This window comes from Protomyctophum bolini (assembly GCF_963924005.1).
Source record: "Protomyctophum bolini genome assembly, chromosome: 1".
Classification (NCBI taxonomy): Eukaryota; Metazoa; Chordata; class Actinopteri; order Myctophiformes; family Myctophidae; genus Protomyctophum; species Protomyctophum bolini.
In genome coordinates, this window is record NC_137862.1 from 9,161,837 (window position 1) to 9,725,601 (window position 563,765).

The 563,765-nt window shown below is 42.2% G+C and overlaps 14 protein-coding genes across 20 annotated transcripts; 6 read left to right on the forward strand and 8 right to left on the reverse strand.

Annotated features, from left to right (window-relative positions):
* Positions 1-15,585: 15,585 nt before the first annotated feature.
* On the forward strand, positions 15,586-96,109 carry itga11a (integrin, alpha 11a). 3 transcript variants are annotated; one of them, XM_080773777.1, is made up of 30 exons: positions 15,586-15,793; positions 28,992-29,106; positions 41,474-41,586; positions 44,366-44,457; positions 45,535-45,649; positions 46,897-47,024; positions 48,047-48,195; positions 50,939-51,083; positions 51,761-51,926; positions 53,353-53,423; positions 56,828-56,972; positions 58,588-58,736; positions 61,929-62,072; positions 72,062-72,265; positions 73,275-73,405; positions 73,817-73,983; positions 77,938-78,077; positions 80,564-80,674; positions 82,189-82,274; positions 82,381-82,621; positions 82,771-82,869; positions 85,849-85,925; positions 86,205-86,288; positions 86,926-87,016; positions 87,861-87,974; positions 88,345-88,428; positions 88,697-88,807; positions 90,719-90,814; positions 93,198-93,311; positions 94,134-96,109. In XM_080773777.1, exons 1-30 carry the CDS (start codon positions 15,745-15,747, stop codon positions 94,203-94,205), a joined length of 3,603 nt encoding a protein of 1,200 aa, XP_080629903.1. In that variant the 5' UTR covers positions 15,586-15,744; the 3' UTR covers positions 94,206-96,109. The 3 variants fall into 3 exon arrangements, with proteins under 3 accessions (XP_080629903.1, XP_080629904.1, XP_080629905.1); XM_080773778.1 differs by having other exon boundaries at positions 94,149-96,109; XM_080773779.1 differs by lacking the exon at positions 15,586-15,793 and having other exon boundaries at positions 44,370-44,457.
* A 2,721-nt stretch (positions 96,110-98,830) lies between these two features.
* adamts7 (a disintegrin-like and metallopeptidase (reprolysin type) with thrombospondin type 1 motif, 7) lies at positions 98,831-155,978 on the forward strand. Its single transcript, XM_080762805.1, has 26 exons — positions 98,831-99,434; positions 100,716-100,995; positions 102,631-102,724; positions 104,565-104,645; positions 105,405-105,597; positions 107,201-107,457; positions 114,623-114,706; positions 115,641-115,765; positions 116,590-116,739; positions 125,455-125,598; positions 128,039-128,189; positions 130,297-130,389; positions 130,958-131,103; positions 132,414-132,583; positions 132,990-133,123; positions 134,420-134,540; positions 135,807-136,051; positions 136,391-136,532; positions 136,813-136,939; positions 137,473-137,689; positions 138,138-140,201; positions 140,887-141,039; positions 144,573-144,749; positions 145,415-145,561; positions 147,669-147,852; positions 151,015-155,978. The coding sequence occupies exons 1-26, from the start codon at positions 99,290-99,292 to the stop codon at positions 151,224-151,226; spliced, it is 6,036 nt and encodes a 2,011-aa protein (XP_080618931.1). The 5' UTR covers positions 98,831-99,289; the 3' UTR covers positions 151,227-155,978.
* LOC308314445 (DNA repair protein complementing XP-C cells homolog) lies at positions 118,064-120,883 on the reverse strand (the record flags this gene model as incomplete). Its single annotated transcript, XM_080762076.1, has 1 exon — positions 118,064-120,883. The coding sequence occupies one exon, from the start codon at positions 120,881-120,883 to the stop codon at positions 118,064-118,066; it is 2,820 nt and encodes a 939-aa protein (XP_080618202.1).
* Positions 155,979-157,077: 1,099 nt separating the features above from the next.
* Positions 157,078-159,692, reverse strand: calml4a (calmodulin-like 4a; the record flags this gene model as incomplete). The annotated part of the gene is made up of 4 exons (XM_080762816.1): positions 157,078-157,175; positions 158,003-158,191; positions 158,551-158,691; positions 159,686-159,692. 4 exons carry the CDS (start codon positions 159,690-159,692, stop codon positions 157,078-157,080), a joined length of 435 nt encoding a protein of 144 aa, XP_080618942.1.
* Positions 159,693-161,246: 1,554 nt separating this feature from the next.
* Positions 161,247-166,619, reverse strand: cln6a (CLN6 transmembrane ER protein a). Its single transcript, XM_080772128.1, has 7 exons — positions 166,556-166,619; positions 165,392-165,509; positions 164,919-165,017; positions 164,339-164,533; positions 162,837-162,892; positions 162,581-162,706; positions 161,247-161,978 (listed from the first exon to the last, which is right to left on the reverse strand). Exons 1-7 carry the CDS (start codon positions 166,609-166,611, stop codon positions 161,711-161,713), a joined length of 918 nt encoding a protein of 305 aa, XP_080628254.1. The 5' UTR covers positions 166,612-166,619; the 3' UTR covers positions 161,247-161,710.
* A 1,264-nt stretch (positions 166,620-167,883) lies between these two features.
* glceb (glucuronic acid epimerase b) lies at positions 167,884-203,982 on the forward strand. 2 transcript variants are annotated; one of them, XM_080764217.1, is made up of 12 exons: positions 167,884-168,040; positions 179,745-179,863; positions 184,390-184,747; positions 185,169-185,293; positions 186,394-186,499; positions 187,679-187,918; positions 194,769-195,061; positions 196,159-196,428; positions 196,836-196,921; positions 198,010-201,129; positions 201,200-201,394; positions 201,812-203,982. In XM_080764217.1, exons 3-10 carry the CDS (start codon positions 184,444-184,446, stop codon positions 198,401-198,403), a joined length of 1,818 nt encoding a protein of 605 aa, XP_080620343.1. In that variant the 5' UTR covers positions 167,884-168,040; positions 179,745-179,863; positions 184,390-184,443; the 3' UTR covers positions 198,404-201,129; positions 201,200-201,394; positions 201,812-203,982. The 2 variants fall into 2 exon arrangements, with proteins under 2 accessions (XP_080620343.1, XP_080620342.1); XM_080764216.1 differs by having other exon boundaries at positions 198,010-201,394.
* Positions 203,983-207,246: 3,264 nt separating this feature from the next.
* mtmr10 (myotubularin related protein 10) lies at positions 207,247-235,903 on the forward strand. 2 transcript variants are annotated; one of them, XR_013964246.1, is made up of 17 exons: positions 207,247-207,789; positions 208,995-209,055; positions 212,344-212,480; positions 213,197-213,269; positions 216,980-217,122; positions 222,922-223,015; positions 224,329-224,476; positions 225,712-225,799; positions 226,860-226,948; positions 227,206-227,336; positions 227,563-227,632; positions 229,025-229,095; positions 229,718-229,890; positions 230,686-230,856; positions 231,904-232,086; positions 232,525-235,659; positions 235,714-235,903. XR_013964246.1 is itself a non-coding variant. In XM_080766220.1 (16 exons), exons 1-16 carry the CDS (start codon positions 207,733-207,735, stop codon positions 233,146-233,148), a joined length of 2,313 nt encoding a protein of 770 aa, XP_080622346.1. In that variant the 5' UTR covers positions 207,247-207,732; the 3' UTR covers positions 233,149-235,903. The 2 variants fall into 2 exon arrangements, 1 of the variants encoding a protein (XP_080622346.1); XM_080766220.1 differs by having other exon boundaries at positions 232,525-235,903.
* Positions 235,904-236,806: 903 nt separating this feature from the next.
* On the forward strand, positions 236,807-251,194 carry atxn1l (ataxin 1-like). Its single transcript, XM_080766818.1, has 3 exons — positions 236,807-236,913; positions 237,951-239,149; positions 242,596-251,194. Exons 2-3 carry the CDS (start codon positions 238,076-238,078, stop codon positions 244,069-244,071), a joined length of 2,550 nt encoding a protein of 849 aa, XP_080622944.1. The 5' UTR covers positions 236,807-236,913; positions 237,951-238,075; the 3' UTR covers positions 244,072-251,194.
* Positions 251,195-320,357: 69,163 nt separating this feature from the next.
* Positions 320,358-367,599, reverse strand: uacab (uveal autoantigen with coiled-coil domains and ankyrin repeats b). 2 transcript variants are annotated; one of them, XM_080758911.1, is made up of 18 exons: positions 367,427-367,599; positions 342,824-342,954; positions 338,731-338,819; positions 338,253-338,317; positions 336,769-336,826; positions 335,873-335,943; positions 335,495-335,601; positions 331,916-332,097; positions 330,807-330,844; positions 330,111-330,218; positions 329,097-329,129; positions 328,738-328,830; positions 327,736-327,766; positions 327,566-327,615; positions 324,175-326,850; positions 323,779-323,931; positions 323,374-323,439; positions 320,358-322,381 (listed from the first exon to the last, which is right to left on the reverse strand). In XM_080758911.1, exons 1-18 carry the CDS (start codon positions 367,472-367,474, stop codon positions 322,310-322,312), a joined length of 4,071 nt encoding a protein of 1,356 aa, XP_080615037.1. In that variant the 5' UTR covers positions 367,475-367,599; the 3' UTR covers positions 320,358-322,309. The 2 variants fall into 2 exon arrangements, with proteins under 2 accessions (XP_080615037.1, XP_080615038.1); XM_080758912.1 differs by lacking the exon at positions 367,427-367,599 and adding an exon at positions 343,692-344,451.
* Positions 367,600-370,175: 2,576 nt separating this feature from the next.
* On the reverse strand, positions 370,176-379,287 carry LOC308312703 (mortality factor 4-like protein 1). The gene is made up of 12 exons (XM_080759396.1): positions 379,129-379,287; positions 378,417-378,463; positions 377,351-377,418; positions 377,063-377,149; positions 376,509-376,589; positions 376,336-376,361; positions 375,915-376,006; positions 374,507-374,608; positions 373,940-374,028; positions 373,000-373,172; positions 371,468-371,552; positions 370,176-370,847 (listed from the first exon to the last, which is right to left on the reverse strand). Exons 1-12 carry the CDS (start codon positions 379,166-379,168, stop codon positions 370,763-370,765), a joined length of 975 nt encoding a protein of 324 aa, XP_080615522.1. The 5' UTR covers positions 379,169-379,287; the 3' UTR covers positions 370,176-370,762.
* Positions 379,288-384,447: 5,160 nt separating this feature from the next.
* LOC308317299 (E3 SUMO-protein ligase PIAS1-like) lies at positions 384,448-428,815 on the reverse strand. Of its 2 annotated transcripts, XM_080766192.1 has the most exons (14): positions 428,795-428,800; positions 412,715-412,810; positions 405,970-406,480; positions 395,114-395,198; positions 394,847-394,985; positions 392,879-393,013; positions 392,646-392,751; positions 391,951-392,024; positions 390,966-391,126; positions 390,400-390,536; positions 389,084-389,324; positions 387,889-388,028; positions 387,182-387,222; positions 384,448-386,053 (listed from the first exon to the last, which is right to left on the reverse strand). In XM_080766192.1, the coding sequence occupies exons 3-14, from the start codon at positions 406,475-406,477 to the stop codon at positions 385,688-385,690; spliced, it is 2,133 nt and encodes a 710-aa protein (XP_080622318.1). In that variant the 5' UTR covers positions 406,478-406,480; positions 412,715-412,810; positions 428,795-428,800; the 3' UTR covers positions 384,448-385,687. The 2 variants fall into 2 exon arrangements, with proteins under 2 accessions (XP_080622318.1, XP_080622319.1); XM_080766193.1 differs by lacking the exon at positions 412,715-412,810 and having other exon boundaries at positions 428,795-428,815.
* Positions 428,816-437,829: 9,014 nt separating this feature from the next.
* Positions 437,830-440,547, forward strand: LOC308315003 (uncharacterized protein; the record flags this gene model as incomplete). The annotated part of the gene is made up of 1 exon (XM_080762827.1): positions 437,830-440,547. The coding sequence occupies one exon, from the start codon at positions 437,830-437,832 to the stop codon at positions 440,545-440,547; it is 2,718 nt and encodes a 905-aa protein (XP_080618953.1).
* A 3,363-nt stretch (positions 440,548-443,910) lies between these two features.
* LOC308315014 (SKI family transcriptional corepressor 1 homolog-B-like) lies at positions 443,911-450,208 on the reverse strand. The gene is made up of 8 exons (XM_080762838.1): positions 450,092-450,208; positions 447,350-449,093; positions 446,874-446,952; positions 446,439-446,501; positions 445,568-445,642; positions 445,145-445,219; positions 444,327-444,392; positions 443,911-444,030 (listed from the first exon to the last, which is right to left on the reverse strand). The coding sequence occupies exons 2-8, from the start codon at positions 449,081-449,083 to the stop codon at positions 443,936-443,938; spliced, it is 2,187 nt and encodes a 728-aa protein (XP_080618964.1). The 5' UTR covers positions 449,084-449,093; positions 450,092-450,208; the 3' UTR covers positions 443,911-443,935.
* A 13,953-nt stretch (positions 450,209-464,161) lies between these two features.
* On the reverse strand, positions 464,162-523,838 carry map2k5 (mitogen-activated protein kinase kinase 5). The gene is made up of 22 exons (XM_080788312.1): positions 523,398-523,838; positions 523,023-523,071; positions 522,650-522,717; positions 516,808-516,877; positions 515,500-515,540; positions 513,626-513,693; positions 513,482-513,530; positions 510,823-510,887; positions 502,599-502,635; positions 495,309-495,377; positions 493,774-493,855; positions 492,849-492,910; positions 491,537-491,585; positions 491,334-491,407; positions 490,243-490,293; positions 489,856-489,927; positions 487,363-487,392; positions 479,077-479,103; positions 478,675-478,707; positions 475,376-475,437; positions 473,546-473,591; positions 464,162-464,441 (listed from the first exon to the last, which is right to left on the reverse strand). The coding sequence occupies exons 1-22, from the start codon at positions 523,527-523,529 to the stop codon at positions 464,334-464,336; spliced, it is 1,344 nt and encodes a 447-aa protein (XP_080644438.1). The 5' UTR covers positions 523,530-523,838; the 3' UTR covers positions 464,162-464,333.
* Positions 523,839-563,765: the final 39,927 nt, after the last annotated feature.

Sequence of the window (563,765 nt, forward strand, 5' to 3'; positions counted from 1 at the left end):
CCCAGGATTGCCCGGGCAAGTTTTGCCGGTGAAACCTCTCCAGGACCGATAGAGGATCCAGCTCTCTGGGTTGGAATCACAACAGCTCTGTAAACACCGGTCTTGGTTTGACGCATGGCAACCCTATTTTAATCTGGAAAGCACGTAATGTGGCTCACACTAAATATTGGGCATCTTCTCATTCCACAAAATTATCCTTTTTAAACACTTCATTTGTTGCTTTGCCTGCTTTGATATTTCGTCGCTTGCTTGCTCCAATGACACAGCTTGGATACACTATTTATCTCAACGAAACAGCTTGGTTACACTATTTATCTCGGCACTAAAACAAGTCCACGTTCTTGACTATGCATTTCCGCTTTCTTAAGCCTCTAAAACACAACCACAACTTGTGCATAATGATATGTGTGTTCTTGCTGTTGTGTTCTCTGTTTGGTTATTGTGGCTAGACGTCCTTTTGAAGTTGCACGCCGTAGATCACGAGTTGAGTTTACAACTATGTTTAGGATGTTTATTCTAAAGTGTCATCATTTTGGGACAGATCTCTGAACACAGAGCAGCTGAAAACAACCCCTGTTTGAAGAAGAATGTCCTGAAGAAACTTCACCAAACCCGAAGGTACACAAATCATTTACTTCATTACTTCGTCACAGTGTCGTGGAGTGTTACTTTTTTTTCGCTGATGAAAACTTAAGTAAAAACTAAGCTATGATGATTTTGTCAACGTATAAAAACTAGACAAAAATGTCCGTGGCTAATGGAGAAGATTGCGCTGGTTACGCTTTGAAAATAGCAGATCTACTGTATGGCCTGGGCCGTGGCTCAGCGGACCAGGCACCTTGGCCGGTAGCCCGAGTCTGGTAGTGTGCCGTGGGTTCGACTCCCGATCCCGACGGCCTTTACTGCATGTGCCCCCATCTCTCTCCCCCATTTCCTGTCAGCCTACTGTCCGTCCCTCTATAAAAACAATATAAAAAATAAAGGCGAAACATTAAAAAAAGAAAAGAAAATAGCAGATCTATAAGCTCACATCTGAGAGCCGCATGCTGAGCTTTGCAGATCGTTTTTTTTTCAGCACGCAAACCAAGTCTAAAATCTACCATTACAACGCCGTCAAGGCACCGCCAAAATCCACTTCAGTCTACTAAAACTAAAACATTTCAGACGACTAAAATACGACTTATAACTGAATGGAATTTTGTTCAAAGGACTATATATGACTGAAATAAAACTCGATCAAAATTCGCTGTCGCATTCAACACTGCCACACAGAACGGGCATAATGTTAGACAGTGACTGTAGAACGGAGGAAGCAAAGAAAGACTAACTGCGGCGTAACGTGGGATGGAACAGTGTCTACTCTGCACACACACACATCACGATGCCAGTGAGTGTAACAGGACTTCTGCAACAGCAGAACCCCCAGACCCCAAAAACCACCGGATTCCTGCAGACCAGCATACTGTCGCTCAGATTCTCCTGGTCCAAATCCCCTCACTCTCTCTCTCTCTCTCACTGCCTCAGCTTACTGACTGAATCCTTCCACTGCCCTCGCCGGCCCCTCATTCCCATCCCATGATCTCATTCACCACAGCCACTGGTGTAAAGGATAACTAAGTACATTTTACTGAAGTACAGTATACTGAAGTACAATTTTGAGGTATTTGTACTTTACTGGAGTATTTACAATTTCCGATACTTTTACTTCCACTCCACTATACATCTCGGATCCAAATGTTTTAATTTTGACTCCACTAAACGTTGGTTAGACTTTATACCAAAACATTGTGCGTACTTGATGAGTTATTTTTCCATCTACCACACCAACTCTCTGCACCAAAAATATCAGATCTACAAGCTCACAACGCGTCGCGTTGTGACGAGTTGTGAGCTTGTAGATCGACATTTCTTTTGGTAAACGTTGCCCCCAGAATATAGGGCTGCTGGGGCTCACGTGTTCAAACAAGTAACAAGTCTAAAGTTATTTTCATGAAAAATATTTAAATGAAAAATAATGTTTTTCCTCCGGGGGAAGACTTGCATATTTACATACCGTAATATGACATAATAGGATTCAACACATACTGTGCATGTGTAATTCTGTGGATGAAAATGACAGAGTTGACGTGAGACAAATGGTTTGAGAATACACAGCATTCTATCATATGATCTTAGTTCAGTTTAGTTTATTTCTCATCCTTTTTTGACAAACATGTATTACAGTGTCAATAAGATACTTGAGTGGCCAGAAAAGGTGTAGGCTGAAGCTAAAAGCTTATTATTGCCTGTATACCCCATTTGAGTGCAACATCTAATGTCAAAACGGATCAATAAAACAAATCTGGCAAACAGTTTTATAAATATGTTTGCTAATTCAAGTAAGAAAAGAAGAAATAAAGAAACCCAAACCCAAAGAGTAACAGAAGAACAGAAACCCAAGTTCGTTGCTCTCCCCAGGTTGGCCCCAAGATCACATTATTAGATAATTGACACAGGGGTGAAAAAAAGGGTTACAAAATCGTGGGATAAAAATTATAATAAGAAAAGAAGAACAGAAGAAACCTCAGAAGGAAGTTTAGATTTAGTAGATTATCATTAAGCAGCCTGGCAACGTGAAAGTAGCGCCACCTAGCTGCACCAAACCACACCACACTTCATCTAGGGTATAGACCGTCGCAGGCCCGCCCCCTTCCATGACGCCCAGGAAATAATTCCCAATGCATTTTTCCCATCAGACATTTCAAAACGTATTTATTTAAAGACCTTTTAAGCGTCGTACGAAGCCAACTCGAGTCGTGACAACCAACTCGAGTTGTGACAAATCATGACAACAAACACAATATTTTGGACCAAACAAATAATTACAAAGAAGAAAAACAACAAAAAAAAAAGTGTTGTAACCTGCCGTTTTCTTCTTCTTTCAAATTATTTGTTCGGCCCGAAGAATTGTGTTTGTTGTCATGATTTGTCACATCTCGAGTTGGCTTTGTGCGACGCTTAAAAAGGTCTTTAAATAAATACTTTTTGAAATGTCTATGAGGAAGCACCTCATCATCAAAAGGTTGATTCCATGGTGACATTTCGCTGGTTGAATATTTGCCATACTGGATTTAAAAAAAGCTTAGCCATCCATATGAAATTAGGTCAGTGAAAAAATGCTTTCCAGCTTCCAGTCACACTACCTGGGCCCTGGTAGGGGGCGGGACTGCGACGCTCTGTAAGGGCATTGATTAGGTGGTTACATAACGTTGGGCCTGTGGCTGGCAAGGATGATGGCACTGGAAAACAGAATGACTGACTTAACTCGCCGTTATGGAAATAACATTCTAATTACACGGCAAACAATTATTTTGACAGGTTTTGATATGTGGTTTTTGGAAGCGTTGGAACATTGTTCATGTACAACTACATTATCACATGTTTTACAGGAAAGGATCCTTCCAAGGTCTCAAGGTTAAAAGGTCTTTAAATACATACTTGTATTGTAAAATGTCTATGAGGAAAATGAACGGGAATCATTTCCTGGGCCCTGGTAGGGGGCGGGACTGCGACGCTCTATAAGGGCATTGATTAGGTGGTTACATAACGTTGGGACTGTGACGCTCTATAAGGGCATTGATTAGGGTGGTTACATAACGTTGGGCCTGTGACGCTCTTTAAGGGCATTGATTAGGGTGGTTACATAACGTTGGGCCTGTGACGCTCTTTAAGGGCATTGATTAGGGTGGTTACATAACGTTGGGCCTGTGACGCTCTTTAAGGGCATTGATTAGGGTGGTTACATAACGTTGGGCCTGTGACGCTCTTTAAGGGCATTGATTAGGGTGGTTACATAACGTTGGGCCTGTGACGCTCTTTAAGGGCATTGATTAGGGTGGTTACATAACGTTGGGCCTGTGACGCTCTTTAAGGGCATTGATTAGGTGGTTACATAACGTTGGGCCTGTGACGCTCTTTAAGGGCATTGATTAGGTGGTTACATAACGTTGGGACTGTGACGCTCTTTAAGGGCATTGATTAGGGTGGTTACATAACGTTGGGCCTGTGACGCTCTTTAAGTGCATTGATTAGGGTGGTTACATAACGTTGGGCCTGATGTTGGCACTGGAAAACAGAATGACTAACTCGCCGTTATGGAAATAACATTCTAAGTACACGACAGACAATTCTTTTGACAGGTTTTGATATGTGGTTTTTGGAAGCGTTGGACATTGTTCATGTACATTATCACATGTTTTACAGGAAAGGATCCTTCCAAGGTCTCAAGGTTAATGCTTAACCCATTTTAGGCGGGAACCCTTTTTGGTGTTAGCATTATGCTATGCTTTAGCTATTGAAAAATAGCAGATCTAGAAGCTCGTAGCGCGCCACTCGGTGGCTTGTAGGTCTGCTATTTTTTATAAATCATGAACATGCAAAGCTTTGAATATATATTCTTTCAGAGCGAACGTTTTTAACTCAAATCTTTGCTTCTGGGAGGTGGTCCCTGAAACAACACATTTTCAGATGGGGGTCAGCGGCCAATTTCATATATTTATGGGGCTCCTTGGCATGTAATATTGAGAAGCACTGATATAGAAAACATGAGGTTTTTCAGAAAAAAATACATTTTAAAAAAAGACAATTTTAAAATTGTCAGGCCTAAATGGGTTAATACAGGATCCGATCCGTCTCTGCACAGAAGGTGATCCGGGTCCAAGCACCAGTTCCTTTGGAGAAGTATTCCATTTGGAGAGAGGTTCTCCTTGGAGGACTCGGTGTGTGTGCTGGATCAGAGGTTCTCCTCGGAGGACTCGGTGTGTGTGCTGGATCGTAATAAAAGAGCAGGCCTTGTTGTTGTATCCCCCCATAGCTGTGCCTTTACTTGGACTTGATTTGTGGAAAAGTAACATCTCTCGACAGGCAGAAAGATTCAGCATACTGTACAGTACATCTGAATTTCACAAGAACGGTTTTCAAGAAATGCTCTTGGCAGAGTCGTGCGGAGAGAGAGAGAGAGAGACTGACAGGGGACTTACTGTACTACACTGAGCTGAATGTGTTTTGAAGTCTGTTAGGCTAAGGAGTTTTCTACGGATTACTTACTGTACATGTGGAGCATCATCTAGTATCTATGTGAGTGAAAGTGGGAAAAGTGGTAGCTCTGGTAGCCTTGTCTTGCGCCATTTCTTTCGGCTGCCCTTAAGGCTCATACATACTCAAGTTTTTGGTAATAGGTTATCGCCGTTTTAGGGTGATAGCTTAACAGTTGAGGCCATCATACTCGCGGTGATGTCCTTAAGGATTGACCCCGCCTCCCTGTGGTTTACCCAACTTCTAGACCAATCAGTGAACGGGGTGATAGCTCCAGAGTGAAAAGACTTGTCTGATAGTAAAAACAGAGAGATGGGTCTGTGTCCGCGGTGATAGCTGATCATCACCGCGACTGACGTAATGGTGTAGTTATCCAACCCTTTAAAAACTACACTGCGGTGATAAGCTATCACCAAAAACTGGAGTATGTACTGTATGAGCCTTTAGAGGTGTTTGTTCAGATCTGAGAGTTTCAGATAACCAGGGAGCCATGAGGTGGACATGAGCGAGCTGGCCTGGATGAGAGCGGGCAGTGTTGGTCGAAGGCAGATGAGATGGAGGAGAGGAACGATGAGGGTTGCGGAGTCGGGTGAGAGAGAGAGAGGAGAAGGACTCCAGGGACGGTAGAGAGGAGAGAATAGAGGACGAGAGGGAGGAGGGGTTTAGGGACTTGAGATTGCGTCGGGTGGTGACGCTCGGAGGGTGAGTAGGTTTAGGCGGGAGGGTGGAGAGAGAGGGAGAAGGTTATGAAGTGGTGCTCAGACCTAATTAAGAGGGTAACAGAGAGTGTGGAGAACACAAGGCCCAAAACATTACCAGCCTTGTGAGTAGGAGGGGAGGGAGATAGGGAGAGGTCATGGACATGGTGGAGAACATGCACATTCCACACAGAAAGACCCTTTTGGCCAACCCCACCCCTGCAGGGTATGGGCGCTGATGACGCGGAGGAGAGGACACGCCCACAACCTTCTAGCTGTGAGGCGACAGTGCTACCGACTGTGCCACCGTGCCCCCTAGGGGGCGCCACTGTGCCCCAGAGTGTCTTGCATTTTAGAGTCAAAACATGGCCTTTTGTAGCCTACTATTGTTTTTTCTCTTCTGTTTGTACTCTTTTAATGATGTGTTTACAGTATGGCGACTACGGATGGACATTATTAGCATTCTTGCTAAATCTGCTGTATTTACACAGCATTTTATGTAATCAATATGCGCTGTCCCTTCCAAATAAATACATGAGGCGGGCGGTGCTCGATAACATTAAGGACAATTCACTCGGGAGAACTTCATCAATCTGAGAACCCATCGTCAAAAGAAATAAAGGAAAAACAGCGCCCTCTTTCCCTTTGAATTTCAGTGACGGAGTCAGCGGTCTGTCTGGAGAGAATATAATAATAATAATAATAATAATAAACCTTTATTTATATAGCACCTTTCAAAACGAGTTTACAAAGTGCTTTACAAAAAAATAAGAACAAATGCAGTGCACACCATAAACAACAGTTTACAATAATAAAAATAAAAAAGGACATAAGAACAATAGGGAATGTTTAGGAAATGTTTAGGCGTTAAAAGCAGCTTTATAAAAGTGAGTTTTTAGTAGGGATTTGAAGCGAGGACGGATCCTGCGAGCCTTATCTCGGGGGGGAGAGCATTCCAGAAAGTTGGGGCAGGCCCGGTCATCTTTTGTTTTCAACTTGGAAGTTGGGATTACTAAGAGCGCCTTTTCTGAGGACCTTAAGGTTCGCTGTGGCACATAGGGCTTGAGTAGGTCATATCTGTTGGGAGTGAGTCTGATTGCAATGGGGAGTTCATTCCATAGTTTAGATTGGGAGTGAGTCTGCAGTTCTGACTGCAATGGGAGTTCATTCCATAGTTTTGGAAGCAGAAGGGAGAAGAGTCTGGGACATGTGGAGCGTTGTCCCGGTAGTTCTAGTGAAGAGAGAAGAGTCTGGGATGTGTGTAGCATTGACCAGGGTTCAAGATGTTTACAGGACAAACCCCTGCATGTAAAAGGTTTTTTAAAAGGTTTTTAAAGGAACACAGACAGCACACAAGAAAAAGTGCATTGGTTTTTTTTTTGCTTGTTTATCAGTCTTACAGCATATTGGGAAGAAAACTGCTCTTCAGCCTGGTTGTGCTGGATTTGACCCCTGACCCCAGGCGATTTGACCCCTGACCCCAGGGGATTTGACCTGATGTACCCTATCCGTCTCTCACAGACAGACAGACGGCCGGCCATAGGCCTATACAGTACATTACACATAAACTGCTAATCCGGGACTCGGGGTGATTGAGGTAATTGCTAGCAGTCGTATAGAATGGACGGCGTGGTATAAGCACATACAGAGCTTCTGTTGAGTCGACTATAGGATTGATTTCAGCCAGCGCTGTAGTTCCATCCCTCTGGCCGGGCCCCCCTATCCGTGTCCCCTAAAATTCCATCCCCCCGTTCCCCCTCCTCCTTTCCTGAAAACGAGTTAAATACCCACGTGGCAATTTTGGTCAGCAGAAGAACAGCATTGGGGAGAAATGCCCCCTTCGTCCCACCACCACCACCACCACCACCACCCACCCCACGGTCTGGAAAATCCTGACAGAAACAAACCCTCTGCACGGTCCTGGCACACTGCCTCCATTCAGAGCAAAAAGACCTTCCTTTTAATTGTAGCTCTCTTTCTCTGTCTCTCTGTCTCTTTCTCTCTGTCTCTCTCTCTCTCTCTCTCTCTCGGTTCAACACATTCTCCTCTCTCTCTCTCTCTCTCTCTCTCTCTCTCTCTCTCTCTCTCTCTCTCTCTCTCTCTCCGTTGGTCAGATTGTGCCCACACGGTATCTGTATCGGTTCAACACATTCTCTCTCTCTCTCTCTCTCTCTCTCTCTCTCTCTCTCCTGTTGGTCAGATTGTGCCCACACGGTATCTGTATCGGTTCAACACATTCTCTCTCTCTCTCTCTCTCTCTCTCTCTCTCTCTCTCTCTCTCTCCCTCCCCTTGGTCAGATTGTGCCCACACGGTATCTGTGTCGGTTCAACACATTCTTTGAGATGTTTACGCAGACGTTTTCTCTCTTAAATAGTTACAGAGCACCACCGCTCCGACTCCTGTTCTGTCCCGTTGAAGGTTTTGTTGTTTCCGAGATATCGTTGAACAACAAACAGAACATGTTGAGTTATTTGGGCCAGACATAGCTGAGTGCTTTGGGAAGCTCCCTCACTGTCCCTGGTTCCATTCCACTGTCCCTGGTTCCATTCCACTGTCCCTGGTTCCATTCCACTGTCCCTGGTTCCATTCCACTGTCCCTGGTTCCATTCCACTGTCCCTGGTTCCATTCCACTGTCTCTGGTTCCATTCCACTGTCCCTGGTTCCATTCCACTGTCCCTGGTTCCATTCCACTGTCCCTGGTTCCATTCCACTGTCCCTGGTTCCATTCCAGGCCATGCCAGCAATGTGTGCATGTGTGTCTATGAGCAAGAGTCTTAACCCTAAATGCTCCCTGAGCAGGACATGTGCTAATATACCATGACAACAACATTATTAACAAAAACATTCTACAAGTTCTATTCTAGTTATGTTTATAATTCTGTTTTTTATTTTAAGTTCCTGATACAAATAATATATCGGGAACAGCGTACACATGCTACACATGTATGTACAGTGACTGTGTGTGTATACACATGTATGTACACTGGCTTCTCAACATACTGTACATGTACGCCACACACAAACGGAGGGGGTGTGAGGGGCGCTCTTATCATCGCACATCATCATGGAGTAAAATAGACACTAAGGCCCTCATTTATGAACCGTGCGTACGCCATTTTTGACATTTACCATTTCCGCCAAAGCTTGAAATTGAACGTGACAACGTCCAAAATCCACGGTTGCTCCTCAGCTGGCGTACGCATTTTTTTTCTGTCTTACACAAGCGGAGCAGCCTTGTCTGAACTGCTGACACTGTCACAGGCATCAAAACATATGTTTTCACTCCTAAAATGTTAATATAAAACGGTATGTGTATGTAAAAAACAAAAGAGAGATTTCCAACTTTACAAGTAATTAAAATCGCGCAATTAAAAACAATATAACATGTTTACAATGTATTAGTTTGTGCTTAATCAAACACTTGTTATGCGAGCGCACTTGTGAGATGATTTTGGAGCGCATGTGGACGCGGTGATGCGGCATATGCGATTATGATATTATTATTTTTTTAAAGGCATGAATGGACTGCACACCTTTATTTCCAAGTGAAAATGACAAGCATACAATACAGCTTGCCTATTTGTAGTAAGTACTAGCAGGCTATAGGCGTAAGGGGCTTAATCATTCACCATTTATAAGTGCTTAGACAGTTTTGACAGTTCAGATAAAAGCGAGATCATTTTCGGGGGTCGGGAGGACGGGACCGCGGCGTGCGTCGCCAACACATACCAGCGCAAGCGGCAAGCCTTCATCCATATGTTTATGATTCGTTCATCAATGATCAAATCACTACATAAACGTTGATTGTGAGCTGCCTTGACGACATGATAGCCTATCTCTCATGCAGGCATGTCACCCACAGGACTTTAATATCACAGCAGTGCGCAGTATCACGCCTTCGCCGTGCACTGCGCACGAATGGGTAAAATTAATATAGGCCAGCCTACAAACTAATTCCATTCATGGCGATGCGATGTCGATGTGTCATGTATATGCGTGCATGCGTGGACATGACAGCAAAGCAAGCGAGGTGAGAGGAAAACAGACAGGGTAGGCCTACAACTTTATTTAATTCATGCAGGTGTTCGTTCTTTATTTAACAAGACACCAGTGGGCTTGCAAGTTGCGTGTGCTTCTGCGTGTGTGTGTGTGTGTGTGTGTGTGTGTGTGTGTGTGTGTGTGACTGTGTGTGAGAGAGGTGCGTGAGGCGGGCAAGGCACGGGAGAAACCTTTTTTCCATGGTTTCCATGGTTCCCACAGGTCGTAAACATGTGTTCAGTCGCAAAAACGAGGGCGAGGCTTGATTTCATAGGGCGTGCCAGATAGATTTCAGCCGTCAGATTTATTAACGTCAGAACGAAATTAAGGAAGGATCAGCTGTTTGCGATCACTTTATAAATGCCGTGGCGACGTGGGTGTACTACGAAACCTGCACTCGAATCTGTGGCAGATTTTACACTCGATTGATAAATGAGGGCCTAAGCCTATTTGCTCAGACACTACGACGTAAAATTCTCCATTTATTGTCAATGTTAATGTTTGTTTAAAGCCAACTCCACATTGCCCCGGCGGGCGGCTGTCGCCAGTCGCGAGCGTGTCTGGAGTAGACTCCCGACGAGAAGCTCCCGTCGCTTGCCGTCCATATTGCCTTATCGTCGGAACCCGTTGATGAAGAACCGACCATGTCCGGTCGGTTGCCGATGTCGGGAGCGACGCTATCCATGTTGTAGTGATGAGGGGGGTAAATTGTTCCACTGTAGAGTGGACTTGTAGTCTGCTCGTCATGTTTCAGGGCTGACTACTGTGTGTGAACTATACCATATTGTCAATATCAACTCTCAATTAATATAATACTTTGTTTGTTTTGGTGTGAAGCTCTGTGTTGCCAGATTCTGTGAGTGAAACAAACGACCAGGTCTATGAAAACAAATCCAAAAGAAGCAACCAGGTGCACTACTTGAGCCCTATTACATCAGCTATTTTTTTTTAAAGATCATGAAAGCAAGCCCAAATGAACAACTACACTTCAGAAATAAGTCCAAACAATAAAGCAACGGGCAACTATGAATATTAAGCTATGTTACAGGACATCTAGCCCAAAGTCGCTTATAATAAGCAGACCTTATTATATAAGGTCTATTATATAAGCGCTGCTTTCTGCAATTTGCATGGTGGAAAATAATGTTTCGCCGGCAGACTGTCTTTGTGCAGATAGAAAATGCTAGTCTGTTGCAATATGAGAGTTTTAAGTAGTCTTTGACTAGTCTGAACAAGTTGTTTGGTCTGAAGTCACCTTAAGACGAAGTTTGTGGGCGGTACCCACAAAGCTGGATGTAGGAGGGGCTAGCGCCCCTCAAAAGCGACAACAATGAAAACACAGATGTGACTCATGGTAAGCATGTAGATGGGCACACGTCAGGCGTCATACCACGGCGTACCACCAAGGCTTTGGCCAACAGTGGTTGCATCATGAACTCATTTCAACAAGGTTGGCCAACATCACACTTAGACCAACGGTTGCAAAGGAGGCATATCCATATGAGTAGTTATCAGCATAGAACATATGATATGAACATGTTGCATAACCATATCCATAATGACTATATCAGTATAGAACATATCATATGAACATGTTGCATATCCATACACAGTTATCGGTAGGAATAGGACTTAATTCCCTGACTTCAACCAGAGGACTGATTAGAGAGCAGCTGGATGAGCTTTTAAGCACTGCTAATGAAGGCAAGCCTTGATGTAAACATCGTTTTCTTCACGTCTTTGTTTCCCTGATTACGTTGTCCTCTAGCTCAATGGTTCTCAAACACGTCTGGCTCCAAGTAAGTAAGTAAGTAATTAAGTAAGTAAGTAGCCATGCCGAGCCATGAGGCCCCATAGGGCAGGAGCCTATCTTCTGTTTCTGTAGCGTGACTCGTGAGGCAGCTTGACAAGTACACCCCCTGGACATGACGTACAAGTACACTCGCTGGACATGACGTACAAGTACACCCCCTGGACATGACGTACAAGTACACCCCCTGGACATGACGTACAAGTACACCCCCTGGACATGACGTACAAGTACACCCCCTGGACATGACGTACAAGTACACCCCCTGGACATGACGCTAGTATGTCTTAACCCCAATCCAACCCTTGATGCTGAGTGCCAAGCAGGGAGGCATTAGGTCCCAGATTTTTTTGAATGAATAAAAACAGCAGTATCACATGAAAGTATTCGTACAACAAATGCATGGTAGGGAAACGTTTTCATGGCAAGGACCGCAACATTTACACTCATTAGCCCACAGACCCCCATTTGAGAAGTATCAAGGACCCCCAGTTTGACATGCACCACAGAAAGTATGGACAGTCGCACAGGTACTCCCAGATATATTTGGTAAGTCACACAGATCCAATTGTAGGTGCATGTGCGTCCAAAATGGTCTCAATTTTGAGCTTTGGTTTGAGAGAACTCATGGCTTTTGCAACCTGTGATGTTGTGAGCTTGTAGATTAGCTGTTTTCTCCTGTGTCCTGTCTTGAAAAGGGACGACGGTCGTGTAATGTGGAGAAGCTTTGAGTGTAGCCTGCATACTGTATAGTACGTGCATAATTGTTATAATGTTTTACATATTAAATCCCAGTTTATAGGCATTTTAGCTCATTTTAGCCACCGTAGACGCCATCTTGAAAACGATGCCTTTCTAGTTGTTAGTTTTTCCTAAAATTGTAGTATGTTATTTAGCACAGCCAATAGTAACCGGATCTATTTGATCAATTATTTTGGTTTACAACCATAGCTATACATGTCTAATATGTGAGTCTGTGCAAACAGCCCACTAGGGGTCTGTGCAAACAGCCCAACGTGTTTGCACAGCTTTTTGAAAACCTTATACCCATACCTAACACCACGCCAAAATTAAAAAAACTAGTCGCCAAAAGCCAAATTGTGGTGATTTTTTATGTATGTTACTGTCCAGTCTTCACAGCTGAGCCGAGTCTTGAATGGTGATGTTTGAGGTTTTGTGTTCATGATGAGTTTCACAGACACACGCGGACAGAGTCTTCAGCATACATACTTATGCCTATCTCTCCTTTTCATGGAGCATAGGCCGTCGACTACAGTTCGCCAGAGTCCTCTATCCTGGGCCTTCTTTTCCAGCTGTTTCCATGTCGGTCCACACTGCTTGATGTCAGTCTCCAGGTCCCTGCGCCAGGTGTTCTTCGGCCTCCCTCTCTTTCTTGTGCCTTGCGGGTTCCATCTAAAGAGCTTGTCTTGTGATGCTGGTATTGGGCTTCCGGAGTGTGTGGTCGATCCATCCCCACCTTCTTCTCTTACTCTCCTCCTCCACTGGTGGTAGCCTCGCTCTTTGCCCAGAGGTCATTATTGCTGATGGTGTCTGGCCAGCGGATGCTCAGAATTCTCCTCAGGCAGCTGTTGATGAATGTTTGCACCTTCATTGTTGTTGTTGCCTTTGTTGTCCTCCACGTCTCTGATCCGTACAATAGTACTGGCTTGACGTTTGAGCTGAAGAGTCTGAGCTTTGTCCGCTGGCTGATTTGTTTGGAGCTCCAAATGGTCTTGAGTTGGATGAATACCGCTCTTGCCTTGCCGATTCTGGCTCTGACGTCTGCATCCGTGCCGCCCTGACTGTCCATGACACTGCCTAAGTACGTGAAGGCTTTTACTTCCTCAAGTGCTGTTCCCTCCCCTTCAGCATACATGCAGACTCTTATGGTCAATTCATAATCCAGTTTGAGGTGATAGCTTATCACCGCCGTGTCGCTTTATAAAGGTTAGAAAACTAGGACATCACTCACCGCGGTCACCCTGACGCGTCTCTCTTTTCACTGACCGACGTCTCCCCTTTCATTCTGGACTATCACCCCGTTCACTGATTGGTCTGGACGAGCAACTTATGTATGTATGAGCCTTAACCCATTCTGACCTGAGATCAGATTCATACAAGGTTTCCACTGGACACACACTGGTCTGATTAACCCATTCTGACTAAGATCAGATTCTAAAAAAATGTCAGTCGTTCTTCGATTTTTCAAAAAATAGCAGACCTACAAGCTCGTAGCGCGCCACTCGGTGGCGCGCTATGAGCTTGTACCAACGGGTTCCCGTTCAGAATGGGTTAAGGAGTCGAAACATGGGGTTGCCCTATCATAGGGGGGCAAAATCGAGTGAAAAACGTGCGTATTATTTTAAAGATATTCCTTAAAAAATAAATGGAGCTGGGAACTTCAGGTGATCCACCTGAACTGAAGCCGCACCCACAGCTGTAGTTGTATGATAATGGGGGAGGGGCTGATAGTGTGATGTCACTATATTACTGTATATTTCATTGGCCCATTTCATTTGACTGTCAAGGGTTCACTCTCCAGGAAGAAACACTAAATGCAAAGTTATTAAATCATTGCACATAAAAAGGACTCCAGGGTGTCTGTAGATATTTACAAAACTAACTTTATAACACACACTGAGCACATTAAAACAGCCCTATATACATTTCAGCCATTTGAAAATAGCCGATCTAAAAGCTAAAGAGACAGGCTAGATTTGAAAACTTTAAAATGAGAAGTTCTGCATAATGATGATCATTTTGCATCTGTCATTTCTCCATCGCAGTATAGATACTTATTACTTCAAATCACACCTGTGTGAAGTGAGTGGCGCTCTTATCATCATACATCATCATGACATCATCACATTCCGGCCAATCACAATTGTCGTCTTCACCTTTCTGTCCTCAACTTTCATCCTCATTATGTATAGCCTACTTTGCTCAGCCAATCAAATCATCGCTTAAATTCACACAAACATACAAAGGTGGCCCTCAAAAAAGCAATACAAGTTAAAAAATAAAGTAAAACTAGAACTGCACTCTGCCGAGTGCATACTTGCTTGTTGCGCACTAGTAGGCCATAAATGGCCTACTAGTGCGCAAGCAGAGCGCGCAAGTACTTTCGACCGCTGGAAAGTATCACATCTCAGTATCTCTGTGAAGGAACGTTTGAAATGTATAATCATTAAGTGTAACTATTTGCTACCCAACTACTTTTTTACAGAAAAATGAATCATTGATATGTGATATGTATAATTATTGTATTACTTATTGTAAATTGTCAATTGTCATCTGTATAATCTGGTCCCACCAGATACCACATTACGTCATCTTTGAGAGCTGGGACCAGAGTACACGGTGTGTATATGTATGACTAGCTCTCAGTGATGACGTAAGAGATATGGTCATCTGTGTAGTCTGGTCCCAGCAGACCAGGCACAGATTTACAAATTACAAATCACATTACAACTACATACAGAGTATGTAGTTGTAATTTGATTAGCAGTATACTGTGGTTACTTGGTTCCAAAAAGTGAAGCCAAGTTTTTTTCAACTGTAGGTTTGTGCTTGGTTTGCTGGGACCAGTTACAACATTACGTCATCGTTGAGAACTGGGACCAGAGTACATGGTGTGTATATGACGTAATGTTGTAACTTGTAACTTGTAACTAGTCCCAGCAAACCAGGCACAGACTTACGGTTGAAGAAAACTTGGCTTCACTTCGAAGAGACCAAGCGAAATGATTACTTGCGCGCTCTGCTTGCGCAAGTAATAAGTTAATGAAGTAGCCATCGTTTTTCCACCGCTGGCCCTCTGAGTCAACCTCTTCCACATCTCAGCCTGAGTTGAACCGGGTTCGAGTGGTGTATAAGCCCCTCCCACAGCCACAGAGTCCCGCCCACTTCCCCCAGACACATATAAAAGGCTCTCCACGGAGAGACGGAGGCAATCGGAGCTGATCTCTACCAGTGTGCAGTTCAGAGAGAGAGAGAGAGAGAGAGAGGCTGCTGAGGTCTCTCTGCCTCACAGCCCACCACTGCACGCACGCACGCACGCACACGTATATACACACAGCAACACGTGCACATAGTGTATACACACACACACACACACAACCTAATGGAGTACTACTGTAGCCTACTGCTCTGGATCTGTGGCCAGATGTTGGGTGAGTTAAATAAGTGTGTGTGTGTGTGTGTGTGTGTGTGTGTGTGTGTGTGTGTGTGTGTGTGTGTGTGTGTGTGTGTGTGTGTGTGTGTGTGTGTGTGTGTGTGTGTGTGTGCGTGTGCGTGTCTGTAAATGAACACACATCTCTGCATTAGTCTGAATACTTTGGCAGTGTTACAATTGCACGATAAGTGGTCGTTTTAGCCATCCTGAAATTAATACTGGAGAGCCACAGGGATGTGTTGCAGGGCTCATCAACCATGTCCAAAATGTGTACTGTATGTCCGTGACAAAGACTTGGTCTTGTCTGTGTGGCAAATTCTAGATTTTAATTGTATTTATTATAATGTTCATATTTTGATCCTAACACCTAATGACACTGATTTGCTACCACACTGTGTGGCACATTAGGAGAGTCCAACTAGTACTAGTGGTTCTGAAATGTTGTATTTGCAAGGACCCCCCCTTGACTCTGAGAGTGTACGGATGGAACCAAATAGTATAGTATAGTAGATAGCATATATAGATAGTATTTTAGACAGACTTATAGCTCGTTACGTAGACAGCACTACAATTGCATTTCATGTAGTCATAGCACTTTATAGTACACATGCATATTGTATAATATATAATATAGTATAGTATGTATAGTTGACATAGATACTCCACTGTTACGTTCTTAGCTTATACATGATTCATGATAACTGCTTTTTATATATGTATGCCATGCTTTTGTTTTTGCTTAAATGTAAGTCGCTCTGAATCAAGAGCGTCTGCTAAATGCCTAAATTGTAAATAGACCCGTAATTTGGTTCCATTCGTACACTCTCAGAGTTACAGACCTCTTATGGTCATTGAGGGTTAGCACTTTTATGTGTTGCTGGTATTATTATCGTCCACCCGTTGTGTCTACGTCTGTGGGCAGAATGACATGTCCACCACGAGGTGATGTTGTCTTTTGCTCAGGTCTGCTGAGGTGATCTAGTCTCTGACTCTCTGCTGAGGTGATCTAGTCTCTGACTCTCTGCTGAGGTGATCTAGTCTCTGACTCTCTGCTGAGGTGATCTAGTCTCTGACTCTGCTGAGGTGATCTAGTCTCTGACTCTCTGCTGAGGTGATCTAGTCTCTGACTCTCTGCTGAGGTGATCTAGTCTCTGACTCTCTGCTGAGGTGATCTAGTCTCTGACTTTCTGCTGAGGTGATCTAGTCTCTGACTCTCTGCTGAGTTGATCTAGTCTCTGACTCTCTGCTGAGTTGATCTAGTCTCTGACTCTCTGCTGAGGTGATCTAGTCTCTGACTCTCTGCTGAGTTGATCTAGTCTCTGACTCTCTGCTGAGGTGATCTAGTCTCTGACTCTCTGCTGAGTTGATCTAGTCTCTGACTCTCTGCTGAGGTGATCTAGTCTCTGACTCTCTGCTGAGTTGATCTAGTCTCTGACTCTCTGCTGAGGTGATCTAGTCTCTGACTCTCTGCTGAGGTGATCTAGTCTCTGACTCTCTGCTGAGGTGATCTAGTCTCTGACTCTCTGCTGAGGTGATCTAGTCTCTGACTCTCTGCTGAGGTGATCTAGTCTCTGACTCTCTGCTGAGGTGATCTAGTCTCTGACTCTGCTGAGGTGATCTAGTCTCTGACTCTCTGCTGAGGTGATCTAGTCTCTGACTCTCTGCTGAGGTGATCTAGTCTCTGACTCTCTGCTGAGGTGATCTAGTCTCTGACTTTCTGCTGAGGTGATCTAGTCTCTGACTCTCTGCTGAGTTGATCTAGTCTCTGACTCTCTGCTGAGTTGATCTAGTCTCTGACTCTCTGCTGAGGTGATCTAGTCTCTGACTCTCTGCTGAGTTGATCTAGTCTCTGACTCTCTGCTGAGGTGATCTAGTCTCTGACTCTCTGCTGAGTTGATCTAGTCTCTGACTCTCTGCTGAGGTGATCTAGTCTCTGACTCTCTGCTGAGTTGATCTAGTCTCTGACTCTCTGCTGAGGTGATCTAGTCTCTGACTCTCTGCTGAGGTGATCTAGTCTCTGACTCTCTGCTGAGGTGATCTAGTCTCTGACTCTCTGCTGAGGTGATCTAGTCTCTGACTCTCTGCTGAGGTGATCTAGTCTCTGACTCTCTGCTGAGGTGATCTAGTCTCTGACTCTCTGCTGAGGTGATCTAGTCTCTGACTCTCTGCTGAGGTGATCTAGTCTCTGACTCTCTGCTGAGGTGATCTAGTCTCTGACTCTCTGCTGAGGTGATCTAGTCTCTGACTCTCTGCTGAGGTGATCTAGTCTCTGACTCTCTGCTGAGGTGATCTAGTCTCTGACTCTCTGCTGAGGTGATCTAGTCTCTGACTCTCTGCTGAGGTGATCTAGTCTCTGACTCTCTGCTGAGGTGATCTAGTCTCTGACTCTCTGCTGAGGTGATCTAGTCTCTGACTCTCTGCTGAGGTGATCTAGTCTCTGACTCTCTGCTGAGGTGATCTAGTCTCTGACTCTGCTGAGGTGATCTAGTCTCTGACTCTCTGTATAGCACCTTTCATGACATGAGAAGCTCAAAGTGCTTTACAGAGCAATGGAGAAAAAAAGAAAAGAAAAGCAAGGCATAAACATTAAAAAACAAGAGCAGTAATGCAATACAATGAGGAAATGAATAACAAAAAATAAAAGATCAATTAAAAGCAAGGGTGTAGAAGTGGGTCTTGAGCTGTGCTTTAAAAATGTCTACAGAGGCTGCCTGTCGAAGGTACAGTGGGAGTTTATTAAACTACAGAGGCTGCCTGTCGAAGGTACAGTGGGAGTTTGTTCCACGCCGTCGGCCCGTAGAAGCAAAAAGCTGCTTCACCGTGTTTATTAGTTGCCATTTTATTAGGCAAAGCGAGCAGGCCAGCATTGGAAGACCTTAGGGGGCGGTTTGGGACATATTTAGGCAGGCAGTCATGTAGGTAGGAAGGTTTGGGACATATTTAGGCAGGCAGTCATGTAGGTAGGAAGGTTTGGGACATATTTAGGCAGGCAGTCATGTAGGTAGGAAGGTTTGGGACATATTTAGGCAGGCAGTCATGTAGGTAGGAAGGTTTGGGACATATTTAGGCAGGCAGTCATGTAGGTAGGAAGGTTTGGGACATATTTAGGCAGGCAGTCATGTAGGTAGGAAGGTTTGGGACATATTTAGGCAGGCAGTCATGTAGGTAGGAAGGTTTGGGACATATTTAGGCAGACAGTCATGTAGGTAGGAAGGTTTGGGACATATTTAGGCAGGCAGTCATGTAGGTAGGAAGGTTTGGGACATATTTAGGCAGGCAGCCATGTAGGTAGGAAGGTGCGAGACCATTGAGAGCTTTATAGTCTCTGCTGAGGTGCTCTGAGTCTCTGCCTCTCATTGGAAACAGACGTGTAGAATTCTTTCACATGAAAGCCGAGGCTACGTTATATATCTTTTCACAATCAAGTGGTCAGAATTCTTTCCAGTTTCACTGGAGGGGAGGTGTTGGTGATCGTCCAGAACTGGGCTCAATTACCGGTGAAATCACAATACCATGCACGCAGCAACAAGCCCAGACCGCCGCAAAGGGTCTGTGTGTGTGTGTGTGTGTGTGTGTGTGTGTGTGTGTGTGTGTGTGTGTGTGTGCGCATGCGTGCCTGCGTCAGTACATTGGCATTCTATTCTATAGATCACACAAAAAGTGTTGTGCCGAAGCACACTTAAAGTGTTGTGGTTGTGCCGAGCACACTTAGGCTTCACTCACACGTGCACAACAAATTGTTGTATAGCTGACGCATGAGACTTGTTGACTGATGCAAGCTCTCAATTAATTTCCAACGGGAGTCACATGGTTTCGCACAACATTTGTGTTGTATGAGGGGGTGGGGGGCAGTCGAAACACAGCCGAAAGCCGAAATCAATGTTGTATGCTAGATCGAAAGGTGTGAGTCAGGCCTTAAAGTGTTGTGGTTGTTGTGGTTGCGCCCCCGCACACTTAAAAAGGGTTGTGGTTGCGCCGTGCACACTTACAGTAGCTCGCTAATGTACAGCATCTTAAATTATATTTTTTATCCCACGATTTTGTAACCCATTTTTCACCCCTGTGTCAATCATCTACTGTGATCCTGGGCTCTACACACCCTCCGCCAACCCGGGGAGAGCAACGGACTTAACTCATGCTTCCTTCATGCTTGAGTGTCCAAGTTGCTCCTTTACACGCTAATGTACAGCATGATGATGATGTCACTAAAAAGTTAATATGGAATTAAGTCAGACAATGACTACAGTGTGGCGGTTGCATCCTGCAAGCACACTAATGAAAATGTATCAAATTGGGACAATGCCACCTACAGTATAATGGCAGACATCTCCATAACATAATGTAAAGCAGGAAAACGATATGCACATCCCAGTCTCAGAATACGGTGCTTGATCCAAAAAAACGACTAAATGAAGAAAAAAGTGGAATGTCCACACACGATAAAATTCTGCTCCCCGTCTTTTGTATTTCAACCTATAAATACTACAACGTTTCGCCCCTCCGGGCTTTGCGAAACGTTGTTGTATTTATAGGTTGAGATAAAAAAGACGGGGAGCAGAATTATATCGTGTGTGGACATTCCACTTTTTTCTTCATTTAGACATCTCCATAACAGCCAGGTGTTATTATATGTAACTTAATATATTGTAATTTACAATATGATGTGACCAGTAACCACACATGTACAAGTTGTGGTCATAACATGCTGACGCCAACGATACTATAGTCTTTCATATTGTGTTTGCCTTGACAGTCAATCATATTGAGGTCAATACAGGGCCTTTAGGAGTAATTTGAATCATTGATTTAAAACCCAAACGTCTTATCAATTTTGTACATAAGAATATCTAAAGAAATACTGGTGGAGGAATGGGAATCTTTTGTATATATTTACTTTGACTGTGGAATTGTGTTGAAAGCAGAGATTCCTTTGGACATGAAGCCGCGCAGAGTGGAAGAAATGACACTAAAAGTCACTAAATTTATTTTTGCACTAAAAGAAATGCAGACAATAGTCTGAGGAGAGAGAAGTATAGTGGAAACCCACTAGATAGATAGATAGATAGATCCATCTTCAACCGCTTGCAGCGTGAGACCAAGCATATAAATTAGACATCACGCTGCCATTTGTTTGGCCGACAACATCAACTGCAGAATTAGTCGATTAAATCTTAGTTATTCGACAAAAAAAAATCCGATGACTAAAATATAACTAAAACTAAATTATCTTTTATTTTATTTGTATTCTTTTTTTTCCAACAGTTATAACTCTTTAGAGGTTCATTTGGTTGATTCAAAGTGTCAATATTTAGCTTACTGTAGCAGTGTGCAGTTCAGTTGGCTGTACTGTACATACACATAGCTCACAGTAGCAGAGTCCAGTTCAGTTGGCTGTACTGTATGTACATACACATAGCTTACAGTAGCAGAGTCCAGTTCAGTTGGCTGTACTGTACATACACATTCCAACTCTTTCCCCCAAAGGACTAATTCACTGATTAGCCTAATGCTAATTCTACTGCTTTGCTACTGAAAAGACGAGTCCATCAGAGGAACTCTATCTATTCAGGGAATCTGAATAAATAGAATAACTTCTTTCTCACTGACGATCTACCGAGTTGCCAATGGCTGGAAATGGTTCTCTCAAACGGCACATCTGTACAACACCAACGCTGAGCGTCCAGTATAGCGTGCCCAGTTCAGTTGGCTGTTATACATTCAGATGGTTTATCTTGGCCTCAGGCACTGGAGTCATAATGTCATAATGTATCAAAACGGGCCAAAGGTTTATTGCCCGTTATGAAGTATCTTTCCAGAGAAAACTGTTTTACCGGGAACTGGATTGATGGAATATTAGAGACATGCATCTTTTTTTTTTTCTGACAGGAGACATTCCGCCGTATAGTCTGAAAACTCACCTCTTCAGAACTCCGGAGCGCTTGCCCTAGCCTCGACGACCTTGCTGCAGGCGTATGCAAAGGCTAAAGATGTCATTTAGCATGTTATGTAGAGTAGACTGACGCCAGGTCTTCATGTTTTGTAGAGTAGACTGATGCCAGGGGCCTGTTCAACGAAACTTGGATTAACTAATCCAGGATTTAGGCCAAAACCAGGCTTTTTAAATCCTGGTCTTTACAGACTGGTTCATTCCGTTCCACTAAAGCCAAGCGAGGCTTAGAATGGGTGGATTTAGCGAGCCAGCATCATAAAGCCTGGCTGAATAGACAGCCTGGCTTTTTTACTCTAGACCCATTCGGTGGAACACAGATTTACTGATCCTTCTTCTTCATGGGGTATTATTGCAGTTTGCATCCTTAACCCACTCACTGCTGCCCCCATCTGGCCAGGTGCCACGCATGTTAATGTGCGTGGCAGCGGCCCGGCAGCCTTGAGCAAAGAGCCTCTGGAACAAGAGACGAAACTCCCATTTAATGCCATAGCAACAACCAGCGCCATTCTGCCATTTTGGAGTGATGACGCAACTTCCGGTTTACTTTTTTTATCATATACCTAACACATATCTATGAATGGATCAAAGGAAAAAATAGTAATATATTCAGAATGCCAGGGTGCATGTGTGCGCATGCATGTAGATGTATACGCAAGTGCGTGCGACCGTGCATGTTTACGTGCGTGTTTGAGGTTTGTTTATCTGGGCATGATGGTCGGCCGGTCCGGTAGACAGTAAACCCGGCAACAAGGTTCCGACCCGCGGCTTCACAAAGCTGCTGATATTATACTGGTAGTGTTAAATGGCTCTGCACGTTTAGGAGCTTGAAATGGAAAGTGGATTCTCATGCCATGTTTTCTTTTCTGCCCCTGTGCCTGCCTTTCTTTTTCTTGGTCAGTCAGACACCAGCACAGCTGTTCTTCTATTTTTATTTTTATCCCACGATTTTTGCAACCCATTTTTTTCCGCCAGTGTCAATTATCTAAAGTAATCCTGGGCGCAATCATCATCTTCATCATCATTATTTTTTGTCCGCGGTCGAGATCATGGATTTCACAATGCCACGCCAGACTTTCCGGTCCTTCATTGCCATCCCCAGTTCCTGCTTACTGATGCATGTGTCCCTACTAGCGATGACATCAGGGGACGACAGTTTTCTACCTCTGGTCTGCTTTGAGGCAGGACTCCAGAGAAGAAGGGCAGATATACACTCCCTCTGCCAACCTGGGGATAGCAACGGACTGACCTCATGATTCCTTTCTATGCATGAGTAGTCAGTTCTTGAGTTTGAGCAATAATCGTGCAGCAAGATACTGTCAGCCCCAAAACACATTTTATTTGTACAATTTATGTTTATCAAGAGTGCATCTACTTCCATAACGATCTATTTAAAAATAAACGTTATGTTTCCAGATAAGCGAGGCCTTTCAGGATAAGATCTGGCCGTGTCGGATGAAAGGAGCGGTTGAGCACACGTGCACTATTCATGCAACAGGAAATGAGCGGAGTGGAGAATGTGTCAATATTTAGAGGAACGGTAGACGATTGTTGCATGAATGAATTCATGAATGGATGAATGAATGGAGCGTTTTCATGAAGCAGAACAAATTGACTGTGTTTGTGTGAAGGCTTGGATGGGGGTTGTTTGTTAGTCAGTACTCAGTAGTAGTTTAAATATTTATTTTTTACCTAAGTAAAGGTATAGGCTATCAATACTGCATTGTCCAGAATTAAAACTTTACTTGAGTAAAAGTACAAAAGTGTTGGTATCAAAATTATTTAGTTTAACGTACCAAAAGCAAAAAGTTCGCAAATATGTATACCGGTACAAATGTTTTCATATAAAACTTGTGAAATGGGACATTGTACATAATGAGTTCTTTCTACTTTTGGTACTTTAAGTAGCCTATACATTTCGATACCAATATTTTTAAATACGGACTAGTAATTGTGTTTCGACATTGCAGTATTGATTACTTTTACTTAATATGTACTTCAGACACTTCAGGCACTTCAAGTTCAAAGTCATACGATTTGTCACCCACGTTACCTGTTCTCTGCATTTGACCCATCTCTTGGAGCGGTGAGCCGTGCCCCCACAGCCAAGGAGCGGTGAGCTGCAGCCAAGGAGCGGTGAGCTGCAGCCAAGGAGCGGTTGAGCTGCAGCCGTGCCGCGCTCGGGAATCATTTGATTAGTAGATTTGACCCCCCAATCCAACCCTTTGATGCTGAGTGCCAAGCAGGGAGGCATTGGGTCCCATTTTTACAGTCTTTGGTATGACCCGGCCGGGGATTGAACCCCGAGCTCCCAGTTTCAGGGCAGACACTCTAACCACAAGGCCACTGTCAGTGGTTCTTACGGCAATGGTTCTCAAAGTGGGGTCCGGGGACCTCCCCGGGGTCCTTGGCTGGGTTCCAGGAGGTCACCAGCAACATGTGTTGTTAATATAGCATCACAATAATTTGAACAGCTTTCTCCATTTCCCAAAGCAGTAGTTCCCAAAGTGGGGTCCGAGGACCCCCAGGGGTACTTGAGGGAGTTCCGGGGGGGACGCAGCTAAATGATCATTTGGAACCAAATGGACCCTTATGGGTCTGTTACTCAGAGAGTGTACAAATGGAACCAAATGGACCTGGTTCCATTTGTACGCTCTCAGAGTTAAATTAGCATTGATTTTACAATATAAATTGGGGGTCCCAGTCCCAGAGATAGAAATGCTATTATTAAATGGGGGTCCGTAGACTAATGCATGTCAAACTGGGGGTCCTTGAAATGAAACGGGTTGAAAATCACTGCTAGAGCCGTGGAGATTTTCTCTTATGGGGGGTCCCTTTATGGGGGGTCCCTGGCAATGGCATATATTTTCAAATGGGGGTCCTTGACATGAAAAAGTTTGGGAACCACTGTCCTAAAGGCTATTCAAAAATATCACAGCTACAATGTAGTAGGAAAGTGTTTCTTTTTCTTTTGTTTACACAAATCACCTCTTCTGGGCGCACACAACATTTTCAGATGGTGGTCCAAGGCCAGATATATATCCATTTGGGGGTCCTTTCAGATGGTGGTCGGCTAAATCTACAGTTGATGTTGTCGACAAAACAATATTTTGGCGGTGCCTTGATGGCGTCGTAATGGCAGATTGTACACTTGGTTGCATGCTGAAAATAGCAGATCTACAATCTCACAATGTCACAATGCCAAGCATTGTGAGCTTGCAGATCTGCTATCTTCAGAGCACAACACCGAGCGCAATCATAAATTGACTTGTCTTTTAGTTCTACTGTGGATCTCTTCTCCACTAGTTCCTCCCTAACATGTTTGTCTATAGTCTAGTGTTTATCGAAATTGTCAATACATTCGGTCCTAGTTTTAGTGTTCATAGCTTAGTTCATAGTTCATAGCTTAGTTTCTATTTAGTGTTTATTAAGTTTTCGTCAGTGAAAAAAAGGTAGTCGACGACCATTCATTTTATCATAGTTTTAGTCTGCATAATTCGACACTGGTAAAGTGTAATTTTGACTGAGTGATAGTGAGTGAAGTGAATTCCAGTGTGCCCATCCGGGCGCCGTGCGCCATCATTACCAGACGCTGCATATCTGTGAGTTCAGGAAGGAATGTGGTCCACTTGTACTTGTTGTTAAGGAAGTTTGTCTTAAATAAATACAGCTGCTTCTACGCCGTGACACACCGCCCGGTCCGTACCAATAATGTGATGGTACACAAACACAGCCAGGAATCATATAGTTATATTAGGGGTGTAATATGATACAGTAACTGTCTGCACCCGTCTGGGAGAACTCGGATGGAGAGTGGAGATAATAAAATGTTTGAGAATACCCGACATACAAACCCCGGAGCAAAATTGTCAATATATTTCGAATAAAGGTAGTCGACGAACATTTTTCCACTAAATTAACACTGCTACACATGGGAGGCCAATGTTGTGGTGCGTGCAGAGTGCAGACAACGACACTGTGTCTACCACAGTGAAATAAAAGTATACAGCCATGGGCAATCAGATCATAACATAACAGTCATTAAGACACTTCAACACAATACTGTATATGCTGTATAGGACAACAACACAGTGAAATGAATAGTCGTCATTAAGACACTTCAACACAACAACACTGCCACAGTGAATGAGTGAAATAAATATTATGTCTGCTTTTAAACGTTGTTGATCATTCCTTCACCTTGTTGTTTACTTTACTCTGAGCTGAACTTCCTCAGGACTGGACTTGACCCGAGAGAGAGAGAGAGAGAGAGAGCTGTGACTGAGGGTATGGTGGGGGAGAATTAAACCCAGTGTATGGATAATTGGATATAAGAGAGGGTGTGTGTGTGTGTGTGTGTGTGTGTGTGTGTGTGTGTGTGTGTGTGTGTGTGTGTGTGTGTGTGTGTGTGTGTGTGTGTGTGTGTGTGTGTGTGTGTGTGTGTGTGTGTGTGTGTGTGTGTGTGTGTGTGTGTGTGTGTGTGTGTGTGTGTGTGTGTGTGTGTGTGTGTGTGTGTGTGTGTGTGTGTGTGTGTGTGTGTGTGTGTGTGTGTGTGTGTGTGTGTGTGTGTGTGTGTGTGCGGTTATTTTGTCGACTAAAACTGACGAAAAAAAAGTTGCATGCATTTTGTTGACTAAGACTAGAATACTAAAAGACCAGGGCTTTTCAGAAGACTAAAATAGGACTAAGACTACATGCCGTGTTACTCAAAAGACTAGGTTTTCTTAATTTCCTGAAAAATGAACATTTTCGGAGTTATGAGGTTTCCTCCCGACATCAGAGATAATACTGTACATCAAAATGAGCTGTCAAAAATCCACACTGATTGAATGTCATGAGCATCATATTGTTATCACCGATTATATCAGAGACATTTTGGGAAACAATTAGGTCGACAACAAGAAAGGGTTAAATCCAGGCCTTTTTTCTCTCTCTGCTGAAAGCAGAAACTCAAGTTGCAAATGCTTTCTCCATCTGGTCAGACCGTGCAGAGCATGCGACGTACAGGAGGATAGACTGATCCAATGAATGAGTGTAATCCAAAATGCAGGCAGGCCCTTAATTCATTCTTTGATCGGTTCATGGAGCGAGGATTCGGTTTCTTGCCTCTCGCATGTCAGATTACACTGGCCTCGTGTGAATTAATATGCTTCCCACATGCTCTAATCTTAGATGATATTACAATGATTACTGTGATCTCGCTGTTTTCCTCCGCATGAAATAAACCGTTTAGTTGGAAGCTGCTGATACAGCCAAACTTTAGCTGAATCAGCAGCAGTTGATCCGGACGCTTGTTGTACAGTCCCTTGACTCCCTTCACTGTAGTAACTTTAGACTGGTCTTGTTGTTCAGTCCTTCACTGTAGTAGCTTTAGACTGGTCTTGTTGTTCAGTCCATTCACTGTAGTAGCTTTAGACTGGTCTTGTTGTTCAGTCCCTTCACTGTAGTAGCTTTAGACTGGTCTTGTTGTTCAGTCCCTTCACTGTAGTAGCTTTAGACTGGTCTTCTTGTTCAGTCCCTTCACTGTAGTAGCTTTAGACTGGTCTTGTTGTTCAGTCCCTTCACTGTAGTAGCTAGACTAAATGCAGACACAGACAGTTCAAGGGTGTTTATTTAAACAAACTGGCAGGCAGGCAGAGCAGAGCAAGGTGCAAACAGGCTGGTCAGTGCATGGGCTGGCAGGCAGGCAGGTGTGGTCTGAGGAGGAGGAGAGGAGAGCGGTGAGTAGGCCTACAGGCAAATGCAAACTAAATCACTAGAAAACACGAGGAAACTGAAGTTCACTGGGAACAAACACTGGTGGTCTACTACCACTGTGGTTGATTCAACAATCTGGCGATCGGTGATGTGGGAACTGGGAAGGCTGGAGGTGATGAGCTGATGGCAGGCAGGAGCGTAGATTGGAGAGAATGAAGGGACTGGAAACAGGTGAGCCAAGTGGTAAATGGAGCCAAGCCTACGCCCACACATAGCACAGACACAGAGACAGACAAGAAAAACACAGCCCTGCCTGGGACTGTGACAAATTCAGGTCAAATTCAGGGCCATTGAAATGAAAATAGTTGAAAATCACTGCTAGAGCCATACATATCTTCTCTGATGGGGGTCCCTGACATATCTTTTTAAAACAGGGGTCCACAGGCTAATGAGTGTCATTTTGTCATTTTGACATGGAAAAGTTTGGGAACCACTTACACCAGTGGTATAAACCTTAATCCATTCTGACCTGAGATCAGATTCTAAAAATGTCTGTTTGAAAATGATGAAATGACTTAGTTCTACTGGATCTCTTCTCCACTAGTCCCTCCCTGACATGTTAGTCTATAGTTTTGTGTATCTGTTAACAACATCTGTCAGTATATTTAGTCTTAGTTTTAGTCATCATAGTTTAGTTTTTATTTCGTTTTCTTCATTGGGAAAAAAAGGTAGTCGACGAACCTTTTTTTTTTGCCATAGTTTTAGTTGACGACACTGGATGTATACACTGCCATGTCAATCAAGGCTGACAGAGCCATGTGTCAATCAAGGCTGACAGAGACATGTGTCAATCAAGGCTGACAGAGACATGTGTCAATCAAGGCTGACGGAGACATGTGTCAATCAAGGCTGACAGAGACATGTGTCAATCAAGGCTGACAGAGACATTTGTCAATCAAGGCTGACAGACAGGCCTGCTGCTCCACATTGACAACAGAGTTTAGAACGAAGCAGCCAATCAGAAATATTTTGGTTCTCTGTGTAGTACTTTGTTACTCAGACCAAGTATTCTGGTTCTGCGTAGTACTTTCTGCTCAGACCAAGTATTTCGGTCTTGTAAAAATACACAGTGTTTTGATCTATTTATATTCTAGAAAAAAAAGGAAACATAATTTCTCTTTGCCAGTCATTAGAGAAACCTTTGAGTTAAACGAAGGAAAATCTAACTGGAGCGCATGCCTCTTTCCTGTCGTATTTTATGGTGCTTTTCCTATCAACAAAACCTATTTCTCGTATTTGTGCGAAATTTTGGCCGGTAGCAATTTAATGACGACTTCAATCTTTCCACTGGACTTTATTATAAGGACACTGTCTGGAGAACCATGTGTTTCAGAAAGCTTCGGTTACATCTCATTTCTGATGACTTGCATCTGTCATCTTGCTGTGTGTCTTTTTACATCTCATTTCTGATGGCTTGAATCTGTCATCCTGATGTTTTGTCTTTTTACATCTCATTTCTGATGACTTGCATCTGTCATTTTTTTTGCTCCAGGAATCCATGAATGTTTTAACATCGACACAAAGAACCATCGAATCATCAAAGGTCCCAAACAGGCCCAGTTTGGATACACTGTTCAACAACACGTGGCTGCCGGGGGAGACAAATGGTACGTCACCTTTTTGTATTATTATTTTACTTTCTAACATTGGTTTTATCAGCCCTTTTTATATCAAGGTCAATTATTTATTCGGGATTTGAGCCGCAGACCACAATTGGATGAGATTTATCCTCTCAGATCCAAGATTTAGAGAATATTTTGTTATCGTTGGATAAGAGTTTGTCCACAATTCCATGCTGTGTTGATGTACCATTAGGAGAGATATTAAACAGGCAAACGTTGATCAAAATAAGTAACACTTATTCTACATTCTCATTCCAAATGAAATAATGCAGATGTTTAACAATAAACACTATTGAAAGCATGAAATGAAACCTCACGGGTCCATAATAATATGGTTTGATGTTGTGCTCACACGAGGTACAGTTAAAATCTATGATTGTCCACATGGTTACCAACTCCCCATCATTCAGCTGGGGACCACCTGGGATCCCCTCAAGGACCACTGGTTGAAAACCACTGTAATCAATGTATTTCTTATAGTATTTCTAGCTGTGACTTTGAGATCAAACCCATCCGACCACTCTACTGCTGAGTCACTGCATGTCGCCATAACAGCAGCTATAGTCTTCCTGGTATGGATACAAAACATGACATTTGACAATACATTACAGGACAATTATATCAACCCATTTTGGGAAGAACGACTGACATAGAAACATACTGTAGCTTTTTCAGAAAACTGTCAGGATGTAGAAGACATTTTTAGAATCTGATCTCGGGTCATAATGGACAATGATAAAAGTACATTTTCATTCAAACAGAGACTTTCATAATCCACTCGTACTAGTTTGTAACAGAGTGTTTCTACATCTCAGTATTAATACTTTTACTTGAGTAAGAAATGTGAGTACTTTTTTTTTTACCCCCCTGGAGGTGGAGATACTTTCCATTGATCATTATTTCCTCACTGTGCAGATCCAGACTGCTTTAAAAAAATATATATTTGGGGCTTTTTTGCCTTTATTGATTACAACACACTGTCATACTGGATTACCAGCCACGGTGCCTGGACCGCTACGCCGCGGCCACAGGCCCATCCAGGCTCTTTCTACACTCTATGTTATTGGCCCTGAAATTCATTTCTGGCATCTGACACTTTATGTCTGTTGGCCAAGCAACTGTTCTGGAGCAGTGCCCGCCTCCAGCTGTGTGTGTGTGTGTGTGTGTGTGTGTGTGTGTGTGTGTGTGTGTGTGTGTGTGTGTGTGTGTGTGTGTGTGTGTGTGTGTGTGTGTGTGTGTGTGTGTGTGTGTGTGTGTGTGTGTGTGTGTGTGTGTGTGTGTGTGTGTGTGTGTGTGTGTGTGTGTGTGTGTGTGTGTGTGTGTGTGTGTGTGTGTGTGTGTGTGTGTGTGTGTGTGTGTGCGCGCAATAAACACATAATAAAACATGGTTCTGTACTTCTGTTATGCTGATGCAAAACTTGTGCAATTGCAGCTGTTACAACTATACTATACTATATATATATATATATACTATACTATATAATATATATGTCCAGAATTGCACAAGTCTTTAGTTCGTCTGTCCGTCCGTCTGCCCGCCCTCCCAACCATCCATCCATCCATCCATCCATCCATCCATCCACCCACCCATCCACAAATAGACAATCTACAAGCTCTCTCTCCCTGTGTGTGTGTGTGTGTGCGTGTGTGCATGTGTGCGTGTGTGCGTGTGTGTGTGTGTGTGTGCGCGCGCGCGCGTGCGTGTACTGGGCTTTAGTTGATGGTCAAAAGAACAATCTGCATTCCTTGAAAATTTCTAAATTGTCCGGAAACTTATTTTCATATTTGCCGAATGCCTAAAAACATATTTTGAGAATACACAAAACATGATAATTACCGGTCACGTCATTGTCCCAAAACCACTTTATGTTCTTTCCTTGTAATTGTAATCTAATTTTGGTGTGTCGAAACTTTATTCATATTGTATTTAGATCACTTCTCCTTGTGTTCTGTCCATTCCAGTGAGCTTTTAGGGGAATTTAACCCCTTTTGGTGTTTTAAACATTATGCTATGATTTAGCTATTGAAAAATAGCAGATCTCGTAGGTCTGCTATTTTGTTTAAATCGTTAAAATGTGGCGTAATATAGATAATTCTGGGGGTCCTTGACATGAAAAAGGTTGAGCACCACTGATGTAGAAACATAGGTTTTTCATATTTTATTTTAGGATTTAGAAGCCTTTTTTTTTAATCCACCTCTGTCCAAAATGGGTTAAATTATAACTCTTATTGAGACATATGATGTGCCATGCAGCCCTGGGACTGTTGAACAGGCTCTGCTTGATAATGTAGGCCTGTGTTTTGTAATAATAATAATAATAATAATAATCTACAAAGAAGTTTTGAAATAATTGTAGTGGAGTAAAAGTACAGAACTTGCCTCTGACATGTAGTGGAGTAGAAGTAAAAGTACTGACAATTATAAATACTCCTTTTACTAAATACCTAAAAATAAGTAAATGTACGTAGTTACTTTACAGCACTGTAACTGTGAGGGTTGAGAGAGAGAGAGAGAGAGAGCTGCAAACCTCCAACAAAGACTTCTTTCAAAGTCTCTCAAAAACAATATTTTATTTGTATTTAAGCCGTTTCGTGTTATAAAAGACGAGCCTATGAAATGAATATGTCGGGAAATGGCGATTTAAAAAAACGAAAGAAAACCAAAACGAGCGTTCCATCTCAAAAGAACACTGCGTGCCATTTACCAATTGGCTGCCTTTGGCGGAATATTCCGTCATTTAAAATCTAATGTAGGCCTATACTTTATCGATATGAAACACTGTCTCGCTGAAAATCTCCCCGAGCTTCTTTCAAAATAAAAGCTTGGGGTGTCGGGAAGATATGGCCTTTCACTCTGTAAAGACCCCCCCCCCCCCCCCCCTCCGTTCCGTACAAAAATCGGGAGACATATTTTTGCTTGCTTACCTCGCTATTGCTATGACAAAGTCGCTCGATGATCCCTCGCGTTCATATTTTGAACGAGAGGTCAGAACTCAGAAGTCAGAAATGAAGAGCTTAGTCCATGTGGTCAAAACCACGGAGAGCTCCATAGATTAGGAGATACGAGGGATTCTTTCTGCAGCGGTAAACAGAGTGAAGTGAAGAGAAAGGGGGAAAAAAAGATCTGAATATTTTTCTCTCGTTTGATATCAATGACAATACACGTCATATTAACCCGTAGGTTGGATTAGTTATGTCGTTCCCACTCGTCGTATGGTCTGAATGGGTTAACAAGTTGACTGCCACAGGGTGGCAATAGAGGGTTGTTATAGCTGCCCCAGCCAGAATACGGCAGATTACCATGTTTTCACACCCGGGAGGGCAGACCTCCATTGTAAAGAAACGGCTTACAATGTTATGTCTTTCGCCAGAAACGTTAATATGTCGGGAGCGATGCGATGAAAAATCACAATTCACATCCGACCATCGGATGGATGATGATCACCACGCACAGCGGTGTCGTTTCAGAGATAACAGCCACAGAAGATTCTACTTTTAATTTACATACACGGTCAGGGTGACATTTTTCCATAACCACTTTTTTATGTTTTTATATATATCTTTATGGAGGGACAGACAGTAGGCTGACAGGAAATGGGGGAGAGAGATGGGGAGGAAGACATGCAGTAAAAGCCGTCGGGATCGGGAGTCGAACCCACGGCACACTGCCAGACTGGATTACCAGCCAAGGTGCCTGGACTGCTGAGCCACGGCCCAGGCCCCTTAACCACTTTTTGACACCATTATTCTTGACTTTCAGAGTAATTCTTAACAGACGTCAACTCTGAACTTCAGAGCGCTGAAGTGTGATCACTGATGAAGGCTGGATAGCCCAAACAATTCAAACTGTTCAAAAATGCAATAAATATTTGGAACTGAGGTCTTGGAGTGTGCGACCCACTACCGTTATTTTTGGAAAGTAACTAAGTACATTTAACGAGTACTGTTTACTTGAGTACAATTTTGAGGTATTTGTACTTTACTTGAGTATTTCCAAGTTACGATACTTGTACTTCTTTTCCACTACATCTCGGACCACTGCATGCTATAGTTACTCTATTATGACAAAACATACATTAACCAGAAAACCACTTCAGGCCACCATTTGAAAACAGCACCTCTACAACCTCACAGTGCGTCGCGATGTGACGCAATGTGAGCTTGTAGATCTGCTATTTACTATTAGAAAACTTGTGAAAGGAGACATGATTCTGCATGAAATAGTACTTTCTTCTTTTGTTACCTTAAGTAAATGTTTGAGAGCAATACTTTTGTACTGTCATTTAAGTACATTTTGAATGCTGGACTTTTACTCCTAACAGAGTATTTCTTTCATTTCATTGCAGAATTGATACTTTCACAAGTACAAAATGTGCAAAATGTGACGACCGGTACTTCTTCCACCGCTGCCTCTGAACAGTTCTAAACCGCCGTGCCGGGTCAGAACCCCCCCCCCCCCCCCTCTCCCCCAGTGGCAACAAGCTTCCATGTAATTCCTGACGGGAAACCCAGAGTTGAATTCCATGACTGTGTGTGTGTGTGTGTGTGTGTGTGTGTGTGTGTGTGTGTGTGTGTGTGTGTGTGTGTGTGTGTGTGTGTGTGTGTGTGTGTGTGTGTGTGTGTGTGTGTGTGTGTGTGTGTGTGTGTGTGTGTGTGTGTGTGTGCGTGCGTTCGTGCAATTTCCATGCCTGTGTTACGCCGGCCTCCTTCTTCTTTCCATCTTCAAGCCTCTGTTTGTTTTTATACCGACGTACCTTTAGGTCTGCTCAGCTGGGATGTGACCTTTGACCTCCCTAAGCTCAGTCCACAGAGAAAGCAGTATAGGAAGGATTGTGTGAAGTGAGGTCTGTTTTCCAACACAGAGAAAGGAAGGATTGTGTGAAGTGGAGTCTGTTCTCCAACACACAGAGAAAGGAAGGATTGTGTGAAGTGGAGTCTGTTCTCCAACACACAGAGAAAGCAATAGGAAGGATTGTGTGAAGTGAAGTCTCTCTCCCAACAAACCGCCGACCTTAAAATATGCTGCTCTTTCCTTTAGTTCTAACTTTGTGCTTTTCGGAGGAGCTTTTCGTCTCCAAACTAAATAAATGTTCAACTTCTGACTGTACTGTAGTTGTCTGGCCAAGTCGTTGCCCGTTGAGTTTAATTTAAAACAGTTGCTTGAGACCGTAATATTATTATTATTACAGTGAGATGCTGCAGGGTCACCTATACTGTATAGGCTCACGTAGCCAGACAACTATTCCACAATCTTCTAATGCTGTATAGAGTCTGGAACTACACCTCCTGAATGCTATATAGAGTCTGGAACTACACCTCCTGAATGTTATATAGAGTCTGGAACTACACCTACTGAATGTTATATAGAGTCTGGAACTACACCTACTGAATGTTATATATAGAGTCTGGAACTACACCTCCTGAATGCTATATAGAGTCTGGAACTACACCTACTGAATGTTATATAGAGTCTGGAACTACACCTACTGAATGTTATATATAGAGTCTGGAACTACACCTCCTGAATGCTATATAGAGTCTGGAACTACACCTACTGAATGTTATATAGAGTCTGGAACTACACCTACTGAATGTTATATATAGAGTCTGGAACTACACCTACTGAATGTTATATAGAGTCTGGAACTACACCTCCTGAATGTTATATAGAGTCTGGAACTACACCTACTGAATGTTATATAGAGTCTGGAACTACACCTCCTGAATGCTATATAGAGTCTGGAACTACACCTACTGAATGTTATATAGAGTCTGGAACTACACCTCCTGAATGCTATATAGAGTCTGGAACTACACCTACTGAATGTTATATATAGAGTCTGGAACTACACCTACTGAATGTTATATAGAGTCTGGAACTACACCTCCTGAATGTTATATAGATTCTGGAACTACACCTACTGAATGTTATATAGAGTCTGGAACTACACCTCCTGAATGTTATATAGATTCTGGAACTACACCTCCTGAATGTTATATATAGAGTCTGGAACTACACCTACTGAATGTTATATAGAGTCTGGAACTACACCTACTGAATGTTATATATAGAGTCTGGAACTACACCTCCTGAATGTTATATAGAGTCTGGAACTACACCTCCTGAATGCTATATAGAGTCTGGAACTACACCTCCTGAATGCTATATAGAGTCTGGAACTACACCTCCTGAATGTTATATAGAGTCTGGAACTACACCTACTGAATGTTATATATAGAGTCTGGAACTACACCTACTGAATGTTATATATAGAGTCTGGAACTACACCTCCTGAATGTTATATAGAGTCTGGAACTACACCTACTGAATGTTATATAAAGTCTGGAACTACAGCTACTGAATGTTATATATAGAGTCTGGAACTACACCTCCTGAATGTTATATAGAGTCTGGAACTACAGCTACTGAATGTTATATATAGAGTCTGGAACTACACCTCCTGAATGTTATATAGAGTCTGGAACTACACCTCCTGAATGTTATATAGAGTCTGGAACTACACCTCCTGAATGCTATATAGAGTCTGGAGTCTGGAATGTGCCAGTTACCAATTTATTTTACATGTGTTTCTGACATTGGGAAATGGTCACGGCATTCCATCTTTTACATACCAATACTTTTGTACTTCAGTCAAGTCAATTTAGAATTCCGGACTTGTACTTGTAACAGAGTGCTGTTGATACTTTTACTTAAGTAAAAATTGTGAGTACTTTTTTTTCTCTTTTTTTTTGTTCACAGTGCGAGTTTGAGACCAGAACTCGCTAATTTATTTAAGCAATATTACACGAGAGGGTGTTCTTTATCGTCATTAATGCACGCCTGCTGTTCCGAAAGGTAAAGAAATCCTCGAGTGTAATATTGCAATTATACAACAGTTACCCTTAAAACGAATGGCTGAATGACAGATGTAGTCACTACGACCACAACTGTCCCAAGAAACTAGCTAGCATATCCACCGAGTCTGCTGCGCTCTGAGAGAAAAGCACGGCTGGATTCTTTGTTTTGATTAGCCGTACCATTATTGTGGTTTAAGCACGGCTAGAAAGCTGTTTCAACCAATCAGATTGCTTCCTCGAAGATAATGTCTTTAGTCAACAGGATAACCTTCACACAGCAACAACATTTAACCTGCTAACCTGTCACTCTATGAAATGTATAAGGAGCGAGTGTGTTATTGAAGCAGGAGTGAGTGGACAGAGGCTCTTTTTTTGGGACTTGGGGATGTGGTTTCACGGTATATTACACATCTCCTCTGACCAAATGTGGAAAACATTACCGCATTAATGCCTGCCTGGGACAAAACCATGTATTCTCTGGTGTAACCATGGAAGTATTAACTGTCCGTCCGGACTCACAATTCATCATCACCACCATGTCTGCCGCCCGTCGATGCCCAATGACATAACTAGCATCTCTTAATGACCCTTAATAAGTTCTGGAACACAATCAGACGCTTAATGAGTTGTCCCTGAGTGACGTTCTCACTCAGGGAGGGCAGACGGCCAGAGTGACAGACAGGCAACAATGGCTCCCATTCATTAATTCATTAATTTATCTCATGGTAAATGGTGCATTTATATAGCGTCTTTATCCAAGGTGCTTTACATAGATTGTGCATTACATTCACCCATTCACACACATTCATACCGTGCCTTGCATGGCAGAGGAAACCATGCAAGGCTCCAAGCAGCACACCAGGAGCAATTAGGGGTTCAGAGTCTTGCTCAAGGACACTTCGACACTAACTCATCGATCAGTGTCCTGAGGTGAACCTTTAGCTCCAGCTTCTCCTGGTGCCACTAGACTGGACAGCAGTAACTGAAGTGATACTGCTGGTATAGAATATGGCGTGTGAGGTGGAAATGCTTCCCAGAGTGTGTGTGTGAGAGAGTTGACTGTGTGGCTCTTTGAGGATCACATCCATCACAGCTTGTTTACATTTGTGTCACTCATAGATTACTGTTACTGTTTTAACAGCTTCTTTTCCGACTCTGGTGTTGACGGAGCGTTAGTCCGACATGGTGTTGATGGAGCGTAGGTCCGACATGCGGGAACAACGGTCGGACTAACACTCGAACATGCGCTGCATGCTCCTGGGAAAAATAAATCAAATAAAGGATCTTTGGAAAATATGAATAGATTTTGAATCGTTCATAATGAGAATCGCAATTTTAATTCGATTTGTTTTGACACCCCTAAATAATATCAATTCAATTCATTGAATTCATCAATATCACTGCAGTCAGTTGTTGATGTCACAGATGACAAAGGTGTCCTGCATGAAGTAATGCAGTATATACTTCTATCTATTACAGTACTTTTAAAACAGGCGGTTGTATCATAGTAGTATCATGCACGACTGCACACCCCATTTAATGTTCCCTAACTCTACCCAGTCTTAGATTACCTCATGGTAACACAGGGAGTAATAATTTGACGTGTTTTGAAACTCTAGTGTTTTGAAAAGGTGTCTGAGGTTGACTCAGAAAGTCTGGGAGGTTGTGGAGTTTAGTTACAATGTGGTGTCAAGTGTGTAGATATCCTCTAAGGGATATATAGCCGCGTGGACAACTGAGACAGATGTTCCTTCTGCTTTTCACTGAGATGAAAACACATACTTCTATTCCTAGATGACCTCTGTGACCAGTCAGGATGTCTCCCCAACCCGCCATAACATTATAGGTGACCTCTGTGTCCAGATAAAATGTCTCCCCAACCCGCCATAACATTATAGGTGACCTCTGTGTCCAGATAAAATGTCTCCCCAACCCGCCATAACATTATAGGTGACCTCTGTGTCCAGATAAAATGTCTCCCCAACCCGCCATGACATTATAAGTGACCTCTGTGTCCAGATAAAATGTCTCCCCAACCCACCATGACATTATAGGTGACCTCTGTGTCCAGATAAAATGTCTCCCCAACCCACCATGACATTATAGGTGACCTCTGTGTCCAGATAAAATGTCTCCCCAACCCACCATGACATTATAGGTGACCTCTGTGTCCAGTTAACCCGGCATGACATTATAGGTGACCTCTGTGTGTCCAGTTAAAATGTCTCCCCAACCCACCATAACATTATACAGTAGGTGACCTCTGTGTCCAGTTAAAATGTCTCCCCTTAACCCACCATAACATTCCTTTCCCGTAGGCTTACGTAAATCGACTTTGGCTACTTGGAAAAGTGCTATATAAAAGTGACTCATTATTATCATTAAGGGACCAAGCCTGAAGGGCCTATGGTCCCTTATTGTATGTTCTTCTTATTCTTATTCCGCCAAATATTGCAGTTCTGGTTTAACCGTGCCGTAGTTCTTTTGCCAAACGGCAGTGAAGAACTATTTCTAAGATGCAGATCATCCAACCAGAGGTTTATGTCTGCATCCTTAAGATGCAAAAAAAAAAAATAATAATAATAAAGAAAAAAAAAATATATATCATAAGGTGGTTTTTAATTTTATAGGGCAAGTATATGTTTTAAGGCATAGGCTATATGTCTCATTAGCTGGGAGATCCTTGTATACAGTCTATTTTTCGACCGCGTCGAAATCGTGGATTTCACAATATCACGCCAGACTTCCCGGGCCTTCATTGCCACCCCCGGTTCCTGCTTACTGATGCCTGTGTCCCTATAGCGTATAGCGATGACATCAGGGGACGACAGTTTTCTACCTCTGGTCTGCTTTGAGGCAGGACTCCAGAGAAGAAGGGAAGATATAACCTCATTGTCAGCCCTGTAGCAGTGGCCGGCAAACTGTGTTCTTCTGGACCGGACTAGTGAAGAAACACGGGGAAGGTTGCCGTATATATTAGATTAGTCGATGGGTGGCTTTTCCAAGACAGATTTTGCGCTCTCATTAGAAGGCGGGTGTAAGTGCCATCCAACCGTTTCTCTAGTTTCTTTGAAAGTGTCCATGTCTCGGAGCCCTAGAGTAACACATGTTGTGCTTTTTCCCACCCCTGATGGGTTTGACTTTGACGGATGGCATCACTGAAAGAACTGTTCATACAGATAAATGTAGAGGAATGTGTTTTACCACATGGTGCTTCACGCATTCATTGTTTTCAGCCATGAGCTAAATCTCAAGGCCATGTATTTGTGAGGTACATTGTTCACAAGAAGCTATGAATCTTTTTGTTGACACACGTCAAGGACATCGTCACATGGGTTATTATATTGCCCCAAAGCCTAAACATATACATTTCTATAAAACATCACATGAGGATTATTTTGCCCCAAAGCCTCTAAACGTATGTAGGCCTTTCTTAGACATCTCCCCCCGAGGGACGGAAGAAAGGCTGTAGGCTTCAGTTTAATGTCAGACGGAAAGTACAGTACAGTACAGTACAGTACAGTACATTACAGTACAGTACAGTAATGGTGTTTTGGGCACATGACATGACATCTCTTTGTTCCGCTGTAGAATTACAAAGACTCTCTTATCTCTGAAATGAGTTACTGCTTTCTTTGGTCTTTATCTCCTGACTTTGGTCCTGATCGAGGAAAGAAAGAATTGCACGCTATTTTACTATAGTCACTGAACTATTTTAAATAGTCACTGAAAAGCTCTCTCTGACATTTATGAGACCTGCATGCTCTGAGCTGTGCCTCACAGGGCACACACACACACACACACACACACACACAGGACATGTCCTGAAGTCTATCTCCCCAAGCGGTGCACAACATCATTCGCCAAGAATCTCTCAATGCCAGTGGTGGAAAAAGTACTCAAATTATTCAGGCTACTTAAAGTATCAATATTGCAATGCAGAAAATACTCTGTTACAAGTATAAAAGTCCTGAATTCAAAATGTATATACCTGAGTAAAAGTAGTGTCGAAATGTACTTAACATACCAAAGGTAAAAGTAGTACTCATTATGCAGAATGTACCATTTCAAGTTTTGAAATACATACAAATGTTTTAAAAATTGCAAATCTATAAGCTCACAATCTGTCGGATCGCGACGCATTGTGAGCTTGTAGCTCGGCTATTTTCAAACGGATTTTCAAACAGATCTAAAGCAGTCTCTCTGACAGCGCTCGGCGTGCGTGCGTGTGTGCGTGCACACTGCATGTGCGTGTGTTTGTTGTGTGAGTGTGTGAGCACCCCATGGACTTTCCACTCTTCCAGCCCAGGTTAGTTTAGTCTTGGTCTGCGTGTCGGAGAAAATACATTGAATTTTCACCCCAAAGAAAAATGAGACAAAAAACAAGACAAACAAACCTTAACCCATTCTGACCTGAGATCAGATTCATACGAGGTTTCCACTGGAAACACACTGGTCTGATTAACCCGTTCTGACCTGAGATCAGATTCTAAAAATGTCAGTCGTTCTTCGATTTTTCAAAAATAGCAGACCTACAAGCTCGTAGCGCGCCACTCGGTGGCGCGCTATGAGCTTGTAGATCTGCTATTTTTCAATAGCTAAAGCATAACATGATGCCAACACCAAAATGGGTTCCCGTTCAGAATGGGTTAAATACAGGATCAGTAAAAGTTGAAAAAATAAAAGGCAGACAAAAACAGACAAAACAACAGTACACAACATCCTATAAACAATCATAAGTACATGGTGCATCCATAATCCGCATTACATCACAGCAATCCAATCACAGTATAGGCTAAACTGCCACCATGTTTAACGTATATATTCCAAAGTGTGTACACATTGTTTAAGTCAAAGATGCGCAGCATAATTGCTTTCATATGGTAATATAAACTTTGGCTAAAAGCAAGTGACGTGCATGTTTCGTAATATCTGATGTCTTTAGTCTAACTAGACGTGTGCCCGTCGGTCACCGGCCTACTTGGGAACGATGCAAGTTGGGAACCTAGTAATGCAATAGCCGTTGTCATATAGCACCCATTTTAACCTGTCTGTGTCCCTTTTGTGCCCATATGGAGATCTCTGTATCTGTCTGTCTGTCTGCCTTCCTCAAGAGTGCTGTGAAAGGTGGACTGGTTAAGTAATCAAAATGGCAGGTGAGGACAATCGTGTATCGGTCTGACTCAAGGCCAGGCACTGCACCCCCTGTGGCGGTGTGGAACGCGGGTTTTTGAAGTCGTTAAGGCGAGTCGTTAAGGCGAGTCGTTGAGGCGAACGGTTCTGGAGTTTAGTGGATTACAGACGTATACGCACACAGAGACGTGGTGCATTTATAGATGTTTTAGAGTTTTAGAGTTTTATTAGGATCCCCATTAGCTGGTGCATAGCAGCAGCTGATCTTCCTGGGGTCCACGCAGAACATAAAAACATGACATTCGACATGAATGACATTACAGGATGTGTCCATTGACGTTTGCATTCCATTTGTCCCCAGGCTGTTGGTGGGAGCTCCCTACGAGATGAACGGCCCACACCAAACGGGAGACATCTATAAATGTCCGCTGGGAAAACGAACGAGTGTCACCGGCTGCTCCAAGCTCAACCTAGGTACGGCATTATTATGGTGTCACTGTCTTAAAGAGTCATTTAATCTATAGGTACGGTCTTGTCTTTGTATGTCTACTGAGGCTCATGTGGACATCTTAAAGAGTCATTTCATCTAGGTACGGTCATTGCATCGTCTACTGAGGCTCATGTGGACATCTTAAAGAGTCATTTCATCTAGGTACGGTCATTGCATCGTCTATTGAGGCTCATGTGAACGTTGCTCAATTCAGTATTTAGATATTTGATATTAATTGTGGCTGCCACGCCCCCTTCATATACAAAACCCATTGTAATTTCGAACTCCATTTTAACCATGCAACATTCATTGAAAACGGCCATCCTTTTTTTCTGGTGACTCACACTACCCTCCTAATACATGATGGGGGGGCCAAGAAATCTCCCAAATGTTTTAAACATACATGAAAAGAGTCATTGTAAAATCACTGTAATCTCTGTATGCATGTGAGTGTGCATGCATATGTGCGTGCGTGCCTGTGACCGTGCCCCCCTGTGTGTGTGTGTGTGTGTGTGTGTGTGTGTGTGTGTGTGTGTGTGTGTGTGTGTGTGTGTGTGTGTGTGTGTGTGTGTGTTTGCAGCTTTCTAAGCCATGTGTGTCATTGTGTGGCAGCATCATATAAAAGGAGAAATGTGGCCACCATTACTATTCCTTCATTCCAGGTTTTACTACTGTGTTTTTCCACAGAGTAACATTTGTGTTCCACATACAGTATATGTGTTGCTGTGCCCCGCCAGACGTCGCAGCACATGGGACACACATGTAGCGTGTGGTTAAATGATACTAGCCCATTTAGACCTGGCGACGATTCTAAAAATGTTTTCTACATCCTGACAGTTTTCTGAAAAAGCTATGTTTCTGTGTCAGTCGTTCTTCGATTTTTCAAAAATAGCAGACCTACGAGCTCGTAGCGCGCCACTCGGTGGCGCGCTGTGAGCTTGTAGATCTGCTATTTTTCAATAGCTAAAGCATGACATAATGCTAACACCAAAAGGGTTTCCTGCCCAAAATGGGCTAGACACGTTGAGTTGTGTGAACCATACGCGGTTTAGAGAGCTTAAGGATGCAGACATAAACCTCTGGTTGGATGATCTGGAGGTCCCAGGTGGCAACGTTTCTCTCTCCTATACCCCAAACCCCCCCAAATGTGTTCTCCATTGCAGGAATGTGTGCTGACAGGATGTTGATTGTTTTGGGTCCAAAATATCTACATCAGTGGTTCTCAAACTTGTTCCACGTCAAAAGGACCCCAAAAATTGCACAGATATTTTACAGCCATTCCAACTCTTCTTCAACGCTTTCCTGATCGTTTCCTGAAGGGTTTCTGTGTCCCAACAGAGGAACTCTATCTATTCAGGGAATCTGAATAGAATTGTGCCGCGCTCGAGCTTGTAGATCTGCTATTTTTTTTTTAATCGTGAAAAAAATTGAAAGACACATCTTTCAATTATATTCTTTCAGAGCAAACGTTTTTAACTCAAATCTTTGCTTCAGAAACATTACTTTGATACAGAAACATAGGTATTTCAGAAAAAGGGACATCCCTATTCGTGCTTTCTTCAGACAATAAGGGCCTACTGAAGATCACTCCGGTCTTCAGACAATAAGGGCCTACTGAAGATTCCGGCGACTAAACGGGTAACTGAGGGCGACCGGGCATTTTCCGTAGCTGTGGAATGCCCTCCCCCCTTTCTATAAAGAATGCAGAGTCTGTTGACATTTTTAAGAAGTTGCTGAAAACATATTTATTTCGTTTGTATTTTGAGCTGTTATTTGTCTATACCTGACCTTTTTGTACAGGCCAATGTTTGTTGTCTTTTTTATTTAGCTTTTCTTCTCGTCGTGTTATTAATGTTATTAATCTTGTGTTTAAAAGGCAGTAAATAAGTAAAAATTAGAAAAAGGCCATGTATATAGCCACGATGCTGTATATGTATTATTATTAGCTTTGTTTTAGGGAAACATTTCCCTGAAGAAGACCTACAGTAGGTCGAAACGTTGGATAATAATAAATATACAGCATTGTGGCTACCTGTGTGCGGCCCTTTTTCTCTTTTTTTATTAATCTTGTGTTTTAAATTGATAGTGTTTTACCTTGTTGACCACTGTACAGCACTTTGTAACTGTTGTTTTGATAAGTGCTTTATAAATAAAAATGTACTTACTGTACAGTACTTACTGGCTATGTCCCTATGTCCCCCCATAGGGACATCCCCATAGAGACATCCCTATGGATCCAGGGAGATATTAGCCTTTTGAGGCTGAGGGCTCTGAGCCACTCTGGTATACTGATACTGTGCATGTTGGCTCACTGGAAACACTCTGCTACCCCAGTGGTCCCTGAGTGGGTTCCAAATGGGTGTGTACGTTATGGGGTGCGCACGCTTTTCCGACACACCGAAGATCCGAAGCGGGGGGACATGCGATGCGATGCGAAAAAGCGATGGTTCCGACATGCGCTGCTCCCGTGCTTGCGGTTAGGCTTAGGTTAGCATTGAGGTTTCGGATCAATAGTATGTCGGAACTAAAGCCTGCACCCGTACGTTATGGGGGTCCTTGATTTCTTTTTTGAGAACCACTGCACAGTAAATGGTATCATAATTGGTACAGTATCATAGGTAACACCTGTGAAGTAGGAATACTTATTTCCAAAATGTCTGCTGTGCGCATATAGGCTATACAGTATACACTATTCTGCCAGACATACAGTATTGCACATTCAGTGCTGTCACCTTTTCACTAAAAGATGATGTTTTCTCCAAGGAAGGATATCTCTCACCAACGTCTCTGAGCGAAAGGACAAGATGAGGCTGGGAATGACGCTGACCTCCAACCCCAAAGACAACAGCTTTGTGGTCAGTGTGGATTTTGTTGACTACACTAAGACAAAATGACCAAAAGACTAAGCTTTTGATATTTAGTCGACTATAAGACTAGGCTAAGACTAAATGATGTCAGATGACTAAATAGGACTAATACGAAATGGTGTGTTCAAAAGACGAAATGAAATGAAATTTTGATGAAATTGGAAGTTCATTGTTTTTGATTGTGAACTTACAGTACAGTATATGTTTAGAATTGGGGAATACACAGATATACAGTTACTGTACACTAGTATAAGTATACTGTTGGACACTGATCATAATATTCACACGGTAGACATTTGACATACTGTAAGAGTTGAATGGCCACCATGTAGACATATATAATGTTTAATGCTTTCTGGTATAAATAATTGTGTTTTGTGTTTCAGCCAGGCATGTGGGCTTGGCTGCAATTTACAACACTAGATTGTTTTATCTATAATGGGTTGAATCTAGAGTTGCAACAGCTCCATTGACAGCCCATTCATCTAAATAGAAAAGTACAGTATCTGCTTATGTGTTAACCCATTCTGAACGGGAACCCATTTTGGTTTTGGCATCATGTTATGCTTTAGCTATTGAAAAATAGCAGATCTACAAGCTCATAGCGCGCCACCGAGTGGCGCGCTACGAGCTTGTAGGTCTGCTATTTTTGAAAAATCGAAGAACGGCTGAAATTTTTTGAATCTGATCTCAGGTCAGAATGGGTTCATCAGACCAGTGTGTGTCCAGAGGAAACCTCGTATGAATCTGATCTCAGGTCAGAATGGGTTAAACTACGTTAAACTCACCAACACTGCAGCTGTATGGAATGTATTGACAGACAGTGTCTCATAATAACATCAGGTGGACTTTTATGAAATACAGAATGAGGATAATTCAAGCTTTCCGTACAGCTGTAAAATAGTTTTACGTTGTTTAATACGATCAGATATAACTCTAGATTCAACAACCCATTTAAACAATCTAGCGTCGCAAAAAAAAAAAAAAAAAAACTTCACTATAGTCGTATGACTGAGTATAAAAGAAATACTTCATGTGAGTATAAATACTTGTTCTATGTTTCAGGCCTGTGGGCCTCTCTGGTCATACGAGTGTGGCAGCTCATACTACAGCACGGGGATCTGTTCCAGAGTCAACGCCAGCTTTAAGTTCTCCAGGACCATTGCTCCAGCCTTTCAGAGTAAGCTTTAAGTTCTCCATAGAATCTTTCATAGTAAGGTTTAAGTTCTCCATAGAATCTTTCAGAGTAAGGTTAAAGTCTCCCATAGAACCTTTCATAGTAAGGTTTAAGTCTCCCATAGAACCTTTTAGGTGGGGAAAAATCATGGCACTCCATCTTAAGTTAGACTTGTGGAATTATTAATTTCCTAATTTCTGTCTCTTTTCACATGCAAACAATAACAACAATAAGATCCTCAGTGCTCATTTAAATTGTTGGAAAGAGTTATTTATTTGTAAAGAATGTGATGAAGACATGTTTCTCCTCAGGGTGTGAGACCATAATGTGATGAAGACATGTTTCTCCTCAGGGTGTGAGACCATAATGTGATGAAGACATGTTTCTCCTCAGGGTGTGAGACCATAATGTGATGAAGACATGTTTCTCCTCAGGGTGTGAGACCATAATGTGATGAAGACATGTTTCTCCTCAGGGTGTGAGACCATAATGTGATGAAGACATGTTTCTCCTCAGGGTGTGAGACCATAATGTGATGAAGACATGTTTCTCCTCAGGGTGTGAGACCATAATGTGATGAAGACATGTTTCTCCTAAGGGTGTGAGACCATAATGTGATGAAGACATGTTTCTCCTCAGGGTGTGAGACCATAATGTGATGAAGACATGTTTCTCCTCAGGGTGTGAGACCATAATGTGATGAAGACATGTTTCTCCTCAGGGTGTGAGACCATAATGTGATGAAGACATGTTTCTCCTAAGGGTGTGAGACCATAATGTGATGAAGACATGTTTCTCCTCAGGGTGTGAGACCTAATGTGATGAAGACATGTTTCTCCTAAGGGTGTGAGACCATAATGTGATGAAGACATGTTTCTCCTCAGGGTGTGAGACCATAATGTGATGAAGACATGTTTCTCCTCAGGGTGTGAGACCATAATGTGATGAAGACATGTTTCTCCTCAGGGTGTGAGACCATAATGTGATGAAGACATGTTTCTCCTCAGGGTGTGAGACCATAATGTGATGAAGACATGTTTCTCCTAAGGGTGTGAGACCTAATGTGATGAAGACATGTTTCTCCTCAGGGTGTGAGACCATAATGTGATGAAGACATGTTTCTCCTCAGGGTGTGAGACCATATGTGATGAAGACATGTTTCTCCTCAGGGTGTGAGACCTAATGTGATGAAGACATGTTTCTCCTCAGGGTGTGAGACCATAATGTGATGAAGACATGTTTCTCCTCAGGGTGTGAGACCTACATGGACATCATGATCGTCCTGGACGGTTCCAACTCCATCTATCCTTGGAATGAAATCCAGGCTTTTCTCATCAACATTCTGCAGAAGTTCTACATCGGACCAGGTCAGATACAGGTGTGTGTGTAAAGATGTTCACTCATTGGACCGGGTCAGATGCAGAGCTGTGTGTGTGTGTGTGTGTGTGTGTGTGTGTGTGTGTGTGTGTGTGTGTGTGTGTGTGCGTGTGTGTGTGTGCGTGTGTGTGTGTGTGTGTGTGTGTGTGTGTGTGTGTGTGTGTGTGCGCGTGCGTGTGTGCGTGCGTGCGTGCGTGCGTGCTTACTATGGAGCTTGACAATGTACATTTTCTAATGAGGATATTATTATCCGGGTTGGGAACGAGACATTAGAAGTTTAAGTATAGCAGAGTCTTGTTCATGAGTGAAAGGAGGACAGAGCAGGAGATCAGCCGGGGAATCGGAGCAGCAGGGGGCGCTATTGCAGTCGCTGTAACGCACTGTTGTGATGAAAACAGAGCTCTCTGTCTACCGAGCAAGGTTCCTTCCTACTATCACCTATGGTCATGAAGTGTTCCTACTCTATATACTGTATGGTCATGAAGTGTTCCTACTCTATATATGGTCATGAAGTGTTCCTACTATCACCTATGGTCATGAAGTGTTCCTACTCTATATACTGTATGGTCATGAAGTGTTCCTACTCTATATACTGTATGGTCATGAAGTGTTCCTACTCTATATACTGTATGGTCATGAAGTGTTCCTACTCTATATACTGTATGGTCATGAAGTGTTCCTACTCTATATATGGTCATGAAGTGTTCCTACTCTATATATGGTCATGAAGTGTTCCTATTCTCACCTATGGTCATGAGGGGTTCTGATCGGAGTTGGAATCGGTTGGAATAACGTGTTCCTTCCACGTGCTACGTCCAACCAGGGAAACTCCCCCCTGTCACGTGTAAAGGAGCAACTTGGACACTCAGGCATGAAGGAAGCATGAGTTCAAGTCCGTTGCTCTCTCCAGGTTGGCGGAGCTGTCGACACAGGGGTGAAAAATGGGTTACAAAATTGTGGGATAAAAAAGTAAAGAAGCAGATGGTTGTATTATTGAACGGTTCCATCGTTGTGTGTCTTCAGGTCGGGGTGGTCCAGTACGGGGAGAAGGTGGTCCATGAGTTCCAACTCAGTGATTACAAGTCGGTGGAAGAAGTGGTGAAGAGAGCACGCAGCATCGAGCAGAGAGGAGGAGAGGAGACCAACACGGCTCTGGGCATTAACATCGCACGGTACTAATATCATTATTACACACTATTAATATCAGATCTGCATTAACATCGCACGGTACTAATATCATTACTACACACTATTAATATCATATCTGCATTAACACCGCACGGTACTAATATCATTATTACACACTATTAATATCAGATCTGCATTAACACTGCACGGTACTAATATCATTATTACACACTATTAATATCATATCTGCATTAACACCGCACGGTACTAATATCATTATTACACACTATTAATATCAGATCTGCATTAACATTGCATGGTACTAATATCATTACTACACGCTATTAATATCAGATCTGCATTAACGTCGCACGGTACTAATATCATTATTACACACTATTAATATCAGATCTGCATTAACATCGCACGGTACTAATATCATTATTACACACTATTAATATCAGATCTGCATTAACATTGCATGGTACTAATATCATTACTACACACTATTAATATCAGATCTGCATTAACGTCGCACGGTACTAATATCATTATTACACACTATTAATATCAGATCTGCATTAACATCGCATGGTACTAATATCATTATTACACACTATTAATATCAGATCTGCATTAACACCGCACGGTACTAATATCATTATTACACACTATTAATATCAGATCTGCATTAACATCGCATGGTACTAATATCATTATTACACACTATTAATATCAGATCTGCATTAACATCGCACGGTACTAATATCATTATTACACACTATTAATATCAGATCTGCATTAACATCGCACGGTACTAATATCATTATTACACACTAATAATATCATATCTGCATTAACGTCGCATGGTACAGCATTCTATGCAACATATCTGCATTAATGTTGCACAGTAGGGGACATGGTGGCGCCCCCTTGGGGGCACGGTTGCGCAGTCGGTAGCACTGTCGACCTCACAGGTCCTGCAGGGTTCCATTCCATTTACAATTTAGGCATTTAGTCATCACTCGTAACCTGATCGAAAATCTAAATTTTAAACGAGAAATCTGAAAAGTATATCAATGTATGCAGTCAATACTTGGTCTGGGCTACTTTTGAACAAATTATTTCATCAATGGGGCGTGGCATGGAGGTGATCACTGTTGAGGTGTTATGGAAGCCCAGGTTTGCTTTGATAACAGCCATAAATTAATTTATATTGTTGAGTCTCATGTCTCACACCTTCCTCTTGACAATACAACCTATTCTGTGGGGTTCAGGTCAGGCCAGTTGGGTGGTCAGTTAAGCACAGTAATACCATGGTCAGTACTAGTTACTAGTAGTTTTAGCTCTGTGGGCAGGTGCCAAGTGCTGCCTGAAAAGGAAGATCAGCATCAACATAAAGCTTGTCAATGTACGGAGGCACACAGTGCTGTAAAATATCATAATAGATGGTTATGTTGATACACAAAACACAGCCATGTTATCCACTGGTGTTGATCCACTGACAGTGAAATCTTAACAATGGTGAATGGTTTCAACACAGCCATCTTTTTAGAGTACATTGTGCTTCAGTATGTTGACAAGCTTCATGGAGATGCTTGTCCTTTCCAGCTCGATTTGTCACCTGCCCTCAGAGCCAAAACTACTAGTAACTGGTGTACTGACCATGGTATTACTGTGTTAAAACTACTAGTAACTGATGTACTGACCATGGTATTACTGTGTTAAAACTACTAGTAACTGATGTACTGACCATGGTATTACTGTGTTAAAACTACTAGTAACTGATGTACTGACCATGGTATTACTGTGTTAAAACTACTAGTAACTGATGTACTGACCATGGTATTACTGTGTTAAAACTACTAGTAACTGATGTACTGACCATGGTATTACTGTGCTTAACTGACCTGCCAACTGGCCTGACCTGAACCTCACAGAGAATCTAGGTATTGTCATGAGGAAGGTGTGAGACATGAGATTCAACAATACAAATGCATTTACGGCTGTTATGAAAGCAAACCTGGGCTTCCATAACACTTCAACAGTGACAAAGGCTGATCGCCTCCATGCCACGCCCCATTGATGAAATAATTTGTTCAAAAGTAGCCCAGACCAAGTATTGACTTGAACTCCTCATGCATAGTAGGAAGCATGAGGTAATTCCGTTGCTCTTCCTATATGGCATAGGAAGTGTATCGTCCAGGATTACAAAATGGGTAACAAAAATCGTGGGAAATAAACTACACATTTTGCCACAGCTCAGAGGGGTTCATAATAATGCAACTACGCGTGTTATTAAAGGAGAATTCCATACTAAAAAGGCTTTCTTACCTTTCTTCGTATTTGTTACGTCCCCATCAAAGAGGTCCAGGTGTTATTTTGTGCAAAAGCTCCTTATTGGCTATTTCCCCTACCATAAGCCCTCAATGAATTGCATTAGATTGAATGGGATGTATGGGGTGTTGTGCTAATTCGCTTATTTCCATCGAAATAAGTAGTAAAGTGTGCCGCCTGGGTTATTATTTACATTATGAAGAGAGGATATATACAATTTTCTTTTAATTTTGAGCGATGGAAATAATCGAATTAGCACAACATTTATGGGCTTATGGTAGGGGAAATAGCCAATAAGGAGCTTTTGCACAAAATAACACCTGGACCTCTTTGATGGGGACGTAACAACTACAAAGAAAGGTAAGAAAGCCTTTTAGTATGGAATTCTCCTTTAAACTACAGCTCCGAGGGGTTCATAATAATGCAACTGCGCGTGTTATTAAACTACAGCTCCGAGGGCTTCAAGCAAGGCGGTCGGCGAGGTGCCAAGAAGGTGATGATCGTGATAACGGACGGAGAGTCACATGACAGCCCGGACCTGCAGCAGGCCATCGAGGACAGCGAGAAGGAAGGCATCACGCGCTACGCCATCGCTGTGAGTATAATTATCCTAGCATCACGCACTACGCCATCGCTGTGAGTATAATTATCCTAGCATCACGCTACTACGCCATCGCTGTGAGTATAATTATCCTAGCATCACGCTACTACGCCATCGCTGTGAGTATAATTATCCTAGCATCACGCTACTACGCCATCGCTGTGAGTATAATTATCCTAGCATCACGCTACTACGCCATCGCTGTGAGTATAATTATCCCAGCATCACGCTACTACGCCATCGCTGTGAGTATAATTATCCCAGCATCACGCTACTACGCCATCGCTGTGAGTATAATTATCCCAGCATCACGCGCTACGCCATCGCTGTGAGTATAATTATCCCAGCATCACGCGCTACGCCATCGCTGTGAGTATAATTATCCCAGCATCACGCTACTACGCCATCGCTGTGAGTATAATTATCCTAGCATCACGCTACTACGCCATCGCTGTGAGTATAATTATCCTAGCATCACGCTACTACGCCATCGCTGTGAGTATAATTATCCCAGCATCACGCTACTACGCCATCGCTGTGAGTATAATTATCCCAGCATCACGCTACTACGCCATCGCTGTGAGTATAATTATCCTAGTATCACATCTCCGTAGGTTCTTGGCTACTACGACCACCATCAACCCTAAAACGTTCTGAACTAATCTCCGTAGGTTCTTGGCTACTACAACCGACGAGGCATCAACCCCGAGGCCTTCCTCAACGAGATCAAGTACATCGCCAGCGACCCGGACGACAAACACTTCTTCAACGTGACGGACGAGTCTGCTCTGAAGGACATCGTGGACGCGCTCGGGGAACGCATCTTCAGTCTTGAAGGTTTGACCTATGACCTAGGTCATTTGACCTATGACCCCAAATGCACACTGATTCGTATATTTATATAACCTATACCGCTGTGGATGAAGTAATTTAAGTGAACAGGTTACCATGGCTTTTGGCCAAACAAGGCATGAGTTATGCCTGTTCAAAGTGCCTGCTATATATGTAGCCCCTCCTATTCCCAGCTTTGTGTGTTTGTGTGTACTACCCAGGGGGCAGTCAGACGGATATTTTGTGAAGCCACTAAGGAAATGAAAGTTCATATAATGGCCTGTTGTGGCGCTGTCACTGGACCCAGAAAAACCCATAGCCCCATAGAAGTCCATGTATTTTGGCCCAACTTCACCTAGACTGTATTACCTTAATAAACATGGTCATGAATACTTTTTGCTTCCAGTCACTAGTTTAAAGTCTCATTTCTAATGTCATAATATTCTTATTGGAAAATGATGGTCCCATTTATTAAAAAAATGACCATAAAGTCGCGCATGTTCTGAGGGGCGTGGCTACCGTTACAGTCTATGAACGGGATCCCCCACCCACTCGAGTCAAAATAAAAACCAACGAAGAAGAAGGGGGAAGTCCCGCCTCGTTGTCTGGGCCAGCCAATGGGCCAGCTGGCCTGAACTGGGCCAAAACGGATCTAGAAAGATGGCGACTTCCATTGCAAGGACTGACAGGCTTCATTTTACGTTCACGTTAGACCCGCGGAACGCTTTGTCCATATTTTTTACAGTCTATGGTACTACCCCATATAGTGATGATTCGGAGTCAGGTTAGATTTGATTGGCTGAGCATGAAATGTTATGTATGATGATCAGAGCGCCCCTCACTTCACACGTGAGTGTGATTTCTTTTCATAAAGGATTTAGAACAGCAGCTGTAACATATAGGGTTATAGAGCGTCGCAGTCCCGCCCCCTTTCAGAACTACGAGTGGCCCAGGAAATGATTCTCCATTCATTTTCTCCGTAGGCTTTTCAAAAAGTATTTATAAAAAAGACGCTGCGACGCTCTATAGGCCCTTCCGGCTTGGCCCCTCAGTCATGTAAAAACCATGTAGCGAGTTTTTCAGGTGCCGCCAACTTCATATTTGATGTTTTTGTTTACCTATTGGTAGACAAAACAGGAAAGGGCGCACACCAGTGTTGGTGAGGTGCTGGCCTAAGGCAGTAAATATAAGTAAAAAAGAGAAAAAGGCCGCACACGTAGCCATGATGCTGTATATTTATCCAGGAGGTCTTCTTCATTCCCTGAAGAAGAGGAATAATAATATACGTTGGATAATAATAAATATACAGCATCGTGGCTACGAGTGTGCGCCCTTTTTCTCATTTTTTATTTTTTCATTTGTTTACCTATTGACCAATAAGAATGGTTCTTGTTTACCCAGGAACTAATGAGAATTTTTGTTGTTCACCCAGGGACCAATAAGAATGGGACAGCGTTTGGCCTCCAGATGTCTCAGGCTGGCTTCTCCTCACACATTGTAGAGGTAACACACACACAGACACACACACACGCACGCACGCACGCACACACACGCACACACACACAGTCACACATAGTCACACACACACACACACGTCGTAGAGTTAAGCCGTGCAGAAGCACACGCACTTTCCTCGGACTTATACTTGGTTGCGCGCAGCACCACATGCCGAAAACAGCAGATCTACAAGCTCACATGGTGTTGCCCCCTGCTGTGTGGCCCCTGAGACCCCCTGCTGTGTGGCCCCTGAGGCCCCCTGCTGCGTGGCCCCTGAGGCCCCCTGCTGCGTGGCCCCTGAGGCCCCCTGCTGTGTGGCCCCTGAGGCTTTAGGTCATCCTGATTTAGAGGCCTCTGACAGCCAGAGACGGTCCCTTTTCCACTTCAGCCACACAACACCAGAACGGGAAATAATTCACCACTATAAATCCTACGGGAGACATCATTTGGTGAAAGGCTGAGACCAGGTTGAGACGGCAGTCCTTTAAAAAGACAGGATTGCTTTCCGTTCTAGTTTGTTTTTTGAGTTTCTTTGGCTCTCTGTGAGCGCAGATAGCAGCAGGTGTGTTGGCGTTCAGACTGACACAGCTGGAGGACTGAAACCAGTCCATACTGTACAATCCTGACTGTTAGTTTAACTCTTGACAGCCTTGCGGATCCCTTTTTTTTTTTCTTTTTTTTTTCAATAATTAAAAATGTTAAAGATTTTGCAGTGCACTATACGTGGTCTGGTTGGTTACCTACTGTATATACATAGGTAACAATTTTTTTTGCCTCCACCTAACTTGATGTTTGCAGAATGACTGAATGTTTTAACTGAAGTAGCCAAGGGAGAATCATAAATATATCCCCTTCAGACCATAAGTAAATATAGAGCTTATAGTCGCAGCTGGGCGACAGCTAGCAGTGGTTGGAAATTCTCTTGGATTCCAGGGATAGCACTATGTGCTCAATAAAGGCAACCTGAGTGTTGAAAGTAGGATACATTATTGGAAGTAATGCTGGGTCTTTTTGAGGAGAAAAACAGGCCCTGGGAGCCCAGATGGTTTTGTCGAACTTCAAGCATGCCAGTTCAGAATGCTGCTGATGTCATACACATCCTGACGTCGCTCGCAAGTACTTTGGCTTTTTCCTCTTCTGAGTCACTTGCTTCCCTTACTGTACCCTCTACCTTCAAACTGTCTGTCATGTATATAAAAAACACTTGATATTGTTGTCTTGATATTCTGTAGTAGGGCTATGTAATCGTACCCGTCGTCTAAACTGATTGAGATACCCAGAAAAGCGCTTGTTTCCTTTGGGGTCCTTTATTTTCATCCATCCCGTCATGTCCCTTATTATTGAAATATAGTTGTTAAATGTTAAACACATTTGTTGATATTACTCATCCAGATTCTGTCAAAATAAAATCGTTACACAGTATCTCTATAGTCATGTGTTCAAGACGGATGTGTCAGATATTTCATATTCCATCCTAATTGGCTAACATTGGCTTTCAAAGTTTGCAGGATTGGCCCGTTTTGAACAAAAACCCTCAAGTCATGAACGCAGCGTGCAATTTACGTGAAATCTTTCACAGACTTTCCTACTAGGCTAAGGAATATATCCCACCCTTTTCACATTGGCCTGTTCTGGCGCCACCAACAGGTGGAACAAAATGTCTCAAATCATCCAATTGCCATCCAAGGTGTAAGAAGAAATGGCACCCCTTTCACATTGGCCTATTATAGCGCCACCAGGAGGCCACAATCTGACCAGCCCTGGTGGAGACCTGTGCCCCGAGGGGCACTTTATCTAGTTCATGTTACGTCTGTGGCCTAACTGATTTATTTGGCAGTTCGCTGACGAGCATGCAGGATGCCAACACACATATCGTGACCACATATCTGCAGTGTTTTTCCTTGACTTCCCAGTCGAGCCAGAGCACATCATGGTAGGACAGCAATGTCCCTACATAAAAACAATTAAGATAGATCTAGTCTTCAGACTTTATTCAAAATTGCCATAGCGACCGTTTTCACCAAAACAGATATAACCACAAAGGCTATATAAGATCAGAAACTGACGGAGTTTGAGTGTTGGTTGGTGAGCAGACAATTCCATTTCTCAGTACGGAATTGCAAAATGCACCCCAACAACATGTCCTCCCTAACCTTTGGAAAATATGTTGTCTGCATATAGCGTGTATGGAGGGAAGGCAGCTCATTAAGTCATAGAAGGAACCCTATCATTACTGTGTCATAGACTCAAGGTACTCTGAAGTCAAAGTTCTAGTTCCTCTCAGTTTGATGAAGTAACTTACATTTTCTGGTCTTTCTTTTCGTTGAATAATGGTTTGTTTAAAAAAAGGAAAATCACACCCGTATGAAGTGAGGGGCGCTCTTATCATTGTACATCATCATGACGATTTTCTCAGACACATTATGACGTAAATTCTCCATTTATTGTCAATGTGAATTTAACAAAAATACTGATTTGCTCGTCTACATATGACGTAAAGTTCTCCATTCATTGTCAATGGAATGGATCCAGGAACTGTATCTCTTCTCCACTAGTCCCTCCCTGACATTTAGTTCTACTGGATCTATTCTCCACAATTTGTTATTGGCCGGAATGAGATGACGTATGATGATGTACGATGATAAGAGCGCCCCTCACTTCACACAGGTGTGATTGTATTCATGCAGGATGGTATCGTAGTGGGTGCCGTGGGTGTTTTACAGGATGGTATCGTAGTGGGTGCCGTGGGTGTTTTACAGGATGGTATCGTAGTGGGTGCCGTGGGTGTTTTACAGGATGGTATCGTAGTGGGTGCCGTGGGTGTTTTACAGGATGGTATCGTAGTGGGTGCCGTGGGTGTTTTACAGGATGGTATCGTAGTGGGTGCCGTGGGTGTTTTACAGGATGGTATCGTAGTGGGTGCCGTGGGTGTTTTACAGGATGGTATCGTAGTGGGTGCCGTGGGTGTTTTACAGGATGGTATCGTAGTGGGTGCCGTGGGTGTTTTACAGGATGGTATCGTAGTGGGTGCCGTGGGTGTTTTACAGGATGGTATCGTAGTGGGTGCCGTGGGTGTTTTACAGGATGGTATCGTAGTGGGTGCCGTGGGTGTTTTACAGGATGGTATCGTAGTGGGTGCCGTGGGTGTTTTACAGGATGGTATCGTAGTGGGTGCCGTGGGTGTTTTACAGGATGGTATCGTAGTGGGTGCCGTGGGTGTTTTACAGGATGGTATCGTAGTGGGTGCCGTGGGTGTTTTATAGCTGGGGTCGGCAACCTTTGTGACATGAAGTATAGGTGTGAGGGGACTTAATTTAACTTAACTAAACTTGTTGTGAATTTTAAAGGGGGGAAAAAAACTGCCATGTGTACCAGTGATCACCCTCCCCTCCATGTGCCAATGTTTACAGGATGGTATCATAGTGGGTGCCGTGGGGGCCTACGACTGGAACGGAGCGGTGCTGAAGGAGACCCGCCAGGGGAAAGTCATCCCTCCCAAGTCCTCGTATGCGCAGGAGTTCCCCGAAGAGCTGAAGAACCATGGTGCTTACCTGGGTGAGTAACTCTCACAGTGTTTTACACTTTACAGTATAGGGAAAGATAAATGGGCAGAGCCTGCCTTATAAGGACTTGTTCCGGCCGCCATGTTGTTTGTTTACTTTAGCTTACCCTGAGGCTACAGCAAGCTACAGCTAGCGACCAGCTACAACATTGACAGCTAGGAATCTAGGATGGATCGGGCAATGCGTAGCAGAGTAGACATTCCATGTAGAGATAAACTGAAACGCATGGATGGAACCAGGCACCAGCAAAACATGTGCAAAACACCACGACGACAACAACAACAACCGAACAATGACGCTGAGATAACGTTTCATTTTATTTTGACTACATGAATAACTAAAGAGTTATCTCGAGTACTGCTTATTATTATGAAATTATTAGTCATGCTGAGTAAGTAAACGGGACCCGAGATGTCTCATGAACCCTCGGCTAGCCCACTAACCCCAGGCGTAGGGTAAACAATGGCTCGATGTAAACAACAGTGTGCAGCATTAGCGTTCGGATTCTAACTTACCAGTCTGAAAATGCCGTGAACACACAAACATGTGTCTGGGAATGTTGCAGAAAGTGATGTTGTTTCGTCTAACAGCTGAAACCCAAGCCATACGACGTTTCTTTGTTAACTCCGCATCTCCTTGGTGTTGCTTCCAAACATCTTAATCCCGTCATCGGAACACTGACAACACTGCACTGGCGTACCATATCTTCTAAACAGAGACGTCAAAGATAGTAGAGAGATGGAAGATGGTATAAAGTCAAAGTAGTTGCTTGCTCAACAAAGATAGTAGATAGATGGAAGATCGTGTACACAGCCCGAGTTCAGCACTTGCTCGACTAGAAGCACAAGCTAATGACTACAGAGTGACGCAACAAACAACATGGCTCCGTACTTGGCCAAATGTGGGTGGAGTTAGAGGGAGGAGCACCACCACACTCTTTCTCTATACTATCAAATGAGAAGAAATACTAATAATCTGGTCTCGACTCTTCCTTGGACTTGGTCTTGACTTGGACTGTAAGTAAGGGATGTGTGTGTGCTGTTGTATTTTCTCACATGCTGGTTTTTCACTCATACTGTACCATATGGTGTTTGTGTTTGTGTAACGCGTGGTGTTTGTGTAACGCGTGGTGTTTGTGTAACGTGTGGTGTTTGCGTAACATATGGTGTTTGTGTAACATATGGTGTTTGTGTAACATATGGTGTTTGTGTTTGTGTAACGCGTGGTGTTTGTTTAACATATGGTGTTTGTGTAACATATGGTGTTTGTGTTTGTGTAACGTGTGGTGTTTGTGTAACATATGGTGTTTGTGTAACATGTGGTGTATGTGTAACATATGGTGTTTGTGTAACATATGGTGTTTGCGTAACATATGGTGTTTGTGTAACGCGTGGTGTTTGTGTAACATATGGTGTTTGTGTAACATATGGTGTTTGTGTAACGTGTGGTGTTTGTGTAACATATGGTGTTTGTGTAACATATGGTGTTTGTGTAACATGTGGTGTTTGTGTAACATATGGTGTTTGTGTAACATATGGTGTTTGCGTAACATATGGTGTTTGTGTAACATATGGTGTTTGCGTAACATATGGTGTTTGCGTCACCAGGCTACACCGTCACGTCGGTGGTGTCAGCCAGGAACGGTCGCCTTCTGGTGGCTGGCGCGCCACGCTTCAACCACACTGGCAAGGTCATCATCTTCACCCTGAAGAACACGGGCAACCTCACCATCCTGCACTCCCTCAAAGGCCTGCAGGTAAGGCAAGGATTTATTGATTGATTGATTGATTGATTGATTTAGGTGATAAATAAAAAAGAGCACAGAGCAACTTTCCGACATACGAGTCAGCATCACCGATGATCAAAACACAAGAAAGCCTCTTGGATTATTTAAATTGCAGTCCAAAAATAAAAAAAATAAAACTAAACACTACACAACATGACAAAACAACACAGCAGCAATACATCTATTATTACAATTCGGAGTGAGTTGTGAGCGCACACTTCGGCCGCAGTTCAGTTCAGGCAAGTCATAGACCGTGACGTCATGCCTACGCCCGTGATCTATAAAATCTGCGTCAGTAAAAAGGACAACATTTCCATGTCACGTCATTGTCGGAGTCTTCTCCAGTGCCTTCCTTCTACCGGTCGAGATCAATGTTAAAGGGTAAGACCACTTTTTTTGAGGTTTGGGTTGTGTAGTTACTTTGCCATGATGCAACTCCAAATGTGGACAAGAAATAAGAAATAACTGCTCCAGTGATTAGAAATTGATAATTCAAAATATGCTCCTCATTGACTTACATTGTAGCTAAAACAGCTCTCAAAGTCACTCTTTTAGTATGTAAACAAACAGAAACAATGTTGATTCAGACAATATAGAGCATCACCAAAACTCATGTAGTTTTATTTTTTCATAAAAATGTTATCTTCCTGTTGATTTGTCCATTTTATTGGGAAGAAAACCCGGACTGGATCCGTGGATCCGGATCCAGATCTTCAAATAGTAAAATCAACAGGAATCTAACATTTTTATGAAAAAATAAAACTGCATGAGTTTTGGTGATGCTCTATATTGTCTGAATCAACTTTGTTTGTGTTTGTATACGTACTAAAAGAGTGCCTTTGAGAGCTGTTTGAGCTACAATGCAAGTCAATGAGGAGCATATTTTGAATTGTCAATTTCTAATCACTGGAGCAGTATTTTTTTATTTCTTGTCCACATTTGGAGTAGCATCATGGCAAAGTAACTACACAACCCAAACCTCAAAAAAAGTGGTCTTACCCTTTAAAGGGATAGTTCACTTAAAAAAAAAAAACAATGTGATTATTTTCATCGTCTACTCAGCTATTTAAAGGTGGATTCATCGAAACGTCCGTCCTTGGTTCTGGTGACTGACATTTTCCTCTGTTATGTTTTAGGAAAATGAAGATCCATAACAAAAAACATCCCAAAAATATTAAAGTAATTGAAAATTACACGGTCTCTTCACGTATTATAGAATGACAATATCAGCCACTGGCAAGGGGACAGTTCACACGCAGGGACACATGTCACAGTGATCTTCAACACTCATTTAATCCGGCCGGCGATATCTGCACGACAACAGATGTTAACTTCCTTGCAAACAAATGTTTCTCTGGCACTCTGTGACAAAGGATGGTCTCCTAATCTAGCACAGATGTTTCCAATCTGGAATCCAGTGACAGGCTTTCCCAGCAGAGAGCTCTCTCTCTCTCTCTCTCTCTGAGAGAGTCAGTCAGTCTGTGTGTCTCTCTCTCTCTCTCTCTCTCTCTCTCTCTCTCTCTCTCTCTCTCTCTCTCTCTCTCTCTCTCTCTCTCTCTCTCTCTCTCTCTCTCTCTCTCAGAGAGTCAGTCAGTCTGTATCTCCTGCTGTCTAGACGGGCCTGCAGCCACAGCCACTACTGGTGGAAAGTAACTAATTACATGTACTCAGTGGTGGAAATTAACTAAGTACTTTTACTTAAGGAACTGTAAGTAAGTAAGTAGCCTTGCCGAGCCCATAGGGCTTGGCAGCTTGATGTACAAGTACACCCCCTGGACATGACGCTAGTATGTCACAGGGACTTACCCCCAATCCAACCCTTGATGCTGAGTGTCAAGCAGGGACCCATCCTGGGTCCCATTTTTACAGTCTTTGGTATGACCCGGCCGGGGATCGAACCCCGACCTCCCAGTCTCAGGGCGGACACTCTAACCACAAGGCCACTGAGCTGGTTAAGTACTGTACTTAAGTACAATTTTGAGTATTTCCAATTTCCAGTACTTTTACTTCTACTCCACTGCATCTCGGAGCCAAAATTTGTACTTTTACTTCACTACAATTATTTGAAAACTTTAGTTACTGGTTGTTACTTTGGCGATTGTAATTTTGATTAGAAAACATTAACCACTTCAACCCTATACATTTCGGGCCATTTGAAATTACGACTGACATAGAAACAAACATAGCTTTTTCAGAAAACTGTCAGTATTGATTTTTTTACTTCACTTTTTCCTCCACTGACATCACACATGACCCGGAGCTCCTGGTGTGTTATTCAGGGTCATCAGTCATTCAGGCCTCTATATGCATGTGGAGGAAATGCCAAGGATTCCAGGATGTTGTAAACAACAATAGTATGTGTTAAGTCTGGCCTTGGAATTTCAACTGGCTGATAACAAACATTATAGGCCCACCGCCACGGCGTTGGAATTATACCCAGTCGACCAGGGAGGAAAAGAGATAGATCTCACTCAGTGCCTACAGGACGCCTAATGACGCCTTTCCCTTAACGGTCCGAGACAGAGTCAAGTCCAAGTCAAATGAAGACCGAGACCGAGACGAGACAAGTAAATGAAAATGTGGACTCGAGACCCGGACTCGATACGAGTCGAGTGAAGGACTGGAGTACTACAACACTAGAGCAGACGATGTTGGAGAGGAAGGGATCTGAAATTCCCTAAAAGGCCGCTTTTTGCAAAAAACAGCAGATCTACAAGCTCACAACACGTCGAGCTTGTAGTTCAGCTCAGTGTTAATTTAGTTGACTTTAAGACCAAAGACTAAAAAGTCAACTAAGGTTTTTCAGAAGACTAAATAGGGAATGACGTCTTATTCAAAAGACTTAACCCATTCTGAACGGGAACCCATTTTGGTGTTAGCATCATGTCATGCTTTAGCTATTGAAAAATAGCAGATCTACAAGCTCATAGCGCGCCACCGAGTGGCGCGCTATGAGCTTGTAGGTCTGCTATTTTTGAAAAATCGAAGAACGACTGACATTTTTTAGAATCTGATCTCAGGTCAGAATGGGTTCATCAGACCAGTGTGTGTCCAGTGGAAACCTCATATGAATCTGATCTCAGGTCAGAATGGGTTAAGACTAAATCTAAATATTGTGAAAACATGTGACTAACCGTGTGTGTAATATAATGTCTGTGTTAGATCGGCTCTTACTACGGCAGTGAGATCGCCCCCATGGACCTGGACGGGGACGGGGTGACAGACAACCTGCTGGTGGCAGCGCCCATGTTCTTCAGCGGAGGACTGGAGAAAGGCAAGGTGTACATCTACAGGGTGACGGAGCTGGTGAGTATGGACTGTGTGTGTGTGTGTGTGTGTGTGTGTGTGTGTGTGTGTGTGTTTGTGCGTGTGTGCGTGTGTGTGTGTGCGTGCGTGTGTGTGCGTGTGTCTGTGTGTGTGTGGTGTGCGTGTGTGTGTGCGTGTGCGTGCCTGAAGGCGAACGTTGGTTTCCTTTTTTGAGGGGGCCCTCCTACGTCCAGCTTTGAGGGTCTGTGTAAACACAAAGACAAAAGTGAGGACGCAAATTGTGATTGGCCGGAATGAGATGATGTCATGATGACGCATGTGGATTAGAGCTGGGATCGGGCCGACTTTATATATTATAAATTACCATGAAATGAAATGGGACCATTTTATATCTATAGCCTACTGCTATGCTGATAGTATAACACGTCGCACACGCTCACAACACACACACACACACACACACACACACACACACACACACACACACACGCTCACAACACACACACACACACACACACACACACACACACACACACACACACACATACACACACACACGACACACACACAAACACACACAAACACTTGTGCAGTCTTACCAGCATTGATGATTGATTTGACATCGGCAATTCTGCATTGGCAATATTGAATCCACACAGTGTGGAAAGGGCAGCTGTAGTCTACTTCGGGACTGTTTGTGCAAAGTTGCAAACTCTTAATAAAGTGCTATTCAATCCAACAATCAGCGCCAGCCTAATTTCCCATGGTCCATGGGCAGGATCGAGTTATTTACTCATATTCAACTCTTCACTAGTAACAGCTAATAAATCAAACTATTTATATTAATCCAACCATTGCGGTTTACATGTCATGGAGGATCACATCCACCGTGGTCCGTGGGTGAGTTCAACCTAGGCTAACGCCGTCCTCCTTTCTTCAGTGGTTCTTCCAGCTGCGCCCCATATGTAACCTCAGTCCCTACGCTCATTCTGTAGCTCCTGACCTACAGAATTAAACGTAGGGACTGAGGTTCACATGGGGCTACGTTTGCTGCTGCTGCTTGCAGCGCGTTGGAAGCTTGCAACAACAAGCGGTGCTGCTGCTTGCATTCAATGCAGTGCACCACCTTAACATATAGGCTACTCTAGGTCCCGACAGGACCCGTCGGGTTTTCGTCGGGTATCCCAGCTCTAATGTGGATAAGAATGATAAGAGCGCCCCTCACTTCACACGGGTGTGATTTCTAAAATAAACGCTACAGCCTTTTTCGTTATCTCTCTATATTTATTTTCCAAGGCCAGCAGTACCTCACAAACACTGGTGCCCCGCCCTTCTCCTGCTTGCCTACATTGTCTGCACGCACGCACACGCACACGCACACACACACGTATGCACATATGCATGCATGCACGCCCGCACACACGGACACACACACACTCACATGCTCTAGACTCAGAGACTGACACGGGAGTGTACTTTCCCGTCCCTTCTAGAATGACTCTAGAATGCATTTTAGCTTTGTTTTAATTGTTCTAATTAGTCATTAGGAAAGGCAATGGATGTTGTGTTCTTGTTGTAATTCAAACGATAATTATGGGAACAGTTAATCTGTGGTAAATATAACGAGGCTAATCAATGTTATCCCCGTGACCCGAGTACGGATAAGCGGTTGAAGATGGAATGGAAAATTGATATCGCACCCAAACTCCCGTTGACTTTTCAAACCGTATCAATCCCGGAATTAATAACTGTTTTAATCCCATATACCGCTGGAAATAAATAAAAATGTCATCCTGGGCTCTAACGCGACCACGCACACGGCCAAATAATACTGTAGCAGTACAGTATACCTACTATTTATGCCAGACAATAAATTAGGGTCTGAAACTCTGCACCTGTGCTAACACTGCAGTCTCGCAGCTCCAGGATCCAGATATATTCCGTCCAGACGGATCCAAACACAGTCCCTGCATTCTGTCACACACACACACCAATAACAACCACCCTGCAGACGGACGCCATCCTCGCATTCCACTTTCACAATTAACACGCTCTGGACGGGAACCCCCTTTTGGGTGTTTTAAAGCATTATGTTATACTTTTAGCTATTGAAAAATAGCAGATCTACAAGCTCATAGCGCTATGAGCTTGTAGGTCTGCTATTTTCTGAAAAATCATGAAAATGTGCTGCAAATCCTTAAAGATATATTCTCCCAGAGCAAATGTTTTTAACTGAAATCTTTGCTTCTGGAGGGGGAGTCCCTGGAACAACATATTTTCAGATGGGGGTGATGGGGCCAAATGTAGTTAATTCTGGGTGTGTTTGACATGAAAAAGGTTGAACACCTGCACTGACATAGAAACATGAGGTTTTTCAGAAAACGGTCAGGATTTAGAACATTTGTAGAATGGTCTTCAGGTCCAAATGGGTTAACACATTGAAGTGTTGCAGACAGACTGATTGAACACAGAGCAGATTGAAATGGGAAACCGGTCGGCCGACGCCAGAACGCACACTTCACTTCATAATAGATGTGTTCGATGAAGTCAGCAGGAAAATATTCACTAGCTTCAAAAGTCATTTTCCAGCATTAAGACATTTGGTAGGGAATAAATAAAGCCTCTGTGAAAGTCTTATAGTTAAAGAGTGGAAATTATAGTATTATAATGGCTTATTTTCTATGGAATTCATGAAGACTTCAAGAAGTCGGACGAGTCAACTTTTCACAGCCGTTTGGTGTGTCGTCGTCCTCATCGTCCCCCCCGCCACCCCCCACACAATCAGAAGAATTCATGGATATTTCTTTGTTTTCGTCGCATTGCTGAACCAATGCATTTGACAACCGGCTGTGCAGAGACTGCGTTCCCTATATGGAGAGACACAAGGGAGACTCTTTGTGTCTCCATAGAGATCCACTGCTGATCATGAAGGTTTTGGCTTTAGGAATGTGACAAAAATGAGTAATGGACATTTTGGGGGTGGGCTATCCGTTTCATATGCATCGTCACACACAGTGGTATATATGCTGCGTTTCAGACGGTTGGAATTGGGTCGTACGCACAAGGCCACATTCAAGAACAACACATGGTGATACATCAACTTAGAAATAGTCATCTAGGATCATAACGTCTCGCAGTAGACACTGTAGAGTGTCTACACAATGCTATCTAAGTTACATAAGTTGAGCCTTTGCATACATCTGTGAGATCGTCGAGGCTATTCTGTATTTAGGTCCGACGTCATTTTGTAGTCCGGTGTTATGTCCGGGTCATTTTGTAGTCCTACGTTACGTCCGGGTCATTTTGTAGTCCTACAAGTCCAAGTGGCACCAGCTCCCGTCCGCTTCTCATTGTAAATACAATATCTAAACGCGTTAATCTTTTTACAATGGCGTTATTTTTCTGAAAGAAATCCATTAAGGGTTAAAATGGGTCTTAATGCTTCCAACTTGAGTAGAATTATTAATGTTCTGTGCAAGTGTCCATGACAAAGAAAATATATGATGTGGAGACAATAAAGACTATTATTATCATTATTATTGAAGGTGGTAACAGTCAATTTGCTCAGTACAATATTTCGGGGGCATATTTAGAATGTGTGCAGGGTTGAGTATGTTGAATCTAGTTTGCATTAATGATGATTTATTTAGGGTCCTGCAGCTAGTCTTAGTGGAGAAGACAGGCTTAGGAATAGGGATGTTTTTAGTTATGTCAGGTTTAGTGTTGTTTAGTTTGTTTATGTTATGTCTGTCTGGGTATATGTTTTACGTTTTTGGGGGGGGGAACTTTGACCCTACACTTCACCATTTGGTATATATAGCAGTATCGATATGGCCTACTTTGAATACAAAACATGACTTCTCTAAGCACCTCTCTTTTCTATCTTTTTCTTCTTTCTATCTTTCTTTATGCCCAAAACCAGCTTACCCATCCTCTACCAATCTAGTATATGGCTAATATACCAAACAGAGGTGTGCGAGTGGGAGGGGATACCTTGAGATTCACTAGTTGGAACACAGGGGGCATGAATGGACCAGTTAAAAGGGGACGCATTCTCTCACACTTGAAGCACCTTCAAACTGAGATAGCTTTCTTACAAGAGACACACCTGACCAAGAAAGATCATAATAGATTAAAAGCACACTGGGTTGGTCAAATTTATCACTCCAACTTTGATTCAAAGACAAGGGGCACTGCCATTCTAATCCACAAAAAGATCCAATTTACCCCAAAAGATATTATTACTGACCCCTTTGGCCGCTTTGTTATGGTCTCAGGATGTCTTTGTAACACCCCGGTACTTCTAGTTAACATATATGCACCCAACTGGGATGACGAGGCCTTTATGAATAAGGTAATCTCGTTATTACCTGATTTGAACTCCTATCGTTTGATCCTCGGTGGCGACTTAAATTGTACAATCAACCAGTCTCTCGATAGATCTAGTTCAAAGAGAAGACCCCTCACTAAAATGGCTAAAACAATATCAGCATTTATGAACTTAATGGGTTGCGTTGACCCATGGCGATTCCAATTCCCAAATAAAAAAAGTTTTTCCTTTTTTTCTAATGTCCACAAATCGTTTACTAGGATTGATTACTTCTTTATTGATAAACTCCTCCTACCCTCAGTCAAGAATACTGAATACTCGGCAATTGTTATTTCAGACCATGCCCCCTTACTGCTTGACTTAAACTTCTCAAATTTGCATAAGCCATGTCCTCCTTGGAGACTAAGTCCTCTACTTTTAAACGATCCCAACTTTTGCTCATTCATTTCAAATCAAATTGATGATTTTATTTTAAATAATAAATCAGATTCTGTATCCCCATCTTTATTATGGGAAACCTTGAAAGCTGTAATAAGAGGCGAAATAATATCTTATTGTTCAAAGCATAATAAACTAAAAAGACAACAACAGAACCACTTATTGGAACGTATCACAAAACTTGACAACGAATATTCAGCCTCTCCCTCACCTGAGCTTTACAAAGACAGGTTAAATGCACAAATGCAGTATAACTTACTCACTACAGAGGAAACAGAGAAACTTTTACTGCGCTCACGAGGTCTTATCTACGAACACGGAGAGAAAGCCAGTCGCTTATTAGCACACCAACTTAAGAAGGAGATTGCATCAAGAAACATCTCACAAATTAAGACACCATCCAACGCATGTACAGTTATTCCTTTAGAGATTAATGACACATTTAAAAACTTTTACTCTAATTTATACTCTTCTGAATCTCCAGCGGACAATACAGACATGCTGAACTTTCTTGGGGATCTCCGGTTTCCGATTCTTCATCCCACAAAGCGTGAATCTATAGAACAACCATTACAATTGAGTGAGATAATAGACTCTATTTCAGAAATGCAAAATGGTAAATCCCCTGGCCCAGACGGTTACCCAATTGAATTCTATAAACTATTTTCCAATAAATTGGCTCCACTTCTACTAGACATGACTGTTGACTCTCTGAACCAGGGGTCCCTTCCACAAACACTCACAGAAGCATCAATCTCCCTCATTTTGAAACCAGACAAAGACCCATTGAACTGTAACTCATATCGCCCCATTTCGCTCCTAAATACAGACTATAAAATCCTCGCAAAAACCTTAACATCACGGTTAGAGATAGTGGTCCCAGACATCATTTCAACCGACCAAACAGGCTTCATCAGGGACCGCCACTCCGCTTCTAATATCCGCCGCCTCCTCAATGTCATTCACTCCCCCGCATCCTTGGTGACCCCGGAGGTCGTGGTCTCCCTGGACGCGGAGAAGGCATTTGATAGGGTGGAGTGGGGCTACCTACTAGAGATCCTCAAGAACTTTGGCTTTGGTCCCATCTTCATATCGTTGATTTCACTCCTTTATTCATCGCCTAAGGCCTCAGTGGTCACAAACGGGACGAAATCCCAGATGTTCACTCTCTCAAGAGGCTGTAGACAGGGCTGCCCCGCAAGTCCCCTACTCTTCGCACTCGCAATTGAGCCCCTTTCAATCGCACTCAAATCACCAGCCTTTATACAAGGCATTCAGAGATGGGGAACAGAATATAAACTTTCGCTATACGCTGATGATCTACTGCTATACCTATCTGATCCAGTTTGTAATGTCCCAAAGATCATCGAACTCCTGAACAGATTTGGCTCTTTTTCAGGATATAAGTTAAACTTTAATAAAAGTGAGTGCTTCCCAGTGAATTGCCTGGCTCGTCAAATACCCAACGATTCCCTACCCTTTCGAGTAACAGAAATAGGTTTCCGCTATCTTGGAATTCACATCCGTAAGACTACAAACTCCCTGTTTACGGATAATTTACTACCTCTTGTTGACAAACTTAAACAGGACCTAGAGAGATGGAAGACCATGAATATATCCTTGGCGGGAAGAGTGAATAGTATAAAGATGAATGTTCTACCCCGTTTTGTGTACTTGTTTCAAGCATTGCCAATATTTATACCTGTGTATTTTTTCCGTAATCTGGACAAACTCATGTTATCATTTATATGGGGAGATAAATCTCAGAGAATTAAGAAAGAAACCCTACAAAGATCCAGACCTGACGGGGGACTCGCCCTTCCCAACTTTAAGTACTATTACTGGGCTGCTAATATATCCAAGTTGGTCAGTTGGGTTCACAATCCTGATTTGGACTGGTGCCAAAACGAAGCCAGTTCATGCTTGGGCACATCTTTATTGGCTCTTATCACATCCAACCTACCCATTTCCCAGAACCGCTATACCTCCAACCCTATTGTTAGGAACACCTTGAAAATATGGTCCCAATTCAGATCCTCTTTCAACCTCAGAGAACTTTCTCCCTATAGCCCGATACGTAATAACCACCTGTTCACCCCCGCACTGTCAGACCCAACTTACTCTCTATGGTCTAGATCAGGACTCGTTAGACTGGAGGATCTCTACGTCAACGACATTTTTGCTAACTTCAGGCAACTATCATCTAAATTCAATCTACCTAACTCTCATTTGTTTAGATATTTCCAGATCCGCCACTTCGCCCAGTCACATAATCCTTCTTTTCCTAACATCTCTCCCAAATCTGGAACTGAATCCATCTTAGATGCCCCGTTGCAAAAAAAAGGCCTTCTGTCTTATATTTATAACATTATCTCTAATTTAAGGACCACTTCTCTTAATACAACCAAATCAGGCTGGGAAGGGGAACTAGGTGAAACCATAACAGATGAGACGTGGAGTAACGCCCTCACTCAGGTAAATAGTAGTACCTCATGTGCCAGGCTAAACCTAATCCAACTTAAAGTTCTGCACCGCTCTCACTACTGCAAAGCTAAACTAGCTAGAATGTATACCAGTGTTGACGACAAGTGTGATAGATGCCACATATCCCCAGCTAACTTAACACACATGTTCTGGTCATGCTCCCAATTAACACAATATTGGACTGTTATATTTCGATCCTTATCAGAAATGTTTAGTATATCCTTACTCCCCTGTCCTGAAGTGGCAATCTTTGGTGTACTTCCAAAAAATATTAAGTGTAACAAAAAGGTTCATAACTGTATAGCCTTTCTATCACTACTCGCTCGAAGGAGAATCCTCCTAGAATGGAAATCCCCACTCCCCCCTAAACCAGACCATTGGCTGAAAGATACCATGCTATTCCTGAATCTCGAAAAAATTAAATTCGATCTACGTTGCTCTCCAGGAGGATTCACCTCCTCCTGGGGTCCGACAATAACCTATCTGGAGAATCTCTCAAGTCTGCTGATCGTCCCATAGACCAATGGTTATAAACCATGTTGTTCCCCTCCTACTCCGCACACCAACCCCACTCCTTATACTTCCGTCTATTTTTCTCTCTTTTCTACTTCTCATATATCCCTGCTGGCTATTACTACTAATTACCCTATTGAAATAAATGTATATAAAAAGGCGTCAAAGTTCCAAGTGGGAGGGTGGGGGGTCGTTACTCGTCCTGTCTCTTGTTCCGTTTCGTTTAGTCTAATTTTTGTTTTGTCTCAGTGTCAGTTTTGTGACCAAACCAACTTAAAAACAACTCTGTCCATGTACTACCAGAACTGTCCTGTTCCCTGTCTGTTCTCTGTATTTGTATGTAAAAATAGAAAAAGAAGCATGACATATGTACTACATTACTTCCTGTCTATAACCCTATTCTATGCTCAATAAAAAACTCTAAAATTGAAATTGAATGATGATTTATTTGACACAATGTAATAAAATGGTGATATAGTATTCCGTGTGGGGCAGACGGACTGTCACAGCCAGATTTGGGAGAGCAGCAGCTGTGTTGTTGCGAGGAAAGCGGTAAAATTAGACTTTTGTGGTTGTTTTCGTCTCAGATTTAGTCCGACGGAGCGTCACGGTATACTGTAACTCTATGGAGACACAAAAGCGACAAAAAAGTAGGACCCGGAAGTATCTCTGGAGGGGGCGCTCACGTCACGGCTAAAACACTGAATAGATAGTGCTACGGACTAAGATGGAGTCTGAAGATGTGGGTTTTCAGACTACAGCTGACTATACAATAGGCTGTTTTTGCCAAAGATTATCACAACCATGATTGTATAATCTTTAGCCAACATAGCCAGTCATATAGGATAGTCATTAGTTCTATCTGGCTATGCGAGAGGCTTCTAGATTCAGGACGATTTGTTGAGAGTGAGAGTATTAATGAACTGCTTGGCCATCGGAGGTCATATTGCTATATACTGTCGGAGGGGGGCGTGTCTGATCAAGGCTATATTGAATCGAACAACTTAAAAACTGTCTGGGATGCACAAAGAGGAGTATAATTATGTTAAAATGACCTCAGAAGTGTTGAAGTTCCCCTTTAAGCCTGATAGCAAAACAAAACAACTAGTCTGGCAGCCGAGGTGGAGGGGTGGGAAATTTGGTATATAGTCTTTTTTATTGGCCTAAAATATTGTCTATATACATACATTCATGAATTCACTTGCTGACCGCCTGAAAGTATTGGGCTTTTTTTTTATGGGGGTTTCTTGTGACCCTACTATTAACATCCTATGGCAGGCAAAAATGTCAAACTTTCCTTTTGCTTTAAAGGTCAAATAACATGCATTTTAAAACGGCTTTTAATATTTAATATCATATTGTCTATGTCCCTCAAAGTTATTCCTAATGGTTTGAGCCTCAATCACCACTCTGATATAACCAGTCATTTCTTTCTGGACTTAGTAAAATACCTGTAAATACATCTAGTTATGGTATATATGTATGGTCAGCAATGTTCCTCCAACCATATGTTTCAAATTAAGTCCTGGCTGCGCGCTCTCTCTCTGTCTCTCTCTCTCTCTCAGTCTCTCTCTCTCTCTGTCCCTCTCTCTCCCTCTCCCTCTCTCTCCCTCTCTCTCTCTCCCTCTCTCTCCCTCTCTCTCTCCCTCTCTCTCTCTCTTTGTCACACATACAGTGCCGCGGCACCACCTCCGTCCGGTAGCTGAGAAGCAGAGTCTCTAGTACTTCCTTAAATCAACTCCCTTTCCGAATATTATATTCAACTGAAAAAACAAGTGAGCTCACGTTTCGTCTGCTGACGGAGTCATAAATTGTGCAGTATTGGGACAGCGAGAGGAGAGTAGAGTGGTTGATATGCATGGCTAATAATGACGGGGCTCACTTCTCTCTTTCATTAGAATACCGTCCGGACGAGTCATACCTTTGCCCTCTCATTCTTTTCCAGATGGTTAATTTTCGTGCACATTTCACGGGATACTTTCCATGTGACCTCACCATAACCACACAAAGAGTGGCTACTGCAAACTAGAGTCAAAATAATGTTCAAAATAACTAAACAGAAACTGCTCGAATGGGGCAAAAACAAAAAAAAACTAATTTAGCTTTAAGGAAGGGCAGAGTTCACCTTCACACCATGACCACTTCAATCCGGTGTCCCACAGGGCTCTACGCTTGATTCCCTCCTTTCTTCAAATCTCTTCACCAAAAACATCTCTCCACTGACAATAAACCAAACTCTTTGCCCTTCTCTCTCTCTCCTCAGAACCGGTTCATCCTGGAGGGGGCGCTAGAGATCCATAACGGCGGGCAGAACGCACGCTTCGGTTCGGCCCTCGCCCCGGTTCCCGACCTGAACGGAGACGGGTTCAACGACCTGCTGGTCGGAGCGCCCCTAGAGGACGAACACAGAGGGGCCATCTACGTGTTCTTCAGCCAGCACAACCGAATACTACGCAAATATAAACAGGTAAAACTACACAATACTACGCAAATATAAACAGGTAAAACTACACAACCGAATGCAAATATAAACAGGTAAAACTACACAATACTACGCAAATATAAACAGGTAAAACTACACAACCGAATGCAAATATAAACAGGTAAAATAACACAATACTACGCAAATATAAACAGGTAAAACTACACAACCGAATACTACAAAAATATAAACGGGTAAAACTACACAACCGAATACTAAAAGGGTTAGGCTTATGTCTTTTTCATAAATTGCTTTGGACATAAACTTAGTTAAACATGCAGAGTGACACATTAGGCATTAGGCCACTACTTTACCTGGATAACATCATCTTTTCGTTTTGACATGAAATAATAATCCTGTACTGTGTAGCGTTTGGTTTCATTAGCACGATCGTGACAAAATAGCCTACAGCTGCTGCTGCCCACAGACAGAGCATACATGAACGGTAAAGACACCAAAGATTGGACAGTGCTACGCAACATGGAAGTGACACTGACTCGAAACCATTTATAAATCAGTCAGTGAACGGACGAGTCAACTTTTCACAGCCGTTTGGTGTGTCGTCGTCCTCATCGTCCCCCCCGCCACCCCCCACACAATCAGAAGCATTTTCAAAGAGACGAGTAGGATACAAAGGAAGCCTGAAAGAGAATAGCAGCAGTGGACCTGGTCTTCATGTCTCTATGTGTCTCTATGTGTCTATTTCTTCATGTCTCTATGTCTCTCTATGTCTCTCTATGTGTCTCTATGTCTCCTCAGAGGATAGCAGCAGTGGACCTGGTCTTCATGTCTCTATGTGTCTCTATGTCTTCATGTCTCTATGTCTTCATGTCTCCTCAGAGAATAGCAGCAGTGGACCTGGTCTTCATGTCTCTATGTGTCTCTATGTCTTCATGTCTCTATGTCTTCATGTCTCCTCAGAGAATAGCAGCAGTGGACCTGGTCTTCATGTATCTATGCGTCTTCATGTCTCTATGTCTTCATGTCTCCTCAGAGGATAGCAGCAGTGGACCTGGCTCCAGGCCTGCAGTACTTTGGCCGTAGCATCCATGGCAACATGGACATGGATGACGACGGGTTGGTGGACCTGGCGGTGGGTTCGCTGGGTGCAGCCGTTCTCCTCTGGTGGGTGTTTTACCGTTAAACAGTTATTATACTTTACATTTTTAAAATTTTGCTCATTTCATAGTCAACTCAGGCTTTTGTGAAGATGTGAACACCCCAGACAGTTTTTAAGTTGCTCGATTCAGACCATGATAGATTCATCGAAAACACCCATACTTTTTTGCTGGTGACTGATATTGTCCTTCTAATTATTAGAAGAAAAAAAATAAAAATAATTAAAAAAGCACAGCCCCTCACCTATTAGAATCTAATAGGTGAGGGGTCTGTGTTTTTTTAATTACTTTTTTCATTTATTTTTAATTATTGTTTTGGAAAATAACCTCCAGAAGAGACAAAAAAAAGCTAAAATAACGATTACTTATATTATTACTTGGAAAAGGTTTATTCTTTGAACTGTGTTTTCATGCTCAGGTCACGCAGTGTCGTGCGGATCCACGCCAACGTCCGCTTCGAGCCGGACAAGATCAACATGTTCGTGAAGGACTGTCGACGAGGTGGGAAAGACGTCACGTGTATGTCAGCCATCGTGTGCCTCAACGCCACCGCCAAGACCGCAATTCCTCCTACGCAGGAAATAGGTAATGTCACCACCAAGACCGCCATCCTATCCTCACAGGAAATAGGTTGGCTAACCAAAGACACCGGGCCACACGCACAAAGGCTTACAATTTACAAGTTAGGCATTTAACAGACGCTCTTAATCCAGAGCGATTAAGCAATAACAAAAGCATGTCATAAATCACATATATAAAAAGTAGTTATCATGAATCATTTATAAACTAAGAACATAACAATGGAGTGTCTATGTAAACTATACATACTATACTATATTATAAATTATATTATACATGTGTAAGCATTACTTTTGACAGTGCAGAAACATAATTGCCTTCAACGACCATCATCACCTGGGCACAGACACACACAGCTCCCCTCTACAGTCACAGACACACACAGCTCCCCTCTACAGTGACAGACACACACAGCTCCCCTCTACAGTCACAGACACACACAGCTCCCCTCTACAGTGCTCTACTACTGAAAGTGACTATAATTTCTCTCAAAAAGCACTTGAATATGATGGAATATGACTAAAGCTCACATTTCACATCACACACTAGCCCCCCGATTTTTTTATTTCAATGAATCGATTCATATAGTCGGGATTAATATCGATATATATATATCGATATACGATATATCATTACATGCCTAATCATGAGTAAGTGATACAAATTTATCCTAATAATACATTAAAATCATCTAAGTATATAGCTTGCTGATTAGCAGAAATGGAAATTGAAAAATAAAATGTGAAGATATTTTTTAAATATATTTTCGTGAAGGTCAGCTTCCTTACTCGGATTTCGTGAGGTGTAGTTCCTGACAGTACAGTACAATAGTACAATAGAGAAGAGATCAAAGTCATTTTGTGTGTACATAATTATGTGTCACTCCAACCTAGCCTCGTGAAACCCAGGCGTTTTTATTTCCAGGGAGGGAAAAAAAAGTCTGGGACCGAGTCCACTTCAATTCGGCATAGACTAGCGCAAACGTCGATCACTCTCTGCTGATTTCTGATCGTCTTTGTTAAATTTACGCACACGCGCGCACACACGTACACACGTACACACACTCCTCTCTCTCTGTCGCTCTAATTCATTATTCTCATGTCGCGCAGCTGCATCTAGTTTCTCCCGGCGGATCCTGCCGGGAGCTGCCTATGCCATAATGCCATAGAAAGCATAGGTGGACCCCAGGCTACTCCAACCTCACACAAGCTCCTATAGGTCGAACCAAAATACATTTTAGTTGGCTAAATCAACTATAGATTCAGTCGGCTAAAATCTTAGTCTAGTCAACTAAAACATTTCAGATGACTAAAATATGTTTCATCCCATAAATGCAAGCTCCTTACAAATGGGGTCAGCACTTTAAAGGGAAATAAACTGACTTTCCAACGGTATAAAAGGTTATTGCTAAGAAAATGGTTACGATAATCTACCAAATTTCAAACAAACTCATCCCACACATACACATACACATACAATGGCAGTTATAGTTTTAAAACATTAGACAATAAATAGGCTTACGTTTCACTTCACTGTCTGGGGATAAGAGATCAAGAGATCAAGAGATTAAGAGATCAAAGAGGGATTTATCTGTCACACTATCAAGGAACACAAAAACGATGTGCAGGGGTGTGTTCACCTTTTGACCCTGCTCTGTCTCTATCAAATCCACAGACAGACATGCAAGCAGACACAAACAGACAGACAGACACGGTGAGAGGACACCTGGAGACAGAGACAGACAGACAGACAGTACTAAGGGGGCTTATCTGGTTGTAAACTGTGGAACACATTCATTAGATTTTCCTCTCGCTGTCATTCGTGTCTGGCTGTTGTAATGTGCGGCAGATGTGCACTAGTGCTGTGTGTGAGTTGAGATGACCCTACATGCTGTTCTGCAGAAGTTCTGCTTTCTGTCTGCAGTCTCAGTGGCTTTGGGATGACATCATTAGCTATGGACCGCTGAGCCATGGCCCAGGCACATCATTAGCTATTTGAGGTGCAACGAGGACAATCGAGAGCAGTTCATCACACACTCTCTCTAAATAAACACATTTAGAACATCCAGAGGACCAGAGTTTCTCATTTAGAACATCCAGTAGGACCAGAGTTTCTCATTTAGAACATCCAGAGGACCAGAGTTTCTCATTTAGAACATCCAGTAGGACCAGAGTTTCTCATTTAGAACATCCAGTAGGACCAGAGTTTCTCATTTAGAACATCCAGAGGACCAGAGTTTCTCATTTAGAACATCCAGTAGGACCAGAGTTTCTCATTTAGAACATCCAGTAGGACCAGAGTTTCTCATTTAGAACATCCAGTAGGACCAGAGTTTCTCATTTAGAACATCCAGTAGGACCAGAGTTTCTCATTTAGAACATCCAGTAGGACCAGAGTTTCTCATTTAGAACATCCAGTAGGACCAGAGTTTCTCATTTAGAACATCCAGTAGGACCAGAGAGATGTCGGTTGATATGGCTGATAAAAGGTCTGTTTTTGTACGGAACACATTTCTCCGTCTACACAACATATGGAACTTCATTCTTTCAGATACTTAATTCAATCACAGATCTACACAGATCACATAACTAAATAATGCTGACTTCACGGCTAGAGCCGTTTGAAGTGACACAGTAATCGCTGGCAGATTCCTGTTTGTTACACATTTCTTGTCATATTTCCAGAGTATTATAAAATGCAGTATAATGCCAAACAGGCTGTTACCACACACAGCCAATAGTCAATAAGTCTGGAATCCATTGCACATGCACAGAATGTTTACAAATGAACAACACATTGACTGAATAATAGGATCTTTACAGATTGTGATCCTCAACGAACCTTGCAGGCTAACATAATGTCATTTAGATTGTGTCATATCTTTTCACACAACTAACTAAACCATAGAGGAGAATAATGTTCTCTAAAGCAAACTTGTAGAGTAGTGAAAACCGTGTCATCAAAGCATCAGATGAAGAAACGCAGGCAGAGAGATGAGCTGACGGTCTCATCGGAGTTGTATTCATTGAAAACAAACACAGAGAGCTTCCCGCGGCCATGGGTGGCCCACAGGAACACACAGCAACGCTGACCACCTCAGCGGCCAGCCTGCTAGAGACTAGGTTAACATTGCAGTAACGAGACAAAATATACTTTCACATCAAACAGACTGTATGTATGTATATAAACAGTATGTATACGTAAACAGTATGTTTGTATGTAAACAGTATATGTATGTATGTATGTATGTATGTATGTAAACAGACTTTACATACAGATCAACACATTTCTGACAGATCGCTGTCTCACTGTGTGTTCTGTTTCACACCTGAAGTGAGCTTCAAAGGGTTAATAATAATAATAATAATTAATTATTAATCAAAGGGTTAGAACAATTGAATTCTGTATACAGGGTACTTGGCTGAGAAGCTCTATAGTGAAGGAAGACCCTCAGACCGAGCTCTGACTAGACAATGTTTCTCCACACAAAATCTCCTTAGCAGTCGAATAGACACAGTGACCAAAATGTATAATTATTATTGACATAGAATATTGCAAATATGGACTATCCACGAGACCACAATTGCAAATGATGTAGACAGATGGCAGGTCATTATGGATCTAGCTTTATAGCATTCTATTGTTTATAGTTTCAATGTACAGATACTGTTATATACGTATACCAGCTCAGTGGCCTTGTGGTTAGAATGTCCGGCATTGTCCGCCCTGAAACTGGGAGGTTGGGGTTCGATTCCCAACCTCCAAGTCAAGACATTGACTTTGACTTTGATACTGATGATAGGTTGTTGGTGTATTACCATGTGTTGCTCTGGATTAAGAGTGTCTGATAAATGCCTACATGGTGTCATTGATGTCATGTCTCTACTGTCCACTATAGCGATGATGTCATGCCTCTACTGTCCACTATAGTGATGTCATGCCTCTACTGTCCCACTATAGCGATCAGATTCAACATGTCGACGGGGGAGCGTCGCTTCAACCCTCGAGCCGTCATGGACAACCCTGAGAAACTCCTGCTTCAGAACCGGACTCTGTACCCTGGGGAGGAGATCTGTGAACACATCTACTTCCATGTCATAGTGAGTAGAGACTCTGTACCCTGGGGAGGAGATCTGTGAACACGTCTACTTCCATGTCATAGTGAGTAGAGACTCTGTACCCTGGGGAGGAGATCTGTGAACACGTCTACTTCCACGTCATAGTGAGTAGAGACTCTGTACCCTGGGGAGGAGATCTGTGAACATGTCTACTTCCATGTCATAGTGAGTAGAGACTCTGTACCCTGGGGAGGAGACCTGTGAACACGTCTACTTCCATGTCATAGTGAGTAGAGACTCTGTACCCTGGGGAGGAGATCTGTGAACACGTCTACTTCCATGTCATAGTGAGTAGAGACTCTGTACCCTGGGGAGGAGATCTGTGAACATGTCTACTTCCATGTCATAGTGAGTAGAGACTCTGTACCCTGGGGAGGAGATCTGTGAACATGTCTACTTCCACGTCATAGTGAGTAGAGACTCTGTACCCTGGGGGAGGAGATCTGTGAACACGCCTACTCCCATGTCATAGTGAGTAGAGACTCTGTACCCTGGGGAGGAGATCTGTGAACACGTCTACTGTACTTCCATGTCATAGTGAGTAGAGACTCTGTACCCTGGGGAGGAGATCTGTGAACACGTCTACTCCCATGTCATAGTGAGTAGAGACTCTGTACCCTGGGGAGGAGATCTGTGAACACGTGTACTTCCATGTCATAGTGAGTAGAGACTCTGTACCCTGGGGAGGAGATCTGTGAACCCGTCTACTTCCATGTCATAGTGAGTAGAGACTCTGTACCCCGGGGAGGAGATCTGTGAGCACGTCTACTTCCATGTCATAGTGAGTAGAGACTCTGTACCCTGGGGAGGAGATCTGTGAACACGTCTACTTCCATGTCATAGTGAGTAGAGACTCTGTGCCCTGGGGAGGAGATCTGTGAACATGTCTACTTCCATGTCATAGTGAGTAGAGACTCTGTACCTCGGGGAGGAGATCTGTGAACCCGTCTACTTCCATGTCATAGTGAGTAGAGACTCTGTACCCCGGGGAGGAGATCTGTGAGCACGTCTACTTCCATGTCATAGTGAGTAGAGACTCTGTACCCTGGGGAGGAGATCTGTGAACACGTCTACTTCCATGTCATAGTGAGTAGAGACTCTGTACCCTGGGGAGGAGATCTGTGAACACGTCTACTCCCATGTCATAGTGAGTAGAGACTCTGTACCCTGGGGAGGAGATCTGTGAACACGTGTACTTCCATGTCATAGTGAGTAGAGACTCTGTACCCTGGGGAGGAGATCTGTGAACCCGTCTACTTCCATGTCATAGTGAGTAGAGACTCTGTACCCCGGGGAGGAGATCTGTGAGCACGTCTACTTCCATGTCATAGTGAGTAGAGACTCTGTACCCTGGGGAGGAGATCTGTGAACACGTCTACTTCCATGTCATAGTGAGTAGAGACTCTGTGCCCTGGGGAGGAGATCTGTGAACATGTCTACTTCCATGTCATAGTGAGTAGAGACTCTGTACCTCGGGGAGGAGATCTGTGAACCCGTCTACTTCCATGTCATAGTGAGTAGAGACTCTGTACCCCGGGGAGGAGATCTGTGAGCACGTCTACTTCCATGTCATAGTGAGTAGAGACTCTGTACCCTGGGGAGGAGATCTGTGAACACGTCTACTTCCATGTCATAGTGAGTAGAGACTCTGTACCCCGGGGAGGAGATCTGTGAGCACGTCTACTTCCATGTCATAGTGAGTAGAGACTCTGTACCCTGGGGAGGAGATCTGTGAACACGTCTACCTCCATGTCATAGTGAGTAGAGACTCTGTACCCTGGGGAGGAGATCTGTGAACCCGTCTACTTCCATGTCATAGTGAGTAGAGACTCTGTACCCCGGGGAGGAGATCTGTGAGCACGTCTACTTCCATGTCATAGTGAGTAGAGACTCTGTACCCTGGGGAGGAGATCTGTGAACACGTCTACTTCCATGTCATAGTGAGTAGAGACTCTGTACCCTGGGGAGGAGATCTGTGAACACGTCTACTTCCATGTCATAGTGAGTAGAGACTCTGTGCCCTGGGGAGGAGATCTGTGAACACGTCTATTTCCACGTCATAGTGAGTTCATGATGGGGCAAAGAATTAATAAATATATATATGTTTTGTCAATTATAACTTCATACTCATTTATATTTTTCATTTCATTCTTGCTTTGTAAATGAACAGTTTTGCAACATTACATGATTGACATAGACATGACTCACATGCTGATTGGCTACAGTACGCTCCAAAATGATGAAAATAAGTACTTGTCTTGCATATTTAGTTGTTCTATAACTTAGCCATTGAATTCTCACAGATGTGCACCCAGATATTGTATTCTATAAATATACCCCCCCCCCCCCCCACCCAAAATGTGTTTGGTACCCCTAAGAAATCATTTATTTTAGGTTATTTAATCTATTAAATAATAGGTTATTTAATCATGATAATGATTAATCATGCACAACGCCGCCCCCTACAGGAGACCACAGACTACGTGCGTCCCATCGTGTTTTCGGTCCAAGTGGGGGTGCAGGACGCTGAGAATGGACCGATGCTGGACGACAGCTGGCCCACCGCCTTCAGCACTGAGGTATGCATGCATGCACACACGCACGCACACACACATGCATGCATGCACGCACACACACACTGTCATGAGGACAAAGATTGACATACCTCCTCTTCAATTCATTGAAGTTGTCACTTTGATTTGATTTGATTTATTTAGAAAAGCAATCATAATACAACATTATAATCAGCGATTCAAGGATTACACAGTAAAGTCCAAAGACTTATTTCCACTGGGGTCCTCTCACACTGAACAATACTTTAAAATACATCACAAATACATAACAGTACATATACATTACATACACAACACAACAATTACATCCCTATCCATCCCTCTAAGATGACCCTTTATAGGGGAACCTTTTCCAGTAGCCATTTTTTAGTCTTCTGTTTAAATGTCCTCAAATTGGAGGTCAGTTTAACACTGGATTCCAGGCTATTCCACTGTGTGGCTCCTATATAAATGAATGAGCCTTTGTCCACTTTACTTTTAAAAGCAGGGAGCACCACATCTGCAATACTGGCTCTGGTGAAATGTTTGTGTACCTCGTTTACCTGCCTGAAACATGTTCTTAAAACTTCTGGGACCTCTCCGTATTTAATTTTATGGACCATGTTAAGTCTAGCCATTGTAACCTTTGATTCTACTGGGAGCCAGTTCAGCTCTCTGAACTGGTTCCTTCCTATATGGGTTCTGGGTTCCATCCCTAGTATAACCCTCATCAGTCTATTTTGAGCTGACTGTAGCTTTGTTTTAAAAGACTTAATCAAGCCCTCGAACCACGATGTACACGCAAAATCAAAGTGGCACAGGATAAGGGAGTTGGCCACCACTAATTATGTCTCCCTATCCATGTATCTTGCTGTTCGAGCTAGAAACTTAGTCAGTCCGGAGACCTTGTTTAGCACCTTGCTGGCCATATTTCGGCCGTCTAAGTTACCCTCTAAAATACAACCCAGGTATTTCACTGATGATTTTGCTGCTATGAATTCCGAATTTATTTTGATCTTGAAGTCTGTGCTTCTTCCTAATTTGATTTTCGAGCCTGAGTCTGGGAATGAGAGTCTGAGAAAATAGCATAGGGTTTTATTTTTCTCTCTGTCACGCACGCCTGTTTTTATTGATCAATGAAATGCCAGCATATTGTGTGCATGTGTTGTATTTATTGACCAATAAATGGTAAATGGTGCATTTATATAGCGCCTTTATCCAAGGCACTTTACATAGATGGTGCATTACATTCACCCATTCATACACCGATTGCGGCGGAAGCCATGCAAGGCACCAACCAGCACATCAGTGTCTTGCCCAAGGACACTTTGACATGTGGACAGGAGGAGGAGCCGGGATTCGAACCGCCGACCCATGGATCATTGGACGACCTGCTCTACCTCTCGAGCCACAGTCGCCCTGACAATGACATGCCAGCATGTTGTGTGTGTTGCATTTCTTGACCAATGACACGCCAGCATGTTGTGTGTGTTGCATTTCTTGACCAATGACACGCCAGCATGTTGTGTGTGTTGCTTTAGCTGCCCTTCTGGAATGGCTGTGACGAGGACGACCGCTGCATTCCTGACCTATCACTGCACAGCAACACTGACCTGCTGACACGGAGGTAACCAATCACCGCACAGCATTACTGACCTATCACTGTAAAGCCACGCACGCACGCACAGTCACAAACAGTCACACACTCACTGTTGTCCCTCTTTCTCTCCCAGTCAGTTCTGTGGACAGGACGTGCGCTCCCGCGGTGCATTCTGCCGGCGTCTGAGCGAAGGAGGGGCCGAGGGGTCCGAACAGGGTCCGGAGGGGTCCGACGGGTCCCAGCGGGTTCTGGAGGAGAACAGGAGGAGGATGGTGGTGGACGTGCGACTGGAGAACAGAGGAGAGAACGCCTACGGAGCGCGCCTCAACGTCACCTACACGCCCAACCTCCGCTTCTCTAGCCTCATAGTCAAGGTATGGACTGAAATCAGTGAGTCTGTTTTTGTTCTCAATCCATTAGTAATCCATAGTATGGTATTGTTCTCAGCGTGGTATTCAATCAACTTTATTTGATCAGACTGAGGGTCCAATATGTTCTCAGTGTGTTATTGCCCCCCCTTCAGGACAAGTCAGACATCAGAATAGAGTGTCGCTCTGACGACAGGCTGAGGAACGAGAAGATGTGCAACGTCAGCGCCCCCTTCATGAGAACCAAGGCACAGGTGAGCTAATTAACCAGCCAATCACAGAGCTTTATGAGAGCCACGGCACAGGTGAGTTAACGAACCAACCAGTCACAGTCCTTTATGAGGCTCAGGTGAGTTAATTAACCAACCAATGATGGACCTTTATGTTAACAGTTAACCCATCAATCATAGCTCTTTATGAGGTTAACCAACCAATCATAGCGTCTGCACTCGACCAGATTAACGTATTTTCAACGACAGCAAAAGTGTCTTGTAGAAGATGCGTTGCTGTTTTGGATGGTCGGTAAAGAAAGTGTGAATTAGTGTGAATCACTGTTTAGAATAGACTGCTCATTAACATGTTATTAAGCTATTATTGCCACATGAATTCAGGATTGAAAAACATTCCCCAAATGATTGTATGGACCCGTCCTCTTTGTTCTCACAGCCTAAACCCTAAGCGACTCCATCATAAAACCTCTTGATTGCCTTTTGATCCGTGAAGGCATGACTCAGCATTAGTTGCATTACAGTGCATGACTCAGCATTAGTTGCATTACAGTGCATGCCATTCAGGCCATAAGCAGGCCAGGACACACAGCTGGGACTCCATTCCCTGTAATCCCCCTTTTTCTTTTTCATCGAGCACTTACGGTATGTAAGTGCCCTTAAAAGTCCCTTAAAGTGCTCTTAAAACTTAAGACCGCTTCCTTTTTATGACCAAGTGTGACATGATGAGAGAACATGGGGTTCTCAACCTGTGGGTCGGGGGCCTCAGGGGGTCCGCAGACTCCCCGGCGTCCGTCCACGCATGATTTTGGCCGGTGGTCCCCTGATGACAGGCAGGAAGGCCGGCAAAGCAAAGCAAAGTTACCATGTTTACCCAGGGTAACTGGACTAAGCTCAAGAACTTGTTTACAGCCAGGCCCTGCTCATAGAACATTTCATGGTAGGGGTTCAATGCCTTGCTCAAGGGCACTTCAACGGTGGTAATTTTAACGTGCCGGTCCGGGGATACGAGCTAGCGACCTTCCGTTATCAAGACCGCTCCGCAAACCGTTCGGCCACCGCTGCCCCAAATCTTAGTTCCCTGACCGGGAATCGAACCCGGGCCGCGGCGGTAAGAGCGCCGAATCCTAACCACTAGAACACCAGGAAAAAGGAAGGAAGGGAGGGAGGGAGGGAAGGAAGGAAGGAAGGAAGGAAAGGGAAGGAAGGAAGGAAGGAAGGAAGGAAGGAAGGAAGGAAGGAAAGGGAGGGAGGGAGGGAGGGAGGGAGGGAGGGAGGGAGGGAGGGAGGGAGGGAGGGAGGGAGGGAAGGAAGGAAGGAAGGAAGGAAGGGGAGGGACGGAGGGAGGGAGGAAGGAAGGAAGGAAATGTAATGTAAAGTGTAATAAACAAACTATAGCATATAACTGGTGACTGGTCAAACATTGGCCAAATTGTCAAATTATAACATATTGAAAATAGACGACCAACAAGCTCTTTAGTTTGTAGATCAGCTATTTTCACAATACAATATTTATCAGTGGAACAGAAAATCAGGGGGTATCATTGAGCATAACATTGTACTGTACATGAACATTGCAGTGACTCCATTTGCAATGTATATGCCTATAGCCATATAACCCAACCATGCAATTAGCACAAATAACAATCATCTCCTTGACAACAAAACGAGATGTCTGTATTTCCCCAGCAGCAGCAGCAGCTGAAGCAGTGGATGTGGTTCTGGACTTTAAATGATCCATACGGAACATTCTGGACGTGCTCCAAAGGGAATTTTAAAGCTGTGTGGAAGTATAGCCATTGAACACTGACGTTAGCTGTTGTTGTTGTTCTGAAACGGTATTGCTGAGGGGTACCATTTCTGAAAACCATAATTCTTTGGTTTGTTTGTGCGTTAGGTATTGTAGTGTGTGTGTGTGTGTGTGTGCGTGCGTGCGTGCATGCGTGCGTGCGTGCGTGGGTGGCTGGTTGAGGAAATTGGCTCTGATGAGGAAGCGAAGTCTAGATTTTCCATGTTCAACTATGAGCTGCCGGCACAAGAATCTGCCCTAGCCCTTTGACATTGAGCACTTCCAAACCCACACCACACACGTGTGTGTGTGTGTGTGTGTGTGTGTGTGTGTGTGTGTGTGTGTGTGTGTGTGTGTGTGTGTGTGTGTGCGTGCGCGTGCGCGTGCGCGTGTGCGTACGAGAGAAAAGGAAATCCAACCCTCTCTCCTCAAGCATGCCCCCCCTTGTTCCTTTTCTCATAACAGAAAACCAAGACAACAAAACCTTCCTCGTCTGATATGATACACGTTGAGTAAAAAACAGAACATGGAAAAGGACGTGGTTATTGATGCCATAATCTGTGTTGTGTTAGAAGTGAGTCTAGAGAGGGATGTTTTCACATTCCTCTGTGGCCAGATGTCTCTCATCAGGACTTCATTAAAATGATAGAGGATTGTGCAGGCGTATGTAAAGGCTAAACATTATGGAATTTAGATAGCATGTGTAGACAACACTGTTAGACAGATTTTAGGTATGGTAGGTTATCTTGCTTGTTATGATCCTTGATGACTAGTATTTTTATGTATTTGATATATTAATCCAAAACGCAGTGTAACTAACACCAGGAAAAGGGACCACATTATAGTACTAGCATCCCTACACTGTATCCCTGTTTTGTTTACCCTCAATTATTATTATTATTTGCATTTATGTGAATTTATTTTTACTTGTATGTAAAGCACTTTGAACTACACTTGTGTCTGAAAGGTGCTCTATAAATAAAGATTATTATTATTATTGTTCTTGCTTACTGTAAATCGCTCTGGATTAAGAGCGCCTGCTAAATGCCTACATTGTAAATTGAATCAGAATGAGTGAATCAGTGAATGACGTTCATTGTTGTCCTTCTATTCCTTCTCTTCCTACCCTTCTCTTCACTTCACTTCCTTCTTCTCTTCACTTCCTTCTTCTCTTCCTCCACTTCCTCCTCTTCCTTCTCTTCCTCCTCTTCCAACAGGTCTCGTTCCGCCTGGAGTTTGAGTTCAGCCGTTCAGTGTTCCTAGAACACCTGAGGGTCGTCCTGGAGGTCAAGAGGTCAGTAGGTCATGTGAGGGTGGATTGGTTGGGACTGATGCGCTTGATCTGAGTACCTAAAGATTCATCGCCAAACCATACTATACGTATATGTTGCTCATTTTATATGAAATAAATATAGAGTATATTCCATCCATTCATGAGTTGTCCTGACTGAACACTCTTTTGTGGTGGTATAATTATGTCCTCTTGTCATTTATTTGGCTTGTTGTTCATCAGTTCAAGCCTGATATGATAAGGTTAGAATTGTTGAAATACTTCATCTCGTTGTGTCAACAGCGACGGAGAGGAGATGCATTCAGAGGACAACTTCAACGACATTTATTACTCTCTGAAGTACGAGGCTGACATACTCTTCACAAGGTTGGGCTTTTTAACACAAATCCTCTCAGACTTTGTACTCTTGCAGTATTCTTTGAGACACATGTATGCGGTTATTTCGGTCCGACAAAATGTGTTGGTTTTTTGGTTTGTTTTTCATCACAGTATAGTATTATAATGCAGGTAATTGCATGAAGAATGAATCCGATACTGCCAAATATTCTAAGCTTTCCTCGATAATAATATTCCATAATAATCACATTCTTTAAGAGACACACGTCAGAGTTTTTGCGGGGTCAAACAAAGAATCACGTGATGTTGATGCCCTTCCCCTATTGGCTCATATACTAGGACATGCCTTATGTGTAGTCAGAAGAATATTAGCTTGTGTGGTCAGTGGTTTTTGAAAACCTTTATCTCTGTGATAAAGGAATTTGTAATTTGAAAAATGCTGAATACTGCATGACTACTGTAACGGGAATGTTGGGAGAACTAAATAAAAAGTTTAGGGTTCAACATATGTTTTTCATATAAACATGACATTTGTCACAATACACCTTTCACAGCCACAGCCACCTGTTGCCTTTCGAATATCTTTGTCGTGTTTCTCTTTAAAGGGATTCCATTCCGGTCCAACTCGGTATGTCATTAAATCAGAGTTGTTTATTTGTCTTTAAAGGGATTCCATTCCAACTCGCTATGACATTAAATCAGAGCTGTCACTGGAAACACCTGGCGTCATTGGCCCACCGTTCAACCTTTCTTTCCAGGTGAGACCTACGGTTTATAACTATTATTTATATATTATAGCTATCTACCGCATCACTTTAAGTCTGTATATTATACCTCAGTCTGTAAATTGTGCAGTTTAGCGGCTTGCACGGCTTACGAAGTAAGGGCCTGGCTACACTGGGGACGGTAATTGGTGCAGACTTGATCGCAGAGCGGAGTCTGTGCGAGGCCGCAGCGGTACGCGTCTCTGCCACTATAATCAATGGAATCCGGGAGATTCCGGCTACACCGAGCTCTATTTTTCCTCGCCTTCAGAGGTACAAAAAACTGTTAAAACCGAACTCTCCGTGAGACAGACGAATTGTCGGTGCAGCCACCGCTCCTCTCCGCCCGCGGTGCGGTTCCGTCACGTCTCCAGTGTAGCCCGGCCGTTAGAAAGAAAAAGCCAGCACTCCGATGTCCTTCTGCTACTTTTAATTCCTACATGCACACGTACAGATCACAGCAAACACGGACAGACGTGATTCACATTCCTAACGGATTTTGTATGTAATGTACCAGAGTCCTCTATCCAAAGGGGGTATGGGGGCTACACCTTTAACATAGATTGTGCATTACACTCACCCATTCACACACACAATCATACACCGATGGCAGAGGAAACCAATAGAGCTTGTAGATCGGCTAGTTTTGGCGGTTTGGAGGTTTGGTGGTCCAGCATAGAGGGTCTAAGTGCAGCTTAAACTGAAGTGATATTTGATGAATTCCAAACATTATCAAAGCATTCTGAGACAGCGCTGGACTTGCATCGCGGCACCCTAGGGTGCAACGACACTCACTTTCAAAACGGAAAAACTAAATTCCCCCCTTTTTATTCCTCAGATCCAGAACCTTGGATTCTTCCCAGTAAATGATCTGCAGCTAAACATTGAAATCCCTGAAATGACGACAAATGGAAACAGACTACTGCAGATATCAGACTTCTATATTGACCAGGTGAGCATGAGATATAATGTTTGATATAATCTTGCACTGGTATATTTTTATGTAATTAGCATTCCACATAAATGGTGTGGTGCAGTCGGTAGCACTGTCGCATCACAGCCAAAAGGTCTCGGGGGATAAAAAATAAAACAAATACATACATATACAAAACAAATACCACTGTGAGAGCATGATCAGTAAAGTATTTCCATGTGTGTCCTCCCCCTCCTCCTCCCTCTCTTCCTCTTCCTCCTCCTTCTCCTCCTCCTCCACCTCCTCCTCCTCTTCCTCCTCCTCCTCTTCCTCCTCCTCCTCCTCCTCCACCTCCTCCTCTTCCTCTTCCTCCTCCTCCTCCTCCTCCTTCTCCTCCTCCTCCTCCCAGACAGACGGCACTCACTGCATCCCACCTCAACACGTGGCGGAGAGCAGGGCATCGCCCGAAGACCTCTCTCGTTTCCCCCGACTGGTAAACCTCACAGACCAATTCAACGCACGCACGAGCGCGCACACACACACACTTAATCCTGATGTTTGTGACCTGGTCTTTCTCCTGGTCTTTCTCCTGGTCTCTCTCCTGGTCTCTCTCCTTATGTTTGTGACCTGGTCTTTCTCCTGGTCTCTCTCCTGATGTTTGTGACCTGGTCTTTCTCCTGGTCTCTCTCCTGGTCTCTCTCTTGATGTCTGTGACCTGGTCTCTCTCCTGATGTTTGTGACCTGGTCTCTCTCCGCATCAGAACCGATCCAACACGCTGACGCTGCCGATCCAGTGCAACATCAACCTGGCCTCGTACAGAACAGTCGGTGTCAAGATCACAGGCACCCTGCGGATAGACGCTCTGCACGCAGTGAGTACAGATAGATGGATAGATGGATGGACGCTCTGCACGCAGTGAGTACAGATAGATGGATAGATGGATGGATGGATAGACGCTCTGCACGCAGTGAGTACAGATAGATGGATAGACGCTCTGCACGCAGTGAGTACAGATAGATGGATAGATGGATGGATGGATAGACGCTCTGCACGCAGTGAGTACAGATAGATGGATGGATGGATGGATGGATAGACGCTCTGCACGCAGTGAGTACAGATAGATGGATAGATGGATAGATGGATAGACGCTCTGCACGCAGTGAGTACAGATAGATGGATAGATGGATAGATGGATGGACGCTCTGCACGCAGTGAGTACAGATAGATGGATAGATGGATAGACGCTCTGCACGCAGTGAGTACAGATAGATGGATGGACGCTCTGCACGCAGTGAGTACAGATAGATGGATAGATGGATAGACGCTCTGCACGCAGTGAGTACAGATAGATGGATAGACGCTCTGCACGCAGTGAGTACAGATAGATGGATAGATGGATAGATGGATGGACGCTCTGCACGCAGTGAGTACAGATAGATGGATAGATGGATAGACGCTCTGCACGCAGTGAGTACAGATAGATGGATAGATGGATGGACGCTCTGCACGCAGTGAGTACAGATAGATGGATGGATGGATAGACGCTCTGCACGCAGTGAGTACAGATAGATGGATAGATGGATAGACGCTCTGCACGCAGTGAGTACAGATAGATGGATGGATGGATAGATGGATAGACGCTCTGCACGCAGTGAGTACAGATAGATGGATAGATGGATAGATGGATGGACGCTCTGCACGCAATGAGTACAGATAGATGGATAGATGGATAGATGGATGGACGCTCTGCACGCAGTGAGTACAGATAGATGGATGGATGGATAGACGCTCTGCACGCAGTGAGTACAGATAGATGGATAGATGGATGGACGGACTTAATTATTAGTAATTAAGTTGACTATAGATAATCAAATTAAAGTAAGCTAGATAGTTTAGTGAACTGATTTTTTTAAGATGACAAAGACCATTAAAAGTAGCCGTAAAGGGCTTGACATTAAATACCACCTATGCTTGGAGGGAAGATTCTACAGAAAGTATTTACAGTTGAACAGCTGTGAACCATATAAGGACATTTAAGTAAGACTGGGTGTTGTGAACAAACTGCTGATCAGTGATCTAACCACTGAGATATGGAGCCTCAACGTTTGAGGGTTTGAAAAAGGACACTGAAACTATATGTCCATGAGGTGTACAAACACACAGCATCGGTTTTCCTAATCCTTCAGATGAGTTGTGTATCAGTAAGACAGCCATTCGTTATCCTGCTTATTACACGCCTACTTAATACATAAATGAATGACCCAAAACTAAGCATTTCCTTATGGTCAGCTTATGGTAATTAAAGTATTCCAGTTGGCCCCGCAGAGCGCAGTGTTGATCAAATGGAATCCATTGTTGGCTCTGCATCATCTATTTCTCACTTCAAATGTTTTCAAAAAACATTCTCGAGAGCATCGTTTAGCTGTGTGTTTGTTTAGAGCAGCTGCTCTGAGGCTTTGATTAGACAGATTGATACGATCCAATGAGGCTTTGATTAATGATTAGACAGATTGATACGATCCAATGAGGCTTTGATTAATGATTAGACAGATTGATATGATCCAATGAGGCTTTGATTAATGATTAGACAGATTGATATGATCCAATGAGGCTTTGATTAATGATTAGACAGATTGATATGATCCAATGAGGCTTTGATTAATGATTAGACAGATTGATATGAGCCAATCGGGTGCTCTGAGGCTTTGATTGCAACTATGCTGTGCGCACGCGCGGCACGGAAAGAGTTGATAATTGTGTTTGTTGTTGGTTGTTCTCGCAGCTCAAGTTTAAGATCCTGGAGCTGGTGACCAGTGCGTGGTTGGAGCTGCCTTCATCCAGCCCCATGTTTCTACATGAAGAGAGGCCGGTCAGACATGTGAGTATTGTTTGTACATGAAGAGAGGCCGGTCAGACATGTGAGTATTGTTTGTACATGAAGAGAGGCCGGTCAGACATGTGAGTATTGTTTCTACATGAAGAGAGGCCGGTCAGACATGTGAGTATTGTTTTGTACATGAAGAGAGGCCGGTCAGACATGTGAGTATTGTTTCTACATGAAGAGAGGCCGGTCAGACATGTGAGTATATCCACACTAACGGCCAGTGATGGAAAGAAGTTAAAGGCAAGGAAGCAACTAGGTGCTCAAAGGAATACGTGCAGGTATACGAAATATAAAAATAGTAAAAAGGGGGGACATGGTGGCACAGTTGGCAGTGTTGTCGCCTCACAGCTAGAAGAAGGTCCTGGGTTCGATTCCCACTGGGTCAGTGCCCAAACTGAACATACCCGAGGCGGGGTTGGCGAAAGAATAGTAAAAAGGTGCTCCTGGGATCAATCGGGATAAAACATCTATAGAAAAAAGCGGAGATCCGGGCACACTTAATAGTTAAAAAGAAGGAAAACGTTATTAAACCAACATATTTTGATCTATACCGGTCTTCTGCACTGATAAATGTTTTACTTTAAGTAAGAGTATCAATACTCTGTTACAAAGTGAAAGTCCGGAACTCATTACTCATTACTCATTATCGTACTATAGTACTGATGCAGAATGTTCATGTTGTATAACAATCTTTTGAAAATAACAGATCTACTTGTTGTACATCTGCTATTTTCAAATGGCCAAAATGTGTGTGTGTGTGAGCCTATGGGCTATCATGGCCAGAAACCTTAACCTCAGTAAAACTATACCTAAACCTAACCTCAGTAAACTATACCTAAACCTAACCCTAACCTCAGTAAAACTAACGCAGTGGCTGGGGGGCGTTTCCAAGAACCCGAAGCCCAAGATAAAACAATGCAAGCGGTGCTGAGGGACCCAAAGGACCAGCAGCACTGCATGTTACATCACAGTGGAACACACGGCTCTGTGCTGCCATCTACTGGCCGCTGTGCACTACTACCACATGGCCTTCATTTGTTTCACACAGTTCACACTGGCAGAGATGCAAAAGACACAAAGATGCAAAGCTAATTAAGCTACACTTGTAGCTTTGCATCTTTGTAGCTGAAGTTGAAACCAGCTTGCCTTGTTATTGGCTTCTATTGACAATGAATGGTAGACTGTATCTTTGTATCTTCATGTCGCTGTGCTTCCATTGACAATGAATGGTAGACTGTATCTTTGTATCTTCATGTCGCTGTGCTTCCATTGACAATGAATGGTAGACTGTATGTTTGCATCGTCATGTCGCTGTGCTTCCATTGACAATGAATGGTAGACTGTATCTTTGTATCTTCATGTCGCTGTGCTTCCATTGACAATGAATGGTAGACTGTATCTTTGTATCTTCATGTCACTGTGCTTCCATTGACAATGAATGGTAGACTGTATGTTTGCATCGTCATGTCGCTGTGCTTCCATTGACAATGAATGGTAGACTGTATCTTTGTATCTTCATGTCGCTGTGCTTCCATTGACAATGAATGGTAGACTGTATCTTTGCATCTTCATGTCGCTGTGCTTCCATTGCCAATGAATGGTAGACTGTATGTTTGCATCTTCATGTCGCTGGCTTCCATTGACAATGAATGGTAGACTGTATCTTTGCATCTTCATGTCGCTGTGCTTCCATTGCCAATGAATGGTAGACTGTATGTTTGCATCTTCATGTCGCTGTGCTTCCATTGACAATGAATGGTAGACTATCTTTGTATCTTCATGTTGCTGTCTTCCATTGACAATGAATGGTAGACTGTATGTTTGCATCTTCATGTCGCTGGCTTCCATTGACAATGAATGGTAGACTGTATGTTTGCATCTTCATGTCGCTGTGCTTCCATTGACAATGAATGGTAGACTGTATGTTTGCATCGTCATGTCACTGGCTTCCATTGACAATGAATGGTAGACTGTATGTTTGCATCGTCATGTCGCTGTGCTTCCATTGACAATGAATGGTAGACTGTATGTTTGCATCGTCATGTCACTGTGCTTCCATTGACAATGAATGGTAGACTGTATCTTTGCACCTGCCCGTGTGAATGCAGCATTAAGAGGTAGTCATTGTTGGCCATAGTCCTCGCTTGTCGTGTGAATATGTGCTATACAAATAAACTTGACTTGAAATAAAATAAAATAAACATAAGATTAACGGGGGGGGGGGGGGGGGGATTGAAATATCCTAATTAGTGTGTGTAAATGATGGCTTCTGATTGTAATATTCATGCATTCATAATCATAATGTGTATCTCGCTTTGTGCCAATTGAACCAATGAATTAGGTTGATCACTCACTCTCTTGTTTATGTTCCTGGCAGATAATCCTGGAGATCAGGAAGGAGGGAGATTACAGGATCTCCACCTGGATTATCATCGTCAGCACGCTGGGAGGACTTTTACTGCTGTTCCTGCTCATCCTGGCACTGTGGCAGGTACTGGACACATCCCGCACTGCATGTCCTCATAATGCACTGAAACAACATGTTACTGGACACATCCCGCACTGCATGTCCTCATAATGCACTGAAACAACATGAGACAGTTTGATTTTCATATTGGTTGTTCAGTTTGACCCACCAGTTTTGGAGATGTGGCCACTGGCTTATAGAGTAATGTCTTGTCAGAAAACAGGCTTGAAAGGTTCACATCTGTGGACTCTAACATTACACCTAGCTACATGTTTAAGCATTTATTTATACTAGTCCTTACCCGTGACAGTGAGAACGGTGGCCTGTGATGCAGGTGTCGCTAAGGGGCGGAGGTGTGTGAGGGTGCGAGGTTGCGTGTTTAAGTCGGCGTTTTAATTCACTAATAAAGTAATTATTAATTTCTAACTTGTAATTTGTTAAATGGAAAAATGGGCTTCGTTAAGACCTCCATATTATTATGGTCAATGCCTGTGTGAAAAGTGGGAGTGATTGGTGCAGGCAGTGAGGAGCTACGGCAGTTACAGTGACACACAGACAAGACACACATTCAGACAGACATTGATTGAATTATAGTATGATGATATGATGATATTTACATTTCTCGATTTCAGCTCTGACATTTATTTCAGACATGCTCTAGTATGTGAGGAGTCTGCCTGTGCTATGAACTAATTTTGGATTAAAAAAACACGTTTTTCTCCTCCTGAACAGTTAGTCTTGCCGCCCTGTGCTGTACTGTGCTGTGCTGTGCTGTTTCTGTACTTTTTGGGCACCGCTACCATTTGGGCACCGCTGATCTAAATGCTCTCTGTATTTGATGCCCAGCTTGGCTTCTTTCAGAGGCAGAAGAGGAAAGACGAGGATGAGGAGGACGAGCAGGAGGCGGAGGAACGGTAACGCACGTCCCCAGGAGACCACCGTACCTTCTCTCCAGGAGACCACCGTGCCTTCTCTCCAGGAGACCCAACACTCTTCTCTCCAGGCCAGGAGACCCAACACTCCTCTCCTCAGGCCAGAGACCCAACACTCCTCTCTCCAGGAGACCCAACACTCCTCTCCTCAGGAGACCCAACACTCCTCTCCCCAGGAGACCCAACACTCCTCTCCTCAGGAGACCCAACAATCCTCTCCTCAGGCCAGAGACCCAACACTCCTCTCTCCAGGAGACCCAACACTCCTCTCCTCAGGAGACCCAACACTCCTCTCCCCAGGAGACCCAACACTCCTCTCCTCAGGAGACCCAACACTCCTCTCCTCAGGCCAGAGACCCAACACTCCTCTCCCCAGGAGACCCAACACTCCTCTCCCCAGGAGACCCAACACTCCTCTCCTCAGGAGACCCAACACTCCTCTCCCCAGGAGACCCAACACTCCTCTCCCCAGGAGACCCAACACTCCTCTCCCCAGGAGACCCAACACTCCTCTCCTCAGGAGACCCAACACTCCTCTCCTCAGGCCAGAGACCCAACACTCCTCTCCTCAGGCCAGAGACCCAACACTCCTCTCCTCAGGCCAGAGACCCAACACTCCTCTCCCCAGGAGACCCAACACTCCTCTCCCCCCAGGAGACCCAACACTCCTCTCCCCAGGAGACCCAACACTCCTCTCCTCAGGAGACCCAACACTCCTCCCCCCAGAAGACCCAACACTCCTCTCCTCAGGAGACCCAAAACTCCTCTCCTCAGGAGACCCAACACTCCTCTCCCCAGGAGACCCAACACTCCTCTCCTCAGGAGACCCAACACTCCTCTCCCCAGGAGACCCAACACTCCTCTCCTCAGGAGACCCAACACTCCTCTCCTCAGGAGACCCAACACTCCTCTCCCCAGGAGACCCAACACTCCTCTCCTCAGGAGACCCAACACTCCTCTCCCCAGGAGACCCAACACTCCTCTCCCCAGTCCAGGAGACCCAACACTCCTCTCCACAGAAGACCCAACACTCAGGGACCATTCAACCTCTCGCTTATCCCTTTCACCAGCTCCACCTCACTCACACAGACAAAACATGTGTCTCATGTCATGATTGTCCTGAGAGGACGACAACTGACGAGAAGACAGCTGCAATTAATTTTCAATGGAGGTCACGTGGGTTTGAAGAGACAGCAGCCTTGTCTCATTGCTGCGTTCAGGGTTGCATCCGTTGGTTAGACATACCAACAGAACAAACAGAGAGTCATGAGTTAAAAATTAACCCGTGGTGGGTTAAAAATCACCCGTGGCTTCCGAGTGCGGTTAGGGGTTTTGAGTAGGGTGTCGGACTCATGACTGTATCACTGTCTGTTAGTAAGTCTAACCAAACACATGCCCCCCATCCCCCAAGGACAGGACAATGATGAGACACGTGTTTTGTTTGTGTGCGTTGCACAGCGTAGACCGAACGACTGCTGAAGCAAGACCCGCACGGGATCTCTCCCACCGCAGGGGTCATACAGGGGTCATGGGTCAGGGGTCATCAGTGTGTCTGTACAGGGGTCAGAGGTCATCAATGTGTCTGTACAGAGGTCAGAGGTCATCAATGTGTCCTTACAGACCACGGCAAAGACTTGGTCTCCGTGGCAATTTTTTCTTTTTTTTTTTACACACCATCATAATGTTCTTATTTTTGATCACTTACTGAATGTCAAGTCTCCAGGTTTTCTACAGAATATGTATGACACTTTTTTTACTACGACAGAGTAGTAGTGGGTAGAGCACTTTGTGTTTATTCTTAATGTGTATTTATTCTAGTTGTGGATCATTTTAAAATTTATTAAAAAGAAAAACCTCAAAGGATGCTGTTCCACCCAGACTTTCTAAAAGCCACCATACTTTTGTTTTATTGCAAAAAAAAAAGAAAAAACAATTATAATTTTCACCAGGAGATGAAACACACAGCACAACACAAAGATGAAAAATCCAGAATGGACCAAAATCACCAGAAAAACAGAATTGTTTTCCTTATGTATAATTATGTCGGCTGTTTCCGGAACGTTCCAAAGGACCAACATGTATTGTACACACATCCTCTTTACGACGTTTCTCGTCATCCTTCATCCTGGGAAAATATATGGGCGATTAAAAGAAAAAGAAAAATTCATGCACTTTTATTTTGTAGTGAAATGAACTTGAATTTTGTAAATAGTCAATACCTTTTTATACCATGTCAAATATAATATTATTATGTTTGTTTCCACGCAGCAGTCTGTCTGTCTGTCTTTGGACATTATGTTGCATTACAACAAATAGCCTTTTAAAAGGGTCTGCAACGATGCATACAATGTCCTTCAGTCTTGTGTGTGGGTTGGGTAATATTGTTTAAGACTTAAAGGGATATTTCACTTTTAAAAAAATGTTTATGTGACGCCAGGCAGGGTTTAAGTTGCTCACTTAAGTATTTAGATTATTTGATATTCATTTTAGCACCCGCCCCTTTCCTATACAGCCCCCCCCCCCCCCCCCCCCCCCCTTTCCTATACAAACCCATATCATTTAAAACTCCATTAGCTGCTTAAAAACTGTCTGGGGTGTTCACATATAAGCCTGAGTCGATAATACTATTATTATTATTATTATGTGAAATATCCCTTTAAAGAAGAAGGTAATTGGATACTGTAAAGTCCACATTTGGACAAAATGTCTGTATTTCAGCTAAACACCACCTGGTGTTAACCATGAATGTCAAAACATCTATTTAATGAGCAGTGAAAGGTTTGCAACACATTGAATTAAACAACTAATTTGTATATCTATGCATTTGATTTGGTTTTTATTTTCCTGGAATGCATTGGTTATGCTGGTGAGTTTCTAATACAAACCAATTTACCAATTTATCATTGTGATTACTGTCACAAACCAATATTAGAGAAATATCCTGATATAAAGTTCAAGTGTGAAAGTGATAAAATGTCTTTTACTGATACAGGTGTTTTGAGGAAAGGCCCTATAATAATAAAAGATTGCTGAATTAATCAAATAAACAAGTTACTTTTAGGCTCAATTACAAAATGTAGGCTATCCCCATGCAGAATGGGTATTCTAAATGTACTAAAAGTACTGAGCTATTGTTTACTTTACTGGAGTATTTACATTTCCATGAGTAGCTGTCTGCCTGCCTGCCTAATTGTCTATGAGTAGCTGTCTGCCTGCCTGCCTAATTGTCCATGAGTAGCTGTCTGTCTGCCTGTCTATGAGTAGCTGTCTGCCTTCCTGCCTGTCCAATTGTCCATGAGTAGCTGTCTGTCTGTCTATGAGTAGCTGTCTGCCTGCCTGCCCAATTGTCTGAGTAGCTGTCTGTCTGTCTATGAGTAGCTGTCTGCCTTCCTGCCTGTCCAATTGTCCATGAGTAGCTGTCTGCCTGCCTGTCCAATTCTCCATGAGTAGCTGTCTGTCTGCCTGCCTGTCCAATTCTCCATGAGTAGCTGTCTGTCTGTCTGCCTGTCTATGAGTAGCTGTCTGCCTGCCTGCCGCCAGCAAGTTGGTTAACAGAAAATAAATTGTTATGGCTGAGTAAAATAAAATACAATAAACACAATTTGCCTGAAAATAGATTACCCAGCTATGACCTTTTTCATGAAAAAAAATGAGTAGTGATATGGCTGACTGAGTAAAATAAAACAATCTACCTGAAAATAGATAGCTATAAGTGAAGAGCAATTTCCGCAATTTCCGCAATTACCATTTCCGCAATTTCCGCAATTTCCATTTCCGCAATTTCCTCAATTTCCTCAATTTCCGCAATTTCCATTTCCACCATTTCCGCAACTTCATTCAGATTTATTTATTTTTATTTCATTTTCCAGATTTTTTTTTCTTCTTTTTTTTAGATTTTCATTGGTGGGCCAGTCATAATGGTCCCGCGGGCCTGATGTGGCCCGCGGGCCTGAGGTTGAGTATCACTGTTGCCTTAAATTTTCAGAATGATTTAAATCGGTTTGATTGACTGTGTGTGTGTGTGTGTGTGTGTGTGTGTGTGTGTGTGTGTGTGTGTGTGTGTGTGTGTGTGTGTGTGTGTGTGTGTGTGGCTTGGTAGTTGGTTTTGTTTGGTTAGACTACTCGAGTCGTGTGTCAGTCATAATTCATAATTATATGAAGACAACAAGATAATTATACATTACTGTTTAGACTGTGTGAGAGTGCATAAATTAAAAGCATGATCAGCTGCAAGAAAATGAAGGATTGACTGATTGATTTATTTAAAATTGTATTCACAGTATATGTAGAGAATGGGAATTTAAAACGAAAACACAAGTCCTAATATAACCCCTCGGACCATATAGGCCTAATATTTACTATCCTGCTGTTACGACTTTACCTTTTCTATCTCAATTAATTTAATTTCTATTAGCATTAAACAACAGCTGAATCCATTCGTTGAACTATCCCATTTGAAAATGTGGCCAATGTCTTCATTCTCCCACCAGAGGGCGCGCACACATGCCGCACGTGTTGGTTTGGTCGACATGGAGCTGCAGTCAGCTACTGAACAAAAGCCCCAATTCTTCTAGTGGTGGAATAGTTTGGAACAATGCGAGTGGAGTTGAGTCGAGTGTCATTCCCCTTTAAGCCCCAGCCCAGTAGAGGAGAGGAGAGAGAGGGGGAGGCTCAACAGAAAGTGTTGTTTGGAAAGAAAGAAGAAAAGTTTGGAGAGCTGTCACTGAGCTGAGCATTCTGCATGCAACGCCTCGGTCTCCGAGGCTACAGACAGGCTGATGGAGGAACCTTGTCAACACACTATCATCCTAGGAATGATCGACCATGCTAAATGCCTAAAACTACAGCAGTGTGGTGTTGTTGGAACTGTTTATTATTGAGGTTCTTCTAAAAAAAAACGTTTTAAATGTATTCGTAGCCTCGATCGATGCCTGCAGGCTGCAGCAGCCGAACAACAAAAGGGTGTCTCTGATCTCTCTCTCTCTCTGCACTCCAGATCTAGACGGAATAATGCATTTAAAATGAGAACGCGCTGAAGACGTGGGAGCCTGGAGGCTCTTAAATTCTTACATGATGGGTTACTACTTGAACTGCGGCTTCTTTCATCATCATCTTCTTCCAGGGTTTGCTCTCGTTCACTTTTCCATCGCGGTGTTGTTGTCGGGCTGTGTGGACAGCAGCGGCACGGCGCTGGGAGGACTGCCACACGACTCAGGTACACATAATAAACTATATCTGCATAATATACAATTAAACAACAAGTGTCTTCCTCACACAGATCATTCATCTGCGCTAGCAGGGTGTTTGTTTATTTTATTTATATATTGGACAACTGTGCCGTGCGGTAGGTAGGTAGGCAGCTCGCTGCACGTTGGAGACAAAGCAGTTTTGGAAAGTAACTAAGTATTTACTCGACTGTAGTGTAGTGAAGTACACATTTGAGTCTTGATCTTTCTTTCTTTCTGCCTTTCTGCCTACTTTTACTCCACTACATCTCAGAGGCAAATATACTCCACTACATTTGAAAGTTATTTTTGAGTTATTTTAAAACTTTAGTTTTTTTTATGCTATTTCATTTGTATATACACTGTAGTATTAATTCTGTCTTCCACCATATAGCCTATTCTTCACAGAGTTGTTTTTTTTTACATTGAAAACAAAATACGATACATGGACGATATTGGTTCATTATGACGATACGATTCAATGATTTGAAATCGATACAGTAAGTATTTAGCAAATACATTAATCTATATGAGTGAAACTTGTGGATGGTGCAGGTTTCTTAAGGGAAAGATGCATTATTATGGATATACGGTAAATAAGTAAACACAGCGATTCTTCTGGCAAATAGATGGACATATTTGAACACGTTATGGACAAACGCACGCCTTGACATGAACACAGAGAGAATACACAAATTTTTCGATTAAAACCAATTGTAGCTACAGAATAAATAAGGAATGGAAAAATAGGCTTACAAACCCAACTTTTTCATTTCCTGGGGACCCCCTGGAACTCCCTCAAGGACCCCTGCAGGTTCCCCGGAACCCACATTGGGAACCACACGCCTCACACCATGTCTGTGTTCTCCTCTCTCTCTCAGAGAGCTGGGAACCACACGCCTCACACCATGTCTGTGTTCTCCTCTCTCTCTCTCAGAGAGCTGGGAACCACACGCCTCACACCATGTCTGTGTTCTCCTCTCTCTCTCTCAGAGAGCTGGGAACCACACGCCTCACACCATGTCTGTGTTCTCCTCTCTCTCTCAGAGAGCTGGGAACCACACGCCTCACACCATGTCTGTGTTCTCCTCTCTCTCTCTCAGAGAGCTGGGAACCACACGCCTCACACCATGTCTGTGTTCTCCTCTCTCTCTCTCAGAGAGCTGGGAACCACACGCCTCATACCATGTCTGTGTTCTCCTCTCTCTCTCTCAGAGAGCTGGGAACCACACGCCTCACACCATGTCTGTGTTCTCCTCTCTCTCTCTCAGAGAGCTTTCTGCGAGAGCTGCTTCAGTACGAGGTGGTTCACCCCGCCAGGGTCGATGCCAAAGGCCATTTCCTGTCCCACTTCCTGTCCCACCGCGCCAGCCGCGTGCGGCGGCGGGACGCGTCCTCCGACGGGCCGGCCGAGGAGAGGGTCTTCTACCAGATGAGCCACGGCGCTCAGGATCTGCGCTTTAACCTCAGCCTCAACCCCAGCCTGCTGGCGCCGGGCTTCGTTACCGAGAGGAGGAGAGGGGGTCTGGACAGGGTTAGGATCAAGAGAAAGTAAGAGCAAGTTCAAATTATACTCCATTCTCCCGAGTTTACAGTGGTTTTCCACCCTTTTCACATCAAACGCCCGTTATGTCTCCACCAGGTCGAAGGCATGGGGAGAGAGTATGTTTATTTGTCTCCACCAGGCCGAAGGCATGGGGAGAGAGTATGTTTAGTTGTCTCCACCAGGCCGAAGGCATGGGGAGAGAGTATGTTTTATTGTCTCCACCAGGCCGAAGGCATGGGGAGAGAGTATGTTTAGTTGTCTCCACCAGGCCGAAGGCATGGGGAGAGAGTATGTTTAGTTGTCTCCACCAGGCCGAAGGCATGGGGAGAGAGTATGTTTTGTTGTCTCCACCAGGCCGAAGGCATGGGGAGAGAGTATGTTTAGTTGTCTCCACCAGGCCGAAGGCATGGGGAGAGAGTATGTTTAGTTGTCTCCACCAGGCCGAAGGCATGGGGAAAGAGTATGTTTAGTTGTCTCCACCAGGCCGAAGGCATGGGGAGAGAGTATGTTTAGTTGTCTCCACCAGGCCGAAGGCATGGGGAGAGTATGTTTAGTTGTCTCCACCAGGCCGAAGGCATGGGGAGAGAGTATGTTTAGTTGTCTCCACCAGGCCGAAGGCATGGGGAGAGAGTATGTTTTGTTGTCTCCACCAGGCCGAAGGCATGGGGAGAGAGTATGTTTAGTTGTCTCCACCAGGCCGAAGGCATGGGGAGAGAGTATGTTTTATTGTCTCCACCAGGCCGAAGGCATGGGGAGAGAGTATGTTTAGTTGTCCCCACCAGGCCGAAGGCATGGGGAGAGAGTATGTTTAGTTGTCTCCACCAGGCCGAAGGCATGGGGAGAGAGTATGTTTAGTTGTCTCCACCAGGCCGAAGGCATGGGGAGAGAGTATGTTTAGTTGTCTCCACCAGGCCGAAGGCATGGGGAGAGAGTATGTTTTGTTGTCTCCACCAGGCCGAAGGCATGCGGAGAGAGTATGTTTTGTTTTCTCCACCAGGCCGAAGGCATGGGGAGAGAGTATGTTTTATTGTCTCCACCAGGCCGAAGGCATGGGGAGAGAGTATGTTTTATTGTCTCCACCAGGCCGAAGGCTTGGCGGAGAGAGTATGTTTTGTTTTCTCCACCAGGCCGAAGGCATGGGGAGAGAGTATGTTTTGCACTCTGTCTGTCCGTCCGTCCGTCTGTGTACAGCTAATAGCGCCACCAGGAGGTCACAACCTGACCTGGCGGAGACCTGTGCTCCGAGGGGCACTTTATCTAGTTTATTCTGCATTTTAGCCACGGACCACCATTTGATGACATTCTTTTGCCTCTCAGACCCTTTAAGACTTAGCATATGTTATTGTCGTTGGATACGATTTCTTTCCACAATTTCATGCTGTATTGATGTTGGTATAATTCTTTTACATTCTCTAATTGTGTAGACTTCTTGTAAATGAAGTAATGCAGATGGTTAAAAGTTAACACAAACTCTAGAGAGCGTAACATGAAACCAAATGGAGCCGTTTTAAAGGTCCATTTGGTTTCATCTCACACGCTGTCACTGTACCGTAAAAAAGGAAATGGGGATCTGATAAATGAATCAAATCAAACTATCAGCCCTGGTTCTAATCAATACATGAATCAAATCAAACCAACAGCTCTGGGTCGTCCCGGTGTCACTTCCTGGGTGAAGTGTTGGACCAACACTCCTCCATGCGAGGCAGAGCGGCCATCAGCACCTGTGAGGGACTGGTGAGTGCGCGCGCACACACACACACACACACACACACACACACACACACACACACACACACACACACACACACACATAGACACAGTGAGTGCAGTAGTGAGAACTGCACAGTGTGTGAGGGACTGGTGAGTATTGGACAAAGTGATCAACCTAATTTAGTAACATAATAATAATAAACCTATATTATAGGTTTATTTATATTTTTTACCAGCTGCTGCTGTGTATTAAAGCACAGCTGATCAACGTTCTCTCTGTGGTGCTTTCACGCCCACTTGCTGTAGTTGAGACCTGTGTTTCCCATTGGCTGTACTGACCACCTATCGTCCTGATTGGCTGCCTCGTCTCTAGGCAACCACACACTTTTTGCCTCTAGCCGAACTCTCAGCCAATGGGACAGCAAGCAACAACATAGTTGTCCACTCTCACAGTTACAGAGAGACAGACACACACACACAAATACAGATATTTACATTTCATAGCACAATTCTGCAGATATAAGGCAGCAGCTGGTAATTAATTGATGCCATCAATTCTTGTTTATATAGCACCTTTCGAAAAACAAAGTTACTGAGTGCTTCAAAGTGAATAAAAACCATAAACAACAATAATTGCTTATTTTATTCACCTTTAAATCCCTCAACGGCCTGCCCCCCCCCCCCCATATATGGCCGAACTCATACAGAGACACACCCCCACCAGAGCTCTGAGGTCTGCGGACCAGTCACTGCTGACCGTGCCAACAACCCCAACACTCAGAACAAGAGGTGACCGCGCTTTTGCGGTGGCAGCCCCTGAGCTCTGGAACAACCCCCCCCCCCCATATTAGAGCTGCTCAAACCATTAACATTTTCAAAACCCTTTTTTCCCTGGCTTTTAATTTGAACTGATTTGAACCTTTTTAGGCACTCCTGTACAGTATTATCCATGTCCTACATTGGTTCTATATGCTATGTTCTTATGCTTGATGTAATCTGTTTGAACTTTTAGCACTTTGGTCAACTTTGGTTGTGTTTATAACGTGCTATATAAATAATTTGATTTGATTTGAATAAGTAATGATTTGATACAGAGGATAAAACAAGCACTATGCAGAAATACAGTAGGACATAATGGGTTACAACATTTAAGCGACAAAAGCAGCTTTATAAAAGTGAGTTTTCAAGAGGGATTTGAAACGGGAGGATTATATGTTATTGTTGGCAACATGTTTTGTTTTTTACATGGTTTGACTGAGAGATTGGCAGTGGAATCAGTCTGATTCCATAACTTACAAAACGTGTTATGTAATAGAGAATCATTCCATTTGGAGCTGTGGAACAAACTCACCGAACAGCCAAACACAAAGCAGGCCTAGTTCGTCCTCCACGCGACAGTAACTAATATTGTTTATGCCGTTTGCTTTGATTGAATGATTGATTGAACACGTATTTGTATGATTTGATTTGGGTGTGTTCTAAATTAAAGTGTTAGTGTTGATTATCGTGTATTAATCCAATTATAGTAAACTAATACTATGATACTAAAAAAGATAAAGATCAAGGGGAAAGAGACCTTTTTACAGTACAATAATGTTTCAAGTTTACACATGTATACATGTAGTAATAAACGGCATAAACAATATATTAGTTTGCCTCTTCTACAAAACATAAAAGTTACTGTCATTCTCTTGTATTATATCATACTTGTATCAGAGGCAGGCGGGGCGTTACCATGTCTATGCTCGGACGTAGAATAGATATACGTGTGTGTAGTACAGCACTTTACTTTAAGTTAGAAGTATTACTGTACTGGGTGTTATTACTGTAATTACTGTACTGTATCTGATTCCATATTCTGTAGACAGGACTGTTCAGAGTCGCTGCTGAAGAGTTCTTCATCCGTCCATTGGAGCCGTCCAGTGATGAGTCCCCGTCACCTCAGGTATGATGAGAATAATTTGGGGACCCCCCCGAGGGGTCACGACCCTCGGGTTGAGAACCCCTTCCCTAAACCCTATGGTTGCACCACTCAACAAAAAAAAAAGAATCAATGCATCCCTAGTCTCTCCATGATATGCCTTTTCAGAGATATCGTGTATATTTGTGGTACAGTGAATGCACATGCTTTGATTTCCAGTTATATACCACAATAAAGCAATAAGCCACAAGAGGTCTCAGGTTACCAGGTATTTTACAATGGCTGGGAGGTGTAGGTAGACCGAAGCGTAGCCTCGGGTGGCTTATTGCTTTTCTAAAACGGTTACAAACATAGCAATATTAACCTCATAAAACTATCAAATTCACAAAAGTAGCTATGCTTTGCGCCCACCAGAGCGAGCCACACACTTCCTTGTTTTGCTCGGCAAGTAGGCTATGTGACGGGAGAATAGTGCTTGATGTCTTTATGGGGCCACCTGGAGCCACACATTCACAGTCATATGAGTGCGGGCGGTGCTTACACGCCCGCACGGCATGTGTGTGTAAGGCAATCAAGCGCTCCCCTTCCCCAGTTCAGCTACAGAGCTGCAGGATCAGCTGGGAATGATATAAAGTGATTGAAGGTGTGGATTATCAGTGAAATTTACAGCGGTCACGTGACGGTAACCAGCCAATCAGAATCAAGTATTGGGACTAACCGTTTTAGAATGAACCAACATGAAAATGAATATTGTTCCATGTCGCCCACCCCCCCTAACCTCAGGCCCACGTCATCTACAGCCGCCATGCACAGCCCTCGGGCAGACAGACCACCTCACAGCCCCACGCGCCCCCCTCACAGAGACAGTCCACCTCAGAGACCACCTCAGGGGCACAGACCACCTCAGAGACCACCTCAGGGACACAGACCACTGCACAGACCTCAGGGAGACAGAACAGTACCTGTGGAGTCAAAGGTAAACCCCCAACCATACCAACACACACACACACACACACACACACACACACACACACACACACACACACACACATTTACCAAGGGCATTAACCAAGTCAACTTCATCAACACAAATCGACTCCCACCAGGACAAGTCGTAATTCTTATTTCTAATACAAAATGAAAATAAATATATGCATGTGTACATAAACTGTAAGGATTGGTTATTGTCACGGACAGTGTTTCTTTCCTTTACCGGCTGTGTTGTGTGTTTTTCAATGGAACCAGGCATCGGAGTTCAGACTGACACTTTTTTTTTCGTCAACTACCTTTTTTTTCACTGACAAAAACTAATCTATGATGACTTCAACTATGAATTACTAGTGGAGAAGAGATACAGTAGAACTAAAATGACTAGTGGAGAAGAGCTACAGTAGAACTAAAATGACTAGTGGAAAAGAGATACAGTAGAAATAAAATGAAAATTGTGTGGAGGAAGTTGTCACTCTCAGAAAATTGCCGATCTACAAGCTTGTAGAGCTGCTGTTTTGGCACACAGCTGAGTATTAATTGGGTATGTCAACGCCGTCAAGGCCCGCCAACATAGTGCTATAAAGAGTGCTTTGTAGGTGGTGAGCAGAACTTTGTAGTGAAGTCATTGTTTGAGGAGTCGGGGAGCCAGTGTAGGTGGTGGAGAAATGCTCACATTACTCCCAACTACTCCTCTCCCTCCAATGGCTCCCAGTTAGTGCTCAGCGTTCGCTCAGATCAGCCAACACAGGGGGCTAAAACAGCTGGGACAACGCTCCACACGTCCCAGACTCTTCTCCCTTCTGGCTCCAAAACTATGAACTCCCCATTGCAATCAGAACTGCAAACTCACTCCGTAGTCTGAAAACCCACCTCTTCAGACTCCATCTTAGCCCGTAGCACTTTCACTTGACTATGGCCTCGACGACCTTACAGGTGTACATTTAGCAAAGGCTAAATAATGTAATTTAGCATATTAGGTAGACATAGCATTCTATAGTGTATACTCATAGGTTCACTGTACATATATTCTACTGTTGTTACAGTAGCTTGTTGGCTTATTATTCTTGATGATGATTTGATGTAGCCTGATTATCAGACTGTAGCTTTCTTGAAGCTTCAGTCTGACATTGTCTCCTGTCTGAGCGATTTCAAGGGGGAGGGGATTAGAATTTCCCTCAACCAATGGTAGCCATTGTTGTTGTTTTTCCCTCCTTCCTCTGTCTGTTGCGCTGTGATGACGCTGAAATGGGCCTCGGCGCTGATTGGTTGTTCGTTAGACCCACCACCGATTCTCATTGGATAATACATTTTTGTACCGAATAAATTATAGGTTCACAGCACAACATCAGACCAAGAGATGCAGTCCACTCAGAGAGTGGGTGGGGTCTTTGGGCTGGATCCAGGCTAGATTTGACGTATTTGATGTATTACCTTGTGTTGTTCTTGCTTACTGCAAATTGCTCTGGATTAAGAGCGTCTGCTAAATGCTTAAAATAATGAATTGTATTGTAACGCGTGTAATGTGGCCTCTGGAGCGCGACAGAACCTCCACAACAACAGACCAACGTTGTGTATCATCTCTTCTGCAGATCCACACGGACCGTCCGAGGATCCCGACAGCCAACGGGAGGGCTGGGAACGGAGGAGGGGGCGGGCAGAGGATCCCGACAGCCAACGGGAGGGCTGGGAACGGAGGAGGGGGCGAGGCCGGAGGAGGAGGATTCGCCAACGCTCCGTCAGCAAGGAGAAGTGGGTGGAGACTCTGGTGGTGGTCGACCCCAAGATGGTGGAATACCACGGGGGGAGCGAGGCGGTGGAGAGTTACGCGCTGGCTGTCATGAACATTGTAAGTGCCACACACACACACACACACACACACACACACACACACACACACACGCACAGTCGGGTCACGGGGGCAACAGCACTCCAGACTTCCCTCTCCAAGCAGGAAATATAATTCCTCCATCTCATCCTTGGTCTGCCTGGCGGTCTCTGCCTAGAGATGAATTAATTAATTTTTTTAATACCATGTTCCTCCATCTATTTGATTTAGTTGATTAATTTATCTGGTTGGCCTTGAGTTAATTGATCTGTATAATTAATTGATTTGATTATTATTTTTTCCTGAAAAAGGCGCACACATGTTATTGTATCTCTGGCATGTATGCACAACATTTGAAGAGGTCATGGTGGGTTTCTGCATGACAATAAAGTCAAGTTTCACACAATTCAGAAAAAACTCTGATTGCCCATACTGTAATTAATTATATACAGCCTTAATCCAAAACATTGTCTGGCGGCTACATGAGCTCAGACAGTTTTTTTAAAGTTAAAAGTTACTATTTGTCACATACATAGATTTGTTCTCCACATTTGACCCCCATCTCTTGGAGCGGTGAGCCACAGCCGTGCCACGCTCGGGAATCATTTGTAGTTGATCTAACGCCCCAAATCCAACCCGTGATGCTAGAGTGCCAAGCGGGGAGGCACTGGGCCCTTCATTATGACCCGGCCGGGGATCGAACCGCGACATCCAAGTCTCGGGGCGGACACTCTAACCACAAGTCCGCTAAGCTGCTGCTCTTATATTTAGAGATGGTTCGAGATGCTATATGAGGTCATGTTTTATACAATACTAGGCTATATGAGGTCATGTTTTATACAATACTAGGCTATATGAGGTCATGTTTTATACAATACTAGACTATATGAGGCCATATTTTATACAATACTAGACTATATGAGGTCATGTTTGGTACAATACTAGGCTATATGAGGTCATGTTTTATACAATACTAGGCTATATGAGGTCATGTTTTATACAATACTAGACTATATGAGGTCATGTTTGGTACAATACTAGGCTATATGAGGTCATGTTTTATACAATACTAGGCTATATGAGGTCATGTTTTATACAATACTAGGCTATATGAGGTCATGTTTTATACAATACTAGACTATATGAGGTCATGTTTGGTACAATACTAGGCTATATGAGGTCATGTTTTATGCTATATGAGGTCATGTTTTATACAATACTAGACTATATGAGGTCATGTTTTATGCTATATGAGGTCATGTTTGGTACAATACTAAGCTATGTGAGGTCATGTTTGGTACGGTAGCACAGTGACATCATCATGTTCCCTCGTTGCCCCTCTCTTGTTTCTTGTTCCAAAAGACAACAGCTCCTCTCGGGGGAAGCTGCCGCGCTGCGCGGCTCTGTTAGCACTTAGCGAGTGAAAACACCAGCGAGCGTGTCTGGCCAGCGGCCACGCACAGCTGCTGACATGTGGCTCAAGGACAGGATTTAAGGAAGGGAAATGCAGTCATCATAATGAAGGTTATAGTTGAACTCACTCGACACTGAGACAATAATACGTGGAGGAAGCGGCCATTCTGTTCCGTATCCTTTGAGCGTTCTGTTTTGGCAAAGTCTTTGAGTTTAGAACAATTGGAAGGAAAAATGTGTCTTACGGCTCTCCGTGAGGGAAAGCATTTCTTTGTCATACACGATGTGTGAACAATGATGAAGGGTGTCATCGTCCCAGGCAACAAGCTCATCAGTTTTTTTGTTTGTTTTTTTAATCCCACAATTTTCACCCAGTGTCAATTATATAATGTAACCCTGGGCGCTACACTTCCTCTGCCAACCTGGGGGTAGCGGCTGTCCACCTCATGAACAGCTCTCAGCGGCTAAATGGGGCTGGTCAAGGTCTCAGGTTCCAACTCTGATATTTTTTATTTTCCCTCCTGGACCCCCCTGGGGTTTAAGAGGTTAAAACTCAATGTGATTTGGAATGTGAGTTCGCTGCCACTTTTCCAGTGGGTCGGATAGGGCCAGATTTATGACTTTGTCCATGAAAATGACGTCTGTAAAAAAGGAAACGTGGATGTTTGTTTGACTACTCTCCCCTTCAGCTTCCATTCCTCTCCTGGTTGTGATATAGCTTTAGTCCTGAAAAGAATATCCTGAGAATTGTTTTACAATTGAGTACCACAGACGAAAAACAGTCTAAGTCCAAATTTCATTCTGACCGCTCCACGAAAAGGCCTCGTTGTCCTGAACCCGTATCTATCATTTATACATTATGGATCAATAGTGTAGACTTGAACTGTTTTTCGTCTGTGGCATTAAACGGTACACGTTTGTCAGTGAGTTCGGCGAGTTGGCAGCAGAAAGACCAACAAAACCCTCTAGGCCTTCACGGCAAAGTATAGCTCCAGCTTGGGAGCGGAGCTTTGTAATTAAAGGACGACTTCACCCCTTTCCAACCTATCTTCATATACTGTAATTTGTCCTCACTAATCAGAGTTTAATTGGTTAAATTAAACCAATTTGGTTAATTAATGTAATTGGAGTTTGGGAGTGCTTGTTGAATATCACCCAACCCATGAGTAGACACCTGTTCTGAATTGCCACATAATGCTTTACTGAACAATTTTAATCGCCTGCAAGGAATTTATTGGCAGAGAGTAAGCTCATAACATGTCTACGGTGGATCTCTATGAAACAAACACTTTGTAGATAGAAAAAGGATGATTCAAGCTTTTCGTACAGCTGCGATGTTGTTGAGTTTTACTTTGTTTAACCCATTTTGGGCGGGAACCCTTGTTGGTGTTTTAAGCTTTATGTCATGCTTTAGCTATTGAAAAATAGCAGATCTACAAGCTCATAGCGCGCCACTCGGCGGCGAGCTATGAGCTTGTAGATCTGCTATTTTTGAAAAGTCGTTAAAATGTGTCGGAAATCATTGAATATTGGCTTCTGGGGGGGGGGGGGGTCCCTGGAACTACATATTTTGAGATGGGGTCCGTGGCCCAATAGAGATAATTCTGGGGGTCCTTGACATGAAAAAGGTTGAGCACCATTGACATAGAAACATGGGTTTTTCAGGGAATAAAATAGGATTTTGAAGCCTTTCTTTTTATCGACCTCAGTTCAAAACGGGTTGATACAATCAGACGGGACCTTTCTGTTTGGATGTATGGGCTGTCGATGGCAAATTGCGGCTAGTTGCCATCCTGCCATTAACTCAATGGTGGGCCGTGGTCTGCATCAGGTCAGTGGCCCACAGGCATCCATGAATGAGCTCCTTCATGCTACGACTACGTGCCAGAGATGTTCCATCTGCATTGTGGCTGTAGAGTAGACCGTGTCATGTGGAAAAGAAAACTGAATGGCGTTTGACCGCGAGGACATTGAAGTGGTAAGAAGAAATGTATTGTTGAATGAATTAAGCTTTTCTTTCATGTCCCATGAGTCACTGTATGGTATTGTTTATGGAACGTATTATGCATAACTGTGGGTTTGAGAAGATTGAAAGAATTGTTTGCTAATATAAAATGTTGCCGGCATTAGCTGAACTTTGGAAAGAAAGGGCCGTTAATTCATTGCATTTTATGAACTTCATTGCATTTGAAAGGACTGGGTCAGACGTAAGAGGAATGAATAGTATCTGTGATTGTTGCTCTTGATAAACCTTCAAAGTAGTTTTGAAATTGAATTGACACATTGTAGAGTTAATTGGACATGCTCTGAGGACAGTACACAATGCAACATTTTAACCCATTTAGACCTCATAGACCTCATAACCCATTTAGAAGCTCATAGTTGTAGATCTGCTATTTTTCAATAGTTAAAGTATAATATAATGCTTTAAAACACCAAGAGGTGTTCCCGCCCAGAATGGGCATTAGTCCTACTCCCCCCCCCCCCCCCCCATCAAAAGGGCATGTGAGCTCAAACCCCCACAATTCAACATTTTGGTTTTAAGATATTAAGATATATATATATATATATATATATATATATATATATATATATATATTAAGATATTAATTTTGTATCCATCCAGGACCCCAAATCACACCTTGGACAGCATGAGTGTCTATTTCAAACAACGTGTTTTTTGACTGGGGGGTCATATTTTGACAGCAGGAATTGCCTGTCATAATTTGACCCCCCAGTATTAGGTTGTATTAGGATGTTGATATGCATTCATCAGCCAACACTCCCCACTGACAGGTAGTCATTCGGGAGTGGTGGCCACCTGCAGTGGCAACGGTGGTGCCGATAATATATACTTCACCCCGTCAACAGTATTGCTCACCGAGAACTGCTGACATTCAAGCTTACATGGCGTCGCGGCTGCTGTGCGCTTGGAGGTCTGTGCGCTTGGAGGTCTGCCGTTCTCTGTGCGCAACACCTTTTAGCATGGCGGCCCGTGAGGGGCTACAGCTGCGCCATCAAGCAGCCCGTGATCATAGGGAGCGCTCCCTCCGTGACTGGAGGTGGAGTTTATTGGGAGAGAAATGCTTTGAGAATTTTGTTTACACACATGTTGACACAACATAAACCAAGCTCTATGTTTCAAGAGAGAGAGATCACAGTATAAACATCCACCCTCAACGGAGAGGAACGTTTCATGGCATGTATGTTTAACACGTCAGTGCTGTGACTCTTACATTGCATCTAATGCAATCGCTTTCTTTTGCCCCCGACCTGCTGTGCGCTTACAGGCTCTTATCGGTGTGAAATGCGTCTATAGTCGGGTGGTAAATCATGATTAGGGCGGCTGTGGCTCAGGAGGTATAGAGCAGGTCTGCTTGGACTCTCTGCGCTTGCATGCTGCGCTCTCTGCCAAGCTGCAACTCTTTATGATGTGAAGCGGTTGACCCCAGACCAGTACTTAGAACTGACCCCAGGCCAGCAACGTAGGCCGGTGGGTCTTCACCTTTGACCCCAAGCATTCCTCTCTCACAGAGGAAAGCATGACGTTCTTCTGTGTCGTATGATGATAGGCTGACCTAGGATCAGATTACAGCAGCACAACATAAGAAGAGGGGGGGGGTTGTGTACCCCATTGCGATGATTTGATTGGCTGAGCACCCCGCAGCGATGATTTGATTGGCTGAGCACCCCATAGCGATGATCTGATTGGCTGAACAATGTGAGGATAAAGAGTGAGGACAGAAATTTGAGGACGCCACAGGTGATTAGCCGTCATGTGCTGATGTATGATGATTGTATGATGATAAGAGTGTCTAACAAAATCACATTCGTAATAGCGATTGTAATAATTACGTTTGTCAGGTCTATGTAACGCATGACAGCCGGGGGGCGGTTCTGTAATATCTCTGAAAAGTCTGGTCTCTGTAGGCCTACTGTATATACAGTACATTTATTAGGATCTTCTGTCTTAGAAAAACCTACCTCGGAACCATTGGGCCTGTCGGGATGTACAGAAGTATCATGAATACGGTTTAGAGAGCGTTTAGAAAGTGGGTTTATAAAAATGAAAGCGGGGAGTGGGTTTATAAAAATATCAGAGCGGGAACTTGGAGCGACGACCGCCCGTCGCTCCACATCTGGAAGGCTATGAAGCTATAAATCTGTCCCTTTCAGAGGGAGCAACGCACACACACTCACACTTAAACACACACACACACACACACACACATGCACGTGTGGCGTGCGCATGTATCCGTGCCGGAGCCGAAGACTCTCGGTCACACGCGTTGGGTTTATTTACTTCCTGTACAGTCTGGCTGTCCCGCCCCCGCTGCTGTGTTGCCCAATCAGAGGCTGACTTTAAGCATGCATTATGCTGGAGTACAGTACTTGAGTAATGTGTAACATAATGTAGATTAATTGTTTACACAATTCAGTTCAGACTTAAAAGTTCAACCACAAAATGACTTTTTGCCCCTATCAATGACTCACCCCATGGAGACTTAAATTAATGGAGCTGTTGTTGTCTTTGTCACATTACCAAAACATCCCATGGGATTAATAACGACATCCCCCTCCCACCCCCAGTTTCAGTATTATGTCATGTGTGTTACAGGTATCAGTATTAATGATGTCATACAGGTGTCAGTAGTATTATTATGTCATGTGTGTTACATACAGGTATTAATGATGTCATACAGGTGTCACTAGTATTATTATGTCATGTGTGTTACAGGTATTAATTATGTCATACAGGTGTCACTAGTATTATTATGTCATGTGTGTTACAGGTATTAATTATGTCATACAGGTGTCGGTAGTATTATTCTGTCATGTGTGTTACAGGTATTAATTATGTCATACAGGTGTCACTAGTATTATTATGTCATGTGTGTTACAGGTATTAATTATGTCATACAGGTGTCAGTAGTATTATTATGTCATGTGTGTTACAGGTATTAATTATGTCATGTGTGTTACAGGTATTAATTATGTCATACAGGTGTCAGTAGTATTATTCTGTCATGTGTGTTACAGGTATTAATTATGTCATACAGGTGTCAGTAGTATTATTATGTCATGTGTGTTACATACAGGTATTAATTATATCATACAGGTGTCACTAGTATTATTATGTCATGTGTGTTACAGGTATTAATTATGTCATACAGGTGTCAGTAGTATTATTATGTCATGTGTGTTACATACAGGTATTAATGATGTCATACAGGTGTCAGTAGTATTATTATGTCATGTGTGTTACATACAGGTATTAATGATGTCATACAGGTGTCACTAGTATTATTATGTCATGTGTGTTACAGGTATTAATTATGTCATACAGGTGTCAGTAGTATTATTATGTCATGTGTGTTACAGGTATTAATTATGTCATACAGGTGTCAGTAGTATTATTCTGTCATGTGTGTCAACAGGTATTAATGATGTCATACAGGTGTCACTAGTATTATTATGTCATGTGTGTTACATACAGGTATTAATGATGTCATACAGGTGTCACTAGTATTATTATGTCATGTGTGTTACAGGTATTAATTATGTCATACAGGTGTCACTAGTATTATTATGTCATGTGTGTTACAGGTATTAATTATGTCATACAGGTGTCGGTAGTATTATTCTGTCATGTGTGTTACAGGTATTAATTATGTCATACAGGTGTCACTAGTATTATTATGTCATGTGTGTTACAGGTATTAATTATGTCATACAGGTGTCAGTAGTATTATTCTGTCATGTGTGTTAACAGGTGTCGGGGCTATTTCGCGATGCCAGTATTGGAAATGCGATCAACATCGCAGTGGTCCGTCTCGTCATACTGGAGAAAGACGAGGTGACTAGATTTTATTTAATTGTTTGTTGTTGTTGTCGTGTGTGGCTCAGATTCTCAGACTGTTGACATGTTACCTATGAGATATAGGTGTGATATAAAGTTATATGGTGTAAAAGATGAAGATAGCAACATTGAGATTTCCTGTATAGCGCATTAACTATGATCTGAACTGTCTCTTCCTTTTCATGGCCACTGGGTACTCGTTTAGCAAGGGCATGGCTTTGGGTTTAATGTTTTCCTTTTACAAGAACACTAGTTCTGATGAAGGTCTAACGACCGAAACGTCAAGATGGCTAGGCTGTTGTTACAAATACTAAAGGACTTACTACAACCTGCTGACTGCAGGATGAGCCCCAGGCTCATCCTGAAATGAAAAACGAAATGAAAAACAAGCACTCTCAGTCCAAAAATGCAGATTACCGGGTGCATGGCTCACGAATAATCACTGTAAAAGATTCAAGGTACATTTATTTATTGCATTGTGCAGCACGGACAAAAAGGCAAAACATGGCCGCGTTTCGGCGTCAAGCCTTCCACAACGTGTCCACAACGTGTCAGTGGTTTGTCTGTTTTTCTGTCCAGAAAAGTCACCAGAAAAAAGGACAGTCGATGAATCTAACACGGTTAAAAGTTTGAAGTTACAATGAGTTTGTATAGGAAGTGGGTGGGGCAGCTAAAATGGGATTTAAAATGTAAATAATGAGCAATTGAGCAACTTTAAAACTGTCTTGGGCTGTCATGTCAGCCTGAGTAGACCATAAAATGACCAAAAGGTTTTTTGAAAGTGAAATATACCTCAAACTAATGTGTGAATAGTTGTAGACTACAGCCATGTCTTGTTGGTATTATCCTATTGTGTGTTTGATATGATGTTCTGAATATCAGTGATATTATCACACACCCCGCTGACATGATATGTTGTGTGTGTCATCAGGAGGATCTGAAGATCACGCACCACGCTGACAACAGCTTGAACAGTTTCTGTAAGTGGCAGAAACGTCTCAACATGAAGGGAGACGAGCACCCCATCCACCACGATGTAGCTGTTCTGCTCACCAGGTAAACAACAACATGCTAGCCATTAGCTCAGGGGTCTGCAACAGGCGACTCTAGAGCCGCTTGCGGTTCTAGAGCACACCCCTAGTGGCTCCCTGTAGCATTCCAAAAAAATATGTATAATAATTTGGTTTCTGTAGGAGGCCAAACGTGACATACACTCTTAAGTTTTCCAATTTTGTAAAAATGTGTAGAATAAATATTAAGTTTCAACACAAACTAACAATTGCGTCATATGTAGCATGCGACACACTCGGCACCGTGCCAGCCAGGTGTCTATTATAAACAAACCGGTGGGTGTGAGAGGCTGCTGCCTGCTACGCTATGGCTTCTACAGGGAGAAAAAGAAAGATAGCCGATGAAAACAGAGGATTTAACAGTTCGCGGACAGACGCTTTTGCCTTCACAGCCAATGCAGATTGACTGCCTGTATGTTTAATCTGCAGTGAGACATTTCCAGGGAAAGCATGCTAAATTTGCAGCTGTCCACCCAGCTGGGAATGAGAGAGTGCTGTTGCAGAACTGCTGAAGAAAGTAGAAGAGAGCAAACAATCTTTTAAAAAGTGGATCGCATCTTCAAACTCCACCACTGCTGCTAGTTTCGTTGCAACCCGGGAGATAATGAAGCTTGGCAAGCCGCTCTACCAACAACATGCTAGCCATTAGCTCTACTAACAACATGTTAGCCATTCGCTCCACCAGGTAAACATCAACATGCTAGCCAATAGCTCTAGCTAGCGTTTCAACCACCTGCTCTAGCTCTCCCTCTCATTGACAGAAAGGACATCTGTCCTGGCTTCAACCTAACCCTACCCTCTCGTTCTCAGAAAGGACATCTGTGCGTCCATCAACACACCGTGTGAGACGCTGGGACTGTCCCACGTGGCAGGGATGTGTCAGCCCCACCGGAGCTGTAGCATCAGTGAGGACACGGGACTGCCGCTGGCCTTCACCGTCGCACACGAACTGGGACACAAGTAAGAACTGGTCCATGTTCACCTCAATCTATTTGTTTTGACTAAACTAACAGCAGAATTAATTTCGGGAAGTATTAAGGAGTTATTTGTAATCGTCCTTTTTGCCTGACAACTGTCAATAAAAAGCAAGGCTTAAAATTGCACATCTACAGGTGCGTAGGAGAGGGTTAAGTGCCCAACATAATGAAAAAGAACAAACACCCGCACAATGATTCACTAAGCTGTTTCCAAACTTCCCACGTTAGTTGGTAGTCTAGAATAAGGCATTATACAGCACGTTTAGGTCCCATGTAAGGCTGCATCCGAGCAGACTTGAGAAAGAGCGGCCCTCCCAACGCAAAATTCACAGACAAAAAAGGATTACTGAATCAGACCACTAACGTGGGAAGTTTAGAAAATTCCTTTACACCCAAAATATGGGTGTAAACAGCTTAATGAATCGGGCCCACTGTCTTCAAATGCAGTGAAAAAAACTTTTAATATGGAAACATAGCACCGTTTCGGCCTTCATGAAGCTATCTTTATGAACACAACTGCCTGACAACTGTGGAAAGATTTTTTTTGTGTTGGAAAAATGTTTTCCAATAGTTTTGTAAGAACCACTTGACCACAAGGCTCAACTCATTTACTGACACATTCATTTTGCCCCCTAGCTGTTCTTCTTCTGTTGCCAAGTCTTTTCAGAGACAGCTTTTATTTTGAAGACCAACAACTCATGGGCTGTGTTAGCTACGATTTGTTTTATAATTCACTCGAAATGTATATGTTGTAACCACGACCAGCAACTTATTGTTACTTATGAGCTGTAAATAAGGCTTGTTTTGATCTAAAACACAATCTGGGAACAGAATCCGACTCAAACAGGTTTTAAAAATTGGGTTAACATTGAAGTGAAGGTCATTTCCTGTTTATTGATTGCCTAGGAACCGGAGAGCCATCCAGACGGTGGTTTAAAAAAAGTGGTCAAAGTGGTCCATGGCAGTAAATGGGTTTTAATTATCCCCGCCCTTACTCAATGGACTAGCTTCCCAGTTTTTAAGGTGCTGTTTATGTTTTTGCCATGTTGTCCCATAATAAACATCATGTAGGACATGTCAGGATTAACTGGAGTCTGGTGAGCATCTGAACACAAGCTGCTGCCTATACTGACCCAACATCACACTTTATCAAAGGGGCAGAGGTGTTTTATTTCCCTCTCTTCTCTCTCAAAGGGACAGAGGTGTTTTATTTCCCTCTCTTCTCTCTCAAAGGGGCAGAGGTGTGTCTGCTGCCCTCTCTTCTCTCTTAAAGGGGCAGAGGTGTGTCTGCTGCCCTCTCTTCTCTCTCAAAGGGGCAGAGGTGTGTCTGCTGCCCTCTCTTCTCTCTCAAAGGGGCAGAGGTGTTTCTGCTGCCCTCTCTCCTCTCGTCTGCTCGGTTTCTTCGTCGGTACATCTGCGTTCCTGTCTCGTTGGTCCTGTCTGTTCTGAGGCCAGGACATGGCCAGAGTCTCTGCCGCCGTCTTGGTTCCGGGACCTCCACTTTCTCCCTCGTCATCGTCATCCAACGTCAGCCCGTCTGCCCCCTCTCCGCCTCGGGTGTGAGTCTGACCGGAGGCTCCTTGCCCCCCAGGCAGCTGGTTCTTCTGGTCACCATATCTCCGCCTGAGTCTCTCTCTGACCAGAAGGCCTCTGACCAGGAGAGTCCAGTTGCAGAGCGCCCTCTTCCGTTGCTTCTCTATCTCCCTCCGTCTCTGTATCTCCTGCTCCTCCAGCCAGGCCGCTCTAAGCACCTCCTCGTGCTCCTCGCAGACCACGTAGCCGTCGGTCACGGCGTGCGAGTATCCTCCATGGAAGTCGAAGCCTGTGACGGCCGGCGCCGTGTCCAGGTCCAGTTTCCTGGCGACGCGGTGCAAGCCGGGCAGCCGCAGGTGAACGCAGCCCAGCGGCAGCATGCGCGGCTTGAACAGGTAGACGTTACCGTAGTCGTTGCGGGGAACCTTCCCGTCCAGCGCTACGGGAGGTTGGTAGTCTTCCGTCTGCCAGTCTCCGTACAGAGGCAGGTCCTTCTTTTCCTCCTGCTGCTCCGACGCCGTCCTGGCCTTACGGGAACGGTTGGAAGATCCCTTTACCATCTTGTACGGCTCCTCTCCCGCCCGGACGGCGCGCGCCTCCTTCATCCAGGCGTCTCTGGAGTGCAGAGCCTGCACGCAGTCCCGCGAGTACACCGGCTCCCCCCTGCAGTAGCCGAGCACGGCGGCCGTGCGGGGGTAGAGGGCCTGGTACTTCAGCAGGTGTCTCTCCAGGGCGTACAGCGGGTGCTTCTTGTAGTCTGCCACGGACGCGGGAAGAGGCCTGTCCAGCATTGCGGCGCTGAGCTCGGCGTCCTCGCGTCTGTTCCTCTCGTCGTCGTCGTCCCCGTCCCCACCTGGCGGCTCCAGAGTCTCCTCCCACCAGCCGTCCTCAACCCGCCTCTTCCGGGAAGACGTGGTCATCCAGGCGAGGTCGTACTTCCTGCCCAGATCCTTCAAGCGCCCGTCCTCGTCCACGGAAAGCACGTAGGTGAGCGGCGCCGTGGCATTCTGGGAGCAGAGGTGTGGCCGGCCCACGCCGTGCTGCACGTCCACGCACACCCAGGAGGACGCCGTGGGGACGTGGACCTCCAGCCACTCGTCTGCTGCGCCGCCCGGCGACCCGTTCTTTATCCAGGCTCTTTTACTCCTCTCAACTCTCTCATCTTCCTCCTCGCGATCGCTGTCATACTCTTCGTCATTCTCTGCCTCCTGTCTCCTACCTCCTCCACTCTTCCGTCTCATACCTCCTCCACCCTTGCTCTTTGGCGCTGCGTTGCGCGTTGTCCCGGCTTTACTCTTTCCCCCGCCCGACTTCCTCTTTGATTTAGCCCGGCCCTCTTCCTCCTCGCTCTCTTCGCCGGTCACCTGAAACTCCTCCCCCTCGCTAAGCCCGTCCTCCTCTGGCGCGACGCTGCGGCGTGTCACGTTGTTCTTCCTCTTCTTGGGTTTCTGTCCGCCTGTCGTCACACGCCTGCCGTCTTCTTCCTCTTCCATGTTCCCTCCCTTGGCTTTCTTCCCCCACCTCTCTCCCTCGGGGTTCCCGCCAGTGGCAGCACATCTTTTGGTGCCAGGGATGACCCTGGGTCCAGACGGCAGGCTGTCTTTGGAGGCGTTCTGCCCAGGAGGGTGGCTCTGTCCCGAGGGGCCACTGGAGGATCTAGCCCCTTTGCCCCCAGTGGGTGTTGGTCTGGAGGATCTCGCCCCTTCGCCCCCAGTGGGTGTTGGTCTGGAGGATCTCGCCCCTTTGCCCCCAGTGGGTGTTGGTCTGGAGGATCTCGCCCCTTCGCCCTTTGGCGCTTTGAGTGAAATGGGCTGCAGGGAGAGAACCAATCGGCAGGAGAGCCGCAGAGACCTCAGAACCAACAGGAACAGATGCGTCATCTCCTGGTGGTCCCTGGCGGACAGGCTGGCCAGCCGTCTCTCCAGCCCGCCCCTGGGGTCCTCCTCACAGGGGAGGCCGGGGTTCAGGGTGAAGGTGGCGAGGAACCATCGGAGCAGTCCGGAGAGGAAGTGCTCGTCCACGCTTTCTTTGTCCGTGTCACAGAAGCGGGCCGGCAGCAGAGACATAGCGACGGCCAGTAGTTCTGGCTCGCTGCAGAGGCGGTTCCGGAACATCCCGTTGGCTATCAGGCACAGCAGGTGCGTCTTGTGCGTGTCCACCAGCAGGTCTTTGCTGTAGCGATTCGCCGCCCTTCTCAGGTACGCCTCGAACTCCGCCTTCCTCTTCTCCCGTCTCTGTCTCCTGTGCACGATGTCCGGAGTCTCGATCTCGATCTCCACGGGATGAGATGACGGAACGGGCTCTACTGGAGCCAGAGCTCCAGGCAGCTCCTCCACCTCCTCCCAAGCATCCTCCTCACTCTCCTCCTTGTCTTCCTCGTTAGTGGAGACCTCATCGAAGTCCTCTTCATCGTTATCGTCGTTAGTCATCGGTCGTGCCTTCAGGGAGGAACCCAAGTATTCGCTGGTGGTGGTCCTGGAGGCAGAGACCCCTGTGGTGGTAGTCCTGGAGACAGAGACCCCTGCTGGCTTGGAAGAGAAACGTGGCTTCGGTGTGCGCTTCCTCATCTCAATAGTGACTTCTTTAGCGGCCATGTTTCAGAATAATCCCCTCTACGGCTCCGGACAGGTTCTGGTTGGTAACCCTGACTATAGGCTGTTCACTAAAATGTGCTGCTACTGAGTGTTGGCCTCTTTACAGTCCAGTGTGTGCAGTTAGTTTCCAGGTTGTTGCAGTCCGCCTAATATCTTCTGGCAAAAGACAGCGATTCCAAGCATACAGTATCATGTTAATACAATCGACAGTTGGTTAAACACAGACTAGCAGACACAGGGCTTTGTATTATATCAATATATAATAAAAGATATAAACACACAAATGGGCTACCAGGACACACATGGGTAGAAACGTTGACTGTATGAGATAATAGCTGACGCTTCATAGCCTTCGTGAACTTACAGCAGCGCCTCAAGGGTTTATTTCCTTCTCGTGCCTGACATGTCATTGCCTCCAGTGATGTCATGACCTCCGGTGAACTCACAGGATTTATGAACTGCTGGTGCTATGTCTGTCTGTCTGCCTGCCTGTCTGCCTGCCTGCCTGCCTGCCTATCTATCTGTCTGTCTGTCTGTCCCACGCGAGGACAGTTTCTGGGATATGTGTGTATAAAAGTTGCTATGGGTGGGAGTGGCTATGATGGACCGTCATGATGTCATTATGACGACTGTAGCCATAGTGACAGGCCGTGGGGAACAGTGTTCATTTTGACAGACATTTTAGATTTAGTTTGTCTTTTGAATGAGATTTCATTCAGTTTTTGTCATATTTTAGTCGATTAAATCTACAGTTGATTTAGTCGACTGAAATGTATTTTAGCCTTTGCTTGATGGCGTCATAAATGCCTGATTTTACGCTTGGTTGCATGCTGAAAATAGCAGATCTACAAGCTCACAACTGCAAGCCTGTAGATCTGCTATTTTCAAAGCGCAACCAAACATAAAATGACTTGTCTTTTGGTTCTATTGGATCTCTTCTCCACTAGTTCCATTCCTATCATTACTTTTTCACTCGGTCTCTTCAACGTGACAGCGTTAACCACTTTTCTGTGTAAGTAAATCTGTGCCTGGTTTGCTGGGACCAGATTACACAGATGACCATTTCTCTTACGTCATCACTGAGAGCTAGTCATACATATACACACCATGTACTCTGGTCCCAGCTCTCAACGATGACGTAATGTGTAATCTGGTCCCAGCAAACCAGGCACAGATTTGCATACACAAAAAAATGGTTGACGCTGTCACTTTCTGGCACCAAGTAACCACAGTATACTGCTAATCAAATTACAACTACATACTCTATATGTAGTTGTAATTTGAAATTTGTAATTTGTAAATCTGTGCCTGGTTTGCTGGGACCAGATTACACAGATGACCATTTCTCTTACGTCATCACTGAGAGCTAGTCATACATATACACACCATGTACTCTGGTCCCAGCTCTCAACGATGACGTAATGTGTAATCTGGTCCCAGCAAACCAGGCTCAGATTTGCATACACAAATATGCATCACATATCAATGATTTATTTTTCTGTAAAAAAGTAGGTATAGGTAGCAAATAGTTACACCTAATGATTATACATTTCAAACGTTCCTTCACAGAGATACTGAGATGTGACAGTTTACAGCGGTCGAAAGTACTTGCGCGCTCTGCTTGCGCACTAGTTGGCCATTTATGGCCTACTAGTGTGCAACAAGCAAGTATGCACTCGGCAGAGTGCAGTTCTAGTTACTTGCGCAAGCAGAGCGCGCAAGTAATCATTTCGCTTGGTCTCTTCGAAGTGAAGCCAAGTTTTCTTCAACCGTAAGTCTGTGCCTGGTTTGCTGGGACCAGTTACAACATTACGTCATCCTTGAGAGAGTACATGGTGTGTATATGACGTAATGTTACAAGTTACAAGTTACAAGTTACAAGTTACAACATTACGTCATATACACACCATGTACTCTCTCAAGGATGACGTAATGTTGTAACTGGTCCCAGCAAACCAGGCACAGACTTACGGTTGAAAAAAACTTGGCTTCACTTTTTGGAACCAAGTAACCACAGTATACTGCTAATCAAATTACAACTACATACTCTGTATGTAGTTGTAATGTGATTTGTAATTTGTAAATCTGTGCCTGGTCTGCTGGGAACAGACTACACAGATGACCATATCTCTTACGTCATCACTGAGAGCTAGTCATACATATACACACACCATGTACTCTGGTCCCAGTTCTCAACGATGACGTAATGTTGTAACTGGTCCCAGCAAACCGGGCACAGACTTACGGTTGAAAAAAACTTGGCTTCACTTTTTGGAACCAAGTAACCACGGTGTACTGCTAATCAAATTACAACTACATACTCTGTATGTAGTTGTAATGTGATTTGTAATTTGTAAATCTGTGCCTGGTCTGCTGGGACCAGACTACACAGATGACCATATCTCTTACGTCATCACTTACTATTTACTATTACTATTTTTCATATAAAGGCAGAAGATAGTAGAAAAGATAAAGACACACGGTTATTTGATCTGGATTGCACAAAAAGTAAACTATCACAAACAGGAGGTTTACCAACAACACTCAGTATAGCAATTGGTGCACAAGTGATGTTGACTACTAATGTAATGGTATCTGATGGATTAGTCAACGGTATCAGAGGACTTGTTGAGTATATTGACTTTGAGAAAAACGACACCTATGTTACAGTAATACTTGCTAAATTCCAAGACAAAGATGTTGGTCTTAATGCGAAGTCTAATAGAATATATTTAGTCATACTTTTAGTCATCATAGCTTTGTTTTTTATTTTGTTTTTATTTTGTTTTCCTCAAAGAAGAAAGGTAGTTGACGGACATCTTTCATCATAGTTTTAGTCGACCAAATCAACACTGATGTAGATCTACAGTATGAGGTCATCTATGAGGTCCACATGTGGACAAGGTTTCAACCTGATCCAACCCCATTTTATACATTATAAAATTAAATCTAAAACTATGACGAAAAAGTTATGTTTGTCGACTAAATCTAAGACGACTAAATCTAAGACTAAATATAAGACTAAATATATTGACAATTGGAAGCAAATGGAAACCCGACTATCAGGGAGGGACTAGTGGAGCAGAGATCCAGTCCAACTAAAAGACAAGCCATTCTATGTTTGGTTGCAAACATAGCTTGTAGATCGGCTATTTTAAGCATGCAATAGTTCTTCTGCTGGACACGTCTTTTCAGTAGCAAAGCAGTAGCAGTAGCATTAGGCTAATCAGTGAATAAAACCTGCAGTGTTTGCACTTTCAGAAAACCTTCAGGAAAACGTCAGGAAAGCGTTGAAGAAGAGTTGGAACGGTACATCTGTGTAATGTTGGGGTCCTTTTGATGAAGAGTTGGAATGGTACATCTGTGTAATGTTGGGGTCCTTTTGAAGAAGAGTTGGAATGGTACATCTGTGCAACATGTGTGTTGCACAGATGTTGTACTTCTCTGTTCTTCTCTGTCACAGCTGTATCGGTAACGACTGTGTTGTACTTGTACCTTGGTCTCTGTTGTAGTTTTGGGCATAGATATTAAAAAATCACACCCGTGTGAAGTGAAGGGCGATCTTATCATCTTACAACATCAATTACAACAGTTTAAGCAACGGGTGCTAATGTTTGTTTAAGTCCTCGAAACAAACATTACATTTCTCTTTATTGTCCATGACGTGTTCTTAAACGAACATCGTTGAAAAACGAACATTAAAGCCATATATAGGAGGGGCTAGCGCCCCTCACTGGCCGCTGCCGTTCATTGGAGCGACGTCAGTCAAGGCAGGAAGTCAAGGGGAAGTGCCGTATGGGGAAGGCACGCTGCGTCGCTGCCCGAGTGACGTCACTCATGCGACTCCTCCATGTCTCTCGCTGTCACTCGAGTGACTACTGGCCAATCACAGAGCGTCTTGTCCGGGGACTTAAATTTTGACACGGTCCCCAGAGCCTACGTTTATAGGTCTATGGTTTTGGGATCCAACATGGCGGTGTCGGTAACGACTGTGTTGTACTCTCTGTCACAGCTTTGGGATCCAACATGACCGTACAGTACTGTGTTGTTCTTGTACCTCTCTGTCACAGCGTTGGGATCCAACATGACCGTACAGTACTGTGTTGTTCTTGTACCTCTCTGTCACAGCGTTGGGATCCAACATGACTGTACAGTACTGTGTTGTTCTTGTACCTCTCTGTCGCAGCTTTGGGATCCAACATGACTGTACAGTACTGTGTTGTTCTTGTACCTCTCTGTCGCAGCTTTGGGATCCAACATGACCGTACAGTATGTGTTCAGTGTTGTACATGTACCTCTCTGTCACAGCTTTGCAGGGATCCAACATGACTGTGTCGGTAACGACTGTGTTGTACTTGTACCTCTCTGTCGTAGCTTTGCAGGGATCCAACATGACTGTGTCGGTAACGACTGTGTTGTACTTGTACTGTACCTCTCTGTCACAGCTTTGGGATCCAACATGACTGTGTCGGTAACGACTGTGTTGTACTTGTGCCTCTCTGTCACAGCTTTGGGATCCAACATGACGGTGTCGGTAACGACTGTGTTGTACTTGTACCTCTCTGTCACAGCTTTGGGATCCAACATGACGGTGTCGGTAACGACTGTGAGCCGGTGGGGAAGAGGCCGTACGTCATGTCTCCACAGCTGCTGTACGGATACGCCACGCCCACATGGTCCCGCTGCAGTCGCCAGTACATCACCAGGTTCCTGGAGTGAGTATACCACCGTGTGCTGGGTTTATTTTGGGGGGTCCCGGGTTCAAATAGGATTAGTTTGGGGGGTCCCGGGTTCAAATAGGATTAGTTTAGGGGGTCCCCGTTTCAAATAGGATTAGTTTGGGGGGTCCCGGGTTCAAATAGGATTAGTTTGGGGGGTCCCGGGTTCAAATAGGATTAGTTTGGGGGGTCCCGGGTTCAAAAAGGATTAGTTTGGGGGGTCCCCGGTTCAAATAGGATTAGTTTGGGGGGTCCCCGGTTCAAATAGGATTAGTTTGGGGGGTGATGAGGTCATGATCATCACATTTGGGCACAAATGGCCGAATTTAGCCCAAGGAGTGTTTGTCGTGCAAAACTAATGCTTGGAATGGGTTCAGAATCATGAAAACCCCCTAGCTACTTAAAGAATAATGACATTTGGAAAACTTTGCCTTATATACAGTAGGTTGTAACTGCCGATAATAACTGCTATTAAGCTACTGAATTGGAAGACTTATCATACCAAAATATAAACTAGAACTGCACTCTGTCGAGTGCCTACTTGGAAGTGTCTGATTGGCTGACTGGTGAGGGAACACATTTGGGTGACGTTGTCAAGCATTTGCACAAATCATGTTGTGTGTATACATATACAGTTTAGTAAGATTCACTGTAATATACATACATGTATACAGTAGTTTACTATAATGGTTTTCATCCCCCATCACCAACAGAACATCATGTATCCCCCCAAAATGTTCTGACCTCTGACCTCCCACACCTGGAATCCATTTAATTTCGAGGACCACTTTATGACTGCCCTGTAGCAGTGTGACCTCCGAGTGAAACACTTACACAGTCCTGTGGGAGTGCTTAACACCGTGCACACACACACACACACACACACACACGCGCACACACGCACGCACACACACACACACACACACACACACACACACACCACGCCACGCAGGCTGAGTCATTTGTAGCACTGGTCTTCGGCAGTCCAGCTGAGCACAGTACGTTTGCGCTTCTGTGCTCAGGCATCTGTCTGTGCCTCTTATCACTTAGTTTAGTGTGTGTATTGCCACAGATATCTGGCTTGCATGGTTTCTTCCGCCATCTGAATGTGTGTGTGGATGGGTGAATGTAATTCACAATCTATATGTAAAGGTGTGTGAATGGGTGAATGTAATTCACAATCTATGTAAAGGTGTGTGAATGGGTGAATGTAATTCACAATCTATGTAAAGGTGTGTGAATGGGTGAATGTAATTCACAATCTATGTAAAGGTGTGTGAATGTGTGTGTGAATGGGTGAATGTAATGCACAATCAATGTAAATGTGTGTGTGGATGGGTGAATGTAATGCACAATCTAATGTAAAGCTGTATGAATGTTTGTGTGAATGGGTGAATGTAATGCACAATCTATGTAAAGGTGTGTGTGAATGTGTGTGTGGATGGGTGAATGTAATGCACAATCTAATGTAAAGCTGTATGAATGTGTGTGTGAATGGGTGAATGTAATGCACAATCTATGTAAAGGTGTATGAATGTGTGTGAATGGATCAGTATTAATCATTTTGACTGCTACCATATTGTTACAAATTACACGGAGCAGGGAGGCTTATATTAACACCTGTGCACAGCCCTTTTCAGAGTACATGTGAGATCCATCGTAGGCACTTGAAATAAGTTTTCCTTTGATCATAATCAGACAAGTCTGATTATTTCGTTTTAGAGAACAACCCTTGAACATATTGGGTGTGAGTAGCTTACCAAAGCTGAGGCAAAGATGATGTTTTTGTGCCCGTGCGTGCATGCGTGCGAGCATGCGTGCGTCCGTGCATGCATGCGTGCGTCCGTGCGTGTGTGCGTGCCGTGCGTGCGTGTGTCCATGCGTGCGTCCGCGCGTGCCGTGCGGTTTAGTTGTAAATGTGATGTCTTTGCTAGCATTCCAAATGTTGTTTTTGTTGACACCAGCCACAAGGATAGGTCCTGATTCTGGAGGTGGGCTGTGTCATTGATCTGTATACATGGAACAGGCATTCAAAGATAAACATTCTAAGTGCCAACCATTACTTGGAATCATAACAGACCTCGGGTATCGTTGTAGATTCGTCATAATGATATTTGGAAGCCTGGGCCGTGTACATAAACCTGGGCCATGTACATAAACGGACTACGAGTGGCGTAACTATAGCTGGCATGACAAAAAGCAAAGCCAAACAAATACTGAGCTCTGTTTCGGCTGTTCTGGGCAGTTTGTCTGAGGAGGTGCCATGTGTATCCTTAGTAATAAATAAAGGATATTAAATAACTGTGTGTGTGTGTGTGTGTGTGTGTGTGTGTGTGTGTGTGTGTGTGTGTGTGTGTGTGTGTGTGTGTGTGTGTGTGTGTGTGTGTGTGTGTGTGTGTGTGTGTGTGTGTGTGTGTGTGTGTGTGTGTGTGTACAGTCGCGGTTGGGGCTGGTGTCTGGATGACGTGCCAGTGAAGGACCTCCTCTCCCTGCAGTACCGCTCGCTGCCTCCGGGGGCGATCTATAGCGCCGCTCACCAGTGTCGCCTGCAGTACGGATCTGGCTCTGTGCTCTGCGACGACGTCGACGTAAGATCCTTTAACCCTTAATTAACCCATATGCTGCCACCTGCTGGACGCAGAGCCAACCGCAGACTGCCGAGGCTATTTCAATGCGGCACACACTGGGACTGACATCCGGTTTGGAGCGTCCATCTTAATGCTAAATAAATAGCATCAATGCTAGCGAGCTAAATTGATGCCATCCTTGCTCTAGAAAGCGCCAATGTTTCCATCTAAACCACCGGATAATCAGCAAAGACCTCCGAACATTGCACGTTTTATCCAAACCATGGAGAGCTCCGTAGATTAGGAGCTTTGAGTCAGCCTGTATAATGGGAGGTGGACGGCAGGATCAACCCGGTCTAGGATCGCTAAAGAAGGAAAGGCCAAGCCAAAACAATTATTACAAAATAGAAATCAGCGATCCGGTTTGATATCAATAATAAAGCTTTTCAGACAGTATTACGCCAGAAGCAGTTGCCAGTTTGATTCCTTCTGGCGGAACGTTACGTCATAAGCAGTTAAACCATAAACAAATATAGGCAAAAGCCACAAAAAAAAACATACAACAACAACAGTGTAAAAGTGTTGAAATGATGCGGTAACCCACAGGCCGTTCTGAAAGGACCAAACACAACGTGATGACCGTGAGAGAGAGGAGAGACCACACACATAGCGGTCTATAACAAACATAGTTTATGTGTGATTGTCTATAAACTCCACTGGCTGCTGCTGCTGCTGCTGCAATGTGTTCAAACACACACGCACGCACACACACACACACACACACACACACACACACACACACTGGGCTGCTGCTGCCATGTGTTCGGGGCTTTACGAGCAGAGCCCACCGGCGCTGACACAAACCACAGGATGCACACGAGACGGTGGTCTCTCCTGTCTGACTCCTCTCGGTGTACCCGACGTTAAAGGACCACTTCACCACTTTTCAACCTATTTTCATTATAATAGGTCCTCACTAATAATCATGATTAAATGGCACAATTATTTTCTACTCAGTCTTGTGTCTCATAGGAGGGCTGTGGGCAGTTTACAAACCCGTCCACCAGTGACATCATCAATGGGGAATCCAAGCTAATAGAAACTGCAGGCTTTCTAGTCCTGAAAAGTTCTCACAAATCTAAACTTTTTAGTGAAAAAAGGTTTAGTTAAAAAAAAATCTGCCTAACGATGATGTCACTGGTGGACGGGTTTCCGAACTGCCCACAGCCCTCCTATGAGACACAGACAGAGTACACAGAGTATTATTAGTGAGGAGTCTAGGACCTATTATATGAAGATAGGTTGAAAAGTGGTGAAGTGGTCCTATAAGGAATGCAGTCACCAGAATCGTACGGTTATAATAATACAGTCATAGCTCTGTATTATGAGCTCTCATAAAAATATATATCCCACCAAATCTCCTGGTTACATCAACATCGTACATGTGAAGTGGTTTGTTTGTGCTTATTTTGTTGAAATGGTGGAAGTCGCTATGGTGAGTCAGTCACGACTCACCAGCCCCGAGTCATTAACTTCCTGGTCTCAACTGCGCATGTTTCTTTCCTTCCAGGGAGCAACATGGAGTCCACCGTGCGGTCTTCGCTTCCCGTCCTCTTTAAATAGTCCTTGATTTCCCTGGCCTGTTTGATAGGGGTGCGAGACGGATAATTCAGAGCATCTCACTGGGGACAGGGTGTCCACCGGTACAATTTCATTGTAACTAAGATATAGTTAAAGACATAGATATTCAATACAAATCCATAATGTTTTTTTAATCATATTTAGCCCTTACAAATATCCCATGCTAATGTGACGCCCGGGATTTGTCCAACATCTTAACCACTAGAGTGACTAGACCAAAGCCACTCTGCTACACTAACTAGTCCAACATCTTAACCACTAGAGTGACTAGACCAAAGCCACTATCTGCTAGTCCAGTAGCAAGTTGGCAAGTTAAATCCCATCCCTCCCAGGGCCAGCGACAAACAACCCCATAGCCTCAAGTGACCTGGCTCTCGGCCAATATATTTCAACGTACGTAATATTAATATATTATAATTGTCCTTACAGAACATTATACAGTACTCTATGGTGGTGTTAATATATTTATTATAATTGTCCTTTACAGAACATCTGCAGTACGTTGTGGTGCACGGTGGGGAAGACCTGCCACTCCAAACTGGACGGGGCCGTGGACGGAACCCACTGTGGGGAGGATAGAGTAAGTAACACACTGTGGGGAGGATAAAGGAAGTAACACACTGTGGGGAGGATAAAGGAAGTAACACACTGTGGGGAGGATAAAGGAAGTAACACACTGTGGGGTGGATAAAGGAAGTAACACACTGTGGGGAGGATAAAGGAAGTAACACACTGTGGGGCACCCCACTGTCTCAATGGGATAGTTCCAATGTTTGGAACTATAGCCCACTGCACCCCGCTTTGCGGCGAGATCAAAGCGTGTCGCCACTCTCTTACTAGATTACTCTGGGATAAAGTAATTAACACACTGACCCACTGTGGGGAGGATAAAGTAATTAACACACTGACCCACTGTGGGGAAGATAAAGTAAGAAAATAAGAATGTGGTATATAAATAATACCCTAACCTCAATTTTTTTTTAGGTTAAGGCTCTCTCTCTCACACACACACACACACACACACACACACAGAAGAATGTCACAGGTTTTCTTTTCTTTTTCTGACTGTTAATTACATTGATCTTTGTTAGAACAGACATGTGTGCGTCGTTGTTAATTCTACGTTTCGTGTGTGTGTTTCTTACCAGTGGTGTTATGGCGGTGCGTGCGTGTCAGTCGGCCGTCGCCCTCAGAGCGTGCACGGCGGCTGGGTGGCGTGGAGCCAGTGGTCGGCGTGCTCCAGAAGCTGTGGTACCGGAGTCCAGAACGCCCAGCGAGACTGTGTAGACCCAGTGTAAGTACCAGAGTCCAGACCCACAGGGACTGTGTAGACCCAGTGTAAGTACCAGAGTCCAGACCCACAGGGACTGTGTAGACCCATTGTAAGTACCAGAGTCCAGACCCACAGGGACTGTGTAGACCCAGTGTAAGTACCAGAGTCCAGACCCACAGGGACTGTGTAGACCCATTGTAAGTACCAGAGTCCAGACCCACAGGGACTGTGTAGACCCAGTGTAAGTACCAGAGTCCAGACCCACAGGGACTGTGTAGACCCAGTGTAAGTCCCAGAGTCCAGACCCACAGGGACTGTGTAGACCCTGTGTAAGTCCCAGAGTCCAGACCCACAGGGACTGTGTAGACCCAGTGTAAGTACCAGAGTCCAGACCCACAGGGACTGTGTAGACCCAGTGTAAGTCCCAGAGTCCAGAACACCCACAGGGACTGTGTAGACCCAGCATATGTTCAGTAGCATTCAGGGATGGAGCTCGAAACCCAATACCCGAAATAACCCGATAGCAAGCGTATTGATTGAGTACCTGGTATCAATTAGCTTTGGGCTTATCAAGCCTGTTATCGAGCATAGCGGCCCATGCCGTCATGTTTAAACAACCAACGCAAGATCAAGAAATAAATCTAATCGCCCACGCTGGCACAAACATGTCGGTCTAAAAGTGTAGAGATACCTGCCAAGTTACCAGCGCTGCCCGGGTAACCAAATTATGCTTTTAAAGTGACGCTACACACATTAACCGGTTAACTGTTTTCTTCAATATCATTTTCCAAAAGTGAAAAGGTCAGTTGCCTTCCTTCTGTTACAAAAGTACTGTATTTGAACTGTATTCAGCTATTTATATTTGATTTGGTTTCTACTGTCCTAAACACTACTCAAGGAGAGATTAACGATTGCGAACTCCAGTGAGCCATTACTAACTATGTAACCTGGGCAGAACTGTCGTAAAAAACTTATTCATTATTCTAATTGTTGTTGCAATTTACGAGCTGCGTTCGCGCATCTTACTTGTAATAATACTGAGCATTATACCTGTCACAGACAAAGCAAAGACATGCGCAAAGCAAGTTCAATCAGTGCAGTTGCTGCCAGCCGTTATTTGGGTCGCCTCAGCATCACGTTCTTAGGCACATGATTCACTTCATCCAATCACACACACTCACTGGAAGTTTGCACTGCTCATCCTGCTGCTTACTTGATGCTGCACACACTGATACTGCTTCGGGGGATTCGGATGCCCTTGATCTCCGTACCTAAAAAGCAGATCAAATTCATCGCCAACCCTTAATAAATATATTGCTCATTTCCTCCAGTCCTGCCCACGGGGGGCGCTACTGTCTGGGAGAGCGGCGGAGGTTCAAGGTGTGCAACGGAACGCCGTGCGTCCTGGAACGACCCAGCTTCAGAGACCTGCAGTGTGCTCACTTCAACTCACTGCCTTATAAGGGCAGGCTGCACACCTGGGTGGCCGTTAACAACAGAGGTGAGAGGTCACTTCAACTCCATGCCTTATAAGGGCAGGCTGCACACCTGGGTGGCCGTCAACAACAGAGGTGAGAGGTCACTTCAACTCTATGCCTTATAAGGGAAGGCTCAACACCTGGGTGGCCGTCAACAACAGAGGTGAGAGGTCAACACAGGTGAGAGGTCAACAATAGAGGTGAGAGGTCAACACAGGTGAGAGGTCAACAGAGGTGAGAGGTCAACAACGGAGGTGAGAGGTCAAGTTCAACAAGAGGTGAGAGGTCACTTCAACTCCATGCCTTATAAGGGCAGGCTCCACATGTGGGTGGCGGTCAACAGAGGTGATGCATGTATGTATGCATGGAACATGAGAGAGAGATACCAGGCTAACATAGTCTCTCTCTCTCTCTCTCTCTCTCTCTCAGTGAACTCCTGTGAACTCCACTGTCGTCCGGTGAAGGAGAACTTCTCAGAGAAGATGCTGGACGCCGTGTCCGATGGAACGCCATGCTACGAAGGCAGCTCTAGTCGAGAGATCTGCATCGATGGCATCTGTAAGGTACTAGTACTGTCTGATAGATATCTGTAAGATACTAGTTTTGATTGATTGATTAACAGTTTGCAGAATTGCAGTACATTTCAAGTGTTTTATTTCCAGATTTAAAATGATTCTCTATTCAAAATGATTCTCGATTCAATACATAGGATTTCATCACAATCTACTCCAGCCAACTGAAGTGACTATACTACAGTAACTTGAAAATGACTGAAGACATGATGTTTCTGTGATTAGGATGAGCTTAGATTTTATATCACAAACACCATGTAGTGAAAACTCCTGTAACTGTAACCAGAAGAAAAAATCTAAAAAAGGGAAATTATGAATCGATTTTGAATCGTTCATAACGGGAATCTAATTTGGATGGATGTTTTTGACACCCCTAGTGCACATAGAGCCCGTTGACTCCAGTTCAATTCAGATGCTCGACAGCCATGGCCGTGGAAACCGTGAGCGGGTCAATCCCTTATCACGGCATAATGTGTTGCTTTGGGTCCAATAGAACCTTTTTACAGCTAGCAGCCACGTTGAGGCTAAACGCTGACAGAGATTACATGAATTGTTTCATTTAGGATTTACTGTGCTTGCACTGTGGGCAGTATTTAACCTTCAGCTGGATTTATTTATTTGCCAGAATGTCTGAGCGCCCTCTGTGGATTCACTAGATCAGTGGTTCTCGACCAGTGGTCCAGGGACCACCAGTGGTCCTTGAGGGGGTTCCAGGTGGTCCCCATGCAGCTAAATGATGGATTGTGTGTGTGTGTGTGTGTGTGTGTGTGTGTGTGTGTGTGTGTGTGTGTGTGTGTGTGTGTGTGTGTGTGTGTGTGTGTGTGTGTGTGTGTGTGTGTGTGTGTGTGTGTGTGTGTGTGTGTGTGTGTGTGTGTGTGTGCGTGCGTGCGTGCGTGCGTGCGTGCGTGCGTGCGTGCGCGCGCGCGCGCGCGCGCGCGCGCGCGTGTGCCTCAAATGGGTCTGAGAGGCTAAATGTCATCAAATGGTGGTTCCGTGGCTCAGATGGGTCTGAGAGGCTAAATGTCATCAAACGGTGGTTCCGTGGCTCAGATGGGTCTGAGAGGCTAAATGTCATCAAATGGTGGTTCCGTGGCTCAGATGGGTCTGAGAGGCTAAATGTCATCAAACGGTGGTTCTGTGGCTCAGATGGAGAATAAATAATGGACCTTGATGTGAGAGAGGGTTGAGAACCACTGATTTACTACATAATAATGTACAGTATATTTGCTATTGTGTGTCTTGCAGGATGGCGGGTTGTGACAATGTGATTGGCTGTGTGTCTTTCAGGTCGTGGGCTGTGACTACGTGATTGGTTCTAACGCGACAGAAGACCGCTGCGGGGTGTGTCACGGGAACGGCTCTACGTGTGAAACGGTGAAGAAAACCTACAACGCCAGCGAGGGCCTCGGTACGTAACGTTCACCTCTGGTCTGTAATGTATGCTGCAGCGTTCGATTCCTCTGGTCTGTAATGTATGCTGCAGCGTTCGATTCCTCTGGTCTGTAATGTATGCTGCAGCGTTCCATTCCTCTGGTCTGTAATGTATGCTGCAGCGTTCCATTCCTCTGGTCTGTAATGTATGCTGCAGCGTTCCATTCCTCTGGTCTGTAATGTATGCTGCAGCGTTCCATTCCTCTGGTCTGTAATGTATGCTGCAGCGTTCGATTCCTCTGGTCTGTAATGTATGCTGCAGCGTTCCATTCCTCTGGTCTGTAATGTATGCTGCAGCGTTCGATTCCTCTGGTCTGTAATGTATGCTGCAGCGTTCGATTCCTCTGGTCTGTAATGTATGCTGCAGCGTTCGATTCCTCTGGTCTGTAATGTATGCTGCAGCGTTCGATTCCTCTGGTCTGTAATGTATGCTGCAGCGTTCCATTCCTCTGGTCTGTAATGTATGCTGCAGCGTTCCATTCCTCTGGTCTGTAATGTATGCTGCAGCGTTCCATTCCTCTGGTCTGTAATGTATGCTGCAGCGTTCCATTCCTCTGGTCTGTAATGTATGCTGCAGCGTTCCATTCCTCTGGTCTGTAATGTATGCTGCAGCGTTCCATTCCTCTGGTCTGTAATGTATGCTGCAGCGTTCGATTCCTCTGGTCTGTAATGTATGCTGCAGCGTTCGATTCCTCTGGTCTGTAATGTATGCTGCAGCGTTCGATTCCTCTGGTCTGTAATGTATGCTGCAGCGTTCGATTCCTCTGGTCTGTAATGTTCGATTCCGTAGAACTATGGCGAAGAATGTTCGTCGACGTCTACCTGTTTTCACAGCTAGGCGAAAAAACTAAATAAAAACGAAGCTATGATGCCTAAAACTAGGACTAAACTAGAACTGAACTCTGTCGAGTGCCTACTTGCATGCTTGTTGCACACTAGTAGGCCATAAATGGCCTACTAGTGCGCAAACAGAGCGTGCAAGTACTGTAGACCGCTACAAACTTTCAAATCTCAGCCTCTCTGTGAAAGAACATTTGCAATATTTAATTATTAGGTTTAGCTATTTGCTACGTACCTTGCTTTTGGAGAAAAAAAGTAGTATTTTGAAGTCGGTTTTGGGTGGTAATGGAAGGCGGGGCTTTTCAGAATAAAAATCTGCCCAATCTGCTTGGCCCTATAGCGCCATTATTATGAAAAATGCAGGCGCATTTCCATGGTGTTAACATGGTTTTCCCCCCATAAGGTTACGTGGACATCGGGCTGATTCCGGAGGGAGCGCGTGACATCCGCATCGAGGAGGTGTCCGAGGCGGGGAACTTCCTGGCCCTGCGCAGCGACAACCCGGACCAGTACTTCCTGAACGGAGCCTGGACCATCCAATGGAACGGCGAGTACAAGGCGGCCGGGACCGTGTTCACCTACGAACGGACCGGACACCTGGAGAACCTGACCTCGCCCGGGCCCACCATGGAACCACTGTGGATCCAGGTATAGGAGTCACTGACCTTCTGCCCCACCCCCAGGGCTCCTGCCCTGCGCCCAGCGGTCAGAGCAGAACCTCTGCCCCCATTTTGGAGGCGCTAGCCCCTCCTATATGTCCAGCTTTACGGGTCTGTGTGAACACAAACATTGGCTTGTGATTGGCTGATCACCCCATAGAGATGATGCTCCAGCTCCTCTTCCAGGAGACCAACCCCAGGATTCAGGAGTATCACTGTTCTGTTCTGTGTTCCAGGAGACCAACCCAGGAGTAACCGTTCTGTTCTGTGTTCCAGCTGCTGTTCCAGGAGACCAACCCAGGAGTAACCGTTCTGTTCTGTGTTCCAGCTGCTGTTCCAGGAGACCAACCCAGGAGTGCGTTATGAATACACGGTCAGACGACCCGTCTCGGAGGACGACCTCCTCCCCGTCTCACACTTCTCCTGGAAGTACGGCTCGTGGACAGAATGCAGCGCCACCTGTGGAGCAGGTAGGAGAACGTTGCTTTTGTTTTGTTCTATCATTTCATCCCCTAGTTCACCTGTTCATCCCCTAGTTCACCTGTTCATCCCCTAGTTCACCTGTTCATCCTGTAGTTCGTGGGAGTTTTTATCTATGGAGAATAACATTGGGTTTCTTAAAATCGTCTCTCGCTCTCTCTCGCTCTGTCTCTCTCCATGTCTCTCCATCTCTCTCTCTCTCTCTCTCTCTCTCTCTCTCTCTCTCTCTCTCTCTCTCTCTCTCTCTATGTATCTCTCTCTCTCTCTCAGGGGTCAAGCGTCAGATAGTTCACTGCGTGGAGAGAATGTCTGGGATAGTGGACGAGGACCACTGTGACCTTTTGACCCGGCCGGACGATAAGCAGACCGTCTGTAACAAAGAGCTCTGTCCGGCTGTGTGAGTTTGACCTCTGACATCCTTGACCCCCGGGAAAGGATTTGTTTACAAAATCCTTTAGGTCATTCCACTTCACTCATATGCACGCACACACGTACACACATACACACACACACACACACACACACACACACACACACACACACACACCTCTAAGCACACGTGAATTCTAGTTCCTTTATTCTTCAGGCTTTAACACATTTTCAAAATGGCCACTACTGCTATTCCCTATCATGCATTCAGTATATATATATATATATATATATACGGTATATATATATATATATATATATATATATATATATATATATACTGAATGCATGATTACAATCACATCACACAGCATGCACACAAGCCCCACCCCCACCTGGAAACCAACCAATATGAGGTTTTAAAACAGAAGTCTCAAGACTTTCTTGTGTATTCCTCGAAATGCTGTTTTGTATTAATCAAACTAAATTCTAACTCTCTCTCTCTCTCTCTCTCTCTCTCTCTCTCTCTCTCTCTCTATCTCTCTCTCTCTCTCTCTCCAGGTGGTGGGCGGGCGAGTGGCAGAAGTGTTCGTCCAGCTGTGGGAGTTCCGGTCTGACCAAGCGGACGGTGCTGTGCATCCGGGCGGTGAGCGCGGAGGAGCAGACGGCGCTGCAGCTCGCCCAGTGCAAACACATCACGTCCAAACCTGAGGCGCTGACGTCCTGCAACACGCACGTCCCCTGCCCCGCCCCCTGGAGCACAGGACACTGGACAAAGGTGAGTCCCCTGTCCTGTCCACTGTCCTGTCCACTGTCCTCTGTCCCCTGCCCTGTCCCCTGTCCTCTGTCCCCTGCCCTGTCCCCTGTCTTGTCCCCTGTCCCCTGCCCTTGGCGGAGTTACAGACCCCCAGGAACGCGCCCAGGAGGCCGGGCCGGTTCCGGCGTGCCGCCCCGCGTCCAAAACGGTTGAGAAATGTTACAGTTAATATCTGCGTGTGTGTGTGTGTTTGTGTGTGTGTTAGGTTGCACACAGGTGGTGAAAAACAACCATGCTGTTTTCGTGCTCATACCCAGCCAGCCAGCCACCCACCCACCCACACACATAGCTCCGTAAGGGAGTGGTTGCACCACTCAAAAAAAGGGTACTCGACGGCCATTTTTGGTCCTAGGTTTAGTGGACAGAATTCCACAATGTGTTCATATCGCTGTCCTCTGTCTCCTCCCAGTGCTCGCTGACGTGCGGACGAGGCCTACAGGAGAGGAACGTGTCCTGCTCCAGGAGGAACGCGGCCGCCGACTGCGATCCCAAAAAGAGACCCGTCTCTGTGGCGCCGTGCAGCCTCCGGGAGTGTCCGCTGGTCACGGACGTCGTCTTCGAGGAGAGCCCCGAGTCTTCGGGAGGAAGCGGCTGGTCCAGCGAGCCGGAAACCTTCAACGAGATCAACTCCATACCCGACGCGGCCGGGCCGCCTCGGCCCAGACTCCACCACGGTACCGGTACCGGCACGACCAGAGCTCAGCCCAGGGGTCGCGGCGACCTTAACGTCGTCGTCGCGGAGGCAGATCTTGACCAGAACAATCACATCGAACAGAGTCTGGATCGTTCCGGCGACAAGAATGTTCCCGTGGACGACTTTTATTACGACTATAATTTCATAAAGTTCCACGAGGAGGAGCTGTCTTACGACTTTGACGCTGGGAACGAGGACGGTGGTGAAGACCGTCCGCACGATCCCAAAGTCCCAAACGGTTCCGGGGAAAAGCAGACGGTCCCCACGCCGACTACCTCACCGATCCACGCGACGTCCGTGCTTCATGACGCGTACACTTCGGACGTCGACGATCGGCGGCATCCGAGTCCGGACAATGTCGTCGTCGACGAAGACGACGACGACGAACCGTCTCCAAACGAATCCTCTCCGGAAGAATCGGAAAACGTTTTTCTCCCCGAGGACTATTTTTTGCCCGTATCGACTGTTCCGCCGCCTTCCGTTTCTCCAAGTCGTCGATATGCAGAGAAATGGAAAAAGGGGCATCCTGAGATTCACACGCTGCCTAGTCTGGTGTCGACGACGCACGAGCCAACCACGGTCACTGGAGTGCGGAGAGACCGAGAGGATTATTCTGAAGAGGAAGACGTTATTGTCGAGGTAGAATACAGTTCTACCACTAGGGGGAGTCCAGCCCGTAGTCAGATCGACATCCTACCGACCACGTTCAGCGCTGATGTGACGGAGGAGGTTTATCGACTAGCAGAGAGTACAACGGAAGCATCTTCCCCCTCTGTAGAAACCACTTTACAATCTGAAACGACAGAAGCAGCTTCCCCCTCTGTAGAAACCACTTTACAATCTGAAACGACAGAAGCATCTTCCCCCTCTGTAGAAACCACTTTACAATCTGAAACGACAGAAGCATCTTCCCCCTCTGTAGAAACCACTTTACAATCTGAAACGACAGAAGCAGCTTCCCCCTCTGTAGAAACCACTTTACAATCTGAAACGACAGAAGCATCTTCCCCCTCTGTAGAAACCACTTTACAATCTGAAACCACATCATCGACGACGCAGAGTGACTTTAAACTGCTGCATTTTAACGCGGACGCGATCGCCGACGCGCAACAACAAGGCAATTCCACGCCCAAGATAACATCCTATCATTTCTCCCATCAGGAAGACAGGATCACCCCCGTGCCTTTAGAGCCAATCTCAGGGAAACGAGAGACCTCATCGGTAAGTGGAACACACGCATTACCACCCACACACGCGGAGGAAGAGTTGTTTCTCAGCCTAACGACATCCCAGCCGCTTCCAACAACACGACCACAGCTAGCCACGCCGTCCGTCTCGACCCAGCAAACCCCCTTCTTCTCGGACGTCGACTACAACGCCATTATCGTTCCTCCAATGGCGAGATCCGGAGGGGGTGGTGGCGTCACAGAAAACGACCGGCTTCCTCCTCCCATATCCCTGGCTGATGTGCGGCCCGTTGGCGCCGGCCTAGTCGCAACACATCCGCCTACTACCCAAGTAGCCTCCACCCTAAACCTAACCCAAGGCCCAGCATCCTCCACACTACTCAGTCCTACTACTGCTCTGTGGTCAGTCCTGGTGCCAACATCAGCCCCAGCAGCTGTCCTGGTGCCAACATCAGCCCCAGCCCCAGCAGCAGTCCTGGTGCCAACATCAGCCACAGCCCCAGCAGCAGTCCTGGTGCCAACATCACCCACAGCCCCAGCAGCAGCCTCGTCCACCCCAGATGCCCACTGGCTCATCGGCAACTGGAGCGCAGTGAGTTCTCGCATCGCACGCATCCCACACATGATGGTAACGGTTGTCCTCCTACGGTGGTGGAGGAACAAAGACAAGTTCAGTTAGAGTCTCAACAGACATTAACGTTCCTACTGTATGTGGTCTTGTTACAGCATGCTGACACGGTATATCTGACGTTCCTATATGGTTTTATTACAGCATGCTGACACAGTATATCTGACGTTCCTATGTGGTATATCTGACTGACACATTTCAGCAATATTGCTGCAGGAAGGAGCCGATTAGCAAGTTCCATAAGCAGTGCAGAAGTGTCATTAATGATGGCAAAGCACAACCCTCAAGTGTAATATCGCCATTATACAACATTTACCCTTATTATATATATTAGCTAAAAAAATATATCTTATTTTTTCTTTTTTTGAAATGACAGATACGACCGAATATGGCCCTAGAAAATTGCTAGCCTAGCAACCCTCTCTGGGAGAGGAGTGACACTTAGCACAGCTGATTGGCTAGATGGCTACTTCAACCAATCGGATTGCTTCCTCGAAACGGGCCTGCTGTATAATCTGTGTACATATGACTGACACAGTATGGCTCACAAGCACAGAACCATCGGTCTCACTTCTGTGCTTGTGGTCATGGACTCATGGTTCTGTACGTGTGGACTGTTTCATGGACTCAAGGTTCTTCTCGTCCACAGTGCTCCACTAGCTGCGGGCTGGGCGCCACCTGGAGGGTTCTGACCTGCAGCACTGGATCGGACCGTGACTGCGACGTCACCAAGAGGCCCGTGCCGGCCCGACGCTGCTACCTGCGGCCATGTTCCAGCTGGAACATAGGGGAGTGGACCAAGGTGAGTCCTAGTAGAACATAGGGGAGTGGACCAAGGTGAGTCCTAGTAGAACATAGGGGAGTGGACCAAGGTGAGTCCTAGTAGAACATAGGGGAGTGGACCAAGGTGAGTCCTAGTAGAACATAGAGGAGTGGACCATGGTGAGTCCTAGTAGAACATAGGGGAGTGGACCAAGGTGAGTCCTAGTAGAACATAGGGGAGTGGACCAAGGTGAGTCCTAGTAGAACATAGAGGAGTGGACCAAGGTGAGTCCTAGTAGAACATAGAGGAGTGGACCAAGGTGAGTCCTAGTAGAACATAGGGGAGTGGACCAAGGTGAGTCCTAGTAGAACATAGAGGAGTGGACCAAGGTGAGTCCTAGTAGAACATAGAGGAGTGGACCAAGGTGAGTCCTAGTAGAACATAGAGGAGTGGACCAAGGTGAGTCCTAGTAGAACATAGGGGAGTGGACCAAGGTGAGTCCTAGTAGAACATAGGGGAGTGGACCAAGGTGAGTCCTAGTAGAACATAGGGGAGTGGACCAAGGTGAGTCCTAGTAGAACATAGGGGAGTGGACCAAGGTGAGTCCTAGTAGAACATAGAGGAGTGGACCAAGGTGAGTCCTAGTAGAACAGAGGGGAGTGGACCATGGTGAGTCCTAGTAGAACATAGAGGAGTGGACCAAGGTGAGTCCTAGTAGAACATAGGGGAGTGGACCAAGGTGAGTCCTAGTAGAACATAGGGGAGTGGACCAAGGTGAGTCCTAGTAGAACATAGGGGAGTGGACCAAGGTGAGTCCTAGTAGAACATAGGGGAGTGGACCAAGGTGAGTCCTAGTAGAACATAGGGGAGTGGACCAAGGTGAGTCCTAGTAGAACATAGGGGAGTGGACCAAGGTGAGTCCTAGTAGAACATAGGGGAGTGGACCAAGGTGAGTCCTAGTAGAACATAGAGGAGTGGACCATGGTGAGTCCTAGTAGAACATAGGGGAGTGGACCATGGTGAGTCCTAGTAGAACATAGAGGAGTGGACCAAGGTGAGTCCTAGTAGAACATAGAGGAGTGGACCAAGGTGAGTCCTAGTAGAACATAGAGGAGTGGACCAAGGTGAGTCCTAGTAGAACATAGGGGAGTGGACCAAGGTGAGTCCTAGTAGAACATAGGGGAGTGGACCAAGGTGAGTCCTAGTAGAACATAGGGGAGTGGACCAAGGTGAGTCCTAGTAGAACATAGAGGAGTGGACCAAGGTGAGTCCTAGTAGAACATAGAGGAGTGGACCAAGGTGAGTCCTAGTAGAACATAGAGGAGTGGACCAAGGTGAGTCCTAGTAGAACATAGGGGAGTGGACCAAGGTGAGTCCTAGTAGAACATAGGGGAGTGGACCAAGGTGAGTCCTAGTAGAACATAGAGGAGTGGACCAAGGTGAGTCCTAGTAGAACATAGGGGAGTGGACCAAGGTGAGTCCTAGTAGAACATAGGGGAGTGGACCAAGGTGAGTCCTAGTAGAACATAGAGGAGTGGACCAAGGTGAGTCCTAGTAGAACAGAACATAGAGGAGTGGACCAAGGTGAGTCCTAGTAGAACATAGGGGAGTGGACCATGGTGAGTCCTAGTAGAACAGAGGGGAGTGGACCAAGGTGAGTCCTAGTAGAACATAGGGGAGTGGACCAAGGTGAGTCCTAGTAGAACATAGGGGAGTGGACCAAGGTGAGTTTTAATAGAACATAGAGGAGTGGACCAAGGTGAGTCCTAGTAGAACATAGGGGAGTGGACCAAGGTGAGTCCTAGTAGAACATAGGGGAGTGGACCAAGGTGAGTCCTAGTAGAACATAGAGGAGTGGACCAAGGTGAGTCCTAGTAGAACATAGGGGAGTGGACCAAGGTGAGTCCTAGTAGAACATAGGGGAGTGGACCAAGGTGAGTCCTAGTAGAACATAGAGGAGTGGACCAAGGTGAGTCCTAGTAGAACAGAACATAGAGGAGTGGACCAAGGTGAGTCCTAGTAGAACATAGGGGAGTGGACCATGGTGAGTCCTAGTAGAACAGAGGGGAGTGGACCATGGTGAGTCCTAGTAGAACATAGAGGAGTGGACCATGGTGAGTCCTAGTAGAACATAGGGGAGTGGACCAAGGTGAGTCCTAGTAGAACATAGGGGAGTGGACCATGGTGAGTCCTAGTAGAACATAGGGGAGTGGACCAAGGTGAGTCCTAGTAGAACATAGGGGAGTGGACCAAGGTGAGTCCTAGTAGAACATAGAGGAGTGGACCAAGGCGAGTCCTAGTAGAACATAGAGGAGTGGACCATGGTGAGTCCTAGTAGAACATAGGGGAGTGGACCAAGGTGAGTCCTAGTAGAACATAGGGGAGTGGACCAAGGTGAGTCCTAGTAGAACATAGGGGAGTGGACCAAGGTGAGTCCTAGTAGAACATAGGGGAGTGGACCAAGGTGAGTCCTAGTAGAACATAGGGGAGTGGACCATGGTGAGTCCTAGTAGAACATAGGGGAGTGGACCAAGGTGAGTCCTAGTAGAACATAGGGGAGTGGACCAAGGTGAGTCCTAGTAGAACATAGGGGAGTGGACCAAGGTGAGTCCTAGTAGAACATAGGGGAGTGGACCAAGGTGAGTCCTAGTAGAACATAGGGGAGTGGACCATGGTGAGTCCTAGTAGAACATAGGGGAGTGGACCAAGGTGAGTCCTAGTAGAACATAGGGGAGTGGACCAAGGTGAGTCCTAGTAGAACATAGGGGAGTGGACCAAGGTGAGTCCTAGTAGAACATAGAGGAGTGGACCATGGTGAGTCCTAGTAGAACATAGGGGAGTGGACCAAGGTGAGTCCTAGTAGAACATAGGGGAGTGGACCAAGGTGAGTCCTAGTAGAACATAGGGGAGTGGACCAAGGTGAGTCCTAGTAGAACATAGGGGAGTGGACCAAGGTGAGTCCTAGTAGAACATAGGGGTGAGTCCTAGTAGAACATAGGGGAGTGGACCAAGGTGAGTCCTAGTAGAACATAGAGGAGTGGACCAAGGTGAGTCCTAGTAGAACATAGAGGAGTGGACCAAGGTGAGTCCTAGTAGAACATAGAGGAGTGGACCAAGGTGAGTCCTAGTAGAACATAGAGGAGTGGACCAAGGTGAGTCCTAGTAGAACATAGGGGAGTGGACCAAGGTGAGTCCTAGTAGAACATAGGGGAGTGGACCAAGGTGAGTCCTAGTAGAACATAGAGGAGTGGACCAAGGTGAGTCCTAGTAGAACATAGGGGAGTGGACCATGGTGAGTCCTAGTAGAACATAGGGGAGTGGACCAAGGTGAGTCCTAGTAGAACATAGGGGAGTGGACCAAGGTGAGTCCTAGTAGAACATAGAGGAGTGGACCAAGGTGAGTCCTAGTAGAACATAGGGGAGTGGACCAAGGTGAGTCCTAGTAGAACATAGGGAGTGGACCAAGGTGAGTCCAAAAGAGCCCTTTTGGTGCCCAGCATGCTTTCACAGAAGGCTTCTATGGAATCCAAATGACTGATAACTTTAATCCATGCTTTTCTTTCCACCTGCAGTGCTCTAAGAACTGTGGGTCCGGCGGGCTGTCCTGGCGGGAGGTCAGTTGTTTTGACCTGCGCGACCAGAGGCCTCTTCGCCCGTTCCACTGCCAGGCCATCTCCCCTCGGCCTCCGACCCGGGTGTCCTGCAACCCGCAGCCCTGTCTGGACTGGTACGCTTCGTCCTGGGGACCGGTGAGTACCGAACCGTAACCCTGGTCTGGTACACCTGGTCCTAGGGACCGGTGGACCAGTGAGTACTGGTCTGGTACACATGGTCCTGGACCTGTGTGCAATGCAAACGCACGTGCGTGCATGTGTGCGTGCGTGCGTGCGTGCATGCGTGTGTGCGTGTGATCAGCGGGCTGTTGGCATTTGCAGAGGGCCAAATTAGCCATTGGGCCAAATCGGCTAGTGTCCTAATAACGCAAACATTAAATTTACATTGACAATGAATGGATGATGTACGATGAAAGAGCGCCCCTCACTTCACACGGTCCCCCACAGCAGTCCAGATTCAAGATAAATATCAAACATGTTTGGAAATGATCAGAGCGGCCCCGATCAACTGGGATGGTTCAGATTGGATCAACTGGGATGGTTCAGATTGGATCAACTGGGATGGTTCAGATTGGATCTCTGAACACTCATGCTAGACGATAATGTATACCTGAGAATCACTTTGAGACAGAATGTGTTTGCACAGGGTTCAAAGAAACAAACGTTTGTGTCTGTCTGTGTCTGTATCTGTCTGTCTGTGTCTGTGTCTGTGTGTGTGTGTGTGTGTGTGTCTGTGCGTGTGTCTGTCTGTGTCTGTGCGTGTCTGTGTGTGTGTGTGTGTGTGTGTGTGTGTGTGGCAGTGCTCTGAAGTGTGTGGAGGCGGGGAGCAGCAGCGTATGGTCACATGTCCTGAGGAAGATGGGTGTGACAGTGACGTGTTGCCGGGCAGGATTCAACCCTGCAACGTCCAACCCTGTGAGCAGTGGATGACTGGATCCTGGGGACAGGTACACGCACCCACGCACGCACGCACGCACACGCACACACACACACACACACACACACACACACACACACACACACATACGGTACACATACGGTACACATAACCTACAGGGCCTACACACTGCCCCTGTGCAGATCACAGGACCGTCCCCGAACACAATAGAACACAATAAAGAATAGGCATATAGGTCTTAGCAGCAGTTGGCACAGCACAGCTCAGCCTGGCCCGGCTGTAAGAACACAATACACAGTGCAATAATACTAATAGTGAGGCAATAAGCACATCAATATAGGCCTAATGTTAGCTCTGGTCCCTAGCTCTAATGCTTTGTTTCTATCCTGCATTAACGCAGGGCAGAATCAAAGCATTAGGCCTATGGACACATCCTCGAGTGTAATATTGCGATTATACAGCTGTTTCCCTAAAAATAAAAAACACGTCAACTATAGTTTCATTATAACTAAGATATTTGATTAAAAAAATATTTTTTTTTAATGTCGGAGCGAAAATGTCCTGTGTAAACCATAGACTGTAAAAAATATGGACAAAGCGTTCCGCGGGTCTAACATGAACGTAAAATGAAGCCTGTCAGTCCTTGCAATGGAAGTCGCCATCTTTCTAGATCCGTTTGGGCCCAGCTGGCCCATTGGCTGGCCCAGACAACGAGGCGGGACTTCCCCCCTTCTTCTTCATTGGTTTTTATTTTGACTCGAGTGGGTGGGGGATCACGTTCATAGACTGTAACGGTAGCCACGCCCCTCAGAACATGCGCGACTTTATGGTAATTTCTTTTATAAATGGGACCATCATTTTCCAAAAAGAATATTATGACATTAGAAATGAGACTTTAAACTAGTGACTGGAAGCAAAAAGTATTCATGACCATGTTTATTAAGGTAATACAGTCTAGGTGAAGTTGGGCCCAAATACATGGACTTCTATGGGGCCATGGGGTTTTTTGAGCCCAATGACAGCGCCACAACAGGCCATTATATGAACTTTCATTTCCTTAGTGGCTTCACAAAATATCTGTCTGACTGCCCCCCTGGTGTAAACACCTAGCTTAGCTAGTAGCCACTGCCTGTGGGGACTGCCCAGCACAGCTGTTTTGATTAGGTGTGCGGTGTGATGCTCGTTTGAAGCACGGTTAGAGAGCTATTTCAACCAATCAGATTGCTCCCTCGAAACTACCTGTTTGTATGTCTGGTATAACTCATATATCAGGGATTCCACGGATGCCTCAGAATACTTAACACTTAAATTGACTAAGGCTTAAAATAATGAAGTAATGCTTTTTTGTTAAATAAACATTTGACCTCTTGTGTTATTGTCAGTTGTATTAAGAGAAGCTCACTGTATTATACTCAACTGTTCAATAATCCAGAAAAAGCAAAAAAAGGCAGTCAGGCCTCCAGCCAGAACTCTCCCCAAATAAGGTCAAACTGTCCCTGTTGACTGCAAACCATCCCACAATGCATTTTACTTGTATTATAACTTATTATTTTGCTGGTGAATATAATTCATATTTTACTTGGCGTGATGTGAAGGAGTCTGTAAGAGATTTTGAGAAGGGAGTGTTGGACCTGTTGTTTGTAGAAACAAGCTGACCTGTTTGAGCCTTCAATAAAAACCATTGGAGTAAATCAATTGTTCTTCTATGACTTTATCAAGGAATTTATGTTAACATCTTGCTCAATACTGACAATAGATAGATTTGTCACGTTGAGAACTCGTAGATCAACTCTTTTCGTTATTTTAAAAATGGGGCTAAGGTAACTTATATTTTTTGGCCACCCCACTATTTGTTTTCTAAAAAATATATATATATTTTTTTATCCCACGATTTTGTAACCCATTTTTCACCCCTGTGTCAATCAGCTAATGTGATCCTGGGCTCTACACACCCTCCACCAACCTAGTCCCCATATACACTATTTGTTTTCTGATGTTACGCCTCTTCCCCCATGCAGTGTTCTACTTCCTGTGGTGTGTTAATCAAACCATTCCCCCATGCAGTGTTCTACTTCCTGTGGTGTGTTAATCAAACCATCCCCCCATGCAGTGTTCTACTTCCTGTGTAGTGTTAATCAAACCATTCCCCCTTGCAGTGTTCTGCTTCCTGTGGCGTTGGCGTGCAGCGACGGCTCATCAAATGTGTCGACACCAAGGAGGCGGAGTCAGAAGAAGAGGCGGAGTCAGAAGAAGAGGTGGACCAGGCCAAGTGTGACCACGAGCCCTCACCCGAGAGCACGCAGGAGTGTCACCTGCACGAGTGCGACAGTGCCCCCACTGGTGAGTCAAATCTGTTTAAACTATGTGTATTTTATTTTGAGGACACTTCATCTAAATGTTTTGTTTGTAGAGAACGACACGCGTTATAGGGTCAGCAGAATTGGACTTGGAAAGTGGAATGGCGTGGCATTCTTTTTATGTAGGCGTGGCATTCTTTTTATCTAGGCGTGGCATTCTTTTTATCTAGGCGTGGCAACAGTGTTGGTTTGACAGAAATGTTTTTATTTATTTTAGTCATAATTATGGTGCAGATGCAAAGATCACAGGATATCTGTTGCTCCCGGTTATACCCATGGGTATGTTGTTGGTCATCTGGTAGAACTCTAGCCACGGGTCGCGGGATTCCCGCGGGATGGGATTAATTAAGAGTTTGTATTGATCCCATGCTTGGGACGGGACGGGAATGAAAAGTCAACAGGAGCGGGAATGACATCAATAGTTGATCATTTGCAGCGTTAGTTAGCAGTAAACGGCCTGATCCTGCTAACCAAAGGGTCAGATGTGTCCATTTCTGTAGTCATCTTTCAGTGAGCCAACACTGTTCTGACTGGAGGGGGAGTCGTTTTGACTGGCCTTAGCCGGACAGGGAGTGGGAGTCGTTTTGACTGGCCTTAGCAGGACAGGAGTGGGAGTCGTTTTGAGTGGGATGGGATCGGTAGTAATTCTACCAGGAGTGGGGGCGGGACAGGAGTTATTTTTCCCTCTGGCCTGCAGGGATTGGGACGGGATGGGATTTGTTTTCTGTGGGAGTGGGATGGGACATCAGTCTCTGGTTCCCATGTCCCACTGCCCAATCTGTTGTTTGCTGGGTTGGGGGGCAGGATGGATATGGGGTTAGTGGGTGAGTGGGTCAAAGATTGTGTGTGTGTGTGTGTGTGTGTGTGTGTGTGTGTGTGTGTGTGTGTGTGTGTGTGTGTGTGTGTGTGTGTGTGTGTGTGTGTGTGTGTGTGTGTGTGTGTGTGTGTGTGTGTGTGTGTGTGTGTGTGTGTGTGTGTGTGTGTGTGTGTGTGTGTGTGTGCGCGCGCCCGTGCACACACAGGAAGTGCTGTGTATTGAATTGCAGCTGTTGACATCTGGACCCTCCTCTGGTGTCATGGGGACGGGACTAATTATGTGTCTGTATCGAGTCACGTCACACACGTTTGAAAGTCGTTAAAAGTCACACAAGGTCAATGTACAATTGTACAGAACTTCATAACATTGGCTGTCAGCGTTATGTCTCAATAAAAACCTTTATAAAGAAGCTTTCAGTTCTTAGCTATGGACAATATTCACAGCAGTATATAATATTAGCCTACAATATAGGGTACAGAGGCTTTAGTTCCGACACTATTGTTGGTCCGACAGTCATCCTTTGTCCCTCTGTCAATCACAGTCCTCAGGGCAGACAGCAGTGGCGGAAGGTTCTTATAACGGCAGTGGGTTCATGCAGCCACGCCCCCCCCCCCCCCCCCCCCCAGCGGTGGAAAAAAAAGTTTTCAGCATGATCAATGATAAACAGTAAAGCAGTCGCTTTGTGGCGGTCGCTTATTGACGTAGGCCTACCATTTAAAGTAAGAGGAAAGTGTTTCTCCTTACAGCTATCCTTACAGTGGGTGCATATACTGCATATTGATATATTTTGCCAAAATGCCTGCAGTGGGTTCATTTGCGCCTCTGAACCCACGGAGTTGACGCCACTGGCGTAGGGGTCGAAGGGTTTGAGGGGATGTTCTTCCCCTCTTTTGCACTAGGTAGTTTTTTTGCTTTTTTTTGTACTTGAGTAGTATGCGGATTCCTCAACTTATTCTTAAGAGGAAACCGTTAGGGGTTCTCTGGAAATCTGTCACCGTGAACTTTGACTGTTTTGTGGATCTTATTTTGTAGTATTGTTCTTAGTGTTTCCTGTCTTCCAGTTACTGTTAGTTACCTTGTCGAACCTACCTTGTAATTTGTCAGTGTTTCCACCTGTGTCCTTTTAGTCCCCCAGCCTCAGCCTATCCTAGTGTTGATTGTATTTTGGTTCCACCTGTGCCCTATCAGCTATCCTGTGTCTATTTAAGTCCTTGCATTGTGTGCTTGTTGTTTCGTAGTTCCCTGTTGTGTGAGTTCCTGTATGCTTTCTGTGATGTTTCCCGCCTTCTTTGCCCTGTTTATGGAAGAACCTCAGATTATTTAATAAATCCTTTCTAAGTTTATTGCTCTGCCTGCTGTCTCCTGCATTTGGGTCCTCATCCGTACTCCCTCTTAACAAAATCATACTTTGAGATAGAAGCCCAGAGACCTGCACAGACCTGCTGTGTTGAGATCAAAGCCCACAGACCGTCCTAGACATACCTGCTGTGTTGTGAGTGGAATCCATTAGCTGCCTACAGCCTCTTCCATTCACAGCGTTCAACTATTCACCCACGCTGAACACACTGCCGGAAGGACTGGGCTGTTCCCCAACCTGGCAACCTGCCTCTCTTGCTTTTCTCTTCCAAGGTAGTCTTTTTTTTAAAAGAAGGAACCGACCTCAAACAACAATTTAAGATAACAGTATTTCAGTTATTTTATCTAGTACATGTCTTAGTATGAATAGACTTCAGACTCCTGTGACCCAGCGGGTAGAGTGGTCGCCTGGTCGGTAGAGCAGCCATAATGTGAACCAGTTCGATCCCAGGCTCTCCCAGAGTTAGTGTCCAAGTGTCCTTGAGCAAGACTCTCAACCCCTAATTGCTCCCGATGTGTGTGTGTGTGTGTGTGTGTGTGTGTGTGTGTGTGTGTGTGTGTGTGTGTGTGTGTGTGTGTGTGTGTGCACCATTAGTCCTGGCCACTCAAATACGAAGAGTAGCATGAGTTCCTGTTGAGGTGTAAAGTTACACGATCAATATTGTTCCAACATACCTTTGTATTAATAAATAGTTTGTGATATTAGACCCAAACCAGATGTTTAAAACACCCACAATGGAATCAATTGCTCTGTGCTTTCTGGTTTATACATTTTGGGTCGTCTATCCGTCGTCCAGATGGAGTCTGGGAATATTATCAGAATAATGTCAAATCTGTGAATACATTTCTCAGATTTGTCTGAGTATGGAGTAGGATCCAGGTGACCTCAACCCTGGAGGGAGTCTAGGGTTGACTCTCTCTCTCTCTCTCATTATAATTAATTGTCTATGTCTCTCTCTCTCTCTCTATCAGGGTGTGTGCGTGACAGACTGACGCAGCGGTTCTGCCAGACTCTGCGGTGGCTGGGCCGCTGCCACGCCCCCACCCTGCGAGCGCAGTGCTGCAAGACCTGTGGCGCCCGGCGTTCCCACAGGGGCCAGCGTTCCCAGGGTGCCCAGCGTTCCCATGGCGCCCAGCGTTCCCATGGCATCGCGCGCACCGCTCGCCCCCATGGCCGCCACTGAGGTGACAGTGAACTAACCTGACTCCACCTCCCAGATGGAAGAGACACTCGGCTTCACAACCTACTTCCATCTGGGATCTCCGTAGCCCAGGCTACTGATTGGATGGGACCGTCTGTCAATCATATCGGCGTTGTCTGTATGCTAGCTGCGATAGCAGGAAAGCGGAAACAACCCCCCCGCCCCCCGCAAACGACAAAAGTGTTAATACCGCCCCCATCTGGCCGGAGTCAGATTAACAGGTGAACAGCGCATCAATCCACATCCAACGCAAACTCTGTAGAGGTCGCGTACCTCACGGCACTCTGTAGAGGTCGCTCCACTATATTTATTCGAAAACTTTAGTTACTTTGTAGATTTAGATTATTAATTTCAAAACACACATTAAACCACCTCATGCCTGCGGCGGTGCGACGCATTGTGAGCTTGTAGATCTGCTATTTTCAAAGGATAATTTTTGTACATTTGAAAACCTGAAACGGGACGTTCTGCAGAATGAGTACCTTCTATTGTTGGTACTTTATGTACATATTGATGCCAATAATACCTTTGTACTTTTTACATTTTACTTGTAACAGAGTACCGGTATTTCTACATTGCAGTATTGAAGCTTCTACTGTGAGTAATAATGAATTGCATTTTTATGGCGCTTTTCTATGCACTACGTGCCTACTCAAAGTGCTTACAATGGTTCATTCATTTCATACATTGATTCTGCTCATCAGTGGCGGAAAGTTCTTATAACGGCAGGGGGTTCATGCAGCCACGCCCCCCCCCCCCCCCCCCAGCGGTGAAAAAAAAAAGAGTTATTTTTTTTCGGTTGGTACCTTATTTACAGTTTGTTAATGAACACAGTGTTTCAGTTCACAACGAAGAACACATTAAATTGTTTCAGCAACATTTCAACATGATCAATGATAAACAGTGGGTTCAGTCACGTCTTTGCCAAAATGCCAGGGGGTTCAGTCGCGCCTCTGAACCCACGGAGTTTCCGCCCCTGCTGCTCATGAATGGTTCAACTCTCTGCCATTTAAACTCTGTATGTGGGGAACTTATTCTGAACGGCAGACATATATATTTAACACCTATGATGTCTTCACTAATCAAGCCGGGATGTGCCTCGGACATGTATACATGTATTTTGGTCATTTTTTTGACAGCTCCCGTTGCGCTAGGCAACGTCTTGCACAGAGCTCCTGGACATGTTTTGTGCATGCGCCGTTCACTTCCTTGTTTACGGGCCGACAAATGTTGCTCATATCTCTGAATCTACGTCCCTCTCCGTGGTTTTGAACAGAACGCAGATGTTCTGTCCTAAACGTCTGACGTCACCAAGCATCTCGTTTTGGAATATTAACGCTTCTAAAAGAGAGATCAAGGTAGCGCGACGTAGTAATGGAAGATTAGACCTCCCGGTTTTTTGGGGGGGGAATGGAAGGCTGGGCTTTTCAGAGTGCCTCATCTGCTTGGCACTCTAGCGGCCTTTATTCTGAAGAACTCATAAGTGTTAAATGTTTCTGCTTGTGTACGGCAGACATATTTATTCTATTGGGTCCTTGTGTAAAAACAACAGAAAGAAAACTATATGGGAATGATTGTGACACAATGACACATTTTAGTTTTGCACTTTCTCTGTAGATAAACCTGTGGAATTGTATTTGTTTTCAGAGAAATGTAACTCCTCGTAGAGTTGCATTAAAGGGACGCGGTATGTATGACTATCTTACTAATTTAGCATGCGGTAGTCTCGCGTAGCCAGACGACTATTCCACGTGCTATTCCCAATGCGATGCCTCCCGAAATCCGAGCAAGAAACCTGGCATTTCCGTTCAGGAAAATATATTTTAAAATACCTTTACATATTATTTTTTAATATGCATTTCTGAAAAGCAGCAAGCTATAGATTCTTAGATGATTTTGATTTATATTAGGATAGATTTGCGCGACTTATTTTACTCGTGATCAGAGCTTCCGTTGCTCCAGACTGTATGACGGAAGCATTTATATTTCACTCATGATCAGAGCTTCCGTTGCTCCAGACTGTATGACGGAAGCATTTATATTTCACTCATGATCAGAGCTTCCGTTGCTCCAGACTGTACGGCGCAAGCATTTATATTTCACTCATGATCAGAACTTCCGTTGCTCCAGACTGTACGACGCAAGCATTTATATTTCACTCATGATCAGAGCTTCCGTTGCTCCAGACTGTACGACGGAAGCATTTATATTTCACTCATGATCAGAGCTTCCGTTGCTCCAGACTGTATGACGGAAGCATTTATATTTCACTCATGATCAGAGCTTCCATTGCTCCAGACTGTACGACGGAAGCATTTGAACGTTGTGGGAGGCAACAGCCTGGTCACACGGGACCAGGGGTGAGCTGACGGTAGAGCTATATCCAGGGCGCCGCCCTGCAGGTAGTATAGCCGTATGACAGTTTTCTCACCTCGCTAACAACGACGATTGACGCTGACTGTCACAGCTTGAAACGATAGGAATGACCGACCTTGGAAGCATATCGATGGTGACGGTCTACTGTAAAGTACAGTAGGTGTCACATGTTCTGACTGAAACAGTCAAAATAGTTACATATAACAGTGATTCATGAATTCATGAAATGACAGAAATAGCGTTTGGAAGGTAAATGCATAATTATGACACCGCTAAAGTTTCCCCATTATACAAGCAAATAGGGAAAAATAAATATATAGGCCTACAGTGTATTGTGGGTTAATAATAGGTCTACATTTAACCCCCTTGTCGCCATGACCCGCGGCACCGCGGGTCATCATAATCATCCTTTGATAGCTGAGCCCGCGGCGCTGCGGGTTATCGCTTTATATCAGCAGAAGCCAAACACATACCTCTAACTGCGCCCCGGTTGCTAGGCAGGTTGATATGTCCCTCCAGGCACAAGGAGAAATGTGCACGCACCCCATTGGAATCCACTCATTATGATTTATTTCCTGCCTGTTTTCTCTGAAAAATACTAGTCCAAATCCTTCTTTTTGTCAAATCCGTCCGGCGTATAGACTATTCCGGAGAATAGTGACTTTTGATCTCATTGCGGCCGACATATTGTTTTTAATATTAGCTACAGATGAAGCTCAACCACGCGATGTGTACAATGCACTCCTTTGATTGCAGCATTACATTCAACGGTATATTTGTTTGCGTAAGCTGAAAGCTAAATTAATGTACGTTGTGTGTTTTCCCCCCGAACATGGTACAAAACCTGTGCTATATGTATCATTTATGAATACTTTGTTTTTATAACAATAATAGTTTTAATTGCTTAGGATTTTGTTTAACAACCTCGCAGGGCTGTGTCAGGAAGGCTCAAGCATTGCCTCACCATCGTAACATCTTGACTTTTTTTATATTATATATCACAAGGAAAATGCAAATGTGAAACTGATGCTGCAACGATAATATGGTGCTAATTAGCCAAACAGGCTTCAAACATACTATTTGGGACGGGTATTGCCTTATCTACTTGAAGAATAGCATGTCATTGAATATTTTTTGCCACTTCATTTATTCTAAATGGGAAAATAATTATAATAAGGAAAAGGAAAAATAAACTGCTTACCAGGGGTCATCACCATGCTGGTCTGTGGTGGACATTGTTGTCACTGACACATACACAATAATATCACCAATACAAAGCAAAGTTCTTTGTTTACCCAGGGAAATGGACTAAGCCAAGGACTTGTTTACAGCCACACCCTGCTCATAGAACATTTCATGGTAGGGGTCCAATGCCTTGCTCAAGGGCACTTCAGCGGTGGTAATTTTAACGTGCCGGTCCGGGGAAGCGAACTGGCGACCTTCCGGTATCAAGACCGCTCCGCTAACCGTTCGGCCACCGCTGCCCCACCGACATACACAATGAGTAGACAATAATATCACCAGAACTCATGAAAGAGTTGGCCCTGAATGACCATAACAGGTCTGTATCTCAGAGTACGAATGGAACCACATTACTGTTACTGTTTTGTCAGTAACTAATGTTACTCTTAAAAAGCGTACGCATAATAAGCTTTGGCTTCAGCCTACACCTTTTCGGTGCTAAACCTGACCTTATAACACAACTGTCTTTAAAAATGTAAAAATGTAAGTACCGAAATAAACTATTCGTTCAAACATCGACTTGCAGGATTAAGGGGGTCCTTGCAAAACATTTGAGAACGACTAGTACCACTATAGTACCAGTAACCACTAGTTGGACTCCCGACGTGCCATACATAGGCTATACTGTCGTACGTAAATCAGTATTCTGAAGAAAACCTAGAGATCAAAATAAGAACATTATAATGGTGCGTAAAAAAGAAATTCAAACATTTGCCACCAAGTCTTTGCCACGGAACAGACACATTTTTCTGTGTACGGACATGTTGGTGACCTCTGGTGGTTGTTTGGTAGATGGCGTAACGTCTGCTCTCAATAATGTAAAGTGGAACACGAACAGTAAGCCTGAAATATGAATCATGTTTTATATTTTGTATGACTGTCATTATTTCCAATGTCTTTGTTATAGAGGATTACGATTCCTAAATGACTAGAATTATTCGCATTATTATTATTATTATCGTGTTGACTTTATTCATTCATGTATGCATTAGAATGAGTGATATTTACTAATGCAAATACGTACACGTATACTGCAGTTTAGGCTGCAGTTCAGAGTTGTACGTTCGTACAGCAGGGATTTTCATAATAAAAGCGCTCCATGGCGTCAGAACCTGACTCAAAGTGGCAGCTGTGCTGTTCAGTGTTTTCAAGTCCCTTAACCCTAGACGATTATATTTTTGCAATTTTCATAATGTTGCTGATGTCCCTGATCTTTCCTACAGGCAGGTGTTGGGGGTGAATTTCACCCGTGTTTAGTGATAGTGTCGTAGAGGAAGAAATCCCATACACATTTATTTTATTTTATTATTCACTGGACCATTCTCACATGTCTTAGGAATGGGTGGAACAAAGGAGAAGTTCCCAACTTCCTTTCAGGGTTTTTTAGGAATATTTAAAAAATTATATGCACGTTTTTCATCAATGTTTTTGTCCGGGCCCAAATATTTTTGTTTATTGTCATGATTTGTCACCATCCACGTTTGGCTTTGACTGAGGCTTTAAAGGTCTTTAAATAAATACTTTTTGAAACGTCTGTGGGGAAAATGAACGGGAAATTATCTACCTGGTGCCCTCGTCCTCCTGAAAGTGGCGGGACTGCGACGCTCTATAGAAAAGATTGTGTTTTCTTTGAAAGCACAATCTATCGTTTTAAAATACTGCGATAACATTTACTAATTTGACATCAAGATTTCCTGCTGACACATGATTGTACAGATTCTCCATTCATTTTCTCTATAGGCTTTTCAAAAAGTATTTAATTAAAGACGGTTACGCCGCGGACAAAGCCAACTCAGATCGTGACAAATCATGACAATAATTACAATGTTTTGGGCCGATCAAATAATTAGTAAGATGAAAAACAAAACTAAATGGTGTTGTATCCTGCCTTTATTCTCTTCTTTCAAATTATTTGATCGGCACAAAATATTGTGTTTGTTGTCATGATTTGTCATGATCCGAGTTGGCTTTGTCCGCGGCGTAACCGTCTTTATATAAATACTTTTTGAAAAGCCTATGGAGAAAATGAATGGAGAATCATTTCCTGGGCCACTCGTCGTTCGCCTGTGTCTGCGACGCTCTATAGCACTGATTTATAACACCCCCCGCCCCACACACACGCGCACGAACACTCGTGCACACACACACAGACGTAAAGGTTTGAATAGCACTGATTTATTAAATAAAACAATAAAAAGGAGCTTGGCGCTGACACTCAGTAGTCGACGGGCGGCAGCGTCACCATCCTGGTAAACTCTTCATAGTTCACCGTGCCGTTTGGTTTGACGTTGGCCTCTCGGAACAGGTCGTCCACTAATAGAAACAAAGAAAGAGTCGAGCTTTATTGCCACATCACAATATTACGTCAAGCATAAGGTGGGTGAAGGTAATAATTACCATGGTTTGGTTCAGTAACAGGGGTTCTCTGGCCTAGCTAGGGCTGCTCTGCGGTGACATGCAGGGCATAAGGGCTACGCTTGCATGCGGGTCCTTTGTCTAAGGCAAATTTCTTCCTCGGGAGACAAATAAAGCTTGAACTTTAACTTTAGCATGTCATGCTTTAGCTATTGAAAAATAGCAGATCTACAAGCTCATAGCGCGCCACCGAGTGGCGCGCTACGAGCTTGTAGGTCTGCTATTTTTGAAAAATCGAAGAACGACAGACATAGAAACAGTTTCAGAAAACTGTCAGGATGTAGAAGACATTTTTAGAATCTGATCTCAGGTCAGAATGGGTTAATAGGCCTACTTGTCCCATGGTGGCGGCGGTGGTTCAAGGGCTCTCCCAGCAGGGGGGGGCACAGGGGGGGGGGGGGTTATAGGTCGTATAAGGTCGTATAATAATAGCCTGTAATATCTGTGAGAACTCAATGGCTAAGTTATAGAATATAAACAACTAAATAAGCTTGTAGATCTGCTATTTTCAGCATGCAACCAAGTGTAAAATCGACCCTTATAGGATCCCATCAATCCGCCAAAACAAACATTTTAGTCGACAAAATGAAATAAAACAAAATTGCTCTGAAGAATCAACACTGTAATTGTTCTCCACACTTTCAGGATCATGGAGAGAATCTCCAACCTTCTTTGTGGGTGAGCTTCTCGCCCAGCTGGGTGAGTTTGGTGCGTTTAGCTCTAACCTTCTTTGTGGGTGAGCTTCTCGCCCAGCTGGGTGAGTTTGGTGCGTAGCTCGGCTGCCTGGATGTAGCCTTTCTTCTGCTTGTCGCTCATCCTCAGGGCCTCCAGGATCTCCGTCTTGGGGTCTTCCTGCTGCATCTGACGGTGCATGATGGTCAGGAAGGTGGAGAAGTCCAGCGCGCCCGTCTTATCTGCAGAATGTTACAATCCAGAATACACAAAATCTATGTAAAGGTACAGTATGTGAAATTCACCCAATCACGTACAATCTATGTAAAGGTGTGTGAATGGATGAATGTAATTTATGTAAAGCGCCTTGGATTAGTAAGTTATTAAGCCTTGCCGAGCCATGAGGCCCATATAGGCCCATAGGGCAGGAGCCTATCTCCTGTTTCTGTAGCCATGAGGCCCATAGGGCAGGAGCCTATATCTCCTGTTTCTGTAGCCATGACTCGAGGTTATTATTTTACTTTACATTAAAGCTTGTGATCTATATCCATAACGTACCACACTGACATGACATCATTATATTATGGACCTGGTACAGTACCTATCTTATGGACCTGCAGGTGTCTCTCGATCTCGCTGAAGGTGGGGCTGGTTCCGAGGCAGCGCATCACGGTGATCAGGTCCGAGGTGGGGACCTTTCCCTTCTGGTTCTTGTCGTACAAGGAGAAACATTCCTTGAATTCTGCGGGGATGAAAAATAAGGCAAGCGTCGCATTACCCTTGCAGGATGCTGTGTGTGTGTGTGTGTGTGTGTGTGTGTGTGTGTGTGTGTTTTATTATAGATCCCGCAGGCGTGTCCATATTACACCTGTTCTGGCCTCTCTTCACTGGCTCGTGTTGGAGTTGATTTTAAGATGTTATTGTTTGTCTTTAATATCACTGAACGGTCTTTCTGGCACCTCAGTATCTCTGTGATCTCATAAAGGTTTATACTTCCTCAAGGAGTATAAACTGCAGGCCTAGCTGTGTGTGTGTAAACCCTGAGTTGTGAAATGTGCTTTATAAATAGAGTGGATTGGATTGGCAGTATGCATGATGCACTCATTGAACAAGTGACCTGTGCTACTGCTATATCCACACACAGCACAGCATGGAGTGCATGCTTCCTGTTTATTGCTGTGAACCACTACTGTACTGTACTGTACATGTGATGAATGTAAACAGGATACAGGCTGGGATGAGATCCCACCGCTCTGTGGAAGGAGAGGAAAGGCATCCTCCGGGTTGGAACCACAGTGAGAAAGGATTCCAATCGTCCGTTATGATTATAACTGTGTTGTAGTTTTTCTTTCTAAGTGGTGTGACCGACTATACGTGGCCCGCAGGGAGTGCATAGGAGAGGAAAATGGAAATCATGAATTTCAATATTTCTTGAGGATGTTATTTATTTTACTTTTATATTATGTTACTTTTTATAGAAAGTAGTGATTGATGACAGAATTGCATTTATAAAAGTAGTGGGTCACATTCAGAGTGACAAGATTGACCTTTTTATTATTTTACTTTACATCTGGGATGAATGAACAAAACGTCTGGGCTTCTCAGTGACTGATTATTATGGTGACATAAGAATATGGCCAATTAAAGCTTGTGATCTATAACGTACCACACGGACATGACATCATATATTATGTTCCCATAATTCATGTTCTTCTTCTCAGGTGACTAAAACTCACTGTTCATGGTTTAAAAAACAAACACCAACTTACCATTGATTTGACCTGGCGTGAAAAACTTGGCCTGTGGAGAGGAGTCACTTATTATTTATCATGTTAAGAGGAGTCACATATTATTTATCATGTTAAGAGGAGTCACCTATTATTATTTATCATGTTAAGAGGAATCACCTATTATTTATCATGTTAAGAGGAGTCACTTATTATTTATCATGTTAAGAGGAGTCACCTATTATTTATCATGTTAAGAGGAGTCACATATTATTTATCATGTTAAGAGGAGTCACCTATTATTATTTATCATGTTAAGAGGAATCACCTATTATTTATCATGTTAAGAGGAGTCACTTATTATTTATCATGTTAAGAGGAGTCACTTATTATTTATCATGTTAAGAGGAGTCACCTATTATTATTTATCATGTTAATCCACCTATGATCGCTCCTCCCTTAGTCAAGTGACTGTCTGCCCTAGCCTGGCTAATAAGCCAGACTCAAATCACACTGTCAGGCAAAAATAATTGTGCCAACGGCTGATTCGGTCTGGCTTTAGCCAGGCTATGTCTATCCCCCGCCTTCCTTTTTACTACCCCTTTATAACGGTATCAGGTACAGTCGCCCCTAAACCATCTCGCCTCTTGATTTTTGAATAACGTTAGGTTTAACCGTTTAAGCATAATTTAAACAGCAGTTCCGCCGGCTGTACGCCCAGGGCGAGTTGGTAAAGGGGCGACTCGTTTGGTATTCTTTATAACCCCCTTCTTTCCCCCCACAACTTGTAACCTACATATTTTCTTTTTTTTGTATGATTATTAGAATTTAGCTGATATCCTGTGCTTAAGTAAGTGCTTGACTGTACTCTGTAGATACTGTTTACATTTCTGCCTCGCCTATTCAAATCAATCAAACAAAACTATCGTCACGTGAAATGATAGGCTTACAAAACCTTGACTGTTTTTTAGATTTATAAAGAGACTTGAGCCAAATACATACATTATTGTGTTCTTACCATTATTCTTTGAGGCAGAAGTTTGCGATCCCTTCCTGGAAGATGCGTGCTCTGTGTAGGTTCCAAAGTCCACTACCTACCTTCCCTACCTACCTTACCTAGGCCCTTTACGACGTACGTAATCTAATAGCTTGTTGCTGCGGAAACAAAGATACCAGATATGCCATCATTGTTATCCTTTCCCTTTCTTTCCCCTTAAAGGGATAGTTCACCCCAAAAATACTTCCCCCCCCCCCTATGGATTACTCACCCCATGCATGGGGGGATTATTATGTCACCATAATAATCAGTCACTGTAAACCTTTTCAGTTTTGTTTAGTAATAAATAAATATTAATAAGTATTCCTTTGTGCTTTCCCCTAACCCTAGACTGGAGGTTATCTACTATGCATATTGCATAAGTCGCCTGTAAAACCCAAAGAACACCAAACATAATTATTTTCATTTTATTACAAATACAGTAGCTGTGATTGAATAGCTGGTGGAGCGCAATGCCACGATCACGTATACACACACAGACACATACACACATATTATTCACGTATGCACACACACACACACACTTACACACCGTCACACACGTGCACGGTCACCGATTGAAATAACCTCGCCCATTATAATACACATCAAATTGTATTATTTGAACAGAAAATGCTGGGAGAGCAGGCTGGCTGCACTCCATTACTTAACACCCCGAACGACCGGGGTTATTTAATCCATTAAATCAGGCCTGGGCCGTGGATCAGCGGTCCAGGCACCTTGGCTGGTAATCCAATCTGGCAGTGTGCTGCGGGTTCGAAAACCCATGGGTCTAGCTGTCCTTGATGTGTAGCGTGTAATAGGCCCATGGGTCTAGCTGTCCTTGACGTGTAGCGTGTGAAAGGCCCATGGTTCTAGCTGTCCTTGACGTGTAGCGTGTGAAAGGCCCATGGGTCTAGCTGTCCTTGACGTGTAGCGTGTGAAAGGCCCATGGTTCTAGCTGTCCTTGACGTGTAGCATGTAAAAGGCCCATGGGTCTAGCTGTCCTTGACGTGTAGCGTGTAATAGGCCCATGGTTCCGGGACGTAGATGATCCCAGGGTACTTCCTGCGTAGAACCGGGTCGTTCCAGAGGAACGCCACCCACGCCGCCACCAGCGCCACGGTGACGCTGAACGAGCACAGCAGGAAGCGCCCGTTGCTGTCCGGGCTCAGGCCTCGACGCCTCTGTCGCATCGCCGTGACGACCATGGCCACGTAGGTGAGGAGGAAGAGCTCGAAGATCTGTCCTTCTGTCGCCAGGTACCTGTCAATCATAAGAAACACCAGGTACCTGTCAATCAGTATGGAGACACCAGGTACCTGTCAATCATTATGGAGACATCAGGTACCTGTCAATCACATGAAAGATGTGTCCTTCTGTCACCAGTATTGATACTTTTAGTAAGTAAAGTAAAGTAAGTACCACTGACTGGAAGAGTGTAAACTAGATAAAGTGCCCCTTAGGGGCACAGCTCTCCACCAGGGCAGGTCAGGTTGGGGCCTCCTGGTGTCGCTATAATAGGCCAATGTGAAAAGGGTGGGATATATTCCTCAGCCTAGTAGGAAAGTCTGTGAAATATTTCACGTAAATTGCACGCTGCGTTCATGATTTGAGGCTTTTTGTTCAAAACGGGCCAATCCTGCAAACTTTGCCAATTTTTCCAGCAGGAGGCAGTATATGGGTTAAAAAGTTGGAGAAACAGGGAGACTCCTGTTACTGAGAAAACATTTATTAAAGAGTTGGAGAAACAGGGAGACTCCTGTTACTGAGAAAACATTCTATAGCGATGATTACAATCACAATATAGTGATTTTACCTTTTTGTTTTAACGAAGCAATGTGTAAATGCATGTGTAACAAACTGACCAATAGTAGAGGGCGCTGGGTCCCAGTATCAGCCAACCAGAGAAGGGGATCTTGCTTTCCTCGTTGGCATGGCTGCAGCAGCAGCCGGTGAAGTAGATGAACAGGATGATGAAGAATGGAATGTACCTGTAATAGATTACAGTAGATTACAGTTACTCTCTAGATTACAGTAGATTGCAGATATTCTCTGCCTCTATGATAAAAAAGAAAGTGATAAAAAAGACCCAGGTGTGAACGCCCCACAATGATCACCTACCACATTAAATGTCCCAGTTGTTCATCGTAAAAATACAGAAGCTCAAATGAGTCGATCTGAGAAGAGGAAAGGTTATGTGTTAACGCAGCGCCTGACTCATTCATGATGTTCAACAACACACATACAGTAAGTACACGTGAAGGTATTCATGCTGTATTCAATACATCAGCATGTATCAAGAATCCGCCACTCCTGAATGAAGTGTCTGGTGCAACGCACACTCGCACAGGTCCTGGCTGCACCTGGTGAGAGCAAGAGTGGACCTGGTGAGACGTAGGAGGGGCCCGGACAGGAGTCAACCCACAGAGCCTAGTCCTGGTGAGACGTAGGAGGGCCCCGGGCAGGAGTCAACCCACAGAGCCTAGTCCTGGTGAGACGTAGGAGGGCCCCGGGCAGGAGTCAACCCACAGAGCCTAGTCTTGGTGAGACGTAGGAGGGGCCCGGGCAGGATTCAACCCACAGAGCCTAGTCCTGGTGAGACGTAGGAGGGGCCCGGGCAGGAGTCAACCCACAGAGCCTAGCCCTAGTCCTTCCACACGCCAGACCTCCCAGTCCCGGCAGAGTAGTTTGGGAGCGGCGGATTGTGTGGCCCTGATCTTTCCCTAGTGGGACTGATCGTGGGTAGCTACTGGGACGTAAGTCGGGACTTGAAAGAATATAATATTCAAAGATTTGCGCCACATTTTCACGATTTTTCTAAAATAGCAGACCTACAAGTTCTATGAGCTTGCCTCCTGGTCCTCTACTGTAATTTTAAAGTTGTTTTTTTCCCCACTGACAAACAGCAGATCCACAATCCCACTTGATATTTACAGACAGGTTATGTAGCAATGGCACCAGTGGCAGGCAAGCAAAGGTTCTCTCTTTTTCATGTGCCAACAGTGCCACCTATTGCTCAAGTTGTGCATTTATGCTTTACAGTCCAACCACATGTCCGACTTGGACATTATTGTTGTTCATTAGTGTCATGGATTAAATTATTACATTATTTTATGTATAAAAATATATATCACACCACTCACTCAGGGTTGACCTGTCACACCTGCAGCGACGGGAGGGTGTACTGCAGCTGTTAATGCAATCCCTAATGAGACGCATCATAAAATACCCTAATTTAACTGGTTGATTACTGAGGTTGTAGCGTTTTTTTGTTTGTCTGTTCTTCTAATAAAGTGTCCCATATGTTTGAAGATGTTCCAAAAAATCAGGATGCTCTGCATATAGGTGGGGCATTGGTACCAGGCCTAGCAGAAGTGGAATTACTTTGTTGTTTGCTTAGTTTTCTGTGCCATTGAGATGTTAGAGAAACAGGACATACAATCATAGTAAAACATGGGCATTATGAGGGCTCCAGCTAATGTCCTGAGAGTCCTATTCTTAACAAAATTCTGCCCAAGAATCTTGTCCTTTGAATTACACTTTTGAGTGCCCTCGTTGCCATGCGTGACATGTAGTCCCAGTGTGTGTCTGTAATTTATATCCATTTGTTAACGAAGCCTTACCAGTGAGGCGGGTTTGAGGTCTCTGATGATTGGGTTGTCCCTGACAGACAGGTGGAGCTGGTAGCCACTCAGGACGAGCCGGTGGTTGATGGAGTCTCCCACCAGGTGGATGCTCGCTCCCATCACCATGGTAACGATACACAGAATGACCACGGAGCGGGGCGGGGCACGGGAGGCGGGGCTGCGCTCTATCAGCTAGAACGCACGCACGCACACACACACACACACACACACACACACACACACACACACACACACACAGTAACGATTGAGATGATTTCCTTGTGTTCAATGTATGATTTTAGGGGGTGTATGTGCGTGCGCGTGCATGCGTGTATTGTAAACTAGTGTATTGTCTGCGCGTGCTGCTTGCTTATTTTATGGACATACATACTGTTGACTTTTACAACTTTGCCATGAGTAATTCAACAAAAAATACAAATACATTGCATTAAACTGTGCTGCCGGGCGTGGTGAAGTGGACCTTTAATGTTTCTTACACTAGTCTATTTTGGTAATAATGTTAGTATTTAAACTTTAGGAACAGTGTTTGATGACGTTGTTTATGAAACAAACATACCTTCAGCATGAGGAAGGGTGTGATGACATTGTAAGCCATGTGGAAGTAATCTCCAGCACTGGGCTTGTTGAGTGGAAACCATTCCACAGGAAGTGCAATCTGTCACATCACAGAACAATAACAATAAGAAAACCCACTAAACACTTAACGATATCAGGGGATTCTACATTTAGAGACAGACAGTCACACTGTATCATCATTACCTTTCACTTAACCCATTTTGAACTGAGATCAGATTCTAAAAATGTCTTCTATATATCCTGACAGTTTTCAGAAAAAGCTATGTTTCTATGTCAGTCGTTCTTCGGTTTTCTAAAATAGCAGACCTACAAGCGAGTGGCGCTTGTAGTGACGAGCTCATCAGATCATGTAATAAATACCCATTTAAATATTGTATTAGGCGTTATACAAATATAATAATAATGTACTGCAAACATTCTTCCACTGAAGCATGCCCATGCATTAACCCTTACCATTGCAATAGGCCTTCCGAAGTCCAGGATCCAGTTCTGTAGAGTGAACCAGAGCCACAGGTCCAGATGGAACCCGCTGGGTCTTTGTCCAGCAGCTGGCGCCAAAGACACGGGTCGGCTGAGGACACACACATGCACACATGCACACACATACACACACACACACACACACACACACACACACACATACATGCACGCGTTACGCACACACACGGACACAATTTAGCAATTTGCTAATTTTGGCATTCATCAGACACGCTCTTAATCCAGAGTGATTTATACACACGGTAATACATAGAAACACATAGAAATAGTTAAGGATCATCTGCAATTCTGATACAAAGTATAGTCGCACCGGCAGTAATGACACTGTGGCTAGTGACATTTAACCACATTGAAATGATACTTAAAGTTAAGTAAAACCTAGTTGATGAGAGTCAGCTCGGCTCTGTTCTTGGTCCCAACCCCCCCACCCCCCTCCCTTATTGGGTGGGGGTCAGTCATTAAATCTATTCAACTTTGACCCCTCTGTCTGTTTGTGCTGCTCACTCACATGTAGTGATACTGGACAGAGGGGTCAAAGTTGAACCAAAGCTGCTCTACAGTATGTTAGAAACAATATAAATTACAGTAGTTTTGTAGATTTATTTAGATAAACAAAACTACCAATGGCCAAGATATTATAATCACTAGTCATTACAGAGGTTTAGATCAATCATCTCTATTAAACGATCCTTATCATATAACTCTATGCTCATAACCTATATAACTATGATCATAACCTATATTTATAACTATATGCTCATAACCTATAACTATATCATAACCTTTATGATCATGAGATATTATTATAAGTCTATGATCATAACAAACTGAACCTATTAGTATTATTATGATCATAATAAACTGTAAACAACCTTAATGCTCTGCTGGTCTGATATGTGGAAGTGGCATCACGAGACACAGACAGACATTATGTCAGACAGTGGTAATAAGTAACGGGATATGAAACCTAGTAAAAGGTAAAACTATAGGAAGGGTGGCTATAGATTGATTGATTGATGTAAATCTAACCCAACACAGGACCAATGAGTAAAGTAAATCGCTTGCACTGCTTCGCCTTATAGTATTTATAGTATGAATGACGATAAGTTCTTTACAAACCTTTTTGTTGAAGCGGTCTGGAGATCATTGCCTTGACGTTTTCTCACACCCTGCATGATATTGATTAATTCTGATTCCCCAAAGTGTAGCTTATTGCTGCTAGAACTAGGCTACTGTAGACATATATATATGCATGCATGCATATGACCCCATGGTCTGACTGTAAATAGATAGAAGAGATTACTTCCGGACGTCACTCACCATAGTGGTAACACTCACTGGCCACAGGGTGGCGCTTCAACACCACGGTGAGTGAATGACAAACTGGCAAGATATCAAATCAAGATAGGAATATTTATTATAACTCCGTCAAACAAAGTAACAGCAATATTTGGAAATCAATTCTACAATGAAACATTTATTGTTGTTTGAAGATTGATTGAAGTGGGCCTATATTTTTGCAGAATTACAGTACATTTCATTTCAAGCACAACTCAATAAAAAAAACAGCTGACACCATACATAAACACACTTGTTTACAATTGGGTCCACCATTTTCAATTCATCAACTTGTTACTCAGTGGTGGAAAAAACAGGTGCACATGTTTTACTTATAATTAAAGTAGTACTGCAATATATAAATACTCTGTCACGTAAAAGTCTGGAATTCAAAAAGAAAAGTATCGGCATCAAAATATAGCCTACTTAAAGTACCAAAAGTAAGAAAGTAGGCTATACTCACGCAGAATGTCTCATTTAAAGTTTTCAAATGTATTAAAAATAATCTTCTGAAAACTGTGTGTGTGTGTGTGTGTGTGTGTGTGTGTGTGTGTGTGTGTGTGTGTGTGTGTGTGTGTGTGTGTGTGTGTGTGTGTGTGTGTGTGTGTGTGTGTGTGTGTGTGTGTGTGTGTTAATGCCCTGTTTGAAGCTTTGCAGCTTTAGCTTCTTGTAGGCTATTTTACACGTGTATTTATTAGCAGTTTGCAGAATTACAGACATTTCCAGCACAACTCAATACAAAAACTGTGAGTGGACGACACCATAAACTATAAAGCATTACACTTGTTTACAAGAGGGTCCACAGTTATTCATAATCTCTTTAATTCATAATGCTTTCAGCGCCCACTAGCGTTTTCCTTGGATTTCATTGGACCGTTATCCTTATTTCCATTGGACAACTCACAAACCTCGTACTGTCTCGCGGTAGCACAGGTTCCTTCCCTTGAGAAGAAGTGTTGCCATGTCCGCCGATTATAAGCGACGTTGGGCATGTTTATTTCTTCCTGTAAAGTTGCTTGTAAATAGTCACCTGTCCTGGTTGCTTATTTCTCTCACACAATCTGGCAACACTGTGCTCGCCTCAGTGCTGTTCCTACTAGCCCCGCCTCCAGTGTTGTGGCAGCCGTGTTAGCAGGAGAGCAGAGCAGAACAAACAACAGAGACAGACATATAAACAACAACAACATATCCTCCGTGGATCCTCCACGCTGTGGATTATTATTCCACCCTGACTGACCGGCTGGACCTCACTCAGTTCTCTGGAAGGTAAGACACAAGAGATACCGTGACCGTCCTCCTCCTCCTCCTCCTTCCTCGGAGCCACCATAGATAGATCAAGCGTCGTGGCGGAACTCCAGTCTGGTATTTTTTGCAACTTTCTCTCCATTTGTAAACCCTTTAAATCTACATATTAAACGTTCACGTTTCAAATATAAAGTGCTCGCCCACAGAGCCATGGATGTTACACGGGTCCTCGGGTGGGTAGAAGTACCCGGAGCGTCCGTGTTGTTCAATAAAAACGCATTTTAATCACAGCGGTGGCCATTTCTGTCATACGCTTTCAACTACGCGTTCCTATCGGTACAGTACAGTACTGCATCCTGATTACATCGTAACTATGGGGAATATGTCCCCTGATGTGATCAAAATCCCTTTTATTGAGCAATATCCTAGTTCTACACACCCAGGAGGATTGTAACATCCGTGTCTCTGGGGTGAGATCTTACCATTTGGAATATGAACGTTTGTGTATATATATAAATAAGTGTAAATAGGAGAGTGCAAAAACATGTCGAAGTTTCCGCCATGACCGAACCGTCCTGTCTTCTCTGATTCTAAACGCTCGCTCCTTCACTTTGTGTAGTTAAAAATCAATATAATATAGACCTATAAATATAAACGCATGTGTTTCCCAGCTGAGAAAAGTGTAGACACGCATTACGTCGACACTTAGTTCACCTGAAAACGACGTGATTGTCAGTCAGGCTGCAACAAACAACAACAGCTGCTAAGTATGGATTCGTAGTAGCTATAGCTCCATGGATGTGATGCATTCCCACCAACCTCCTCTGGTTCTAAACATAAAGAACACCCATAGCAGTTTTATAAGACGGTAATATTGCAGCATGTCATGTTGTTGTTCTGTGTGGAACTTCACAGCTGTATTGTCTGTGAATTCAGTCAACACTCAACGTTAGCTACACATGCTAACGTTGTTACACTGTATAGTTGCTTAGTGACATGTATGTATTTGCTGGCTAATGTTAGCTACGCTAACTGGTTATCTCTCTAAAGGCTTGGGCAATAATAACAACATATTATAATAACATTATATTAATGTTTTTTTATGCCCTTGCTTTTCTTTTTTTCCTTTATTGCTTTGTAAAGCACATTGAGCTGCATTTCATATCATGAAAGGTGCTATAATAAAGTTTATTATTATTATTATTATTATTATTATTATGTTGGCTAATTGGTTATAAAGCTTGGTGTCCTGGTTCAGATTGCAGGAAAGCAGATAAGCATTTTGTGAGGCTGTGTCAGACATGCTTTCTATGAATGGAACACACACACACACACACACACACACACACACACCACAGATTGTTTACGTTTGTTGTGCTGCCCAGGGCAGGTTGTCTCTGTGATGAGGTTCCAAGTGTCGTGCACAGGCGGTGGACATGTAGACACTAGACACACACACACACACACACACACACACACACACACACACACACACACACACACACACACACACACACGTTTTGCTTGGTCTCTGTGTGTGCCTGTCTCAACAAGAATGAACCTCTGACAGCGAGATGCTCTGTCTTGTGGCTTAATCACTAGGCTGCTTCTAAATCTATGGTCGTTGTCTGTGGCACTTGAAACACTATGTGTCTCTAAAGCAGGGTGCTGATTGGTTGTCTGTCTCTAAAGCAGGGTGCCGATTGGTTGTCTGTCTCTAAAGCAGGGTGCTGAATGCTGATTGGTTGTCTGTCTCTAAAGCAGGGTGCTGATTGGTTGTCTGTCTCTAGAGCAGGGTGCTGATTGGTTGTCTGTCTCTAAAGCAGGGTGCCGATTGGTTGTCTGTCTCTAAAGCAGGGTGCTGAATGCTGATTGGTTGTCTGTCTCTAAAGCAGGGTGCTGAATGCTGATTGGTGGTCTGTCTCTAAAGCAGGGTGCTGATTGGTTGTCTGTCTCTAGAGCAGGGTGCTGATTGGTTGTCTGTCTCTAGAGCAGGGTGCTGATTGGTTGTCTGTCTCTAGAGCAGGGTGCTGATTGGTTGTCTGTCTCTAGAGCAGGGTGCTGATTGGTTGTCTGTCTCTAAAGCAGGGTGCTGAATGCTGATTGGTTGTCTGTCTCTAGAGCAGGGTGCTGATTGGTTGTCTGTCTCTAGAGCAGGGTGCTGATTGGTTGTCTGTCTCTAAAGCAGGGTGCTGAATGCTGATTGGTTGTCTGTCTCTAGAGCAGGGTGCTGATTGGTTGTCTGTCTCTAAAGCAGGGTGCTGAATGCTGATTGGTTGTCTGTCTCTAGAGCAGGGTGCTGATTGGTTGTCTGTCTCTAGAGCAGGGTGCTGATTGGTTGTCTGTCTCTAGAGCAGGGTGCTGATTGGTTGTCTGTCTCTAGAGCAGGGTGTTGATTGGTTGTCTGTCTCTAAAGCAGGGTGCTGATTGGTTCTCTGTCTCTAAAGCAGGGTGCTGATTGGTTCTCTGTCTCTAAAGCAGGGTGCTGATTGGTTGTCTGTCTCTAAAGCAGGGTGCTGATTGGTTCTCTGTCTCTAAAGCAGGGTGATGATTGGTTGTCTGTCTCTAAAGCAGGGTGCTGATTGGTTGTCTGTCTCTAAAGCAGGGTGCTGATTGGTTCAGGTTAATTTATTTGTTTGTCCCCGTGGGGCGATTTGGTTTACAGCAAGGCATAACACAGGCAGGTAACATGAAACACAAACACAGTAAAAAGGCACACAGTACACATAGAACATTAAAACAGGATGGCAGTTCAAGGCAGTGAAACATTATAATTCATAACTTTTCCAGAACAGTTGTATAAATAATTAATACAAGTGAGTCAGGTGACAAGTTACCTCCTCCTATCGGCATTTAGAGCCTGGATAGTTGTCTGTCTCTAAGCAGGGTGCAGGTGGTGCACCCACCCAGGTTCTCTGTGAAGCATGCCAGCTGACGGCTCTAACCTAACCGAGCCTTGCGGACCGTGAAGTCCTCCCACAATTGAGAGGGGCCAGACGTAATCGGACCCGCCTGGGTCCATATGCCTTTGCCAAGGCAGATGAAGGCTGGCTACGCGAGCCCAAACCTAAAGCATGTCAGCTGATGGCTTTCCTAACCTAACGACACCTTTCATCTTTTTGCGCCTGCCTGGCCCAGGCTGTACATAATGACTTGTGACGTCTCTCAACAAGGTTATTGTGATTGTCTTTTGACAAAATGATGACTTCGTGGCAGTTCTTTTCCCCTCTTTATCGCCATAGAACTGTAGAAATGGCTATAAATTGCTTGTGTGTTGGCTGTTGCTACTGTGGTCGGGCCCAGGGGTGCAGCGCTTTTGGGTTTTAAACTGAACGTACGGTTGGTCCTGCACAGTGGTGTCATGGTGTTTATTTTTATTTTGTTTACTGGTACCACAGCATTTTAGTGACGCCACGTGCACTCGTGCGTGTGCGCATCGCAGAACACAGAACAGCTGATATAGCCTAAGCCTATTGTTATACAGTGTACGAGAGTTTTAGACACAAAAGTAGACTTAAAATAGTCAGACAAACATATTTACTGCACACTAGCGAAACTAAAAAGTTTGCTTTGGACGAATGTATCTGATTCTGTTCTGAGGCATTCTTCTCATTCTTCTGAGACATAGCCTACTGCTGTAAGTGTGCATGCTTACCGTGCGCTCAGGTAAACGCTTAAAGCTCTCCTGTTGTCATGCAAAGTAGTAGGCAGTGGCACGGTACTTGACACGACATGCCGTGAAAATAGAAGGGTGGGCGCCAGTAAACCTAGACCACTGCACTGCACTTTGTGCGTCTTGGAAAGTCTGTTGACGCGATGTTGATTAGGTGCGTCTTCTCTTGAATCTAGGGGGGGACGCGTTCTAGCGTGCACGGCACGCACATGCACCGTTTCGTTCCGTCCCTGCGCGTGCACGACAAAAAAAATACTGGTACCACGGCGTGGTACTGCGTTCTACGAGCATGACACCACTGGTCCTGCACGGTTGAATACTCCTGTATGAACCGTGATTTAAACTTTGAACCGAACCGTCTCAGCACAGGTGATTTGTAACCCGCAGCACGGGTGATTTGTAACCCGCAGCGCGGGTCATTTGTAACCAGCAGCACGGGTGATTTGTAACCTGCAGCGCGGGTCATTTGTAACCCACAGAACGGGTGATTTGTAACCCGCAGCACAGGTGATTTGTAACCCACAGAACGGGTGATTTGTAACCCGCAGCACAGGTGATTTGTAACCAGCAGCACAGGCTGCTCATAGCACGGCACCAAAAAATCGTGAAAATGTGCCTCAAATCATTGAATATAGTACAGAGTGAATGTTTTTTGGGAGGGGGGGGGGCGGAGGCATATTACATATAATTTTTGGGGTCCTTGACATTAAATATTGAGCACCACTGATACAGAAACATAAGGTTTTTCAGTAACCTGTCAGGATTTAGAAGGCATTTGTAGAATCGTCCTCAGGTCTAAATGTGTTAAATGCCCCCCCCCACCCACCCGATAACAAAAGAGCAGCCACAGTTGGCCTGGATTGGAAGACAAACAGAATTATGAAACTCTTTATCCCTCTGCTCCAGTTATGGAAGCTGCTGAATAGAGAGCTCACTAGCTGCTACGGTGACAGGCAGTCTTCATTTGGAGACTTTTAGTCAGTCTTTCTGAATACATTTGTTTTAGCTGAAAAGTTTTAGTCAATGAAATATCCTAAGAAAATAAGATTTTAGTCAACCTACAGTTGATTTAGTCGACAACAGCATTTCGGCGGGCCTTGATGGTGTAGGAATGCCTGATTTTACACTTGGCCGCATGCCAAAAATTCAGAGTGCAGCCAAACGTGAAATAATTGTCTTTTTAGTTCTACTGGATCTCTTCTCCACTAGTCCCTCCCTAACATTTTAGTCTTGTTTTTTTTTGTCGACAAAGCAAGGTCATTTGTATTAACAGGAATAATGATTTCACCATGCAATTAATTGGATATGGCCCTAGGCAGATAATTTCAATATTGTAAAATCCCTAGATTTCCCTAGAGTCAGTTAGAGCCGACTAGAGACTGAGAACATCTGATCTGACTGTAGGCTAGTGATTCTCCCATGTCCTGAATTCCTTTCGTAGCAGCCAGCCAGGGGCACGCCACAACAGATCACCTCTAGTAGAAGTCAGCCAGGGACACACCACAACAGATCACCTCTAGTAGCAGCCAGCCAGGGACACACCACAACAGATCACCTCATAGCAGCCAGCCAGGGACACACCACAACAGATCACCTCATAGCAGCCAGCCAGGGACACACCACAACAGATCACCTCATAGCAGCCAGCCAGGGACACACCACAACAGATCACCTCTAGTAGAAGTCAGCCAGGGACACACCACAACAGATCACCTCTAGTAGCAGCCAGCCAGGGACACACCACAACAGATCACCTCTAGTAGAAGCCAGCCAGGGACACACCACAGCAGATCACCTCATAGCAGCCAGCCAGGGACACACCACAACAGATCACCTCATAGCAGCCAGCCAGGGACACACCACAACAGATCACCTCTAGTAGAAGTCAGCCAGGGACACACCACAACAGATCACCTCTAGTAGCAGCCAGCCAGGGACACACCACAACAGATCACCTCTAGTAGAAGCCAGCCAGGGACACACCACAGCAGATCACCTCATAGCAGCCAGCCAGGGACACACCAAAACAGATCACCTCATAGCAGCCAGCCAGGGACACACCACAACAGATCACCTCATACCAGCCAGCCAGGGACACACCACAACAGATCACCTCTAGTAGAAGTCAGCCAGGGACACACCACAACAGATCACCTCTAGTAGCAGCCAGCCAGGGACACACCACAACAGATCACCTCTAGTAGAAGCCAGCCAGGGACACACCACAGCAGATCACCTCATAGCAGCCAGCCAGGGACACACCACAACAGATCACCTCATAGCAGCCAGCCAGGGACACACCACAACAGATCACCTCTAGTAGAAGTCAGCCAGGGACACACCACAACAGATCACCTCTAGTAGCAGCCAGCCAGGGACACACCACAACAGATCACCTCTAGTAGAAGCCAGCCAGGGACACACCACAGCAGATCACCTCATAGCAGCCAGCCAGGGACACACCAAAACAGATCACCTCATAGCAGCCAGCCAGGGACACACCACAACAGATCACCTCTCGTAGCAGCCAGGGATCTATAATACCCATTTACCCTATACCCACCTCCATTAGTTATCCATTTACCCTGGCCTATACCCATTTGCTACAGAAGCAAGCATGAAACCTCGCCATGTAATATTTTAATTACAAATACACATTTGTAATACTGGTGAGAGGCCCATTCAGGAGTCTTCAGAGTGAGATGACTGAGATGTGTAACCACTATCCACTATAATGTCCCTGCAGGGCACCCATACACCATCATGTCAGAGCCACACACACTTACAAGCCATTGCAGAAAAAGCATGTCTCGCTTAATGGTTTTAATGGCCTTCTTTTACAACGTCATGCTTCCAGAGGCCTCCTTCAAACTGAGAGAGTCTCTGAAGCTTTCTTACTGTCCTTAGAATAAAGCAGCCCTTCCGTCAGGATGCCTCCAGCGACATTCACGCTTGATTAGGCTTGCAAATGAAGTTTTGCAAGCCCCCCTCTGGGGCTCCGATAAGCTAAAGGGGACCCCAGTAGGCCTCTTGCTACCTCCTGCATCACTTCTTTCTTTGTGGCCCTGTACCTAAAATAGCATCTTGTACAGTCTTTGTACCTGCAATCTGCATTCAAAGATTTTCCTAGAAGCTTTTGTCATTGGTCGATTTGCCTGTCTACTTCCTGATTGGTTAGTCATTTTGACCACGTTTTCTTTTTTTATCAACCAATGACAAAGCTTCTGGGAACATCTTTGAATGCAGATTGTGGCCCCTAGATGTGTCACAGAGACTACATTATTTCTGGGAGTGTTTCACTCTTTGCTGGCTGGAAAAAAGGTAATTAAAAGTTTGACATATTATTGCTTCTAGCAGCTTTAATGTGCACGCTTTTAGAATGTCATGCAGAGTTGACATTATTGACCAATTAGAGGTCACCTTAGTAAACATTCAGAAGCCAATCGATAGGAGGAGAACAGGCTGAGCAGACTATAGAGTGTGTGTGTGTGTGTGTGTGTGTGGTCATATCGCTAGCCCTATCGTGTGAGCTTGTAGATCGGCTATTTCCATGCCTGATTTTACCACGTGTAAGATCAGGCGCCATCAAGGCCTGTCAATATTTATTTTTTTGTCGACCAAAATCACATATTTAGTCCACTAAAACTAGACTAAAAGTAAAACTTTTCTGGTGACAAAAATATGACTAGTTTAATTGTATTAAAATTGTATTAAAGTTGCACGGTTTGACGTCTCTAAGGTCTCAGAGGTACTTGCATGTCGGGCAAGGACAGGTCATGTTCTACGTAAGTGTAGCAACAGTGAAAACGGCACATTATAGTTAAACAGCTGTTAGTTTACAGACCAGAAGACAGAGCGCTCTGGACAGGTGTTTAGTCAGATATCTCGTGTTTGTTTATAGATGGTTGCGTTCCCTTTCCCTCTCCTAAAACGAGCACCTGCCCGTTCGGGGCAACCCGAAAGCATACTCCACCTGCCCGAAAGTGTTATTTAGCTGCAGGTGGGCAACCCTTAGTGTCAATGCCTGTTGGCAAGCCTTTTGATTTGAGGGCATAATCCCCCACCCTGTACTTCCATTATTTCTCTCTGTCATATGAGAGAGAGACACACACACACACACACACACACATAGTAACAGAGATATATCAAACGCCTTTTTGATGCTTCCCACCCACTTTCACAATCCTTTTGATTTCCAATGGCTTCTTTCTGCTGCTTAATATTCCAAACTAGTCGGTGGCCTTTTCAGAGAACCGAGGAGGAGGCAGTGGCTCAGCGGTAGAGTAGCCGGACAGCCGGATGGAGAAACTGCGAGGTTTCCAGTTCGATCCCTGTGGGCTCCCACAGAGTTCGTGTCGGAAGTGTACAGTCAGTCCTTGAGCAAGACGCTGAACCCCTGATTGCTCCCAATGTGCAGGTTGGTGCCTTGCATCAGTGCATTTGGTGCAAAATAAGGAGTTATTTTTCAGAGAACCGAGAAGGTTGTGTGAGGTTGCAGGTCTTGTCTTCAGCCCCAGAATGTGGGGTCAATGGGGTTCTACTGCTATGGTACTGAATGGTGGCCGACAGTGGTACAGAGTAGAATGTGGGGTCAATGGGGTTCTACTGCTATGGTACTGAATGGTGGCCGACAGTGGTACAGAGTAGAATGTGGGGTCAATGGGGTTCTACTGCTATGGTACTGAATGGTGGCCGACAGTGGTACAGAGTAGAATGTGGGGTCAATGGGGTTCTACTGCTATGGTACTGTATGGTGGCCGACAGTGGTACAGAGTAGAATGTGGGGTCAATGGGGTTCTACTGCTATGGTACTGAATGGTGGCCGACAGTGGTACAGAGTAGAATGTGGGGTCAATGGGGTTCTACTGCTATGGTACTGTATGGTGGCCGACAGTGGTACAGAGTAGAATGTGGGGTCAATGGTGTTCTACTGCTATGGTACTGAATGGTGGCCGACAGACAGTGGTACAGAGTAGAATGTGGGGTCAATGGTGTGCTACTGCTATGGTACTGAATGGTGGCCGACAGTGGTACAGAGTAGAATGTGGGGTCAATGGGGTTCTACTGCTATGGTACTGAATGGTGGCCGACAGTGGTACAGAGTAGAATGTGGGGTCAATGGTGTGCTACTGCTATGGTACTGAATGGTGGCCGACAGTGGTACAGAGTAGAATGTGGGGTCAATGGGGTTCTACTGCTATGGTACTGAATGGTGGCCGACAGACAGTGGTACAGAGTAGAATGTGGGGTCAATGGTGTGCTACTGCTATGGTACTGAATGGTGGCCGACAGACAGTGGTACAGAGTAGAATGTGGGGTCAATGGGGTTCTACTGCTATGGTACTGAATGGTGGCCGACAGTGGTACAGAGTAGAATGTGGGGTCAATGGTGTGCTACTGCTATGGTACTGAATGGTGGCCGACAGACAGTGGTACAGAGTAGAATGTGGGGTCAATGGGGTTCTACTGCTATGGTACTGAATGGTGGCCGACAGTGGTACAGAGTAGAATGTGGGGTCAATGGTGTGCTACTGCTATGGTACTGAATGGTGGCCGACAGACAGTGGTACAGAGTAGAATGTGGGGTCAATGGGGTTCTACTGCTATGGTACTGAATGGTGGCCGACAGACAGTGGTACAGAGTAGAATGTGGGGTCAATGGGGTTCTACTGCTATGGTACTGAATGGTGGCCGACAGTGGTACAGAGTAGAATGTGGGGTCAATGGGGTTCTACTGCTATGGTACTGAATGGTGGCCGACAGTGGTACAGAGTAGAATGTGGGGTCAATGGTGTGCTACTGCTATGGTACTGAATGGTGGCCGACAGACAGTGGTACAGAGTAGAATGTGGGGTCAATGGTGTGCTACTGCTATGGTACTGAATGGTGGCCGACAGTGGTACAGAGTAGAATGTGGGGTCAATGGGGTTCTACTGCTATGGTACTGAATGGTGGCCGACAGTGGTACAGAGTAGAATGTGGGGTCAATGGTGTGCTACTGCTATGGTACTGAATGGTGGCCGACAGTGGTACAGAGTAGAATGTGGGGTCAATGGGGTTCTACTGCTATGGTACTGTATGGTGGCCGACGGCGACAGTGGTGCAGAGTTTCGCTCAATTTCCTTCCCCCGCCCATAGAAAATGAAGGCCCGGCCCTAACTGGGCCCTACTGTGCCGGCCCGAGGCTCGGCTCGGCCCGAGCCTCGGGGCCGAGGTCCACATCAGGGACACCACCTCTCTGGGACACTCGTTCACAAGCAGCCAAGGAACGAGGCGAAGCCAAAATGTATGCAAAGCTTTTCTGTGGAGAAGGAAAAGGAAAAACGTTGAAATTCACAGACTATGTTCCTGAATACTTGTGACAGCCGCGACACGTCTCCCATGCCTCTTTGTTCTCTAAATCCACTTTGAAGATTATTACCCTCGCTCTGTGGTGTAATGTAACTGAGTACATTCCCTCAAGTACTGCACTTAAGTTAAGTAACTTTACTGGGGTATTTCCTTTTTTCAAAACTTTTACTTCTGCTCTGCTACATCTCAGAGGCAAATATTACACTTTTACTCCCACTGCATTTAATTGAAAACTTTATACTTTACACACATATATATTATATATATATATATCTATCTATAATAGTTTTAACTAAAACTAAGATGAGAGAACAAACATATTACTCTGGTTTTAGCTTCACTGCATTGGCTTCCGGTTGTTTTTAGGATTGATTTTTAAATGATTTTACTTTTCTTTTTTCTTACCTTAATAAAGCTCTCAATGGTCTCGCACCTTCCTACCTACATGACTGCCTGCCTAAATATGTCCCAAACCTTCCTACCTACATGACTGCCTGCCTAAATATGTCCCAAACCGCCCCCCTAAGGTCTTCCACTGCTGGCCTGCTCGCTTTGCCTAAAAAATGGCAACTAAAAAATACGGGGAAGCAGCTTTTTGCTTCTACGGGCCGACGGCATGGAACAAACTCCCACTGTACCTTCGACAGGCAGCCTCTGTAGACATTTTTAAAGCACAGCTGAAGACCCACTTCTACACCCTTGCTTTAAATTGATCTTTAATTTTTTTTTGTTGTTATTCATTGCATTACTGCATTTGTTATGTTTTATGCCTTTCTTTCTTTCTTTCTTTCTTCATTGCTCTGTAAAGCACTTGGAGCTGCATTTCATGTCATAAAAGGTGACAAATTATACTCCTTACAGAATTTGTGTGTGTGTGTGTGTGTGTGTGTGTGTGTGTGTGTGTGTGTGTGTGTGTGTGTGTGTGTGTGTGTGTGTGTGTGTGTGTGTGTGTGTGTGTGTGTGTGTGTGTGTGTGTGTGTGTGTGTGTGTGTGTGTGTGTGTGTGTGTGTGTGTGTGTGTGTGTGTGTGTGTGTGTGTGTGTGTGTGTGTGTGTGTGTGTGTGTAAATGTCCTAGATATTCAGATGAGAATAGGATGTTTTTTTACCTGGTTTTGTTCGTCTGTGTTCTCAAACAACGACACATTTAGCTGTATATATTTGGAGAACAAAAATAACCTAATTATTATCTTTGAGTTGCTGGCTTTTTGTGATGTCTTCTAGAACTGTTTGACATAAATGTTGACTTTTCTGCTTCTCAAAAATCAACACTATTTTTATACTTTAAGTTATACTAAGTTATTTTAGGATAGGCTGGAATTGCTCATGTCTTATGTATGTAAATTGTCTTGTTCTTTGTGTTATGTCAAATGTGTGTATATGTGTTCTGCATACTTGGCTGCTGTGTCGCAAGACAAATTTCAGTGTGAACTGACAATAAAGTACTATATCATATCATATCATAATTATCCTAGTCAGTTTCTTGGCTTTTGGTCTAAAATGACCTTAATGTGTTTTGCAACTTGGACACTCAAGCATGAAGGAAGCATGAGTTAAGTCCGTTGCTCTCCCCAGGTTGGCGGAGGGTGTGTAGAGCCCAGGATCACAGTAGATGATTGACACAGGGGTGAAAAATGGGTTACAAAATAGTGGGATAAAAATATATATTTAAAAGTAACTTGGTTCTCTTTGTTCCTGTTCTAGGTTCACATGCGCTGTGTGCTCCAGTTCAACCAGAGGATATTCCGAGCTGCACAGGGTTGGGTTGAGGTCGCCAACAGGATGTCAAGCTCGTCGCCAGATTCTTGCTAAATGGAATAGGGGTAAGTGCCATTTGTTTCCTCGCCCCCATGGTCTTAGTTATGAAGAGAACTAATGTATTTTATTTAACCACTAACAAGAAATGTTTTTTCACTTGACAATACTTTCATTGAAACAAGCGCTGTCTCCATCAGCCACTCCCCTCCCACAGCACACCCTAGTGACCCTACTTTATCATAATTATAAATAAATGGGACCATAATGTACTAAAAGGCGTATCATGGTGATGGGGAATATAATCAAGTGTAAAGTTAAGCAAGAAAAAAATAAAAACAAGTCGACTATGCCTACTAGTAGTTGCTGCTAGAGTGACGTCTAGCCAACACCAACTCGGGATTCCTGGATCGCTGTCCTATCCAACATCAGGTTCTTGAGCTCTGCAGTGTTGTCAGCCAAGCTGTCCCGCCGCAGCACGTCTACATTAGGTGGTACGCTTCTTTCCCCTCCTGGCTTTGCCCTGGGTTGGCTCCCATAGGGTAAATTTACTTGCCTCAAGTTCTGGGTGCCTGACGCAGTGCCCTGCCTGCCTCATCCTTCTCTCTCTGACTTTGTCCGTGACGCGTGGTAGGTCCCCATAGAGGTCCACATTTCTGATGCGGTCCGTCCATGTGACGCCTAGTGCCATTCGTAGCATTCTTGTGTAGACTCCATCCAGGGCAGTTGTACTGTCTCGGCCCCATACAGCAGTACTGACTCCACACTACGCCGACTATAGAGCGTCGCAGTCCCGCCCCCTTTCAGAACGACGAGTGGCCCAGGAAATGATTCTCCATTAATTTTCTCCATAGCCTTTTCAAAAAGTATTTATTTAAAGACAGTTACGCCGCGGACAAAGCCAACTGGGATCGTGACAAATCATGACAATAATTACAATGTTTTGGGCCGATCAAATAATTAGTAATAAGAAAAGCAAAACAAATAGTGTTGTATCCTGCCTTTATTTTCTTCTTTCAAATTATTTGATCGGCACAAAATATTGTGTTTGTTGTCATGATTTGTCACGATCCGAGTTGGCTTTGTCCGCGGCGTAACCGTCTTTATATAAATACTTTTTGAAAAGCCTATGGAGAAAATGAATGGAGAATCATTTCCTGGGCCACTCGTCGTTCTGAAAGGGGGCGGGCCTGCGACGCTCTATAGGGACGCAGTTTTTAGAATCCTAAAATCTCCTTCATTAGAGATGACACGACCGTCCTTGAGACTTTGTTAGAAAGGCTACAATCACAGTCACGTGACTGTTACTGTGGCAGATATGCTCCCACTGGGCAATTCATTCATGTGAATAATAATGCTGACCTTCTTTGATCAGAAGTTGGCTGATAGGTATTGAGATGAACTTGCGGGGGGGGGGGGGGGGGATGATTTTCCTCGCAATCTTTCTGTTTTGTACGAAGGCTGGACTGCTGTGTGTGTGTGTGTGTGTGTGTGTGTGTGTGTGTGTGTGTGTGTCTGTCTTCAAGTCTTCAAGCTGTGAGTTGTAATTAGCAACGGGGGCAGTATTGATCTCTCTCTGAGCTGACGCTGATGCCAGAGAGACAAGGCAGACCTGCTCTGTAAGCTTCCTAAAGCACTCAGAGTCATTGTTGCTAACCCTGGCATCCATCTATGCTTCAGTGTTCATTTTGTCGATTCAAACCAAGACGAAAAATGTTTGTCGACTACCTTTTTCCACTGACGAAACAAAAGGAAAACTAAGCTATGGTGACTAAAACTAAGACTAAATATACTGACAATTTCGTCAACAAATAAAAAAAAACTAGACTAAAATGCTAGGAAGGGACTAGTGGACAAGAGATCCAGTGTAAGTCTTTTTTACACTTGTTTGCATGCTGAAAATGGATCTACAAGCCCACAACGCGGCGCGTAGGACTTGTAGATCTCTTCAGAAGAGATGGTTCTCTTCAGAGCAGAGTAGCATGCAGGAAGACGAGCCAGGTCAACTTTAGATTTAAGAAGTGAGTTTGTCATTTGCCCCCACCATTGTCTGCAGCAACTTGGCACGGGTGATGTCCACTGGGGTGGCGGTGGTTCAGGGGTAGAGTGGCTGGATGGTAACCGCAAGGTTCCCAGTTCAAACCCGGGCTCCCCCAGAGTTAGTGTCGAAGTGTCCTTGAGCAAGACACTGAACCCCTAACGGCTCCCGATGTGCAGGTTGGTGCCTTGCATGGTTTCCGCTGCCATCAGTGTATGAATGCGTGTGTGAATGGGTGAATGTAATGCACAGTCTATGTAAAGCGCCTTGGATAAAAGCGCTTTATAAATGCACAATTTACCATACTGAAGACTCGCAACTCTGTCCATACAGCAGACAGATTAATTGCTCCACCTGACATTTGTACACTCTCAGAGTTACATTTACATTGATTTCACAATATAAATTGGGGGCCCCAGAGAAATGGGGGTCCGTAGCCTGCCCTGTTGCATATCAAACTGGGGGTTCTTGAAATTAAACTGGTTGAGAATCACTGCTAGAGCTGTACAAATCTTCTCTTATAGGGGTGAGGGTCCCTGGCATAATGACGTCGGTGTCAATTTGGGGGTCCTTGACATAAAACAAAGTTTGGGAACCACTGGTCTAAAAAAGCACTCGTCATCGCCAGACTCCTTATCCATCCATGCTCCGTCTCTGCATCCTCAGACTCCTCGTTTATTTGTGTCATTGACTTCAACACAGCCATCTATCAGGATATTTTAGAGCACTTTGTGTGCTTCAGTATGTTGACAAGCTTTCTGGAGATGCTGATTTTCCTGTCCAGCTCGATTTGGCACCTGCCGTCCCACAGAGCCAAAACTACTGGTGTACTGACCATGGTATTACTGTGCTTAACTGACCAGCCAACTGGCCTGACCTGAACCCCACAGAAAATAAAAAGTAGCCCAGACCAAGTATTGACTGCAATACATAATACTTTTCAGACGGTCGACATTTGTGGATTTTATTGTTGCGGAAAATATTCTAATATTGTTAGATGGATTTTCATAAGCTGTATGCCATCATCATCAATATTTATACATTAAAAAAAGTTTTTAAATATTTCACTTTATGCGCAATTAATTGAGAATATATGAAAGTTTCACTTTTTGAATTTTATTACGGAAGAAAATGAACTATGAAAATGAATCTACAGACCATATGGAAAGACTTGCTTTTGGGTTTCCGTCTCATTTCCAGGTCATTAATCTAAAATGATCCCACCATTTCAAAGTTGTGTGTAAGCAATGCTCCGTTCGAATCGATCCTCGGTCACAGACGCTGCACTGTCTGACTTTGGGCGTATCTATTGTATTATTTGATAGAATCGTCTTAGTTTAGGCTTTCGTTTCACAGACACAGAAAGCAACTTCTCCAGTGACCGCTGAAGGTCGCATGTTGAACACAACAACATGATCCGTTTTAAGACCTGGAACTAGAGCTATATAACGATACAGTAACTGTATCGAAATATCGATTTGAATTTAACAAAAAAACTAAAGTATATCGATATGTAAACCGAAAATACGTTTGACTTTGTATCGTATCATTTCGCAATGTAAATATTCGGTATCGAATCGTTTTGCAATGTAAATAATCTATTTAATCAATACTAAGTGCTTGTGCATTGTATTTAGCAATTTGAAAAAGAAAAGAGAAAACGATGTGTTTAATTACTCCATTCCATATGGCTACACTTGGCCCGTAGCACTTGCCCTATAGCCTAGCCCCTTAGATAGCACTTTATGTAGACTTGGATAGTATTTTAGACAGACTTATAGCTCGTTACGTAGACAGCACTAGAATTTCATTTTATGTAGTCATAGCACCTTATAGTACACATGTATATAGAGCACCGAAGTCTGACGTCACTTTCAGTAGAGGGCGTCAGTCCCCAGGTTCATGTATTTTTTTAGTTGCATTGAAATTGCCATAGGAGGATTTTTAGATTGCTTCATATAAGAACTGTGTTTGAAAAATAAACATGTCATCCCGGCCGCTTCACTCATATGGATATGAAGAATCAACTGACTGAGAGAAAACGCTAATGTTACTGCTACTGAATTAGTTACATTTTCGCTAGAAGCAGACTGTATCATATATGAGTGACTGACTGTTGCAAACGATACAGAGACACCTCCCTGACAATAACGCAGAGACAGCTTGTTTATTTTTGGACCACAACGCTTATAGTAGACGATATTAAGATCGCCCCATGTTATTCTCCATAGAGAAATTACTTTCGCGAACCAGGGGAATCGAAGGGATGAGCGAGTTACGTCAGGACTTCAGTGCTCTATTGTATAATATATAATATAGTATAGTATGTATAGTTGACATAGATACAGATACTCCACTGTTACGTTCTTAGTTTATACATGAATTATGATAACTTTTTATATATGTGATGTATGCCATGCTTTTGTTTTTGCTTAAATGTAAGTCGCTCTGGATCAAGAGCGTCTGCTAAATGCCTAAATTGTATCGACACAGCCTGCAACGCTCGGTTGCACACGGGTGTGATTTTTCTCTACTGTGTTGTTTTCGTTCCCCCAGGAGAGACGTCCGTGGGTGGGTCCGGTCGGTCCGCGGGTCGGTCGGTGGGTCACCATGCGCTGCCTCGCCGCACGCGTCAACTACAAGACCCTGATCTTCATCTGCACGCTGTTCACGCTGGTCACCGTGCTGCTGTGGAACCGCTGCGCCAACCAGGGCGGCTCGCTGCACTTCCTGCCCCGCGGCATCCTGCCTGTGGCCCCCCCCAGCCCCCCCAGGGAGGGGCAGGGCGACGCCAGCGTCAGCAGCCAGCAGCAGCACCCGCCGCAGCCCCCCGAACCCCCGCCCGTAGCCGGGGGGGGAGGGGCCAAGTACGAGGAGGTGGAATGCCTGATCAACGATGACGTCACCATCAAAGGTATAGGGGCGGGACGGGGTCCCATGGGGGGCGGGGCGTGGGGGGTCCCATGGGGGGCGGGGCGGGGGGTCCCATGGGGGGCGGAACGATGTTGCAACGGCATGGAAAAAATTATTTACACGCTTTTATCGCCAGCTATTAACACAATCTATGCCAACCTCGAGATATCTCGTGTTTAGCTATTTAACCCTCGTTTTCCAAACACGAGAACGTGATAAAAACATGAGATGTGATGAAAGAGCATTAATGCAGAAAATCAATAATAATATTTGTATCCATATTTTAGCTTCCGTCGCTAGCCAGTAGCCACCGCTTGCTTCCATGGCAGAAGCAGCGCAGCACGCGGTCTTGAGTGTTTATTTTATTGTTTTATCTGGATAAACTGTAATTAACGATGTTTCGCCACATCCCTGATCAAAAGGTCGGCGAGAGGGCTCGGAGATCTACCTGCCCTTCAGCTGGATGGAGAAGTACTTCGAAGTGTACGGCAAGGTCGTCCAATACGATGGCTATGACCGCTTCGAGTTCCAGCACAGCTACTCAAAGGTCAGTGCAAGGTCACCCCAAGGTGTGTCCATAGTCACCCCAAGGTGGGTCCATGGTCACCCCAAGGTCGGTCCATGGTCACCCCAAGGTGGGTCCATGGTCACCCCAAGGTGTGTCCATGGTCAATGGATAAATACATCTCCAATTCTGAGAATAAATCTCGTCCATCCATAATTGGACACGACAGTGTTATTAATATATATTTCAGGTCTCTTCCCAGAGGGAGCCATACCACCCTCAGTGTTATATGAATATATATTGTATATATATTTCAGGTCTACGCCCAGAGGGAGCCATATCACCCTCAGTGTTATATGAATATATATTGTATATATATTTCAGGTCTACGCCCAGAGGGAGTCCTACCACCCTCACAGTGTTATATGAATATATATTGTATATATATATTTCAGGTCTACGCCCAGAGGGAGCCATACCATCCTCACAGTGTTGTATTAATATATATTGTATATATATTTCAGGTCTACGCCCAGAGGGAGCCATACCATCCTCACAGTGTTATATTAATATATATTGTATATATATTTCAGGTCTACGCCCAGAGGGAGCCATACCATCCTCACAGTGTTATATTAATATATATTGTATTTTCAGGTCTACGCCCAGAGGGAGCCATACCATCCTCACAGTGTTATATGAATATATATTGTATATATATATATTTCAGGTCTACGCCCAGAGGGAGCCATACCATCCTCAGTGTTATATTAATATAAATTGTATATATATTTCAGGTCTACGCCCAGAGGGAGCCATACCATCCTCACAGTGTTATATTAATATATATTGTATATATATTTCAGGTCTACGCCCAGAGGGAGCCATACCATCCTCACAGTGTTATATTAATATATATTGTATATATATTTCAGGTCTACGCCCAGAGGGAGCCATACCATCCTCACAGTGTTATATTAATATATATTGTATATATATTTCAGGTCTACGCCCAGAGGGAGTCCTACCACCCTCACAGTGTTATATTAATATATATTGTATATATATTTCAGGTCTACGCCCAGAGGGAGCCATACCATCCTCACAGTGTTATATTAATATATATTGTATATATATTTCAGGTCTACGCCCAGAGGGAGCCATACCATCCTCACGGGGTCTTCATGTCCTTCGAGGGCTACAATGTGGAGGTCCGCGACCGCGTCAAGTGCATCAGCGGAGTGGAAGGTAAGGGTTAACTAAGGTCAGCTCGTGATGACTCTAACACTGATGACACCAGTGTGTTATTGAGTTTTTGTTACAAGGCACAGCAGTGGCAGCCATTTTCTGGTTCTATCGCTCCAAACCCCGTTGGTTTTCCCCACTGTGCTCGGGGGCATTATGCCTATAGAGTAAGACGACGTATCACTATAACCTTGCTCCTTTTTTTTTCTCTGTCCATGCAATGACGCTTCCTTAAAACACTTTGACTGCTAATCACGACATTCCCGACCTAATTGATAAAGAACAGCTTCCCTGCGGATCACGACATTCCCGACATTTAGTTTTCATTGTTTAATTCGCCTTTTTTTATACGTTTTAAGACTTACAGGGGTTCCATCCGACACTGTGGGATAGGCGACGCGTTCTTATGACGTAACCGGAAACCAATGATTCACACTGGTTTGCTAGGGCTTCTGGGAAACTGAGGCACAATGTTAGTCTATGGCTCGTAATGGCCGCGTCCGTGCAGTAGGCAGTCAATGGGTCAATGGGTCAATGGGTGGTCCGTGCAGTAGGTTCAGGTTCAGGTTCATTTGTCATGTGTATAGATACAGAGTATAAATACAATGAAATTTATTTTGCTCTGAGCACTCTCAGTCTTACATACACAGGACAAAAACAAACATCTATAGTGCAAGAAAAAGACAAAAAAAACAAAAAGTGCAAGTGAAGTGACAAAACAGTGCATTACAGTTCAAGGTCAGCTGTTCAGCAGCCTGACTGCCTGGGGGTAGAAACTGTTACGGAGACGGGTGGTGCGAGATTTGATGCTCTGGTAGCGTTTTTTAGAAGGGAGTGGTTTGAACAGGGTATTTGCGGGATGGCTGGTGTCTTTCATGATGTTGTGGGCTTTTTTCATACAACGAGTGGTGTAGATGTTGTGGAGACTGGGTAATTCTGTGCTGCCGATGATTTTAGCTGCTGTTTTAACGGTCCTCTGCAACCTGTTGCAGTCCTGAGCTGTCATGTTACCGTACCACACTGATACAGCCAGTTAAGACACTTTCAATTATTGTAGTAGGCAGTCAATGGGTCATTGCCATTCATTTATTCTGCAGTCAAAGTGTTGCAGATGGTGTGACTGTATGCAGGTGCTTGTTGAATCAAACACGTGGTTGAAAGTTCATCATCCTGTTCCTCTAGGCGTGCCCCTGTCCACCCAGTGGGGTCCTCAGGGGTACTTCTATGCCATCCAGATCGCTCAGTACGGTCTGAGTCACTACAGTAAGAACCTGACGGAGCGCCCGCCCCACGTGGAGCTGTACGACACGGCGGAGGAACGCGACGCGTCGCCGCCGCTCTGGGACGTCCCGAAAGGCTGCAGCCTCAGCCGTGTGCGAGACAAGACCCGCGGCACCTGGGTTCGACAGTTCAGCGCCCCAGGTATACCACCATCCATACATACATACATACATCTTCAACCGCTTATCCGTAGTCGGGTCACGAGGGCAACAGCTCCAGCAGACTTCCCTCTCCAGAGCAACATTCGTGACTTCCTCCTGAGGCGATCCCGAGACGTTCCAAGGCCAGTGGAGTCGATGCGTTTCCTCCATCTGGTCCTTGGTCTGCCCCGGGGTCTCCTCCCAGTGGAGATATAATCCATCTGGTCCTTGGTCTGCCCCGGGGTCTCCTCCCAGTGGAGATATAATCCATCTGGTCCTTGGTCTGCCCCGGGGTCTCCTCCCAGTGGAGATATAATCCATCTGGTCCTTGGTCTGCCCCGGGGTCTCCTCCCAGTGGAGATATAATCCATCTGGTCCTTGGTCTGCCCCGGGGTCTCCTCCCAGTGGAGATATAATCCATCTGGTCCTTGGTCTGCCCTGGGGGCATAGAGGCATCCTAACCAGATGCCCGAATGTTTTACTTAACCCATTCTGGGCAGGAACCCCTGTTTTTGGAACCCCAGTTTTTGATCTCACTAATAGTAAGTAGAGGAAAGCAGGCAGAAGCAGGACTCAGCATCACGATTCAGGCATAATTTCTTTATTCAGAGTTTTCCGGGGGTTCCCAGTACAGCAACATGGCAAAATGACTTTTTCCAGTTCTCTCCCCCATCAATCAATCCACACCCCTTTATTCACAGGCAAATCCCCATTTACAACAGCAAAATAGCCAGTCAGTAACAGATGGTCATTCAACACCTCCTTTCAACGGACATCCAGGTCTTTAGGTGCAGTCTAGTTAATGTTAGATTTGGAAGCAAGTTCTACATCTGTTGGAGTTTGTCAGACGAGAACAGAGATGTTATTCTACTTGGTTATATACAGATCTGTTCTAAAGATGAGATAGTTACACAAATACACATTTGCTGACATAGTGATAGCATGGAGCATGGAGACTCAGCTGCTGCAGTTCAGTTAGAATGAGCATATTGATGAGAGTCCATTCAATTTGACTGGACGGCAGAGAAATACCATAATGCATATATATTTGGTAGTCTAGTTGGCATTCTAAAATAGCCATTACACCTTGAAAAATAGCAGATTTATCTGCTTTTTTTTTTTTACCGTGAAAATGTGGTGCAAATCTTTCAATATATATTCTTTCAGAGCGAATGTTTTTACCTCAAATATTTGCTTCTGGGGGGGTCAATGGAACAACATATTTTCAGATGGGGGTTGGTGGCCAATTACATAAAATTTTGGGGGTCCTTGACATGAAAATGTTTGAGAACGACTGACATAGAAACATGTTTTTATTTTTAGAAAACTGTGAGGATTTAGAAGACATTTCATTTGTATAATCGTTCCCAGGTCTAAATGGGTTAAGTAAAACATGTAGCGACAGTTCAGCGCCCCAGGTAAAAAAAGACGGTTCAGGAGTTGCAGACATTTATCCAAAAGTATGACATGTGCTGCGGGTTACAAATCACCCTGTGCGGTTAGGGTTTGGGTCGGGTTTGGGTCAGGTGTCACTAGACAAATGACTGTTCAGGCTCTTGGTATTTCTGAAGAAATGCCTGCACCCACAGGTAAGCCACGCACATGTAGTACACCTACTCATGTACAGTTTGCAAAATGTACAAAGGTACAGTTATACAATATTGCTATAAGGATAACGCAAAAACGGTGTGTGTGTGTGTGTGTGTGTGTGTGTGTGTGTGTGTGTGTGTGTGTGTGTGTGTTTGTGGTGCGCATGCACGCATGCACAATAATAAACTTTATTTGTATAGCACCTTTCATGCAAATAAGTAGCTCAAAGTGCTTGACATTAAATAGCCCAATATGGGACCTCAGTCTCATACTGTAGCTCCGAGAGGAGGTCTTATAACCGGCGCATGGTTTCAGTCTCATACTGTAGCTCCGAGAGGAGGTCTTATAACCGGCGCATGGTTTCCACTTTACAGCAAACGGACCCGTAAGCACATCGTGTCCAGAAAGTAAAGGTCGGATAAAGGTCTAAAATATTTTTTGTTTATTAGCGGACAAGAAGGTCCAAGTGACGGCTTGAAACGAACATTTAAATTGCTTATTTAATCAGCCAATCGGCTGCTTCCATGTTCTCAAGGAAGTTGTGGCCGGAGAGGCAGCATCAGCGCCTCCCCCTGGTCAGATGTTGAACTGAAGTTGGTTGGAAAGATTTGTAGTTAAACTAAGTACTAAACTAAGGAACAATAGGGCAAAACAATAGAAATACAAATAAAGAGAATAATAAAAATAAGTAAAACTCAGTAAAAGAACATAAGACGTGAACACAAGATCAATTTAGACAAATGTCAAATTGAACTCCACCACATGGTGGCGCACATGGGTTCCAAAGGTGTACACGCATTCAGTGTGCTCCTTCGTGGGCACGCATGCACGCACGCACGCACGCACGCACGCACGCACGCACGCAAACGGAAATATAAATATAAATCAACCCATTATATACAAACAGAAAAGTCCTATCTGATTGACAGCCCCATACATCCAAACAGAAAAGTCCTCTCTGATTGACTAGCCCCATACATCCAAACAGAAAAGTCCTATCTGATTGACAGCCCCATACATCCAAACAGAAAAGTCCTATCTGATTGACAGCCCCATACATCCAAACAGAAAAGTCCTATCTGATTGACAGCCCCATACATCCAAACAGAAAAGTCCTATCTGATTGACAGCCCCATACATCCAAACAGAAAAGTCCTATCTGATTGACAGCCCCATACATCCAAACAGAAAAGTCCTATCTGATTGACAGCCCCATACATCCAAACAGAAAAGTCCTATCTGATTGACAGCCCCATACATCCAAACAGAAAAGTCCTATCTGATTGACAGCCCATACATCCAAACAGAAAAGTCCTATCTGATTGACAGCCCCATACATCCAAACAGAAAAGTCCTATCTGATTGACATACCATACATCCAAACAGAAAAGTCCTATCTGATTGACAGCCCCATACATCCAAACAGAAAAGTCCTATCTGATTGACAGCCCCATACATCCAAACAGAAAAGTCCTATCTGATTGACAGCCCCATACATCCTAACAGAAAAGTCCTATCTGATTGACATACCATACATCCAAACAGAAAAGTCCTATCTGATTGACAGCCCCATACATCCAAACAGAAAAGTCCTATCTGATTGACAGCCCCATACATCCAAACAGAAAAGTCCTATCTGATTGACATACCATACATCCAAACAGAAAAGTCCTATCTGATTGACATACCATACATCCAAACAGAAAAGTCCTATCTGATTGGCAGCCCCATACATCCAAACAGAAAAGTCCTATCTGATTGACAGCCCCATACATCCACGCAGAAAAGTCCTATCTGATTGACAGCCCCATACATCCAAACAGAAAAGTCCTATCTGATTGACAGCCCATACATCCACGCAGAAAAGTCCTATCTGATTGACAGCCCCATACATCCAAACAGAAAAGTCCTATCTGATTGACAGCTCATACATCCATCTGATCTGATTGCGTTAAAACGACGTTAAACTCACTTTGCCACTGGATTTGCCACTGGATGCTTTGCATGCACAGTACCCTCTCTTCCCTCAGAGTGGAAAGGAGATGTTGTGGTCTGTACGCCCTGCCCATATTCTATTGATGGCAGAGTAATCGGAGTAATCAAGAGTAAACGAAGTAATCTGGGGGCCACACGCAGTACAAATCCACTTACTCTCTGGATTGGCTTGAGTAATGGATTTATGAGTGCATTAAATGGACAACCACAACCACAGGCCCCTGCCTGACTGGCGTCTCCCTCTTTATCTATCCATCCTTCCTTCTCTCTCTCTCTCTGTCTGTCTCTGTGTCTCTCTGCCACAGGCCCTGCCTGACTGGCGTCTCCCTCACTATCTATCTATCCTTCCTTCTCTCTCTCTCTGTCTCTCTCTCTCTCTCTACAGTGTCTCTGTGTCTCTCTGCCACAGGCCCCTGCCTGACTGGCGTCTCTCTCTCTCTCTCTCTCTCTCTCTGTCTGTCTCTGTCTCTCTGCCACAGGCCCCTGCCTGACAGGCGTCTCCCTCTTTATCTATCTATCCTTCCTTCCTTCTCTCTCTCTCTCTCTCTCTCTCTCTGTCTGTCTCTGTGTCTCTCTGCCACAGGCCCCTGCCTGACTGGCGCTCTCCCTATCTATCTATCTATCCTTCCTCTCTCTCTCTGTCTCTGTGTCTGTGTCTCTCTCTGTCTCTCGATCAGAAGGCCCTGTGGAAGGTGACATGGCCAGAAGGCCTATAGTTTGTACCTCACCGCATGACAATTACAATGTAGACATTTAGCAGACTCTCTTAATACAGAAAGACGTACAGTAAGCAAGAACAACACATGGTGATACATCACATGCATAAGGAGGGGGAGACCAGTCTGAAAGCTGTGGCCACTTTATGGAATGGATTCCTGTGTGTGTGTGTGTGTGTGTGTGTGTGTGTGTGTGTGTGTGTGTGTGACTGTGTGTGTGTGTGTGTGTGTGTGTGTGTGTACTCCACTAGTCCCTCCCTGACATTTTGTTCTACTGGATCTCTTCTCCACTAGTCCCTCCCTGACATTTAGTTCTACTGGATCTGTTCTCCACTAGTCCCTCCCTGACATTTAGTTCTACTGGATCTCTTCACCACTAGTCCCTCCCTGACATTTAGTTCTACTGGATCTCTTCTCCACTAGTCCCTCCCTGACATTTAGTTCTACTGGATCTCTTCACCACTAGTCCCTCCCTGACATTTCGTTCTACTGGATCTCTTCTCCACTAGTCCCTACCCACCATTTTAGTCTTTATTTCGTTTTTGTCAGTGGAAAAAAGGTAGTCGACAAACCGTTTTCGTCATAGTTTTAGTCAACGAAATTGTGCATGCGTGTAGTGGAGTTTTGTCTTGTGTGTGCCTGCCTAGTGACTGTGAGGACAGACAGACATGCAGTGCTGCTATGTGCATCTCTTAGTGACTGTGAGGACAGACAGACATGCAGTGCTGCTATGTGCATCTCTTAGTGACTGAGGACAGACATGCAGTGCTGCTATGTGCATCTCTTAGTGACTGAGGACAGACAGACATGCAGTGCTGCTATGTGCATCTCTTAGTGACTGTGAGGACAGACAGACATGCAGTGCTGCTATGTGCATCTCTTAGTGACTGAGGACAGACAGACATGCAGTGCTGCTATGTGCATCTCTTAGTGACTGTGAGGACAGACAGACATGCAGTGCTGCTATGTGCATCTCTTAGTAACTGTGAGGACAGACAGACAGACAGTGCTGCTATCATGTGCATCTGCTTCTGCACTCATTCCAATTCCTCTCAGGCTCGGCTCCAGGTTGAAAAATATATATTTTTATTTATTTGATTTGATTTAGTTGGAAAAGCAATCATAATACAACATCGATTCAAGGATTTTGCAGTAAAGTCCAAAGACTTATTTCCACTGAGGTCCTCTCACTGAACGGAACAATACATTTATATACAGTAAAACATGTGCATGAGACTTAAACTGAGGGGACAGAATTAGAAACTGATGGTGGCAACACCCCCCATCCTCTCTCTCTCTCTCTCTCTCTCTCTCTCTCTCTCTCTCTCTCTCTCTCTCTCTCTCTCTCTCTCTCTCTCCGTCTCTCCTACTCTGACATTCATCTAATTAAGCCCGCTGTGCAGTGACAGATCTGAACTGCCATCTCATGGGGTACCAGCATGTCTGTCTGTCTGTCTGTCTGTCCGTCCCCCCTACTCTGACATTAATCTACTGTAATTAAGCCCATTGTGAAGTGACAGGTCTGAGCTGCCATGTCATGGGGGACCAGCGTCTCTCTCTCTCTCTCTCTCTCTCTCTCCCCCAATGCCACAAGAGAGTCAGACATGAGATAGTGATGTCATTGCAACCTCGTGGGACTGTTTCAGCGCTCGTTATGAAAAGGAAAGTCTCTAACGAGTGCCTGTACTGAACCAAACCCGCTGGTGCCACTTCAAAATAGGGCCGTGTGGCTTGAAAAACATGGCGCTCTGAGCCAACAGCACCATCTGGTGGTCCACTTTATATCTTGAGATGAATTTACAGGTAAGCAAAGATAATGAAGTCCACCTTAAGGCTTTCAGAGTTACCTTGGACTTACATTTTATTTGCTATATCCCCAAACGGCACCTTTGAATGAAGGGTTTTTGTTAATACAAATGACAATATATTCATATTTGACTTCAACAGTGGACAGAAAATGAATGAATGCGTCTTCAGAGGGTCTCTCTCTCTCAATTTAAATTTCAAAATGCTTTATTGGCATGATAAATATGTTCTACATTGCCAAAGCATACATACAACAAAACCAAAGTCAACATTATGCACACAGAGACAACAACAAACATCCCAACAATAATGAACAACAAGCAATATACAGTAACAATGAAAATATATTAACAAACAGAAACATAAGCAACTTAATGACCCTGTTCAGACATATATACCCGTCTCTTCTGTCCACCGGCTGTCCCTCAGTTGATGACAACTCCACACGTATTTTGCTGCCAAAACTGCATTTGGACTGTTCTCCCAGAACATATTGAAATGATGAGTTATTAATGGTGGATTGAAATTCTTTATATTTTTCATATTTTTTTGTCTCATTGTAACAAAGTGTAGCTCCGTCTCCACCTCCCCTTGAGAGCAGAGTGAACGCAGTCTGTCTTCTCTAGGCAGAGACATAGTCTCTCTCTCTCTCTCTCTCTCTCTCTCTCTCTCTCTCTCTCTCTCTCCCCCTGGGGAACTAAATTGAATGGATACTCTCCCTCTCTCTCTCTCGCTCTCTCCCAGAGTCTTCCGACGGTGTCTCTCTCCCCCTGGGGAACTCCAAGGACTTCATCCTGAGTCTGGACCTGAGGTTCACGTCCAACGGCAGCATCTCGGTGGTCCTGGAGACCACGGAGAAGGGCGCTCCGTTCGTCCTCCACTACGTCACCAGCAGCACGCTCATCACCTTCCGAGACCGCGACATCACCTACGGCATCGGAGCGCGCGCCGCCTGGAGCACCCTGACCCGCGACCTGCTGACCGACCTCAGGAAGGGCATCGGGCTGTCCAACACCAAGGCTGTCAAGGCCACCAAGGTACTAGGGCTCAAGGCCACCAAGGTACTAGGGCGTAAGGCCACCAAGGTACTAGGGCGTAAGGCCACCAAGGTACTAGGGCGTAAGGCCACCAAGGTACTAGGGCGTAAGGCCACCAAGGTACTAGGGCGTAAGGCCACCAAGGTACTAGGGCTCAAGGCCACCAAGGTACTAGGGCTCAAGGCCACCAAGGTGCTAGGGCTTAAGGCCACCAAGGTACTAGGGCTTAAGGCCACCAAGGTACTAGGGCTCAAAGCTACCAAGGTACTACAATATATGTTAATGACATTTAGAAGATTTAGAACACTTTCCTGGGGGTCTTTATGTGTGTAATATGTGGTTTAAGATATTTTAGATCTGAGCAGTGAGCCCAGTGTCTCTAATGTCATCGACACTGGGCTCACTTCCTTCCTGGACTACAGTTCCCATAATGCTTTGGTGCACTGCTCCTCCTCGTGGATAGGGGGAGGGCTGTCTCACTGAGACAACATGTAGTCCAGGAAGTAAGTGAGCCCAGTGTCCATGACATCAGAGACACTGGGCTCTGATGTCAGCACCCATTTTTGCTTTCCTCCTCTCAGATCATGGTAGTAAACATGCACGTTCTTCCCCTCTCCTCTCAGATCATGGTAGTAAACATGCACGTTCTTCCCCCCTCTCCTCTCAGATCATGGTAGTAAACATGCACGTTCTTCCCCCCTCTCCTCTCAGATCATGGTAGTAAACATCGTTCTTCCCCCCTCTCCTCTCAGATCATGGTAGTAAACATGCACGTTCTTCCCCTCTCCTCTCAGATCATGGTAGTAAACATGGACGTTCTTCCCCTCTCCTCTCAGATCATGGTAGTAAACATGGACGTTCTTCCCCACTCTCCTCTCAGATCATGGTAGTAAACATGGACGTTCTTCCCCCCCTCTCCTCTCAGATCATGGTAGTAAACATGGACGTTCTTCCCCCCCTCTCCTCTCAGATCATGGTAGTAAACATGGACGTTCTTCCCCCCTCTCCTCTCAGATCATGGTAGTAAACATCGTTCTTCCCCCCTCTCCTCTCAGATCATGGTAGTAAACATGGACGTTCTTCCCCTCTCCTCTCAGATCATGCCCAGGCGGGTGGTGCGGGTGGTGCTGCGCGGGCGCGGCAGCGTGGACAACGTCACCATCTCCACCACCGCCCACATGGCGGCCTTCTTCGCCGCCAGCGACTGGCTGGTGCGGAACCAGGACGAGCGCGGCGGCTGGCCCATCATGGTCACCCGCAAGCTGGGCGAGGGCTTCCGCCCGCTGGAGCCCGGCTGGTACTCTGCCATGGCCCAGGGCCAGGCCATGTCCACGCTGGTCAGGGCATACCTGCTGACCAAGGACCAGGTATGGATCCATCATTATGAGGCTGATTTTTTTTTTAAGTCTTCTGAATCCTAAAAAAAATTCAGAAAAACCTATGTTTCTACATCAGTAGTGCTCAACCTTTTTCATGTCAAGGACCCCCAGAATTATCTGTATTTAGCCACGGACCCCCATCTCAAAATATGTTGTTCCATGGCCCCCCCAAAAGCAACATTTTGGCACTATATATAGTAGCACTATATAGTATATATGCATATAGTTTTAGTTTACACATGATTCATGATAGCTACTTTTTCATAAATGTATTTGATGTATTGCCGTGCTTTTTGTTCTTGCTTAATGTAAGTCACTCTGGAATGGATTAAGAGCGTCTGCTAAACGCCTAAATTGTAATTATGTTTTAATCTTTTTCTTTATTCCATGCCCAGGTGTACCTGCAGGCGGCGCTCAAGGCCACAGGGCCGTACACGCAGCCCTCAGCGCAGCACGGCGTCAAGGCCGTGTTCATGAACAGGTACGACTCTACGTTAGGTAACGAGGTACAGTACTACAGTACCAGGTAGTACTGTAGTACTTCCAGGTACAACTGAAGGTTATCCACCTGTTTCTTACGGCCCAAAGTGCATTGCGTTGCCCATAGTGCATTTTGTGCTTTTCATGTGCTTTTCATGGCCCATAGCACTTACCCCACCCCCTTAGATAGCAATTCTGTAGACTTAGATAGCATTTGATACAGACTTATAGCATGTTATGTAAACAGCATAAGTGCATTGTATGTAGTCATAGCACGTCATAGTACATAATGTATATCATAGTAGTATAGATGTATAGCTTATATGTATAGTTTCATTATAGATATTCCACTGTTACTTTCTTAGCTTACGCATGTTTCATGATAAATGTTTTTATGTGATGTATTCCCCATGCTTTTTGTTCTTGCTTAATGTAAGTCGCTCTGGATTAAGAGCGTCTGCTAAATGCCTAAATTGTAAATTGTAAATTGTGCTTGTGTGTGCATAAGTTCCTCTTTCCTCGTTTAGCTCAGTGGCCTTGTGGTTAGAGTGACCGCCCTGAAACTGGGAGGTCGGGTCATACCAAAGACTGTAAAAATGGGACCCAATGCCTCCCTGCTTGGCACTCAGCATCAAAGGGTTGGATTGGCAGGTCAAATCTACTAATCAAATAATTCCTGAGCTTTCTTAAATTATTTATTTAAAGACCTTTTAAGCGTCGTACGAAGCCAACTCTTGTCGTGACAAATCATGACAACACACACAATATTTTGGACCAAACAAATAATTACAAAGAAGAAAAACAACAAAAAAAGTGTTGTAACCTGCCGTTTTTTTCTACTCTCTAATTCTTTGTTTGGCCCGAAAATGTTTGTTTGTTGTCATGATTTGTCACGACAAGAGTTGGCGTCGTACGACGCTTAAAAGGTCTTTAAATAAATAAATAAATGCATTGGGATTCATTTCCTGGGCCACTCGTTGTTCTGAAAGGGGGAGGGACTGCAACGCTCTATACTACATGTCGTTCATGGTTTTCTTTCCAGCAGGTATGACTGGTACTTACCTTTATTCCTGTCCTTTATACCTGTAGGTATGACTGGTACGAGGAGTATCCGACCACGCCGGCCTCCTTCGTGCTCAACGGGTTCATCTACTCCCTGCTTGGCCTGTACGACCTGTCGGAGACTGCAGGGGGCGGCGGCGGGGAGTCGGCGGTGGCCGGCCGCGAGGCGGCGAGGCTGCTGGCGCGCGGCATGGAGTCGCTCAAGGCCATGCTGCCGCTGTTCGACACGGGCTCGGGCAGCGTCTACGACCTGCGGCACTTTGTGCTGGGCGCCGCGCCCAACCTGGCGCGCTGGGACTACCACACCACGCACATCAACCAGCTGCAGCTGCTGGCCAGCATCGACGGAGCGCCCGTCTTCAGGGAGGTGGTGAAGCGCTGGAAGGGCTACCTGAAGGGGCTCCGCGCCAAGCACAACTAGATCTGGTCCATATTGACATACTGTACGTATACTGTACGCTGTGGTCCTCAGCTAAATGATAGGAGAGTTGTTGGCAACCAAATGGACCCTTGGAGATCTTTAAAAGATAGAGGGCCACCCCTTACCGCGGAACTTATTTGCCTTTTTTTTTACTATTTTGAAAAATCTATTAAAATGGTTCAACTGGCCGTTCTAGAAGCTCGCAACGTGTCAATGATTTTCTTTTTCAAAACAGTAAAAATGGCAAATAGGTTTAGGGGTAAGGGGTTTAGGGGTTTAGGGGTGATGATGTAAGGATAAGGGGTAAGGGGTGGCACAAGATGGGGCCGGGAGTTACCGTGATTTATTTTAACTTTTTCTGTTTTGTACATGTGTCTACGGAGTTAGCGTTACTCTAATAGACCCCCAGCTCAAATCGGTGAACCAATAAGATCCACCGCCTGTTGTCGACCAGCACCCGCACCTCTAGACCAGAAACCACACAGGCTGGGCCACGCCCCTCTAGACCAGAAACCACACAGGCTGGGCCACGCCCCTCTAGACCAGAAACCACACAGGCTGGGCCACGCCCCTCTAGACCAGAAACCACACAGGCTGGGCCACGCCCCTCTAGACCAGAAACCACACAGGCTGGGCCACGCCCCTCTAGACCAGAAACCACACAGGCTGGGCCACGCCCCTCTAGACCAGAAACCACACAGGCTGGGCCACGCCCCTCTAGACCAGAAACCACACAGGCTGGGCCACGCCCCTCTCGACCAGAAACCACACAGGCTGGGCCACGCCCCTCTAGACCAGAAACCACACAGGCTGGGCCACGCCCCTCTAGACCAGAAACCACACAGGCTGGGCCACGCCCCTCTAGACCAGAAACCACACAGGCTGGGCCACGCCCCTCTAGACCAGAAACCACACAGGCTGGGCCACGCCCCTCTAGACCAGAAACCACACAGGCTGGGCCACGCCCCTCTAGACCAGAAACCACACAGGCTGGGCCACGCCCCTCTAGACCAGAAACCACACAGGCTGGGCCACGCCCCTCTAGACCATAAACCACACAGGCTGGGCCACGCCCCTCTAGACCAGAAACCACACAGGCTGGGCCACGCCCCTCTAGACCAGAAACCACACAGGCTGGGCCACACCCCTCTAGACCAGAAACCACACAGGCTGGGCCACGGCCCTCTAGACCAGAAACCACACAGACTGGGCCACGCCCCTCTAGACCAGAAACCACACAGGCTGGGCCACGCCCCTCTAGATCAGAAACCACACAGACTGGGCCAGGCTACTTATCACCTAAAACTCGAGCCTTTTGAATGAATCAGCCTTTTATCTCATCAAATGTGTCCAGATTTGACTGAGGGCCCATTGGATGTCATATGAAAGCAGGGAATCATAGCTTCAAATTGACATATTGGTTGTTTAGTTTGACCCACCAGTTTTGGAGATATGGCTTATAGAGTAATGTCTTGCAGAAAACAGCGAGTTGAGAAAACGGGCTTGAAAGGTTCACTTCTGTCGACTCTAACATTACACCTAGCTACATGTTTAAGCATTTATTTCATATTTACACCTAGCTACATGTTTAAGCATTTATTTCATATTGACATGTCTTCTGTGGTCTCTAACATTACACCTAGCTACATGTTTAAGCATTTAATTCATATTGACATGTCTTCTGTGGTCTCTAACATTACACCTAGCTACATGTTCAAGCATTTATTTCATATTGACATGTCTTCTGTTGTCTCTAACATTACACCTAGCTACATGTTAAGCATTTATTTCATATTTACATGTCTTCTGTGGTCTCTAACATTACAACTAGCTACATGTTTAAGCATTTATTTCATATTGACATGTCTTCTGTGGTCTCTAACATTACAACTAGCTACATGTTTAAGCATTTATTTCATATTGACATTTCAGCTCGGACACTTATTTCGGCTCGGACACTTATTTCAGACATGCTCTAGTATGTGAGGAGTCTGTCTGTGCTTTTATGTGCGATGTCAGCCCCTCAGTCAAATCTGGTCACAGATGGTGGTAACGTGGCTCAAATGGCGATTCAATTATGATATGAAAAAGGTTGAAAACCACTGAGTATGAACTATGAATGAAAGTGCAGGTGTGTGTGTGGTCGAGGCAGAATGTGTGTTCAGTCTAGTGTAGTTCTTCTCGACGGTAAAGCTGTCTGCTGAGCGCTGTCGCTGTGCTCCGGCGTTTACAATTCTCTGCAACAATAATTAACCCTTCGCTAAGCCCCACCCACTCTGCTCCTTGATGGCAAGCTGTCCTTCTGTCACCCAATTGAGATGCATGTCAATGATGCCATTTCTTCTCCATATATAAACAATCCATCATTTCAGTAGCAAGAGCTTCAAAGTGTCTTCTAAATCTAGTCTACCAGGCCTGCAGTAGGCTATGCACTGGACACATGTCTTCTAAATCTAGTCAACCAGGCCTGCAGTAGGCTATGCATTGGACAAAATGTGCATGACATTATTTCAACAAACTAGAGATACAAGGAAATACTTAAGAGATACAAGGAAAGACTTAAACGGTATCCAACTCAATCAACATTGACGTCGAGTTTTCATGTAATGAAAAACTACAGTGATTACCGGTAGTATTATTGTCATCACCTGGGTCGGTCAGTCGTGTAACTGTCCCGACATTAAGCTGTGTATGTGTTCAACAACACAGCCATGACATTAAGCTGTGTGTGTGTGTTCAACAACACAGCCATGACGTTAAGCTGTGTGTGTTCAACAACACAGCCATGACGTTAAGCTGTGTGTTCAACAACACAGCCATGACGTTAAGCTGTGTGTGTTCAACAACACAGCCATGACGTTAAGCTGTGTGTGTGTTCAACAACACAGCCATGACATTAAGCTGTGTGTGTGTTCAACAACACAGCCATGACGTTAAGCTGTGTATGTGTTGAACAACACAGCCATGACGTTAAGCTGTGTGTGTGTGTGTGTGTTCAACAACACAGCCATGACGTTAAGCTGTGTGTGTGTGTGTGTGTGTGTGTGTGTTCAACAACACAGCCATGACGTTAAGCTGTCTATGTGTTCAACAACACAGCCATGACGTTAAGCTGTGTATGTGTTCAACAACACAGCCATGCCGTTAAGCTGTGTATGTGTTCAACAACACAGCCATGACGTTAAGCTGTGTATGTGTTCAACAACACAGCCATGACGTTAAGCTGTGTGTGTGTTCAACAACACAGCCATGACGTTAAGCTGTGTATGTGTTCAACAACACAGCCATGACGTTAAGCTGTGTGTGTGTTCAACAACACAGCCATGACGTTAAGCTGTGTATGTGTTCAACAACACAGCCATGACGTTAAGCTGTGTATGTGTTCAACAACACAGCCATGACGTTAAGCTGTGTATGTGTTCAACAACACAGCCATGACGTTAAGCTGTGTATGTGTTCAACAACACAGCCACGCAAAATCACACTGAAAGCTATATGCTTTGACAAGCTTGACCAGCATAGCAACGGTTACTAAACTATTTTGAATGGCATTGATTGGACAATCGCTTTTGGGGGGCGGGGTTTAGCCAAGAGTGCATTGCAGCTGTCTCATTATTTTCTGAGCTAGTGTTTGTAATTATGTATAGACCTAGTGTCAGGGGGGGGAGGGGGGGGGGGCATTCTCTGTCTGCATCTTCTTTGTGTTTTGTCTCAAAACAACTTATAATGCTAGATGGAAAAAAGAAGTCCTTGAATATTTGGGGGAGTTGTTGAATCTTGTCTTTTCCAACATTTGTTTTTTATACTGTATATCCACTGAGTCTCTTCTCCAATTCTATTTTTTTACCACTTCGCTCTAGATTTCCACCGCTTAATGAGAGAGTATACCATAAATAAAGAGTATTATATTATTAATTATTTGGAGCAGAAACTTTGAAAACGAAAAAGCTGGGGAGGGGGGGGGGGGGGGGGGGATATTCGGTGCATCCCTAGTTTTCATAGAAAAGGGACACGACTAACTGTGTATTGCTTTGATCTCATAATTTGCATACCCGGCCTCCCATCCTAGCGTTGTTTTGTTGATAATTTATCGAATCGCAGTTCCCTCTCGTTTACTTCCTCCTTCCTCCTACTCGTAGTACGGTGTGCATAATGTCACGCGTTGACCGTTTTGTCATTAAAAGGGAAACTGAGCTGTGTATATTATAATATAACATAACGGGACATTTCATTTAGTTCATATACCGTAATCAGCAGTGAGGGAAGTGTGATTTTATTTTTATTTCTTTTCGATTATATTTGTGAATATTAATTTCCATTTAGCATTTAATAACACGTCTCATTTGAAACACTGCCTTTTTGTATGTAGGTTCTAATAGATATTAGCAAACATATAATTATGTAAACAAGCATAATTATGCAAACAGTGCTATCTAAAAGGGGAAAGTGTGCAAATAGCTATTGGTAGTAACAATGTCAAAGGGAAAGGAACAATGGATGCAAACTCTTTTTCTTTGTGTATAGCCTTTAACCTTCCACAGAAACATGAACAAGAATGATATGCTTTGTTAGACTGAAGCACAATGGACGGTTTGGACACTGTTTGAATACATATTCCTTTTGGATTATTCTTATTATTATTTTCTTCTTCAGGACAATGTACCACGCCTTCCTTTAGAAAGCTGCTACTGTTCACTGTGTAATAATGTTTTTATTCTCCTGGTTTAAACATCTTTAGTTTTTCGTTCCACTACTCCTACTGTAAAAACTAATTAAACATGATATGTCCGACGGCCACGGCTCACATGTGACTTATGCAATAAGATGTTTACCCGGGGGGTCCTGAGGACTGCTTGGGAGAGACCCAGCGGTTGTACAATAACATGTTTACTGGGACCCAGCGTTTGTACAATAACATGTTTACTGGGACCCAGCAGTTGTACAATAAGCCGTTTACTGGGACCCAGCGGTTGTACAATAAGCCGTTTACTGGGACCCAGCGGTTGTACAATAACATGTTTACTGGGACCCAGCGGTTGTACAATAAGCCGTTTACTGGGACCCAGCAGTTGTACAATAAGCCGTTTACTGGGACCCAGCAGTTGTACAATAACATGTTTACTGGGACCCAGCGGTTGTACAATAAGCCGTTTACTGGGACCCAGCAGTTGTACAATAAGCCGTTTACTGGGACCCAGCGGTTGTACAATAACATGTTTACTGTGGGTCTTATAAGAACGGCTTTGGAGAAACCCAACGGTTGTACAATAACATGTTTACTGGGAGTCCTAAGGACAGCTTTGGAGAGACCCAACGGTTGTACAATAACATGTTTACTGGGAGTCGTAAGGACTTTTTTGGAGAGACCCAACGGTTGTACAATAACATGTTTACTGGGAGTCCTAAGGACAGCTTTGGAGAGACCCAGCGGTTGTACAGATTTAGCAATCCAAGCACAATGTGCACATGCTACCATTTTTTTTAATTCAGAGGGAGGGAGGTGTTTATATTAAAAGAGTAAATCTTTGTGCTTCAGAATTTGCTTTTTAACGTTGTACAAATAAAAGCATCTTTCTTAAGCTTGTCGTCCATTCTTTTTAGGTTAAAGCTGCGATAAGCAAGAATATGTCAAAATTGTAATGATTTTTTTTCTTTTCTTTTTTTGTATTCAGACAACCATCAAAAATAATTGTCTCTGTGACACATCTAGGGGCCTTAATCAGCATTCAAAGATGTTCCTAGAAGCTTTGTCATTGGTCATTTTCCTGTCTACTTCCTGATTCTTTAGTCATTGCGACCGGAGTTTTTTCTACCATTGACAAAGCTTCTAGGAACATCTTTGAATGCAGATTGCGGCCCTATAGATGTGTCGCACTTAATTTTTATCCCACGATTTTGTAACGCATTTTTCACCCATGTGTCAATTATCTAATGTGAACCTGGGCTCTACACACCCTCCGCCAACCTAGTCCCATATATGGGGGACATGGTGAACGCAACGGACTTGAACTCATGCTTCATGTCATGGACCACCAAAATTGGAGGTCCATGACATGAGACTGCGGCGGACCTCCAAGGATTCTGAGCGGCAATAGTAGGTGTCCATGGTAACCTGACATCAATTGACAATGACAAGGGCCTTTTTAACAGCCGCCCCAAGATTTTCTTGAAATCTGTGTTCAATACTATATGCCAATACACGTTTGGAACAATCCCAGTGTGGGGACCCTTTTAATACTCTATGGTGGGGACGCATGCCCCTCCGGTTATACAATAACCTATTTTACCCGTTGTCCGTCGGTCTCTCTCTGTTTGTCGCTTGTCTGCATGGGTTCTTTTTATGCCCATAAGAGGATCTCATGACTACACTATCTCTATTCCTTGTATGTATACAGTATGCCCATAATGGAGTCCAGGCTATGATGTCAGCACTATGATGTCATACAGATGACACCCTACCCAAAACCCTAACCACAAGCACGGTGAAACACATGTTCGGGAGCGACAGGTGATTTCCGCATGTTGGACCTTTGGTGTGGCGGATCTGCATGTGCATCCTGCTAGCCCCTCCAACGTCTGGTTTTCAGAAGTGATGTCATGTGGCAGCAAAGTCTATGGACTTTTAATGTTTGGAGAAAACTAAAAAACAACAAAACGGGACCCCACTCGCAGCCAAATATGGTTTTTAAATGTTTGTCTTTCAACAGGACCCCACTAGTGACGTTATGCGGCAGCCACAATGGGCGGTCCTCACTTTACAAGTGTGCTTTTCTTTGGGAACGTTTACAAACCTGAAGAAACTCAATAAAGTGATAGCTACTAGACTGAACATTTGGGAAATACTTTTTTTTTTTTTTTTACTTGGGAGAGTTCTTGAAAACCAGACCTATTGAGAGTTGAGGTGCTTTCTTTTTTTTTAGGGGTCAAGGAGGTCGGGTTGAGGGGTCAAGTACCCACTTTGACCCCTCGTGGCGCCGGGCCTGTCCCCAGCACTGATAGTTAGATTCTACATTACACAGCTAGCTTGGTCACTAAATCAGTTTCCCACACCTCTTCCTCGTCTTCCTCTTCCTCTTCGCTATACTCATCTTCCTCCTCATAATCAACTTCAGCTTCAGCTGAATATTCTGAGCTGAAACCCTCCGCAACCTGGGGTGCAAGTTGGGAGGTCTCCAGATCTGTAGGAATTCCCTTTGGCGCTGAGGATGAGGAACTGAAGAACTTCCCATCTTCATCATCATCAGAGCTGAAGAGCTCATCTTCATCAGAGGTGTACATGTAGGGCTGATCTGGAACTGCAAGGGGACCCCATCCTGATGGCTTGCCCCGAGTTAAATAGCCAGAGAACTTTGCCATGATGATCTTGTGTGAATTTGCAACTCTACGTGCTTCGGTTTTGAGAAGCTCGAGATATGATGTAATGAACTGTGATGTCAGGCTGACATCACAGTTCATTACATCATATCTCTGGCTGGCTGACATTGTCAGCCATGCCCAAATGCTGTTGTGAAGGGCCTTTTTAACAGCATGTATTATGGAAATACATATAGACAAGGGGTATAGGCCTACTGATGTTTGAAATTAAAAAAGCAAGAACTAACATTCTGTAATAGCAGCAGAAATATGGAATAGCTGTGATAATGACCACAGAAATTGCAATATGATAGATAAATTCAAGAAAATGTTTAAAATTACAACATCATCATAAACCTCTAATATATTGCACCATTTCTATCCAATTATGATTCTACCAAATGCATGGATGTAAAAAAATATAATAAAAAAAAAAGTTTATTTTTATTCTTATTTTTCCTTATTTTCTATTTTCTATATTGTGTTGTCCGTCTTTGTTATAATTTTGCATTAATGTATGATAAGTAAGTCAAAAAGGGTATAGGCACTATATAAGTCAGCTATGGCTTCAGCCTACACCTTTTTCGGTCCAAAACATGTCCTAATGCTTTTGCGGCTGTAATAATCATGTACATGACCGAAATAAAACGATTCATTCATTCATAGATCCAAAATAGTGCACGATGCACTCAAAGTCACTACTACTGAAGTCCGCTAGATGTCACTCTAGCACTGCTGGTGCTACTCTAGCATGACTTGTAGGCCTAAAAGAAAAGATATCCGTGATATCAGTAACTATACACTACCATAAACATATACTACTACTACTACATTTGCAGAAATTGATAACTCATGCATGTAAATTTTGTGCTCTATTTTTTTAATTGCCATAAATCCCGTACATTTTGGAATGACTTTAGAATCCCACATTTTTATTCATATGAATTTGACCTATTCATTCCAGAAGATGCGTCCACTTGCATTTTATATGCTAAATGTTTATAGGCCCACTCCTACACAAACAAAAATTCGCCAAAACTGTACCAAATTTTACTCATATGTCTTAATTGTATTGTATTGTTTTTATGTATAATTATCCTGATTTTGTTTTGTTGTTTTTGTCAGTTTTTTTTTATTGTTCTGTAGGTCTACATTCTACCTAATCTGTTTGTATATTTTCTCTCAATAATAATAAAAGACTACTAGGCTACTAGGCTGCTACTATAATTATTTATAATAATAATAATAATAATAATAATAATACGTTACAATTATTTCAGATAATTGCATAATTGTCTAAATAATTTCCCTCGTATAAATTAATTAAATCTGTTGAGAAATGTTCATTCATACATTTTCAAACGCTAAAACAGGATGTGACATGTATTGTTGCGTCATGATCGTAACCTTGCTGAATCCGCAGACCGTGCTGCTCCTCCTCCTCCTCCTCTCCTCCTCCTCCTCCTCCTCGTATAAACATGGCCGTCGTGTCCACACACAGCGTCCTTTCGTGTGTGTTTAGCTGAATTAATCATCACATACTGGCCAAGTCATCGCCGGGTAAAAGTAACAGGTGGACAGAAAATGTAGGCAACGGGGCAACGCTTTAATGAACAAAGTGGCGGTTGGGATGTTTGTTCATCCGTTTGGTTCAGCTTAAACAGGGGAGGTTGTTGACATCTTTAAAGTTGAGCTTGAAGACTTTTTTTTCCTTTTTTGCTGCTAACTAAACCAGCTCGGAGTCGTCACCACATCAAGGGACTTCCAACCATTGACTTTGTGTTTTTTGCGAGCTTAAGGAGCGAGATGGAATAAGCACTGTCCCACTTCCCCAATGGAGATCGTACTTGAACTTGAGTTGTATCTTTGCAGCCAAGCTTGGTGATAACTTTGGACTTATCGAAATCTACTTGTTTGTTTTCCACTGGCAGCATATCCAGCTGTCTGGTTTGGGATTCATTCACGTAAACTAAACGATGTTTCCCGTGAAACCCTCCAGACCAACCTTCAAATCATATCTCCCACCTGTACATGTAAGTATTCGTGCTGTTACGTGTTGTTGGCTGCAGCAATATTATTTTCCATTGCAAGTTCGCCTGGTTTCTTGAACTCATTAAGGTCGCAGTCCCACCCAAATGTACTAGATTGGGGGACTGGGGGTGCTGGCTATAGAACCAAAAACTACTAGGAATTGTTTAGAACTTAAGTGATGACTGACGTTGATTCCTTGCTGAATCTCGGTAGGAATTGACTCTAAAATAAGAATACATTACAGCTATAGTCTAGCTGCTAGACTATTATGCTGATGCAAGATCCTCAAAGGGATTTATTTATTTTATTTATGTTTTTTTATACAGAAATGAATGTTGAATAAAATTATGCAGCCATGCAGCTATGGGCATAGCCCTACAAGCAGAACCCAATGCTACTGAAGTTTCTGACATTTTGGAGGGGTTCCGAGAGAGGGGCTACTATGGGCATTTGCTTTTTGTAATCATGCAAACATAACCACCTTGGATGAAACACAAGTAATGAAAGCCGTTTATCTATACAGAAGAATTGAATAGGCTATCAAAATTACACTAGTTTTAACCTGTTAAAGGGAACTCACCTGTGCAGAATTCTTTCACAAACGTTATTGTCATTGTGTCAGAGTTTCTCACTAAAGAGGCTTTCTATCATTGTGTGTGTGTGTGTGTGTGTGTGTGTGTGTGTGTGTGTGTGTGTGTGTGTGTGTGTGTGTGAGAGAGAGATACACGCATACATTTGCATTAGTAATGTTATTTCCCACGCTTGTCATTGCAATTCCAAGCCTATAGCTATATGGACCAGAGCTATCCCAAGCCTAACTTTAGAGTACTTGTCAGCTGGTGATAACTTCTATCTTTGGCTTCATCTTTGTAAATAGAGCAGCATGGAGGCACCTTGTGCCACATGATGTAACCTAACCGCTACAAAACAATCATAGATGGTTATTTCCAATCCAAGCGTGATGTGTGGCGTCTCTCGATTACAAGCTTAGACATTGATGAGCAGCCGCATAGTGACATTTTAATTAGCCAGTTTCTATGAAATTCAGAACAGTTTCTCAGTTTCCGAACCCAGGAATCTTTTATCTCTATCTTTTGTGCGATACTCTCTGTCAAAATTACAGTCTTTCAACCCTCTAATGAGTCTGACACATCTTCCCATTGTTGTCATTGCCTTGTCTGATGATCTGTTTTCTCTATATATATAGACTGATGTGAGGAAAACCGCCACACCACCTATGAAGAAGTTGGAGGCCAGGTTACTTCCAGGTGAGCCCTTTGCACAGAATAGGGAACGCAGGGGCAGTTAATTAAATTAATCAAACAAATCAATTGTACAAAATAATCAATTTAAGAAAAATAATCAATTTTATCTGGAAGTATATTTAGTAGACCACTTGTAATCTGTTTTTGGTATAGTAGATAAACTTTATTTGCATACACTATAGGTCCAAAATACAAAACAAGACACAAACAAACAATAAAACATAGAGATAGCCTGTCAGGCTATCACTCCATATACAGTCCATATCAATGATATGTCATTATAGTGTAGGTGAAAAAAAATATAAAATATATTTTTTTCTTTCAATTTTGCTATTCTAGGAGAAACCGACGAATCCCAATTCCTAGCTTTTCAGTTAACCACTCTAAACGGTTTTGTTCCAATCCAATCCAATTTTATTTATAGAGCACATTTAAAACAACAAAATTGACCAAAGTGCTGTACAATTAGGCAAAGCAGTAATAAAACATAATACAATACAGTAATAAAAAACATATACAATAAAATCAAACACTCAGTACACATTATTACACATTATTCACAGTTTAAAAGCCAGGGAATAGAAATTATTTTTAAGATGTGTTTTAAAAACAGGTAGTGTTGGAGCCAGCCTGACGTGGCTAGGAAGCTGGTTCCACAGTTCCACAGGAGAAATTACTGAAGGCTCGCCGCTCGGTGCCCTCTTCTCTCACACCTTGCCTTGGGGATGACAAGGAGCATTTGGTTGGCTGACCTCAGTGACCTAGATGGAACATAGGGTTTTAGGAGATCGGAAACATAAACTGGCGCTGAAGATGCTCCCTCATTTAGCCACAACCTGCACAACTGTGACTAAGTGAACCATTAGAGACCTCCTCCTCAGTTCACAGGGTTGTGCTCCTCCAGATGATCAAAGCCAAGAAGCAGAGGCACAAATAGTGGACAGTCGACATCACCCAAAAGAGCCAAAAATAGTGGACAGTTGACATGACCCAAATGAGCCCAACCTTCATCCGTACGGTTCAAGGAACCCCAAACCGTACACTGCTACTCCTTCTGAACCCCAAAACAAACACTGCAACTCCCCCTGTGTCCCCCCAAGTCAAGTGGCACAGATTAGTCCACAGCTGAATATTTAACATTATATATATATATATATATATATATATATATATATATATATATATATATATATAAACACGTCGTGCTAATAAATAAGTTGATGCAGTAAGTTGTCCGTCTCTGTTCCCTGGAGTGTGCAGTCCCTTCTTTGGAAGGTTTTTCTCTTTTTTTTTATTTCTATGCCTGCTAACTAGACTTTGTCTCTCATATATATATATATATATATATATATATATATATATATATATATATATTAGTGAAATCCATGTCTGGATAGCTTAAAAGTCTACACAGGAATGTTTTTCTTCAGCAGAGAATGTTTTGCCCCGCCCAAGAATTTTGAGGCAATTTCCTTTTTAACGTCAGTGTCCCACTTTCTGTGAACACTACTCATCATCTGGATTTATAGTAAACACGTTAAAAATAAAAGTTAAACACTGACTATTGTTCTGCCTTGTGACCGTGAGCGTCCCCGTGCTTTGAACTGTAACCCTTCTATTATGATGGCAGGTGCTGTAATAGACTTTTCCACTGTTGCTGTCTCTGGAAGAGCATGTCAGCTAAGGTTGTGGAAAAAATGTCACTGGCAGCAACACTATTTGCATGAGGAAAATCTCGAGACTTGGCTAAGCTCTCTATGCACCTTTCTGGTCAACAGAGTTCCAGTCTGTCCTCACGTCTCTCTCAGTAGTAGTCGCCTATTTAGAAAACCAGAACGAAAACCCCTTTAACCACTTAAACCTTATATACATTGTATATATATTATTATATACTCTGAATGGTTAGCTCCCAGAATAGGGACGTGTCATGTGGTTAAAGTTCGGAATCATACAAAGTGGATGATAATATGAAGCCATCACTGTAGATTCTTAAAGTTAATACTGTGGGCAGGTTAATTATTTTACCATCTAGGCCTGCTTTAAGTTCAGTTGGCACTTTAACTGGGACATGGCAGCTTTCACTTGTCAATATGCAGTATTCATGATTTGACTTATTTCTGATTCCCCCCCGGACCTCAAATGACGTCACATTGTAGGATCTACAGCGCTGAACCGACGGAGTATGAATCGGCCCTTAGCAGTACACAACCCTATACAACATTAGCATTAAATAAACACAGGTGTCCTCCTTGGCAGTAGGATGACACAGGAAGAAAAGCTTAACTGTGGTATTTCATCTGATGGTACTGATCACTATTTGTTTTGACTTGTTCAAAAAAGAAAACATAGAACAGTCTTCTTAACCCATTTTGGGCGGGAACCTCTGTTGGTGTTAAGCATTATGTTATACTTTAGCTATTGAAAAATAGCAGATCTACAAGCTTATCTGAGCTTGTAGGTCTGCTATTTTTGAAAATTCGTGAAAATGTGCCCGACATCTTTGAATATATATTCTTTCAGAGCGAGTTTTTAACTCAAATCTTTGCTTCTGAGGGGTCTCTGGAACAACATATTTTCAGAAATGGGTCGATGGCCAAATACATCTTGTTTTGGGGGTCTTTGACATGAAAATGTTTGAAAACGACAGCAGAAACACCGCAGAAACATGGGTTCAAAATGGGTTAAGGGAACGAAACAGTCTCTGTCTACTTGTTTGGCCAGTTTTTAATGTCGAATTGTTCTTCCAAAACAAATACAGCCATACCAATATCCTGAGGCTTACTAGGTTTCACCCATTATTACAGTAGTCCTCTCACTTGATGATGATGCCTCTGGCATCTGGCTTTTTCTTTTCAAAATAAAATGCACATTTTGGTCATGGGTGGTACAGTATGGCCAAGTTGGAAGAATGATCAAAGTTTATACTATTATGTAGTATTCTTTTCTGTTCCATGTTCAAAGAAAGGAAATGTTAACTGGGAAAATAGGTTCATATAAAAGGTATTCCAATTATTTGGACAGTTACACTTGTTTTGAACAGCTAACAACTGCCTTAGTTTATATATGATGTCAGTGTAAAACATGACACAAAGTGATTCATAGTTTTCATCATTGTTTCTGCAGGTCTGAAAGTGTTTTGTTTCCCCCCCTATCTTTTGGTGGCATCAGTTTGATCTCCTACAAAGTTAGACCATTCTTCCCAGGCTCACACATACATAGTTTAATACCCTACTTTATTTTGCTGTTGCTTCTTGTGCTTTAGCCACATGATGTCTTATTTGCTTTCACCAGGGGAGATTGTGGTTAATGAGGTGAATTTTGTGAGGAAGTGCATCGGAGCAGACAACAGCCACGATGACCTCTGGGGAAAGCTTGTATGCACCAACTTTAAGGTCTCCTTTATCACCCACGATGCCCTATCCAAACAGGTACTTTATTTATACATTCTAGTATCATTATAATCTGCTTTTGTGAATGTCTAAACATGAAATGAATGTTGAATATTCTTCCTGTCAGTGTTGCTCTAATCTGTGAACATTCCTGTGCAGCTCTTAACCTCCTGACAGTGTTAATTATTTAACTGGCTTCAAAGGTGAAAAGGCAACTTGAAGCCATCATTTTGTTGTTTTTCGGACCTGTGTGACCGGTTGATCGCAGAAGACCCACTTCATCACTGACTCCGTAACATTTTGCTGACGATTTGGCGCACTTCCTTTTAAGAGTAAAAGTCGGAACTGCTCAAAACAAACAGTTCATGTTTTAGAAGGTCACTGTTGTTGTCATAATTATGGCTCTTTCGTGAATCTTGAAACGTATTTAAATGCTTCTGTATCTGTTTCCATACGCTACTTTATGGTCTTCGTCTCAGATAAGGTTCTCAGAACCTAATTTGGGCCCTGATCAGGAGGTGGCACCTCTACAAGCACACAATGCATCGCTATGCGACTTGTTGTGAACTTGTAGATTAGACTATTTTCACTTTTAGGTCCCCCTTCAGAGGTGGTTCTGGTTAAACGTGAACAAACAAAAAAAATCACAGAACTTCACAGGTTCAGCAAAGTTTCAGGTTATGGAAGGTTCTGCGTTATTCTGAGGCAGATTTAAAAGTCCTGAGGTGTTTGTCTTTGTTTTGCGTTCACCACAGAGGTTCCAAGTGGCCCACTGTCTTCTTGGAGAACATGACGTCCCCCTGGCCTGTCTGGAACAAGTGGTGACAGGTACTCAATCTTAACCAAATTATCTAACAGTCGCTGACAGGTGTTGATGCAGTTATTCACCATAAACAAGAGACTGTCATTGGTTATGTACTACTCTTAGGAAAGATATAATGTCGTATCACTAATTGACTGTTTGGTAATGTGACAATAATCTGTCCAAAAGTTTGGTAATGTGACATTAATCTGTCAAAAATAATCAATGGCAAAACATGAACAAGTGTCACGAATAACCTAAGATTTAGACTATCGTAGATGTATTTATCGATTCTGAGGAGAGTCTAAGCCTTCATTACCCATGGGTGTTCAATTTCTTGCCCGCGGACCTAGAATTGCTCCAAATGAAAAATCTAAGGTGCTTACATTGCTGCCCCACTTTTCAGGTTGATTTGCGATCTGTGTTTAAAACCCGTAGATGCGTTGTTTTCAATAAAAAAATATTGTTTTGTCCATTGGAGGACAGATCCAAGATGGATGACAGATTCCGAGACAGAGTGAATCAAAACGCATCTACGGGTTTTAAACGCAGATCGCAAGTCAACCTGAGAAGTGGGGCAGTAATGTAAGCGCCTTAGATTTTGCATTTGGACATGTTAAGAGCAATTATAGGTCTGCGGGCAAAAAATGTAACACCCATGGGTAATGAAGGCTTAGGGCTGTATTTTGCGTGTCTTAAGTACCAGGTCTTATTACCTAACTTGAGTAAACTAAAGACCTGGAGGCGTGATCAATGCCATTTGGCTATTCTGAGTGGCCAAAGAGCATTGATCACGTCTCCAGGTCTTTAGTTTACTCAAGTTAGGTAATAAGACCTGGTACTTAAGACATATTAATACAGCCCCTTAGACTCTCGTAGAGAGTGATGTGATTGATGTGCCGTAGAGAGTCTAAATCTTAGGCTATGTCACGACTATTTCAGCGTAAAATTAATATTTGACCTACCAATCACAGTGCCACAACCCTCTGAGAATGATACTAATACTTGTAGGCAGGCAATTACTTGAATCCTATATACTTTGTTGACCAGAGACCCCCAGGAGTCTGTAATTATTTTTTCCCCATCTACATTAAATCTTTCCGCCAAAAATTGACAATGTACAAGCTTGTAGCTTATAGATCTGCTATTTGTTTCACCTGTGTACTCTCAGAAGCGCATTGAAGTGAAGTGGGCATAGTGTGTGTGTGTGTGTGTGTGTGTGTGTGTGTGTGTGTGTGTGTGTGTGTGTGTCACTGTTAGTCTCTTCTGCCGTCATGCAGGACTTTCAAATTATTTTAAACACAACATGAACATAGTACTCTTATTATGCATATCGCATTCTCGCCGAGATATATTTCTGAGTAAAAATAAAAATATATAATAATTTAAAAAAAAACGAATGGTTCAAGGCCATAAATTAAGATTCGAGTGCCAACCCTAACGAGCGAACATTCGAACCCTGAATGTTCGGGGACAGCCTTACTACTGAATAGGTTTTTTTGTTGCAGTCAGGTCTGGTTGGTTGCCATTCAGTGGTCAGTGATGTGATGCCCTCTCCACGGATGAGAACACAGCCCAGGCGTTGGACAATGACCGAGCGGCCTAGTTAGGATTAGCCTTGTTTATATATCTCATTACTGTCGTGTGCTGACATAGCAAGCCTAATCCCTCAGCGACGTTGTTTTTTTTGTGTTCAACTGATGAGGCTTTGTTTCCCCCTGGCTGTCCCTCAGACAAAGGTCATTCTGTGCGAGAGACGGTTTGGCAAAAACACTCATAAGGTCAATCTAATTTGAATGGGTTACTTCACTTAATTTGTAGACATTCCGCCTCTGACTCGTATCATTTTAAGATTTGTTATACACAGATTCATGAACGCAACCGTCCCTATTCTGGGTTGCCGCTTAACATTCCAGATAGCAAGTTCACAATGCGTTGCAATGTATTCTGAGCTTGTAGATCTGCCATTTTCGACAGATATTTAGTGTACTGTAGTAGAGAACAGTAGTAATAGTACACTTGGGAATCTGGTCAACTAAAGGATTAAGTGGTTAACACAGAAATGCAAGGTTCTTTGTAAGGGTGATGCATTTGTCTGTTGTGAGCAAATACTTTTAAAATACAATTTATAAATGCTTCCGTCATACAGTGCCGCATAAGCGCAGATTTAAAAGCGTATTTCCTGTCTCCCCCACTTCCGCTTTGACTTTTCAGTCGCTTACATTTGTCCTACTGTAAATCAAATTAATTGAAGCATATGGCTTGCTGCTTAGCAGAAAGGACATTAAAATATATTTTTAAATCACACCTGTGTGAAGTGAGGGGCGCTCTTATCATCGTACATCACATGATGTAACATGTCTATTTGCTCAGACACTATGACGTAAAATTCTCCATTCATTGTCGATGGGAATTAAATCTTTGTGTAGGACGAAGAATCTACACTAATAGGAGGGGCTAGCGGCCCTCACCAGCTCAGTGGCCTTGTGGTTAGAGTGTCTGCCCTGAGACTGGGAGGTTGGGGTTCGATCCCCGGCCGGGTCATACCAAAGACTCTAAAAATGGGACCCAATGCCTCCCTGCTTGACACTCGGCATCAAGGGTTCAAGCCTCACGCTACAGAAACAGGAGATAGGCTCCTGCCCTATGGGCCTCATGGCTCGGCAAGGCTACTTACTAGCGACCCTCAAAAACATGAACGGATGGAATGGAAATTATTATGAACATATGACAGGAAGCGTAGTTGCGGAATAGTTGTCTGGCTTGAGAGCATGACCAGCTCAGTGGCGTTGTGGTTTGTCTCCGCCCAGAGACTGGGAGGTTGGTGGGGTTCGAGTCCCCTGCTGGGTTATAACAAAGACTATAACAATGCTTGGCACTTAAACTCATTTAGGCCTGACGTCGAAATAAATAAAAAGTCTTCTGAAAGAATATTATATTCAAATATTTGTGCCACATTTTCATGGTTTTTAAAAAAATAGCCGACCTACAAGCTCGTAGCACGCCACTCGATGGCGCGCTATGAGCTTGTAGATCTGCTATTTTTCAGATCTTCAAAGCTCATAGCAGATCTACAAGCTCATAGTGCGCCACGGAGTGGCGTGCTACGAGCTTGTAGGTCGGCTATTTTTCAATAGCTAAAGTATAACATAATGCTACGAACACCAAAAGGGGTTTCCGCCCAGAATGGGTTTTAATGTTTTCTTTTTTTCAACCCTTCATGAAATGATCACTTCTTCTTTTCTGGTTCTGGATAAAATAATGTGCTGACCTTTCACTTGAAGTTTTGCTGAGGCATTAACTTGTATTTCATTTATTTAAAATAAAGACTTACTTTTTGAACATGTCTGTCAGTTACTTACTAATGATATACGTATAAAAACACTGTTACATTCATGTAACAGTGTTTCATACATGTCATTTTAATTTTGTCTTACAAAAATGCATGCAGTTATTCTGATGTGATCATATTGTAAGACAATACTGTACATAAATGTTCTAATACGAACTGCCAATGCAACAATAACACCGTCAGACCATTATTCAACTATTCATGACATATCCCTCCCTGGCAGTTTAAATGCAAGCACACAATATTTGCCAACTTGCCATATTGGTACAGAGTACTATACAAATATATTACTTAATACTTCCTGTTCTCTTCTAACTATTGCAGACATGGGTCTATCAGCATTATTTCAGTTCTGTTATTTTCCTCTGTTGTTGTTCCTACTAGTGAACGATGCCAAGGGGAAGAGGAAGGTTCTGGGGTCAAACCAAAAGCTGAAGTTCAGTCCCACTGAGCTCATACTGTACTGCAAGGACTTTAGAATTGTCCGGTTCTGCTTTGATGAGGCGGGGCCTGAGAGTGCCAAGAAGGTGAGTGAACCTGGAGTTCCCCCCCCCCCCCCCCCCCCCCAAAGAAAAAATAATATTGTATTGTGGTGTATTCGTTGTAAATGGAAGCATTTCATGTTTTCTATTGAATCCAGTGAATGCATAATAGCCTCTTCTTCTAAAATCTGTGGATTTTCAAAAACCATGTGTTTTGGCTGCTCACAGGATGAAGGAATGAGCCTTCTTCCTTATATTCCTGTTCTTAGTCTGTTGCCTGTTTTAAAATATTTCTTAACACTTAAAGGACCTATCTTCATATAATAGGTCCTCATTAATAATCATGATAGAAATGGCACGATTTTTTTCTACTCAGTCTGTGTCTCATAGGAGGGCTGTGGGCAGTTTACAAACAGTCTTCCAGTGACATCATCATTAGGCAGACTTATTTTTTTACAAAAACGTTTAGATTTTCATGGTAAATTGAATCCTACAAATCTCAGCATAGGCCGTTTTTTTGGGTGTAGGTCTTTGCCCCACTAATCTTTTCCTTCCCGACCATTCAGTTCCTTCAGACTTGTCCGCAAGCCAGCAAACAATGTTAATGGTTATCTCCCACTTGACAGAAACCCTCACTGCCACTGGAAATCACCTGTCTTATCTTTCCAATGAATACAATCAGCGTTGTGTCCTTGTTTTCAAAAATCTCTTCTTTTCTTGATGGCCTTTTGTCAAAGATAAAAGATCTTCCCTTCTTTACTCTTGCACTTGGAGACTCGATGAGTATCCACCTCTTTGCCTATTTATTAATAGGTACACTTGGAGTGGCATCTGCAATCTTATCAATTCATTTGGTATTATATGATTAAAATACATTCTTGAACATAAGTTCTTCATGTTAAGTTAAGTGGTTTAATTAGCATAAAGAATATACATACAAGAAAAGATACATTGAATATCAATTTACTTTTACTTTGACCGGAATATTAAGTATCTTTGTTATTGCTAAATGAAATGGTAAAGGAAGGTATTTCAGTTTGTATCATATCCAACAGTGCTGCATTGCTCTGGCCCCTTCTAAACACTGAGTCTGCTGCAGTCCTATTCAGCTGGGTTGGGTTGGGTGGATGTAATGCTGCCTGCATGTTAATGTCGTTGCCTCAGTGATCATCTTGGCAACGACTGCCGCTGCCTAACAATTTGAGTATAACATAATCATTTCACATTGTGACTCTGACTCATGACTCCGAGGCAGATTAGAGTCACAGATGTTTAATTTTTCAAAGGAAAGCTCTGCTCAGACAGTCCTGTAGATCAAAGTGAAGAGTGGCTTTTAGTAAAAAGGTTGACTTGTTTTCACCAATGCCCCCCTTTTTTCTCTTTGGCTGAGGGAGGACTGAAGGCGAGTGAAGGGTTTTCCTTGTTATGCCGTCTCAGTCAGCTGTGTCTGTCATGGGCTGCTTCTTGTGGTAACTAGAATTTAGGGCCGGGCAGTTAACGGAACCAATAACCGCCTTAATCTTGCTCATGTAGGCCTGGACAGCTGGCGTAGCAGTCCGGGCACTGCCTAGGCTCAATGTAGCCTGACAGGGCACTGCCTAGGCTCAATGTAGCCTGACAGGGCACTGCATAGGCTCAATGTAGCCTGACAGGGCACTGCATAGGCTCAATGTAGCCTGACAGGGCACTGCCTAGGCTCAATGTAGCCTGACAGGGCACTGCATAGGCTCAATGTAGCCTGACAGGGCACTGTCTAGCTCAATGTAGCCTGACAGGGCACTGCCTAGGCTCAATGTAGCCTGACAGGGCACTGCCTAGGCTCAATGTAGCCTGACAGGGCACTGCCTAGGCTCAATGTAGCCTGACAGAGCGCTGTGGGTTCAAGTCCCGTTCTCGACAAATACATCGTCTAGTTGATTTGCAAGCTTATGCATCACATGATTAGCTCTGCTCCCCAATTCTATTGGACAGAGAACATACAAATGATTAGGAGAGCAAGACACATTATACACCTAACCAGACAACCTAAGAGTAACATATACAAGTAAGACGCGGGAAGCGAACGCAGCTGTGTGTGTGTGTTTTTTGTGTGATACAGCCGCGCCCTCTGGTGGCGGGCAGGTGGTGTTACAGTGTGACAGACAGACAGACACACAGACAGACAGACATGTTCTGCTAGGTCTCATACAGACAGACATGTTCTGCTAGGTCTCATAGTTAGTGCTCACTGTGTTCGCAAACACACAATATAAGGAACCGTCACATTCTTTAATTGAGTTACTTTGGGAAATTGGACATTAAGGTCTCCCTGCTGGGTTGATAGACATAGAGAAAAGCAAACGCAGATGTTGCCAGCCCCTGCGAACATGTGACGGCTGGGTAGGGAGCTTTAAATTCACCACCACCACAATATATGTAATGCATGTCCTCCCCGTGTCCCCTAGGATAGGTACCCTCACAAAAAACATGCAGTAATCCTGGTCTCTAAACTATACCTCCCCCTGGCCAGCCAGGGCGCCTGATGGAGGGGAAAGGAACTGTTCGGAATAACGTGTTCCTTCCACGTGATACGTCCGACCGGGGAAACTCTCCCTTGTCAGGTACACGATACTAGGTTCATGAAACGATTTCTTCACGATTTTCTTTCTTTCATGTTTTTCTTTCACGATACTAGGTTCATGAAACGATTTCTTCAGTGTTTTCTTTCACGATTCTTTTTCACGATACTAGGTTCATGAAAGCTTTCTTCAGCGTTTTCTTTCACGATTTTCTTTCACGATTTTCTTTCACGATACTAGGTTCATGAAAGGATTTCTTCAGTGTTTTCTTTCACGATTTTCAGAAGCAGCTTGGACTCCTCATGCATAGAAGGAAGCATGAGGTCAGTCCGCTGCCCCCCCCCCCCCCCCCCCCCCAATAGCGCCCAGGATTACATTAGATAATTGACACTGGGTGAAAAAATGGGTTGCAAAATCGTGGGATAAAAAAATCACCACCACAAAAAACGGCCCATAGGAACAAATAAATCCATTCAGCTCACTCCCTATCCACACTGCAAACAGGTTCTCCAATGTCTTTGAAGCAAGAGAATTTGGAAGTGAAGTGCTTGAGATTAAATAATATTTATACACTTGTACGGGAAGATCTCCAAGAGGCAGAAGCTCTCCGAGCAGGTCCTGGAGATCCTGTCATATAACAGGAGATCCTGTCACATAACACCCGTCCTTGCCTCCCTACACTGGCTCCCAGTTTATTACACACCGAGCCCTCCATGGCCAGGCACCTCCTTATCTCTCTGACCTGCTCCAGCCGTATGTGCCCAGAAGGTCACGGAGATCCACATCACAGGCTTTGCTGGTTGTTCCTCAGACAAAACGAATAACCAAAGGCGATCGAGCCTTTGCAGGTTTTGCCCCTAGGCTATGGAATGAGCTCCCACTCCACCTAAGAACTGTGGATTCTGTGGACATTTTCAAAGGACTGTTGAAAACTCACCTTTTTAAACGGGCCTTTCCATAGCCGGCCTGGTAAAATGTTGATTGCTCTATTTTTTACTCTACTTTTTCTATTTTGTCTTACTTTATTAGTGATTTAGTTCTTGACTTTTATTGACTTGACTGTAATTGTCTGTGAAAGGTGCTCTATAAATAAACTTTACTTACTTACCGGTACTTACCTGCTGAGCCAACGCAAAAAAACAAAAAAAAACGTTATTAGTCTGATTAACCAATTGAGCCCTGCTTTATACAGGTTGATTAAATACATTTGTTCAATTTACTGTTGCACCCCTAACTAAAACACAGCCGCTCTTCTGATTCTAGCACAAGTCATTTGGCAGAATTACACTACTGATGATAATGTGTGTCAGGCCTAAGTACATTTAGCTTGCATAACGGTATGTAAAGTTTAGGGTAGTATAGGTTAGCCAACATTAACAATGTGCGTAACGGGTTAGAGTAGCATATTTAGTTAACATTAACATTTCAATGTGACTCCGCCTTGAAAACAATCTCATCCCACCAGAATAGGCACTTGTCTGTAAAAGCAATTACATGTGAAATGTTCCTGGTCAATCCTGTGCATTGAGGATTGAAATGGTAAAATAGATTTAACCACTTCCCCTGGTCTATATGGGGAGGACATCTACGTATGTAATTACAATGTGAACCGGCTAAAACAGCCTTGTTTTTCTTTGTGACATATGCAGCAACGCCATAATCTATAATAGCTTATTTTGCCATAGGAAATTACAGAGTTAAGAACAGCAGTGTCTTACACGTGCACTCCACTCACACACACACACACACATACCCACTCTCCCTCCCTCCTCGGACCCTCCTGTGTTATTCACACAGCTCTGACACTGAATGGACGCCATTGTGTGATTTCTGTAGTCATGCCACAGAAAGATTCAGTCCTGTAACCCAAGAGCAAAATGCTGCTAGAAGTGGCTTTTCTAGGTTCCACTTGTTCCTAGGTTTGCTCTGGTTAAGAGTGGAGGCTGCAATAAACTGATATTTATTCCTAATGCTTTAGCTATTGAAAAATAGCAGATCTACAAGCTCATGGCGCTACGAGCTTTTAGGTCTGCTATTTTTGAAAAATCGACTGACATAGAAACATAGCTTTTTCAGAAAACTGTCAGGATGTAGAAGACATTTTTAGAATCTGATCTCAGGTCAGAATGGGTTAAGGTTTACAACCTTTTTATGTTTTTTTTTCGCTGTACATTAAATTAAAAATTTAATACGCGCAGCCGCAGACATAAATACAGCAAGATTAATGGACACATTTTCCTCCTTATGAATAAAACGACAGTCGTTCAAATCCAACCACCACCACCACCACGTCAGACTAACCATAGAATTGAAGACGATTATTCTTGGTTAGTTAAACCTTTGGACCACAAGGTCATGGATTTGATACCGGGCACCACCAACCTCGCCGTATGAGTAGAAAGGTTTGGGTCCGGAAAGTACTGAGAGCTCCATGTTGAACCAAGTCTAAGGAGCCACGTGCTTAACTCATATTCAACTTTGGCACGTTTAAATGCCAAAAACGAGATAACGAGATTGATTTGAAAATGCACAGGTAGCCATAGACGAGAACACGAGATTTCATAAAAGAGCATTAATCCAGAATTAATAATATTTTGACCTTATTTTAGCTTCCGTCGCTCGTCACCCGCTTAACGGCCAACATCCAAAATCCTCTGTGCACACGGTCGCTCGTTAGTGGTTTTAGGGCTCAGAATGTCTGATGATGGGGAAGCTTAATAAAACATTAATTAGAGCTCCCTGCTAACCATATCAATGGTCTATCGCTAGAACACGGCCGCGACCCTGGCACGAAAATGGACGATGGGTCATGCGGCCAGGAAGCGGATTTTTCATGTATTCTCCTGGAACTGGCCACTGATCGCCGCCTATGGTAACGAGTTAACCCATTTAGGCCTGAAGTCGAAATAAATAAAAAGTCTTCTGAAGGAATATATATTCAAAGATTTGTGCCACATTTTCACGGTTTTTCAAAAGTAGCAGACCTACAAGCTCGCAGCGCGCCACTCGGTGGCGTGCTATGAGCTTGTAGATCTGCTATTTTTCAATAGCTAAATAATGCTTAGTTAAAACGCAAACGGGTTCCCGTCCAGAATGGGTAAGGTACTCGAGTAGTACACATCTTATAGGCCTACTGAAAACTTCCAAGTTGGCCTATGTGACTCATAGATGGACAGCCATACAGAGATTACATAAATATATATTTTTCTTATTGATATATAAAGTTTCCATTTACTGTATTTGAAAGCCTTTTATTTTCTTATCCCATTTTTTTTATTTATTTCAGGTTTGCCTTGCCATCGCTCACTACTCCCACCCCGCAGACCCTCAGCTTCTGTTTGGTTTCGAGTATTTAGGGAGACGATACTACGGCTCCTCAGGTATGCCCAGCTTTTATAGTCTTTTCAATAGTTGTGTGAACGACCCCCAAATCTATATGTATTGCGAACAAACAAAAAAAGTATTCCAAAGAAAATAGTATTCCAAGTATAAAATGGAGTAAACGTGGTTAAACTGATTTTGATGCAATATTAACACTTTTCCCTGGGATCCCCAGGAACCCCATTTAGGACTTTACAAAAGCACTGCTTTAGTTTAAACGATCCCCTTCCGGGTGATCAATAGAGCACCGAAGTCCTGGCGTAACTCGATTCCCCTGGTTCGCGGAAGTAATTTCTCTTTGGAGAATAACATGGGGTGATCTTAATATCGTTTACTATAAGCGTTGTGGTCCAAAGATAAACAAGCTGTCTCTGCGTTATTGTCAGGGAGGTGTCTCTGTATCGTTTGCAACAGTCAGTCACTCATATAAGATGGAAGATGATGCTGACATGTATAGACAGCGTAGAATGCTCTATGTCCAAGCCAATATGTTAGCCAGGAAATTTCACTACTGTTCAGTTGAGGTCAAGGTGAACCTATTTAGAGCATACTGCACCCCGCTGTATACAGCCCCCTTATGGGTGAACTATAAAAAATAGAGTCTGCGCAAGCTAAAGGTGGCTTATAACGATGCTCTCAGGATTCTCCTGAAGAAGCCTAGGGGTGGCAGTGCTAGTCAGCTCTTCTGCGACTCTTGAGAAACCTCATGTTCAGCTTTAAAAGCAGACTTGATGGGTCACTTAATAATGTGATTATGATGTTGACTAATCCCAGGTTTAGCACTATTAGATACCGCTCCTTGATGTGGAAACATTGGTACGAGTGCCTCTTATAGATTTTCTTCTTTTTTTTTACGAGAGAGTTTTAGAGTTTTATGAACCAATGTATTTATTTGTAACTGTTTTGTATGTTTTTAATTGTTGTCTGTCATCTACTGGCTACGGCTGTCAATAAAGTTTCATTCATTCATATATGATACAGTCTGCTTCTAGCAAAAATGTAACTAATTCAGTAGCAGTAACATTAGCGTTTTCTCTCAGTCAGTTGATTCTTCATATCCATATGAGTGAAGCGGCCGGGATGACATGTTTATTTTTCAAACACAGTACTTATATGAGGCCATCTAAAATCCCCTTATGGGGACTATAATGCAAATGCAAGTGGATTTGCGCCCTCTACCGATATTGATGTCAGACTTCGGTGCTCTATTCCTAACCATGGTTTTATTTCATGGCAGTGTGTGTGTGTGCCTCATCTATTTGGGAATTGATCGTGGCTTTGCATGACCCATGTCCCTGACCCATGTCCCTAGGGGAACGAATCATTGGTGCTGTCCCAGGAGGAGGGTTGCAGACCCCCCTCTTTGACCGCCCGTCCGAGTGGGATAGAGAGATCAAGAGGACGGGCGCAGCCGAGTGGAGGGTGTGCTCCATCAACGAGGGCTACGTCCTCTCACCCACGTAGGTTCATCTCAGCGAGCATGTTGCTCATTCAGTCAGAGATCCACGCGTTGTCCTAATAGCTGTATTAAAGTAGAAATCCAGACCAATCTCAGTAACGTCTAATTAGCCTGCATTTACAATACACAGGATTAACTCTTACTTTGTAAATTCAAGTTAAAGCCCTCATACATGTTTCAAACCGTTTACAACAGTGAATATAGGTGGCTTAAATAAATATTACAATGGCGAGCATGATGAGGAAGTCAGAGTTATTTTTTTGTTTAGGTATGCATGTGTAAAAGTATTAGAGTATTATAGCTTATGTAATCGAAATATGATGGACACACTTCTGACTTCTTATCTGATCTCATCTGACTTCTTATCATATCTGACTCAGATCAGTTTGTGGTCCACTCGAATGATTTTGAGTACTTTTAATGAAGGTAATTTTCATAATATTTGATGCCAGTATTTTGAACTTTTATTCTCGAGTAACATTTTGAATACAGGACTTTTACTTGAGCTAAAACCTTCTTTTATTGCCAAAGGCAGCACAACAGTTTGAAATACAGTTACAGGGCAAGAAAAGTAATGTAGCAGGGTAAAGTAATGTAGCAGGGTAAAAATGTGTCAGTGAGTGGCAATGTGAGTTTAACATCGTTTAATGCAATCAGATAGGACTGTTCAAACAATTTTCATGTGGTGTTTCTGAATGTACACGGTAAGCATTGTGTAACTGAAACTACTACTAAGTGAGCTATAGCAGTGGTTTCCCTGATTTCTCAATCCAAGTACTCCCTTCTTCCACTCTACAACATTTAGCAATATGTATTACTTTCTATTTCTCAAGGTTTTTGCTCTTCACTTTTCAGATAAGCAGGTTCACACAAAGTTTGTCAATGTCTCACATACCCCTGTAGTACCTCTGCATACCCGTAGGGGTGTATGTTAACCCTGTTTGAGAAACACTGAGCTATAGCGTGCCTGTTGAAATAAGAAATCCATGAGGCAGGAGTAAAATGATATGCCAAGTGAAATAAAATGCACTGCTCCTTCACCTCCTACTTCAATAGAATGGCACTTGTCCTAATTTGGGATTCATTACATACTGTGATCAGGGGTTTATTGGTATATTTGGGTTCTAGTAGGGTAGCATACAGCCATGCACTACTATTTCTATTTTGTTCCCGATCACATCCATGCGTAATGTCTGCTTTTGGCTAATTAATTGTTTTTCCAACCCCTCCCTGTAGCCTTTCTGAGTACTGTGTGGTCCCAGCATCCCTGGCGGATCAGGATCTAAAGCAGTACTCCAATTACTTCACCAATAAACGCATCCCTGTAAGTAACGAACGGGCCTCTTTTACCTCCAGCAATTGCTAAATCTGCTATTCCTCCCTGCATGTTCTCCCCGTGTCCCCCAGGGTAGGTACCCTCACAGAAAACATGCACTAATCCTGGTCTCTAAACTGCCTCCCCCTGGCCAGCCGGTGCGCCTGATGGAGGGAAAAGGAACTGGTTGGAATAACGTGTTCCTTCCACACACTACGTCCAACCAGGGAAACTCCCCCCTGTCAGGTGTAAAGGAGCAACTTGGACACTCAGGCATGAAGGAAGTTCAAGTCTGTTGCTCTCCCCTTGTCCCCCATATATGGGGACTAGGTTGGTGAGGGTGTGTAGAGCCCAGGATCACATTAGATAATTGACACAGGGGTGAAAAATGGGTTACAAAATCATGGGATAAAAAATAGTTAAAAAAATAAAATCTGCTATTCCTTTCCTTCATTGTGCATGCCTTTTTGGTGTTTCTTTTTAGTCGCTATACCTCTATTGGAGACTACTAATTAGTAATGATGAGACCTAAGTGGCTTGTGTAGAATATATATTCAAAGATTTGTGCCGTATTTTCACTATTTTTCAATAGCCTAAGTATAACAAAATTGCTCCTGATGTGCTGGTTGGTACCTTGCATGGCTTCCGCCGCAATCTGTGTATAAATGTGTGTGTGAATGGGTGAATGTAATGCACAATCTATGTAAAGCGCCTTGGATAAAGGCGCTATATAATTAAGCAATAAGCCACGAGAGGTCTCAGGTTACCGGGTATTTTACACTGGCTGGGGGCTACCCCCCAGCCACTTAATCTATACACTGTAGCACAAACAATGTCACTTGCCAAAAAAACAACTGATCTACACGCCAACGTCACATGATGTCACGCATCGTTGGCTCAGTTATTTTGGCAGTATTCCAAAATATTTTGTGGAATACTTTTTCAAACATAATATTCCACTGTGTCACTGTCTGATGTGTGTATATGATAATATTCCACTGTGTCACTGTCTGATGTGTGTATATGTTTACTGTGTCACTGTCTGATGTGTGTATATGTCTGCTACTAGCTGTGGTGTTGGAACCACCCTAATGGTAGTGCTCTGGTCCGCATGGCCAGCATCAGTGATCCAACACAGCTGAGGAAGATAGACCAGAGGTACAGTAACGTAAACCAGAGTTCATATCATGGCTGTTGGGTGGGAACCTTGTATGTCCAAAAAGCCTCCTTTTTTTTCTGAAAAAAACTCTACTCTCCCAAACTTCAAGTACTCTTCAGAAGTTGCAAGTGAAATTGAGATAAATTGAAAAATACAATTGCCATTGCATTGGAACATGAACTGTTAATGTTTATCTGCATTTAGAAACAATGTACTGTTGAAATATTAACCTAACCATTTCATTATACTTTGGTAGAATATGCACAGCTATAACAAAGAGCCACCCCCAGCTCGGCGAAGTCTTAAGATCAGACCTGGACCAAAGCCTGCCTAACATCGAGGACATTCAAACTGCCTTGGTGAAAATCAGGCAGAGCTGCGTCATAGGTGAGCCAAATTTACATGATGCCAATAAAAGGCACTGGATTAACAAGCTAATCAATTAATAGTAGACCGAGGATTTTTATTTCCTGCAGTGTTCCGTTCTTTGTGTGCAGTGTGTGTGGTTATAGCTTATGCCCTCCAAGAGAATACATTTCTGGATGTACAGCACTGCACCAAATCTACAAATTGATTTTATGCAAATCTTTTCTACTCCTGACTTTGTATGCAGATCCATTCGAGGAGTCTGAAAAGAGATGGTTTTCATCCATTGAAAGTTCGCAATGGCTGGACTATGTCAGGTATGTACAAATATTTAGATGTCCTGTCACACTGCCTCTGAACTGGCAGCACTGCTCCTAGTCCTACATGGAAATGTATTGTCTCACTCTGTGTCTGTAGTACTGTGTATATAAGACATTTAGTTTGCCCTTCATAGTGACATGCCCATCAGAGGTGTATCTCCAATAAGGCGAGGACAGGCGTCCGCCTGTCCAAATCCATTTCTGGCCAAAATCCATACAATGAGAAAAAAGAGATGAGACCTGAGAACTATTAATGGACAGCTGATTGGCCGTTGCGGTAGAGCGCGACCCTCAATCACCCATTGGAATGTAAATGCACGCCTTTGTATCCTACTGTCTGGCAGGTATATCTCTTTGTATCCTACTGTCTGGCAGGTATATCTCTGTATCCTACTGTCTGGCAGGTATATCTCTGTATCCTACTGTCTGGCAGGTATATCTCTTTGTATCCTACTGTCTGGCAGGTATATCTCTTTGTATCCTACTGTCTGGCAGGTATATCTCTTTGTATCCTACTGTCTGGCAGGTATATCTCTGTATCCTACTGTCTGGCAGGTATATCTCTTTGTATCCTACTGTCTGGCAGGTATATCTCTGTATCCTACTGTCTGGCAGGTATATCTCTTTGTATCCTACTGTCTGGCAGGTATATCTCTTTGTATCCTACTGTCTGGCAGGTATATCTCTTTGTATCCTACTGTCTGGCAGGTATATCTCTTTGTATCCTACTGTCTGGCAGGTATATCTCTTTGTATCCTACTGTCTGGCAGGTATATCTCTCTGTATCCTACTGTCTGGCAGGTATATCTCTTTGTATCCTACTGTCTGGCAGGTATATCTCTTTATATCCTACTGTCTGGCAGGTATATCTCTTTGAAAACCTTTAGTGCTACTGATTGTGCGCGGGGAGACGGCAATTAACATATCTTGCTGGAAACGCCACTGATGCCCATTACACATTTATTATGAGCATATCAGATAACATATTATACTGTATGGCTAAAACCTACAGAGTTGTACTGTGCCACCAGTTCAGAATACACAAACTGAGTAATATTTGCTTCATCGTGGCCTTGGAGTTGGAAAAACAAATACCATACCTCTGCAGCCCTGAAAGGACCATACCAGTGTTGTTTCATGTTAAGCTCATTGAATACAAGTAATCTATACTACTGTACATTACTGCCAATTGTTTTCCAAAGCATTCCACAGTTTCTGAGTGCCATTTTCCTACCATCCAGGAAGCCATTGGTTTCCATTAATCTCAGTATGCTGTAAACATTGAGATGGGTAATCCGACACTGACCAATGTGATGCTTTTACTTATAGGAAACCATACGTAATCGGGTTTAGTTTAACTCTAATTTGTGTTTACATTTGTAACTGAAGGGCCTTCCTGAAGCATTCTGCTGAAGTGGTGTACCTCCTGGATGGAAAGCACGCCTCTGTCATTCTGCAAGGTACATATTACAGATTGTGTATTATTATGGTTATTTGGTCTTTGTTTCACACTGGAAACGCTGTGTAGGTCAACATGTAATTAAATCTACAGATAGCCTTTATATGGTTAAAAGAGTAAATAACATGGACAGTAGGGAGGGAGTTACAGTTTAATTTGGAAAGAGCTGTGATTTGTATGCCAACACATGCCACATGGAATCTGTTTTTCCATGTATTTGTACTCGGGCTGCAACTATTGATTATTTATTTCCATAGTGATTATTTCTATTGCTTTTTATGTATGTTATACCTTGTCCCTCGTTTGTCGTGCAAAAATAGAGAACATTTCCGAACCTTTGCACCCCTAACCCATTCTGACCTGAGATCAGATTCATACGAGGTTTCCACTGGACACACACTGGTCTGATTAACCTCATTCTGACCTGAGATCAGATTCTAAAAATGTCATTTTTTGTCGATTTTTCAAAAAATAGCAGACCTACAAGCTCGTAGCGCGCCACTCGGTGGCGCGCTACGAGCTTGTAGATCTGCTATTTTTCAATAGCTAAAGCATGACATGATGCTAAACACCAAAACGGGTTCCCGGTCAGAATGGGCTAATGTGTACCTTGTTGACTACAGAGGAGGAGGACCGGGACCTGAGCTGTGTGGTGTCGTCGCTGGTTCAGCTGATGTTGGACCCTCACTATCGCAGCATCAGCGGTTTCCAGGGCCTGGTGCAGAAGGAGTGGGTGATGGCGGGCCATCCCTTCTTGGACAGATGTAACCACTTGAAGAAGAACGATAAATCTGAGGTTGGCTATTTAATTAGGCCTGTCATAATTATCACATAACTGCCTGATCACAATTGTTGGCTGCAGATAACCGCATTTTTTTTTTTTTTGCATAATCGTTCCCATCTTCATCTGTATGAATTCATCGGGTGCAGTACTTAGTTTAGACAGTTTTTGGTTTAGACTAGTCATTGGTTAGACCAGTCATTACTCATTAGTCCTACAACTACAACTACAACCTATCTCAAACCCTCACCCTATACCTAACCTCCCACGGGGCAGCACACCTAAACCTAACCTTAACCCATGTCTAACCAATGACTAGTCTAAACTAAGTATGCACCCCAATTCATCCATTGAAAAATGTTCATATATTTTCAAAAGTATCGGAAATAAATTGAACGTGTCACATTGTGCTGTGTTGTGAGCTTGTGGATCGGCCATTTCCACTATTTCTTTTTCTTTCTTATTTTAAGTATAACATTATTAAATATGCCCTGTTTTGGCCATAGTACATTATTATTTATTATGATTGCCGTTGCCACAAAGCCAAATGGAAATGTATTCTTTATAAATGTATTTTTGATTTATGGTAATTATTATTATTATTATTTATATTCCATTGAAATCGTTAATCGCAAATCATTTTTATAGCTCAAATACATTTTATGACAGCCGTAGTTCGCTTATGAGACAGCACTGCACCGTGAATGAAAGCTACCTTGTACTAGTGGAAGTATACTTTAGTCAATATTGCCAAGAGGCTGATATTACCTATTTTCTTTTAACTCTCTCTATCTGCTCCTTTCCTTTTAGTCTCCACTGTTCCTGCTCTTCTTGGACTGTGTTTGGCAGATGCAGAACCAGTACCCCGCTGCGTTTGACTTCACAGAGACCTATCTCACGGTACTGAGCGACAGCATGTGGATCCCCGTTTTCAGCACTTTCCTCTTCAACAGTCCCCGACAACATGCCGATCACTTAATGGTGAGTGGTGGTGTGCAACGCATCACTCAGAACTAATCCATTTAATCCATTATGAAATAATAATATATCTATCATTTTGTAACTTTGTGCGTTTACATTTTTTTCCGTAAGCATCACAAGTAGCAGATCTACATGCTCAAAACATGCCACGGTCTGCTACTTTTGCTATTCGGGAATTTGAATCCTGAAAAGTAACAGTTTATAACCACAGACTATAACCAGTAAGACGAGCAAGGGCGAGAAGCGACCTCGCCCTTCGCTGAAACAACAGAGCTTCTTAATACTTCTTAATAAAATAGACTATGAATAGGCCTTAAGTGGTCAAATGATGGGCTGAAATATTTTTAGATAATCTCTTCTTGATTATTTGAAAGGTTTATTGATTGTTACTGCATAATCGCTAAGACAATAATCGACACTTGCAGCTCTAAAGGTAAGTGATGGAGAATAAACATTAGTTCACTTCACCATGTTTATTTATGCAGGGAAATCCTGCTGAGAATAATGTGCTCTCTTCAAGAGTGCAGAAAGAAAGAGAGTGGAGTATTTTTGTTAATTGAGTAAATCTTATGAATATAAAGAAATTATATTAGAGTAAGGTGTAGCAGATTCTACAACCGTACCTGGTAATACTTCTTTTTTTTTTTTAATCTAGTAGAAATGTTATTTTCACTATTTTAACATGACAAGTATAAAATGGGGCTTAAGTGCTTAATCGATTTGTTGCTATATACAAAATAAATTATGAATTAAAATAATAATTATGTATATCGTCGCTGTGAGGAGGATACCACTTTTTCTTCTTTTTTTCTTCTTCCTAAAGCAACGCTAATTAATGTTGTTTTGAAGATATTGAACCAATGGCAAGTATCAAAAACCAATTTGTCACCCAAGTCCATTTTAGACTTTGGTGGATTGAAAATGAATAATGTATATAAAATACCTGCTTCTCAATCATTTTATTAATCTAAAATGTAATCGATGGAATTTACTTGCAAAGAAACTGATGGTTAGTTGCATCCCTATGACCTTGTCTCAACTCGACAGGAATTTGCCAGAATTAAGGGCATCCCCGTAGGTGAGCAGAAGGCTCTGCGGTTCCCCACGGTGTGGGACTGGTCGCAGCAGTTCGCCATCAGAGACCAAGCCCTCTTCAATAACCCCATGTATGTCGGCAAGGGTGTTACCTGTGTCCAGAATGGAGCGGTCAAGACCTTCAGACGCACAAAGGTCAGTCTATATCTACAGTACTAGAACTGTTTTTATAAATTTTTTGTATGTATTGGCCCCCATCTGAAAAGGTTTTAGTCACCATAATGGGAGATTGTGTTGTTGTTTTTCATAATTAAAAAAATCACACCCGTGTGAAGTGAGTGCCGCTATATATACATATTTTTAAACAAACATGGACAAAACAAACTGAAAAATAGAACAAGACATGCTTTAGTTTGGATAATGAAGTAAGATTTCACAGTGCTTACACAATCTGCCATCATTACTGTATCTAAAATTACAGTATATATTGTGCCTTAGCGATGACAAACCGTGGACAAGATGACAGGAAAACACTGTTGAAATAGAATGTATTTCTGTCAAATAATTTGAATCTGAAATATGTCCATTCACTGGTATAATTAATTAAAGCAACATTTACTATGCATCCTGCAGCATAAAGCGTACAGCTCCACTCTACGAGGGATGCCCTCCGCCCTGCGTAACGGACTGAAGGAGGGTCACGGTACACTGAGCCGGCGGAACTCCCTGTTGGTACAGCTGAAGCCCGAGTTCTCCCAGCTCCGAGAAGTAATCGAGAGTCCTTCGGAACGCTTCTTCAGGGAATGGTTCTCTCGACCCGCCGACCAGCAGGGCCTGCTCATACCCATGCTCCTCCCCTCGCACATCACCCTGTGGAGGCTCTACTTCTTGCGTTGGGTGCCCGAGGCCTGCATTCACAGAGGGGGTCCCGTCACAGCCTACCGCAAGCTGTCCCAGCTGGCCGACGAGATCGAAGCGCTGCAGAGTCAGCTGCGGCAGTACAAAGGGCCCACGCCGGCCAACACCCCAATCTCCAGCCCCAACAACGGGACCCCTTCAGACCACAGTAGGATGTATTTCAGGGCCAGTTCCCCTCATGATCCCTCTACGGGCACGGAGTGTCTCAGCTCCTCCTTTCCTTTCTCCCCAGTAGGTAACCTGTCCCGCCGAGGTTTGCACGGCACTCCCATTAGCAAGTTACTGAGTGGAGCGAAGATATGGCTGTCTACAGAGACGTTGGCCAATGAGACGCTATGAGATATGGCTGTCTACAGAGACGTTGGCCAATGAGACGCTATGATGAGGATCGCATTGCTTCGGGGCAGCGATTTTCAACCTGTTGCTGGTGGGCTGCGAGGATATTGCTACTGTAAGTGGGTCCCCCAAATAATTGGCCAAAAACTAGATTGAATTGATGATATAAAAACTGTATTTTGTGGTATTTTTCTTTGAAACCATGGAAAAGGAGTTACAGATAATAGGAACTTAAAGTATACTATGTTTTTGATCCAAGCCGGGAACATTCATTGATTTAAGTCGGCCCTCTTTCAGAGAAAGTTGAGAAACACTTAGGGCTTGCTTTATTATGTACAGTGCCATTCACCACTTTCTATAATAACAAATTAAAAATATAATGCAATGTCTTATTTTCATTTGGAGATGAATGGAATTTTACTTTTTATTTGTTTTTGATATTGAAAAAAATATATATACGATATTTTAAATTAGATTTGCATATAAAACCGACATAGCTGATGGGAGTTTTCTATTTGGGATGCTATATTTTCATTTATACAAAGAGCATTGATGGAGGCTACAAACTAGTGTGCATCACTAGAGCTGCAGTCTTTTCTAAATCATTGAAAAAAGAAAGACTCGCTCTGATAACAGTTCAGTCTACATCATGATTAACACATCGCTCAAAGACTTGAGCCTGGCTTGATTGAATGTGATGGCGTATTGTTTTTTCTTTTTTTGCACAAGATTATTGCTATCTGTTCAAAATACACATCTCTTCAGGGTTTGCCAGGGCCTCACTCTGTAGGTAGCAAAGGTCTGATATCAGGGTCTTTTTATTTTAATCTGTTTTTGAAGTAGACATGAGGGCATACCCTATATTTTTGGTAACAAAATGCAGATGACACTTTGAAGAGAGAAAAGCAAACCAAGCTATAACGAGTTAAATCTGTGGTAGATATTGTCTATTTTTGTCTGACATAGTTTAGTTAAATGTTTATAATAAGACCTTCTGGTAAGGTACTGCAGAGAATCTATATTAAATGAATTAATACGTGATGAACGCAAAGGGACAGAATGGAGGACATGATCGCCATGGTAACCTTGGACACAATTACCATAGAGTTGAAACTGTCTTCAGTATCGTAACCTTTCCCCTTCTACGTCCCGTCCCCCACCCCCACACCCAGTATGACACAAAATCTAAATGGCCGCTATGTGAGTATGGTCAACTGCTGCAAAATCTGGACCATTGGATGACAGACGTGATACCTGACTCAACATTGCAAAGACACAATCAGCCATTTTTGATGGACTCTACACTTGTTATTCAGACACTGCAAGTGGTCATAAGACGTGTATTTTACACGGCGAGGAAGCATTTTAAGTTAAATTGGTGCAGAATCAACTCCAACATCTGCTCTTGTACATTTTGATGTAATACAGCTCTTAATTAAGGTGTGGGTTAGTGGTGAGGTTTTTTAATGTGATTTGGGCAAATTAGTTTACCGGTATGCTTTATTTCTATCCATTGACTGATAGAATGGTACTTTTATCCTTTCAATTAACCACTTATGCCCTATATACTAAACAACTAAAGAACGTACACGCTCACTACACATCGCCTCTTGATGTGTTGTGAGCCTGTAGATTTGCTGTTTTCATTATAATATTGAAATGTTCGATTTTGTTTTTGCATGAAATCTTGAAATGACATGCCCAAAATAGGGAGGCCTGGTTGGAAATGGTTAATTGGTATTCTAAAAGGAATTATTTATATACTTACTGTATGTTTACCACTAATTCACAATGTTGCACCCTGTTGTAATTGTATGACGACTGTGCTGCTTGTGTACCACAGTTTGATATTGATGAGCAACAGATGTACGTATTTATTCAGTTCTGTGAATGTGTTCGAGCGGAGAAAGCATCATAATCCTTCTGTGCCTTTCTGGGAAATGGTCTTTACTGTGTTTTACATCCTGTAATTTAATATTCCTTTGCTATCAATAATATGCTAGTACATTTCAAAGTCGTGTCACTGAAGCTCATTTCCCTGAACAGAGGTGATGCTGGCTTATATACAGTAATTATTGGACTTCCCCAGTGAAATGAAGATGCAGCCAGACATGTCCTATTGATTACTGGGGAAAACAGGCCTTAAAGGGAAATTGCCCTAGAAACCACATTTAATTCCCATTTCTAGTATCATAATCAACTACACTCCACTTCCAGTGAGTTACATTATAATGTCATTGTAGTCCTGTAAGCCTGGTAGGCAAATCAGTGTTTTTGCAAGGCAAAGCGGGAGTAGGCTACCACGGCTGTCCTTCTCCACATCGACTGACTTTCTGCACAACTCTGACTTTTGTAATTATTATCACTTGTTGAGATGGGATTTTTTTTTCAGAGAAGTAGATGAGAGATTGGTTTGATGATGTCACTTGAAGAGAGTTTTAAGTCAATATTTGTGTGCACAAGCAGTTGCTGTATTTCCCAAAGATGGGACCCATGGTGGCTCAAACACTTGAGGTGCACTTCAGATATGTCCCAAAGATGGGACCCATGGTGGCTCAAACGCTTGAGGTGCACTTCAGATATGTCCCAAAGATGGGACCCATGGTGGCTCATGTTTAAGCTCCACTTAAAAATATTACATGATTAAAAATAGGGCTCATAACGTTTGCTTTATGTCATCCCCTCTCGTTCATAATTATAGGTCTCCATGTATGTCTGTATGCTATCTAATAAAGCGGAAAATCCCCCAAAATATAAAAATGCCCTTGATGCTTGCAATACATTTAAGTATATTGTTTGATGGACTTGGATGTGTTATGTTCAGTGTGCAAGGTTAATGAAAAATAAATTTTAGCTCTTATCAAGTCTGTTATAGACATTTACATCATGAGAAACTGAGAATGTAATTAAAGCTGGTTTTAAAGGGTAGCACACCAAAAATATCATGCAATAGCTCAGCTCTCACTGAAATGTGACTTGTGACTCAGCAGCCTATAATGCAACACATAATACACACATTTGACATAACACAAAGAAAAATGATGCAAGATGCTATAGCCTAATGGGAAGCAGGAAGATTCAATATATCAAACTTTAATTACTTTGCACTTTTAATTGTATCTGTATAAGCATATAGCGTATATACTTTACCACCTCCCATTTTATGGCAAATTAATAGTGGTTTTACAATATAAATTGGGGTACCTGAACTGATAGGCTACAACTTTTTATTTTTGTATTTAGACAGACAGAAATTTGGTAAGAAAATATACGGTCCTCCAGCTCCCTCTGCTGTTGATTTGAAAAACCATTCATTTGTAGAGCAATAAGAAACTTAAGAACCTATATTTTACACACACACACACACACACACACACACACACACACACACACACGGTCATAATAAATAAAATGTATGTGCATGAAACATAAAGGAAACGAAAGTGTAGTGCTTTTGGGTCGTCCACTCACAGTTAACAGTTTTTTGTAATGAGTTCTACTTCTGCTTGAAATGTACTGTAATTCTGCAAACTGTTATAAATACATCAATCAATCGATCGATCAATCAATCAATCAAAACGGATTGTCGAGTCAGTGAGTGACGTCATCGGCAAGCGCCCCCTCTACGTAGGCTATTGGTTTAGCTGGCCTCCATAATGAAATGGGCTCGACTGACTCCTCATTCCTGATGATATGAGATTTCATCCATTTTCCTCAGCATTTATCATCACTCTGTCTCACACAGAATATTCACAATGCCGTTCGGAGGTACGTCCATGCACCTGCAGACACCTGACCACAGCGTGTCATTTTACACCAACAATAATGTCAGCCGATGAGGATACATGGGTAGGAGTGTCTGTTCAGCTAGCTAGTTAGCTAGCCACCTAGCTAGTAAAAGTTAGCTATGTTAGCTAACGTCGTAAAGCATAGTTGCTAGCTGCCTACAGTAGGTGTGATCAGTTGCACACATCGGTGTCAACTCAACACAATCCCTGCGTTTTATAGCTAGCTTCATATTCTGCAAAGTGACATGCTGTAATTGTGTTGTGGTAACTTTGAACGCTATAACGCTAACCCTCCCCGGTTAGCCAGCCACGGAAACGTTAGCCTGATTGCATTTGCAAAACATTTGCTTGTGTGACAGTATAGAAACTGACTATATAATACAACCCAACACACGTTTATGTTTTAATGTTTCTGCCTGGATCATATTTTCATTTTCATTTTGTGGTGGTGTTGCACGATGTGTTGTGTTACTCGTTCTGATCCTATTTCCGTGCTGGCAACAGAATGAACTCAACTGGTACAAATGCTGACTCTGAGATCAAGCTGGATTGATGTGTAATGGATGCATTTGAATCGTTAAAATAGACCACCGGGGAAAATAATTGTGATAAGCTGAAATTGGTCCATTTATTGTGAAGCATCCTCACAGATCTTGGGGCAAAAGGCATAACCAAAGTGCCAGGTTCTTAGTACTTTTCTTTGTGTTTAGCTCTCTAAAAATGTATATATGTGGCCCCCATGAGTCTCTCCTAGATCAGTTTGGATAAGCGCAGAACACATATCCATGGTGAGCAAATAGCTTGCTGTGTCTCTCAGGTTTGAAATCTGTGTACAACATGCTTGATGCGGTTAACCATCTGTCAACCCTAAATGCATAATATAATCTGTCAAACCTAAATGCCTAATTTACAACAGCCAATGATGTCAATGTCTTATGTAGATAAGTATGTAGATAGTCTTTCCCTGGACCCTGATATAGCTAAACTCGTGCTAATAAAAACCTTCCGCTGTTCCAGGTGAACTCGTGGACGGGGTCAGCCAAATGATTTCAGAGCCGGTTCCCGTACTGACTGCCTGGCTTGCACGTTTCACCTCCTGTGCAGTTCAGTAAAAAGCTACTCGCTCGCTCAGAAGATTTGCAATGAAGCAAGCGCAGGAGCGCAACCAGGAGTGCCTGCCTCCTAAGAAGAGGGACCTCAGCACCAGCAGTGCGGGCGGAGGAGGAGGGGGATCGGGAGGAGGAGGAGGAGGAGGTGGTGGAGGAGGTAGTGGTGCAGTAGGTGGTGGTGGTGGCGGTGGCGGCGGAGATGACCTGACCTCCGCTCTGAGCTCCGGGCCCGTCAGTGACACTCAGGGAGGAGGAGGCACGATAGGAGAATGGCTGCGAGCTCAGCCCGGGTTTCACTACGGGGTGGAAAGCGCTGATGGCATACCGGCCGTGCCCGTGGACCAGTACAGCATGCTCTACAAGGTGGCTCTCCCCTCCGTCAGCTATTCCCCCACCAGCCTCCACCCCGTGCTGAGCCACATTTCCCAAGGGTACACTGTACACTCGCCTCTCCTTCAGCATCCAGGTCTCCCTTATCAACCCCTGGGCTATGCCCAGATCCCTCACTCCTCCCTGCAGTTTGTCAGCTCCCCGTACGGCGCGGTACCGTACGCGGTACCGCCGGGGTTTGTCCCCAGCTCGTTGATCTCCCATTCGGGCAGCATCCCTCAGACACACCACCTCGTTCCCTACCCGTCCGTCATCCAGGAGGGCGTCGTGTCCCCTCCCCCCCACCAGGTATCCGCTCACACCTTCGCCAAAGTCGCGGCGGCGTCTGGGGTGTCGTCCGGGCTCCCGTTGATGATGTCGTCGGAGCAGGCCGCCCAGCAGCACCTCGGTGCGGTGGGGGTTCTGCCCGCCTCGGAGCTCAGTGCCCGGGGGATGCCCGTCTTCTACCACCCTCAAGGCGCCCCCAGGGCCGCCCCCTCGTCTGCTCACAGAGACTCTCTCCACAACGCCCATCATCAGGAGAACGACATGGAGATGAACGGCGGCGACAAGGACTCTGTCCTAGACTCTGTCTACTCTGCCAGGAATGCACGGCTGCTGCAGGCAGTGTCTGGCTCTCTGGTGCTGGAACACACCCAGGACAGGAGCTGCAAGAGTCGCAGGATGGACGGCAGGGGCTCCCCGGGCCAACGCAGCACCCCCGACAGCGATCTGGAGGTAAGACTCTAGAGATGGTCCTACTGAAATTCAATGTGGTGGCTGGTGGGCAGCCACACGATCATGACGAGCCACCACAGTATGATTTTTTTGTAGGTGGCCGCGAATAGGCCAAAAAAAAGGCAAATAACCACAAATAGTCCGGGAGCTAGACCCAGCCCTCATAACAAATTTTGCTACCTTTTTTTCCACTATTATTTCCTGTTGGCATATACCTTGGGCCATCTCAAAATGAAGGGACCACTCCCAACTCGGGGCCGTTTGGTTTCAGGGGCCCAAAAAACCCTTTTTTGGTATATGTCTCTGGCGAAATTGTGTAAAGGCAAATAAAAATTCACTAGAATTACATAAATACACATGGAAGTGTGAAATTTGGCATGGAGTATCCTGACACATAGGGGTAAGTATCAGAATAGGATTTTGGGGCTATCTACCATTGTATTCTTAAATATGACCTACATCATCCTCAGAAACACAAAAATATACACTGTCCGTTTAACAAATAACAACAAAGATTGTTATTTTCCAGCACATTAGGGTGAATATAACTGCCTCACTTGTATATAGAAAACTTCCCATATCCTTAAGCTTCAATTTAAGCCCAAGATGACCTCTCTATCATGAAGATTACTCTTTCTGTGGCCAAAATGCTGCACTATACCTCAAATCGGAGACATTTTCATTATCAGTCACTATAGCCTTCCAGAGTCCTAGAATGTAACAATAGGTTCACATGTTCTGCAACTACTGCTGTCTGAAGTTAGAAACATGAATACTACAGCAGGAACACAAATGCCTTTTATTATATTTATATTTATTTATTATATTATATGCACATAATAGCTTGTTTCAGTACATAGCCTATCAATAGTCACCCAAATCAATGTGCACCCAAATGTTAATAGAAAATAGAAAAAAATTAAATAGAAATGTTGAATGGGAGAAGAGGTAGAAACCTGATTGTGTCCACCTTGATGCATTAATATAATTCAACCATCATCACTCCATGTCACCCTCAATAAATATATGTGAAACCACAAGCCGACTATGGTCCTGCATGGTTCTCTAATAGGCACACTGGTGTAAGGGTGATATAGCCTACAACCAGCAAACCCCTTCGTACAGTATACAATTATTTCATGGTCCTTCGAGCACGGATTACCCTGCCATCAGTATGTACTGAAACAAGCTATTATGTGCATATAATATAATAAATAAATATAAATATAATAAAAGGAATTTGTGTTCCTGCTGTAGTATTCATGTTTCTAACTTCAGACAGCAGTAGTTGCAGAACATGTGAACCTATTGTTACATTCTAGGACTCTGGAAGGCTATAGTGACTGATAATGAAAATGTCTCCGATTTGAGGTATAGTGCAGCATTTTGGCCCCAGAAAGAGTAATCTTCAAGATAGAGAGTTCATATTGGGCTTAAATTGAAGCTTAAGGATATGGGAAGTTTTCTATATACAAGTGAGGCAGTTATATTCACCCTAATGTGCTGGAAAATAACCGTCTTTGTTATTTGTTAAACGGACAGTGTATATTTTTGTGTTTCTGAGGATGATGTAGGTCATATTTAAGAATACAATGGTAGATAGCCCCAAAATCCTATTCTGATACTTACCCCTATGTGTCAGGATACTCCATGCCAAATTTCACACTTCCATGTGTATTTATGTAATTTTAGTGAATTTTTATTTGCCTTTACACAATTTCGCCAGAGACATATACCAAAAAAGGGGTTTTTGGGCCCCTGAAACCAAACGGCCCCGAGTTGGGAGTGGTCCCTTCATTTTGAGATGGCCCAAGGTATATGCTAACAGGAAATAATAGTGAAAAAAAGGTAGCAAAAATTGTTATGAGGGCTGGTTCTAGCTCCCGGACTAAAAAGACCGCAAACAAATCACAACATTTTGAAAGTTAAAGCCCCCCGTCCACACTATCAGCTTCGGGCCATGGGAAACACTGAAAATCTAATATACATTAACTATGCATGCATTACTTATCATTATTTTACTTGACTCTTAAATGTCCTATTTTATACTACTTTGTATACTTCGTCTACAAGCTCATTGTGCTTGTAGAGGTAATAATTTAGCTATTAACCCCCAAAAGTCAATGTTACAAAAACATGATTTAACTTATAATAGCATGCTGTAAATATGGAAGCTATGTTGAAAGTTGTTGTGTCCTTTTTGGTGTTGGAATAGAACATAATATTTTCCATGTATTATATTGTCTTAAACGCAGCTATAGGTTTGGCTTAGTGCTGTGGCGGTGTTCCTGTTCCTTCCTGTCCATTCTTGTATTGAATGTGTTTTGGGCCGGTAGATCATTAGGCCTCAGATCAGTTAGCCTAGAGCAACATTATTTTGAATGTGTTTTGGGCCGGTAGATCATTAGGCCTCAGATCAGTTAGCCAGTTAGTTAGAGCAACATCATTTTTTGACACGTTTAACCCACTGTCGCCTTCCTCTTTAGTGGAGGTTAACGCAAGATGGTTACTTCTCTTTAACGCCACCACCACTAATGCGTACCATTTGTATGCAAGGAAATCGTGTTTTAAGCAGAGTGCCGCGCTACGAGCTTGTAGGGCTGCTATTTTTGAAAAATCGTGGAAATGTGTCACAAATCTTTGAATATATATTCTTTCAGAGCGAATGTTTTTAACTCAAATCTTTGCTTCTGGGGGATCCCTGGAACACCATATTTTCAGATGGGGTCGGCGGCCAAATCCAGATATGTTCGGGGGCACCGCTGACATAGAAACAAAGGGTTTTGCAGAAAACTGTCATGATTTAGAAGACATTTGTAGAATCGTCCTCAGGTCTAAATAGGTTAAGTGGCTGACTGAAAGTGATGCATCATCAGTCATAGTTTGTATAACAGTGGTAGCCACTAGCCAACCACCCTGAAGGTGACATGATGTGGACGCATCAGAACAAAGCTCTGATGCATGTGGACGCATCAGAACAAAGCTCTGATGCATGTGGACGCATCAGAACTTGTTGATTCTTCGACAAATCTGGATTCTATTTTGGAGCGTCAACGCTCTGTACGGACCAGAAACAAATGGAAAATGAAGCCAAATGTTACGTCTGTGCTTTGGTGCGTACCGTCGTACCCTACCCTCTATTAATTTGGCTCTGTGCGTTCACTGCGTTGCGATTAAAAGTCTAATATATGTCCAATGACACACAAACCAGTAAAGTGCTATTGGACTGTTCTTACTGCTGTGCCCGGCTGTAAGGAGCAATGAGGGACATTTGATGTCAGCAGGTATGGAGGCTCAATGCCAAACACCAAGCCTCATTTTGAATGAGGAATTGCATTGCTTTATCATAGCGTAATATTCACATTCACAACAACAGTTTGGAAAAAATATATATTGGGATTAATTCTGATCACTTTCTTTTCTTTTCTTTTTATCTCCACCTCTAGGTCCAGCAGGTAGTGGGCCGTCTGGCCTCCCCGGGCCACGGTGGGAGCCGTAAAGAGGTGTCCTTTGCTCCCCTGAATCTGTCTCAGGGTTCCCACAGAGGCAGAGACGTCCACGGAGACACAGCAGGGATGATCGCTTGCCGGACAGCCTATACGACACAACCCGTGTGCTACGGTGACCCCAGGGTGACCTCGTTGCATCAGCACGCGGCAGGGCAGCCACAGGGCCATGCGGTCATGCTGTCCAACGGTCAGCCGGTCCTGATTCCCCTGGAGTATCATCCCTCTCATCCCTCTCAGCATCATCAGCCTCCACAGCAGCACTACGTGGCGCAGGCCAATGACGCCATCATGACCGCCGCCATCGCTAACTTCAAGACCTCTGATCCCCCCGCCAGAGTGTGCCTCCCCGACAGGGCTGTGGTAGAGCTGACTACGGCTCAGCAGCAGCAGCTACACCCTCCACAGCCCGCTGTCCCAGCAACAGCAGGTCCCACTCAGGCCTCGGCTCTGCCCGTCACCCCCCCTACGCCCGCCTCCGCCTCCGCTGCCTGCAACCCGTCACACTTCATGAAGGGGGCCATCATCCAACTAGCTACTGGGGAGCTGAAGCGTGTCGAGGATCTGCAGACTCAGGACTTTGTGCGGAGCGCCGAGGTGAGCGGAGGGCTGAAGATCGACTCCAGCATGGTGGTCGACATCCGCTCCAGCCAACAGAGACCGGGCCTCGTCGCTCTGCACTTCACCGTGGGCGAGCAGCAGAGCAAGGTGACCATCGACGTGCCTCCGGAGCACCCTTTTTTTGTATTTGGCCAAGGCTGGTCATCCTGCAGCCCGGAGCGCACGGCCCAGCTCTATGGCTTGACCTGCCATCACCTCCAGGTGGGAGACGTGTGCGTGTCCATCACCTTACAGCAGCAGGCCCAGGCCCAGCAGCAGAAACAACCACAGCAGCATCATTCCCAACCACAGCAGCCCAACCCGGCCAGGACTTCTTCTACTAAAGCCAACTCTACGGCTGGGCTCGGCGGCCACCAGCCCATGGGCCCCCCGGCCCCTCAGCAGCCGCGGCCTCAGCCCCATTTCAGGTTAGAACGCGTTCACCGAGAGCGGGAAAGGGAGAGGGACAGGGGAGACAAGGAGGAGGCCATGCAGTTAGGAGGAGGAGGCGCCGGGCACACCGAGCTGCCCACCAGACCAAATAGAACCTCAGCGGAGCACCCGAGGAGCCAGAGCAGTTACTATTTGCACACCGAGGGCTCTGTGTGTCCGGGGGCGGGGCCGGGAGCGGCGCAGTCTGCACTGGGTGCTTCTCAGAGGCGCTGGTCGGCCCCTGGCATCCAAAGATATACCATGAAGGGAGACGAGGGGCCGCGGGGCCCTCAGATGGGCACGTCTGGCGGCCCCCCTCGGCCATCCTTCATCTCCCAGGAGGTCAAGTTGTCCATCGAGGGACGCTCCAACGCTGGGAAGTAGCATCAACGTTAGGTAGTGACTGCACAAGCGACTGCCAAAAGGAAGAATGGGGACAACACACAGGAAAGAAGAGAGAGAATGTAGCCTCAGAATGTTTGAGATTTTGCACACCTAAACAAGAGAAAGATCACCTTCACCGGAGCTTTCTCTGTGAGTTGCTCAAGTTCGGTTTGGTTGTTGTTCAGTCTATGAAGTCACCCTCTGGCTCAGTGGTCAGGATAAAGAAAAGGTCCTGTACTCTTCCAGCCCAGTCGAGAGCTGAAAGGAGATCATGTAGCTGGTGAATCGCCTACCAAAGTCCTTATAGACCGCATTTCTCATCCTCCCTAGAGCCTCCATTCCATCCTATGGTTATCATCACATTGAGGGCAAACCAAACCTTCCTCTCACTAATAGACCCTGGGCTGGACTAAGAAGAATGTGTTAGTAGCACAATGAGACTCACTCCTAATTCCCGCAGGTCCTGATGTAGTGATATTTGATAAGATCGCCCCCCTGCACCCCCCCCCCCGCTCTCTTCCCTCACATTCCTATAATTGTGTAAACCTTGAAGCATTCACTCCAAAAACAGTGGTGTTGCTCACACTCACACGTCGGCGGCATTTCTAGGACGGTTGGTCCAAAGTTCTCAGTGTATGTTGTTACGTAATGCTTCTACATTAGGACACCTCTGCTGTCAACAGAGCTACTCTCTCTCCTCTGCTTCAGGGAGAGGCCAGTCTGAAGTGAGGGGACCCTCTGAGCTGTGTGGGTTACTCCACTAGTCTTACAATCAAACATAGTGATGATCAATCAGTTTGTATAATTCAGCAATCAATTACTACTCTGGAAAAAAAATCTCTGCTTTCAAATAATACTCACCATCGTGTGTGCGTGTGTGTGTGTGCTTGTGTGTGTGTGTGTGTGTGTGTGTGTGTGTGTCATGCCTACTTGCTGTTTATTTAACAAAGAGAAAGCCAGATAACTTGCATTCCAGTATCATAGAGAATGCTCACCACTTACACTCTTTTTTTTATTATTTTAATTTCCCTTTCTTTTTTTGGGGTGTCCCCGAAAAGCCTTTTCATGGCACGAGCAATGCCCTCTCTGCTCCCTCACTATACCTCAAAGACCTCCAGGCTAGACTGGTGACTTTATTTTCTCCTTTTAATTCTTTGTTTTTAGTTTAAAATGTTATTTCAGTGTAATCAGAAAGGTGGCACTGGTTGGTTATTATACACCAAAGTCACCTGTGGGAATGAAGCTGAGAGCCATACTGTCCTACATACACACCACTGCAATGTGGATCACATCGGCCAATGGGATGGAAATCGTTTCCGGTCACATCATGGGCGGCCAGTAGGTCAAAACGGCCCATGTCTGGTCAGTGGGATCCTTTTTTAACTCGAGTCAAACTTTGCTCAGTTACCAAGTCGAAGCAATATCTCAAGCACAAGGCTGGCCTTGCATCCCCCACAGAGCTTTTGAGGGAAATCTCCTCTGTTGTGCGTGCGTGTGTGTGTATTTTGTGGGGCTTGTGTGTGTGTGTATGAGATTACTTTTTTCCATCAGATTAATCACAGATTAATAATGAATAATTATTCACCACTCGTAACTACGCCAAAATATGCCCATTTTCTTGTGGGAACGGACTCTTTCACCGTCTCTCTTGTTCTCACCCCTTTTATTCGTGCTATGTGACTTGAACCACTGCCTATGTAAATTGTGTTTTCTGGCAATAACAGACTGGTGTTTCCCCCCCTCCAGATAGGGCCACGCACAGGTTCTCTTTCCATCACGTTTGGGTCCATCAGATAACCGAGTTGGTTGTCCAGAACCGCCACAAAAGGCTCTGGCCAGGTTCTGCCCATGGCCCTAATGAGCCAATTAAATTCTGCAAACGGGTATACCATGTATTGGGTAACCCGTTGGGTCATGCATTCACTATTTGCATCGTTCCCGAGTAGGCCAATGGGCACTGTTCTAGTTAAAATCAATATCAAATTGAATTAATAACATGCCTTTATTGAATCAGTTAACTCTGTTACTTTGACAGCCCTAGTGTGTGTGTGTGTGTGTGTGTGTGTGTGTGTGTGTGTGTGTGTGTGTACACGTACGTTTGATGTACAACCTCCAATACATTTACCCTGACCTGAGACTTTACTGCTTTTAAAAGGCGATGCACTATTTTGGAATCAATTAGTATTGTTACTTCTACAGTTATACACAATCAAGGCATGCCTTTTGAGAAATCTCTCAAGAAACGACATATACATTTGAAAGGCCTCTATTGTTTCGATTCTCCATCTTACTGATAGTATTCCTGAACGTTTTCCGTTTCCTAATTAGATTTTATTCAAGCACATCTCCAAGAGAGGCTTGATTTGTGAACATCATCAGTCTACTTTTTCTCGTTTTTTAGGATCAGTATCTTGTGTCGGGTCCTTTGTTGTCCAAGGCAATATTGTATCCCAAATTATCTTAAAGATTGTCTTATATTGCACATAGAAAATGTCATTCATTGATTCACACTGACCTTGTAATGGGAATCACATGTAGTATGTAGTTTGTTTTTGTTTTTTAATGAAGGGAATATGTTTGAAGTATTCTTAAGGCTTTTTGTTGGTGAGAGAAAAAACTGACTTGCATATTTTACACTGTTTACAAATTAGCCACAATGAATGCTGCAGTTTCCTCCAGTCCCCTTTTTTTTTAGCATAGTCACTGAGAAACTTGGAAAGGATGTAATTAATTAAGATCAAGTGCAATTAGAACGATGTACAGTACGATATACAGTACAACCATTCAGACGTTGAGGCATTCCACACAGACATTCCCGTTATAAAGTTACTCAGTTCCACTTGTCTGTTTCTCCTGCATTTCTGCTTTTATATTAATCCTATCCCATTATAGACATTTAACCACTTAACCCATTTTGACCTGAGATCAGATTCTAAAAATGTCTGTTTGAAAATGACAGTTTTCTGAAAAAGCTATGTTTCTATGTCAGTTGTTCTTCGATTTTTCAAAAATAGCAGACCTACAAGCTCGTAGTGCGCCACTCGGTGGCGCGCTATGAGCTTGTAGATCTGCTATTTTTCAATAGCTAAAGCATAACCTAATGGGTTAAGCCCTATATACTTTGTTACGTAACAAATTACGGTAATAGCTGATCTATACGTTTTTAGCTTGTAGATCACCTATTTGAGCTATTTCTGGAAAAAAGTTGAAAAAAAACAAGGTTTAATGTGGTTAACTGGTCTCTAATTTCATCACCTCTGTGCTCTTGAATGTTCAATATCACTCGGATACATCCATTTTGTTCATTCTTTGCTTGTCTGAGACAGTAAGGTGTTTGTAGATTTAAAACGAACCTGTCCCTCAGCCCCGACATTGATGTGTATCTAATCTGAGTTCTGATGATGTGGTGACATCCAAGTCTATATATATATATATATATATGAATGACAGCTGTGTCAAATGTAGTTCATACGTCCACATTCCCCCAACCGTAAACGCTAATTCATGCTGTGTCGCACGGCAAGAACGGCAGACCTACAAGCTCACAACTCCCAGCGCTGTGAGCTTGTAGGTCAACTATTTTTGCCGTGCGACGTAGTATGAATCGGGCTTAATTTAACCCTTGCCTCGAGAACATTCATTTGATGTTGAACGGACGGAGCCCCTAAGATCTACAAGCTCATAGCGTGCCACCGAGGGCCGTGCTACGAGTTTGTAGGTCTGCTATTTTATGAAAAATAGTGAAAATGCGGCACAGATCTTTGAATATATATATTTTATCAGAGTGAACGTTTTTAACTCAAATCTTTGCTTCTGAGGGGTTCCTGGAACAACATATTTTCAGATGGGGGTCGGTGGCCAATTACATAATCATTGTTGGGGTCCTTGACATGAAATATTGAGCACCGCTAATATAGAAACGGGTATTTCAGAAAACTGACTGTGGACTTAGAAGAAATTTCGATGTCAGGCCTAAATGGGTTAAAGGATTTTTTATGTTTGTTGCCATTCCCATTACCGATAATACGCCTTGCCATATCAACCAATCAATTTGTATTTAAAAATGCCAAATCACGAATCGCAAGTTTATCTCATGACACTTTACATATATCACAGGTCAAGACCGTACTCTTTTAATCGTAAAGACCTCAATCCTTTTCATTTTAGTTTTGTAATAATGAGCACATTTTGAGTTATATGGTAATAGCAATATAGTTACACAAAACACCTGACAACATTTGATGTAGTCTTAGCATGTACTATGCAGTAAAAACGGAAGTATTCTGCCCTGCGCTGTTGAAGCGTACAGATTAAGGGATTGGGCAGGTTTGTGTTGTATGCAAGTAGGCTGATGCAGTCCTTTTATATATTGAGCCCTCATTGAGTACTTATGTTTTCCATTCCTTTCCCAACATGGGCATCCAAATAAGAGGTAGTAGTAGTTTGTAATATTGCTTTGTTACTATTTCCAGCAGACCTTTTATTTTAAACATTTTCTAAATACAGAATTCTGTTCAGTCACAGATCATTTCACTCTTGCCTAGACCTGTGACGTTGCCACACAGTTGGAGCCAAATCATGACTAGTTGGATCATTTGAATTTCAATGTGTATTCAACGTTATTTGGTATAATTACCAAGCCACCGAAACGCAGTATTTTAGGCTAACACCTTTTTTAATATGATTCTCATGGTGCAAGCAGTTAATATAGTTTAATATGGTTCTCATGGTGCAAGCAGTGCCACCTTTGACTTTACCTCCTATTCTCACGGCAAGACCATTCTATGCTACAGTACGACTCTTCTTCGCTCTCTAATTTGAGAAGAACGTTGCGTTTAGCAGCTTTCCATCAGCTCATAAGTCAAGATGTCTGAACTCTCTCGTTTCATTCACTTACTGAAATCCTTTGTTGTGAGTAATTGCACTAATTGCCCTCTTTTACAGTGTTTTAAAATTAACTGTTGGTAAATTGAAGAGTTCCAAAACGTAAAGCACACAAAATCATTTGGGGGAGGAAAGGCTGTGTGCATGTTTTTGTAGATGTATAGATTTCTTTCCTCTTTTTTTCTTTTTCTTTTGTATAGTTAGCTATTTTGATGCTTGTCAATAATGCCTTAAGATCTGCTTTGTACATGTTTATGGAATAATGCTTCTGATGGATTTGGGGATTACTTTGTTGTTCTGCGTAAAAACAGATTATTCCTATGAAATGACCCTCTTTGTCACTCTCCTGTTGATGCGGTGTTGGATCTGTCAAGAGTCTGTATGCCCCAGATAAATGGATTTTCTTTCTGCACGATCCTCCTTTTAGTTTCATCCCTAAAGTACACATTTTCGCTGACATATGTGTAATTCTTGACCATCTCTGTTTACAGAAACAGAAACGCATTTATTTTCCAAACGTAGAAATCTCTTGTTGCCACCTAAAGTGAATGAAAGCTCTTCAGTGCACCTTTAACACATTGATGTCAGCAGTGTTTGCAATGGGGGGGGGGGGATATTTTGCCCCGTAACCGTAACACACACAAACATGGTTTATGTTACTGATTTGAGTGGATAGCATGAGTACTGTACTGTACATGAGTACTCCTCCCCTTGAGGTGAGATGCTCTGCATGACATCTTCATGGTCTGAATTAGTTTTTCTCAAATTGGGATCTGGGTAGACCCAGGGCTCCTTGAAGAGTTCCAGTGTGTCCCCAGCTATATACATATTCAACTTGCGGTCCTCCAAATGAAAAGGTTTGAGAATTACTGGTCTAAATTCTGGCCCTCGTTCTCCTCTAGATAACGGAGTGCGATGGTTCCATGTTGGTATAATGGAGAAAATGGTGGCCCTCAGTGACTACTTCTTAATGTCTAATGTTTCTTGTGACTATGGAAACGGGCATTATAATCCCTGCATAAATGGCCAGTGATGGACAGTAACTTAGTACATTTACTTGAGTAAAAACAAAAGGAGTATTTACTTGAGTATTTGTATTTTTGGATACTTATGACTTTCACTCCACTACATTTCAAAGACAAATATTGTACTTTTGACTACTACATTTCTAAGAAGGGAAAAAGTGTGAATGACCACTTATTTAAATAATAGTGAAATAATCGATATATAAGCCAAGCACACAACACGTCACAATGCATGTGAGCTTATAGATCTGCTATTTCCACGATTATTATTTATTGAATATTTCAGCAAAATCTGATTTGTTTTGGGTCGAAGAAAATGTAATTTGTACTTTTGAATACTCAAGTATTTATTTTCCCTCGAAAGGCAAGTACTCCAGTACTCAAAGTAGTCTGCAACTGTCTTTTGACTTTTGACAAATTTGACTGAGCAACTGTGTAGTGGAGTAATATTTGACCAGGAGTATCTATACCTTGACTCAAGGACTGGGGTCGAGTACTTTGTCCATCACTGTAAAATGACTCCCGGGTTTGGTCTACTGTCGTATAGCTACGGTAAATTCAGGACGGTTTAGGTATTGCTGATGCCTATAAGGAAATCAGGGGAATGACGACGGTTTCTTTTCTTTTTTTTAAAAGTCCTGTATTTTCAGATTTGACATTGTACTTTTGGCACTAGGTGACACTGCTTTTTATGTGACGTGTAACTAGTTTAAACAAAAACAAAAAAATAAGCATCTTTTTTTTTTACGCCTAAATCTGCAAAATATATGCAATGATGTGTATGTAACATTCAATCCACAAGTATAATCCAGGTTGTATGGACTTTGTATAGTGAGTTTTAATATTGTATGGCCGTACCAATATGTATTGATTCTTTATCAGAAGCCTTAGAGTTGTCTACCCAAAGTGCTCCCTTAGAATACCCTACACCTACCTGAACTTAACAAAGCATTAATTACTATATTTTGTTGCGTTTTTATTTGTACCCTTTTTTGAATAAAATAGATTTGTACTGTATATTTGTACCTCTCTGTGAACTACTTTTAGGGCTGTTATGTTTTTGTTTGCTGTTTTAATTTTATGTACTTAAGGACACAAAGATATTGTATTTTTATTGTTACAGCTAACTTCTTGGAGATATTGCATTTATCATGTTTGTTAAGTAAACACAATATAATATATATATATATCTATATAAACTATTATCCTACTCATGTGATGTGTGTTTCTTGGGTGAGTTTGAGAAACTTTGTGTTGAGATCATGGAGTATATTTTCTACTCTGCTAAAGATGTGGAAAACAGACCTGTCTGTAGTGAGATGCCTCACTTCTATCAAATAAACATATTTCTGGTGCGCTACATTACTTCTAAATCTTCTAAAAGCTTGTGTTTTATTTTTTTACTTTTATTTTTTTAGTTGGGTCCAGGTAAGAGAGAATTTCTCTTTTGGGTCTTGAGCTAAGCAGTTTGGGAAACACTGTTCCAAATCATGATTTATACTTTGTCGTACGATGGAACATGAATAGGCATAAGCCTTCACATTTCAGGAGTTCACCATCTCAAGTCCTGCTATATTGACGATATGCACACGGCTGCCATCTTTAATCTATTAACGATATGCACATGTCTGCCATCTTGCCAGCAAGGTGCCACTGCTAACTAGGTGCAACTTCCCATAGATGTTATCCTCGTTTCTCATCATTTTGGACCATGGGCTATAGCCCATATGGTACGGCATACTATAGCACGCCGTTTTTCATCATTTTTGACGATTTGACAAAAATGACAAAATGAAAAAAAACGATGGGTTATAGCCCATGTTTTTTGAAATTTTGAAAAAAAAAAAGTTATCCTCGTTTCTCATCATTTTGGACCATGGGCTATAGCCCATATGGTACGGCATACTATAGCACGCCGTTTTTCATCATTTTGGAGGATTTGAAAAAAATAAAAAAACGATGGGTTTTATTGAGTATGTAAATATTGTCTGTCATATACTCTTGGATCAGCTGGCCCTGTCCAGCTGCTACAGATTGATCTATATATGTAGCCCAGTGGCATATATGCCTGTAGTTCTATGTAAATCCACCAGGTGGCACTGTCATTTTAGGAGTGCCATGTTCTGGGGGTCAAGGGTTACACTGAAAAACGTCTTGAATAATAATAAGAAGCAACCTGTGTTTGTGGGGTTTCTTTGAGAAGATCTTGATGATTGTAAACAAGAGGTGAAAGCTGAACTGGTAACTAAGTAACTCAACTTGGTTGAGTTTCTGTGTCTTTGTACTGTCTTGGAAAGGGGTGAAGCTTGGGGGACCAGTGTTTGCTCAGTGTGTGAATTGGCCGTTCCTCACAGTTCACACTGTTTGTGATAGAGCCACTACCGTATTTAATTTAGGTTTATTTTTTGTTACAGGCTTGGATGCCATATTTGCCAAACTGTGGCATTCTTTACACAAATAAGATACACCAACACCAACTTCTTGGGAAATAAAGAACCCCAATATATGTCTGTGTCCTGTGCCCTATTTGCCAGGTTACACATAAGGCTAGTATGGGCCATTAGATTGTTTTATTACTGGAAGTATATCAGTTACCTTATCAATCTTCGCTATACCAACATTTCATTGCATATTCCATAGGATAATGTTAATTAAAATGACTCCTATATCTCTAGACTTTCCATCTACATCCCTCTCCACAACTATTAATAGACTACCTGTGTGTGTGTGTGTGTGTGGTGCACACAGCTGTGATGATCAACAGTGGATGATCCAATCACTTATCACTCTGACCAATGGACCAATGACGGACGGACTAGTTGAACAGGTGACCGGATCCAGTGGGCGTGGCTTTGGATTTAAATAGGAGCGGCCATGTTGTTTCCCAGCATGCAGTTTGGTTTGGGAGCCACTGAGCCAGGCTGGTTCACTGACTGCATGCTTTCTGGGAGCCATGCTGTTTGTTCCAAGGTAAGGAGCGTTTGTTTGAGAAACACGGTTTTAATCCTTGAACACTGTTGTATAGACATTAGAGGATTGAACACTGTTGTATAGACATTAGAGGATTTATAGGACTGTTTATTGTGACACTAAATGGACAATGTCAGGAATATTTGTCCTTTTTCATACAAACAACACTGTCTGTGTTTGAAGGCTGCCTCAATGCTTTTCCAATGGGAGGCACATGGTTTGTCCAAACACTTGTGTTTCTTTGCCCCCCTCCATCAAACACAAATGTTTGGTCAAACCATGTGCCTCCCATTGGAAAGGCATTGAGTTGGCCATCAAACGCAGGCAGAGCACAGAACATGTTTGTGTTAATGAGGCCTTGGGCCTCTATCTCACAAAAAAACCCATTTGTCTTGTCTGTGTTTAATGGTTTAATTATTACTAAACGTACTAGCCTACATTGTTCATTTACCACTACAGCCATATTTTGGCTGATCTACAAGCTCACAATGCATTGTGATGTGACACATTGTGAGCTTTTGGATCTGTTATTTTCAAAAGGCCTGAGTAGAGGATAAAGTGAAATATCCCTCTAATATTATATGAATTTTACAATGTATGAAATCTGGATAAAGAGTGTAATGTTGTTTTTTTATGTGTCTTACAGGTTAATCATCTGACCTCGGTGTCATGTGTGACCTTGGATGGGGTCATCAGGAGATGGCTGGTATTGGTAATAGAGTGTCTACTCGGTTGAGCTGAAACTTCTAACGGTGTCAACGAACGCTCTTCCTGAGATTACGAGGCGAACGGTGACGATCGGGACGTATTGTGCCATACAACCTTCGCGGCTCTATTAATACCGGCTATCTTCAACCGAGCGACGGAAGCCCCCCCATGGTACGTACCGGGATTGCATGTGGCTGTAGTAGAAACTAGGGCTGTGTCAAATCTTATTTTAATTATTTTTGGGAGATAAACACTACTGAGGTTTTTAATGCGTCTTTAGTATTTCAAAGTGTCTATGATGTCATAATTGAAATAAGCTCTGGTTGCAAAAGGGGTGAAGTCTCCCTTTAATGGGTTGAATCGTTAAAGCTGCTATAAGCAATATGTCAAATGTAATTTAATTTTTTGGTATTCAGACAGCAATGGGTAAAACTAAAACACAATTTTGTCTCTGACACATCTAGCGGCCACAATTTGCATTCAAAGATTTTCCTAGATTTGTCATTGCTCGATTTGCCTGTCTACTTCCTGATTGGTTAGTCATTTCGACCGGGTTTTATTTTTCTTCGACCAATGACAAAGCTTCTAGGAACATCTTTGACTGCAGATTATGGCCCCTAGATGTGTCACAGAGACTAAATAATTTTTGGGAGTGTTTTACTCATTGCTGGCTGTCTGAATAAAATAAAAGTCATTATAATTGACATTATTGCTTATAGCTACTTTAATCACACTTTTGTGACTATATTAAAGTAAAATATTGGTGACGCAGCCCTGTCAGTGACTGTTATGACTTCCAAAATGTCATCCTGTAGGCCGACAACTAATGTTTCCTATTTTCCCTGTCATTTCAGAACGTGAAGCTGACAAGGCGACGTCTGTATTGAAGGTACAAACTCTATGCTGTTGCCGCTGCTGGGTGCTGTTAGCAGTGGAGGTACAGTAATGAACCTTTTGATTCCTGCTGCTTGTGTAAGTGGGCTACATGCTACCGTAGGCTATCGTAGGTTGTCATTCGCACCGTGTATCGTTTCACATTTGTGTATAATGCCACTCTACATCACATGCCACTATGGGCTATGTGATGTTTGTGTAGGCATGTGATTTATTTATCGTTTAACATAATTTACGGGTAAAGCTTTCACGTCACATCACATATGTATGTTCTGTTCTAGTGTCTGCTTTCTCTTCTTTGCTTTTAATAAAGTTATTTGTTTTGGTTGTCTCAGGAAAAAAAAGAACACTTTTATTTCTTTCTCCTTGCCTATCTATCGCCCTAGTTCTTCACTAGTGGACTGTGTACAAATGTGATGTGACGGTATGTGACTTATGTCCGGTAGCATGTAGCCTGCTTAACACTGTTTACAACCTTCTATGCTGTAGATCTGTCCACACTAACAGGAAGAAAATTATGGCAGATTTTCTTCCTTCGTTAGTGTGTTTTGTTTAGTGCTGATATTGAAGGTAAGTGAGCGTAGTTTATTATCTTTGGCTGTCGGGCAGAAACCTTGTATCTCCATAGTTTTGTAAATTAATTTCTTTACTTGGTCATGCTACAGTGTCACACACTAAAGTAGCAAATGGCTCATCTACAAGCTCAGGATGCAAAGATCATCCATTATTGAATATAACCTATTTTTGTATGCATCGAACCATTTAAGTATAAACAAGAGCTTGTGACTAAACATTGGAACACAGATTATTATATTAATAATAAATATAATCGTATCACAGGTTTTTTTTTTTTGTCCAGTAACTGTTTTGGACATGCACGGTTTCTACCCGACCTTTCATCTCCTCTTCTATTCTTTGCTTTAATAAAGTTATTGGTTTTTCTGGTCTCAGAGTTTTTAATCGCATTTTGCTTCATATTTTAAAGTAATTTCTTTCTTTCTTTCCTATCTATCGCTAGTTCTTCACTAGTGTATGTGGTGCGTGTGTCGGGTCATGTCTCGCGTACAGTTTCTAATCATTGATTGGAGCTGTATCGTTTCACGTCATTTGCGTTGAGTCATTTGCCGGTAGAGTGCCATCACGTCAGTTCACATCAGATATGAACACACCCTGTATGTGATGTGCATTTATGTGATTTTTTTTTTGTGATTTTTTTTTTTTTCACAGTAATTGCGGATAGCTCGTCGGTGTCGTCGCACGCCATACGAATTTTGTTCATTGCTGTTGTGTTCTAATGTCATTCGTAGTGTTGTTGTGTTCTCATGTTCATAGTGTTGCTGTATTGGTGACAAATACTGGGGTCCAAAGAATGCTGCTGCCATTGCATAATTTGCACCTCGTATAATTTATGTCAAACGTCCACAAATGGCATAAATTGTAATATATATTTTTTAAATGTAGGAAATTATTTTGAAAACACTAAATATAAATTTTAAAATAAATGTAGGAAACAAGGGACAACTGGCTAGAAAATCTTGCACCACGAAAACCTACGGCCAACTGCTTGGGCGGAGACCAAGAATCTTTTTGTTTTGTTCATGTTCATAAAGAGCTCTAAGTGCTTTAAGTGAAAGTCCAGCAGCAAACCTCTAGGTCATAAGACCATTGTTGGTGCTATATTATCAGATCTAATTTGTGAGTAACGCTTCATCAAGTAAGCCCACATCACATGCCCGGTATGTGATGTGTGTTTATGTCTCGTATCATTTCACATTGGTGAGTAAGGCTTCATCACGTCATCCCCACATCACATAATGAACTTAGGGTTAGGGTAGGGTTAGGTATGTGATGTGGATTGATGTGATGTATGTCTTTTATAATGTGCGAGTGAAGCTTAATCGCGTCAGTTCACATCACATTATGTGGTGTGTATTGATGTGATTTATTTATGCTGCCATTTGCAGCTAAAACTTCATTCATGCCAGTCAGTAGGCCAGGCATTGATGATGGGCCTATGACCCAAAGGTTTTCTGCTGCAGTTTCACTTTTAGCACTTTGGAGCACTTTATGAGCACGGAAAAATAAAGATTTTCTTAGTTTATGTCAGGAGTTTTCTTTAAGGTATTTGTGGAGTGAGTCTTCTTCTTCTCGATTTCAATTTTATAAAGACATAATCATGGCTATCATTTATAGTCTATGAATCAAATTGTTATGAATGATTGCTTTTGGACATGTAAATTACAACAAAACCAACTAAGGCACTGGTGTGGTACTACTGGTTTACCAGAATGGGGTTCAACTCCCTGCGGTGCCCTCAATTTGTTGTATTTACATGGTTCATTGTGTTTCCTTTTCATAGATGATAACCCCCAGGTTCTTTACTGTGTTTGTACTCCCTACAGTTGGGTTACAAGTCCATTTAGGGACCAAGACCAAATGGACTCTTGGTCCCTTATTTTTCTCTTCTCCTTCCACCAAAAATGCCAGTTCTGGCTGAACCGTCGGGTTTTCGCGAAAACATATGTGACCAAATTTGACTGACTGCCATTGGATTCTTTTTGCTTTTTCATGTCTTATGAAAGCTGTGAATCATAGCTTAAAATTGATGTATCTGTTGTTCATATGGTATTTGGGTTTAGAGACATACAGTTAAAGTTGTGTGCCCACGATGGAGAGTTTTGGAGCTTACTCGTGGAGGAAAAGTATCCAAACATCAGGACTTGTACAGCCTCGCTCACAGCGTTATTTGGCTCCACATATTTATGTGAATCAGCGTTTTCCCACATGAAGATAATTAAGTCCAAATATCGTTCCACATTGACGGACGATCATTTGGAGGCCTGTTTAAGACTAGCTGTCAGCAGTGACTGTCCGGATTACGCAGCGCTGACGGACTCCATTCAGTGCAAGGCTGCAAGCAGTCATCTGATTAAAGGGATAGTTCAGATTTTTTTTATCTTAAATTGTATGAAATACTTTCCATTAATATAGTGGTTGCAACTGTATTAATTGATTGCCAGAGTCCTGTGGTGGGAGTTCTGCTCTGGTTGAGTTGAGTGGTGCATTATTCCTTCATGTGATTGTGTATGCTTTTTATGTGATACTTTTAATATTTGTAATATTTTATGAGCAATATGTTATTACAAATTGAAATTGATTGACGTTATTACAAAGAGTAACTTTAACAAAAAATCTCTTCTTTGCAAGGTGGGGTAACTTAAAAGGTAAATAAATAGAATTGATTTTGAAACAGTCCTAATGCCTTAATGTTATTTATTTTTAGTATTTTAAGCAATGGGATAATATTTTTATGGTTGGTAGATCACCTTGAGCTGGCAATTTTAAAAGTAGACCTCAAGTCAAAAAAGTGTGGGCACCCCTGGCTATAGCCTATATCGTACGGCATACTATAGCGCGCCGTTTTTCATCATTTTTGATGATGACAAAAATTAAAAAAACGATTGGTTATTAGCCCATGTTTTTTGAAATTTTGGAAAAAAAAGTTAGCCTCGTTTCTCATTTTGGACCATGGGCTATAGCCCATATCGTACGGCATACTATAGCGCGCCGTTCATAATTTTTGAAGATTTGAAAAAAATGACGAAATGACAAACGATGGGTTATAGCCCATGTTTTTTGAAAAAAAAAGTTAGCCTCGTTTCTCATAATTTTGGACCATGGGCTATAGCCCATATCGTACGGCATACTATAGCGCGCCGTTTTTCATCATTTTTGAAGATTTGAAAAAAATGACGAAATGACAAAAACGATGGGTTATAGCCCATGTTTTTTGAAATTTTGAAAAAAAGAGTTAGCCTCGTTTCTCATCATTTTGGACCATGGGCTATAGCCCATATCGTACGGCATACTATAGCGCGCCGTTTTTCATCATTTTTGAAGATTTGAAAAAAATGACGAAATGACAAAAACGAAAGGTTATAGCCCATGTTTTTTGAAATTTTGAAAAAAAAAGTTAGCCTCGTTTCTCATCATTTTGGACCATGGGCTATAGCCCATATCGTACGGCATACTATAGCGCGCCGTTTTTCATCATTTTTGAAGATTTGGAAAAAATGACGAAATGACAAAAACGATGGGTTATAGCCCATGTTTTTTGAAATTTTGAAAAAAAAAGTTAGCCTCGTTTCTCATCATTTTGGACCATGGGCTATAGCCCATATCGTACGGCATACTATAGCGCGCCGTTTTTCATCATTTTTGAAGATTTGAAAAAAATGACGAAATGACAAAAACGATGGGTTATAGCCCATGTTTTTTGAAATTTTGAAAAAAAAAGTTAGCCTCGTTTCTCATCATTTTGGACCATGGGCTATAGCCCATATCGTACGGCATACTATAGCGCGCCGTTTTTCATCATTTTTGAAGATTTGAAAAAATGACGAAATGACAAAAACGATGGGTTATAGCCCATGTTTTTTTGAAATTTTGAAAAAAAAAGTTAGCCTCGTTTCTCATCATTTTGGACCATGGGCTATAGCCCATATCGTACGGCATACTATAGCGCGCCGTTTTTCATCATTTTTGAAGATTTGAAAAAAATGACGAAATGACAAAAACGATGGGTTATAGCCCATGTTTTTTGAAATTTTGGAAAAAAAAGTTAGCCTCGTTTCTCATTTTGGACCATGGGCTATAGCCCATATCGTACGGCATACTATAGCGCGCCGTTCATAATTTTTGAAGATTTGAAAAAAATGACGAAATGACAAACGATGGGTTATAGCCCATGTTTTTTGAAAAAAAAAGTTAGCCTCGTTTCTCATAATTTTGGACCATGGGCTATAGCCCATATCGTACGGCATACTATAGCGCGCCGTTTTTCATCATTTTTGAAGATTTGAAAAAAATGACGAAATGACAAAAACGATGGGTTATAGCCCATGTTTTTTGAAATTTTGAAAAAAAGAGTTAGCCTCGTTTCTCATCATTTTGGACCATGGGCTATAGCCCATATCGTACGGCATACTATAGCGCGCCGTTTTTCATCATTTTTGAAGATTTGAAAAAAATGACGAAATGACAAAAACGAAAGGTTATAGCCCATGTTTTTTGAAATTTTGAAAAAAAAAGTTAGCCTCGTTTCTCATCATTTTGGACCATGGGCTATAGCCCATATCGTACGGCATACTATAGCGCGCCGTTTTTCATCATTTTTGAAGATTTGGAAAAAATGACGAAATGACAAAAACGATGGGTTATAGCCCATGTTTTTTGAAATTTTGAAAAAAAAAGTTAGCCTCGTTTCTCATCATTTTGGACCATGGGCTATAGCCCATATCGTACGGCATACTATAGCGCGCCGTTTTTCATCATTTTTGAAGATTTGAAAAAAATGACGAAATGACAAAAACGATGGGTTATAGCCCATGTTTTTTGAAATTTTGAAAAAAAAAGTTAGCCTCGTTTCTCATCATTTTGGACCATGGGCTATAGCCCATATCGTACGGCATACTATAGCGCGCCGTTTTTCATCATTTTTGAAGATTTGAAAAAATGACGAAATGACAAAAACGATGGGTTATAGCCCATGTTTTTTTGAAATTTTGAAAAAAAAAGTTAGCCTCGTTTCTCATCATTTTGGACCATGGGCTATAGCCCATATCGTACGGCATACTATAGCGCGCCGTTTTTCATCATTTTTGAAGATTTGAAAAAAATGACGAAATGACAAAAACGATGGGTTATAGCCCATGTTTTTTGAAATTTTGAAAAAAAAGGTTAGCCTCGTTTCTCATCATTTTGGACCATGGGCTATAGCCCATATCGTACGGCATACTATAGCGCGCCGTTTTTCATCATTTTTGAAGATTTGAAAAAAATGACGAAATGACAAACGATGGGTTATAGCCCATGTTTTTTGAAATTTTGAAAAAAAAAGTTAGCCTCGTTTCTCATAATTTTGGACCATGGGCTATAGCCCATATCGTACGGCATACTATAGCGCGCCGTTTTTCATTTTTGAAGATTTGAAAAAAATGACGAAATGACAAAAACGATGGGTTATAGCCCATGTTTTTTTTAATTTTGAAAAAAAAAGTTAGCCTCGTTTCTCATCATTTTGGACCATGGGCTATAGCCCATATCGTACGGCATACTATAGCGCGCCGTTTTTCATCATTTTTGAAGATTTGAAAAAAATGACGAAATGACAAAAACGATGGGTTATAGCCCATGTTTTTTTGAAATTTTGAAAAAAAAAGTTAGCCTCGTTTCTCATCATTTTGGACCATGGGCTATAGCCCATATCGTACGGCATACTATAGCGCGCCGTTTTTCATCATTTTTGAAGATTTGAAAAAAATTACGAAATGACAAAAACGATGGGTTATAGCCCATGTTTTTTGAAATTTTGAAAAAAAAAGTTAGCCTCGTTTCTCATCATTTTGGACCATGGGCTATAGCCCATATCGTACGGCATACTATAGCGCGCCGTTTTTCATCATTTTTGAAGATTTGAAAAAAATGACGAAATGACAAACGATGGGTTATAGCCCATGTTTTTTTAAATTTTGAAAAAAAAAGTTAGCCTCGTTTCTCATAATTTTGGACCATGGGCTATAGCCCATATCGTACGGCATACTATAGCGCGCCGTTTTTCATCATTTTTGAAGATTTGAAAAAAATGACGAAATGACAAAAACGATGGGTTATAGCCCATGTTTTTTTTAATTTTGAAAAAAAAAGTTAGCCTCGTTTCTCATCATTTTGGACCATGGGCTATAGCCCATATCGTACGGCATACTATAGCGCGCCGTTTTTCATCATTTTTGAAGATTTGGAAAAAATGACGAAATGACAAAAACGATGGGTTATAGCCCATGTTTTTTGAAATTTTGAAAAAAAAAGTTAGCCTCGTTTCTCATAATTTTGGACCATGGGCTATAGCCCATATCGTACGGCATACTATAGCGCGCCGTTTTTCATCATTTTTGAAGATTTGAAAAAAATGACGAAATGACAAAAACGATGGGTTATAGCCCATGTTTTTTGAAATTTTGAAAAAAAAAGTTAGCCTCGTTTCTCATCATTTTGGACCATGGGCTATAGCCCATATCGTACGGCATACTATAGCGCGCCGTTTTTCATCATTTTTGAAGATTTGAAAAAAATGACGAAATGACAAAAACGATGGGTTATAGCCCATGTTTTTTGAAATTTTGAAAAAAAGAGTTAGCCTCGTTTCTCATCATTTTGGACCATGGGCTATAGCCCATATCGTACGGCATACTATAGCGCGCCGTTTTTCATCATTTTTGAAGATTTGAAAAAAATGACGAAATGACAAAAACGATGGGTTATAGCCCATGTTTTTTGAAATTTTGAAAAAAAAAGTTAGCCTCGTTTCTCATCATTTTGGACCATGGGCTATAGCCCATATCGTACGGCATACTATAGCGCGCCGTTTTTCATCATTTTTGAAGATTTGAAAAAAATGACAAAATGACAAAAACGATGGGTTATAGCCCATGTTTTTTGAAATTTTGAAAAAAAAAGTTAGCCTCGTTTCTCATCATTTTGGACCATGGGCTATAGCCCATATCGTACGGCATACTATAGCGCGCCGTTTTTCATCATTTTTGAAGATTTGAAAAAAATGACGAAATGACAAAAACGATGGGTTATAGCCCATGTTTTTTGAAATTTTGAAAAAAAAAGTTAGCCTCGTTTCTCATCATTTTGGACCATGGGCTATAGCCCATATCGTACGGCATACTATAGCGCGCCGTTTTTCATCATTTTTGAAGATTTGAAAAAAATGACGAAATGACAAAAACGAAAGGTTATAGCCCATGTTTTTAGAATTTAAAAAAAAAAAGTTAGCCTCGTTTCTCATCATTTTGGACCATGGGCTATAGCCCATATCGTACGGCATACTATAGCGCGCCGTTTTTCATCATTTTTAAAGATTTGAAAAAATTACGAAATGACAAAAACGATCGGTTATAGCCCATGTTTTTTGAAATTTTGAAAAAAAAAGTTAGCCTCGTTTCTCATCATTTTGGACCATGGGCTATAGCCCATATCGTACGGCATACTATAGCGCGCCGTTTTTCATCATTTTTGAAGATTTGAAAAAAATGACGAAATGACAAAAACGAAAGGTTATAGCCCATGTTTTTTGAAATTTTGAAAAAAAAAGTTAGCCTCGTTTCTCATCATTTTGGACCATGGGCTATAGCCCATATCGTACGGCATACTATAGCGCGCCGTTTTTCATCATTTTTGAAGATTTGAAAAAAATGACGAAATGACAAAAACGATGGGTTATAGCCCATGTTTTTTGAAATTTTGAAAAAAAAAGTTAGCCTCGTTTCTCATCATTTTGGACCATGGGCTATAGCCCATATCGTACGGCATACTATAGCGCGCCGTTTTTCATCATTTTTGAAGATTTGAAAAAAAGGACAAAATGACAAAAACGATGGGTTATAGCCCATGTTTTTTGAAATTTTGAAAAAAAAAGTTAGCCTCGTTTCTCATCATTTTGGACCATGGGCTATAGCCCATATCGTACGGCATACTATAGCGCGCCGTTTTTCATCATTTTTGAAGATTTGAAAAAAATGACGAAATGACAAAAACGATGGGTTATAGCCCATGTTTTTTGAAATTTTGAAAAAAAAAGTTAGCCTCGTTTCTCATCATTTTGGACCATGGGCTATAGCCCATATCGTACGGCATACTATAGCGCGCCGTTTTTCATCATTTTTGAAGATTTGAAAAAAATGACGAAATGACAAAAACGAAAGGTTATAGCCCATGTTTTTAGAATTTAAAAAAAAAAGTTAGCCTCGTTTCTCATCATTTTGGACCATGGGCTATAGCCCATATCGTACGGCATACTATAGCGCGCCGTTTTTCATCATTTTTAAAGATTTGAAAAAATTACGAAATGACAAAAACGATCGGTTATAGCCCATGTTTTTTGAAATTTTGAAAAAAAAAGTTAGCCTCGTTTCTCATCATTTTGGACCATGGGCTATAGCCCATATCGTACGGCATACTATAGCGCGCCGTTTTTCATCATTTTTGAAGATTTGAAAAAAATGACGAAATGACAAAAACGAAAGGTTATAGCCCATGTTTTTTGAAATTTTGAAAAAAAAAGTTAGCCTCGTTTCTCATCATTTTGGACCATGGGCTATAGCCCATATCGTACGGCATACTATAGCGCGCCATTTTTCATCATTTTTGAAGATTTGAAAAAAATGACAAAATGACAAAAACGAAAGGTTATAGCCCATGTTTTTTGAAATTTTGAAAAAAAGAGTTGGCCTCGTTTCTCATAATTTTGGACCATGGGCTATAGCCCATATCGTACGGCATACTATAGCGCGCCGTTTTTCATCATTTTTGAAGATTTGAAAAAAATGACAAAATGACAAAAACGAAAGGTTATAGCCCATGTTTTTTGAAATTTTGAAAAAAAAAGTTAGCCTCGTTTCTCATCATTTTGGACCATGGGCTATAGCCCATATCGTACGGCATACTATAGCGCGCCGTTTTTCATCATTTTTGAAGATTTGAAAAAAAATGACGAAATGACAAAAACGAAAGGTTATAGCCCATGTTTTTTGAAATTTTGAAAAAAAAAGTTAGCCTCGTTTCTCATCATTTTGGACCATGGGCTATAGCCCATATCGTACGGCATACTATAGCGCGCCGTTTTTCATCATTTTTGAAGATTTGAAAAAAATGACGAAATGACAAAAACGAAAGGTTATAGCCCATGTTTTTTGAAATTTTGAAAAAAAAAGTTAGCCTCGTTTCTCATCATTTTGGACCATGGGCTATAGCCCATATCGTACGGCATACTATAGCGCGCCGTTTTTCATCATTTTTGAAGATTTGAAAAAAATGACAAAATGACAAAAACGAAAGGTTATAGCCCATGTTTTTTGAAATTTTGAAAAAAAAAGTTAGCCTCGTTTCTCATCATTTTGGACCATGGGCTATAGCCCATATCGTACGGCATACTATAGCGCGCCGTTTTTCATCATTTTTGAAGATTTGAAAAAAATGACAAAATGACAAAAACGAAAGGTTATAGCCCATGTTTTTTGAAATTTTGAAAAAAAAAGTTAGCCTCGTTTCTCATCATTTTGGACCATGGGCTATAGCCCATATCGTACGGCATACTATAGCGCGCCGTTTTTCATCATTTTTTAAGATTTGAAAAAAATTACGAAATGACAAAAACGAAAGGTTATAGCCCATGTTTTTAGAATTTTTGAAAAAAAAAGTTAGCCTCGTTTCTCATCATTTTGGACCATGGGCTATAGCCCATATCGTACGGCATACTATAGCGCGCCGTTTTTCATCATTTTTGAAGATTTGAAAAAAATGACAAAATGACAAAAACGAAAGGTTATAGCCCATGTTTTTTGAAATTTTGAAAAAAAAAGTTAGCCTCGTTTCTCATCATTTTGGACCATGGGCTATAGCCCATATCGTACGGCATACTATAGCGCGCCGTTTTTCATCATTTTTGAAGATTTGGAAAAAAATGACGAAATGACAAAAACGAAAGGTTATAGCCCATGTTTTTTGAAATTTTGAAAAAAAAAGTTAGCCTCGTTTCTCATCATTTTGGACCATGGGCTATAGCCCATATCGTACGGCATACTATAGCGCGCCGTTTTTCATCATTTTTGAAGATTTGAAAAAAATGACGAAATGACAAAAACGAAAGGTTATAGCCCATGTTTTTTGAAATTTTGAAAAAAAAAGTTAGCCTCGTTTCTCATCATTTTGGACCATGGGCTATAGCCCATATCGTACGGCATACTATAGCGCGCCGTTTTTCATCATTTTTGAAGATTTGAAAAAAATGACAAAATGACAAAAACGAAAGGTTATAGCCCATGTTTTTTGAAATTTTGAAAAAAAAAGTTAGCCTCGTTTCTCATCATTTTGGACCATGGGCTATAGCCCATATCGTACGGCATACTATAGCGCGCCGTTTTTCATCATTTTTGAAGATTTGAAAAAAATGACAAAATGACAAAAACGAAAGGTTATAGCCCATGTTTTTTGAAATTTTGAAAAAAAAAGTTAGCCTCGTTTCTCATCATTTTGGACCATGGGCTATAGCCCATATCGTACGGCATACTATAGCGCGCCGTTTTTCATCATTTTTGAAGATTTGAAAAAATGACGAAATGACAAAAACGAAAGGTTATAGCCCATGTTTTTAGAATTTAAAAAAAAAAAGTTAGCCTCGTTTCTCATCATTTTGGACCATGGGCTATAGCCCATATCGTACGGCATACTATAGCGCGCCGTTTTTCATCATTTTTAAAGATTTGAAAAAATTACGAAATGACAAAAACGATCGGTTATAGCCCATGTTTTTTGAAATTTTGAAAAAAAAAGTTAGCCTCGTTTCTCATCATTTTGGACCATGGGCTATAGCCCATATCGTACGGCATACTATAGCGCGCCGTTTTTCATCATTTTTGAAGATTTGAAAAAAATGACGAAATGACAAAAACGAAAGGTTATAGCCCATGTTTTTTGAAATTTTGAAAAAAAAGTTAGCCTCGTTTCTCATCATTTTGGACCATGGGCTATAGCCCATATCGTACGGCATACTATAGCGCGCCGTTTTTCATCATTTTTGAAGATTTGAAAAAAATGACAAAATGACAAAAACGAAAGGTTATAGCCCATGTTTTTTGAAATTTTGAAAAAAAGAGTTGGCCTCGTTTCTCATCATTTTGGACCATGGGCTATAGCCCATATCGTACGGCATACTATAGCGCGCCGTTTTTCATCATTTTTGAAGATTTGAAAAAAATGACAAAATGACAAAAACGAAAGGTTATAGCCCATGTTTTTTGAAATTTTGAAAAAAAAAGTTAGCCTCGTTTCTCATCATTTTGGACCATGGGCTATAGCCCATATCGTACGGCATACTATAGCGCGCCGTTTTTCATCATTTTTGAAGATTTGAAAAAAAATGACGAAATGACAAAAACGAAAGGTTATAGCCCATGTTTTTTGAAATTTTGAAAAAAAAAGTTAGCCTCGTTTCTCATCATTTTGGACCATGGGCTATAGCCCATATCGTACGGCATACTATAGCGCGCCGTTTTTCATCATTTTTGAAGATTTGAAAAAAATGACGAAACGACAAAAACGAAAGGTTATAGCCCATGTTTTTTGAAATTTTGAAAAAAAAAGTTAGCCTCGTTTCTCATCATTTTGGACCATGGGCTATAGCCCATATCGTACGGCATACTATAGCGCGCCGTTTTTCATCATTTTTGAAGATTTGAAAAAAATGACAAAATGACAAAAACGAAAGGTTATAGCCCATGTTTTTTGAAATTTTGAAAAAAAAAGTTAGCCTCGTTTCTCATCATTTTGGACCATGGGCTATAGCCCATATCGTACGGCATACTATAGCGCGCCGTTTTTCATCATTTTTGAAGATTTGAAAAAAATGACAAAATGACAAAAACGAAAGGTTATAGCCCATGTTTTTTGAAATTTTGAAAAAAAAAGTTAGCCTCGTTTCTCATCATTTTGGACCATGGGCTATAGCCCATATCGTACGGCATACTATAGCGCGCCGTTTTTCATCATTTTTTAAGATTTGAAAAAAATTACGAAATGACAAAAACGAAAGGTTATAGCCCATGTTTTTTGAAATTTTGAAAAAAAAAGTTAGCCTCGTTTCTCATCATTTTGGACCATGGGCTATAGCCCATATCGTACGGCATACTATAGCGCGCCGTTTTTCATCATTTTTGAAGATTTGAAAAAAATGACGAAATGACAAAAACGAAAGGTTATAGCCCATGTTTTTTTAAATTTTGAAAAAAAAAGTTAGCCTCGTTTCTCATCATTTTGGACCATGGGCTATAGCCCATATCGTACGGCATACTATAGCGCGCCGTTTTTCATCATTTTTGAAGATTTAAAAAAAATGACGAAATGACAAAAACGAAAGGTTATAGCCCATGTTTTTTGAAATTTTGAAAAAAAAAGTTAGCCTCGTTTCTCATCATTTTGGACCATGGGCTATAGCCCATATCGTACGGCATACTATAGCGCGCCGTTTTTCATCATTTTTGAAGATTTGAAAAAAATGACAAAATGACAAAAACGAAAGGTTATAGCCCATGTTTTTTGAAATTTTGAAAAAAAAAGTTAGCCTCGTTTCTCATCATTTTGGACCATGGGCTATAGCCCATATCGTACGGCATACTATAGCGCGCCGTTTTTCATCATTTTTGAAGATTTGAAAAAAATGACGAAATGACAAAAACGAAAGGTTATAGCCCATGTTTTTTGAAATTTTGAAAAAAAAAGTTAGCCTCGTTTCTCATCATTTTGGACCATGGGCTATAGCCCATATCGTACGGCATACTATAGCGCGCCGTTTTTCATCATTTTTGAAGATTTGAAAAAAATGACGAAATGACAAAAACGAAAGGTTATATCCCATGTTTTTTGAAATTTTGAAAAAAAAAGTTAGCCTCGTTTCTCATCATTTTGGACCATGGGCTATAGCCCATATCGTACGGCATACTATAGCGCGCCGTTTTTCATCATTTTTGAAGATTTGAAAAAAATGACAAAATGACAAAAACGAAAGGTTATAGCCCATGTTTTTTGAAATTTTGAAAAAAGAAGTTAGCCTCGTTTCTCATCATTTTGGACCATGGGCTATAGCCCATATCGTACGGCATACTATAGCGCGCCGTTTTTCATCATTTTTGAAGATTTGAAAAAAATGACAAAATGACAAAAACGAAAGGTTATAGCCCATGTTTTTTGAAATTTTGAAAAAAAAAGTTAGCCTCGTTTCTCATCATTTTGGACCATGGGCTATAGCCCATATCGTACGGCATACTATAGCGCGCCGTTTTTCATCATTTTTTAAGATTTGAAAAAAATTACGAAATGACAAAAACGAAAGGTTATAGCCCATGTTTTTTGAAATTTTGAAAAAAAAAGTTAGCCTCGTTTCTCATCATTTTGGACCATGGGCTATAGCCCATATCGTACGGCATACTATAGCGCGCCGTTTTTCATCATTTTTGAAGATTTGAAAAAAATGACGAAATGACAAAAACGAAAGGTTATAGCCCATGTTTTTTGAAATTTTGAAAAAAAAAGTTAGCCTCGTTTCTCATCATTTTGGACCATGGGCTATAGCCCATATCGTACGGCATACTATAGCGCGCCGTTTTTCATCATTTTTGAAGATTTAAAAAAAATGACGAAATGACAAAAACGAAAGGTTATAGCCCATGTTTTTTGAAATTTTGAAAAAAAAAGTTAGCCTCGTTTCTCATCATTTTGGACCATGGGCTATAGCCCATATCGTACGGCATACTATAGCGCGCCGTTTTACATCATTTTTGAAGATTTGAAAAAAATGACGAAATGACAAAAACGATGGGTTATAGCCCATGTTTTTTGAAATTTTGAAAAAAAAAGTTAGCCTCGTTTCTCATCATTTTGGACCATGGGCTATAGCCCATATCGTACGGCATACTATAGCGCGCCGTTTTTCATCATTTTTGAAGATTTGAAAAAAATGACGAAATGACAAAAACGATGGGTTATAGCCCATGTTTTTTGAAATTTTGAAAAAAAAAGTTAGCCTCGTTTCTCATCATTTTGGACCATGGGCTATAGCCCATATCGTACGGCATACTATAGCGCGCCGTTTTTCATCATTTTTGAAGATTTGAAAAAAATGACGAAATGACAAAAACGAAAGGTTATAGCCCATGTTTTTAGAATTTAAAAAAAAAAAGTTAGCCTCGTTTCTCATCATTTTGGACCATGGGCTATAGCCCATATCGTACGGCATACTATAGCGCGCCGTTTTTCATCATTTTTAAAGATTTGAAAAAATTACGAAATGACAAAAACGATCGGTTATAGCCCATGTTTTTTGAAATTTTGAAAAAAAAAGTTAGCCTCGTTTCTCATCATTTTGGAACATGGGCTATAGCCCATATCGTACGGCATACTATAGCGCGCCGTTTTTCATCATTTTTGAAGATTTGAAAAAAATGACGAAATGACAAAAACGAAAGGTTATAGCCCATGTTTTTTGAAATTTTGAAAAAAAAAGTTAGCCTCGTTTCTCATCATTTTGGACCATGGGCTATAGCCCATATCGTACGGCATACTATAGCGCGCCGTTTTTCATCATTTTTGAAGATTTGAAAAAAATGACGAAATGACAAAAACGATGGGTTATAGCCCATGTTTTTTGAAATTTTGAAAAAAAAAGTTAGCCTCGTTTCTCATCATTTTGGACCATGGGCTATAGCCCATATCGTACGGCATACTATAGCGCGCCGTTTTTCATCATTTTTGAAGATTTAAAAAAAAGGACAAAATGACAAAAACGATGGGTTATAGCCCATGTTTTTTGAAATTTTGAAAAAAAAAGTTAGCCTCGTTTCTCATCATTTTGGACCATGGGCTATAGCCCATATCGTACGGCATACTATAGCGCGCCGTTTTTCATCATTTTTGAAGATTTGAAAAAAATGACGAAATGACAAAAACGATGGGTTATAGCCCATGTTTTTTGAAATTTTGAAAAAAAAAGTTAGCCTCGTTTCTCATCATTTTGGACCATGGGCTATAGCCCATATCGTACGGCATACTATAGCGCGCCGTTTTTCATCATTTTTGAAGATTTGAAAAAAATGACGAAATGACAAAAACGAAAGGTTATAGCCCATGTTTTTAGAATTTAAAAAAAAAAAGTTAGCCTTGTTTCTCATCATTTTGGACCATGGGCTATAGCCCATATCGTACGGCATACTATAGCGCGCCGTTTTTCATCATTTTTAAAGATTTGAAAAAATTACGAAATGACAAAAACGATCGGTTATAGCCCATGTTTTTTGAAATTTTGAAAAAAAAAGTTAGCCTCGTTTCTCATCATTTTGGACCATGGGCTATAGCCCATATCGTACGGCATACTATAGCGCGCCGTTTTTCATCATTTTTGAAGATTTGAAAAAAATGACGAAATGACAAAAACGAAAGGTTATAGCCCATGTTTTTTGAAATTTTGAAAAAAAAAGTTAGCCTCGTTTCTCATCATTTTGGACCATGGGCTATAGCCCATATCGTACGGCATACTATAGCGCGCCGTTTTTCATCATTTTTGAAGATTTGAAAAAAATGACAAAATGACAAAAACGAAAGGTTATAGCCCATGTTTTTTGAAATTTTGAAAAAAAGAGTTGGCCTCGTTTCTCATAATTTTGGACCATGGGCTATAGCCCATATCGTACGGCATACTATAGCGCGCCGTTTTTCATCATTTTTGAAGATTTGAAAAAAATGACAAAATGACAAAAACGAAAGGTTATAGCCCATGTTTTTTGAAATTTTGAAAAAAAAAGTTAGCCTCGTTTCTCATCATTTTGGACCATGGGCTATAGCCCATATCGTACGGCATACTATAGCGCGCCGTTTTTCATCATTTTTGAAGATTTGAAAAAAAATGACGAAATGACAAAAACGAAAGGTTATAGCCCATGTTTTTTGAAATTTTGAAAAAAAAAGTTAGCCTCGTTTCTCATCATTTTGGACCATGGGCTATAGCCCATATCGTACGGCATACTATAGCGCGCCGTTTTTCATCATTTTTGAAGATTTGAAAAAAATGACGAAATGACAAAAACGAAAGGTTATAGCCCATGTTTTTTGAAATTTTGAAAAAAAAAGTTAGCCTCGTTTCTCATCATTTTGGACCATGGGCTATAGCCCATATCGTACGGCATACTATAGCGCGCCGTTTTTCATCATTTTTGAAGATTTGAAAAAAATGACAAAATGACAAAAACGAAAGGTTATAGCCCATGTTTTTTGAAATTTTGAAAAAAAAAGTTAGCCTCGTTTCTCATCATTTTGGACCATGGGCTATAGCCCATATCGTACGGCATACTATAGCGCGCCGTTTTTCATCATTTTTGAAGATTTGAAAAAAATGACAAAATGACAAAAACGAAAGGTTATAGCCCATGTTTTTTGAAATTTTGAAAAAAAAAGTTAGCCTCGTTTCTCATCATTTTGGACCATGGGCTATAGCCCATATCGTACGGCATACTATAGCGCGCCGTTTTTCATCATTTTTTAAGATTTGAAAAAAATTACGAAATGACAAAAACGAAAGGTTATAGCCCATGTTTTTAGAATTTTTGAAAAAAAAAGTTAGCCTCGTTTCTCATCATTTTGGACCATGGGCTATAGCCCATATCGTACGGCATACTATAGCGCGCCGTTTTTCATCATTTTTGAAGATTTGAAAAAAATGACAAAATGACAAAAACGAAAGGTTATAGCCCATGTTTTTTGAAATTTTGAAAAAAAGAGTTGGCCTCGTTTCTCATAATTTTGGACCATGGGCTATAGCCCATATCGTACGGCATACTATAGCGCGCCGTTTTTCATCATTTTTGAAGATTTGAAAAAAATGACAAAATGACAAAAACGAAAGGTTATAGCCCATGTTTTTTGAAATTTTGAAAAAAAAAGTTAGCCTCGTTTCTCATCATTTTGGACCATGGGCTATAGCCCATATCGTACGGCATACTATAGCGCGCCGTTTTTCATCATTTTTGAAGATTTGAAAAAAAATGACGAAATGACAAAAACGAAAGGTTATAGCCCATGTTTTTTGAAATTTTGAAAAAAAAAGTTAGCCTCGTTTCTCATCATTTTGGACCATGGGCTATAGCCCATATCGTACGGCATACTATAGCGCGCCGTTTTTCTACATTTTTGAAGATTTGAAAAAAATGACGAAATGACAAAAACGAAAGGTTATAGCCCATGTTTTTTGAAATTTTGAAAAAAAAAGTTAGCCTCGTTTCTCATCATTTTGGACCATGGGCTATAGCCCATATCGTACGGCATACTATAGCGCGCCGTTTTTCATCATTTTTGAAGATTTGAAAAAAATGACAAAATGACAAAAACGAAAGGTTATAGCCCATGTTTTTTGAAATTTTGAAAAAATAAGTTAGCCTCGTTTCTCATCATTTTGGACCATGGGCTATAGCCCATATCGTACGGCATACTATAGCGCGCCGTTTTTCATCATTTTTGAAGATTTGAAAAAAATGACAAAATGACAAAAACGAAAGGTTATAGCCCATGTTTTTTGAAATTTTGAAAAAAAAAGTTAGCCTCGTTTCTCATCATTTTGGACCATGGGCTATAGCCCATATCGTACGGCATACTATAGCGCGCCGTTTTTCATCATTTTTTAAGATTTGAAAAAAATTACGAAATGACAAAAACGAAAGGTTATAGCCCATGTTTTTTGAAATTTTGAAAAAAAAAGTTAGCCTCGTTTCTCATCATTTTGGACCATGGGCTATAGCCCATATCGTACGGCATACTATAGCGCGCCGTTTTTCATCATTTTTGAAGATTTGAAAAAAATGACGAAATGACAAAAACGAAAGGTTATAGCCCATGTTTTTTTAAATTTTGAAAAAAAAAGTTAGCCTCGTTTCTCATCATTTTGGACCATGGGCTATAGCCCATATCGTACGGCATACTATAGCGCGCCGTTTTTCATCATTTTTGAAGATTTAAAAAAAATGACGAAATGACAAAAACGAAAGGTTATAGCCCATGTTTTTTGAAATTTTGAAAAAAAAAGTTAGCCTCGTTTCTCATCATTTTGGACCATGGGCTATAGCCCATATCGTACGGCATACTATAGCGCGCCGTTTTTCATCATTTTTGAAGATTTGAAAAAAATGACAAAATGACAAAAACGAAAGGTTATAGCCCATGTTTTTTGAAATTTTGAAAAAAAAAGTTAGCCTCGTTTCTCATCATTTTGGACCATGGGCTATAGCCCATATCGTACGGCATACTATAGCGCGCCGTTTTTCATCATTTTTGAAGATTTGAAAAAAAATGACGAAATGACAAAAACGAAAGGTTATAGCCCATGTTTTTTGAAATTTTGAAAAAAAAAGTTAGCCTCGTTTCTCATCATTTTGGACCATGGGCTATAGCCCATATCGTACGGCATACTATAGCGCGCCGTTTTTCATCATTTTTGAAGATTTGAAAAAAATGACGAAATGACAAAAACGAAAGGTTATAGCCCATGTTTTTTGAAATTTTGAAAAAAAAAGTTAGCCTCGTTTCTCATCATTTTGGACCATGGGCTATAGCCCATATCGTACGGCATACTATAGCGCGCCGTTTTTCATCATTTTTGAAGATTTGAAAAAAATGACAAAATGACAAAAACGAAAGGTTATAGCCCATGTTTTTTGAAATTTTGAAAAAAGAAGTTAGCCTCGTTTCTCATCATTTTGGACCATGGGCTATAGCCCATATCGTACGGCATACTATAGCGCGCCGTTTTTCATCATTTTTGAAGATTTGAAAAAAATGACAAAATGACAAAAACGAAAGGTTATAGCCCATGTTTTTTGAAATTTTGAAAAAAAAAGTTAGCCTCGTTTCTCATCATTTTGGACCATGGGCTATAGCCCATATCGTACGGCATACTATAGCGCGCCGTTTTTCATCATTTTTTAAGATTTGAAAAAAATTACGAAATGACAAAAACGAAAGGTTATAGCCCATGTTTTTTGAAATTTTGAAAAAAAAAGTTAGCCTCGTTTCTCATCATTTTGGACCATGGGCTATAGCCCATATCGTACGGCATACTATAGCGCGCCGTTTTTCATCATTTTTGAAGATTTGAAAAAAATGACGAAATGACAAAAACGAAAGGTTATAGCCCATGTTTTTTGAAATTTTGAAAAAAAAAGTTAGCCTCGTTTCTCATCATTTTGGACCATGGGCTATAGCCCATATCGTACGGCATACTATAGCGCGCCGTTTTTCATCATTTTTGAAGATTTAAAAAAAATGACGAAATGACAAAAACGAAAGGTTATAGCCCATGTTTTTTGAAATTTTGAAAAAAAAAGTTAGCCTCGTTTCTCATCATTTTGGACCATGGGCTATAGCCCATATCGTACGGCATACTATAGCGCGCCGTTTTACATCATTTTTGAAGATTTGAAAAAAATGACGAAATGACAAAAACGATGGGTTATAGCCCATGTTTTTTGAAATTTTGAAAAAAAAAGTTAGCCTCGTTTCTCATCATTTTGGACCATGGGCTATAGCCCATATCGTACGGCATACTATAGCGCGCCGTTTTTCATCATTTTTGAAGATTTGAAAAAAATGACGAAATGACAAAAACGATGGGTTATAGCCCATGTTTTTTGAAATTTTGAAAAAAAAAGTTAGCCTCGTTTCTCATCATTTTGGACCATGGGCTATAGCCCATATCGTACGGCATACTATAGCGCGCCGTTTTTCATCATTTTTGAAGATTTGAAAAAAATGACGAAATGACAAAAACGAAAGGTTATAGCCCATGTTTTTAGAATTTAAAAAAAAAAAGTTAGCCTCGTTTCTCATCATTTTGGACCATGGGCTATAGCCCATATCGTACGGCATACTATAGCGCGCCGTTTTTCATCATTTTTAAAGATTTGAAAAAATTACGAAATGACAAAAACGATCGGTTATAGCCCATGTTTTTTGAAATTTTGAAAAAAAAAGTTAGCCTCGTTTCTCATCATTTTGGAACATGGGCTATAGCCCATATCGTACGGCATACTATAGCGCGCCGTTTTTCATCATTTTTGAAGATTTGAAAAAAATGACGAAATGACAAAAACGAAAGGTTATAGCCCATGTTTTTTGAAATTTTGAAAAAAAAAGTTAGCCTCGTTTCTCATCATTTTGGACCATGGGCTATAGCCCATATCGTACGGCATACTATAGCGCGCCGTTTTTCATCATTTTTGAAGATTTGAAAAAAATGACGAAATGACAAAAACGATGGGTTATAGCCCATGTTTTTTGAAATTTTGAAAAAAAAAGTTAGCCTCGTTTCTCATCATTTTGGACCATGGGCTATAGCCCATATCGTACGGCATACTATAGCGCGCCGTTTTTCATCATTTTTGAAGATTTGAAAAAAAGGACAAAATGACAAAAACGATGGGTTATAGCCCATGTTTTTTGAAATTTTGAAAAAAAAAGTTAGCCTCGTTTCTCATCATTTTGGACCATGGGCTATAGCCCATATCGTACGGCATACTATAGCGCGCCGTTTTTCATCATTTTTGAAGATTTGAAAAAAATGACGAAATGACAAAAACGATGGGTTATAGCCCATGTTTTTTGAAATTTTGAAAAAAAAAGTTAGCCTCGTTTCTCATCATTTTGGACCATGGGCTATAGCCCATATCGTACGGCATACTATAGCGCGCCGTTTTTCATCATTTTTGAAGATTTGAAAAAAATGACGAAATGACAAAAACGAAAGGTTATAGCCCATGTTTTTAGAATTTAAAAAAAAAAAGTTAGCCTTGTTTCTCATCATTTTGGACCATGGGCTATAGCCCATATCGTACGGCATACTATAGCGCGCCGTTTTTCATCATTTTTAAAGATTTGAAAAAATTACGAAATGACAAAAACGATCGGTTATAGCCCATGTTTTTTGAAATTTTGAAAAAAAAAGTTAGCCTCGTTTCTCATCATTTTGGACCATGGGCTATAGCCCATATCGTACGGCATACTATAGCGCGCCGTTTTTCATCATTTTTGAAGATTTGAAAAAAATGACGAAATGACAAAAACGAAAGGTTATAGCCCATGTTTTTTGAAATTTTGAAAAAAAAAGTTAGCCTCGTTTCTCATCATTTTGGACCATGGGCTATAGCCCATATCGTACGGCATACTATAGCGCGCCGTTTTTCATCATTTTTGAAGATTTGAAAAAAATGACAAAATGACAAAAACGAAAGGTTATATCCCATGTTTTTTGAAATTTTGAAAAAAAGAGTTGGCCTCGTTTCTCATAATTTTGGACCATGGGCTATAGCCCATATCGTACGGCATACTATAGCGCGCCGTTTTTCATCATTTTTGAAGATTTGAAAAAAATGACAAAATGACAAAAACGAAAGGTTATAGCCCATGTTTTTTGAAATTTTGAAAAAAAAAGTTAGCCTCGTTTCTCATCATTTTGGACCATGGGCTATAGCCCATATCGTACGGCATACTATAGCGCGCCGTTTTTCATCATTTTTGAAGATTTGAAAAAAATGACGAAATGACAAAAACGAAAGGTTATAGCCCATGTTTTTTGAAATTTTGAAAAAAAAAGTTAGCCTCGTTTCTCATCATTTTGGACCATGGGCTATAGCCCATATCGTACGGCATACTATAGCGCGCCGTTTTTCATCATTTTTGAAGATTTGAAAAAAATGACGAAATGACAAAAACGAAAGGTTATAGCCCATGTTTTTTGAAATTTTGAAAAAAAAAGTTAGCCTCGTTTCTCATCATTTTGGACCATGGGCTATAGCCCATATCGTACGGCATACTATAGCGCGCCGTTTTTCATCATTTTTGAAGATTTGAAAAAAATGACAAAATGACAAAAACGAAAGGTTATAGCCCATGTTTTTTGAAATTTTGAAAAAAAAAGTTAGCCTCGTTTCTCATCATTTTGGACCATGGGCTATAGCCCATATCGTACGGCATACTATAGCGCGCCGTTTTTCATCATTTTTGAAGATTTGAAAAAAATGACAAAATGACAAAAACGAAAGGTTATAGCCCATGTTTTTTGAAATTTTGAAAAAAAAAGTTAGCCTCGTTTCTCATCATTTTGGACCATGGGCTATAGCCCATATCGTACGGCATACTATAGCGCGCCGTTTTTCATAATTTTTTAAGATTTGAAAAAAATTACGAAATGACAAAAACGAAAGGTTATAGCCCATGTTTTTAGAATTTTTGAAAAAAAAAGTTAGCCTCGTTTCTCATCATTTTGGACCATGGGCTATAGCCCATATCGTACGGCATACTATAGCGCGCCGTTTTTCATCATTTTTGAAGATTTGAAAAAAATGACAAAATGACAAAAACGAAAGGTTATAGCCCATGTTTTTTGAAATTTTGAAAAAAAAAGTTAGCCTCGTTTCTCATCATTTTGGACCATGGGCTATAGCCCATATCGTACGGCATACTATAGCGCGCCGTTTTTCATCATTTTTGAAGATTTGAAAAAAAAATGACGAAATGACAAAAACGAAAGGTTATAGCCCATGTTTTTTGAAATTTTGAAAAAAAAAGTTAGCCTCGTTTCTCATCATTTTGGACCATGGGCTATAGCCCATATCGTACGGCATACTATAGCGCGCCGTTTTTCATCATTTTTGAAGATTTGAAAAAAATGACGAAATGACAAAAACGAAAGGTTATAGCCCATGTTTTTTGAAATTTTGAAAAAAAAAGTTAGCCTCGTTTCTCATCATTTTGGACCATGGGCTATAGCCCATATCGTACGGCATACTATAGCGCGCCGTTTTTCATCATTTTTGAAGATTTGAAAAAAATGACAAAATGACAAAAACGAAAGGTTATAGCCCATGTTTTTTGAAATTTTGAAAAAAAAAGTTAGCCTCGTTTCTCATCATTTTGGACCATGGGCTATAGCCCATATCGTACGGCATACTATAGCGCGCCGTTTTTCATCATTTTTGAAGATTTGAAAAAAATGACAAAATGACAAAAACGAAAGGTTATAGCCCATGTTTTTTGAAATTTTGAAAAAAAAAGTTAGCCTCGTTTCTCATCATTTTGGACCATGGGCTATAGCCCATATCGTACGGCATACTATAGCGCGCCGTTTTTCATCATTTTTGAAGATTTGAAAAAAATGACGAAATGACAAAAACGAAAGGTTATAGCCCATGTTTTTAGAATTTTTAAAAAAAAAGTTAGCCTCGTTTCTCATCATTTTGGACCATGGGCTATAGCCCATATCGTACGGCATACTATAGCGCGCCGTTTTTCATCATTTTTAAAGATTTGAAAAAATTACGAAATGACAAAAACGATCGGTTATAGCCCATGTTTTTTGAAATTTTGAAAAAAAAAGTTAGCCTCGTTTCTCATCATTTTGGACCATGGGCTATAGCCCATATCGTACGGCATACTATAGCGCGCCGTTTTTCATCATTTTTGAAGATTTGAAAAAAATGACGAAATGACAAAAACGAAAGGTTATAGCCCATGTTTTTTGAAATTTTGAAAAAAAAGTTAGCCTCGTTTCTCATCATTTTGGACCATGGGCTATAGCCCATATCGTACGGCATACTATAGCGCGCCGTTTTTCATCATTTTTGAAGATTTGAAAAAAATGACAAAATGACAAAAACGAAAGGTTATAGCCCATGTTTTTTGAAATTTTGAAAAAAAGAGTTGGCCTCGTTTCTCATAATTTTGGACCATGGGCTATAGCCCATATCGTACGGCATACTATAGCGCGCCGTTTTTCATCATTTTTGAAGATTTGAAAAAAATGACAAAATGACAAAAACGAAAGGTTATAGCCCATGTTTTTTGAAATTTTGAAAAAAAAAGTTAGCCTCGTTTCTCATCATTTTGGACCATGGGCTATAGCCCATATCGTACGGCATACTATAGCGCGCCGTTTTTCATCATTTTTGAAGATTTGAAAAAAAATGACGAAATGACAAAAACGAAAGGTTATAGCCCATGTTTTTTGAAATTTTGAAAAAAAAAGTTAGCCTCGTTTCTCATCATTTTGGACCATGGGCTATAGCCCATATCGTACGGCATACTATAGCGCGCCGTTTTTCATCATTTTTGAAGATTTGAAAAAAATGACGAAATGACAAAAACGAAAGGTTATAGCCCATGTTTTTTGAAATTTTGAAAAAAAAAGTTAGCCTCGTTTCTCATCATTTTGGACCATGGGCTATAGCCCATATCGTACGGCATACTATAGCGCGCCGTTTTTCATCATTTTTGAAGATTTGAAAAAAATGACAAAATGACAAAAACGAAAGGTTATAGCCCATGTTTTTTGAAATTTTGAAAAAAAAAGTTAGCCTCGTTTCTCATCATTTTGGACCATGGGCTATAGCCCATATCGTACGGCATACTATAGCGCGCCGTTTTTCATCATTTTTGAAGATTTGAAAAAAATGACAAAATGACAAAAACGAAAGGTTATAGCCCATGTTTTTTGAAATTTTGAAAAAAAAAGTTAGCCTCGTTTCTCATCATTTTGGACCATGGGCTATAGCCCATATCGTACGGCATACTATAGCGCGCCGTTTTTCATCATTTTTTAAGATTTGAAAAAAATTACGAAATGACAAAAACGAAAGGTTATAGCCCATGTTTTTTGAAATTTTGAAAAAAAAAGTTAGCCTCGTTTCTCATCATTTTGGACCATGGGCTATAGCCCATATCGTACGGCATACTATAGCGCGCCGTTTTTCATCATTTTTGAAGATTTGAAAAAAATGACGAAATGACAAAAACGAAAGGTTATAGCCCATGTTTTTTGAAATTTTGAAAAAAAAAGTTAGCCTCGTTTCTCATCATTTTGGACCATGGGCTATAGCCCATATCGTACGGCATACTATAGCGCGCCGTTTTTCATCATTTTTGAAGATTTAAAAAAAATGACGAAATGACAAAAACGAAAGGTTATAGCCCATGTTTTTTGAAATTTTGAAAAAAAAAGTTAGCCTCGTTTCTCATCATTTTGGACCATGGGCTATAGCCCATATCGTACGGCATACTATAGCGCGCCGTTTTACATCATTTTTGAAGATTTGAAAAAAATGACGAAATGACAAAAACGATGGGTTATAGCCCATGTTTTTTTGAAATTTTGAAAAAAAAAGTTAGCCTCGTTTCTCATCATTTTGGACCATGGGCTATAGCCCATATCGTACGGCATACTATAGCGCGCCGTTTTTCATCATTTTTGAAGATTTGAAAAAAATGACGAAATGACAAAAACGATGGGTTATAGCCCATGTTTTTTGAAATTTTGAAAAAAAAGGTTAGCCTCGTTTCTCATCATTTTGGACCATGGGCTATAGCCCATATCGTACGGCATACTATAGCGCGCCGTTTTTCATCATTTTTGAAGATTTGAAAAAAATGACGAAATGACAAACGATGGGTTATAGCCCATGTTTTTTGAAATTTTGAAAAAAAAAGTTAGCCTCGTTTCTCATAATTTTGGACCATGGGCTATAGCCCATATCGTACGGCATACTATAGCGCGCCGTTTTTCATTTTTGAAGATTTGAAAAAAATGACGAAATGACAAAAACGATGGGTTATAGCCCATGTTTTTTTTAATTTTGAAAAAAAAAGTTAGCCTCGTTTCTCATCATTTTGGACCATGGGCTATAGCCCATATCGTACGGCATACTATAGCGCGCCGTTTTTCATCATTTTTGAAGATTTAAAAAAAATGACGAAATGACAAAAACGAAAGGTTATAGCCCATGTTTTTTGAAATTTTGAAAAAAAAAGTTAGCCTCGTTTCTCATCATTTTGGACCATGGGCTATAGCCCATATCGTACGGCATACTATAGCGCGCCGTTTTACATCATTTTTGAAGATTTGAAAAAAATGACGAAATGACAAAAACGATGGGTTATAGCCCATGTTTTTTTGAAATTTTGAAAAAAAAAGTTAGCCTCGTTTCTCATCATTTTGGACCATGGGCTATAGCCCATATCGTACGGCATACTATAGCGCGCCGTTTTTCATCATTTTTGAAGATTTGAAAAAAATGACGAAATGACAAAAACGATGGGTTATAGCCCATGTTTTTTGAAATTTTGAAAAAAAAGGTTAGCCTCGTTTCTCATCATTTTGGACCATGGGCTATAGCCCATATCGTACGGCATACTATAGCGCGCCGTTTTTCATCATTTTTGAAGATTTGAAAAAAATGACGAAATGACAAACGATGGGTTATAGCCCATGTTTTTTGAAATTTTGAAAAAAAAAGTTAGCCTCGTTTCTCATAATTTTGGACCATGGGCTATAGCCCATATCGTACGGCATACTATAGCGCGCCGTTTTTCATTTTTGAAGATTTGAAAAAAATGACGAAATGACAAAAACGATGGGTTATAGCCCATGTTTTTTTTAATTTTGAAAAAAAAAGTTAGCCTCGTTTCTCATCATTTTGGACCATGGGCTATAGCCCATATCGTACGGCATACTATAGCGCGCCGTTTTTCATCATTTTTGAAGATTTGAAAAAAATGACGAAATGACAAAAACGATGGGTTATAGCCCATGTTTTTTTTAAATTTTGAAAAAAAAAGTTAGCCTCGTTTCTCATCATTTTGGACCATGGGCTATAGCCCATATCGTACGGCATACTATAGCGCGCCGTTTTTCATCATTTTTGAAGATTTGAAAAAAATTACGAAATGACAAAAACGATGGGTTATAGCCCATGTTTTTTGAAATTTTGAAAAAAAAAGTTAGCCTCGTTTCTCATCATTTTGGACCATGGGCTATAGCCCATATCGTACGGCATACTATAGCGCGCCGTTTTTCATCATTTTTGAAGATTTGAAAAAAATGACGAAATGACAAACGATGGGTTATAGCCCATGTTTTTTTAAATTTTGAAAAAAAAAGTTAGCCTCGTTTCTCATAATTTTGGACCATGGGCTATAGCCCATATCGTACGGCATACTATAGCGCGCCGTTTTTCATCATTTTTGAAGATTTGAAAAAAATGACGAAATGACAAAAACGATGGGTTATAGCCCATGTTTTTTTTAATTTTGAAAAAAAAAGTTAGCCTCGTTTCTCATCATTTTGGACCATGGGCTATAGCCCATATCGTACGGCATACTATAGCGCGCCGTTTTTCATCATTTTTGAAGATTTGAAAAAAATGACGAAATGACAAAAACGATGGGTTATAGCCCATGTTTTTTGAAATTTTGAAAAAAAAAGTTAGCCTCGTTTCTCATAATTTTGGACCATGGGCTATAGCCCATATCGTACGGCATACTATAGCGCGCCGTTTTTCATCATTTTTGAAGATTTGAAAAAAATGACGAAATGACAAAAACGATGGGTTATAGCCCATGTTTTTTGAAATTTTGAAAAAAAAAGTTAGCCTCGTTTCTCATCATTTTGGACCATGGGCTATAGCCCATATCGTACGGCATACTATAGCGCGCCGTTTTTCATCATTTTTGAAGATTTGAAAAAAATGACGAAATGACAAAAACGATGGGTTATAGCCCATGTTTTTTGAAATTTTGAAAAAAAGAGTTAGCCTCGTTTCTCATCATTTTGGACCATGGGCTATAGCCCATATCGTACGGCATACTATAGCGCGCCGTTTTTCATCATTTTTGAAGATTTGAAAAAAATGACGAAATGACAAAAACGATGGGTTATAGCCCATGTTTTTTGAAATTTTGAAAAAAAAAGTTAGCCTCGTTTCTCATCATTTTGGACCATGGGCTATAGCCCATATCGTACGGCATACTATAGCGCGCCGTTTTTCATAATTTTTGAAGATTTGAAAAAAATGACAAAATGACAAAAACGATGGGTTATAGCCCATGTTTTTAGAATTTTTAAAAAAAAAGTTAGCCTCGTTTCTCATCATTTTGGACCATGGGCTATAGCCCATATCGTACGGCATACTATAGCGCGCCGTTTTTCATCATTTTTAAAGATTTGAAAAAATTACGAAATGACAAAAACGATCGGTTATAGCCCATGTTTTTTGAAATTTTGAAAAAAAAAGTTAGCCTCGTTTCTCATCATTTTGGACCATGGGCTATAGCCCATATCGTACGGCATACTATAGCACGCCGTTTTCCATCATTTTTGAAGATTTGAAAAAAAATGACGAAATGACAAAAACGAAAGGTTATAGCCCATGTTTTTTGAAATTTTGAAAAAAAAAGTTAGCCTCGTTTCTCATCATTTTGGACCATGGGCTATAGCCCATATCGTACGGCATACTATAGCGCGCCGTTTTTCATCATTTTTGAAGATTTGAAAAAAATGACGAAATGACAAAAACGAAAGGTTATAGCCCATGTTTTTTGAAATTTTGAAAAAAAAAGTTAGCCTCGTTTCTCATCATTTTGGACCATGGGCTATAGCCCATATCGTACGGCATACTATAACGCGCCGTTTTTCATCATTTTTGAAGATTTGAAAAAAATGACAAAATGACAAAAACGAAAGGTTATAGCCCATGTTTTTTGAAATTTTGAAAAAAAAAGTTAGCCTCGTTTCTCATCATTTTGGACCATGGGCTATAGCCCATATCGTACGGCATACTATAGCGTGCCGTTTTTCATCATTTTTGAAGATTTGAAAAAAATGACGAAATGACAAAAACGAAAGGTTATAGCCCATGTTTTTTGAAATTTTGAAAAAAAAAGTTAGCCTCGTTTCTCATTATTTTGGACCATGGGCTATAGCCCATATCGTACGGCATTCTATAGCGCGCCGTTTTTCATCATTTTTAAAGATTTGAAAAAAATGACAAAATGACAAAAACGAAAGGTTATAGCCCATGTTTTTTGAAATTTTGAAAAAAAAAGTTAGCCTCGTTTCTCATCATTTTGGACCATGGGCTATAGCCCATATCGTACGGCATTCTATAGCGCGCCGTTTTTCATCATTTTTAAAGATTTGAAAAAAATGACGAAATGACAAAAACGAAAGGTTATAGCCCATGTTTTTTGAAATTTTGAAAAAAAAAGTTAGCCTCGTTTCTCATCATTTTGGACCATGGGCTATAGCCCATATCGTACGGCATTCTATAGCGCGCCGTTTTTCATCATTTTTAAAGATTTGAAAAAATTACGAAATGACAAAAACGAAAGGTTATAGCCCATGTTTTTTGAAATTTTGAAAAAAAAAGTTAGCCTCGTTTCTCATCATTTTGGACCATGGGCTATAGCCCATATCGTACGGCATACTATAGCGCGCCGTTTTCATCATTTTTGAAGATTTGAAAAAAATGACGAAATGACAAAAACGAAAGGTTATAGCCCATGTTTTTTGAAATTTTGAAAAAAAAAGTTAGCCTCGTTTCTCATCATTTTGGACCATGGGCTATAGCCCATATCGTACGGCATACTATAGCGCGCCGTTTTTCATCATTTTTGAAGATTTGAAAAAAATGACGAAATGACAAAAACGAAAGGTTATAGCCCATGTTTTTTGAAATTTTGAAAGAAAAAGTTAGCCTCGTTTCTCATCATTTTGGACAATGGGCTATAGCCCATATCGTACGGCATACTATAGCGCGCCGTTTTTCATCATTTTTGAAGATTTGAAAAAAATGACAAAATGACAAAAACGAAAGGTTATAGCCCATGTTTTTTGAAATTTTGAAAAAAAAAGTTAGCCTCGTTTCTCATCATTTTGGACCATGGGCTATAGCCCATATCGTACGGCATACTATAGCGCGCCGTTTTCATCATTTTTGAAGATTTGAAAAAAATGACGAAATGACAAAAACGAAAGGTTATAGCCCATGTTTTTTGAAATTTTGAAAAAAAAAGTTAGCCTCGTTTCTCATCATTTTGGACCATGGGCTATAGCCCATATCGTACGGCATACTATAGCGCGCCGTTTTTCTACATTTTTGAAGATTTGAAAAAAATGACGAAATGACAAAAACGAAAGGTTATAGCCCATGTTTTTTGAAATTTTGAAAGAAAAAGTTAGCCTCGTTTCTCATCATTTTGGACAATGGGCTATAGCCCATATCGTACGGCATTCTATAGCGCGCCGTTTTTCATCATTTTTAAAGATTTTTAAAAAATTAAGAAATGACAAAAACGAAAGGTTATAGCCCATGTTTTTTGAAATTTTGAAAAAAAAAAGTTAGCCTCGTTTCTCATCATTTTGGACCATGGGCTATAGCCCATATCGTACGGCATACTATAGCGCGCCGTTTTTCATCATTTTTGAAGATTTGAAAAAATGACAAAATGACAAAAACGAAAGGTTATAGCCCATGTTTTTTGAAATTTTGAAAAAAAAAGTTAGCCTCGTTTCTCATCATTTTGGACCATGGGCTATAGCCCATATCGTACGGCATACTATAGCGCGCCGTTTTTCATCATTTTTGAAGATTTAAAAAAAATGACAAAATGACAAAAACGAAAGGTTATAGCCCATGTTTTTTGAAATTTTGAAAAAAAAAGTTAGCCTCGTTTCTCATCATTTTGGACCATGGGCTATAGCCCATATCGTACGGCATACTATAGCGCGCCGTTTTTCATCATTTTTGAAGATTTGAAAAAAATGACGAAATGACAAAAACGAAAGGTTATAGCCCATGTTTTTTGAAATTTTGAAAAAAAAAGTTAGCCTCGTTTCTCATCATTTTGGACCATGGGCTATAGCCCATATCGTACGGCATACTATAGCGCGCCGTTTTTCATCATTTTTGAAGATTTGAAAAAAATGACAAAATGACAAAAACGAAAGGTTATAGCCCATGTTTTTTGAAATTTTGAAAAAAAAAGTTAGCCTCGTTTCTCATTATTTTGGACCATGGGCTATAGCCCATATCGTACGGCATTCTATAGCGCGCCGTTTTTCATCATTTTTAAAGATTTGAAAAAAATGACAAAATGACAAAAACGAAAGGTTATAGCCCATGTTTTTTGAAATTTTGAAAAAAAAAGTTAGCCTCGTTTCTCATCATTTTGGACCATGGGCTATAGCCCATATCGTACGGCATTCTATAGCGCGCCGTTTTTCATCATTTTTAAAGATTTGAAAAAAATGACGAAATGACAAAAACGAAAGGTTATAGCCCATGTTTTTTGAAATTTTGAAAAAAAAAGTTAGCCTCGTTTCTCATCATTTTGGACCATGGGCTATAGCCCATATCGTACGGCATTCTATAGCGCGCCGTTTTTCATCATTTTTAAAGATTTGAAAAAATTACGAAATGACAAAAACGAAAGGTTATAGCCCATGTTTTTTGAAATTTTGAAAAAAAAAGTTAGCCTCGTTTCTCATCATTTTGGACCATGGGCTATAGCCCATATCGTACGGCATACTATAGCGCGCCGTTTTTCATCATTTTTGAAGATTTGAAAAAAAAGACGAAATGACAAAAACGAAAGGTTATAGCCCATGTTTTTTGAAATTTTGAAAGAAAAAGTTAGCCTCGTTTCTCATCATTTTGGACAATGGGCTATAGCCCATATCGTACGGCATTCTATAGCGCGCCGTTTTTCATCATTTTTAAAGATTTTTAAAAAATTAAGAAATGACAAAAACGAAAGGTTATAGCCCATGTTTTTTGAAATTTTGAAAAAAAAAGTTAGCCTCGTTTCTCATCATTTTGGACCATGGGCTATAGCCCATATCGTACGGCATACTATAGCGCGCCGTTTTTCATCATTTTTGAAGATTTGAAAAAAATGACAAAATGACAAAAACGAAAGGTTATAGCCCATGTTTTTTGAAATTTTGAAAAAAAAAGTTAGCCTCGTTTCTCATCATTTTGGACCATGGGCTATAGCCCATATCGTACGGCATACTATAGCGCGCCGTTTTCATCATTTTTGAAGATTTGAAAAAAATGACGAAATGACAAAAACGAAAGGTTATAGCCCATGTTTTTTGAAATTTTGAAAAAAAAAGTTAGCCTCGTTTCTCATCATTTTGGACCATGGGCTATAGCCCATATCGTACGGCATACTATAGCGCGCCGTTTTTCTACATTTTTGAAGATTTGAAAAAAATGACGAAATGACAAAAACGAAAGGTTATAGCCCATGTTTTTTGAAATTTTGAAAGAAAAAGTTAGCCTCGTTTCTCATCATTTTGGACAATGGGCTATAGCCCATATCGTACGGCATTCTATAGCGCGCCGTTTTTCATCATTTTTAAAGATTTTTAAAAAATTAAGAAATGACAAAAACGAAAGGTTATAGCCCATGTTTTTTGAAATTTTGAAAAAAAAAGTTAGCCTCGTTTCTCATCATTTTGGACCATGGGCTATAGCCCATATCGTACGGCATACTATAGCGCGCCGTTTTTCATCATTTTTGAAGATTTGAAAAAATGACAAAATGACAAAAACGAAAGGTTATAGCCCATGTTTTTTGAAATTTTGAAAAAAAAAGTTAGCCTCGTTTCTCATCATTTTGGACCATGGGCTATAGCCCATATCGTACGGCATACTATAGCGCGCCGTTTTTCATCATTTTAGAAGATTTGAAAAAAATGAAGAATGACAAAAACGATGGGTTATAGCCCATGTTTTTTGAAATTTTGAAAAAAAAGGTTAGCCTCGTTTCTCATCATTTTGGACCATGGGCTATAGCCCATATCGTACGGCATACTATAGCGCGCCGTTTTTCATCATTTTTGAAGATTTGAAAAAAATGACAAAATGACAAAAACGAAAGGTTATAGCCCATGTTTTTTGAAATTTTGAAAAAAAAAGTTAGCCTCGTTTCTCATCATTTTGGACCATGGGCTATAGCCCATATCGTACGGCATACTATAGCGCGCCGTTTTTCATCATTTTTGAAGATTTGAAAAAAATGACGAAATGACAAAAACGAAAGGTTATAGCCCATGTTTTTTGAAATTTTGAAAAAAAAAGTTAGCCTCGTTTCTCATCATTTTGGACCATGGGCTATAGCCCATATCGTACGGCATACTATAGCGCGCCGTTTTTCATCATTTTTGAAGATTTGAAAAAAATGACGAAATGACAAAAACGAAAGGTTATAGCCCATGTTTTTTGAAATTTTGAAAAAAAAAGTTAGCCTCGTTTCTCATCATTTTGGACCATGGGCTATAGCCCATATCGTACGGCATACTATAGCGCGCCGTTTTTCATCATTTTTGAAGATTTAAAAAAAATGACGAAATGACAAAAACGAAAGGTTATAGCCCATGTTTTTTGAAATTTTGAAAAAAAAAGTTAGCCTCGTTTCTCATCATTTTGGACCATGGGCTATAGCCCATATCGTATGGCATACTATAGCGCGCCGTTTTTCATCATTTTTGAAGATTTGAAAAAAATGACAAAATGACAAAAACGAAAGGTTATAGCCCATGTTTTTTGAAATTTTGAAAAAAAAAGTTAGCCTCGTTTCTCATCATTTTGGACCATGGGCTATAGCCCATATCGTACGGCATTCTATAGCGCGCCGTTTTCATCATTTTTAAAGATTTGAAAAAAATTACGAAATGACAAAAACGAAAGGTTATAGCCCATGTTTTTTGAAATTTTGGAAAAAAAAGTTAGCCTCGTTTCTCATCATTTTGGACCATGGGCTATAGCCCATATCGTACGGCATACTATAGCGCGCCGTTTTTCATCATTTTTGAAGATTTGAAAAAAATGACGAAATGACAAAAACGAAAGGTTATAGCCCATGTTTTTTGAAATTTTGAAAAAAAAAGTTAGCCTCGTTTCTCATCATTTTGGACCATGGGCTATAGCCCATATCGTACGGCATACTATAGCGTGCCGTTTTTCATCATTTTTGAAGATTTGAAAAAAATGACAAAATGACAAAAACGAAAGGTTATAGCCCATGTTTTTTGAAATTTTGAAAAAAAAAGTTAGCCTCGTTTCTCATTATTTTGGACCATGGGCTATAGCCCATATCGTACGGCATTCTATAGCGCGCCGTTTTTCATCATTTTTAAAGATTTGAAAAAAATGACAAAATGACAAAAACGAAAGGTTATAGCCCATGTTTTTTGAAATTTTGAAAAAAAAAGTTAGCCTCGTTTCTCATCATTTTGGACCATGGGCTATAGCCCATATCGTACGGCATTCTATAGCGCGCCGTTTTTCATCATTTTTAAAGATTTGAAAAAAATTACGAAATGACAAAAACGAAAGGTTATAGCCCATGTTTTTTGAAATTTTGAAAAAAAAAGTTAGCCTCGTTTCTCATCATTTTGGACCATGGGCTATAGCCCATATCGTACGGCATTCTATAGCGCGCCGTTTTTCATCATTTTTAAAGATTTGAAAAAATTACGAAATGACAAAAACGAAAGGTTATAGCCCATGTTTTTTGAAATTTTGAAAAAAAAAGTTAGCCTCGTTTCTCATCATTTTGGACCATGGGCTATAGCCCATATCGTACGGCATTCTATAGCGCGCCGTTTTTCATCATTTTTAAAGATTTTTAAAAAATTAAGAAATGACAAAAACGAAAGGTTATAGCCCATGTTTTTTGAAATTTTGAAAAAAAAAGTTAGCCTCGTTTCTCATCATTTTGGACCATGGGCTATAGCCCATATCGTACGGCATACTATAGCGCGCCGTTTTTCATCATTTTTGAAGATTTGAAAAAAATGACAAAATGACAAAAACGAAAGGTTATAGCCCATGTTTTTTGAAATTTTGAAAAAAAAAGTTAGCCTCGTTTCTCATCATTTTGGACCATGGGCTATAGCCCATATCGTACGGCATACTATAGCGCGCCGTTTTCATCATTTTTGAAGATTTGAAAAAAATGACGAAATGACAAAAACGAAAGGTTATAGCCCATGTTTTTTGAAATTTTGAAAAAAAAAGTTAGCCTCGTTTCTCATCATTTTGGACCATGGGCTATAGCCCATATCGTACGGCATACTATAGCGCGCCGTTTTTCTACATTTTTGAAGATTTGAAAAAAATGACGAAATGACAAAAACGAAAGGTTATAGCCCATGTTTTTTGAAATTTTGAAAGAAAAAGTTAGCCTCGTTTCTCATCATTTTGGACAATGGGCTATAGCCCATATCGTACGGCATTCTATAGCGCGCCGTTTTTCATCATTTTTAAAGATTTTTAAAAAATTAAGAAATGACAAAAACGAAAGGTTATAGCCCATGTTTTTTGAAATTTTGAAAAAAAAAGTTAGCCTCGTTTCTCATCATTTTGGACCATGGGCTATAGCCCATATCGTACGGCATACTATAGCGCGCCGTTTTTCATCATTTTTGAAGATTTGAAAAAATGACAAAATGACAAAAACGAAAGGTTATAGCCCATGTTTTTTGAAATTTTGAAAAAAAAAGTTAGCCTCGTTTCTCATCATTTTGGACCATGGGCTATAGCCCATATCGTACGGCATACTATAGCGCGCCGTTTTTCATCATTTTAGAAGATTTGAAAAAAATGAAGAATGACAAAAACGATGGGTTATAGCCCATGTTTTTTGAAATTTTGAAAAAAAAGGTTAGCCTCGTTTCTCATCATTTTGGACCATGGGCTATAGCCCATATCGTACGGCATACTATAGCGCGCCGTTTTTCATCATTTTTGAAGATTTGAAAAAAATGACAAAATGACAAAAACGAAAGGTTATAGCCCATGTTTTTTGAAATTTTGAAAAAAAAAGTTAGCCTCGTTTCTCATCATTTTGGACCATGGGCTATAGCCCATATCGTACGGCATACTATAGCGCGCCGTTTTTCATCATTTTTGAAGATTTGAAAAAAATGACGAAATGACAAAAACGAAAGGTTATAGCCCATGTTTTTTGAAATTTTGAAAAAAAAAGTTAGCCTCGTTTCTCATCATTTTGGACCATGGGCTATAGCCCATATCGTACGGCATACTATAGCGCGCCGTTTTTCATCATTTTTGAAGATTTGAAAAAAATGACGAAATGACAAAAACGAAAGGTTATAGCCCATGTTTTTTGAAATTTTGAAAAAAAAAGTTAGCCTCGTTTCTCATCATTTTGGACCATGGGCTATAGCCCATATCGTACGGCATACTATAGCGCGCCGTTTTTCATCATTTTTGAAGATTTAAAAAAAATGACGAAATGACAAAAACGAAAGGTTATAGCCCATGTTTTTTGAAATTTTGAAAAAAAAAGTTAGCCTCGTTTCTCATCATTTTGGACCATGGGCTATAGCCCATATCGTATGGCATACTATAGCGCGCCGTTTTTCATCATTTTTGAAGATTTGAAAAAAATGACAAAATGACAAAAACGAAAGGTTATAGCCCATGTTTTTTGAAATTTTGAAAAAAAAAGTTAGCCTCGTTTCTCATCATTTTGGACCATGGGCTATAGCCCATATCGTACGGCATTCTATAGCGCGCCGTTTTCATCATTTTTAAAGATTTGAAAAAAATTACGAAATGACAAAAACGAAAGGTTATAGCCCATGTTTTTTGAAATTTTGGAAAAAAAAGTTAGCCTCGTTTCTCATCATTTTGGACCATGGGCTATAGCCCATATCGTACGGCATACTATAGCGCGCCGTTTTTCATCATTTTTGAAGATTTGAAAAAAATGACGAAATGACAAAAACGAAAGGTTATAGCCCATGTTTTTTGAAATTTTGAAAAAAAAAGTTAGCCTCGTTTCTCATCATTTTGGACCATGGGCTATAGCCCATATCGTACGGCATACTATAGCGTGCCGTTTTTCATCATTTTTGAAGATTTGAAAAAAATGACAAAATGACAAAAACGAAAGGTTATAGCCCATGTTTTTTGAAATTTTGAAAAAAAAAGTTAGCCTCGTTTCTCATTATTTTGGACCATGGGCTATAGCCCATATCGTACGGCATTCTATAGCGCGCCGTTTTTCATCATTTTTAAAGATTTGAAAAAAATGACAAAATGACAAAAACGAAAGGTTATAGCCCATGTTTTTTGAAATTTTGAAAAAAAAAGTTAGCCTCGTTTCTCATCATTTTGGACCATGGGCTATAGCCCATATCGTACGGCATTCTATAGCGCGCCGTTTTTCATCATTTTTAAAGATTTGAAAAAAATTACGAAATGACAAAAACGAAAGGTTATAGCCCATGTTTTTTGAAATTTTGAAAAAAAAAGTTAGCCTCGTTTCTCATCATTTTGGACCATGGGCTATAGCCCATATCGTACGGCATTCTATAGCGCGCCGTTTTTCATCATTTTTAAAGATTTGAAAAAATTACGAAATGACAAAAACGAAAGGTTATAGCCCATGTTTTTTGAAATTTTGAAAAAAAAAGTTAGCCTCGTTTCTCATCATTTTGGACCATGGGCTATAGCCCATATCGTACGGCATACTATAGCGCGCCGTTTTCATCATTTTTGAAGATTTGAAAAAAATGACGAAATGACAAAAACGAAAGGTTATAGCCCATGTTTTTTGAAATTTTGAAAAAAAAAGTTAGCCTCGTTTCTCATCATTTTGGACCATGGGCTATAGCCCATATCGTACGGCATACTATAGCGCGCCGTTTTTCATCATTTTTGAAGATTTGAAAAAAATGACGAAATGACAAAAACGAAAGGTTATAGCCCATGTTTTTTGAAATTTTGAAAGAAAAAGTTAGCCTCGTTTCTCATCATTTTGGACAATGGGCTATAGCCCATATCGTACGGCATTCTATAGCGCGCCGTTTTTCATCATTTTTAAAGATTTTTAAAAAATTAAGAAATGACAAAAACGAAAGGTTATAGCCCATGTTTTTTGAAATTTTGAAAAAAAAAGTTAGCCTCGTTTCTCATCATTTTGGACCATGGGCTATAGCCCATATCGTACGGCATACTATAGCGCGCCGTTTTTCATCATTTTTGAAGATTTGAAAAAATGACAAAATGACAAAAACGAAAGGTTATAGCCCATGTTTTTTGAAATTTTGAAAAAAAAAGTTAGCCTCGTTTCTCATCATTTTGGACCATGGGCTATAGCCCATATCGTACGGCATACTATAGCGCGCCGTTTTTCATCATTTTTGAAGATTTGAAAAAAATGACGAAATGACAAAAACGAAAGGTTATAGCCCATGTTTTTTGAAATTTTGAAAAAAAGGTTAGCCTCGTTTCTCATCATTTTGGACCATGGGCTATAGCCCATATCGTACGGCATACTATAGCGCGCCGTTTTTCATCATTTTTGAAGATTTGAAAAAAATGACGAAATGACAAAAACGAAAGGTTATAGCCCATGTTTTTAGAATTTTTTTTTTAAAAAGTTAGCCTCGTTTCTCATCATTTTGGACCATGGGCTATAGCCCATATCGTACGGCATACTATAGCGCGCCGTTTTTCATCATTTTTGAAGATTTGAAAAAAATGACGAAATGACAAAAACGAAAGGTTATAGCCCATGTTTTTTGAAATTTTGAAAAAAAAAGTTAGCCTCGTTTCTCATCATTTTGGACCATGGGCTATAGCCCATATCGTACGGCATACTATAGCGCGCCGTTTTTCATCATTTTTGAAGATTTGAAAAAAATGACAAAATGACAAAAACGAAAGGTTATAGCCCATGTTTTTTGAAATTTTGAAAAAAAAAGTTAGCATCGTTTCTCATCATTTTGGACCATGGGCTATAGCCCATATCGTACGGCATTCTATAGCGCGCCGTTTTTCATCATTTTTAAAGATTTGAAAAAATTACGAAATGACAAAAACGAAAGGTTATAGCCCATGTTTTTAGAAATTTTGAAAAAAAAAGTTAGCCTCGTTTCTCATCATTTTGGACCATGGGCTATAGCCCATATCGTACGGCATACTATAGCGCGCCGTTTTTCATCATTTTTGAAGATTTGAAAAAATTACGAAATGACAAAAACGAAAGGTTATAGCCCATGTTTTTTGAAATTTTGAAAAAAAAAGTTAGCCTCGTTTCTCATCATTTTGGACCATGGGCTATAGCCCATATCGTACGGCATACTATAGCGCAGCGTTTTTCATCATTTTTGAAGATTTGAAAAAAATGACAAAATGACAAAAACGAAAGGTTATAGCCCATGTTTTTTGAAATTTTGAAAAAAAAAGTTAGCCTCGTTTCTCATCATTTTGGACCATGGGCTATAGCCCATATCGTACGGCATACTATAGCGCGCCGTTTTTCATCATTTTTGAAGATTTGAAAAAAAATGACGAAATGACAAAAACGAAAGGTTATAGCCCATGTTTTTTGAAATTTTGAAAAAAAAAGTTAGCCTCGTTTCTCATCATTTTGGACCATGGGCTATAGCCCATATCGTACGGCATACTATAGCGCGCCGTTTTTCATCATTTTTGAAGATTTGAAAAAAATGACGAAATGACAAAAACGAAAGGTTATAGCCCATGTTTTTTGAAATTTTGAAAAAAAAAGTTAGCCTCGTTTCTCATCATTTTGGACCATGGGCTATAGCCCATATCGTACGGCATACTATAACGCGCCGTTTTTCATCATTTTTGAAGATTTGAAAAAAATGACAAAATGACAAAAACGAAAGGTTATAGCCCATGTTTTTTGAAATTTTGAAAAAAAAAGTTAGCCTCGTTTCTCATCATTTTGGACCATGGGCTATAGCCCATATCGTACGGCATACTATAGCGTGCCGTTTTTCATCATTTTTGAAGATTTGAAAAAAATGACAAAATGACAAAAACGAAAGGTTATAGCCCATGTTTTTTGAAATTTTGAAAAAAAAAGTTAGCCTCGTTTCTCATTATTTTGGACCATGGGCTATAGCCCATATCGTACGGCATTCTATAGCGCGCCGTTTTTCATCATTTTTAAAGATTTGAAAAAAATGACAAAATGACAAAAACGAAAGGTTATAGCCCATGTTTTTTGAAATTTTGAAAAAAAAAGTTAGCCTCGTTTCTCATCATTTTGGACCATGGGCTATAGCCCATATCGTACGGCATTCTATAGCGCGCCGTTTTTCATCATTTTTAAAGATTTGAAAAAAATGACGAAATGACAAAAACGAAAGGTTATAGCCCATGTTTTTTGAAATTTTGAAAAAAAAAGTTAGCCTCGTTTCTCATCATTTTGGACCATGGGCTATAGCCCATATCGTACGGCATTCTATAGCGCGCCGTTTTTCATCATTTTTAAAGATTTGAAAAAATTACGAAATGACAAAAACGAAAGGTTATAGCCCATGTTTTTTGAAATTTTGAAAAAAAAAGTTAGCCTCGTTTCTCATCATTTTGGACCATGGGCTATAGCCCATATCGTACGGCATACTATAGCGCGCCGTTTTCATCATTTTTGAAGATTTGAAAAAAATGACGAAATGACAAAAACGAAAGGTTATAGCCCATGTTTTTTGAAATTTTGAAAAAAAAAGTTAGCCTCGTTTCTCATCATTTTGGACCATGGGCTATAGCCCATATCGTACGGCATACTATAGCGCGCCGTTTTTCATCATTTTTGAAGATTTGAAAAAAATGACGAAATGACAAAAACGAAAGGTTATAGCCCATGTTTTTTGAAATTTTGAAAGAAAAAGTTAGCCTCGTTTCTCATCATTTTGGACAATGGGCTATAGCCCATATCGTACGGCATACTATAGCGCGCCGTTTTTCATCATTTTTGAAGATTTGAAAAAAATGACAAAATGACAAAAACGAAAGGTTATAGCCCATGTTTTTTGAAATTTTGAAAAAAAAAGTTAGCCTCGTTTCTCATCATTTTGGACCATGGGCTATAGCCCATATCGTACGGCATACTATAGCGCGCCGTTTTCATCATTTTTGAAGATTTGAAAAAAATGACGAAATGACAAAAACGAAAGGTTATAGCCCATGTTTTTTGAAATTTTGAAAAAAAAGTTAGCCTCGTTTCTCATCATTTTGGACCATGGGCTATAGCCCATATCGTACGGCATACTATAGCGCGCCGTTTTTCTACATTTTTGAAGATTTGAAAAAAATGACGAAATGACAAAAACGAAAGGTTATAGCCCATGTTTTTTGAAATTTTGAAAGAAAAAGTTAGCCTCGTTTCTCATCATTTTGGACAATGGGCTATAGCCCATATCGTACGGCATTCTATAGCGCGCCGTTTTTCATCATTTTTAAAGATTTTAAAAAAATTAAGAAATGACAAAAACGAAAGGTTATAGCCCATGTTTTTTGAAATTTTGAAAAAAAAAAGTTAGCCTCGTTTCTCATCATTTTGGACCATGGGCTATAGCCCATATCGTACGGCATACTATAGCGCGCCGTTTTTCATCATTTTTGAAGATTTGAAAAAATGACAAAATGACAAAAACGAAAGGTTATAGCCCATGTTTTTTGAAATTTTGAAAAAAAAAGTTAGCCTCGTTTCTCATCATTTTGGACCATGGGCTATAGCCCATATCGTACGGCATACTATAGCGCGCCGTTTTTCATCATTTTTGAAGATTTAAAAAAAATGACAAAATGACAAAAACGAAAGGTTATAGCCCATGTTTTTTGAAATTTTGAAAAAAAAAGTTAGCCTCGTTTCTCATCATTTTGGACCATGGGCTATAGCCCATATCGTACGGCATACTATAGCGCGCCGTTTTTCATCATTTTTGAAGATTTGAAAAAAATGACAAAATGACAAAAACGAAAGGTTATAGCCCATGTTTTTTGAAATTTTGAAAAAAAAAGTTAGCCTCGTTTCTCATTATTTTGGACCATGGGCTATAGCCCATATCGTACGGCATTCTATAGCGCGCCGTTTTTCATCATTTTTAAAGATTTGAAAAAAATGACAAAATGACAAAAACGAAAGGTTATAGCCCATGTTTTTTGAAATTTTGAAAAAAAAAGTTAGCCTCGTTTCTCATCATTTTGGACCATGGGCTATAGCCCATATCGTACGGCATTCTATAGCGCGCCGTTTTTCATCATTTTTAAAGATTTGAAAAAAATGACGAAATGACAAAAACGAAAGGTTATAGCCCATGTTTTTTGAAATTTTGAAAAAAAAAGTTAGCCTCGTTTCTCATCATTTTGGACCATGGGCTATAGCCCATATCGTACGGCATTCTATAGCGCGCCGTTTTTCATCATTTTTAAAGATTTGAAAAAATTACGAAATGACAAAAACGAAAGGTTATAGCCCATGTTTTTTGAAATTTTGAAAAAAAAAGTTAGCCTCGTTTCTCATCATTTTGGACCATGGGCTATAGCCCATATCGTACGGCATACTATAGCGCGCCGTTTTTCATCATTTTTGAAGATTTGAAAAAAAAGACGAAATGACAAAAACGAAAGGTTATAGCCCATGTTTTTTGAAATTTTGAAAGAAAAAGTTAGCCTCGTTTCTCATCATTTTGGACAATGGGCTATAGCCCATATCGTACGGCATTCTATAGCGCGCCGTTTTTCATCATTTTTAAAGATTTTTAAAAAATTAAGAAATGACAAAAACGAAAGGTTATAGCCCATGTTTTTTGAAATTTTGAAAAAAAAAGTTAGCCTCGTTTCTCATCATTTTGGACCATGGGCTATAGCCCATATCGTACGGCATACTATAGCGCGCCGTTTTTCATCATTTTTGAAGATTTGAAAAAAATGACAAAATGACAAAAACGAAAGGTTATAGCCCATGTTTTTTGAAATTTTGAAAAAAAAAGTTAGCCTCGTTTCTCATCATTTTGGACCATGGGCTATAGCCCATATCGTACGGCATACTATAGCGCGCCGTTTTCATCATTTTTGAAGATTTGAAAAAAATGACGAAATGACAAAAACGAAAGGTTATAGCCCATGTTTTTTGAAATTTTGAAAAAAAAAGTTAGCCTCGTTTCTCATCATTTTGGACCATGGGCTATAGCCCATATCGTACGGCATACTATAGCGCGCCGTTTTTCTACATTTTTGAAGATTTGAAAAAAATGACGAAATGACAAAAACGAAAGGTTATAGCCCATGTTTTTTGAAATTTTGAAAGAAAAAGTTAGCCTCGTTTCTCATCATTTTGGACAATGGGCTATAGCCCATATCGTACGGCATTCTATAGCGCGCCGTTTTTCATCATTTTTAAAGATTTTTAAAAAATTAAGAAATGACAAAAACGAAAGGTTATAGCCCATGTTTTTTGAAATTTTGAAAAAAAAAGTTAGCCTCGTTTCTCATCATTTTGGACCATGGGCTATAGCCCATATCGTACGGCATACTATAGCGCGCCGTTTTTCATCATTTTTGAAGATTTGAAAAAATGACAAAATGACAAAAACGAAAGGTTATAGCCCATGTTTTTTGAAATTTTGAAAAAAAAAGTTAGCCTCGTTTCTCATCATTTTGGACCATGGGCTATAGCCCATATCGTACGGCATACTATAGCGCGCCGTTTTTCATCATTTTAGAAGATTTGAAAAAAATGAAGAATGACAAAAACGATGGGTTATAGCCCATGTTTTTTGAAATTTTGAAAAAAAAAGGTTAGCCTCGTTTCTCATCATTTTGGACCATGGGCTATAGCCCATATCGTACGGCATACTATAGCGCGCCGTTTTTCATCATTTTTGAAGATTTGAAAAAAATGACAAAATGACAAAAACGAAAGGTTATAGCCCATGTTTTTTGAAATTTTGAAAAAAAAAGTTAGCCTCGTTTCTCATCATTTTGGACCATGGGCTATAGCCCATATCGTACGGCATACTATAGCGCGCCGTTTTTCATCATTTTTGAAGATTTGAAAAAAATGACGAAATGACAAAAACGAAAGGTTATAGCCCATGTTTTTTGAAATTTTGAAAAAAAAAGTTAGCCTCGTTTCTCATCATTTTGGACCATGGGCTATAGCCCATATCGTACGGCATACTATAGCGCGCCGTTTTTCATCATTTTTGAAGATTTAAAAAAAATGACGAAATGACAAAAACGAAAGGTTATAGCCCATGTTTTTTGAAATTTTGAAAAAAAAAGTTAGCCTCGTTTCTCATCATTTTGGACCATGGGCTATAGCCCATATCGTATGGCATACTATAGCGCGCCGTTTTTCATCATTTTTGAAGATTTGAAAAAAATGACAAAATGACAAAAACGAAAGGTTATAGCCCATGTTTTTTGAAATTTTGAAAAAAAAAGTTAGCCTCGTTTCTCATCATTTTGGACCATGGGCTATAGCCCATATCGTACGGCATTCTATAGCGCGCCGTTTTCATCATTTTTAAAGATTTGAAAAAAATTACGAAATGACAAAAACGAAAGGTTATAGCCCATGTTTTTTGAAATTTTGGAAAAAAAAGTTAGCCTCGTTTCTCATCATTTTGGACCATGGGCTATAGCCCATATCGTACGGCATACTATAGCGCGCCGTTTTTCATCATTTTTGAAGATTTGAAAAAAATGACGAAATGACAAAAACGAAAGGTTATAGCCCATGTTTTTTGAAATTTTGAAAAAAAAAGTTAGCCTCGTTTCTCATCATTTTGGACCATGGGCTATAGCCCATATCGTACGGCATACTATAGCGTGCCGTTTTTCATCATTTTTGAAGATTTGAAAAAAATGACAAAATGACAAAAACGAAAGGTTATAGCCCATGTTTTTTGAAATTTTGAAAAAAAAAGTTAGCCTCGTTTCTCATTATTTTGGACCATGGGCTATAGCCCATATCGTACGGCATTCTATAGCGCGCCGTTTTTCATCATTTTTAAAGATTTGAAAAAAATGACAAAATGACAAAAACGAAAGGTTATAGCCCATGTTTTTTGAAATTTTGAAAAAAAAAGTTAGCCTCGTTTCTCATCATTTTGGACCATGGGCTATAGCCCATATCGTACGGCATTCTATAGCGCGCCGTTTTTCATCATTTTTAAAGATTTGAAAAAAATTACGAAATGACAAAAACGAAAGGTTATAGCCCATGTTTTTTGAAATTTTGAAAAAAAAAGTTAGCCTCGTTTCTCATCATTTTGGACCATGGGCTATAGCCCATATCGTACGGCATACTATAGCGCGCCGTTTTCATCATTTTTGAAGATTTGAAAAAAATGACGAAATGACAAAAACGAAAGGTTATAGCCCATGTTTTTTGAAATTTTGAAAAAAAAAGTTAGCCTCGTTTCTCATCATTTTGGACCATGGGCTATAGCCCATATCGTACGGCATACTATAGCGCGCCGTTTTTCATCATTTTTGAAGATTTGAAAAAAATGACGAAATGACAAAAACGAAAGGTTATAGCCCATGTTTTTTGAAATTTTGAAAAAAAAAGTTAGCATCGTTTCTCATCATTTTGGACCATGGGCTATAGCCCATATCGTACGGCATTCTATAGCGCGCCGTTTTTCATCATTTTTAAAGATTTGAAAAAATTACGAAATGACAAAAACGAAAGGTTATAGCCCATGTTTTTTGAAATTTTGAAAAAAAAAGTTAGCCTCGTTTCTCATCATTTTGGACCATGGGCTATAGCCCATATCGTACGGCATACTATAGCGCGCCGTTTTTCATCATTTTTGAAGATTTGAAAAAATGACGAAATGACAAAAACGAAAGGTTATAGCCCATGTTTTTTGAAATTTTGAAAAAAAAAGTTAGCCTCGTTTCTCATCATTTTGGACCATGGGCTATAGCCCATATCGTACGGCATACTATAGCGCAGCGTTTTTCATCATTTTTGAAGATTTGAAAAAAATGACAAAATGACAAAAACGAAAGGTTATAGCCCATGTTTTTTGAAATTTTGAAAAAAAAAGTTAGCCTCGTTTCTCATCATTTTGGACCATGGGCTATAGCCCATATCGTACGGCATACTATAGCGCGCCGTTTTCATCATTTTTGAAGATTTGAAAAAAATGACGAAATGACAAAAACGAAAGGTTATAGCCCATGTTTTTTGAAATTTTGAAAAAAAAAGTTAGCCTCGTTTCTCATCATTTTGGACCATGGGCTATAGCCCATATCGTACGGCATACTATAGCGCGCCGTTTTTCATCATTTTTGAAGATTTGAAAAAAATGACGAAATGACAAAAACGAAAGGTTATATCCCATGTTTTTTGAAATTTTGAAAAAAAAAGTTAGCCTCGTTTCTCATCATTTTAGACCATGGGCTATAGCCCATATCGTACGGCATACTATAGCGCGCCGTTTTTCATCATTTTTGAAGATTTGAAAAAAATGACGAAATAACAAAAACGAAAGGTTATAGCCCATGTTTTTTGAAATTTTGAAAAAAAAAGTTAGCCTCGTTTCTCATCATTTTGGACAATGGGCTATAGCCCATATCGTACGGCATACTATAGCGCGCCGTTTTTCATCATTTTTGAAGATTTGAAAAAAATGACAAAATGACAAAAACGAAAGGTTATAGCCCATGTTTTTTGAAATTTTGAAAAAAAAAGTTAGCCTCGTTTCTCATCATTTTGGACAATGGGCTATAGCCCATATCGTACGGCATTCTATAGCGCGCCGTTTTTCATAATTTTTAAAGATTTGAAAAAAATTACGAAATGACAAAAACGAAAGGTTATAGCCCATGTTTTTTGAAATTTTGAAAACAAAAGTTAGCCTCGTTTCTCATCATTTTGGACCATGGGCTATAGCCCATATCGTACGGCATACTATAGCGCGCCGTTTTTCATCATTTTTGAAGATTTGAAAAAATGACGAAATGACAAAAACGAAAGGTTATAGCCCATGTTTTTTGAAAATTTGAAAAAAAAAGTTAGCCTCGTTTCTCATCATTTTGGACCATGGGCTATAGCCCATATCGTACGGCATACTATAGCACGCCGTTTTTCATCATTTTTGAAGATTTGAAAAAAATGACAAAATGACAAAAACGAAAGGTTATAGCCCATGTTTTTTGAAATTTTGAAAAAAAAAGTTAGCCTCGTTTCTCATCATTTTGGACCATGGGCTATAGCCCATATCGTACGGCATACTATAGCGCGCCGTTTTTCATCATTTTTGAAGATTTGAAAAAAATGACGAAATGACAAAAACGAAAGGTTATAGCCCATGTTTTTTGAAATTTTGAAAAAAAAAGTTAGCCTCGTTTCTCATCATTTTGGACCATGGGCTATAGCCCATATCGTACGGCATACTATAGCGCGCCGTTTTTCATAATTTTTGAAGATTTGAAAAAAATGACAAAATGACAAAAACGAAAGGTTATAGCCCATGTTTTTGAAATTTTGAAAAAAAAAAGTTAGCCTCGTTTCTCATCATTTTGGACCATGGGCTATAGCCCATATCGTACGGCATACTATAGCGCGCCGTTTTTCATCATTTTTGAAGATTTGAAAAAAATGACGAAATGACAAAAACGAAAGGTTATAGCCCATGTTTTTTGAAATTTTGAAAAAAAAAGTTAGCCTCGTTTCTCATCATTTTGGACCATGGGCTATAGCCCATATCGTACGGCATACTATAGCGCGCCGTTTTTCATCATTTTTGAAGATTTGAAAAAAATGACAAAATGACAAAAACGAAAGGTTATAGCCCATGTTTTTTGAAATTTTGAAAAAAAAAGTTAGCCTCGTTTCTCATCATTTTGGACCATGGGCTATAGCCCATATCGTACGGCATACTATAGCGCGCCGTTTTTCATCATTTTTGAAGATTTGAAAAAAATGACAAAATGACAAAAACGAAAGGTTATAGCCCATGTTTTTTGAAATTTTGAAAAAAAAAGTTAGCCTCGTTTCTCATCATTTTGGACCATGGGCTATAGCCCATATCGTACGGCATACTATAGCGCGCCGTTTTTCATCATTTTTGAAGATTTGAAAAAAATGACAAAATGACAAAAACGAAAGGTTATAGCCCATGTTTTTTGAAATTTTGAAAAAAAAAAGTTAGCCTCGTTTCTCATCATTTTGGACCATGGGCTATAGCCCATATCGTATGGCATACTATAGCGCGCCGTTTTTCATCATTTTTGAAGATTTGAAAAAAATGACAAAATGACAAAAACGAAAGGTTATAGCCCATGTTTTTTGAAATTTTGAAAAAAAAAGTTAGCCTCGTTTCTCATCATTTTGGACCATGGGCTATAGCCCATATCGTACGGCATACTATAGCGCGCCGTTTTTCATCATTTTTGAAGATTTGAAAAAAATGACGAAATGACAAAAACGAAAGGTTATATCCCATGTTTTTTGAAATTTTGAAAAAAAAAGTTAGCCTCGTTTCTCATCATTTTGGACCATGGGCTATAGCCCATATCGTACGGCATACTATAGCGCGCCGTTTTTCATCATTTTTGAAGATTTGAAAAAAAAGACGAAATGACAAAAACGAAAGGTTATAGCCCATGTTTTTTGAAATTTTGAAAAAAAAAGTTAGCCTCGTTTCTCATCATTTTGGACCATGGGCTATAGCCCATATCGTACGGCATACTATAGCGCGCCGTTTTTCATCATTTTTGAAGATTTGAAAAAAATGACAAAATGACAAAAACGAAAGGTTATAGCCCATGTTTTTGAAATTTTGAAAAAAGAAGTTAGCCTCGTTTATCATCATTTTGGACCATGGGCTATAGCCCATATCGTACGGCATACTATAGCGCGCCGTTTTTCATCATTTTTGAAGATTTGAAAAAAATGACGAAATGACAAAAACGAAAGGTTATAGCCCATGTTTTTTGAAATTTTGAAAAAAAAAGTTAGCCTCGTTTCTCATCATTTTGGACCATGGGCTATAGCCCATATCGTACGGCATACTATAGCGCGCCGTTTTTCATCATTTTTGAAGATTTGAAAAAATGACGAAATGACAAAAACGAAAGGTTATAGCCCATGTTTTTTGAAATTTTGAAAAAAAAAGTTAGCCTCGTTTCTCATCATTTTGGACCATGGGCTATAGCCCATATCGTACGGCATACTATAGCGCGGCGTTTTTCATCATTTTTGAAGATTTGAAAAAAAATGACAAAATGACAAAAACGAAAGGTTATAGCCCATGTTTTTTGAAATTTTGAAAAAAAAAGTTAGCCTCGTTTCTCATCATTTTGGACCATGGGCTATAGCCCATATCGTACGGCATACTATAGCGCGCCGTTTTTCATCATTTTTGAAGATTTGGAAAAACTGACAAAATGACAAAAACGAAAGGTTATAGCCCATGTTTTTTGAAATTTTGAAAAAAAAAGTTAGCCTCGTTTCTCATCATTTTGGACCATGGGCTATAGCCCATATCGTACGGCATACTATAGCGCGCCGTTTTTCATCATTTTTGAAGATTTGAAAAAAATGACGAAATGACAAAAACGATGGGTTATAGCCCATGTTTTTTGAAATTTTGAAAAAAAAAGTTAGCCTCGTTTCTCATCATTTTGGACCATGGGCTATAGCCCATATCGTACGGCATACTATAGCGCGCCGTTTTTCATCATTTTTGAAGATTTGGAAAAACTGACAAAATGACAAAAACGAAAGGTTATAGCCCATGTTTTTTGAAATTTTGAAAAAAAAAGTTAGCCTCGTTTCTCATCATTTTGGACCATGGGCTATAGCCCATATCGTACGGCATACTATAGCGCGCCGTTTTTCATCATTTTTGAAGATTTGAAAAAAATGACAAAATGACAAAAACGAAAGGTTATAGCCCATGTTTTTTGAAATTTTGAAAAAAAAAGTTAGCCTCGTTTCTCATCATTTTGGACCATGGGCTATAGCCCATATCGTACGGCATACTATAGCGCGCCGTTTTTCATCATTTTTGAAGATTTGAAAAAAATGACGAAATGACAAAAACGATGGGTTATAGCCCATGTTTTTTGAAATTTTGAAAAAAAAAGTTAGCCTCGTTTCTCATCATTTTGGACCATGGGCTATAGCCCATATCGTACGGCATACTATAGCGCGCCGTTTTTCATCATTTTTGAAGATTTGAAAAAAATGACGAAATGACAAAAAACGATGGGTTATAGCCCATGTTTTTTGAAATTTTGAAAAAAAAAGTTAGCCTCGTTTCTCATCATTTTGGACCATGGGCTATAGCCCATATCGTACGGCATACTATAGCGCGCCGTTTTTCATCATTTTTGAAGATTTGAAAAAAATGACGAAATGACAAAAACGAAAGGTTATAGCCCATGTTTTTTGAAATTTTGAAAGAAAAAGTTAGCCTCGTTTCTCATCATTTTGGACAATGGGCTATAGCCCATATCGTACGGCATTCTATAGCGCGCCGTTTTTCATCATTTTTAAAGATTTTTAAAAAATTAAGAAATGACAAAAACGAAAGGTTATAGCCCATGTTTTTTGAAATTTTGAAAAAAAAAGTTAGCCTCGTTTCTCATCATTTTGGACCATGGGCTATAGCCCATATCGTACGGCATACTATAGCGCGCCGTTTTTCATCATTTTTGAAGATTTGAAAAAATGACAAAATGACAAAAACGAAAGGTTATAGCCCATGTTTTTTGAAATTTTGAAAAAAAAAGTTAGCCTCGTTTCTCATCATTTTGGACCATGGGCTATAGCCCATATCGTACGGCATACTATAGCGCGCCGTTTTTCATCATTTTTGAAGATTTGAAAAAAATGACGAAATGACAAAAACGAAAGGTTATAGCCCATGTTTTTTGAAATTTTGAAAAAAAGGTTAGCCTCGTTTCTCATCATTTTGGACCATGGGCTATAGCCCATATCGTACGGCATACTATAGCGCGCCGTTTTTCATCATTTTTGAAGATTTGAAAAAAATGACGAAATGACAAAAACGAAAGGTTATAGCCCATGTTTTTAGAATTTTTTTTTTAAAAAGTTAGCCTCGTTTCTCATCATTTTGGACCATGGGCTATAGCCCATATCGTACGGCATACTATAGCGCGCCGTTTTTCATCATTTTTGAAGATTTGAAAAAAATGACAAAATGACAAAAACGAAAGGTTATAGCCCATGTTTTTTGAAATTTTGAAAAAAAAAGTTAGCCTCGTTTCTCATCATTTTGGACCATGGGCTATAGCCCATATCGTACGGCATACTATAGCGCGCCGTTTTTCATCATTTTTGAAGATTTGAAAAAAATGACAAAATGACAAAAACGAAAGGTTATAGCCCATGTTTTTTGAAATTTTGAAAAAAAAAGTTAGCATCGTTTCTCATCATTTTGGACCATGGGCTATAGCCCATATCGTACGGCATTCTATAGCGCGCCGTTTTTCATCATTTTTAAAGATTTGAAAAAATTACGAAATGACAAAAACGAAAGGTTATAGCCCATGTTTTTAGAAATTTTGAAAAAAAAAGTTAGCCTCGTTTCTCATCATTTTGGACCATGGGCTATAGCCCATATCGTACGGCATACTATAGCGCGCCGTTTTTCATCATTTTTGAAGATTTGAAAAAATGACGAAATGACAAAAACGAAAGGTTATAGCCCATGTTTTTTGAAATTTTGAAAAAAAAAGTTAGCCTCGTTTCTCATCATTTTGGACCATGGGCTATAGCCCATATCGTACGGCATACTATAGCGCAGCGTTTTTCATCATTTTTGAAGATTTGAAAAAAATGACAAAATGACAAAAACGAAAGGTTATAGCCCATGTTTTTTGAAATTTTGAAAAAAAAAGTTAGCCTCGTTTCTCATCATTTTGGACCATGGGCTATAGCCCATATCGTACGGCATACTATAGCGCGCCGTTTTCATCATTTTTGAAGATTTGAAAAAAATGACGAAATGACAAAAACGAAAGGTTATAGCCCATGTTTTTTGAAATTTTGAAAAAAAAAGTTAGCCTCGTTTCTCATCATTTTGGACCATGGGCTATAGCCCATATCGTACGGCATACTATAGCGCGCCGTTTTTCATCATTTTTGAAGATTTGAAAAAAATGACGAAATGACAAAAACGAAAGGTTATAGCCCATGTTTTTTGAAATTTTGAAAAAAAAAGTTAGCCTCGTTTCTCATCATTTTAGACCATGGGCTATAGCCCATATCGTACGGCATACTATAGCGCGCCGTTTTTCATCATTTTTGAAGATTTGAAAAAAATGACGAAATAACAAAAACGAAAGGTTATAGCCCATGTTTTTTGAAATTTTGAAAAAAAAAGTTAGCCTCGTTTCTCATCATTTTGGACAATGGGCTATAGCCCATATCGTACGGCATACTATAGCGCGCCGTTTTTCATCATTTTTGAAGATTTGAAAAAAATGACAAAATGACAAAAACGAAAGGTTATAGCCCATGTTTTTTGAAATTTTGAAAAAAAAAGTTAGCCTCGTTTCTCATCATTTTGGACAATGGGCTATAGCCCATATCGTACGGCATTCTATAGCGCGCCGTTTTTCATAATTTTTAAAGATTTGAAAAAAATTACGAAATGACAAAAACGAAAGGTTATAGCCCATGTTTTTTGAAATTTTGAAAACAAAAGTTAGCCTCGTTTCTCATCATTTTGGACCATGGGCTATAGCCCATATCGTACGGCATACTATAGCGCGCCGTTTTTCATCATTTTTGAAGATTTGAAAAAATGACGAAATGACAAAAACGAAAGGTTATAGCCCATGTTTTTTGAAAATTTGAAAAAAAAAGTTAGCCTCGTTTCTCATCATTTTGGACCATGGGCTATAGCCCATATCGTACGGCATACTATAGCACGCCGTTTTTCATCATTTTTGAAGATTTGAAAAAAATGACAAAATGACAAAAACGAAAGGTTATAGCCCATGTTTTTTGAAATTTTGAAAAAAAAAGTTAGCCTCGTTTCTCATCATTTTGGACCATGGGCTATAGCCCATATCGTACGGCATACTATAGCGCGCCGTTTTTCATCATTTTTGAAGATTTGAAAAAAATGACAAAATGACAAAAACGAAAGGTTATAGCCCATGTTTTTTGAAATTTTGAAAAAAAAAGTTAGCATCGTTTCTCATCATTTTGGACCATGGGCTATAGCCCATATCGTACGGCATTCTATAGCGCGCCGTTTTTCATCATTTTTAAAGATTTGAAAAAATTACGAAATGACAAAAACGAAAGGTTATAGCCCATGTTTTTAGAAATTTTGAAAAAAAAAGTTAGCCTCGTTTCTCATCATTTTGGACCATGGGCTATAGCCCATATCGTACGGCATACTATAGCGCGCCGTTTTTCATCATTTTTGAAGATTTGAAAAAATGACGAAATGACAAAAACGAAAGGTTATAGCCCATGTTTTTTGAAATTTTGAAAAAAAAAGTTAGCCTCGTTTCTCATCATTTTGGACCATGGGCTATAGCCCATATCGTACGGCATACTATAGCGCAGCGTTTTTCATCATTTTTGAAGATTTGAAAAAAATGACAAAATGACAAAAACGAAAGGTTATAGCCCATGTTTTTTGAAATTTTGAAAAAAAAAGTTAGCCTCGTTTCTCATCATTTTGGACCATGGGCTATAGCCCATATCGTACGGCATACTATAGCGCGCCGTTTTCATCATTTTTGAAGATTTGAAAAAAATGACGAAATGACAAAAACGAAAGGTTATAGCCCATGTTTTTTGAAATTTTGAAAAAAAAAGTTAGCCTCGTTTCTCATCATTTTGGACCATGGGCTATAGCCCATATCGTACGGCATACTATAGCGCGCCGTTTTTCATCATTTTTGAAGATTTGAAAAAAATGACGAAATGACAAAAACGAAAGGTTATAGCCCATGTTTTTTGAAATTTTGAAAAAAAAAGTTAGCCTCGTTTCTCATCATTTTAGACCATGGGCTATAGCCCATATCGTACGGCATACTATAGCGCGCCGTTTTTCATCATTTTTGAAGATTTGAAAAAAATGACGAAATAACAAAAACGAAAGGTTATAGCCCATGTTTTTTGAAATTTTGAAAAAAAAAGTTAGCCTCGTTTCTCATCATTTTGGACAATGGGCTATAGCCCATATCGTACGGCATACTATAGCGCGCCGTTTTTCATCATTTTTGAAGATTTGAAAAAAATGACAAAATGACAAAAACGAAAGGTTATAGCCCATGTTTTTTGAAATTTTGAAAAAAAAAGTTAGCCTCGTTTCTCATCATTTTGGACAATGGGCTATAGCCCATATCGTACGGCATTCTATAGCGCGCCGTTTTTCATAATTTTTAAAGATTGGAAAAAAATTACGAAATGACAAAAACGAAAGGTTATAGCCCATGTTTTTTGAAATTTTGAAAACAAAAGTTAGCCTCGTTTCTCATCATTTTGGACCATGGGCTATAGCCCATATCGTACGGCATACTATAGCGCGCCGTTTTTCATCATTTTTGAAGATTTGAAAAAATGACGAAATGACAAAAACGAAAGGTTATAGCCCATGTTTTTTGAAAATTTGAAAAAAAAAGTTAGCCTCGTTTCTCATCATTTTGGACCATGGGCTATAGCCCATATCGTACGGCATACTATAGCACGCCGTTTTTCATCATTTTTGAAGATTTGAAAAAAATGACAAAATGACAAAAACGAAAGGTTATAGCCCATGTTTTTTGAAATTTTGAAAAAAAAAGTTAGCCTCGTTTCTCATCATTTTGGACCATGGGCTATAGCCCATATCGTACGGCATACTATAGCGCGCCGTTTTTCATCATTTTTGAAGATTTGAAAAAAATGACGAAATGACAAAAACGAAAGGTTATAGCCCATGTTTTTTGAAATTTTGAAAAAAAAAGTTAGCCTCGTTTCTCATCATTTTGGACCATGGGCTATAGCCCATATCGTACGGCATACTATAGCGCGCCGTTTTTCATAATTTTTGAAGATTTGAAAAAAATGACAAAATGACAAAAACGAAAGGTTATAGCCCATGTTTTTGAAATTTTGAAAAAAAAAAGTTAGCCTCGTTTCTCATCATTTTGGACCATGGGCTATAGCCCATATCGTACGGCATACTATAGCACGCCGTTTTTCATCATTTTTGAAGATTTGAAAAAAATGACGAAATGACAAAAACGAAAGGTTATAGCCCATGTTTTTTGAAATTTTGAAAAAAAAAGTTAGCCTCGTTTCTCATCATTTTGGACCATGGGCTATAGCCCATATCGTACGGCATACTATAGCGCGCCGTTTTTCATCATTTTTGAAGATTTGAAAAAAATGACAAAATGACAAAAACGAAAGGTTATAGCCCATGTTTTTTGAAATTTTGAAAAAAAAAGTTAGCCTCGTTTCTCATCATTTTGGACCATGGGCTATAGCCCATATCGTACGGCATACTATAGCGCGCCGTTTTTCATCATTTTTGAAGATTTGAAAAAAATGACAAAATGACAAAAACGAAAGGTTATAGCCCATGTTTTTTGAAATTTTGAAAAAAAAAGTTAGCCTCGTTTCTCATCATTTTGGACCATGGGCTATAGCCCATATCGTACGGCATACTATAGCGCGCCGTTTTTCATCATTTTTGAAGATTTGAAAAAAATGACAAAAACGAAAGGTTATAGCCCATGTTTTTTGAAATTTTGAAAAAAAAAAGTTAGCCTCGTTTCTCATCATTTTGGACCATGGGCTATAGCCCATATCGTATGGCATACTATAGCGCGCCGTTTTTCATCATTTTTGAAGATTTGAAAAAAATGACAAAATGACAAAAACGAAAGGTTATAGCCAATGTTTTTTGAAATTTTGAAAAAAAAAGTTAGCCTCGTTTCTCATCATTTTGGACCATGGGCTATAGCCCATATCGTACGGCATACTATAGCGCGCCGTTTTTCATCATTTTTGAAGATTTGAAAAAAATGACGAAATGACAAAAACGAAAGGTTATATCCCATGTTTTTTGAAATTTTGAAAAAAAAAGTTAGCCTCGTTTCTCATCATTTTGGACCATGGGCTATAGCCCATATCGTACGGCATACTATAGCGCGCCGTTTTTCATCATTTTTGAAGATTTGAAAAAAAAGACGAAATGACAAAAACGAAAGGTTATAGCCCATGTTTTTTGAAATTTTGAAAAAAAAAGTTAGCCTCGTTTCTCATCATTTTGGACCATGGGCTATAGCCCATATCGTACGGCATACTATAGCGCGCCGTTTTTCATCATTTTTGAAGATTTGAAAAAAATGACAAAATGACAAAAACGAAAGGTTATAGCCCATGTTTTTGAAATTTTGAAAAAAGAAGTTAGCCTCGTTTATCATCATTTTGGACCATGGGCTATAGCCCATATCGTACGGCATACTATAGCGCGCCGTTTTTCATCATTTTTGAAGATTTGAAAAAAATGACGAAATGACAAAAACGAAAGGTTATAGCCCATGTTTTTTGAAATTTTGAAAAAAAAAGTTAGCCTCGTTTCTCATCATTTTGGACCATGGGCTATAGCCCATATCGTACGGCATACTATAGCGCGCCGTTTTTCATCATTTTTGAAGATTTGAAAAAATGACGAAATGACAAAAACGAAAGGTTATAGCCCATGTTTTTTGAAATTTTGAAAAAAAAAGTTAGCCTCGTTTCTCATCATTTTGGACCATGGGCTATAGCCCATATCGTACGGCATACTATAGCGCGGCGTTTTTCATCATTTTTGAAGATTTGAAAAAAAATGACAAAATGACAAAAACGAAAGGTTATAGCCCATGTTTTTTGAAATTTTGAAAAAAAAAGTTAGCCTCGTTTCTCATCATTTTGGACCATGGGCTATAGCCCATATCGTACGGCATACTATAGCGCGCCGTTTTTCATCATTTTTGAAGATTTGGAAAAACTGACAAAATGACAAAAACGAAAGGTTATAGCCCATGTTTTTTGAAATTTTGAAAAAAAAAAGTTAGCCTCGTTTCTCATCATTTTGGACCATGGGCTATAGCCCATATCGTACGGCATACTATAGCGCGCCGTTTTTCATCATTTTTGAAGATTTGAAAAAAATGACAAAATGACAAAAACGAAAGGTTATAGCCCATGTTTTTTGAAATTTTGAAAAAAAAAGTTAGCCTCGTTTCTCATCATTTTGGACCATGGGCTATAGCCCATATCGTACGGCATACTATAGCGCGCCGTTTTTCATCATTTTTGAAGATTTGAAAAAAATGACGAAATGACAAAAACGATGGGTTATAGCCCATGTTTTTTGAAATTTTGAAAAAAAAAGTTAGCCTCGTTTCTCATCATTTTGGACCATGGGCTATAGCCCATATCGTACGGCATACTATAGCGCGCCGTTTTTCATCATTTTTGAAGATTTGAAAAAAATGACGAAATGACAAAAAACGATGGGTTATAGCCCATGTTTTTTGAAATTTTGAAAAAAAAAGTTAGCCTCGTTTCTCATCATTTTGGACCATGGGCTATAGCCCATATCGTACGGCATACTATAGCGCGCCGTTTTTCATCATTTTTGAAGATTTGAAAAAATGACGAAATGACAAAAACGATGGGTTATAGCCCATGTTTTTTGAAATTTTGAAAAAAAAAGTTAGCCTCGTTTCTCATCATTTTGGACCATAGCCCATATCGTACGGCATACTATAGCGCGCCGTTTTTCATAATTTTTGAAGATTTGAAAAAAATGACGAAATGACAAAAAACGATGGGTTATAGCCCATGTTTTTTGAAATTTTGAAAAAAAAAGTTAGCCTCGTTTCTCATCATTTTGGACCATGGGCTATAGCCCATATCGTACGGCATACTATAGCGCGCCGTTTTTCATCATTTTTGAAGATTTGAAAAAATGACGAAATGACAAAAACGATGGGTTATAGCCCATGTTTTTTGAAATTTTGAAAAAAAAAGTTAGCCTCGTTTCTCATCATTTTGGACCATAGCCCATATCGTACGGCATACTATAGCGCGCCGTTTTTCATCATTTTTGATGATTTGAAAAAATGACAAACAATGGGTTATAGCCCATGTTTTTTGAAAAAAAAGTTATGCTCGTTTCTCATCATTTTGGACCATGGGCTATAGCCCATATCGTACGGCATACTATAGCGCGCCGTTTTTCATCATTTTTGATGATTTGAAAAAATGACAAACAATGGGTTATAGCCCATGTTTTTTGAAATTTTGAAAAAAAAGTTATGCTCGTTTCTCATCATTTTGGACCATGGGCTATAGCCCATATCGTACGGCATACTATAGCGCGCCGTTTTTCATAATTTTTGAAGATTTGAAAAAAATGACGAAATGACAAAAACGATGGGTTATAGCCCATGTTTTTTGAAATTTTGAAAAAAAAAGTTAGCCTCGTTTCTCATCATTTTGGACCATGGGCTATAGCCCATGGTCGTTTCTCATCATTTTGGACCATGGGCTATAGCCCATGGTCCAAAATGATGAGAAACGAGGCTAACTTTTTTTTCCAAAATTTCAAAAAACATGGGCTATAACCCATTGTTTGTCATTTTTTCAAATCTTCAAAAATGATGAAAAACGGCGCGCTATAGTATGCCGTACGATATGGGCTATAGCCCATGGTCCAAAATGATGAGAAACGAGCATAACTTTTTTTTCAAAATTTCAAAAAACATGGGCTATAACCCATTGTTTGTCATTTTTTCAAATCATCAAAAATGAAAAACGGCGCGCTATAGTATGCCGTACGATATAGGCTATAGCCAGGGGTGCCCACACTTTTTTGACTTGAGGTCTACTTTTAAAATTGCCAGCTCAAGGTGATCTACCAACCAAAAAAATATTATCCCATTGCTTAAAATAAACATTAAGGCATTAGGACTGTTTCAAAATCAATTCTATTTATTTACCTTTTAAGTTACCCCACCTTGCAAAGAAGAGATTTTTTGTTAAAGTTACTCTTTGTAATAACGTCAATCAATTTCAATTTGTAATAACATATTGCTCATAAAATGTTACAAATATTAAAAGTATCACACAATCACATGAAGGAATAATGCACCACTCAACTCAACCAGAGCAGAACTCCCACCACAGGACTCTGGCAATCAATTAATACAGTTGCAACCACTATATTAATGGAAAGTATTTCATACAATTTAAGTTAAAAAAAAATCTGAACTATCCCTTTAAACAGATGACTGCTTGCAGCCTTGCACTGAATGGAGTCCGTCAGCGCTGCGTAATCCGGACAGTCACTGCTGACAGCTAGTCTTAAACAGGCCTCCAAATGATCGTCCGTCAATGTGGAACGATATTTGGACTTAATTATCTTCATGTGGGAAAACGCTGATTCACATAAATATGTGGAGCCAAATAACGCTGTGAGCGAGGCTGTACAAGTCCTGATGTTTGGATACTTTTCCTCCACGAGTAAGCTCCAAAACTCTCCATCGTGGGCACACAACTTTAACTGTATGTCTCTGAGTCTAAACCCAAATACCATATGAACAACAGATACATCAATTTTAAGCTATGATTCACAGCTTTCATAAGACATGAAAAAGCAAAAAGAATCCAATGGCAGTCAGTCAAATTTGGTCACATATGTTTTCGCGAAAACCCGACGGTTCAGCCAGAACTGGCATTTTTGGTGGAAGGAGAAGAGAAAAATAAGGGACCAAGAGTCCATTTGGTCTTGGTCCCTAAATGGACTTGTAACCCAACTGTAGGGAGTACAAACACAGTAAAGAACCTGGGGGTTATCATCTATGAAAAGGAAACACAATGAGCAGAAAATGAACCATGTAAATACAACAAATTGAGGGCACCGCAGGGAGTTGAACCCCATTCTGGTAAACCAGTAGTACCACACCAGTGCCTTAGTTGGTTTTGTTGTAATTTACATGTCCAAAAGCAATCATTCATAACAATTTGATTCATAGACTATAAATGATAGCCATGATTATGTCTTTATAAAATTGAAATCGAGAAGAAGAAGACTCACTCCACAAATACCTTAAAGAAAACTCCTGACATAAACTAAGAAAATCTTTATTTTTCCGTGCTCATAAAGTGCTCCAAAGTGCTAAAAGTGAAACTGCAGCAGAAAACCTTTGGGTCATAGGCCCATCATCAATGCCTGGCCTACTGACTGGCATGAATGAAGTTTTAGCTGCAAATGGCAGCATAAATAAATCACATCAATACACACCACATAATGTGATGTGAACTGACGCGATTAAGCTTCACTCGCACATTATAAAAGACATACATCACATCAATCCACATCACATACCTAACCCTACCCTAACCCTAAGTTCATTATGTGATGTGGGGATGACGTGATGAAGCCTTACTCACCAATGTGAAATGATACGAGACATAAACACACATCACATACCGGGCATGTGATGTGGGCTTACTTGATGAAGCGTTACTCACAAATTAGATCTGATAATATAGCACCAACAATGGTCTTATGACCTAGAGGTTTGCTGCTGGACTTTCACTTAGAGCTCTTTATGAACATGAACAAAACAAAAAGATTCTTGGTCTCCGCCCAAGCAGTTGGCCGTAGGTTTTCGTGGTGCAAGATTTTCTAGCCAGTTGTCCCTTGTTTCCTACATTTATATTTAGTGTTTTCAAAATAATTTCCTACATTTAAAAAAAAAATATTACAATTTATGCCATTTGTGGACGTTTGACATAAATTATACGAGGTGCAAATTATGCAATGGCAGCAGCATTCTTTGGACCCCAGTATTTGTCAGCAATACAGCAACACTATGAACATGAGAACACAACAACACTACGAATGACATTAGAACACAACAGCAATGAACAAAATTCGTATGGCGTGCGACGACACCGACGAGCTATCCGCAATTACTGTGAAAAAAAAAATCACATAAATGCACATCACATACAGGGTGTGTTCATATCTGATGTGAACTGACGTGATGGCGCTCTACCGGCAAATGACTCAACGCAAATGACGTGAAACGATACAGCTCCAATCAATGATTAGAAACTGTACGCGAGACATGACCCGACACACGCACCACATACACTAGTGAAGAACTAGCGATAGATAGGAAAGAAAGAAAGAAATTACTTTAAAATATGAAGCAAAATGCGATTAAAAACTCTGAGACCAGAAAAACCAATAACTTTATTAAAGCAAAGATTAGAAGAGGAGATGAAAGGTCGGGTAGAAACCGTGCATGTCCAAAACAGTTACTGGACAAAAAAAAACCTGTGATACGATTATATTTATTATTAATATAATAATCTGTGTTCCAATGTTTAGTCACAAGCTCTTGTTTATACTTAAATGGTTCGATACATACAAAAATAGGTTATATTCAATAATGGATGATCTTTGCATCCTGAGCTTGTAGATGAGCCATTTGCTACTTTAGTGTGTGACACTGTAGCATGACCAAGTAAAGAAATTAATTTACAAAACTATGGAGATACAAGGTTTCTGCCCGACAGCCAAAGATAATAAACTACGCTCACTTACCTTCAATATCAGCACTAAACAAAACACACTAACGAAGGAAGAAAATCTGCCATAATTTTCTTCCTGTTAGTGTGGACAGATCTACAGCATAGAAGGCTGTAAACAGTGTTAAGCAGGCTACATGCTACCGGACATAAGTCACATACCGTCACATCACATTTGTACACAGTCCACTAGTGAAGAACTAGGGCGATAGATAGGCAAGGAGAAAGAAATAAAAGTGTTCTTTTTTTTCCTGAGACAACCAAAACAAATAACTTTATTAAAAGCAAAGAAGAGAAAGCAGACACTAGAACAGAACATACATATGTGATGTGACGTGAAAGCTTTACCCGTAAATTATGTTAAACGATAAATAAATCACATGCCTACACAAACATCACATAGCCCATAGTGGCATGTGATGTAGAGTGGCATTATACACAAATGATGTGAAACGATACACGGTGCGAATGACAACCTACGATAGCCTACGGTAGCATGTAGCCCACTTACACAAGCAGCAGGAATCAAAAGGTTCATTACTGTACCTCCACTGCTAACAGCACCCAGCAGCGGCAACAGCATAGAGTTTGTACCTTCAATACAGACGTCGCCTTGTCAGCTTCACGTTCTGAAATGACAGGGAAAATAGGAAACATTAGTTGTCGGCCTACAGGATGACATTTTGGAAGTCATAACAGTCACTGACAGGGCTGCGTCACCAATATTTTACTTTAATATAGTCACAAAAGTGTGATTAAAGTAGCTATAAGCAATAATGTCAATTATAATGACTTTTATTTTATTCAGACAGCCAGCAATGAGTAAAACACTCCCAAAAATTATTTAGTCTCTGTGACACATCTAGGGGCCATAATCTGCAGTCAAAGATGTTCCTAGAAGCTTTGTCATTGGTCGAAGAAAAATAAAACCCGGTCGAAATGACTAACCAATCAGGAAGTAGACAGGCAAATCGAGCAATGACAAATCTAGGAAAATCTTTGAATGCAAATTGTGGCCGCTAGATGTGTCAGAGACAAAATTGTGTTTTAGTTTTACCCATTGCTGTCTGAATACCAAAAAATAAAATTACATTTGACATATTGCTTATAGCAGCTTTAACGATTCAACCCATTAAAGGGAGACTTCACCCCTTTTGCAACCAGAGCTTATTTCAATTATGACATCATGGACACTTTGAAATACTAAAGACGCATTAAAAACCTCAGTAGTGTTTATCTCCCAAAAATAATTAAAATAAGATTTGACACAGCCCTAGTTTCTACTACAGCCACATGCAATCCCGGTACGTACCATGGGGGGGCTTCCGTCGCTCGGTTGAAGATAGCCGGTATTAATAGAGCCGCGAAGGTTGTATGGCACAATACGTCCCGATCGTCACCGTTCGCCTCGTAATCTCAGGAAGAGCGTTCGTTGACACCGTTAGAAGTTTCAGCTCAACCGAGTAGACACTCTATTACCAATACCAGCCATCTCCTGATGACCCCATCCAAGGTCACACATGACACCGAGGTCAGATGATTAACCTGTAAGACACATAAAAAAACAACATTACACTCTTTATCCAGATTTCATACATTGTAAAATTAATATAATATTAGAGGGATATTTCACTTTATCCTCTACTCAGGCCTTTTGAAAATAACAGATCCAAAAGCTCACAATGTGTCACATCACAATGCATTGTGAGCTTGTAGATCAGCCAAAATATGGCTGTAGTGGTAAATGAACAATGTAGGCTAGTACGTTTAGTAATAATTAAACCATTAAACACAGACAAGACAAATGTTTTTTTTTGTGAGATAGAGGCCCAAGGCCTCATTAACACAAACATGTTCTGTGCTCTGCCTGTGTTTGATGGCCAACTCAATGCCTTTCCAATGGGAGGCACATGGTTTGACCAAACATTTGTGTTTGATGGAGGGGGGCAAAGAAACACAAGTGTTTGGACAAACCATGTGCCTCCCATTGGAAAAGCATTGAGGCAGCCTTCAAACACAGACAGTGTTGTTTGTATGAAAAAGGACAAATATTCCTGACATTGTCCATTTAGTGTCACAATAAACAGTCCTATAAATCCTCTAATGTCTATACAACAGTGTTCAATCCTCTAATGTCTATACAACAGTGTTCAAGGATTAAAACCGTGTTTCTCAAACAAACGCTCCTTACCTTGGAACAAACAGCATGGCTCCCAGAAAGCATGCAGTCAGTGAACCAGCCTGGCTCAGTGGCTCCCAAACCAAACTGCATGCTGGGAAACAACATGGCCGCTCCTATTTAAATCCAAAGCCACGCCCACTGGATCCGGTCACCTGTTCAACTAGTCCGTCCGTCATTGGTCCGTTGGTCAGAGTGATAAGTGATTGGATCATCCACTGTTGATCATCACAGCTGTGTGCACCACACACACACACACACACACACACACACACAGGTAGTCTATTAATAGTTGTGGAGAGGGATGTAGATGGAAAGTCTAGAGATATAGGAGTCATTTTAATTAACATTATCCTATGGAATATGCAATGAAATGTTGGTATAGCGAAGATTGATAAGGTAACTGATATACTTCCAGTAATAAAACAATCTAATGGCCCATACTAGCCTTATATGTAACCTGGCAAATAGGGCACAGGACACAGACATATATTGGGGTTCTTTATTTCCCAAGAAGTTGGTGTTGGTGTATCTTATTTGTGTAAAGAATGCCACAGTTTGGCAAATATGGCATCCAAGCCTGTAACAAAAAATAAACCTAAATTAAATACGGTAGTGGCTCTATCACAAACAGTGTGAACTGTGAGGAACGGCCAACTCACACACTGAGCAAACACTGGTCCCCCAAGCTTCACCCCTTTCCAAGACAGTACAAAGACACAGAAACTCAACCAAGTTGAGTTACTTAGTTACCAGTTCAGCTTTCACCTCTTGTTTACAATCATCAAGATCTTCTCAAAGAAACCCCACAAACACAGGTTGCTTCTTATTATTAATCAAGACGTTTTTCAGTGTAACCCTTGACCCCCAGAACATGGCACTCCTAAAATGACAGTGCCACCTGGTGGATTTACATAGAACTACAGGCATATATGCCACTGGGCTACATATATAGATCAATCTGTAGCAGCTGGACAGGGCCGGCTGATCCAAGAGTATATGACAGACAATATTTACATACTCAATAAAACAATCATACTGTATGTCCATATATCTAGTGATAGATAAAAAATAACCCAAAAATTGTGAAGATGTGTCGCAAATCTTGGAATATAATTATATTCTTTCAGAGCGAACGTTTTCAACTCAAATCTTTTCAGATGGGCTATAACCCATCGTTTTTGTCATTTCGTCATTTTTTTCAAATCTTCAAAAATGATGAAAAACGGCGCGCTATAGTATGCCGTACGATATGGGCTATAGCCCATGGTCCAAAATGATGAGAAACGAGGCTAACTTTTTTTTCCAAAATTTCAAAAAACATGGGCTATAACCCATCGTTTTTGTCATTTCGTCATTTTTTTCAAATCTTCAAAAATGATGAAAAACGGCGCGCTATAGTATGCCGTACGATATGGGCTATAGCCCATGGTCCAAAATGATGAGAAACGAGGCTAACTTTTTTTTCCAAAATTTCAAAAAACATGGGCTATAACCCATCGTTTTTGTCATTTCGTCATTTTTTTCAAATCTTCAAAAATGATGAAAAACGGCGCGCTATAGTATGCCGTACGATATGGGCTATAGCCCATGGTCCAAAATGATGAGAAACGAGGCTAACTTTTTTTTTCAAAATTTCTGTGGCTATTGCCATTGAGAATGCATTACTAGAAACTACAAAATATTAAAAAGTTACAGCTAGATAGATTCATTACTGAACAGAAAAACCAACAAAACAGTTTCTATGTTAGGCACTTTTATTAATTTTGCTCCACTAATTCACAAACACAAATACCATCGCTAGAGAAAACAACCAATTTAAAATAGATTTATATCATTAGATTTTATACTGGAATTTGTTAAATGGGAGCGACAGGGAAATATTAATGTTATTCCAAAACGTCTACATTATAGAAAATGCAGGTGTACTTTTTCAATGTTATCTGAGGTTTATTGTGGCCAACAGTGTATTTGGCTAGCATATCAAAGCATTTAGTAATACATTTCACATGGTAAGGTAAAGACATTTTGGGAGTGCTTCAAATAGGTAAACCTTAAGAGTGGCCTATCCACATAGATAAAGGGATGTCGTCAATTATTATTAAATGGCATCCTAAATGTTAACCTGAACAAGTGTTTTGTGCCCTCCTACTCCAGACCTGCTGAATATAATAGTCATCATCACATAGTGTATATTTATTAAAGTAGTACAAAGCTATGAAAAAATATATCAGTGTAAAGGCACAAGAGACTTGCTCAACAATCACAACACCACTAGAATAAACCATGAATAGTCACGACGTGCTGGCTCAGGGGTATGTAACTCTTGCTCTAAGAGTGAGCGCCGCAGTAACTTCAAATTACCTCTCGTATTAAAAAGAGGAAAACAATTGCAGATAGTAGAGGATTCCCTGTAAGTTCACACCAAACAATGTACAACTAGTCAACTACTATATATAATCGGCCTTAACTGCATTCCTGATGCCTTCTAACCAATCCGGGTATAGCAACACTTTAATGTACATTGTGTTCCAAGATAAACTTATGTTCAACACCAAGTTAGTTTTGGGGCAAAAACAGAGACATACACATTGGGCTTCCCAGAGCAAGAGTTGCTCACCCCTGAGCAAGACATGTCAACATCCACATTATGAACTTGGCCTGCCAAGTCTCACCACAAGAGGACACTGGTTTGGACAAAAAGGACAAATGCGCCACTGCAAACTGTAGGACACAGCAAAGGGTTTCTATTTGTCCCTCAAGAAAAGAAAAAAAACATACCACGTGACTCAAATCCAACATAACCCCCTCTACAGTCTCTATTTCACCATACTATGTGAGTACCGGTAGTTAAGTATAAAGGATACCTGTATGTCTAAATCAAGTAGTCATTTGCTTGAGCTCCCAAAATGACATCTATCAGATGACTTCCACTTGCATTACAGAAAAAGCGGCCGGAAGTTAGTTTTTGACAAAAAGAGGATAACTGTGCCCACAACGGGTTGAGACAATCGCTGAAACGAAATAAGTTGGTACAGAGTTGGATAATTTAGCTGGGTTTGATCAATTAAGTATAACAAATGTGTAGAGTGACCATTGGGTGGGGACTTTGCTTATACAGTATTTCTATCCATTTCACCTCTTTGAGCTCAGTTCAACAAAAGTAAGGAAAAGGGGGAGGGGGGTAGTACAAATGTACAAAATGTCAGATAAATCCCGTTCAGCTTATTAATATAGTCAAATGAAGATGATTAAAGATATGAAATGGTAATTAATAGAACTTTGCACATATTTAACACTGAAGAAAGATCTTGCATGTAGGTAGTTGAACAAATCAAAATTATTTTGAAATGAGCAATCATACATTCCTCTGGTCAATTAAATAAAACTTAACATGTTATAGATGCAATGATCATTTCCCCACAAACTGACTTTTCCTTTATAGTATAAAATTGTTTGAAATCTATCAACAAGTTAACACACACTCCGTTCCCTATTAAGATGGACCCATGTCTGGATGACACACACACACACACACACACACACACACACACACACACACACACACACACACACACACACACACACACACACACAGAGTACGTGTGGCACCCACAGGGGCCACAGCGAGGATGCTCTGTAGTAAGGGGATGTGTGGTGGATTTGAGTCAGCACTGTGTTTTTTCCGGGATAAACTTTAGCACACAAACTCCTGCCTCATGCGGATGATCTGTAGTAAGGCTGCTTGGACATCCTCATCCATGTGGCCCTGGAAGACATACACAACAATAGACACTGGTTAATGCATTTATACAGTATTCCACAGGAGGAGACCACTTGCAAACTGTCCACTGTGAGAAAGGCTTTTCTCTCTACGACAAATGCTTATGGCCTCAAATGAGAATGTGGTGGTATATCAGTTATCACCATACCACTGAGTTCAGCTTCATTGTAGTATATGTGCATTGTGCAATGGATTGGAAAGCTTCCCATTCTCTCCAATTTAGTCATTATGGCAATTAATTCCTCTCCACACACATTTGTGTGTGTTGTCACTGCTGTTGTATCCTACTGGCTCACCTGCAATTATAGGGGCGACAGAGACTTGGTCCTACTCCTCCCAACCAACACTCACTGCTGTTTTAATGCAGCAAGCAGCTTATAAAGCCTTCCGTATGAAAAACTTTATATTTATGTCGGCTCCTTATGCCACATTCAAAATGGCAGTAGGCTACTTAACTAATGTCCTTTTATTCTACAATCAGTCATTTTGTGAGCAATGTTTAGCATGTTCGTCAATTCACACAAAACTAAGTATTTGCCTTATGCTCAGAGGACTTAAAAATAAAAAGTGCACATTCAAGTCAAAAGAAAACAGAGCAAAAGAGCAAAATTGACTTGTATGATTCTTTTGAATAATGCTTAGTTTTCACTGTTGCTACACTTAAAATAGAAAATAGTGTGAACCCATAGTCCCACAGGATACTGTATCGTTCTTGGGATATATGGCATAAATACAAAGGTATGACATTATTTCCATGAATATCGTACACCCTTCTCCGGTAGTTACCATCTAGACTAAGCATTTTCTGGAGGAAACCCTGAACAGTCTGGTTAAAAGCATTGTCATATAGTGACACAAGCCACATTTCAAAATATATGTCCAATAGAGACAGACCAGAAAGTGATTACTTATAATAATAATAATTCAGTATTGCACACAAGCCAAAACCTTAATTGTCATGACTCAGGGTAACGTACCTGTGCTGCACTGAGAAGATGAGTTCGATAAATTGAAACCACGTCCCTGTGTTGCCTCTCAGCATCCTTACAGCAGAGAACAGAAGAAAGGAAACGGATAAATACATTTATTCTTCTGGAACTTTGGTCATTGTGCTGATATGACAGAAGCTTCAGATACAGTCATATCGTTGCCGTCAGGTGGAAACCTTGTATGTCCAAAACTGTTAATTTCCAGGAAATGGCTGTGAGCTTGTAGTCAAGTTTTGTAACTTTTGTGTGACACTGTAGTATGGACAAAGTAGGGCATTAATATATGAAGAATTGTTTTTTAGATGCAAGGTTTCTGCCCGACAACAACGAAATAATATCTTCCACCAGAGTTCTTCCAGACATTATATCAATGTGTATTATGTGCCTACTTACAGCCAGCTGTTGCTGGAGGGTTTTGATTTGGGCTTGGAGTGTATCCACATGCAGCGTCTGTCTCTTGTTGGGGGCATTGCCTGCATATGCCAGCTGGGACAAACCGTTCAGAGCCTGCTTTAAACGCTCGACGTCTGTCAGCAACTCTGTGATCTGAGAAAAACACACAGCTGTTAACACTGATATTAATACACTATTACACAACTTAAAAAATGTCAGTTATTGCCAAAACTGGATATAAAGTATAGCAAAGGAGGAGTTGGACGCGCCATCCCAGAATGAAACCTTTCCCGTTTCTGGCCAAAATCAATTGATGTAATTGAGGCACTGTCCTTGTCCTTTTTTAATGTTGCTGAGTGGTACCACACACCCATGGATGTTGAGTTTACTACCCACCTTCTTGTCCTTGACTTCAGTCTGCTCAGCTGACATCTGGATCCTCTGTTGCAGATTTCCGATGGTGCTCAGTGAATGGTCACACCTCTCCTTCAGATCCCTGGTTTCTCTCTCGATGGCCTGGCCTTTCTGCTGCACAGTGTCCCTTTCTGCTCTGGCCCTGGACTCCGCCTCCCTCGCCTGGTCACACTGTCCAGCCAGCCCCAACAGTTTGTTGCCGAGGTCAGCGACTTCCTCTTCTAGCCGCTGCTTCTCTGACTTCAGCTGGTTCATTTGGTCTTCCTTGCCACGGAGCTCTTCAAGAGCCTGTGTAGCTCGGAGCAGCTCCGACTGCAGGGCTGTGATGTCGTCGGCCCTCTGAGCGTTGGTCTCCTCCTCTTCGCGGAGGGCCAGGTGGAGTTTGGCCACTTCAGCCTCTAGGGCTCCCTTGGTCTGGGCGTGCTGCTGGAGGAGGGTGGCCTGACCTCCCAAACGCTCCTGGAGCTCCTTTTGCAAGGTGGAAGCCCTTTGGGTCTCTTCCTTTGATTTTTTACATTCAGTCTGAGTTTGGTGCACAGTGTCTCTGAGGGTTCTGAGCTCAGTCTCATAGTTTTCTAGCTGGGCAACCTTTGATTCAAGGCGTTGTTGGAGGTTTTGCCTCTCTGCAATGTAGCTGGCATTCTGCTCTACAAGCTCATTTCTGTGGACAGTCACCTGCTTGTTCTGTTGCTCTAGGTCACTCAACTTAATGGTCAGGTCCTCCATTTTGCCCTTGTAGTTCACTTCCACTTCCTTGTGTTGTTCACTAGTAACAGATGCAGCTTCTAATCTCATTCGAAGAGACTCCATCTCAATCTCCAGTTTTTCCTTGTCCTGTTTGTGGTGCTCTCCAACAGACTTCTCCCTGTTGCATTTCTCTTCCATGTCCAACACCTTTCCTGTCAAGTCCTTTAATTTGGCATTGTAAGAACGTTCTCTCTCCTCGATGGCTGCCAGTGGGATGAACTTGGCCTGGATGGCCTCGTGTATAGTGTCCAGTTCTCCTTTCTGAGCCTCCAGCTCCTGGTTCAGCTTCACCATTTCCTCTTGGGCTAACAGATACATCGCGGACACCTCCTTCACACGGCCTTCTGCATCCGCCACGGCAGCACTCAGCTCCTCCCTGAGAGCCTCATGGACTTTTAAGCTCACATAGTCCTTTTCCACCTCCGACATAACTTTCTTCAACTTTTCCTTCAACTTGTCACTTCCGTCTTTCACATTTCTCAGCTCTTCCCCGCCTTCTTTCTCCTTGGTTTCCAACTTCAACATCTCGGCCTCTGCCTTCTCCAAAGCAGCGCTCAGCTCCATCTTCATGTGTTCGTGCAGGTTTCTGGGTACGTAGTCTCCCTCCAGGCTCTGTTTCATAGACTCACTCTGCACCGAGACACATACCAATTCATTTTCTCTATCTTCACATTTCTTCTGCAGCATTTCCAGTTCCCGCAGCAGCTCAGTGTTTTGAGACATTAGATCGTCCATTTCAGACTGCTGTGTCATGTTGGCACTTTGGAGACTGGTCATCTTCTCACTCAGTGAGCTGTTCTCAGTGTGAAGCGGCTGGATCTCCGCTTCTGCTTTGCCATACCGTTCACTGGCTTCTACCAGTTTGTCCTCCAGTTCCTCCATGGCTTTGACCATAGTCCTCCCAGCTTCCTCATGGTCCCCGACGGGTATAAATTCTGCCTCGATCCTACTGTTGAGTTCATCCAGCTGCTCCCGGAGAATCTCCCTCTCTTCCTCGCTCTCCTCGACCTCCTGGATCAGCGCCTGACTCTTGGCGGTCACGTCAGCGAGTCTCCTTTTCAGCGAGGCGTTGTGCTCCTCCAGAGTGGCCCTGATCTTCTGGTGCTCCTCAGCGGACACGGACCCTTGGGACGACGGGTTGTCGACCTCCCGGTGGAGTTCAGCTATCTCCTCTAGCACACGATCATAGTCTTCCCTCAGCTCGGCTAGCTGGCGCTCCTTCTCGTCCACTGCGTTGGACAGCAGGTTCTTCATGTTGTCAAACTTCTCAGCTGGCACTGTGGCGACCTGTTTAGTAGTCCCTGTCTCCTTCAGCTGGGCTTCCATCTCTAACAAGGCCTCTGCCAGCTCATCCCTTTCGGCTGCTACGGCGCTCATATCCTGGCTGAGCCTTTCGACATCAGCCGCCAGCTGACCTTCACTGCTCTTGTACTCCTCCAAGGCTTTCTCGCTCTGTTTGAGGCGGTTGCGTACACGACCCACCTCAGCTGAAGCTCCTTCATATTTACCCTTCACATCTCGCAGCTGGCTACGGAGTTCTTCAGCTGCTATGCCTCCCAAGTGCTCCTTGACTGTCACCACATGTGCCTGCAGCTGCTTGACTTTACACTCAGAATCCAGCATTCTCTTCTGGACATCGCCCAAGGCATCCTCTAGTTCTTGCACCTGCTGATCAGCCTGCTTCTGGATGGTGTCTCGGCTCTGGAACAACTCTTGGCACTCCTTATTCTTGCAGGAGAGAAGTGCTTGAAGCCGTGCAGTCTCATCCTCAGCTGCCTGCTGCCTTCTCCTCACTGCATCAAGCTCTCGTCGGAGGGCATCCATCTCAGGCAGGTCCCAGCCCACACTGTGTGCTTGGCCCAACTCCAAGGGTCTAGACATGGAACGTGATGTGCTGGGATTCTGGAGCAGCTACAAGAAGTAAAAACACTTCATTAAATATTCATCTTACAATAAATCTGCAAAATCTCGAGGCGGGTACAACGGGTATTGCATAACTGGGTGGGGAATGCATTTACAACTTGCATCATTCCGTGGCCATAGCAGTGGGATAAGTGGTTCTGTATGGGTGTATTGGATCAGTGGTTCTGTATGGGTGTATTGGCCAGATAGGCGGTTCTGGACAACCGCCTATCGAAGTTGGTTGGTTCTCGAGATACTTGAATTTTGTTTTTAAACCAAGATTCTTTCCTGTGGCTACGGGAATTAATTCTATTTTTGATACACAGGTTTAATGTTTGTCTTTAGTTCAATGTTTGTTTTGTAAACGCCATTGACAACGAAGGGAAAATGTACGTCATTATGTGTAATTTACGTCATATTGTCTCTTTATTGTTAATGGCGTTTAATGTTTGCGTTTGCACCGTTTGTTTTACATCGCCATTACATAACCTAATCAACATGAGTTAGACTGTAATATATTAGCGCCCCTCACTTCACTGTGATTTTTATTTCGCTGAAGGGCTGATATTAACCTTTTGTTTCAGATAGGGATTTCATCAGAATTATTATAAAAGATCTTGCTATAAGCACACTGAAGCTTACAGAATCACTAACACACATTTACAGTGTATTTTTATTTTTTTAATTTGTAAACCACATGAAACTGAGCCACCAAGATGCTTACTTTATCAGAATCCAAGCTGTGAGACTGCTTGACCAGAATGTTCTCTTTGCCTGCAAAAGAGACAAGTGCAAAGCATCATTATTGTCAAATTAACTTTTTCTGATGGTGTTGCCGTTGAGACATGATAATCTGTAATCTTGCAACTGAATTTGTAATTAAACAAAGCTCACCTTTGATTACAGATTGTCCAGCATAATCCCCCTGTGAACACAAAAATAGATTGAGTTGACTAAACTACTGTAAGTAACATGCATATTATTCAACTAGTTTTCTTGTATGTTTAGCCCATTTACTATGATGTCTGACTGCATTCTTGACATAACTTTGCAAAGCATACCATACTTTATTTGATTTTCAAGGAAACCATTGGATTCCATTTATTTCAGTAAGTTATGAAAATCTACTTGCAGACTCAAACATTGTTTGATAAAGGTAAGCCAGTCTGCTAAATATGATTGTGATTATTCTTTGTCAAAGCTATCGTGTTTTAAATACATTTTAAAGAGTACATTGATTTGAAGTATAGCTGAGAGTAGATCAATTTACGAACCAAATGTGCACAATGTTGTTTCAGTAATGTTTCAGTTATTCTGGTACGTTTCGTCGTTTAGCAATGTTTTATTGACTTGAAAATGTAGAAAACACCAAACCAAAGAAAATAGCCATTGATGGGAAAATGGTCTATGTTTATTTACGATATAACGTATTGCCAAAGCTGCAACTAGACAGTGACATACATATAGACACAACAAGCAGTGACATTTGTAGCAATTGTGGTGTCCTATATGGGTGGAAGTGAAATAGCTTTTGGCTCTATGCTGATTAAATGCTCCTCAATGAGTGATTAAAATATGGGGAAGATCGATTCTTTGATTTGTTGTGGCCTTTTTTAGCAAAATGGGAATGGAATCTGAAAGATTCTCCTCAATGTATGATTCAAATATGGAGAAGATAGGTATCTTATCATCATACATCACATTCCGTGCTCAGCCAATCAAATCATCGCTATGGGGTATATATATTGCTCAGACAATAAAATCATCGATATGGGGCACACAAAAACACACAAAGCTGGGCATAGGACCCTCAAATAAACACATGAGTTCTGAACACCAAATCCCCACAGAACTCATCTCAGAATGTTAATGTTTAGGCCCATTAGGGTTACTGACCAAGGTGCTCCGGAGCTGGACCTTGACCGTTTCCAAGCCTCGCGTCCCCTCCTCTCTCTCTTTGGCACCAAGTAAGACTTTGAGCTGTTCCCTCTGATTCGGTAAAACAAAAACACACAAAGTAGTATTGTTTTTTTTTGTAGTTTTATAGTTGTAAACAGTAGAAACACTAGGTTTCCATGCTACATTAAGGGGTTGAAATTACTATATTCAACCCCTTGGTACTGTAAAGTTATTGTATATGTTTTGACCATGGTTTGTGGTTTGTGGAATTATATTCCAACAAGTAACAGAAACGGAATAATGTCCTGACATGTAATCTATTAATGTAAGGGCTTCATGCTTTGCTAGTACTGTACCTCCTTGTGAATGTCTTCCACCGTTATTTTTTCCTGCAGGGGAACAAGAACATCAGAGCCGTGTTATCAAATGTTATTCATATATATCTATTCTGTTGCCAAAAGTACATCTTCCTGTTTTCAATGACCTTAGACAGTGCTCCATAGGGATGCCAATGTAATACCATGTTGGGAATGCCTACTTGGAGAACATGGCTAAAAGGTTGCTTTTCAAATCAAATAACCCCATGCCTGCCGCCTCCCAAATTGTTCCTCTATTATTTACCAATCGTTATTTATTTGGGGTTTCACTACATTTTATGTTTATTTGATTATATGGGACTATGTTTATGACAATTGTATTTTATTTTTCACATTTTGAAAACGTGTAAGGCATGGTAAACTGGCTGAGGTCTCCATGCAAAGCAAGTCCGACTGGTTGAGTGAAAGGTAGGTGTTGTGTGTTCTGTACTGTATTTCATTGATTGATTGATTGATTAGTTTATTGAAAATGAATTAAAAGGGATAAAAACACAAGAAAGCCTGCAGGCTTGTTTCCATTGTGGTCCTTTTTGTGGAAGGGGGGGCAGGGGGCAACAATACATTACAAAAACAAAACAAAGACAAAAATGAATAAATACCTTTGTATTTTGTGTATATACCATACTGTAAAAAATATGGACAAAGCGTTCCCCGGGTCTAACATGGACGTAAAATGAAGCCTGTAATTCCTTGCACTGTAACTCGCCATATTTCTAGATTTCATATTTTCTAGAATTTTCCAAAAAGAATATTATGACATGAGAAATGAGACTTTAAACTAGTGACTGGAAGCAGAAAGTATTCATGACCATGTTTATTAAGGTAATACAGTCTAGGTGAAGTTGGGCCCAAATACATGGACCTCTATGGAGCTATGGGTTTTTTGGGCCCAATGACAGCGCCACAACAGGCCATTATATGAACTTTCAGGAAGTCCCGATTTCCTTAGTGGCTTCACGAAATATCTGTCTGACTGCTCCCCTGGTATATTACCTGTGAGAGCTGATGCTGCAGTATGGTGACCTTGTCCAGCAGAAGCCTCTGCTCCTGGTGGAATTTCCTCAGACTCTCCTGCTGACTCTCATTCTGCCTCTCTAGGTCCTGAATCACACACACACCACATACACACAGCATCATTACTACATGTACCAATCCTGTGAAGTCAAACACATAACGTTCATCAATGCCTAATGATGATTTATCACAGAATCAAGGGATGTGTGATGGATCAGGTCAGCTTTAGAGTTTGTCACATATTGGTGGCTATGCATTTGGACTTGCATATCAAACACAGAGCTTTCTTAATTCTGGTTTGAAGCTTACTGGAAGAAATCCTACGTGGTAATGGAACTCACATTAATGATCTGATCCTTTAGCCTTGCTGTGATCATTCCATTATTGCCAACCATTTAGAAACACATCCAATTGCTATACAAGGCTCTCTCTCTCTCTCAACAGTTACTGACTATAATCACTAGAGGGCAGTAATGCGCAATAGACTGACAGTCAAAGATTTCCTTGGGGTGGATACTGATAGTGTGTCCAACCATGTTAAAGAAGGATGCCAATAAGTATGCTAACTGCATGGGGTCAATGCACTTAGCTGTTTGCAGTGAGAGCTCCTTACTCACTATAGTACACGCACTATGGAATATAGAAGGATTAGACATGTGGAAGCTGTTGGGTTACCTGACGCCTTCTCTGTTCCAGCTTTGCAGAATCTTTCTCTGTAAAGATAAAAAAAAAAGAATGAAAGCTTGGATTCAACATTCGTGAGAACAACAATGGTTATAAACACTCGCAGGACACGATAAAACACACTGTACAGAGTGAATGCATCAAAGCTGGAGATGAAGACAACGTTTTAACCACAAGAACACAAACATCTGTATTCTGAGCATGTCATAATAGCTGTGAACTGACATCATCCTAAAATCTATTACTTAGCCGATTGTGTCCTTGCAAATCAACTATTTTCAGCAAAGACATTTCGTGTAGTGGGAAAAACATTTAGGGGCAATGTATAGACGCTTGGGGGACCTCGTTCAACATAATATAAAGGGTTTAAGGCCTCTTTTAGATGGCAACCATCTACAGATAAAACGGCAAAGTCCCGTTGCATTCTCAGTTTTTATGAAAACGCTATAATGTCGCTAGGTGGCGGTAACGGGCTGCCAAATAGCGCTGCCTTCACGCAACCCTATCGGGGTTTTGAATGACGCTTCCAGAACACAACGGGGTTGTGGCCGTCGCTCGCCGTCTGCTTTCTATAACGCATCGAGGTGACACACAGGCCCCAGAGCATGCAGGCAGAGCGTGCCATGGGATGGTTATATATTTTATAACACATTAGGCTACATAAACACTGCTGCCGCTTATCAGAAAGGGGGCATTTTATTTACATCATGGTTTTACATTCACCATCGCTGATGAGCGGCGCTTTGTAGGCGAGGAGGGAGCAGGCTTGTTCATTGTAGGAACTCCATTATATCATATATGGCTCTGCATCAATGTAATAAACATATGCGTTGTGAGCCAACGTGAGCCATGATGTCACAGGTTTTGCGGATTCGCCGTTTTGCCTGATTACACGGCAAAACTGGTAAAAACGGCGTTCTCAAAGATTTCCACTCTGGAAGGTGGTTTCACTTTGTTGCGTTTTCACCTCCCCAAAACGCTGTACTCGTCTAAAGGGACCCCAGCAAACGATACTTTATTTTGCCGTTTCCTATGAACACCGTTCTCGTGTAAAGACCACCTAAGTGGTTAACAAAGGTTAGTGAGTGTTGACATCTGACCTTTGGTGGCATTGTCGAGGTGGGTTTTTATCATGGCTACCAAATCCTGGTTCTTGTTGAGGCGAGCATAGTGGTAAGAGTCGTGTCCCAAGCTATCCACCGCAGACACATCAGCACCGTTCTTCAACAGCACTTCAACTGCATCTTTACAGCCATACTCGCAGCCCAGGATCAGAGCTGTTCTGAGGGCGACACACAGAAGGACAGTGTGAGACACTGGTATATTAGACAACTCTTCCTTAACCCATTTAGACCTGAGGCCGATTTTTAAAAGGCCTTTTAAAACCTACGGCAGTTTTATGAAAGACACCCTCAAATCTGAGGTCTTTCTGAGAAACTTCACAGAATAATGTGAATGCAGGATCTGTAGTTGGGTGCTCAAACATAATATACACAAATGGGCAATACGAGAATTCAGACAAAAGTATGAGTGATTTTACTCGAGTAAGGAGCCAAAACGTACATGACCTGTCAATGCAATGGAAATCCAGTATGGCTCATTGAACAACATAGATTTTCATTTTTATACCTGCCCACAGCTACAACTAGGAAACAGATGTTGCACGTCACATGGAGGTCTGTTGATTGATTAGGTCAGATAAGAGCTGAGAACAGTACTAGGCATAGCTGAGCAAACAAACAAAGGAAGTAAAATAGATTACATAAGACACGACAATCATGTGAATCCTCACTAAAGAATCTGAGCAGTCCCAAAGTCCTTTAGGCAGAATCATAGCATGGAGAAGGGACATTATTAAATGTTTACTTCTCAGAAATCCTCGACAATAGAATTGAAAAAGACTACAAAACTACAAGGAGACGTCCATGCATTCCCGGCTTCAGAGATAAAGTAATTTTTTAAAGGGAAAGTAACATGGACGCGGCAGCTGGTCTAAAATGAACGGTAAAATGAACTATAGCATCCTTTTCTGGGCATAAGCAAACATTTGGTGAAAATAGCAGATCTGTGAGTGTGGCACATCGGTGGAAACGTCTTGGACAGTGGTGCACACATAACACTTTCTTTCTCACTCTGTGTTCAATTTACAGGCACAGATGAGCATGATTGATTATGTTTCTTTAACCCATTTTAGACCGCAAAGACGTGTAGAAACGTCATAGCTAATCCAACCGATTGCGAGGACGTGTACACGTGTGTATACGTGTGTATGCGTCCTGCACCATATTCCCTGCTGTTCGCGTATGTTCGTTGCCGTTCACTTCCCTGTTTACGGCTCAGGAAGAATGCCTCGTATCCTAGCTCTCTCTGGTTTTGACCAAATGGATATACTAAGCTCTTTATTTCTCACTTCAACATGTCGCTCGTTCAAAATATGAACGCGAGGGAGGGATTATTCAGCTACTTTATCGCAATCATAGCGAGGTAAGCAAGCAACATTATTCCTCCCGGTTTTTGTACGGAACGGAAGAGGGGGCTTTCAGAGTAAAAGCTGCCATATCTGCGCGGCACCCCGGGCTGCTATTTTGAAAGAAATCCTGGGGCTGATTGTGTTTAAACTCTCTGACCCTGTGCAGGCAGTTTTGACATTAAGCTCTAAAATTACTTGGAATGTTACACATTATGTAATAGTTAGTAATATTATGGTTGATATTTTTATAACTCAAGAAGACAAGAACACATCACAACATTATTTTCAGCATGTGACAGTAAGTAAGTCGCCTTGCCGAGCCATGGGGCCCATAGGGCAGGAGCCTATCTCCTGTTTCTGTAGCGTGAGGCAGCATGATGTACAAGTACACCCCCTGGACATGACGCTAGTATGTCACAGGGACTTACCCCCAATCCACCCCTTGATGCTGAGTGTCAAGCAGGGAGGCATTGGGTCCCATTTTTACCGTCTTTGGTATGACCCGGCTGGGGATCGAACCCTGACCTCCCAGTCACAGGGCGGACACTCTAACCACAATGCCACTGAGCTGGTGAGCATGTGACACCATAGTATACATTTTGTGCTTACAAACATTTGGTCTCATCGCCAAAACTTTGATCTGAACACACAACGCATAATCCAGGTGGAGCGAGATGAATTCGTGGCGGTGACGACTCGCCACGACCTATTTTTTTACGCCATGACGTATTCTTCATTATCCGCCATGGCAGAACAAAATCCGCCATGGCGAGTACAGAATTCGCCGTGGCGGGGACTCGCCACGACCTATTTTTTTACGCCATGACGTATTCTTCATTATCCGCCATGGCGGAACAGAATCCGTGGCGAGTACAGAATCCGCCATTGTTTATTTTTTTTTTGCGTGCCGTGGTGCAGGTTTTATTGTCCTAGTATTACTATTCTCGGAATTATTTCATCCTCTTGTAGCGTAACGGTTAGCGCTCTCGCCCCTATAGTCAAGGCACTGTGCCGGGACAGGTTCGATTCTTGCAAAAAACAAACTTTTTTTTTTTAAAGTTATTTTTTTACCCGTACATACAGTGTGTGTGCGTGCGTGCGTATACAGTGTGCGTGCGTGTATGCGTGCGTGCGTATACAGTGTGTGTGTGTGTGTGTGCGTGCGTGCTTCATCGTATTTATTATTATTACCTGCATATTAATAATAATAATAATAATAATAAATACGATGAAGCACGCACGCACACACACTGTATACGCACGCACGCACACACACTGTATATGCGTGCGTGCGTGCTTCATCGTATTTATTATTATTACCTGCATATTAATAATAATAATAATAATAATAAATACGATGAAGCACGCACGCACACACACTGTATACGCACGCACGCACACACACTGTATATGCGTGCGTGCGTGCTTCATCGTATTTATTATTATTACCTGCATATTAATAATAATAATAATAATAATAAATACGATGAAGCACGCACGCACACACACACTGTATACGCACGCATACACGCACGCACACTGTATACGCACGCACACACACTGTATATGCGTGCGTGCGTGCTTCATCGTATTTATTATTATTACCTGCATATTAATAATAATAATAATAAATACGATGAAGCACGCACGCACACACACACACACACACTGTATACGCACGCACGCATACACGCACGCACACTGTATACGCACGCACGCACACACACTGTATGTACGGGTAAAAAAATAACTTTAAAAAAAAAAAGTTTGTTTTTTGCAAGAATCGAACCTGTCCCGGCACAGTGCCTTGACTATAGGGGCGAGAGCGCTAACCGTTACGCTACAAGAGGATGAAATAATTCCGAGAATAGTAATACTAGGACAATAAAACCTGCACCACGGCACGCAAAAAAAAAATAAACAATGGCGGATTCTGTACTCGCCACGGATTCTGTTCCGCCATGGCGGATAATGAAGAATACGTCATGGCGTAAAAAAATAGGTCGTGGCGAGTCCCCGCCACGGCGAATTCTGTACTCGCCATGGCGGATTTTGTTCTGCCATGGCGGATAATGAAGAATACGTCATGGCGTAAAAAAATAGGTCGTGGCGAGTCGTCACCGCCACGAATTCATCTCGCTGTCTCTCGCATAATCACTTTCACCGAGTTCACTGAAACATCTAGGTGCCATAATGTGATTTTCTTTACTTGTTTTGTTTGTCACAGGAGGTGATGTCTGCCCCTCGCTCCAGCAGCAGCTGGCAGATGCGTGGATGGCACATCTGGGTGGCCAGCACCAGAGGGGTCCTCCCATCCTGAAAAACAAGTGCACATAAACCCCATCAGCAGCCTCACAATCTTCACCACTCAAAATACAAAAACAGTAAAGCAGTCATGCATTTAGCCTCCACAGTAAATATTTACTTGAAATTAATCAATCAATCTCTATTCACAACTTGTGAAGAAAAACACTCCAGTGTCAACCGTAACTACAATACAACAGTAACAATAACAATAACTACAACTGAAACACAGAATACACAACAATTTGCAAATTCACAAACGCGAGAAAATGACAGTACTCACAAAATCAGTGGCGTTCACAGAAGCTCCACTGTCGCAGAGAAGCTTCACACTGGAGGAGCATCCGGCCATGACTGTAGAAAACAAGAGCACAACAACTTTGATCATTTCACCCCATTTAGCAACATCAAATCCATGACATGAGAATGTGCACGGCCTCAATATCTGCAACAAATTATAGGGCAAGCATCGACTTTGTTGGGAGATTACATTTAATTCCAAGAGTTAAAGGAGAATTCCATGCTAGAAGGTTTTCTTACCTTTATTTGTAGTTGTTACGTCCCCACCAAAGAGGTCCAGGTGTTATTTTGTGCAAAAGTGCATTATTGGCTATATCCCCCAATATAATATAATGGGAGTTGGGTTTTTGTGCTAATTCGCTTATTTGCATCGAAATAAGTAGTAAAGTGTGCTGCTTGGGATACCATTTACATTATGAATTATTGATTTTTGAGAGATGGAAATAAGCAAATTTACTAGCACAACACCCCAATGCTCCATTCAATTCAATGCAATTCAATTCAATTCAATTCATTGAGGGCTTATGTTATGGTAGGGGAAATAGACAAAATAACACCTGGACCTCTTTGGTGGGGATGTAACAACTACAAATAAAAGGTAAGAAAGCCTTCTAGTAAAGGTCAATGTATGCTTTGTGCGTGTGAACCGGTGCGTCGCATGACAAGCGTGGTGTAATTGTGACGTCAAAACAAACAGTTTCCCTTTGCGTACCTTTGCGGAAATCAATGGTCGAATTGGTTTGGAAGATGAAGTAACCACGGAGATGCACAAGAACATTCACTTCCTTGTTTACCTTTTCTGGCAATGTGCTGTTGGCACCGTCTTGGCGGGTATTAATTAAGAGGGTAATTGTGGAGAAGAGACATGAGTTTTCTTACCAGCATCATGCAGCGCTGTCCTCCCCTGTAGATCAACATTTCCAACGGGACAATTGTGCTGTGGAAAGACATGATAAAGAGAGTTTCTGAAAAAGCTCACAAGTTTGCAAAGTTGTTCATGTATACCAAAATAACGACTAAAATAAACAATCGTGAACAAGGCTTGTAACTTAGATTTGACTCAAGCACTGAACAGAATAACATTTCTGGTTGACATCTTTCACAGCTGTGGAGAAAACTGTTAAAGTGGTACAACTGCGGTGGTGGCTGTCGATGCGGCTGTGAATATGAGGCCCAACAACAGACAGGTCAAGTCAGGCTAGAGGGTCCATTATAACGCCACGATATCTCCCCATACACCTGTCACTCACCAAATGACACTTTACTACCACGGCGATGAGGGCTCGCAATGAACGCTTTGAGGACTCAATGCCTTATGTATATGTAGCCTGAGCTAGCTTGTGGGCAAGCTACTGTAGCTCGGGGCCCCCACTATAAAAAACCTTTCTCTCTCCAGCAACAAGGTCCAAAAGCGAGCAGCACGGTCAAATAACAAGGGGGGTAGGGGGCAGTAGCGTAAAGGGAAGAAATCCTATACCTCAAGGGTTCAGGTTGTCAGAAGGAGTTGGGGGTTGTTTTGGGAGGGGGGGGGGGGGTTAGGTGTCCGGCTGCTATCTGCAGCGTGATGACGGCACCTAGAATGGACGACAGGTTTGCAGGAGGGCGAGCTTGTCAACACCACCAACAGCCCCCCAACCTCACCCCCACCGCTATTAGGTGGTTGCCATACCAGGGTTGGGGGGAGGGGAGGGGGGAAGCCACGCTGTGAGGGCACAATGTTGTCGAGATAGCCTATCACTGTAAACACATAAATCCGCTTGGTGACTCAACAGGACCTGGTGTTGAATGATCATATGTTGGCTCGGCTGTCTGAGCCGTGAGGCAAGGAACTGCCCCAGCAACAGCTAATTCCCCTAGCAGCCTACAGTATAGCTGTCGTTTGGCAGCGAGGCAGAACTTTCAAGCATGCAATCTGTACAGTACATGTTCTGTACATGGAATCCCGCAAGTAGTCACATAACATTTATCTCCATTACGATCGATCCCCCCAATAGTTGATGATGAACACAGAGGTTTTCTCTGTGCTTCAGTGAGAGAAAAATAAAGTCAGTTCCCTAGTTAGGGTCAGTTCAAAATAGCATGCTGGCCAAAAATGGGAGAGGAACGACATAGAAGCCGAGATAAAGGACATGGATTGGACGGTGGCTGTTTTTTTAGATCGTGAGTTACTGCTAGACTGTTTCACCGTCAGAGTGAAACGGTGACTCATAGGTTGGCGAAGAGCGCCATCTAGCGTAAACACTGAAAAAACACTGTTTTGACAGGTTACAAGTCATTGGCGGTGTTGTCCTTGGAGAGAAAAAAAGGTGTATGTAATTTGCAGTGAAGGACTTAACTGTTCCACAGGGAGTGAGTCACTTTACCTGCAAGAGTTTCTGCACGCAAAGAGAATGACCATTTCTTGAAGCCAGGTGAAGAGCATTTTTACCTAGACAAATGGGAAATGTAGATGCACGGAACATTATATTAGCACACACTATGTACTACTAGCAAAATGACAATACATTTGTCTTAGCACCTTTAGGCTAATAATAACCTATGTTCAAATGAAAGAAGAGTCAACAGTATCTTTTTCTCATACCACACAGTCATGTACCAAAGTATAATATATGCATTTGGTTAAGTGTTGTTACACCCATGAGTATCCATGGTTACACCCATGAGTGTTCATGGTGATTACGACTTGGGCAAAGTAAATCACAGGGTAGAATCAGGTATCCCTGAAGTCAGTGCGCCATAGCATTCATTACCATTTAAACTCGGCTCTCAACCATGATCATTGTTCATTACCATTTACACACAACTGTCACAACTATGATGCGATCATGTTTACTGTCTCACCGGTGGCATCAGTTGCTGTGATGTCCACATTGTGTCCCAGGAAGAGGTTCAGACAGTCTATGTGTCCTCTAGTTGAAGCCAAATGGAAGCTGTCAAATAGAACAAGAAAATGTTAAGAAGTTTTGGAGGAGAAAGTGGAAAGAATGGGCACAGCCATAAGTCATGACTCAGTACTGTACATAAGTGCACCTCAGAAGATGTGAGAGATGGAAATATAAGAGAGTGAAATACAAAGACAAGAGTAAGATTGTAAATGGATGGATCCTTGCTGTCAGAAGTTCACAATTCCGAAATCACAAAACAGTGGCTTTCTTTATACATTTATTTTCTTTAAAAAAAAGAAGAAGTTCGTCTTCTTCTAACATGTCTTCAGAAGCTTCTTTGCTATGCCTGATTTATACTGAGTTGCCTTCTGGTGCTGCACACAGACAATAGAAGATCTACAAGCTTACGACACATTGCACACAATCCATGTTGTGAGCTTGAAGATTGGCTATTTTCAGTGTGTGACATAATGCGCAAACAAGGATAACCCAGACTCCACTGTGAAGCATGTTGGCTTGGGCGACGTCATGCTAATTCCCCTTAATCATCATTCCGTTAATTGCCGGCGGCTGTTTTTCACTTGCTCCGTTGACCCATATCCAAAGCTGCCGCCTCTCTCCCCTATGGTCTGCAAAACACTTGTCTGTAAACCAATCTTAGTGTGTCGACTGCCAAGCCACAGTGCCCTGTTTACTCTCTAACCCCTAAGTATCTGCCGGGGAGACAGGGAGGCTGACACCTCAACACTGGCGCCGGTATTTAAAACCATGTGATGGTATTAAAAAACACTGCTGATGGCCGGGAGATGCTGCTACTCAAAGGGCCTTGACCTCCACGGGCAGACACGCGGTAGGAAGCACACTATACGACCGATAAGTGATATGACTCACATAACACAATTTCTAATGGGGGAATAAGGGAATTTCCAGCTGAGGGCGGGGGTTGTATATACTGGAGGAATGCTTCAAAACAATGTCCAATGATAAGTAGAAAGATTAATGAGGGCTGGCCAATTTCCTGGTGACTTTACTTGACAAATATGGACCAAATCCAAAGAAAATGAGTTGACTGACACCACAAAGAAACCAACTAGCTACTGTACAAAGCTTTTGGTCTGGAGTACAACCTGTACCCTATTTTAATATCCCAAATAGAAAGGTACTACACACTTTAACAACCTCTAAAACTTCTATATAGTAGTGTATACATAGTACAGTAAACGGATACGTAGTTGACTCTGTACTTGGGTCTGCTTTTTCACCTCTACAAAAAATGTCTTTGCAGAAAATAGCCAATCTCACTATGAAATGTGTTCCTGGGTTCAAATGGTTAATAGCAGCTGAGCTGTGGCCAGCATCATCAGAGCACAGTGAATTGTGTCATCGTGAAGCAACACACACACATGCATGGTGTTTAGTAAACCGTTTGCACCATTGCTAAGACAATTCTAGGATTCAGAATAATGTGACCATCCTCAATGTGACCAAAATTAAATATTTTGCTACTGAAATCCTTGATGACTATAAGGTCTCGAAACAACTTTCAGTTGATTTGCAAAGCAACTTCAACAGTACACGTGAAGTATGTCGTAAAATGTGTAGAACATGACGTGTGGCATAAAAGCCTTCAAACTCCTATTATCTTAAACATTACCTTCTTACCCACTTCTTTCATTGTTGTGAGAGAGCAAAAGAATGCATCCCTACAACTACAAATGTAGAATGCACAAATTGGCAGAATGTGTTTTCCGAAGCACAGATACGTTACGTTAAAATAGATTTACAAATGGCACTCCAGCACCGCCTCTCCTCTCTCTCTCTCTCTCTTAGAGTGGGATGAGTCCACGTAGATATGTCATTTCATCTGACCACCTGCTCCTTCAGGGCGCTTTCAGGTTGACACTTCACAGGATATGGGCGTTATTATTAGACTGGATAGAGAGAGTAATGGATGGCAGTGGAGCCATGTACTGTACCATTATGGTCTGCATCATCTGCTGTCATGTGTGTGTACAATCAATAGTGTACTGTCAAAGCATTTCAATGGTTATATATACAGTATGCTTCAGATGACAAAATCAATTTGTCACAATTGACCCGCCTGACCCTGTCAATATCAGCTTTGCAAACAGATATTAATCCTGAACTTGAATTAGAAAATGTAAAAACATGATTACGTCCCATCAAGCTCAACCACATATAGACTAAAGAGCCAGCTCACAGTTTTGTTATTCTAATAAAAGTATCAACAATTACCGCTAATCCTACAAAACAATGGTCGAGCAGTGTTATCTTTAGACAGTATTGTAGCTTTGTGATGGAGGGGCACATGTTGGTAAGCATCTCGGATGGCTTTCTCGTACTGCTAAACGTACCCCTGTCATAGATCACAACTGCAAGGTGTGGTGGATGGGTTAACTCCCACCAACCATCTAGCTAGCGATGACTCTGGAGAACCAAACTGTATACCTTAATAGAGATAAGAGATAAGGCATTCCAAGTTATATGCCAGGGATTACAGTTTGTGATTAGTTTTCCCACAGATGTAGATGACTAGACTAAAAAATATTGGATCCCTTGTTTTGTGTGTGGACCCAGATCTAAGGACTTGTTTAGTCAACAAAGTAGCCGATTTTGGGCTTTTCAAAAATCTCCTTTCTTCGATATGATGAGGAGAATTTATGTGTTGATAAACAACAAATATGGTTCTGGGTGGGCTGTCCCGAGTCAGGAGCCGTGAACGTGACAAGTGAATGCCAAGGATAACCAAGACTGTATACAGTGGGTTCTACTGTATGCCTGGTGCCAAGATGCTGAATTTAGCCACGGCAAATTCTAGCACCTTGTTATAATGCAAGCCACATCTCTGGGGAATGTAGTATGTGTAATTGTTTATTTGTTTTCAACATGCATGTGCACAGACGTTGTCTATTCAATGGTTATTGCCGTGAAAGCATCTCACACACTGCTGGAAATACTGTTGACTTATGGAATTTGGTGCTTTATAGCCGGAGGCTGCAACAAAGCCAGAGTGAAAATACACCTGAAACAGAGATCACAGCTCAGTGACTTCTTCAAATATCTGGGATCAAGGTCAGGAGGACTGGATACCCTAAAATGCTGGTGTTGGAATCTGGTTAAATTTACCTCCTGGGAAGGAAATATGTCTGGCTTAGCAACGTCTTTCATAGGGCTTGAGCCTCGGGGTAATTAAATAGTTTTAGACAGAAGACATTTCATCCAAAGATGTGCCCATAATGTTCAATGGTAGAATTGAAAAAAAGACAGTGTCCATCAGAAATGTAAACAGAATTGGCCTTGGATTGTCCAACAGCCACTGCTTCTTCTGCTAGCAACCGTGTACAATAAATGTGTCTAATAATATCCAACTGTTTTTCTTTTCTAAAGCTCACTAAATACTCCCAGAACAGTGGGCCAGACCGAATGCCTCACAGATCTGTATTTGTAGCTAGTCATTTCCTGTGTGGTCACAATATAAACAGCTTCGGGCCGAAGCAGTCTCAGGCCAAGGCGAGTGAGTGACCACAAATGTTCCTCATACCATCTGTGAACTCCTCTGCTGACCTTGAGAGACAGAGGGAGGCTAAAACAGGAATTCCTGGAAATAAACGTGGCTACATAATGATATTGAATTCCAAGGGAATCCATGTGCAGGGCAGGTGGAGGAGGGAGAACGTGCCCTCAGAGTATATGGGTCTACAAAATGATGTTCATCAGACATTATTAGTGCGGGTTTGGCTGGCAGGAGGACTTCATAAAATGAGACGAGAGGCTAATCCGTGTTGCAATGACCTCACTCTGGATGAACGCCTCATCTGTAGAGGTAGAATGAAGGAGGAGACCATTTCAGTGCTCGGAATTAGACCCACTAAGCACTTTTGGAGGTGCTGCTTTTCAACACGACAGAATGGAGGGAGGAAGGGTGGGAGGCAGGGAGGGAGGGGCAGATAAATAGACAGAGAGATAGTGCGTGTGTGTGTGTGTGTGTGTGTGTGTGTGTGTGTGTGTGTGTGTGTGTGTGCACTCACGCAGAGCGTCCCTCTACGTCCAGCTTGGTTGAGATGACGCCCTTTTTGCTGAGCACAGCGGCCACCTTGTCCACTTCCCCGCGCTCCACCGCCTTCATCAGCCGGTCGTCATACTTGTTCCAATCAGTGTTCTGCAGAGGGGTGAGGAGGCAGTGTCAGAAACATGTGCACAATGTTCACAATGTCTGAGCAAACTCTTGAGAAAAGGAGAAAAAGGTTGCTGTGATACACAGTTTAACAAAGACATCACTGCTGAGAGAAGGGGTGTTTTCAGGAGACTGATACTCTTAACCTCCTTTCAGAACATCATCTCCTTTTACTGGATCAATAATGACCCCCCCTCCCACCATATAATGTTCTCAATAATGACCTTGAGAACCTCAACCTACAGTGCATAATAATATACCAACAGATTCTCTCTCAAATGTATCTCTAACACAGTCATGAAAGAAAATAACAGCAGTGCTACTAAGTTTCCTTGACTTCCGTCCCGAGTCAGTTCGCCTAATGAAGATATCCTTGAGAGCTCGTACAGAAAGCGTGGGAACACGGAGCTCTTAGTGCAAGAATGCACGTCCGTCTGTGTAGCACTCCGACTCTTGAGTGGGGTCCACTTTGGCCCAAAATGAAAGGAGTGGAATGAAATGTGTGTGGGATAGTCTACCTCAGTGTTGTCAACATGCTTTCTGAGTCTGAGCAGTGGAACCAACACAATTTAATTCAACAAGTACTGGCTTACAGTTAGACGGTGTTTACATTTTTCAGTCTCAAAAGAAAAAAATAAAGCATCCAAATACAATAACTGTTTTTTTAGAGATGTCTCGTTAGTTTCAACAAAAATGTCCTATGTCAACAGAGGGATACCTACAAAGTGCATGGAGGTGCATTTCAGCCAGCGACTCATCTTGGGTGAATGAAGCTGGTCCTTGCACAGCGTTACTGCAAAGCCTGCCAGGGCTCCGGTTGTCAAAAAACAAAAAGTTATAAAGAAAAAACAACCCCAAAAAAGGGTGTATTATAAATATATGTGTGTACAAAAGGAGCCACACAATTCACTCAGCCAGTGAGTGCAAAAACAACTGCCAGGAGGGAGGACAAACTGGTGACAGTTTAGACTGCAGTGGGGGTCCTCTGCTGGAAGAGCTCACCCCGGGTCAATTCCTCACAGGAGGACAAGAGGTTGATTTGCCAGGATTTTCTGTGCATTCCCCAAGTTGCTCGCGGGCTCTGCCTGTGAGTTCATTACCGCACAGCGGTGTGGTCTTTCAGTTAACCAGAGGGGAAGGAGGTCTTTAGAGGAGGTGGAGAAGCAGTATAGGACCAGCCCTGCCAGCCCCGGGTCCAGCCCTGGACGGCGACTGCAGCTCCTCCTCTGGAGGAAGAAAACAATCAGCTCAGCCTGGCTCTCTCTCTCCGCGCTCAAGTATTCCTTCCCTGTATCCTCCCCTATTAGTCAGCCGTCTATAAGCCTGCTCACTCTTCTGCTGTGCTTTCCTCGCTGCAATGTAGTTTTGATTCGTCTTCTACCCCGCCTCCTCTCGCCTTGAATCGCAGGTAAGTTATGTGTCCCTCCTCTCTCCACAAGCTGCCAGCTACGTGCTCAGCAGAGCTAAACTGAAGAGCTCCTGTCTATCAGTAGTCTTTCAGGCGTCTTTGCCCAACCAAATGGCAAGGTCAGTCAAGCTCTCTGGGGTAAATATGTGAGCTCTCCCCGGTTTAAAATATCCCCCCCTCCCCGGTAAACATCAGCGGTGCAGACAGCCCTGCAGACTGGTTACCTCTTTATTTTTTGACCCTCCAACCTTTCTCCAGTGTCTGATAGGAAGACAGGGGCTAAGAATACATTCTGTGCATGCCTTAACCATGAGTAATTGCGTTGGTGTCTATCACCACCGCAAGAACGAAACAAGGCCTGCCAAAAGACCTCGCTTACGCTCGGCACTCCCACAACACACTACGGCGCGTTCGCCTCCATCTGAAAATATTAACGTCGGTGGTGGTGGTGGGGGGGGGGGGGGGGGGATTATGGTTTGCACATTTGAAGTGGTCCTGGCACTGACCCCTGCTGGATGCTGCCGGGCCAGAGGCTGCCGTTAACCCGTCCGTCTAAACTGGGTGGTGTGGCAGCAGAGCTCCCTGATCCCAGCCGCACGGTAGCAGGATTAGGTGTCAGCCTTTTACAATCAGCTGTCTGAGACGTCAGCCCCCCATACACCCCCTGCAAATGTATACTTTTCCGTACGATTGCATCGCTCAACAAAAATAACACGATACGCTCTCACCTACGTAATAAACGCAGCAAAAGCCTCATTCTATTTCCAGCAGAAGACATCACCACACGTCACTGTTTTATTAGGTTATAATATCACAGGATAAGCGACAAGAGGCTGAGAGTTGGAGGGAAAGGAGGAGGTGTAAGGTGGACACGTTTAATTTACACACCCTGCGTCAGCTCCTTCTGGTGCTCGGATTACTGTCCGCTGCCAGGCTGGCGTTAACAGAGCAGTGGCGATATTCACAAACATGCAAAAAGGCCTCATCCACATGACATGTCATATGAAGAACTGGGTGTCACGTTACTAAAACTGCTCACCCTCGCATGGAGACAAAGGCACCAAAATGGGACCTGGCCACAGGACAGGGCGCGCACATTTACGTGACTGTACTGTGATCAGTCACGTAAATATCCCATACGGGCGTGTTTGTTTGGATTCATTCTGCTCATGCACCAGTTTAGAATTGGACTTGCATGGGAGTCTTGCCAAAAAGTAAGTAACTAAGTATTTTCTAGTAGTAGTGTCCATATCCAGTCAGATCAAAGTTGCTCACTTTGAAAGCGTTTTAAATATTTCATTTTTAAATAACTGAATTGCAACATTGTGAAATGGTCACCAGCACGGTGACATGGTGACAAATTACAACATGCTACACAATTCTACAATTCATTTTAAGAAAATGAGATGAGAATTCTGCCTCACATGATTTAGAAACCATTCTGAGCACAGCTGAACAAAGGTCCAAGGCTTAAGTTCCAAGGCTTCTAAGTCCTTGTTTTTACATGGCTCATCAGCTTTTTGTTTTTGATCAGCCAACGTCAAGCTACATGGCTCATCAAATCATCATTATATAGGCTACTGCATCTAAATGAGTCATTTAACCCATTCTGAACGGGAACCCGTTTTGGTGTTAGCATCATGTTATGCTTTAGCTATTGAAAAATAGCAGATCTACAAGCTCATAGCGCGCCGAGTGGCGCGCTACGAGCTTGTAGGTCTGCTATTTTTGAAAAATCAAAGAACGACTGACATTTTTTAGAATCTGATCTCAGGTCAGAATGGGTTAAATCAGACCAGTGTGTGTCCAGTGGAAACCTCGTATGAATCTGATCTCGGGTCAGAATGGGTTAATTAGAGACCGACTGCTATTATCATCATGTAACGCTGGCAATCACTTTCTACAGACTAGCTACTTGTGACGCATCTCAGCGTCTAGCCAGGCGAATGGTTCTCTAATGTCACCCGACGGGACACGGCAGCTTGCCATGCGAGAGCAAGAGATAGGAGGCAATAACATAAAGATGTTCGCTGAATGTGAAATGATGAAACCACATCTACAGTATTTGGTTTGCCGATCTGGCCAATAAGATGACAGTGATCGTATAGCTGACATCTGTAATGTCACTTGGATGATGTCATGATCATGAGACCTTGGCCGTTGCTATTTTTATGTTAATATAACTACTTAAAAAGCTTTAGCAAACAGGTCTACAAAGTGCTTTACATTAAATAAAATATAAAGTCGGCAAGAGAATAAAAACTTCTAAAGTGCAGTGCAAAAATAAAACATTAAGAGAGAATCAAACAATATCATTTAAAACGTTTAAGTATGTTTCAGTGATTAAAATCAGTGAGTGGTGCAACTGTATGTGTGGGGGTCCCAGGAACGCGCCTAGAGGGCCAGCCCGGTTCCGGCGAGCCGCAAAGCGTCCGAAACGGCCGAGAAGTGCAGCTTTCTGTGCTCGGACACGTACGTACAGTACACATACACGTACGCATACGGACACACATAGCTGTGTAATGGAGTGGAGGCACCACTCAAAAAGAAGACATTAATTTAGCAAGCCTGAGCTCCCTAGGTAGGTCATTCCAGAGACAAGGAGCCCTAACAGCAAAGGCACGGTCAGCCTTTGTCTTCAGCCTTGACACATGAACAACCAGCTGGTTCATGGTCCAATCCAGGACGGCAGGACCTCAGTGTACGCTCAGACTTGTAAGGCGTGTCTGTGGTTAGATAGTTGGAACTCTAAAGGACAGATCCCGATGAAATATGAATAGTAATGTTGTCTCAAGACAAACCTTGACAAAAGGGGGTTTCATGTGCGTGTGTGTGGCATGTGTGTGTGATTAAGTGCGTATGTGTGCGTGTGATATGAGAGCACCTTGTGTTACAGCATGTACTCATTCTGCAAGAGGTGACGTGAGGCTGCTCCCAGGTGAACCCTGGAGTGGTTCATTTAAGAACACAATGGGTTCAAAAGCAACCACAACAGAAAAAAATCACACCCGTGTGAACAGAGTGGTGCAACTCCGTGTGGGGGTCCCCGGGGGGTCCCCGGAACTTACAGACCCACAGGAACGCACCCAGGGTGGCGGCCCGGTTCCGGTGAGCCGCACCGCTTCGAAACGGTTTAGAAATGACAGTTACCGTGTGGGGTCCCCAGGGGGTCCCTCTGCAGTGTACTGTACTGTACTGTCACTGTACTGTCTGTCACACCCGAAATCATCATATATACAGTTAATATGTGTGTGTGTGTGTATGTGTGTGTGTGTGTGTGTGTGTGTTAGGCTGCGCAACAGTGACACTTGGTGGTGAAAACCAACCAAAAGCTATTTTCGTGCTCAGACGGACCCAGGGACACACATAGCTCCGCAATGGAGTGGTTGCACCACTTAAAAACAGACCAAAACAACAACAGACAGAAAATGGAAGTACCAGTAACTGAGTTCTGATGAATTATCCTTATACTACCAAAGAAATTATATAACCTCCATGAGTGACTGTCAATGTTGACATGGACTACCAAAGAAATTATAATATAGACTTAAGAGTCTTGTTTTTTTTTAGCCTCTATAATTTCTTTGAGTGCCCATTGACAGCCATGCACTTATGAAGGACATTAGTGACTGTAAATATGCAAATGTTGACTTTAAATGTTGACATGGACTACATATTTATAATACAATGTTTTTTCACTCCTACATATGGAAATGTTCAGAAATGTTTGTCATGTTTTATTCTAAAATAATATTTTGTAAACAGCCCACATAATACATAAATAAAAAAACATTTCTTTGACTGGAAACAGACCTGTAAGTAATTCTAGCCTATGAAAAGGCCCAAGCAGTGATGGCGATGGCAAATAATATTTGTATCACAGACTTATCTGCAAAGGCTCTGGAGTGATGCCAATAGTGCCACATGTCTGTCTGAATGATTTATTGGAGCAATCCCATCAGAAAACAGTAAAACACCAACCACCACCATTATGGTATGAGCTCAAATAGCAGCAACAGAGCCATGGAGAGGTCTAGAAGACTGCCTAGTAACAGTAAATCTTCTGGGCCATTAAGTAAAAACAATTGAACTCCAAGCAAGCAGGGGGGGGGGGGATATCCTGTCAATGATTGTACAGCAAAATAACATTTCATTTTGGCCACATTGACGAAAGAGCTCAAACTCCCTTAAGGTCACTGGTATCAAAAAGTATATATTATATCAAAAGTATTCCATAAATGACATTAGGGGGAGTAGAAGAGGAACCCTCAAGAAGAAATGTAAAGCAAGAACTGGAGATGTGAGAAACTTAGGTCGATGTGAGGGCACGTCTACCAAGTTAGCAGTAATCTCTGACAGGAGCACAAAGTGTCTGTTGCTATGGGACAGACGGACTGGACTGATGCTTTCATTGGCAGTACCGGGAGTACCCCTCCCTCCCCTGAGTTTTAGAGCATGCCAAGTTGATGGTTTAGGCCAAGTGTTCAGGGCAAGGAGGAGACGTGCTGGTATGCAGACTAGACAGTAGAGTCTACTGTGTGGTCTACTGAGTAGACCACACATGGGCAACATACGGCCCAAGGGCCTGTGGACCATCTCAGTCCCGCATGGGCTGCAAAAAAGGTAAACAAAACGACCGGCCAAATAAATTAAATAAATCCAATTGATAAAAGGCAGCATAAATGTTCCAATCTATGGTAATTGGATGTCACCATTTTGAGTAGATAAATAAAAACCTCAATCAAGCCACAAACAAAAATACAACAGCTGTTAAAAAGTAATCATTTTGTAACAAAACAATATTGTTGTGCTGGCAGAATCATCATCAGCACTTTGGGTTTCAAGTTTCAATTCAATTGTCTAATATCCCTTTGCTCACTTTATTTAAGATAGTATGGCTCTCTGGGAAACAATCACTGCTGCCCACCCCTAGCAGACACTAGCAGACGCCTCATATCTCCATATTTGAAATCATGATTTTTCGTAAATGTATGCCCTACTAACCTACTTACAAGAGTATGTCACACAAAAGTAGTGAAAATTGCAGATCTACAAGCTCACACAACTATTTAAATGTTCTTAAAATAATAAGAAGGGAACGGTTTTGGACATTCAAGGTTTACAGCCAACAGCAATGATGTCTGGATGGCTGCTACACTACAGGAAGGAACATTCCCAAACAATCCCCCTCAGATGTGCAGCTACGCCCCCTGGTGGAGAGAGACTGAAAAGTACCAAGCCATCCAACCAAGTTGTATCTTGGGAGATGGGGTCAAAGCAGGAAGAATGGGTTTCTACACAGTAACATTCTGAAGATAGGGCTGGGTAATATACTATACAGTAAAATATTATATTCATATATTGATATAACATTCCGAAGATAGGGCTGGGTAATATACTATACAGTAAAATATTATATTCATATATTGATAAGAGACTAAGTCCAAGTGTTTTCCCGTTTGTAAAGGTTACATTACAGTAATGTGACCTTTATGAACTTAACTAAGCGGGTCATAATAGTTGGAGCAGTTAGGTTATTATATAATTACTACTGATGAATATTTACCAAAAATGTCATTGTGTACACCACATTGTGTACATTTTGTTTAAGTACCAGAAGTCACCCCCACAATATTGTCACAATATCAATAGAGGTATTTGGTTATAGAAGATAGTGATATTTAATTTTGTCCTTAATCTCCTTATGGCTCTGCCCTGCTGTAAGGGTTTGGAATAACAGACCGATGGAAAATCTATGGGGAAAATGCAAGTCACACTGGGGTGACTCAAATGTATGCGTCTAGTAGTCAAATACCCCAACAGATGTCTGATTATCATTGATCTGATTTTTGATACATGAGAAGAGTCTGGGCTCAGCCTTGGGAGTAGAGTCTTACCAATGAGGCCCGTGAAGACAAATGGACATCGGGTTGTTCCCTGATGGTCATTCCCAAGATATCCTCACTCTTGGAGCCTAAAGATCCGAAATGGAGACTTGTCTAGCCAGCTGCTGACTGAGCCCCACTCTTTTAGGTGACCTATGACCCAGAGGGTCAGCAACTTTTCCTTGCTATTTTCCTCTACTTCCGACAGTCACCATTAGGGCAGGGGATCAGCTTTCTAAATTGGCCCCATGCAGCTGACCTTTGGCCCTTCCAAGTTCCAACCACCCTATGGCAAATAAGTGGCATTATTGAGTGGCATTTTCGAGTCTTTTCTGGTGGAGGGTGCTTTCCTAAAACAAGACAAGTGAGTCCCATCTCTGGTGATTCATGTGGCCAATCTGTGTATGTATATATATATATATATATATATATATATATATATATAAATAGTAAAATACCATCCACAAATGTAATACCCACAGCAAATTTGGGCAAGGCCCCACTGACATCCATTATAAAATGACACATTTCAAAAAAGTATAAAACGTATGTGAAAACATACTGGCAGCATGCATACAAAGTTTGGCACTAATCAGTCCAGAGCTTTGCGAGATTACCCTCAGACAGACTGACATACAGTACACACTGACAGAACCTATACACACAGACCCTAGACGGCTAGACTCTTGCATGGCATAAACATGTCTGGATAAGAGAGAAACTATTGTTAAATGCAATGTTTGTACAATGACAATCCGTCTTGTATAGCCAGTGTAGGGACAGTGTAGAATAAACGATAAGGTTCAGTTCAATGTTGGCCACACAACCACTTTTCCGAACACAAATATGAAGAGGATTATGGTACATGCAGTCACATTTACATCAAATTAAAAACTAAGAAAATGTCACTGTACCCAGAAATCTGTGTGAGTGAGCAATCATTCCTTTTAATCCAGCACTCCCTAAAACAGACTTGCATCCAGGTCAAAGACTGCAGTGCCCACTGCCCAGACAGAGAAAGAAAAAAAACAATTCTTGAGCTAAAGGTTCTGGGATATTTGTGAAGGCATAGTGATGACCTAAATCCACTCTCTGACCCATTAATGAGGTTAGACAAATACCCTTCGCCCGCAATGACAGCAGCCTCACTCACACATTTTAATAGCTTTGATTGAAATAACACCGTTCCTTGACTGGAGTATTAAAAACAAGCCAAGGTTATTGGCTTTGGCTGTAGATGGCCACCGGTATGACTGGTATTATTTCAGCTGGCTGATAATAAAGTGATAGAGGGTCATAGAGACGAGGGCAGAGAGAGAGAGAACAGGGGCCCCCCACAGGCTGTTTTCCAACCAGCCAGTGGGGGGCCTGAGAAAGTCACCATGCAGGAAAGCTAAAGTAACATCTAGATACCGCCTTTCTAAATATATGGATTTAAAAATGCAAATATTTGTGGGTTTCATTTCATTCCATTGACTCATGTAAATATACCAACAGTATGTGGTTGGTATATATACACACACCAACATAGTGGTGTCCCATATCAGTTAGAAAAGAGAAAACCTATAAGAAAAAGACCAGGCAGACATTTGGAGATTCAGTGCCTCTGCTTGATCCTTGATGATAACCCTATGTTACCTACCTTTGAGGGCAAGAGTGCACAAACGGCATTAAGAAGCTTAAACAGATGACACAGACTGATATTTAAATCCCAAACCACATAATGAAGTTATTATAGAAAACAAAGTAACGCCCAGGCCTCCCATTTTCCATGCCCATATTTAGTGAAACAAGAAACTGTCAGGGCATGCTGGCACTTGGACACTAAATGCAGGGGGTGATGCATGTTTTGGCCAATGTCAGCAAAGACATCATGTAAAAACACATACTGCAAAAGGGCAAGGAATGTGAGCAGAGGTGTGGCTTGAGACAATTGAAACCCTGTGTACTTACTGTCCACTCCACACTACCTTTGATGTTAAATATGATGATTTATGATTATGAACCGAAGCCTAGGTAAATCGAAGCCTAGGTTTTCTTAACGGTGCGATATCTCTGTCAATGATTACACCAAGGTTATGCAATAGCCATTAGCTACATTGTAATCTATGAGAAACATCCAGTGGCGATAAGACATTCATATATGTACCTACAGTAGATAAAATTATATAAACCTAGATATGTATATCTAGGTTTTGTCAGACAGTGTACTGTACCATAATAATTCCCTGCACAGTCAACATGCACACGTATAGGCTATACGCTTGAGCGTGGTCAATAGATAAATAAACGGTATACCATTTTCTTTTTATTTCAAACATTCCGTCACGGGCCACAGCATACTACGTATATAGCGTATAAACTAAGGTAGAACACACTATTCTCACAATTAGACTGCACTTGTTACATTTACATTTACAATTTGTAATTGCAAAAGATTGCTGCCATTTGTTTCAAAAAGCTTTGTATATAATGACGCAATAGAGCACCATGTTATTCTCCATAGAGAAACACTTCTGCAAACCCCTTGGAACCAGGGGATGAGCGAGTGACGTCAGGACTACGGCGCTCAATGTGACATTATGCAATGCTGTACCCCCTCCAACTATTATACTTTCCCCATTTTCTTAAACTGTTTTTACCAGACGCGTGCACTGGCCAGTGGCCATATATGGAGCGTGTCTTGAGTGTACACTGTACAAGGTTTGATGAGGTCAGAATATACAGCTATATACTGTATATGGAGATGATGGAGATCTAAGGGTGGCAGCGGTGGCAGTGGATGTACAGGGTTTGATGAGGGCACAGGCCTTCATTTTCAGGCCTGTTGAGAACTCTAGTTTTCGCCAGCTGCCAGGCGCGGCTGCACTAATAACTTTGGGGTCTAGAGTTTAAATGGACAGGTATCAGTCAAAAGGGAGACATCAAAGAGAAAGGATGGATGGGGAAGGATCAACATACTGTATGGAATGTCACAACAGGTACTGACATATATGAGTCATATTACTAATATTGATGACATCAGGGATCTCCATATATGGGCTTAATTGCGACAGCAGGTCGCATTTACTATGATTCCTGATTTACTATCATCCCTGATGATGTCATAGTGATGTCACAGGACTTGGAAACAATATATGATGTGACAAATTGAGTGAACATTTTTAGTTTGACATGACGTGACAAAAACGCAAGGTTTCATAGTTAACTGCGACCTTTGGTCGCAATTAGTTTTTGATACTTTGGCAATGTAAATGTATGTTTTCTCATGCCAATAAAGCTCCTTTGAATTGAATTGAATTGAAATAAATAAGCTACTTCAGTAATATGGAAGCCAACAGATTCCAGGAATCGACGCTACAACATTCCAATGAAGCCAGATTAAATACAAGTAGTAACTTGTCCTCTAAACTAGACAATCTAAACACTCTGGACTAAGGCAGCACAATATACGTTGGTCCTATCAGCCTGCAGGTTACGTGGAAAATGTAAGATGTTTTCTTAGCTTACATTTACACCTGTATGAGCCAAAGCATCCATGACTTGTTGAAAGCTTAAAGGGACACTTCACCCTTTTTGCAAAAAAATATATGTTAATGACGTTTAGATATATATATAGACTCAATATTTTAGATTGTAGCAGTGAGCCTGTTGTCTCTGATGTCATGGACACTGGTCTCACTACCTTCCTGGAATACAATTCCCATAATTCTTTGGTGCACTGCTCATCCTTGTGGATAGGGGGGAGAGCTGTCTTACTGAGACAACATGTAGTCCAGGAAGGAAGTGAGCCCAGTGTCCATGACATCAGAGACAACAGGCTCACTGCAGCTACAATCTAAAATATCTAAAACCACATATTACACACATAAGGAAAGTGTTCTAAAGCTTCTAAATGTCATTAACATATATTTTTTTGCAAAAAGGGTGAAGTGTCCCTTTAATGAAAGCTCGGTCAATAAATGACTCCACGACCACACCACGTCTCTCTATTTTTCTCCTCCCATCAGAGGGCAACATGAACATATAGCACTCTCCCATCTAATGATGCCGTTAAAACGGATTATACACTATAAAAGTAATTCAAACACCCCCACTCATTCCGTTATGGCGATATCGCGATAACAACAGAATTGTTGCATTCCTACAAATAATCACCACATACCAATCCCTCCCTGCTAGTCTTCCATAGAGCTCTCACAGGCTCACGTCTCTGCATGGGAGGATGACCTGCTGCATCGCTGCCCAGCATGGGGCCCTGATGGACACCTCATTGTTGTGTTCTGGTCGTGAACGGCTGAACAGTGTTCATTTTTTCAGCAGATTGTGTCTTTTTTTAAAGTCTTAGTCCTATTTTAGTCTTCAGAAATGGTCTTAGTCATAATGCAATGTTAATTTTGCCAGAAAAGATTTATAGTCTGGTTGAATAACACACCATTTAGTCGTTGTCCAAAGTATTAGTCTTTTGAAATTGTTTAGTCTTAAGACTAAATATCAAAAACCTTAGTGAGTCAAAATTAACACTGCAGCTGAACGCATAAGCGGTTACCCTACCCTACCTTTCACTCTGACACACACACACACACACACACACACACACACACAGTCACACACACACACAAACTGAATGAACCGGAACTCCACACCTCTCTGTTCTGTCCATTTTTACTAGGGTAAGTATATAGGCCAGGTTTTTTATTTATTACGGTGACGTCTCATGTGGGTCAATACATCATCTACTTATTGCTGTAACTTATTACATTTTATTACAGATGACACTGACAACATGTAACAGATAGCCTCCTATAGTGTAATGTTGGACTATGTGCAGGGCTCGACAGTGCGACTAGGTACTCGCATTTGCGACTAAAAATATCACCGTGCGAGTTGTAAAATTCAATTTGTAGCACAGGTGCGACTACAGATTTGACCATTCAATCGTGATAAAGACAAGTCTCTGTCTACAGCAAGTGCACATTCTATAGTCGCGGTTCTATACCTACATTTATATTTCTGAACGGCGGTGTCGTTCGCCAAAAAGAGAAGAGCTACAAGCTAACAACGTGTCGACTCTGTCGAGGCTCAATGCGGCGTTCATTTGAAGATCTGTTCCCTTTGCTCCCACCGCCCCTCCCCTCCCTGTGTTGCTGCTCCGTGCACTTCCCTGTCACTGCTTGCTAAAGAAGTCAGAGCGAACTCAGCGGGATAGCATTAGCATGATCGCACAGATTCAGAAGGAATTGCTTGGACCCCGACACGTTATTTGCAAAGTTTGTTTGTAATGTTCAAAGTTCAAACGTAACTTACTTTTAACCGGGTGAAACAGCGTGCAGCCGTGCACGCACGCGTGCGCACACACACACATGGAGTGGACGGATTGATGTTTATCAAAAACAACCCTTGCTTAGCGTTTGCTTACAAAAGTGTGTGCCCAGCATAAATGATAATGCAAATGACCAAACTGGCTGGATTACCGTATTAATATCAGTCAGTCAAAGCCAAGGAGAATGTTACAATACTAATTCACCATCGAGCAGCCTCTGCACTAAAAACGGATAGCCTGTCTAAGTGTCTATCCATCCATGAGCAACTTATTATCTATCTAGCTCTGGTCCATAGCTCTAATGTGTTGCACGTATTAGAGGTATGGAACAGAGCTACTATCGATCTATCTACAAAGTATTAGCATAAAACAAATTGATTATATAGATTATATGAAAACAAACATAACAATGATATCATGATGAATATCACTATTTTGTGATCATTGCTGAAAAGATAGTGATATAATATTTTGACATTATTTTCCACCCCTACCTCATATCACTTCATTAAAAGAATCACACCCATGTGAAGTGAGGGGCGCTCTTGTCATCATACATCAGAATGCCTGTTGCCTGTGATTGGTTAGCTGATTTGCTCGTTTACATATGACATACATTTTCCCTTCAATGTCAATGGCGTTTAATTTATGTCATATTTAGCAGAATTTTGACGTAATTTCTCTGTTGATTGTCAATGGCTCATTTTGAGATGTGTGGGGACAAAGGCTGTATATTAAAGGGGCTAGCGCCCCTTAAAAATACATCATTTTTCATGGTGCTCCTAAAATAATTTGTGTGCTACTAGATTTTTCAACTTAGGCGCACACGTGCTACTTGGAAAAATGCTAAGCGTCAAGCCCTGACTATGTGTATTATATACTACATGCATGTCCAAGATTGTTTTGTGCTGTTGGATTTATTATCAAATTTTACCGGTATGTATTTTGAATGAGGAACCCATCTCTAAAGGAAATTCTGAAATAAATAAATAAAAACTGGCGAACCAATGCTAAGGGATGATAACATGCTGTCCTGTGGAGCCAGACTTTAATCCTAAAAACACAGTCCGTCACGCTAGCGCCAGCTACCACTGCCAGCACTGCCTCTAGGCTAAAACAAACCTCTATGTCATAGTTGATACAAGTAATGCTGCTATAGTAGAAATGCATTTAGGCACATCTAGAAGTACACGAAGAGGCAGACATGAGGGGGGAAAAGAGGAAATGAATCGTATCCGATAATCTCAAACACCATTCTGCTGTTCAATGCTACAGTGTTTATTTCTATGTTGTGTTGATTTCTATGTACTGTTCTGTTTGTATCCATTTCTATGTACTGTATTTGTAGCTCCGTTTATCATTTTATTTATGCTTTATTATTCAATGTTGTATTGTACAGCACCTGGCTTGTAACAAATGCTTTGAAAGGCGCTTTATGAATAAAATACCTTACTTACAAAAGTACCATATGCTTTATGTACCATATGTACACTTAGATAAACTGCCTGGATCCTTTAAATAAGACATACAGAGATATTGAAATGAAATTTCATCTAGTCAGACATTCCACTCACAAGATATAGTAAAGCACGACAGGTCACAGTGACCTTGAGCTTCTTTGAACCAAATCTCATCGATTCGTGCAAGATTAAGAAACTCTTGAGATATCGCACTCATCAGAATGGAATGGATGTCTGTGCATTACAACTCGAAATAAGGAATCTAATCAGATATCATGTCATCATGTGTTAAATTACCTTGTCAGATAGTTCAAAAATAAATAAATCACCAAAAGCTGACCTTTCAGTCTCCAACTCCAACTAAATCTCACTCAGTCCAAACTAAATAGAAAACCTGGCAGCCCTGTAATAGGCCCATCTATGCAAGGCCCATAATCTTTTTACGGCAAACTCGTGGTATTAATTACAGATCTGTGAAAATGTCATTAAACAATCATTCCATTCTTTACCTCTCGTGGAACATGACCATGTGCTGTAACATTTACAAATAAGATAGCATAAAATGGCTAGGAACATCATGAGGCTTTCTATCTCACTCTCCATAACCCCATCCCCCAAAAGTATTGTGAAATCAGTTTTCATCTGTTGGCAGCTGAAATAAATTAACTGTGCCTTTACACAACTTGCAGTGTACTCTTTAATTACCAACAGCAAAACATAAATAGAACATTTTGGGGTATTTGAACAATAGTTTCAGCTGTGCCTGCTTACTTTGTTGAAATCTTCATAATAACTTTCCCTGAAATCACCAGTTTATACTGAAGCCAAAGCCTCGTTTCTTTGCTCAGGAACATTCAACTCCCATTAAGCATCTCAGAGACATTAATTTACAATCAGTGAGGGAAGTTTTGCCAGTCCATTAAAAGGGATATTTCACTGCTGGAAGAAACTGCAGTTACTCAATGTTAATAGTATAGTAGATAACAGTAGACTGCATTGCATCCTACATTGACCATAATGCTTTGGTGCACTCTGCACAGCCCCTCCTTGTGGAGATGGGGAGGCTGTGTGGAGGTGTGACTTGTAGTCCAGAAAGTGCAGAGACCACATTTTCATGACACATTTTGGTCATGAACATGGCGCCATGACAAAACTATCAAAACAAAAACCCCACATACGTCACACATAAAAACCCCAGGAAAGTGTTTCTTGTGTCCCAATTCCTAAACATCATTCAAATAAGATCTGGTTTCAAAAGGGATGAAGTGGTCCTTTAAAGGAGTCAGGACAGGTGGGATGTTGCCAATGGGACAGAGACAATTCGTCAGTTACCTTAATACAGTATAGTTCTGTTGTCATTGCATGTGGTTGTAGGGAGTAGGAGTAGGGCTTTGCCCTGAGTGGTCACAGGGGCAGAGAGCCAGGGGCACGGTGGCTTCTGATGAATAGAAACAAGAGTGCTTCCTCTTGCCTCAAGGGTAAAGCCCTTCTGTGTGAAATGAAGCACACTAATAAAGCAGACGGTATACTGCACACTCGTGACTATTAGTTTAAACACTGCCCATAGCATAGAAAGAAATGTATGCAATACTTGGTGCAGCTATCAGTACACTGCATGGCACAGTCCTACAGTAAGTACAGTTTGATGTTAATGCTTTCCCCCATGATTTCTTTGTGGTTTTAATATCATGGCTCTGAAAGAGTAAAGGCAGCTCTGATGTCACTACAAGCAACGTACGCCCGCTATGTCGGCACCTCAACAAACAAGGCATCCCATAGAATCAAACGCTTGTAGAACTAATTCATGTTCAATCTTTTTTTATTGTCATGATCGGCTGTCTTCTACTTACAAAACGGTCTGGGTTGGGTCTGCTCTGTAGAGCAGATCTACAAGCCAACAACCCATGCAATGCAACATGGTGTCAGCTTGTAAATCAGTTATATTTGGAGCACAAAGTCTGGTACTTTCTGTAGAGACTGAAGTTTACAACTTGACCGTCACCTAACCTGGGAGGGGTTTATTACTTGTCCATGTTCATTTACCAGTGCCTGCATTCTTCTCTTTATAAAATAATAACAGGCTAGAGAGTATACATTTAATAGCTTTATATTCGTATAGTTGAATGAACTGTGTTGATTGTATGTTTCTTTAGACGGCAGTAAGCTGTCATTCTCAGAAGTTTACGGAATGCATTGGAGTCTATAGGCTTTACAGTGACAAACGAGTTACATGAACCACGTGACCAGTCTGTTTTCTGCCCCCTCAATGTCATAACTCTGTCTTACTCTATGGCTCTGGTTGTGGTAGAGTAGAGACGGCCGCAGACTCCGCCTCCCCCAACCCCCGGCGTGCGCAACAAGCTACATCTCCAGGTGCTCCTCTGAGAATCAGCCCTAAAAAGTTATGTGTGCACCCCTGTTTATAGATACAGCATAGACACGAACAAGACTCTTTGGAGATAGTATACTAAATATTAGGCTGGTTTCAAATCTTGGCCATAACATACCGGCGCCTGGAGGAAGACATTCGATAGGGAACAGCGTGGGTGTCTGAGGGTAGGGAGGTGCCAACATCACAATGTGTGAAACAATATCCTCTAATGGGATTGCGGTTACATAAACAACTAATTGGGCCATACAACACAGAGTACCTCATTCCTGGATGAACTCCGTAGAAGGTTTGTGCCAGTGGAGCACATAGGGGCAGGGGGACTGTATGGGAAGATGTGGCATTTCACCACTACACTGCCCCATCAGTTTAGAAGCTCATCCATGGATTGTGTCACTTTTCCTCTTACTTTATGATTCCTCAATCAACCCTATAGAGAGAGGAACTATCTTTCTCATGGGAGGTGGACAGTTTATGACCTCAATGATCACAATCAGATGTTGTTCCTGGATGCTTACTGACTCGGGAATGTATCCATCATGAAAAGATATTTCCCTGATGTATTACAAGAGAGAAAAATAACTGTTACATGTATAAGACCAAGATGTACTCAAATGTAGGAGATACAGTAGCAGCATGTCGCATAATTACGCAAAAAGTAATTCTAAATAAATTAAACTAAATTCCCTGCAACAATTCTATAGGAATTGTCCTGTGCATTAAATGAAGAGGTCCCATTCTATTAGTTGGTTTTAAGAAATAAACATTTTGAATTAGAGACATTAATGAACTGTTGTGACAAGCTGCTTGTTGGGACTGAGGACTCTGGAGTATATTATACTATACACAAACATGCTTGTACACCTAACACTAAATTGTGTTTACACTGTAACGTATAAAATTGCTAAACATGAGTCAATTATTCTGTATATATTTAATTTATTTGTCCTATCTGCCCTGAGCAATTTTTGTGTACAAAGCCTAAAAGGCAAACAGAAATGTAATTATCATTATTAATCATTTGTATGATGATTAATCTTCCAAGTACAATTTCATGATTGTGACAGCCCTACAGTCTAGTTTTCTATGTGTGTATCAATGTGATTAAGTCACTATACCGTTTTTTGTAGTTATTGTAGATAATGCCAGATTGTGAAGTCAAGCCAGCTTTCACACCTACATACAGTATGTCAGCAATTTAGATCGGTCACCAATATGGATGTATTGATTTATTGCCCAGCCCTTCCCCAAGCTAGACTCGGTCCCAGGATGGTATAAGTCCATGATACAGATCATAATCCCCTCTGCTACAGATGCTGTGGAATGTCAGAGTGCTTCCGTTATCTTACAAAAACAAATCTGACACATTCAAATGCTAATTCTAACTACTGCTGCTACGGTTCAGAAAATGATTTACTAGCATGTACAGTATGGACACAAATCTACATGCTCACAACATCGCAATGTGCACGAGTTTGAGTGTGTTGGTCTGCTAATGCTATGGAAAGCCAAAGGGGTCATATATTTTACATCACGGTTACACTTGACTTGGTTTAACACTCTCCAACTTAAATGAACACTTAAAGTGTGTACTCAGAGGTTTGTGAAGTGCCCTTAAAAAAGAAATGTTTGTGTATACAGTCAGAAAAGTTATCAAATTGAAATGCACTTGTGCAGAAGGAATTACGGTATGTTTTGTTTTTGAGGAGGACAGAACATATTAACAAGGTTATGGTATGGGCCTACCATATCAAACGTTTAACCACTTGTCTATTATTTGTACTTGTACCCCAGTATTTATTTGTATTCTGAGGAAAACCGTTGCAGAAAATAGCATATCTACAAGCTCACAACCGTTTGAATGTAGAAAAACAACTGAAAGGACACTGGTAGAGAGGCCTGAGGGATACCGGTCAACCAACTTAGGGGTTTAAGTGGTTAAAATATGGTATTGCCGTAAAGGCCTACAGAGAGCAGAAACAAAGACTCAGGACCAACCTTCATCCTTTGTTCACATCGGATGAGAAATTGCCTCTAGAGTCTAGACTCAACCACAGACCAGCTGATAGAGTCACCGTTTCCTTGTGAGCTCACATGAGAAGCCCCTTTCGGTCAGTGAATGGAAACAAAAAACAAAACAAAAACTCAAACAGAGATGGACAAAGTATAGATTCTTCTAGTCAATTATTCCTGTACAAGTTAAAGTTTTACATTGTGTTGACTGCTTGACTGCTTTTAAAATAATACATATTGAGAAGTACAGTTTATTTTTAATATCAACATATTGTTTTAAGTTGACAGTGCATTTACAGAGCCTTCTAACTCTCTGAAATGAATACAATGACTTGCTTTTATATTAAAATTGCTATACAGAGTTCACATAAACATCTGGAGTGCAGTACATTTGTTTCTCAAATGGTACAATGCAAAGAAATTACGGTAACAAGCATATATATATTGCATTGTATTACCAGTAAGACGCCTGAGGGTGTCTTACACACGACATTCTCTTGAGTGTACAGGGTTTGATGAGGGCCCAGGTAGGGCCTGTTGAGAACTCTAGTTTTCGCCGTCTGTGGCTGCACTAATAACTTTGGGGGAGGCCTGTCTAGAGTTTGAATGGACAGGTATTAGTCAAAAGGGAGACATCGAAGAGGAATGATGGATGGGGAAGGATCAACATAATGGAATGTCAGAACAGGTTCTGACATATATCCATATATGGAGATCTAAGGCTTTGAGGTCAGATGAGTTGCTGGACAATAGTGATGACATCTGGCCATATATGGGATTAAATGCGACAGCAGGTTGTATTTACTATATATCCATCTCTGAATCTGATGTCACGTGATGTCACAATGACCTGGACACCATATATGGGGGCTGATGTCACGATGACCTGGGGGCTTGGGTGAGTGACAGGGATTTGAGCTAGGTGTCGTGACAGAGTGACGGGGATGTGGGTTAGGTGTCAAAAACGCAAGGTTTCATACCGGTAGTTAACTGCAACCTTTGGTCGCAATAAGCAGGGGGCACTGGTCACTTCACACAACACCACCGTGTGGTGTAATTACGTATGTTTTTCACGTGCAGGTACAGTACGGATTGGGCATGGACACTAGAACGCGCCCCCCTCCATTCATGAGAAACAGCCAAGTATACCCAAATGGCTACTTTGCATAACAGGTTCACAAGTGAGAGTAAAATGCATCCTCACTCCCTTTGGCTTCAAGAACCGCTGCTGGCAGTATCTGCAAGCATGCAACAATGCCTCAGCCACCCCGTTGAAGAAGAGAAAGATACTCGTTCAAAGCACACTTTTAGTTTCAGCTCATATAATTCAAGGCATTCCGCAAATTATTTTTACTAGTCCATACCTGTCCGGGAATATGCACACTCAAAGTATTTGCAGACTTTGGGTGATGCCCTGTGTATGCATTGCATTTGTATTACTTTTTGACCCACTCAGTTATACACACACAGTGCATGTACACAGTGACACACACACACACACACACACACACACACACACACACACAGCGTCAGCTGAGCAGACCCGTCACACACACATCGTGAACCCACAGCAAATTAGTGTCGGTCAATAAACTAGTTATTTTTGGAGAACGAAATGCACCCGTTCACTTCTGTTCCGAGACCGCTCAGTTGCAAATGCAAGCACCACTATTATGGTGATATTGTATCACTTAGATATCAATGGAAAAAAACATAGGCAAAAAAAAAAAAAACATAGGTAAAAAAAATAAAGAATATATATAATATATTTTGAAAATATCATTTTATTAGGCTACTACTAGTCATTTCATTTTGTGATATACGTGTAGGATTTAGGAGTACGAAATGAACGACTATGATCCGGTTCACTGAAATGAATGAAAGTGCCCATCACTACAGCGAATAGAGAGACACAAACACATGGACCCGTCGCTGCCAGAATCATGGGAAGTGGTGTGCTGTGCTATTAACACAACCTGAATCTCCGTGCTTGTGCCATGGAGCGTAAATGAAATCCTTTTATAAGTTTGCAGCTTTGTTGTCTGTCTGCCCGTGCGCAGGGAGTCTCTGTAACAGTTGGCCCTGCACAGTTTGGTTAATTTGTTGCATAGCTTGGGGGGCTAGCCTGTAACCATGGGGTTACAAAACGGATATTAAAGCGCTAGTAAACAGCTTACATTTTGGGAAAGTGAAAAACGGGACTCATTATTGGTACATATGCTAATGCACGTGTGCAAATTCAGATCAATTGCTTCAGCCACTGAGGAGAAGAGGGCAGTATCCTGCCCTCTTTGAACAGGTTTTGAACTATGTACAAAAACAAATTTCGCCCACTTTTTTGAGTGGTGCAACCACCACTCCCTTACGGAGCTATGTGTGTGGGTGGCTGGGCGGGCACGAAAACAGCATGGTTGTTTTTCACCACCTCTGTCATTTCTCAACCGTTTCGGACGTGGGGAGGCTCGCCGGAAGCGACCCGGCCCCCTGGGCGCGTTCCTGGGGGTCTGGATGTTCCAGGGACTCCCCGGGGATCCCCACATGGTAACTCCCTCATTTGTCTACCATGTCGGACGTGGAATTTCCAGGGACCCCACACGGAGTTGCGCCACTCACTTCATACGGGTGTGATTTTTACTCGTAAAACTGTGATGTGAAAATAAAGATGGGGATTTGTACCATTGAACATAAGCTGGAAGATGAAAGAGAGATCAACTAGGTGCTCAAAGGAGATAAGTTAAAAAAAGGTAAGGCTGGTGCTTCTATGATCTACACAGGAATCAATCTTGAAAAGAGAGGAGCAATCCCAGCACTCTAAAAATGGACGGGGTGTACTGTAAAATCAATGTACTAATCAAGGTATGAAGACTACAAAAAAACACATGTCTATATATATAGTTATATACGTGAGAGATGCGGAAGCAGCCGCCATTAAGACATCAAACACACCCAGAACTACACACGTGTGTGCCAATTAAGCACCACACTGATGGGCACATGAGTAATAGCACAGGAACAACCAACAGGATCAATCAATTAACATATTAAGGAGGCTATATTAGAGAAAGAAAAAAATAAGATGGCCAGGCAGTGATAACTTACACAATGATTAGTATGTTTATAGTAAGGCTACATTTCATATCACCCAACATATGCACTCCCGAAACTTTCACCAGCCAAATAAATTGCTGTAATAAGCTCAAACCTGCAGCATGCATCAAACAACCTTAGTATTGTTGTAATGGGGCTATATATATCACAGTCCTAGAGAGTAGTCCTAGATTTAAAAAAATCCACATCGTAGTAAGATTGCTCAATCGGACAGGTCAATGAAGAGGCCATGTACAGTATTAGTATGTACTGTACATGCCAAGGCAGTGGCACCCCATACACTAGCATAGCCAGTAGCCACGCCATAATAGTGTGTTCTGGCAGTGTCAGAATGTGCGTGCACGTAGCTGTTGCCAAGACGATTGTCAACCTGAGACTGTTATAGAACAACAACTACACATAAAAGTAAAGAGACGGTCACATGTTAGATCACAGGGAACAAATCACTCTCTGTTAGTCTATGTATACTGTAGACAGAGAGATATCAGCACCCTTTGGAGAATTGCCAAACCATGTTGTCCTCTTCTGACAAGTCAAGACCAATACCACATTTCCCACCATTCCATTTTTGTTATTTGAATGGGGTCAAACATTGCCTGGTCAAACGATGGGCATAGTTTCGGTGGACAGTGAGTGTGGCAGGTAGACCAGATTCTAAATTAATAATTATTCTGATTTATCTTTCATGTTATATCTTCTTGACCCTCCTTTAAGCTTGCCCCCAACCCTCACAGCTTAAAATAATAACTAGACACAAATGTTCCTGTAGTGTAGTATAGGAGGAAAAGGAATGTGAAGGAAAATATATTGCACAGTGAAAGAAGATAGCCTCAAGTGACTGGCTTTGGATAAAACTCAGCTATTGTTCACATTCCAAAAGGAAGTTTCACTTATTTCTCTGCCTCCTCCCTATCTCTTTATTAGTCATTGGCCTGGAGGCTACAGCAACGGCGGCTGTTTCATGAGACACAAGGCTAATGCATGTTTTTACCTTATTTCTAAAGTAAGTACAGTCATTCATATTTGCTTGCACTTTCAACAAGATTGAACAACACTGTGGGGTCATTGTGATTGAGAGTGCTGTAGCAAATGTCCTAAACAGTGAGCATTGTTCCGAAGGAGAGTCCTCATGTCATGATGCGAGGATGGCTCTCATAAACAACATGCAAATATATCGAGCTCTGATGTAAAGTTCTACAGACCAAATTGAAATGACATTGGGGTGAGTTTCATATTGAAGGGGTGATGTTTTAGTCAACAATAAAATGTTCTTTATAACCAGGCTTTCACAAAATTAAAAACCAACGTCATCCCTCATCACAACTCAAGGTTAAAATGACGAATTAAACATATGAATAGTGCAGGTAGAAGGCACAATCCACTGTTAATTAGGGTGGCCATAAGAGGGTTAAATAGAAGTGCTCTACTGCTCTCAGTGTTGACCTTTTGAGGAAAATTTAAAGTGTCTCTGCTGATGATAACACACACACACACACACACACACACACACACACACACACACACACACACACACACACACACACAAAGTTATTTTCTAAATAGTTTGCCTCTGGCATTTACATAAGTGAGTTCATTTAATTGTTGGCAGGTTTTCAAAACTAGCTGCAAAATAAATATTATTGTTATTGCGCAAGAAACCACCCCTCAAATATGTGTTCATCATTTGTATGCCATAATTATTTATTTGGTAACCCAGTGGGCACTTTTTTTTATAAATATAATTGCCAACTATCTACAAAATAAATAGTTATTGTCCAACTAGCCTAGAAATGTGATGTTCTGATTTGAAGGGTGAGAGGGTGAGTTCTGAAGGGTGAGAGTTGGTTATGCCACCTGCAGCATTAATAGTGTTCTGAAAGTGAAAGGCTTCTCTCTCCACACACACAACAGCTCATTTGACTTAATTTCTAGATATGTAACTGAATTGTAACGCAAGCCGCCTAGAAATACAACAAAGGACAGACCAAATTGTACAATATGTTAACAGTTATAAGTTCATATGGCACAGCTGGTTCAGTGGTTTGTAATGCTTGCCATGTAGTATGTTCAAGCAGGTTCAACGCAAGCAAGGGAACAACAGTCTAGATATGCTACAACTTAAGGAATGGGTTAACACACATCACATGCGGTTAAAAATACGAGTCTGTCCTATAAAAGTCTGCCGTTTTTTCTCTTTTTTAAATTATTCACACCTCGACAAGTCAAAACATGACGCCAGGCGTGTCTAGGGTGTTTCTACTCTTAAACCCTCTTTCAAAAGAAGATCACGAGAATGCATGGCTGTTTACTGCGTCCAATGGGGTCATGGCTACCTCACTAACATGCCGCATTTATACGGTGTCGCATGCCGAACAGAACCATACTGCTTTTTGTCGGCAAGCTACACAGAAAGACACTACGGAGTAGAGATTAAGTTGAAGAATGTAGCTGCAACTTGCACTGATTTATCAAGCACGTTTTTTTCCGAGGCGCTGGCTGTTGAGTACTTAATTTATTGTCTTTTACATTGTTTCTCCAGATTTTATACATTCAAAAAAGTTATAACAATAAGAGGGTGTTTCTTCTGCCTCTGTAAAACATAGCTCACTGGTCAAGTGCAGGTGCTTCAGTTCAGATTGAAGATAATTTCAAATAAACTCCAGCGGAGGAGGGAGACGTGTCGGATAACGTGGTCGTTAACAATGGGTTGAATACTAGTGTCAGTATACACAGCGTAAAGTTACCAGATCAATGTGTTTGGATCGGTACAAACATTCATGATGTTCAATAAACCCACCGCACAACTTGTGATCACTGGTGACTGATCAGTGGCATAACAATTCCACCATACAAAACCATAATTCAACTTACTGTGATGTTGATTTCATGTTTTTTCAGTCGATTTTTCAGGCTCTTCATTGTGAGTTATTCCGTGACCTTAAATAAGCCGTAAAGCTAAAGCACAACCATAAACAGAAAACACTAATTTATAAACTTAAAGACGGAATAACTTTTATTTCTCCCACCGTACTGGGCGAGTTTCACCTGATGCCCCAACATAAACTACTAGGCTTACTTTTAGATGGACATCCTTCTAAACCAATTAAACGGCGAACATCGCGATCGTCTCTGGAATTGGACCAATGGGCTGTGACAGAGGGAGGGACTTCCTAGTCAGAGTTTCTACAGACAGACATCCTGGGACAACACCATGGGGACAACACAGGAGGACAACCTGAATGCTATGACGTCAGGGTTACCTGAAGGGGGAAGAAGCTATGGCAAGGTATACATTTGAATAAACCACTGTCCTGCGATCTGAATCAAATACAGTTTTGTGGAATGCTGCGCAGTAGCCTACTACACCATACAACACAATTAGAATAGAATTCCACAACACAATAGAATATAACAGGACTATTCATTGCACGAAGGATCCTTTTACACCCCTTTATCATGCTTATGTGATTACTGGTTCTCAGCTTCCACCAACCGCCCAAACACACGCGCGCGCGCACACGCGCACATACACACACACACACTCTGCTTGTAAATTGTGTGGCCATGCAGAAACATGAACTGTGATAGTAAATGACTATTATTTAATCCCGATTCCCCAGGCTAGTTCACTTTGTCAATTATTTGAATCAAAGGCTCATTGTGTTTTTTACTCTTCATTTGACAGAGAATGGGGAGATAGGTACACCTGTTAGAACTGAATGTCACAATTAAAACTAGCCTGTTGTTACAACTTACATTGTACACTGATCACTCACTGCCAGTTACTGTACAGTGTAAATGAACACTACTGTGATATTTTGTGATAAAACTAAAAGCAAACCTGCTCCATTGATAATAATGCATAGAATGCCATACTCCTTTCATATAAATAACTGTAAAAGTAGACAAAAAACGATTTAAAAAAATGTTGTAGTCCTCATGTACACAAAAGGATGGGCTAGCATGAGAACAAAACGAATAAGTTAAGAGCAAAACCTTACCTAGTATCAACTGGTTTCTTGTACAGTTCTAGGATTTAACTGTATGTACTGTAAGTAAAATGCCACGAACTGCCAGGAATGGATTGTTCTGGGGTGCATTGTTCTAAGAATCCCATAGTGTTTCAATCAACATCATTCAAAGAATACTTCACCACATGTTGTCTGCCCTCACATACACCCGTCTACAACACCATAGCAACAGTTGCCATGGATTCGGCACAGCCAGTGAAATCAAGCATCTCTTTGAATGGAGACACATGGAATAAGGGAACTAGGCTATTCAAAGTCTTAGTTCATACTATATCAGATTTAACAAAATCTCTATTATTTTCTTAACATATAGCTTTATAGTTTTGCCAACGGTGGTTTATACTCTATATATTCTAGTTGAGCTCTTAGCCCCCGTCGACTCTGAGTGCAATGAAGCTAGTACACCTGCGTAGTTAACAAATATAGAATCAATCTTTCAAACCTTGGACAAACATTGGAACATCATGGACAATTTTCTGACAAAGATCGAAAGCATCTTCTCCAGGAGGGGCGAGCAGCGTTTTGCAATGAAGCGTTGAATGGAATCTTTAAATCTTTTGTTCTTATGCACCCGTTATTTATCCACTGCACAGGTGTACAGGTGTATGAGACAGGTGTAGGCCTATATAAAATAAAGAGGTTATCTGCAACAAAAAAAGGGTCATTTTGCAGTGGCACTGTTTTGAGAGCATGAACCTAAGTTTTAAGAAATGTGTCAAATTAACCCATTCTGACCGGGCACCCATTTTGGCGTTAGCATCATGTCGTGCTTTAGCTACTGAAAAATAGCAGATCTACAAGCTCATATACGAGCTTGTAGGTCTGCTATTTTTGAAAAATCGAAGAACGACTGACATTTTTTAGAATCTGATCTCAGGTCAGAATGGGTTAATCAAGACCAGTGTGTTGTCCAGTGGAAACCTCGTATGAATCTGATCTCAGGTCAGAATGGGTTAAGTGAGGAAAAACAAATATGTAACCATTTGCAATTGAGAGTTTAGTACAGAGCAGAGCTGGCGAATCACCTCGACCAACGGAAACAAACCAGGAAGACCTACCTGGAGAAAATTAAGCCACTCTTCAATGTAGGAGCTGGTGAATGGGTGAGTGCACCTCAGACACTCTTCAATGTAGGAGCTGGTGAATGGGTGAGTGCACCTCACACTCTTCAATGTAGGAGCTGGTGAATGGGTGAGTGCACCTCAGACACTCTTCAATGTAGGAGCTGGTGAATGGGTGAGTGCACCTCAGACACTCTTCAATGTAGGAGCTGGTGAATGGGTGAGTGCACCTCAGCCACTCGATGAATGGGTGAGTGCACCTCAGACACTCTTCAATGTAGGAGCTGGTGAATGGGTGAGTGCACCTCAGCCACTCGATGAATGGGTGAGTGCACCTCAGACACTCTTCAATGTAGGAGCTGCTGAATGGGTGAGTGCACCTCAGCCACTCGATGAATGGGTGAGTGCACCTCAGCCACTCGATGAATGGGTGAGTGCACCTCAGCAAATGGCATTTAGAAGTCAGCCTTTGCATCAGTTATGTTGTGGAAGCTATTCAATACAAACCTTTAAGAAAGACTATGCCGAAACAGTAGAAACGTCTTTATTGTAAAAAAAGAAGAAAAAAAAAAGAGCTACCGTTAACTAACAAATACACTATATCACATGGGTCCATTGAGGTTTGATTAGTAAAAACACATTATGATTTGGCAAGAAAATTGCACCTTATGTTCCAGGAAGGAACACTCATACTGTAAATACACACATGCAACATTGCCAGTAATCAATTCGGTGGAATGCACAAAAAGCCACCAAAGAACTACTGTACTTTGTTAAAACAGTATCTAGTTAGGAGAGAAAAATATTTTTCTTTTCGCTTTTCAATGGCAGGAAGAGTGTGTGTGTGTGTGTGTGTGTGTGTGTGTGTGTGTGTGTGTGTGTGTGCGTGCACACGTGTGTGTGCACGTGCATTGACAAAACTAATTTGACTTCCTTAAGTGTAAGGAACGGCTTTTAGACTGTGACAAACTCCTGAGTGAATGGAAAAGGCGACAGATGAGTTCAGAAGAAACAATTTGCCTGGCTTGCCATTCAGACCAGTAGTTGTGATTATTGTACATGTGATATTGTGATATGGGAGTGGGGGCGCCGTGTGTCAGGGTTGTCACGTGCTCTCACACAGCCTTGCGGTGGTACTCTGGGGGAGCAACCTCATAGTCAGTGGCATTGAAGAGGGTGGACAGATTCTTCACCAGATACCTGAGAAGGTTTAAAGAACAACTGTCACTGCAGTGTAGGTCAAAAAACAGCAAACAAAGCCCAAGAATTCTGAAGGCTGCTGCCACTGCCACTTGCTTGTGGGAGCTGTTAACAGGTTGCCAACGCAGGTTAAAGATCAAGGCTTTACAGCTGAAATCTTCAGTGCTCTTCAAATGCATCCAAATGTGACTCAAAGCTCAGCATTAGCAATGCTAAAAAAAACTTAACACAATATATTTAACCCATTTAGACCTGAGGCCGATTCTAAAAAAAAAGGCTTCTAAATCCTAAATGGTTTCTGAAAAAACAATGTTTCTATGTCAGTGGTGCTCAACCATTTTCATGTCAAGGACCCCCAGAATAGTCTGTATTTGGCTGCGGACCCCCGTCTGAAAATATGTTGTTCCAAGGACCCCAGAAGCAAAGATTTGAGTTCAAAAATAGCAGATGTACAAGCTCGTAGATCTGCCATTTTTCAATAGCTAAAGTATAACATAATGCTTAAAACACCAAAAGGGATTCCCATCCTGAATGGTTTAATAATAATAAGTTTAATATGTTATGTTATGTAGCACATGAGTCATGTCTGGCTCAATCTCCTGTATCGTGTGGAGTCTTACTTGAGGAAGTCGTGGAGGTAATTTAGCAGCAGAGTCAGGCTCTTCTCATCAAGAGGAGTGTAGGCCAGCATCGCTCCTATGCGAACTGTGAGGGGCACACCAAATGTAAAGAACATGGCATTTTTGCCACTGAGATCAATCAAATACAAAATGACACTGTTTGGCTTTTGTCAGGTGATAGAGCAATTATCTAAAAACTTACCAATTGTACAATTTTGAACCTACAGTTGACCATGGAGTTTTTCAGACATTGTGGCTTTTCCCCATGGAAATGATTTGATATCAGCAAAATGCGATTTCCGCAACCGAGGTCGTTTACCAGGCTATATTCTTGGAGTTGATTGTCCTAAACAGAGCACTACAATGACTACATCCTTCATGGTGCAGTAACTTTCACTATGTATTACCCAGGTCATTGGCTCCGTCTGTGTGTGTGTATTAATATTGATACTATCAACAGATTCTCACACTCACATCCAGGTCATCATAATATGGTGCGACAGGCTCCCCTGTTGCGTCGCATGTTGACAAGGATGACATAATTTATGAAGCCTATCAACTCAAACCAGCGCAGTCGGAAGATGTAGACATTGCACCAATCGGCACAGGCCCTTAGATCAATAGTCCGACATATGTGGCCAGTTAAGACTCACCACGGTCACCTGTGGATTCCGGTTAGCTTAAGGTGACTGATTTTTTTATTGCCCGACAAAACATTATTTTTCCCCATGCAAATTGCAAAAAGCAGCCTGCAGGGCAGTTGCCAGTTCTGCTTATTATAAGCGACTTTGGGCTAGTTTTCCTGTAATGTAGCTTAATAATTATTCAAAGTTGCCCGTTGCTTTAGTTTGGGGTTATTTCTGAAGTGTAGTTGCTTATTTGGGCTTGCTTTCATGATTGTTTTGGAAAATAGCGGATGTAATAGCTAGGGCTCAAGTGGTGAAACTGGTTGCTTCTTTTGGGCTTGTTTTCATTGGTTGCTTGTTTCACTCAATCAACACAAAATCTGGCAAGCTAGCTTGTCACCAAACGTCGGCAAGGTGATATAGCAAGCAACGGGAGCTTGTCGTCGGAAGTCTCCTGCCGACGCAAAATCGTGAACGAATCTGTACAATGTGGAGTTGGCTTTAGTGTTAGGGGTAGGGTTAGTAACGTCGGATTATTGGAACGTCGGATTGACGGGCCCTTTCCCAGCTGGCACTTCGCTCGGACGTGCCTCATAGGGCTAAATTCTAACAGTGCGTCTGCCTTGTTTTAAATGTTTTTACTGATGCGTCAACCTAATACAAGTTGGGAGTGAGAACGAGTGAGAATTCCATGGTCAGTCATGTGATGCGGGATTACTGGGAATTTTGAACAGCAACGCAAATGTTTGATGAAACAGTAGATGTTGCCAAACTCGTCACCACACACCAGAGTAATATGTCTATCTCCCATCTTTGTCCTGCTTCAAGAGCTGAGTTGTAACAGTGATACAATGCTAATAATAGTGGACTGTGTGTGCGCGTGCGTGCGTGTGTTAATTAGCCTACCAAAAAGGCGCAGTAAGTGTGGTGCCCCATAGACCTGGGACATTGGTGTGTCTGGGTGGTCTGCCAGGATCTCAGCATACTGGGGCCTCTCAAACTTGTAGAGCAGCTGAGTGCCAAGCATGACATTGAAATACTCTCTGATCCCTGCCACCACTTCATTCACAGCATACTCCCTTAATTGAGGGCAGACATAAAACCACACTATTCAGTCAGGCGAGATTGCAGCATTCAAGGATATATAGCACATTGAAAAGATAACTTTGAAAATTCAAAGGTCTATACAATTTGTTAAGGTATTAAAGGACCATACCGGTAGTCTGGCACATTCAGCTCTTTGACAACTAGTCATGGTACACTTGACATTACTGCTGAATATTTTCATTCCGAGGAATTCATTGGATTCTGTTCATCTCAGTACGGTATGAATTTTTTTTGCGGAGACTTAAAATTTTCTCGAGATATCTACAAAATGCTAATGTCGTTGCGTGGTTATTTTGGTCAGTTGTGTTGTCGTTTGAATAGAAAAATCCAACCCAAAATAGTCCATGGAGAAAAGTATTTAAAAACTGAATTTAAACATCCATGACTGATGTTTAGCCCAAATTAACTATTAATTAAGGTAAGTTTGGTAACATTTTAACTTTTGAGAACATTGTAGTATGAAATCTAAAAATAAGTCATTAACTGAAATGTTTTATTTTTATGTACGATGTATGGACAAAGATGTGAATACACACAATGTCACATAATGATGCCAATATGGTCCTTTAATGTGCATGGTCCATTTGATAAGGTTTTGTCTTCCACTGGAATGACAAGATAGCTAGCCATAATCAACATGGCTAAAAAAAATACTTTAGTTTGGCAGCATATGTAAGGGTTTCTTACATTTACTTTACTTACTTCCTTTGAAGGCAGATAGGGTGCTATTTTTGCTTACTTGTTGTCTGAGTTTCCTTTCGATTTCTTATAATTTGCATAGTCCTCCAAGACGGTCTCAACATTCTTCTTAGCCGGCAGGTGAAATAGCTGCAAACAGCAAATGTTGCTCTTTATAACTAAAACACTAACACCATAATTTAGACAATATCCAATATGAAGCCAGATCAAAATGCTGTAAGTCATTGTCTATAACAGGTGGTGATGTGAACTAAAATGTAACTTTATTACCTCTAATATGTGAACTCAACTTGGCCTTTATTATTAATATTATAAGTAAATGCAATTGGCACAGAAACATCATAAAAAATGGGGAAAGCATCATTATAGATTTTTAGCGTTGGCCATTTAAAAATAGCAGATATACTGTACAGGGTACATCTCACAGTGCTTCACTGAACATCTGTGGAAAATCTTGAAAGTGTGAGAACTACTGAACTGGGTACTGGGTTAACAGTAACGTAAATCCACCTAAACATGTACCGGTAAACAAAAACCAAACATAGCCCATGACCCAAAACCATCCTGCATTGTGAGCAGACCTTTTGTATGTGTGTGTAGTAGTCACCTGTTTCTGTCGGGTGATGAGATCCCAGTCGTCTACTAACCACGGTTTTAGCTCCTCGGGAATCTTCACCTTCACCTCCACACGGTTAGTGAACATATCCTCCTGGGCACGCAGACACAAACATTTAAAGTTTAGTTTGGCTGATGCTTTTATCAGGAAAGAAAGAGCCAGTTATAGTGTGTGAAGACCGTTGGCCTCTCTAACTACCAGGGAAACCTGCCTACTGACTGAGTCAGACACAGAGCAAGAGCAAAACCAAGAACACACAAGAACAAAACCAAATATTGCTTAGTGTCTATCTTCTTACAGTACACAATGGAAAGAAAGATGCCTTAATTGGCTGGTTTTGCTATGATATAAAATCAGTTCAGCTTGTTGACCTTGCCAGACAGGACAAATAGGTTTTGATGCTGTGCACAGGGCTAACGCCAAATTCACATCAGCAACGTTGTTTCACTGCCTCGTTCTGAGAATGTGTTGAGTTTCAATGTGAAGTCATTCACGAACGAACACCGTTTTTCCCACGCAGAGACAAAAAAAATCGCTTTACCACAGAGCGGCAAGCTAATCAGGGTGCACTGTGCTCTGAAAATAGGCGTGGAGTAGGCATATACACTTACACAAAAATGGTCTACTGTACAGAAGTAGTGAATATTAATAAAGTTTTAAACTAGCCGTTGTAGATGTGAAAATAATCAAAATTGAGCAACATGGCCTATTTAAAATGTATAAATAATAATAGCAATGCTGTCGGAGACGAGCATCGAACGCCTGTCCTTCTCTCCCCTGTCTGTGATAATGAGGTCGCCACCTGTGTGCACATGCTGGCTTTGATTCCTCGGACAACCAGGGCTCTGGCCGGGCATGGCCTTGGCACAAACTTGAGATGGACATAAGCAGACTGCTGCATACTAGAAGTATGATTGAATATTAATAACATTTTAAACTAGATACATAGATAGACAACTAAACATTCAACATACAGTAAACAATTTATGATCCCCAGTATTGTTGGTAGAGAGCAGGGACAGCTCCGGTGCTGCAGGTGCTCCGAGCGGCTCAGGCCAGCTGCTGTGCTCAGCCAGGAGAGCTGTTGGCACAGAGAAGTAGAGACAATCGTTGCTCGTCTCTGGCAGCTTATTTGTAAACAACCTCATCATTTTAGGATATAAAATAGGTCATGTAGTTGCTCAATCTTGATTAATTTCACATCCACAGCTGATAGTTTCAAACTGCGTTTTCAATATTCACTACTTTCATGCACTCCGTTTCTTCACCTCTGGAGCAGACGCTGTACACACACGATGACACACTGTCAGGCTGTCACTTATAACCTCGGAATGTTCGCACTGTAAACATTCACTCAACGCTGCAGCTGTAAAAATGGCCGCTAAGAGATAATACGTACGCTTTCCACGGTGGGATCAACCCGAGCCCGCTTCTTCCTTGGTGCCTGTGGCATCTCTCCTCCTGTGCTGGTGCCTTCACCAGCAGATGGGGCTACGCAACATCACAAATACACTAACGGTTAATGCTAACAGTAAGTCTCTACTGCATGCTTTATCTGAAGCATGAAATGAAACAGGATCACCATCCAAATACATCCAAAAAACTAAGACGAATAGAGATGTCGTCTATAGATATTTACTTTAGCATGATATAAGGTGGGATCATGGAAACACTCTCATGCATTGATTGATGATGAATACTTCATTAGTCAGAAATCATGTAAACGGCATGTGGTACAGTCAGACATTAAGGCTAAAAGGATAACACAAAAATGTCCTGGGGACATTTACATCTCATTAGTTCATAAAGATTCCACTTACTCTTCTGTTTATTCTTTTTCGTTTTCCTGCAATGCAACAATAAAATTAGTTACTCCAATATTATGCCAACTGAGCAAAAGAGAGAGGTAACAAAGGGAGTTGTACTTACAGATCAACATTTCATTACAGATCAACATTCAAAAGAGAGAGGTAACAAAGGGAGTTGTACTTACAGATCAACATTTTTCTGCTGCACAGCAGCAATCTTCTTACTTGGTGCTATACCTCTCATCTTTCCCTCAACATAATGATCCCTGTAGAAACAATGACATGCCACAGCACCAAACAGTCAATGTTGTAGTACATTTTAAGTTAAATATGAACCGTAAACACAGCTATGGAATATTTATAATATAATAATAATAATGTACTATACCGTACTGTACTATACAAACAACTCAACAATGCAGATGACAGCGATGTGAAGATGCATATGTCCAACAGGATGTTTATTATAGTTTTGTTTATGTACTTCTAGTCATATTTGATTTCAATGCTATTTTTACAAAAAAGGAAAAGAAGGAAAAAAAACTATTGTTGAGTGACATGTTTCTGTGATTTGAACAGCAATATGAACGTGAATTCATAATATAGGAAATAATAAAATCATATGTACTATCTACATAGATAATGTGTTTTATTATGTTTTAACCTTTGAGCCTGGATGTATATTGTTGCTGTAGTTGATATAGGCAATATGTCCTATCCCTCAAACATGCAGACTTACTGATTGGCCTTTTGAAGCTCTTTTTGTTTTGCAAGGTTGCTGTCCACATATTTGAGAACTCTGCTTTCAGGAACCCATTCATCCCAGCTAAAAAGAAAATGATAAAGTATGTTAAATCTGGACACCCAGTCCCATTGAAAATGACATACCTTTACCGATTTACCAAGATTTTACCAATTATATATATACTGTATTGTCATTAGTCTTGAAGTACGGTATGTATTTATTGTTTTTAAGAAAAGAAAAACAGACAAGCCCCCAGAAATCACTGTATCAAAGCCAGCTTACTTTTTGTTCCATCCGCTGTAATGAATGAAGTACTTTATCAGCTTGTCCTTTATACTGATCTTTACACACTGAAAAATAGGAAATCACTCATCATTCATAACCTATAATTTGTGTTTAATGTATTACCGTATGAGACTCCCCACCCCCCCCCCCCCCCCCCACACACACACACACACACACACACACACACAACTCTGAGATGCCCCCATCCACCCACCCCACACACACAAAACTCTGAGATGCCCCCATCCACCCACCCCACACACACACAACTCTGAGATGCCCCCATCCACCCACCCCACACACACAAAACTCTGAGATGCCCCCATCCACCCACCCCACACACACAAAACTCTGAGATGCCCCCAGCCACCCACACCACACACACAAAACTCTGAGATGCCCCCATCCACCCACCCCACACACACAAAACTCTGAGATGCCCCCATCCACCCACCCCACACACACAAAACTCTGAGATGCCCCCATCCACCCACCCCACACACACAAAACTCTGAGATGCCCCCATCCACCCACCCCACACACACAAAACTCTGAGATGCCCCCATCCACCCACCCCACACACACAAAACTCTGAGATGCCCCCATCCACCCACCCCACACACACAAAACTCTGAGATGCCCCCAGCCACCCACCCTCCAAAGCCCCCAAAATACACCTCTTCAATATTGCTTTCCACAGCTTCCTTATTCTTAGTGTTTCTCCCCCCTATTATAGTTTGTTGTCTTCTCATGCCCCCCATGTAAAGCATCTTAGTGTACTCGTACATTTGAGATATTATTTCATTGGTGTGTTGCCCACATAATGCCACATTATGCACCTAAACTATGCCTGCCTAACCCTCACAGAAACTATGCCAAAACTCTGTCCACCTGGGCGAAACACCGGGAAAAGAATCTCTCCCAGCAGACACACACACACACACACACACACACACACACACACACACACACACACACACACACACACACACACAGTAATACACGTTCTGTAACACTTAGTAATAGGCCTACATATGCTGTTCATGCACATGCTGTAACAAACCTTCGCTTCATAGAGCAATGGCCCATGAAAACACAGGACTCTTTCACCTGAAACGAGAGACAGACAAGGCTGGAATCAAACCTGACCAATACAGAGTTGTTACCCTACAAACTCAACTTGTGATTTAATAACCAACTAAGGTATCCCGCTCTCGTAAACATGTATGGTATGTTAATGTCAGCCAAAATGTACCCTTCAACTTCTGCTTTATTAAATTACTACTGGACATCAGGTTTTTAACTAAAATGTGCAGGATGTTGTAGAAATATTGGGCCTTAATTGCAATCACATGTGTTTTAGCCAATATGTATTTGGCCCTCGTTTGTAATATACATATATTCTTAAATGGTGCCCCCCAGTGTTCTGCAGGAGTGCAGGCAGGGCCCAAGTCGTAGAGGCTTTAGCATAGCTAACGGTGTCGAATGCTTATCTTCTTCGCTATGACTGCATTCTATATAACTAATGTGCACGTTGAAAAATGGCCTCTACACTTATTTGATGGCCAACAACAATAACACCACGTGCAGCTGAGTGGAGCTCAAATAATGTGACGTAAATAGCAGCAGTTGTTGTGAACAGAGTGGGCAGCAACACAACGAGCCTAGGCTGCAGAAACAATAACAACCCTGAGCCCGCCCCCTCCCCGTCCAGACAACACTGTGTGAGCTGTGTGTGAGGCGACCGCCTTCTTCAAGTAGAAACGATACTGCACCTTCTTGAAATTTAGGTTTAGGGTCCTGTTTCGGCGCCATTCACAGACTCAACTGAACGGATCTCTGAATGATCAGATTCATGCATCGCCAGATTTCATTTCTTCCAGACAGACTGAACAGTGAGGGCGCAGCAGACCAGTCCACCTTCCTTCCTTCCTTCGTCATCAGAGCGACGATCTGTTCTGCGTCAAGTCTGTTGCGTGCGTGCGTGCGTGGTGCGTGGTGCATTCAGGGAGTCCTCGAAAAGCTCGTTGATTTGGTACATCTTTCATTCCCTCTGCTCTGAGTCTGAGACAATACAAGATTTGAAATTAGATCCACGTGTATGTAAAATAAAATACAATTATCCGAGTCCTGGCTGGCATCAGCAGTCAGCACCACACGAATGAAAAAAAATAAAGACTTTGATTTTGAGACAGTAAGTACAGATTCAGAACAGACAATAAAAACAGTATAAATAAAATAAAAAGCACATGAATATGCATTATGCAAATGGTTTAATTGTGTTAAATATAGCTGCCTTAAAGGACCACTTCACCACTATCTTCATAGGTCCTCACTAATAGTGATAAAATGGCATACTTTCTTTTCTACTGTCTGTGTCTCATAGGAGGGCTGTGGGCAGTTCAGAAACCCGTCCACCAGTGACATCATTGTTAGGCAGATTTATTTTTAAACAATATATTTTTTAAATATTTTATTATAAATAGGCCTACATATAAAATAGATCTGTATTATCTCGTGAGAACGATGGCTTCCATTTTCGGATTGCAACTTTTCAGTACTAGAAAGCCTGCAGTTTTGACATCATCATCAAACCCGGAAGTTATGCAGGAATGCCTAAACTGAGTGGCAAACAACTACTTTCTGGCCCTGACAGCCCATCCATCCACACAGAAAAGTTGAATTAAACAACATTAAACAATGTTAAACTCACTTTGCCTGTTGCTTTGCCACTCGATGTACCATCCACTTTAAGCATGCGCAAACCCTCCATTAGCTTGGATTCCCCATCGATGATGTCACTGGTGGACGCGTTTCTGAACTGCCCACAGCCCTCCTATGAGACACAGACAGAGTAAAATGGTGCCATTTTATCATGATTATTAGTGAGGACCTAGTATATGAAGATAGGTTGAAAAGTGATGAAGTGGTCCTTTAAAAGTGAAAGATAAAATCAAAAATAACTTTTAATAACACTAATAACACACACACACATGTATGTGTGTGTGTGTGTGTGTATAATATATATATATATATATATATATATATATATATATATATAGAGAGAGAGAGAGAGAGAGAGAGAGAGAGACATAGCGGTCGGATTGGCGGTTCTGCATAGTAAATGTGTGATTGTACCTTGATTAATGATCAAGTTTCAATGCATGATCTGCTAAAAGGAGCAGGAAAAGCAAGACAATGGCAGAAATAACAGAATGCATTTTATTACATCTAAACTTTTCTACATAAACAGGTAACATTCAGTAAGTAAACAATTTCTTTCAATGCAGGTAATAAATATTTTTTTTTACTTAGTATATTTATACAAACCGACAATGGTCTACTGTACACCGTCTTATCTTTGCCCTCTTTGAAGCCTTTTGAATTTGTTCAGTTGGAGCTATGAAAACAGAACCTGTGACTTTAAGGCAGTGAGTGCAGATGTAGACTAGAGTCCGACGTTGAGATTATTTACCTAAAATGGGACTCTATAATGGCCAAGTATATATTTTTTTTACAGTACAGTTTTCATTTTCTAAAAATATATAAGTTAATTTCTTCTCTTGTTCTGAATGAACACATACAAACATACAGACAGACATCAAACTCCCACGTTTGGACAATTTCAGTTTCCCACAGATACAATATACACATTAACGGTTCCCTTTATCCAAGGTGACTGAGACATCATGACATTGGCATCTAATTGAGCTGCATTGTGTTCATTAACTTTGCTTGTGTGGATTTAGAACAAATTATCATGGTAAGCATAGAATAAGTGCTTAATTGAATTAACTTTGTATTATACAGACTTGACCAATCAGGCACCTCCGATGTGAAATACATTGCACATTACTCAGAATACACCTGTGGTTATGTCTGTGTGGAGTAAGGTTGGATAGTGGTTAAGATGACAACGGACAGCCCTGTGGTCCTCTACTCATCTATTATCTGACAACAGTTATCACTGACAAAAAACACGCTTGAACGCAAATACTTAAGACAATTATCCTGTCTCCAACCTGAAATGTTCTCACACAAACCAGTATTAAAGGTTTGAAGTGAAAGAGAGGGGAGATTATTTTTTTCTGGTAAGCAGACAATAAACCAAGGGGTGTGGTGGGTGCTACCATGAACATAGGCTACAGGTTGGGATAGAGAAACTAACAATAAGGCCATTCCGTGTAGACCCTAATATATATGTAGAGTTCAAAGGAATCACATTCAACATGGTCTGCACTCTCACTTCATCTGTGACCAAGACGACCACATGCAGGTACACAACTATACCTGTTGCACTGTATCAAGGCGTGCACAAGAGAAAACAAATTCAAATAAATAGTTGTGATCAAATGCATTCATAAACCAGGGTTATCTAGTCACATACTGTACCCAAATATTGGTCATACATTTTTGAATTGTGGCTTTTAGGGTTAGGACTGTTTGATCATGTCATGTTATCATACAGTAGCACATCTCCCAAGACAATACATATAAATATTCCTGTGACAAATATGAATGAAAAAAACACTACTTTGTGAAAACAGTGGGCAAAAAACAATAGAGAACATTAAATAAAATTAAAATCATAAAAAAATATGACATTGTTTTAACATTGTCCTAAGTGACGGTATCTAGTGCTCTAGTGCGCCACACACACACACACACACACACACACACACACACGCACGCACGCACACACACGTACGCACGCACGCACACAGCCAGTCAGCCACACACAGATATCAAACGTGTAAAAAGAAATTATATACTGTATGAGAATAAATAAAATACTGCACTACAGGAAGAGGAAATATACAACCATAATGACCTGTTTTAAAGGTTTAAAACCCAATTAGAAACTTGGATTGGTGCCCATAAAAAGCAGATCAGATGATAAATTATGAACAAGGAGGAAGAGAGAAAAAGAGGGGGTGAGGGAGAAAGAGCATTTTGTTTAAACAAGGGTTCCATTGGAGGCTGGCTACAAAGCTCCCCACGTATTAATTGAGCTGCAAAGTGATAGTGGTTCTACATACATTACATCTCTAACTCAATATCTACTGTAACATATGGTGCAATTTGTGTCAAGGTCAATTATCGAATTACACATTATAGTACATAACCTCTTAACAATTCATCATAGATGAAGTTTGTCTCAAGCCAAATACCTTCCTGCATTAAGTTTGAGCTAATGAAAGACATTGATGTAAATTGACATTGAAGTTTGACATTTTGCGGCTCAACTATGCAAACCTTTGTCACTTTGCATTGGGCTGACAGATAAGAGTGCAAGGAGGATAAACAAGGAGATTTCATTGAAGTGCTCTAAGGATGCTAGGTAAGAAGCCAAGACCCTTTCCTTGGACACATCCATTCAGTTTTTGGTTGGCCAATGAGTGCTACAGTTTGCAGTCCTACAACCCCGAAGCGTGGTTCACAATGGGATCTCTCGCCAGGTTTCCAATGTTTTTAGGTAATTATCACAAATATGTACTAACTACAGTAAAGATGGCAGTGCGTATAGTGTTCAATCTGGTGCGCTGTCTGCTTAATAAATAACTTCATTTCAATCAGTAGGTATCCTACCCGACACCAGAGCAGCGGTCCAGGCACCTAGGCCGGTAATCCAGCCTGATGGCGTTCAAGTCTCGAGCCCGTCGGCCTTTGCCACCTGTTTTACTGTACCCTATCAATAAAGGCAAAAACGCCAAAAAAATATTTACAAAAAAAGTAGGGAGTCTGAGACCAGACTGGCCAGAAGAGGCTAGGGAGACCACCTCTAACCACTGCAGATAATGTTCCAATGATATAGTATTAACATACTTTACCATACAGCTCGGTTAAAATAATGTGTTATTCGTTAATGAGTACCAGATTGTAGCTACAGAGCTTTCTTAATTTATGCAAAAACCCAATGCAAAAACCTCCATTGGAGATGTGCAGGTAGATCTCATGGCCGAGGTAAATTCTGGGTTAGCCTACAAAAAAGAAATAACATCCCTGTAACACACATTACTATCTTTTCAATAGCATATGTTTACTACATGTTCTATCATCAACCAGTTTAGTGAAATGTAGCTAACGATTTAAGGGAGAGAGAAGAATTAAGGGGGAGAGAAGCCCACAAAATAGTGGTTATTTACAGTTTGAAACTTTCTGTAAGGGCAAAAGGTTATCCTGTCAACATCAACAGCACAATTAGTTAGTACTGAATCTATTTGGGTTAGACTTAATATTTAGATGACTTTCTACACCACAGTCATTAGTCTTGATCCCTGTATACACATTCAGTTCAAGCAAACCCTGTATTTTCCAACCTGTAGGTGACTAAAACAATAAGTTACCGAAAATATCAATCTCACTTTAGCAGTTTCAAGTCGTTGAGCTACACTCCAGACAAAAGTCTTGTATTTTTAACCAGCTGGCGTTTTGTTCAGGACAAGACCTCCCACGTCACCTTTCATGTTGATCAAATGAGAGATGGTGGGATTACTTCTTCTCATTGTTCAAAAGAGAATGTTTCCCAAAGGTAAAAGCTATTTGAAGTCAATCGAAGTCTTCTGTATATCAAAGCCTACTCTGATGATGTAACCTGCAACAGATGTACCGGAGTGTGAAGGTGGTTGTGCGCTGAATATGTTATTTTAGACTTTAAAAATATTTACTGCCCATCTGTTTAAAAGCATGCTGTTCAGCATGCATACTGGCAGGCACTAGTTGAATTTGGTCATCAGTCCCGGGATAGCTGGAACAAATCTGATGGAGGCCCGTCTCCCTTAAAGTCCACCCATGCCTGAACAGATCGACTGCCATGAAGATTTCTTTCCAGCTCCAGGCAAAAAATTAATGTACCGACATTACAGACACCGAAATGGGAACAGAGTGGCATTCCGACGCCCCACCATTCTGACTACATGGCTTCCGCGTTGCGGTTAGGGTTAGAGACAGGTTTAGTAATGAGCACATTGGAATGCCGGTGTGTCGGAACAGCAGGCTTCGGAGTGCCAGTGTGTAACCCACAGAAATGACCAACTGAAACAAACAGAAGTGGGCTGAAAACAGTCGCACACAGACTCAACTGCACTCAGAAAATAGTTATGGTTTTTGTATGTACCATGTGTCATTTTTGGCATTGTGCAAAAAAGATAAATATTATTCATCCAACTAAAAGCTCTGAATTGGCATGTACAATTGAACATTGAACCTTAAAAAGAATAAAAAACAACAAAAATGTGATTATCACCAAATTCTGCAAAACCAGTGACAGCAAAAGAGATGTTGTAAGTTGGTTTGGGAGTCAAAAGAGTGAAAAAATTAAAAATTTAAATCCAAACCAGAAATGGCTGATATCGATCTACACACTCCACATACCATCAACCTGAAGGTGTAAGGGAATGCATATAATAACAGTTTAAATATCATACATAACTTAAAACCATGAATAGAATTAGTAGTACATGAATAAACAGTACAGTCAAGCTTTGAAAAGGTTTTCTCATTGGAAAACACAAACAGAAATACTATACCTTAAACATGAAACAGAACAAAGAAAGAGTGGAAGAGAGCAAGCGAGTGAGCAAGCAACAGAGAGGTGAAGAATTAAAATAAATGTCATATTGAGAGGTAATGCAATGTTACACTGGAATAAGATATAGCCAAAGGAGAACTAAAGTTGTTGTACGTGGCATTGTAGGCATATGTAGGCTATAAGCTGGGGGGGGGGGGGGGGAACCTTATTCTCCACTCTAAAATAGCAATAGAAGCATATCACTTGACTGAAAATGTCTCAAATTAATATAAAAAAGTAAAAGAGGAAAATATATTTTGTTCTCTGTACACGGCGTCACTCCTCATTTTCATTTAAAAAACAAAGAAAAAAGTGCGTTCCTCCTCCATATTTTAGCATCCTTGCAGTTTGTGCAAGCTGCCAGCATAGCGCTGATCTAGGTACAGCCTTTAGAGAAGCAACTTCATAGATACTGTAAAGCCTCGTACTTTGGACAGGTTGCTGATCTTAAGTCAGCATATAAACAATGTCCAAAACTCTACCCTCTTAAACCCAAGTCAGTGTAGTTGAGGGTGCATCCACAGCAACCATTTAGACTACAACGCTCCTCTTGAGGCAGTCTCGGCACACAGTTTCAAGAACTCGCCCTACATTTCACTTTGATAACTTGGACCGGTCTAGTCTCTGGAACACAACTGTACCTTGCGACCCTGTCACTGGGCCAGTCGAGTTCGCCCACGACCGCGTCCTGTTCCAATTGTTCGACAGGACTGTCTATAGTTTCACAGCTCGATCCAGTGGAGCGTCTGTGACCTCTCTGCGGGTCAGTCCAACGATATGACGTCAGGTATCCCGCCATAAATAGCCGCCGCTGCTGCTTCAGTGCTGCCGCGGCTCGCTACGACACCGGGGTGTGCGTGTGACGTGACAGAGTGAGTGACGGAGTGAGAGGATGAATGTGTGGAGGAGTGAGTGTCCCGGAGGCTGCTGGACGACACCAGACTGCTGCTGCTGCCCGAGCTGCTGCCACCGCCGCCGTTTGTCGGCGCGGCCGAGGAGGCTCCCGACTGGTCCAGGAACAGCTGGGAGGCGGACGAAGACGTGCCGTAGGGCAGAAAGCGGTTGAGAAGCAGCTCGTGGTCCTCGGAGGCCGAGGCAGCCGCTGCGGCTGCCATCACCATGTTGTAATGCTGGAAAGAGTATAGTAAACACCAGTGAGCTGAGCTCAACGCTGGTCAGTGGGGCTTGGCTTCGGAAAAAGATTAAAAGAGAATGTATCGATATTCGACAAAACATAACATGTTTCCCAGTGCTCATTGTGTGTGGTGTGAATGATAGACTATAATTAAACTGTATTAATGTTCAATATGTACAATTTTAAAATAAATTGCTACATTTCACATATATATACATGTACTCAGTATTGTGTGTCTGTTTGTGTGTGTGTGCGTGTGCGTGTGTGTGTGTGTGTGTGTGTGTGTGTGTGTGTGTGTGCGCGCGTGCGTGCATAGATAGAGAGAGAGAGAAAGAGGGGAAGAGATGTTCTCTGTCCCTTCCTTGCGATTGGCTAGTCTGTTGCTAGTCAAACCAGTTGACTGACCAATCATGTAACAATATTGTCTCAACTTCTGCCGAAAATCCTGTAAATACAGCTGTCTGTAGGGGGCTACATGCCCATGCTTATTAGTTAGCAACACATTATAGTGTTTGTTCACCTATATTTATTTATTTGGCAACCCCAAAACTTTGGCACGCTTAGATCATGACGCAACTCGCCAATACAGTCCATTTAGTTCAAAATCCACTTTTTGCTACTCCTACAGATTTTGTCCAAATCTCACAAAAATGGTACACATGAGCTTTTTGATAGACATTTGATTTCCCATACCATTCGGCCGTAATTGGCTTTCAAAGTTGTAATTATCAAATAATAATAATAAAGTCAAATAATAATGTGAGAGGACAGCTATGTTTTTAGGTCAGTTTTAAATGTGGATGTCCTTGTAAATAAAGATCCATTAAGGAGGCCCACCGGTAGATAGAATGTCAACCACAATCACAACATGCCCAGTAAGAGTCCATCTGGAGACCCGTTGTCTGTCATTTCCCATCTTTGCCTTCAGTTTCCTGTCTCTACTGTCTCTATCTATAGGAAGCCATCAAAACCAAAAAAGGCGCCAGAGGAAAATAAACCTTTGTATAAGCGTTAGCTAGTGGGAAAATGCACTAGCTCATTTGAATCCAGCATTTACTGATGCAAATATTTTAAGCTTTCATTCTAAGGAACTCTCAGTGTATTCTTAAAGAGACAGACATACCTGCTGGTTGTCACCTTGAAGAAAAGAGAAGAAGTTCAAATCTGTAAATCAAAAAGGCAAAGTTTGCATTGAGGATCAACATAAATCATTGAGTATAAATATTCTTCTGCTTTTGGACTGGTGTGCTGGTGGTCAGTGGCCATGGGACCAGGAGTGACAGGGTGTCCATCATCAGCTCCAGTGGTGACTGGTGACAAAATATGATATGCTGGCCTTTTGTTTTTCTCTCCAGCTGAGGTTGATGTTGTGTGTGGAGTGAGTTGAGGAGGGTGAAAACATGGATGCATGTTAAACCTTCACGGTCACATGGCTGTGAAAGTAAATGACAAGAACTCTAGCTTCCCTATTCTGTGGTGAACATTCGGCAAAGATAGAAGATCTATGGAGTAACTGATCAATCCTGTATGAGAGAACTCATACAGGATTGATCAAGTGAAATGGATGGAAACTAAACAATTAGCAGACAAATGCTGTATTGGAACAATATAATATAATAATTGAAGTAGATGAATGGGTTCTCTTTGGCAACCTATCTGGAAATGTATTTTCTCGTTACTAAAGAGAAAGAAAGATATCACTTAAGACTGCGTTTAAGGAAGTGAAGTGTAGAACATAGTGGACTGGATCGGAACAACTTTTTATTTATTACACTGGCCATCTGATCACTGCTGGTTCTGTGTGTGTGTGTGTGTGTGTGTGTGTGTTACCTGACAGATCATTGGGGGTATGGTAGTAGGATCTGTAGTCCTGGATAAGAGAGGGGACAGGGGGGATGTAGTTTGTGTCTACAGACGGCATGCTGGGAGTCCGGCTGACGGGGGACGCCTGGTGATGCAGGTTTAACACTCTGAAGACGTGTGGAGAAAGACAATTAGAGAAATTAGTCGCCATGCAACTCCTTGCAAGATGCAACTACTTGCAACATGCAACTACTTGCAACCATTATTCCCAATGGCAGTTGCAAGGAGTTGCATTGGTGTGGTTTGTTTTGTTGCAAGGATTTGCGAGTAGTTGCGGCCTTGAGAGTTATAAAAACACGAGAAGTAGCCTATGAGAAATAGAGTACAGACTACAGTGAACTACGGTTGTTGTTAAAGACCAACTGTAATGACAAATGATGCCAATGTCTGCAGGAATAGATCCCATAGCCTAAGGGGACAGTTGACTGAACGTGTTCTGCTGACTGACCCAGACTACGCTCCAGCCAAGCACTGTATACGAACTGAACGAATCGTTTGACCCGAAACGTTTTAGTTAACTGTACTGAATGATTCAGTACACTGAAAACCATATTAATCTCATAACTAGTTAAAATGCACACCGTGTGGAGGATTGAAAACTCTGGTTCAACCCTGCCCATCGCTGTGATTGGCTCGGAAACACCACCATACAGACCGAAGAGATTCCCAGTGTAAACCCACCCTGGGCAAGACCTACGCTGAAAAGACGATCAGCGGAAGTTGCGGGACTTTAGCGGAAGTATTGCCCAAGGAAATGACGTTGATGCTTTACAAATCAGTTTACATTCTCCACGAATGAAACAAGTGTTGTTATTGGTCGGGGAAAATATCGTATCCAGGGGAAATACATTTGACGGCTGTTCCGGAGGATACATCCGCCGATAGCTTCTCTACCTTACGAGCAGGCTTTTCTTTTCGCAGATAAGTAAGCCTGGGACCGAGGCTAGGGTAAACCATTATATATATATATATACAGTATATATAATTAGATATTATAAAGACAAGAAGCTGAAGGCAGAGAGGGTGAAAGACCTGCAATACATGTCTCTGTCCGGAAATTGAATGGGCAACAATATGGTTAGTGCACTGTCACTTGTTGGGTACAAGAAACTTTGACCATTTGACCATGTACACTAGTATACAGTGTCGGGGCAGGGCTCACCCTTTGTTCATTCCGGGCGACGGCGCGGGGGACAAGGAGGGGCAGCTCCTTTTGGGCGGAGGAGGCAGCGCTGCGTGGCCGCCGGGCGGCGGTGGAGGCGACGAGTCCTGGCCCTCGTCGTCTGAGGAGCTGTCTAACGTCAGGTCAATCACCTGCACCTTCTTACAGCTGCCGCCGCCGCCGTTGTGACTGGACGAGGACGAGTTACGCTGCTCCAGGTCTGACGATGTCCGACATGAGCCTGGAGCGTGGAAACGGGGGAGGGGCACGTTGAGGTAATGACAGTGGTTGGAAAGGAGCTAAGTATACATGTCCTCAAGTACAGTACTGTACATCATCATACTATAATAATTCAGTCAATGTCTTAACCCATTCTGAAAATGTCTGTTTGAAAATGACAGTTTTCTGAAAAAGCTATGTTTCTATGTCAGTCGTTCTTCGTTTTTTTCAAAAATAGCAGACCTATACAAGCTCGTAATTTCCATCTCAGATCATAATATTGTACTCCACTACATTTATTTGAACACTTTAGTTTCTAGTTACTTTATAGATTTTGATTACATACATGGCCGCTCTACAAGCTCACAAGCTGAACTTGTAGATCGGCTATTTTCAAAATACTTTTATACATTTGAAAACTTCTGTATAAAAGAGTACTTTTACTTTTGGTACAGTACATTTTCATACAAATACTTCTGTACCTTTACTCAAGTGCATTTTGAATACCGGACATTGCCAACTTAATACTTTTACTTGAGTAAAGCATTTGAGTAATTTTTCCACCACTGGGTAATAATGACTAATGAGCGTGTAGTATCAAATGCAATCTCGTGATAGCAGGCAATATTTATCACAGGGAAAAAAAGAAATGGAAAGGCTACTGTAAAGTTGACTATGGATTATAATACAGCACACACGCGGACGCATGTACGTAGACTTGTGGCAACTGTCAGAGATATGATTGTTACTATGGAGACAGACAGTGCAGCACGCCGTACAGTTGTCATGCATTAAATAGAGAGAAAGGAAGGGGGATGGACATTTCTTTCCTTTTTGCTTGTGTCCTCATTCTGCCCTGCTAAGACTGAATAATCCATATACATGTGATCCTAGCAACTTGACGGTATATTATACGCATGATAAAATGTATCCGTCTTTATTTAGCAAGTTTTTATCTGCGTTTTCTTTCCCATACATCCATCCATTTACAGTCCCATCCGTGCATCTCTAATACATTAATAACACACGGTAAGATACCAAAAAGCAATTTATAATTTTTGTCTACTAAAAGAAATCTACCCAGCTGGTTGTCTCACCATCCAGTCCGTTACTGTAGGAGGCAGAGGACACCTCCTGCACTTCCCTCTTGGACCTCATGGGGGCCCAGTTGCCATCCTCCTTAAACTGGATCTCGTCACAGTCCATGCAGCTGTTCAGGATCTCCATGAAAAGCCTGTGGACGGACATACAGTAGTCACACAGTGGTACATGTACATACATGTACATGTACATGTATCTGCGGTGCATGTACAGTGGTACATGCACCGCAGATCCACCCACACAAGCATACAGGTAACAGACAGACACATGCAGGAACATAGGGTGGTGCGACGACCAGTGGTGTAAGGTAAGTGCATTTACTTACTCAAATACTGTACTTAACCCCTTTTGGGGCGGGAACCCCTTTTGGTGCTAGCATTATGTTATGCTTTAGCTATTGAAAAACAGCAGATCTACAAGCTCCGAGCTTGTATGTCTGCTATTTTTGAAAAATCGATCTCAGGTCAAAATGGGTTAAGGCCTCGAGTGGCTGAAGATAGAAATCTTCAAAAACTGAATTATCTATACCTAGCTACTGTAAATGTTGGTAGAGCGTACGTACCCGTCGATGATGAGGTGCTCGTAGGGAGCCTTCTTGTCGCAGACGGGACACACCCAGGTGGGCTTCTTCTCATTCATCTGGATGTACAGCGTGGCGTCAAAGCACTGGAGGTGGGAGCACGTCAGAGCCCTGCACGGGATCATCAGACGCATCTTCCCAAGCTACGCGCGCACGCGCACACGCACACGCACACACACACACACACAGCATGAGTACAGGCTGGAGGAACACAGTCAAATGAAAGAAAGACAGATATTTGCTAAAAAGGACAAATAGGCTTCATTCTTGACTTTTACACAACATTCCTTCAAACCTTTGAAGCCTATGCTATTTTTTCCACTGTCTTCACTGGCTTTGTAGGCTGATCACATACCACTATACCACTGTCAGCCAGAAATGCCACATATTATTTTGACTTTTCAGGACAAGCCAGGCTACTCCGCAATGTCATCATTTGGTGGGTGAATGCTACTAGAAATTTGCTAGGGCCCATTTTATGAACCAAAACGGTTTCATGCTATTTTTAGCATTTTGTTATCTTGTAGCATATCCAAAAGGTCCAAACACTCTGATATGATTACAATAATGGACAGAGGAGAAGGCCTTTGGGATAATAGAACCATGTTGGTCGGACATTGGATACCTTAATACGGTAAAAGAGTATATGGTAATGTGTAGTGTAAAACAGAAAATCGTAAAATTGTAAATGTTCACCACCAGTAGGCTAAGGCATGCTATATATCATATTGTTCAAGGGCAGAGAGAAGTTCTAATGTTTTCTCCTTTACATTTGATTCATTCTGTGATGTGACTCTTGGAAAGCATTTCCATTGTCGAGTGCAAGAAAAAGTCAGTCGAGAGGCGAACTCAGCCCGCGCTGTTTCAGACTGTTTTCACTGAGAGACCACATTATGTACATAACATAATCATATATGATATTTTGGGGCGTGTCAGAACACCTTTAAGTAGCAGAGTGCTTCTTTACCGGACAAAGGAGTGACACTCGCAGGCTGGTGGTGGCTATTTCACTGTCTGGATCTGCTGTTAACTTCTCTTTGACTGTAATAGACAGAAGACACACACACGTGTGCACGTGTGCACGCGTGCACGCGCACACACCCACACCCACACCCACACACACACACACACACACACACACACACACACACACACACACACATTAGTGAACAGAATCGAATAGCCAGACCACCTCCTGTGAATCTGTTCTGCTTACTTTTACTCAGACTTCACTCTCAAAACAAAAACAAAAACTCCTCTTTGAAAGCAACAATGGTCATTAGGAGAGAATTTGGAATTCTGCAAATGCATTCAAGATATCCACTTTCTGAGACACAATGAGCAAAAAGAAAAACCTGCACACTCATCTGCTCCAATATAAATGATGTAATTTAACGTTTCAAGCCACGGCTCTTCATCAAGTGCGCAGGTTTATTATTTTTCTTCATATTATTTTCAATCCCGCACCTCAACCAAATGATGTGCATATTCTATTAGCTTTTGTTCCATCTTCTCTTCACAGTGTTTTGAGAGAGCCATGGATACATAGCAATGTTCAGTTCCATACAGTGAAACCTTGCATGCTGTGATACCCAACTAACATCTCCTTCATCGTGAGCCGTACATTTCATACATTTTGAGGGGATTTATTACGGTGCGTACTGAGTGCTCTGGAGTGGTCTGGGTTCCTGATGCCTTTGGACCGTAGCCTCTGTAACAGCACTGTGGACGCCAGCTGTTTCACCAGGTACACCGCCATGGAGTAGCTCTGTGGACATAATATTACACACACACATTTGATCCTCCATTAGCAAGACAGGTCGCTGTGAACACGATGTGTTGATGAATAGAGATCGCTGTGTGAAAGTGTCAAATAAATGTGGGTTCTCTCTTACTCTTCCGATCTCGGCCGTCCACGACACCACGATGGTGTTGGGGACCGTGGTGGACAATCTGACCAATGAGGTAATGTTGATGGGCCGGCTGGGCCGCTTGGGCTCCACGCCATTTTTGGTTGGAGGAAGATAACCCTAAACGATAAGACACACATTAGATTTAAGCCATTCTGACCTGAGATCAGATTCTAACGCACAGAAGAATGGTGGTTCTTTGACGCATTTTGACAGTTTAAATAAATAGCAGACCTACAAGCTCGTATAGCGCGCCAATCTGCTATTTTTCAATAGCTAAAGCATAACATAATGCTAACACCAAAAGGGGTTCCCGCTCCAAAATGCGTTAAGCAGAAGTCAGAACTGCATAAGAGCATCATCATCACACATTTGTGTGTATTTTAATGTCTGTGTGAAGAATTTATCAACCAGAAAAATGTATCTTCTGTAAATGAATGATTGAGCTTTGCATAGCCAGCCTACATTTCTCAAGCTCGGTTTTCACTACACTTACATAGAATAGGTTGAGCCTAGCAATCGGACCAATTGACCAAGGAGTGGTTCATGCTGGCAAAAACAGCTCCATATTTTGGCAATTGCGACAGCAATGGCTGCACTTGAAGAAGTAAATATTGTGCCATTATTGAATTATTTTTTTATCAGAACTGGACTTCGTTACTTTACTGAAAAATAAAATGGTCACTCTCCACTGGGATTGATTTAGAATTGGTTCGTCTGGTTGTACATCATGATGGTATGACTAGTTAAAGGACCACTTCACCACTTTTCAACCTATCTTCATATAATAGGTCCTCACTAATAATCATGATAAAATGGCACGATTTCTTCTACTCAGTCTGTGTCTCATAGGAGGGCTGTGGGCAGTTTAGAAACCGTCTTCCAGTGACATCATCATTAGGCAGATTATTTTTTAAACAAGATTTTTTCACACAAATGTTTAGATTTTCATTATCGTGAGAACGATGACTTCCATTTTCGCATTGCAACTTTTCTGGACTAGAAAGCCTGCAGTTTTTATTAGCTTGTATTCCCCATCGATGATGTCACTGGAAGACGGTTTCTGAACTGCCCTCCTATGAGACACAGGCCAAGTAGAATAAAATTGCGCCATTTTTTCATGATTATTAGTGAGGACCTATTATATGAAGATAGGTTGAAAAGTGGTGAAGTGGTCCTTTAAATGTTGATCCAATTGCCTTAAGTCATTTTGTTCTTGCCCATTGACAACACCCACAAAGCAAGGAAATACCTACAGAGTGCTATAATTGGTAGTTCTAAAACCCAGAACTGAGTTTGCAATGCATTCACCAGCCAGGGTTTACGATGTATGCCGAAAATATGGTCGTGCTGTGGTTAACAAAAGTCTAAGATAGTTTCATGTTGAGTTCTATGACATAAATTAGATCCCTTCATTTGGAAGCCATATACATGTATGTGCCTTTTAAAACTTGTATGACGTGTCGTGTGTGGTTACAATCAAATCATAAACGTGTTTTGATTCATGGATATTATTATCTTGCTGGCAAAAAAAACACAAACGCAAATCAAAAATGTAATTGGAAAGCTGCGGTTGGAGTCCATGGCAGAGGTAACTTCCTGGTTTGACCTACAGAAAGACGTCATCCAAGTAGCACTCAATTAACCCATTCTGACCTGAGATCAGATTCATACGAGGGTTTCCACTGGACACACACTGGTCTGATTAACCCATTCTGACCTGAGATCAGATTAAAAAAAATGTCAGTCGTTCTTTGATTTTTCAAAAATAGCAGACCTACAAGCTCATAGCGCGCCACTCGGTGGCGCGCTATGAGCTTGTAGATCTGCTATTTTTCAATAGCTAAAGCACAACATGATGCTAACACCAAAAGGGGTTCCCGTTCAGAATGGGTTAAGCCTTGCCAGACCACAATGAGAAAAGCAACATCTGTGGGCTGGGCCTTCTCTTACCGGAAGGTTGCATGGCTTCCCGTTGACTTTCACACACAGGTTGGGTGGAAAATGGTCTTCCTGAGGACAACTCGTCTCCGACAGGCAAAACCGCAACTGAACTTGAACTGAGAAGTCACATTTGGTCCCCGAGATGTCCCTGTGATGACATAGAAATAGATGCATATTAATGAAGCAATTCCAGAATCAATTAATATATATGCTATGAATAATGAATTGATCAGTCAGTCAATCAATCATTGAATCATTGTGTTTGGTTGGACTCACATAGAGCTGCTGATCTGCTGGACTTGCTGTGGTGTTAACGCAAAGGCAAAACATGTCTCCTGAAAGCGTTGGCTATTATCTACCGCTGTCAGGAGACAAAGACGGAGACAGACAGACAGAGATAATGGTCACGTTAATTACCTTGACTCAACAGTGATCACACAGCCACGAATAATCTTTTACCCCACTCCAGTGAAAACATGAAAAAGAACCACACACACACACACACACACACACACACACACACTTCACTCTGTCAGATGTACAGACAGAGATGTTCAGACTAGGGACTAAACTCCTTAACTGCAGTTGATTCTCCCCTTCAATAATACCACCTTGCGTCCGTCAAGAAATTCAGGTTGGAAGTTTAACGTACATCTCCCCTCGCTAATTATCCCACTGCAGCAACCACTAACTTGTTCTATCATTATGAAACTGTAAGACCTGTCTTACCTACTATGAGCTAAGTCTACAATTTGTGCATGCGAGCGTGTGCGTGTGTGTGTGTGTGTGTGTGTTTGTGACTGTGTTGCAGAACCAAATTGTGCAAACCTGGAGCATGCTTCAGTCTTCCTCCTCACAGGCCATGGTCTAAAAATAGAAAGAGCCTCTCTCTCTCTCTCTCTCCCTGCCTGCCTCCCCCCCCCCCCCCCCCCCCCTCCCCCATTCTGCTTCCTATCCCTCCTCGATAATGGTTCATTTATACTCCGGCTTGCGGCGGTGTTGTCGCTCTCTGGAAATAGCAAATCTACAAGCTCACACAACATGTCCCGTAGCGTTGTTTTATGTGAGTGACAGCGCCGTGACAAGTTATAAATCAGGCCTAACTCCAAGTCTCCAATCTGGCAACTGATTTTCACATGAGGGATGCTGACAGAGCCCTGCTGTTTCACTCACTGTCTTCTCACTCCATCTCACAATTAACATTAACCCATTTCGTCCTGAGATCAGATTCTAAAAATGTCTTCTACATCCCGACAGTTTTCTGAAAAAGCTATGTTTTTCAAAAATAGCAGACCTACAAGCTCGTAGTGCGCCACTCGGTGGCGCGCTATGAGCTTGTAGATCTGCTATTTTTCAATAGCTAAAGCATAACATAATGCTAACACCAAAAGGGGTTAACAAATGACATCGCTACCATATTGAGGCTGAAAATGACATAAAAGTAACCAATCATTCACATTTATGACACAAAGTTCACCTTAAGCAGGTGTAAGTTCAATTAAATATTGATTGAACGTACTTGTGTGCTTAAAGACGGCCTAACTATTTAGTTAGTACATACTGGGGGTGTGGTGATAATTAATAACAATGTGGCAACTGGCAACAATTGTATTACATTTCAAAACAGTATTGTATTACATTTCTTGAACAGATTATACTGTCCCAAGGTATTCATCCCTTTGAGGGTAAGAATATTCCCACGCTATGTCCTTCTGCAACTCTAAAAACAATTTGTCAGTATTGTTAGTATTCCTTAGAGAAGCCAGCGGAGTAAGTGGGTGCATATCTTTGGTCGGACGTCCTACCCCAAACCCTAACCTCACCCTAACCGCACGCAGAAGCCACGGGTGAGTCTACTCTTAACCGGCCATGCATGTGTCGTAACCGGCCATGCATGTGTCGTAACCGGCCATGCATGTGTCGTAACCGGCCATGCATGTGTCGTAACCGGCCACGCATGTGTCTTAACCGGCCACACATGTGTCGTAACCGGCCATGCATGTGTCGTAACCGGCCATGCATGTGTCGTAACCGGCCATGCATGTGTCGTAACCGGCCATGCATGTCGGAGCCACAGGTGAGTCTTAACCGGCCACGTGACTGTCGGACTAACGTCTCCCCCCCCGGACTTAGTTAGGTGCAACCTTAGCTTGTGTGGCTAGAAATGCTGATTTGAATGATGAATGCTAACAATGTAAAGTCACAATATCAACACAACAGCATGTGTAGGACACAGGTACCAATCCATATAGGCATATACCATAGAACGTGGACGGGACATTGATGTCTGGAATCAGTTATAGTTCCAGGAGGAAATATATGAGCTAAGCTAGAGAGAATGAGCTCAGCTCCAGTATTTAGTGGAGCAAGACACAGCTGGAGTGTATTAGCTTGTTAGTGGCTTGCTACTATTGCTACGTTTGGTACACCGCAGGCAGGCACTCTCTCTCTCTCTCCATCCATAAAACACTAACACACATAACTGAGAGACAGAATGACAAACACTATCAGTAGTACACACAAAAGTATCCCCCCCACAGAACCCACTCACAAATAGGTAAACACAATGCCATGTTTCCTCCACTTGAGCCACACATAGCCTTTATTTATTATGTGCATAAAGATGCTGTACGGCTCCGTTTTACTAATGGGGCTCATTAAAACATTCCTATGTGCTTGCTAAAGTTGGCATTGCTATTTCCCAGTCTCACACTAGTCTGTTATCTCCAACAACGTACTGTCTGTACTGCAGCAGCATAGTGCCTTAGTAGTGGAGTGGGTAGTCTGTTATCTCCAACAACGTACTGTCTGTACTGCAGCAGCATAGGGCCTTAGTAGTGGAGTGGGTAGTCTGTTATCTCCAACAACGTACCGTCTGTACTGCAGCAGCATAGGGCCTTAGTAGTGGAGTGGGTAGTCTGTTATCTCCAACAACGTACTGTCTGTACTGCAGCAGCATAGGGCCTTAGTAGTGGAGTGGGTAGTCTGTTATCTCCAACAACGTACTGTCTGTACTGCAGCAGCATAGGGCCTTAGTAGTGGAGTGGGTAGTCTGTTATCTCCAACAACGTACTGTCTGTACTGCAGCAGCATAGGGCCTTAGTAGTGGAGTGGGTAGTCTGTTATCTCCAACAACGTACTGTCTGTACTGCAGCAGCATAGGGCCTTAGTAGTGGAGTGAGTGACACTTGATGCTTTGTTTCTTCATGTTTTGTGAGATGAAGATGAAGCCTCGTTTGGGAATCGCATAAAAAATATAAGCAGCCAGTGCACCATAACATCTTGCTTTCAAGGTACTTTATATAAGGCACAATAATGTCCAAAGGGCACATTCACTCAACAATGCTAATACAGCATCACCATAATGCATTAAAACTCAAGATAGATTTGACAAAGCATAATGAAAACACACCTTAAAATGAAAACTCGTGTTTTGACATAAGCCGCAAACCCTGAGATAAATTATCAGGCCATCAGCTTGTCTGAAAAAAGCTCTTCATAAATCTCATGGAAAACCTTCACCCATTATGCACAAAATATGAAGCAGCTCTCCCCTGAAGACATGTTGATTAACTCATTTATAACTCATTGAAATGTATAATGAATACAGGCACATCGTTCTGGAAGGCTAGATAATGATGGAGTCACGAGAGGCATGTGAAAAGTATTACAGTCGCCATGGAAATGGAGACAGTGCTTCTGTAACAGCAGTTTAATCAGAGGTTGTTGTCGTTTTCTCGGGGGGGGGGGGGGGGGGGGGGGGGGGTAGCCACAGGTTAACCCATTCTGACCTGAGATCAGATTCATACGAGGTTTCCACTGGACACACACTGGTCTGATGAACCCATTCTGACCTGAGATCAGATTCTAAAAATGTCAGTCGTTCTTCGATTTTTCCAAAATAGCAGAACTACAAGCTCGTAGCGCGCCACTCGGTGGCGCGCTATGAGCTTGTAGATCTGCTATTTTTCAATAGCTAAAGCACGACATGATGCTAACACCAAAATGGGTGCCCGGTCAGAATGGGTTAACTCACTTTCCTCTGAAAGTCTGACACCACAGGGGGAAGAGAGAGAGAGAGAGAGAGAGAGAGGGGTGGAAATGGGGTGAGAGGTGGAGAGATGGGGTGAGAGAGTGTAGACAGAGTAGGGGGAGATGAAATATAGAGAGGGTGAGGTTCAGGGAGTGGTGAGAGAAGGAGGGAGGGAGGGAGAGCAATGGGGAAGCGGTGAGAGAGAGAGAGTGGGCAAGAGAAGAGAGAATGGTGGCATGGTGGCAACCTTTATGCAATGAAGTGTCATGTTTTATAGGGCCTCCTATATACAGGGTTAATGTTTGTTTTTAAACACGCTATTGACAATGAAGGGACACTTTACGTCATCTTGTCCCTAACACAAACATTAAATGCCATTATCACCATTACATCACCTAATCAACATGAGTTAGACTGTAATATATTAGCGCCCCTCACTTCACACGGGTGTGATTTTTATTTTCTAGATAGTCGGTGTGCCAGCATGTCAACATTAATTTTAATGATATCACATAAGAAAACCCAACATATTTTGATTGTCCACGACTATAACCTCACGTTGCTATAATGGCCGTTAGACTACTACAATAACCCACCCATCTTCCAGACTCCCTCCCCACTGTCCCCAGTCAGAGTTCAGAGTTTTAATTCATATAGAATTATGTGCAGGATGTCATTTACATATAAATGTGAGGGACTTGATTTGATTGATTTGACTACAATTGTTTTTTTAAATTATTATAAACCAAAAATCCTCTTTCACACGCTTATGCCAGTGTGCCAGTGATAACCCTCCTTTGTGCCAATGTTTGCACTGGTGCCAAAGGTTGCCTATCCCTGGCATAGAGTATGATAGTGAGTGAGTGAGTATGAGTGAGTGATCAATCAAGCTGCTAATCAGAACAAAGATGAGCATGCTGATTATTGTATACTGTGTGTGTGTGTGTGTGTGTGTGTGTGTGTGTGTGTGTGTGTGTGTGTGTGTGTGTGTGTGTGCGTGCGTGCGTGCGTGCGTGCGTGCGTGCGTGCGTGCGTGCGTGCGTGCGTGCGTGCGTGCGTGCGTGCGTGCGTGCGTGCACTGTGTGGCTGCGCACGCATGTTTGAGACTGACGGCCGGGCTATAGACTCGTCTGTTTACACCACAGATATGTCGTCTCCGCCTACAGGAAATACAATCGCTGCGACCAGGGGACCCGTCTCTGAACGTGTGTGCGTGTGCGAATACTCACACACACTTTTAGATCCAGTCCTATTTTAAAGTCTGCGTATGCAGGGCTCGCGTATCCGTGTTTTACACGCACACACACTTCGTGTAGCTCAGCTGTGAGTAGGGATGGAGCTCGTTAATTTTTATTGATAACGATCACCTTATCGAGCAGGCTTATCGAGCCGGGTCCTTATCGAGCCCACTATCGAGCATTTGCTATTATTTTGTGGAAAGCTGGGAGACAATACATTCTGAACAGAACCTTATTTTTATTGGCCAGTTGTGAGTTTGTGTGCCATGACACGTGTGCGCGCGCGAACCGGGTTTGTAATGTTTGTAATGGCTCCATCCCTAGCCGTGAGGGAGTGGGGGTGGGTGAACCTGTGAACAAACATGATTGAATGAAAGATATTATTACATCATAATGTAATGAATACAGTAATCAGACGGTGGGAGAAGAAATCCACACAGTGGATCCACACAGCAAGCCAGACGAGAGAAGAGAAGAGGTGAGCGAAAATAGATGCAAGAATGTGATCAGACAGGAGGTCGCTGATTAACCCTGCCGTATACTTTGTTGGCTGCGGTCTATACTTATTACTTGTACGGACGGACGGACGGACGGACGGACGGACGGACGGACGGACGGACGGACGGACGGACGGACGGACGGACGGACGGACGGACGGACGGACGGACGGACAGACAGACAGACAGACAGACAGACAGACAGTTTCCTTGCAGTCTGCCTGTGAGGGTGAATAAAAATTAATCAAAGCACTTCATTACACCCCCCTTCTCATTATTATTAGTATAAAGAGGGTAATCTCAAAGCGACGCCTGAGCATTATTCATTTTCAGTCCAATTTAACCCATTCTGACCTGAGATCAGATTCATACGAGGTTTCCACTGGACACACACCGGGTCTGATTAACCCATTCTGACCCGAGATCAGATTCTAAAAATGTCAGTCGTTCGATTTTTCAAAAATAGCAGACCTACAAGCTCGTACCGTGCCACTCGGTGGCGCGCTATGAGCTTGTAGATCTTGTAGACCAACATGGGTTCCCGTTCAGAATGGGTTAAATTCCCCAGCCTACTGAAATGAGCCTCTCATCCATTCTCTCCTGACTAACCTACTGAAATGAGCCTCTCATCCATTCTCTCCTGACTAACCCACTCGCTCTGTCCCTTCCAGTATTGTCTGAGAATAATAATGCTGATCAACGTCATGCATTGTTTATTTATTTCAAAAGTACATGTTTGTGTATCTTGTTTGTGTATCTGGGTTTTGTTGAGCATGCGCAGGCATGATTGTTTGTGCGTGTGTGCAACAAAAATGACAGATTAGATTTACATTCAAATTACGGAGTGTGTGTGTGTGTGTGTGTGTGTGTGTTTTGAAAGGCACAGGTGTGTATGCATGCACGCCTGCATCACTTTGCATGCAAATGCCTATTGAGGACGACAGGAGAGTGCAAGTGAGCCAGAGAGGACAGACAGGAGGAAGGACTGACTGGGAGGATGTGCAGAAGGAGGGAGCGACTGACTGGGAGGACAGACAGGAGGAAGGACTGACTGGGAGGATGTGCAGAAGGAGGGAGAAGAGTGCGACTGAAGGGGGTTTTGGGGCTCTGGGTGACAGAGCTGCAGGCAAAGTGTTTGTACATGTGTCTGGAGGCAAATTAATCACAAGATGGTCTCCACTAACTCCATTAAAATGCTAATGGGAGGAGGAAAAATGCAGATATTTCCATATATTTGCAATGACGTTCCCATGCAGCCGTAGGACTTTTAATGTACAACGTGCAAATGGGAAATCCGGCGAATCCCCCTAATACAGTCTGACTACATATCTGATCCATTTAAGGGCGGAGATGAAATGAGCTATAGGCCAAAACGTGAATTGTTATAGCACCACCAGGAGGCCAAATTGGAGCAGAGGTTCCTTGGCTTATTGGGAGTATGCGTGCATACTCATGCTGATCAATGACTCACTGAGAATAGCTGTTCACAGACGGATGGACAAACCAACGGACAAGACTGACAGACGCAAAAACATAACCTCTGGCCTTCTACCGGCATCCAGCCTGGCGAAGATGAAAAATAGAAACACTCACTATACCCACAACCTTAACTTTGCTGTTTCCTCACGTGTTTTGGGAACGCCACGGACAAAGCCAACTCGGATCGTGACAAATCATGATAATGAACACACACATTTTGGGCCGATCAAATCATTAGCAAGAAAAAAATAAAGGCAGGAGACAACACTATTTGTTTGGTTTTTCTTTCTTCGGCCCAAAACATTGTGTTCATTGTCATGATTTGTCACGATCCGAGTTGGCTTTGTCCGCGGCGTAACCGTCTTTAAATAAATACTTTAAGAAATGCCTATGGGAAAAATGCATTGGGATTAATTTCCTGGGCCACTCGTTGTTCTGAAAGGGGGAGGGACTGCGACGCTCTATAGTAACGATAAAAAGATAATTCTGACCGTCCCACAGTAGAAGAATGGATGGACATAACACATGATACATTCAAGACGGAAAAACTGACACTCAGATCTTTCAGGTTTTTCTCGATTTGGACTAAATGGACTGAATATATCGCACCTGTCCGATCAGACTTTTGCTGAATAAGGAAAAACAAAGTATTGTGTCGCTATCGCTTATTCTATGCCTCTCTACTTTTGTTTTTATTTGTATTTATTTTTTATTCTCCTTTCATTTATTTTAATGTATCTTGCTGAATCTATGACCCTGTATTTGTTTTCAAATAAGTGTAATGTAAGTTTGTGAAAGCGTCTCCTTAACCCCCTTTTCCTTCAGAGCTGCCCAGATGTTTGTCTTTTGTTTTTCTTGTATGTTTCTTCTTTTTTTTTGAGGAAAAAAAAATAAAATGTTGTAACTTTGGTCACCATTGAGAACATGGGAAATATACCTGTAAGAAACGAGCACAAACACATCTAATGCACTTGACCAAGCTGTTCATTATGCTTGTACACAATGACCGAAATAAATCAAAAAAATGACTTTGCTGTTTCCAACTCTGTTGCGATTTATTAGTTCCTGGATGAACCTGTCTCTACTATTGTAATATGAATATTCAACTATTATACCACCTGGCCGCTCGGCATTAAATGCCGCTCGGCATTAAAAACCCACAATGAAATGCCTTGAGTACCTTGAGTGAACGTCAGGTCTGTTGTGTTGTATTAAGCCATTCTGAACGGGAACCCATTTTGGTGTTCGCATCATGTTATGCTTTTAGCTATTGAAAAATAGCAGACCTACAAGCTCGTAGCGCGCCACTCGGTGGCGCGCTATGAGCTTGTAGATCTATTTTTGAAAAATCGAAGAACGACTGACATTTTTTAGAATCTGATCTCAGGTCAGAATGGGTTCATCAGACCAGTGTGTGTCCGGTGGAAACCTCGTATGAATCTGATCTCAGGTCAGAATGGGTTAAAGTATATCAAGAAGCCTAAAAACTATCCCGTCCATGCAGAGTGGGAAGAAGATTATTTTTTCACGAGGCCGCATTCCAACTCCGTTTGCCTTATATGTAAGGTCAACGCCTTTGCAAAGAAAGTAAACGTGGAGAGACATTTTACTTCCGGGTCAGTCACATGCTCATTCGAGATAAGAAGTCCTTCCAACTCGATGGACAGATGGTAAAAGACGCCTTCCTTGTGGCAGAAGACTCGTTATTTCATGATTTGAAAAACATACCTGAAATAGTATCAGCCTGTCAAATCCCAAATCCCCCAGAAGAACACTGTTACACGGCGCTGTGAAGTGATGGCTGGTGATTGACACAGTCTAATGATCAGTGTGCAGTGCAGATTGTGTAGCACTGCCACAGCCTGCATGGAATAAAACGACTCACTACTACTGTGCAATGGAGGTCTGAAGAAGCGTCAAAAGAGCTTCAAATCAAATGGCTGTGCCTTTCGGCCTGGCGGAGACAGAGATATCCCTTCTCATTCCCCTCACCCAGTGCAGATAAAGGCTGGCTTTGTGATGAATGTGTTTCTAACACGATATGCGGTTCACGATACGATTCTTCACGATATTAAAAAATATATATATATTAAAGAAAAATGACCGTTTTATTTTTATTTTATATAATTTATCTTCCCCCCTTTTTTATTTAACTTCATTGAAAAAGAAGTAGCATTACTTTTGACAGTGCAGAAACATAATTGCCTTCCTTGATGAGCATCAACGACCATCATCACTTGGGCACAGTCACAGACACACACAGCTCCTCTCTACAGTCACAGACACACACAGCTCCTCTCTACAGTCACAGACACACACAGCTCCCCTCTACAGTCACAGACACACACAGCTCCCCTCTACAGTCACAGACACACACAGCTCCCCTCTACAGTCACAGACACACACAGCTCCTCTCTACAGTCACAGACACACACAGCTCCCCTCTACAGTCACAGACACACACAGCTCCCCTCTACAGTCACAGACACACACAGCTCCCCTCTACAGTCACAGACACACACAGCTCCCCTCTACAGTCACAGACACACACAGCTCCCCTCTACAGTCACAGACACACACAGCTCCCCTCTACAGTCACAGACACACACAGCTCCCCTCTACAGTCACAGACACACACAGCTCTCCTCTACAGTCACAGACACACACAGCTCCCCTCTACAGTCACAGACACACACAGCTCCCCTCTACAGTCACAGACACACACAGCTCCCCTCTACAGTCACAGACACACACAGCTCCCCTCTACAGTCACAGACACACACACACACACAGCTCTCCTCTACAGTCACAGACACACACAGCTCCTCTCTACAGTCACAGACACACACAGCTCCCCTCTACAGTCACAGACACACACAGCTCCCCTCTACAGTCACAGACACACACAGCTCCCCTCTACAGTCACAGACACACACAGCTCCCCTCTACAGTCACAGACACACACAGCTCCTCTCTACAGTCACAGACACACACAGCTCCCCTCTACAGTCACAGACACACACAGCTCCCCTCTACAGTCACAGACACACACAGCTCCCCTCTACAGTCACAGACACACACAGCTCCTCTCTACAGTCACAGACACACACAGCTCCTCTCTACAGTCACAGACACACACAGCTCCTCTCTACAGTCACAGACACACACAGCTCCCCTCTACAGTCACAGACACACACAGCTCCCCTCTACAGTCACAGACACACACAGCTCCTCTCTACAGTCACAGACACACACAGCTCCTCTCTACAGTCACAGACACACACAGCTCCTCTCTACAGTCACAGACACACACAGCTCCTCTCTACAGTCACAGACACACACAGCTCCTCTCTACAGTCACAGACACACACAGCTCCTCTCTACAGTCACAGACACACACAGCTCTCCTCTACAGTCACAGACACACACAGCTCCTCTCTACAGTCACAGACACACACAGCTCCTCTCTACAGTCACAGACACACACAGCTCCTCTCTACAGTCACAGACACACACAGCTCCCCTCTACAGTCACAGACACACACAGCTCCTCTCTACAGTCACAGACACACACAGCTCTCCTCTACAGTCACAGACACACACAGCTCCTCTCTACAGTCACAGACACACACAGCTCCTCTCTACAGTCACAGACACACACAGCTCCTCTCTACAGTCACAGACACACACAGCTCCCCTCTACAGTGACAGACACACACAGCTCCCCTCTACAGTCACAGACACACACAGCTCCCCTCTACAGTCACAGACACACACAGCTCCCCTCTACAGTCACAGACATGCCTACCCATAACCCCTCCTCACACAGCGTTGATATATGGTTACATGCCTACACACAACCCCTCCTCACACAGCGTTGCTCACCTAGACTGGTGGGCTTGATGAGCTCGTCCAGCATGTCGTAGAAGGGCAGCCGTTGGAGCTTGACGTCCGGGTGGACGGGGTGCAGCGCGGCCGAGGCGGCGGTCATGTGATGCGTCAGGCCGCTCAGCTCGTGTTTCCCGGGTCCGAGCAGCGACAGGGGCAGCAGCGCGGCGGGCGACGGCGCCCCCCCGCCGTGTCCCGCGTGACTCTCGTACACCAGCTGGGTCAGGCCGGCGGTCAGCGCGGCGGCCCCGCCCCCGGCCCCGCCCCCTCCCGCGGCCGGGTGGTGGGGCCCTCCGCCCGCCAGCGTCAGTTCCGAGGGAGAGACCATCTTGGCGGGGAAGCGCCGTCGGTACAGCTCTTTGATCTTCATGTGCACGGCCGGGCTGCAGCCTCCCTTCAGGAGGTGCAGAGCCTTGGTGAGGAGTTCGTGCTTGCGTCCGTGCTTGTTGCGTCCGGCGTATCCCAGCAACACCTGCAGCTCCGACACCCGCAGGCTCATCACCATTTGCTGTTGAGTTGATATAGGAGGAAGAATTTTTATTTTTTTTAAAGGAGAGAAAGAAAGAAAGAGAGAGAGATCATTAGATTGTCGAGCTCAACAGGGAAAGCAGTGGACAGCAGGATCACAGTAGTAGGAGAGTAATGTTGTTAAATGTCACAGATTCAAATCCCCAGACATGATGCTGGGACTGGGAGAGTTAGTCGAGTGACTAGCTTAATAGTTTCCCATTCTTTGACAACCGGTGTCGAGGGTCTATGCTATAAATCTACTGTGGCCTTTGAGCAGCCAAACACATCCATTAGACCATTGATGACAAAGCGCAAATAGAGGGCTGGACAATATAGAATTCCATTAGGGTAATCCTGTTATCCATCACTAGTGTGTGTGTGTGTGTGTGTGTGTGTGTGTGTGTGTGTGTGTGTGTGTGTGTGTGTGTGTGTGTGTGTGTGTGTGTGTGTGTGTGTGTGTGTGGTACGTGCGTGCGTGCGTTAATGATATTAATATATAATATTGAACTTTATTATGTGTTTGGAATCCGTCCAGTATTTCACCACCAAAACGACATCTTACATTCCCAATAATAGAGCAATTATGTTCATTCTGCATTATTTCTTGCCACCCTTGTCTTAGAATTTAGACTATTTTACACTAAACTATTTATTAATTAAAGAAAACAGCATGGTGTGGTCAACACACACAACACAGACTTGAAGGTGATGCCATGGAATTAAACTGTTGCCGTAGTTTAACTATGATGTAATGAAGGCATGCATGGATGAGCACGTCAGACCTACATTTACAACATAGTATACTGTAGAAGACTATATGTTACATTTACCATTACTAGTATGCTTTTTGTTCTTTGAATTGTGCATTGATGATGATGATAATGCCGTTTTCAAATTTGGCAAACTTTCCATTTTATTTGTTTGATTTTCAGATCAGTTCAGTTAAACATACATATAACTGTAATGATAAACCTTCATTTCGTCTCATCTTTCTAAATACACTATTTGGGGATTTAGCAGTGGGGAAGGGGTGTTCCCCCACTAAAGTTGGTATTTTCGTTACCTGTCTAAATCCCTAAAACACCTCCGTTACCCGTTATATTATGCATAGGTGTGGTTTGGGCGTTACAATAATTGACCAATCACCAGTCCATGTGCCATTGCCTCTAAGAGATCCCATAACCGTTGACCGTTATGCCCACGTTATGACCGTTATGCTATTGATTCATAGCCTTACGGTCTATGTAGCCCATGGAAGAGCGATGTGTTGATGCCTTGAAGTCTTGAAGCACCATTTGAAACCCCATTTGCTGCTATGGGTGAACGAGCAAATGGAAATCGTGCACGCTGCACAAATTTGCCTGGCACAAATAACTTCTTTGACTATACAATTATATAAACACAATGGACACAAGGAAGTGGCAGGCTATGTTCGGCTATGTGCATAACTGCAAGTCAATGAACCAATCAGTAGTACATGGTCAGTATTTGACTTCATTTCTAATTCATTCATTCATTTAAGTTGCTAATAATTTAACTGTAATCAATTGTTTTTAGACCTATTGTTCTTTATTGCTAAAAAATTAATGCTAAAAACAAAACTATAAACTACCAAAAAGGAGAAAAACAAAACAAAAAAAGAGCTTCTGTCGAATCCCAGTGGTTATAATGGTGGGGCCGCCAGTGATCTTGAAAATCCACTGGCCCTTAATGTTAAGGTTATAAGGTTTTCATTATTAAGGTTATAATTTAGTTAACCAAATGTTTTCTCAGCCTTTACTTTTGGTCTTAGTTTAATTATAATAACCCTGGCAGGCTGCTGCTGACCAACAGAGCTCCAGTATGTATATATATATTATGCACAATGACAACAGTATCAGTGGAAGCACAGCCTGCAGGCCAACTACTGTTTACAGACCAAACACAGAGCACCCTGTTTATCAAGGTTCATATTCATACACAAACCTGTGTGCACTGCATGCATGCATATTACACACACAGTGGCGCACGCACGCACGCAAGCACGCACGCAATCACACACACACACACACACACACACACACACACACACACACACACACACACACACACACGGGACTAGGGATGTCAGGGATTTCAACGTCTCCAACGTTTTTCAGGTGAAGGACCTCTTAGCTGAGAGAGATGAAGCACCCCCCCCCCCCGCCCACTACATTCAATAGATGGCCTCATATACTATAGACCTGTTTGACAGCACTATCATCAAGTGTTGGGTTCATGTTAACCCATTCTGACCTGAGATCAGATTCATACGAGGTTTCCACTGGACACACACTGGTCTGATTAACCAATTCTGACCTGAGATCAGATTCTAAAAAATGTCAGTCGTTCTTTGATTTTTCAAAAATAGTAGACCTACAAGCTCGTATGAGCTTGTAGATCTGCTATTTTTCAATAGCTAAAGCATAACATGATGCTAACACCAAAATGGGTGCCCGGTCAGAATGGGTTAACCACTTAAACCATCAATATTGTGTAAACATGACTCTGTATGTTGGCTCTGTAGTACTTGGTCTGCTCTTTTTTTCACTCTACACTACATAATAATACAATACCTCTTCCCCAAAAATAGGCGATATACAAGTTCACAACGCATTCAGTGTGCACTCTTTACCTCAAACCACGGGTGCCATTCAAGATCTTTCTTGATCACAATTCCTTTTGAACCCATTTAGGCCGGACGTCGAAATAAAAAAAATATTCTGAAAGAATATACTGTATGTTCAAAGATTTATGCCGCATTTTCACGATTTATCAAAAATAGCAGACCTACTGTACAAGCTCGTAGCGTGCACTATGAGCTTGTGGATCTGCTGTTTCTCAATAGCTAAAGTATAACAGTTAAAACACCAAAAGGGGTTCCCGCCCAAAATGGATTAAGGTCACAGATTTGATGCGATTACATTTTAATTTTGATAAAGGTTGGACACTAGTACTAATGTAATGTACATTGTACACAGCTATTTATGCTGCCTGCTACGGTAGCACTCAAACACATCTTGACCAAAAAAAATCTTTATAAATACAATAATGAATTGAACAAATCCCAAATTGGAGCTTTCAACTACAGAACAGTGCAGAGTCACATGGACAATGTAACAGTGGTAATTGTACATTTGTAACACCTATACACAGTCGCAACAAAGAGAGAAATGCCTGTCGGTCTCAACTAGGCACATTCTGGGCCCAGAATTTTGGCAAAACAATACTTCATGCATTTCTGATCCATTTGGCTAGACACTTGAATCCAGTGCCAGTACCCAGCCCATCTCACTACCTCTCCATCTGGTCCAAAATTTACATCATTTTGATTTCTCCAAAATGGGTGTGGAACAATTATTGACCAAAAATGTAATTCATAATTTTAATTATTACACTATATCAACATGCAAATCTGTAGTGAATTAAAGTAAACGTGTCTCTCTTTGGCAATTTAACTGTGTGTGCAAAAGGGAGGGGATGAGCTGGCTGGTTTTGACACAATGATATGATTCTCTTTGTTTATAGACCGAGGGGTGCTCTGGGAGCAGCCATAGCTGAGGTGTACCATTTGGCAAAGATTGACACCTCAGTATTGATTGCTTACACTTGGCCTACAGGGCAAGGCTCCGTGCATTTGTCTATAGGTGGTGCTGCACATTGTAAAATAAAAAAATGCCACTCAATTTACAATTTACAATTTAGGCATTTAGCAGACGCTCTTAATCCAGAGCGACTTACATTAAGCAAGAACAAAAAAGCATGGGAATACATCACATAAAGACATTTATCATGAAACATGCGTAAGCTAAGAAAGTAACAGTGGAATATCTATAATGATATATATAACTCAAACAGGCCTTGAAGCATATGATCAAGTTACTCAAAAAACAAACAAGCAGAAAGGCCATCTATAGTGTATTAGTCTCTATAGAGCAATGTTTCCCAAAGTGGGGTCCGGGGACCCCCAGGGGTCCTTGAGGGAGTTCCAGGGGGTCCCCAGCTAAATAATAGTTTGGAACCAAATGGACCCTTATGGGTCTGTAACTCTGAGAGTGTACAAATGGAAACAAATGGACCCGTTCTCAGAGTTAAATTAACAATGATTTTACAATATAAATTGGGGATCCTAGCGATAGAAATGCCATTAAATGGGGGGTCAAACCGGTCCCGTTATTGTGTCGACCAGAAGCAGAAACCAAAAGGTTGCTGGAGTATACCATTCTAAGTAACGCTTTTTATCACGGAGTGGAGTGATTTCCACAGAGTCGGCACACGTTGTTTTTTTTCTTAGACGGTGTGGTGGGTTCTTCAGCCATTCTCCTCATTTTCCCTGCATAGCCTCGTTTGAAATCCAGGCTTTCATTTTTCGCACAGACGAAATGAAAGCCTGGGTATCGAGGCTAGCTTGTGTGTTACTTTGGCTGTCCTTAACCCCCAACGGGTATGGACTAGTACAAGCAATACAAATACTACAAAACATATTTCCTATATGATTTGTTGTTCCTGCTGGTGAAAATGAAATATTCAAGGAGGTGGCCACTGGCCTGCAGTGACAACACAGAGTATGACAGAGCCTGCATGTGAACCCATACTCCCCTCCCTTCAACTTCCACTAAGCAAATACACACAGAGACCCGAGACAAATATAAATACACAAGTGCAAGTTCTGCTTCACATTAAACACAGACACGCACTCATGCACGCGCGCACACACACACACACACACACACACACACACACACACACACGCGCACACACGCACGCACACACATCCTTTCACCATACTGTGGATGACTGGAGAGAATGTTTAACATTCCTTTAGCCTGCCCTGAGAGAAAAAAAAAATCTAAAACATAGATAAAACAAACAGGATGAAGAGAAAACAGTGGCTCTTGACCCAAAAACGTGAGATAGACAGAGAGCAATGCATTTACTTTTATGTTATCCATTGCCTGCCCAGCTTGCTCGTTCTTCTACCAAAGATTTTAGTCTAAAATAGTGCATATACGTAGCATGACAAAAAAGATGAGGCATCTTTGGGAATTTGATTTGATTCTATTGTGTGAGGTACAGTAGGTGTAACGGGAAGTACCAACAAAGGAGGTTGAAGGTAAACGAAAGAGGAACGGTCCAATGTAAAGAGAACAATAGCTGATCTTCGTTCTACTTTCACATTGTGCAGACTGAACAGCTCTTCGTTCTACTTTCACATTGTGCAGACTGAACAGCTCTTCGTTCTACTTTCACATTGTGCAGACTGAACAGCTTCGTTCTACTTTCACATTGTGCAGACTGAACAGCTTCGTTCTACTTTCACATTGTGCAGACTGAACAGCTTCGTTCTACTTTCACATTGTGCAGACTGAACAGCTTCTTGCTTTCTGTTTAATCCTTGGCCTGCATTGAGCAGTCAAAGCGGGTGGCATGAGGCAGCGTGATAACGGCTGCAGGTACACACAGCACAAGGAACTGAAATCATAATAAACCCAAACAAAGACCACCAAAAACCACATAAAGAGGTGAGGAGCTCTGGCCATATTCACACTCACTCCAGTACGTCTGCTGTCTTTGTGTGCGTGTGTGCGCACGCGTGTGCGTGTGTGTGTGCGTCAGTGCGCGCATTTTCAGTAGTATGACAAAGTTATGTGTCTTTTCACAGGAAAACAACAACAAGGCCAAAAGGCACACATGTTGCAAGATAGAAAAACAACCAAGACCGAGAGCGAAACTGTGTGGCAGAGAAGGAAGGCCTGCCTGGGTTGGGAGCATTAATTCACTATCCTACAGAGGGAGGGAGGGGGGAGGGTGATGGATGGAGTGAAGGGGGATGGGTGGAGCAAGAGAGAGAGAGAGTGAGAGAGTGAGAGAGTGAGAGGGAGGGATGGAGAGAGAGAGAGCATCCAAGCCTCCAAAACAAATGAAAATTTCTACAGCTCCATAGAGAAAACACAGGGGGAGGTGTGTGTGCGTGCATGCGTGCGTGCGTGCGTGCGTGCGTGCGTGCGTGCGTGCGTGCATGCGTGCGTGCGGGCACACGCGCAGACACGCTCATGAAAGCAGCAGGGGAAGGAAGGAGGTGGCAGCTTGGATGGACGAAGTGAATGCTTTGAGTTAGTATCTCTCTCTCCTCGCTACACAGTCACACACGTGTGTGTGTGTGTGTGTGTGTGTGTGTGTGTGTTGTCACTGCTGTTGTATTCTATTGACTCACCTGCCAGTGAGGAGCCGCCACCGGGAGGACGTAGAGCCTTCGTCCTACTCCTCCCGCCCAACACTCCCTGCTGACACTGACAGGTGCCACCCCGGCCTGTAGGAATATAAATGCAGTGATATCACACTCCCTGCCCGACATCCCTCCCCCGAACACGGGCCGATTGGGGATGATCGACAACGCCAGATAGCACAAAAGTCATAGTATGTTGCAGGTAGTCTACCGTCTACTCTAGTAACCCTAACCCTAAACCATGGCCGACTTCCAACTCAACTAAGGGAATGTTGGAACTTGGAAACTTTCCCTGATGAAGACTCGTTTGAGTCGAAACATGTTGGCATTTCAAACTTAAATAAAGTACCTTGATTTTATATCCGCCCTCTCCTCTTTTTGGAACTCTTGAGTGCTCGGTTCGACGCTCTTTCTTTTGCATTATAGTCCCAACAACAAAAAGCACCATCCGTACTTTTTGTTTTTTTTTACTTTTTGCACCTCCACTGACCTTCTTCGGGTCATGTGTTTTACTGTTACTGAAGATGAAAAGAAAATAGGCTATTTGTATTCTATTTATTAGACCCACTTCTTATTCTAAATGGAGATGCAACTTGGTGATGGCTGGCTATTTGAATATGCTATGCTCTATTACCTCTATACCAGTGTAACACGTCAGGTGAGAGTCATAGAGAGAGATATAGAGGTATTCAGATAGATTGAATTTGAAGGCATGCTTAGTTGCTACTAAAACATCCCCACAAAGGCAAGCAGCACACATGCAAACCAGCTCTGGCACTCTCTCACAAACACAGACACAAACAAATACTACCTCACCCACACAGTGAATACAAACAAACACCTGCTGTCCAGCTTTAGCTTTATAGTCAAAAGCAAACAACCAGGAAACAGGTGGTAAAATGGAACAAATAAATGGAGCAAAAAAAAAAAAAGCCAAATCAAATGGGTTCAGAATAGATCTGAGCCAAGTCTCCTGCAGGGGGTGTGTATGAAGCCTGTTCTGGACGAGAGTCTCCACTTCAGACAGCATAGAACTCCACACAAATCAACACTGTAGAGCTACAACTATCCTATAGATCACTTTATCAATTCATCAAACAAACGTTTTCTGTCTCTCTTTCCATCTCCAACAGGCAAACAAACATGCACCAGCAGCTGCTCAATCCATTCCTGACATACAGTACAGCGATGCAAGTGATAAAACATTTGTATTCGGCATCCTAACCTTGTAACGTCGCTGGCTCAACCCTAAAATATTTGTCTCAAGGAGAGGTTTATTTTCGAGGTAGAGAGGCATCAGTTTATTAAGACTGAAGGAAATTCAATGTTCAGATGGCATAGTGGGCGGACAGCACATCAGTAGCTTCTCAATTGCTGCCAGAGTCTCTGCACGAGTCCAATTTTGGAAACCTGCACAGCCGCCCTGCTCGTCAACCATCAGTTCTGTGGATCGCCCTGTTACCCGTGATTACTGTATATCAAAACCAGATCCGCCCCGGCATCAGAAAATGGGCCCGTTGCCCGCCCCGTTACCTGTTCGTACCACCAGGACCGCTCGCTGTCTTTCACTGTATGCATGTCATCCAACACTACATGTGGTGTGGTGGTGGGCGGGCATTATATATCAACAAGGATAGGATGATAAAAAAAAAGATTAGCCTGATCCAAGGCTATGTCTGTATCAGAAATTACGTTCGAACTTTAGTTAAACTTTCAGTGTGACGCATTACTTTACCTGGGTTAGCTAAGCTTACATCTTGCACTTGGCATTTATAATCCCTTGGTGTTTCATTAGCGCGAGGTGACAGAACTAGGCTACAGTCAGCTCGTAGTGACAAACACCAACACGTGAAATGCTACGATAAGGAAGAAAGGATTCGGCCGTGATGTCACTGCTATGCGACACAGAAGTAGCACAGCAGCAGAAAGAACGTAACTATTAACCCATTCTGACCTGAGATCAGATTCATACGAGGTTTCCACTGGACACACACTGGTCTGATGAACCCATTCTGACCTGAGATCAGATTTTTAAAAAGTCAGTCGTTCTTTTGATTTTTCAAAAATAGCAGACCTACAAGCTCGTAGCGCGCCACTTGGTGGCGCGCTATGAGCTTGTAGATCTGCTATTTTTCAATAGCTAAAGCATAACATGATGCCAACACCAAAATGGGTTCCCGGTCAGAATGGGTTAAAGTAGACTTTTTTCACCCGTTTTCACCCGTCAATCTCCGGTATCTGCGGGGTACCCTACTTTGTTTTATGTTTTATTCAACTCTCAGCATGATCACAGGTTTCAAAAGACCGGTGCCATTAAAAACACTGAATTATTTTGCCGATCACAAATATAAAACTTCAAATCTAAAATGCAATAGCCTATCTAAAGATCCAAATGGTGTAAAACTCAAATCTAAAATCCTACTATCCGTGGATAACCCACCCGTTGCAGGACTCCGATTTCTGCATCAGTTTTTTTTGCTAATGCACTTCATCTGCTAAATTGTGTTTGTATTTGTATGTACTGTACATGCACAATATTACCTGACCATAGAAATCCTATTCTGCGCTAGAGTACAGTGCCTAATTCTGTGTGCAGCTCTCTCCCCATCCTTCTTCCCTCTACGTCCTCCCTTCCCCCCACCTCTTAGCTTTCCAGCTCCTGTGACTCAGGCTTACTGTAGCTCTAAAATACCTCCTCTCATTCTTCTCTGTCTGTGCGTGCGTGCGTGCGTGTGTGCGTGCGTGTGCGTGTGTGTGTGTGTGTGTGTGTGTGTGTGTGTGTGTGTGTCGCTCTCTCTGTGGTGTCAATATCATAAGAGCACAAAAGAGTTCCAATACAGGACAACGTTTCTTTGTAGGAGAAAAATATGTATTGGCCACATTCTTCCCCTAGGAAGTTAGGAAGCCAGCCAGACTAAGTCGAACCAGTGCCACCTCGACTTAAGGTAGGAGTCAGTCTAGTCCCAGCTTGTCAGAGAATGACACTGCATGTAAAACACAAACCTCAGATATTTAAGTGAACAAGAATTGATGACAGCCAGCAGGGGTTTGTGATTTTGCTGCCAAAACAGAGGATGCAGGTGCTGCTGGTAGAACATGAATGCTACAGTTTCTTGCTGCATGTGGAGGGAGGCAGGGAGCAGACCAGGAACTGGGATAGGATGGTTCCACTACAATCAAGTGGAGCCAGACAGGAAGCCACCTACTGGATTATTACACACTCCTGCCCCCACCGCCATGGCCTCGCTTATGCAGAGGAAGGATAAATAACAGAAATACAGAAATAAAAGGAACACAAAGGCAATGAGAAGAAAGGACTGGGTACCAATCTGCAATCTGGTGCAGAATCCAATGTAAAACAAGAACTGGTAAACTAAACACGCTTAGAGCTGCACCCTTCTGTCTGGTGGCGGTTTAGAGAGGTTGGTGGAGGGCCAGATCAAAGACATGCAGTAGAATGAGAACGTAGGCTGCACAAAGCAAGCTGGAGGAGAGCCCATCCTCTGTATCATTAGAGGAGCCCACTGATGTTAGGCTACATCTTATGACCGCCTAGGGGGCTGCAATTGCATTACTTTGGCCCAGCCTGGCCCTTCAATCAAAAAGAGAGAACAGTCTGCACCATCACAGGTCTGGTCTGTGCTGTCTTCAAATCTACTCTCAGATCTGCTCTGATCCACTGTGTGTGAGCTGAAGAAATTGCATTACAGTATTTGGCTTGCATAATATTGGAGCATGGTATGATTTGTGATACCCAGTGCATTAGCGCTGGAAGACAAATATCATTTGGGAAAAAAACTAATAAACTAATAATAAACCTTTTATAAATGTGTGATCAACAATAAACTTTGAGTACCCAACCACTGCCTGCACTGCACACTTAGTCAAGTTACAATGATTATCTCATCTGCAAAATGTCATTTGATTAAAGTTTATATTTGAGAACCTTTAACTTATTATATTTAAACATTATTCAAACATTTTCAAAAGCAGACGAACTGCAACTCTCACAATAAGAGTGCCCCATTTTTGAGTGGTGCAAGTGCAACCACTCCTATAGACAGCTATGTTTGTCCCTGGCTGTGTTCTCAAACTCTGCCCGAACCCGACCTGCCCCGATCGGTACCGACCCGACCCGACGTTATTATTATGCTAATTAGTCGGGCCGGGCCGAGCCTCGGACTTGTGATTTTCCGTGATTTTGTTCTTTTTTTTTTAAAGAGTGTTATTAAAATAGCATTTATGTTATGTGTGTAATGTGATTGTGTATACATGTCATGTATGCATGTATTATGAAGAGGGCTGCGCTATAGGCGATTCACTTGTGACAGGAGGACTATAGGCGGGGGGGGGGGGGGCATCTGTACTGCCTGTGCGCAGGGCATCTGCGCACAGGCAGTACAGTAGAGAGAACAGTGAACGGTGTCGGTGTGAGACTTGCTTGCTACCGCTAGTTTGCCTCTAACCAGTTAACTTGCCAAGTTATATGCTTAATTGTTTTATAAAAAATCAATCGGATTATCACACGATAGCTGAAGCGTCAGGTTTTCGTCATGTTGCACTGAGATATCTCGTTAACACAGCTGGCTGCGATGAATAAAACCAAACGATCCATGGTGATATAACTTAAACGCTACACGTAACAAGCAACTTCACTTCAGAGAAAACTTAAAGGGAAGGACTCTGAGGGAGCTGCAGCTGCTATTCGTGTTTACTCAACTGCAGTCACCACCACCATTTTATGGAATCCATTAGAATGATTGGAAATGGAACACTTATAGCCTATTCTAACGAGAGTTACATACATTCCTTTATTTCGATAAGTCCGTTGATCTCCGTTCTCACTTTCACACTGAACCATGAATGAACCGCCGTATGGTGGTTTTTGTCGGGCTTCAGGCTTAACATTATGGTTATTTTCAGGGTCGGCCGAGCCTCGGGCCGACCCAGTTAGGGTAGGGCCGGGCCTTAATTTTTGGGCCTGTTGAGAACTTTAGTCCCTGGGTCAGTCTGGGCACGAAATAGCGTTCTCACAACCAAGTGTCACAGTTACGCCGCCTAACACACACACACACACACACACACACACACACATTAACTGTATATGATTTTGGGTGTACAGTACAGTACAGTACAGTACAGTACAGTACAGTACAGTACAGTACAGTACAGTACAGTACAGTACAACAGTGCAGTACAGTGACCCCCTGGGGTAACTGTAATTTCTCAATGAAAACACCGGCGTGCAATTATACTTTATATACGGATCCCGACAACAGTGTTGAACTCAACGAGGTGAAAGCAAACTAGCAAAGCTCAAATCAAATTAATTTAATATAAGAAGCAAACCATGACAACTCTCCTGTGTATCCCATTCCCCACACGTGCATCTCTGCTTCTGCTAAAACTCTGATGATTGTGTGTAAAAAAAAAAAAAAAGATCCGTTTAGTTAATTTTAAATGCACGCACACTGAGGAGACGAGAAGAGACGAGACTTTTTTTTACTACTGCAGCGCACAGCCTGCAGGGAACCTCTCAGAGAGAGTCTCTCTCTCTCTCTCTTTCTCTCTCTCGCGCGCTTTAACCATAAAATGGTAATTGGTCAATATGTTATATTATTTCTGTATGTCTGCCTGGCTGGGTCGGGTCTCCTGGAAATAATCAGATCTCGGTCGGACTCGGCGCCGCAATGTGAAAGAAATCTAAAATAAAATAAAATAAATTCCTTGCTACCCATCCTTCCGGCGAAAAAAAAAGAAAATAAAATAAATTCCCTACCGACTCAGCCCAAAAATGACAGCCTACCGGAGACCAAAACTATTCTTTTGTTAGGCCTTAGTAGATTCTGTGTTTGGTGGTTGTCCTGTGTTTCAAAGTATGTCCCTACTTAAGTAAGCCAACTAATAATACACTAGATAGAGGCAGGTGCATACAGTAGTACATACAGTACCTAGTACCTAGACATGGTTTGGTTAAAGCGATGTTTTTCAGCTGAATCATTTTAACTTTTACATTCATTAACCCATTCTGGACGGGAACCCCTTTTGGTGTTAGCGTTATGATTTAGCTATTGAAAAATAGCAGATCTACAAGCTCATAGCGCGCCAGCGAGTGGTGCGCTATACGAGCTTGTAGGTCTGCTATTTTTGAAAAATCGAACGACTGACATAGAAACATGGCTTTTTCAGAAAACTGTCAGGATGTAGAAGAGATTTATAGAATCGTTCCCAGGTCAAAATGGGTCAAAGCAATGTTTTTCAGCTGAATCATTTTAACTTTTACATTCATTAAGTTACTTATAAGGGGCATAGTGACAGTGTAGCACTAGCAGGCCTAGTTAAAGCTCTGCACACACGTTGTACACCGGGGGTAAGCCGAGTCCCTCTGGGACACACATTTATGAGCCTCGTCATGCATTTGTGTTGATGTGTCTGACGTTAACACAAGATTTCTAAAGTCTGCAGTAATCGATGCAAGCGTTGTTTGTTTGATGAAGGGGTTTTCAAAGAACAGCTTCATTTCTTGATTTGGGCTACAACAATTTCAATTATTTCTGTACTTCAGATTTGACTAAAACCCGAAGAGCGAGGAGTGAATTTGATAAAAGAATAATAACAATGAAGAAAACCTGCATCTTTCAGTTACAAATACAATAGAGCTCCAAACTGAGATATATCTGAACTTAGGCGTGTTACTTTCAACTACATTACATGAATGAAGGGAAGCTCCACCTTAGTGATGCTTAACAGGAACGCATGGTCCGGAGACCCCCAGGGATACTTGAGGGGGGGTTCTAGGGGTACCCCAGCAAAACGAGGAAATATAGTATCAACATCAGTTTAACTACTTTAACCCTATACACAGAACATCAGCTATTTTAAAATAGATGATCTACAAGCTTGTTTTTGTTGCTTTTCTACCCATGTTTCTCCCCAGATGCACCACAGCGGATTTGAACCTACAACCGCTGCGGTGGTGGGCACTGGGCAGCTATTTCACAGCTCCACCGTGGTGTGGCAAAGCCTTGTTTCGTTATACATAACTCTGATACGACTTGATCTATCTAACCATAATTGCTGCTGCACTTGTAAATGTCAAGAATGTAATAAAAAATAAATTGGCAAACAGAGGTTTTGAGTTGACTGAGGCTCGATCTACTTAACAATTACTTACTACTACTCTCAGGCCTGAAACATACTTTTAACAGAACACAACCTCTTTGTTTGTTGTTGCATGATAAAGGGGCGACATGCTGTCCGTCCAGCGAGGGGTACAAGAGAATGGCAACACGCGACAGTAACTTGTAACTTTATTTTTTGTATTAGAGCTCCCGACCGGATCATACAGACTTTTGAAACAGAGACCAGGCTTTCCTCCGAGGTGGTGGAAAGCCTGGTGAGGCGAGGTTACATGCTGGATATAGTCTGCCGCAAGGTTTTCTTTTTGCAGATAAGTAAGCATGGGATGGGACCGACTAGGCTACGAGGTTACTCCGTGGTGGGAAATAAATAAATATATTTTTTAGTATTAGTTTACTATAATTAGATGAATACACGATAATCAACACTAACACTTTAATTTAGAACACAGCCAAATCTAATTAGTTGTTCAATCAATTATTCAATCAAAGCAAACGGCACAAACAATATTAGTTTGCCTCTTCTACAAAAGTTACTGTCGCGTGTTGCCATTCTCTTGTACTCGTATTATTTCCCACCACAGAGTAGCCTTGCATCTCGGAGGACAGGCAAGACGGGCAGTGTCGATAGGCCAATCAGAGGCAGGCGGGGCGTTACCATGTCTATGCTCAGACGTGGAAAGAAATCACGCGCTTCAGGATGAAGCTGCTTTGTGCTCTATGCTCAACACAACATAGTTGAGTTTGTGCTGGTTTGTGCTCTATGCTCAACACAACATAGTTGAGTTTGTGCTGGTTTGTGCTCTATGCTCAACACAACATAGTTGAGTTTGTGCTGGTTTGTGCTCTATGCTCAACACAACATAGTTGAGTTTGTGCTGGTTTGTGCTCTATGCTCAACACAACATAGTTGAGTTTGTGCTGGTTTGTGCTCTATGCTCAACACAACATAGTTGAGTTTGTGCTGGTTTGTGCTCTATGCTCAACACAACATAGTTGAGTTTGTGCTGGTTTGTGCTCTATGCTCAACACAACATAGTTGAGTATATAGTACTGTATGTTTTGGGCTACAACAGATAGGTCATGCAGTTTCAATGTCATGTTTTGCATTGTTTCTCCAAAGATTCTGTTGTGTGCAGCGAATGCGATTGATCACACACTTGTCCATCAAACAACAAGCACAAGTTTTACGTGTCCTGGCATTTGGTTTCTGAGACGATGCACTGAAGTTCCCCAATCCAAAATAAAGTACTGTATAATAACCAGCTTGAGTTTGTGACACACCAGACACTCATACATATACATACACATCTTCTCAATAAAAACAATCATCAAGTACTTTAGGGATTTCTGAACAGACATCTCATGCTCTAGACTTAAAATAATACTGCACTGATAATGACAATGACCATGACAGAAATAGGCAGGTGCTTAAAGGAGGGAGCCGTGCAAAATGAAAGGGCCTCTGTATCATTAGGGATTAACCTAGCCACTGGCTGTACAAATAGCCTGTCTCCACCTGGAAGCCGCCAGTGAGTGCACAGACACTCGTGTATTGACAGGTTAGTGCAGCAGCTGCAGAGTGAAGAGAAGTGGGTTAAGACAAACTATTGGAGAACTCCTAGCACAACACGGGCTGCTAAAGGCTTTGATTTTAAATCAAAAGCAAATCAGGTCCAGTCCATGGAACTTCAACGTCTTCTAATGAAATTGTGTTCATAAAAAATAGTAATAATGTCTGGAATTAATATAGCGCTATAGTACACAAAGATGCTTTACAAAAACTTTAATAGGTCAAACTCAGCTAAGCAAAACATAATAATTAAAAGCAATAAAAAACACTAATAACGAGTTTAAATCAAAGTCAACTTGGAAAGGTGATTTTTCTGAGCAATTTTGAAGGTAGGGAGCGAGGGGACACGTCTCTGATGTGTTTGGGGAGTGCATTCCAGAGGAAGGGGGCACCACCGAGAAGGCCCGGGTACAGAGCCTGGTCTTGGGGACCTCCAGGAGACCTGAAGAAACAGGACCAGGCATGTGGCTTGTTCTCATATCCCACTTTCTGGGAGCTACACAAAGTATGACTGAGGCCAAACCACATAAATAAAGTTCCTAATTCACTGTGTTACTGCAGTGCGAGAGAAAAAACGTTTGACAGAACCAACTGGCAAGATGAGCAGCTTCAACTCTAGTCAACAGGAATGAGTTCAAATCAATCGCCTCACAACTGCACTTCTGCCTCACAACTGCCTTTTTAAAGGCAAGTTAAAGATTGCCCCTTCTACGCAAGTCACAGCCTATCTATACCAGTGTTTCTTAAACATTCATTTCAAGGACCCCTATAACTCTGTGTGCGAATGAAACCAAATGTGTCCTAAGTGTCCATTTGGTTCAATCAAAATCTGAATCTATTTAAGAATCAAATGTATTGTCACATCACAGGTTTACAGGGTTGAGAGGCCGCCTGGGAAAAGTGACAAAGTCCCAGGTTCGATTCCCAGCCCAAGCAATGTGTCGAGGTGTCCCACCTGACTTACCCTACATTGGGCTTTAAACTTAAATCAAGATCATCTGAAGGGGCAAAAATCGGCAAAAATGTCTCTCTTCCTTCTCCGTCTCTCACTGTTACGTCTCCATTTCTTTTCCCCTTATCCACTGCAATAGTCCTATCCAACTGTAAATTTCACTTTTTCATCTTATCTTTGTTATGATGAACTTAGCATTAGGGATGTCCCGATCGATCGGCCTCCCGATCGATCGGGCCCGATCACGTCATTTTCAAAAGATCGGGATCGGGAAAAAAATATCGGGAAAAAATTATTTATTAAATATAATTTTTTTATTTTTTATTAAATCTTTTCTTAATTGTATTTAACGTTACAGAAGAAACGTGACCATCTATAAGTCTTAAAGTCATCCTCCCGAGTCTTTAGTTTTGTTTTTTAATACAGATTGGTTCATAATTAATAACAACAAAACATCCTCCTCTCGAAGCAGCCTCTTGCTGCTGCTCCTAGGAAAACTTAGCGCACGACAGTGACGTTGGCCCTAAACAGCAGATCTGCAAGCTCACAAAGAGTTGCTTTCGCAACGCGCTGTGATCTTGTAGATTTGCTACGAATGGCGACGTAACTTGCGTAACTTGCGTAACTTGTAACTTGCGTGGCTAGTAGGCTATAGCAGAAAGCTCAAAGCTAACGACAACAAGCGGCAGCGGCTGCACTGAAACAACCGACGCTTAAAGCGACTTTTAAAAAGAAGGAACCACAGAGAGAGAGAGAGAGAGAGAGAGAGAGAGATGATGAGGAGAATCCAGCCCTCGCAAAGACCACTCGGTGGAATAATTATTGATCGTCATACACAGAGACACACACAGCGGAGTAACCTCGAATCAACAGGCTTCTAAGCACCGTCTTGTTCAGATCTGCTTCTGCATCTGCACTCGCTGTTTGAGTGCTAAAAAGGGAGAGAGAGAGCAAAAACAACTCGTTGTTGTTGCTCTGTCCACCCGGAGCAGGAGAATAATATTCCGTCTGAAAAGTCCCAACAAAATACTCTATGTCCAATCCATGACTGTAGATAGAAACCCTTCTTCTAATAATATAAGCATAATATCTCATGCAGAGATCTTTATTGTAAACTTTTGTAAATGTTTCTGTGCCACGGAATCCCTCCTCTCCCCAGAGAGCTCTCCTCTCCTCCCTGCATGTGCTGCGACTCTGCACCACGTGTGAGCGCATAGGTGCATTATTTTTCCCTTGAACATAATGATGAGGCACATTAAAATAGCAATATAAGGTTTTTTTTTCCCCCTTTAAATAATGAAAAGGCAGAAATGTCTAATAAAATAATATATGCTAAAAAAAGAATAAAAGATAATGCTATAAATAAACTTTTTGAGTGGTGCAAGCCAGTCCCTTGGACTGGGTATGAGCATGAAAACAGCATGGTTGTTTTTCACCACCTGTGTGCAACCTAACACACGCACACAAACACATGCCCATATTAACTGTATATGATGATTTCGTGTGTGCCAGTACAGTACAGTAGAGGGTACAGTAGAGGGACCGGCACACAGTAACTCTGTCATTTCTCAACCGTTTCGGACACGGGGCGGCAGTTCGGAACCGTTTTAGTCCCTTTTTTTTCTTACTGCATTGCCAAAATGTATCTGATCGGGAAGAATTATCGGAAATGATCGGAATTGTATCGGGAGCAAAAAAAAGTGATCGGATCGGGAAATATCGGGATCGGCAGATACTCAAACTCAAATGATCGGGATCGGATCGGGAGCAAAAAAACGTGATCGGGACAACTCTGCTTAGCATACTTGTCCCTTGTGTATTTCTCTCTCTACACACACACGCGCACACACACACACACACACACACACACACACACACACACACACACACACACACACACACACACACGTTTTCCTTATCCACACAGACAAGTAATTTGTTACTAATACTTATGTAGATTTTCTTTTCTTACACAGTTGTTAAATAGAAAAACATGAAGTCGAGAGGAAGCAAGAATGCCAGAATAGAGCACTGAGAATAGGAGAAAGAGAAAGAGCCTTCAGAGAATTCCTTTAAAGGTATACTTAACCCCCAAAATGACTTTTCATCTAGCAGTTACTCACTCCATGAAGCATTCAATTATTTTTTTGTGTCACATTCCTTTATAGTGAAAGAAGAATAAAAAAAACAGAGAATATTAATGATTAAAAAGGCAGGCCAATTAGGGTTATCAAAATATATATTCTTTTTTTAAATGTTTTATCCCACAATTTTGTAACCCATTTTTTCCACCCAGTGTCAATTATCTAATGTAATCCTGGGCACTACACGTCCTCTGCCAACCTGGAGGGGGGGGGGGGGGGGCAGCGGACTGACCTCATACTTCCTTCTATGCATGAGGAGTCCATGCTGCTTCTTTTCACTCGACAGGGGAGAGTTTCCCCGGCCGGACGTAGCACATGGAAGGAACACGTTATTCCGACCAGTTCCTTTCGCCTCCATCAGGCGCTGGCCAGGGGCAGGTAGTTTAGAGACCAGGATTACTGCATGTTTTTGTGAGGGTAAGGGTACCTACCCTAGGGGACACGGGGAGAACATGCAAACTCCACAGAGAAAGGCCCTTTTGCCAACCCCGCCTCGGGTATGGGCACCGATGACGCGGAGGAGGGAACACACACCCAGTGCCGACAGCGTCCCCAGCGGGAATCGAACCCAGGACCTTCTAGCTGAGGCGCGACAGCACTACCGACTGTGCCACCGTGACCCCCAAAAATCTATTTATAAACTTCTAAATCTATTTATAAACTCCAACACATCTCTTACTCACAGAACCAGTAAGACACCCTGAGGGAGAGAATCGACCTCTCCCTAAAGGGGTGTCTTGAGTCTACAGGGTTTGTTGAGGGCCCAGGTAGGGCCGGCCTTAATTTTCGGGTTTGACGATGTCAGACTCAGAATGACATATGGAGCAATGGAGCATGTAATGTCACGACTCGAGTCGTGATGGACTGAGAACCATGTATGGAGATTTAAGGGTCTCCATGATGTCACATGGTGTCACGAGGTGTGACCATATATGGAGGGCAGGCGTGATGTTACGAGGCGTGATATGGCCATATATTGACATTCCCAAATATGGGGATTGGCCCCTGGCGATGTCGTCTACGTCGCGACTACATATATGCCCATATATGGAGATCAATGATGATGTCACAAGGGATGACCATATTGACCCGTTTCCTATAGCCCATAAGTATTTGCGTTTTGTGTGTGCATAACTTCCTCTTCCTCTTGCTGTGTAGCCAGTTTTGCAAGAGAAACAAGTGGCCAGGTCTATGAATTGAAAATAAGCACAAATAGCAGATCTACAAGTTCACTGCAACACAAAACAACCTGCAATGCAACTACTAATAATTTATTTACAAGCGACTTTACAGAACAACAAACCAAAGGTCACTTATAATAAGCAGACATGGCAACACTGGCTGAAGGAAGTGAAGCACACACACAAGGAGCCCCAGTACATTCCCTCCGAAACAGGTGAATATGGGGGTGTGACAAACCAACGGGAAATGCATAGTAAATGTGACCTGCTGCTGTCGCAATAATCTGTGTTTGTATCAGGTCTGTGTCCTCATTACTTCCAAAACATTGCATTTTAAAGACTCATTCATAGTCTGGATTTTCGGTGGCGAGGTGACCACCGCTCCGGTGGTGAGCTGACCACCGGAGCTGAAATAACATTGAGCGGTGGTGAGTAAAAACAGAGAGAAGGGCTGGAGTGGTGGCGGTGGTTTGCTCTTCACCACGGCTCGTGACGTCATGTTGTAGTTCGGTGGTCACCTCACCACCGAAAATACAGACTATATATGAATAGGCCTTCACACTTCCGGTATAAACAGTCTCATGTACTACTACTTAGTTATGACGCACACACCTCGACGAACGCATGCCATGCGGGTGAACTTGGCTGTGCTGAATCTCATGTGCTCGCCTTTGTTAGTGCATGATTATAACAGAAGTGTTTTAAATACTCAAGTTTCAGCAAAAAGGCATGGATTTTGGATGTAATGAATAAGGACACTGAGTCCTGACTGGATACTAAGAGAGATGAGTTGAAAAAACTAAAAACAAGGCACATCTTCCAAAAATGTAAAATAGGCTTTATTTATTGTAAATAGGATTATTGTATCCACCAGCCGAAGGCATGGGGAGAGTATGTTTTGCACTCCATCTGTCTGTCCATCCATGCTTGCGCAATGCGCGCGCGCGTGTGTGTGTGTGTGTGTGTGTCTGTCCGTCCGTCTGCATACAGCTAGTCTCCGGCACCGTTAACCCAGTCGATGCCAAACTTTGCACACACACTCCTTGGATGCCAACGATGAACCTCTGCCCCAAATTCTCCGGCCTGTTATAGTGCCACCATGGGGCAGCTTTTCACATTTTTACCTATAAATTACCTGTAACTTACCTATTTACCTATAACTGCGTGAAACGTTACACTCCCTTTTGACCTGCATTTTTCACATCTGCCTTTTATAGCGCCACCCGGAGGCCGACTTTTGTAAAACACATTTTCTTATATTACTCCTCCAGATTCTGTCCAGAAATCCCACAAATGGTTACACAGTATCTCTATGGTCATGTGCTGAATACGGATCTGTCCGATATTTCATATTCCATTCTAATTGGCTAACATTGTCTTTCAAAGTTTGCAGGATTGGCCCGTTTTGAACAAAAAAGCCTCAAATCACGAATGCAGAGTGCAATTTACATGAAATCTTTCACGCACTTTCCTACTAGGCTGAGGAATATATCCCACCCTTTTCACATTGGCCTGTTATAGCACCAACAACAGGTGGGTTTTTTCCATCAAAAGGCGTAACAAGAAATGGCACTCTTTTCACATTGGCCTATTATAGCGCCACCAGGAAGCCACAACCTGACTTTTTCTAGTTGGCCTTAATTATAAAGGCTAGTTCATCTATACAACAAATAAATACATTAGGCTATGTATTGTTCAAAGATAAACTAGCCTTTATAATTAAAGATTTTTTTTTTTTTTTTTTAAGATTTTTTTATTTACCGTTCTGCCTCCCCTCTTTCCTAACCAAAGAGCACCATGTGACAAATAAAAGAATCTGCATGAATTCAAGGATTCACAGGTTGAGGAAGAAGTTGGGGCAGAGCAACAAAATGCAGTCTGAGATGGACAATGGACAACGAAAGACCTTTAGTTAAGCTCACTAATATCATCTCCCCAAGAGGGTATAAATGCCAACAGATAGAGGGATAGGGGCCGCCTTATGTGTGAACACATAGGGGGCCCATCAAGTAAAGGAACTATCATTTTACTCTCTTTCAGACATTTTAATACCGGTATAAATGCCTATATATAATATAGAACAAACAGGTGGCTTGCAAATTACTGCCACATCATCAACCACACCAACAAGTTAACAACTCTGCTCTGAATTCCACGTGTGACAGAAACAGAATATGAAATAGATCCTAAACCACCAAACCTAAATTAGCTCCTCAGACTGTCTAGTAGTAGTGACTAGTCTATTCACCAACCTGTGACCTGCACAGTTGGAAACCGAGACACGTCGCTGGATACCGTGCGTGTCTGTCGGCTCGAGTCGTGACTCGTATTAAGTAGGCTAATTAAAAACTGAACGTTTAATTTGCGTAACATTACTTGATGTTTATTAACGTGCAGTAAGTCAGGTTAATTGGATGCCAATGTAAAGCCACGTGCTTGTGTTTATACAGACGTCAACAGACAACAGGTAGGGTGAAGAGCAGATGCATCACTGTGCAAAAGGCATAAACGTTATCTTTACGCTTTTGCTTTATCAGAAATTAACACGCTTTAGTGGCTACCGCCAGTAATTGAATGTGTATTTATAAATGATACACTACATGCACACCGTAGATATATTTCAGAACTGGAAGAAAGGTAACCAGCATGTTGCAAAAAAAAGGAAGAAGAAAAAAGAAAAAAACACTTTGACAGCCACAATGTATGCTCAAAAACGCTCACTTTTCTTTCTTATTTCAAACCAATACGTTGCCTATCAGAGCGTGTTCGTGTGTGGTTATCGTGTCATTAGAGAACAAGTGGACTCCTCCGAATCCTCATCGCATGTAACGTTATAACTGATGTCTAAACACAACACAACGGACACTTAACGGAGAGCAAGCGGCTCTCAATGTCAACAAAAACATGCTCTCCCACGCTAGGGAATTCAACAAAGTTCCACTTTTGCTAATGCATTAGAAACACCTCCGACAAGACGTTACTTCTCTAAAGATGGAATTACAGAGGAGAATTGCAAGTTGGCACATTACAGACGCCTGGCAACTGTGTAAATTTATAATGATTTCAAGCTGCGATTTACCTTCAGTTCCGCACTCTCCGCCATCTTGTATTTCTATGCGCAAGCGTGATGAGGCGGCATCACGTGACTGGGTCGCGCACAACATCGCGTGAGCGCGCGCATAATGAGCGGGGTGCATTCAGGATGATACAGAATGTTGCAACTTGCAGTAATAGGGTGACCAGTAGTAAGTACCACGTCCAAATTTAGAGTATTTATATACTCCAACTAGCATCCAAACTGTTCATTTGAGGGACAGAAGTATCTCTTGTGTGGGACAAGTGGGACGGGTGTTAGCACTGCAGCTTATTGATTGATTGATTGATTTGCAGAATTACAGTAGGCTACAACAACTCAATACAACAACTGTTAAAGTAGTGGAAGACAATAGGTTTACAATAGGGCCCAGAGACGAAATGTTTTTATAATCGTCATGGGGGCGCCCCTCCTCCCCCCGCTTTTTTAAATTATTATAACTATTAGGGCCCACCATTTACCACTTAAGTTGATATTAATGTTGATGTTAATGGTGTTGTCATATTTGCCCATAGGCCTAATATTGCCTGTCATTTTCTTATTAAACTGCTCTGGAACTCTGGAAATTTTGGTCATGGGTGATCTGGCCTATAGGGGTTATTTCTCATTAATGAAAAAAGAAGAAAAAAAAAACAGCTTTACAACAGAAAGACAACTATTAGTGGACTAACTATTAGGGCATTTGAACACTGCTGCCTGTCAGTAGTGCTGCACGATTCTTGCTCAAATGTGAATCTCGGTTTTTCCTCCAAAATAATAAAATTGAGATCACGAAAAAATGTATTGTCTTTAGTCTATAGTTGCTGAACATTATACTACATTCAAAATGTGGCACCTGGAGCCATAACTACTGTTGGCTTTAAACAGACAAGTGCTCGACTAAGTTAAAGTCTCTCTCTGTTTTAGGCAGCAAATTGTCTCCTCTGGCCACCCTTAAACTCCTTCGTAACGTCTGGTCCAATATCCAAACTCCAAAAGTGGAAAGAAGGTCTCTAAATCTAATGGTAGAATCCAATCCCCAGGAAAGTAGGCCTACTCCATAATATAAATATGGCAAGACTTGGGAAATATTCCTCTTGCTTCTCCAGTAGCCTGTCTGTCTCTCTGCACCTCCACTCTGGACTGACAGAGTCAATCTCTCTAGGTGGCCCAAACATTGTGATTGCCCATCACTCCATCAGCCAGGTGAGCAGTGGGCGGGGCTTCTCAATCACTGCCTGTTGCTATGGAAACACATGCATCTCACTGTCTTCTTGTAGCATATAGTCCAGCAGATAATTAGGAAGAATTCGTAGAGCAGCGGATTGGTAGAAAATAATAAAATACATGAAAATGGAGCATAGCAAACAAAAATGCATAGAAACAATGTGACTCTGGGCACAGTTGTTACAGTGAGATGTGTGCAAACGGTGTGGTTTGGTAGGAGAAGGCAGACGGGGTGTTGCGCTGGCTATTAGTGTGGCAGGATGTGGCCCCCAAGGCCCCAACTTAAATAATACACATTGATTCTGGTTGAGTAGGTATGGTATTGATTATTAGAAATAGAATTGCCATGCCTTTTTCCATCACTCTATGACACCCAATCTGAAAATTCAGGTTTTGACAGTAAAACTCTCCAACCAAAATATCTTTCAACCATGGGCCTTTCTGACAGTCCCACTGACTTGTTTCTTACCGACCCTTTAGCAACCATTCCGTGGTGGATAAAGTACTCAAATGTTTTACTTAAAAGTAGTAGTAAAAGTATCAATACTGCAATATAAAAATACTCCGTTACAAGTAAATGTCTGGAATTAACATTTTTGTTTCACTCAAGTAGGCCTTGAGCGAATGTACAAAAGTATTGACATCAAAATGTACTTAAGTTCTCATTGTGCAGAATTTCCCATTTCAAGCTTTCAAATGTATAAAAATCTTTTATGTTTTGTTATAATAATCAAAATCTACAAAATACTAAAGTAAAGTATACCTGGAAATTGTGCTTTATGTATTTAGTTACTTTCCACCACTGCTCACAGTTTTTCACGATTGTTAACACACGTTTTTCACAACCTATAACGGCATTCTCAAAACTGCACACAAATCTGAAAACAATACACACAAAATGCTAAACCCTGACTCTCCTTTTCCATGATGACTCTTTGCTATCAAATCTCTTAACTCAGGAGTGCCCACACTTTTTAGACTTATAGTAGGCCATGGAGCTACTTTCAAAATGACCAGCTCAACCAGATCTACCCACCAAAAAAAGAATGATCCCATTGCTGAAAATAGTTACATATTAGACAAATGCACTAGGAATACTGATGATGGTGCAAAACACTCTTGAAAACAACGTATTGCATTGTGAGTTTGAACTTCCCTTTTTGATGTCAATCAATGAAGTCACCTTAATTGAAGTGGCAGATGCCAAACCTAGTTTCTTTTATTTATTTATTTTTTATTATATAAGTTTAGGGCCATGTATGTGATCTACCCGCACAGCCTGCATGTGTGATCTATACTGGTAGATCACGATCTACCTTTTGGGCACCCCTGAGACTTAACTGTTCCCAAAATGGAACTCGTGTTTTCATTTGGCACACACAGCCATATTTTCAAATGACACACACATATACCATTCATTGAGTACACACAACTATCATTTGGTTACACACTACCAAGCATTTATAGCACAATGAAGTGAAAATTTGAATACACAATCATAGAAATGGAACACACATGAATGACAATGGCCTCAGGTCTACCATTCTGAAATGTAATTTAATAATATTTGGACTGCTGGACAGCTGACAGTATAGGCTCTCTTTACTCTTAAAAACAAGAAGAAAAAAATATTATATATATTTATTATATTTATTTATGGCCAGCCTCGCTCACAACCATGGTCACATGGTCAAACCACAGCTGCCCGAATCTCATTAGATATGACCGTTCTCCTTCCTCCTCTTTCTCCTCTCCCTCCTCCACCTTGTTCTCCTCCTCCACCATATGTTTATAGTTACCTTTATAGTTCTTCTCCTTGTCTTCCTCTTCCTCTCCCCCCTCCTCCTCCTCCTCCTCCTCCTCCTTCTCTCTGTCATCTACTCCTCATACTGTATACCAGTGTACCTCCTCCTCTCACTCTTACCCCTCTCCTTCTCTGGTTGTCGATCTCTTCAAGGTTCTCCATTGTTCACCAAACAAAACAGAGGCTCTCAAGCCTGCTGCAGTCCGGATAGAAAATTCAAAATTGCTCACCAGACCTGAATGTTTAGAGATTAGACTATTTGTGTGTTGTAGGTTGAATCTTTGAGATTTTATGTGAGAAGTGTGTGCAACAACTGAACATAGTGTTTGGACAACAAGGTGATGTGTAATTGACATCAGAGTGTAAAGAAGGAAAGTCAGAGTCTAATGCAGATAAGGGAGTGTGATGTAATTCAAATTGTGTCGAGTGGTTAGGTATACATGAAGTGAAGGTTGTGAAAATTGTTTTCGATTTTTGAGTTTTAACAATCGTGAAAAACTGTAATATCCTACAACCAGAATGTATATAAAAAAATAAAAAAACATAAAGTAGTACCGGTACACATGGGCCACTAGGTGTCACCCTAAATACGTGGAATATGAGTCCTATTAAAGTGATCCTTTAGCTCAGGGTTCTTAAACTTGTCATTGTCAAGGACCCCGAAGTTGATATATTTGGCCGTGGACTCAGTCTCCGACGGTCCGACCCCCATCTGAAAATAGTTTGTGCCAGGGACATCCAGAAGAGAAGATGTATGTAAAAAATAATGATAATAATAATACAAAGTTGTAAAATAGCAGATAGCCTGGCACAAAGTGACACGCTGAACTGAGCGTGATACGCAAATTACGCATTACGCAGAGCATGGAAATTCATGGATGAACAAAACCTGTTAGCCTGTGATGTATATTTTGATAGATTATGCCTCTCAACATATCCCATAATTGTACACAGAACACTTATAGGAGTTCACATGCAGCAAAGCCTAAGTGAAGAGGTCATTTAGAATAGCAAGTCACTAAGATAGCCTAGGGACACTTTAAGATAGTCAGTTCGTAACAGCTGTGAGATCCTGCATAGTGGACATTGTGAGGTTTTACCACACTGAAGAATGCTTTGAAAATAAGACCACCTGTGGTAACTTGTTGACAAGAGGCAATAGAGCCTTAAGGGTCAACACACACACACACACACACACACACACACACACAGGGACAAGGTGACACCCACAGATTGGGGATGTATAAGACTAGAATTTCGCCGGCCTTCGGCCGGCGAATCCTAGTTACATTGCAGCGCAATATGGGAAGAAGGAAATTGCGGGAGTTGACAGAATTATTATAATAACAGAAAGTGTTTTTTATTTCTCATAAATACGCAAACATGGTGAAACAACTACAGTCACAGAGAGCAGTGCCAAGGTAGCTGCTGCCTGCTAACGATGCAAACAACAGCCTTGCCTGTCGTGTGTGTGACTGTGTGTGTGTGTGTGTGTGTGTGTGTGGGGGGGGGGGGATAGCACTAATTTTCGACATTTTACTGTGTCATAAATATTTACATCTGTAGCCTATATTGTGATTACATTTGACCGTACATTTGACTCTTGTGTTATATTCGTGTGAAATATTCAGTGAAGTATTGTGGTGAAATATTCACCCCAAGTTGATAAGATATGCAGAGAATATAATACCAAGAACCCCCAGTTTGAAATGCATTAGGCCACAGACCCCCATTTGCTACCATTTGCTCTCTGGGAAAAGCAGGGTCCATTTGGTTCCATTTGTATGCTCTTGGAGTATGATGACTGTGCTAACAGTATTATCATAAAATATGTCTCAGTTTGAAGATTAAAAAAAACATATTTCATATGTGTGAGCTTGTAAAGTAGAACGTTCAACCTAGAGACAGTGTTGCCAAGTCTGATCATTATAAGCTACTTTGGCTATTGGTAGTCCTTGACATGGAAATGTTTGAGTTCCACTGCTCTGAAACAACATTAGACAACAAAGTTTGACAGTCAACACGATAATAGATTATTTTAAGACTAATTTCCGGACCATTTCTGATTTACCTACTTTGAACTGGCCTCTTAACATTTGTATAGACCTGGTTGCTTGTTTCACTCTCACATCCACGGTATGTGGCAACCCTGGTTTTTTAAAAAGATCGGCCGATTCCGATCCCGATCCCGATCTTTTGTAATATTTTTTTTAATTTAATTGTATTTATTTATTTTTATTTTTTATTTTACTTATAAAAAAACCTGGCAACCCGCGCCCGCGGTCATTTTCCGCTAGCCTGAGCGGAGCTCCCTAGCCTGCTGGAGGGGCTCCCATCATCCCATGCACCCTCGAGAGAAAAAAAAAGGAAAATAAATGCAGCCTTGAGCCTACCAAATATGTTGTGGTCTTGTGGAGCTGCTTGATCACCTCCTCCCCCTCTTTTCCCCAAAAAGCCAATCCCAATAAATCCAAAAGTAGTGTGATTCTGTGTGCCTCAGCCTAATTACTAACGGAGAAACTATCAGTCTTATCCGAAATATGTCAATCTTTGTCAACTCAACACGTGTTGACAACGCATTGTAAACAGAAACTGTGTGTCACACCAAAAGTGGTGACTTATAGAATTCTGTAGCATTCACATGTAACAACACACGTTGTGTGTCTGAGTGAGGGGGCCTTCGATTGAACAAAGGGGGCTTCTGACTGTGTCGCTTACTCGCCTCCCCTCTGTCAGAGGAGGAAGCGACGCGCAGCCGTCGGGAACCCCCCCCAAACCGACTGCCCCCCCGCCCTCCCGAAAACCGTGAATTGCATAGGCTCATCTTACTGGCTGGCTGCAACATGCACATTTCTAAGAAAGTTGTGTCAGGCCAGGGCACACTACTTGTCTAACAATTTGGATTATAGTTAGCACTTAGCTCCCTTTGCTAACTACTGGACTGGAGATGATGAGCTCTGTCCCTTTCTCTCCGTCTCCCTCCCTCGCTGGGGTGAAGACGTGCGTGCTCTTTCTCGCTCTCTGTCTCTTTTCTCTCTCTCTCCCCCCTCCCTCCCTGGTGTGTGTGTGTGTGTGTGGGGGGGGGGGGGTATTCGTTGCGCTGCCAGTGCTATACTTCTCCATTAAGCGGTGCAGAACCGAGAAAGTGACACATTATATTTGGATGTAAACGGCGCAGATTTTTGCTTTGGAGATCGGTTTCGCGGATCGGTGGATTTTGCACGGCCGATCCGATCCGATCGACTCGGCCATATAAATAAAAAGCAAGATGGCTGCCGATTGCGAGCTGAGAGACGGAGAAAATAGTGACGTGTGAGCCGGGGGCGGGCCTCTGACAACAGCATGAACACAGGGCAGTGTTGCCAGGTTTGCGAATTGTAAGCGAGTTGTAGTGTGTGTAAATAGCGTGGTTGTGGCCTTGTTTCTGCCCCTGTTGGGGCAACAGAACATGTCGACCAGTTTCTGTCAACCGCTTTTGGTCAGGTGACCAACTCCACAAATGTTAAATTAGATGGAACGGAGAATCAGTTAGAACTGGGAGTGAGGGACAGCAGAGAGAGAGAAGGGGAACCTAGGGGCTCTGCCTGGGACGAAGGCCTCGATATGCTGTAACCATGGAACGAATGCTTGTAACCTGTAACTGATTGCTGATCAATAAATGGAAAGAAGGAAATATGCCTGCTTGGACCTCCTATTCATTTCAACAGCAACTCCAACAAAGGAATTAGGTAAATTAATCCACGGAGCCCTGTAAGAAAGACACATCACCTGTCCCCATAGGCACACATGATCCATTATCAAGGATCAAACAGAATCAATTCTTAACACAACTAAACCAAACAATAAAGTTATAAACGCAGAGATTGTCATGGTAATAGTGCCCACTGGCATATTAGGCCTATTACGGTTATCGCTGTCTCTGCTCTGTGATTATGACTGAGTGATAAGACTTTGTAGATGGAACATGATAGGCCTATGTGTCAGAAAGCAGATTATCTTGTTGTTAGTTAGGCTAAGTGCAATGCAAACGGCAGTATTGTGACCTTTGGGCAAAGGCAGTCAGAATCGATAAATATCTACGAGTCCAAAGTCTAACTTGAACTTCCCTGCATGGACCTATCGTTTGTCGACATGTGTGGTGGTGACAGGTTTACGTATTCTTTAGCAATATTTAAATTCTTCATTCTATATAGGCTATACAGTGGCCACATATATAACTATGATCTTTTATGTCATTTTACTTTATAAATAAAGTTCTAAAGTTAAATTATTATCATGTTCCATCTGTGAGCTCTATATTACCTGGTTTCCCTAATAAGCCTAATCCTAACCCTATTGATGAATTTCTGTCCTTTGACCCAATGACTAAGGGCGCCATTTCAATATTATATGATACCATTTCAAATTCGAGGCCAGCACCCTTGGATAAGATAAAGGCCGACTGGGAACATGATCTGGGGCTCACACTGTCTGAGGAAGTGTGGGATTCTGTTTTCTCTTCCATACACAGGTCCTCTCTCTGTGCACGACATTGCTTAGTGCAGTTTAAAATAGTCCATAGAGCTCATATGTCTAAGGCTAAACTAGCAAGTATCTATCCTGACGTAAGTCCTACCTGTGACAAGTGCAAGAGCGGTGATGCAACTTTGTTCCATCAGTATTGGATGTGTCCCAAATTACAACCATTTTGGGGGAGTGTGTTCAAGACTCTGTCCAACATTTTGCATCAAAATCTAGACCCGGATCCCTTAATGGCTCTCCTTAGCACTGCTGGAAGGGATGACCTTCCTTTAACACGCATAGAGTGTCGTATGGTCGACTTTGCCTTATTGCTAGCTAGGCGTGCCATTCTGCTCAAGTGGAAGGATGCTGCCCCGCCCGTGCTCCGTCAGTGGCTTCGTGATATAATGTCCTGTCTCGAGTTGGAGATGTTAAGATTTTCAATTGCCGGCTCTGGAAAAAAGTTTTATAAAACATGGGGTCCGTTTATGACATTCTACCACGACACACAAACGGTATAGTGTGCCGTGCCTTTTACAAAACCTGGGGTCCGATTATGACATTCTATCACGACACACAAACGGTATAGTGCGCCGTGCCTATGCCTCGGCCACACCAGCCACAAAATGAAACAAATTCCGCTCTGCTATTTAAAATCTGCTCTATTATTTATTATCTACTTTTTATTTAATTTATTAATTTTTGTAACTATATGCATGTATTAAGTATTCTGTATTCTGTGTATGTGTATATAGATTATGTATATCGACTATCCTTGGGAGTGTGGGTGGGATAGGCGATGGAGTTTTATTTATTGTTATCTTTCATATTTGATATGTCTGTCTAATGCTTACCCCTGGGTCTGTCACAAAAACTAAAATAAAAAGATTTTGAAAAGAAAAGAATCATGTGGAAGTAGAGAAAACAGACTGACGCTGGCATAGATCCTTTGTTAGGCCCGTGGGACCATTTCAATTACGTGTATGATCATTATCTGCATGGGCAGATGAAGTCAAAGACAAAGGGAGTAAGCCATATACATGTCATCACATCGACAATGAACCAGCCCAACACTCTCTCCCACAGTGACTTACTTGACCCCACACTGTACCAACTCTTGTGACCTCTTATCTACTCGCCACAGTCTGCAGAGGTCAAAGGAACTGTCTGGGGAGTGTTTAGTTCTGCGTGGGACGTGGTAGAGAAACACAGGAGTGGGGGGAGCCCTCTGATAAACACTGTTGACCACATCGACGTTGTGATTTGGCATTGTGGAACTGGACTCTGGAGTATACACACGCGCAACAGCAGTTGAGCTTTGGCAGACACACAGAGATTCAAATAGCGGAGAGAGGGAGACGGAAAAAGTTGGGCCGGCTGCGGGGTTGACGAGATAGCCTACCCACTCATTTCTCAAGCTTGTATTTGGTGCATGTACAGTAACTGTCAGGACATTGCTTACTGTTCAGCCATTTGAAACTGAGGAGTGGATGTGATTTGTTTCTTCATCATGACGAGCAAGAGGACCCTCCTGATACTGGTTCTTAACCTCCTCGTGGTGACTGTGTTGTCACAAAACTGTGACAATCCTGGTCCAGGATATAAAAGGGTGGGACGAAGAAAGTCATGTGAAGACATCGATGAATGTGATGATGAGGTGTCACCCTGTGGTGACAGACAAGACTGTATCAACACCGAGGGCAGCTACGACTGCAAGTGTGAGAAGGGCTTCACAGCTGCCATCCCTTCAACATGCATAGATATCAATGAGTGTATGGAGGACCCCAACATCTGTGGACCCAATGCAAATTGTACCAATACAATCGGAAATTACTACTGCACCTGTGAGGATGGTTTTATCAACAGTCGCGTGTTGAAGATTTTTCATCAGCGTGACACTGTTACATGCTTAGATGTTGATGAGTGTGTATATGGTGGGCCCTGTGGAAAGAATGCAGCATGTCACAATACAATTGGAAGTTACAACTGTGTCTGCAACACTGGCTTCAAACTGAGATCTGGGAAATCTACTTTCACAGAGGAGGAAGGGATGTGCGAAGACATTTGCACGATTGATAAGACCATCTGTGGAAATGGAACCTGCCATCGTACAGACAATGGCCGCTATCACTGTGCATGCCACCACGGCTTCACTAATTATGGCAACGACGAGTCACATTGTGCAGACATCGATGAATGTGATGATGAGGTGTCACCCTGTGGTGACAGACAAGACTGTATCAACACCGAGGGCAGCTACGACTGCAAGTGTGAGAAGGGCTTCACAGCTGCCACCCCTTCAACATGCATAGACCCTCCAGAAAAGCCCTCAGTATCAGCGAGTCCACCAGGAGGCGTTGTTGAGGGCAGCACGGTGACTCTGACCTGCAGCAGTGAAGCCAAGCCACCCGTAGACACCTACACCTGGTACAGAGACGGAGGAATCACCTCTATCTCCACTGGTCCTCAGCTGGTGAAGGACAATGTGTCTCCTGCAGACGCTGGACAATACTTCTGTCAGGCCACAAACACACATGGATCCCAGAGGTCACCTCCACACGCTCTAGATGTTCAGTTTAATCCAACAGTCCACACAATGGAGTCTGATGATGTCAGGTTGGTGGAAGGAACTGGTCTCTGTACTGGTAAACTCGAAGTGAGACACCAGGGAGAGTGGAAACCAGCGGCTGATTTTACATCTAACTGGAACCTCCAGTCATCGTCTGTGGTGTGTCGACAGCTGGGCTGTAGCTCTGCTGTTGACCACAAATGGAGGTCTGGTTCTACACGTCAACCTGTGTGGTGGATTACATCTTCCTGTGTTGGATCTGAATCTTCACTGAGGGAGTGTGTAACGATGCAGGCTGGTCATTCTGTGGAGATACTGGAGGTGATCTGTTCAGAGTCTGATGTCAGGTTGGTGGAAGGAACCAGTCTCTGTACTGGTAAACTCGAAGTGAGACACCAGGGAGAGTGGAAACCAGCGGCTGATTTTACATCTAACTGGAACCTCCAGTCATCGTCTGTGGTGTGTCGACAGCTGGGCTGTCGCTCTGCTGTTGACCACAAATGGAGGTCTGGTTCTACACGTCAACCTGTGTGGTGGATTACATCTTCCTGTGTTGGATCTGAATCTTCACTGAGGGAGTGTGTAACGATGCAGGCTGGTCATTCTGTGGAAAGACTGGAGGTGATCTGTTCAGTGACACTGTCAAAGCACTGCGGACCCCCAGAGGTCCTCCAGATGAACAGCATCATGAAAGGTACGAGACGAGACGTGTACGCACCCGGAGAGAAGGTGTTCTACGAATGCATGGTGGGATACACTTGGACCAGAGGAGGACCCCACAGTGTTACGTGTGTGGATGGACAATGGACACGTTTAACAAGACAATGTGGAAGAAAGTGCGGCAAGCGGATCGGCAATATGCTCACAATCAGCGGAGGCACTCTGTCTCAACCTGGAGACCATCCATGGCAGGTGTCTCTGCAGCGCAAACGCAGAAACACATCGAATGCGTTCGGACACGTCTGTGGAGGCGTCCTCATCCATTCCTGTTGGGTCCTCACCGCTGCTCACTGCGTTAAGACTAACGGCACCATGGACATGCAGGTGGTCTTGGGGGGAGTGGACAAAGGCATACATGAAGAGGAAGACCAGATCGTCGAAGTGGTCAGAGACTTCATTCATGGGGAATATTGGGAAAGCAAAATAAACAAGAATCCAAGAAATGACATTGCATTACTGCAGCTGGGAACCACCAACGGAGCATTCTGTGCCAATGAAACCAGCTACGTTACGACTGCCTGTCTGCCAGACAAGATGTCCCCCGATGGAACCAAGTGTTGGATCTCTGGATGGGGCGAAACTAAAGATGATATCCACCCATCCAAACTGTCACAAGGACAGGTTTCCCTGATGTCTCATGAGCGTTGCATGAAGTTTTATGGATCCCAGCTGGACGACACCATGATCTGTGGAGAAAACAAGACGGGACTAGTCAGCACCTGTAGAGGGGATTCGGGCGGACCCGTGATCTGCAAGGACCATGGGGTTCACTACGTGGCAGGCTTGGCCAGCTGGGGGAGTGGGGCATGCGATGGTGAAAACCCTAATGTCTACACCGACGTCCACAGACAAGTGCAGTGGATTTCCCGCTGCATTGCCAGCTATGGAAAACAATGCAAGACACAGAGTGTGTGGGAATATGAAGACTATGAAGTATAAACCTTTTATATACATACATGTATACATAGGAGCATTACCTTTAATCCTCCCAACACTAAAACATATCGTCATTACGTCACCATCGAAAACCAATTACACCCTGGCATTGGGTCCTTTAATCCACATCTTTATTACGTCGTCATTGAGAGCTAGTTATACAGATGTATGTAATCTGGCACCACTGCCGTATCGGGCACAATTGTACAAAATGTACAAAGGCAATTTAAATAAATGTCAGCCGCATATTTAATATAACAGAAATGCAATTAATATACGCGTAAATGGCTCAATTGAATAACAACATTGCTGTATAATTTGCATCAGTTGAGTCCCAGTTTCAATGTATTGATTTATAAACAGTATGCAGAATGAGTACATTTAATTCAAACAAAAGTACAACTCAATACAAAAACTGTTGACACTATGATGAAGCATTACACTTGTTTACAATAAGGCCCACCATTTTCAATTCATCAGAACATTTAGAGACTTACAATTATACACTTCTATATGGAAGGAATGATTGAATGTAATATGTCAGGTAGGCTATTTCAAGTTAGTTTCAGCCTTCTAGTGGAATCTGATATTTCCTCTTGTACTGTGTCTTATGGGTTAAGAATTGCATAATTATGTACCATAATATGACATAAGATTCAGGAATACCATGCATCAGTTGAGTCCCAGTTTCAATGTATTGATTTATAAACAGTATGCAGGCAAATGGTTTGGGAAAATGTGTAGAACTTGCCGATATTGCTTAATTCTTAGACATGCGCTGGACATGATCAGCAGTGGAAAGAGGAAGGTTCTCGGAGCAATCTGTGTTATTCTAAAACCTTTTTAATAAACATGGTTAATATGACCAAAAAAAAAAATATTATCATTATTATATTATTATTAGTTGTTAGTTATTAGTTATATACTTTTTAGAGAAATATTATACTAACATAATGCCATACCATTAAGTGGTATCATTGCAACAAATAAATGAACAGATTTGCACCCAGACAGGTGAACTTTGAAGTTATATATAAAGGGGGGGGAAAAGGAAAAGGAAATTAAGCTTTTGCTGTCAGGCCATAGTAGGCTATAGCCATAGCCGATCACACTGAAAAATGAGTATAGGCTATGGAGCTGGAAATATCATATCACCTTATCACTGTAGTAGTGGTGTAGCCTATTCGACAACGGGACACACAGCCTATAGGCCTTGTTGTGGCTCTTTGTTGGTTCCAAACATTTCTACCTTATAGCCAACAAACCCACTGATGCACCTATAGGGACTATGGATGTACGCAGGTCAAAGAAAGAGATTGTCCACAGGTTCAATGTCATGTTGTTGTATTTACTTTCCTTTAAAGTGCATGGTACATTACAAGCAGCTCCTTCTGTGTTGTCTCTTCCGTGTTCTGTCTGGTAAAACTGGTTTGTCCACCAGGTGCATGCCGCTCCCCAATCACCCAGGTCTACATATGCTCTCTCTCAATCAATCAATTAGGCCTGGGGAGGCGTGCCCTTGGTGTCCAAACAGTGATTCCAATACATAATAACCCCTCAAACCAATACCCAATAATGCCAAATAATAACTACAACAATTGTGATAATAATAATAATAATAAATAGACATACTAAACAGTGAGGATGGCTTCTACAGGCCTACTTATTAAGTTATCAATTTCAGTATAGCCTAACCTAAGCCCATACAACATGCAGCTGCACTCATCGTTTTTATCCATGTGACAATGGCTTGTTAGTATTCCGTTAGAATGCACTTTGGTAGCCTACTGGGGTCTGGAGGGCAATTACAGTCTCAGAGAATTAACATTCATTCTGCGCCGCAGCCATTATTTGAGTATCCATCTCAGTCTGAAGTGCCTTGGGACTAAAGAGCCATCGAAGAGCCATGTAATCAATATCTATTAGTCTTCCCATCAGAAGAATTAGATTTCACCATTAGATCAGCATGCTCCCTTGACTGTGTCAAACATTATAAATTGGCTGGACATGTCATGTGCTGTCTGACACAATTGCCCAATGAAAGAGATCAAGTTGAATTCAAATACCATACAATCATTTTCATTATAGGTGATATGCTGTGTAATCACCAGTAGATGTCAGTCTCACACACAAAAAATAGAGATTATGAAACTGGAAATGGCCTTCACATTTTAATAATATTGACATGGATACACGTATAAGACATGAATGGGAATAACTCGAGGAGTGGGGTATAGTTTGTGGAACATGTCGTAGGCCTAGTCAGCTTGCTTGCGTGACATCTGCTCTGAATGATTTTCATTAGAAACAAAACCATGGTCAACAAAGAAGATATGTAGTCATATAAATGGCAGTTTAATAATTGAAACAATTATACTCAGTGTCCTTCTTCAACGACTTTGCCATACAATGATAGTAATGGCAAAGGTGTTCAGGGCTTGAGCATGAATGTATAGCCTTGCTAAGAAATATTTTAATTTACATAGAAAAAACCTGAAACAGAGAGCATTGTTTTGTATAACAAATAATCTGCTGCTGAGAACACAAAGAGATGCCAGATAGTACACGAATGGCTCAATGTTGACTGAACATGTATGTAACATACATGTACAGTGACAACATATACAGTATGTTGTCACTGTACACAATACTGTATCAGTGTGTTTTATGAATTATTCCACTTCAAACCTGAATGGTTGTAGTTTGTGTTTAGTAAGTGCTTATAATAATGTGCTATAATAAAAAATTAAAATAAACCAAAATAAAACATGTTTTGATCATATAATTTGGTATAGGATTACAGCATGGTCAAATTCCAAAATGTTGCCCATTTAAAGTGCTTAGCATCAACAATATACAATGTTACAAATGATCTAAACAATAAATTAATTAAGCAAAGAACACAAAGTAAATAATAAAGAGAGTATGGTAAAAACAACCACAAAAAATAAACGGGATACATTTTTAACTTAGAATGTCACATTTATACAAGTAATTGCACATTGTCACATAATAAATATTATAGATTTTTTTTTAATTATTATTCATAATATCTAAAGAGCAGATGATTATGATTTAAAGAGATTCCTTATGGGTTGTGGAATATCTTAAAAGAGCTTTGCCAGCTTGATATCAGCAATCAGCCGATTCATGAACATGAAATCAAATCCATCCATGATGTTAAAATTCATATGGTTCCGTTTCATCGGAGGGTCATCATCATCATCATTGCCCTCTGATATCAAAGTATATTCGCTTGAGTGCTAAAATCAATCATCTGTGTGTAGGTTGGTGATCCTTGGGTTACAGGTGAACTCTTGAGGTTGGACCTCTATTTGGCTGGCTTAAAAAGTGAGCTGTTCCGCGGCCAGTTGGTGGTTGGGGCCATCCATTATGGAGGCAGTAGAGGGGGTTTGAAGGTGCAGGCTCCAGTACAATGGCGAGGGGTCAGCATCTTACAGGAGAAATGATGAAGGGCGTCATGAGCTTCTAGGGAGAAGGCAGGTCCATCAGTTAGAGACACGAAGGCAAACAAATCATGCCTAAGCAGCTATATACTGAACATGCATTCATTATACATATCATACAACATTTTCTTAAATTCACTGACATTATAAATTCCCTTAATATACAATTACGGTAAACTACATGTTGACCATTGAAGATTCTAAAAAATAAAAAAAAAGTAGCACTTGCATATTTATGGTTATGGCAATGATGACATTTATTTCATCTTTGCATGTTGCATATTGTTGGGTTTTTTTTTGGACCAGGCAAATTACCTTTGAGCTTCTGTTGTATTGCATAGCGAGCCTTTCTCTCTTGATCCAACTCGCTGCACAATGTGTCTAGCAAAAAATAAAGTAAAATAAATGAATAAAAAAAATATTGTTATTAATTTCAAAAGGGGGCAAATGGAAAAAGAAAGCTAGTGTGTGTGTGTGTGTGTGTGTGTGTGTGTGTGTGTGTGTGTGTGTGTGTGTGTGTGTGTGTGTGTGTGTGTGTGTGTGTGCGTGCATGCGTGCGTGCGTGCGTGCGTGCATGCATGACTGTAATGTATGCTGTTTGCCCCTGGTATTTAGAGTGACCCTTCTGTGTACTTGAACCCTGTATTTAAACTACTGTGTTGCTGTAACATTAAACCAATCCTTTAAAGGGTGGCATTAGTTGATGTCTACTGCATGTAAGCGATACAGTGCTACATAATGGCCTGTCTATTCAATTTTCCAGAGCATGATTTAGGCGAAAATAACCTTTGCAAACAAAACACTGGGGTTTCAAATGTCTCCCTTTGATATCGTAATTTACTCATCTGGAGTAGAAAAATATATATATTTAGAATTTACAGGAAAGAGGGTAGGACAGAAATTGCCAAGAATTCAATATGCAAGTGTCACTTTTCCTTTTTCAGTTTATAGTAAGAAAATACCATTTCAATTAACTGATATGCAGGACTTGTACATCCTCAGTGTTTATTTATCCATTTGTAAGTCTAGAGTGTATATACAACTGTAACTCATTTTTTGTTGCTCCATAAAGTAAAAATGGACAGTAGGCCTACATTCAGTCTACTGTATATTCATTAACAACAGACACCTACCTCTAACAATTTGCAGCTGTTGGACCATCTCTTCTCTATAGGACAGCTCACGTTTCATTTGATCCTGAAAATTATCTGGCAAGTAAGAAGACCATGTCACATGGATGTTCTCTAAAACAGTCTTTAACTACTAGTACTATTCCTTAACCCAGTGATTCTCAACCTGCGTGCTGGGGTCCACTGGCTATGAGCATATTACAAGTGGGCCCCTAACTTATTCAAAACACTAATATTTGAATAATTATATATTAATATTTAACTGATATAAGCCAGAACACAAATAAACATCATGCTCTTAACATTGCATGCTGTGATGTTGGTCAGATGGATGGAACTATACATAGGCCATGGCACACTATTGGCATTGGCATCCACATATTGGATGCACAGTTTTGCACTCCAAATAGCCTATACTAGGCCTACCTTTTAAATTTTGAAATTCACGCTCCAACTTCTTCCTGAGCTCAACTTGTTCCACGAGCTGCTTCTGAAGTTCCTCTGAAAACAAACAGACCATAAGTAATTTTCAAAGGCCATTAACAAAAAGAGTCGTATTTGTATCTGCTTAGGCAAAAACATGCACTTTTACGAATTCTGAGTAACAACCAATTCATTGGTTTTCTTTTGCTCGCTGCCAGAGTAATTGCCACGAATTGCCTGAAGGCTGAAACGCTAATAGTGGAGTCCCACGGTTTTCCCAAGCATTGTAAAATAATTAGCTCCGCATTGCCTGGGGGTCGGAGGCACGCGCACTGCTTTATGGCTGTGTATGTTAAAATGTTAATAGACTAAACGATTCCGTGTTAAAATAATAAGTCAAACTCAGTGTCTCGTGATTAAGTGGCTATAACAGCAGAAAACACTGTAGGCCAAAAACATTTAAATTCACAAATTAAATTTAGCCAATGGGTTTAAAGCCTATACCTTTTGGCCTAAACCACTGCATTTAGCCTACATTGAGGTATATAATTAAGCTACATTGCCATCAGATATCACTGGCAAGGTTAAATTGTCAATTTGTTCATTTTTAAAAATGTGACAGATTTTTCCTGGTGTTTTTTTTTTTTACATAAAGAAATAACCTGATAAATGGATAGTCGTTTCAATCAATTATGCTGTCCTTTGCTATTTATCATGGCGTCTGCCCTATAGATTCCTATATGATAAATCTGCCATTGAGTCTGCCATTAAATAAACAAAAAATTTAATAAAACAATCAAAACTGTTAATTAATTGCTGATTAAAATGTATCTGGGATTTCAATCATTCTCTTTGATTCTAATGAAATCCTTACCTTTAGCCATGTTTTCTATTTCCTTCTCGTGGACACTGACGTCAATGCGTAAAGCTCCGTCGGCTACACAATAACAGTTAAATCAAATATATAAACTGATAATTTATATTTACCAAATAATTTACCAGTTAGATTATGTTCAAATAATATGAAATGCAAAATCTACAGCCTATATATACTACTAGAATGTATAGGACCTTTTAAAATAACCACACACAAATACACACACACACACACACACACACACACACACACACACACACCTTGTTGTCGGTCCTTCTGGTCCTGTTGGGTGGTTCTCATCCCATCTTCGCGAGTGAGTGGTGCATCAGAGACCCGGTGAACAACACCTACAGATAATATCGTAAACAATAATTTGCATTTGGAACACAATAGGCTGCTATTATACCCTATGTTACATAGTAATTAGCCTACCATTAGATTCGCGTGGGCTGCTCGGACCTTTAGAGCCAAACGACGGTGGCACGTGTCCATCCTTTTCATGGGAGTACACCTGCAACATTAACAAAGTGTAATTTGCGGTTAATACGAACCCAATTATATGCAATTTCCTCGATTTCTATACCTATTCTTTTGACAGGATGGGTCTACTTCAGAAAATTGAGGCCTAACTTCAAAAACATGAGCCGACCCATTTAGTGTGAGGATGTGGGGAGACGCTATAAAAGACACATGTGAATTAATTACAGGAGGGTTCGTTATATTCAGTGACATAATGACATTAGAATGGATTAGAATAAAGGTGGCTGAGCTGCACGAATAATTGCCAAGCTTATAGGCTATATATTCGTATTTATATAGGCCTATATGACCATGAAATAAATAAGAACATGACACCTCATGCGTAACGACTATAGGCCTACTATTCTGTAACTAACTGCAGTCCTTACTTCATGAAGCGTCTTCTCTGCCACCTGCGCGCTCTGTCTCTCCTCGTCAGAGGACGTTGGAAGATGGCTCTCCTCTGGGGATTGGGGCCTGGGACTGCAGGAGGCGGCTTCCTGGCTCTCTTCGGGGCTAGAATGAAGCTGCTCCGGCACGGGGGGGCTCGGGTGGCCTCCTCCCGGAGAGATGTGGATGGAGTCATCGTCCTCCTCTCCCTGATTGGACTCCACGTCCACATCGGGGTCAGCCACACTCTCCCCACCCGGTGATATTGACCTATAACTGGAACTCTCGCTGACGAAATCTGGCGATATGTAGCCGGAGCGCACGCCGCTGTACGTGTCCCGGTTGCCATATAGCTTGGCTATAGTTTCGGCGTCCTTGACCACGGGTCTGAAGGCCGAGATGTAGCTGATCTTCCGCTGGCTGAGGTGAGCGCCGTCCACGGAACGAGTCTCGTCCCCGGACTTGTCTTCGTCGTTTATTCTGGTGGACTGAGAGCTGGAGCATCGCTCGCTCTCGTGGTAGCTGTCTTTGGGTGTGTTTGCGCACCTGCTGTCACTTTGGTCCGATAACTCGAGCTCACTCTGCCGAGCGCCAATGAGATCTGTGGGGGGTTTGGGTGGCGACTGTTGGTATGGCGGCATGGGTAGGCCACCTGCCGTGTGCCAAAACATGGGGAAAGTAGGATAAATACTGTCCTTTGCGCCGGGCCAAAATACACCCGAGACGCCGGATTTGCTCGGGTCTGGCACGCCATCATCCTTCTTTTGACACAATCCAAACCCGGGGAACCCGTACGGATGGGGGAAAATGGGCGGAGGGATTTTCTGCAGCATCCCAAAACCCTTACTGGGGACCGGGATGACTGGATAGTTCCGTGAGCCATTTACCAAACCGAGGTTACTGCCTCTGTCGTCATCACATCGCAAAGTTTTGTGGGGGACCTCGGGGGAACTTCTTTGGGACAGGTTAATTGAGGCCTGCGATTTCATTGGAGAGGACATTTCTGAACGAGTCATGGGCAGCGTCCTCTTTCTGCTCCCACCGTTGAACATGGCCTTAACATCCTCCCACGCGTGGCTAATGTCGTCAGATGAATTTTTGTCTGTCAGTTTCAGGTGGCGTCTCCACGAATTGAAGTTCGCCGCGTCTGGCTGCGTGTACTTGGATTCAGGGGTGCGATGAGAATGGAAGATGAATTTATTTGGTGAGAAATACATGTTGCAATAGCTGCATTTGATACACTTGGCTCTCGAGCTGTTATACCTAGCGGGGATGAAATTGCCCCGGCTGCCCCAGGCGCATTCGTGGGAGACATCGAATGCAAAATTCTCCGGAAGCTTTGGGGGGTTGTGTGCCCCTAGGAATGACTTGCAAAGCCTCTCGGCCTCGCGTTTGGTGATCATGCCGCAGCGCCTCGAAGAAATTGGCATTGCACCCGCGCGTCTCAGAATCTCGAGCTGGACAGGTGTGCACTGGACGCAGGTGATTCCAAGGGCAACGCGGCGGTTGTGGATCTCATTGTAGCTGTAGTTCTTCAGCAGTGTGTTCGAAATCTGAGCCAAGCAAAGTCTCTCCTGGCCGTCTATCACCAAACACACGATAGGCACCCCGTACAGAGACGTCTCGCTGACTGTGTTTGGTTTGAGGTTGGAGAAGCTTTGCACGTCCTGCTTCAGAGGTGGGGAAGAGCTGGAGTCTCGTCCCTTCGCTAGCTGGCTGGGTAGAGACTCCATTCCGAGAAGTCTAGAAGGCATAAACTACATTTAGCCTCGTCCCATTCCAAGATACAAAAATCATATTTATATTTTATATTAAGGCTTCACCAGAAAGCAATAGAATTACATATTTTTATCACAGCTTATCATTACAGACACAAGCTCAGATAGGCTTAACTATGCATTTAAAACATAAAAACATTACAACTATACTACTACTAATGGTAATAAATGTTAAAGCAATTAGGCCTATAAATCACTTAGTTTATATATAGCTATAGATAAATGCAAATATTCAAAAACAATTAGGGCTAATTTAAAACTTTTTTAATTAGATGCAGTAGACATTTCATTTTCTGAAATCTATAATTGTGCAGCAAAATTTTCTGGAAGTATAAGGCCCTGTTAACTTGGTGATAGATAGTCTCTTTAACTAAGCTGGGCAAACCGTGCATGCAGGTGTAGGTATACGTTCATATACTGTTTTTAAATAGTGAGGATAACTTAAGAGGCAATAAGCACAGACGGGAAACATCCGCTGCGCCAATGCGCTTATAAAGACGAAAAGAACAACTAAGCCGCTTTCAAGGAAATTACACAAGTTAAACTGTGTATTTGTTTTCTTAACTAAAGACTATAGCCTGTACAATGAAAGCTTCGCATGAAATTTGTGCAGATTATCCTAGTGGGAATTAGGCCTATGAAGTTCAATCTGTATGTGTGTGTGTGTGTGTGTTCGCGTGTCATATATATATATATATATATATATATATATATATATATATATATATAAATAAATAAATAAATAAATAAATAAATATAAATAAATGTGGGTGTGTGTGTGCCTTTACGAAGCAAATTCATTTCCAGATAAATGTATACAAATCGGCATTATATGAATAGAAAATAATATTAAAGTGATGTTTTAAAGTGATAAAACAAGTCTAAAGTCGGACTAAAATTATGATCGGCATCATTAAAATTAGTAGCCTATAGACAAAAGCAAGAAGGAATCACAAAGCCTACCTTTTCCTCCCGAAAAGAACACAATACTTCCAGGGTTTAGATAAAACAATCTTTCATGAAAAAAGGAACAGCACGCGAAAAATGTAAGCCAGTTTGTTGAAAAAACATATAGCCTATAGACGTCGCCCAAAATGATTGGCCTAAAAACGAAATAAAAGTCTTCGGGTTTCTTTTAGAGCGCACGGATAAGCTCCATCCTCCAAGACTCCAGCGAGCTGAATGGTGAACGACAGTGACCACATGGCAGCTTCTCTCCTCCTCTCCTCACTGTACAAATGACCGCTAAACTAATAGCAAGGCACACCCACTTAACGTGCACTCTGTTTAACCACGTAGTGTCCGGCTCCAAGAGCAACAGTCACACTTCGTCCATTATCGGTACGGACGGTTATACACATACAGTTTAGCTACTAATAGACTATAAGTCAACACAAAAAAGTGATAGGAAATTTGACCCGGTAATGGTATAGATCATTTAGTCACGCATGGGCTAATACAAAATTACAATATTTTAGTATCTATTAAAATCAGTGTCCGTTGTGGTTGCGCACATGCATGCTTTAATAATGCATATCAACTTCGGCAAACGGAGGGAAAACATATCAAAGCTAAAATATCGCAGAAGGCACAAAAGACAAAATGACACCGAGGGTGCATCATTTATCAAGTTACACGACCATCTGTTAGGCTTCTTGTGGACACGCAAATCAATTTGAGGCTTCCACACGCACACACGCCTTGCGTTTAGAGGCTGCCCGCGCGCTTTTGTTCGCGTGTCAAATAATTCGACATGTTTTAAATCACACATGCACTGACTGTGCGTTTTTCTTTTCAGACCGTGCAATGAAACTGGACGGAATCTAAGATGAGCTGATAAAATGCCCCAGGCGAGTCAAATGCCACCCACAACCCCAACGCGCGCTCAGCGCGACACATTTCTTCCTCTGCGTCCAAACGTATACATGAGCCCAATAATCTGTGATATTACTATGAGAGAGATAATGTTCAGCAGGCCTTTAGGCTATACACAACGAGGCCAGATTACACAAACAGTGGTGTGTATAAAGCAATAGTGAGATAAGTCAAGTGAACCCAATATGATACTTATACGTAATACGACCGTATTAACTATTAATAACCAGATAAATGCCTCATCGGTTAACCTCACTAATGTCTCGTCCGGTACCTAGAAGCTATTAATGCCTGGGACAGGTTGATCCAGGCTGTGCGTCGTCAGATTAGCGGACACTTTAATTGTTTCCATCTCTGTAATTTATGGCTGAAAAAACAGTATAGCCTATCAGTGATTCAACCAAAACGATTTAGAAAAAGCACAATAGGTCTATATGAATGCATGTGCAAGAACGATAGGTCAACACACAATATAGATAGGTTAATCGTAATTCGTAATTGACTTCTCTCATCAGGTCCTGCATGCAATGTAATGCGCAGTCTGGCCTACAGGTGCAGACTGCAGTGCATGGACGCATCAGTAATGCACACCAACACAGGACAGGACAACTGATGCCTCACTGAACTGGACATTAACCTACTAATAATGGGTCTCATGTAGACGTCTCCTAACTTTGCAAAAAAAAAAAAAAAAAAAAAGAAAGGAAAGAAAGAAAGAAAAGAAAAGACAGTGATTATAAAATCTGACCGTGTAATTTGTTTCAGAAATCCAAGAACTGAGCAAAACACGTTTCCATATAACTTTATGTCAAGTCTATTTAGTTAATTGGTAGAGTAGTAGACGATCGAAAGTGACAAGCCAAGGTAAGGTATAGGTGTAGATGTGGATGATCACGTCTGGGACGCATGTCACATTATGAAAGCCTCAGTCGTTGCTGTCGTGCAGAAACCTTGTGACACTCATTCAAGAGTGTCACACAAAAAGTAAAATCTAAGACCTATAGCCTATACAAGCTCACAAAGCGTCTGCAGTGCTCACTGCGTTCGCAAATAGGCCTATATTATGGTCGTCTCTTGTCACTATATATTTTTTTAAAGGAAAACGATTTTGGACATACAAGGTTTCCACCATGCCGACGCGATGTCCAGGTTGAAAGTTGCACTGCGTCTGCCCCGCGACGCACATGCACTGGTCGGGTCTCAGGTAGCGCACTGTTCTGTTCCATCAGCTTATCCCCCTGCAATATTCATGGGGAAAAGGGAGCCTCGCTGAACCCGATATAAGCGCAACCTCTCCCCTTTCACAATCAAGAGGCTTTCCTCCAGCCCAACAATAATTACAATTTTATACTGTAATTATTCCTCTCTTTTTAATTATTTAGGACCACCGACTGAATGGGCCATTGTCGCTGCTTATTCCAGAGAAACGTGAGCTCACGTGGCTCACAACACTCTCATTAGGGCGGGAGTTGTGCTGCACGGGAACAGCGCAGCACGAGCTTTTAATTAGACGTTTCAGCGGTAATTTTAGGCGTGCTCTCTCTCTCTCTCTCTCTATTAGGCTACTGTTGGATACACATGAATGAGGGCTTTTTAAAAGAGCAAATTACCTGCGCCTCATTTATATGCATCCAATTGTTTAAACAAACCTTCCCTAAAATATTAATGTGCTTTAGGGTTTAAGTCATTAGAATTCCAAACTCACGAGGTGCACCCTGGCCTGCAGACCTAATAGAATATTCAAGACGTGGGTGCACTGGCACAGGCCTTTTTGACAGGCAGATATAGAGATTAGGGCCAGCTACTAAACGTTTCATTTCAGTTTCAGTGTAGGCCTATTTGTTTCTTTCTTTAAAAAACTTGCATAGCCTACAGTATATAGGCCTATAGTCTCTGTCACGGAATTTGATAAATTCAGGGGTATTTAGGCTATTAGACAATTAATTAATTGTCTGTCATTCCAGGGGCTGCATTGACTTTAGGCTATATATAAGCTATCTCGGCGTATGAAGCTATATTTATAGGTTTTCCATGCGGGCCATGCATTGTATATGTTATTTCGAGGTCAAAATGAGATGCTTATTGTGAGTCAATAAAATGAGCTTCAGAACACATAACCCTCTGTGGCAATTAACGCCAAAATAGTGTCTCCTCCTGAGTTAGATTGAATATGCCTATATGCACTACAGACAGATCGTTGTCATTTCCCGTGCTTATATGCAAAGTTATCTATCTATATTAGACACAGAACAGCCAAAATACCGGACCTGCAAAAGCATCCTATTTGCGCAATAAAAGCACGCATAACTGCGTCCTATGTGGCCAGTTACATTCTGTCATATTATATGGGAAGATAAATCAAGTCCGCCTAAATCAGGACAGGTTTAATAACAGCAGCAATTGAGACCAAATGTTTTATAATTAACAGTTGTATCAGCACCCTATAAAACCATGACCCCAATAAATTCAATTTTAGAGACCAATCAATCCTCTTCTTACGATATTGATCCATCCTTGCTCAGCGCTCTTAAACGGTTTTCCCGTATCCTTTTTGTTTCCAGTGAAAAGAACATTTCGATTACACTTTTTATTGGGCAAGGATTGCTCTGAGAGGGAGGCATTGGCTCGAAAATTAAACGGTGACATTTTAATTACAGGACATTGATAAAGGGATCTGGGTAATGGCTGTGTACAGGGAGAGCACTCATTGTCCCCGCCTGATGTGCTAATCAACTTGGACTGCTCTGTAAAAAGGTCATCGGCCGATACAATGCGGAGGCGTACCTCTGTGGCAAATGGGAATATGAGGGGCCCGGATTGCATGAAATTAAGACGCATCCCCAAACAATATGCGGTCAATATCCCCACGGAGAAGCCCGCAAGATGAGATTGAAAATTTCGTTCGAGACATATTGGTATAGGTCAAATTTAACATAGCAATAGATCATTTGATCACCGTAATTTTATTTCAGCAACAATTTACGTGATAAAAACAGGTATGTTTTATATATAAAATTGTTCACTTTCTCGGTCCTAATGGTCCTAATATAGGCTATAACAGCCAATCACGCAGTGCACTAAAAGCCAAAATACCTATTATAACAATCGAGAGAGCACGATACGCCAATATTAACACGATTTGTGTGTTGCATATATGACACAAAATACAAAAAAAGACACATACTCAAAATGTGTGTTAGCCAATACGTGGATGTGTTACATAACATCCTTGTTTAGACCAGTGTTTCCCCAAACCTTTACATGTCAAGGACGGTAGGACCCCCAAATTGACACAAAAAACTTAAATCTGCATTGTGGGATAGGCCTACAACATGGCCTGAAAATGACGAACTACATTCGTGTTGTTTTTTCTCCACCTCCTGCATGTCTGAAGCATGTTGAAAGAAGATGCTAAACTCCTATAAGACAAGCTAAGCTCCCCTCCATAAGCTGCTCTCAGATCTGTTGAAACACAGGCTTGGCCCCCTCTGCTGATCAAAATGTGATTGGGCAGTTCAGTCATTTCTTTAAAAAAATTAAAAAAGTTATTTGAGATAAGCACACAGCATTAAATGTAAAAAACAGACAGACCATGGATCTTGCATGTGATATATCAGGGAAGAGGAAAATGTAAAGACCAGTTAGACAAACATCCATAAGTTTCATGCAAAGCATTTCTGCCATATTCGATCTTAGCCCCGGTCATCTTGCGTGAAGAATATGTTACTTATTCTATACTTAATACTCTGCAAGTGGTTATTAGACCGTCTGTGTGCGTCTACTCTGGAGCTAATCCTACAAATGCAGTTGGACCTAACAGCACCAAACTTTGTATGCATGCTGGCAGTAGAAATATCTACATTACTTAAATTTACTTTCTCATGTGTTTCATATATTTTGAAGCTTCAAAGCGTCTCTGTTCTTGCTGAAACCTTGTCCATTTAGATATGACAGAGTCAATTGACGTCGGATGACTGATGTCACAGGCTGGCAACATGCAATCTGAGATCAACATTGGAGCCATGTTATTTCAATGTGATCCATGATGTTTTCTTTTACTGATTGCCTTCACTGTATGACTTGACTCTGCTCCAAAAACCTTGGTCTAATTTGATCCCATGCAAACTAAACTTAGTTGTTGTTGATTGAGAGCCACATTAACAAACTTGTTTTATTCATCTCAGAAATATGTGCAGGATCAGATCAATGTACAGAATTCTGCTGCTAGACTTTTAATTAAAATATTTATCATAATTATCATATTTTAACTTCCCTATAATGGGTGGCCTGTCTGTTTTTGTCCCATTTTTTAGTTATTAACCTCTTATGAGAATGGTGTGCAGCCTGGGTCCTCAGGCAGGAACCTGGCAACCTGCTGGTTGTTCCTGAGTGGAGGCTGAAGACAAAGGGTGAGCGTGCCTTTCCTGTCATGGTCCGTCATCTCTGGAACCACCTGCCCGAGGATCCCAGGTGTCTATACTGTTACATGCCTTGTTAAGATTTACTTTAAACAAAAGGCCTTTCAATAACAAAACATTTTGAAATGTTTGGTTCATTGTCGTTCTTATTTACAACTTCATAAATGTTTCAACACACTTTGCAACGTTGTTTTGAGTGTTTTATAAATATTTAAATATTATGTTATATTAGTATCTCAAAAAGTAATGTACCTCAGGAAATTGATGCCAAAACAGAACAGAGAAGTTCTGATTCCTGTTCCAGCTGAAATTAAACTCCAAACAGACTTGACAGTCAAGGGTCAGAGTCAAAGAATATTAATGATGGAAATTAATATATCTCATAGTATATACTGTAACTGGAAGGTCAATGGGTTCAAATCCTTGGCACGCCAGAGGAAGACTGCAGTTGAAGACAGTGAATGAATTTCTGAAGCTTCTATTGAGTAACCATAAGTAACATATGGGGCCCTATCTTGCACCACCCCTTATCCCTAAACTTCTTTGCCTTTTTTACTATTTTGACAAACATTTAAAACTTGTTCAACTATCTGATCTACATCGACACGTTGTGAGTTTGTAGATTGGCTATTTGAACTATTTTAAAAGGTTTTTCAAAATAGTAAAAAATGGCAAATATGTTTAGGGGTAAGGGCAAGATACAGTATAGCCCCCTGTGAATTTTCTCTTTGTGTATAATCTCAACGCACGGGGACATCTCTAAAGAGTAAGTAATTGTGCCAAAAGACAAATTTGGCACAATTTTATTAGTATTAGTATATGCAGACACACATAATCCTTAAAATGAGCCAATCAGCCAATAACTTGAAATGGTATGATTTCAGTTGTGTCCTTGCATATATCAACAACAAAAAACCTCACTTGTGTGAAGTGAGAGGCGCAGCGAGGGCAGTATTTATATCAGCTGCAGATGACGTCTTACGATGTCATTTATTTACTGCCCTAAACAAACATGAAAGTTCATAGACTTGGCAGGCAGGAATTACATCATAATTTACCCTAAACGAACATTAAAGTTCATAGACTTGGCGGGCACGAATTACATCATAACCCTAAACAAACATCAAAGTCCACAGACTTGGCTGCGGATGGGAAATTTGTACTCTAAACAAACATTACAAGTCCATAGACTTGTGATGATGTAATTTCGGAAAGCCATGCATTAGAGGGGCTAGTGCCACTCAAAAATGAGAATGAGGGGGAATGAGAATAGATCAAGAGATTCCTCACTTAAATACTTTCTTACTACTGAAAATTAATAAAAACTAGAACTGCACTCTGTCGAGGGCCTACTTGCTTGTTGCAATTATGGCCTACTAGTGGGCAAGCAGAGTGCGCAAGTACTATATGTCGTTCAGTGTTGGGTGGATTAAAGGAAATGCCTCTATGTACTGTATATGTATATGTAATTTGTAAATTGATTAGCGGTATACTGTGGTTACTTTGCGTATGCCCCGTTTGATGCGTATATGTATCGTAGCAGCATATGACGTCAACTAGCTCTCAATGATGACGTAATAAAGATGTGGATTAAAGGACCCAATGCCAGGGTGTAATTGGTTTTCGATGGTGACGTAATGACGATATGTTTTAGTAAACATAAAGTAATGCTCCTATGTATACATGTATATAATCTGACACCACTGCCATATCAAGCACAAGTATTACGTCATACACTGGCACGGCGTATACACATCAAACGGCGACACACATCGAAGCACTGGACGAAAACTATTACTTGCGCGCTCTGCTGGCGCAAGTAATAAATCCAGGAGTATTGATGTTAGCAGTTAGCCACAACAAATTAAAGGAGGCATTCCTGCCCATACTAATAATGAAGAGAAAAATCCTACCAGAGGAGTCCATATAAGACTCAATACTTTGCCATCACCTTAAGTTGTTAGGAATGTTCCTCTTTGAGCTCAAGTCAGAACAGCACAAAGGAAAGGAAAGTTGTGCTCAGTCGACCATAAATCTCCATCAGGAGGCACGACCCAATAATAATACTTACAATTTCTGATCTCTCATCATCTGTCGTCTGCATGGTGTCTGGTGTTTGCACACATCATATGTACATGGTGCTGTGTGGAAGAGACAGACAGGGATCTTTATAAATTATTTTTCGGAAAGCCATACATTAGAGGGGCTAGCGCCACTCAAAAATGAGAATGAGAGGGAATGAGAATTTTTTATATATATATATATATATATATCCCGGCAGAGTAGTTCAGGAGGAACGGATTGTGTGGCCCTGGTTTTTCCCTAATGGGACTGATCGAGGGTAGCTGCTGGGACGTAAGTCGGGACTTGATCACCCCGGCTGGGTCACCTGAGTGAGGGGTATGATGGGAGGTTGGGAGACCTGAAACCCCGATGACCTTGGGATACATCACTGAGGATATGTCCCAGGTGCATCCAATCCATGTATGTATTTTGTTATTATTATATACTGTATATATATATTACAATTACAGGATCAACTACGATGCATTATAATTTCATGGCAGAGAATTGTAGTGTACTGTAGATCCCATACACTGGACAAACAGCTTGCAACGTATTGTCTGGCCATCAATAGCCCAAAGTCTGGAGGAGGGAATGTGGGTCTAAGATTATGAATTCACAAAAAAAACATAGAAAGCCCCTTCAATTTGAAATCCCACACGGTCAATCATTTCACAATACTGGCTGAAATTGGAGAGCAGCAGCAAAATGGATGGATATCAGAGTTCTTCCAACTCAGTCACTCACAGGATTGTCCTTTGCCTGTGATGCTATTTCTTCTTTCTGCTGCAGAAATCCTAGGGTTAGATATTCATCTAAGTTAAAAGGCATCAGGCATTAGCATCAGACAGAAACTTCACCAGATGGAAACTTCATGCATGAAATTAAAACATCCCAGGTAGCTGACAATACAATCTCATTGGAGATGGATATTCATTAATTACAATGTTAGAAAGCTTGTCACATTTTGAGATTAACTTAAATAAAAATGAAGCAACCTGGTATCAATTTCAACTCAAACTTGGGTGACCTGGGTAAATCTTGTTCATAGGTTTAGCAGTTCCACCAAAATGTTGCATAAAAATATTAGCATCACACCAATACTTTGCTGAACATCTGAAAAGTAATTTGTCACCGCTGATCATGGTTTTTGTAATAAATTATTTTACAACTCAACCTTCATTGACTGGGTCTGGGGGCCCCCAGGAGTCCATACTTTCCCACTACTTTCTTCATTCTAGACACCATCTCTTTGCAGAATATACAGTAGCTGATCTATAAGTTCGACAAATATTTTCGCCAAATGTTTGTCATATATCATAATATGCGCTTGATAGGAATGATATAGGATTCAAGTGGTTACAGTCAGTGGCTACAGGTAAGGCCATCTTTATGTAGGTTATGGTTATATTGTTCCACATTTGGAATAATCATATATAATAGAACAATTACACAAATGAGCATAATAGAAATACATTTTGGTATGATATAAAAATAGATTATATTGGTTGTACAGGTTGTTCTTTTGGAGTTCAACCTTTATAGATTACGAATAGTAAATAATTGAACTGCATTTTCTATAGTGGATTAGTGGTCTTTCTCAAATATAAGATTACAGTAGGCCTAGGGGCAAAAAGAGAGAGAAAACAATGGTACTTCGCATGGCACATAAACTATTGGTCTGGACCACACAAAGGTTGTAGGATTATCTATTGAGTCATGGAATTGTGTTTACAACATTAGAATTGAGGCACCATTGAGCAATTTCTCAGTTTTTAACTTATACTGGTATGTGTTATGTTATATACTGTGATTCTTTATGAATTGTAAAAGGCTGCTTAGCTTTGGTGTGCCTTGAGCCCTTCCTTTAGCTTTTAATAATTAAATACAGTACCTGGCTGTTTGTCAGTATTCAAACAATTAATTGTCAATGAATGATCATGATTAAATACATTGGCTTAGGTCATGACAAGCATGGATCAATATATTCCTGAAAATGTTTCAAAGAGTGGAAAGTCATAGTACTGAAATACTTGTGTGCCGATAATGCTGAATGAACAGAGATGTTGACGGTGAAGTTATACACAGCTGTCACAATATGAGGCTATCAGACGAATAATAATCCTATTTGGATGACCATCGTTACCTTTGTTTACATACATTTGCATCAATGCTAACTTCATCAAAAATAATAATCGTTTTTTTGTAGAGGAATCGAAAAACAACCTTTGATATCTTAAAGGACCACTTTTCAACCTATTTTCATATAATTGGTAATAATCATGATAAATACATTTTTTTGTACTCGGTCTGTGTCTCATACACTGACACGAAACAAGACAGGAACGCCCCAAAACGTCACATGCGGGACATTTACCCTGGGCAGAATTTTCTATGGCTGCCAATGCAACTTTTTCCAATCCTTAATCACATACGGACAAACATCTATGCCGATGATATCTAACTTGCGGAGGTAGCGTGCCTTGTCCACGGGCAACAGATCTTTCAACGTATGGCATTGCAAATAAGTTTGATAATCGCTACTCTGCGCAATATTGTTTTGGAAATGCCGCAAATTGCATTGCAGTGAACGAGAGCAAATCACAGTTTACCCTGGGGGTGGTGACTCCGCCCTGAATACGCGTTGTCGTGTCTGTGTATAGGAGGGCTGTGGGCAGTTCACAAACCCAGTGACATCATCGATGGGGAATCCAAGCTAATAGAAACTGCAGGCTTTCTAGTCCTGAAAAGTTGCAATGCGAAAAAGAAAGCCATCGTTCTCACGATAATACAAATCTAAACATCTTTGAAAAACAAATCTTATTATATGAAGGTCCTTTAATATCTTACTTTGCAATCTGACACAGGAAAATGGAGACATTTTCCTTTAGTCCTCACTTCTGCTGTTACTCCATCTGAAAGCCACCACTTATCTATGCAGAACCATGGACACAGATTATAGATATAAACATTCAAATTTGTCTTGTAGGGAAGGAAAGTGACATCAAAAGCTGATCACCCTTAACAAGGCGAGAAAACAGCATAGATCATTATTGAATAAAATAAATAAAGTGCACTCCTGTGAGGGAAGATCTCCGCCATTCGGAATGGAATATGAAAGATATCACATGATGACTCTAGAGATAATGTGTACCGATTTCTGTGAGGTTTGGACAAAATCTGTCCAATGTGTACAGTACATCAGCAGCAAGAAGTATGTTAAAGAAAACACTTGAAGAAAATCTTGTTTGGCATACATATACCTAGTTTCATCATGATCCAAGGAATCCAGTGAATTTTAAAATAAGAGTTTTATGACCAGAGTTATAGACCAAAAGGTGAAACGACCTGTTACAGTGCCACTATGAGGCCACTTTGAAAGATTTGGGGCTGCGGTTCTTCCAGCCTACTGGGGGCATGCTTGCAAAGTTTCACGCTGATCAGTCCAGAGATGCAGGAGATTAGCTGTTCAGAGATTGACAAACACACACACAGACAGACAACAGGACAAAAACACAATCTACAATCTAAAAAATATATTTTTTGTAGGAATAGCAGGAATCACAGAATAAAGTATCCCCTGAGAAGTGGCGTTGGATGTCTGTGATTATAAATGTCTCCAAAACTATTTTCTATTTCTTTTTTTAATTGCTCAATACTAGCCCAATTTGTTAAAATTAATAAAGTAATACAAATGTGATTCCTCTCATCTAAAACATCAATCAATCTGCTGCAGTTGCACACAGTGAGTCACAAGGATGTTGGCATTCAACTTGTAAACATCAGAGTATTGCATTATATCTATATATATCTACCTCAATGTTAAATAAGTTTGTGCTTGTTACAAATGCAATTGCTGCTTTACTGCAGTGAAGGTAGATGCCAGAGATAATCACTATGTTATTGTCCCTATACATTATTGTCCCTGTCAAGCTCTAATAGGTGGTTTAAATAAAGAGCTGTCTCTTCACATACATGTCTAGGCTATGCCAACAGCATTACAGCATCACTCAGTTGAAGTCAGATGCTCAATTGTGGTCCACTGCCTGTTTCCACTTGATGTTTTTGGTGAACAGCTATAGCTTTCACATGAGCAGATCCATTTCCTCAGCAGAACACCATTTGCTTCGCCAGCCAAATATGCCTTTAAAATAGTAATGTATTATGTGCCATTGCGCCAGGTACAGGTGGCTCTTATGGCGATGGAGATGACACTGACTGACTTTGATTGGTTTAATTCATGTCAAAATGACATGACTTCACACAAGTCACGTGATCTACTTCGTCACTCAGAGAAAACTATCATCCGATTAACCCAATGTGTACATGAAAGTAGCCTCATGATTCATGTTGAACACTGACTGCATGTCTCTCTCTCGCTCTCTCTGAATCTGATCAGTATTCATATGTACTGAATTAGGGTCAATAGGGTCAATGTGGCCCAGGCGGTGGCGTAACCGTCTGGGCACCCGACTGGTAATCCAGTCGCAGTGTGCCGCGGGTTCCACTCCCGAGCCTGACACGGCCTTTACTGCATGTCTTCCCCCATCTCTCTCCCGTTTCCTGTCCCTTCAAAAAACTAATAAAAGGCGTAAGCCGCAAAAAATATCTTAAAAACAAAAAATAGGGTCAATGTGTGGAAGAGGTAGGCATGTACTGTAACAAGCATGACAAATTGTAAAACAGTCGTTGACCATAAATCACTGCCAATTGGAGGTGGAGCCAATAACATACGCATGACTACTTCATTGCCACAAAAGAAAGAAGCCAGATGGTAGTGGGTTTTTAGTTTTGTCCAGTGGAAAGGTAGCCTGACACTGGCTGGAGCCAGGCTAGTGGAAAGGTGCTTAATTAAGACGGTAAACGGTAGAGAGATGGAAAGAGACATGACAGTATTTGGAGTCAAACTCAGGGGTTCGTGACTCACAATGAGCATGCAGTCAGTGCCCTGGCTGTGCCACCAGGCACCACAGAAAAAGCTTTAAACTGAAAGGATTAAGTTTATGTTTGTCATTAAGTTAAAGATGATTACGTTTAGGTATGAGGTGTACATCAAGCTGCCACACTACAGAAACATAGCCCTATGGGCCACATGGCTCCGCAAAGCGTACTTCTAAGGTTAAAATGTTGTTTTGTTGGATTCAGTCATTCAGTTAGACCCCAACCCACCACCTCAAAAAAAGTGGGGAAAAAAGCTAAATGTGCTACCTAAGTGAATGATGGCAGTTACTGAAATGAAGCCAAGATCAGCTTTACCAATACAGTAAAATTCTCTTTCCATTGCATTTAACATCAAGCATGGCTGCACAAACACATTAATGATGTGCAATAGAGGGGGAAGAAAAAGTCTTCCATTGAGACAAAAAGCCCACCTCCATAGCGTTGCCAGTCTATTAAGATGTTTGTCAATATCTCCCCATTCCACTTCTGTAACAGGCATGACTTCAGTTTTTCTTTCACAGAAAAAACACTGCAGTGTTCAAATACCACGACCACCATTATTTCTAAGCTTCCTTGCATCAATAAAGAAGAACAGTCTGCAATAACTTAATAACGCCTGCAGTCGTGACGACTTGCAAGACAGAGGGAAGAAAATACTAGGAGACCATGTTTATATTCTAGGTGAAAATTGGTCTAATATGAAAGGGAATATTAATCGTTAACAGTTAACTGTGGCACTGGCAACCTTTACTGTTTACTTTGATGAGTTACAAAAAGTAAATTTCAATGGAAGAGGCACACACATGTGGTTACACATAGGCACAAACTGTAACATTCACAAGAGATTCTGACTTTAAAGCACAAGTGGGTTATTTGGGATACCTATGAGATAAGATCCAAAGTGGAAGCACGCACATCTCAGAAAAAGTTGACGGGTGCTGAACAAAAAATATACATACAAAAAGAAGGTAGGATGTCCGCACACCATTCTTAAACTCCCAGTCGTTTTATTAAGGATAGGATTAATCAGTTTCGATCAGGAATCCGATTCCTGATGAAGACCAGATAGGGATCCTATCCTAAATAAAACTACTGGGAGTTTAAGAACGGTGTGCGGACATCCTACCTTCTTTCTTATTTGGGATACCTCTAGAAAAGAAAACTGTCAAGGTAATCTGAGTCAGGAATAAACAGGAATGAACACTGCACACCTTTCCATTCCCAAATACTATGGATACATTGAATAGGATGCGCAAAGTTCAGTCCGAGTGCCAATTCACTGCACCTTATGCACATATTTCAGTAAAAGGGCCCATCAAATCCCAGTTCAAAGCATACAGTTTATACTCCCCACCATGGTGGATTGCTGTCGTGGAGAGCTTTGACGTAGAAAAAAGTCTCACATACTCCAAAATGTATCTGAACGAGCAATGGCCCGGTTTCCCAAAGGACACATGGTGTAAGAGGTATGGTGTTGCACATGCTCAGATGCCCTCTAGGCCGCACACAGAAGCCTGTGAACCTGCGAACTATGCACATTTGTGCATAGATGTGCCATGCAATGGTAGGCCTAAGGCCTGAGGCCTGGTATGGTAGGCCTCAGGTCTACCATTCTGAAATTTAATTTAATAATATTTGGACTGCTGGACAGCTGACAGTATACTACTATACTATATTACTATATTAGTAAAGAGAGCCTACTGTCAGCTGTCCAGCAAAATACAAAAATACAGGCTTCTGTGTGCTGCCTAGAGGGCATCTGAGCATGTGCAGCACCATACCTCTTACACCATGTGTCCTTTGGGAAACCGGGCCACTGTCTTTTCTTTAGTCCAGGTGCATAAAGTCTGTTTACAGTGCAGATGGGCATACTTGACCCATGAACTCGGTGGCGTGTCCCAAAGACATCAGCGTCCCTGGGCATGCTGTGCTCGCCTCTCCTCCAGACACTGACAAACCCACTGTGACACGACCTCTGCATTGCCGTCGTTATATTGTATGATGAAGGAATGCTCCTAAAGCGAGACAGAGAGAAAGACCACGATGAAGTGTGATGTCAACAAAACAATTCCTCCTCTGACTTTGAATAGCCTATTATAGGCACAGTGTTCTATTGAAATTCTGGCAACCTTGCAAAAGATTGGAAAAATTGACCAGATAATAAACAGCAGAAGTAATGAGCTTTCCCAGACAAAAAAGAAAAAGGGAAAAAAAGTTTAAATATTGTTCAATATATCACATTTATTGTCAAATGGTTAACATGTTGACAAATGTTTTTCCATCTAATTGGCACATTAGACCCAAAATTCTCAACAAAATAGAGCTCTATTTCTAGAATGCTGATATTTGGGAGGTATTAGGTAGGTTAGAGAATCTTCTCCTCTAACCTTAATGCAATGATGTGTTTACCCTTTGCTGATTGGAAGTTTATATTCGCTTTACCAATTTTTGGCAGTGTTTAATTATTACAATATTAGTCTGAGGATCATAACATTATGGACTGAAACAAATATCTCAATGACAAGATTCTAAACAAAAACTCATCTGGGGGCCATAGTCCAGACTTGAGCCCTGCACCAGAGGTCAGAGTCAGAGGTGAAAGTGGAGGCTGCTTGTAAATGACACATGTCATCTGAGACTAAACCTTGAGTTCCGTCTACTGTGTCAGTACAATTAAATAAATAACACCACAGTCCGTTTGCGTGAATTTACTTGTCAGCACTAATTTGATTGATATCTGTTCTTCACAAAGTGTGGTACACCCTTAAATGTGTGTGTAAAAGTTGTGTGCACGAGTAAATATGTGGAGACAATGTTTGCAAGGTATAGACAAACTGCTGCAGACTATAAGGGTCTCAGGCAGACCTATCAATGATAGGACTGTGCTAGTATAGTCAAGCAAATGATGTGCTCACAAAAATGTAAATGTGGGTTAGCGATTTCTCGTATTGATTGAACTTCACTCGCTAAGACAAATTACATTGTTGAGGATGACATCGTCACTTAGGTTACGGTATATTTGATTTGATATGTGGTGATGGGAGTTTATGTTATCTTAAGCGACAACATAAAAGCTCCTGTGGCAGTGTCCAAATTGGCACACGGTTCTGTAAAGACTAGGAACAAAGTAGGACAGACTGCCAGTTAAGGTCCACTATTTTCTCCCTGAGCCGTCCTTGTCTATTTGCTGCTGGACAGGCAGATATGTTAAAGTGAGTCTATGTATAGCCAATGTTGTATAATGTGGCAGAGATAAACAATTAAACATTGTGCAATTTTGGGCTCTTGACCTTCTGTACCAAAATAATTCGCCCTTTCCTGTATTTATTTATTTATCTATATATATATTTTTTTACAAATCACAACCTTGGTGTGAACAGGAAGGTTACTATACAGTAGCACTGAGTTTTTATTTGAATCTTAACATTAAATATAATTTATTGGAATTTATTTACTGAAATTTATTTAAAAGAAATCACACTTGTATGAAGTGAGGGGGAATATATTTTTCTTTCAAATTGCGACAGTCACAATTCAACAATGTACAACCCTGAACCCAGCAATCCACACACCCCACAAATACATCGGCAACCCACATACAATCCCACAGATACACACAATACATATGCACGCATAATTCCATATTTTACATTAACATGTTAAAATCCCTCGGTTTACCAGTCTATGAAATTACAAGCCAGCCCTATAATGGTAAAAGTATTTTGTTGTGCACAAGGATGCTAACGTTTTGGCGGTGCCAGCCCACGGGAGAGAACTTGAAGAGGGAATCTTGAAACAACAAGAAAGTGGCCGCACACGCCAATAGCCAGAGTGCCAATACTTTATTAGGACAGCAGGTTAAGACAGAATTCTTGTTGTTTCAAGATTCCCTCTTCAAAAGTCTTTTGTTGACCAACATTTGTCAGGTCTATTCTTAAGACAGAATTCTTGTTGTTTCAAGATTCCCTCTTCAAAAGTCTTTTGTTGACCAACATTTGTCAGGTCTATTCTTAAGACAGAATTCTTGTTGTTTCAAGATTCCCTCTTCAAAAGTCATTTGTTGACCAAAATTTGTCAGGTCTATTCTTAATAGTATTGACTTAAGAATTGCCTATCCTTAAAAGTATTGACTATCAAAAATCTAAATACATTTACGTAGAAAAGAAAAAAAAGAGTTTAATACTCTTATTTGAGAACATAGAAACTTCTATGTGATTAAAAACAGAAGTACTTTCATTCCCAACAGAAGGATGTTAATACATTCCACTACATCCTAATCCTGTCCAGGACGTTGAGATTGTTAAAGACCGGCGTAGCCCCATCAATCCTGGTGTCCTTCTAATGTGTGGCTGGGGTTAAAACAGTCTGAGGTTAATTACTCTCATATCAGCGAGTGAGAGTGTGTGTGTGTGTGTGTGTGTGTGTGTGTGTGTGTGTGTGTGTGTGTCCATATGACAGGGGTGAGGTGGATGCTTCTGGGTGCCCCTATGTTCTGAATACGCATCTCATCAATCATCCCCCGTGCCTCAGCAGAGCCTCAGTAGAGAAGGGGAACGCAGGAAGGGGGGGAAGAGAGACAGAGAGACAAGCCCAGAGTGATGTCTTTAATATCCAGCTCTCCACCTCTGCTCCAGAACCTAACCCGAACAGACCAACAACGTCTGATGGTATTTGACCCGAGTGAGGCCACATGCGCCTGCCATGCGCTCTAGCGACAGACGCACACACCTGCATGATCCAGGATGAGGTGCAAAACACTGCATTATTCCCAGTTAACGCACGCTGCCCCTGGTGCAGACACACAATCTGACACTGACTGTAAGTGTAACCACTTTGATTCCAACCCGGGTCTCCCGCACACAGGAAACCAAACATTTTACCACTCAACCAACGGAGAGCCCGCATCTGCCCAAGGGAGACATTAGGATTCTGTGTTACAGGCAGGTCTACTCTACAACATTCACCTCACTTTGACCTGCACCCCATAGGGACACCCGCATTGCGGGGGTCACGGAACCAATGTAAGCACCTGGATTTTAACCACGCTATGCTGCTACACATGGGGGCACAACCACAACGTTCCTCGTAGGAAGGGGCAGGAACCACAACCCTCCAATAATTGAAACACCTCCATAGCTGAATTATACATGTAAAGTGTAATGAGAGCTACAATGAATAAATACTCTTTACTTGGGTCATTTAAGGTATACTTGGCTTATATTTCTTACAGTGCATGGGAGAGAGGTGAGATGGGGGAGGGACTCAGAGTATGGCTACATTAATCACCGTCTGGCCACATCAAACTGGGATAATCACCTGAACGCTCCACTCAAATAAAACTGGCCTTATCCCAGGGGAAATTCTACCTAACTCTTTAATTGTTTGGAGCCTTTGATAGGCCTTTTTAATCTAAGATTAATTTATGCGATTTTAAATAACTCTACTTATGATTAATCAGCTCTGGAAAAATTAAACAAGAGTTTGAGGCAATTACTAAAAGAGACTGATCGTCACCTCATTAGACTTGTTGGAAGGAACAAAAATGTACGGATATGTGTGTGTGTGTGTGTGTGTGTGTGTGTGTGTGTGTGTGTGTGTGTGTGTGTGTGTGACAGAAAGAGGGAGAAAGAACGGTTAGGTGAAGACAGAAAGAGTATGACAGAGAGAGAGAGAGAGAGAGAGAGAGAAAGGTGAAGAGGTAGGTAGAATAACTAGGTCTTTACAGATTTGCATGTTAATCACTAGCTCCCACTGGAATCTAACTGGCATTGGTTTGTGTGCATACATAGATGTACAATATGCATGTGTGTTCTAATCTCAGTGGCTAGGTGAAGGGGTAAATCCATGGTTATGAATGTAACAAACTTGTTTTCCCTAGAAACAGCACTGTCTAAAGCCCTACCTACACACACCGTCTGCGAACGCCGCGTGTCAAAACAGCCGCCTACGTTATTTTCAATGAACCTATCCCACACCGGCGGCGTCCGACGCGCGTTCACGCCTCGCCTGCCGCTCCGATAAGCCACCGTTCTATTTTCCAGGCGTTGCCACGCGGTGGAAGTTGGAGATCCATGCCCCACCCGGCTATATGCAATACCCGTTGTACCCGTGTCAGAGTACCCGTTCCACCCATCTGTATGTGTCCCTTTTATGCCCATATATGGAGATTTCTGTATCTGTCTCTCTGTGTCCTTTTATTCTTATATATGGAGTTCTGTGTCAGGTTACCCAAATATGGAGTGTTGTGATGTCAGAAGAGGCCAGCTCCAAATATGTCCAGAGCCCGGGCCATTTATAGATATAGATACACCAGTAAGACGCGCAAACGCGGGAAGCGAAAGCAGCTCGTACATATTTGGGTTTTTTAAAGATTTTTTTTTAAGTTATTTTTTTTTTAAGTTAAGTTATTTTTAAGTTTTTAACTTAGCCATAACCATATAAGGAGTCCCCAAAGCAGCTATACGTCCAAATATGGAGTGTGTTTGCGAACGCAGTGAGCACTTACTATTCACTCAGCTCCATATATGGGCACAAAGGTGGGACACACAGACACACACACACACAGACACACACACACAGACAGACATGATCTGCTAGGTCTCATAGTAAGTGCTCACTGCGTTCGCAATCACTGCGTTCGCAATTACATACATTAATTAAGTGGTCAGTGGTCAGTTCATGCAACAACTCCAGACAACCTAGCACGTTGAGTTTTCAAAGTAGGGTCCAGGGACACCCAGGGGTCCCCAGCAAAATGGAATAGATTCTAAATTATTATTATTATATGGATATTTCACTTTCAAACATGTTTGGGGTCATTTTAACGTCTACTCTGGCTTTTGTGAGCACTCCAGACAGTTTTAAGTTGCTTAATTAATTCAGTATTTCATTTAGATATAAATTTTATTAGACATGCCCCCTTTGCTATACAAAGCTATTGTAACTTCAAACTTCAAACGTTTTAAACTATTAGATAAATTAAAAACACTCGTCCTTGGTTCTGGTGACTGATATTGTCTTTCTAATAGGCCTATGTGAGGTGGCTGTGTTTTTTCAATTATTTAATTTGGGCTTATATGTTCACATTTTAATTTTATGTTATTTCTTTTTGTCTTTGTTATAGATGACAGTATGATCGCAACGGACCTGTTGAAATACAGGTAAAATAAATTATGACATTTTTGCTTCAGATTTAATCATTGCCCATTGAATCCATGCATCGATGTAGATTGATGGATTATCATTACTTATGTCAGATGTGTAAGGAATCCACTTATTTATTTGTTTTACAGTGGGCAGGTTAATACTTCAACCGGTTTATTGAAAACTAATAGCCTCCGTTGGCTGCGCAGTTATTCAGCTTCCATCTGTGTGTAGGCTGCTAGATTTGGGTTATGTCAGAGTGAGAGGAGGGGTTCTTTTGTGACAGACAGCGGGGCTCATCTGGTACCTCTGGGGTTGGAAGGGGCTAAGGAGTGCCTGTGTACGGTTGTATGTGTGCATATGAATAGAAAAGGGGGGAGGGGGCTCCATTGACAAAGGTGCTAAAAGGCTACGTGAAGGCCGTTGGACTGGGAATAGGGAATGAGGAGGGGAGGGGCTGGGTAAGTTGAAACGTCCGTCAAATCACAAAGAAGCTATGGAGTGCTGTGGGATCTCACTCGGTCACAAATAAATCACAAGAAAAGGCACAATTTGCAGAGAAAACGGATTAGTTTCTCCCCCCAAGGCTTCAGAAATACACAGATCAATGCAATCAAGTGTGTGTCTCTCAGCTAAGGTCCTGGGTGCAGGCCAACGGAAAGTCTCCTGAACTGACCAACGTCATGAGGTTATGATGACAGGATAGGGTGTCCACGATGAAAGATACATTAGTAGGAGGAGAAGAAGACACTTAGTCACTTTCTTATGTGATGGATCGCTGTAATTCTTTCCAGCTGAAGAGGGGACTCATGAGGATGGGAAAGGAAGAGGGATGACACTGATACGAAGTTTGATACAGCTCAAATAATGTCCTAATGGGCTCTCTGATATGAGTCACGCATCTCTTTGGCCTGAAACTCCTTTACTACTTTTCCGTATCACCTCGCTTAACTCGCGACATCTTTTCTTTTCCCCAATTTATTTGTTCGTCAATTAACCCATTCTGACCGGGAACCCATTTTGGTGTTCCAGCATCATGTTATGCTTTAGCTATTGAAAAACAGCAGATCTACAAGCTCATAGCGCGCCACCGAGTGGTGCGCTACGAGCTTGTAGGTCTGCTATTTTTTGAAAAATCGAAGAACGACTGACATTTTTAGAATCTGATCTCAGGTCAGAATGGGTTCATCAGAACCAGTGTGTGTCCAGTGGAAACCTCGTATGAATCTGATCTCAGGTCAGAATGGGTTAAACATAACAGCGCTGCCGAGGCACTCACCATAAAGTGCTCGTAATGCTCCTCATGTCAAGCTTCAGAGACAGAGCCTATCAGCTGCAGACGTGCAATCAAACGGGCATGCGGGATCTCAGCGCCACTAAAGGAGCGTCTAATAGGATCAAACTCCAGTGACAGTAATGACGTCAATAAAAAGCTGTGATAGCGATCAGGGAAGGTACGCAAAAAAAACCCGATGAGCTGGTGGGAGGGGGGGGGGGGGGGGGCAAACGGCCATAAAAATAACAGTATTTGCTTATTGCCGATGTGAGCGCCTGTTTTCCAACATTATACACTCTCAGAGGAATGAGAGGCAAAGATAAAAACTATTAGCAAGTGGAGGAAACTGAGAGTGAGACAAGAGAGGAGAAATAGGGGGTGGGGGTCGGGGGGGGGGACTTCCAGCTGTGGCTAGGTGCATTAACATACAGATAGAAAAGGTACAGAGTTTTTAACCCATTCTGAACGGGAACCCATTTTGGTGTTGGCATCATGTTTTGCTTTAGCTATTGAAAAATAGCAGATCTACAAGCTCATAGCGCGCCACCGAGTGGCGCGCTACGAGCTTGTAGGTCTGCTATTTTTGAAAAAGAACGAAGAACGACTGACATTTTTAGAATCTGATCTCAGGTCAGAATGGGTTCATCAGACCAGTGTGTGTCCAGTGGAAACCTCGTATGAATCTGATCTCAGGTCAGAATGGGTTAATATGTACGCGGGAGGCCGGGGGAATGGTAGAGGGGTGGGAGGGGTACAGAAAGGGAGGGAGGTACAGGCAAAGGAGTAGAGAGAGAGAGAGAGAGAGAGAGAGAGAGAGAGAGAGAGAGAGAGAGAGAGAGAGAGAGAGAGAGAAAGACAATCAAGAGGACGGTGCCACAATGGCGGGTACCCATGACCTCATCTCCCAGCTCATCACGGGCAGAGAAGGAAATGATTGGGCCTGAAGGGGAGAGAGAGCAAAATGCAAAGAAGAGAGAGAATAAAAAGCAGAGACAGAAATATGGCAGAATAGAGGGAAGAAGAAGTGTGTGTTTGGGGGGGGTGAAGAGGTGGAAAAACAAAAAACAAAAAGGAGGATAGTCGGAGGGAGTGGAGAAGCATAATCAAGGTCCTTTATACACATTGGGAGCGGGACAATTAAACAATCTAAGACTCAGCTGTGTTGGCAAATGTTTCACATCAAGCCATTAATTTGGTGATGCCCCATTCATACGGGTTGATGTTTTTAATTGCAGTGGAAAATCGACCTCATTATGGTGTCGCTTTATCACTTTTATAACGTACTATTCACTGCTGGTGTGTAAGAGGACCATAAGGATGAAGTATTTGAGAGGAAGGCGGCTGGAGTGACAATGAACAGGACAGTAGCTAGGAGGTGCTGTGTGAGCTCAGACGACCCAACGACACAGCAGACAGGAGAGTGGAGGGCGACAGAGACAGATCCTATATGTCCCAAATAGAGCATTGTCAAAGAAATAAGAAATATGAAATAGCCACTTGTCATGATAAATAAACTGATTGGTTTAGTAAAGGAAAGCAAACAACCTTTATAATTCTTGACAACACAATAAAACCGTACAAGTTACAGAAGCACACATTTCATTTCTGTTCAGTATGAAAGGTGCCTTTTCTGTGTTCAGTCAGTGTAACGTTTTCCCCTTTTGAGGAGTGAGACCAAGAACACAGATAGACAGAGACAGCCAGCCAGACACACACACACACACACGCGCGCGCGCACACACACGCATGCACGCTTGCACAATGCACAGCACAGCTCCTCTCTCCGGAGTCTCCCTGGACCTGACTGTCACTGTCCATGGTCCTGAAACATTAGTCGGGCTTGTAGCAGCTCTTAAAAAGGTGGCTGGTGCAAATGACTGTGGCCCTGTGAGCTAATACCAGATCAGAGAAAACTATCAAGTCCAAATGGGGACGAACTGGGGGCATATGATGTGGCCAGTACATCCATCACAATGCTCGGAGGACGTTGTGAACAATTTGTGAATATACAAACACAATTATTATTCATACAGTAGAGTGTAAAAATGAGATTTCTACATGTCACGCACGCGCACACGCACACACGCACGCATGCACGCACAGTCGCACACACACACACACACCCCTCTTCTCTCTGTGGACCCTGGGCTGTCACTGTCCTTGGTCCTGAAACATTAGCCAGAGCTACTACAGTAGTATGTAGATTAGTATGTAAAAATCTGAAGTCTACATGGTGTGTGTGTGTGTGTGTGTGTGTGTGCGTGTCTCTGGAACTTCATTTGTGTGAACCAGAATTCTTTGTTCTACAGCAGCTTGTTCATTCAGATTGGCTTCAATACATGATTAAATGGAATGAAATGTGGAACTAAGGTCTCATAGTCTGACAGCATCTCAAGGTCTTTGTCCGAACTTTCCCTGACATCCCCCATTGGGCAGCATAAAGTTCATTGCTTTGGTTATGGCATCGCCATGTTGGATTTGAGGGTCCCTGACCCGGCAGAACGTACTCAACCATTTTGAAAAAAAAAAAAACCTGCATATTCCAAGTAACAAGGCATAAATAAAATTATGTTTAATTGAAATTTTGATTTGAATTGTTTGAAAGTGATCTCTGTACACAGTAATTCACAATTCTTATTTAGTGGTCAACCTTTTTAAGTAAGTAAGTAAGTTTTAATGGAAGGGCCTTGGGTAACTTACCATTAGGTTGTTGGGGGCGGGCCTCTCTTTGGGGTGCCGTCTCATACTGAAAGGAAAAAGCCACACAAGAAGTCTTTATTTCTGCTGGCTCAGACATTGGCACAGACAATGAAAGAGAAGCCTTGACTCAAGGATATAAACTAGAATATACTGTACAGGAAAGTCAACACATTGCAAAACAAGCTTCACGTAGAACTATTTAATTATTGTCTCTCAAGAAAATCTGTAGCCTAAAGAGCCCACCAGTTGGATTTATGAGTCTGTGTGTGTGTGTGTGTGTGTGTGTGTATCCTCCGTGTAGATGTGCATTATCTGTTAGGGCGACCTACATAGGGGGGACTTTGAGGGATTAACCCATTTTGGGCGGGAACCCCTTTTGGTGTTAGCATCATGTCGTTCCTTATCTATTTAAAAATAGCAGATCTACAAGCTCATAGCGCGCCACCGAGTGGCGCGCTACGAGCTTGTAGGTCTGCTATTTTATTTTAAATCGAAGAGCGACTGACATAGAAGACATTTTTAGAATCTGATCTCAGGTCAGAATGGAAAACTGTCAGGATGTAGAAGACCTTTTTAGAATCTGATCTCAGGTCAGAATGGGTTAATGCTGGGCCCCGTCTGGAGCTGGTCGTGTTACTGGGTGATGTATCACAGTGGGCGGGGCCGCGACCCTCTAAGAATAGACTTAAGAGAAGCTACTTAGTGCCAGGCGTGTGCCAGGGTGGGGCTGGGCACCCCCTACCTCACTACGCCCTGACAGAGAAAGGTGCCCTGCTTGAGTAAATAAGGCAGGGATGTGGTGGGTAAACAGCAGCTGGCAGGCTCAGATAGTGAGGACTCGCTGCCTTCATTCATACACAAATACATAACGTGATCTGGGCGCAGCGCACAGCAACACTCATTCATATATGCAGCAGAGAACACACTCATGTTTCAGTCGTGTGCATGGGCACATTCATTGTGTAACTAACTATGCAGAGGTTACAGGAGGCAAACCAGTCGAGGGTAAACATTGCCTACTGTATGCCCCATTGTCACTGCTGGTAAAAAGAAGAATGGCCTTTTTATTTAGTGGGAGCAGAGGCTGAGCATCACAATCACTAAAAGCATTACAACCACAGTCACATTAACAGACACACATAGACACATCCATGCATGTATGTACAATTCAGTCCCCTCACCAGCAAACAACTAATTGATCTAGGTCATTTGGGATACAAAACTCCTAAAAAAAAAGCTGGATGGATTATTTGTCCCCTTCAATAGTACCATTTGGTATTGACACCTTTACAATGAGGTAGAACTTGTAAGGATAGTGCAATCGTACAATACCAATTGGTATTATTGAAGAGGAGAAATAATCTTAACAATAAGTTAAGTTTGGGGATTGTACCAGAGCTGACACCAAATGATGCTGCCACCCTGCGTAGTGCGTAATGGAACACTAACTTCCTGAAGGAACAAATGTGGCCTCTTTCCATGGGGTCAATGCTTGGAGCATACTGTACACAAACTCAACAAAGTTGCAGGACCCATGCTCAGGTGACAGTCACACACCTGTGACGCAGGTCGCTCAAAACGAGAGTGATTACCGGCAGAAGCATGTTGGGGGGATTTTGACAATTTATTTAAATCGATAATGATATAAAATACAATACAAATTGGAATTATTGAAGATCTTTTTTAAATTGTTCATTCAACTTAAAGTCAAACTACACCCAACTATTATCTATCTAGTTGAGTGGATTTCAAATGACTACGACTATTTCATCCACCAGTGCACATATTTAAATTGTTGTGGCGACAGAGTGTTGAAGGGGAGAGACTCACCATTGTGTGATGAAGTGAACAAACTTCTCACTGAACTGGCTGACAGGAAGAACAGGTGGATCCTGGAAAACAGGAAGAAATTAGACAGAAGATCTCAAATGTAACCGAAGCATCTTGCAAAATAAAGATTATGCAATGGGGAGAGAGAAATGGGGAGTGACACGCAGCAAAGGATTGCTCTCAATGTGCAGGTTGGTGGCCCGCGCGGTTTTCTATCTGTGGCACCCCAAAATGGCCACTGCTATGCCCTATATTGACCGCCTGCACAAAAGGTTTGACGCCGATCGAACCAGCGAGATTAACTCCGGACTCACAGTCAGTAAACTCACAGCGGCAAAAACATCATCTCTGCCTCCCAGCTTTCCAGCCTGGTGGGGATAACAATAACGTCATGTCCTAAATGTTATAGTCAGTCATACACACATCCACAGCGTATACGCACACACACATACTGCCTCCACAATCATCAGTTCAGTCAAACGCAGGGGCTCACACCGCTTCGCATTAGCAGGCCCGCTGTGCTGTTAAAACACCTCTGGGCAGTGTTCCCCCGTTCCTTAATGCTCTGATCGGCAGGCCCCTGCAAAGCATGATGCATGCACCTATTTAAATTAACAAAGGAATTGGCTGCTTCTAATCTCGCTGTGCTTCAGAGTGCTACCGCCGCTTGGATGAGCAATATATCATAGAGCACACACACACACACACACACACACACACTGAAAACACCCTGAAGGACTGCAAGCCGTATGCCTCAGTGTACATGCCATTTAGAGCAAGAGCACCAAACAATTTCCACCTGCTGGGTTGTGGCACGTTCTCAACCTCACACTCTCTCTCACTCTCTCACTCTCTCTCTCTCTCTCTCTCTCTCTCACACGCACGACTCAATCTATTTCTGCATTTGTTAGTTCTGATACAGATCTCTCACTTACACACTTTCCTCCCATATTTGCATTTACACGTGTGCTTTGAACACATTGAAGACACGCACGCACGCACGCACAACACAGACACACAGACACACACACACTCACGCATGTATATTTCCAGTGGAGGGGAACACTGACAAAGCTTTGAAGTGGCGGCAAGCAATGGCGAAAATTACGACGAGCAGCCTGATGAAAGTGGCAAGTCTGGGGCCTTTGTCAATGCCCTCCATTCTAAGACGAGGGTATGAGCAGTAAATATACATGTCATTGGCACCGGGTAATTATTAGGCAAAATTAGATCAGTAATTACAGAGATGAAAACGAAGCAGAAGTCCATTAATAGTCGAAGCCACTTGATATTCAACAAGTACCGGAGAGACACATTAAAGAGGACAGGCAGAGGCAGGTGGACAAGAGGAGACAGACAGAGGACAGATGGAGGACAGACAAAGGAAAAAATGGGATTTCTGCAAATTTTCTCTCCAGTACCCAAATATTAATTAACATTTTGAAAGAAAAGTATTCACTGTGGGATGGAGAGTGATACAATGAGAGGGGTGAGGGTACGCACATGTTAATAGCAAACAAAACCTGTGCTTATGTACACTAATTTTCTATGTAGACATTTTTATTTTCCCTGTTTATATACTCTCTCACCTGAGCCTCATGTGGCCCTGATTGTTATTTATCTCCACCACAACCCCAGAGAGTACCCCCCCCCCCCCCCCAGGTAGAATACACCTCTAGCTATGTCAATATTAATGATCCACTTACTGGAGCATACAGTACTCAAACAAACATCAGAGCAACATGTAAAGAATATCCCACCTATCCTACCAACAATAAGTGAATCGGTTAATAATAATAATGGATTGCATTTTTATAGTGCTTTTCTATGCACTGACTACGTGCTTACTCAAAGCACTTTAAAATGGTCCATTCATTCATACATTTGGAGGTGAAGTGGCGAACAGTCAACGCCAACGTCCTCACTTCCCACATTCACACACCACTGGAGGCAAGGTAGGGTTCAGTGTCTCGCCCAAGGACACTTCGACATGTAGACAGGAGGAGCCGGGATTCGAACCGCCGACCCACGTGTCATTGGATGACCTGCTCTACCACCTGAGCCACAGCCGGTTGGCATAGTTTTGATAAATTCCTGAATAAAAACAGGTCTAGACTACTTACAAATAGCTTACCTTTTGAAAATACTTTGCCCATCTTATAAAGATTATGTCCAAGTAAAGCACCCAACTTTAAAGCAGAGAATCTTCCTCTTTGGCCAACACAGTATAGGGCCACTGTATTCTTTAGCATTTCTGTGGCTCTCCTAAGTGTCTTTGGTAGGTACAGTACATTCTCAATGCCATCCTTTGCATTTCTCTTTGAGTGTTCTCATTTATCCAAAGAGTTGTCTATCCTCTGCTTGCCTCCCTCTCTCCCTAGCCCTGGGTCAGCTGGGACAGCTCGCCTGTGCCGACACAGAGAGTTCTCTCACCTCGAGGGGAGACGGCAAAGGGCGCAGGAAAAATAGTTTGAGTGATGCCTCCGTCTGGCTGACTAATGAACAGTTCAGCTGGGGTCAACCCATTACAACCGAAAGCGTTTAATTATTAATTACACCCAATCTATAGGCACTTAAGGACAAGCAGTGCGCTATGTTTAATGTTGGACAGGCCTGGGGTTGGGGGGCTTGGAGAACTGGGTTGGGTTAGTGAGAGTGTCATGGCAGTTTTGCTATTAGTGCATGTCAGCAAAGAACTGAGGTGGAAAGGAGAGCAGGGAGAAGGGAAAGGTCCCTGGTTGGGGACTGGTGCTTATGTTGGAAATACAGACACAGTATGTGTGCGTGTACACAAACAGATAAGCACACAAGCAGAGTGCACACTGCACTATAGGGGAAAAGGAACCAACCACCAACTTGACAAACTTACACACTGGTCAAATATACTCAATAATCTGAGATGCAGCAACACATCATACCATTAGTGTCAACTGGGATATGAGGGTTCTGAACAGGAATTTAAGACTAGTACTGTTAGCAAGAAAATCCCTGGATTACTCTTAGTCTGGTTTGGGGCCAAACCTGCTATTGGGTATACAGAGCAGCAATGCATAAGGCAGCTGCTGCTACTGCTGCACGTGTGTATGTATGTGTGCTCGTGTGTGCTACGTGTGTGTGTTACTCTCTCTCTACAGTAATGTGCATCTGTGAATAGCTGGAGGCAGTTGCACAGGGCGGAGGGTTCAGTGTGCGGGGAGAAAAGCTGCCTGAGTGGCTTGCTTCATTAGGAAACAAAATATAAGCTTTCCGGGCCATTAGGACTGACTTTAGATGCAAAAGCACATAAGACGGCGACTCACCTCATCAACGATGCATTGCAGTAACTGGAGAGGCTAGAAGAGGGGAGGACAGACCGACAAAAAGAGGGGGGGGGGGGGGGGGATATAAACGTATTAGCCTACATACAATGTCTTGGCAATAGGGAAAATCAATAGCATAATAAAAAATTGTATCTACTTAGATTAATCAAATGCAGCGAGCTCTGGCGGAGCCATCATCCACCTCCTGAATGTCTTTATTATCCCATAATGGCACCCAATGTAATTCCAGCAGTTAAAGTCTGCTCTAACAACGTACTGAAGAGATGCAGTTTGTGAGAATTTCCAAATGAGAGAGCCAATCAAGAGTGAAACACTGCCGGGTATGGAGGGAGAGACGTTTTTCTCTCTAAACCTCTTTTATGCTAACTCCATAAAACTTACCATTAAGGATCCTTGGTTTTTCTGAATCTGTAAAGCAAGACAGAGACAGAGAGCGAGAAAAGGAGGAGAGGCGATATGTAATTAGTGTGTCATAATCAAAACGATGCACTTGGACACATTATGATCACTGGGAGAGAAAAAAATAAGATTCCTGGTGGCAAATTGTGGGCATGCGTTAACAGCATTTACATAATGAAAACATACAAATGTTAATAGCTTTGCTCTCATTTGTTGGAGAGGGGGGGTCATTATGGCAAATTTTCAGAGATCTTCTTTATTCCTTCTATCTATAAATGCTGCTAGGGTGTAAAATTATTGTTCCAAACCGCATTAACAGGCTTTTCAAGGACTGAGTTCATTTCTTTTTAAAAGATTGAATTGATGCAACACAAATGATTGTACGCTTCCGTAAGGCAAATTCATTAGGTAATGTACTGTTTTAGTTAGGTAAAGTTAGCTTAAGTTGTGGCAAATCTGCAAAAAAAAATGCTTACCACTAGCTTTCTTCACAGATGTGTTCATAAAGGTGTCTACTATCACAGAAAAAATTGTTCCAACCTAACTCCCTTGGGAAACTTTGTGACAGATGTTGAAAGTTGGGGTACCATTATCAACCAATTTAAGGCAAAGAATTCCAAATTTCATTATACTTTAAGTAGCATGTGAGATGTCAAACTAGGAGGTTTTCATGATGCTGAATCCATTCCAAGCTTTAGTTTTGCACGAAAAACACTCCTTGGACTAAATTCGGCCATAGCCACTTAGCCAAATGTGCTCAAATGTGCAAAACGAATGCTTGCAATGGATTCAGCATCATGAAAACCCCCTAGTTTGACATGTCACATTTTACTTAAAGTTTGATGAAATTTGGATTTTTTTTGCCTTATATTGGTTGATAATGGTTCCCCAACTTTCAGCAGCTGTCACAAAGTTTCCCAAGGGAGTTGGGTTGGAATCTATCTATCTATCTTGGAATCTACTATCTGTGATAGTAGACACCTTTATGAACACACCTGTGAAGAAAGCTAGTGGTAAGCATTTCTTTTCCAGATTTGCCACAACTTAAGCTAATTTTCCCTTATTATTTGGCCCGACCATGAACAGAATGTTGCTGAAGAATAATTCCAACAACAAAATATTCATGGTCTTTCTGGCTTAGGCAAATACCAGATTATGTTCAGTGAATGAATTGCTCATTTGTTTCTGGGTCTTTTGATAGTGAATTAGAGCACTTATCGATTCACTCAATAAAATACAGGGTTTCTAAATAAATATCAAGAGACTCCTCAACTGCCTTTATATCCAGTTTTGCCCGATTCAGATACATGATTAAAGGCTACTATGGGAAAATAATTAGTTAATTACAAGGACAGAATGTCATGCTGCTCAGGGGCCTGAAATTAGAGAGTGGGAGACCAACATATTCAAGCATAATTGAGCATGTATTCTTCTCATGTGCAGCAGTTTTGACCAGGCGTCAACAAACTGAGGCTTAATAACTATGTCCTCTCCCTCTTAACGTAGTCTCTGAGCGTTGTCAGATGATTATCTGATTAACATATCACTATGTTCATGTTCATCCTGAGGGTAAACAAGCCTTCATTCATCCCGAAGGCTATGCAGCTTGAAAATATATATTTTTAAGGACAATTATTTTTAAATGGAATATCATCAAGTTCTGATTGTTGAATAAGTCCCGTCTGCATCAAAAAACATCAAATCTAACAAAGACAGCAAAGACAGATTTAGTTGTAAGAAACCAGATATTGTTGCGGTCAAGCGGATACCTCGTAACTCATATAAACTTGCCATAATACAAAGCTGAAACAAACTTATTTGAGACAAAGGTATCCACAAAATATACTGTTGCAAACACACTGATCCAAGGATATTCAATATAGTTAAAGGCATAAAGATTACCCTCTGACATTTCAGTTAATATATATTTTACTAATTGAGTATCACAAAACAACTTTTATTTACTGTCAAATAAAGCATGGCTTATCTCAAATTTGTGTGCATTTGCATGTCTGGGCAATTACTGTTCTGCATCAGAAATTAAATAACGTAATCACATTATTGTATTTTTTTTTTTAATACATTTTTATTCAAAGAGTATGACATAGGCAAGTTTCACAGAAAGAAAATACAACGCTTTGTTTTTTACATTTTCTCCCACAACTCCTTTCCCAATCCTCCCCACCCAGCCACCATGCACTGGTTGTTTGCCTATTTCTCATGCACAATAAACATGGTACAAAGACAGAATTTCATATACAACTTACTGACAGACATCATGGATCATAGGAGTGTAAAAAGGTATGACAGCTTACAAGTTGCTAGAAAACAGACTACATATCAATATATAGTAGCACTGTGATCTGAATGGCAATGATTAACCACTTAAACCTTATATTATATACTTTAATTAACCGGAATAGCCAGGGTCCATGATAAGCTCCCTGCTTTGTTCCCCCTCTACACCACATCTTTGTGGAAAATAGCCAATCTACAATCTCCCCAAATATTGTGTTGCGACACGCAAGTTTGTAGATGGGCAATTTTCTCTGAATGTTCACTGCAGAACAGGGGCATATCATGTGGTTAATAACAATTATTACAGAAGCTTTAATTTGTTCATCAGTTAACACGTTTAACTGTTGACAGTCCTAACATTTCATATAGCTGTGTGTTTCAGTACCATGACAGCCAGGTTGTCCCTTTATAGTGGAGAGCAGTCCTACAGCTCAGTTCATCAATGTTATTTATAATAAACAGAACAAGATGGATGAAATAATTAGGTGCACTGGACAAGGTAAATTCCTGAGACGAACACATGACACAGTGGGCAGTTTAGATTATGCAAGGATCATATGGGTAGCAGTTAATATACATGGCGATGCATGACGATAAATAGCAGCAGTCATTAGTTTCCAAGTCGGCTCTATTGGATGGTGATATGACGAGTCCAGAGAGTGTGAGAGTTTGCAGAGGTTGTCTTTTAGCGATGGCCCAGTAGGGATGTCGCTCTTGGGAAGAAACTTTTTCAGGTTGACAAGTGATCTTGGTTTTCTTGGATGGGCGCTGCTACCAGGAACAGATGGCTTTCTGGTTGGGTAATGCTGGTAGCAGTTTCTGTCACCCTAGTGTCATGTGGTTCTTTGATGGAGGGCAGCTGACAGCCAACGCCCTGCTCAGCAGTGTGGAGAACACACTGGATATTGTCCTTGGAACAGGTGGAGGTGGAGCTACGGCAGACTGTGATGGTTTTGATTACCCATGTATGAAATTGGACCGGGACCGTCAGTGAAATGTTCAGCTTTTTTAGTTACTGTAGGAAGAACAATCTCTGTTCTTGATTAAACAGTAGATCTTCTTGTCCAATATGAGGGTGTCAGTCAGTGATGGAACTGTATTCCCAAGGAACAGAATCATTTTGCCCACGCGTGTCGTAATGGTTAAGACACTTACCTTTCCACAAACATGTACACATGTTAAGGGTGTTAATGTGCAATGTGTAGTTCAAAGATTGTCCACCATTTATGTTGAGATAAACTAGCTCCAAAAAAAAGATCACAAGATTATAGACAGGATGTCAGAGACGAAGCAATAAGTAAAATGGTGGAGACTGAAACCATATGATTTGTTAAATTCTCATTAAAGTAAATGAATATGATTGAAACCAACATTTACAAGAACGTAAGCGATTATAGTCAGATTTTTCTTATTATTTGATATTCTAAACGGTAAACGCTGTCAAACACCAAACTAAGGGCCGATTAAAACTCCTATTTTACCGCTGTAGTGCCGCGGTAGGACGGTACCCGGCCCCCAAACCTCAAATGATGTCACATTGTAGGCTCTACAGAGCCGAACAGACTTTTATTCGGCTCTAAAATAGGAGTATGAATCGCGCATAACACTATCAACATAGGCTAAAACACAAGACACTAACCCAGGCTCCCCCAGAGTTAGTGTCAAAGTGTCCTTGAGCAAGACACTGAACCCGCAATTGCTCCCGATGTGCAGGTTGGTGCCTTGCATGGTTTCCTCGGCCATCAGTGTATGAATACGTGGGTGAATGTAATGCACAACCCATGTATAGCGCTTTTGATAAAAGTGCTATATAAGTGCACCATTTACCAATGATGATGTTCCTACTAATATCAAATAAGACAATTTAATTAGGAGAAGATACTGTGGCTAAAGACAAAAGATCACTCAGCATATCTTGACGTGTAATGGTAGATCCAAGCAGTTTACGCTCAAACCACTGGTGTGGTTTTTCATCCAGAACTAAGAGAAAATGAAGTAAAACAGGACCAATGTCTTCAAAGACCTCAACAGCAAGCCGTTAAAAAAACCTCCACTTATGACAAATAATGAAAATTATTAAAGAATTAAAAAGACCACTTCTAATCAATGATAAATATGTCTCTCTACAGTACATATGGCAAACTAGTACACCGCCATGAAAGCAAATGACACGCGCAGACATAACCCCAGAATTGAAGGGACAAAAAACTTGGACAATAGCCCTCTCCAAAAGCACAAAACACCCTGAAACCCTAAAAGCTAAATCCTCCTCCTTATCTTACCTATACCTTGCATCTCCCATGACAAGGACTGTGTCAACAGTGTGCAGTCTCAGGTACAATCAATACCCCCTATTCGTTTTTCCTTTATTTGTCCCTCCCCTATACTCCCTCTGCCCACACTGAAATGTTCAGTGTGAAGTGTAGCAGGGGGTTTGACGCAGACAGCTGTGCGGGCGTCTGCAAAAATGACAGCTTAGGCCTGAGGACTTTGGCTGGCTGCGCCTGGCGAGCTGGAGCCAAGCACCATCGCCACACCACTCTGCTACAGCCTGCAGGTGAACTGTCTGCAACACCATATGGAGGTGGGGGAAAATTAACAGTGAGATGAAGAGAGCTGTGGCAGCGGGAAGTCTAAACCTAAAACCATTCCTTCTTTCATTCTCTCACGCTCCATCTTACATACATATTGAGTCATATTAAATATACTGTAAGTTAATTTTTAAAAATGAATAAGGAAGAGGAATAAGTTTTAAAAAAATATGGCGAAAATAAGAAATTAAAGTTAAATCATTGGGAGAATAATGACTGGTGTGTGAAAACATGAAATTGTACCAACCCTCTACTTCTAGCTCTATGAGCAAAAATGAAGAATTCTCCAAAGCAAAAGCAAAATATTGTGACAACATGAACGTCGGTGTTCTGCAAAGTTCTGCGAATTACACACATGCATCCTACAATGAATTAAAAAATTGTCTTTCTTCATATATTCAATTTGTACTGAGTATAACCACATGGAACCTTGTGCAACGCAGAAATTACTAATGTGTCAAGTGAGGACGATAAACCATACAAAATAAATAGAGAAAAAGAGAAACGGAAAGATCTCAAATTCCCAATAGGTCAAACTGGGAGTTGGATGTCTTATTATTCATACTTAAACAAGAGCATCTTTGCGAGAAATGGGAAAGTGTGGTGGTGGGAAGGCACCCAGTACCACATTCTGTGGTACTGGGGGTGAATTCATTAGTATATGTAATACAACACTAATGATTAACATGATAATGGCCATGTTAATAGATGCTGCCGGAGGGAAGAGTGACTGCACTATAAAATGAGACATGCCCCAGCTGTAGCCACGCACGCACGCACGCACGCACGCACGCACGCACGCACACACGCACGCACGCACGCACGGGTCACGATGTGTCATTTATATTATCAAACAATACATTTAAGATGTGAACAACCATAAATTATTTCTGATTTGCACACACGTTTGTTTAGCACTAGCTGCTGTATGAAGCAAGGACATTGTCCAAAAGGAGCAGAAATTCATCGTAATTGTTATCTGCCTATCTATTGCGAAATCCCCTGAAGCGTGTCAGAGTTGCATTACTCGTGAATAGAAAATGTGTTCTTCGTTGCACTGCGTAAAGAACATTTTCAAATCAGAAACACATTACAGTCATACCTGTTGTACAAAAGTACAACATAACAGTATGATATATAATAGTATAATAATGAAGGTGTAATTGGAAACACTTGAGAATTAAAAGCCCTTTATGAGGGACATGCAGCTCACAGACGATAGCCTTGACTAATGTTCATTAAATTGGTTTCCTCTTTCCCAGGAGGGGTAATTGGAATGCTGAAACAATGCAGTCACTTAGGCAGTCCCTGGGAAGATAATGTTAGGGTTCCAGCACACGGCTTCTTTAATCAATTACAATGACGTTTTATTTAATTGAGGAAGCAGCGCACGTGTTACCTGTCGGATAAAGGGCTGTTAAACGTACACTGAAAGTTAGCAGATAAGCCAAACAACATCCAAGGAAATATGCAAAATGCCATATCAAGAACAACCTTGCCATTTCTTTGTCCATTTTGTATAGCTCTTTGTATGCCGGTGTCATTGCACCATTTTATCCATAACCAGTGGTGTCATGGTGTTTTTTTTTTTACTGGTACAGTACCAGTGTTTATTTATTTTATCCCATGATTTTGTAACCCATTTTCACCCCTGTGTCAATTATCTAATGTGATCCTGGGCTCTACACACCCTCCACCAACCTGGTCCCCATATATGGGGAACATGGGGAGAGCAACGGACTTGAACTCATGCTTGGTACCACAGTGTTTTAATGATGTCACATGTGCGCATCACGGCATGCACACAGAACAGCTGATATAGCCTAAGCCTATTGTTAAATAGTGTATGAGAGTTTTAGACGCAAACACAAAAGTAGACTTAAAATAGTCAGACAAACATCTTTACTGCACACTAGCGAAACTAAAAGGTTTGCTTTGGACGAATTAATCTGTTCTTTGATGGAGGAGGCATTCTTCTTGTGTGCAGAACACCTCACAGCAGCAGTAGCCTACTGGAGCCATAGCCTACTGCTGTAAGTGCGGATGCTATGCACACTTGCACACTTGTGCAAGTGTGCACACTTACAGCTACTACTGTGCATGTTATGCAGAGTAGTAGCCATTTGATTTGGCGCGGTACTCGACAGACACGGCGTGAAAATAGACCACTGGGTACTTGGTGCGTCTTGGAAAGTCTGGTGACGCGAGGTTGATTAGGTGCGTCTTCTCTTGAATCTAAGGGGACGCGTTCTAGTGCGCACACACATGCACCGTTCCGTCCCTGCACGTGCACGTAAAAAAATGACTGGTACCAGTACACGGCGTGGTACGGCGTGTCTATGCTTTCTGTCCTGTGCAGTGTTGGCCTGGGCGTTCCACAAATGCTTTCTGTCCTGTGCAGTGTTGGCCTGGGCGTTCCACAAATGCTTTCTTTCCCGTGCAGTGTTGGCCTGGGCGTTCCACAAATGCTTTCTTTCCTGTGCAGTGTTGGCCTGGGCGTTCCACAAATGCTTCCTTTCCTGTGCAGTGTTGGCCTGGGCGTTCCACAAATGCTTTCTTTCCTGTGCAGTGTTGGCCTGGGCGTTCCACACATGCTTTCTTTCCTGTGCAGTGTTGGACTGGGCGTTCCACAAATGCTTTCTTTCCTGTGCAGTGTTGGACTGGGCGTTCCACAAATGCTTTCTTTCCTGTGCAGTGTTGGCCTGGGCGTTCCACAAATGCTTTCTTTCCTGTGCAGTGTTGGCCTGGGCGTTCCACAAATGCTTTCTTTCCTGTGCAGTGTTGGCCTGGGCGTTCCACACATGCTTTCTTTCCTGTGCAGTGTTGGCCTGGGCGTTCCACACATGCTTCCTTTCCTGTGCAGTGTTGGCCTGGGCGTTCCACACATGCTTCCTTTCCTGTGCAGTGTTGGCCTGGGCGTTCCACACATGCTCAGACATAATCGCATGGTTCATGACCAGCATCATTTGTTATTCCCCGTCTCTAAGGCAGAAATGCCTAAAAAATATATTTTAAAAGTTTTCTATCTGACTAAAATGCCGGAGGAACAGATGGCATTTTCTTTCCCTAAACTCTTTTTATTTCACGCTTATAAACAAGAAAATGGCAAAGCTGAAGTAATCCATATTTATGAAATCAAAATACACTCTACCAGCACAACTACGTATACAACTCAAGTGAGATGCAAATACAATACATTGATCCATAATTTAGTAAAATCTCTAAGAAACATTACCCACAACTTGGGTTATTCTTGGCGTGTACTGGAAATGTTCGAGAAAACACGTTTTAATACTTTTCTTAAAAGACCTGAACAGGTCCATTGCTGACTGCTGAATGAATTGCACATAATATAAGACACAGAAGTGTACTCACTCACCTGTGGATAGGGGAATGTGCCCAGTGCCAACTGTATAAAGAGAAAAGCATGAGTGTCAAGTCCTACCCTACAGAGTATTGATTCCCAGCCATCTACATTTTAGCATCAAATCTTGAATGTACAAAAGCCACATTTAGTGTTCTACAAAGCAAGCTACTGGCCCCTTAGGTGTACAGTGCAGAGTGCATCACAATAACAGGAAAGTCATTGGAGATCCATAAGCCAGTGCTACCGTAGGCCTGATGCGTGTGAAGGAAATGTTTGTATAGTGTGTGTAGACTATATCTTGCCCCACCCCTTATCCCTAAACTTATTTGCCATGTTTTACCATTTTAAAATAGTTCAAATAGCCGATCTACAAGCTCACAACGTGTCAATGTAGATTGACTACTTGAACTATTTTAAAATGTTTTTCAAAATAGTAAAAAAAATGGCAAATAATAAGTTTAGGGATAAGGGGTAAGGGGTGGCACAAGATCAGGCCCTTAGGGTGCATTCACACCTGTACTTCTGTCGACTCAGTGCGATTGGGGGGTGAAGTTGCATTTTTTATTTGGTGCGTTTAGCGTTGACGCTGCTCTTATTTCAACCACAGCAGGGACTTTATCAATGTGTTCAATTCAACAACTACACAGTAATATCTATAGTGTTAAAATTATACTTCGAATCTAGTTAGCACGTAAAGTGAGGGTAATGTGGATGCAGGGGGGTGTGTTGTGTGCGCACACGCACACAATAGCAAATCGCTACAGCTTTACTAACTTGTTTTGTAAAATAGCGGCTAGCCTACTGCGAGCGCAAACTCTTTGCTTTAATGCAACATTATGCAAATGCGAATATTCTATCTCTTCACGTCTGTCCACGGGACATCTTTACGCTGCGTAATAATGTGCCAAATAACATTTTCTTCATCCCACAATGACACATTCTTTGGTTCATCCCCTATATTTAATGCAATTGCAGTCAAACCTGCGGTAATCCGCCCTCTGGTGTCTTTGAAGCGAAGCGAAACCCCTGTTTTTTGTGAATTAAAATGCGTTTGTTTGATCCGCAACCAGAATTCGAATGAGCCTTCACACCTGCCCAAACGAAGGACACTTTTCAACAATACGCAGCAGGATTCATTTTAATGGCAGTAAAACATCCTGGTGTGAATGCACCCTTAAGACTACATACAGTATATTGTGTATGTGAATTGGGAGTATAAAAGCCTTTCGATTGCAAGCTTCTTGATATCTTCGCGTATTCGTGTATTTGCATGGATAGTTAAGTGCTGCAAGATTTAACGAAACGAGCAGAATATGAGGCTTATAGGCTTTGAAAGAAGCTCAGTGCCCACTTCTAAAAACCCACCATCAGCTATTAGTTAATAACCCCCTACAACTACCCCCTGCCGAGAACAAAACTGTGGGATAAACAAAAGGACTGTGGGGCAGATGGATGCGGTGTGAGTAATAGGGTGGTTTCTTTCTTTTACCCTTTTTTCTTGATAACTATCCCCTGACATTTGACAACTCACTTGGGGAGTCCATCTTTCATCTCGGTCAAAGGCAGCTTACCGGAAGATGCTCAAAGTGGCATGTTTGCATTGAACATAAATAGACTAAGAAGGCTGAGGATTATTCCACATTAAACAGGACTTGAAGCCATTTCATTTAGACTAATGTATACTGTTCTGGTTAGAGTAAAGAGGAAAAAGGGGTCTTTTGCTAGCATGGGGAGAAAATTAATTCTATATACCAAAATAAAGATTATGCTGATCATTGTCAACGTGGCTGTCTTCCCTTTGCATTCATTACTATAAGGATTGTAATAATATTCAACAGTATTGACTTAATGCAGCCGAGATGGAAGTCTAAATAATGTGTCAAACTGGGAAGGGGGAGAGCTGTGCACAAAAACAGATGGAGAATCAATAGTGTCAATGGGGAGGGCAAGAGACCTGGCATCAGTGTAATAGTGAAATTAAAATGTTATTTTGAAAGCGTAGGCCTGTCAGCAGCACACTGTATCAAGGCCTTGGGGAGAGGCGGGCAGAGACACTAATGCACAGCCACGCACAGAGGCACCAACAATATCCATTATCCAGCCTATATAGTCTTTCGCAATACCCTCCAGGGTTCCCCTTCTTAACATATCCCTCAAAATGACGGGAACAATTAAAACATTGCTTTAAATGTACCTATTATTACATTACATCAGTTCTAGTTCTATTTATCCCTCAGTATACTGTAGGCCTGGACCATTTTTACACAAGACTGAGGTACTGTGCACCTTTTTTAGAGTAGAGAATGGATCCATTAATTTGTACAAACTGCTGACTAAGTAGTAGTAGTGCTCGAAGCTCATCACACAATATCTTCCCAGGCCAAGTAGCCATTTGGACCCGGGTTTGAATCCCAGGTATAGAACGGATTGCCGCATTTTTTTTCCCCCTTAAATGTTCCGCAGCTCAATTCTCTCTAAAAACAATCCAGTGGTGGTTTACTGTACCTCCATGAATGAGATCCCCACACTCCACACATCTGCATGGATACCGTACTGCTCTCCTGATATCCTTTCAGGCTGTGCAGGAAAGGCAAACAAAGTTCAGCTACAGTACTCATTATAGAAAGTAATTTTTTTACCTGAGATCAGATTAAAAAAATGTCTTCTACATCCAGACAGTTTTCTGAAAAAGCTATGTTTCTATGTCAGTCGTTCTTCGATTTTTCAAAAATAGCAGACCTACAAGCTCGTAGCGCGCCACTCGGTGGCGCGCTATGAGCTTGTAGATCTGCTATTTTTCAATAGCTAAAGCATAACGTAATGCTAACACCAAAACAGGTTCCCGCCCCAAAATGGGTTAATGTGTATTCGATAAAAGTAGAATTCACTCACCGCCATGTACACATTAGTTCCCACGTATGTTTTGGCAATAGAATTCACCAACTGCAAAAATAAAAACAAAGATAAGTCATATTATACAGTTAAGTGTACATGAAAGTAGAGGGTTTAAACTCATAGAGACACATTGTCAGACAACCTCTAAGAGTCACTACCTCGTTGTCCTATTTTAAGTATAGCAACTCCTATCTTTCATCCTTCTGCAACTTACATTCCACAAAACTATACTGAAATGTCAGGGTGTTATTTTTGGGCTGTTCTCGGTGCTTACACAAGGGACCGAGAGGTTGGACGAGGGGACATTTAGGCGTGTGTGTGCACGCGCGATGGCACATCAATGATAGGACTGGGATAATGACTGTCTGTCCCCTTATGACATTTTTAACCCATTCTGGGCGGGAACCCCTTTTGATGTTTCATCATAGTTTCAGTCGACAAAATTAACATTGATTGGTAGGTACCAAGTCGAGTTTCTATGGAGGCTGAAAACGAATGAATTTCACAATTCATTCAACCAAAAAAAGGGTGTTAAGTAGAAGTGCTCTCAGAGTTGACCATTTGAGGAAAGTGTCTCTGCTGATGAACACACACACACACACACACGCTATTGTCCGTCAGCAATTCATACATATCAATGAGGCTGTGGCGTCGTGGTGTGCGAGCCATAATGTTAGCCAGTCAAATTTGGGGACTCTGCGGAACAATGGCGTCCGAGCGGCTTCGTTAATGCGTGGGGCTGTCCCGAGGGATCACTCTGTTATCCTGAGTGGAAAATGAACGCGCAGACTGACAGGTTAGCAATACACAAACAGAAGTATAGCTATAGTGCACCACACGCCACGGTCGTGCACAGACACACAAAATGGCACAGAGCAGATAGCGGTCACAGAGACAAATTCTTCTTAAGCCTGATTCATGCGCAGCGGGGTGTCAAGTTTCGAAAATAGCAGTTCTACAAGCTCACAAGGCATTGTGACGCAACCCATTTTGAGCTTGTAGATCTGTTGTTTTTGACACATGTGCTTTGAGCTTGCAGATCTATCATTTTCAGTGCACGACACCGTCATACTCTTTCCAATACATACCTGTGTGCTGACACCAAAGTCACAGAGCTTGACTTGTCCTCGAGTGTTAACCAGCATGTTGGAGGGCTTGACGTCTACGGAGACAAAATGGTTGAGAGGAGCGCTGTGTCAGCACTCTGCAGCTGGGCTTTATCAACTCTCTCTGGCTGTTGTTTAATAACTTGGAGCCTTCATAGTCCCCCCCCCCCCCCCCCCCCTCTCACCTCTGTGAAGTATCTTCAGGCTCCACAGATAAGTCAAGCCGTTGACCACCTTGTGGCACAGGGGGAGGAACAATATTATTTATTTCAACATATCAGAAGAACTTCACCGCAAGTGCTAAGATCCAAAGCAACATCATGTAACTATTTAATCACACTGCAAAGGTTTAATAGCATTTCATTTAAGCAATCATCTATTGTTTTTACTAAACTGTAAAAAAAAACAAGAATTAAAGGAGCATTCAGTGATTTGGGTGATTTGGAACCCCCCCCCCCCCCCCCCGGTCTGCCCCAGTAACAAGATGTGCACATGCACGCACTACAGTGGGGACACACGTGACAGGCCAACAGCACACACACCAAGGCCCGCCCCCGCTCGATCATGATTGGCGGAAGGCCCCTCTCTATCCTGATTGGATGTAGGCTGGGCCACCCAGCCAAAACAAAAACCTATGGTTTTTCGACCCCCAGGGATTAACTGGGGAAAGGGAGGAACTCCTTATATGGTTAGCACAATGTTAGTAAGTAATGTGCGTTCGATTCCCGGCCAGCTAGGCCATTTGCTGCATGTCACTCGACCGTCTCTTTTCTCTGTATTTTTCCTGTCTCTCTCCACTGTACTTCAAATAAAGGGTCAGAAAAGCCCCAATATATAAAAATAACTGCTGTCAGTGTGTGCTATGTTCCACACCCCCAGTCTACAAAATTCTGTCCCACGAAACAGGAAAGAAGAGAAGGCGTCTTCTTGACTGCAATTCTCACTCAAAGCCCGTCTCCCTGAACCCGTACTGCCTGTAGAAGCACGACGACACAGATGAGAGCAGCATCACACAGGCTCTCTTGGGTTCTTTGCCTTCTGTGATAATTAACAACTGTGACAGTAGATAAGAAGGGAAAGCTGTGAACTAGAATTAACGCTGACTAAATAGCTGTCAATGTTTGATGATTACGGACAAAGTTGAAGGAGAGGGGAGACAAAGGAGAGAGGTGGGGGCTTGGCGTAATGAGGGTTGAGAAGAGGGACGCATTTATCCAAATTACAAGGGCTTTGACATTAAAATGCTGTTTTTAAATGAGTCGTGTGTGCGTCGTCCATCTCCTTCCTATGGGCGGCTAATTGAAAGTTTCACACATACAGTTCAGCAAACTATTGTAGAAGAGCCAGATGGACATGAAAGACATGGTTACTTAATTACTGGTCATGCCGAGTTACTACCGATTCATAAAACTGATCAAGTGCTACATCTCTGTGCCTTTCCTTTCTACATGAACCAGTCATATTGAGGACAAAGGGAAGTATTTTATATAAACTTACCGCTACTGCGATCCTACCGAGCACATGCTCTGGGATTCTCCTGAAGACATCCAGAGAACCACCTGCACAAAGAAACCGGTAAGCCGTGCCCAGTAAAAGCAGTAAATTTAAAAAAAAAATCACTCACACAACTCTCACTCATGTTCTAGCCGTTTTGACCAAATGATTTGCAAACCACATTCTTGTATTAGATAATTAGACAATACCTGGGTTTATGCATATCAGGGTACCCAGAATGATGTTGATACCATATAAAATGTATAATTGTCATGAAAACTAGCATACCATTTCGGGGAAAAATCTACAGTAACAGTGCTCACACGCTGCCTCTGAGCGACTGAAATTCCCCCACGGGATCAATAAAGGTATCTATATCCATCCATCCATCCATCCATCTATTGTATCTACAGTATTGGAAGACAATGCCCTGTGAATTTATCTGTCAGACCAGGTGGTACATATTATGTTTTTGCCCCTGTCGGTCTGTGTCCGTGTATGTGTGTTAGCCTTGGATCCAATGAGCATGATGCCTGCATTATTTTTTACAAAGTAGCACTCAGCCAATCAATTGGCGTTTGCTCTTTCAATAATTGTTGACTAATGTGCGTCTGGGAAACAGAGGAATCACTGCAGTGATAAACAGACATACTGTACATGTGCACATAGACTGAAATAAAATCATAAGTACACACAAACAAATTAAAGTCAAGCTTTATCATGCACTTGTAGCTCTTAGCACACAGACATGCTAACCAGTGGACAGCAATAAGGCATTCTACTCGCTCTGTAGAAGTGGAAAAGGATACCTGGTGGAGGGACGGAGTCGCGTTCCCTGAGGCCCTTTCTACTAAGCTTAGACTAGCTACAGAATGAGTACAGTAAATACCCTGTAAAAGCCACAGGCCTTATTCAAAGCCAGACTCACCGTCCATAAACTCTGTGCATATGTTTATCCTGTTCTCCACAAAAAAGGCACTGTAGAAAGTGATGATGTAGGGAGAATCACACTGGAGGAGGAAACAGGGAAGACAGCATGTTATTGTTTATAATGTAAAATGTCAAGTCCGAGTAAACATTTCCTGGGTTTTACTTGATCATTTATTACCAAGGCCTTAAACATCTCTATGGAGAGAACACAGTGGACCGCACTCTCAATGCCACACCGATAAGTTACTTGCAGGGGACAGGTGTCTGCAATATAAGCGATCCCTCCACCCAACAACATGACGTCAAGACAGAGCGTTTAATACACTTTTAACACAATTTTGGCCTTTTTTTTGCCTCTCCTTCTGCACCGTACTCACTGCATTTGCTGTTTTGCACATGCACGCTGCCGTTCACTACCTTGTTTACGGCTCAGAAAGAATGGCTCGTATCTCCTAATCTAGGGAACTCTCCATAGTTTTGACCAGATGGGCAATGTTCTGTCTTCATTTCTGACTTCAGCATGCCTCTCGTTTGGAATATTAAAGCTTCTAGAGAGACTTTAGCGTGACCAGCACCGAGGTAAGAATGGAAGATTCTGTCTCCCGGGTTTGGGGGGGAACGGAAGGCGGGGCTTTTCAGAGTAAAATCTGACATATCTGCTGGCACTCTAGAGCTTATATTTTGAAAGATGCTGGCACTCTAGCGCTTATATTTTGAAAGATGCTGGCAGCATCCAAATTGTTAATTTAAGTTAAAAAAAATATGATTAAATGTATTATAGATCTCATCTGGGAACTCCTCATTCTGGTATTAAAATTGTGACTTTGCACAGTTTAAGTGGAATATATATAGTTTCCATACTTATTTCTATACTTTGAAGGTTTCTATACTTTAAAGGTTCGAAACAAAATATGAATCTATATTATGCAAGATGTATGTCACAAATGAAATAGAAATAAACTCAGTCAAAGTCAAAGTTGTACGATTTGTAACACATGTTAACGCAGTGAAATCTGTTCTCCACATTTGACCCATCTCTTGGAGCGGTGAGCTGCAGCCGTGCCGCACTCAGGAATCATTTGATTAGTTGATTTGTTGATTTGATCAACACATTGATGCGGAGTGCCAAGCAGGGAGGCATTGGGTCCCATTTTTACAGTCTTTGGTATGACCCGGCCGGGGATCGAACCCCGACCTCCTAGTTTCAGGGCGGACACTCTAACCACAAGGCCAACTATTTAAGAATGTATCTAGGTGGCCTGTGGGTAAAAAACCCTCAACATGTCCAACAGACTTGGGTACAATTTAAAGGTCAGAAGACTATTATTCAAGAATGTTCGATATGTTTGAATGCTCTTTGTTTAAGGTATCTAATGGCTCTGTCTCACAGAGGACTGTTTTATTGTCTCCACCAGCCGAAGGCACTCCGTCTGTGTGTGCAAAATGTACTGTACCTCTAATGAAACTTCACTTCTGTTCTGAGAAAAAGCAATAGTTAAAAAAGTACAACAGGTTAGATCAGTCCACACTAACCTTGTAGAGAATATCTAACTCGGACATGATCTGTTTCTGCAACTCCACTGTGATGTCCAAAGGAATAACCTGAAATTACATTTTCAAATTGTTGGTAAAAATCAATAAAGCGTATGTCCTTGACATGGATATTATACTGTACATGGGAGTAGACATTTTGTAAAGGATCTCTGTATGAATGACTAAGATGTGAACACTGTCATTTCTCTGTCATTAATGATGTCATCATTGTATCTGTTGTGCTCATGTTTTTGTTCATCCTTCGTTTTGTTTCGTATTTTATTTTATTTTTTATTTATCTTTTATTATTCTCTTCGTTTTCTTTTTCACCCCCCGTCGTTGTTTTTCATTATCTTGTACATTGGACGAGAAGATTGATTTAATTTAATTTAATTTAATTTAAGCAACATAAATAATATATTTACAGTATATGATAATATATCATGAACCCTGTAACTGGGAACGGACGGACTGAGAAAAACTGAAACTACTCAAAGAGGGTTCCCTTACTCTCCTGGAACTGTATGACCCGTGACACAATGAAAGTTAATAATAGAAATGTAACAAATACGAAATGTACTGTGATGCCCAACATGACCCACCAGTTGTTTTTTTAAGCGTATGTCCTGTCCAAGGGGGTGCTTTCCAGGGTGATAATCCAATGGTTTTAAAACCAAGGCCACAACGTTTAATTTGACTAATTAGTGAAACATTTGTGGATTTCACAACACCCTGAGCGCACATGACAGAGTTCTCCGCCCTATCGATTAGTGACGCCCAGCGCTCAAGACGGAGATTGATCAAAATGACGGAGATTATTGGTATCAAAACCGATCGCATCGCTCCACAGGCTGGGAGCACCTGTTGCGCAACACTCTTGTGTTATTTTGTGGTGGGACGTCAACGAAAATGTTCCCCCCATTTTAGCCGACGAGATGGAAAATCTTAAAACGTGAATAACTCTTGATCTAAAATAATTCCGTCCAATTCTAAGAAAAGGTTATGTGTTAGACGGCCCACCGCGGTCCCGTCCCTAGTCGCGTTGTTGCCGATCGCCTCGAGTGTGTTTTGGCTACATCTAGCTACTTCAGCCACATCCAGGATAACATCCGGTCTGTCGATAAATGTGCTCCGCTGCTATGAATCGCTGGGCGCTATGATCTAATGGATTAAATAACTAATTAAAAAAAAAGGTAAAAAATTGTGAAACTGTCAAGTTTCTTTGTATCCAAGCATGTGTATATGTCTCGCAATATACCAAATGAAAGTCGTCATAGAGGGGCCTCCAAGCACGCCAACAATGGGCTAACTAACTTCATAATCATAGTAATAAATGGCCGATGTCACAGACTGACCTCCAATGTCATCCATGTAACCTGATAACATAACGGGTACTGCACCAGTTAGAACCCAACCACGTCTCATTCCAGAAATCATAATAGTAACTTATATTTTTTCATTCACTGTATTCATAAATGCTTATGAGATGAATACATTATATTGCGTTTCATTCACTCAAACATAATTCACAGATGTCCACAGTTTGAGAACTAAAACTGACAACTCATCTCCACACTACTGGTATGCTTCCTTTTGAAGTCATAGAATTTATTTCAATTGGTTTAATTTTATTCATGAAATTATTTTGGGAAAATAAATTGAGGAAAAAAAGAAAAATATAGAAAGAAACAAAATAGGGGGATACATATTACTCACAAAAATCTGTCTGCGACCCACAATCGGGTCCCGATACACTGCCAGCGATGCGAGCTGGCAGTGTACAGTATGTAGAAACATGTATATTAGAATACATGTTTTTCAATTAGACTGATGTACCGCAAGCATGCAGCGACGTCGTCCAAACCTCCTATATTCGATCGCAGAGTCTCTATTTGAGCGAGGTTTCCTGGCCGCAAACACTTTTATTGGTTGAGATCTAGACACCACTATTTATTGGTTATTTGATTGGTTCAGGCAACGTCGTAACGCAATGGCCGACACTCCATATCAGGACAGTTTTTCTGCACAATATCGCCGTCGGAACGCTCGCTACTTGCCTGTGTAGATGAGGTGATTACAAGCACCCGCAACACAAGGCCCATATAAACGTAGGCGTTTCACTTCTCTGTGTGAATGTGTGTAAGTGCGTGCGTCAATGAGACACATTCAGGGGGTTTTTTTTCACAATAAAAACGATTCAGCCACCTCTGGCACACAGACCACCAGTTAGTCTCCCCTTGAGTAAGGGGTTCATTCGATATCGATCAGTGTAGCATGCCTATCGGTCTGTCATTCAAAGTCTGATTCAATGAATCGGTTCTCCAGTGTGGCCTGCCTATCAGTCTTGTAGTAAGTAAGTCTTGTCTGATTCAATTGGTCCTCTTTCATAGGTTGTCCCACTTGTGTGTGAGTGCATGCACCCATCATGGTAGCAGGCAGCATGAGCGACAACACATGCAATGTGTTTCAGAGTATTTCTGACATATTTTGGTGAATAGAGACAGCTACAATGACATGTGTACTGTACATGAACTGCGTACTTCCAATTCTGTTGTAACAGTTTGCTGAAGGCCACTTCTCGTCACAGAATGAACGTTGAATGAGGAAGACCTTTACTGACTTGCACAGAGCTCAAACTTGACCATATCAAACAGCTATGGAATGAATTGGAACTAATCACTAAGGCTAATCACCCAATAGCTGGTGTACTGTACAGTAGTCTCAAAGTTCAAGGACATTTTGAAAATGTCTTTCCATTCATGGCGACAGTGCAAGAAGGAATAAAAGACAGCAAACAAAAAAACAGATAAAATATAAAACAGTAACGTGAATTTGCTCACGAGGTGTCACCAAAGAATGGAATTCATTTTGCAGACAAGATGTCATGAAAAAGTTGAGGGTTAAGTTCAGTGGTATTCAAATGGCGGCTACGGGCCAAATGTGGCCTGTGGAGCACCCCCTTGTGGCCCCAGGAAGATTGTTGTATATATTTTTTTTTAATTATGGGAATAATAAAAGGGCTAATGAAAGTTACAGGTATGGTGTGTGCGATTACCATAATGACAGTAATACTTTAAGGGGGACTTCAGTCACTTTAGACTGAGCCTCGGAAACCCAAACGTTTTTATTTAGACTAGAGCACTGCAGAGGACAGGTGTGTGTGTGTGTGTGTGTGTGTGTGTGTGTGTGTGTGTGTGTGTGTGTGTGTGCTCGTTGACGGTCGTTATGGTCAAGGCAATTATGTTTATGCACTGTGAAATAGATCTACATATATTCTAAGGTAGCATATACCTGTATAAACATATTATCCTGCTCATTACTGTGCAGAAATATATCACCCATTCTTGAGATAAGGGACAAAACTTTTTTCAAACTGGATTTTTTTTTTTTTTAAGATACATTCAAATCAAATAGATGTATTTGTAGACACAGGTCTCAACTACCAATCTTGAGAAGGAACAGGTTTTTCGCATAACATTTCTTTCTAAAATGGGACATTTATGCACTTAATACCTGATTCATGTCAACTCCGTCAGACACACTAAAATCCCTTTTAATTGAATTTTATCATTTCAACAATAATATAAAGTCCTCAGTTATCTTATAATGGCTTTCAGTAATCAAGTTAAGTAATACAAATCTTTTAATATTATTTTGTTCCAATATCACACTATTATGAAATATCCAATTTCTCAATTCGTCATTTCAACCTTTATTTTCAATATTATAACATGAAAACCATGTAAAAAAATAAATAAATCATCATTACGTATCATTTCAGTTGGTGTTTCAATACATAAGCACAAAAGATTTGACAGCGAATTTTCTATTTCTTTGGAAATTAACAAAAACATCACGGGACGAACGTCTGACGGAGTTGACGAACATCTGACGGAGTTGACAAGTTTAACTGATTTAGGTTCTAGACCACCTAGGATCTTGATTCTGGTGACTAATCCCACATTTTCAAGGATGAGGAATACAGTGGTACTATTTAGATTTGCCCTGTGAACATGGCAGCCATTTTTCAAAATGGCCGCCAACTTTCTGTTATTTCCCAATAACTCAAGTTCTACACCACATAGGATCTTGATTCTGGTGACTAATCATACATTTTCAAGGATGTGGGATACATTGGTACTATTTAGATTTGTCCTGTGACCATGGTAGACATTTTTCAAAATGGCCGCCAACTTTCTGTTATTTCCCAATAACTCAAGTTCTACACCACCTAGGATCTTGATTCTGGTGACTAATCATACATTTTCAAGGGTGAGGAATACAGTTGTACTATTTAGATTTATCCTGTGACCATGGATGGTAGACATTTTCAAAAATGGTGGATTATTTTACCAATTTACTCAGGGAATATTATCAGAATAATATAAAATCTGTGAATACATTTCTTACCAAGAATTTTCTTCACCAATGTTTGTAAAGGTGTCTACTAACATATCCCACATTGGTTTCTATTTGACCACCCTAGGGGCATGTTTGACAGCTGCTGAAAGTTGGGTACCATCAACAACCAATATAAGGCTAAATGTTCTAAATTTCATTATGCTTTAAGTAGCATGTGGCATGTCAAACTAGGGGCTTTTCATGATTCTGGATCCATTCCAAGCATTAGTTTTGCACAAAAAACACTACGTTGGCTAAAAACGGCCATAGCCATCATCACAGATGTGATGAGGTCAGCACATGTCGGCACATTTGGGCAAGTGGCTATGGCCAAACTAGGGGGTCTATGGCCAAACTAGGGGTCAAACTCCTTGGGCTAAATTCGGGGCTAAATTCGGTGAGGTGAACAGTGAGCAGTGAACAGTGAGCGAAAGACTGAAGACAGAAGATTTGGCTTCAGGACCATCAGGCAGGATGTGCAGACACTGAAGGCATCAGTGTCTTTCTCTGTGTCCCCAGCATGTCAACCAAAGCAATGTTACCAAATCAAAGGAGCCTTCACCTCATGTCACCTGGGGCTGGGTGAGCAATCGTATCCTGTATCTAAACTCACAACTAAATACAGACACTTGGCCAGACTGCCGTTTGAAAGGGTCAAACCCCTCATCCTGATTGGGGAAGACCACCCCACCTAATCACACCAACCGAACAAGTGAGGTTGGGGCCTCCAGGTGGGCCAGCAGCCATCTGCACTAGACTGGGCTGGACCCTGCAGGAAAGCAATCTCCAGCCAAGACAATGTAAGTTGACTATAACAGAGCCCCAGAACACAGAGCTCAGGAGAAGGATGGAGAAACACTGGCAGGAGGCCACCAAGATACAATGCCCCAGAGACCCAGAGTGTGCCACCACTGGCAGTAAGGAGATCAACTGCTGCAGCAAAGATGTCATGAAAGGCAAGTCTCCACCAAAAAAACCCTGAACCTAATCGGGGTGTCAAGAGACCAAAGTTTCTCCCCCACAGTTCCCTGCAGTGGCCAGTGAAGTCAAACTGTGCATCTGTACCTGAAAGGGGCAAGTCAAAGGCCAGAAAGCCCACCTCCTTTTAATGTCCTGTCAGTAGAAACTCAACCTGCACCTGAAATAAGCCCTTACCTCTCCCAGAGAAAGTTCATCCTTGAAAATGTAATGATTAGTCGCCAGAATCAAGATCCTTGGTGGTCTAAAACTTGAGTTATTGGTAAAATAACAGCAGGTTGGTGGTCATTTTGAAAAACAATGGCTGCCATGGTCACAGGACAAATCTAAATAGTACCACTGTATTTCTCATCTTTTAAAATGTATGATTAGTCGCCAAAATCAAGATCCTAGGTGGTCTAAAACTTGAGTTATTGTAAAATAACAGCAGGTGGCGGCCATTTTGAAAAAAAAATGGCTGCTATGGTCACAGGACAAATCTAAATATTACCAATGTACCCCACATCCTTGAAAATGTATGATTAGTCACCAGAATCAAGATCCTAGGTGGTGTAGAACTTGAGTTATTGTAAAATAACAGCAGGTGGCGGCCATTTTGAAAAATGGCTGCCATGGTCACAGGGAAAGTCTAAATTGTACCACTGTATCCCTCATCCTTGAAAATGAGGTCTTAGTCACCAGAATCAAGATCCTAGGTGGTGTAGAACTTGAGTTATTGTAAAATAACATCAGGTGGCGGCTCTTTTGTAATATGGCTGCCATGGTCACCACGAGACAAATCTGTGATGGCCCCATAGCCAAAAATGTTCCTTAAGGCATGCTCTAACTGTGTGCCAAATTAGAATACTGCCCATTATTCAAAAACAATAATTTTATTGTTTTAGGAACACTTTTGTCAACTCCGTCAGATACACGTCAACTCCGTCAGACACAAAATCTGACAGAGTTGACGTCTGACGGAGTTGACAAAATGGCATTTGTTTTCATCTTAACCCTCTTTAGTACAATGTAGCCATTTTGTTTTTGCTTAATTTTGTTAGCTAAACCTAACCCCTAAACTAAAATAATAAACATTATTTTGGAATTCTTAACAAAGATCATAAAAATGTGCAGACGGAGTTGACATGTAAAAGCTGTGACCACATTGTTATCAACATTGTTTGTTTAAAATATCAAACAATTGAATGCTTGTCAGACCAGGTACTCCACTGTTGCAACAAATATAAATGGGACTTGGAAAAGGAGTCTTCAGGCTAAATCTGTCGACAATATTTTCTGATTAATTTAAGACTTTTAAAAAAACCTGACGGAGTTGACGGAGACGTGGGACGAACATTTGATATGAGATATTTAATAGAAAATATAAATTAAAATTAACTGTGTATATTATTTGCTATGTTGTTGACAATCTACTTTAATTTAGTATGTATATTTATGTGATTGTGACAGTATTAGACACTTTTTTGGCAGTTTGAAATTGTGGCCACTTGCTGGGGACAGGCTAAATACAGGCCTTTTTGGGTACAGGGCCTGCTTTTAACTAATTCAGATGGAATATGAAAACAATTATAATGAAATTAAGGGCATAATAATACACAACTGTATTACACTTAACTTTGCAAGTGCTTTTATTTTTATGAATTAATTTATTTTTTACATAAAATAAGGCTCTTATGTGTGGGACATGTTTTTTCCACTTTTGTCCCTCATCTCAAGAATGAGTGATATACATAAATCTTCGTGTAGTAGCACAAAATGCATTTGAGATGAGAACCCACACATTTTCGTGCGCACATAATCATTCTACAGTTGTGGCCCCCGGCCTAATCTCATTGAATACCCCTGGTTTAGTTAGTACAACTTAGTAGTGTACAATAAAAAAAAATACAGATACAATGGCCTTCTTCTTACCTTGACTGCTAAAACTCGCTTACCAAGATGGTATGCTCTGCAAGGAGAGAAAAAAAAGAATACACAAATTATAGAAGAAGGGCCTTCAATGATTGTATTCAAATAAATAAAAAAGGGAGAAAGAAAATGTATTCAACAGATGGGTAATGAATGAACAAAGATTACGCGAGTTGACCGGGTGGCAAGTTTGAGGTACAGTCGAGTTCTAAGTAACGAGCATGACAAAATGCCGTCATAATTTCTGACAACGGTCAAAAGGTCAAAACACCGTCTCAGTCAACCCGATGGCCAGTTCGCTCCCAGCCAGACAGGGTTTAGGGTTGCAGGTAAAGCAGCAGCCACAGCCCGGGCCCCATGATGATTTAATTATGAAACTCCTTAATGCCAAACGGCGGCTTTAGTTACAGACCGCACAGGTTCGTTTACGGCACCGATGACAATACGACGTCAGGAGGTCTCAACATTCAATCCTCAAGGACGAAGGACTGTGGACGAACAGCTGTCGCTTGATAGCGACGACGGGGGACGAGCATGTTACGCAAGATGGTTCTGCGTCTCGCGAGTGGGTCGGGTAAATGGGATACCTGGCTGGCATCTCACCTGTCAGTGGGTCCTCCGCGAGAGCGAATGTTGCAGGGTGTGATTAATGCGTCTTAGATTGGAGTATCACGTTGCTCCTTCGTCCAGACACCTCTAAACTGGCCTGGGCCTTTAATTAATGCCACCTCTTAGTGTCATGTCTGGTAACGACTCACAGAACACACACTTGCTCCTGATTGCGGCTGCTGTGTAATGATGCACCAGCGAGCGCATTCAAATACACTGTACAGTAGTTGTTCTAGATTATTGTCTTTCTGGCAAATAATGATTGTAATGTGCAGTATTTAGCTTGCTATTCTAATACATTATGTAAAAAAGTATGAAACCACATCCGTATCTTTTTTTAAAGCACAGACACACACACACACATACACACACGCACTTCTGTTTTGATGTCTCACTCTCCCTTTAAGCCATAATCAATGTCAGTTAAGCATGGCTGCTGCCTGTTAATTAAGATGAGACAAAGATGTTAATTGAGACAAGAGTGCAGAGGTATACAGAAATATACTACTGTCTACTGACTAGTTAAATACTGATTGAGCAGGTTGTGTGGGAGGCAGGCAGGCTGGCCCAAGAAATACGACTGCCAAACAGAGAAAACTGTAGTTCACACTAAACACTACAGGGAAATTCTGCTCAATTGTACGGGGAAACAGATCCACATACATTATATTTTCATTCTTCTAAAAATACGTATACCTTAGTGTTCAGTGAAGCTCAACAGAACAGAACATGATTTCACAAATGAATGTGTGGGCAGTTAGAAAACATAAAAGGACCTAAATACTGGTTAGTTTCCCTCAACGGGGCTTGAGATATGGGGTGACCGTTGCTTTGTCCAAGCGTTACCTCGAGACTGTCCTTGACCACCTCAGGGCTGAGCATTCCTGTATGAGTTACAGTGACAGGCTCGTGACGGCGGCAGAGAGAGAGGGACAAGGTTACATGGCTATTCCCCCCCACTTCCCCCTTATCTGACCCCAGTAAACGTGCCCCATTGCCTGGATCTTATTTACACTCTAGCCTGTGCTGTAATAAAAGCTCCGTCATGCAGTATTCATAGGGCCTCTCTCCTCTCCATGACTCTGAAGTTGGGACCGAGGGTTGCAGAGCCTGGCCTCCTTGATCCGGGCTGGAGGGGTGTAGGTTTACAGGGCCACGGAGGCCACGGGGTGGCTTTCGCTCTCCCTCACACTCTCACCTGAGACCGCCGCCATCCCAGGTCTCCAAACTGCCAGACGCACGCAGATATGCATGCATTGCATACAGATGCATGTGTTTACATTAAAACACAGCCCAGTTGTTTACAAGGATATACATCTGAGTTATATACACTGCAAAATCAACGTATCTCAGGACAATTTACAATATACTGCGCAACTGTACATCGAGTTGAAATAAAAGTTATGATGATGATCAGAAAAAGAGAAAAGAACCTGCACACTCATCTGCTCCAAAAGTTCAACGTTATTGACGACGTTTCGAGCCACGGCTCTTCATCTGGTCAAACTCAAGAGCCTTGGCTCTATACGTCGTCAATAAAGTAGAACTTTTGGAGCAGATTAGTGTGCAGGTTCTTTTCTCTTTTTCTAATGTCACTTTTGGAAGCAGCAAAAAAGAGAAAAAGGCCGCACACTCGTAGCCACGATGTTGTATATTGATTAGTTTCAGCCTTTTGAACCCAGCACCTTCACAAAGTGATGTGCGTATTCCGTATTCTATTAGTTTTTGTATGATGACGACATGAAGACTGAAGAGCAGGTCGAGACCATTCCCCCATGAGCAGGAAAAACTACCCTTAACGAGAAGCAGAACCTGGATCTCGGTGGGTGGCCAGACTGCATGGATGGGAACAGGCTGGTAAACCCAAATTATCCATGGGAGGTTAGTCTAAGAAATTTAACAAAATTAGCAGGCTTGCTTGTTTTGGCCATTTTAAATTAACTCTCTTTCGTGATAAAAGTCAAGTCTCTACTGTCACCATAGTAAACAATAGCAAGGTAACTTAATAACAAATAAGAATGTATAATAAAACAATAATTGCTTCAAGTTTTACCTTACAGCACATCAGTTTGAGATAAGAGACAAAGGTGAATGAATGGAGGGTAAAAGGCACAGAGTGAGAGGGACAGGCAAGCAAGGGGATGTACTGTACGCGTAACAGACTTTATATACACAATGTTGAGCGATTGGCGTCTAAATAACTTAAACTTAAATAAATGTTAAGTATTTCACAAACACGCAGAGCTCATTAACCAATTATACAACCAACGTGTTTAGGCTTTGCAGTATACAGCATAATCAATGAGGTGGGGTGGAGGGAAAAAAATCAATGGAGAAAATGGCCCGAGATACGGAAGGAAAAAGCCATGGGTGTTTAAGTGGATGTCACTGCATAGCCACTGCCATGTAAATGGACTTGTTCTAATTGCACTGCTGGATCCATCAGGCACCAAATGGCCTCCGTGTCCTTGTTACTACATTTATAAGCCATGGAGTCAGTCAGAATGGTGGAGGACAGGATGGACCGCAGAGAGTGTGTAATAAAAAAAACAAAGGCCGACATTGATAGATGGCCAGGTCAGCATATGGCTATGGAGAGCTGAGGTGTTGGTAACATCCAATTGAGTATAAATGGCTCTAGGTCATAAATGGACTAAGAGGTTAAAAGGTGTGGAGCCTTCAATGGTGCTATTCGGCACTGGTTAAGCCTCGTATAAGCTGGACCAAAGGGGGAGAAGCCGGAGACGACAGAGAAACGGTTTTGATAGAGGGGGCGGGTTACATTCACTTCACATTAGGCAATAGTGAAGGATTTCACTGCCGGCTGTAAATGAGAGTGGATAGCAAACCATTGTGTCCTTGCAATTGCAGTATTTGTATTTAAGTGAGAAGGGGAGACACGTGTGTGGCGTGCGCGAGCGTGCGTGTGTGTGTGTTCACACAAGTTCCAAAAGCTATGCATTTGTGTGCATACTGTATGTGTGTCATTGGGTTATCAACTCTTCATACTCTGACACATAACACTGGAACAGGACAGAAAGCCCAACAGAGGAGCTGACTGAATTACTTTTTTTTTTAAGAAAGCAATTTAAGAGTAATACCCATGGGAACGAAGTGTGTAAAAAAACCCTCCTGTGCATGTTTGATGGTCAAAGTGCCTTGTGTTTTACATTAACCAAAAACTATTTAGACTAGAGGTGATGTAGGACACAGGGAAAATATTGCCGGGAGGCTAGCAATCGACATGTCCCCATTTCCGACATTTCTGTTTTCATACATATGCAGTATAGCTGTACAAACACATGGCCTATAAGCCATACTGCCTGCAGGGAATAACTTCCAAGAACACGTTTCACCGAAGTCCAATTATCTGTGTGCAAAAGTAATGTTTACCACATATAAATGCATACCATGAGGAGCAGCTCCTCTGTAATTTAAACATGTATAACAAGTATATACTTTAATTTGAGTGAAAGTAAGGCTATGTTGCACCAAGCAGACCAATGCACTTATGCAAGCTTAACTCTAAATCCTGCCGGTTCAAATGTTAAAATCTAGACCAGCTTCTTCTGCAATAAGTATGACTCCAAATAGTCTTCATCTATTGTCACCTTCTCAGGCCTCAATTTGACACGTTTACTGTCATTATCTGCACCAGGGCCAGAGGCTGGGACGAAGATTTTTATTTTTCCCGTCCGTGTTTCTAATCTCGGAAACCCCTAGGTCCGATCAGCAGTAAACTTTTCGTCCATGCAGCCAGTAGGCCAGGAAAGTACCTCCTCCTCAAATCTTTCAAATTGACCTCAATTGCTCCGCTATACCAGTCCACTTTATGTTTTGCAGGGAATTTTTTTCTCATGTTCCCTTTGTGGCTCCAGCACCTCTTCTTTTCCATTTTTGTATGTTTTGCAGGGACGAAAAGGTTAACATATTTTCTTTTTGCCACAAAACAAAGAAAATGACCAATGCCTCTTCCCATGATGCATGTTACTGTACATACTGGTTAGGGGTGTAAAAAGGTGAGAAACATGCGTGAACAGGGAAAAGACAGACCCACTAGAGGGGTCTGGAGGTCTGTCCTCTCTGGGTATTATTTAGTAGGCATTGTATTCACAAGTGTATACAATGTCCAGCTGGATGGAAATAGTAGCCAGCCAGGGACTGGGGCCCTGGGGGTGCTCCAGGGCCCCAGCCAGGGACTGGGGCCCTGGGGGTGCTCCAGGGCCCCAGCCAGGGACTGGGGCCCTGGGGGTGCTCCAGGGCCCCAGCCAGGGACTGGGGCCCTGGGGGTGCTCCAGGGTGGGCGGATGGACCAGGGGGTCTTAAATGGTTTATTACACAATTTATGGCTGTATTATGGATGAATTTTAGCCAACCATAAACTTTTAAATGCATCTGCTGATCATTAAACTCACAAGATTCAAAGCGTTGTTTAAAACTACGGTATTTATTAATAATATAATAATAATATAATTAGGGGGGCTTGCGCATCAGCACCCGAAACATAACCCACGGGGAAGACCGTTGACTGGCCCAAGTAGCCTACCCGCTGCGATACCATCGTGACCTAAATGCCGTTATATTAACACGGATAGTATGATTTAAAATAAGGGTTAGGCCCATGTCTTTTTCATTCAGAAATGACTTTGGAATGTGGAAAACTTTAGTTAAACATGCAGATTGACGCATTACTTAAATATGTTTTGACATGAAATAAATAATCCCGTCCTGTGTAGTGTTTTGTTTCATTAGCGCGAGCATTTACAAAATGGGCTGCAGCTGTTGTTGTTGTTCCGCAGCTCTGAATACACGGTAACGGTAAAAATACCAATGATTCGACAGTGATGTCACTGTCCAATTACTTGTTACTTCCAACAAGTATTTCGTAATACTTGTTTCGTAACACAGACTCGAAGCAGTTTATACACCACTGCAGTCAGTGACACGTCCCTGACGAATCCTTGGTATTTGCATTCAACTTTTCACCGCCGTTTGGAAAATCCTGATGACGGTTGTGAAAATGTAATAATAATTACATTGGAGGCAAGGTTTTCAACCAACCGACAGCAACAACATACTGTTTAGATACAGCAACAATATTTATCACACACACACACACACACACACACACACACACACACACACAGTATGACAAAAGAAAGAAAAACACATTTCAGCAAGTTTTCTTACCCTCTTCTCCCAACCATAAAAGATTCAAAGCCATTTCAGCAAGTTTTCTTACCCTCTTCTCCCAACCATAAAAAATTCAAAGCCAAAGCGTATGGATTTTCTGCTGAGCTCAATTGACTGAGAAGTTGTTGGTCTTGCAATATTGGCCTTCCCCAGTGCAGTGGAACAATTTCTAGTGCCTATCTGATCGGCAATCACTTTCTCCAACTAGTATGAGAGGTGGGGCTGTTAATGAAACCACCTCGTCCTGATGAAACAGTAAAAAGCTGTAAATGAAAAAGAAAGAAGAGGGGGGAAAACAGAAAAAGAGTGCCCTTTCACAAGAATAAAAGTGGATTTGCTGGAGAGGGAATTTACTGGGGCTCCTGCAAAAGCAGACAGACCGACATACCACTCCGTCAAGTCAAGGTTAGGACTGAGCAGTGATCAATACTTCAATCTCAATAAAACCGTTCAATAGTAGTGAATTGATGGAGGGGGGACAACATTGGGTGGGGAATAGGGGGATAAAAAGCAGCAACCCAAATGCCACCCTTGTCATAACATTAGCAGGGCAGCAATACATCAGTCTAGCTAGAGACGAGGGAATCCGTCTTCTATCTATTGCAACAGGTAATGTGTGGTACTGTACACCGATTAAGCCAATTGTTCTCATACCTTACGGCCCTAAATCGATATCACATATGTTGGCAACCTTCAGATCAGAATAAAGAAATAAATAAAAGGCCTGGAGACAAACTGGGCCTGATGGATTGTCAACAACAAACCACAGGAGATATATGGACCCAGGGGGGGGGGGGGGGGAAGAGAACACTCCACCATGCCTGCACAGTGGAGCCATGCTAAAAGTGAAAGGTCACCACTTCAACATCAAACTTTATCAGATCTACTCTTCTATTGCACTCAGGAGACAGGGAGTATTGTTATTGTTATTATGTTAATACAATCACTGCACATGCCTGGCAAACGTCCTGATCAGAGCCACTCTAAAAAAGGTATGGATGGGTAACAAGAACCAATGCCAATTTGGTACCAGACAGTTCCTAATTGGTCAGAACTGAAATATCAATGAGCTCCTGGACAAACAGTGCTGCTCAATCCATTCTAACAAAGTGTTTAACAAACATAGACTTTACTGGTGTGGATCGCTCTGAGATGCCAAAGTATATTTGAAGACCCATTTTAGCAAGTTTCAATTTTCCGTCCAAACAAACAATCGCAACTGCGATTGATCAACTGGCGCACAGACTCCTCTCTCTCACTCCTTTTTAGCTTATATTTTAATTATTAGATTATATTAATTATCCGACTCCGTTTGTAGCTTCGAATTCTATGAAGCAAAGGTGCAATGAAGTTGGTAGTTACAGTTAAAATATAAGTTGATCATCTACATCCTATAATATGCCAGAGGGATAGGAGCGGAGGGAAGATCAGGTTGTACTCGTTTAGCACAAACGCCGCGTATTTTGTTGCCGTAATAGAAGTATAAACGCATAACCACGAATAAATGTTGACTATGAAATTAAATAAATCGTCAAAGTGGTGGGTATAAATAGTGTTGAAATTGAGCATCTAACGTATTTTATTTTAAATGTTTTATCCTACAATTTTTGTAACCCGTTTTTTTCACCCAGTGTCAATTATCTAATTATCCTGGACACTACCTCTGCCAACCTGCTACAGAGTTTGTCCAAATCTGACAAAAATCGGTACAAATGATCTCTGGACCTATCCGATTAAAAACCACAGGGATAATTTTGATAGTGCATATCCTTCGGCCGTAATCGGCTCCCGAAGTTAGTAGGAGGGACCTATTTACAAAAAATGCCACAAATCATGACCGAAACGTCCAATACACCCCAAATTTGAATAACATATCGTGAATGATGGCATCAACACAGAGCCAAAAGCAATTCCATTTACATCCATGGGGGTGCGGGAAATGCAAAACATTTAACCGTTTGTTGCGAAAACATGATTTTGGGGGATAAATCCTCCTTACACATGATCACAGGGGTGACGTGACATTATAATTGGCTAGCAAAATTTGTGGGAGGGGCCTATATCAGCGATCGAGGCAACCACACTTTGCAATTTTTCCAGAATTGCATATTTCTAGTTTCAGTGAATTGTATTTTTTAAACAGTGTTTGCTTCTGGAAAGTGCAAGAACTACAGTTAACTACTACTAATTTAACAAATGTATTTATTTATGCCATAATAATGGCACACAGCAGACATGTACCAATTGAATTGGTCCCCTGAAAAAAGAACAGTAATGAAAATAACTTTTAATTATTTTTAGATTTTTCTCACCAATTTATGGCGTATTGATGATTATCGGTATTGATGAGCAGTATTTGTTGTAGGGTTGTGTAAAAAAATAATCCTAACAATGTCCATCCCTAGTAAGAGCACTCCACACTTACTTGTACACAGTTCCTCCGTTTCCATGACCAAGTTGCTCTTCGTAGTGGATGTCTTGGGCACTTATCTAAAGAGCAACAAAGACAGGAATGTAACAATGAGAGTATGTGACACATGCCATTGCCTTTGGCTTGGTGGAAAAGACACATCAAAGGTTGGGAGGCAATCAATGGAGGTTATGTTGAACTACGCAGGTGTGTGCATAGTGAGTGAGGATGGGGGGGGGTTAGAGAGAGACATGGGGGGGGGGGGGGTGAGAGAGGTGGGGGGGAAGAGAGAGAGAGGGGGGATAGAGAGCAACAGAGCAAGGCACATAGAGAGAGAAGAGAGCACAAAATGTTACTGGAGGCCATAAACAAGACAAGCGTTCAGGTCATTCCAAGTTCAGACACAGAGGGAGAGAGAGAGAGAAGCAGCGAGAGGGGAGATCAATACAACATTTGCTGTCCAATTTATAAAAGGACATTGTGCTTGGGATGAGGGGAGGTGAGTGATGTAGAGTTTAATGACGATTTGTTTGCTGTCGTTGTGTTCAATTCCACTTTGATAAAAGGTGTCAGAAGGGGGTAATATAACGTGGCCCCAGCTGACATGAAGCCCCCTCGTCTCTACACCCATTTCTCCACAGTAGTCTATGCACTTGGAGAATGAGCCATTAATCAATCAGATTTATTAAAAAAAACAGCAACATTAAAACAATATTCCCAGTGCATACACAAAAAAGTCTGGCCACTTGGGGGGAAATGCTTCAAATACCAGTGAGTTCATATGTCAGGACAGTGGATGGCATTAGACTAGTCAAGGTCTTAAGCGGTTCATCTGTTAATTGCATGATTGGTTGTACAAAGTACTGGATTAGAAAGGCATTGTAGAAAACCCTATAGCAATCCATTTCAAACATTCAATCACACCCATCCTAGTGCAATTCTAAACCTGGTGACATCAATTCAGAAGAATCCCTGCTTTGCAGCCTTATCCTTTTTTCTCTTTAAGAGACCAGCCCTTTTCACGGGCTGGTCTCTTAAAGTGCTCGGTCTTAGTGTTGCAAGGATAAGGGCATTAATACATGAAGGCTGAAAGAGCCAAGTCATTTCCTTATTCCAAGAAAGATTATTTTCGTTGTTGCAGAGGTAAAGTACCTGCCTATCACCACAGAGTTCGAATCTAGCGCGGTGCATTTGGAGTTGTCGAGGGTCTACTCTACACAGACACCATTGCTACGGGCTTGGTCGGCACCTGTCAGCAGAGAGTGTTGGGTAGTAGTAGTACCATTTATGTCCTATATGGAATAACGGCTAAATTGGGGGCGAAAAAGAAGAACAGTCCAGATAAAACAGGATGATGACAGCGAGTTCAGTTGAACAGTGTTGATTATTACTGAATTACTACAGACATTCAGTGAGGACAGAACTAACTCAGACCAACACTGTGGCTTGGTGTCTCACTTTAAAGTTGAATAATAATCTGCTCAATACTGTAAAAGGTAGAAGAAATGTTTACATTATGTCAAGATATATAAAAATGTTACTTAAGGACTTCCATAAGTCTAAGAGTGTACAATCTTAAGCAAACTTTTGGTTCCATTTGTACTGTACACTCTCAGAGTTAGACCTGTAATGTAAATTCAGGGCTAGCTCTTTAAGCCTCTTTATGTTTAGTCGTGTCAATGGAAAAAAAGAAATTATCAAAAATGTCCACCACAAGCCAGCAATGCATGGCGATGCCCGCTGAGCCAGAGCCATGGGTCTGTGCACGGCCTAAATTGGGCCGACGCAACTAAGCCAATGTTGTTTCTTTACCGTCATTATGGTTTTGGCATTTCGGTATTCGGCAAAGTGTTATTCTTCATTTCGGGTGCATTGCCAGTGCCACCACAGCAGAATCCGATGGCACTGGTATAATGTTATTACTCCACGGAGGTAGAGCAGAAAGCACTGGTGTAATGTTATTACTCCATGGAGGTAGAGCAGAAATGAGCTCACTTTGCCATAAAAAAGGCAGCCAATCTGTGCCCTACAGGTTATATTAGGTGAGAGGCATTTTGATGAAGTCTTGCTCTAATAAAGAGACAGTGTTGTCAATTTATCATCACTAGCCCAGGCTTCTCGCAACCTTTCCCCTGCCTGTACCTGTTGCATGCATGTGCGCTTGCGTTTGTCAATATAGGTCGACAGATGGACAGATGCTTGTTTGTACCAGGGTCTAAAATGATGTTAATGTAATGATGATAAAAGATAAAATGTATAGAGACCAAACGGAAGAGGCGGGCAGCAGTAGAGATTAAAACGTCCCCCTCCCTCCCCTCCAAAATTCCAATTGATTTGTTAACATGGCTGGGGGAGGGGGAATAGAGGGAATGAGAGGAGACAGGTGTAGGAAGGGAGGAGGGAGACAACAACTCTATTAGTCCAGCGTGTTATAGGAGAAACAAGAGGGGCTGCTGGTTTAATTGTCTCCTTGACACACTCACACTCACCACTCTGCTGGTGTGTGTGTGTGTGCGTGCGTGCGTGCGGCATTGGATGACCAAGACATAAGGACCCATGGACGTCCTGCTACCAGCGCGGGCCTCTACTGCGACCCGCAGTAGAACACAACAAACAGCAGCACCTGGCTGGTTGAGTATGAAGTAAGTACTTGACCACCGTGAGAATAGCTCACCTGCCCATTCGTCAAGATCTTCTTCAGTTCTGCGGATGACTTCTTCAGGCTGGAAAACAATTCAATTGCATTGTGTTACAAAGTGAAATGTACATGATGTGTAATCCCAGACAGACAGTGCGACATCATCTCCCTTGCACTCACCTGTTGTTGGCCATGGGGTCTGGGCTGGGATGAACGCAATCGTTGCCTGGGTTTGGCCTGGTGTTCACCTGAGGGCGCACACACACACACACACACGCACACATGCACGCACTTACTTAGTGGCCAAGGCCAAAAGACAGACAGACATACAGCCAAGACCCTACTAATGAACATGAACACAATAACCTCTCGGCTCAGCCTGGAGGTTAATTGGCTTTTTAGAGAGCAGGGGAAGGAGAGAAAGAGAAAATGAGAGAAAGATAGAGTCAGAGGGAGAGAGAGAAGGCAGAGAAAGGGAGAGGAGGTACACTGAAAAAAAAGAGTATAAGAATGGAACCTTAAGAGTGTAAACCAAATATGTGGGCGAGGGAGAGAGAGGGAGAGACAGAGAGATTGCCAAGTAAATGAGTGAATGTCAGAGAAGGATAGTCAACATACAAAAACAATCCCTCCTTGAGAGCAATGTACATAGTCAACCCAGATATTGAACAAAAGAGACACATGGTGGCCACTGTAAGGAGGGCTTTCCAAAAATAACTTATTTAATTGAGTTCAAAGGGACAGGGTGATGTGTCTACTAAGGCACGGGGATCCTGTCTTTAATTAGTGCCCAGAAAGACCTCATTTAAAAAAAATGGATCACGAGAACTCCCTTCAGCCAATCACTTTTATATTAAAACAGAAGAAGAGTATAGGGGGAAGATTGCCAAAGGTCTTCGGGAAAAAAAAAACCTTCATCCTCACAAAACAGTCCTATGACCTTAAAAAAAAGAAAAGAAAAGAAGGAGAGAGCCGTTGCCAAAGCCCCTCGGAGGACACATTAAATAAAGTGGTTTCAGTATTTGGGGAGTGGAGGGGGGACATTTTATTATTGAAACGGAGACGTAATATGGATCATCTGGAGAGACAGCAAGGTGTCAAGCCACTTAACCCGTTGTAATTAGCAATGGGTTTCAACAGTAACACATGCCCAACATAAAGTGGGAGGGTCTGGGGACAAGCCACTCCTGAATAAGGGGCCCCGGCTCGTAATGATGATTTCACGGCTGAGTGACAATGCTTCATCTGCTGCTGCTTGACTTAGTTTGGTCCAAAACCAACCCAGAGTCTCTTCTCCCGCTAACAGACGTGTGGACGACGGATGACAATACTTTGGGGGGTAGGAGTTAAGAGCATAACACCGTGCTCTTAAATGACTACCTAGCATAACCAAATGAACTGAGAGAGAGAGAGAGAGACAGAGAGAGAGAATTGCTATAACCATAGTCAGCCATCTACATACATAAATATAGACGAGGGGAGCGGAAAAAAAGGGGTGAAAGAAAGAGACAGCCTTGACTTCAATTGACATTTCAATAAGTGGAACACAGCATTACCAATCCATTTGCCACAACTTTTTCCCTCTCTCTCTCTTGCTCCCTCTCTCTCTCTCTCTCTCTCCCTCTCTCTGCGTGTGTAAAGGCTGCTGAAACAATTATCCCATTTAGGCCTGACGTTGAAATTTATAAAATGTATTTTTTTTTATGTCTTTTTTTCTGAAAAACCTCATGTTTCTATATCAGTGGTTCTCAATATTTCATGTCAAGGACCCCCAAAACTATAGGAAATTGGCCGCTGACCCCCATCTGAAAATGTGTTGTTTCAGGGACCACCTCCCAGAAGCAAAGATTTGAGTTAAAAACGTTCGCTCTGAAAGAGTATATATTCAAAGCTTTGCACCACATGTTCATGATTTATAAAAAATAGCAGACCTACTAGCTCGAGTGGCGCGCTATGAGCTTGTAGATCTGCTGTTTTTCAATAGCTAAATTATAACATAATGTTTAAAACACCAAAAGGGGTTCCCGTACAAAATGGCTTATTGAGATACGTACCTTCAGGCCATGTATGTTCCGGATCCCTGGAGTCTTGCCGGCTGAAACAGTAATTGACTAGATTGTAGAACACATCACTGGGCCATTTACAAATGTGCAGAAAAGGAATCAGTTCTTTAAAAAAAATGAAATGAGGGTGACTCTGAAATTAGCTGTAGAGGAGAGAGTGATTGAGATGTAGGGCTCTTGAGACCCAAAGAGGGAGGTGGGTGGGTGGCTAGGTGGGGATGGCTGAGGCAGATTGAGAGAAAGAGCAAGGGAGAGATAAATGGGTAGCCGCTTTGCTTTACGAGTGTTAGCCATTTTGATGTGTGCCGTTAATGCAAAGAAAATAAATTAAGAAACGCCTCAGATAAGCTTGATCCGACCCAAAGCAGGACCATGGGAAATGATGGGCAGGGCTGATAACTTCCAAATGTGCAACAACTCCTTTGAAAATTGAAAGTACAGATTTCAGCAGTATTTTCCATCGATGGCGTTGATGGAACATTAACCACATTAACCGTGGTGTCCCTATTTTGGGCAAAAGTGCATTCCTCCGACCACAAATTTTGTCAGTCAGTGTCAGTCATGGTGTACAGTACACCTGTCAGAACACAAGGAGGAAACAGTTTGTACGACAGACAGACATGGCAGAAGTTAAACCGCTTTTCTATAGAGCGTCGCAGTCGCAGTCCCCTCGAAAGAGCCCGGAAAATAAATCCCTGTTCATTTTCCTCATAGACTTATCAGAAAGTATTTATTTAAAGACGTTTACGCCGCGGACAAAGCCAACTCTTGTCGTGACAAATCATGACAACAAACAAAATTTTTTGGGCCAAACAAATAATTAGAAAGTAGAAAAAAACGTATTTGTCTGGTCCAAAATATTGTGTGTGCTGTCGTGATTTGGCTTCGTACAATGCTTTAAAAGGTCTTTAAATAAATACGTTTTGAAATGTCTATGGGAAAAATGCATTGGGATTCATTTCCTGGGCCTGGCGTTGTCATGAAAGGGGGCGGGACTGCGACGCTCTATAGAGACATATGCGATTCCCATTTGTGGATGATTGGACGTTATGTTCAGGATATGTTGTTTTTTAGGCCCAGTCCACACATTTACTGTATGACGGCAATTACTAGTAAATGGTAGGGCTGCACAATAATATGAAAAATTTCATATCTCGGTATTTATGCCAGATATTACGATATTACCGTTAAAATGTAATATTCTAAATTTTAAGTGTTGCAACATTGAAAACGAAACATTGTTCAAAAAACGGCGTCATAACAAGTCACACACACACACACACACACACTTTTCAATACCTCGCGGAAATATGGTGAGAGGCTCTGGCAGCAGTCCATTCATGCGTTGTTCATTCACCGTATTGCAGTACTAAAAAGGTAAAAAGTGGAAAATGAGAAAAATAAACAGTTGAAGTGGTTCTAATGCAAAATTTGCAATAAAAGCATCAGTGTTTTTAATCATTGAAGAACGGAAAAAAATAAACCCTTTGGAAATTGACCTTGTAAATAAAGCACATCATTCACATCACTGAAATGGATTGGTTTCTTTAAATAATGTCAGACACTGTTCCCCCCCAAAAAAGACACATGCTGTGTTGAAATCTGTTGCCTGTGAGGACTATAGAGCCCTGAGGGCCTGTTCTGGACCACTGTAGCATTAACCCTTTTCTGCTCCAGGTCAACAGCTCACCAAACACTCACACCCTATAGGAATAACACACACATGCTGGGCAACATACCAATTGATGTTACATTAAACTAAAACCTCTGTTAAATGGTGTGTGTGTGTGTGTGTGTGTGTGTGTGTGTGTGTGTGTGTGTGTGTGTGTGTCCTTTTTTGTAAATTAACATAGGTCTTAACCCTGACAATGACTCCCACAGCCACAACTACAGCCATTGCATTGGGAGGGAAAACGTGTGCCAGCTTAATTATGAGCGCAGCATTAGATGAAGATACAGATATTTTTTTGTGACATTTAACATATTATATGTAAATATAGCATTGCTCTCTCATTGTGAAGGGGTGGGTTGGGGGGAAGGGGGGGGGGGGGGGGTGATGGCCGGGGCCAGCTTGGATGGGAATGGATCAGAATGGCTACCCAAGTGGCACAGCTGTTATTAAAAGGCCTATTTATCACTGTCAGGTCCCTCCTCGCTCCTAGCCCTCTGCTTTTACCCTCCAGCATTCTCACTAGGCCACATATGAACAATAGGTCTCACACCAAAGAAGTGCGTGCGTGTGTGTAACTGTGTATAGGCTTGAGGGGTGGGGGGGGGGGGGGGATTCACATACCTTTAATTTTCCGCTCAGGTGGCTTATTGATTAAGGCTACAATTACCACCTAATCTGTAGTTGTTGTATTAAAAGACATTCTCCTTTGTTGGCCAATAACTAAACAGCGTTCCGATCCCAAATACCATCGCTCAGCCGTAAGGGACAAGTGTAAGAGGGGAGGAAAAGAGAAAAGGCGAGTTGGTCTCATCATCATTAGCAGACTATGGGCAAATGGGAGTAAAGGTAGTACTCCACCGAACAGAACAGACTACCACGTGGCTAGTAGACGGCGGTGGGATGAAGTCCAGAGATCAGTGGGTTGGAAGTGGGCTTTAGACTCTACGCTACAACATGCGACCCAGCGTGCCAGTGTAGCCACCGCCCATTCAAGAGACGCTTTCCAACACTTCCTGCCTCCGACGTGCCATGGAGAGCTACCTTAAGAGCTGCGGAATTAGGGGTGCTACCTCCAGGGGGAGCCAAGTGGCTAGTAAATGAGGTAGTGTAGTTCAGGGGTTCCCAAATGTACAAAAAAAAATTAAAAAATCACACCCGTATGAACTGAGTGGTGCAACTCCCCTCTCCCCCCCCCAATCCTCTCTCTCATTAGCAGGCAACAGTGCAGAACGTGCAGCACTATCTCTCTCTCTGTTTCTCTCCGTTTCTAGTTTGATGAGGTCAGTGTCGTGATCTTCATATATGTTGATGGCCATATATGGGGCGTGTCACGAGCCGTGACTGATTGACGGCCATATATGGAGCGTGTGACGAGGCGTGACAGACGGACGGACTGACAGGTTTTCATAACAATCTGCGATCTACAGTCGCAACAAAGAGGGAGAAGGTTAGTTACCACGAGATAGCCCCGTTTTTCACCCTTTTGCTCTTAATTCCTATTAATTTCACATAATGGCTGTCCACTCACCTGGAATTAACAACACCAAGGCAAAACCCTGCTGCGGTCTCAGCGGAGGCCAAAAGGCAACCACAGCAAACCCAGGTAAGTCCTTTGATACCAATGCAAATGACTGCTGCGATGCATTACCACACTTAATGCAGGCTGCTTGGGTGAATTATATATTTCAGTGGACATTTTTTTGTTGATCAGCTGATTTTAGTACACAAGATTGTCCCTCGAGGGGCAGAATAGCATTAAGGGACTCCTGGATTTGTTTGCCTAAAGATTCAGTGTACAAATGACATTCTAAATGTGTGGACGAAGCACTGCATTCTTGTGGATATTTTGAGTGCGCATATTCTATATTTCTGCCTGCTAAACTAGTTTGCATTTCACATCAGCATCATAAATGTACAGGATCTCAGCTTTGATATTGTGCATTTTGTTGTTGCTCATGATGCTTACTCCCACCAATTTAAGAGTTTCACAAGAGCAGATTTGCCTGACATAACAAAGCTGCATAGAGCTTGGTTTCAACTAGGGATGTTCCGATCACGTTTTTTGGCTCCCGATCCGATTCCGATCATTTGGGAGATTGAGATTCAGAGTGTACAAATGTAAGCAAGTTGATCCTTTTGTCAATATGTATTTGGAGCAAAGAGACCTGTCTGTCTTTGTTCAGACGAACAAGCACGTAATCAAGATAAGCTGTGAGCAGCTCTCGGTTTGCACTTGGAAATTCTGGACGACAGACAAGAGTGGCTTATACTAATTGCATGGTTGTGGCTAGCTGTCCATTCTTTACACAGTTTTGTTATCAACCTATCACTTGACTGGTGGGGTAGGGTATTGTTGTAATTATTACCATAGTATGTATCAGATCAGATATCACTCATGTCCACATTTTAAGGTTTTATAGGCTTCTACAGGGGGGGGGAATTCTCCAAATAACGATTCTGCTTTATTGCCAAAGGTCTCTAACCCATCCAATGTGATGACAGATTATGGAGATCAAATAATGACAACTGGCACTTGTATGCACAAAAATGAAAAACAATCTTCAAACGTTTCCCCTGGATTGAAGAAACATTATGCCAGCACAGCAGAGGTCAACATTATTTTCACTACAGCTTGTCACCCCAACAGCTGCTTAAGTCTGTCTCGGCTCGATGTAGCCGCCACCTTGCACTACTTAATGATTAAAAAGCAACCAGAAGAGACTGCAAGATAAAGATGGACAAAAATAAAACAAAACAATGGGAGCAAATTGAGCCTGTAGCCCTAGTGTCATCATTGTGAGCTGATGGGGGGTAAAAGACATCCACAGATGAAAGTAGATGTTGAACAATTCCACTGCCCAGGGGGGGCTGCTCTTTAATGAGGCAAAACTTTAAGTACTGAATAATAAATAATAAAAATTGACAGTTCATTTAGCTTTCACTGTACCTCGTAGAGAAACCCATTACAAGTCATTACTCTTAATGTCTGTGGCGTGAACAGTAAGTATAGAGGAATACGGAAAACAGAGCTCCCTGGGAGGGAGAGGTGGTCGGGTGGACAGTGTGCGGAGGGACTAAAAAGTGATCCAGAAGCAAAATGCATCAAGCTCAGCATGTCCTAATTCATCCATGCATTTCCAAAGGTTATGCCTACTGTAAAAGCCACAGAACCACATAAAATAATACACCAGAACACTTTCAGGAGTCATGAGTAGTGGTCATAATTTAGCTCAGGCTCAAGATGAGACACCTAGCTTCCTGGAGTATGCTCTCTGATTTTTGCTACTGCCGTCATGCAAGCTGCTGTCTTGTCCTTCATTTTACAGCGGTCAATTGACCCTTTACTGGACAACAAGTGAATTCCTCTGTAGCCTAGTTGTTAAATTAATTATTAATTAATTAATATTGCCATATCGCCCAACCTTTATATATATATAGATTTTATTTAATCACAGAATCAAAGGTTTTATGGTCATGATTCACCAGGATCCTGGAGGGCTTGATTTTGTCAAAGGGCCCATGTCATTGAACACTTTAAAAGCTCTGTTGGTGGCACTCAGTGGGCAAGAGTACAACACCCTTATATCAATGCATCCTACTGCAGCCGGTTCCAAACTAAGACCCTGTTACAGCAGTCCCTGCACGATTTCACTGGTTTTCAGTGATTAAAGCAACCAAACTTGCTGGACTTGATTTTGTGGGGGTTTTCCTTTAATATATAACTGCCTTGCAAATTGCCAGGCAGGCAAAAAAAGACCAATATAAAGGGCATTCAGAGGGACAACTAACTCTACGTGCTTGCTAATTTATCACTCCGACACATAGGCAAGGACAAATCAACTCTTCTCACTGGCACCTAGCAAGAAAGCTAGCTAGCAGGAAATGGATAAAAAAAGGCAAGCTGGGGGCAAATGTGTTCAAGAAATGTTTGGAGAGTACTTACATACAGACGTACAGTGCTTAATTTGTAAATTATTATTAGGTGCTGGAGCTTGCATGCGTGCACACGCACGCACATGCACGCCTGAAATTAGTTTTTATTATTATTATTATTATCTTGTGTGACCCGCCCACCCGTCAGAACACAATAGAGTAGGCATATAGACGTTTTTGTACATACGTCATCAATATTCAGATTAATTGAAAATGGAGGACCCTGATGTAAACAAGTCTTAGTACTTTTTCTGGTTTTATGCTCTTAGCAGTCTGATTTTGAATTGACCTGTAGGCTACTTTCGTTTGAACTGTACCCACTCTACAAACTGTGTATAAAACTTCCAATCAATCGCCTATTTTACAGTATAAAAAATAGATACTGTATAAAATACAATATAACAGGTTATGGTGGCCCACTGGGGCGTTGTCGATGTAGTTGTCCTCCGATGACAACTCCGCTACTACTACTTCATTCTGTAGTCTTTTTTTTTCGAGCCCACCAAAGCAATCAGATATTCGATATTCTTTGCAAGGTTTTTCACAAAGATGGCAATGTTAACCAGTCAGTTCTGTTCATAAGAATCATCTATCAACTCAAACAAGTACTAAACTCACCATTTGTTTTGAAAATAAAACGCATGCTGTCCCCAAGGCTAAACTCCAAGTAGCAGTTAAACTATTGCTTCATAAAAGTATATGTTCCATATTCCATATACAACGAACGACAACAGATGCAAAAGTCGAGAGAGACAGAGTTATTCTACGCACCGTCATAACACAGGCTTGACAATGTGTCAAGGGGGTTCCATTAGCAACCTATTTCCTTTCAAAGCGGGTGCACATTTCAAAATGAGTGGGGGGTTTTTTGTACTTGAAATGTAATCATTTAACCCATGTTTCATTTTGGAATCATACTGGAAATAGAAGTAGCTAACTAGCTATGACCAGGAAGAAGCCTAGTTGACTTGAAAATGAATAGAGACGTATTGTATATTGGGGTGGCGGTACGCCCGTAGAGGTACCGGAGCCCTTCTACAGGTACCGGAATGCAGGAGGGAGGATCCGGAGCTGAGATACGCCAAGCTCCGGTAGAAATTAAGCACTGCTTACGTAACTACAGCCTGAGCTTCGGTCACATTCACAAATTTGAAGACCATTACACTTTTTCAAGAGTGACATGATCCGGGGTGCATACGTTGGTTAGACATACTAACAGTCTGACAGGCATTAGTCCAACAACACCGTCGCTCAGTCCCAACATGCGTGGCCGGTTACAAGTTACAATAAACTAACCCGTGGCTGGGTAAAAACTCCCCCATGGCTCCCGTGATGAGTGGCAGATTAAAACTAACCCATGGCAGGTTAAAACGAACCCGTGGCTCCTGACATACGTGGCAAGTTAAAACTAACCCGTTTGTATCAGGAGAAACATCACGTATAATTTGCAGAATTATGGCATATGGAACAGAACTGAAGTGTTCTAATGGAGCTAAAATGCGTTTAATTTTAGAGATGGATGGAATGTGCACTCACATACGACAACATGGCTTTGAGTTCTTCATCGCTTCTTACAGTGATCCTATCCCCCACCTCATCTTCATCTAAAACAAAATAGAGAGAGCGCATTATCAACTAATTAGTGTTGTATAGCAAATTGATAACACAGGGAACAACAAAGTAATAATGTCCAGTATATGACAGCCAACACAGTAGAGCAACAAGCCTTTCTATCGTGACTAATCAAAGTTCTGCGAGTACTAAAGTCAAGTTACTAACCCACTTCTGCTTGTAAACATATACATATGTTTATATGGTAAAACTTTCTCAAATCAGGTAAGACCTTTCACATTCTTTATCAGAGATTGAATGTACCTGTATGACTGACTGCAAATTCTGCAATACTTACATTCAAAAGCAGTGATAGTGCCTTCGGGCATGACATCTCTGATTGCACCCTGAAAGTGTTTTGAAGGGTACATTATTTAGCAAACTGTTTAAATCATATAACAGCAGTCAGCAGGTCATCAGCAACTACGTAGCTAACATTTGCAAATTAAGTTATCATACTACAAAGATTGGCTTGGGCAAGAATGGGCAAGAATATGATGTTAAATCAACCAAAAAAGTTACAGAGCAGTACAGGTGTGTTTGTGTGCTAACCATTTTACTATATAGGACTAAACACATACCTATAGTTACCAGGTTCGTACTGGTATATAAAGTTAGTGACAACCAGGAGAGACTGTCTGTTAGCCAATTCGTTAGCGTTTTTTAAACTTACCAGCAAGTCGTTGAAGCTTAACATGGATGGACAGTCGACAGATGAGTCCATATCCCCAGTCGGCGTCCTGATGCGGATCACTACTCCCTCGGTGTCCATGTCGCAGAGGTTATTTAAAATAAGTAAAAGCATAACAGACAGACAGAGAGAGTCATACTCACACTGGGCTGAAGCTATCGAAGCTATAGCGATTTCCTGTGGATGTTCTTTGCTATAGTTAGCTAGCAGCTAGCATGCTGTGTGAGTACTATAGTGATAAGAGATGATGAAGAGTGAACTAACAGCTGCTACAGAAGTACAGCCGGACAAACCACTTCCAACGGCTCGTACCGAACGTGAGCTTCAAATTTCTAATGAAATTTGTAATTGACACAATCTCTGAATCAAGATATGTGGAGATGACGAACATTTAGTCCAACTTCCTAGCTTCAAGGAAACCATTTATTAGTGTTTCCGAAACAACATCCGGTCAGAAACTTTCAAAATAAAGGTTTTTGGAAGAGGGAAGAAGAAAAACTTCAGCCAAACTCTGAAGTCTCTGGAAAAAACGGAATATCCGTTTGGGGCAATATTTTATATTTAAAAAAAACATTTTAAGAATGTTAGAAATTCAAACTATGAACTATCCCTCCCAACAACCTTCTTAGTGTGTATCACTGTATCAGGCAGGCTTGTCGAATCATAGTGACATGCATGCCAAATATTATATGGGCGTATGTATCGGTCAGATTGGGGGTCCTGGACAATTGCATATATTTTTAGAAGATTAGACCTAACCAAAATGAATTATCACTCAAGAAAGATATATAGATCTATATATGTATATATATCTAGGCGCCTACATCACTTACTGGAATGAAATTACACTCATCAGCCATATGTCTTTGTCTTTTTATTTTCATGTTATGTTTTCTATATGGAGCTGACCTGTTCTGACATTCCATAATATGTTGATCCCTCCCCCCCACCCATCTTCCCTCGTCGATGTCTAACTTTTGACTGATACCTGTCCATTCAAATTTCAAACTCTAGAGGGCTCGCCCCAAAGTTATTAGTGCAGTGGCAGCACCCGGCAAAAACTAGACTTCTCAACAGGCCCGAAAATTAAGGCCCGGACCTGTTCTGACATTCCATATGTTGCTCTGACCTCATCAAACCCAGCTATACACTGTTACTACACTCCACGCTCCATACTGTATATGGCCAGTATAGAATTTATTCCATATGTTGATCTGACCCCCCATGCCATCAGATCACATTGTGGAAAAGAAGGTATTTTGCTGTAAAACACCTACTGTGGGAGCTATATTTAGTAATTTCAGTATTTGTTATATATTTAATGCATTTCTTATTTTTAGTTTAATTTGCTTTGCTTAATTGGTTTGTTTACAGCCATTATTTTGTTGCAGCTAGAGCTTTAGTTTTGAAGGTGATGGGCAGTTCACAGCTGAGTCTATTTAATTAAGAGAGCACACAGGGAGTGGGAGAGCACTGGGAAGGTCCATGGTTTTTTTACCAGCAGCTAGGCAGAGCACTTTGACATCTTGTACCTCATACTACATCTGTCTGGAGAAGCAAATAAAAACAACATCAAATGTTGCTGCCCTGACTGGACAATGGTTTTATTCCCTACCAAACTGCGTAAGATTCTCTGCCCGGTGCTTTTAGTGGCTTTTAAGTTTTATTGTTAATGGTGTTGATTAGCCACTACACCTACTGTCTGCATGAATTCAGCACCATGGACAGCGACTAGTCTCTGTCTGTCTGTCTGCCCCAATTTGCCAAGGGGGACCCAGATATTTTAGCCCGGAGGCCCTATAACTACTGTAAATCCGGCACTGCTATTTTAGATTTTTTTTCCTATTCTGTGGGTAAAGTTTGAGAACCACTGCACTACCTAACCACAGTAACTGATAAAAACCAGAGTGAGGTATCATATTGGCAATATAGAACTATAGAGCCACAGTGAACACACTCATTCTTAAACATTCCCGTTTGCAGTGTTTTGCGAGTACACACACACACACACACACACACACACACACACACACACACAGGACTCGTGATGTGTGTATGCGTCTACTTAAACCCTCAGTTCCTTATGTTCCCTGCTTGACTATAGATGTTGTTATGGGGTTCTGTAAGTAGTGTTTCCAGCCCTATGTGTATTCTATGTTATCCTGAGTTTTGGGTGAATAAATCCCTCTGCATTTGACCAGTCTGTTCTGCATTTTGGGTCCTACTTCTGAGTCGCATCGTAACAGTACAAGTGGCTTCCTGTTATATTTGGTTCCGCAAGCTATATAGAAAATGGGCCAATGGCAGACACAGACACACACTGGTTGCCCAGAGAGGATAGGCTGTGCCTATGCTGCCATTGTGATGAGGGTCAACGACCTGTTGAGACATAATTACATTTTTACAAGCAATATAGTGCAAAATAAAACTGTTAATTTATATTTATTTATTTCATATTATTTGCCAATTTGCTGTAATGAATGACCATTGGAATTTCATTTCAAAATTATCATTAAATTAGACTATTTTGAAAAATCTGTATCCAGTGAATTGCCAATAAGATATTAGAATAGAATAGACTTAATTTGCCATTTGCACAAGTGCATAGGAAATCTTGGAGCGCAGCTCCCAGGGTCAGCATTAAAAAGGTGAGAAAAGAAACAGTCAGAACATACAATCCTAGAATAAATAAGTGCTTCATAGCCTACCTAAAAACAATGCATATTCAGTTCGTCTATCAAATAAAGTGCTTCATAATCAGCCTAAAAACAGTGCATAATTCAATTCATCTTTCTTGATTCAGTTCATCTATCATATTGATTTCCGTCCCTATAATGTCCTCGGCTACTATAGTCGCACAGTAGCAGGGAAAAAACTGTCCAAGAAGCGTGTTGTGTGGGTGGAGATGCTCTCTGGCCGGTGGTGTCTCAGGTAGTGTCCTGAGTCCCTCCACACGAACAGAGAGTGAGCAGGATGGTGTGGATCCTTAGTGTTGGCTAGACCGCATTCTTGCACCGCATTGCACAATAGCCTTAGACAAAAAAATCTGAAAGAAAACTGCAGATTTCTTCTTTATCAATGCAAGAGTTGAGATAGATTTAAAAAATAATAATGTACAGAGTCTTTTATAACAAAGTGATTGCTACATCAAAAGAATAACTGCCGCATACTTTCCTTTTGATATGTTTAACCTTGCATGAATAGACGAGTGATAATGATGTGAGATCGAGTTCAATAGAGCGTGTTCAGGTTCAGTGGGTGCCCAATAGTTTTTTTAGGCCAGTTTTAAGTTGAGTAAAGCATGACTTTAGATTACTACAGTATTAAAAAGTCTTAATCAATCCTTGACTATAGCACCTTTGGTTTCTCAGAACCTTGAAACATCATGGAAGTAGTGACATGGCACCAAGGCTTTCCAAGTTCCAATCCTTTAAGAGAGTAGGGGGGTGCATTAGGGGTGCATGTATACCTTCATGGCCATGGCTTTTGATGTATTCAAAGAGGTTTTTCCCCTCCCTCACCCTAGATTAACACAGCATTAGTATTTAAAGATTTTTACTCTGCATGAGTCATTAGTGTGTAATTGAACGTACAACAAACAGCACTTAAAACCATTGTTGATTACTGCCTTATCATTGTGGACCCAAATCAGTCTCTCTGCCTGCTCACCAAACAGCCCTGATTGCAGTTCCAAAGAACAAGACATTGATCTCTGGACAAAGTGAAGTCTCATTTTCTGTTAATTTACAGCCCTGTGTTCACAGACCCAATACCTTAGTCTGTTGACCAGGGTTATGTGTAATGATAAGCAGCTGTTAAAGCTGCTTCTGTCTCCCTGTGGCTCAGACATGGCTGGATGTGCAGCAGCACTGAAAACCAATAGTGATGAGACAGTGCCGTGCCAGCACCACCAGGTCGGGTTTCACTGGCTCTCATCCCTGGATAAAACAAAAAAGTCTCTATTCCTGAACGCCCTCGGGTTGAACTGTCTGTTTTCAGATGTAAGGACAGGATTCAATTGTTCAGTGGGCAGATAAAATGTTTTCTGCCCGTCTTTTCACAAACTCTCATGTCCCTTCTCAAAATCAACAAAGGGTGAAAGCTTAGATGAGGAATAGTGCAAATGATTAAATAAAAACCACCATGTAGTAGCTTTCAATTAGCTACAAAGGACCATCCTTGTTTCTGTTTACGTATCCTGTTCATGGCTATTAGAGAGAGATTATGGTGGTCAGGTGAAACCAGTTATCACCTTGAGTAAGCATGGCATCGGGAGAATATTTGGGGAGTGGCGTTTTATGTAGTGATGGACACAAATGTTTGCATTCACTCTCCCATCTATCTGGCCGCAGATAGACAAATGTTGCACACCCCCCCTCCCCCCCTGCCCCGCCACCACACACACACACACACACACACACACACACACACACACACACACACACACACACACACACACACACACACACACACACACACACACAGGTTAGAAGTTCATTGCACTTTAATCATTTGCACGATCGTTCAACCCCATTGCTCCGACCCAGGCTGAACCCATCTCATCACTTATATATCAACAGCTGGGGGGTGAAAGGCCCATTGATTTCCATGTAATGCCTGAAATTATTACTGTGCCTAATTGTTACAGGAGGGGGAAAGTCGAAAACAAAGCGGGGCTATCAAGCACCCTGATTAATGCCTCGCCCAGCACTGCCCTCTGATGAAAAACAGGGGGATCTATATGGCACTTTGTCAAACACACTCTCCCAGGACTTGATGCCTTGGTCTTCTGCTTTAAGGGCAAGTACGATGAAGCCAAGTCAGCAAATCCACATTATCAGAAATCAAACTCCTGACTTAGCTGGGAGGAGAAAGTGGAGAAGGAAGGCCAGCGCTCACTGTCTGGTAATTAAAAGCCATTTTATCAGTCCTCCTCTTTTGCCTGTTCTTCTTTTCCTGCTATTGACAGGCTGCTTAGTGCTGAGTGATCTCAGTTTGACTCTAAATGTATGAGGCACGCTTATTTAAAATTCTCCACAAAAAGGGGAAAAACAAGTAAATAACACTGCAAAGATTCAGAGATTCTTTTCAAATCAAAGTATCTATCCTTTGTGCTTGTAACTCAAAGTTATAATGTAGGGAATATACACTGACATAGATAAATAACAAAATAGTATGGATGGAATATTACAAATGGGAATAATAGTGAAAATAATTTCAATTATAATTGATCTCTTTGATCTAAAGTAGGATTGGTAAAATAAAGTCTTGCTTCACAAATTGAAAAAGTAAGCCAATGCCAGCATGTTTTTTTTTTCTTAGCTTTTTTTGATCAACTTTTTTTCTTTTTCTCCTCCCATATTTAGTCGTTATGCCAATTCCCCTCATGTGTATAGTTTAGACCTTATCACTGCCATCCCTTACTTGGTGGTAGGGTGTGGACAACTCCGATACACATGCAGTAGTCGGACGCTTCTTTTCACCTGGTGGTGAGGAGTTTCATTCAGACTGTATTACACACAGAGGAACATGCTAACATGCTCCGCTCCCCTGCGGAACAAGTGAACAGGCGCCCCCTCCTCTGCCGCCTTCTTCTCTCCTACAAACACAGCTACCCATGTGTTCGTTGGAGGCCCAGCCAGAGGCACTGCGGAGGAATTAACCCCCAGTCTCCTGTTCTATTGGGCATTGCATTGATATGCTGAATGTGCATTGGTTCTGCTTCTCGATTGCTTCCTTTTGAAAGACAGACGTTTGACAGACCTTCCGGTCACTGTACATGATGCATGCAGAAATGAATGGCAGGGTATCATGTGTGTGTGTGCTTGTGCACATGTTTGTGTTTTGCCTGGCTGTCTGTTTTTAGCAAGATGGCTTTGTTTGTTTGTTTGTTTGTTTGTTTACAAACAAGGGTTAGGGTTAGGGTTAGGGTCCCTCCGTCCGTCCGTCCGTCTGTCTGTCTGTCTCTTTGTTTTTTTTGCAAGATGACCGGGAATGGATTAGCATGTTTTTATGAAACTTGGAGAGGGAGAGAATAATCAGGCTGGGCCAAAGAGGATTACATTTTGGGTAAAGAAGTTCAAAGGTCATAGTCACATCATTGGCACGGTAAGACAAAGGTAAGAAAGGGTGTGCAGATTTTCATGAAACATAGTGGGATTGATCAGAAGGCTTCCCCCGATGAGATTATCTACTTTTGGGTCTAAAAGGTTAAAGGTCAAGGTCACAATATAGAGATATAAACAAGATATGTTGGTGCGGGCAGGTTTTGCTCGCCTAACAGCGCTGGGTTCATTTGTTTAGTCAAATTGAGAAACTTATGTACATCTTTTATACACTCATCTTATTGGCTTAAATGTACAAAAAACTACAATCAGGAGCTATCATTAGCTTTTGAAGAAGAACTGGAATTCCTGTGACCTGACAAGGAAAGAGTGGTCTGAGCCCACCATCCTTCTAGAACCAGGTTCCAACTCAGGTGTCTAGATGAGAAACCTCCAGTTGAAATAGAGATGTGTCTCCTCAGCCTTGAAGCCTGAAGCCTATTGTTTATTGATGCTGCCAGAGTCCTGCCCAGATCGATACCATCTCTCTCAGTTGGACCTTCAACATACAGACTCCAAATTGAGGTCAGGATATGAGGAGGGTTACAGCACTTCAGCAGACATGAATTGCCTGAGAAGATGCTATAATTTGTTACATCTTGCGTTAAAGTTAATTTCCGAGTTCACCTGTGATGAAGAATGGCAAGTTTGTAAGTCAGCGGTGTCAGAGTTATGAGTAAATGCACCAAGGTATGGATGAGAAGGTTCAAGAAATGGATCTTGTGACTACCTCTGAACTCTCATGACTGATTTATACTCAGATGCACACCGTGTCGTGCACCCAGAATTGCAAATATACAAGCTCCCAGCACGTCTCGCTGTGGCGTGTTGTGAGCTTGCATATAGGCTATTTTCGGTGCCCGCCCCACACGCAATTAAGGATACATCACCCTTTAGACATGTATGTTCACCATGCTGTATACCCCATGTCTCACATTTACCCCAGAGATTCCCTTTATGACTCTGCTGTTTCTGTTGTTTCTAATAAAGACGAAATATTGGCACTTTCCTGACCCATTCATTGGGGCCATAGAAGAATTTATGGTGTGTGTCTTCTCCATAGAGATTACAGTTGTACTGAGTCTGACATAAATAACACATTACACATTCACTAGAGCTTCACGGTCCAATTTGATACTGTAGTTGGCGACATTAATGAATGGCGGATTTCAACAATCAGGAGATTTGTCACAAATCTCCTTAATGCAATACCGGTATATCACATTGGTGTCATATTTATAGAGGTGAACATGCATTAGCCTTATATTTATTCTGATTTCAAATGGACAGTCCTGTGTATAATATACACACACAACACTCCAAACAAAACAAAACATAATGATTATACTGATGTCATATGCTTTTTGTATACAGGCAGACTGCAATGTATTACTTTGTAATTGTTTGGAATATAGGTCACTGTTTAAAGTCAATTTCCTTGTTCTTAATTTAGGATCAGTCATTCAGTTTGAAGTAGGCATCAGGAGTCATGATACTGATTTGATGCTTTATTGTCTGGATAGGTTGTAGAACAAAGTGATACGATTATTTTACGATGGTAACTTGTTAGTACAGTAAATTGGTGAGGAAATTAAGAATGAAATCCCAATTACCTGCACTTATGATTTCCCAAGATATAGCAACTACACAATGCTTTTAACCAATACCTTGTCAAACACATGTAAAATGATGTGTATTTCACAATTTTGAGAGAGAAAACAGTTCGGATGCCTGGCTAATAATATTAAGGCTTAATAATCTAAAATGTAAAACACGCTCGCCGCAATTAAGTTGATAATGCCATTTGTCCATGTGTGGTTCAGCCCTGTGGAATGTATGGAATGCATGTGCTAATAAAAACATAATTTAAAATATGCTTTGATGCTCAAACTAACCCTAGGAAGTATTAAGTTGTTTTTTAGTTAGCGCATGCATTCCATACATTCCATAGGGCTGGACCACACATGGACAAATGGCATTATCAACTTGCGGTGAGTGTGTTTTACATTTTAGATGATTAAGCCTTAAGATTATTAGCCAGGCATCCGAACTGTTTTCTCTCTCAAAAATGTTGAGAGCTTTGCCCCCCTTGAGTAAAAGATGAACCATTTCTGAAAGAAATACAATATTTAAGGTGTTTTTAAATTTTAGTTGTATAGAGAGCAAATAATTATAATGTATTCAGGCATATAAGGATAATTAGCCATGGATCCTTTTAATTTGATATGTATTTATTTTATATTATATCATTGGATTTTCATTTGTATTTAGTTTTAATGTGGACTGGCTTACAATGTAACACTTAATATATGGCTAAATTAGGCTATATTAAGGCTATATGATAATAGTGATAATATCATCGTCATGGATATGTGTGCGCGCGTGTGCGTGTGTGCATGTGCGTGTGTGTACGTGACCAGAAGCGTGACCTCCCTCTAACCACACATTGCTTTGGTGTATAGTGTCAGGTGGCCTGTTTGTCAGCTGAAATATTCATCAAATAGTTCAACGGAAAGTCTGGCTGCCTTTTCAACCGGCAACAGCAGTTCAATAATTGATGAAGACTGAGGTAAATGACTGAGGGAATGTTTTGAGGGTCTTCTCTGTCAGAAGCATGTTCATCATCGTGACAAGCTGAGCTGTCACATGTCATGTATTAAATGACTGCTGCAAGAAATTGACAATTAAAGACTAATGTAAACATATACATGTAATGTACCTATAGACTCCCTTTACTATTATGGTTTATTTTGTGTGACATACTACATTAGAAATGGTATTTATAAGTTTTATTTGATGAATTATTATCATTATTATAATAAATATTATACACACAAAGAAAGCCAACCACTTTCACATTTTCTGGGGGTGCCCCAATTAAGTTGAGGGTGTTTTTGGAACAATATTTACAAATCACTGTGTTCAGTATTTAATACTCCAATACCTTTTAACTTCACAACCTTGTACCTGGGCCACATTGAATGTCTTAACCAGACGTGAGACACAAAGCTACTGCAGGTGCTCTTGGCAGCCAACAAAAAAAGTCAATAACAAGAAGATGGCTAATTGGCTATCCCCAATCACACCCACAATGGACGATTGGCACGGAATAGTCCTGGATATTTTCAAAATGGAGAAATTAACATACATCCTTAGAACTAGACTAGACTAATTTCTACCAAATTTGGAACAACTAGATTGCCCCTCTGAGAGCAGACTTTGTGTGATCTCACTGGTCCTAATTGCCTGCTTTATGATCTTTGTAGAAAGTGTTTAAGACACCCTTCCTCTTCTCATGGCCGAAGTCCAAAGCTGTTTTGTTTCTGTTCCCCTCAGCAATAATGTAAATACTTTTGTTTCTTGGTTGTTGTTTTTTTTGTCTTTGTCTTTTTCTGCCCACTCTTTCTTCTTTTTCTCCTTCTGAAATGTACACTGTGAAGCGATGTTGCCCTGTTGCCCCTGTTAAGTGTTGACTTGATGCCATATGTAGTCCATCTCAAGAAAGCAAGGATTATACAGAGACATTGGAGATGGAGCCACTTGGAGGGGGGAGGGAGGGAGGGAAGAAAAATCCTGGGAATTGCACTTGTGTCCTTGTATATATCTAAGATAAATGTAGTCTATACTGTACTCAGTACTGCTTTTTCCAAATAAAATAAATATACACAAATCCTACTACAGCCTACAGCTAAAAACAGGGTTTGTATGAAGTTATTCAAATCAGGATGCTGTTCTGTAAAAAAGCTGCAGTAGAACTTTTTTGTTTCTCTTGTCATAACTGCTCTTTTGCTTTTCATAATGGAGATCGTCTTAAAAGACAACAGAGCTTGTTAATATAGTATTTTCTTCATCTTTCTCACATAGAACCAAATAGACCAAGCCGTCCATCGATCAACAACAGTGGTCATCACGGTGATGGAGGTCGACAATGATCCAATCTCCAGTCCAATTCGCCCACACTCCTTCACTTACTCCACAAATTGCCCGTCTATAGGCGACGGCGCCAATGAATTTCTTAATTAGACCTAGGCTTACGTTTAGCACCTCATTTTCACATGAAGGTATAGTGATCATAAACTGCAGAATGTTCATAAACTCTCCACTGATCCCCAGTTCTATTATAGTCAAATCTAATTTAATAATGACTCTATGGCGTTTCTGACCTGCTGAGTGAGCAGATCGGAACTTGCATTGTGTCCCTTTATGACTGGTGGGACATTGCTGTTTCTGAACTGCCAAGTGGGCCATTTCATGTCAACAGGGTTAGCTATAGCATTAGTGTGTTACTGAGGTTGAGGACTGAGCTTACTGACGTAGAAATTAGATACATGAACTGTTTTGTTTGAAAACCTGAAAAAGGGGTATACACATATATATTTTTTAAGTTAAATGACAAAAGTGTAGACATAATAAGCTTATAGGCTTCAGTCTATACCTGTTTTTCCAGACTATGACTGGACTCAAAAAACTGTGATGAATTAAGAATGTTTTTGTATGAAAAAACAACAACTAATATAATAAACTAATAAAAGGTTGATGGCAGGCTTTAAAATCTCTGGCTGTGATGTTTGTGAGAGAAGGAACAACTGAGGGTTGTGTTGAGGACAAGTGGATCTAATTCAATAACAATTCTAAAATCAACAGAATACCCATAAGAGATGCATGGCTGAATTTCAAGTTAGAATGTCTAGGCTATATTTCTCCATTGGCATATTTAAGAGCAGAGAGATTTACAGTTGACATACAGGACAAGTATTTAAGACAGAAAATGATTCATACCAATTTTAGTGATACTGCAGTACAAACAATACTGAATGTATCTTTGTAAATTATTCTAATAATTCACAGAACATCACATAACTGTCAACATTTCTGGCAGGCAATTTTTACAAGGTGCCAGGGAGCTATGATTTTCATGAATATAAAACAATCATTGCATTCTGTTGGCAAAACGAACAATGTTTTGTTATCATATACTTGAAGAAGATTATGTGACATGCAACTTTTAATATCAAGCCCTATTTTTCTGTGTTTTACAGCCTTGCATCCTGGAAACATGGAAATCTGCAATTATTGTTTTGTCCACATTGTGTGTGTGTGTGTGTGTGTGTGTGTGTGTGTGTGTTCACCCTGCTTCCTTGTGGGCTACAACAAAGCCTTCTGAAATACAAGCTCTAGGGCTCTACCTGGACACGCCAGCCCCCCACTTTTTCATTAAAAAAACGCAATCTTGCAGCTGAGGCTCCGTTATAACACAATGTGCTGGCAATATACAAGGGCAAACATATGCGACCTAGACACAACCTTTGAATATGCTCAAATAGATTTTTGTTCCCTCTCTTTTACAACAGGTTTGAATGCAAATGGCTTCAGATATTTTGTAAAGAATATGCATTTGTCTGTGGCTTGCAGCTGAGGATCTGGTGCCACTCTACAGTGTTTTCTGGGAAAAACAGGTGTCATTGGCCTCTGCTGTTATCTTATAGCGACGGAAAGGAAAAGAAAAGCCCAGCTACACTCCAATCTACAGGTGGCGCATAACGGTTTAGTAAGATACTGAATATTAATTTAACTGAGAAATAAATTTGAGACTGTACAAATGCATGGAACCAAACAGATCTGTATCCTGTATTATAAACAAAATTAGCCTATGTTTTCTTTAAATAAATAGAAAACCAGCATTATTAGTCCTGTTGGTTTTATATTGGAAAATATTTTATATTGGAAAACCCTTTCACGCATGAAGTTAAAATCCAATCAATCGGCTATGGATATTGTTTTTCTGGGCACATGAGCACAGCAGAGGTGTTGAGGGAATATGACTGAAAGCTTCAGAGATCAACTTGCTCCTATGAACTGCCACTGTAATTACAGGTCATAAGTTGACCACCTCAGAACCATAGCATGTGAAGGGAAATCTGTGCTTGTCAAGCATTTTGAAACACGTGCATGCGCACATGTACCATAAAATACAACCAGCAGGTTGAGACTACATACACGATGAATTGTCAAAATTATACATTTGTATGTTTTCTCTCTAGTTTATGTCCCTATAGTTGCCTTTGCCAACTATATTCATTGATGAATATGTTTGCTTTTAAGTACATCTCTTTGTTATCAATGTCTGACCATGTAACACTACCCCCTAGTGGCATAAAATACTACTATAGGTTTAGAAAGCTACATCTAACCAGATCAGAAAAGAGAGTGAATAGATTGATAAGAGACAAGTCAATTTTAGCTTTACAGAGTTATAAAATTGTTAATAGAGAAATGGAAAAAAAGCGTTGGTAAAAAAAAATTAAAGACAAAATCAGATAAATATTTATGTATTATGCGACAATATTTATGTATTAACAAATCTATTATTAAATGTCTCGAAACTCACTCTGACTTGCAACAGAAACTGATCCGAGATGGGTTCATTCTACCGTGTCAACTGTTCCCCTCCTCCACCTCCACCCTATCATTTGTTATCACCTCATGACCCTCCAATGCTCTGTCCAATTGGCCGAGCCCCTCTAAGGTGAAAGGTCAAGCCTTTAAAAGGGAATTACTTCATTGACACAATAAGAGATGACAGTTTATTTGACATCTTAGCATCACTTCACTCGACCTCCTATATCAGCCCCACCCTGTGCATCCTAACTACTCCCTTGGGAACACTAGACATGCTGCGTGCACCGTGTGTGTGTGTGTGTGTGTGTGTGTGTGTGTGTGTGTGTGTGTGTGTGCGTGTGCGCGCGCGCGCGCGCAAGCATGGCCACACATGAGCACATGCCTGCATGGGCATACATACACTATGTGTTTGTAGTGTGACTGCTATCATTTTTGTGGCCAAGCATCTCTGTTCAATAATTCAAGCAAATCTGCAGAGAAGTAGTTTTCATTACCATCAGCAATACTCCCCAATAATGCATTCATCATGAAACCATATTACCGATTCTCAGGGTCACAAATAAATAGATACACTCTGCGGAAAATGACTGGCATGTTAGCTGCGCGGCACATTATAAAAGGGATTGCTTGTGTAGCATTTGTGTTCATTTTGCGTGCGTTATGATTTGGTTCCCCGTCAGGTCATATTTAGAATGAATAGACTGCATATGTTACTTAAGATTCAAACACAGTCTTGGTTGGGGTCTCTGTTGGAGTGCTTGTGTGTGTGTGAGAGAGGTTGAGTTGAGTGACGGACACCAGACGTGTGTGTCAAACAAACCCAGAGGGACGAGGAGAGGCCAGGCAGTCAGTGTGGCAGGTCATTATCAGTGTGTCACACAGCCGCGTGACGGCTACTTCCTCTGAGACAAAACACACCACACAAACACGTTACGTACAGGAACAGTAGGTACATGCAAATGCACATACACACACACTCATTGAGTCATTGACAAATGTCTTTGCAAGACAATCAATTGGGCAATCAATTGAGGGCCAACTGACAATCCCCTGCAATCAATACACCCCTTGTTGCCTGGCTCCAGAAGTGCCACAATGGCTGTGGCACTTAATTAAGTTGTTAATTGCTGTGTTAAGCTTTCTCAGGTACCCTCCCCAGACAGTAATTGAGAGTGGCTGGGCAATTCAGCAATCGGCAGCACTTTGCTGAATTTAATCACAAATCCAAGTAATGGCAAGGCTTGTAATATAATGAACGAAACAATCACTTCAATGTGGGAGTGTACTCAAGTTCCATCAGCCTTAGTATGTTCCCTCAGATGAATACAACGAGGTAGTGTTTTTGTCCATATTTGTTTGTCTGTTCATCTGTCGTCTGTCTGTCTGTACGTATACGTACAATCGTACATATGTATGTACGTACGTCTGGAAAGGTTTGTTGCCACCGTAGGTCGCAGTTTACTACGAAAACCTGCATCTCCCATCAGTCGGAGGGTTGGTTGGTCGGTCACGCCTCCATATATGGTCACGCATCGTGACACGTCACGCCACCATGTATGGCCGTCTCCATATATGAAGATCACGACACTGGATCAAACCCTGGATAGCCATACATGGAGAAGACTGGATCATCACCTAGAACTGCATAATATGGAGCCGGCCAGCAACTCTAACTCTACACCTCAAACACTTAGATCTCCATATATGGAGCTGACCTGTTCTGATATTCCGTATGTTGATCTGATCCCCCATGCCAAAGTGCCAGCGCTCACCCAGCAGTTTGCCGTCAACCAGGCAGATGCGTGCACTTGCCCTTTAACTTATGATCACCATATAAAACTATACAAAACTTTGACACAAGGTTTGTCATGGGGCCAATAGATGACTGACAAGGATGCCAGTTTGAACCCGGGCTCCCCCAGAGTTAGGGTCTACTGTAAGTGTCCTTGAGCAAGACACTGAACCCCTAATTGCTCCTGATGTGCTGGTTGAAACCCCGTTCAGTCCTTCAAGTCAAACAAAAATCTGTATTTTCACTGATGTCAAGTTATGTACTCAAGATTCATAGATCCATCCTACAAGTTATTGACTGTTAAAGAATTCTAGCTAATAATTCTGTATGTTTGCTCAGTCAGTCAACAATTAGATACCAGCTGTCACTGGCTCAGACATGTGGATATGACAGCTTGTTCTTGTTGTTGATATAACCCAAAGCAAGTATAATAATAGCCTCTCTTCTTCATTGATCATTTTCATTTCAAATTGTGTACAACCACCGATAAACTGAGACAAATAGGTGTGGAGTCAGTACAAATAACTGACACACTACTAGTCCAACCATGGTTCCAAATGTCTATACAAACCGAGTTAGCACAGTCTCACTTAATAACACAAGTCACAATGTTTCACTAGTATTAACAGATCCTCCATATTAGATTTCACACTCAAATGGAATTGACATGGAATAGCATTTCCGCTGTAGTCCAATTTCAATAAGTAATTTCATACACAGTAGGTCATATCGCCTTTTTGTAGGTGCCTGACTAAAACGTACCCACTACCCACCCTATATACCAAGACGCACAAACGCGGGAAGCGAACGCAGCTCGTACATATTTGGGTTTTGGACGTATAGCTGCTTTGGGGACTCCTTATATGGTTATGGCTGAGTCATGGTGACGTAATCACTCAGCTCCATATATGGGCACAAAAGCGGGACAGACAGACACACAGACATGATCTGCTAGGTCTCATAGTAAGTGCTCACTGCGTTCGCAAAAATCACTGCAACAAATGTAACTTTAGCTCATGAGCCCTGCAAAGTGCTTAATATATTTAAGAAGATGGGGAGGTGCAAAGTAAAATCCTGAGTGTCTGAGAGGTCCAGGACAAGGTCCAGGACAAGGTCCAGGACAAGGTCCAGGACAAGGTCCAGGACAAGGTCCAGGACAAGTCCTGTCCTGTGATGGTCTATTTGGGTAGGCCTATACGTGTAAAAAGAGATACAAGTGCGTTAGGGTTCATTTGGTTATATTTGTACAATTCCAGAGTTAAACACTGAAGATTTTACTCTACTGTAGCAGAGCAGGAAAAGTGGAAGTAGCGGTGTGACAGTGAGGAACAACCTGTGCTGCTTTAGGCTCTGTGAACAGGCTTGCCATTGATTAAAACAGCAAGGTGTGCAATAAAGCGCAAGGCAAAGTGCTGTCTCCATATGGACCCCGGAGCCTTAGGCTCTGGACACTGATTGGGCCCCTCTCTTTCTGCCACTGTAGTACTGTACCACACACACCCCCACCCCCACCTTTTCTCCTTTCTACTTCCCTCTCTCCTTGGGTCCCCAGATGGTAAAAAAAAGAGAAATCCAGCCCCCCCCATCTTTCTCTCTGTGCTGCTGCTGCCCACTACCACAAAGGGCCCTGGCCGTGGTTCAACCGTTTACTCCAGTAATTAACAGCACCCATACCACAACAATTACAGTTACTAGGATACTAGCTCTTACTTGACTGAAGACGCACGTGCATGTACAGTACACACACACTGTGATGGCCACACAAAGTTGGTAAAACATGGACTTGTCTTTTTTGGTTTAATTTAGTTTATTTATTTTCAGCACTACTACATTCTACGTACATAAAGGGAGAGAGGACTACTCACGACCAGTTAGATAACACACTGTGCTCATCCATATGTTATATTTTGTCAAATGCTTGGAGTTATTTAGGAGTTATTTAATGTTTGTTTTGAGTATCACTTCAGCTCAAACCTCGCGTCACCAAGCTTTCCACCTCAGAGGAAAGCCTGGTCTCTGTTACAAAATTACCGTGTGAACCGGTCTGTAGCGGTTGATATAACTACGTCATGTTGTAGTATTGTTTTGTAGTCATCAGGCAGGAACAATCAATGGGAAGTTCCCTCAAACCGGAAGAATAACAATAAAAGCCTGTGGCTTTTATTCAGAAAAAATCGGTATGAGAGAAAAGGAAGTTCCGGAAGATTGATGACTACAAAACAACATGACGTAGCTATATCATCCGCTCTCGACCGGATCATAAACCCGAAAAGGAATGCTGCCCAGGCTACAGTTCAAATGAGTACTGGAGTTTAAATGGCTGGTCACAGAAAGAAGGGCCATGGCTGCTTCAGTTCAGATTGGCTTTGGACTGCAGAGTGCACCATGTCCCCTTTGCATTGGGGACGGGCAGGGATTTATGTTTGAATTTATTATGATTTTGAAGATATTTCAGTTTCATTGTATTTTCTTTTGTTAATATGATTCAGTGTAGTAGGCCTATGTTTAAATGTTATTTGTCTTGCCCTTTGTGTCAATAGGTTTGATCACCCACTATACGTATATGTTCCTCTCATATGTCTCATTTAGGTTAGCTCAGTCTTGATGCCAAGTTCAGTTTGTCTTTATTGTTTTAGGCCTAGAATTAATGTTTGATATTTATTTTATCATGTTTTCATGAGGAAAATAAAAGACAAAATACCTTTTTAAGAAAACCACGCAAGAATCCTGGTATTTCTCTTTGCCGACCAACTCTGGTCCCTGACACACGCACGCACACACACACACGGATCAAGGAGTTGTTAAGATTAAAATAAACCAATATAATAAGTAATAAGGAGGTAGGTGAAAACAACATACTGCAGCTATACAGCAATGATTACCTCATAATTAGACGACACAAAGCCCTCCACCTATCTAGTGGCAAAACACAGTAATTACTGCTGTGACAGAAAATCAAAGGCTACTTTGTAAGCAGCAGGACAAATTTACATTTCAGGCCCTGAAGCTGTATGGCCTGATTAGAAACATATTAAATCAATGCATCGCTAACTGCTAGGCATAAATATGACCGCTTCTGAAGGGGCTTGTAGCCTAATTGCGAGAAAAAAAAGGCAAAGGTGCTGAAAAATCGGTGTTCAATTTCACAAGGATGTAGCATTACGCATCATGGTCGTATTATGTGGCTAATGTACACGCCTATTGTCATATGATGATGCACTTAACGCAGGGTACGTTTTCATATGTGAAGAGCAAAGAGCATGTTTTCCATTAATTGTTGGATGTATTCTCAGAATTCACGCGGAACCAACTTTGGGTCCCTTTCACTGGAACTAACCATGATGTTCAACCCCAGTTGAACTGCCCCAGCAATGCCAGCATGCAGTTTAGCCTCGGTCTTGGCCTTACTCATCTGCGAAGAGAAAAACGGCTTGCAGTTGGTGTGACGTTAGGTGAAACCTGTCCTGCCAGCCTAATTAAAAACAGTGTTGGTGCCCTTTACAGCATTCATATGCGATTGTTTTTGCAGTAGAACTCAGAACAAGGGTGAAGGGGACATATATTTCCACGAATAGACTATGTCCAAAATAACCAATAGCTTGTAAATTATTATAAAAAATGGTCCCATAACTATGTAGATAACAAGAATGCTAGATGCCCCCCTCCCCCCCTGTCTGATGTGCTAGTTTATACACTGGACAGATGACTCATTAAAAAAAACACACAGGTGTGACCTTTCCTACTGTCTCTTCTTGTTTAAATTGATAAAAGCTGCTTGTGGGAATGCCAGCCAATCCCTCGCATCTTTAACATGCCCACAATGGTCTCCTTGGGAATACAACTAATTACTTCACATCTGTATTTATTTGATCCATGTGGAATTCTCCCTTCTGTCACCAGCACCGAACTATGCCAGCTTGGACTAACAGTGATTCATCTAAGTGACACTTCTGGCGCAGATTCACATCAAAGCGGCACCAAAATCAATAGGGGAAACATGGGGAGGAACAAACTTTGCTTTTTTCTACCCTCTCAGCAAAACTGCCATGCATAAAATCCAACGGCATAAATAAAGCACGCCTATGCTTGCAGCAGGTTTGCTGAATCGGATAAGAGTGGAAATCAGATACAAGCTGTTTGTTTTTTGTTTGGGGTTTTTTGTTTTTTATCCCACATTTTTTCACCCAGTGGGGAGTTTCCCCGGCCAGACGTAGCGCGTGGAAGGAACACGTTATTCCAACCATTTCCTTTCCCCTCCATCAGGCACCCCGGCTGGCCAGGGGGAGGTAGTATAGAGACCAGGATTACTGCATGTTTTTTGTGAGGGTACCTACCTACCCTAGGGGACACGGGGAGAACATGAAAACTCCCTTTTTGCACAAGCTGTTTGTTAATGGTGGCACTGGCTTGGAGAAAGACTTATCACTGGAACTTTGGTCCTCAGTGCCACAGAGTAGCAAGTGTGCCCTGCCACTGTCTGTCTGCACTGGTCTGCACTAATTCATGCAAGACCAGCCCTCTCTACTGAACCAAGACCAGCATTGTCTACTGACCTCTATCGTATTCTGAGTGAACTGCAGAGTGGTTACAAAGTTATGCTGATATGCTAGTTCTAAAGAAGTCTCTGAAGCAAAGATGCACAAGGCAATGAGGCATTCAGATTTTCACTTCATCTGATTTTAAGATTAATTGTTTGTCCAAGCCTTTAACAGAATGATGAACAATTGATCATCTTGTCCACAGATTGTGATGTTAGAATGTATGTGTTTTAGACTGTATACTGTACAGCCTGTACAGTACAGGTTAGGTGACAGGCAATGACAGACATGAACAAACACAACTAATTACTTATTAATTACACATTCTGTCACCAGTGCAGAGAAAAAGAAAATAGGCTACTGCTGTCATCAATATATTACCGTTTTATGTTTCTGGAGCCTATTTTCTGCATTGTGCCTACAGTAACTGTTGTCTGATATGCTTGCAGGTTCATCTGCAACTGCAAGTTTACTTGTAAAATAACGTAAAACCCAGTGGGGTTTACGTTATCCAAATATGAGATTAAATATGGTGGGGTTACCCACCACATTTTATCTAATATTTGGATACACGTTATTTCTGTAAAGTTGCTCTATTAAGTCAGCTTTTGTTCATAATTATAATTGGATCCACAAAAACAAGTTCCTTCCTTTAAAATGCAGTAAGTAGTAGAGCAGCAGAATGACTCACTCCGATTCACTTGATGAGTTGCTATCAATTCCCATGTGCACCCCAGGTGGCTTGTGGCAACAGAACCACTGACGGTTCCTCTCTAGAAAACAAACAAATTGATGTCTTAGTAAAGAAGAAAATCCACTTGATTTCATAACCTGGAGGCTTGAAGGTGATAGCTGCTGCTTGTGAAGTATGCATTTAATTGTATAGTTAATTTAAGACAAATTTACATGATAGCGCTGATTATTTAAACGCAACTTGGAAAAAAGCAAGACCCAACTTCTTAATTATTCTCGTTCACACTGCATTTCCCATGCTCAGTCGCCTTAAGTGCAAATAAAGACTCCCATCTGTTTGTAATTAGAACTAAATAATTTCAGTCAATGTAGCTAATCATTCTGACTGCACATTTGATTAAAACTACTGCAGCAGTTGAGCAAGTTGATTGATTTGGACTGATTTTCACTGCTAACCCTATCAAGTTTCATAGAAACGAGAGCTAAAAGTAAAACTGATTAAACCTAGCTGGGAACGAGAAATTGCAAATGTATAAATGCCTTCGCAGGCCAATTGGCCTAGAACCAAATCTTTATAGCTCATTTCCCTGCATGGATGTTGGAAAATACACCAATTCTAGCCAGCGTTTCGGAGCTAGCTTCCGTAATGGCCTTTGCTTGCTTAATCCCCAAATTAAATGGTGTTTGACTCGAGAGATTTTAAACCTCATGTTATCATCATGTTACCCTCATCATGCCTTTCTTTCCCTGTGGTGTCCAATTTGAATACGACAAGCAGGTTGCATGGCAGGCAGCCCCAGTAAATGGAGTTAAGACACGTCATGTAACAACATTTTACTGCATCTCCATGTAGGCTAACGACATTATGGACCTTGGGGCACTGGTGAAAGCTAATGATGGGGGGGATGATAGCAATGTGATGTTAACTTGCCATATAGAACCCAATTTCCAGTTCCTTGCCAGATGTTAGACAACTAAATGTGCATTGATCAGTGACAACATAGCCGATAGAGGTTTTCGCAGAGACACGCACGCATACGCACACACACACACACACACACACACACACACACACACACACACACACACACAGGGTGAGAGTGTCTTCAGCGTAACGGAAATGAACAAAGCATAAATTATATTAATTAAATCAATTAAATTGTAAAAGAAAAAAAAGACATGTATCCTCAGTTAATTCAATTAGCCTGCAATATGATCCCACTGGCATGGGTAGATTAGATAGTGTAATTAACAAGGAATGCTACACAACATTATGTGCACACACAAAGACAGACACTCTCAATGTCACACACACACACACACACACACACACACAGCAGTGAGCACTAATTAAAAAGTGATCTCTGTTCCTGGATCCTAGAGTAGCTTCCTAAACAGACAACAGTTTTAACACGAGAACAACTCAAATAAGTAAATAACGATGACAAAACTGAACTAGTGTCAGGAGAATAACTCTGCTCAAGTGAAACTTCATTACTGCATGAGAATTTAATACGTGTAGATTCGTGGGCGTGTGTATGAAGTGTGTTTGTGTGTGTGTGTCTCGCCATGTAAAACCCATCACACACAACTGACAGAAAGAGATCAGAATCTTGCGTAAATTGTCTGGTTTAGTTAGGCAGTTGATTAATGTTGAGTGTTGGTCTGTTATGTAATAATGAATGAGTAAGCTACAATACATCTTTCCTCACTTTGTTGTGGGTAATAGCCCATACGTGGTACAATACTTGTCGATCAACACAGTCAACAGTAAACCACGATAATGTACTACTAGTAACCAGACTGACTCTGGATCTGATCAACACAGTCAACAGTAAACCATGATAATGTACTACTAGTAACCAGACTGACTCTGGATCTGATCAACACAGTCAACAGTAAACCATGATAATGTACTACTAGTAACCAGACTGACTCTGGACCCTTGAGATGGATAACAACACCTCTACTGTCAAATCGATTCCCTCGGCTACGTAAAAGATGACAATGACAAGGCCTCGCCCATGCAGTAAACATGAAACAAGCAATTAACCTAACCATCACCCTATAATCATCCATTGAATATGGAGCTATAGCTGGCCGCCACCACCTCACAAGCTCTAGCATCACCGTTTGGCAGCAGCTAGACTTTTTGGAGTGAAAACATGGAACATCTGGTGGAAGCAGACAGGGGCTGGCGCTACATGATGGGAGAACAAGCGCCTGAAAGCTTCATTATGTGCCAGCTGTTGGGCTCGCTGTTGCCCTCAGCAAAAACAACCTCGACAGGATGATGTTCCCGGCAACACTGGACAGATTCGTTGAGGCAAGACCTTTTCCTTGGTGTTGTCGCTGTGAAGGCTCATGTATGAGGTTGCAGAGGCATCATTTGGGGCATCGGGGGATTGCAATTGCCACCCCCTAGCGTTCACATTTAAGCTTAAATTGAGTTATTTTATGCATATTGTGCCCAAGTCTAAATTGTTTTAGCACATTAATCAGACTTCATTGCAATCTATGCCCGGCATCCATCCACATGTAACATGTGTTATAATTTAGATAAGCCTTTTATTGTATGCAGCCATACACTACATCTATTAACCACTTCCAATGTGGCATCACTATTTTGGGAATGTCATCATGTGAACATTTTCTCTTTTCGCCACCCCAAACAAATAGTGAAAATAGTTGATCTACAAGCTCTGAATGCGTCGCTTGGCAACGCGTTGAGAGCTTGTAGATCCACTATTTTTGTTAATTTAGAAATGGGGCTGTGGTAGGTTATTTATTTTTGCCACCCTCTATTTCTTTCTGAAATTACGCCTCTGTGAGGGTGTGACTGTTTCAGTGAATTCTTTGGAAATTGACATTCCAAAAATACGCACACCAGGTTGAAAGTGGTTAGGTCTTGCGAGCGATATAACTGCACAATTACAATAACAATGCCACTAACCTGAGCAACGATGGCCTATGGATAAGGCAAATGTATAGGCCCGTACTTTGTATGTCGCTTGGTTGTATGACCAGAGTTTTACTTATTTTCATTTCATCCTACAAAGTATAAATTACACTTACTACTTACTACTACACTACATTACTACAAACTCCCCAAGAGACCTGGCTAATGGTCAAAGTTACAGATATCTTACAAGCACAAGATCTAAGTAGCTAAGTAAGAGTGTTTGTGATGATGCAAAACATAAGGAGCATGTATATGCCATTTCAAACAGCATCTGTGGTAGGGGGGCCATGTGAAAGAAGGGCAAAAGGTCATTTGAACCTGTGCACAATGTTTCCCCAGAGAACTAAACTTTCCTGCAGCATGTGAAACTCTTACTTGAGTGCGGGTGTCAGACACTGAAAAGATGAAATCTACAAGTTCACAACTCGTTTTGCTGCAATGTGTTGTCAGCTTGTAGATCAGCGATATCTAGTGCGTGACACCCCTGCACAACTAAGTATAAATCAGGCTTGATTTCCTCCTCTTTCCAGGCCGTCGCTGTACCAGCAACATCAGCGCTCACTCTCTCAGGTTGGACAGCTTGTTCAAGTCGAATGCTATTAGTTCTGGGTCAGTGCCTGGGCTTCCTCTACACCCCAACAACACCTTTTCACCAGGCAGGGATACCAACCACCATTAATCAGAGCGGTGACAGCCCATGGATGTCAGTAAATATGTTTCCCCTGCTGCCTCCATTTTCCTACCATTTTCTGTTCTCACCCTCTGTTGTACTTTCACCTGTTCTTTAGAGTTGGTTTGTCCAGGAATTGTTCTGGCTTTGATTTGTATTAAATTCAATAATACATTTTATATATACGTTAATAGTGTGTTTGCCTGCTTGTATTAACCAAGAGATTGTAAAATTGAAAAATGGGGATGCATCAAACGTATCGACGAATCGTAATTGAATTGTGAGGCCAACATGAGCACACCTCGAACATATATGTTTTATTTCTCTTTTTTTGCACGTGTCAGATGTGTCAGACAGGTGTGTTAAGACACTCCTGTAGACAGACAAGTGACAAAAACGGGGCTCTTAAGCAGCTGTAAATTGCTTCAAGGGGCAAAATAAATTATAATAATTGTCTTAGTCCTGAGTAGACCAGCAACAGTCTGCGTGTTTACCAGATGTATGCTTTTGTAGTGAACATGCATGCTGCCCAGGTGTTATTGTTGTTGAAGAAAATCGTCCCTCAGGTGAGAGACAGTGTGACAGTCTCTTCCCTTGCATGGGTGGCATGGCTGACAATGGGGGACAAGAGTTGGCTAGCACAAGGACTGTTCTGTGTGTGTGTGTGTGTGTGTGTGTGTGTGTGTGTGTGTGTGTGTGTGTGTGTGTGCGCGCGCATGCATGAGTGTGTGGTAGCACTAGTGGCGGTGTGGTGGGGACATATGGGCACAGGTCCAACACGAACCAGTTGGGGAAGTGAATGCCCATCTTGGTGGGCATTCTGGGCCAGGTACCTGCTTCTGTCCAGAGACAGCTGGAACGTAGCCACCCGTGGCAGTGCATGTGATCATGTTGGTGAATGCTGATAATGCTACAATCTGTGCTTTTCAATTTCCATTGCCTGGCAGACGGTACTGTGACCAAATAGTGACAGGCGCTGCACTCGACAGCAAAGTCATAATGTAGCTATAGAATTGACAGAAGGGAAGAAAGGGGCAGATAAATCATTGAGAAAAAAGGAGGGAAAGTCAGAGAGAGAGAGAGAGGGTAAGAGTGCAGGGAAAGAGATGGAGAGAATAAACGGTGACCTTTTGTGATGATGGATTTGTCAACCAACCAACATTTTCTCTCATCAACACCTGCACAAAAATGACCTTCGTGCGGAGAACATTCATCAGTTCATCATTGTTGTTGCTCATCAACACCTTACTAATTCATTAGAGGACATTAAGAGCATTTTCATGGCATTCCATCTTCATGCAGCCATGGTGATTTCATCTCAGTTAGCTCTAATCCTGTACAGAATTTCTAATTGCGGATAGTCCCACACTGACGGGCAGGAATAAATCATTTAATGGAAAGTATGAAATACACAGGTAAAGGGATCTAAAAGGCTGTATATAGTATATACTAAACGTTATGTTTCTTGGAAATATGTTAAGTATATTAAATTCTTATTTGTGAATAAAACATTTCATTAGGTTGGGGTTTAAATCCTCTGCAGTATGCAGTGCATCCAGTGGGCTTGGCTGGGCGGAAGCCGGGTAGGTAAACTGACCAAGTGTTCTTGGTTAATGTACTGCCGCACTAGCGACTCCTACAGCTTGGTCAGGGTTGCACGGGTGTTGAAATTTGAGGATTGACAGAAATAGTCCATGAGCCAGGACCCCAAATCTGGGGTCATCTGTACCAAATGGGCTGAATAATTCTCATAGTGATTTTTGGGAAGGTATACATCCCTAGTGCTAGGAAAAATGTGATAGCATTGCATCTGTGGTAGCTTTCTGTGTGTTATCACTCCGTTTATAACCACATGCCAAAACACAATTTTCTAAATCCGAATGGAGCATTCTACTTCAAACAGATGGTTCTGTCCTATTATTGACCATATATCTTTGAAGAATGGTTGGGATACAGCTCAGACTATATATTTCTCTGAAAAGTTGTTAAAATTAGCATATCTAGAAATGTTATCTATTACAGGAGAGGGCTTTTGGAGAGAAATGACTCAAATGAGTCACTTTAGACTAGAATACTGCAGAGGGTGTGTGTGTGTGTGTGTGTGTGTGTGTGTGTGTGTGTGTGTGTGTGTGTGTGTGTGTGTGGCTGTTGCTCATTGAAGGTTGTTAATGTCAAGAATAAAAATAAATAAATAAATAGAAATCCGATTAATCGGTCTGTCTTTACAGATAAACAAGCCCAAAGTAACAGCTTGAACAGATCTACAAGCTCACAACATTATAAATTTAAGTTAAATGTGACTTACTATGGGGGTTTTTTTTTTCATATTGATCCATGCAATTTTCGCCTAGTGTTTTAAAATAAAATGCATGTATACCTTCACAAAAATCACTATGAGCATTATTCAGCCAGATGGTATACAGACCAACCCCCAGCTGGCTCACGGTCTAAAATGTAAGCGGCACACGGTCATATTTGGGGCTAAAAGGATAACACAGAAAAGGTCCTATTATCTATGTCAAACAAGTTTTGTGTGTGTGTGTGTGTGTGTGTGTGTGTTCTTCAGCTGTAGATGATCTGAAAATGTCCTCAAATTTCAACCTGACAATCTGCATTTGAACCTCATGGACATACTTTTCAGTAAGACCATGGATGGAGCCAAAATATCAAAGGGCAAGTCCAAGAAGCCCACTGAAAATCATATGAGGTACTGTATGTAGCCAGCAGATGGCAATGTTGCGCTAAGATTGAGCCACACTGTATCGGATACAGTGTGGCAGTATGTGGATACACTGTATCCCATCACTTAATGGTCAGCCAAAACACCTTGAAGACCTTAACAGGAGCCCTCGTACAAGGTTTCTTTGACTATGCATCCACCTCTTGGTACCACAGCACCTCAAAGGCCCTTAAAACAAGGCTCCAGACCTCCCAAAACAAACTGGTCAGGCTCCTACTTGGCCTCAACCCCCGAACCCACCTCACCCCTGCCCACTTTGACGGGCTGGGATGGCTTAGGGTCGACGACAAGAGTACAGCATCTTGCAATGGGTCTGGTCCACAAGATTCGATACACCACCAAGATACCCATGTACCTGTCTAAATACTTCCTTAATGTAAACGAAGTCCACACCCACAACACCAGAGGGAGTGCAACAAACCATGTACAACCCAGATTCGGCACAAAGGGACTAAATTATTTTCGCTCCTATTCCACCAAAATGTGGAACGCCCTACCAACAGTCATTAAGACTTGACTCCTTCAAAACTGCTCTCAAAGGGCACCTACGGATGGCTGCAATTCGAAACTGGCCTCTGTAAAAGCTGAATTTTTATCTGCATTGTACTGTGTTTTTGCATGGACGTGGTGTTGGGTGCCTGCACATATGCACACATGGCATCAACACATGGTGTTGTGTGCAGGCACCCTGCACTTTGTCCTTCTTTTATCTGGTGTACTATGTTTTTGTATGGACGTGGTGATGGGTGCCTGCACATGTGCACACATGGCAACGCATGGTGTTGTGTGCAGGCGCCCTACACTCTGTCTTCCTTTACCCCCTTTTCCCCTCACTATATGTTTTTTTTCCCTTTTTCCTATATGATGAATTCCTGTTCTGTTCTTTAACTACATAGAAGTGTCTATTTGTTTGTCTCTAAATGTTTTGACGAATTGAACAATGTGGACCCTGTTGTAAACAAGTGTAAGGCTTAATTGGGTCGTCCACTCACAGTATCTTTGTATTGAGTTTGTGCTTGAAATGTACTGTAATTCTGCAAACTGTTAATAAATATTTCAATCAATCAATCAGCTGGTCTGGATGATTCTAGCGCCAACAAGAGGCAAATAACAGCAGTGATGTTACACACACACACACACACACACACACACACACACCAGAGGAGTTTCCAGGAATTACATGTTGGGCAGACAAGATCACACGCACGCCACACACACAAAATAAAGTGAGAACGTTTTGTGAGATTTCTATAGAGGGTATGCACATGCATAAACTCAATGGCAAATCGAGTGGCAAAGTGAGTGACAAAGTGAATTTAATGTTGTTTAAAGTCATTTAATGCAATTAAATTGGACTTTTCTGTTTGGATGTATGGGCTGTTAGGCTACCCGATTAACGTCCGGGTATAATGATGTCATGCGCATACCCTCTATTCCGATCATTGCAGTGTAAATGTGGTTGTATGTGCCTTGTTGCACACAAACAAAGTATCAACATCCCAACAAATGCAGCCGCCTGCGAACATTGTTTTGTTTACGTGACATGTTAGTGTGCTTGCTTAGTAATAAAACCAGTCAAATGGGACAGTTTGTTCAGTCTGTCTTGAGACTATTTTATTAATTTATTTGACAGGGACAAAGCTCATTAATCAACATGTCAGTTTTCACCTCAATGTAAATGGGCCAGTTAGCCAAAGCTAAATTTAATCTGTAGTCCCTGGGCAGGCTCTTAAAAAATGAATGATAAAAGAAAGACAGAGTGTAGTGTGCCTGCACACTACACTATGTCCATACACAAACAATACAATACAGGAACAGATCAACATGGTACAGGGGACAGAACTGCAAAGTGAAGTGAGAAATGACACCAGTGATTAATACTAAATGGTGCTGATAGTTACTCATGATTACAGATTTGAATTGTTTTTAGCCACCTTTTCAGGTTGAATTTGAAGGTCAGATAGTTGGAAGTCTCTCACTTCTGTGGGGAGACTGTTCCAGTGATGGGAGGCTCTAACAGAGAAGACGGTTTTACCAAACACACTACGTCTGATTGGCACTTCAGGTACCTCTGGTAGTTGCCCTTGTTGCTCTGACACCACTGTCCCTTCGATCTATGAACTGGTTCAGTGGTGGAGGTGCAAGTCCATTTAAGATCTTAAAAATGAGACAAGCATCTGCAAAGTGTTTAAAGCTGTTAAAATTAAATAAGTTGTACTTTTGAACTATGTGGCAATGGTGGTCAAGTGTTTTTAATGTCTGTTTGTACAGTGATTCTATGGGTTTTAAAGTTGTCTGATTTGTCTGTGACCAGGTTGAGAAACAGTACGTTATGTGTAAAGATAAATCACAGCATGCATGAAGAGTTTAGCTGCATCCGTTGTTAGATATGGTCTTATGTGTCTGAAATTAGATAAATTGAATTTGATTTTGTTGGCTACATTTTTAACATGTTTTTTAAATGTCAAGTTTGAGTCTAGTGTAATTCCAAGATATTTAAATTCTGATACAATCTGAATACTACTACCCTCAATGAGAATGTCAGGGTCTGTGGAGTTACGTGAAAAATACATAGTTATTTTTTTGTTCAGATGCAAACATGAATTCCTCAGCCAATCTGATACGTGGCCCATGGCTGCAGTTCATTTATCTGCTTCTAGTTTGTTTTTAGCGTGTATATAAAGAACTGTCATCGGAGACAGTTGGACAGACGGAAGGCAGATCATTTATATATATATATATATATATATATATATATATATAAACTAAACAGGATAGGGCCCAGTATTGATCCCTGAGGAACTCCAATGTTACAGTTAAGATATGTTGACTGAGTACCAGTACCAAATACCAATACGAACACTTTGGTTCCGGTTTGTTATATGACTAGCTCTGCAATGGTCCAGGGCAGGCAAAACCACTCGGTTCCAACATATGGCTTTTTCAGTCACACATTGGCCTTTTTTGCCACTCCCATCTATCAGAATCAGCTACCTGTGGCTGCTCAGTGCTCATATTAAATGTAATATGCACATTCTGTAGGCTGAATAAAGGCCAGTCAGTTCCAAAACTTCCAACTGACATTGTGTGATTTAAAACAGCAATATTTGTAAGATGGGGAGTGTAAAACACAAGCAAATGTTCAGGGTTTGGTGATGATTCCATTCGAACTATACATTTATAATGTATGCTTCACCTTGTATTTAAGGTACCATATTTGGCAGTTCAGCCACTGAGACTGAATGGCTAAAGTTTGAATTATTATTTATTGTGTATGTTGCAGAGAATTATAATATTTTGGGATGTGTATGTATATGGGTTGATGCTTGATTGCTAATTGCTTGTCATCTCCATAGTAGGGAGCGACTATCAGCTGTGGTGTGTGGCGAACATACCAACAGTATGAGGGTTTGTTTAGAGCACCCCGTTTTCTCATTGTTTTGATGATATGGTTAATTGATTTAATAATAAGTGTGTACCCTGGGTATTTAGGGGAAGCAGCCAGAATGCCTCAATGTGCTACCAGTGAGTGAGTGAGACAACTAGCAGGCAGACACACACCCAAGAAGACCCATACAGCAGCAGCAAAACAGAGCAGCAGAAACCCAGAAAGCTGATTCCTTCGTCAAAATGGCTGAGAGTACTAGCAATACCAACTACATTTCAGTTTTCATTGAGTTAGCCAAAAGCTAATTTACATCTGTAGTCCCCTCTTAAAATGGTAGTAAACTAAACATACAAAGACACATACAGTACAATACAGATCAAAGAAAGACAGAGTGTATAGACCGATTCAGTAGCAGTTACATGGTCGCAGCCTACGTATTTCCTGTAGGCGGAGACGACATAGCTGCAGGGTTTAAACCCTCACCAGGCGCACCTCTTCTACTATAGTGAACGGCAGAGTGACTGATGTGTTGTTGCCCCTACGTCATCAGCCATGATGATGTACCATCCCTGGAGAAGCTACAGGACTACCGTTCCTACCTGGACAACCTGGCCAAAGAGAAGTAGTGTAGGCTTGAGGAGTTCAGCAGCATAAAGAAACTGGTAAGTACTATGAGGACCACAGAGTACTGTTTGAGGGAGTCACACGGTGGCAAGAAAACTGGGAACTCTTTGTGGAGCTTGATAAAAAGGCCAATGATCCCTCCAGATTTAACAATCGAGGAGGTAACCTTCTTAAAGAACAGAAGCACAGGTCTGATATACAGAAAGGTCTGTCCAAGCTAGAGAAGACCCTCAAGGCACAGGTTGAGGCGTGGTAACAAGTGCACGACAAGGAGTTCTTGGTTAATGGGCAGCAGTTTATCAACTACATGACAACGAACAGCTCTGCATCAAGGACTGTCTGGAGGTTATTGCTATATATTTTCATACTACCCACACTAGGCAAGTGTGACACCATAACCCAGTGGCAAGACTACCGTTTCAACTTAAGAGGTGGACATTGGACGATCAAAAGGCTATACAAAAGGTAGCCTAGTTACATTTACTCATTGCTTTATCTCTTGCCAAGCAATATATATATATATATAAAATATAATATATTAATAAATTATAATATATATATTACTATAATAATTATACTAAATATATAATAAAATATGCTGATCTATAAATCCAGACCACTACTGGCCCTATGAGAGTTGACCTCCAAAACACCTTCGATATGGAAACCAATCTCTCGAACTACCAGACCACTACTGGCCCTATGAGAGTTGACCCAGACCCACATAACACCTTCGATATGACAGGCTCAACCAAACTCTCTAACGTAGGTTACGTAGGTAACCACGGTTATGTGAGCGATTGGATCACTCCAATATATGATAGTTCCGTCCGCAGGCGGAGCGTCGAGCGGACTTACCGATGATCCCGTGCTAACAGCCACGGGAAAATGACGTGTGAGTGAGGCACCGCCTCCCGAGGTTACTTTGCTCGCACACGTCATTTCCCCTTCCTCGTACCCTTTCCGAGGCGCGATAGATCACCGCGACTATAATTGGAGTGATCCAATCGCTCACATAACCGTGGTTACCTACGTAACCTACGTTATGTAGCGCTATATTGGATCACTCCAATATATGATAGTACACTACCAGATCAGTCGGGGACCTATCAATGAGAACAAGAGCCAGGCCCTCCCGGTGGGAGCGGCCAGCCCCAGCTCAATCACAAAGAGGGGCCCACTGTCTCCGAAGGAGCAGAGGCCACCCCTAAAACGGCTTGTTCCAACCGGTTCTCAGGGACCACATTGACGCGGTAGAACCTGGTGAAGGTACTAGGCGACGTCCAGCTGGCTGAGGCACAGATGTCCGAAAGGGGGACACCCTTAAGCTGCGCCCAAGAAGTAGCCATGCCCCGAACCGAGTGCGCCACCACCGCGGGCGGCAGAACCTGCCCCGCCAAGTGGTAAGCACAGGCAATTGTATCAACAAGCCAATGTGAGAGTCTTTGCTTTGAGAGCCCTTGGCCCAAGACTCTATCACCATAGCATACGAAGAGCTGATCAGTCAGTCTGACCGCCTTCGTTCGCACGACGTAGGCGTCCAAAGCCCTCACCGGGCAGAGGACGTGAGGAGCCTCACCCGAGCCCTCCCCACTCAAGGGAGGGACATAGGCAGACAGGTGAAGATGCCGATTCACATGTCCCACAGACAGAACCTTCGGCAGAAAGGAAGAATTGGGTCGCAAAGTAATACTCGATTTACCGGGACCCATCTGGAGACACTCTGCGCTCGTAGAGAGCGCATGGAGCTCCCCAACCCTCTTTGCAGAGGTGACTGCCAAGAGAAACGCAGTCTTCCATGAAAGGTGCTGAAGAGAGGCAGTATCCAGGGGCTCGAAGGGAGGCTTCCCGAGTGCTGAGAGCACCAAGCCAAGGTCCCACGTGGGGACCTGAAGAGCCTTCACTGGGTGGAGGCGCCTTACTCCTTTCATAAAGCGTGACAGCAATGGATGGTTACCCAGCCGTCCGTCAAAGCCATCAGAATGGCATGCAGAGATAGCGGCCATATACACCCTTAGAGTGTTGGCCGCCCTGCCCTCGTCCAGCAGTGACTGCAGAAAGTGTAGCACAATCTGAACATCACAGTGCTCCGGGTCAGCACCACAGGTCGCGCACCAAGTGCGGAACCGGCGCCAACCAACCTGGTATGTTGCAACCGTAGACGGGGCTCTGGAACTCTGCAACTTATGTAGAACTCCCTCTGGGAGACCTAGACCCGACCACCTGCGCCTCTCAGGGGCCAAGCCCATAGCTGGAGGCGATCGGGGCGGGGGTGCCACAGGGCTCCCTGAGCCTGCGAAAGCAGGTCGGGCCTCTGAGGCAACTGCCACGGTGTCCCCGCGACCAGAGACAGTAGCACCCTGAACCAAGGGCGTCTCGGCCAGCGTGGGGCTATCAGAAGCAACCGATGTCCCTCCCCCTCGACTCTGTCCAGCGTAGCCTGGATCAGGGGGAAAGGAGGGAAGGCATAGAGCCGCGTCAGCGGCCAGTCGTGAGCCAAGGCATCCAGGCCCAGAGGCCCTGGAGGTTTTGCCAGTGAGAACCAACTGGGGCAGTGAGCGGTTTCCTGGGAGGCAGGCAGCTGTTCCACAGCTGTTGCACGACCTGAGGGTGGAGACGCCAGTCCCCCTCTCTCGGTCCGTCTCTGGACAGCATGTCCGCTGCAGAGTTCTGGACCCCCGGGACATACGTGGCCCGAAGAGATGGGAAGTGAGCCTGAGCCCAAACTAAGAGCTCCCGCGTCATCTCGTGGAGACGGCGGGATCTCAACCCAGCTTGATGGTTGATGTAGGCTACAACCGAGGTGTTGTCTGACCGCACCAACACATGCCGGCCTTCCAGATGCCGAAGCGCCAGGCACACAGCTCTGAGCTCCAGCACATTGATATGTTGGACAGACCATGGCGGACTCCAGCGGCCGCTGGCCGCCATGCCCCTGTACACAGCACCCCAACCTTCCAGAGAGGCATCGGTGCACACCAGTTCCCTGCGTGTCATCCTGCTGAGCGCCCTCCCTGACTCCAAGAAGGAGCGGGCACGCCACAGAGTGAGTGCGAGCACACAGGACTTCGTCACCAGGAGACGACGATGTCTGTGTCGCCGCAGATGCAGCTTGTGGGCATTGAACCAACGCTGCAGCGGCCTGAGATGAAGGAGACCTAAGGGGACCAGCGACGAGGCCGCTGTTAGCAGGCCCAGTAGGCGTTGGCAGTCCCCGACGGACACTGTCCGTCCCAGGCGGAACCGGAGGAGAAAGGACAGAATCGTCTCGACTCTCTTGGCGGGCAGACTCGCCCTCATGAGAGATGAGTTTATAGCCATCCCCACGAAGACCACGTCTTGTGAAGGGGACACACGGCTCTTCTTCTCGTTCAGGACCAACCCTAGCTCCTGGATGTGTTTTAACAGGAGGCTGGTGTCCCTGGCTGCGTGCTCCATGGACGGAGCACAGAGGAGCCAGTCGTCGAGATAATTCAATACCTGAATGCCCATGGAGGAGAGGGGCTCCAGAACCGCATCCATGCATTTTGTGAAGGTGCGTGGTGCAAGAGAAAGCCCGAAGGGAAGTACCTGGTATTCGTAGGACTCTCCCTCGAAGGCGAACCGGAGGTATTTCCAGTGGCTTGGATGGATGGGCTCTTTCATGAGCCCACACTAGAAGCTCCCGCGTCATCTCGTGGAGACGGCGGGATCTCAATCCACCTTGATGGTTGAAGGCCACCACCGTAGTGTTGTCTGACCCGACCCACACATGCCGGCCTTCCAAACACTGAGGAAAATCCCATAGAGCTAGGCGCACAGCTCTGAGCTCTAGGACGTCGACGTGTCGGACCATCCGTCCCAGGTGGAACCGGTGGAGAAAGGACAGAATACTTTCACTGCTCTGTCTGTCCTGGCTTGGCCGGCACCTTGGAGCGTAAAGACCAAGTGTGCAACATAGGAGCCCAGCAGCATGGCTGCATTTAAGGCGGGCCACAGCGGCCAGGACATTAACGTGCCGTTCAGGAGCTGGTGACTTGTCGACTCGTCGCAGGTCCCAGCAACCATCGTACTTCTCTACGGCGTCTGACAGCCGGAGTGCCCACAGCAGGGAGACTGCCACCGCCGGTGGGGTCTTGCCCATAACCTTCCACACTCACAGGTGGGAAGCGGCCATCCCGGTGCTGCACCGTCCCAGATGGGGGAGGCGATTGTCACCAGGGAAGGAGCCTTGTGGGTCGACGGCCTCTAGCCAGGATGCATAAAGCGAGCCAATAGAGCCCGTCAGGTCGCAGGCTCGACAGCGCAAGGGGAAAGGTTGACTACCTAGTCACCTCCCTACTAGGTCACGCCTAAATGTCGTCGGGATCGGACTCGAGCCCGCGACACGCTGTCGGGCCGGGATACCAGCCTAGATGCCTGGACCACAAGGCCGGCCCAGGCCAGAGTCCTGCCACCACTGGGTGTGCATGCTCTAGACCCAGGCAACAAAGCAGACACAGTGCCCGATGGGCTGTGGCCAGCTCTAAGCTAACAAGCAGCGAAGGCTATCGCCAAAGCTAGACTGTATAAACCTGCATCACACGTCGTATATCAGCCTTCGGCTCATACGGGTGACAGGACAGAAATATAATATGTACAGTATATTATATATAAAGCTTCATCGCACTTATTCAGGCGATAGGACAGAAGTATAATATACACCGTCACTGATGTAATGTAACGTACACATACACATCAGACTTCACTACACACCGTATATCGGCCCTTGGCCTATACGGGTGACAGAAGTCAGATATATAGCATTTAAAGCTGCATCAAACACCGCATATCGACCCCTGGCGTATACGCATAATAGGGTAGAAGTATAATACATAGTTACTGTGTAACGTGCAATATACTGGCAGATAAACCTCAGCACCCACCGTATATTGGCCCTGGCCTATACGGGTGATAGTCTACAGACAACAGTCACCTGTCAGCTGTGCAACACAGGAACACATAAAGCTGTATCACACACCGTACATTCGCCTGTGGCTTATACGGGTGATAAGACATTATATACCCGGTTACCTGTGTAACGTATATAATATACAATATATGCTATATCACACACCATATATTGGCCTAGCTTTAGCTCATATGGGTGACAGCACAGAAAGAGTTAAATATACAGATAAACAGTTACTATTGAACTCACAAATGTATAAAGCTTTATCACACCGTACGTTAGCCCGTGGCTTATACGGGTGACAAGACAGAGAATATTATATACCCAGTTACCCTGTAACGTATATAATATACAACATATGCTATATCACACACCATATATTGGCCTAGCTTCAGCTCATATGGGTGACAGGCAGCACAGAGAGATAAATATACAGATGAACAGTTACTATTGAACTTGCAAATGTATACATAAAGCTTTATCACACCGTATATTGGCCCTTGGCTCATACTGGTGACAGCACAGAAAATATTATATACGCAGACACCCGTGTACGTATAGAATATATAGTATAACCATATCACACACCGCATACTGGCCCTCGGCTCATACGGGTGATAGAATACCAACAAGAGTCAACTGTGCAACGTATAAATATACAAGGCTGTACTACACAGTATATTGGCCCTTGGCTCATACTGGTGACAGCACAGAAAACATCATATACGCAGACCTGTGTATAGAATATACAGCGTAGCTATATCACACACCGTATACTGGCCCTGGGCTCATACGGGTGATAGAATACCAACAGGAGTCAACTGTGCAACGTATAAATATACAAGGCTGTACTACACAGTATATTGGCCCTTGGCTCATACTGGTGACAGCACAGAAAACATCATATACGCAGACCTGTGTATATATAGAATATACAGCATAGCTATATCACACACCGTATACTGGCCCGGCCTGGGCTCATACGGGTGATAGAATACCAACAGGAGTCAACTGTGCAACGTATAAATATACAAGGCTGTACTACACAGTATATTGGCCCTTGGCTCATACTGGTGACAGCACAGAAAACATTATATACGCAGAAGACCCATGTAATGACGTACGTATATACAATATAACTATATCACACACCGTATACTGGCGCTTAGCTCATACGGGTGATAGAATACCAACAAGAGTCAACTGTGCAACGTATAAATATACAAGGCTGTACCACCCAGTATATTGGCCCTTGGCTCATACTGGTGACAGCACAGAAGACATTATATACGCAGACCCATGTAATGATGTACGTATAGAATATACAATATAACTATATCACACACCGTATACTGGCGCTTAGCTCATACGGGTGATAGAATACCAACAAGAGACAACTGTGCGATGTATAAATATACAAGGCTGTATCACACGCCGTATATTGGCCCTCGGCTCATATGGGTGACAGCACACAAAGAGTTAAATGTACAGTTTCCATGTTAACTTCATAATATGTGTAAATAAGTATAATATACAGTCACTTAGTTGCAATGTATAGTATAGAGAAACTGTGTCACACCACTTAGTAGCCTTGGGCTTTACAGGGGTGACAGAATACAATTAACCAGTTGCTCATGAAACTTACAAATGTACAAAGCTTTATCACACATGATAAAAGCCATATGATATACAGACACTTGTGTTAATGATATAGTATAGGAAGACCTTATCACACACCGTTTATTAGCCTTTGGCTTTATACGGAGGGACAAGACAGGACAAAACAAGTAACAATACTTTGTGTAGTGCTTGTGCAACTGCAATGTGAATTAGCACCGCAGCCAACTGAGCTCTCGATCTCAGCTGTGCCTGGTGTACTGCGTCATGTGAGCGGTCGATTTAATACCCGCGCTATTCTGACGGATTTAAATCACCACAGCTCCTCACGGAGAGCGAGTCACAGTAACGAGACGGGGGGAGCAGAGAACGCGTGGCGTCTCCTTCTTCCCCTGGGAGACGAGTCACTATAGCTGCCCAGTGGGCTAGCGAGACACGCTGCGCACAGTCTATAGGGAAGGCGTCCGTTCCCGAAAGTGAGAGCCGGGAGGGTAGGGACCGGCAAAACAGACAGACAGTACAGTCAACGAAAGACAGCTAGTCCAACAAGGGCAACCTCCTGACGCCGCGGCACGGGCGACCGGCCCGTGCCACCGTAGCACGGTGGTGTTTTTAGCTAGTAGCTTCCAACACACTGATACAAGAAGGCAACTCTGAGAGGAGCCAAGCTGGCTGCTCAAAAGGAGTTATACGCTTCTTACGGTAAATACCTTAGTCCTTACCCATCGACGACGCCGAGGAAAGAAAAGAGGAAGGGGAAATGACGTGTGCGAGCAAAGTAACCTCGGGAGGCGGTGCCTCACTCACACGTCATTTTCCCGTGGCTGTTAGCACGGGATCATCGGTAAGTCCGCTCGACGCTCCGCCTGCGGACGGAACTATCATATATTGGAGTGATCCAATATAGCGCTACATAACTACCAGACCACTACTGGCTCTATGAGAGTTGACCCAGACCCACATAACAACTTCGATATGACAGGCTCAACCAAACTCTAGAACTACCAGACCACTACTGGCCCTGAGATTTGACCCACATAACACCTTCGATGAGTAACAAACCTTCGACAGAGTGGAGAATATTGGGGGTACAATGGGGTACATGAGCTTATAACCCTACTTAATTTCTCTCCCTGTGATTTCAGATATTATCGTCTTTCAAAGACTGATTATTTAAAGGAATAATTTAACTCTCTATAATCATGTGGATGATACTTAAATATGTCTTAAATATTGTTTTATTCAAATGCAATGAAAGGCTAGTGCTTAAGACTTGTTTTGTTTGTAACAAGTCTAACTTAGGTGAACCTTAGGCTACTCACTACTCAGCCAATTCTCAAGTAATTGTTATAATTTAAATTAAAAGATCTCTATAATATTTAATTTGTGTATCACTCATGTTTGTATTAGCTCTCTACCAAATGTTATGACATGGAAAACATGTGTCCGGATCGGGACTTTTCATGGCGACCTTGCTGGACTTTGCATGAAGTGTAAATGTCCCCTTTAATCTTTCAAAATAAAATGCATGCAGCTTGAATACTTCTCAGTTTTAGATTAAATACCTTGACATAAGCAGAGAACCTTTAAGCCCTTCATGCGGAAAACACTTAGTTTTCCTCTCCCATTTTTGTTGTTTTTTATTTTTATATATTTTTATTTTTTTGTATTGTTCTTTTCGCAACCTTCAAACGTATTCAGTCCAAGATGTAGAGGCTACCTGTCATAGGTACCTCTTAATGTGTGGGTTACTGTGGTGTTGTGTGACAAACTTGAGATGATTGGTTGATGACTTGATTGAAGACTCAGAAGGCTCAGATCTTGTTTGGTATCGATGTCGAGTTGTATCTGTGATGAGTTTTCACTGTAGCTGCCCCTCGATTGATTAATGATGACAAAGTTGGATGGTCTCGACAGGTGTATTCATTTGTGTTCCAACACCGTGAAAACTATAAAAAAAATATAAAATACTGTTACAATTTCATAATCAAATAATTTATAGTTTTACTAATAAAGCTGTGCATTGAATTCATCCCTTCAGTTTATACAATCAACAATAAAATGGTTAATTTATGGTCAATTATAAAGCAGTGATACAACTATTCATTTCAATTATAAGACAAATAAATACCAAAGGAAAATAAAAATAAATCATGAATGAAGATCCAAACAAAAAGTAAGTAAGTACCTCACTCCGCTCATGGAGGGTGCTAACTGGTTAGATCTAAACCACTTGAACCTCAGGCCACATCAAACAGTCACACTGTCACAGGTAGACTACATCAATGGCCACAGTATAGTGCGACAGGCACTGTAGACAAAACACAAGTTCAGTCAATTGTTCAGTAAAACTGCGATGTACAAGCAACCTTGCTAGTTAGTACAAATGTGCATGTTGCATTTAACTAAGCAATCAAAACATTTCATCACATACCTTGTTTTCCTTGCAGAGTGACAAAACGCACGCTGGAGTGCAAAACAAACACTGTTGTAACTTGTGTATCACTCCCCCCAGTCACTTTGTAACCGCTCCTATCCAGCAGAATAACAAACGCTCCAACTGATATCGAGGTTATTTATTTCCCCAAGACAACGTGAAAAACTGCAACAAAAAACATAATATCCTTTTAAACACAATGAATATGAATGTCCTTGTTGTCAGTCAATCATGATGTCCTTTTAAAGTCCATGGCATGAATCGTATAGGCTTATAAACAAAAACAATGAAATGTACACAAGCATTTAAAAGATCGACAGACATAGAAAACAACAACATGTAACATACCGTGTGCGCCTTCTGCTGATTATTTTAGGAGAGCTACGTTATCTTCTCTTATATTCTTTATTTAAGGACACTAGTCTTTTTAGACGTGAGAAGAATCCTTGCACCACTGAAACTCAGCTTGTTCTGACTGAGTTTAGCTCACACAGGTGCAATCAATGCTGCTTCACTCCAATCACAGGGCTCTGCACCTACATGCCCTCAACAGGTCATATATAATGAACTAAGCAATAGACACACAATACAAATACTATGTTACCCAAATAAACATACATATAATGTTCACATAATACATTTTCAGAAAGGTAAGCAATAAAAAATAAAATATTACTAAGGAAGACAGGAAGTTTCAAAGTAAGGGTGAACTGAAATACAGGAAGTTTAATTCAAATTAAGGTAATCCAAAACAAGCAGGGTAAATATTAAATAAACAAATTAAATAAATAATTAATTAGTAAAAACCCTAGTGTCACGGACACTTACAGTAATAATGTGACTGTCAGTGCAGACCCTACTGGCATTATGGTTGCTCTGAATAAGACTTTGGATGCTGAACTTGATGCAGTGACAGATGCTGAAGCTGGCCGCGCTGAACTGGCAGTCTCTGAAGCAGAGCCTTGCGGCAATACCATTGAAACTGAATCTGCTTCTGCACTCGTCAGCACAAATTCTTTGTTTGAAATCTGTACGAGTGTTGACCTCCAAAACACCTTCGATGTGGACGATTCAACCAATCTCTCCGTCCACCAAACCACTACTAGCCATATGAGAGTTTACCCACATAACACCTTCGAATAATGGGGGTACAATGGGGTACATGAGCTTAACATTACTTCATTTCAGGCGGGATATCCAAACTTTTGGCAAGCCAGTTTTGAGGCGAGCATACCTGCTGCCTGTTTATCAGAGGTTTCTGAGCGGCACGCGGCTTTTTGTAGCCACAGAAGCAAGGGCGAAAAAAAAATCCAGGCCCATGAATTAGAGGATAAAGCTCACATGTTACCCAAATAGTTGAATACACAAAAGCTAAGGCACTGGTGTCATACTTCTGGTTTACCGGAACGGGGTTCAACTCCCTGCAGTGCCCTGCTCAATGTGTTGTATTGTTGTA

Excerpts from the sequence above, each read along its gene's own strand:
- itga11a (XM_080773777.1), top strand. The coding sequence starts at position 15,745 with ATGGAGTACTACTGTAGCCTACTGCTCTGGATCTGTGGCCAGATGTTG. Across the intron at positions 58,737-61,928 it reads ACTCCCTCAAAGGCCTGCAG|ATCGGCTCTTACTACGGCAG; the intron begins GTAAGGCAAGGA and ends TGTCTGTGTTAG. Across the intron at positions 88,429-88,696 it reads TCTCTCGTTTCCCCCGACTG|AACCGATCCAACACGCTGAC; the intron begins GTAAACCTCACA and ends TCTCCGCATCAG.
- adamts7 (XM_080762805.1), top strand. The coding sequence starts at position 99,290 with ATGATGGGTTACTACTTGAACTGCGGCTTCTTTCATCATCATCTTCTT. Across the intron at positions 132,584-132,989 it reads GGTGGCCGTTAACAACAGAG|TGAACTCCTGTGAACTCCAC; the intron begins GTGAGAGGTCAC and ends TCTCTCTCTCAG. Across the intron at positions 133,124-134,419 it reads GCATCGATGGCATCTGTAAG|GTCGTGGGCTGTGACTACGT; the intron begins GTACTAGTACTG and ends TGTGTCTTTCAG.
- cln6a (XM_080772128.1), bottom strand. The coding sequence starts at position 166,611 with ATGCAGGGTGTGAGAAAACGTCAAGGCAATGATCTCCAGACCGCTTCA. Across the intron at positions 165,018-165,391 it reads TCGGAAGGCCTATTGCAATG|ATTGCACTTCCTGTGGAATG; the intron begins GTAAGGGTTAAT and ends GTGATGTGACAG. Across the intron at positions 162,707-162,836 it reads CAACTGGGACATTTAATGTG|GTACATTCCATTCTTCATCA; the intron begins GTAGGTGATCAT and ends AATCTATTACAG.
- glceb (XM_080764216.1), top strand. The coding sequence starts at position 184,444 with ATGCGCTGCCTCGCCGCACGCGTCAACTACAAGACCCTGATCTTCATC. Across the intron at positions 195,062-196,158 it reads AGGCTGTCAAGGCCACCAAG|ATCATGCCCAGGCGGGTGGT; the intron begins GTACTAGGGCTC and ends CTCTCCTCTCAG. Across the intron at positions 196,922-198,009 it reads AAGGCCGTGTTCATGAACAG|GTATGACTGGTACGAGGAGT; the intron begins GTACGACTCTAC and ends TTATACCTGTAG.
- mtmr10 (XM_080766220.1), top strand. The coding sequence starts at position 207,733 with ATGTTTCCCGTGAAACCCTCCAGACCAACCTTCAAATCATATCTCCCA. Across the intron at positions 209,056-212,343 it reads GGAGGCCAGGTTACTTCCAG|GGGAGATTGTGGTTAATGAG; the intron begins GTGAGCCCTTTG and ends TGCTTTCACCAG. Across the intron at positions 212,481-213,196 it reads ACGATGCCCTATCCAAACAG|AGGTTCCAAGTGGCCCACTG; the intron begins GTACTTTATTTA and ends CGTTCACCACAG.
- atxn1l (XM_080766818.1), top strand. The coding sequence starts at position 238,076 with ATGAAGCAAGCGCAGGAGCGCAACCAGGAGTGCCTGCCTCCTAAGAAG. Across the intron at positions 239,150-242,595 it reads CCCCCGACAGCGATCTGGAG|GTCCAGCAGGTAGTGGGCCG; the intron begins GTAAGACTCTAG and ends CTCCACCTCTAG.
- uacab (XM_080758911.1), bottom strand. The coding sequence starts at position 367,474 with ATGAAGAGCCTGAAAAATCGACTGAAAAAACATGAAATCAACATCACA. Across the intron at positions 330,845-331,915 it reads CCTCGACAATGCCACCAAAG|AGAAAGATTCTGCAAAGCTG; the intron begins GTCAGATGTCAA and ends TTATCTTTACAG. Across the intron at positions 323,440-323,778 it reads CCCTCCAGCAACAGCTGGCT|GATGCTGAGAGGCAACACAG; the intron begins GTAAGTAGGCAC and ends CTCTGCTGTAAG.
- LOC308312703 (XM_080759396.1), bottom strand. The coding sequence starts at position 379,168 with ATGGCGCCGAAACAGGACCCTAAACCTAAATTTCAAGAAG. Across the intron at positions 377,150-377,350 it reads TACAGCGGATGGAACAAAAA|CTGGGATGAATGGGTTCCTG; the intron begins GTAAGCTGGCTT and ends TTTTCTTTTTAG. Across the intron at positions 373,173-373,939 it reads AAAGGAAACTCAGACAACAA|GGAGTATGCTGTGAATGAAG; the intron begins GTAAGCAAAAAT and ends CCCTCAATTAAG.
- LOC308317299 (XM_080766193.1), bottom strand. The coding sequence starts at position 406,477 with ATGGTGATGAGCCTGCGGGTGTCGGAGCTGCAGGTGTTGCTGGGATAC. Across the intron at positions 393,014-394,846 it reads GGAAGCCATGCAACCTTCCG|GGTTATCTTCCTCCAACCAA; the intron begins GTAAGAGAAGGC and ends CTTATCGTTTAG. Across the intron at positions 389,325-390,399 it reads CTACAGTAACGGACTGGATG|GCTCATGTCGGACATCGTCA; the intron begins GTGAGACAACCA and ends TCCACGCTCCAG.
- LOC308315014 (XM_080762838.1), bottom strand. The coding sequence starts at position 449,083 with ATGGAGTCTCTACCCAGCCAGCTAGCGAAGGGACGAGACTCCAGCTCT. Across the intron at positions 446,502-446,873 it reads CAGCCCACGCGAATCTAATG|CCGACGGAGCTTTACGCATT; the intron begins GTAGGCTAATTA and ends GTTATTGTGTAG. Across the intron at positions 445,220-445,567 it reads TGAATTTCAAAATTTAAAAG|ATAATTTTCAGGATCAAATG; the intron begins GTAGGCCTAGTA and ends CTTACTTGCCAG.
- map2k5 (XM_080788312.1), bottom strand. The coding sequence starts at position 523,529 with ATGCTTTTACTTATTTTAAATAACCTCTGCGACATGGACACCGAGGGA. Across the intron at positions 522,718-523,022 it reads CACTATCACTGCTTTTGAAT|ATGAAGATGAGGTGGGGGAT; the intron begins GTAAGTATTGCA and ends ATTTTGTTTTAG. Across the intron at positions 473,592-475,375 it reads GTTCACTTCATCACACAATG|TATGAGACGGCACCCCAAAG; the intron begins GTGAGTCTCTCC and ends TTTTCCTTTCAG.